At 43.1% G+C, this 576,716-nt stretch overlaps 3 protein-coding genes across 4 annotated transcripts; 2 read left to right on the forward strand and 1 right to left on the reverse strand.

Moving 5' to 3' along the window:
* The first annotated feature begins 1,348 nt into the window (after positions 1-1,348).
* Positions 1,349-2,826, forward strand: GBX2 (gastrulation brain homeobox 2). Its single transcript, XM_086615860.1, is given in 3 exon segments — positions 1,349-1,519; positions 1,521-1,860; positions 2,303-2,826. Coding segments are annotated over 3 exon segments (1,035 nt in total).
* A 22,270-nt stretch (positions 2,827-25,096) lies between these two features.
* Positions 25,097-328,319, reverse strand: AGAP1 (ArfGAP with GTPase domain, ankyrin repeat and PH domain 1). The gene is given in 21 exon segments (XM_086615366.1): positions 25,097-25,300; positions 25,795-26,050; positions 62,500-62,722; positions 68,289-68,379; positions 70,809-70,963; positions 80,120-80,197; positions 117,087-117,248; positions 134,819-134,980; positions 150,758-150,926; positions 164,807-164,911; positions 209,371-209,463; positions 214,360-214,515; positions 226,376-226,503; positions 255,438-255,572; positions 259,043-259,184; positions 263,632-263,717; positions 280,738-280,749; positions 281,442-281,529; positions 291,654-291,712; positions 327,201-327,308; positions 327,311-328,319. Coding segments are annotated over 21 exon segments (3,621 nt in total).
* A 199,269-nt stretch (positions 328,320-527,588) lies between these two features.
* On the forward strand, positions 527,589-570,145 carry TRPM8 (transient receptor potential cation channel subfamily M member 8). Of its 2 annotated transcripts, none has more exons than XM_086615390.1 (24): positions 527,589-527,705; positions 529,305-529,378; positions 532,737-532,893; positions 538,114-538,291; positions 538,636-538,808; positions 539,992-540,166; positions 541,222-541,289; positions 544,204-544,401; positions 546,780-546,882; positions 547,821-547,960; positions 548,280-548,570; positions 550,106-550,201; positions 551,053-551,182; positions 553,780-553,925; positions 554,618-554,730; positions 555,190-555,406; positions 558,260-558,351; positions 559,371-559,512; positions 560,904-561,075; positions 561,315-561,492; positions 564,247-564,437; positions 566,738-566,837; positions 568,141-568,174; positions 570,095-570,145. In XM_086615390.1, the coding sequence occupies exons 1-24, from the start codon at positions 527,589-527,591 to the stop codon at positions 570,143-570,145; spliced, it is 3,336 nt and encodes a 1,111-aa protein (XP_086471516.1). The 2 variants fall into 2 exon arrangements, with proteins under 2 accessions (XP_086471516.1, XP_086471517.1); XM_086615391.1 differs by having other exon boundaries at positions 547,842-547,960.
* Positions 570,146-576,716: the final 6,571 nt, after the last annotated feature.

Genomic DNA, 576,716 nt, shown 5'->3' on the forward strand with positions numbered 1-576,716 from the left:
GAGCTTCCCAAGCTGGTAGGCCAGACAGGAGCAGGACCTCCTGCTGACCCTTGGTTTTGGGGACATCCCCCTGCCAGCCAGAAGCCATTTTCAGTTGAGGTTTGTGCCCAAAAGCCCCTCAAAACCAAGCCCAGAGGCGCAGCCAGTGCCATTGTCCCGGGAAGGCTTCAACTTCCCAAAGACAGGAGGGATCCCACCCCCAGCCAACCCCCCTTCTTTTTTTTTTTTTCCCCCTCCATTTTTTTTTTTTTTTTCTTTCATTTAATTTTATTTTCCAAACCACTTGATCTTTGCTTGGGAACCTCCATTAATTGCCTGGGTTTGCCTCTTCGCCTGGTCCCTTTATCATTATTTATGGCCTTTGAAATTGTGTAAAGTTCCCTTGACGTTCAATTTACAAGTTTGGGGGCTTTTTTTTTTTCTTCCCCCCTTTTCCTTTTTTTTTTTTTTTTTTTTTTTTTTGTCCCAGCTTTTGTCCTCTCCAAAGACGTCGTGTTGGAAAAGGCTTTGAGCCGGCCAACATGAGAGGCTCGCCGGAGAAAAGGGAGCAGCCCTCCATCGCTTTTAATTCCGCCGTGTTGCTGAATGGCTCTTTTACATAATTGCAGAAGCAATTTCAAAGCCAAGCCAGGGGCTGACTTTACCCAGAACCACATGGAGCCTATTTGGGGGCTTTTCAAAAAAAAAAAAAAGGGAAAAAAGGGAGGGGGGGGGGTGAGAGAGGGAGAGAAAAATGTGAATAAAATCGGGTTTGGGGGTGGGTGTTTTTTAAAAAAAAGGGGGTTTCAGCGCTTTGGAGGCACCAAAATCGGTGCGTCTGACGGGGAATGTCACAAGCCCCGGGGGGAGTGGGGGACCCCACGGGGGTCCGCGACGGCACCGCGTGGCGTGGGTCCCCGGCGGGGCGTCCCGCGGGGCGGTGGGCGCTCACGCGTGGGCCGCCCCGTCCAGCGGCGGTGAATGGGGAGGGGAGGGGGCGCGGAGAGGAGGCGCTGGGGGGCGTGGTCTCAGCGCTCGGCCCCGCCCCGCCTCCCTCTCGCCCAATGGGAAGCGGCGGCGGTGGCCACGTGGGGCGGGCCGGGTTCCCAGCCGGGCAAAATGTGAATGGGCGCGGGGGAGCGCGGGCGGGCAGAGCGGCGCGGCGGCGGCGGGCGGGCTCCGCGGGGGCGCACGGCGGCGGCGGCGGCGGCGGCGGGCGGGGGGCCAGCCCCGATGTGCGGGCGGCGGCGGCGGGCCGCGGCCCCGCTCCGCCCCGGCTCTGCCCCACGCGTGGGCGCTGCGCGGCTCTGAGGAGGAGGAAGAGGAGGAGGAGGAAGAAGAAGGTGGTCGCTGCCGCCGCCGCTCCGGCATGAGCGCGGCTTTCCAGCCCTCGCTGATGATGATGCAGCGCCCGCTGGGAAGCAGCACGGCCTTCAGCATCGACTCGCTCATCGGCAGCCCCCCGCCGCCCGCCCCCGGCCACTTCGTCTACACCGGCTACCCCATGTTCATGCCCTACCGACCCGTGGTGCTCCCGCCGCCCCCCCCCGCCGCCCCCGGCCCTGCCGCAGGGAGCCCTGCAACCGGCGCTGCCCCCCGCGCATCCCCACCACCACCAGCTCCCCAGCCTGCCCACGGGTTTCTGCTCCAGCCTGGCTCAGGGCATGGCCCTCACCTCCACCCTCATGGCCACGCTGCCCGGCACCTTCCCCGCCTCCCCCCAGCACCAGGAGGCCGCCAGGAAGTTCGCACCCCCGGGTAACTTCGATAAAGCCGAGGGGATGTCCCCGGACGGCGGCGGCGACGACGGCAAAGCCTTCCTGGGGAAGGACGGAGCCCTCCTGCCCTTCCCCGCCGCCGACGCCGTCCAGGCCTCCCTCGGTGAGTGAGCGCCGGAGCCGTCGGGGCGGGGGGGGTGGGGGAGTCGGGGTCCCGCTGCCCGCTCCACGCATCGCATCGCATCGCGTCGCGTCGCATCACCCCGCGGCGGGACGGGCTGGAAGGGGATCGGGGGGAAGGGGCGGCTCCGGAACCGGGGGACCCGCGGGAGGAGGCAGGGCTGGCCCCCGGGGTCCGGTGGGGCGCAAGGCCGAGGAGAAGGGAGGAGGAAAAGGGAGGTTTCGAGCCCCCGCCGATTGGAAAAATAATAATAAAATCAATCCAAACGAAAGACACTGGAAAAAAAAAAAAAAAAAAAAAAAGACCCAAAACTCAACAATTTTCGGATGATGGATCTGCGGGCCGGGGGGGTGGGAGGGGGGACACGGTGGCGGCGGGACGGAGGGGACCAAATGCTAACGAAAGGCCTCTGCTTCGCTTCCAGCCGGGGCTCTCCGGGGCCAGAGCAAGGAGGACCCCAAAGCAGAAGAGGACGCGAAAGGCAAGGAGGAAAGTTTCTCCATGGACAGCGATCTAGACTATAGCTCGGACGACAACATCCCCGGCCAGGCGGCTCACAAGGAAGAGGACTCTGGCAACGCGCTGGAGGAAAACCCCCAAAACCCCCCCAATTCCACCAACACCACGTCCACGGGCAAAAACCGGCGGAGGCGAACAGCCTTCACCAGCGAGCAGCTGCTGGAGCTGGAAAAGGAGTTTCACTGCAAAAAGTACCTGTCCCTGACGGAGAGGTCCCAGATCGCTCACGCTCTCAAACTCAGTGAGGTGCAGGTGAAAATCTGGTTCCAGAACAGACGGGCTAAATGGAAACGGGTCAAGGCGGGCAACGCCAACTCCAAGACAGGGGAGCCCTCCCGAAACCCTAAGATCGTGGTACCCATCCCGGTGCACGTCAGCAGGTTTGCCATCAGGAGTCAGCATCAGCAGCTGGAGCAAGCACGACCCTGATCTCTCCCTACGCTCAGAACCACAAGTTGGTTGGCTGTTTTTGTTTTGTTTTGTTTTCGAAGGAAAAGTTTCCAAATCGGGGTTTCAAACAAAGCCACCCGAAAAAAAAAAATCAAACAGAAAAAAAAAAAAAAAAAGGGAAAAAAATAAATAACCAAAAACTTATAGCAAACAACAGCCAACGAGAAAAAATTCCCACGCGAGTGCACGGCAAATCCCTGCCACGAGCGAACTTTAAAGCGAAACTTTCCACTTACGGAGTGAAGCGAGGGTCTGCGAAGGCAAAGAGGCTTGGAAACTCTTTTGGTTCGGAGCGGGAATACCAAACCCTGGAAGAGACGCACAGATATTTATTCTATTACGGGACCACAGATGCGATACGGTGTCGGCGCCGGATCCAGCAGCGATTTGCCCGATGTTCTCCCCCCTCACTGGCAGAGACATCCCCAGCGAAACCCCCAGCGCGCCTTTAGCCACCTTTTGGGTTTTGTTTCTTAGCGGGGGCAAAAGGTAAAAAAAAAAAAAACAAAAAAACGAGAGAACGAAAACGAAAGAAAACCAAGAGTTTCATTTCATGCCTTTTTTTTTTTTTTTAATTGTTTGATTTTGTTTCCGATGGCTGAGTGGCAGGCACCGGGGGATGATTTTTTAAATATATATTTTTTTTTTGCCTGGCTTTCTGTCGATTTGGTTTGCCTATTCTACCAAGCCATGTTTAAAAGAGAGAGAGAAAGACAGAGAGGGGGAAGACAAAAAAAAAAAAAAAAGCAAAGAAAAAAAAAGCACGATCTTCTCTATTGTGTTTAATTTATTTCAATGTAGCTTATTTCCTTATAAGTTATGAAATTTAAAAGCAAACTAAGTCTTGTGAATAAAAACTGACAAAGAAACAAAAAAGATTAAAAACAACAACAAAAAAAGCCCTCCAGCCCCCGGCTGTTCTGTCCAGAATTTGGCGTTGAGCTGATTTTCCTTTCCCCTCCTGCGCTGCCGGAGAGGAGCGATGCTGCTCTCGCCTTTTTTTTTTGCGAAGACACATGTATTGTCGGGGAGGGGGTAGACGGGCAAAAAGTTTCCTTTTTTGTGCTTGATTTTTTTTGTGTGTGCGTGTTTTGATTTGGTTTTTTGAGGGGGGGGGGTGGACGGAAGGCTGGAAAAAGGCTTTTTGTGGCAATAAACGTGGATGGCCTTGACGGGGCGGGGGGGAGGGAGGGCAGGAGCACCCCTATATTCCTCCCCGGGCAGCCGGCTGGCTCCCAGCCCCATATTTTGGGGAGGGTACAGCTGCTCTTCCCCCTCAGCCCCGCGGCCGCTCTCGTTGTACGGCGGCCGCCCCCCTCCTCCAGCGCAGCCGGGGCGGGGGCGCGGCCGCCCGGGGCTGGGGAGGGGGGGGATCGGGGCCAGAGGGTCGCACGTTCCCCTCCCTACAACCCCTCGCATCCTTTCATCCCCCTTTTTCCCCCATTTTACGCATCCCGGCTGCATCCGTGCCGGTGAAACCGTATCGTTGGCGGCCGTCGGGAGCTATTCGGAATTAAAAAGCATTAATTTCCTAAGGAAAACGGGGTGCGGGGAGGGGGGGGGTGTCTCTTAAAATCAAACTAGGGGGTCACTCAAGGGAGCGGGTCGCTCCCGAGGGAACGGCGAGGCTCCCGGGGCAGCTCCGGTGAGTAAATCAAGGCTCGGCGGTGGTCACATCATTTACAGCCCTTGTGCTTCATCAGTTATTTATTATTACTATTATTATTAATTATTATTACTATTTGGTAACGCCGGGTTCGGAGGGGGCTGGCGGCGGCTCGGGGGGGAGGTTTGGGGAGCAGGGATGTTTGGGTTTGGGGAGCATCCCTGCTCCCTTCTCCCACCAGCCGCTCACCGAAGCGATGCGGGCGCGGGCAGCCCCGCTGCCCGCCGGCCCCACGGGCAGCTGCGGACGCGCGAGGGCTAGCGGGAACCCCCGGGCTAATGCCAGCCTTTTCGGCAGCCGCCACCGCCGCTCGCTCCTTTGGCTCCTTAGAAAAATACTATTATCGAGAATACTTTTTGGGTTCGTTTCTGCGCGGGAGGGAGCGGGGAGCCGGGACACGCGTGGGGCAGCTGCGCCCCCTTCCCCCCCCCACCCCCCTCCGCCCTTCCCTTCGGGCGCTGGTCCTCTTCGGAGCGCTTTTTTTTTTAAATTTTTATTTTTTAAATACAAAACTAATTTCTTTTGGTTCAAAGGGGATGCTGCTCGGAAAGCACAGCCACCCACCAGAGCCGGCTCGGGCGAGTGGCAGCCCGGCCGTGCCCCCCCTCCCCCCCGGGGGGGGGGGTGTTGTATTTTAGGGAGGAGCAGCTGCTCCTCACCCCTGTGTGTGTCCCCCCCACACCCCGGGGCAGCCCTCCCTTTACAATCCAGCATCTGCCCCAGGCGCAGGAAAGTTATTTGCTCCGCGGGTTGGGGGTCCCCCATCTCCCCCCTCCCCCAGGAGAGAGGGACTTTGGGGCTGGAGGGGGGAGCCCTGGGCCGTGGGCCGGAGGAGAAGGAGATAAACAAGCGAGGGGGTTGATAGCTGTCATCATCACCATCATCATGGCTTTCATTTGGCTGCCTAATGAGTCAGATCACAGGCAGAGAGAAAAATTGTCAATCGCCCAGGCTCTAATGAATTTTTTTGCAAATTGTAATCAAGCCAGGCCGTCTCAGCTCGCTGATTAATGAGACCCAGGAGGCCCGGCCAGCACCTCAGCTTTTTATTCCATCCCGTCCTCCCTGCACTAAATTAACAGCAACTTGTCTGAGCTTCAAATTAACTCCCAATGATTAATTCTGATGGGGGGGTCTGAAGAATAGCTCGTTCTAATAGGCACTGGCCTCTGATGCTGTTTGAAATTAATACACTTCCCCTTTGGCTGCCGGCTTTAATCCAAGGTTGGGTTTTGACATCACTATATTTGTTGTTACAATAAATTCCTCTTACATCTGCAGATCAAATAATTGCGCTGCTCGGGGAGCGCGGCAGAAACGCCGGCCCAGCTTCCCAAAGTCGGAGGGGAAGGAGAGCTGCCCGCTCCTCTCTGCCTCATCTCCAGCTTGCCTTTGGAAAACCCTTTTTTTTTTTTCATATATATCTATATATATAAAATATACGCGTATACATATTTTTAAGCCCCCGCCGTTCAGCAGCTCCGGGCCGCGGTGGCCGGAGGAGGCCATCCTTTGCCAGCGGGGTGAGGAACATGCTGCCTCGCTCTTAAATAAGACATCACAGCTTTTTAAATCCCTCCCCACCCTTACCCCCTCGCCGCAGAGACCCGGCGAACTCACTGCATGCCAGGCCTGCCGCAGAGACCTGACGAACTCAGCGCATGCCAGGGCAGGGGAAGTGGGGGACTCCAGCTGCGGCCCCCCCCCTCCCCTGCTTCCTCGGAGGGGGCAGCTCTGCCTTCCGCCTTGTTTCTGTTTGTATTGACTTAATTGGTTTAATTATTTCAGCTGGGACTGGCCAGGCTCGGCTTTGTGCCTTTTACCTGCCCCCGGGGATGTGGCTGCCCAACTGACAAGGACCCCTTTGTGCCCGAGTAGGGGGTGCTGGACCCCCCCCCACCCCCTCAGTTGGGGTTACACCTCTTGATGGTGGGGGCCTCCGCACTGAGCATCCCCCAGAGCAGGGCTGACCTCAAGGCAAGGAGGTCCGTACCCTGCTGGGAATACCCCTCCTCCAAAAATAAAAAAAAAGAATGAGCATCTCCCCCAACCCCAAAAGGGTGCATGTTACCCCCTTGCAAGAGACACCCACCCCTCACAGGCTCACTGTCCTCCAGGATCAGGCCCCCTCCCACTCTCTCTTCACCCGCTTCCGCGGGGCTGTATCAATCTTCATCGGCGAGGAGGAGAGCGATGGGGCCGGTAAGCGGCCGCCAATGCAAATTCCCGCCGTCACCGTCATAAAGCACCCGGCACCCTGACACACAAAAGCAACACCATATGCACGAAGACAACCTGTATGAATTATAAATCGCATCATAAAAATTGATTGCCTGGCCCAACCCTTCAGAAACACACCACGGTGGGGTGGGGGGGGACGGCGAGAAATAACCCCCCGACGGAAGCAGAAACCCACCCCGCGCCCCGAACCGGCTGCCCCACAGCGGGAGGGGATGCTCTGCCCAGCTGCCCGCGTCCCTCGTGGGCGCGGGGTCCCTTGCTGGCCCCCTCCCCGCCACCGCGGGATGCTCGCTCGCCCCTCGCTTGCTCTTTTCTCCCTCCCGCTACGCCTGGCCCATAGAGAGCCTTAATCTATTTATTTCAAGCCACTTCATCCTCTCTCCCGCTTTTGTCCCGGCCCCAGCCTCTGGCTTTGTGGCAGGACCGCTGAGGTTTTAAAAGCCCCTTCCCCTATAGTTTGAGGTCTCCTTGGCTGCCTGAATGACAATGGCTAAAACAGGATTACACTGACCTGATCCTATTAAACTCGCCCAGCGATCTGTGCCGCCCTCCCTCTGCCTCGGCAAACTTACTCGCCCAACTTTCCCAAAGAAGGGAAGCGAAGGGCGGCCTTTCCGAGCAGGCCTGATGGAGGAAGGAGAGACGGAGGCTGTTTTGTTTTTCAGAGCCACATGGATTTTCAATCCCTGCTTTAGCTCCCAGCATCTTGGCCCCTCAAGGCAAAATGTGGTGGTTTCTTGGTCTGGCAGGTGCTCTGACTCCCAGCCCTGGACGGGAGATGAAGCCATAGATAAATCATATAGAAAGAGGTATTTTCGCTATAAATCAAATGATTCTCCCTCCTTTTGGTAAGGGCAAACACTGAGTGTGTTGGACCAAAGCCTGAGCGAGGGCTGCCCGCGCTCCGGGTGCCCACCAACCCCTGTGGTACCCACTGGGGCTGGGACCCCCTTGGTGCAGCCACGTGAGCATCTCCCCACTGATGCCCGATATCCACCAACCCCTGTGGTACCCACTGGGTCTGGGACCCCCTTGATGCAGCCACACGAGCATCTCCCCACCGATGCCCGATATCCACCCACCCCTGTGGTACCACTGGGGCTGGGACCCCCTTGGTGCAGCCACACGAGCATCTCCCCACCGATGCCCGATATCCACCAACCCCTGTGGTACCACTGGGGCTGGGACCCCCTTGGTGCAGCCACACGAGCATCTCCCCACTGATGCCCGATATCCCTCTGTGCCCAGGGGACCGCGTCGCCGGAGCAGGCAGGGCTGACCCAGCAGTGTGTCCTTCCTCCCTTTTCTTTGTAAAAGGAGCGGAGGAAGAGGAGTGCAGACCCGGCTTAACGACGTTTTTCCTCGTCAGCGGGTAAACGGACCTCGAATCGGCATCGCTATCCGCTGCCAGGGGATGCTCCGCGTCGCCTCGGTGCTGGGGCACACCACCATCTGCGGAGGAACGGGCGCCTGGAATTAATCCCCCGCTGTCCCCTGGGAAAATAATTACGAGGCAGGGAAATAATCTAAAAATGGCAGTAAAATATGGGGTGTTTACACTGACCCGCCAGGATGACTGAATTAGTGGCAAGGGGCCCGAATTAGTGGCAAAGGGCCTATCGCTGACTCCGGGGGAGCAGTTTTAATGCTCAAATCCTATTAATTAACACAGTGAAAGACAAACCGGGGACTCCCATTTATAATTTTCTAGGAGCGCGTTACCAACAGCGAGGAGCTGGAGCTCACAGGGTGAATACGTGTTGCCAAGTGCCTGGAGCTCTTCCCTCTCCACATCCTTGAACTGCTCTAAAAGGTACCAATACCCCAAAAAGGGGGATTGGCAGTGATTTTTTTTTTTTTTTTTTTTTTAAAAAAAAAGGTAATGTACCCTGCTGCCATTTGGGGTGACACAACCTGCATCGGTCTGAGTCTAACTCAAAATCTCTGCTGTTTGTGGTCCTGTTCAAGATGTCTATTCTTGCTGCAAAAGCATCTGAACTCAGAAATGATGCAGGAAAATGTGGGTTTGGCCCCAAAACCCCTTTGAGAGACGTCTGTCTCCCTTGCTGGCATTCCCAGAACAGCCAAAAGAAGCCACAGACATGGTTATACAAATAAAGTAATTGCTTTTTTCACCAGCAACCTCGACTCAAAGCGAACCAGATGACTCCTTTGGGCAATGGCAACATCTCTCTACCCTAAGCCCTGTCGCACACATCCCTGAAGCATCCTCAGGGCATGTCCCATCACCCCAAACTTGATGGCTGGGGGTGACGCACCCTATGAAATACATAGCCCCCTCCAAACCCCTATATGGAAATCACCAGGTCACCCCTCCTGCCAAATTTCAAGGCCCTGCTCCAAAGCTGGAAGGTATGTCAGAGTTTTTAAGAAGCCACAATGTTTTGGGTTTTTTTTCACAGAATCACAGAATGTTAGGAATTGGAAGGGGCCTCAAAGGATCATCTAGTCCAAACCCCCTGTCGGAGCAGGACCACCTAGTTCAGATCACACAAGAACGTGTCCAGGCGGGTTTTGAACATCTCCAGAGAAGGAGACTCCACAATCTCTCTGGGCAGCCTGTTCCAGTGTTCTGTTACCCTCACTGGGAAGAAGTTCTCCTCATGTTTAAGCAGAACCTCCTATGTTCCAGCTTATATCCATTTCCCCTTGTCCTATCCCCTTGTCCCCTTTTCCTACATTGCTTGAAAAAAAAAAAACCCCAAAGCATCTTTTTCGTTATATTTTTGTGCCCCAAACCATCAAGAAGACTGGGGTTGAAATTCTCTCTTCCCCCCTAAACACTAGGAGAGACCCCCAAATAATTCAAACCCTGTAGAGCCCCAATGGCAAGGACCAGTGCAAAGAGTTACCCAGACCAGCTGGCCCCAGAGACAGCAGCTTTCTGGTCCCCCCCACCACCCAACATCCATCTCTGCACGGAGAGGATGGTTCTGCAAACCATCGCTGCTTGTAGATACGCCACCGAGCACCGAACATTTACAAATAGCCTCTTCATCGCTAAGAAGCCACTTGGGCTTTTACGAACGTCGTTACGGCCGTGGTCTAATAGTATCTATCAAAAACATTGCCTTTCTGAATTAGGGTAATGGTCATTTTTAAGACACACATCTGTATTTTTTTTTTTTTTTTTTAAACAGATGCTCGGCTCCTAAGCCCACGACTGCTATTTCTCCCCCTCCCCAATTATTTTCATATTTCCCCATTTCCAAAGCGGCAATAAGTTCCCGCGAAAGAAGGGTAATAGGAAGTCTCTCTCTAAGAGAAATTGTTAATTTGGGATTTATAAAGGACTTTCCTTAATGAATAATAGTTGAGATCGATCTGTCTTCCTGCCTCATTCTGCAAAGTAACATTTGTAAAATAAGGTGATCCCAATTACTCCCTCTAATAACCCTCTCCAGCAGGAGATTTCAGAGCCGCGGCCATGGAACCCGCCCGCCTGCCTCCGCTCCCCCGGTGCCAGGGGCATCGCCTGCACTGGGGCTTTCTGGCCTCATCCACCTCATCATCCCCCTTCTCCCTGCTTGGCATGGACCAGTCCCACCACCCAAAAACCCCAGGGTAGGGATGCTCCACAGCCCCCTGAGAAGGATGCTCCATCCAGATCCTCTCCAGTCCCACCAGCCATCGTCACTGGCTGCGTTTGGGAGGTCTCACGCTGAGATTGTCACCCCTCATCACCAGAGGCTCCCCAAAAGCCCGGTGCTCTGACATCCACCCACCTCCTGGCTTGTCAGAGAGAGGAGGTCGAGAAATGACTCGATTATTGTCTGTAAGTGCCTCCACGAAGAGAAAACACTGTCACTAAAGGGCTCTTGAATCAACAGGAGGACAGTACCGTGAGAATCGATGAGGGCAGCTCAAGTCAGGCAGACTCAAATTAGAAGCAAGGCTTTTCTTCTGTGTGTTTTTTTTTTTTTTTTTTTCTTTCTTAAAATATGGAGGATCATTAAAGATCAAAGCCAACTAAGAAGGTGTGGAGGGTCTTCAGCTTTAGCCAAGTGCAGGGTTTTTGCCATAGCAAGTGCCTTCTCCAGCTGTTCTGCCATGTCCCCCTTTTTCATCCTGCCTCCCTTCCCTTTGGTTCCTCTCTACAGCAGGGCATGAAGGTGTGGACATCGCATTCCCTTCCATCCTTTGCTTGGTGCCATCCCACAAGCACGTCCCCATCCCACATCCAGAGACTGGCGGGACTTCTGGAAGGACAGAAGCTAAGGGAAGGGATCTTTTCACTTAATTAACAAGTCCTCCTTCCTTGGCTCCCCAACACTCGGGAGAGCTGCAGGCTCTGCCGCAGCACCAGTGCTCCCCTTTCTCCTTGCCTCCACTCAAGAGACATCCCACATCAGCCCAGAGATGCTCCAGCAAGCCCAGGGACCACTAACGCCTCTTCCCCGACAATTCCAGGGGAAAAGAAAAATCCAGAAAAATTCCTCTTCATTTTTTTTTTCTTTTTAAAGTTAAATAAAATTCTCGTTTATATCACTTTGGCACAGCTGGAGGGAACTAAGAAGCGCAAGTTGCAAGAGGCTTGCTCCAGGTCACCTTCTAAAGAGGTGACCCACGGACGATGCTGCCTTTGGACGCCTCGTCCCTGCCACAGGACTATTTCGGGTGTTGGAGCTCCGTGCAAAGGGCAGAACAAGCCCCTTTTCTGTCCTCGCCTGCAAACACCATCCTCCCGCTGAGCCAGAGCAGGTCCGAGCTGGGCACGGTGCTCGGACCCTCCCTCACCCTGCGGGGAGGGGATGCTGCCGGTACTGCATCCCAGCTCAGGCGCTTGCCGAGTGGATTTTGCCAGCCCCGAACGCTGGAAATGGTGAAATCCCGACCTATTTGCTCTCCTGGCACAAACCCCAGCGCTGCCAGTACGAACTGGCCAGGCTGATTAGTGGCAGCCATCAGCCAATAAATAAATTGGAACCATCTCCAGACCTGATTAGCTTGCTAATTAAGCTCAGTTACAGGGAAATCTGCAGCCGATCAGCCCGGCCATTACTGGTTGGATCTGCAGAGCAGGAGCTGTAGATGCTGCATCTCTGAGGAAGAGGAGGAGGAGGGGAGCATGCTGGGGGTGGGAAGGAAGGTTGTACCTAAATCTGCTTTCCTCAGCAGCATTCAGAGATGCTCATCTATCTGGGGCGATTCCCGGCAGCCTTCGGTGCCCCCACGCTCTCCTGGGCTCTGATGCCATCGGGGGCATTGCCCCATTCTGCTTCAGTCGCCAACCTGCTTGGCAGCACGATGCCTTTCCAGTCCACAAACTCCCAGAAACTGAAGAATGCCCTCAAAGACAACCCATGCAGAGGAGTAAACACAGGGTTGGGTATTATTTTTGGTTTTGGCTGGGCCAGGCTGCTTCCCCCCACTTTCCCATAGCTCTAACATCTGCCTCTCAGATCTTCCCTCCGGCACCCAAAAGGTGTTTTGGGGACTCGCACCAAAACGCTGATGGACATCTCCATCCCTGCACAGAAGCCAAAGGCTCTCACTGGCTGCTTCTTGCCTATGAGTAGATGCAAAACCCCCTGTAGGACCCAAAGCAGAGGCAGGATGTCAAGACACGTGCCCCTCCGCTGCTGTCAGCATTGCAGAAGGTGTTTTGGCATTCGAGGACCCCTATCTTGGCAGCTGCCGGTGGGCATGAGGCATTTGCTTGTCTCTCTACCGCGTCCTTCCTCCAGCTCTGGCAACTGGAGGCTGTCTGGGATCCCAGCCCTCGCTTCACTAGATGGAAATACCTGGCCTTGGATTTCTGCTCATCCTCCAAAACGTTGTTTGCTCCCGCGTCAAAACGACAATAAATGATTATTTTCCACTGCGGAAGGTGATCGGGAGGTTCTCTTCCAACTCAGCAACGAGCAGCGCTCGGTGTCGGCAGCACGGACGCCGAGCCGTTTCTTACAAGGCTTGAGCAAATCCCAGGCATGTCACGTTCCCGAGGAGCTCCATGTTAATCCCTGTGGCAAAGCCCTGCGGATGGTTTTGCAGCTCCGCATCCCTCCGTCGCTCCTGCCCCATGGCACAGCATCACCTTTTCTTCTTCCTCCGCCTCAGCTCTTCTCATCCTCTCTTTGGCAAAGGCAAGGAGTCTCCCTGGCTTAAAAACAAACAGATCTGGAAGTCGGGGAGTGGAGACTGGTGGGGGCAGAATGCAAATAAATAACCGCTAATTGCCGGCAGCGCCGAGCGCGGTTATCCTGACCGCATTTATTGGCCAATTAAGGGCTTTACTGGACGTTAGGTGAGATAAACGACTGCCTGGTGGGTTTCCCAGTCCTGGCGTGGATTTTGTGGTTTTCCTACTGCACGTTTAGTGGTTGCACCAGGGGTAATCGCGTTTCCCTAACGTGCCCTCCTGGTAACTCCTGCAGTCTGTGCTCTTGGAGTCATGTTCTGGGCATCGCTCGGGTGGGAAGTGCAACGCTACAGGAATACTTCACTGGGGAAAGGACCACACTGCCTGCTTCTCCCTGGAAGCATCACCTGCCTCGGACCCGTCACAGAAACAGAGAGACAAAAAGGAAAGGGGCAAAGGGACACGCTCTAAGGCAGGGAGCTCAGAAGAGCTTTGTGTGGGACACGCTGCTGCCCAGCTTGGAGTTCTGCCGGGTTTTCTGCAGTCAAGTTTCTGAGCAGCATCTCTGCACATCACTTCCACCAAGTCCTTGAGTAACTCAGCATGAGCGACACGTGCTGCCCCTGGGAAGGGCCTTCAGCAAGATCAGTTGGGCCAAGTCACTCCGAACCAGAGGGTCCCACTGCCACCCTTCCTCCCCGCATTACTGAAAAGGGAGGAGGAGAGGAAGATGGTTGTGGTTCTTCACCACCGTTGCGGTTCAGCTGAGGAACTCCTCGGTGCGGGATATTGTGGATACTCAAGGCCTTCAAGAGATTCAGGGCATCAGCCAAATTAATGGAAGAGAAATCTACTGAGGACTACTAAACTCACCGAAAACAGGTGGCTCAGTAGCCCCTGAATTTTAAACAGTTACAGGCTGGGGAAATACACAGCAAAAGCCCCATATAATCGGATTTTACGCTCTCCTCCAGCATTGGCTTTTGGCTACAGGTGGAGAAAAAAGTGTTGGTCTGGGCAGATCTTTGACCTGGCTCTTTAAGGCTGCTCTTGCTTGATATTCACGAAGCATAAAATGTTTTCTTTTGTTTAGCAAAACAGCTGAGTTTGGGTGAGCTTGGCCCTTTTCTGGAAAACAAAGCTGTGTACCAGGGAAGGTCAGCCCCATCCTACCATCACATTGGATGTCATCGCTGTGTGTGCTGTCCTGTCGTCTCATCCCATTTTTCCCTTCATACTGGTTTGGATTTGTGTTAAAGAACAAATAAGAAATGGTCAAACGGCCAAGGGAGTGATTTTGAATGAGGGCTAAAAGGATGCAGTATCTACGGAGCAGGTTTCTCGAGCTGGTGCTCCCAGCATCCACCAAAGCTAATCCTTTGTAGGCAAGGGTGGAAATGCACAGCAAGGCCCTAGGGCAGAGCAACAGCCCAGTCTTTACGGTAACTGCTTTTTGTCTTGAAAAAAATAAAAAATAAAAATGAAAAAAAAAAAGAAAAAAAAGGGGGCGCTGCTCCTACTCTCATTATGGGAATCAATACTTTTCCTTCAAAATCTCCTTCTGATCCCTGTAGCTTTGCAGTAGGATATTTTCTTTTCTTCCAAAGGCATCTGTGAATGCCACCAGCTGAGAAGTTTTCAGGAGTACACGGAAGTGGGCTTGCAGTAGGTGAGAAACGTGGGAATGAAAGACGTCCGTAAATCTGCTCCACCATCTCTGGCATCAGGATCTTCCAGGAGAAGCCAGATCTTAGGAGGATTGTTAGAGAAAGAGAGCAGCCAGCTATGCCCATCACAAACTCAAACCCCATACTCCTTTAGGAGGGCAAAGGAGGGGAGGGACGGATGATTCCTAAAAAAAAAAAAGGACTCCTATAGCTTTACATATGGGGGGAATTCAAAACAAGTTCTCCCACGTTCAAAGTTTGCATTTCAAATCCAGAAGGGGAGAACTCAAGGCACCCACCTCCTGCTTAGGAGCTGGTTGGATGCATGATGGGGTTACACAGGGTGCGAAAACCTTGCAAGAACAAAGGTGCACAGTTGCTGCACGACAAAATGATGATGTACACCCCTACAACTAGCAATCTTGCAGTTTTTCATCCCCCACAGTGCTGCTACAGCCTCCCCAGAGCACCTGGAGAACTGAAGAGCAGAAAAGGAAAGAGAAAAGCTCCCCCAAACAAATTCCCCATCAGACAGGACAGAACTGGCAGCTCCCTGCAGGTGGGAGACCTGATGCGATGGGCAATAACATGAAGAATGAACAAATTGAGGTCAAGGCACAAGCAGACGTAGAAGATAAAACCAAAAACCCCCAGTCCCATACTGTGGGCAGTCCCGCTCTGCCGGTGAAAATGCAAGCTCACCTTTCCAATCTTGGTCAGGCCTTCTCTTGAGCAAAATCCTGCTGCAGCGAGGTCTTCGGTCCCACGATGCATCGGAGAGCCCGTCCACCTTGGTACTGGTTTTGACTGTGCTGCCCTTTGGTATCAGCCCGTGCACCATGTCAGGTGCAAGCCCAGGAAGAGAGACATCCCCAACCTGCTGCTTCTCCACTGCTTATCTCTGGCTATCGTATACCCCTCTTTCAGTCTCTTTTTGAGGGAAATTCCCCCCTTTTCCCACTTCTTCATAGCTCAACTCATTTCTGAATATCCCTAACTTCCCTGTCTTTTATAAGGTGGGACAAACATAGATGGCCAAACCATAGCATTGGTTCTCGCTCCACGGTGCCCTTATGGATCTTAAAATCCTACATTCCTTTCCTCACCTCAGGGCACAATATTTAAGTCATCTCCCTCTTTTCCCCACACATTAATGCACGTTTACTGTGTTTCATCTGCTCTTCTCTACATACCCACCTCGATAACACACAGCTCCCTTGGCCATACGTGGTTCTCCCGCAGCCATCGATACCACTAACTGTGTCACCAACCCATCAAGACATACTTGTCCTGGCAGGTGCCCACTTACCAGCCTGCTCAGGCGAAAACCCATCACACCTCTTGCTTCCCTCTCCATCCCATCTCTCACCCTCCTGCACCAGGGCAGTGTTTTGTTTCTCCTTGGGCCTGCTCAGATTCCCGATTTCTTCTGGTGACGTACTCAGGCCAAGACATTTCCAAAAAATGTAAATAAATGTCAGTCAGTTGCTCATTGTTCAGTGCTTTAAGCGACTTGTTCGGAGAAGCCTAATAGAGAGCCATGGTTTTCCTTCAAAGAAGTGATTAGACCATACCATATCATGACCTTAGAGATGTTTTATTATTCTTATTTTAAATGATCATTTCAACCAATTTAGCAGATACAGATGTAACCGTTACCGGCCTAATTCCTTGGATCTCCTCCAGAGACTCTTAAAGCCTAGGTGCAACATTTACTACTCTCTCTTCCTCGGGGAGAATAAGTGTTTTTAATGAAAGCTCGCATATTTTTGCTGCGAGATCTGTCATTCAGTTCCTAAGCACTTTCAGAACTCTTAGATATACACCATTACGGTCCGGTTGACTTATTGCTTTTTAATTTATCAATTTGTACCATTACCGGCTCTTCTGACATCCCGGGTCTCGGATAATACTTCATCTTTATTACTGGCAAAGAGTGACAGTATCTCATCATTAATATGAGGAGGAAGCGGGGCCAGGGCAGGTTTATCTCAATAACACGGCGACGAAGACTCAAGTAACGAAGCAAGCTGCGACGAACAAGTTTTCTTGTCTTTATTAGAAAGAGACCTATACAATATAGCGGCCTCTCTCTGCAGTACTTTACAACTTTTTTTCCTTTTTTTTTTTTCCTTTCTTTTTTTTTTTTATTATTCAGAATACTGTACAGCTGACACAAAAACCTCAATGCGGAGAAAGAGGGAAGGGAAACATAATACAAACTGGCATACTTAAATCAAACCAAAATCATATGAAACAACGAGCAAAGTGAAATGTTTGTCAATCGGTTTAATTACAGTACAAACAATATAAATAAAGCATCATTGAGGCATTGTAAAACAAATTTGCTGAATGAGGTAATATAAAAACAACAACAAAAGACGTATTTTTTTTTTTTAATAATTTCCACACTGTCTTGTCATCATTTATACATTACTATTTACAGAAACAGAAAAAAAACAAACCCAAAACTTGCTCTAAAGCCTGCCATGTGCTAGGTATCTTCTGCCTCTACCCCAAAAACAGGTCTCAGGTGTCCCTACTCACCTGGGCTCCCTTTCTCCCCATCCCAACCAGAAAGACAAACATCACAAAGCAGAAAAACTGAAAGACTTGGGGGCTAAACGCGGCCAAACACAAAATCGAACCTTTGCGGGCGGTCACGGGGTATTAAGGAATAAAAGAAAGAAACAGCGGACGCATTTGCTTCCCAAGCGGTGCTGATGGCGCATCCCAAACCTCAAATCAGAACCTCACCGAAACCAGGGGCCAAACTGACTTCAGGGAGGCCAGGATACAGCCCTGGCTGCATCCGTGCCCAACTCTGCCACCCCGGGGCACTTTTGCCTGGGACTCAGCAGAGCGTTCGGGATATGCTCAAACTCCGCGACAGCCGAGAGGTTTGGGGCAGCAGGAGCTGCAGAAATCAGGTTCCCGGCAATCCCAAACCAGAGTCCAAAGGCAACGGGCACACAAAACAAGTCCCTGGTGTTTTGAAAGATGTTCTTCTCCCAAACACACCTTCAGTTTGTGCACCCACCTACGCAAGCCACCTACGAGGGAAAGATGCTCTTGACATTGAAGTAGGAGAAGAGCTGGACCGAATACGTGCGGTCACCTGCAAACTTGGTATTCCCACGGAGCAAAGGGCTGTGCTTTCAGAGGACAGGTATGTCCTGTTTTCCCCATGGACCAGTAAAATGAGCTCCGTGGATTCAACGCGCCTCGCATCTCTGGATACATCAGCTAAAAATGCTTGGAGGGGGTTTTCAACAGTATTTCAAAGAAATTACTTTGTCACAGGCTCAAGAAGGGGAAACAAAAGATCCTCCCACCACCTCTGTGCACCCAGCCATGCTTCCTACCATACCTTGCCTAGCTCCAGCAAACATCCTTCTCACCCTGCAAGACTTGCCCTCTCCCTGTTGATCTCCCCTGATAGGACTACAAACCAAAAGCAAGGGTAGAAATGGCGTGAACAACGCTTGGTCAAGTCTTCCTGGACTACTTGGTACATGCAAAGCCTCAGCACAACGTAGCTGAAGTTTGTGGCTGCCTCATGGCACAATTTTGAGGCCAGTAATGGCCACAAACACATGGAGGGAGGGATGAGGAGCTGCTCTCGGGCAAGGACCCACCTGGAGAATGCTCTTCAGAAACATCTCACCGCTGTCTTCCCCAACAGCCCCACAAACAGCAGCAGGACTCAAAGCATCGCTGAGTCAGCTACAGGAGGGCAGCCCACTGGTCCCACACTTAGAATTCAGCCAGTAAGCTGAGTTTCAAGCAAATTTATATATATTAAAAAAAAAAAAAAAGGGCCTCTGAGCAGCAAGTCCCTGTCCTTTTCACCTTCAGAATCTCCTTCCCTGGTGTTTCCCACAATAACACTTCCAGGGCTGGTGAGCGGGGATTTCTTCTCTCAAGCAAGGGGCTACTTCAGTCTCGGTGGCCAAGTTGAAGGTTTTCTCAAGCTGAGTGCTGCTGTCTGAAGGAGCTGGATTTTTCTGAATACCTCTGAGGCCGGTATCTGTGTGAGTCCTGAGCATCTGATGGCTCACAAGAGCCGCAGGAAAACCGTACCTTGTATTCCTGCATTCCTCCATCCCTTGAGCAGGTGGCCCCCATCCTGCACCTGCCTCCTGTGCTCTCGGGTGGCTGGTCTTACTCAAACTGGGAAACTCGCCCATTTAAAACATCTAACTGAAAATGTGGCTCTAGCTATTGATTTTGATTATAATGTGTAAACGTGCGTGCGTACATGTCTGCAGTGGCTAATAACGGTACGTAGAGCACATAGGCAGATACAAGCACACATACGCACACCGAACGCAAAGCACGTGTAGTAGGTGACCTCCAGGTGATACACTGCCTTTACCTTCGGGCTCAAAGCACCTTGACTGCACTTCATCCGCCAACTCAACTCAACTCAACTCAACTCAACTCAACTCAACTCAGTCCCCAGATCTTGGAACTAGTTGCCAAATAACAACCCACCTTCAGCACCAAAACCCTTCCTTGGTCCTGCATGAGCTTAGGGTTTGCCCTCAGCACAGACTAGATGCTATCAAGTTGTCTGCTCTTAGGGGTTTTACTCCCTGTACCTTGTCATTCAAGAGGACCAGGAAAGCGTTTTCAGCTACTTCAGTTCTCGGAAACAAAAACCAACACTGATCAGTTCTGGAAAATGAGGCATATAGGAAAGAGCTGATGGAGCATTCACTGCCAGCAAGCAACATGGTCATCCCAAACGCATGCCGTTAGACCTCTGTAAGCATCCCCACCCCCACCCCCCGTCACGTTTTGTACATAACACACAGGTAAAAATTACTAGCTCTGAAGCACTGCAAAATACTCAATCCTTAGTACCGGAAGCTAAAACACACATCGAGAAGTTCATGGCCAAGAGAAAGCTGAAGCTCTGCCTGTCAACAGAACTGACCGCTACCGCTTGAGGATGCCACAGGGATTTGAGAGATAGGCAGACTATATAGAGAGATGAAGAGGCTAAAACTGCTGAACCACACAAAGACATTTTTATTTCATCTGCCCATAAAGCAAAAGTCCCCCCTAAAAATTTGGGGAACAGTAGTAATCGATGGGAGTGAATTCACCCACATATTGCTGTCACCTAAAATGAAACGCAGTGGTCAAGACGAACAGAAGCATGCCTAGTGACTTAGGGCTTAAGATGGCTCTAAAAAAACCTCAAAACAACCTTCTATTTTCCAAAATCATGCAATCCTCCTCTCAAAACATGAATTATTCACGGCTCCTGAAAATCTTGGCCGAAACCCTTCAAACCTCTCTTTAAAACACGAGACATATTCAGTCAACTCAAGGTCAACTGTCATGAGATGAGATCACCCAATATTTATTTTAAAAACTGGCCCACGCTAAACAACAAAACAAAACCTAGAATATTGTAATATTACAAATCTACCCTCTTACGACTTTGGATATTTTGCTCTATTACCGCTTTATTTTTTCAAACAGGAGATTATTTTCTAATAAAACCAGTCAAACCAACTTTCTGTAGCTTCCAATTTAAGAACCTTTTAATTTGGGGTAGTGTTTTTCTATCTTGAAAAGAACTTTAATGTGGAGTGGGCTTTTTTTTTCCCCTGCTACGCAGCAAACACAAGAACATCCAAAAATGGTTTTCTATGCAAGAAATTTTACCCACAAATCACCAACAACGGAAGCAGACGTTGAACTGAGGATCCAAGACTAGTAGCCGGTGATCCCATGTACGCATCGCTGTAGCAGCCACTGGAGGGGAAACGAAGATGCTCAGTGATGAGATGGGAATGGGCAAGTTGTCTCCTCTCCAGCCAAGCTGCCCCAGGTCTGGTCCCCAGTGCCATCCTCCTTTACCTTGAGTCCCTCCAGCCACACGACCATTTGTTCCCTGTTAAGGTGCAAACGCGGCTCCCCGAGACGTTTGGAAAGGGCCCTTTCGGGACCCCCTTGTGAAATCTGTGCTTGTCTCCAACTATTACTACTTTATACCAGAAACTACAAATTACTTCATTTTTCCCGATCTCCATACAAATATAAAAGATGAAGCTATCCAAACCCCATATAATCTAATTATACTACATTACAGTGCCAGAGATCATGTCTAAGCCCGTACCTGCATTCCCACTTCTATTCCTCTCCCTACGTCACTCAGCTTCCTCTGGCCAGGGGCAATCTCCAAGTGCAGCTAAAGCTTTTTTTGCACTAACACACATAATTTAAGGAAAGGGGGGAAAGACGGCAAATCCAACAATATTCATGTTCACACAGTTATTATACACTATGCCCAAATGCTTCAAAATCCTCTCTACCTTCCAGGAGCTCACCTGGCTTTCTGAGCAGCACCTGGCTCAGGATATACCAAGGTTCTCCAAAAATAGCTTTTTTTCTGCCCCCTTTTAGAAAGAAAATCGGAAATCTGGTAACAGGAGCCCTTGGCCCAATCTCTGCACTGGCAGGACCCTGAATTTTCCCAAGGTTACATCTTACTTCTTCATAAACAGTGAGGAGAAGTAAACCCTCCTCGACTCCAGGAATATGAAGGTTCAGATGCCAGATACGACACATCCGACTCATCTCCACCGTTCGACAGCAATTAGCTTAAAATAAATAGAAGGAAAGTGCTGATGTTAACAGCAACGGCTGACTCGCTTCTAGTGTTTTAGTCGTGGATAAAGTGCAGAGGAGGAGGAATTCAAAGGTATCTGGGATGATGAAAAGGGTTAAAAGGAGTTCACAACGAAAACAGCTTTAGCTAACATGTTTCTGCCGGGATTTCTCATCGACTGGCTCTCCGTTTGTTTCTAATTTGCCCATAACATGCTCGAAGGGCGTAAACAGCCTGGCAAGTGGGTTCTGTGAAAGCAACGAGAGGGGCTAATGGCGAGAGGAACAACAGAAAACGGACGGGTTCACGCAGTGGAAGCAAGAGGAATGATTCCTGCAGGTTCTCCAAGTGTCGGTATACATTGCCTGTTCCCACATCTGGATGGCTTCAAGAACATCCTTTGCAAAGTGCAAACGCATCCCCTGAAAAGCACACGGAGCTCGGAGACCTCGGCTCTCGCACAGCCAAGCCCCACCAAGCTCCAGCCACAGAGAACGTCCTCCACCCTTACTCTCAGCTACAGCGGAAAGAGGTTTTCCCTTCTCTCCTTCACCATGCAAGAAGGGGACGGAGTCTATGCTGGCCTGACTTCCTTGCCAGGTGGCCCGTCCCACTAGCTCAGGAGGGGCCACACAACTTCTCACAGCCATCCAACCAAACCCATTTGAAGAGGGGATGCTGTAGCCAACATCCCACGAGGCACAGACCCTCCGGCTGTTCTCCCATCGCTGGGGCATCACCAGCTGTAGTGCCAGAGAAGGTCTCTCCTGACTTGGAGAGACAGTGCTGGGAGATCTCCCGTCCTTCGAAGGGATCACCGTTGCGTGCACCACTGGGTACCCTCCCTGCAGACCCCTACACATTTAGGGAAGCCATTAGACAGTCTACGCCACTTCAATACAGTCACTGCCAATGCTTACACATCCCAGGGAAAACTATGTTTAGGTTAAAAGAAACTGTTCTACTGCTTAACTGAAGTATGAGGTTATCAGTTGGCTAGCCTGGATATATCATTTTTCCTATAATACAGTGGAATTTCCTTTCCTAAAAATATTCTATGCTTTTCCAAGATTCACCTTCAGAAAATTTTTATGAAAGAAGCGTGTAATTCTTCTACCTGAAACCTGCATGACAGCCTGGTTGCCCTTGTTTCTCAAACATCGCTCTCAGCTTTACATGAGAAAGGTGGCCCGAAGAGAGCTCTAAATTACGTACAGAAAATATTTTCAATTAGGTAAAAACCAGCTTGGAAATGGAACATGCATGGAGAACTTAACGGCAGCAAATCTGCCTACCACGTATTTGAAACGTTGGACTTGGTTTTTGGATACGAATGCCCGTGATGCTCCCAGGGGAACAGCAGGCAGCTATAGCACCTCTTGGACCACGAGCCGTGATTCCTGACTCCCCGCTGTGCCCCCCCCGTAGGGGTGTAAAGCTCGTGAGCACCAAGACACAGTGGGCTTCACAGCATCCCCTTCAGCTGCACATTAGATGGGTTGTCCCGTTGCTGAAGGACCACCCGTTAGTACCAAAGCTCAGGGAGCTGCATGGGAATGATGGAGAAATAGCAATTGGACACTCTTCCTCAATTAAAATAAAAATAAAAATTATTCCAGTATGAAGAGAATCAGCTGTAGCCTTACTCTGCTGCAGCCAGCCTAGGCTGGTTGAAGGAAGATTTCCCCCCCCCAAATAGTCAAAGGTCTATACAGTAACAAAGTACAAAGTGAGACCACCACCAAATAGGAAAAGCTGGTCAATATTCTCATGCTTCCACCTTGAGGCTCGTTTTCCTTCCACAATTTGATGTTTTTACATCAAATCCGTAATTTTCTGGTGTTTTTTTTTTTTTTTCCCCCTTCAGAGAACCAGGTTACGTTTTTTCCTTCCCGTTTTGTCCACATACAGTTTCTTTAGCATTTGCTACGCTCCTCCCATTTGTGCACCAAATGAAATCCAGAGCCCCAAGGAAGAGCACTGCTGAAGGCTTGGGAAACACACACGAGCAGGTAGATTTGCAAATTACTATGCTGTGTGCACCTCACTGCCTTCACATAATTGCTCCTTTGCCATCGAATTCAGTTGAGTTTTCAACTTTCTCCGTGATATACCCTTCCCCCATCTTCACACTGCCATATGCCACTTAAAGAAATCACCTTTCTGCCTGCCAAAAACCCTACAGCCTGCTTCCCCGTGCCAGAATCCCACTTTGTTGAAAACGGGAGAAGCTGGGATCAGCCCGGTAATACCAAAATAATCAAATCAAGTATTAAAACTTGGAATTCAAATGAACTGTCCAGGCTACTTTCACAAGCCATTTTTCTTCCAGAAAGCAGCCAAGTTGGGAGTCAAGCGCAGCCATGCCCTGCCCGCCGCGGTGAAGGCTATCAATTCTGAACTTAATCAAATCTGATCTTCCCACAGCCAGGCTAGGGCTTTTTGTCTTGGCTTGTGAAAGCTTCGTGACTTCTGGAGTAAAATATATTTACAGTGCTGAGAAACAGCCTCTTTTTTGCTTTCTAAAGGGTCTCGTACGTTGTGTTTTTTTTTTTTTTTTTTTCCATGGCAAATGTGCCGTAATCTCCTTCTGATATGTTCCTCAAAGGATTGCGATGGAAACAAGAGTTCACTGCTGGGAATATTTTCAATGTACAATGATCTGTAACGCACAGATCCTACCTAGATGCACATTATTCAGTTCACATCCATTACAGTTTATAAATTAACAGAGATGTCATTTTCTGTACAAAAAAAAAAAAAAAAAAAATCAATGCATATTTACCTTTTTTTTATTCAAATAGATTTTACATACATATAATCTAGAGACACAATATCAAAAATCTGTATAAGTTAGGCAATGCATCACAGGAGTGACCAAAAACTCAACACATTTACCTTGGCAAAATGACAGAACCTATATTCTGCTGGCTGAAAAAATATTAGCCTTTAATGCGTTTATTAATTTCACTGAACGTACTTGAAATGTTTTGCCTTAGCGGTATTCATTATTCCTTTTTGTGTTTCGTAGTTACTCTTATTTATTTTTTCCATTTTGTTTTCACACCAAGGAGACTGCAGTCAAATAACACTCAGCAACTCATTTCCTCTCTTTGGACTGAAAAATTAAACAGATACTAAATTATGACAGTGAATTTAGAAAGGAGGGCTCCAAGGGCTTGAAAGAACATGTCTGAGATAATATGATGCTTCTAAGAATATTGCAATCACATCCAAGCAATCACCGAAGCGTGCCATGTAACTACCTCCTCAGCTAATATGCTTTTTTCTCCGTGATGACTAATCATGTTCTATTAAACAGCGGTAATGCTGGAAGAACTCAACTATACAAGTGTAATGAAGCCAGTATTCTCCCCGGACAGATTAGCTACAACTGATTTGACACATACCATCATAGGAGCTTCAAACCTGACAAACTCTGTGCTTGCTTCTGATTTATGCCGTCAAGCTCTTCAGAGAAGAGAATGAAATCCAGGCGTCGCGTTTGGTAGAGGTGAAATGGTACTGATGTGCTTAACTGTCAGTTATGGAAAGTCACCATCTCTCCTTCCTTCTCCTCTCGCTCGCGTCTCCCTCCGCCCCTTCCCTCCACGCTTCGGGAGTCTGCGTCCCCCTCGGGGACGACCGCTCTCCCATGGTCCCGGTGCCACGCGTGGCGTGTCCTGCTCAAGCCACGCGCTCTCGCCCGCTTGTTTCCATCGTTTGAGAGCTATCACTGAAACAACTGCTTTCTCTGCAGCCCCTTTTGCTCCTTCTCATCCCCTCGCGCTCTCCAGACGCGCCGTTTTCGGATGGGACAGGGATGTACCGAAGGGAAAAGGGAAAAGGAGAGTTACTAGACTCACAGAGCAGAGCTGTGATGGGGATGGAGGAATATGAGGCTGCGGATGTAATTCAGGTCAGTGAATACACGAGTGAGCTCCTCAGATGATGGTGGGCATCCTTCCGCTGCTGTTGTTCCGGTTGTTGTTCTTCCTGGACAGGTTTGGAGTGGCCATGAGGACGAAGCGCTCGTCAGGGCAGCCGTACTGGAGGAGAACGTCGATGCACTCCTGGCTGGAGGCCTGCCGGGCGTAGGCCAGCGCCGTGTTCCCATGGGCATCGCGTGCCATCACGTCGACGCCATACTAGAGAAAGAAGAGATGTGTCGTTGGAAGCTGCGGTGCCAACAGAGCGTTAAATGGAGGGAGAGGACTCGGGACAGGTAGGTTTAAATGTAACGGAGGATGGGGAGAGGGAGGAGAGGGAGCGGGCAGGATACCAGCCTGACAATGTGATCACAGCAGCACTGAGTCACATATGTAAAAGTTTCTATGGGGAGAGGCTCATATGCGGAACAGAATTTGCCACGGTGGTGGTTCAAACAGGTGCTAGGGAAATCTCTCCTTCCTCAGGTCCTACACTCTCCTCTGCTTTCCATCAAGTAGCAGCAGACAGGCAGAAAGACACTTTTTATCACGGCACTGTCTTTTGAGAGCGTGCAATGAGGAACATCCAGACTTGGAACTCCAGCAAAGGCTTTGGGGAACCCGCAGGAAGGAGGTGTGGGAGGTCCTGCTGAGGGACACAGCCAAGCGAAAGCCAACCCAGTCAGCCCCCTCCCTGGGCACCAAGTACTTACCCAAATCAAGAGCTGCACTAACACCACGTTTCCTTTCCTGCACGCCAAGTGGAGGGCAGTGCGCCCATCACCGTCTCCGCAGGTCTCGTTCACCTCTTCCCGAGTCCCATGGGCCAGGAGCAGGATGACCGTCCGCAAGTCCTCCTCGGCCGTAGCCCTCAGGAGATGCTGGCCCAGAGAAAGCTCCAGGCACTGCAGCGGGGCAAGGAAGAGCTTCTGCTCGTATTTCGCACGTATCCAGCGCTCTTTTTCTTCCCTAGAGAAGCCAAAGGAGACAGGTCACTCTAACCCAACTTTGCTGCCTCTAAACAGTGGCAGTTCAGCCACCCGTACTCTAGCAAACAGCACTCAACCAACAACAAAATTATTCCCCCTTCAAATTTTTGGCACAAAAGCCCCTATAGAAACACTTCATCCAAACCTTATAGTTGAAGATAAGTTTGTATCACCCATCTCATCGTCACCGAGGTGTATCATTGCAATGCCCGAGATCCCCCTTGGTGGGCCCTGTGCCTACGGAGCCGTAAGATCACAACGGCCAGGAGTCTTCAAAACCCCGGGCTGCCCGGAGGGCTGGCAGGAGGTCAGTGCAAGAGCCCTCACCGTCATGAAGACCACAGATGAAAACAGGCAGCCTGGTTCCGCGTTAAGGTTGTGGCGCAAAATATATTACAGAAAACGCACCAAATTTCTCTATCTAAAACCAGAAGTAACCAAGCACCTGGTTACTCGTGTTTCAGAGGGGAGAGCAAGACACAGCCTTGCTTGCAGGGGTCCTTCCTCCTCCTCCAAGAGGAGTAACGTTTCCAATGCAAAAGGTGTAGGGATGGTTCCTCTGTTTGTTTTTCCAAAAAAGCCACCAAAACAATACTTTGAAGCACCATTTCCTCCTGATATGTCCAAGAACTATCAAAAGCTTTCGGGATGCTATTAGGTTACAGGAAAACAAGGACTACAAACAAGTCCCTCAACTCTCCGTTTACAAAATTACCATACAATTATATGATCTAAGAGATCTAGCCCCAAAGTCCCATTTAGAGGTACCCCAGGTAAACTGTCCAGCCTGTGAAAACCACATACATCACCTAAGCCAGGCAACTTGTTACTGGTGACAGATTTTCTCCTCCGAAGTACAAAAGGCAAAGCCCTGTTTACGCCTTCCAGCCGTGTTTACACTACTCTCAGTAATCTAGTGTCAGGTTAGCCCTAATCTGTTTTTAAATACTTATGTAAACAGATCCTTCCAACAGCAAATCTGGATTAGTTTTGCATCATTTCCTGGTACATGCGGAGTGACCTTGCTTTGACCTGCCTGGATGCTTTCAGGCACAGCTTCCCAAAGCCACCACTTCTCTACCCTGACCACAATTTACCTTACAAACAGGTCCAGGGCTTTTTTTTTTTTTTTTTTTTTTTTTTTTCCCAGAGCAAAAGTGCAAACAGAAAATTAACACAAAGAGTGCTTCCTTTAAATCAAACCTTTGGATGACTCCTGCAAGCTAACAGAAACACCAAGAAAAAACCCAAACCCAAACCTTTTGGAGAGCTGCAAATTAACCTTTGATGGCAGGATCTGATAAACAGAGTACCATTTCAGGTATTCCAGAGGGAAAGGAGGAAGAAAAGGACTTCTGTTACTATTGCATCCTTAACTCATGGTTTTTATGTTGGTATTTTTTTTAAGGTAAAAAACCCCCAAACAAACCAAAACCAGTGCAATGAGGAGGATAAAGTAACATACACGCAATTATTTACAATAAAATGCGCACTCTTGCAAGACTTCTAGGTCCAGTAACCATCTAGTGTATCTTCAGGAATGTTCAGTAAAGTTCTCCTATGTTTTTTAAATTCATATAGAGTCTGCAAATGAATCCCCTCTCTCCCCCAGACCACCTTGTGAGTGATAGTAAGCATCGGTCGCTGCGACGAGCATGGCTCGAAGAGAAGTCTCCTTCTGTTTAGAAAACAAGCTGTTTCACACAAGTCTCCCACTTCTCATCATGATTCATCTCAAACCATAATAGCGAGCTGTGGTATGTACCAGAACAGAGGCAGTAAGTGCCAAGTTCAGATGGAGGCTGTCAGACTTTCAGGCTGCTGGTTTACAAATTCATCGGCGCGAATTCCACGTTCGCCGCGCATGGCGTGGGAGCAAAGGCAACCCTGCTGCTCTTGGAAGGCTGCAAGAGAGCAGGAGAGACACCAACAACCTGATCCTGCTCAGGTTTATCCTACTGCCTCGAAAGGCTGGGAAAAGAACAGAAAACCCATTTAAAAATAAATCTCACTCTGAGGAAGAGGAAGATGTTGCCACTTGTATTAGTGATGGAGAGGACACGAATGGTCCTTCCTTAAAGCACTCTCCTGCAGTGTGATCAAGTAACCTGTAAATGCTCAGCGTTAACACTGACTGTGTGCTCTGGGCAGGATCCATCCCTTCCCTGGAGGAAACCTGTTGCAGAGCCGGGCAGCAGCTAAGGAGACAGCGAGCCCCTCAGGAGATGCTCACTGGTGTACGTGGCTGGAGTAGGACCCTGTGCCACTGGGCTATGCTCATCTAAAAATTCAACCTTTGCAGGTGGTTATTTTACCTTGCTTCAGTTCCCCTTTTCAGAAAACTTATCTAATTTTTCTTGACCAGGCAGGCCACCAAAAGACTCAATTCATTAAGGCCGAATTCTACCTTTGGAGTGACATTAAGGGTTGTGGTGGGAACACTGCAAATGTTACAAACAGAAATAAAGGTGTTTTAAAAGCCTCAGACATTTGGGGGCAGCATGTCACAGACACTGGCTCTCAAATGAGATTTAGATCTTTTTCGACTGTGCAAACTGGGCACAAGAAAGATGTGTCCTTTGGATTTCCCAGTAGAAAATGAAACTTTGTCATAGAGGTAGGAGGAAAAACACGCTTGCTCATGCCTCATGGACAGCCAAAATGTTGACAGACTCTTTTTGAATGAGTATCTAGAAAGCCAACGTCCATGGACATCCTCCCTACATCTCAGGCACAAACCATTTCATTTCAAAGAGGAAGTCTGGGGGACTTCCCTGGAAGACACGTTCAGCTCTGCCGTCCACATTCAACTCAGAAATCCCAACAACAAGACATTAACACTGTAATTGTTTCTCTGACGCCCCAGTTTCACAGCTGGGATCCACAGCTTGTCTTGGTTGAGGCTGCGTTTCCCCCAAGGAAGGCCAGTCCAAGAGCAGAGTTGTCAGCAGTAGATCACTTCACCTCACTGCAGTCCCCCGGAGGACCACTGTTCATATCCCCTGTTAGCTAATGAGCTAAAAAATGAATTATTGGAGCGGTCAGCAATAAGCAGGAAGAGGAGGCACAGTGTTTCATTTCAGCCAGCGCTGACATACCTTTAAATAAATCAAGTGAATAAGAGTACGAGGAAATGTGAGGAAGAGCAACTAATCAGGAGAAAGACACCGAACCAATCCCTAAAAATAAAGGAAACGTACATCGGCAAGTAAATACCTCCCTCATTTTCTTCCCTTAGCTGTAATCCTGGTAACTCCCACTCTAAACGACCCCCGCGACACCAGAGACTTCCAGTTGTAGTTGTCAAAGCCAAAACAAGACTCTTTTACTGAACTTTTGAAATCCAGGGGAGTCCTTTCCTCAGGACCAGATTAAAGCCGGTGTGCTGGAGGGGCAACATCATCACGTGCTCAGATGGTCCCAGTGATCACCAACACTGGAGAACGTGTGAGCTGGCTCTTCCTCTCATGTACTAAAACGACTTCTCTTTTCTTCAGCGATCATGCTAGCTGCTATTTTTTCAACGCATATGCACAAAGGAGTGAAGAGATTATAAACTCGTAGATAAACTTGGAGAAAGAAAAAACACAGTTACAGGATCAGACTTACTTTGAGCCTTTTAAATTTGAAGCTACGCACTCAGACTGCTGACACAAACTTCAAACCTCACTGGTTATACGAGGGCCAAATACAACAGAGTAAGACCACGAAATACTCTGCAGTACCAGGAGAGGAACGAGCCACTAAGCCTTGGTCAAAAAATAGCACCAAGCTCTTTGCTCTCGCAGGAGCCTCCATCACTCGAGAACTCCAAGTGGTGTGAATAATGAAATCTCTGCCACGGCAGCGATGCTGTACGTAGGTAAAGGGTTATTAGAAACAGATGAAATTTTCAGTTCTCAGTTTGTTTTGATCTAATTAGGTGCTTGCTTCTCAAGATAATGTCCAATTATTTAAATTACTCTGCCAGCCACATCACATCATTATTATCTGGAAACATAAATATCGGGCAGTGTTAGGGGGAGGGCTAACTACGTAGCATGAGGGAATATAAAAAGCAGATTTGCTCGGAGCACAGCTTCGCTCCAGGAGCTACACTGCGTTCTCCACTTGTGGGTTTGCACCAGAGATGCTCATTTAGGAGGCCATGTCCTACAGAACTCAGCCCTGTAGAGTGCACCGTGTGGCTCTCGCCCCTTGGTTAAATGCATGTGGTTTGATAAATCCAAGCAGGATTTATCAAATAAATAAATTGATAAATCCAAGCAGGAGCCTTGTACTGCTGGTGTGGACTCTCCATTCTACTCCTCCTCGCTCCTGTTCACCTCTGGCTTTGACTTTATGTGTCTCTCCATGTACTTGGTGGAGAGGCACGAAAGGCAAACGTGAAAAGGAATGCGGAGGGTGGAAATAAAAGCCGTGTTCATACAACGACTCAGAATTGATCGTGTAAGTAACAGCATGCAGATGGAGAACCTGAGAACTTGCCATCAAAATCCAGCAGCTCCAGCCCAAGAGCAGCCTTTTTCTTACCAAAGCGAGAACAAGGATGACAAAAATGTTGTGTCGCTTCCTCGTTATCCAAAATATACTCACTGTTTGTCAAAAGGCTCGATGAATTTTGAAAGGTTGCATTAAAAATGGAATGGCCAGCAAGTAGGCACCACAGCAGAGCACGGATTTCCCACCATCAGAAATACCGAGCAGTCTTGGTGCAGGCATTTTGAAGTGAAGCTTCATCCTCTGCATCTCTGGCAGCACTAAAAAGCTCTTGAATTTTTTTACCTTTTCTTCTCTCTTGCTAAAGAAAATAATTCTGTCACTGAGGAGGCCTCTCAACGGTCTCTCCAGCATCGCCATGCATGTGCCGTGCCCGTGTGTTGCCACTCCTGGTTGTTCACTGAAGTACAACCGTTGAACGCCGTAGTAACCTGGCCAGCTCAGCAAGAGCACTGCCAACTTTTCTCTCCTGTTGGCTGGCTGACAAGGTTAATGTGTCTCTTCCAAGAAAATGAAGCAAATCTAACCCCCGTACCTCCCAAACTCCTGGAGAGTCCCAGAATGTGTCATTAGCTTCGTGGTCCGGCACATGAAGAAGCATGCATCGCTTAATGACCAGCGGCGGGCAGCTGGTTGTGCCGGGGCTTGCCATTTAAACAAACCCCTTGGTGATGATCCCGCACGCATCCATCCCATAAACCACGTCGCTTTGGATGGAGTCGGCAACGCAACGTTGGGATGGGTAAAAGACAAACATTGGAGGGGGTTGGGGAGCGGAGACGAGACTGAAACGTTGGGAAAGGTTCACGATGTTTTTAATTGCAACTAGCAAAGGGGGCAGAAGAAGAGAAGGCGAGAAGAAAGGGCTAGCAGCAAGGAATTTCCAAAGTGTCTTCCTGCCCCAAGCAAAGCAGGAACTGGGAGGAGAGGCATGGAAGAGGAGCTGGGAACAATATGCTGAGAAAACACAGGGGCTTCCTCTCTCTGCAGGAGAAGACCCCACTCTATTGCAAAGTAAGTGCTTAGCAGTTGACTGCTTCCTAGCATGCATGCCTTCTCTCCCCGGCTGCGTTGCTAAGGGGGAAGGCGCACTAGTCCACCGGGGATATATAGGTCCCCGGCAAACAAGAAGGCTCCAGACAGCAAACAAAGACCGATGGGTATTTATTCCTTAATTACGAAAAGCTTTTAAGAAACAGGCCACTGTAAATCCCGCCTGCCGAGGAAAAGGAGGCAAAGGACCAAGATTTATGTGCGCTGGGGCAAAGAGGAAATAAATATCTCTCTGGCTCCTGATCAATATTATGAGTGTTTTGCCAACCTACAGGGTGTTTTATGAGCTGTAAGGACAGAAAGGGATCATTAATAATTAAATAAAGTCAACCTATTAAGCTTATTACTTCTTACAAGTTAAACATCCCTGACGGATGAAGGGCAGCCCTATAGGAAAGCCACAGATAAGCCAATCCGTGTCTTGTCTTGGACTCTGGACCAGGGCTCTCCAGGCCAGCAGCATAGTAACCCAGCTTGGAAATTATTTAATTACCATCTTTGCCAGGGCAGTTATCTGGCTGAGGACAGAGTTCAACCCGCTGTCAAACCTGCAAAGTTTTGTCCACCAGCCAGGAGAGGCAGAGAGAGACAATTCAGTGCCGTAGAAATATTCCAAATCCAAGTTACTTCTCCTACCATCACACCTATTCAAGCAACCAAAACAAAACCCTGTCCCGAAAGACACAAAGAAAGGCGGTTTCCCATCAGAAGCACGCCCCAAAGCCCCCTGCACTGTCAGGGAGCTGTTTTCTGAAGCCCACAGGTCAGGATCTTCCCCACCATTAGCTCTACAACTCCACTTTCCAATTTTCCTTTTACAGTTGTGTGTTTAAGGAAAAAAAAAAGTCCTACTGCGCGTGATGGACAGAGATCGCTCGTATGTGCAAAGCTGAACGTGCTTCTCAAATTAATCATGTCTTGCATGACGCTTACCACTATAATTGTAATTAGGATTCAGCAGAGCTTCTCTACTTTCTTTGCCCTCTCTTCTGACAGTATCCCACGACGTAGGGCTCCAAATCAGCTCCTATTTCTGCACTTCCAGGTTAGCCTTCCAGTGACACCACGGAGTAACCAGCAGCTCTCCCTTAGGTCTTAAGACACCTGCAGGCTTTATTACTGCACAACATTGATCACTAGCCTGGCCAAGACATCAAGACTTACTGACTTCAAGCTTTTTAGAGAAATATCCTGCAATTGTGGGCTCTGATATATCACATGGAATTGCAGCAAACTTATGTTTTCACTGCATGACACTCAGTCTAATAATTTCGAAGGTATACTCGATAAATATATATCACACCGGAGATTCATGCTGTATAAAAGTTAGGCAAAAGCTACATGACATACAACAGTAGGGAATACTGCAGATACTAAGAAAAGGCTTATTAAGTTGAGAATAAAGATCCTAAGTGTGACAACTGTAAGCTAAGGCTTCTCTCGATAGAAATCCAAGCTTTTTTTGTTCCATTCAACTACGTGAAATGAAAACAGTCCCTAGAGATTTAACAAAAAGCTTGAAGAATGCCAAAAACTGAACTTTTCCACTAACCCCAAAAGCCCCAGAATTTTTTCAACAGCATTGCCAGCAACATTTAAGAAGGAAAAAAGTTAACAATGGTGAACTCTAAGGATTTTAAACACTTAGCTTGGTGAAAACAATTAAAAAAGCACTGTGAACAGCAGAGGAAGATGGGTTTCTGCCAAGATGTGCAAGGAGAGACCTGAGGAGAATCTGGAATACAAGAGCCATGAGTGACTGCTCCCTTCCAGCCACCCTCTGCTGACCAACAAAAAAACTACTGAGAATTCCTTTTACCTAGATACTGATGTACAAGCGTATAAACATCCACGCAACAGTTAAACCAAAACGTATCACTGTGCTGGCTACCAAAAAAAAAAAAAAGGCTAGTGAGTTATGACTGTGGTTCTAGATACATATATGGACTGCTTCTGTTTCTTGGGTGGTCAACCTCAATATTGGGGCATACTATAAATATTACCTAAAAAAAGCCAAAAGCTGCTCTGCAACAGTTGCATGGGAATGCTAAACCCAAGGAGTATATTTGCTTCTTGCTTGTTTGCAGTAACAGATATATGCAGATAACAGTAATTGCAAGCATGTACCTAATGCATTCCATTATTCATGTCTAAGCAGACTTAACCTGATGTTTTAAGTGTATAAATCAAATTGCTTTGTGCCAGCACCTAAACACAGACTGGAAATTTCAATTTACAATTTGATATACAGCCACGCAGTTTGGAAGATTCCATTAATTTGCAATTTGTTAACACTAATTTTTTTCCTATAGGAAGGCTATACTTAATGCAATATCATTTTAAATATAGCTCGAGAAATCATTATATACTTTTTTCCTCCTTTTTTTTTTTTTTTAGGAAAGAATACGAGAATGCCATTTGAAATTTCTTTTCACACAAAACATGGAAGTTTTTTTGAACAGATAACGGAACTAAAAATGAACTATTAGGAAACGTTTTGTGGAAATGAAGGTAGCCTGTTCTCTTGGCTATTTACATCTAAAAATCTGGCTATTTTCACCCCAAACCAGGCTTCTACTTCGCTAAACCATGACAATATTCATATTAGAGGAAGCTCTCGTACAGTACTCAAGGCTGGGAGTGGCACAGAAACCCAGAAATATTTCAATGCATAAATCTCAATAATCTGTGCCAGGTGAGAGACGGAGCGAGGTGGCCAAGTGAGGTTCCCACAGACCCTGAGTAATGTGCCATGTAACAGGGACGTCCATCAGCGATGCGCTTCCCAGCGGCTCCTCCCGTGATGCGACTATCACAGCGCATTAAGGATACCATAACAGTCGCTGATGTGAGCTGCTTTGGAACGTATCACATCATAAACAGATGAGAGAAGAGAAATGGAGCTTTTCCTCTGCTCATGATGCTGGGAAGCGGAGAAGTAGCGTAACTATGAGTGCACCGGTGCCTTATAAATAATGAGGGGAGGGGGGAACCCTCCAAGGGCTACTCAAAGGGCTGGTAAACTTGCAGCGTAGACATTAAAGAGATCTCAAATGAGAGCTTGCTTAGCACACAAAAGTGGCTTCAATAATCCAAAATGGAAAAAAAACACGTTGTGGGCTGCAGAAGGAGAACGCAATCTTTACCTGAGGATCAGGAACTGGAAGAGGACAGTCTAATTACAACACTTCACAAAGACCTTCAAAATTTTACTTGACAATTTTGATCCTTTGTTACAGTAACTCCTGTAGTTTGGTTTACAAGGAACAACAAAAGCTCTTTCAGGGGGCTTTAATATCATCTTAATTCCAGCAGAAGCAATAAGATTATACTCTTTGGAGTATTTGTAAAAAAAACCAACCCAACATCACACTGACTTTATCTAAGACATAAAAGAGAAAATACAAGTAATAAACATTTTTTTTTCTGAGCATAGACTGTGAAAAAAACCCACATTTGGAGCAGCAAGCAAATAAAACCAAATGCTTGCTCTGCACAAGTCAGTAGGGGAAGGCAGGCATGTCTGCAGCTGAAGGTTTAGAGGTCTGGGAAGTACCAGAATCATCCCCGTGGGCAGCATTTCTGTGACCCACCTTCTTCAGATGTTACAGGGACCTCTCTGCTGTCCCAACTCTTTCCTAGTGACTTGGAGCTCTCCCCTCTGCTCCCCTCACCTTCCAACGTCTCCTGATCTGCAATTCCAAGATATCCCATACTCTCCTCTTCCTCTTTTCTTCTCCATCAACGCACCTTTGCCTGTTCTGCTACGTCACCTCTAATGGTTACTTCTTCCACTGCTTTGACTGCCTCTTATACCTCTCCGATGCTAAGGGCTCTGCAGAAATCATTAATGTCATCAGACTCTTCCATTAGTGGCATTTTTTTAATGACTATTTTTATTTAGTAACAATGATGCCTGTCTTGGCAAGTCAGATCTCCCGAGGCACTCTGTCTACTGAGCAAGCGATGGGACCTCCCTCTACCTCAGTTCTAGTGGGCTGCAGGTGTTCGATGCTTTTCTAGAACCACAAATGAAAATTAGTTTAAGCTGATCTTGGTAGATCAGCTCACATTTCTGAAAAAGCAAAGGAGATGGAGAATTAACTTGAGTAACTAAGGCTAAAAAGAGAAAGAGACTTGAGAAATCCTCAGCACTTAACATCCACCGAAACCCACGAGGTTTCCTCTGCACCTAAGAAAGGAAACCTCGAGGTTGGTTTTTTGTTTGCGTGTTTTCAGACAACGGGACACGTAACACGGGGGTTGCCTGAATGTGCCCCAAAAGGTGAGAATTAGGAACGGACTCGGCTTTCAAAAGACACTTGAGCGCTGGAGCACTGCCGAGGCATTTCTAATTGCGCACCTCTGCCTATTAATCACCCGCAAACCTTTAGGCTTTTATGATTTACAAGCCATACGGTCGGTGCTTAACAGTGGGAAACCCACATAAAACCTGACAGCAAAGAAAATCCACACCAGAGACGCCTGCCAAAAGTGACAGCGAGTTCCACTTCGAGAGCACCTCTCCGGAGAGAGGTGTGCAGGGATTTAAAAGCTGCGTGCCAGAATTAAAGCCAGAATTGAAGAATTAAAGCCTCTTGCCCAAGCGCTCTCGGTGCATTAAGTGCCCTCTCCCTTTCAGCTCCTTTCCCTGCAAATCCCTCTTCAGGATACATTTGGAAATTATTTAAAAAAGATAAAATATCCCTAATCTGTTACCAATTAGAAGAAACATGTGAATATTATTTTCTAATTTGTGACTCAATCTTAAAAGCAAAGTCACTGAAATAATTACATCAGCTCCTGAATATTTCTATTGTGCTCCTGAAAAAAAATAAATAGTGGGTATGTCCTCTTCTGCCCAATATGCCCCAAGGCTGAAAGTATCAATAAGTACATCAAAGCCCTGAACATGAACTGCCAAAAAATTGTCATTCCTGGCTTGTGGCAGCTGCAGCCCAAGGGCTGCCAAACTGATTAGTTGCCTCCTAATGGTCTTTGTGCAACTTGGGTTTGCGGCAAGGAGGTGGGGAAGGAAGAGCAAGCCAAGGAGGATAGAAGTTCAACAGTAAACACAACGGTGCTCAAGTTGTCCACTAGAGAAGCGACCGATTTCCAACTGGTCATGGACGTCCAAGCTCAAAGCTGGGATTTATAAGAGCGGTGATGTAGGCTTCTTTTTAAAATCCAGATGCGGTGCGACTTGAGTGACTAACTCCTGAAAATTGGTAATTTCCTGGTGGTTAGCAGGAGAAGGTCCGCCAATGGGAAAGCAGAAGCTGCTAATAAATTTATAGTGCGTTATATGCCAATTAGACCCCTTCAGCCCTTCAAGAGGCAGCACCACCAATCAGGTTATCATTCCACAAATGTACTCTTTAGAGCTGATCTCATCACAAATCAATCCTGCATTTAAAGTGCAGTTCTCATTAGTGTTACCCGGGAACGCACTTGTGAAACAACGCGAGCGGGTATTTTGCTTCTCCCCTCCAAGCGCCCTTCTCCAACGCCTTGTGCACGGCCGTTTGCTTCTCGTACACAGTCACGTCTGCACTTCAAATGGTAAATAATCGTTCTGAATACCACATTAATTCTGCATCGAACCAGATTTATTACACGCGTCATACTTGGGAGTTTCACCGCCGTTCACGAGCCAGCCGTGAATCTCTTGGTTAAATTACATCCTTGTATCTGACCACGCACCATGCAATATTCTATCAATACCATGACTCAGAGCAGATCCCTCAGCTTCCCACCCCATGTCATCCACAACTGCTAAGACACCCGATTCTGCTTTGTTGGGGGTTCAGAAAAAGAAAAAATACAGAAGTAGGGAGAAATAAATAGTCTGTATGGTTTAGCATCTTCAGCATACGTACAGATTTATGTTAAACCTCTGGTCACAGCTTAAACCACTTCTTGGGGCTTGCAGTCTATGCAAGTAACACAGTTTTCATAGATTCATAGATTTCTAGGTTGGAAAAGACCTTAGAGATCATCCAGTCCAACCGTCCCTAATCGCCATTAAACCATATCCCTAAGTACATCATCCACTCTATTCTTAAACACATCCAGGGATGAGGATTCAACCACCTCCCTGGGCAGCCTATTCCAGTGGCTGACAACCCTTTCAGTTTTGCCTTCATTTTCTGCTGAACGAGGCTAGAAACAGACTTTAGTTTCAGCTTGGTAGCCTACGGCGGTGCAAAGATGCCTCCTGGTCAGGAACACAAGCCAACCCGAGTCACTAGTAATACATCTTCCTTTTCTTTTCCTTCTCAAACTAGGTTCAGACCTTGGAGAAGCGCACCCTTATGTGGTCGTAAGGAACAGGTACTCTCCAACGCCAGAATTACCAAAGCAACCTTCATTTCCCTGCTCCCTCTCTCGTGCAACCAGGTAACCTCATTGTTACTCATGGTAGGACCAAATTTAACTTGCCAAACTGCCCCCACTCATTTTAAATTTTGTGGAGACTCTCCCCCCCAAAAAAAAACCCCTTAAGAAGAGCAGTGCGCGATGCCCCAGCCTTGGGCTGTCACCTGCATCTTGTTTCTACTTAACCTCTTAAATAACATTGGAATTCACTTTGTCCCCTGATGGGCACCGTAATGAGAACCACCTGTCAATCACGGCTCCATTAGCCTGGACAGACTTTCACTTCCTGAAACAATTTATTGGATTCCCAGAAACGAATGGACCTTCTTCCTTTTGAGCCGAGTTTTTTGGGGGGAGCTATTCAGCGGGAGCGGGTCTCCCTTCTGTTCCTGCTGAGCGGTCATTGTTTCCCCCGTTTGCTCATGAAAACGGTTTCCTGAGTTGACCCACCTCTTCTTGTCCCGGGCAGGCCGAGTGTTTGCCAAAAAACTTCTTTCGACTGCTCAGTTCACCGGCGCTATACAAAACCCACCAGCTGTTTCCAGCCACTGGGGCAGGGGAAAAAGCCAATCGTGCTGTTAACCCCTTCCCAACAAAAACCCTCTGCAGAAGGAGGTCTGCTTGGGTTGGGTGGTTGGCTGCAAGTGGAGAGGTAGAGGGGTGAGAGCCCGTCATCCTTCGGATAGGTGAGCACGGCTCCAAGGTAGCTCCTTCTTACTCAGGGAAGAAATATCTGCTCTCATTTAGCGTGAAAACAAAATATAATGTTGTTTTCCTCTTTCTTTCTCTTGGTTACACTCAAATTGCAGCTCAAAGAAAAATCTTACTAATAGAGGCTAAAACCACTTTCGTTGAAACATTATCTTTAAAGGAGTATTTTCATTTCCCTGAACGTGTGCGGTCCTTACGAGGTTCATTTGCAATGTGCCTATCTGTTTTGATGAGATAATAAAATGTATTTTATTTAAAATTTTTTCCATTTCCCCCCAAAGGAATTTAAACGGTCAGTTAATCTTTCTGCTTCAGAACAACTCACTGAGTAAATAAAACAGGGCTCAAGATTACATAAACCGTTTTTTTTTTCTTCTAATGCTGGTCTCAAAGACTCCAATACAACCGTACCTGAGCAGCGTGCCCTTTTAGTATAAATCAGTTTAACTTTTAGCCTGGGAAAGAAAAAAAAAATGGAAACAAGATGATAGTTATCTCTAGCCTTCTGTGATTCTCAAGTCAATAGTAAATGGGGGGACTCGTTAGTGCCATAGTGATCCAATCACGATGAAATTATGCAGTCATGTAAGAAATAATATCTATTAGGCTAATTTAATCAACGAATACTTTACAGATGAATTAGAATGCAGAATCCAATTATTTCAAACATTTGGACTGTCAGCCGCTGTGGTTTTGAAGCGGCAGAAAGGGAAGGTTTAAGGGTCCTTCTCAGACGAGGGTGGCTGGGCTGTATTTATAGCAGGAGAGCTTCTAACAGCAGAAAACTGACAACTACAATCAGCACCTTCTGCGGCTCAGAGGGCTCGCGCCCAGGCAGCTCCAATCTAAGCCCTCTCCGCGGCTCCCGGGGCACCTTCCTCTGGGATATTGGTATGGACAGCTTGATTTGCTGTTTTCAGTGGCTGATAATTACTGTCTCAAGTCTGGGTAATTTCCCCTTGCCAGTCACCCTTTTAAAAGAAGGCTTATGCTCTAATTATGGTAGGTCTTTTTTTTTATTTGGAAGGTAAGATGTGCCCCTGGATCGGTGCAAAATACCCTGGTGCTGCAGAACTTCATCAGTCGCACGTAGTATTTATTCCCCTTGGAAACAAAGAGCTTGCTTTCCAACGCCAAGGAATGGGGAACGATACACACGTCATTACTACTAGAAAGGGAAATTAGTTTAAAATGCTACTTGACTCAAATAGGAGAGGACAGAAGAACTGAGGGCTGTGAGCGCACACGAATCGCATCCTTGATCCAGCGCGACTCAACATCTACGTTGCCGATGCTTTGTCAAATCACAAGAGGATCACAACGCTCACCAGAAGACCATCGTTCCTCCAAAGAGACTTTTGGATTGTGTCCTTGCCACAGAACAAACGGACAAGAAACCCCATACCCACAGCCTCTCCTTAGAGAATTTTCTCCCGAACCCACTGGAATTGGTGCTTCAAAGAGAAACATGGCAGCCACCCTCCAGCTGAGAAGTGTCTGTGAGAAGTCTCATCACCTTCCATACTTCAAGGTGGCCTCAAGTCTCCCCAGCACATCTCAAGAACTAATGAAACATCTTATATACATCTGCACTGGCCAGTCTCATCACATGGGGCTGCATTTACTATCACAGCAGTTATTTCAAGAACTGAAGATGGCAAATGAGGATGTTTTGCTCAAGTCTACAGGATAAAAATGACTTTTTTCCCCTCTCTCATCATTAATAGACAAGCTACTCCTGAAAGCTATTACTAGCTTATACAGAGAAAACAAGGCTAGAAGAAAGTGATGAAGTCTTTAACTATCTCCTGGACTATCTTCCATAAAAAGCTGAACGAGCTTCAAACTGCAGCTTAAGCTAAAAAAAACCTCACGCCATTCTGTTGGCTCACAGATTTCTTTTGAATATTTGAGCAATGCCATGAAGGGTAAAGAAAACCTTTTGCCTGTTGCAGAATGTAGATGCCCCATTGCTCTGTAAGGTCTGTGCTGCGATTCCCAACATACCTGTGATCCAAACATTTTTCTGCCCTGTCCTCTGGAGCGGTTAATAGACTCTCTCATTGACTGGCTCTTGTTTATTTAAACATTTAATGCTCTTCTGATGCCCAAATTATGCCTGTTTCGTGTGATGGATTAGCACAGAATACAGCAGTGACAATTTTCAGCAATCTGTGGAATATCAAATTTTGATTACTTCGGGAGGAAAAAGTAAAGTTTAAGTAAACTGTTTTGATTGATAAGGAGCAGAGGAATACTTAATGTGGTGGTTCATTGGAAGGCTTGATGAATGCCTGGCAGGGCTATGATGAGTCTCCACAGAAGACATGCGATAGCTCTAGGAAGATTTAAGATATTTATTGCTCAAATAAAACAAAACCAAGCGAGATGAGTAGGTGAAGCAGCACAGGGTGATTGCAATCTGCTGATCAAGACCAAGTGCAATTCTAATTTTTGCAGAGCGCAAACAAACTAATTTTCCAGCTTGCCTATAGAACACTGATGGTTATTTCAGGAATTTCAGGTGCTGCTTTTCTTCAATGAGGAACTGAGGGCCACTCCAGATTCAGATCTACATAGCGGATTATCTTCTAGTTAACGCTGGCAGTTGCTCTACTTTTGGGCTGTAAATTATTTAGCAGTACCTTTTAAAGATAAACTTCTAAGATCTCCATGGGCCCCACTCCTTCCAGTGGCAGCATTTCCAGCTATGAGACTATGGACTTCAAGCTGAGAAGGGTTTTCCAAAAGGAGTGTTCCTACCATGGTGATCCAGCTGCTACCTGCCGAAGTCTGTATGCACTGATGTCTACTAGAAGCACTAACTTTAGCTCCAAAGCAAGGTGTAGGGTGTAGATCTTCTCTGAAGAGACACGTTGCTTTCTCATCAATTACAAATCTTTCTTATGAGGGCTTTGATGGCAATAACATGTCAGCAATTTTCTTGTGATGGTAAAAGCAGATGTGACCCCTCCACTCTGAAACAGCTGCTGAGCTGTGTCATTGTGAAAATCCCTGGAGCTCTCCCTGACCGCGAGCAAGGAAGGGACTTGGGATGGAAAGCATCTTCCCAAAACAGTTCAAGACTAAGGGAATCTTCTGAGAGATACAAGGAAGAAAAAAAGCCACCGGTGAAGAGTATGATGCATTTGAAGCAAGAGTTGCATCAGAAGCACCTTTCCCTCCTTCAGAAAAGGAAGCTTGTTTGAGTTCACCGTGCTGTTTTGCTATTGTGCTAACAAGGCACAGTTACAGTTATGCATTTTTTTTTTATTTTCAGTTTACTATTACTGGGTGGGGTTGATGGATGTTTTGGACAGAAGAGTCTGAAAGGAGGCTTTGTGACCCAAGATGATGAAAACAGTTGTCTTGAGCCGAGTTTGTCTATTCTGAAAAGAAGTGGGGGAGACTCCAACTAATCCATCAGCAATCTACTGCTGGCAGACAGATGCACTGATTAGAAATGACAGCTTTGCAACAGGTTGGAAATCAAAGTGTAGTAAAACCACAGCTAGCTGTCCTATGCTGTTGAAAAAGCTGCCTGAGCTACAACTGTCCCGGAGATTTTCAGCTTTTCTAAGTTACCTACTCCAAGAACCAATACGTGGCATGATGGGAACACCAGGAGCTTTGCTGGCACTTCAAGGAGGACAAAGAAGATCCTGGTTAAAAAAAACGCTGTTGCTTACAACTGTATTTGCAGGTTGAGGACACGGTGGTTTTGGGGGATGCTTTGACGTTTTCAGCTGCAGAGCAGAACCCAATGGCAAGGTCTGTTATTGCAGACTCTCAAGAGAGACCAAGCAAGAGCAAAGACTAAAGGTCTGTTGGCTTCCCTGAAAAATGCTTGGACTTTCCAGGGCTATTAGGCAGGGCCATCACATAACCCAAATTACTCACCCTCTGCTGATAATATTCAGGATGAGATTCTTAAGCTGTAAGTAATCAACACATTTTGTCTACTGTAAAAGGCTCTTCCATTCTCAGAAAAATAATAATTACTTATTATTCTGAGATCCAAACAATGTGACAGATCTAGCTGGTTATCTTTTTACGGCTTTTACAGTGAAAAAAAAAAAAGTTCCTATTATTGATATGATCTGGCAATTAAATGCATGTTTTAATTTCTTGTCTGTATTGGGAAATTTTGTATTTTCCACCTGACAAAAGCCAGGCAGCTCCCACAAACAGTCAGAAGGAGGTCTATCAAGTTCCTGAGCGTTTTGTTTCTTTTTTTTTTTTTTTTTAGCTCCTGGATCAGACCAGAAAGGACAAATTGAGAACTGCCGAGTCAGAGCCTAAAATCGCATCTTGGCGAGGAACTGATCCCAGTCCTACCTCGCCGAACCACGGGCGGTGAGCTGAGTACTGGCAGTCCCAGCAATCCTGCTGTTTGCTTGCAGACCATCTTTTGGGAATAGCTTCTGCTCCTGAGGAATACAATAACCTGGCAGCTACCTTGAATCCTGCCTGGATGCTCTGAAAAAAAGCTATTGCTCCCTCAGAGATCAAGTGGGCAGCAGCCCCTTAACAGGAACTGGTCTATGAGCTACCACCACATGTCTAATTAATGACCCTGCCGGTCGCAGCTGGAAGAGCTGAGCTGGGGGTGATTAATTAAATTAGCTGGCAGAGGAAATTACAGTGGAAAAGCCAAAGTTTGATTGCTCCATAATTAACCGCAGTGCAAATAATATCTGCATCTATAACTTCCAGCGATGAGATCAGAAGCCAATTGAATTTGGCACTGATTGAAGCTGTAAATATCCTGTGGTGAAAAATGATAGGTTTGTTCTGAAGGGAAAACTTACAGAAATGGACATCCAGCGGATGCGAGAGGGGAGCAGGGGACACGGGAGGAAAGAGCATTGGAATTAGATCTTGATTTCAGCTGATTTCTGTAGTCTTCTGGAGCGATGGACGATTCAACATGAAACAGGAAGAAATACTTTAAAAATCTGCAATAGCTGCTGTGAGATTCCTCACCAGAGATCAGCGAATGTAGAAAGTGAAGGCCACCTAGGTCGTGCGGTCCCTCGCCTTGCCCCCCAGCACGTGTTCGCTAGCGGTGGGATTCATTGTTTTCCCTGGGAGATAACTGCATAGCTTAAGGTCACCAGTCCAAACACTTCCTCTCAATTTCACCTCCTACTCCTAGGAGCACTTTCTTCAACTACAAGAACCCATTTTTCCAAGGAGTGTATCACCTCCAAATGCCTGCGAACCCCCTCCATCCCCCCACCATTATTATAATTTCATTAACCCCCTTCAGCATCATCTCCTGAAGACGCAAAATCTTCCTTCTCGCTCTTCTCGAAAACTCTCTTTCTATTTTGGCAAGTTATGGTCACGACACGCACCCAAGTTGATCCCTGCACCAACCTGAATTACTGTGAGTCTTATCCCACTCTCACTGCTGCCGTGGTTTAGCCCAGCTGGCAACTAAGCACCACACAGCCGCTCGCTCACTCCTTCGATGGGATGCAGAGAAGAAAACGTGACAAAAGGCTTGAAGGTCCAGCCAAGGACAGGGAGGGATCACTCACCAATCACAGGCTCAACTTGGTAACGAATTAAATCGATTTGTCCTCAGTCACATCAGAGAGGATAACTAGAAACAAAGCCAGATCTTAAATCGCTCCCTTCTTCTCCATTTCTCTGCCTCCTCCCCACAGCGGCGCGGAGGGACGGGGAATGGCAGTTGCGGTCAGTTCGTCACACGCTGGTTCTGCCACTCCTTCCTCTTCAGAGAGTGGACTCCTTACACACTTCCCCCGCTCCAGTGTGGGGTCTCTTCTCGCAGAGACAGTTCTCCACAAACTTCTCTGATGTCCTTCCCGCAGGGTGCAATCCTTACCCATCAGATTGCTCCAGCGCGGGCTTTTCCCACAGAGTCACAGCCTTCTTAGGGTGCAGCCACCTGCTCTGACGTGGAGTCCCTTCACATGGACTGCAGGTGCATCTCTGCTCCACTGTTGATCTCCAGCAGCATGAGGTCCTTCCCACAGGAGACAGTCCTCTATGAACTCCATCAGACGCTGTCACCTGCTCCGGCATGGGGTCCTCCACAGACTGCAGGTGGATCTCCATGGGCTGCCAGGGAATCTCTGCTCTGGCACACCTCCCTCCTGCTCCATCTGCACTGACCTGAGTGTCTGCAGAGTTGGTCCTCTCACATCTCCCTTCTCTCTCCACCGCAGCCACACCAGGCCCAACTGGCCTGACCAACCTCAGCAGTCCTGGCAGGATGAACTTCGCCCAGCAGGGACCTCAGGAGCGGGCACTTCAGAGCTCTCCCAGTCGCACCACTGCGGCCAGCTCTGGTCAAGCTCCTTTGTCCCCTTCTTAAATATGTCATTCCCAGAGGTGCTGCCTGGCTCAGTCCTGGCCAGGGGTGGGTCTGACTTGCAGCTGGGGAAGCTTCTCCCATCTCCTTACAGGGGCTGTCCCTGCAGCTCCTCTCCTGCTACCAAAGCCCCACCACATAAAGCCAGCACAAGTGCTGATGTAGTTCTGCCTTAAAGAAAGCTCAGATTTTTAACTGGGGCTTAAGATGCACATGCCCCCTCCCAAATAAGCCGAGTTTTATTTACGTGCTTTGCAAGCTGCTAGCCAATGTACTTTCAGATAGAAACTGAAAATTCCAGAAAATATTTTTTTTTTTTAAGAAGTGAAACTAGTGCTCCTGAATGTGAGAATGAATGGCAAAAGGGCTCTATATACATACTAAAAATAGCATTTCGTATTTTATGTATTATTTGGCTCTGCTTGATAAATATGTATTTGGTAAATATATATACCCCAGACAAAACTGTACTTATTGAGATTCCATTAAACCCCCAGAATCGCATACTCTGAGGCCAGCAAGAACTGGCCATTAGCAAAAGGCCCCCAAATTACACCACAGACACTGAGGAAGCCTGGAAGCAAGCACTACAAACAGGAGCCGAGTGCTGGGTTTGGGTCAAGCAGCACAACTCCATCTATTGCTTTCTGTGGAGAACTCAGGCTCTGCAATTCCATCTATTGCTTTCTGTGGAGAACTTGGGCTCTGCAATTCCATCTATTGCTTTCTGTGGAGAACTCAGGCTCTGCAATTCCATCTATTGCTTTCTGTGGAGAACTCTGGGCCGGCAAATGACCAGATGCAATACGGACAGAGGTGTAGGCTGGAGCAGCTGGTGCCGAGGACCCTACATATTAATGATCCAGAGGCATTACCTTTAACTGAGTGAGCCTCATCCTTTGAATCAAACATTCCCAACTGTACAAGAAGTTCAAAGCACTGTGAGTTGGACCCTTATGTTCAAAGTAGGGTCTGGAGTGCACTGGGTGCATATGGAGCTTCCAGTGGGGAATCTTCAAAGGGAATCTTGTTGGTGGGCACCAAGACCATCCCGTGAACCAAACGTGCACCTGCTCCCGCTCCAGTCCAAGCAGATTTCGGCACTTACTTTGCAATCCAATCCTCCTCACCAAGTCTGCTGCCTTGCCCCGAGTTGTATAAACGGGCCCCAAACAAAAACATATTACAATTCCTCTATTTGCATGAAAACAAAAGTACGATATTGATTGTAAACGCAGAAGACCTGCACTGTCATTTCTTTTCGACTGATCTTAGAGAGCCCGGACCGATCATAAAAAGTCTGAGAAGACCTCTCAAAGTACATTAATAAACAGCACAGTTATTGATCGCTGTCAAAGAAAATAGGCACATTCAAATTTACAAGCTACCCTGCCCACATACCCGCTCATAAGCTGCCCATTAAATACTGCTTGATGAATTATTCTCATGATTAACTTGAGACTCAACCGGTTTCCCCGCAGAGGAGCCAGGCACTGCATCCCATTCCCCTCCTCAGAAACACAGAGTCCTGGTCTTGCTCGGCGAGCTGCAGCTCCGGGGCATCATAGACCTTTCTGTAATACAAGAGGCTCTGTCTGTTTAGCCCGGGTTATTTATCTAAAATCTGAAGAATAATAAAAACAGGTGGTTGTGGGTTTTTTTTATTGCTTTATTACTCTTGGGCTGTCAATACTATGTTTTCCTTTATCCCGAAAGTCTGCCCTGTAGATTGGGTTGACTTCTGCTATGTCCCACTATGGCAGTGAGATGGTCCATCACATCTCGACTGTTAAAAACACAAACCAAACCTCTCTGCCCCAGGATGCCACATGTGCCTGCCTCTTAATACAGTATCGTCTTTGACGTTGGTCATTCTTTGAAGGGTATTTTCCTCACAATAATGAAACATCCTTTCTGAAGCTTATAGTAAAATTTACACCATGGACATCTCATGTTCTTCGTTCTCTTATTCCACATTTTAACACATATGTTGGTATCCAACAAACTGTCCGGCTCAACAAAAGTGCAAATGTGACAACAAACATCAGCTAAAACATCTGATTTGGACATGTATTGATTTCATGAGTCCCAAAACTTTATCAGAAGAGTCACTTTCTGGACATTCTCTTCTCACACTTAATTTTGAGTGTTCTGGTCACGTAATCTGTGCATTTCTAAGTCTCATCTGGTTCGTCACACCTCCCCTCCAAACACCCCAAGACCCCCTGTAAACCATGCTATGTCTACACGAAAAAAAGTTCAGAATGTTGGTGACTTATCTGTAACAGAACTGTCATCAGTCATACAAAATGGACACTTTGCATTCCAAAGGGACCTTAGGCAGCTGAGTCTATCTAGCCTCCAAATATGTTTCATGGAGGCATCAGCAAACCTGTGTGCCAGCCACACGTCGCCGTACCGGTGCCTGGGCTGATCTGCCACAGGCAAGGGGCTTTGCAGAGCCTGGGTTTTGAAAGGACATTAATTAGAAAGAAATTCCACAACATAATTAAGAAATGTTCCCCTTCCCCAAATTTAAATTCTCTGTTGGCTTTAATTAACTTGCCCTAGAGCAATAAGCCAAGCAATGAGGTTGGTGAACTCTTGAAAGTATAAAGCAAGTTGTCTCTGCACAGGTCCTACCCCACTCACATTTCAAGCTATGGGATGGTCCTTTTTTCCTTTTTTTTTTTTTTTTTCTCAGCAGTATTTTACAGCCTGACTCCATGAAGCAAAAACTTTATCCTGCCTGCAAAACGCTAGTGCCAGTGGATTTCTATTTAAATAAGAAAGTGAACAAGAAAAGATCCAATCAAATTATAATTGAACATAGGACTTCACAGGAGGGAATGGCTATTATTTCCAGAAGCGACCTGATAAACTGAATGATTTCACTGTATGTTTAAAAGGGACCCAATCCTTAGCTATATTTTAAATCCATTAAAACTTCTGTCTCTCCTTGTCTGCAGGTTCCAATAAGTAACTTTAATTTCTGTAGCTGCTTTTTTTTTTTTTTTCCCCTCTCTTTTTTGCCTAAATACAACAGACCAATCCAAGCAATCTCAGGTATCTATTTATGACTGGTCTGAGCTGTGGGAATTGCACAAGTGACCAAAGCAGATCTGGTCTGGAAAGGCTCAGACAGGAGCACACGCATGTAATTAGCAATGGATTAGAGCTGCAAATGTTTGCTTCTTGAGATGAGAAAGGAAAAAAGTCAACTTCTGGATACTGTCTCAAGTTGGAGGCTGAAGGTATCCTTCAGTTTTAGTACACAGTGACACAATCCTATTCTTACCACGAGTCTTAAAAGTTTTAATTGAGGTTGTGACTTAATTGTTCATGCACCTCAGTTTTCCAAGCCTGGCTGGTGCTGTAGAGAAGTGAAAACACAACAAAAATAACGCTTAGAAATTCTGACCTGGGTGAAACCCGGAAAACTTAAATCTTTTGGGGTAAAAATAGAAGTTTGCTGGAAAATTTCTAGGCCATGACATAATCATCTGTTCAGCACGAGGACTTTCTGAAGCTTGGCCCATCCGTACATTCTGAGGCTTACCAATTATTAAGGGATGGCTCCTTCTCACTACCGTACGCCTCTGCAGACTCGCACAAAAAACTGCTTCAGCGACAGGACTTTGCACTGTCTGCACGATCCAGTTAATAGGCACAGTAAGGCATTTCATTTCCCTCTAATTCCGACCCTCTAAAGGCTCCGATTCGTCACCTGTGTTCACCTCAACACATTTCAGCCTGCCATTTAATTACTTTTAAAGCTGGAGTGCCCGTGGTCTTATTTCTCCTGGTCACTCTCCTCTTTCAGGGGTTCGCTGCCAGCTCCCCCCTGGCACCTGCACATCTGAAAATCCAGCAGTAATGCCAAACGGATCGTAGCTGAGAGCCGTGGGGAAACTGCGTTCGGGCTGATGTGTACATTGAGTTTCAGTCCAGTCAAAAGCCAGCACCATCTTTTCACTGCTGCCCTTTTCATTTAGTTATCCTACTGAAGTCTTATCTCCCCAGTCCCTTGCCATAGGCTACCAGCTTCCTGCAGAGCCCCGAAACAAAGCTCAGTCTTAAACAAAGGGGGGGAAAAAAAAAAAAAAAGGAAAAAAAATCACAAAAGAGAAAGTTGGTCACAGTTACTGTTATGGAACCCTGTGGGTTCTGTAGCCACGACCAAAGCAAAGGCATGCTGCTGCTTCTGTGCCTAGTGTCACCGGCCAGCAAAGCCACCAGTAGCACGGCAAGGCACTGCCTTTTTTTCAAGTACTCTTCAGCATCCTCGCGGCAGGTTTCAGGCATCCTCTTTTCTCCGCCGTACCGCAAGCTCAAACAAAGCCATGTGCTGGCCAAACGACCTCCCAAGGCTGAAATGGTCAAAAACAACACGGGAGGATGAAGGGGCACCACCAGCACTAGTGATCGCTACCGAAAGCTTCTCGCCCGTGCAACAAAACCTTCCCAAAACATCCCATCTGAGTTAAGCTTAGGAAAAGGTGGCATGAGGACCACCTTCCCAGCCTAACCCGCGTCAGCTTGTCCTCATACTTAACCACAACTGGTTTATGTATCTCTTCACAGCAGAAAACGTGTGTTGAAACATTAAAAATAATTTATATAACAAAACTTCAGCAGCACAAACTAGGAATAATCTGGCTTTATGGAAACTGCTCTTATGCCACACACAGCAACCAATTTGAATTACATGTTTCGTTAAACTGCTTTATGTTTGGTGAGACCTGACATACAGAGAGACAGCCGCGACCTTAGGGCAGGAGAAATGAAAAGAACAGGTTAAACAACAAGTACACGGAAAATCTTCAAATAAAAATAAAATAAAACAAAATAAAACAAAATAAAATAAAATAAAATAAAATAAAATAAAATAAAATAAAATAAAATAAAATAAAAAAATAATAAAAATATAAAAAAATTTACACAAATGGAAATAAAAATAAATGAAAGAAAAGAAAGAAATAAAAGAAACAAATAGAAAGAATAAGATTTCTTTCTAACAAAATATGTATTTTTTTAATACACTGGATATTTCCCTTGCCAGCTAAGCGGCTCTGCCGAGCTCCTCAGCAGCAGCAAGTGCTCGACTTACAGTACTTTCCAAAGTGGAATGCATCTCATAGATGAGCCCTTGGATGTGATCCGAGGGAACTCGTAATAGCTGATGTTTGGCATTTGGTGGCTTTTTCCTCAATTGCCTTTTTTTTTTTTCCTTTTTATTATTACAACTTCCAGCTTCACAAACATCTGTATTTGGATAGCAACACAAGTGTTAAATTCTGTTCCTTTTGGAAATAACTGACAAAATAGCTACTGTTAAAGACAGCGAGGGCAAAGATCGCTTTGGTAAGGCTGCCCAATGCTTTATACAATAAACTTAATTTCCAGTTGCTTTTAGCTTGCCATATTTAAAATGAAACTCTCCATGTTCACTCCTCAGGTGCTGTGGAGTAGCAGGTATGTGCATGCACACATATGTTGACCGACATGCAACCTAATTTCAGTGCAAATGATTAAAAACGGGTTCAAGTAAGCCCAGCTAATGCAAATGTACTCCCCTGGAAAAGCTCTCTTGCAAAGTTTGATCGTTTCTGTGTTTTAGGACAAGGAGTTACCCCTGCGGTCCCAGAAATATCTGTTGTCCTCCCAGTAAAAACCCACCCAACGCGATAGGTGCTAAGCCCTGAAAATAAGCAGCACATGAGCTTAATCAAGTTTCTAGTGGTGGTTTTTGAATACTCATCTCTGCCGTGCTTGCCCCATCTCAGAGTTCTGACTGTAAAGCTGCACCATGCTGTGCTCCTAACTCAGGTATTCCACCTTAGGCAGCTGAAACAAGCACCATAAATAACATCTCACCATTAGCTGGGTTTCTCCAGTCCACGTAGCCAACTCCAAGCTCAGCGAGGCAGCAATTTTTTTTTTTTTTTAAATAGATTTAGACTCCACTTGTTACCCACTTCAAAACTATTCCCCACCAATCCATATTTTGATCCAAATAAGCAATAACAGGGCACTGTTTCACCTTACGCCTGTGGGCTGCTGCTGGAAGGGTTCACCTGCCTCCAGCTGCCCCCTCGCCCCTGACCATCAACTCCCACTGCTTCCTTTGCAGCGGTACTGGGCTCACCCAGCTGCAGGGTGGAAGGGCAGCACACTCCCTAAGCCCGTTGCTTCTTTCTCAGTCAAAGCCTTCCAGATCTCTTTCAAGACCCTAGAGAAAACGAACTTATCTGATCTTCTTTGCACTTCTGCAGAAGAACTAACCATCATCCTGGTCTGGCTTCCGGACTGAAGTACAGCTTATGGACCTGTCCCTTTGCAAGTCTGCAACGATTTTGGGCTGCAGTTGGATGGATGGGAGGATAGCAGCCTTCCAGTACCTGAAGGGGCCTACAAGAAAGCTGGAGAGGGGCTTTTGACAAGGGTATATGGTGTTAAGTCAACAGGCAATGGCTTTAAACTGAAAGAGGGGAGATTTTGATTAGATGTAAGGAAGAAATTTTTTACACTGAGGGTGGTGAGGCACTGGAACAGGTTGCCCAGAGAAGTTGTGGCTGCCCCATCCCTGGAAGTGTTCAAGGCCAGGTTGGATGAGGCTTTGAGCAACCTGGTGTAGCGGAGGGTGTCCCTGGCCATGGCAGGGGGGTTGGAACTATATGATCTTTGAGGTCCCTTCCAACTCTAACCATTCTATGATTCTATGATATGGTCACCAAGGGAGGGGAAATGTCACCGTTATACAGGTACCATCATCCATCTCTTGCTACGGCTGAATTTGCTGTGGCATGTGACTGAGTCTCATTTCTACTTTCTTTCTAAATGATTATAAAAGTATCAAGGAATTTTCTGGGGAAAGACTAAGCGACAGTGGCTGGCATCTGACTCATTTTAAGTAGTACTTGCCTTTGGCCATTAGCTTGATGTAAGCCATATTTCCCCTCAATTTATACGTAAAATATTCAATTTTTTCTCATTTGAAATTAGTCTCTTTGTTCTAATTAGCTCTCCATTCCTCTGTTGCAGTACCACAGTTAAACACTGGCCCAAGTAGTTTCCAATAAACACAGGGATGGTTATCTCTATTGGTTAAGTTCTGTGTTGATCTTTTCAAGTAGCTTATGGCCAAGCAGATGAAAAGTCACAGTGAATACACTTTGGTCTTCAATCTCAGCTAGGTGTTTGGGAGAGAACTAATACAAACCAAGAAATAAACAGTCCGTATCGAAACCGAAAATGAAGTTTGAAGCCAAGATCCTACACTGTTCTGAGGCCTTCAGAACAGACACTCAACCAACAGACTGGTTCTTATTCTAGCAAACAAAAGAATCACTTTTTCTGACAGCTGATTATTGACTTATGAATACTGTTTTCCCAGCATATCTCCCCAGTGTCTCACTCATCACTGTTCATATAACAGAAAGAAATCTTCCTTGCTTGAGTCCCGAATTCAAATCCTAGATTTCTCGATGTTTAACAGCTCATCAACTTCTTTTTTTTAGAGAATTTCAGCTTAACTTTGTGCTTTTCAATGTGCCAGCCAAATACATATAAAAATAGAACCAAAAATTGTTGAGAACCTCAGCGGAATAAAGATACCTTGAGTTGACTGTACCTCTAAGGTAAAACATTTCAGTCTCTATCACATGTCCCACTGCAGAAACCTCAAGAGGCAGGATGTTCTCAAACAGCTCTGATTTGTAAGCTTAACACACTCAAGGACATCTTTCTTCCAGTCTTCTGGCTGTATTCAGAGTGGGTTTCTAATTTTTTCACCAACACTGAAAACCACTTTCAAAAACAAGGGGTGAATGTTTTCCACCATTCCTGGGGATGACATGTTACAGAAGAAACTCATCAAACGTCACTGGACTTGTAAGAAAATGACAAAAAGCTGCTAAAATAAGGACTGTTGCCTTCCTCTCTTATATGGAAGCAAAGCTACTTGTGTTTTCTTTCAAGGCTCGTTAAAGGCCCTTCCCTTCTTTTTAAGTTTGGTGCAGTATTTAAAGCTTGACCATTGCCTCTGGCCCACTATTCTGGTCTTCATTTTTGTATTGTCCCCATACCCATAAAATCTGGGTTTGAGGAAGAATCTGAGTGTCTTAGCTAGGAGGTATCTTAGCTAGCAGGTATCGAAACAAGGCCGAGACACATTGCTCTTCCCTGTCCTCTTCAAAAACACTTTCCAAAGGACGAACAACAAATGGATGTATGGGATAGTCTAACACTTAAGAGACATCAGGGAAAAGAGAGAAAAAGGCAAAAACGATGAGTATTTCTTTGGCTCTTCTCTCCAAAACCTCTAGACTACACCAGGAATGCTTGGGCAAACTGTCCAGAAGGTAGTTGGTAAGCAAGACGAAAAGGACATCCTATAAACCCAGTGAGACTGGAAATCCCAGCTGACCATAGGCCATATGGGTCCATAACATACTGCACCACAGCACCCATGCCGTACGTATATGTTCCACGTGAGGTGTGATGGCAGAGAGCAGCGTGCCAGGTCCACACACACGAATCATCTAAATATTCAGAGACTGGAATAAAGTGGTTCTTACGTTATTTAGATTTAAAAAACCAATAGTGTTGTGGCTTCTACCCTCTGCTTTTTAACAGATGTGCTAAAGCACTGCAGAAGGAGACAGAAATACTTCCTTTGCAGGTTTCTCTCTCACAGGCAATGAGGAGAATGACCATTATAATAATAATTGCAAACCAGGCTTCTGTTTACAAAGTGTTTTGAGTTTTTATCAAAGACAGATTTGCACATAAGAAACGTGTAACTGGACCAGAGAGCTTTTTATCTAAAGTGCTCATTAACTTGGACAACCTGGATCAAAGGTGTTTTGCTTTGTTTTTATTTTTCATCACTCAGGCATCTCCCACACTGCTGTACAGGCATCAGTGCTTTACCAGATCAGCTCCTGGCTGACAAGGTCTGCCAAGCAGCTACAAGGACAATGAAATACGTCACACTACTACTAACCTTCATCTTTGGAGCAGTGCATTTGAGCTTCTGAGGCCTCCAAACGGTGAAATCCGACCAGCAGCCACCCAAGCTGACATTTCATTTGCCTCACTTAGTTATTCTTATTAGATGCATTTCCTGGAAGCTACTGGTAAGTGACAAATTTTATTTTTGTTTTTAAATTTAATTTTAAAACAATTACAATTACTCTAATCTGAAAGCATACAATCTAGCATGTCAGAACCAGTTCATTTCTACAGTCATAGGGGGGAAAGGTTTTAGTTTACTGGCAGCAATGAATCAGTCTTTTTATTCATGTGTGCGTTTGAAAACGCAATGCTGTTGTAACTAATAATTTATACATTTTCCTCATTATCTTTATGAAATATCTGCTGTCCAAAACAGAGCTAATATAATTCCAGCTCACTGGGACATGTGCTGTTCAGCGTAGTTCAGCCACCAGAAAGACCAGGAGTGAGTTAGGACTCTCAGGGTTTGTTGGAGGGCTGTTTTTTTTTTTTGTTGTGTTTTTTTTTTTTTTTTCTTTTTATTAATTCCTTCCCAAAGTCTTCCCCGTTCATAGGACTTGCTGAAATATCTTAAGTCAAATCTCAGGTCCCCTAGCAGCTGTTGGGTCGGCAGAAGCGCAGCTGTCTAAACTTTATTGGCAGTAAATGTCATTCTTGCACACAAACTGCATGCCTGGAAAACCCAAAGGCACATCTTGGGCTATCACATCCCATCACGTTCCCGGACGAGATGTGAAAACCGAAATGGAAAACGTCAACAAACTCCGGCCGCGGCGAGGAGCGGGGCATGCCCGCTGACAAGCGTGCCGCAATGACAGAGATGGACTCGGAGTTGCAATTAGTGGCACTGTCATTTTCGGGCGCTCCTGCCAATTAATTAAGCCTGTCAAATGGAAAAACAGCGGCGTTCACATGATAATTTATATAGGGAGAGACTAGCCTAGCAAAGCTGCCGCCGCAGCCAACAAAATTCCCTCCGAGCGCTTAAAAAAAAAAAAAAAAAATTAAAAAATAAAAATATAAAGAAGCAGGAAAGGCGGGGGGGGTGGGGGGGGAGGGGGGAAGAGAAAGAAAGTTAAACTGTCCTTGTTATAATTGTTAACTCTGATCGCTCAAGTAGAAGACGGGCTGATTAAAACTCCAAACGAGCCCCTAGCTCGCTTAAATCTCAGAGTCCGGAATGATAGAATCAGAGGAGTTTATTCATACCATTAAGCCCCAGAGAACTTAATTGAAAGAAGAGCATAGCCTGGACCTTGACAAGCGGGAGGTCACAGTAATTGCTGCCGGACATATTTAACATTAAGATAATCAGGCCATTAATTACCCTTTGGATCATTAAATCAGCCAGTTGCAAAATGAAATTTCTGCCTCTATTACTCACTTGAGAGACCACAGGGGTGGCTTTTAATTTATCAGTGAGCTTGAGATACAAAGGACCAGGCTTGGGGAGGAAGGAAAGGGGGAGAAAGGGGGGGGGGGTTTGCTTCAGCAGAGGCAGGAATATCAATCCGCCATGCTTGGTGATCGTGGCAAATTAACTAGGTAAGATAACCTCAGCTTCTAAAGGCAGAAGCTGGGGGTATGTAAATAGATGAGGGCAGACAGGGAGATCAGAGCCTGCACACCACTTAGCAGGATAATAAAGGAAATCATCCTTGATTATCAGTGCTAATTTGGACACTGCCGGTAGCTTGTTATGCGTGTTCTGAGTAGCATTTAATTAATTCAATTGCTTGTTAATGAGGGAAGTGACATGTGGGGAGCAGATGCCACCCAACTGCAGATGGGTTCTGGTCAGCCCTTCACAATAAAATCTTTTTTTTTTTTTTTTTTTTTTTTTTTTTAATATTTTTTTTTTTTAAATTTATTTTTAAGAACACCCTTCCCCCACCTCTGAAATGGGAAAGGTGTCAAGCACGGAGGAGCATTCAAAAGGCACAAAACACTGACCTCATCAGGCCAAGAACCGCTAAGAAACCAGACGTGCCAATCGTGGATAGAGAGGTACCGATGTTCCCCCAGGCCCCATCTGTAACGCTGCAGCCTTATGCCAGGAATCGGAGACCGACAGGACCATAACAGCAATCCCATGGCCAAAAGGAACAAGAAACAAGAGAGAGATGAAATGAAGCATCCTTACAAGATTCGGGATACGATAACGGGATCTTAACTACTCGGTTTCCCTGGGCTTGCCCTTTATCTGTACCGTCTATAATGAAGGAATAATTATTTTTACAAAAAAAAAGAAGGCATGGCTTAATATTTTTCATAGAAGTCGCTCCCCAGTCATCCCCCAGAAACCAGTGCACGCTCAGCACAGCGGACACCGGCCTCGGAATGGCAAGCCAGGCTTCAGTTTAGGATTGTAAAAGTCTGCTAAATATAGTCGAGCTGCATAATGTTTTTTCTGACACCATTAAATCCAGTTCATTAGTGAGCGAGGGATCAAACTGGATCTTACGTCTTAAGGTGAAAGTCAATTCCCGACACTGCCGACTCCGAACTCCAGACTTCTCCGACAGTGTTAAGAACCTCTCTATTTTCTTATAACCTCTGGTAACCAGAATAAACAGGGTGACTGCTATGCAAACAGACTACCTGAGCAAAATTGCAGCAGATGCTCCAACCTCCAAGCTCTATTTAAAGAGCTGCTGCTTGGGGCTGCCTCGGCAGAGCTTAAAGCTACACCTGAGCGTACCACTCATCCCTCACTTTAACAAGGTATTTTTAATGGAGTTAGAGGTTCTTCCTATTTATGAATATTATCACAGAATGGTTTGGCTTGGAAGGGACCTCAAAGATCATCCAGTTCCAACCCCCCTGCCATGGGCAGAGACACCCTCCACTACACCATGTTGCCCAAAGCCTCATCCAACCTGGCCTTGAACACTTCCAGGGATGGGGCAGCCACAGCTTCTCTGGGCAACCTGGTCCAGTGCCTCACCACCCTCAGTGTAAAAAATGTCTTCCTTATATCTAATAGAAATCTTCCCCCTTTCAGTTTAAAGCCATTGCCCCTTGTCTTATCACCATACACCCTTGTAAAAAGCCCCTCTCCAGCTTTCCTGTAGCCCCTTTAAGTACTGGAAGGCTGCTAGAAGGTCTCCCTGGAGCCTTCTCTTCTGCAGGCTGAACAATCCCAACTCTCTCAGCCTGTCTTCATCCGAGCGGTGCTCCAGCTCTCCCATCATTCTCAAAAAGATGCCAAAATGGTAGAGCCTTTTCAGGTTTGCACATAGGTAATGCAAATATTCAGCATCACTTGAGCGGGAGAACAAAAAGTATGCTGGGATGGTGCCTGGACACCACACTGCCCTCCCTTCTCTTGGTCAGCAGCTCCCAGCTGGTGGAGGTGGCCTCGTTGCTGGCACATCCATCCCAGCACTCCCACTGGGACAGAAATGGAGACCTTGGGAAACCTCAGAGAAAGAAGGTGAGGGCCAGGGAGCAGATAATCACCTCCTGGAGCGGGCAAGTGGGATGGTGGCAGCTCATCTCATTTGGAAAAGGCCAACAACATCTTAGAAAGTCGGCGGCAGCAAGCAAGTCTGCAAATGAGAAGCCACATGGGCAAGAACAGCATGTGGAGAAAGCAAAGTATGTGAGAAAGAAGAAAGGTAAACATCTGGAAAGAGATCTATGTACCAGCTGAAACACGGCGCAGCCTCCCCAAGCTGGCTTCACCACATCTCCAACATTCCTCCATGGAGCAGCTCTGTCCCTGCCCCGCCGGGCTACTCCTGTGTCACACCACTCCAAATCAACGTTTTAAGACTGTGCTTAAACAGCATCGATAGCAGTTAGAGGGGAAAATCCTGATCTCATCCCTGGCCCCAGTTAATTGTTGCAACATTGATTTACTCTAATTTGACTTCTCACTCCAAATTAAACCCGCGTTACTGAAGGAGGGACCGCGGGCAAATGCTCCCCGCTCACTCCCTCCCCTCCAAGACAATAAATTTAATATTGAATATACTTGAAAAAAAAAAAAAACCCACCACGGTAGTTGTTGCAGGATCCATACTGAAAGATCTTTTTCCTTCCCCCTCTCCTTTTTTTTTTTTTTTTCCCCTTTCTGCGAGTAATTAAAAGATGCTTTTCTTGACTAATGATCCCCCTGTTTAGAAATGGGAAGTCGATACTCCTTCACCAGCAGTCAGCTTCAATTTGTCACAGAGCTCCCGAAGTTTGAGCGGCGGTTCTCAGAGCTGCTGGTAATTGCTGGAACCAATTACCAGCCTTCCAACGCTGACCTAATCAGGGACCCACGGACACCACTGCTCAGAGGCCACCTGGTCCCCTTTCCCTTCCACGTGCACGTATTTGCCCGTGCTTGGGTTTTCTGCCGCTTTGCCAACTTTCCGTGCTCGCGTTCATTCCTCGTTCCTCCCCATAATGACACCAACACCTTCACTCTGAACTTTGCCTCATGCTACTGCCTGACTCTACGTTGCTTCCTTGGGGATCCCATTGCACCTGTGCTCCCATAGTTTCATGCCAGAGGCCATCAGAGGTGTTCCTTTTGATCCAGAGGCACCCAATGACCTGCAGATCTGCTCGTTTTAGAAGCAGCCTCTCAGACTTGATGAGTCTTGGCACGTGCTAACATGAGAGGACATACCTGGGCAACACGTCCTTGAGAAAAGTAAGAGGAGTAATGCCTTCTGCTACAAAACTCTCAGGCTTTGAGTGCACACTCTCCGGTCCGAGAGCCTTTCCAACCTTTAGAATAAGTTCTCAGGTTTATCTTTCCCCATGACTTTCTCAGAAAAGAGTGTTTAAGAGACTCTGAGTGGACTAGGAAAGGTCAGCAGTATGATATATTGATATGGTTTAAGTTTGATAATGTTTAACTTATTTTTGAGTGTATAAAATTAAAAATGCAAGCTGTACTCAAAGCCTGGCACACCTCTATTTTTATAAATACTGCTGATGTTTTCCTGAGTAAGACTCCTTAAGTATGCCATGGCCTACAGTAGCCATTTGGCAATCCTTCCTCCAAAATATCCGTCTTCCCTGAGTCTCTCCACCCTTCCCTCTACTCAACAGAAACACATGGGAAGCCACTGCAATGATTCAGCAACCAGAGCCAACTTCTCCCAAGCTGAAGGGACTGCTTTTGAAGCCATGTCAAGACTTCCAGGTTCTTTTTAGTCCAGCAAGCGAACGCTCCTGGAGCCTCCCAGCCCAACAGATTCAGTATTTGTGGAGCAGTCAATAATCCATTCTTTTTTTCCTGTGGGTTTCCACTGATGGCTTCATCTCCAATAGAAAGACACAACGTGAAATGGTGAAACCCACGTATGTCTGATCCTCTCAACAAATATCTATTAACAGAGGGTCCATTATTGTGCTGACAACTTTCCGTGCTTTCGGGGGGGCACAATGGAAACAGGAAAGTTAAGAGACATGCCTATGGTAAAGAAACACCCGAGAAGATTCTGTCTGTCCAAGGCCCTTTACTGATGCTTTGTGCTAAGCCTTTGAATTGTTTGGGGGAACAGTTAAGAAATCTTCTGTTCTTGTGTTTCCAGCAATTTGTTTGCAGGCACAGCCTGAAGGTCTGAGCAAACATGCGGAAAGCCACGGAGGGTGGGTGGATTAATGAGTATATGAAGTGGAACTGAAAACGGGAGCACTACGCAGGACGGATGGAGTAAGCGGGGCTGCAGAAGGGAACGGGGATACGAACCAGTTCAGGAGAAACTTGGAGGAAAACATGGAAGTACTTCCCTCTCCCATCTGATGGAGTTTGGGTGAGAAGAGAACTCATTAAAGCAGGAGCATGTTGAACCTGTGAACCTCTGCTTGTAGCAGCTCTCAGACTCTGGCTGACCCCAGAGCCCCCCAGCACGGGCAGGAACAGCCCGCCAGCACTAGCTATCAGCTCCCTTCTCCTTCAGAAGTTTTGCTGAATGCTTCTTTCTTCCCTGATCTCCAAATATCTTTGGACTCCCTCCACCACTCCTCCACCAGAACTCCAAATCTCAGCTCCCCAGTCATCTTTCTGCTTGCTTACTTTCTTGCCTCTTCCCCCAGTCCCTCAACTTCAGTTGCCTCTTCTTGGTTCAGTCCCTCAACAACAAAAAAAGGGGGGGTTTGTTTAACTCAATTTAACTCAATGTTTAACCTCAGGTCCATTGTAGCTGCTTCTGGTAGGATTCCTCATGTGAAACCACAAACAGCAGTGAGAAAATGGAATGCACACTACAAAACTTGAACTTATTGCCTTGTCACATCTTGGACAGAAGCATTATGACACTAGTGGAGACCAAAGTAAAGTACAAAAGGAGGCACGCACTTTGAAAAAGCAGACTTAGCAGATGTTTATGTGAAAAATATCACCTCAGTCCCTGCTGCAAGCAGCAGAAAAAATGGGAGTAGCAAAGCAAGATTGCAATTGCTCTGTGGGAAAATTTTCACATAATCTTGACTCTATTTTTCCTAACAGTTCTTCCATCACGTGAGTGTGCACTTGGACACAAAGATGGAAATGCATCATTACAAGATGAATCTTTATACTTTGTGTTCGAAAATGTTACAGTTCAGGAAAAGTGCAATTATGTCACCAACAAACATAAACAGCTGAATATAAACATAAAGATGCACAGAAACAAAGAAGAATTAAAATAAGCTCTGAGCATGAAATAGAAAGAGAACAAAGTTGATTTTTTTAGAAGCACAACCCACTTCCTAACATAAAAAACTAAACAATTTAATTCAAACGATGGCTCTCTTTTCATCACAGTCACATGTGTTTTAGATTTTTCATGATAGTATCTTTATTATATGTATACTAAAATAATATTAAAAAAAAAAAAAAGAAAATCCAATTGAGTGTATGCCTTTTCCTTTTAAAAGTACTTAGAATTGAGGTATCTCTGCAGCTCACCTCAGTAGCAAGGAGCAACATATATTTGTTAGGTGCAACAATATAAGATCTACTCTGGATTAAAGTAATGCTAATGACTGAAAGGCAGCAATAAGTTGATTTCAAGCTATCTGATGAAATGATTACATTAACTGTCTAATAATATACATGGATAGAGCAGACATACAGTTTATGTACAAGCAAAATCTCTGTGTAGCTCTCCCTGAGCGTTTTCATACGCACAGTCATTCATTTAAGTAGCCTGATTAATGTACTGGCTTCATTCTCGAAGATGAACCAAAGGTGGCACCACAAATTCATTTTTCACGGCTAACGAAATAATGCAAGAAGAAACAGTTGACTTTATTACAGACAACAGGACAAACCTACTCCTACACCATAGGAGGTGGCCTAGGTACATGCTCCCAGGTTATAATTTCACTTGATCCGGTACGGCAAAAAGCAGGATCCAGAGATACACATAAACAAAGTCAGAATATAATTTGTTCTGACTTCTCTCATAAGCAGGAGGCAAACACCGAGAACTAAACCTCAGTCGTACTGTTTGCTACCTGGGGACTGACCCGTGCTGGGATGGCAGGCTGTCCCTCTGGAGCTCTCCCTAAGACCATTATAACGCACTTCTGAAGACAACTTCAAAGGTTGGCCCAGCTGCGCAAGGTAGTCCAGAAGATCCTCCTGCTGCCCGAACCCCCTTCTGAAACGCATCTGCCAGAGGTCTCTCTGCTTTCCCCAAGCCAATACTTTAGTTGTAACTAGTAGCACTTCCATTTAAAATCTACTAAAATCAGGAAAGTATTGTCAAAACATCTTCCTTTGACAATGATCAGATAAATCAAGCGTAAAAAAACCTTTAGCTTTTGGCAGGACAACGCATTGCAGAAAGAAGATTTTCACTGTGTTGAGCTACGATGGGTATGTAAAGAACTGTTCTAACAGGAAACACACACCCTCACCAACTTACGGTTTCACATATATCCCATAAAAAAAGTAAGTAAGTCCACAGTGGGGAGGACTTGCAACATCTGTGATGAGAATTCAAAGACCTGAGAGCCAGGTACAAATTCCTGGGTGAGCCTGAACTACTGAACGCAGATTATTAATCACAAACTGGTGGCCCAAGAGCCAAAAACTTTGTGGCCGCCCGAAACAAAGAAATACATTATGGTATAATTTAGATTGAGGAACAACCAAGCAGGAGGTTTCAATCTCCCGCTGTTTTGTCCATCAGCCAACTGAACAAAAAAATTGTTGAGCTGCTGAGGAAACCTTCACAAGAGTGAAAAAGTAACAGGGTCGGTTGACTTTGGAACACATGTTCTTCCTGGGCATGTAGTGAAGATATATACTTCATGATTTTTACACGGTGTAGCTCAAGTGAGAATTTTCAAAGTCCATGTTGTAAAACGGGGTAACGCCCTACCACCTCTGTCAAAATGAGGATTTATGTGCTCGGAGCTTGCAGCCTTGGCCACGTGCACCATCCGCCTGCTGCGTGCCACGGTGGAGATGGAGCGAGAAAGCCTACCTTGTGGAGTCTGAGGAAGGTTTCATATGGCCTTGGCTGCTCTCCTCCCACACGCTGTTTGCCAGCTCGTTCCCGATAGAAGACATCACCTTGATAAGCTCTATAGGCCAGTCATCCAGGTCGAGGGAGCGGACCCGGGAGAGGTGCGTGCCAAGGTTTCGGTGGATACCTGAGCATTCGATACAGATGAGGGCTCCCAGATTCAAGCTGGCCCAGTCGGGGTCTACAGAAAAAAGGGACACAAGCCATTAGTACAACGAAACACCTAACAAAACTTTCTAGTTAATGCTTGTGGATAAAGATTTTGGCTCCGGAGGGAAAAAAAACGTAGGTGTCCTGTCCAAAAGCACAGTTGGGAGGTCTTCCAGTAGGGTCAATTTTGCCCTGTGGGGATACTAACCCTTCTGAGAAACCCTCAAGCAGTCAAAAAAATTGTGAGGGAGGTCTCAAAAGATGTATCATTGCACCTCCAGCCAACAGAAAAATAATAATTAGAGAGAAAAGAAGAAACAAAGAAAATTATAAACGCAGTGGCAGGCAGCTGATGATGAAGTAGTGGAGAAAGCCCCTCCTTGGGAATCTAGAGCCACTTGTAGCCAATTACAAGGGAAAAAGGAGGGGGAAAAAAAAAAAAGAGCGACTAGATACAATGTCTCTGTTGCTAACTATATCAACTCCCTTAATAACCATCTATATCATCACCTACATATGGCTTTTACATCTAACACACTATGGGGTATGTTTTCATCTCTAAGATCAGGCAGGTAAGTACTAAGATGAAAATGTGATACTTTGAACAGTCCCAGTTTTAGTGTACGAGCCAGAAGGATTCCACCTACACACACGCATGCAAAAAAAATAACCCTGCAAACGGTAAGGCTGTGACAAACCTGACAAAAGCCGGGAAATTCAAAGCAATTTCCCAGGATGGTTCACTTTTTTGTCACTGCCCTGTGTTATTTAAAGCTACGTTTGTATGAATTTCCCTCTCTCCCAACAAACATTCATTTTAATAAACGCAATGAAAGGTGCACGGGAAGAATTTTTGGTGGCTCTTTTTCCTCCCTCCTGCTGTCACATCTTTTCTTCTCGCCTTACCCTGGGCCTCCCAAAGAACTAGCAGGCTACCAGGAACGCCAAGCAAAAAAAAAAAAAAAAAGGTGATTAATTAAGAGGGCAGGCAATTTTTATTCAAATCTAAATAAAATTTATAGCGGATAGAAAATGAATTTCCAGCGTCCCCTTCCATTTGGGGAAATTCCACCCAAAGACTCATTTCTACTTTGTGTAACCCAAAATTGAAAAGCTATTTTTGACAGCTAAAATACGTGGAAACAAAATGTTTCCCAGTTCTTCACCATGTCACATTTGGACAGAAAATATGAAAGTAGGTAATTTTAATTGCAAAGTCTCACATTTCATTGAAGGCATTGATTGACGTTTTTCACTCAGACCTTAGAAATCAAAAAATATCCCCAACAAGAAAAATGCCTCACCTTTCACTTCAGTAGAAAACCAGATCTTTTGTTTAAAAAGCTCTTGTTCATACCACGTCTTATATTAGGAAAATACAGCATTTTGGATCTCCAGAAAATGTGATGAGACAAAACTCCTGCCATGCTTTCCAAGTCTTTGGTAAGACAACCATGACAAACTCCTTTCCTGCATATTTCTTCAGGTCACCTTCACCAGTTTGGGTGTCTTACCAGTGGGGGAACCAGTATCTGAAACACACTAAAAATCCTGAAATACTAATTTGCTGGGCTCTAGCCTGGACAAATGGCATCGCTTGATGGATCCTCAGAAAAAACTGTCATGATGTCACTTCTGACATCTGTTGCAGTGTTTGCACATGAAAAATTGTTCTCAAAAGGACGTATGTTAGATGACAGAAGTCACTACCCACCAATAATTTAGGCAAGCTACTGTAAACTACATGCTCAGGGATGTCTCTGCAGTTCACTGCTCCTATCTGCATCTTCCTCTTCCCGTATGTAGTTGAGCACTTTTTGGATTTCATGCCTGAAATTTGTTACCACTGATTTATACGGAAAAGAACCACACATGGTTAGCAAGCCATAACCATTGGGGCTGTTTATTCCTCCCCCCCCCCTTTTTTTTTTTCTCCCTTTAGATCATTAAAAATCAGCTCACTTCCTGCTGATGCTAAGAGTAATTCTGAACTGGAGGATGCTCAGAACACTTAGAACCACACGGCAGGCTTTTTTCCAGTACGCACACATCCAGATTTGATGGTAAAGGATGGAAAAAAGCCCATTCAATGCAACTAGAGGTGCTACAAAGCTCATTTCCCTTTGTTTTACTTACAATTTGTCAAACAAAACGCGAGCTTTTTTTTACACCACTGAGTGTTCCCAGATTACAATTTTCAGCTGTCCGTATTCTTATGTCCAGTTCTCTCCTTCTCTAAAAAACTTCCTCCCCACTTGGACTTGCACCTCAATCAGATGGATCATTTGAAGGCAAAAGCTCTTGAAACAGCACTTTTAGGAGAATAACCCCTCCCCACCATCTCCCTCATCCCTTTGGACCGGAGGCAGCTGATGAAAGGCTTTGCCATGCTAAATCCTCAGGAGTTGAGTATGTGTAAGACAGCTCTGGGCTGAGCAGAGGGAATCTCTAAAGGGAGGAGCAGAAGAGCCAGAGAAAGAAGCAGCAGGGATGAAGGCATCTTGCAGAGTCGCAGCGGAAGAGAGAGAAAAGTTTCCATCTTTTCTATTCTTTGATTTTTTTTTTTTTCTATTCTGCATATAAAATTGAATCTTGTGATGAGTATGATAGGCTTGCCAGGGCCACCCAAATTATTGCTTCAGTGCTTGGCTCTCGAATATGAAATACACCATAGTAAGTTACTAGGCTCCTGGACTAGAAAGCTCGTGATGAGACTCTCCCTCTTTAAGCCCTCTCTGTTTTCTTCTGTAACAGAAAAGACCTGCTATTTCACACTCTCCAGATACCTTGAAGGAGTGACTCATTTATCCTCTCATCTGCTCCTTAAGCACTAAAACTGGAAGAGCTAAAATCCTGCGGGGGCAGGAATTTAGCTGAGTTTGTCTAAGCAATTCGATCATCTTCAGGGTCTTCTCCAGTGCTGGGACTCCCACGCTCTGGGAAAAGGCGAGATCATCTTGGGCAAAACCTCCAGCTCCTAAAGACCACTTTGCCTCATCTATGGCTCTGGGATGAGAATATTAAAAAAAGGATGTTGGAAAACTTCAGCCTGAGACTTGCTAAAGGGCCAGAAGGCTGGCAGCACACAGATGCTGCTGGTACCGCTGCTGATTAACATACAACAAGGCAGAAATTCCCTGGTGAAACAAAGTGCTGTGATGAAGTGCTGAAAAGGCAAAGAGCTCTAGAAAGAGGAAGAATGCAATTTCTGAAGTGGAAGATTGATGGCTCTTGAATAGAGCTGAGGGACAGCATCATCTCATATTCCTTTGCTCCCAAACATGGAGCTTTGTGAAGATGCAAACTATGTAAGCTTTTCCCAAGAGTGCTGGTGTTTGTGATGCTAAATGCTCTGGGACAAGGCAGAAAGGAAGAGAAGGAAATAAAGCAAAGCCTGGCAGAAAAAGCAGCAGGCTGAGGTTCACTTCGTTTGTATTTACCTTTTAAGATACATCGCTTTGGAAGTATCTCGAATTTTCCAGAAGGAAAGATGCTGGCCTTAAAATCAGGAAGTCAAAGAGGGTTTAAATCATCTCCAAGAATACAAACAATTGAAAGAGGTTCCAGCTGAGATTCCAAAATCACCTACCACCCCCTTCGTCCCCCAGAAAGCTACATGACCAAGTGCTGAGCGTGGCCAAAAAGGGCAGTCCCACCCTGCTGTGTGTGGGGGAAAGCTGCTGCTTTCTTCCACAATCATTTTCCTGATTAAATACTGAGGTATGTGCACGACGGGCGAGAGAAACACACACCTTGGGGACAGCGTGCACCCTGGGTAGTGCTGAAATGGACCATGGATACGCCAGAAGGACACGCGTGGGTGTGGGAAGTCTGTGGTGGAGGGATGGTGTGTTCCCACTCTGCCCGGGTGACCAGTTAGCAGGAAAATGCCACCCCCAGCTGTACAGACAGACTGGGGCAGCCATCAGTCACTCTCCCGTCGTGATCTGCTCAGAAACAGCAGCGAGTACTTCAAATGTGCTAAATGCACATCTAGGTCACCTGAAGACCTTGTCCTTCTCATACACAGCACATCATCTCATACGTCTTTTACTTGAACTATTATCAAAGCTTTGGTGTACATCTGAACAACTACCAGGTCAATATGAAAGGACACCAATAAATAAGAGTCACTTTGGGCTGTATATGTTAAAATATCAGCCAAACCAACATTTTCCTTTGTTCATCGCATGCTGGACTGCTAGCCAGGGGAACGTAAAGACCTTAATTTATCAACGTTGCTATTATTTCCCTCTGTCCATGAAAAGTCCCTGTGATATTTCTACTTGGCATCTCCTCCCAGTAGGTCAACAAGCTGTTTTGACAGCATCCTAGTCCTGGAGCCCAAAGTCCAGTCAAGCCAGGGCTCCCATCCTGCGTGCTGAATCGTTGGGGACAGGGCAGCTGCCTTTGCTCTTGATCCATCTCCTATGGATGGCATACAAGTATCTGACAGTTTCCAAAAGGAACAATTAAAATCAATCTGTATGTGAAGTGTGTTTTGATGGTATGGCATGGAAAAATCTTTTTTATTTTAAATAGCTGTTAATGTGATAACCACCTTCCCTCCAAGCCTTCTGAGGATGAGGTGGGGGATAATAGGTTGGTTTGGTGGACGAATGAATCAGCTAAATTGCTAGCTAAACAGATAGCAAATTAGTCATGCAAAAGCACTTGCAATTCCGTATGAACATTCATTTTAAAGCTAACTGGGACGTCAGAATGGCTTAGACCAGCAGTCAGAATCCTGAACAGCAAGTCTTAAAAAAAAATTATACCCAAAGAAAAATAAATTAATATTCTCCCATTTCAAGCATATGTAAAAATCGTTACGAAAAGTTCTGACTTTCAAATATCAAAGAAATAAAAATGCACAAGTTCTCAATCCTTCTGCTTCTAGAACTAATTGCTTTAGAGCAAGAGTACTTCCTTTTTGTGGCTTTGTTGCAAACCCCTGGAACTAAAGAGCACCAGAATAATGACCTCAGCTGGGGTTAGTGAGGTGAACCACAGCTCAAAGTATTCTTGAGAACACTTTTCTGAACACTAAGTATATGTTTTAAAAAATAAAAAAAGGGAAAGAAACACAAAGGATAGAAAAAAAATATTCCCAAATCAGTTTTCTGATATCTCTAGATATAATGAGCAATGACTTTGGTTTCTTCTGACAAGTAGCCCTAAAAAAGCCAAACCAAAAAAACACCAATCAAGCTCTACCTCTTTGAAAACATTACCATGGCACATGTGCCCTCTCCACCCAAAACAGGAGGAAAATGGAAGTAATTGATGTCAAACAGCAGACTTCTTTGCCTTTTCTCAAAGGAAAGGAAAGACACGCTGACATTTAAAGTGGCATGTGAACCAACAAGGGGAAAAAAATTAGGTCTCATCTGACACAGCATATATTAAGTATAAATCAACATAAAATAAGTCTGATTAAGCAAACTCCAGAATGAAGAAGAGACGTGCAAGCAACATACGGAACGTAATATCAAAAACCACAAAGCCCGTGGCAGGCATTCGCCTAAGTCTCGGCCAAGGAGAAGTCTTGGCCAAGGAGGACAGGTCAATTTTCTGAATCACATGGCCATACTTACTCTGTGCTTCACAGTCCACGCAGTGGGAATTGCCTCTGATGTTCCTTATGGACTGAAGGGCCATGGCCTCGTTCTGACTCGTCAGGCGAGACTGCGTAGATTTAAAGAAATGCATAAGCAACAAATCAGAACCCAGTAAAATTAGATGACACAGCTGACAGCTGAACGAACGGCAAAACCCAAAGCTTAGACCAAGGTTGAATGAATGTGGTCAAGGAACCTCAAGTCCTTGGTTTGCCTCTCAAGAAATGGTGATCCTTCGGCATCCCCAAGTACTGCGAGTCCACACCTGCCAAGCAGGGACTCTTCTTTCCTCCTGTCCTTGACAGCTCAGGATTTCTCCCAAGGCTCTCTCCACCCTGTGCAGGAGCTCCCAGCGTTTTGGGGTCTCCAGTCTAGATTCTAACAAGTGAGGAGACCACACAGAGGAAAATCAAGCTTAAAACTGAACCCTGCTATTCACGAGAACAGTAGTCACAGTGTAGGTTTGCTTCTTGAGATAAATTAGATAAGAATATTATTTTATAAAATCAATTTCTTTTATTGATGTGTATGCTGTTGCTAATGAAGACTAAGGGTTGGTTTGCAAAAGCAGCTGAAACCTTTTTATCATCAAAAGGTCAGATTTAATCAGATGGCTCCCATTTAAATTCTCTCCGTGATGACCTGCCAGTGACCTCTACTTGGACCTGGAGAGACTGTCACAATGCACAAGTAGTTCGGCTCTACTCAACTAAACTGTCTCGTGGGCTCTCTGAGAAGAAAACTGGGAGCTGTAGCAATTGATGGACTCTTTGCAACAAATTGATTTAAGCAGGATGAGGACCACGTCTTCAGTATGGCCATGTGGAGACACGTCCTCCTGATCTACCAAGAAGACACCTAATAAACCTGTCCAACTAACTACACTTCACCATTCCAGCTAGTTCTTCTGGCATATTTTGAGACCTCAGTAATACTTTACAGAAAAAAAACCTCTCTGAGTCACTTACCAGTCACTCTTTATCCTCTCTTGTATTAGTATTTTTATGTAGGTGTTGGTGTACAAACTTCCTCTTTTATGCACCCTTAACGTACATATCAGAATGCATAAATCCATGAAAGGCAAGAAAACACACCAGCAGTGACTCTTCTCTATCTCAGACATACATATTGGAAATAGATACTTTTTTTCCCAACAAAATGGGAAGTAAATTATATGATGATGATGATAATTACTGGTGTGTCTGATCTACTCTGGTAGATCAGGCCAATGAAAGCAGGCGTTCATTTCAATATATGAGTCTCTTCCTTGCAACATAAAATCACAGCATAACAGAATGTCAGGGATTGGAAGGGACCTCAAAGGATCATCTAGTCCAATCCCCCTGCCAGAGCAGAACCACCTAGATCAGATCACACAAGAACGCGTCCAGGCGGGTTTGGAACGTCTCCAGAGAAGGAGACTCCACAACCTCTCTGGGCAGCCTGTTCCAGTGTTCTGTTACCCTTACTGGGAAGAAGTTCTTCCTCATGTTTAAGCGGAACCTCCTATGTTCCAGTTTATATCCATTTCCCCTTGTCATTAAGATAACTGTTAGGTGGATCATGTTAAAGGACCTATAGGTCTGAACAATTACTCCCCACTTCTCTCCTCCACCACCACTCAACACCCTGCTCTCTAGTCGTGAAGTGTTTGCAAACACAAAGACTCAAGAAGCAGAAGTTCTCCTGCCTTCCAAAAATGAGCAATAGCTGAAGAAGTCTCATATTTTAAGCATTTATTTTGACAGAAAAGGAGAACAAATTACTTCTGTCATCATATGAAAACATTGCATGGTAGAAGGCCTCTTGGGTCATGTTCATCTTCCCCCCAAAATCTGTGATGAACTGTTTCTGGAGGGGCTTTCTGTTATATTAGTTAAGGTAGAAAACCATAAAAAATTAATTCAGTGTAATTAAAGAAAAGAAAAAACTGCACATATACTTTGATTTCTGTGATTTGTATTACTTCGTCACGGCAGAATCCTACGGCTGAACATTACTGCATGTTTATGGTCAGGCCAACCAGAATGTTGCTCAGTAGGTTTAACTAGAGATTTGACTAGTAAATACGTTGGTTTTGGGGTCTGTCTCCACCCTTCTCTGAGACAGGCTTTTCCTAACGGGACTTCTGCAGGCTTCTAGCCTGAAACAATCCTGAACGTGCAGCAGTGACTACACTACACAACTTCTCAGTAGGGAGGGTCCATGACCTAGCCCCCAAAGTTTTAGTCAATATATTAAGAGCAATACTGAAGGCAAAAAAGATCAACCAGGAGCTACGTTAATTAAATTGCTGTAACAAACTGCAAACCAGGATATAGCACCACCTGTCTTGAAATATCTGTGACATGCCTGCAGCTCTAATGCTGCTGGTGTGTGCCTAGCACATTCACATCTCCAGGAGCACAGGTTTAAAATTCAGAGTTGTTGGTTTTGCTCTCCCTCTAACGACCATCCACCCATTACTTATCTTCAGCATTCCTCTGTGGACCATACCTTGTTCTTGCTGCTCTCACATGACTGTAAACTGGCCAAGATCTGACTCTCTATGGCTTGCACCCATGCATCTCTTTCTTCATACGTGGTAGCTTCAAAGTGCCAAGTCTGGCCGGTGAGAGAGACAATGATAAACTCAAAGTTTTCTTCTTGTTCTGAAAAAAAACCATGCAATAGCAAGAAAAGTTTAAGGATTTTGATAGCTAGTCTTAAACAATCTTGGTTGATGAGCATTTCTGCAATGTACCAAGCAGGTCTAGACGTTTGAGATTTGAGGCTAGATATACCCCACTACCTCGCATCAGAAAACGACTTGTGGATCCACTGCTTTTTCTCTCCAAAAGTTATGTAGATAAGGTACTGTTTTGGGTAAATAGTCAGTTCCTGTGCATGTTTGGTGTCGAGTCTATACCTTTTTCCAACACCAAGTGGCTGACAAGCATTACTTAGACTTAAATCCAAGGCGTTAAGAGCTTCATATTGTAAAAACTGAAGTGTGCCACAAAATACCTTAAAAGCTGAATGAAAAATAAAGAACTGACACTACAGAAAATCCGACAGTTTACTCTCTTCCTTCAAGCACTTGTTTCCATGCACAGATATATTAAAAGCAGATGTGTGCATTTTCCTGTCTACAGCACGAACACACGGGGTTATAACACAGGATTAAAATCAGTTCAACCTATTCCATGTTCACGTTCGACACGGGAGATGAGAAAATGATCTGAGAAGCTAGCAGAAAGGGTCAATGAAATATCCTTAGGGCTATTAGAGTATAAGGATAAGTATTCAGGCCAGAGGACTGCGGCGTATGAAAATACCTGCAGAACTGAACTAAATGGACACATGCTCCAACCACACATGGGACACCAAAGTCAAATTGAAAAAAATCAGGGAAGCTGAAACCGAGGGAGCGGAATTGGGAAGGGCAGGCATAAAGCATGAAAGGAACAGAATAAAAGAGCACAAAGTTCTGGTGAACATCAGCCATAATGGGCTTTAGAAAGAGCATTTACGTTCGCTCCTCTGCTAATGACTTATTAGATATTCAGAGCCACGAAGCTCCTGCATTACCTTGTCAGCCATAAGCACGCAAAGATAAGTGACACATCTAGCACCAGCTTTAAAGAGGTACTGCTGCTCGCTGGTGGTCATTTTCTCAACCTGTGGGACAACTGGTTTTCTTTGCTAAACTCCACGCTAGCAAGGGCAGTGCCGACGCTGCTTTAATGAAGTCTTAAAAAATAGAAGGTTACTTTGCACCTTGAGGTGAGAATAAACACAGAGGTGAAGGTTATCTATAGGTGCGTGAGGGCACCTGAAGCAGTAGTTTTACTAAAAAAAAAAATAGTGTATGGGATAAGCAGGAAAACAAAGATAAGAGAAACGATGCAACTGTACAGCTATAAGTACTTTTTCATTTTAGCAACACTGTGTTAAAAACAAATAAGTAGACTCGTTATCTAAAATGCTAGGATTAAATCATGGAAAAAGCCACATTTATCAAGCAGAGCTTTCAAGAGTTTAGGAGGAAGATGTAAGAGATGGAACTACTCAACAATAAAGGAAATTACGTTCAGTCCTGCGCACTGTCTCCTGTAGGACAACACGGTTACGGTCTTCTACGTACGTAGATGTGGTATGGTGTGTAGTCAGTGGGGAGGGTATGGCATGTGCAGAGTTATGCATATGTTGATGAAAATGGAACGATGGCGAAGGAAGAGAACGTGAAAAACTGAATCCCACCTGACGCAGCCCCCTGTAGAGTCCAATTTAAGAAACTCATCGGATTTAGGCTTTTCAATGGCTTCTAAGCGATAGAACTCTGTACTCCTGAAGTCTTACTGAAGGAGGATTTCCCAGTGCTGGTCACTAAATGTTCAGGAAATCCTTCTATACGAGTTTCTCAGTGTGGGTGGTACTGAGACACACGTATTGTTACAGCAGGGACCCTGCAACATGCAGTAACAACAGAGACCTGTTTCAACCTCACTCCACTTTCTGCACCTCACTCAAGACACAGAAGAGCGTGATGAGAGAGAAGACTTCTCCAGCGCACGTGGCAGGGCTGACTTCCCAACGCATAACAACTCAACGAGTATTTGTGGTATGTAACTAATACTCAACAAGTACCTACAGTATATCTTCAGAGAGTGTCTCTCAGCACTAATTCTCTACCAGCTCATCCCAGCATTTAAGTACTGGGTGACTTTCCAGCACCACAGTTCTAGACCTTAAAGGAAATATATACAATCAAGATGCAGGATCACTGAATCCTATCTCCTATTTTCCAATAATCCTGATCATGGAATGGTTTGAGTTGGAAGGGACCTCAGAGACCATCTAGTTCCAACCCCTCTGCCATGGGCAGGGACACCCTCCACTACACCAGGTTGCCCAAAGCCTCATCCAACCTGGCCTTGAACACTTTGAAGCTGGGATGGCAAACTCCACGTAACACGCTGGTGAGTCTGTCCCAGTATGGTCCCACTGTGGGTTATGGGGGCTGCAGCGTGTTTTAAGGCTGGGCTGGAGGGACATTTTCATTTCATCAGTAAGTCAGCTGAAAACTTGGTCATTACTGATGATACACTAAGAATATACAAGTTTTCACTCTCTGATAGCCACTGAAGATTCAAGTTTACTCCTTAAAAAGCCCAGATGAAAGCAACTGTGCCAGTTGAAGATGTGTTCAATAACACATTTTCTGCTTAAATACACCAATTTCTTTTTTTGTAAGCACAACTGTGAAACAAAGCAGCAGTGCCTGCTCTACGTCACCCATAGGGCAATGCCTAAAAACCACAAATAGTGAACGTGTATGTCCTTTTCCATTGCATACATGAACAGGAAAATCCAGGCAGCAGAATGAAATTGTTCAGTTTTACTCTTCAGTAAAATTATAGGTTGTGCTATTTAAATCCCTGTGAGCCCAATCACAAAATTTTATTAAACAGTTTTCCATGTTTAACAGTTATTCATAGAAAGGTCCACTATAATAGTATTTTAGCACCATCAACCTGTCGAAATCAACCTGCCCAATTACTCCAAACTACATTAATAACACCGGATATTACACTAATTGTGTCCAGTTTCTATGCAGACGAGGCCCCGTGAGGCTAATTCTGCATCCTCAGGGGCAAGCAACTCAGCCATCAACCTGATTTCACCAGGAATCCCTCCTCATTACACAAGTCCAGGCTGTCAAACTTTTTTTTTAAAAAAAAAGGTTAATGGGCCAATCAGTCATCAATTATTTCTTGGAAGGCCAGCAGACAAAGGGTTAAAGTGCGAAGAACCAGCTGCAACTCATTCCCATTTGGAAGTTATTATCAACAGGAGATGTCTAAAATGTTGTTGTTTGTTTTGTGTCCCCCCTCCCCTCCTTTTTTTTTTTAAGTGGGAAGGGGTGGCTAAGATGGGAAATTAGTTGAAACTGTAAGATTATGATGATATGGAACCTCAAGCATAAGGGATTTTATTTTTTTTAGAGGACCAGTGGAAGTGGGCATGCAATTAGTGAGTTTTAGGAAAACCACCACACCATCACAAGCACCACACCACTTCCAAAAAGCTACATGGTACCACTGTTTCTGCTGCATAAACTGTTTTCACCATTACCTTTTCATAGCAAAGTTACTGCATTTAACTCAAGTTAACATTTATTTCGCTCTGCCAAAAGACACTCTGCTACAGCCCACCCACTTATGGAATATAAGAGATGCAATCTCTAAGAAGGAAAGGACTTTGCAAAGGAAAACAAATATTCAGGCACAGTCTCACTGCACTCCTGTGCTGATGCCTGTGTTTATTGTACATAACAGAGATCAGATTTAGGAAACTGCACTGAAAATAACTACAGGATACAATTAGTCTGTAACTCAGTCCAGAGAACTCAATTAAGTCTACTAAAATTTAGGGAAAACACGTGTCCAGAAGCAGTTACACCTCTTAGTATCCCGTAAGAGTGGTTCTAAATGGTGTGCATGTATCAGTTTGTTCACAATTTCCACTTCTCACATCTTTTATTCTCAATATTAAGAACTGCATAAATAGTCACTGAGTCCTTGCACTACTGGTGGGTAACCACAAGCACAGTTTGAAGTTAAGAGTAGACAAGGGTCCCTTTCCGACGGGCACCCTACAGTCAGAAATTACACCCATCCCCAAATTCTGCTTTCAAACAAAAAAATATTTCTACTTTTCCATGGGTATAAACCAAAGATTTGCCAGGCTTAAGGCATTTCTCATAGGCATACACGAATATTTTGCCAGAATCAGATATAAAACTGGATCATCTGGCTTCCAAGCCAACCAGTCTCTTTCACTAGGTGCCAGATTGTACATTTGCATCTTTGCCCAACATCGTTGTCATCAGAGGATGCTGGTGCTCCTGCTAATTAATAGTAACTCACCGTGCACGTCTGGTGGATGATGACACTCACACAGCAAACACTTTCCAGAAACAAGAAGTCAAGTGCAGAACCAAAAGATTCTCAACGGCGTATTTCAAACACCCGTGAAGCATCTTTGAGAGTTGAAGTTGCAGCCCGAAACCTAGTCGAGCCTGCCTCAAGTAACACCCAGACCTATTTAAACTCCCTTTTTATCACGCCCTCCTCCATCTCTCAAAAATCGCTTTCGCTCAAGCACCCTTCCTCAACGACCCTTCATCTCATCAAAACGATGGGAATGAAAACCTGCCAAGGTGCCCAGGCAATCAACGTTAGATGTTTACAATATACAATTTGTTTACGACAGAGGCGCGTGTTATTTACGTACTATTTAATGTTAACAATCGTTACCTTCTGCCACTTGGTGTAAATTATCCCTGTAAGTTGGAAGATAAGTATGTTTATTAGCAGTCTCAATTAAGGAAATATTTGTGCCATGTCCCACTGGGCATGACTATGCTAATACTTCTCTCCCCTTTCCAAACCCAGTGTCTAAATCTAATTAGTTTTGAAAATCAACCCTATCAGGACAATATAGCTCTGCTGTCGGTTGCCCACAGCTCTTGATAAAGGTTGTGTTCCACTGGAAGAATTTTTCAGCGGTACTGTTTTATACTGCTACCCGTGAGTGACAAACTGGTGATGAAAGGCTGGTTTCTAGCTCAAGGGACTAACTACCCCCCCCCCCATCATATGCACTTGTTGTTTTACTTGGATGCCGAGACAACGTGGTTTGAGGAAATCCATCAAATAATTTTCAAATTCAGTTCATACACTACGTGAGTCTACGCTTGCATTAGGTGTCTCCTAACACAGCTCAAGCCTGCGGTTTGCTTTTTAAATTATATGGGTTTCAAAGCTGAAGAGCTTGCTGAGCCGAGTCTATTGGGCAGAGCTCATCCTGGGTGCCCCGAAAAGCCTCCCCCTCCATCTGCCCCCTCTGCTCTGCTCTAGTGAGACCCCCCTGCAGTGCTGTGTTCAGCTCTGGGGCATCCAACACAAGAAGGACATGGAGCTGCTGGAGCAAATCCAGAGGAGGCCATGAAGATGATCCAAGGAGTGGAGCACCTCTGCTATGAAGACAGGCTGAGAGAGTTGGGGCTGTTCAGCCCGGAGAAGAGAAGGCTCCGGGGTGATCTTACCGCAGCCTTCCAGTACCTGAAGGGGCTACAAGAAAGCTGGAGAGGGACTTTTTACAAGGGTATGTAGTGACAGGACAAGGGGCAATGGCTTTAAACTGAAAGAGGGGAGATTTAGATTGGATATGAGGAAGAAATTATTCCCTCTGAGGGTGGTGAGGCACTGGAACAGGTTGCCCAGAGAAGTTGTGGCTGCCCCATCCCTGGAAGTGTTCAAGGCCAGGTTGGACGAGGCTTTGAGCAACCTGGTGTAGTGGAGGGTGTCCCTGCCCATGGCAGGGGGGTTGGAACTAGATGATCTTTGAGGTCCCTTCCAACCCAAACCATTCTATGATTTATGATTCTATAGTTAGCAAACCCAAACTTTCTACATAGGCACAGCACCACAGCAGCAACAGCATCACTAACTTTCAAACAAAAGGAAAAATAATTCTGTATTTTAATAATACTGCTAAATCAGAGCAGGGTCTGTTTTAAGGATAAACACCGATACTGCATACTTTCACCCTAGAGAATCAAAGGATTGTTTAAAGCCTGGCTGCCTGCAATAAGGAGCAGGTGGGACTTTTCCATTTGTCAGTGGCTCCCTATAGAAAAAAAAAAAAAATCTGAAAACTAAGAGTTTTAGGCAAACTCTAAGATTAAAGAAAGTAGAATTTCTTGCAATCACACAAAATTGATGAAGGAACAGCAGAGGACATAGCTGTACAATGTCCTGCTTCTCTCTGCCCTCAGAAGTTAAGAGTCCTTCAGCTGTGATCTTACACTCAGCCACCTCTGTGAAAAATCCTGCCCTTCCTCACTCCTCTGTGACCAAGAGAGACATCAGAAATGCAATGTTTTTGCTATCAAACAGCTAAGGGAGATGAGCTCCATTCAGCTTTGCACTGCATGCAGCAAAAGGTGACCCTGTGAAAGCACAAGACATCACGCTGAGGACCATCCATGTACCTGCTTATAGAATCATAGAATGGTTAGGGCTGGAAGGGACCTTCAAAGGTCATCTAGTCCAATCCCCCTGCAAGGAACAGGGATATCTCCAACTAGATCAGGTTGCTCAGGGCCTCGTCCAACCTGACCTTGAACGTCTCCAGGGATGGAGCATCCACCACCTCTCTGGGCAACCTGTTCCAGTGTTCTACAACTCTCATGGTAAAAAATTTTTTCCTAATATCCAATCTGAATCTACCTCCCTCTATTTTAAAACCATTACCCCTTGTCCTATCACAACAGGCCCTCCTGAACAGCCTCTCCCCATCTTTCTTGTAGGCCCCCTTGAGGTACTGGAAGACCGCTATAAGGTCACCCCGGAGCCTCCTCTTCTCCAGGCTGAACAGATGCTTCTGCCAAGCATCTACAAAACAGCTGCAGCATCTGAGCTGCAGATTTAATCTCATCTTAATCGGAGATTTTGCTACCTGGAAGCATACAGAATACCTAAAAATAATTGGACCGCTGTTTAAAACTACTGGAGAGTCTGCTTTACTAGATGAAGCTTCCAAAAACGGAGACTCTACGCGATGGAAATCTTTTTGGTCTGTAAGAAGGTGTAGGTGCAATTGAGCAAGCATGCGCTAAAGACCAAAGCAGATTTGTTATTCTGGACTGTCATTTCCTATCATCGTTCTCTTTTTTGAAGGCATAATTATCTAAACATGTGGCTTTTAATACTTCCAATGCTCATTAACTCGACATTTGCATGTCTCGCCATTCCAGCTTTCACACAAAGGTTTAAGGCACCAGCTCAAAGCTGCAAAGCTATAGAGAACATTGAACGTTCAGTTTTTAGTGGGGATAACGCTTCCAAAAAAAGATACATTTTCCTAATCTCAGAATTTCGTTTTGATGATATGTTCCAAAACTCTTTAGACCATGGCCACCAGGAATGCTTATCCAAGGTACATTTGATACTTAGTTTGACCAGTAAGATAAAAGATTCCTCAAACTAGACAAGCCCTAAAAAAAAAATTACAACTTTTTCTGTAAAACACATGGGAATTCTTTACACTTGTTTCCCTGTTGCAGTTTAATAACAGGTAGATATAAAAGCACGAGCTTCTCAAACAGTAAGCCTGTAATAACAAGCATGCCCGCACACTGATTAGAAGAAAAATCTGGCTGGGAGATAAAAAACAGTAAATAGATAGAAAATTACAAATCATTAAAAAGTATCTAGTTAGTTTCCTATTAAGTGGACCCCCCTCTCCAACTTATTAATATCTGACAATCATTTTCTCTCATTTCATATTTCACACTTCATACCCGAAAAGATAACAAGAGGATCAAAATAGACAGTTTTGCAACTGTTGCTCTGAAAGGTAATAATTTTACATGTACACTGAGAAATAAAACAAAGTTATAATTAAAAAAGCTTCCTTAACAAGCTGCAGTAAAAATCACACTTTTGTTTCCTCTGTACACTTTGTTTGGCAGCGAGAGCAAGGCATCCGACGGCAATACAGCAGTAATTGTGCAAAAAAAAAAAAAAAAAAAAAAAAAAAAAGGACGGTGATATAAATCACCAAAGGTTAATGATCAGGATGTGAACAGAGGGACTTGTTTACAGAAATAGCATGCAATTTAAAATTTACAAGAGATTTAATGCCACTGCTTGGCAATCACTAAAATCAACAGCCCAGAAAACAGTGACATTAAGAAAAATATTACAGTTATAATCATTCCAAAATAAGTCAATTAGTGTTAGGGCATGCGCTTGTGATTACTTGACCCATTTGGTTCGCACTTAAGTGAAGAAAAAAAAAAAAAATCCCCCTCCCTTACACCGAGATTACTGAGTTGTGACCTATTTTGCATTCCCTATTTCTTACATCATCCCTCTTACACGCTGCTGGAGATGGTGGCGGAGGGTTTGTGGTTTTTTTCCCCCTCTCCTTGCCTGGCTTCCAAGTAATTCTGACCTTTGACATTTATAATAATAAAAAAAAAAAAAAAAAGGAAAAAAGAAGGAAGTTCATAATTGTGTTGTTCAAATGAAGGTGGAAGGTGGGGGGGGGGGGGAGGGAAATAAAATTCAATGTGCTATTATACAAAAGCCATGACGGCTGTCTTCGGTGGAAAAAAAAGCAATGTAAGTCAATTTGTGAACTTTGGCACCAGGTGACCTTTAGAAATACAACAATATACAGAATTTACAAGCAAGAGTAGCACATGCAAATGACCCGGCACTGTCTCGCCTTTGGATTAGAGCTGCAAAGAGCATTATGGAGAAGGCTTGCACAAAACAAATTAAGACTGTTACTTAAATGTCACGGCACACTATTGTATTTGGCTACAGATCATTACACCTGATACTAACACTTTTAAAAACTGTAATAACTTGGCAAATATTACATTGAGTGCCCACATGTAGAAAGGGAAAATATATATATATATATATAAAAAAAAAAAAAAAAAAAAGAAAATGGGTTCCTGAAGTAATTTAAACATCACCACTCCGCGACTAGAGGGAAAGGTCAAAATTTAAGTAAGCTGAAAGGAACATGAATGGCAAAATAAAACGCACAAACAAAAAGATGAAAAGACCAACTGGAATGACTCTGCAAACACGAAATGAAAGCACGCATGCTTTGGGCAAATTTGATTTCCATGGCCACACTGGGTAAGGGGGAGACGCAAGGAGGACGATTTTTGGAAAAGAGGGTTAAAAAAAGGGGTAAGAGAGGAGGTGTTCATCTAAAACGGGTGGTGGGTTCGTTACCTTCGGTGTTGGTGCTGCTGCTGCTGTATATATTTCGCAGGCTACCAACACGGTTTAGTTTCCAAGCTTTGCGTTTGGCTGCGTCCAGAGAGCAGAAGGGGAAGAGAAAAAAAAAAAGAGAATAAAAATAAAGAAAAAGGAGGGGGAAAAAAAGAAATGAAAAAGGGGAGAAAAGAAACATCAAAATAGCATGTGAAGTAAAATACAAGCACAAGCCTGTTAACACGTGAAGAGCTACACACAAAAAATGCACACAGGACTATTCAGCCTCTCCAATACACGGACGATACGGAAAGCCTCTTATTGAGAGTGATTTTTTTTTTGGTAAGTCTCTACAACGTGACACGATTTGACAAGATTAAATGGATCTGCTATTGGAATAGACAAAACCAGACCAGTAGAAGTAAAAAAAATGCAGGAAGTATTTGTACAGGGGATACACAACTAGACAAAACAGCTACTGTAAAATGCAATTTAATTAATAACAAAATACAGCCAGACAAGAGCTCCTTTTCCTCCAAAAGCCTGTATTGGTCACTTGGTGCCTGTAGTTTACCTTTAAAACACCTTTAAATCATCTTTTCACATCATCACCTTTAAAAGTTGGGGTGATAACATAATGACCTTAAATCCTCATAACAACAAAGTATGTTATTTGCAGCATCGAGCTTAGAGGCATTACTTAATTATTTTGCAGAGCGTCAAGTAGACATTGATGCAATTGGTGTTTGTGGTCCTCCCTGCCTCCCCCAGGCAAACTGCTGCAAAATCAAAGTGTTTATTTGGAAAGTAAAAAAAAAAAAAAAGTATATTCTTTATTATAAGAGGCAACACCCTCGCTTCATTAGAATTTTTAATATTTAATATTAATAAAGCCCCAAACTCTGAGATTCTCTGAGTACTCGGCTACCGGTTTACAATTAGCAGAAAATATTGCTCAAAAGCACTCCATTCCCGTGCTCATTAGGAGAGAGCACATTCTCACGTTCCCTAAAATCGACATGTTTTGCCTCAAGAGCGAATTCACAGCGTAAGAAGTGCGTTCAATCAACAGCAAGTTTAGCCTGAGTTTCATCAGACGGGAGCCGTAAGAACCATCGGAGCACACCACGACACCGCTGGCACCTAACAGCCGCTGAAGCAACAGAGATGTCCACCCATGGACATCTCCCCATCTGAGGAGGGAACCACGGATCTGCTCAAAGTGGTGTTTCTACAGGCTTTCCAGCCACCGCATCGGCTTAGCTAGTCAAGAAATAACGATGCAGCACTGTTGGGCACACAACTGTTTGGTAAAATCTGTTTTATAGGAGCAGTGAAGAGATGGCTGGGGTCAGCGACAAGTGGAAGAGCATCCAGACGTCCTCCTGAGCCGCCTTTCTCAGCAGGTCACCCAGCCCTCCTGCCCACAGCCAGTGGAGAGCTTTGAGTTTGGGTGTGAGACTTCTAAAAAGGAGAGCATCGGTTAAATTAATTATCATTCATTTCTAAGATGTGTTTGAAAATGGAACAGTCTTCCACTCCCATTCAGCTAAGACTCTGTTATGAAGAAACTCATAACGTAAATCTGGAGTAAGACCACTCTCCTCCTCGTCCTTTAGGATGACATCAACATAGCCAGTACTCTGATACAATAATTTTTTAAATCTTCTTTCTATATTTCCAAGAGAACTTTTTTAATGCCTCACGAAACTCAGACCAAACGGCGGCTTCCATAGAAAAGGAACTGTGAAGTGATGTCATTCCAATCTTTAACAAAAAGCCCCATTTTCAGCTAAAGAGCTAAGGCTGGAAGAGGAATGCCTAAAGACTCCAGACTGTTAAGCAATATACTGTTTTAATAAAGCTACCTACAGACTTTAATACTGTATACCCAAAAGGAGGACTCGATGTCCGAGTGACATCCTTTCGAATGCATCTCACGGAAATTAAAATAGGTAACTTTGTCTGGAAGGCTAAGTTAGATCTATCCAAAAATCAAAGTTCATCAAATCTAAAAATACCTTCACTGGGTGCACCCTTCAATAACAAAAAAAAAATTCTTCAGTTTTAAGACCTGTTTAACAAGTCCCAGCACCTAGAGAGGCACAATTTCCAGCAGAAAACTTGTTTTTTTCCTGAAAAACATTTACATATAAATAGGCAAAAATCGAGGTTTGGCACCCCTCAGAAAGGGAAGACAGTTTCCAGTACACAAAGACCCTTTCCCAGTCCCTCTTCATTTTTCACACTTTAATGGCACGTTCGAGTACGGCCGTATGAGCAGGAAGTGAACTCGCAGCCTGGTTTTCTATTAACCTATTGATGAAATAATCCATTTTAATGTGTTAAGTGTCATGCCTTTTTCTTCTCTTTAAACAAATGGACTTTTTTTCTGCAGTGATGCTGAGGTCCTGAGACATCCCAGTGTGTCCTTTAGCATCGATTAGGCTCCAGCCTGCTTCCTCCTTTGAGGTTTCAATAATATTATCAGCAGCAGGGTTTGGTGACAATCCATGGGGTGACTGATGTGTGTGCCAACACCAGGGCCCAGCTTAGCCATCCTACCCCACCTGCCTTCAAAATTACATACTGCCTACGTGTTTTTGTTACCTACCAACAAGGTCTTCAGGGGCACCGGAGGTCGTTATTTGCCTGGTTTGTCTTTGACTTCTATCCAGGATATTCAGTCCTAGGTTCACTTGCTGGTTCAAAAGTTAACAAAAGCTCTTGTGTATATATATATAGTATATATACACTTAAACAAACAAATAAACCCCAACTGGTCGCCAATAAAAAGCTGTAAGAAACACTTGATTACTTAACAGCAAACGAAGCTCCCTAATTAGAAAGATCTTTAAGGTAGAAGTATTTTCTGGAAGCCTGTTTTCTTTGAAAAAGCCACTAAGAAGCGTCTGTAACTAGAGATAGTAGAAAAACCCAACCAAATGCCTCTCGCAAACATCAAATATCTGGAATCACAGAATGTCGGGGATTGGAAGGGACCTCAAAGGATCATCTAGTCCAATCCCCCTGCCGGAGCAGGACCACCTAGATCAGATCACACAAGCACATGTCCAGGCGGGTTTGGAACATCTCCAGAGAAGGAGACTCCACAACCTCTCTGGGCAGCCTGTTCCAGTGTTCTGTTACCCTTACTGGGAAGAAGTTCTTCCTCATGTTTAAGCGGAACCTCCTATGTTCCAGCTTATATCCATTTCCCCTTGTCCTATCATTGCATGCCACTGAGAAGAGCCTGGCTCCATCCTCATGACAGTCACCCTTTACATATTTATAAACATTAATGAGGTCCCCCCTCAGGCTCCTCTTCTCCAAGCTAAAGAGACCCAGCTCCCTCAGCCTTTCCTCAGAAGGGAGATGCTCCACTCCCTTCATCATCTTTGTGGCCCTGCGCTGGACTCTCTCCAGCAGTTCCTTGGCCTTCTTGAACTGAGGGGCCCAGAACTGGACACAATATTCCAGATGCAGCCTCACCAGGGCAGAGTAGAGGGGGAGGAGAACCTCTCTCGACCTCCTAACCACACTCCTTCTAATACTTAAATAATACTAACACTTAAAAAGTTAACTACATCCCAGAAGACACTGGGTATTTAATTTAGCTTGTACTGAAGTGGCAATCAGTATTCTGCCTAGTATGTTGTGCTACCATAATCCGAAGGACCAACGTATTTTAGTAATAATTTTCTTGAAACATTTTAATAATGTTTCAAGAAAATTTTGCATTGACTTTGACACTTGCCCTGATCTCTGGCTTCACTGCTGTCAGAAAAACACCATCTCGCAGCAATCAAAGGAGCCCGCCCATCCCGACCAGCGTGCAGACACGGCGTAGCAGCAGTTTCTGCTCTTACCCAAGCTCATTAACTCCAGAAATTTAGATTACCAAGATTAAACTCCTGTCTTTGCTGGGCAAATTAATTTGTGCATCCTAACGCTCTATCTGGACCAGCACAAGAAGTCATTATCTGTTACCCAACGACACAGAGCTTGGCTTTTAACAACTCTGCAAAATAACCACAGAATCAGAGTGGTTTGGGTTGGAAGGGACCTCGAAGATCATCTAGTTCCAACCCCCCTGCCATGGGCAGAGACACCCTCCACTACACCAGGTTGCTCAAAGCCCCATCCAATCTGGCCTTGAACACTTCCAGGGATGGGGCAGCCACAACTTCTCTGGGCAACCTGGTCCAGTGCCTCACCACCCTCAGAGGGAAGAATTTCTTCCTTATATCCAATCTAAATCTCCCCTCTTTCAGTTTAAAGCCGTTGCCCCTTGTCCTGTCACTACATACCCTTGTAAAAAGTCCCTCTCCAGCTTTCTTGTAGCCCCTTCAGGTACTGGAAGGCTGCTAGAAGATCACCCCAGAGCCTCTCTTCTGCAGGCTGAACAGCCCCAACTCTCTCAGCCTGTCTCCATAGCAGAGGTGCTCCAGACCTCGGATCATCTTCATGATCCTGCTCTGGACCCACTCCAACAACTCCATGTCTTTCTTGTGCTGGGGACTCCAGAGCTGTTGTCACCTTCAACTCAACACAAGCCATCGTCCAGCCATTCCTCCTGGTAGTGACCATGGGTAGAAATCACAACGCACCCAACCATGAAAGCTTTGACTTTTGGAGTCTGAGATGTGTTTTTTTAAGGTGAAGGGTTAAAGTGATTTCTTGAGTTCTTGGAGGAAGCTACTTTCAACTGTCATCTATGATGGGATGCATCACTTGTATGGCGCATACGTACTGGGGTACCTTGTTCAGGTGTAGCAGACCTGGAATCCACCAGATTCGTTTGTAAGGAGGAAAGAACGATGCAATTCTACATAACTGTGTCAAGTGTTACAACAGGCCATATCTATATTAGTTGTTTTACAGAAGGAGCTACTCCTCAAGTAGGACAGAGTCAGCAATTGTTTGATCCCACTGGAAAAATATTTAGCAGTTAGCTGAGAATCTCCATATGCTCTGAAAGAACCACACACTATCTAAACACACACGTCACCTCAGCCCCAAGCTGGGGAGCGAATTTTTCCCTCTTAGTAATGCAGAAATTAGAAAATTGTTCCCTTCTTCCACCAAAACATCACCTGCAGTGCCTGGCATTGCTGCTACGTGTTTGGAAACAACTAATTCCCAGGTTTGCATACGCCTGATAAACAAGCAGTTGCTTGCTTGTTTAATCAAACTGCCTGGGTTTGTTTTATTTTTAATGCCATCCTAAATTCCATCATAATTTTTGTGGCAAACGAACGACGTGAGCAACTGCAAACTTTCACTGCAGTAAAACTCTGCACTTCCTGCATCCAGGAGGGAGGACTGACTGGATAAGTCTGATTCCTTCCCCATCAAAGAGATTATGATGGGCATACAACCACAGCCTCTCCACCAGCCCTCCCACTTCCCTCCTTCACTCCTCCTACTTCACTTATCCAAGACGCTCTTGCAACTTTTTTATTTTTAATCCCAGCTGAAACGGGACAGGTTGTGTTTCTAGGAGCCATAAATCCTTTCCCCCACTCCCCTTTGCTTCATCTGCCAACGCTGCCAGACAAACGCCTCGCCACAGAAGGGTGCGGAGATGCACCCACCTCATGGGATACGGGCACCAGAAAACAGCCCGTAGAGCGGGTGATTTCTAAAACCATAGGGCAAAAGTGAATAATTACAGACTAACTACAGGCAACGGAGCACTGCAGCTCACCAAGCAGTGTCCTGGGCGTCTAGCTACCTGAAAACTGCTAATGGTGCACACCTTCAGGAGTTGACCTTGATGTGATAAACTCATCTTTCCAGAAAATGGGCTTTGAGCTCTTCTGGAGTTGAGCTAAGTAAGGCTCCCGCTCTCTTTTTGTTCCAAATAAACCTTTCCTGCTCGATTATTTTTCAAATCTACTATTCCCACCAATCTGTTTTTCTGTTTCACCAACCACATGAACACTATATGGCTTCCAGATCTACATGTTGGACATTTAAAAATCCATACAAATCTGGAAGAGTCAGACGTGTTTACTACTGTGGCTTTCCTATTAAGAACAAACTGCTTCGATTAAACACAACTTTGGACATTTGTGGTTTGACGTGAAGAAATACTACAAACTGGCCGTTGCAAACGGAGAGTCGATCTGTGGCTGTAGAGCACATAGAATGGTTTGGGTTGGAAGGGACCCCAAAGATCATCTAGTTTCAACCCCCCTGCCACGGGCAGGGAAACTCTCCACTACACCACGTTCCTCAAAGCCTCATCCAACCTGGCCTTGAACACTTCCAGGGATGGGGCAGCAACAACTTCTCTGGGCAACCTGTGCCAGTGCCTCACCACTCTCACAGTAAGAATTTCCTCCTTATATCCAATCTAAATCTGCCCTCTTTCAGTTTAAAGCCATTGCCCCTTGTCTTATCACTACACACCCTTGTAAAAAGTCCCTCTCCAGCTTTCTTGTAGCCCCTTTAGGTACTGGAAGGCTGCTAGAAGGTCTTCCTGCAGTCTTCTCTTCTGCAGGCTGAACAGCCCCAACTCCCTCAGCCTGTCTTCATAGCGAAGATGCTCCAGCTCTCCAGTCATCTTTGGAGCCCTCCTCTGGACTTGCTCCAACCGTTCCATGTCCTTCTTCGGTTGGAGACCCCAGAGCTGAATGCAGCACTGCAGCGGGGTCCCAGGAGAGCAGAGTAGAGGGGCAGAATCACCTCCCCAGACCTGCTGGCCACACAGCATGGGAGTCGTGAAGGTCCTTGCCATGCCTCTGTAGGTACTGACTAGACTCACTGCGCTTGACCAGAGGCAATCCCACTCTGTTATTGCAGTTTTCTAGGTCCTTATCTGCAATTTCTCCGTTGGAAGGCAGGGAGTGTAATAAACAAACTCTGAAGCGAAGCCATACGGGTTATTTAATGGCTTTACAAGTCTTTGAACATCCAAACAATACTGAAAGAGAGCACTAAAAACTGAATCCAACTCGAAGATACTTAAATCTAGTGGGAGATGATTGCATTTTAGGTCTCTGTCCATTAGAGTAAAACAGTGGCGACAGCTTGTCGTTTCAGCAGAAGGTCTGGGAGGACATCCAGCTGTATCTGGAGACACAGGCAAGTCTCAGACTGCTGATGCTTTTGAGTACTCTGCTTTGTGAGCTGAACTACACTCATGTAACATACGTGCTGTACGTAAAATAAGCTTGCTTGTATGTTTTAAATAGGTACGTCGGTATAAAACGAGGCTTCGGTATGGCCTTTTGTTAAGATATGGAGTAAATGGGAATCAATTAAACTTAATCACTCCCAATTACCACATATCTTTATTTGTTCAGGCAATAACTTTACATCTGTGACCAACCCCTTGCAGACAGAATTTCTGTGTTTGCTTTCTTTAATAGGGATGTTATTCGCTCGGTGTTAATGAATCTACTTTTCTGTGTTAACGAATCTACTACTGTCTAGTTTTGATTAGTTAGTTTGTAGTAAATATGTTTACCATCACTACAATCACATACCATTATTTCTAAAAACAGTAGATGTTTTCAGAAAGCACACTTGCCTACGTGTGATCTGAGGATGCATCTGTTTGATACCGGTGAAGTTCTCTAAAGATGCTTAAGCCACTACACTCAACAAAACACCAGATTATCCCCCTTCAACCTGCTCAAATTCAGTTCTTTATACACTTTGATAAGCAGAAATATGCTTTTATTCTTAGGAGAGTCTTAATACCTACAGTCTCGCCCTGAAAATCTTCCCCCACTGCTGTACCGAGAAACTACAGACATGTTAATGTCACCTCTGGTCTCCATGTGACAGAGTTCTTTGTTGATTAGATAAATAGTCCTCAGATAGCTGATTAAAAAATGATGTAGCCGTTAGGTTGTGTGTCCAAGCCTTGCCAGCCATGTTGGATGTTAAAGTGTGCATGAATTACATCCCTGGAGTGTGCTGAACAGTGCTGATTAAATGAGGCACGCCACAGCCCTCAGCATCAATTATCAGAAATAATAGGATCTTTTCACCTACGCTGGAGGAAGGGGGCTGGGGAAGGAGTCGGCATGCCACGCGTTCCACGGAACGTCTCAGCATCATCTGCACAAAATAAATAACGCTGTCCATTCACCTAAGGATGTTTGCTTATTTATTCTTATTGTGCAACAATTAAAGACCGAGAAGATGTATGAGGAAAACCTGTTCCCACAGCGCAGGCCAGGGGAACGTAACACCTGAGTAACATCTCTGTAGAAAAATAGGGGTACATAAGACCTGGATGAGAGGCAAACTTGAGCATCAGTGGGGTATTTAAGAATCAACTCTGGGATCATCTAGATGCCACCCCACTAGGGTTTGGATTCTGCCCTTCAGCCCTCCTTCAGCTCTTCTTCAGCTCACTCTGCATCACACGTGGCTTCATCAGGGGCTGTAAAATGGCAGATTGGGGATTTTGCCTTTCTTGTTGGTCAGCAGAACAGCCATGTGCTAAATAGGACCATGCTCTTTCCCAAGAGGCTTGAAATTTTTCCATTAAGAATCAACTCCGGAGATTCTTACCCCATGTAAACTTATTTCTGTGACCGTGAAGGGGCTTGACACTCTCTTACCCTACATGGAAGCAGCATTGACAAAAATTTCTCAAAAGTGTTTTTTTTTTTAAAAAAAAAAGACTGACAAGTCATACATAATACATGACATTTAGAAAGTAAAATAATCTGGATATGTTTTGCTTCTAGATATGACCAACACTAAATTTTAAAATTAAAAAACCCAAAGTTCAAGGGTCTCATAAATATGCACACTGCTTTTCTATAATTCTGAACAAATGCATACAGCATATTTATTAAACCAGATTTCCAAAGTAAAATATCTTTCAACACTTGAATGTGACTCAAAGTTTCCAAACACTCCTTTTTAGTGCATTGGTGTTAATAGGACATATATCCCAACAGACCAAAAAAATTGGAGCTGAAATATAAAAGATTTAACAGCTGCCAGTTATTCCATATGGTAACAGCCCTTAATACATCCTTTTTGGACACCGGAATACTCAGAAAAACAAGCTGCTGGGCAAAGGAAATGACTAAAAGTGCTGAGTTACAGAAGTTACCCAGCCCAAACACAAGTAAAAACTGTATGCCTGATAAAAAAAAAAACATATCTCCCTGCTGAAACTGAAATCCTTTCCAGTGCTCTATTTTAAACCCACCAAACACTCTAGAAGTAATACTTCAAATCACATGAATAGTTAATTACGTTTGGCTTATATTCAGCTTTGAGCATTTCAAATGAAGGAAAAAAAAATGAAAACGCATTCATACTTCTACTCGTGACAGGGAAAAAAGTTACTTTAATTAAACATTTCTAAAAAATGTTTTAAATTATTTTTTTTTTTCCCTCCTGTTAAGATTTCTCCATCGAAACTTTTGCAGTAGGTAAAGGACCCACTAAACTATTTCAGTGCATTTCCAATACACTATAAACATACAAGATTCAAATCGACAAAAGGAAATGCTAATTGGAAACATTTTTCTCAGTTTTTCATTATCTGAAGCAGAAAATTATGGGTCTTTTATATACACACAAAAATCCTTTTCAACCACCTAGAAAAATTGTCTTTTAATAAAAGCTTTAAATTATACTATCATATTTCAAAGGCAACGAACAGTTAAAGCAGCTAATCAAAGGTATAATTATTTAATGACTACTACTCATGCTATCTAACGGGGCCGTAATTGCTTGGCTGTGATCACCAGACCACCAGCTTCAATACTGGAAAACAAGTACTTTGCTTGTAGCATTTGATCGACCAATTGCTGAGGTTAGTTTCTCCAATTGGGTCGACTTCGCGAGGCTAGCTGAGTTATTAGGGAATTAGAGAATCAGTCTGTCACCCTGCCTCCACTTTTTTGTAACGTTTCTACTAAAAAAAAAACCCAACAAAACCTGCAGAGGAAAAGAAAAGATTTCCCTGACAAAATGCAATTCGTCAAAATCATCGCTGATTTTTTTCACTTCTAACGCCACATCACAGCATTCTGTAAACCCCAGCTGGTGCCACTCTAGTAATTCAAATGTTAAAAAAACCCCACCAAATGTGCTTATCAAAAAATCACATTTTTATGTTTATGCATTTAAAAAATTATTGTCCATATTAATCTACTCCGGATAGGTGGAGCAGCGCGTAAGCGGACCTTCTGACTCTGTTCCATTGTTTATATCACGTCTTTTACAACTGGAAATATGAGAAAAACAACCTGCCATCATCACATATTAATTACCAGAGCTACACAGAAGCTAAAAAATTGCACGTTGGCTTATTTTTGGTTTAGTAACAAAGCACTTAGGGGAAAGCAGCTTGTGTCGTTATACCTTAGCATCAAAAGCTAAATATGAACTACTACTATTATAATTCTTTTAATTTTTTTTTTTTTTTGTGCTACACAATTAGATTTGATAGAAGATATTGGGCCCTCCGGAATTTCAAAGATATCCGAATTCCTACGCAATTCTCTAGTCAACATCTTGATTTCGAGATCAGTTTCAAGCTCGTAATTAGTATCGTCGGAGCTCGAGTGATGCCACCAGCCGGGATGCCGCACTCAAAACCGGACACGGCGAGGAAGCCACCCTTCCCAACTCTGCACCTTGCAGCCAAACACCACTCCCCGGACGAAAAGGGACACCGACCGCGACTTGTTCACACCGCTGCACCCGCCCGGAATGACATTTGTGACAACAAACCCTGTTGGATTTGACATCAAAACAGCTTGGCCTTCGAGATCCTTATTGGCAAGGCTACCATGAGATCACGTAAAATTCACCACCACTAAAAATGACCCGATGTTTTTTGCAGGAGAGCAGGAAAAAGCATCGCACGGCACGGCTGAAGAGGAAATGGAGCGTGGGGGGAAGCCTCTGGGACCCAAAGCAGAGGAAGATCAGAGAAGCAAGAGGGGGACATATGGGGGACGTGTGTTATTCGCCACCAGCCTACGTTGTTGCTGATGTTTAGACGCAGTATTGACTCAGGGAAAAGAGACAAGGCTTCCTTGCTTACCCCAAGGAGAAGCACTACTTCGATGGCATGACGGATTTATTCTTGTTTCGGACCATCAGTTTCATCTATGGGTAGGGAGACGACAATCTTGCCCGTTATAGGCTGATAAACAAGGAGCATTTAAATCCATTAACCAAAGATGCATCGCTCTGTTCCCTTCCTCCTCTGAACAAAAAGCAGGCACATTTTGTTGACGGTGCGAGCAATTACTGTCAAGAAAACAGTTACAAAACAACAGAAAGAGCTGTTTCTGCTCAAAGGAGTTATATTCTCACTGCTCACATTTAAGAGATATACTCAGTGCAGGCATCTTGAAATTTCCCAAGTATTTGGACCATTGCTTTTTCACAAAATTTCTTTTCCAATGTATATGAGGTGTCAGAGTGGAAATACCGCAAACTAAAAATAAAATATACTACAATAAAGTAGTATCGTTGGACTGAATTAAAACCAAAAAGAGCATGTTTGTTTTCTCATGTGGTAGAAAAACCATAACTTGTTTGAAGATAAAAAATATTTATGCACGAAGTAGGATGGGAAAGTGATCTCTACACGATCAATGTGCTTCCCAGCAACTTCTGCCAAGGTACCTTGCGAGGAGCAAGCCAAAGCTAAGCCAGTATGCAGGCAGCAGGTGACATCAGTATTTATGTAATTCTTACAGTTCTCATTTCCTTGAGGTTTTTTGTAGATACAAATGATGACGAGTTAGATTCTTCCAAAGACCTACGTATACTGCTTATCTTGGATTTATTTTATTTAGCGTTTAATAAAACGATAGGGGAGAATTCCCACTACCCTCATTGTTATCAAAGGAGGCACGTAAGTCATCTATAGAAATCTTTGCAGATAGCGTAAAGCTAGATTAGGCATCAGAATCACTTTGTTAGTTCCAGCTTTCACTTATTCTGAAATTTAAAACAATTATAAAACTGAATAGAAATCAGAATTTCCATTCCCACCATCTCCCATCTTTCTCACATATTTAACCCCCACCACCCACACTACGGTAAAAGGTAAGCTCACACTATGCAAATAAAAACTTGAACAAAAAGCACAGCTGTGTAAGACTTCACAAGTAGCTTCCTCTTCTGAAGAAGCAATTGTTGTCCACGTCAGCTCCTAAGGATCATTAGGCAGCAAAACCGTAAAGCACAGGCAGGAGAACTTCACTAGAGGATCCAAGCCTTGCTCAACAACACAAGCCAGCTCAAGTCATGCAAAAGAACGCCTTGTGCTACAGCATTTTAGTAAAGGCTATCCATAAGGCATCCTAGAAAAGGGCTCATTCCAAGTGTTTCCATCCTTTGCAAAAACCCACCCCACCATCCAGGCTCATTAGCAGTTTGCCCTCCAGCATGGCAGGCAGCGACAGGCACGCACAAACCTCTTTTGTTTCTTCTTGGGGAATCATGTCCATATGTGAGCAGACACAGCACTACTTTCCACCGGGGCTATATACAACATGAATTCTTCGTTAATTTTCATCACTTGTAAAAATAAGCGTGAGACAATCTGCCCGTATTAGGTGTTTCATAGCTCAGCGTGCTGCTCTGCCTGTGGTGCAACTTTCCATGTTCGCGTAGGGATTCCTCGCTGGAGAAATTCTAGTTGGAGAGATTTATTGTGTCAAGGTCATTTCCTACAAACTACTAAGCCATCCGTAATGATTATTTCCCTATAAACCTGAACGCTTGTGCTAAAACAGGAAGGTCACCATCTCCCCTTTTGCCTGAGCTTCTCCATCAGTCTGCACTGCCACAGAGACAACTTTCACTCCCTGCCCTCGGCTTCGTTAGAAAACATGGATCCATGGATGTTGGGTACTACACTGCAAGGAGGACAACACGAGGCACAGAGGGTTTATTGGGGCTATGAATTACGTAGAAGTTCCGATCTAGTAGCGTACCCACAACACCTGCACTTACGCGTGCTAGCAGTAAATCTATTCATGTGCATTTTAGGACGCCTCAAAGTCTGCAAAATTAAATAGCTAGCTCAGAGCTCCTAACTCAAAGCAGGCAACAGGACAAATAAGCACAGACCTTTCGTAAGTAGTTTACGGATTAGCCAACTTAACTTCCTAAACTCACCGCTCATCCAATCGTTACTACAGTGACCTACAACGGAGCTTGAAGGTCTCCGTCTCTTTGGGCAGGTAGTCTTAACCCAGGTCTCTTCCTAGGGAGGAAGTAAGTATTAAGACTCTTCCATTTTTAACTTATAATGGGAATAGAAAACTTCTTTCCAATGGCAGGTTCAACACTTTGTCTCTTTTCCATAGATTGCATCTGGATTTCAGAGGGCTTCACATGCAGGAAGCCAGTTACCTATGTTTGTATTGGACGTGGCTCCTCAGATTTACTGAAAGCTGTTCATTTGAACCCAACCAGTGAAAAATGTAAAAATCATACACTGAAGACGTTCTTGATGTGCTATTATCCAACCGCTGCCCAGATTCCGTTTTGAACAAACTGAACAGGATCAGGGTTAACTTCTGACTCTCCGCGGCTGCTCTTACATGCAGGTTATCATTCCTGTGATTTGACTTCTCTCAAAAGCTGCGGTTGCAGAAAATCTCTGGGGAGATGCTGTGATTAGCTTTAGGACGAAGAAGTTGGAAAAAGGAGGATGCAATTTTATATTTGCGTATTTTAAACGCCGCGTGTTTTGCCAGGGCGTACGCAAACGCCGCATCGCTGCGTGATGAAGCAAAATGGGGAGGCTCAACAAATTAAGAGGCTCACGTCTAAGCTGCGCTGCCTTTCGTCTTTCAGTAAAACACTGAGTAACAACTGCATTTTGCCTGGAAAGATAAATATTAAACCTTGCATTTACATCAGCTGCTAGTGTCAAAGGCTTCCTTACTAGCCAAAGCTCTGAGTTGTTAACTACTAAATGGCTAAATGACAATGGCTGTTACTAATCGCTTATTGAATAATGAAAGTGACACAACTGATAAAAGGTTTCAATCCTGGAAAAAAATGATTTATAGTATTTCACTCTACTGGCACTGTTATTTGTATGACAAATGGTTGGACAGACACCAGTTAATCTCTGCACACCTCCGACTCGGATGTGGCAGCTTCTGCCGGAGCAGCCAAATAATCAAGAACAGCTAACAATACAGCCACGCTGTCGCGAGGGGCTGAATGCTGGTATTTTATCAAGGCTGATCCCCGAATCAATTTACGCGATGGATTTTTATTTTATTTTTTTTTTCCCTTCGGTGGGGGGAGGGAGAGCGCGGTGAGAGAGAGGAGGAGGACCATAAAAACGGGAAGCCGCAGTTTGCAGCTAGGTAGATCGGCCACGCTCCTCCCGCGCAGAAATGAAATCATCAATACAACTAAGGCATTAACGGTTTCAGAAAGCTCAGTACAGTTTATAGATTTTTCTTGATGGCAAAAATCCAAACTGCTGCATCATACAGAGCTGTCAAGACTGCTACGCCGCGGCGTAATACCACATCGCCTGCTGTGTACCGTAAATCCCATTTTCCCCTCCGACGGGAGAGTGGGATGTGGCTGCTTTTGAGGTGGTATGAGATAGGATTCCCCCCTCTTGAGAAATGAATGAAGCTTTATATTTATCAGCAGTCCATCAATAGTAGCTTTATCTCATTGGTTGTATCGGTATCATCCTTCTTCTTGCAGAAGTCAAACTTATTTCATCAAGTCAGTCTTTCAAAAGCAGCAAAGCTCCTCAGAGTGGTGAGCTTCCTGGAGTTTGCCTTCTCTTGTGTTTTCAACTTTGCACCCAAAAATTTCAATTTTTCTTAACCAAAAAAAAAAAAAAAGCAGCCCACTTCTATTTAATGAGGAAAACCAGCTTAATGAAAGGAAAAAACCCATACAGTGGGAGACTAAAAGCATTCTGATTTTGCCAACTGAACAAAGTGATGTGAGTTTTATACTCACACAAGGCAGTTGGACTAGTATGGACTTCACTATAGCTCACACCTTGCAAATGAGTACCTAAAATCCCAATATAATCCCATTAGACTTACAAGCAGTCTCACATACCATAGTGGTAGGAAGACAATGACTTACTTCTGTCTCTCATTTGGCTGTTAAAAATTTAAGTATAAAATAAACAGCATTTTACAATCCAACTGAACCACAATAAAACCCAGTTTTTACATGATTGCCAAAGGGTCGCGGAGTCCCATCATATTTAAAGGTTACACAATACTTGAAGTGCCCTTTTAGACTACAGTCCACGCAGACAAACGAAGTTTTCACTCGCTATTCACATCCACCGGCCTCGATGTCGTGCAGCGCTTTGCAAAGTTGCAAGTATTTTTAGGCTGTAGGAGGCCGAGGGCAATATATTGTGATCATCTGGGCTCAATCCATGAAAGAGAACACATTTTTAAAGTGAATCCGAATGAGCGGATGCTCTGTAAGGTCTTCAACGCGAAGAGCGGCAGCTCATGGTTGATGTGGTGCCGTGGAGGAGGCCACTGGGAAGGACATCAAGTGAAGAGTGACATAGAAAAAGCAACAGGTCAAGGGACCGATTGTTGTAGTAGTATCTGAACGGAGCTGAACGGGTACCACCTTCATCAAGGGCAGGAAGAAAAGATGCTGCAGCAATTGAGATACGAGGTGGTGAACGAGGTCCAAGTCAGAAGATGAAGCCCAGACCGTGTACTTCGGTGACACTCGAAGAGCTAAAGATGACATTTTTCTCAGTCACAGTGATATGGAAGGGACACGGCAACGCGGCGTTTAAGGTAGCTGGTGAGCCACATGAGGAGCTGCGTGCCCAGTGGCGAGGTAGGTTGAGAACACAAAGCCCCATGCAGATGAATCTCTCAGTCGGCCACAGAAGGACAAAAGCTCAGTTTGCATGTGTACATGTGAGACTGTTCAGAAAAGAGGAGGCGTAAGGGACCTGATGTAAGAAGAATTTCCTTCAGAAGGTCTAAAAGATCCTTGGAGAGGTAAAATCTCACAGGCTACATCCCTACTAAGACGAGAAAGGAGGATGGAGGACAGAGATGACTAACATCACTGGAAGTGAGGAAAAATCATCCGTAACACCAAAGAGCATGTGGCTGAAAATAAGACCCAAGTCAACTCTTCCCTGTGTTTGGATGATGGATACCCATTTACAGCTGCTTCTTGTCATCTATTGGTTAGCCATTTCAACCCTTTTAATTTAAATTACATTGATTATTTTTCTACTGCTTGTACAACTTTTTTTTTTTTTTTTGAAGTTCACATTATCAGGCAGGTCTAACTCCATATATTTGCTTTTGAAAGATATTTGTGACAATGCAGCATTAAAAATTGCTCAGCTTTTTATCATTTGACAATCTCCGGTAAGAGATTTAGACAACTCTGTTACTTACTCTGCCAATGGAAATTATTTTCTGATCATATCACATATAAGCCTTCCCATTATTTTGCACAGGATCAATAGGAGGTTAAATAATACAAAGATTCTTCAGGATCCCTTCCTTCTTTTCAGCTACAAGCATAAAACTAATTTTTCCCCAGTTCTCTGAAACATACCCACTGCTACAAGATCCCTTCAAAATAATATGACAGTTGATTAGAAAGCTCTAAAAGTCAACTTTGTAGTACTCTTGATCACAGCTCATCTGGCTGTGCAGATATAAATAAGAATAAAATAAATAAACAAACACTGTAGATGCTGTTTAGCTGTTGCGCAACTGTTTAGAAGCAGCACACATTTAAGGTAAGGTGAATCCTTATTTTTTCCACAAATAGAAAATTTCTTGCTTCTCCTTTTGGAAATCAAGATTCATTATTACAGTCTTTTGGCAAGCATTAGAGTCACATCATGGCTAGAATTTATTTGCCGCTGATGAATTTAAGAAATTCCTCTTTCATCAACCTTATAGACCCCACATTCTACAGACCATCCATTCTTTCTAGTATCTTTAATTTCCTGTCCAAACAATTTACATTTTATATCTACTCATTCTATTTGTTGCCACCACCTTCACTATGCTTCAAACAGCATTTTTTGTTTCCTCTTCTTCCACTCTTAATCATAATACTTTTTAAAATACAAGCATCTTTTTGAGTTGAGAATCGTAGGTCTTTGAACTTCACCTTTCCTAACCATTTTCAGATTATTCACATAAGTACGTTTAACCTCTCCTCCCACACAAATCCTCTCTGCTGCTGCTCATGGTCATAGAAAATAAGCCTGTTAAAAGCTTCGAGTTTGTACACACACACATATACACGCATTAACTAAGAGAACTACGCTGTGTTTGTTCAAGGCGGAGAAATTGGGCTTGTCTTGTACTACGCAATCTCAACTTCGAGCCTTATTGCCCAGGTGGAGTGGGACTAACCGACATTTAATTATTTACTCTGCATCTCCCAGGCATCGTGAGGTATTAGCACGACCCCGCTGTATTCTTCTATCCCATCAATCAGCTTTCTAGAAGGAAGCGGAGGCTCCCACCCTTCCACGCGGAGTTAACACGCAGGTAGCCGCAGTAATTGATGGCACAGAAAAACCACGGCACATAATAGTACGAGATTACTGCCAAAACACTGTGCAATCACATATAATAAAGGCTGATGGACTAGCAGATTCTTCCTTTTTATTGGGCAGATCTGCGTGCGCGCTCAAGTTAAGGACTGCTGGCTTGGTGGGTGAGATGAAATGGGTTTGGTAAAGAAGCTAAGCATGAAAAACAAAGCAGGAGCAAGGTGCTATCACAGGTAATGCAAAGCCTGCTAGCGAGAAAAATCAGAGAGAGCTATCAACCAGAGACTGATCTGCGGGGTTCCCTCCAGAGGGATAAAACACATCTTCCCCAGGTAAGCTGTAACGTCACTGAGAAGATACAAAATCCTTAAAAACGCTGTAAATAATACAGTCAGCTTTTCCTGTTTGAAATGGGAATACACTAAATGTACTGAAAAATCGTGAGTAATTGATTTAAGCTCTCAAGTTACTATAACTAGTAAACAGGAGAACCTCACCCTATTGATTGATCTAGCGTAGATCTGGCTGGAAAGCAGTTCCAGCCAAAAAGTGGAGGGGAAATAATGAAACCTGTCCTCAGAGACATACAGCTGAGATATAAACAGGAATTTAAAGGGAAATTTTCCTAGTAAATCTCTCAGCATTTCCACAGTTCTCATTTCCACCTAGTCTGTTCCTCCCACCCCCTTGCAAAAGTGGCCGGACTTCTGACTTGTATTACCATTACGGAGGTTGCACGGCGTTTGGCAGTACCTTTCACTTGCAGATAAAAATCTCCATCTCCTCTTTCCCCACAGCTTTTTAAGAGGGGAAGAAAAAAAGGGGGGGGAGCGGGAAATAAAAGAACATATTCATTTTGGATTTGTCAATCAAAATCTCAGGCTTCAGCCTACTGTGTTGGTTGATGTCTTAGGACAGACCTACAACGCTCTGAAAAATGACTACCTGGTAGGGACTAAGAGCTCAACGGTGACGATTCCTAGACGCTGAACGTGGCATCACCCTTGAAATGACAAAACCCCTTTGTACCTCGCAGGGCCTCCGCGACCTACTTCGCTCCAGAAGGATAACTGGAACGAACAAGATTCCTCTCTTCTTAACGCACCGCAGAGTTAAGGTTCTTGTAGATTCACCATCCTCCTACAGGCAGGACCAAAGCACAGAACAATTTTCACAAGGAGAGACTCAAAGAGACCAATGCACTGGCTCCTGCGTCGCTCAGAAAATCATTTTTGGATTTTATTCTGGCTCTGTTCGGGCTCTGGGGGACAGTTTATGTCAATCTTTTCTTCTTTTTTTTTTCCAAAAGTGTTGTAGGTTAAACTTCGGGCCTAACAACCTTGACGGCGTCCCTTTACATTTTTTAGACGAGCCATTGAGTAGCATTATGACAAATTATGGGACCTGATGATATGGAACAAGAACATCTCCTCCAGTCAAAGGCTGTGGAGGAAATAAAAAGCCTGAAAGAAATATTTCTGGCAAAAAAAAAAAAAAAAGGAACTTTTTCCTCTTCATTAGTATAAGGAGTTGCAGATGGTGAAACACTTCAATTAACCATGATGTAGGGTGTCCTTGTACAATGGCTGTATTCACTTAAGACACCATATAGAAGACACAAACTCTCCTTTTGCTTGTGGAGCTATACAACAACACGTGAAAACCTCCAAATTTCATCTTATTTAGAAGCAAAGTTGCCTTTCCATAGTGTTTTCTGTACTTCTTTGCTATCATTCTTCATAATGGAAAAAATCAGTATGAAACTGGAAATAATCTGTATGAAACCAACGTTTTCCTGCTTTTATCATCTGAAAGCAACAGTCTGCTGGCTGTGATGCCCACTAGCTGGTGAAGAAGCTGTTGGGCCATTTTGCAGACAGAGAAGCAGCAGTATTCATTATTAACAGATTATTTCTTATTAAAGAGTTCATTATTAATAGATTATTTACAAATATTTTCTAAGTGTCATCAGCTGTTCTCCTGGTAATACCTTTTCAATTACATTCATAAAATAAAGAAAAAACCTGATGAACTATATTGATATATTTATAACTAAAGGCAGCAGATGATTATCAATACGGTTAAGAAAAAAGCAAAACCCTACTTCCAATCTCCTCCATATCTATTTTTTCATGTCACAATAGCTCTGAACATATCTTGTACCCTTTAGTTGGTCATGAACCAGAGTACTGCACTTCAAACCTTTGGTATACATCACTTTGCAGAAGTAGATCCTGATGTAGACCTGCTCTTAGGAGCTTCAGCCACAGCTCACCATCACGCCTCTAGAAAACAGTGGAAGTCAGTAATTACGAAGCTAATTCTTACTCAAACCTTAGTCATCTTCGGAGTGAAAACACCATCTCCCATAACACAACTTTACAGGTGAACATCAACTTTACAGGCAAACACCCACTCTACTAGTCCACCTTTAGACACAATTTTATTTTTATTTTTTTTTAAGATCACAATGTAAGTCAAATCTTCTCCTTCCTAGTGAAAAATCTCCCCATCATTCCAGTGTATCCCATTCCTCCACAGGGCACTAACAGTCCGTTACCAAAGTTTACCTTTTCACTTTGCATCAGGGATCAAAAGGTTATCTACAAGCCACGGTGACCTCATTATTAACACGAGTTTTGCCTGGGCAAACTGGTGTCCAACTGTATACAGAGAGTCTGAGAGACAAAGAATATAGTTGACAAATCACTAAAAATTAATCGATTTTCGCATTCTCCTTATAATCACTATGGATCCTCACATCAGATTCTTTAAGTAATCTGGCAAGTATTAACTTACATTTTACCTTATTATTAAATAGTTAAGCACATATTAATCTATGATTTATTACAATTAGGTTTGTCCTAATTTAATTAAACATCGAGGCCTCAAGTATTCTGTGAAACTCAGGCATGTTGGCTGGCAAGCGGGGATTTTCTGAAAACAATTCTTCAGGAATCCTTGGTGATATTTTAAAGATCTTGATTGTGGACTATCTACTATTGTTGAGTGCTTAGTTTTAGGATCAAAACATACATGTTTGTTATTTACAGTATTTCAGTGGAATCTCTCATTCGAGGCTCCAGCTACAGAAATATTTTGTATTTAAACAGACTTGAATTCTCTCTCTAAAACGTATGTTCCCTTCAAAATATTGTCTTTAATCTCCATAATTACCTCTACTATTTTATATATGGTTCTACAGGTGCCTATTTAATAAGTCAGTAAGTAATTAACTGCATAGCCTGCTGTGAAGCCCGAAGAGCACAGCTAAACAAGGAATAGGAGAAAGTGTAAATATCTTTGGGCTGAGCTACATTGGACAGGGAACTCTCCAGCAACCTCTTCTTGTGAAGAAGTTTGAAAGGCTACAGATGAGATGGTCAAAGAGAATACGGTAGTGAAAAAAGAAGTGATGGAAATGGTCAAAAGAGCAAAGTTACATGAATTTTCCTGCAGTATGCTGAGACTCAGAATCACAGAATGGTTTGGGTTGCAAAGGACCTTCGAAGCTAATCCTGTCCAACCCACCTGCCATGGGCAAGAACATCTTCCACTAGATCAGGTTGCTCAAAGCCCCGTCCAACCTGACTATGAACACTTCCAGTGATGGGGCATCCACACCTTCTCCGGGCAACCTGTTCCATTATCTCACCACCCTCATCGTAAAGAATTTCTTCCTTGTATCCAGTCTAAATCTGCCCTCTTTCAGTTTGAAACCGTTGTCCCTTGCCTGTCACTACAGGCCCTGGTCAAAAAAAAAAACCCCAAAATTTATCTTTCTCCATCTTCCTTATGAGCCCCCTTTATATATTGTTCATCAAGAGGTAAAAGGAATATTAAATGAGCACCAGTGCAAGGAAAATGAAACATCTGCAGACGCTGTTCTGGTTCAGACAGTCTAGACAGGCAAAACATGTTTAGTACCTGGAGAAAGCTGAGGTTATCACCACAGAGATGTATCAGGATGGCATTTCACTATGGGGAGACAGTAATGCACCCTGAGCTATAGGCCACAGGCCATACCTCTTATGTGGCTGAATTATATCACACACAATGCTGAAATGTCAAGTCCACATGCAGAATGCTTCCCCTTGACGTATTGAAGTCAATAACTTGCAGCTGAAGTTGGAATATGAAAATCAGCATGTAAAATTTCCCAGCCCATCTTGCAGGTGATGGCTGATTCTTCCAGTTGTGCAGAATTTTATTAGAAATACCCACCCACCTTCCTCTGCCACTGTGAACCACATGACCAGAAGGCACTGTGAGTCTTAGAGTAAGGAGTCACTGGAAATGGAAAATATGTTTGGTAACTTCATATATAAAATACCTTTTTTTACTTAATAATTTGACACTCAGCATATCCCTTAAGAAAACAAGATCCAATAAAGAGTACCAAGGAAAAAAAACCAAGTTATCACTCAATTAACGCAACTGGCTCTGAGACATCTCCAAAGACTGCAGAAATATTTTTAAAAAAATCAGCAATGAGCAGAAAGACATGTATTAGTCACTGGGTAAGTATTGCACGATTTCCTTCACTAAATCCACCTTTCTAAGCTCAGACTGCTGCAACATTCATGTGATAAACAGCAGGTCTCACCATAAAATTTGAATTTATTTTTTTTTTTAATTTATTTACAACTGACCATTCACAGCCTACTGACTGGCAGCCATCCAACCAAAAAGTAATTACGTGTGCGACAATGATAATATTAAGCCCAATGTAATAGGATTGCTTCCAATTTTAAGGTTAAGTAAATCATGAACTGTACTTTTATGTACAAATATGTTGGTTAAAGCATTCAGTTTGACTGGAAATGGGCTAGTTCACTTTGGTGTTTTGTTTACCACTACGAAGTATTACCTTGGCTGAAAAGCACTGGCATTTACGATCATCACAAACCAGCCACCATCACTAACAATGCGCAAATGATGATTTAAAAACTAAAAAGTCCTTTTTTTACCTTGAAATACTAGCTAGCATGACAACTGCACACCGTGCACACAGCCACCGAAGTCCCAAAAGGAGGAGCTTGGGAAAGGAGAAATAAAAGGGAGCTGAAACGGTCTTGGAGGGAGCTGCCAATTCCTTGTCAAATGAAGCAGAGTCAGAAATACTCCAGCCTGGCTTCGTAATCCATCACCACGAAGTGCAGCTCTTCCTCCCCAGATTAAAAAGACAGATCCAAAGCACTGGGGAAGGAGGCGCCAAGGAAGTCAAAGTCAAGTCAATGCCATATCAGTCTGAAAACCCCAACCAAGGAGACGCGTGTGCGGCAGTAGGAGCTGACGAGCGCCAAACCACCTCTTCTCAGATGTACCCTGGAACCTGGAGCCTACCAGGTGAGAATCATATTCTATTGAATGTTATTTAAAAATAAAAAATAATAAAAAAAAAATTTGCCATGATATGTCTGAGCCTCACAGAACTGGTGATGTCACTGTGTCACTGCACGCATCATGCTGTTAAGTATGTTAAGAGATGCTTGCAAGACATCTCCTGCTACTCAGGAACCTGTTCCAACATTGTCTCCTCCCAGCTCTTAGATAAACAATCTAAGAGAAAGCATGTACTCCCATAGGCAGAGTTGGTAACCAGCTCAATCAACTGACTCCAGCACTCAAAGAAAAGTCAACCAAGTCGCAGATGTAGAATTTCTCCCCCTTAAAAGGCTCTTACCTCCTTGATGGAGTCAACAAATATGGAAAATTAGGAGCTGACCATGGGCCTTCTGGTTTATTACAACTTGAGCACTAAAAAGGCTCAAAACCTCACCAAGCAAGCAGCACCAAGGTCCCCCAGCCTGAAAAACTCGTGTCTTCAGAGCACATGGCAATCCTGGTGCAGGGATCAAGCACATACAGGTCAGCAAATATACAGATTTAGAGAAGTTCCTCTTCCAAAGGAGAAGGAAAAAAAAAAAACCATCCACACATTCTCATTGCTCTGATGGGCTGCCTAGAAGTAGTCAAACGTTACTACAACATAAACCACATAAATCCCCCCAAACTAGGATATGGCATTTCAGACAATAGCTGAACCGGAAATCATTGGAAGAAAACCCAACAGATCTGTTTCCAAGAGCAAAAACACACCCAGTCTGCCTTTTTTTTTTTTTTTTTGGCTCTTAATTCTGCTTTGGCCCTTAAATAGGAAATGAGAACTGATCTCTAAGAACAGAAGAAATAAAAAAAAATTAAAGCTGCTTTTTAAGGGGTAAGAGTGGCCAGCATAGGATTAGTCTTACGGAAAACAAACCCATAATCCAATTAAAAAGGAAGCAGTAGCAGAGGGGTATGGTCCGTAAGGAGAGTTTCACTTGCAAGTTCTAGGAGCAACTGAGCTTTTGTTCAGATTTTGCCTGTTTAAGCAACCCTGTAAATTCTGTTGGACCTTGGAAGGAAGCAGTCCCACGAGGGAGGCGTTTAGTGGCAGAAACGCCTTCAGAAAAGGCTGAGAGCCTGCAATGCCTTTTTTTCCAGGACTGCTCTACTATTTCAGCCAGCACTAGAGTAGAATTATAATACTGACAAGCAGAAATAAAAATTTGGGGTGCTACCAGACTGTTCTGACTCCATCTTTTCACTGTCAGTCACAGCATATTCCAAGCAGGGGAAACACGAGCTCTTCATCTGACACACGGCTAAGACGATGTCTTACTTCAGCCTGCTATAAAGTCCTCCTCCCATCTCTCCAAACTACACACACATCCAAAAAATCAGATATTACAGGATATTCAAATGTGAAAAACACAACTGGTGGCACCGGAACAAGAAGCACTGTTTATGATTAAATATTTTCTTACGCAGTGCTTCGGGTTCGATACGCACGCTTTTAACGATTTTCTTTTCATTTGAGGAGGAATCTGCAAGATGTGACGTTTTTACAGGCAAGAAATTAACAGAAGCCTAATCAGCCTCTGAGACAAGAGAATCTAAACTAAGGACCCAGCTACTGACCCTTTGCTTCTTTTAAAGCACGTAGATTTATCCTCATTACGGGACGAGAAGCAGCACTCACGTCATCTTCGTACCACTTGCAGATAAACCGAACGCTTGCTGGAACAGGTGCCAACCCCCCCTTCCCGACATGTTCTCACAGCCTGAAGGTTAAACTGGATTAATTCCGAAAACCTGAAAATTGATACGCTGTAATTTAACACGTGCTCAACATGTGTGCTCAGCAGCAACGGAAAATGAAATATCTTAAATATTATCAAACGTTACATCATTAAATATAAATTAGATGGAAACAGGGGAAAGCTAAAAATTGACTAGGAGTTCAGCTACTCTAAATGGCTAATACGTCCATTTTTCACCTGAAGCCCTCTCCAATACAGTTTTGCCATTAAGCAAAAACCTAAAGAAAGGTAATCAATTCCAACTAAAAAGCACTTCTCCCGGAATGACTGCACTTCAAACCCCTGGCTGGCTGCCAGCCCCCCCAGACAACAGCTATCAATGTTTCTGACTATCACAGGAGCACGAGGGGCCATGCATAATTGACTAGAAGATGGGCTAAAACTGTGCCCAATCAGTGTGTGATCAAAAACGCGTGGAATATTCAGCGCCACTTGATTACATGGAGGCACGTCCTTTCGCTCTCCTCATGAAATCTCTTCAAGGTCCAGAGTACTGTAATAAGATCATTACTGTCAAGCGGTACGAATCGCAGGCAATGAGTCTTGGGATAGGAAGTCATACTTCACAAGCTCCTCTGGTCTTTTTTTTTTTTCCTCTCCCTTTTTTTTTTTTTGTATTTTACTGCGTGTTGAGGCAGCAAGGCGACGAGGTGACAGATAATGATCACATCACTGTGTGGCAACTAGAAAGGCACTTTTAAGAAAGAGCACAGAGAAATCAGCTTAAGAGAAACTCAAACATTTTTTTTTTTTCCCCCTCTCAAAAATTAAATAGAATTAAACTGTGCAGTATTCTCCTTTCATGAATTGTGATTTAATGTCATTGAATTTAATCATTTGATAGATTTTCATATTATACCAAAGCCTATTACCTCACAGACAAATGGCCAATTTTCTCCATCTCACGCTCACAAAAGAAACCTTTATTAATTTTTTTCTTTTTTTTTTGAAGGGGGGAAGTGGTGGAAAATGTCAATGACGAGGCCTGTTCAAGTTTTCTTTTTACCTACTCCTTTCACTGGAGTTGCACACTACATATAATGCATAACATCTACCACAAGTAACCTATCTGTAAAGAGAAAGGTGGAGGGATTGAAAACAGGAGATTAAAGCCCAGAGTATAAAACAAACATGCAGCAAGCCCACCACTGAAACCTCATGCACAGCACGTGTATCTGCAGAAGAGACTTCAGATGGAAAGATACCAAGTATCTGCTCACTGAATTTGACAGCTAATTTAAGGCAACTATTTGATTAAAACTTGGCAAAACAACATAGGTTTGAAATGACTGACTGGTCAGGAGTTGGAAATAAAAGAGGTCTACATCACGGTTACAGCGTTGTCTGTAAATGCCTGACATCAATACTGCAGAGGATCAAAATTGCAATTGCTCCAGAGCTGCATTTTTCAAATGAAGAAGGCTGCCATGATCCAGCAAGAGCCTAATGCTTAAGGGGAAGGAAAAGGCAGCCTAGTTAAGAACAGGCACCTACACCTACAGAAGATTAAATCCCATACCCTTGGGAAGATTACGGAAGATTAAATCCCATGGTTCACTCCATCTGGCATTTCAGTGTCGAGAACCACCTACATCTATGTAAGATTAAATCCCATACCGTGGTTCTCTCCATCTGGCATTTCAGTATCAAGAACCCCACCCTCCTCTCCTATCAGGTGGTCATCCCTTCAAACACATACCAGTCGGAGACTCCTCCTCAGAGGAAGATGAGGATGTCCAGCTCCACACTTGACAGCATGTCACACTGCACTAACACAGACGCTCATGGGCTCTATCACCAAGCAAGAACCTGAGGTTCACAGCACTGGCCAACACATGTTGCTGATAGCACGACTTGTGGTCCAGGAAAGGTTGAAACATCACATCCAGTTCACTCTGACCTACCCTTTGAAAAAATCACTGCATGAAGGAACTAACATCCACTGGCATACAGAAATGCAAAAAAAAAAAACCAAACCACCACACTTAAACCAATCAGTTTTTAAACAATCATTAATAGGCACCTTTGGAAGAACCAAAATCACAAAGGGAGAATGAGAGGAGAGAAGAATCACCATCTCTTCAAGGAAGACAACTTTAAATTGCTCAGGCTTTTGAACTTTGCACACTTTTCTTCAAGGAAAATTCCTGGGAGAAACATATAAATATTCAACGACTTGTTTAGTAAAATTATTCATATGCAGTCACATTCCTCAGTTTTGGTTTGGTCCTACTTTATAAAAGGTTTCACAAATATTTTGGGAAAAACTAAAATGGAAAGAGCAAAAATATTTCTTGTTCTATAGGTTGTTAGTATATCCTGAAGTCTAAGAAAACTGCAAAAAAAACATCCCACCAGCATTATAAAGGAGGGGAGGAACTATTTGGCTGCAACTGAAAAAAAGTAAAGAGTTTATCTGTGTGCAGCAAAACTAGAAAATTCCCCAAACCTGTAATGCCTACAAGGTACAAAAGAGTGTCAGACTCCTAATGCTGGGTAAATCCTCTATATGCAGACTCTTGTACTGGAATCAGCTGGAAACATCTTCACTCTCACTTCCCTGTAAGCAGCCAGCACTGGGTATACCTAAATCCAGAAACTTTATCAAATGAGACTTTCTAAATCTCTCTTGCTAGATGCCATGCCTGGAATAGCTTTATTTGGAGCACAGAGGGGAGATGCCCAGCAAAGCTGTGCATTTGGGAAAGATCATCACTTGTTTCACCTGGATTGAAAGGTGGATGTGGATTCACTCCCCACTGAGGTTCTTCAGACCTGGAGTAAGGAGGCTGATTACACAGGGAATATTTTCCGACACTATGTTCAGATCGGTAGCCCTAACAATTCACTGAGTAGCAGCATATATTCTTCAGGGCTTACCCATCATGACTAAAACGTAGGGTTCTGCAATAAAAAAAAAAATAAATTACTAACTTGCTATTTCTACATTCTGTTCTGTGTGCACCTCCTGATTACAAGTTCTTTTTAGCATAATGCCAAGAGCATGTTTTATAACCCTAGGGTAGATCAGACCTATTGACACATTCCTCCTTGAATTCCACGTTTGAGCTATACATGGCAAACCTCCCCAATCAAGCCATTGTCATTAATCTCGCGTTCCACACTATGAATAAAAAAAAGCATGCCTACAATCAACTGACACCCCATCAACCCTCCCCTCAAAGCTGTCCTGTGCCTCCTGAGGCAAACATCAGTTTAACAAGGTGTGCTGTAGAGCAGCAGAGCCTATGAGCAACCGCAACAGGTTGGGCAGGAGGTCCATTTAACCTGCTATGCTTTCACCAGCAACTAGTGGGAGATGCCTACAAAAGCCGGAACAGCAACGGATACAGCAACATGCACCCTGATACACGTTCTAGAACAGTCCACGGTTTGGGGACTTCCTGGGAGAGGCTGTAATGTTTATTTTAAGAGACCTTAATGGATTTTTCTTCTTCATATTTGTCTAACCTAGTGGTTCTGTTTTAGCTGCTTAAGGTCTTCTGAAGGGAATTACTTAGAGCTTCGACTCTTTAAAGGCAGCTTCTTCCCAGTGTACCTCTGTAGCTCAGTTCCAGTAAGCTGATGAGTCCAGCTACACAGAAAGCTGAGGAGGAGGCATCCTTCATAAACTAGGTCTTCCTTCCACCTCAAAATAGCCTCTTCATTTAAATTGCGACACCTTGATTCAAGAGTCGTGGTGAACAGGAGAGTTAAGTTACATTTAACGCAATGGTCTTATTTTAGTCTTTTCGTTTACTATAGCTTTATAATGCATAATAATATCAATTTTATTTTTTAGGTATTTTAATTTAAGAATATAGATTCATAACGAAATTAAACAGGTCTTACTCTCTGGAAAAACTGGCATGGAACTTTTAAAGTAAACATTGTTATTTAGATAACAAAACCCAACTAACTTCTCCAGCAGGATTAATATCTTACAAGTACTTCTTGCTATCTTCTAAACATCATCTTGTGAACGTCAGGAACCTTTTTCATAATCAGACTGTCTGTCTCAGGCTGACAGCATAGTTCCAGGGACACCAATTACCCGAAGCCAGTAAAACGCTAAGGTGTTGCTTGTTTTCATTCAATTATAAAGCTACTTAAAACTTCTTCCTTTTCCAAAAAATCAGGCCAAATCACAGCACTTGTACTAAGGATACACAGTGTACCCTTCTGCAGTCACAACGTAGTGCACAATGTACCAAGAGCGGGACCACTTATCAGAGAAATGTAGATTAAAAAAAAGAAAAATAAGAAGGTGTTGTCTTGCTCTAGCTATCCAGATGTGCCCGTGTGTACAACCACCACCAATTCATCCTGGGACTCATCCTTTCCCGAATCCCCTTGTCCTGCTGACCACCACTGCAACACTTTTCCTTTCAACCAGGTAGGCGGAACCCGCAGCCTCTTCCGACCCTGAGCTAACGGCAGTTTGAAAGAGAAGAAGGAATCTTTCAACTTGTTTAGCCCGCAATGAAGCAGGTTAAAACAATGGATGAGCTTCACCTCCCTTGTCTTTCACTCCTCAGCATCACCATAAATGTCTTTCAGCAGCGAACCTTTCATGTCGGATCGGCGGTGACGACGGAGGCTGAAGGTCTCCCAACAAGTGACCTTTACGCCTTGGTTGAAAGTAAGTCTCTGAAGATTCGGTCTAGATTTTATTAATTTCTGCCCTCCTGCTTCTCAGGTGTACGGCAATCGGCCAGCACTGTGTCTCCTACGAAGCAGCGAATGAAGCTACTGATGATCAGTGGAATTACAACCAAAGAGTGTTTTGACAGTGAATAGGTGATAACCTCCAAGACACTTGCAGTACGCTTAAATCAAAACAAGCATTTGGCACTACAGACAACAAACATGGTCACATACTGTTGAATAATTATTTTTTTTTAAAGTTCTCAGGCAGACAGGAAAAAAAACAGCTACATACTTGGCTCGTTTTTAATACGAACTAAGATCTACCTTTTTTTTTTTTTTAAAAAAAAGGAATTTTTACTTACAAAGCAGTTGGAGCAGAGAATAGCTGGACCAGGAAAGGCGTACAACTTTTCTGCAATAATCTACAAAATAAGGATGCATCTACTTCTCAAACCCCACTCCTAAAATCTTACTAAAATCAAGCTTGCTGAACTCTAGACTGATTGACCGTTAGCAAAGCAGAACTTGTTTTTTTTGTGTGTGTGCAGTATGAAATTCAGCAAAATACTATTTTGCTGAAATTTCTGAAGTGATTAATGCACAGGACTACACAAATGACACTATGATCAACAAATGGCACAAAAACAATTCAGCAGTAACCCTAAATGAATTACAAACCTATTTTAAAAAAAAGACGACCAACAAGCACCTTCCTAGCTATCTGCTAATAATGCAAACTCTTCCAATTCCAAATAAACGCTGCTTTTCCTCATTCAGCATTGCAGTCTAAATGCCACTTTTGTATAAATCTCACTTTAAATACTGCAGAACAGTTTTTTAAAACTATGGAACATTTATTTTCTAAAACTTCAGGCACTTAAGAGACCAGAAGAAGCAGCAAAACCAGCTCTCACTAAACTATCCATCACAAGATGCATAGAAATACTGCAGGATAGAAACACACTTCTGTTTGACAGGGGTCTCCGTTTGGGTTTTTAATTTTTTTTATATATATATTCTATTTTATTTAGAAGGGAAAAAGCTTATTAATATAGCTCTACTATAATTTTTATCATTGGGACACTGCTACTGCCACAATGCAAGTGGTGGCTGAGTTTGAGTCAGTGGGTTCCCCATGCCTGGTAAAGCAATAATGTAAAGTCTGGGGATAAATCAGTAGGGGAAATCAGCTGTTCCTAAATTGTCCACTTTTTTTTTTTTCCCCAGTTATAATTAACTGATTTATCCCCAGACTTTATGTTACTGCTTTACCACACACAGGGAACCCCCTGCCCCAAGCTGGTGTGCTCAGTCTCCACGTGCATTGTGGCAGCAGTGTCCCAGCACAGGCTATGGGCACAGGGAGGGTGCTGGGCTGGGGTTCTGCAGCTGGCATGGGATGAACAGCTTCTAGACGAGTTAGGTTAAATTAACTCTGATATGTCCACACAGAGGCCTGATGGATGAACAGGAATATTTGGAGTGAAATGATGAAAACTATTCCCTAATGTCATTTAGCACTAAGGCTTTATTTCATTTTCACCTGTTCACTCATCTCAAAGTATCAAAAACCTGGCTTTTTACTGCAACAAACTTTTCGAAGAATACTTCCGTATCCACTCCGACTACACAGTAGGTTGTAAATATTGATAGTTGATTTGTAGGGACTAGGTAAAATAACCAGGATGCCAAGATCACCAGGAATAACTTTCGTGGAGTTCCTACGTGGGCAACATCTATTTGTCTGTACAACCGCAGTAGGATACTTAATTATCCTGTAATGCACTGAAAAGAGCTTTTACTTGAGGAAGTTTTGGTGGCAGCTTAGTTCTGAGCATTACTTCAAGCAACCCAATCCATACAGGGACCTTGACATCGAATAGATTTGATTCCAAAGGTTACAGACTCTTTAATAGGTGAGCAGTTTTGCCCTTGCTGCAGCTGCAGGTCAAGATATTAGATTTCACATCTTCCTTGCAGAGAAAAGGGAGTGACGATGCTGTGACTTTTTGTGCTGGAAAGGTTTCTGAACATGCTGTCCTCTGATAATGTCAGAAGGTTTATTCCAGACCATAAAAAGCCAAAAAAAAAAAAAAAAAGAAAGAAAAAAAAAATTTAAAAAGCACCAAATAAAAATATATTCCTTCATCGTGGTGCTTCAATCACTGTATGATAACTATCAGCATTAACAACGTCAAGTCCATCCAGCAAATGAAGAATACTCTCCCACAAACACTACAGCTCATTGTCTGCATCTGTTTCATGGAACAGGTCTCACAGGTGTTTCCACTAAATTTCCACAATTCCCAATTCACTTTTTTCTTCATATATGGTTAGAGACATTTCCTTTTTTCAGTTCAGTCTGGCCATGCCGCACTTACTAGTACTACACACCTCTGGAAACGTATGTTAAAATCGTCTGGAGAAGACTGTGCACAGAGCCAAGCAGGTTTAAATCATTTCAGCATGTAATGCCAGCAGGTAAATCACAGGGACACTTGAGGGATTGGAATAAGGAAAGCTCAGGGTGAGAAGCCACAGGTAAAAAAATACAGTTTTTTTCATGCATCATATACTGCACATTCAGTTAACAGCTGTATTGCTTCCAATCTACATAAAATATTAAATTTTTAGGTGTTAACATTGGTCTCTGGAATCGGTATAAGAACTGCATTTCCCTAATAGGTTTTCCCACTCTGCTTTTGGGACGGTTGAAAAGGGCCAAGAAGCCTTGGGAATAAACTGGCACCTCCCTTGGCTTTTTGTACCTTGTCCTACCCTCCTGGACTCAAGTCCTCATGCAACTGAGAAACTGGATGAAAGTAGTGAAATTTTTGCTTATTACTGGAAGTACAAATGAGAAGTTCGACTAAATCCCATTATTTTCATCCACAGAAATCAAACAAACATATTTTAATTTGAAATTTAACTGTTGCTCATCTTTAACGTTGAGATTCAGAAGAATGATTTCAGTGTTATAAAACATGCTCGTGAAGAACATAAGCTTTTGAAATACCTTTGTCAGTTCACACAGGGGGAAAAAAAAAAAAAAGGTAATTTCTCAGTAAACTGGAGTTCATCCTTAGCTTCAAGCCAGAAAGTATACATCTAGAATTGGGGGCTAGACTGCACAGATCAGAAAAGCACAGGGAAAAGCAATTACTTCCACAAGGGGCAGAGAACAAATATCTTTTGTGTTAAGAAAACAGTTCTAAAAAGAAACATAAAAGCTCCTTCCTCGTCCTTCAAAAGTTCTTTAGAAACCAGAGACGAAGAAGAACGCGGAATACCGATTTGCAGAGAAAAACTCAGAGTTCGGAAAGTCTACCGAGTCACTAACCACATTTGTTACTCTCTCATCAATTCCTGTTTTCTCAGCTCCATCTGCATAACGGGAGCACAGAGCTATGCTGCTTCTGCCTGTGCTGCCAAGAGAGAAGATAAATTAACAGTGCTCAGCCTGCAGCTGCTTTGCACCTCCCAGATGGAAGGAGCGGATTCACACGTCTACCTGGATGCAGCTGGACCAGCCCTTGGACAGTAGCGTTGGCCCTGTTGGCCAGAGCCCTTAGCCAACGAAGCACTCGCAGAGCACGGATGATCTAGATTCCATGCTGAAAGATGGTCATACCTTGGGCTTTCTGAAGCTCCCAAAATCTCAGAGCTGGATTGAGGGCAGGCAGGTTCAAGCTGGCATAGCCATGAAGTTATAAAGCTGTCTAACAAGGGTAAGAAAAATAAACACTAGGAAAGGTCTTTCTGTGAAAAGTATTTCCAAGCAAGCTTTTTAATTTTTCTACTTGTTTTTAAGCTGAAAAGCCCTCCTATTATCACAAGCTGTTTCACTAACCGCAGCAGTACAAGGGGACCAAAACAGATCGGGCTCTGAGCAGCTATTCCTCTTTGAAACACAGCACTGTATAATCCTGCTCTGAGCAAGTTTAGACAGCATGGTGGGAAAAACACTGCTGGTTGCTGGCACCTTGCCTAATGTAAGCATTCCTGCTGTTACCCTCAAAAACACCGAGAAATTTTTTCAGTGACAAGTTCTATATAGAGAACTAAAAAACTTATCGCCGGGTTTCATCGCACTGGAAAAATTTCACAAGAATCTGGTCTTCCAAAACAGGAATTGAATTTTATTTTTCATCCACTGTAGCACAGTTGCTTTAGTATTTTTTGTTGCTGCAACCATTGTCTCAGAAGACCCGTAGAAAGATAAACCAAGTAAGATGAAAGAATCAATCCCAGAAAGAGAGGGCTGTGCATGTGCAGATAGTGTGGAGAAAGAAGAATCAGCATGACCTTTATGGAAGGGCATAAAAGAGATGAGCATCAGTCCTTGGAATTAGTGAATCATCCTGGGCTCACTAGTGTCCATCATCGTGATATCTGAATACTTGGGCAGAGGTCAATGATCAAAGCAGGCACGTTCAAGGAGGAAAAAAAGACAGCAAAGTGCAGTAAAAATTGCTAGAGTTTGCTGAAGACCAGATTGAAACCTCATTGAACACCTAAGGTTTGCTACAGACAAAAAAGAAGGAACTCAGAATTTCTGTTTGAAAGCTGACACTTGAAACGTGTCTGGACCCAAAGGAAGGCAACATAAAATCTAGAATTACCCAAATCATTTAACTCTGATCCATTTTAACTGACTGAGAACAGCTACTGCAGGAGGATCCTCCTCCTCCTCTTCACAATGAGCTCAGTATTTCTAGAAGGAAGGACGATATGAGGCTCTCACTATTATCATCACACCGTTCTGCACCCCATTTTCAATAAGTCACCTGCTGTATCTCCAACACTTGATCAAAACTGCCAAGGCGAATAAGCATGCATCTCTCAGAACATCTTCCTTTCAACTGTTTAATTTGGATTTGTGGTCTTCAAAACTGCAGTAACACAGATGAACACCTCTGACAGTTTAAATCTACGCTTACTGCACGTGCAGAGCAAGAAAAATCAAAAAGGAAACCTTTTAGGTCATTGGAGAGATTTGCAGCCAAGTGTTGGAGAAGAGGGAAATAAGCCTTCTCTGGAGAAAAGGCTGAATGACTGAAGTGAACGTGGCTTTGAATCACCAGGCAGTCTTGACAACGCTACATCCTACCACAAGGAGAAAAACCCATCACAGCCCGAAGCATCTCAGACACACACACCACCAGCACCAGACCAGACTGTGACACAGGTTGGCCCAGGACCAGCGTTATTCCCATCATCCAGCATCACAGCAAGCTCAGAGAGATCAATGCTACCTGCCTGGTCAACCACAACGCGTGTCAAACGTAGCTTTTGGCTTGCACCAACATGAGTACCAGAAACTACAGACAGGTTGCCGAGTGCCCACATGCCAGGCTCTGGAAAAGCAATCCCCATCCTTTGTTAGTTTTTCCTAGAAAGTACTTCATGGGCATCTATGATCATTATTACTTTTTCTGAGACGCCCTTCTGAAAGGACAGGGAACTCAAGCATGCTTCACTGCTTCCTCCTTCAGCTACCGCTGGCAGACAAAGCTGGTGTCCTAACTGCCAGGCATCTCCTCCCAACGCTGCTAAGGATTCAAGGGCCAGAAAGATTAGTTATCCGCTGAAGGATGCCCAGAGTTCCTCTCACACGTGGCAAGAACTCTGCGCTGAAAGTTGCAATTTTGTTCTTGTGGCTGATTGCTGTTTTTCACGGTGTTGTGCTTTAATAACGGAAAATAAATATAAAAAATAAATAATTTAACAAGCACTGTGGCTTATCCAACACAGACAGCTGTTAGCCTCAAGAGTGCCCATCTCAGAAGACACGTAAGTAGAGGCAAGTCAAAGAAAGCTGATGGGCTAACGTAGAGATACAACGACTGTAAAAGCAGGTGGTGGCACTCGCTGCTACTTCAAGGCTCCTTGTGTATTACTTGGTTGGCACTTGCCAGGTAGTTCTTGCCCTTCTGGAAGCATATTTATTCCATTTATATGAAAGGGGACAGTTTTGTTGAGTTATCTCAAAAGGGTTGCAGACTAGCATGTTACGACACTGGGTGACAAGGAGAAGAGTAAGAGAAAACAGAGAAGGATGAAGGAGGATGTACTCCCCACTCCAGCCAGAACAGGGATTTTGAGGACAAGATGAACAACAACCACAAATCCCCCATTGCTCGTCACGGGTCAGAAGACTGCGCCTGCAAACCACGACCACACGGGCTCCAGCTCCAGTGACTTGTGAAAATAATCTCCCCAGGAGAAAGAAAACATACACGTATTAACCACTTAAGAGATTTTTTTGAAAGGCTCTTGATATCCAGCTGGTCTTGATTCATACTGACTTCAACAAAATAGTCTTGGACCAATGGTGAGCACTCTGAAAAATCCCCTCTATAACTCTGCCATTGAGGTATGAAAATAAGTGGTGTAAAAGGGATTGTTGAAAAAAAAAAAAAAAAAGACAAATTAAAAATGAAAGGTTAAAATAAAATTTGGCTTCAGGCCATAAACTAGGGGGAAACTAACAGTAAGGACAGCTAAATGACTGGAAAGGGAACGCAACAGGAGCTGTTATGAAAAAAAGCTGATGGCTTTTAAAAAAGGATTTGTATAGATAGCTGAGGAAATAAATTCTGTATGTGACAGAAGTGCAATTGAGAAATTAAATAAATGGAAAATAAGGATGACTAAGTAGTAGTTAACATGCCCCTTCTCAGTTGTATACTATTATCACATCTATTTTTAATGTCTCTTCAGCTGTCTGCAATTGTCATCCTTTTTTCAGAACTTGTTCCAATGCTCTTTGATACTGAATTAGCTGTTTTTCACTCTCCAATGCTTTTCTTACTCAACACTCCCCTTTTCTGACAACGTTATTCCATTGTCTCCGTTTTTCATCTCTCCTTATATGTTGACTCCCCAGTTTCTGAGCTTTCCAACTACTCTTGTTCATCTTTTTTCTGGAGCTCTTTTGGTTGAATCCTAGCATGTTTCTTTTCTTCTTTTCTAAAGATACAAGTATGTTTTATATCATATCTGGCCACTGTACACATTGTTACCCCTTCAGAAGGGCATTGAACAGCTATAGCAGTGGTCGTGTTGGAAATCGTAAGCTAAACTAAGGGAAAAAAGAAGTTCTTTTTGGTTTTTACTTTCTGGTTCTTAAAGAACCCAAACATTTAAACTCTCCCCTTTTCCTTTTTATCCTCAAATAACACAATCTTTCCATAAGGAGCTGAATATTCAAACAACAACAGGCATCAGAAGCGGCCATGATTCTAGAGCTCAGGATGCGTCTAAGCAGAAGACGTAACATGAGATTTAATAATACTGAAAAAATACACAAGTTCTAACGTGATGTATGAGCTACTGAGTGAACCAGACATTTTCTTTCTTTTTAACTTAACAAGTAAGCCTGTACCTTACCTTTACGGCTAATGATGCCCCTTATTAACTTGGGTAGACTTTTTTATTTATTAAAAAAAATGGTACCAAATACGTTCCAGCCAGTTGAATTCACCAGCGTGTGATGCCTCAGATTATTTAGCTTCATAATCAAAACATCAGTCTTTGATTTCTCTGCTTCAGTAGAATTACCTTTACCTTTTGTATGCAAAGCCAACGATGTAGTTGAGTTGTATATACCGATTCTCTTTGGAACGGTATTTTCCAAACTCAGGCTTCCACCACAGAGTAACCTTACCTTCAGCTGTGCCCGAGATACCATCAGCTTTGAAATTGCTCGTGCTTTTCTTCCGGCGGTGTTTCTTTCTGTTGGCGTGAGGTGAAGGAGGCGGATCAAGTTTGGGGCTTGTCGTACTGGATATACTTGGGCTTGAACACACAGAATCTCCTAACCCAGTATCTGCAGGAGTGGGGGGAACAAAAACAAAGTAAAAATAAAAATACTGCATAATCTAAATTAATGATTGCTAGAATCCAAGATATAACCCCTTGGTGTCTGTTAGCAGCTAACTTCTTGAGCTCATTGATCTCCAAAGGCTACAGGAGAGCCTCCTAACAACATCCACTACTTTTTCAAAAAGGTACAAAAAAGCAACTTGGCTGAAGTTTTAATTCAAGTCCTATTAAATCAACAGGACTCTGCATCAATTTTAGAAGCAGGCCAGCTGGAACGCACAAAAAACAATGGGAAATCGCTTTATTACTTCCAATTGCTCTCTCTTACAAAGATCTTACTGATCTTCAAATTGACTTGTGTAATGCTAGGATGTTTTAATACCTAATGGAACAGAAATATCCCAATGTCCTCTGAACTCTATCTGCTTCCATCAATATTAGAGACAGACACATATAGAAAAGGTGGTAATGGCAATAAAGGTGGGAAAACAAGGTGTGCGTGCCTGGTACAATTAATATTCTGTGATAACGGGTCACTCGCTACCTTCCTCCAGTGGAAAAAAAAAAAAACCCTATATTAATCTCGTTTAGTTTTGCACTACGTTAGCTATGTAGTGTAACATACAATCATTTTAAGAAATAAAGACAGAGTAATTTTCTTCTCTCTCCCACCAATTAGCGTGCTCAATCAAATCCAAATTGAAGCTCGATGATGCCCCTCTCTCACAAGGAGACACCCACAGTCTCTCTCCTGGTCCATAAACGAACACCACCTCTTTGAGTAGTTCTTCTCTTTTTCAGCCAAGAAACATCTAACAGCAATATTTAACAAAAGTTTAGGAAATGAAAGCATACTTGACCTTTCATTCTCCATCTGGGTCCTTTCGCATCGCAAATACTCAAGCAACCATAAACCAGTATTTTTCCCCAAGGTTGGTAATATGATTTTAGCTTAATTGCAACCATCTTTTGGCTACGATGAGTGCTACGTGCATTTCTATTTTGTTGGTTTGGTTTTGGTTTTAATTAGAAAATTTAACATGTGCTACTTTACTTAAAGTGCTTGCTATTATGTAAAGTGAAGCTGTTCCCAGAACCTCGGTCAAATACTGTATTGCACTTCAGTGCAATATCAGGATTGCATTTAAGAAAGTGAATTCCTATGTTAGAAAAACACCAAGTCAAAGACGATTTAAAAAGTAACTTTTGATTTTTTTTTGAGTAGTTAAATCCCCATACAACTGCCTATTTGACAAAGAAACACTTTTATTTTTTTTTTTCTAATAAAGTTGACTTGCTAATTACCCGCTAAGCACAGTTGTGCTGCAAAGTTATTAGTGGGGGATAAATTATGTAGCTAATTGCCCAGCAATAGAAACCAAATCAAATTGAAGTTTTATTTTACGGATTGTTGTTCTTTTCCCTGTGTCCACTATTTTTTGAAACCAATCATCAACCCATTCCACAAAGGGAATCATTGGAATGTATTTACTATATCTCTGTATAGGAGATTTTTAAGTATTCGACCCAGAAATGCTCAAAGCAGCTATCCTGGGCAAGGGTTTGCTGTCTCTCCAGGTGAACAGGAAGGCAAACCCTGACGAGAATCCATGCCACTGCTCAGCACTTTGCCAAGGGGGCATGGATACCTTTGGCTCCTTGACACTGAAAGAAGAGAAGATGCCAAGAGGACGTCAGCAATACAGAGCCATGACCACAGATGAAAGCTGGTTACTGCTAGTCCTAAATATCGACCTCCAGTTTGAGGCTTGAGAAGGTTTCGCACGTTGGCTACTTAAAAAGAGGAAGAAACCCACATCCTGACACGAAACCACAGAATAATATATTTTTCAGCAGGATCCCTGTTAAAATATGTTAAGGCAGATCGATATGCTCGCTGTGGCTTAGTCTGATTTCTAGGCTATAAATTGCACCAACAAAACCTGCTCGTGAGCTCTGAAAAATGAAGATGCTTATACACGTACAGTCCGACTACCGGCGTTGAAGAGCTGAAGAATTAACCTCCGGATGGTAAATCCTCGTGATCCGCAGCCCTTTCCAGGTAATAGCCTGCCGTCCTTGGGTCAAACGGCTCTGGAGTGAGGAGCCTGAAGCTTTCCCTCCCCCTCAACCAGAAAAGAAACGCGAGCGGCTCGTAAACGGGTGCCGAGCTGATATTGTTGGTGTATTAATGCCCCGTATTCCCGGTTTCGGAGACCACCCTTTGAAGATGGAAGTTATTTAACATTCTCCCGGTTTAAAATATGAGCAATCAAAAGGCGCAGGGCTTACACGCTGTGCTTTCCCATTTCCCACTACTTCTCTTGCCTGACAAGGTATTCTTCAAATTGAAAAGAGGGCTCCTGAAAGCCCGGCTTCGGAAAACTGTAAATGAGTTCAGGCTTCAGCCCGCTGAATGCAATTTCATACTCCTGACTGAATACAAATAATGCATTTTATTTTGTATCAATTACCACGCCTGAGAACAGACGATCACTGCCGGCACTATTAAATATATAAAAAAAAAAAAAAAAAAAAAAAAAAAAAAGGCAAGGAAAAAGGCACGCCAAATTAAAAAAGCAAGCGCCTCATTACTCCACATCTAAACCAGCTTTGACAGAGGCACTGGAACTCATAAGACGCGTCTCACTGGGTTGGGATGGGCTGTTTTGCAGCCATCCCGCGCGTTCAATGTCAGCCATTAGTTCTTCCCAATCGGGCATCAATGTTCAACGCACACCCGAAAAAATATATAATACTAGTAATAATAATAACAATCTGCAGCCTCTCCGAGCTTCAATACTTGAAGTATGAGTCAAAGAAGCAGTTTCACTTTTCACTCGGGAAGCTGACAAGCATGACTAGAGGGGGAATAAAATAACATTCAGTTCGCATAAATATCAAGCGGGCTGCTTGAGACTGATGGGCCAGGAATGTATTCTTAGCCATCATTCTGGCAGACAGGCCCAAGGACACTCATAACTTATTTTACAATCATTTAGTTTCAGCTCAAGTGGAAAACGTGACAACTTATCTCTGCTGACAAGATGCCATATCGAACCTCACAATTAACTCGCCCGCGATTATCTGCCCAGCCCATCATTAGCGTCGCAGTTTCCGATGGGCTGCACGGGCAGCATTCCTTGATGACGGTCATCATTTCCAGGGTGTATATCCATATTGTACAGCATTAAGGACAAAACTCTCCCCTTGCCATGTAGCTGGGGTTGCCCTGACAAGCACATCCTCACTTCAGCAACTGCTGGGCCACGTTTGTAAAGGACGTGCAGCAACCCGCTGCGGAAAAGCGTCTTCTCCTCCAAAAGGGAGCATCCCTGTGCTCCAGCCTACTCCTGCTGCCAACTGCAACCTACGGAAGCGAGCTGGAGATGCCCGTGCCCTCTCCCGGCAAACAGCCAGCCTTCCTCCCTGCCCTCTCTCCCCAGTGCAATTATTAACTCCTCTCAGCTGTAAGCGAGAGCTGACACGAGCCGCGTCCTTGCGGTTTCCCTCTGCGCGCTCACGGCGCCTTAAGGAGGACGCTGTGAATTTCACGCGTGTGTTCGGTGACCTTCTGTATTGAGGAGAAAACGTATTTCTCATTGAAAGGAGAGCTTCTGGCTTTGCAGGGTCGTGAAATAATGCCAAGCTCGTACCAAGGGACAGGAGAGCTTCTGCACAAACTAGTATGACAAAGTACAGGCGCTCATTCCAGAAAAAGTAGTAATATAGTCCTTTCAGAGTATATCGAGGGTAAGTTTACATCTAGGCAAGTTATTTGAGACCATTTTAAAATATGTAGTAGCTCAGTCCATGCCCAGGAGGAACAAGCGACACTTGGTAACAAAACCCTTTAAGCTATCAAGAGATGGGATATCAAAAAAGTCGACCACTCTGTTGTTAGCACGGTGATTTTTCTCTATAGGTGCGTGACACACGGGATAAGACAAAAGTTCTGCATGTTCAAGTCCAACCCTTGTTTGCCAGAAATTACAAAACTAAAAAAAACCCAAAAAGCCAACGCAGCTTATACTCCACAAAACAAGTCCCATTCCTGCCTCTCTCCTAGATGCATTTTGTAATTACGGTCATAAGAGAAATTCCTTTCGACTATGACAAATTCTGGTAGGAGAAACAAGAGGCAGAAAGGAGGACGCACGTTGTCTACAACTGCAACCCAGAATTATGAGACGGAACATTAAATGAGAAAAGAAACCAACCAATCTTTCTCAGAAGAGTCTCCAGGGCTGTGCTGTTGTACTGCGCTTTATTTGCCATTTGAAACACATTTGATATCCTCTCACAGAATTATATGATGTTTGTAGAAGGTAACATTCTGCACAAGTCCCACTTATCTCTTTCTTGTTTTATTATTAGTAAGCCCCATGCGCTCCACAAACAGATCTCAAAGACAACTCCATTTGTGGCCTCTAAAGATGTCTCCAGAGCCCTCCTGGATGTGAAAAGGGCATGAAATCCACTTTAAACTCAGCCTGTGCTTCCTTGGTGCCCCTAGCACAGCACTGACCTGCATCCCAAACTCCCAAGCATCTGCTCAGAGCGCATCTGAGATTCATTTCTCCTTCACCACTTGCGGTGTCTGCACAGCAGAGCTGCAGAAGATGCCGACATGGGAATCAAGGAGGCTAAGAAAATGAGGGACAATAAGCACGTACGAGTGCCCCAGGCCAGGGTAAAGTTGCTGGGGGTGCAAAAAGCATGAGGAAAAGAGGCACCATAGAAGGTACGGGAATAGCACAGCACAAAGGCTGAGATACAAAAATCCAAGAGTGGAGCTTCGTCTTTGGCCCACGGTTCCTATTCTCTCTCATGCACACACAAACCTCTCTCCTGTGTAACCATCTGCAGCGGAAACAAGGATATTCTGACCTCTTCTATCTTCGTGTCTTTTGATTTATTTCATATTTTTGTCAAATCACCTATTTACAACAACTTGAAACAAACTCAACAGGTGACGCTATTCTCCGCAGACCAAAGTCGAGCTTGATCTGGTTTACATTTTTCTTGCATCTTCTTGTTAAATTTTTCCAACAGGCTTTCAAAGTGAAATTAGACTTTTTTGTCAAGCCCAGCTCCCCAACGCGGCCTTATTCTCAAGTGGCTGGAGATTGATTAATTTGAGTTTTTGATTTGCCGAAGTGACAAGAAGTCAGACGTTACAAAAGCGGGACTGGTGAATGGGATCAATTAAAGAGCAGAAGCAGCAACACAATTAATAGCACCAGGTTCGAGAAGAAAAAGAAAGCACTGATGACGAAAACAACAGCAACAGCTCTGACTGCAGCAGGAATCTTTGCCGCGACCCAAGGAAGGCTGAATCCAACGAGGGTGTTTCAGAACTTTTACTATGCCATTAGTGCTGAAATGAAATAAGGCAAAGATGTCGGTAGCTGGTGGACTGAATAATAAAAAAATAGCTGGACACTTTCATCTTCTACACGTGTTTTAAATAGAGGCGAAAAAAGCAATCCTTTTATTTAAACAGAGGAAGCAATAGACTAAAACCATCTGTAGTTGTATTTCAGACCCATTTCCCTGAGCTGAGATTTTTCTGGCTGTGAAATCCAATGCTCTACAGCTTCCCTTTACAGCTATTACCATAAATGTTCTATCAAGTTCTTTATATTCCTCCTCTGCCTCAAACCAAAGTTAAAGGGATGCCGCAATCGCACAATGACTGCAGAAGGCTGGAGCCAGGCACCCATGTACAGGACTGACATTAAAATCCTGTCAAAACTGCAGCTTGGCAGAAGTCTGCAGATGATAATAAACACTTGTGAGTGGGAGAAAAGGGGTGGCATGAGATTATATCATCCAAAAAAAAAAACAAAAGGCAAATATTTTTAAAGCGTCCAGAGCTCACAACTTCAGCAGGAATTAGGCGCATCCGGTCATGGTTTAGCTGAATTCAGCTTGGACACTCAAGCTATCGAGGGTTTAAATTAACCTGCTGCACTGAACGAAATTAAAAGGAAGCTCTGAGCAGAACTGGGGGATGGAGATGAAAGAGCCTCAGGAGTATTCTCTTTCCACGGCGCCTACCATTTTTCCAGCCTTGTGCCTAAAGCCTGTAAATCACAAAGCCATCCTGTCATGTACAGAAAGCCCCACTGAATGCCCAAGTTACAGCCGCCTTTCCTCTAATAGCAATTTCAATTAAAGAAGAAAAACAAAGCTTCCTCCTTGACAAAAAAAGCTCTCCCTGCTTTCGGAGGATCTGGCGTTCGATACGTGGTAGCACGCCTCAAGCAAGGCCACTTTGTGACCAGCCAGGGACATCATCCACAGACTGGTGAGAGGAAGTCAGTCTCACAACAGTGAGGCAGAGATACTGGAAGGACTGGCTTCCATAATTTTGGAGACAGCAAGACCCTTGCTACAATCTCGTGTATCTAAAGGAAAGGCAAAAGTTACCCCTAAGCTCATTTCCTGCTAACACGCAACGTCTGGTCAGCGTAACGGAAGCAAGAAAGCAAAAATGCAATACAGTGTTTAAAAAAAACCCCACAAAAGTCCATTTCTCACTCCATTTCCCCTCCTAAGGAACAACGTATTACGGTGCTAGCAAAACACCACCCTGCTCCCTAGAAATCGAAGCATTGCTAGCAAGAAAAGAAGCAACCGTATCCTGTTAACCCCTTTTCAAACACCATCTTACGAATCAAGCTCGCCCTATCACAGAAGGAATTTACCATCTGACACAAGGAGAGGGAACATCTATTCCCAAGTGACCCTACTGTGCTGCCAACACAGTGACAAGCATCAGCAGGAGAGAGTAACTGTATTTTAGAGGACCTGCAAAGCCTCAGAACATGAACTGGGAACGAGATGCTAATCTCAGCTCCGCACATCTTGCCTTAAGCAGGTTTAGGTCAGGGGCTGAGATATTATAAACTACTCCCCGAGTTAACACAGTTTGCTAATTTATCTTATCCCGCATTACACAGATGCATCTTTGTGTTTGCCTCCTTTGTACCGTACGCTGGATGTGCCCTGTGGAAAGATCAAGCATGACAAGTTGTTTGAATACATAAGGACAACAAACTAGAAAGGGATGTACGTCTGAGATGTTGTGGGATGCCACCACATCCCAAGGCAAAGCTCCTTGCTCCCGTTGAACAGATCCACAGTCAAGATGTATAAGGGATGTCTCTAATTCTTCTGGCATACCGTTTTCACTGGGCTGCATCAGATCTGTTCGGAAGACGTGATTCTTACACAGTGTCACCCTCAATTGTTACGAACTGGCTGTACGATGCTATAGGCATTGTTTCTCCTGGCCATCAACAGGATACAAAACAGAGGTAAGGAATAGTACAAAAGGCAGCTAGTTACGGGGATTAATTTCAGGTAACTAGTTCTTAGCCACCCCAAGAGGGAGAAAGAAGGTGGATGGTCCTTTTGAAGACAAACTGTACAGCTGTGGAATGGCTTCAGGGCAGTATCTCCTGGTTCGATTCGAGGTCATGCCTTGGTTACTCTGTCTGCCGCTTTTGAAGCCAGGCAGATAGCGAGACACCTCAAGGATAGTCACCAACTGTGGCATGCTGGATCTAGCGAACGCATCAAGACCATCCCAAGTAATGGTGATTTGCAAAAAAATAACACTTGGAGTACTGCTAGAAGAATACATCTCGGATGAACAAGCTACACCATGTTCAAGTACATACAACATTGGGTAACAAATACTATTTTATACCCTCAACCAAAATGATATGATATGATACGCGTAACAACTTCACCTCAATTATACAAGACAGGGTCAGAGCTCCACCCTCATCTAACAGTCAACATTACCTTCTAATTGCAAAAAAACCCTCATTTAACAATATTTCGCTTTGAAACAGAGCCTTGAGGTCTCGAGGCAGTTGAGAAATAACGAACCCATGCCTTACTGAATCATTTCCTCCTAAAATATTTATCTTGTATTTCAAGACAGGCAAAATAAGACAGAAAGGAAGAACTGACTCTCTTCAAAGAAACGCTCAGAGCCAGAAAGAGCCACGTCTCTTGTCTCTCCTCTTGTGCTATAACCTTCAGTCTGTACAACCTGTGAAACTTCAAGTATCAAACCCACTTGCTGGTAATTGAGAAGAGGTGAGACAACTCTGCCGTCAGTCCACAAGACTTCAGTGACAAGCCCTAGTATGTGTTTTGGGAAAAAAAAATAAAAATCAAGAGACTTTCACTATTAACATTTTCCAATTAAAGCTGAATAACTGCTGTATAGCAAATAGGCAGTTAATTGCCAGGTAGGAAAAGGCTAAGGCTCTCCTGGTAATGCATGCCACGAGCACCAGTGTCAGAAAGGAAAAGAAATAATGGAAGCAACGGCAAAGAATCTTAATCAAAAGCAAAACCAAACATTTCCCTACTGCAGAAACCTATAGCTGAAAAGTAAAGCTCTTAACATAAAGCTACGTCTTTGCTACCTTTTATAGGTGTCAGATGACATAACTGTCATGGACAAACTTTTTTTTTTTTAATTTTTAAATTTAATCAAGCACTCTTTCTAGTTCTTACCAGTTCTTCTAAGGGTTTAGATAACCCGAAGTCAGGGCCCTTCTTTTGCTCTCACAAAATCCATGCATCAGAAAAGCCACTCGCCCGGAGTGATTTGAGAACTGGATACTCCTCATCGACCGGGACCGTGGGTGGCACACACCATCGCTGAATCAAGGGATGACATCAACTGTAACAAATGAAGGGCTCAGAGACTTGAAAGGAGATGCTCTTCCACCTGCAGGAAGGCCAGGTCTCTGTGCTTCAGCTGTCCCCCAACAATCAGCAGGTTGTGAAGGAGTTGTGTATTGGATTTAACACAGAGGCTTCTTTCACTCCTTGAACTGTATAGGCTGTGAAGAAGCTTTGAAGTGTTGGATTCCATAGGTAACGTATACACAACATCCCTGTACCCCACGCTCTGTGATCTGGGCTGGAAAGAAACTGAGCCTGCAAACAGACATGCTTGATGAGGCAACCGCTCTCATGTTAATTTGGAGCAGAAACTTCATTAAGTCGGAGAAGAAATAAAAGCATCGTGTGTGTTTCTTGCACACGCTTCGTCCAGATCCTGGCAAAACAAAGCAGTGTGCTTCTAGACATACATTAAGCAAGAAATCTAATTATTACAAGTGTCTATTTGAACTTAAAGATTAAGAAAAATAAAAGTGTACCGATCAGGGAAGTCTTCTCATTTCCCTGTGTAACTTACATGGTCCTTAAATGTGGAAAGCATTTGGCTTATGAAATTTTTAGGCCCTATTATTTGAATTAGAAGAGTCTATAAAGTGTCACACCTGTAGGGTGACTTAAGAACATGCGTCGCTGAATTCGTATTATTATCTGTAAACACGATTTTATTTTTCAAAGTTTATAAACTCCTGTAGGACACTGGGTGAATCCGGCTCGTGCACTTACTTCCTTGCAATTACAATTTATCAAGATACATGGCTCCTGAACACATACAGGCATCCTCACCCCAAACACAGCTTTTCATAGCTAGTGCCAAAAGATCTGTCCTCCTGCTGCTGCTGAATGCAGTCGATGTGCTGATGTCTCGGCCACTATTTAAGCTAAGACTACGGGTCACATTTATTTCTGAGATACCAGGGAAAACAATCACAGCTGATCCTCTATCTCAAACTAGCTGGTGACTGACCTGTCAAGACACATCACAGCAAAACTCATTCCAAAGTGCAAACGATTAAGATTAAAGCCATCTTAAATGACAAACATACCAAAAAAAACCCCAACCAACCTTTGAAAGATTAAACTATATTTTTATACAAATGAGATTACAGGACAACCTCCCTGATGAAGAACTCACTTTGTACAGGGGTGCCATCATCTTCAGTATTAACCCTTCCATTCTGACAGATACCAATATAGAAACGGAGAACAGAATATATTTCACAGACTTCTAAGGGCTGTATCTGTCAAACGTCAAGCGCCTGAGCTACAGAGAACCAGCTTGCAGCTGGAGTTAGACAAGGAGATAGCTGTGGAGGTACATATCTTTTAAAAGACAACCTGAAGTTAAAAGTGCCCCTGTTTCTAGTGGCATGAGTGCCAGGTATCCACTTTCTTTACTTGGGAAGTGCTGACTTTCAGGGGTGGTTAAACACGTGCGGTGTACTGCAACGCACTAACCCCGCATCTGAACAGGCAGGAACCAGCAGCGTCTCCCTGACGTGAGCCTGAAGACCTGATAAAGAGAATATTCACTATTCTCACTACCCCGTCAGGCTAAAATTCCTGCTCCATAATAAAAATAAAATGCTTTGGTTTGAGGCTTCTTGGTTGTTTTGTTTGCTTTTTTTTTTTCTCGTGAGTGGGGACAAACAGAAGAGGTGTGACGACCAGACCGAGCTACAGGCAGAAAAAGCACTGATTTATTGAACATTGCTAGACAATCAAGTCAGATTAGTCAACATCAGTAACCAGAAAAGAAATAACCTTTTTTTTTCTCCCTATTATAATGAACATGCCATACTCTTTCCTATTTCAGTTTAAATTTTAAGCGAAACTAAATGCAAAATATACATTTAAGCATCATAAGTAAATGCCAGGAAAAAAATCAAAGCTTTATAGTTCCACTTAAAAAGTTAATTCAGTCACATAAACAATTTACTGACAGACATTTGGCACTTTAGGCTGTGAACAAGATTAAGATGAGTACGAGGTTGCCAATGTCAAATTATCTGAAGATGAAAACTCACATTTCTTGCCATTTTGGAATCAAGTGCAGGTTTTAATTGCTGAATGCAACAATTCTTTATGTTTTAATCAGGGAGAGGGAGGGGGCAGAAAGAAGAGGATCTTTCTGAAACAAGAAAAGCAGATGTGTTTCCGGAGACCTGCGGAATTGTAAAAATCCATGTAATATAGCTTGGGATTTAAATAGCAGGACTAGGTAAATACAGAAGCACTTAGTTGAAACCCAGCAAAGTTGTGCAGAAATGCCCATGTACCCAATGTTCTCCTTAAAGCAACATCACAACACAGCTCAGTTGAAGTCTGAGGTTTATTGGTGCCATCTCCATCCTCCACCAAGGACACAGAAAGAGAAGAACTGCTTTCATATCTCTCCTTCCTTTAACTCATTGTGAAGCAACGCGTTCCCAGTGAGACCAAACGGCAATGGCTCATCTACAGTTCCATGTTCACTGAGCTACAACTCACAGCCTGGATGACGTGGTGAAAGCAGCAAGCTTTGCACCCTGGCTGCACAGAGGGAGCAGAATGCAGAGATTTTGCCCCTTGATTACTTTTTTTTTTTTTAGCATGGGATGCCGGGGAGAATTTCAGGAGCACCTCACAGTGCTCTTCGTCTCTAAGATAGAACAAGCTTTTCTCACCATTTTGGCAACAAACAAACACCCAAAGAACACAAGGTAAGTGTTTATATTTTGTGAACCTGGTAGGAACCTCCCCAAGAAAGGCAACCTTAAACTTTCCCATTCAACTGAGATTCTTATGGTCTACAAAATGGAATGGGCGCATACGCAATGGGTCCTGCTTCTGGATGCTAACGTGTTCCTACAAGAACCACAGGCAGAAAGCATCATTTAGCTCAACACTCTGAAACCCTTTTCAGAGAACTTCTCCTTATGCCTACACCATTTTGGAGAAGAAAACTCAGTGAAAAGACAAATGGGACGTCTGCCCACATGTCGGAAACTTCACGTTTCCTCTCTCCATCTGCCTTCAAGCTCAGGTAGGGCACAGGCAACATGATGCTTTTCTGACTAATGCTCCAGCTGGCAGATAATAATCAGATTTCCTTGCTGACCTTCACTTTCTAGCTGAGCACTGAAATGATGTGGCTTCCTCCTCTTTTAAAAAAAGTTCTATAAATCAGAATGAAACACCACCACTTCTAAGGTCCTACTTAAATATCACACTGTCTTTAGTATCCTCCTCTTCATCATGTTGCAATGGAAAAAATGATGAATAACACAACTATGAGAATAATGCAGCAGAACATCTAGCTGCAAATGTCTTGTCTCTACCTCACATACTTCATGGTGAGGATCCAGAAGGAGATACCCAGAGACAATGAAATCTGCACAAGTGAATACTGCTGAATTACAGTCTAAATGAGGTGGTGCTGGCAGATAGTTTGGACAATTTGGCAAATTTGATTAATTGTGAAAATACGATATGGATATTCCTGTCCTCTTTCTCAAGAAAGAGGAGCAGCAACTCACAATTTGCTCTGAAACCACAGATGAAGTTCAAGACCAATTTATTATTGTAAGGAACTCATTTAAACATCACCCCACGTGCAGCAATCACTCTGCCCTGCATGCCTTACGTTATTTTGGGGAACCACAGGTTGCCAAAGTGCATCTCCTCCTGTATAAATTAAAATCAATCTGAAACGTGAACTCCTGCAGACTAGTTCTTGCCACGCATTATTATGTCAACTAAATTTTAACACTAGAAGTTTTTGAGTATGAAACCTCACGCTGAAAGGGGATCATTTTCCAGAAATTGCTAAAAAGTAGTACTTTAAAACCTAAGTTTCCTCAAGGTACGTTAGCCTGTTTAGAAAGCCAAGGCAGTACTAAGTTGTTGCTAGCAGAGTTCACCCTGGCAAAGTTTCCCTCTGGAGCTATGTCAGAAGCAATTTGTCTGTTGATCACAAAAGGGTGTGAAAAGTACATGAATATTCCCTTTTCCTTCCTAGTCTTCAAGACAATGTAAACTACTTGTGCATATACTGGCTTATACATGGCAAATTTTGCAATATTAAATACCAGCGACTACAGGAAACCCCAGAGTAGTTCTAGAGCAGCTAGAAAAAGGGAGAAAATGACCTTATATTTGCTTTTCAGTAATTACTTCCTTCATCAAAGAGGAGGAAAAAGCTCTTTCAACCTAAACCCTCTATATACACTTAATACAAGTAATTCTGAAATCTATAAACCTATTTGAAACGATACAATTTATCCCAGTCAAGACCTTGCCTATCGAATTCGCACAACTCTAAACGATGTTTCCTGGTTGAGTTTCCAAACCGAAGTGTTAACGACTGTCAGAAGGAAGCTGAACCATTTTCTTTGTCAACGTACAGCACAAGACTCCATCACTTCATCATTCCAAGTGCTTACGATCAGAAAAGTAAGGCAAGTTGTAAGGTCTGGATTAATATAAACACTCCAATGACCTGTCATAGCCCATGGCACGGTGAGAGCTCAATTTCACGTTAATAAACCCCAACACCAAACTGTTAGGAACTCAAAAGACACCAGGTATTACAACTTACATAAATTACAGCCGAGATCAAATGGCCCGTACAAGCAATTGTACAGTGATAAAGCCTAAGTGGATGATATTTAAACAGATATTTGATTTACTGCAGAATTTTATATCATGCTAGAATTCAAATGACAATTTACAAGTCCAGAGGAAAGAAATCCCTGTCCCATGCAAACTACTGTTTGCAGCGCTGTTTCAGAAGAACTTAAATCTTGTAACTTTTAAGAAATTCTTCCCTCTGATATTCTCAGGACACAGTCTTAGAAGCCAAACTATAAAACCTGACATTTAAAAAGAGAATGAACAAGCTACTTCTTCATCCCCAGGTAGGAAGTAACATCCTCAGTCTTCTGTGAACTAAGTCTCATGAACCTAATTTTTGTAATGTAATACAGCTGGCTCTGGTTTCTTCCATTAGGAAAAAAAAAAAGCTCTGATGCTAAGTTTGAGAATGTCTCTCCAGTTCTTCAGCAATATACAAATTATGAAGACTGTAGAACAGACAGCACCATCTCTTATTAATGGCAGCAACACAATCAGTTAATATTAATCTGCTTTCCATCGGAAAAAACTGCATTTTGTCCTCAAGTGTGAGATGCCTCACAATAGTACTCCTGGCCAGTTTCTCCTCAATTCCTCAAAACAGCCTTGCTTTTCCTAGCTAAGAAAATCTGAAGAAAAAATAAAAGAATGTATGGAATAAAGTAAAATAAAGAGCCAAATTTGCAGAGGAGGGACTGCGCAGATGCACGTTCTGGAACCCAACTAACACCTGAACAGGTTACGAACGGCTCCCCTGAGACCAGACAACCGTCTTATTCCCCAGCAGTGAGCGACTATAGACAATTCCAGATGAAAAAAAATGATCCATCAAGGAAAAGATTTATCAAAGAAAAAAAACCCCAAACTGTTGGCTTCCAATGCGATCCAGGAAAACCTCCTGGCCAATAGTTGCAGCAGCGGTAATTGTCCTAAATCTATCAATAAAGCTAAGCTGCTCCTTCATCGACTGCAAACACCAATTCCTTTCATGGAGGATTATAAGTTGATGTTCATGGTTTCTCTACCACCATTAGGGTGATAAACAGTTTAAACTACATCAGGATCTGACATGTAGATCAATTCTGGGTCCATAAAGAATCTACACAAGAGGTTCCCAGACAGGGATTTACTGCCCCCAGTTTTTATTCTCTCTTGCTGCTAAAATTACTTCTGTCAAGTACTTACAAGAGTAAGAAAAAAAACATAAAAAGAATTAATTTTTCGTGTGCTGCTGCAACAGTCTTTTTAAATTTCTGAGTTTTTAAGGCAAATATGTTACTGCATTTAAAATTATGCTGACCAGCAGGTGGTATTTAGCTAAATAGTGAGCCAGTTGCACGATCCGCTCACTATCGAGCGGACAGCAATTTGAAACACTGAGCTAAGCTGTCTAGATTTTCTCCGAGGGCAGTCAGAGACTTCATGTTACCAGTGCCAAATTATATTAGACATTTAATTTTAAACCTCAGGTACTTAAATGTAAAACCTTACAACAGTAATAGTCATAAAGCAGTGGGGCATTCCATTTCAGAGAATGGATTTTTCTATTTTTCCCCTTTAATTTAACCAGCACCTCCTGTTTTGTGGCTCTGCCCACTACAAAGTAATTTATCTAATTAGGAGATGTTCACAGCTGCTTGAAAGACAGAAGCCCCAGGAAACCAAAGGTCTGGTTCGGAAGACTTTGAAAAGTTCTCCGGAGCCACACAAAGTATTAATTTAATGTGAAAAAAAGGTGCAGAGAAAAATTGAATCCCAATATGTTATTTTGTCTACAATAAAACCATGTGACAATAAGCAGGCATATTCTCCAGTACATTGGCATTTGAATTCCAAAAGATGCTTAGCTTCTCCCCCTACCTGCTGCTTTCACAGTATTATCTTTTTATGACTAAAATTCAAAAATCTTTTAATGGAGAAAAAACCCCTGAAATTAAAAAGGGTTTTTCATGCGTCAACTCGCCAACATAAAGGACACATCTATGAGCTTACCGAAAGAAGATACACCAAGAATAATGAATTATTCTTGAGGTTTTGTGGCAGTGTTATTGCAATCCTTCTGTTTCTACTGACCCTGAGTCGCCTAAAACTCACTATTAGTCCAATTTTTCCCACACATTTTTAAAAAACCAACCTCTCATAGTGGTTTTTAATTATTTTTTTTTTCAATTAGAACCTCTGCAAGAAATGATTCAAGTCAGGCTTATTCAGAAGTACCCACCAGTCGTCTGCATTTTTCGAATAAATATTTCATAGATAATTCTAGCTGTCATCTCTTTTGATCCAGAAGTAATCACATATGAACGCCAAGTCAGAAACAGGTACTGCACACCCTTGGAGTACAGAGCTCGTGTAGGAGAAAAGGTTCCCTTCACCAGGAATTTAAAACTAGCCGAAGCGCAGCATCAGGAGCACAAGACAAATCCAGTAAATATCTCAAAAAATAGAAACAGCAAGTGGAAGGGAAGGGAAGAGGCGGGAATTTAGGTCATGTTTCTACTTTTCAACGTATTAATGACATGCCACTTCTAGGAACTCATTGAATTCTTCATTTTAAAGATTCTCCTCTACTGCAGCCTCAGTTGTTGCATCTGGCACTAAGGGGATGGCATCTGCTCACCTGTCTGTAGGTATGTCAAGGTATAAAGGACCAGAGACTGTACCTTGCCTTCCTTCTAGTACCAACACAGAGCATTCTCCAACTGTTCTTTGAAGAGCTACAGTATAAAAGAAGGGTGCAAAAAGCTGAAACTTTGATATAACCTTTTAAAAGGAAAGTAGAATTGGGAGTGGATGAAAATGACGAAGCAGCTCGGGAAAAGGGAGAGGAATATATGGCCTTAACTGCGACACCAGTTCAGTATAAAGGCAACGCTGATCGCCCTAAAAGACTAACCAGTCTGTAAAGAAGCAAGTGGAGTTAGGTGGACACGGAAGATAAAATGCTTCAGCGAGCTTATCATGCTGCTTGGCAGTATCTCTGGCAGTGACCGAGGCTGAAATAAAGGATGTTTGCTTTAGAAAATTCTTGGTCAAAATCGGTCCCATTTGGGTGTAAACACCACGCTCCTGAAGATGTTGCCCACCAGTTTAGAGCTCCAGAAACGTATGTGCTTCAGCAACTATGAACTTGAGACATAATGCCACTCAGAGCCAAGGTGACCATGACTTTAAATCCTCTGTTCTCATAACGTGGCACTGAAAAGCTGCTCAAAGCTGCTCAAAAACCTGGAGACAGTATCAGGGCTGTACTCAGATTCAAACCTTATACAGATACATACACATACATGTATATGGGACGTGAAGTAGTTTTCATACTCCTATAATTCTCACTCTTTCAAGGATATCTATCAGAAACAGCTTTCCTCCCTCCTTCTCCTGTCCTATTCACATTTTCACCACTATCCACGTTCTCAATTTCTTCTCAGTTCATCCTTCTCTTTCCCACACTCATCTCCTTTTCCCCCAGTTCCACGAACGTCCCATGGTTTCTCCAACTGCCCGCTAAATCCCAGGCTCCTGGCCACGTGTGCTTCACCAGCACGAACCATCTCTGCAGCACACCACGACAGAAACACCCACGTCCCAGCCCACCCGCCACGGCTGCTCCGAGGATGCTCTCACTTGCGTAGGCAGCAGGTCAGCTATAGGTGAACACCATTATATCTCTGTCCTGCCCAGGCACTCCGTTGAGGCCAGATGAACCGTTCTGTTACCAAATATCGTGCACACCCTTTAAAAACAACCACCCCTGTCTCACTGTTACAGCCTAATCATTGCAAAACACCATCTGGAATAGTGTTTGCTCCTTTTAATACCGTTAAACGCTCCACAGAGAAAACACTCCGACTCTGCCAGTCGTGTGCATACATTAAAGCAAGAGCACAGCGGAGAAAGGACATGCCCATGAAAAGATCTGGAGGGTAATTTACTGCTAATACCTACCACGCAGAGTAAGGAAGTAAGAATATCAAGTGAACAACCTACATTACGTACCTGAAATTAAAATTAAGCAGCGTTATAATTACGTTAGCTCTTCCTGCTGAAAAAGTATCGTATTGATCTGTTCTGCTTTATCTAATTTCTCCTTTTTCTCTCAGATGCTGGAAGTTTGGCTTCCAACAGAGCATCTGGGTGAAAAACATCAGGTCGTGTTTTTGTTTTTTTACTTTTTTTAAAAAAGTGAACCACCAAATTCCCCCTTCACCCCAAAGCGGAGAACCCTCCCAGCTCCAGGTTTCTTACCACTGCTAATGCCAGAGTTTGCAATGACTGTTGCCTCACTCCACTGATCTGCACTGGAGACCGAGTAAGAGCGCTGATGCATACCATCCGGACGGCTGTTGAAGGAGACTAGACTGATGCCACTTGCCATCTGAGACACAGATGTGCTAGTAGTCACGTTCCCTAGACATAAATGGAAAACAAATTGCGTCAATAGAGAAGACAAAAATCGATTTGCATGAAGACGGATGGGTGCATCTTAACAGAACAGAGAACGAGATTTACTTAACCGACACAAAAACCACCGTAGCCCTCCCTGAAGCTCTGAAGACAACAGTCCTGTGACCAGCTTGGGGCACCACAGACTTCAGTAGCCCCCTCAAATCCAGCTAGGAACTTCTGACAAAAGAGCCTAAATTTTCAAGACTTCACCTCATTCTGTTCAGTCATCTTCTGGAAAACAGAGTCTTCTGCAGCCCTGCTACCAGTCACGTTTTGTAGAGGTTCTCCACTTCTTACAGGTAAAGCACGAAAGACAGATTGTGCACGGAAAATATTACTCCTGAAAACCACTGTTTACACAAGCAACCGAGGTGAGACAACTAAGCCAACGACCTACCTCTAAGTAAAATTTCAAACAAGCGTGTCGCCCAAGTGAAGCCAAGAACAGAGCGAAGGGGAGCACCTACTCACCAGAGTTGCAAGACCAGGTGAAAAACTTACTCAGATTTTTAATCTTAAAGCAACACCACGACACAAAGTGCACACCACCAGCTTGTTCCACTGACGGCAAACGTCATTCCCATGTCTCGTCCCACAGCGATGCACCACCCTAACTGAAGACCTATTACACAAAAGGTGAGATCCAAAGACTAGCCTCACCCAGCGAACACTAGAAACAATTCCAGTATTTTCATGATCCGTGAGGGCTAAGACAATAAAATGCCGGGAGGTGTGTGCGAGGGGGTGCAACGGGGACAGGTTTCTCACCATAAAGCAGGTGAAGTGTGATCTGGCTGAATAAATTTTAGAGTCAAAACAATTAAAACCTTTCCAGAAAATCAAATTGCTGATGGTCTTACTCACACAACTTGATGTGGGCCAAAGTCTGCTCTACGGTTTTGGTTTCTGAGCACATTTTACTCCGTTCCTAGCGCAGAACTTGGCACATTATAAGGATACAAATATTTTACAATGCTCATTTCACTCCCTGTGGCAGGCTATTCCTAAGGGCAGCTGGGCACCGCTGAAAGATTCAGAGGCTTCTCTCAAAAGGCACCCCACTGGTCTTACATGGGTTTAAGAATACTCTTTAAAACACATGCAAAGGGAAAGAAAGAGACACAATTTTATCAAATACCCTAACACTTTGTATTTCCATTGCACCTTCTACTGATGAGTTCAGAAAAATTAATGAATTAATTTTCAATGCTCCTGTGAGGTTGTTAATTATCTGCTATCATTTCCCCCATTTTTCAGAGGTTAAATGACCCAGGGCCACAAAGGAAGATTGTGGCAGACTTGAAAATAAAACCCAGATCTCCTGACTCCCAGTTCTATCATTATGTCTTTTCCCAGAGCAGCCTTTGGGAAGACAGTAGAGCTTAGTGAACTACTTTGTGTTTATTAGAGTTGGCATAATTGTCCCTTTCTCTCCTCCCCTTTCCCAAGACTAAATCTCATCTTTAGTCCTTTAACACAGATCCATCACTACAGTATCTGTCCACTTGAGTCTTGAACGCACTTACTCAGTCTCAAGAACTTCTGTTTGGCAATATCTACTTTGTAGACACGAAACACATGCAGAAAAACCAATCTGCTCAATTATGCAAAGTCTCAGGTGGATTTTGGAACCATGTTGGGACATCTCAAGACAGCGCTTTAGCTACTGGCACATAATTCCTCTCTAATCACCTTCCCTGAGCAACCCTTTTGTCCACAAGAATTCCGTAATCAGAGCATCATCTGCCAAATGATTGAAAAAAATTTATGCCTCCAACAACTGGTCCCCTTCAGGACATTGTGTGCTTGACCCCATCAACTGAGAACGATTTGCTAATGCTGGTGTTTGAGCACCTTCTAAAGATATCTTCCAAAGAAACATTCAGCAAAGAAGCCAGGCCTACAGAAATGAAAGTACAAAGCAGAGGATCAAATTGTAGCTCAGCACCTTAAAGTCACAATAGGAAATGGAAACACTAGCTGACAGTACATATTTTGAGGTCTCTTATAAGAAATACCTCCTTCCAAACGAAGTTCTGTGATGCCACTGATGCTCGCTTTGAAATAACCGGCAGGGTTTTCCTCTGGTTTCCACAATCCAGAAAAACTATGAACATTAACAAATTATTTTGACGATACCTCAAATTAAAGGAAGTGGCTGACACGAATGACAGAGCTTGAGACCAAAAGAACTACAGAAACTTCAGATTTAGGACAATATGAACACCATGTGGTTCAACAAGGAGAAATCCTAAGCTCTGCTCCTGGGCAGAACAACCTGATGTAGCAGAAGAGGCTGGGGATCAGTTGGCTGAGTAGCAGCACTGCTGTGAAGGACTCAAGAATCAACAATGGATGGCAGAACGTGTGTTAACATTGTACTCAACACAAAGCACAAGCTGAGCACGCCACCATGGGCATCCAAAACACGATACTCAGTTCTGGGTCCCTCACTTCTGTTGGGAACTGGGAAAAGAGCCAGCAAAGAACTGCCACAACATCAAAGGTCTAACACACATGGCCCACAAGTGCTGAGGGAGAGCTGGGCTGGTTTAGTCTAGTCAACAGGAGGATAATAGTTGATCTAATAGCTGTCTACAGCTTCCAAAAGGACAGTTATAAAGAAAGAAGAGGGAGCCAAAATCTTTTTAGTTGTAGATGATATAAAACAGCAGCAACACCACAGCTTAGAAAGGTCAGATGCAGCACTGGAACAGGTTACCAAAAGAGGGGATCTTCATCCTCTCAAGTTTCCAAAGCTCAGCTATGCAAAGACACAGCTGAACTTACCTAACAGTGGTGACAGTCCTGCTTCTTCAAGCAGGAGGATGGTGTAGATGATCACCAAAGGTCCCACTGAGTTGGTCCCATAACCAACATTTCCAGGGCTCTCTGAATGACTAAATGGTTTTTTTCTTTTTTCTTTCATCCCAAAGCTAAACAAGATAACCTTTCTGAGCTTAGAAGCTACTCTGTATTCCCATTTGATTAAAAACATTTTCAACTTGTTTCCGGTCTTGTTTCTGGTTTTGTTTATTAGCCTTTAACCTTGCAAATGAGTTTACCAAAATAAACTTACAGGTGACAAGTATGTAGCAGACTAATCCAAACTCTTTGCTTTGCTTTTGCTGTAGCACCTTTTTGGGCATCTTTAGCTTATTACTGGTAAATGGCGTCGGAAACAACATATTTTTTCACCTTAATGCCATCTTCTGAAACTCCACACCCCACATTATGACATTAACCTGTTGAGAAACTGACTTCTGCAAACCAAACGAGAATTTTTCTTTCATTTCACATTTCTGAAAGGTTATGGGCTGTTAGCAACAAACAGGTGCCAAGTCCCATCATGTAATATTTTACTGATCAATGACACGACCCAACTCAGCTCTGTCTTTATTGCCGTAGCCTGATAACACTGCTACCTGCAACCCTTGTGATAACATTTATTCAAAGTTAAATTCCACTTTGTTCAAGTAAGATTTTCATGATATACCACACCAGGCAAGCTAGAATCCATGAGTAAATATCAGAAAGGCTGGACTACAGAAAACAAGAGTGTGCTCCTTCCTCTCCTTCCCTCTAAACGTGTTCAGCTCCAGCACAAACTTGTTACTTACTACCTTATTTAAAAATCATTATTTCCCAACCCATTGTTAATTCTTCCACTTCTCAGTCTAATTGCAGCGTGCCCAGCACACGTATTCCACCACCCTAGCAGGCACTAATGCTGTCACACCAAAACAAGGACTACTAGAAGTCAACTGCTGCTCTTGCACACTTCGTATGCTACACAAAGCTTCTACAAAACAGCCCTATGTTTTTTTTCTCCCCATCTATAACAGGCAAACCACAATCCAGACCTCCACAAAGAAACTGTGCTTTATTTTTGCTCAAGGATAAAGCCTCAACAGCAGAAATCATCTCAGCCTTTTAGCAGACAAGCAAGAGACAGTCAGAAAGAGGAGGCCAGCAATACTCACTGAAAAGTAAACCCTGTGTATCAGGTTAGGCACACGAAGCCTTTAGGTCAAGCTCTTCCAAGTAACACCTCGATGCATTCTGCATCATCTCCCTCACCTGTACATGTATACACACATGTATGTGTATATATCTGTAAGTAGACAGACAGATATATATCTCAACATGAACATGAAATCCATGGTCAGCTACCTGGCCCATGCAGGACTTGTGAAAGAGTGCCTCTTGGAATACATCAGCTATGCATCAGCTGGTTGCTTAAGTTGATTAGCAGGGGGCAGTTAAATTACTATGCTAATCCATGTATTCTCAGCACTGTTTCCTTGATATGGATATGTGTATGTGCTTACTGGGAAGCCTTGATTAGTTCAAGCTTCAATGTGTCAAAGGCTCCGGATTCTGTCGAAAGAATAATTTTAGCTGTACTCACAACCCTAAAGTGTGGGAGCTGATTTGAAAAGGTACTTACCTCTACCATATGCTATTTTCTTTAAACAATTTGCATTTCAAAGTGAATATGGCATTTATATTTGAATGAATATCAGTATGTTGCCAGAACTGGTCTCAAATGAGCAACAAAAAAAGATGCTGGTCTCCTATTGAACAAAAATGTTTTCATCTACCAAAGGAGCATCAAAGGAAGAGTTCCTCTTTCTAGCTCTAGACAGCTTTATTAAAACTATCTTTTCTGATATTATAAAATACCCCGTTACGATCACGCTTACAAAACGTTCAAACAATTAAGCTCTACAAAACCCATCCAAATTAAGATTCAAGGTAATTTCCAGGTTCGGTCAACGCTCAGCAGAAGAGCCTGCGAGAAAAGCGAGCGTGCTCCCACAAAGTCCAATTTAGATATCCATCTATTCAGCGTCAATAGTCACCAAGAGCAAAGATGAACTACGGATGAGAGACTCGGCACAGGAGGAATTAAGCAGAGGAGTGCATGGCTGTGTGTACGGACGCACGTCCTAAGAGGCTGATGGAAACAAACACACCGAGGGCAGAATGTGCCTCAATTTCCTGTGCACAGAGGGACTCACTTTGGCTCTTCGTACACAGTTGCTTCGGATTTACGAAACAACAGACAATAAATGCAATGTCAGATTACAAGACTTCGAAACACTATGAAAAGAACAAAGATCTGTACAAACACAGGACCACAGATGATGCTAAGCGCGCATCTAGTCGGCAAAACCCAAACGACGAAGACACTGTGCATTACAAAAATTCTAATAGAATAACATTTATGTTAAACTTTATTTATTGCATATCTAACACACATGCAGTAACCTGCCCAACGGAAAAATGAACCATTCAAGGTTTCTGTCGTGTAGCTCTTGTGACAGAACAGTACAGAGGACAGCATTTCAGCAATTCCTCCTTCGCCGTCTTTTAGCGTAACACAAGTAATACAGTGAATCATCGCTGGGCAGCACGGGCTATTTTAACAGACACATCACTTTAAACTAAGCCTTCACTAACTACACCGCTCACTAATTACAAACACAGAATGAATATAATTCACAGCTATACTCTGAAAAGTGAGCTACGAGTGGCTCAGATACATGGGGGTGAGCTCTGTTTCCTGCCGCAGATGCATTTGCGACTTTTCCCAAACAAATCACTTAGCTACAAGAAGTTACATTCGGGAGTGCAACTAATATACTCTTGGATTTATGACATGAGCAGACATTGCAAGAGTTGTGAAGCAGAACTGTATTCTTCCACGAAGCAGCAGCTTATGCAACCTGCAGAGAGTGGCTGAGCAGAAGCACAGGAAGACTGAATCAGATGAACTACAGCCTACTGCTACGCTTTCTCCATGGCCATGGCTTATTTGTGTTACGCTCTTCATGCTCACGACGAGTTTCTCTTCCAAAAAAAAAAAAAGAAATAAACCTCTTAAGGCCAGAGGGCTGCGCTCACCAGCTGTTACAACTAATGAAAAATACATTAGAGTTGTGGGTCAGGAAATCCTGACTCTTGATATCAGAGGGTTAATTGTTTCAAATCATGTTGGGTCAATTTATGTTGCAGGAATCGTGCCTATTCTTGAAATGCCCTCTAATTCTGTAAAAGGCACTGTCAAGTAGGTTAGATCAGATGCTGGTCGCCCGTTCAAAATCCATCCCCAACACTGCTCCCTGAAGTTTCTTCAGGCATTATGATGCGAAAGGAAAAGCAAAAGAGGCCACTTTGCTGCAAAAATAGGAAAAGCATTCCCATCCCCTTTTCCTCAATTCTCTGTTACATTTACAAATTAATTCCCAGAGTTGTGCAGAAATCTTTCCAGTGGACAAACCTTTCCCAAGAAGTGGCTGACTGTCCGAACTGTGCCACTTTCTGCCTTCTGCTTTGCCTATAAATATGAATGTTGGGACAACTCCTGCTTTAGCGGAGGAAAAATTTGGGAATGGCTTTTCTGGGTTCCACCAATTTGCTGCCTCAGATCCCTGCATCAATCTTTTACAGACGCATCCTCCTTCCCTTGACAATTCTGGAGATCGTTCCCTGCACTGAAATCTAGGAAAATTGCTACTTAAAGCTCCTCACCTCTCCAGTTGAGTAGAGTAACTCCACACTGGAAAGGAAGGTATTGCCCACATGTCAGAGGACTGTCTGGCCACCTTCTTAGGAAGACCAGCCATAGGACCAGGGATGGAGAGCTCCAACTTCTATAACCAGGTTCCTGAGTGGGGTTTTTAATAGCGGAAAATCCACTAAGGTGTTGCTACAGATTCTGTTTCAATCCGACGGCGGTGTGCAAACAGCACATTATTTGTGCCTTGGGTTTATCAGGGACCTAAAATAACTTGAGGTTACTCGTACACGGTACGAGAAAGAGTGAGATGACAGTATATTTCCAAAACATGCTGGTTCCATTATTGAAACTCTCCTTCAATACACTGACAATCATTTTCCAGACTGTAGCAGACTACTCGCTTGTGGGTTTAACTTATTTTATGATTTTTTTTTTCCCAGAAGCATTTATTATCTGAACAAATTTCCTGAAGATAAGCAGCTATTAATAGAGGAAGACCTTCCATCTCGCAGCCTGGCAGGGCAGCCTCTGCGAACCGGGCTTGATTAGTAGAGTACAAACCGAGAAGGGTCAATACTAATGAACAAACAAGGCAATGCCAAGAAATATCCTGGCAGTGAAGGACATGGTGCTGGGAGTATAACGAGAAAAGCTATTATTCTCAGAGCATGCCAAACCAACACAGCAAGTGTGGAGGAAAATTAAGTCATCAGAGGAGACATCTCTTCTAAAAGAACGTTAAACCCCAGATTTTCACCAAGGGCTTCTGCTCAAGAACCCAGGCTATTTATTCTGCTGGGATCAAAGCGTGCTTTCCTTTACCAGCAGGCATATTACCATTTTTTCAATAGTTTTAACAAAATAACAGTAATAAACAAGGTATGCTTCATTTTCCAGGCAAGCCCTGCTTGAAGATACCTGCTTGTCAAGGGACTGCATCTTAAGACCCAGAGGTGACCACTTTCCATCGGCAAACGCTCTACTTGGTATTGCTGCTGTGAATCCTATTAACAATTGTCAATTTAACTTTGCAAAAAAATAACAATGCAAAAATCAACTAATTCAGAGGTATCACGCTGCTTGCATGTAAAGTGACGTATGTGTAGGGGCCTCAGGCAAAAGATTAAAACGCTTCCCAATCCCTCTGACTGTCTGTGGAAGTTATTAATGATGAAATTGGAGAGGAGGTGGTGGTGGTGTCTCACCTGTGCATTGGATCTACGTCGAAAGCCGGTAAGATGAACCAAACTAACTCGGGAAGCTTTGCACGAGCCTTTAAACCTCCCCAAACCCTGCGAGCTACAAGCAGAACCTCTTTGGGATGGGGAGGGATAATCGTCGGCGTTGGAATATCCTCCAGACTCTTAAGAAAACGGAACAAAGAAACTTTATTTTCGAAAAAGAGACAATAGATACGAATGCGAGATGACTTTTTTTTTTTTTTTTTATTATAGCTATTGCCACTGTAACAGCAGCTAAGTGAATGCATGTCTGCAGTGTGAGCAGTTTTGATAAACAGCCTCTGCGGGCCACACAACGGGGATAATGTATCCTTAAGTACTGCCAATGAGCTGCCATTCTGCACAGCCAATTACTTCTGCGCGTCTGTCACTCAAAGGAAAAATGACTGAGCCCATTAGATCAAACCTTTGTCACTGTTCCTAATGCACTCTTAGGCCTCATTAATCTGAGGGAGCAGCAACACAGCCGCCGGTGCCTCATTGCCTCCCCCACAACAGGCCCACGTGAATCTTCTCATCTCTCCCCCAAGTGCACCACGTTAATCAAGCTCTCCTTATTACCCCGGTCCCTGTCACGGCGGAGAGCGCTCTCTCTCTTAAATGCTCTCATTATGGTCCATCTTTCGAGCCGGCTGAGTGGAAAAAAAAATCAAAAAAAAAAAAAAAAAAAGAGCCAGAGAGAAAGAGAAGAGGAAAAAAAGCAAGTCCGATCACATTAATATTCATGACAATAATTAGTATTCTAGGTCACTGAATATTCATGCTATTAGTTTGGTTTTTTATGGGTTTGCTGGATGTCCTGATTGCTGGAGTGTGGAGGAAAACAGCATGGTTGGGACTTTAGATGTCAACGGCAGTTCAATACTCAAAACACATTTGTGAATTTTTTTTCCCTTTTGGTAAATCAGCTTCAACCCTCCTGATGGCTTTAATATTTTAAAATCACTGGGGGGAAAAAAGAACTAGCAATTCTGCAAAGGTCTTAACATCCAACCAGTTAGTATTACGACGCGTAACCGTCAAAACTCGGCGAGAGTGCATCGGGTGGACACGACGGATCTGTGATTTTATTCGGGATACGGCGCAACGGAAGCATGAAAATCAACCGGAGTGAAACAGGAGCAGCCTGAGCAGCAACGACTGCATCTTGTCCGGCATCTACAGTCATCTTCTTGAAGCTTCGTGACACATTTCTACTGTTTATCTACCTAATCATCATTAGAGATGGGCACCATTCGCCCAAAGTAAAAAGAATCCTAAGACAGTCCGTTGTTTCCTTCTTGCTCTAAAGAGAAAATCTAAGCAAACTCTTTTTCCTCCCCAATATTTACCAAATGTGGCATTTTTATCGAATATTTATTTCATTAACACTGATATTTGCCCTGCTCCTTTTTTCCCCCCAATATTAAGGAATATAGGGTACTACCAGTGAAAGTTGATGTCTCTCTAGTTCTGGAAAGGGTGAATTCTAGTCCAAAGGATCTGGAGAAGATGACCTTGAGGGATCCCCCTCTAGTGGGATGAAAGGGAAATCTCCGATGCACTTAAAACTGTTTTTTTTTTCCTTTGAAACAAGTAAACTGACAACTCCTTTCGACCGCCACAGCTGTGTATCGTTCAACTAACAGCAAATCCAACCACATGGAAAATTGACTTGGATGATTCATGACAGAAGTCAGTCACAAACTTGCATTTGTGATCTACGGCAAAACGGTAAAAACTCAACGCCCAAGTGGAAGCACAGAAAACGTTTCACGTTAAGTCAAGTCATCTCACGCGCCACATTAGACTACAAAATTAGTAGCAAATAACTACCGACCTCTGGCCTCATGGGAACTCCACCAAATAAAATCTGGCACTGGCAAGTCACACGTTGCTCCAGCATACAACCTCACCCCCACCCCAAGTAAGGACTTCAGAGCAGATCCAAGAATTTAGGACTCAGTTCTGCCTATGTATCTCCAAGATCTATAGGCTTTGGAGCAATTGCCGATGCTGGCAAGCTCTTGGCTTGATACACATTTATACTCATCGTCGGCCTGATTGTAACATCTGAATCCTCACAGTAACCTCCAAAACCAAAAAGATTGTTACATGATCCACAAAAATACCAATTAATTTGGTATACTTCAGAGAGAGACTTGAACTCACAACGCATCACAACAGAGGAGTGATCCCACCCGTGGTTTCACATCGTGCCTCCCCTCCTGCATGTGGCATGCCACACTTCAGAGGGTACTGGCTCTCTCCAGACTCAGCAGCTGATTCAGATTTTGTGGAAAATTCAGGTATTGTGGAAAATGGCTACCCAAGGTGACAGGTAGGGCTGTAGATATAAGTTAGGCTTAAAAGGAAAAAAAAAAAAACAAACGCAGTGGTTAAAGAACAGAATTATTAGACAGGTATCAGAATCTAAAGACATCAATGGCAAAATCTTTCTTTGAAGGTATACCGGTCTAATTGAAACATCAATTCTCTACCTTTTTAAAAGAAAAATCTGGAAGGCAGTCCGTTCCAATTCAGCCTGATTCCAAGCACTTCAGTGTAAAATAAGATTACTTAATGACCACTGCGTTGATTTGATAGATGATCACAATTAGTAACAGACAGAAAACTCACATTTATAAAAATGTGAAGACGCCGTTCTTGTAGCATGTCTGAAATGTCACATACAGTTAGCGGATAACAACCTTTAGCGTGCTTAACGATGGCTCTGTAGCTAACACATTTTAGGAGACTTCGCATACTGTACAGTCACTATTGTAAGTAAATTTAATAGCACCGAATTATTTAAATGAAGTGTTAATCAGGAAACAATTTATCTCTACACCATAAGCTATTTTTAGACATGAACTTTCTACATCAGTGGCTCTTGCTGCAGCTCAGGCTTTGGGTTGTTGTAGGGGAGAAGAAATAAATGTCTCCTGGGAGAGATTTCAGGACTAAGTTGACCTTCAGGTCACCAGCTCAACTCCAACCCAACTTGGGAGTAGCTGAAACCCGGATCCACTCCTGCTCGGAAGTCAGCAAGAACTGAGACAGCCTCTAAAAGCCAGAGAGACTTGGCCAGTGGCTGACTTTCAGGACTGCTGGCCCTTATGGCAATGCCACCGACTATGAAAGCTGGAACAGAGCGAGTCCACAAGCTACTCTTTTCTGGAGTACTTCGAACTGAGATGCATCAACAGAATGATGTTCACTGCCACATAAATTTAATCTAAGTTACTCAAGCATCATTCAACAACTTTAAGGTACCACAAAAGTAACATAACATTAGATTTAAGGGAACAGACTTCCATTTCCTCCAACTCAGAGATTCCTACCACATGAGCATACAAGTACGTGAACCTTTCATAAAGTCACAGTTAAAAATCTGTTATTTAAAGCCTTCATGTAACAAAACCAAAACAACTCCTCACCCCTTCGTATTGCCTCGGGAAAGAGGCCACGGAGAATCCCAATTCTTACAGGATAAACCTCCAAGAACCCAAGAAAGCCCAGAGACCAGCTTTCACTTTTAAAAGTGTCCTGGCAAAACTTCTAGGGAGAGAAAAATCGATCTTTTCTCAGGCAAGGTGTCTGGGCTTGCAACAGCAGAAACAGCCTTTCCTTCAACTCATTTGTCTGTTTTCTGATAAAGTACAGAAAATACTCTGTTTTCTCCACTGCTATTTTCACTTCCAGTTTGGTTAGTGCCCTGCTATGACTATGCACGTCAGAAGAAAAGTCTTTTTTCCCAGGTCCTGTGCCCATGTGGAAACTCAGCAGGAAAGAGACATCTTGGGTTTTCTTCTTCATAAATTCTCATATAGGCCTTCATTGTTTTTTACATTTCTGAAATGAAAACTCTCAAGAAGGACTGTAACTTGTGTGGTTAAGATTATCGTTTCCCAGAGATATCTGCTTCCAGATGTTTGGGATGTAAACGCACTTGCGGATCAGGATATATGTCTGTTTATCAGTCTTTAAAACCAGAAACACAATCTTGTTCAGACAAGGAGGAGTGAATTAAGTCGTGCTTTGTGGCAGTGCACTAGGAACGACGTGCTTTTAAGCTTTTCCTTCTGCATGTGACATCTACGTCAATCAGAGCTAATGGATAAAACTTTCACTTACTGCTTGGCGGTTATAAATCGTATTACCAAATAACTGAGTATACTCCTCTTGAATTCAGGACATCATCTCCCTTATTAGCTTAATTCTTTCTATTCTTCTCATAGCAACGCTACGGGAAGCACCTTCGGAAAGGTCTTCACTGGGCTTAAACATTTGGAATAAAGAGAGTGAACACGTTTGATGCAAGCAATCACTTAGGTCCAAGGAGGCTTTAGGGAAGGGGATGAGGAAGAAGAGCTCAAGCTGCCCTACTGCCTCCCAGATCATGGTGGGGATTAGAAGAGAAGTCGAATGAACTTTTGAGCTCTCGCCCGGATGAAATGCTGTCTTCTAGCAGCAAGCATCACCTTGCAGAGAGGCGGTTCATCCCTTCAGAAATATAGCGGGAGCTAGGGGTAAGTTATCCCCAACGTGTGTCTCGTAAGATGACTGCTCCTGTTCCCTGAGCCGAGCTATTCCGAGCCTGCCCATGTGCTATCCGTCACACCTATGCCAAAGGGCACCAATCTCTGACACAGCATCCCCATAGCACGTTTTTATAACCTACCAGTTGACAGGCAATAGGCTTTGCCTTTGCCTCCCTATTAGACCAGCTGATGCGCCAGCATCTATCCCAAACATAAGTAATTCCACTAAGAGACAGAGAAAAGTATCTGCTGAGCACTTCTGAAGCAATGAATTTAAAACATGTCAGTTATAGGCAATCAGACATCAAATACCTATATTTATTGGCAAAGTTGGCACGAAAATCCATATTTAAGGGGCATTTTCTGAACAGTGTTTAATAATAGACTGTTGATGACTTCAAATGTATAGCCCATTACAACAAAATGTGTTGACTTTTTCTGTTTTGATGTTTGAATGAAAATAAGTGCCAACATTTCTGGGAACACAAGTTAGTGGAAAATAGGTAATCTCAGTCGAGAAATGCTTTTAGTGGGCCTGCGTACAAGCAAAGACGATGAATTTGCACGGGGCAATCTTAAACACAACATTTTAATTGAGCAGTGATATTCTTTTAATATTTTAGCTTTTTCACTAAACTGTACACAATTACATAACAGCAGAAGGAAAATTGGTCTGTTCCTGACCACACCAAACAAAATACTTCCCTCACTTCTAAGCATGGAGAATATTACTCCTGGTACCGAGTCTATTTTGCACTGGCAAAAAGCACAGAAGAACAGAAAACATCACTGTCTTGGGGAAATGATAATATGTGAAGCAGTGAGAACACAGTGTACTCACTTGTTTAAAAATAAAAATAGCAAGTGTCGATTCTTTCTGTTTGGTCCAAACATCCTCCATACAGCAAGCGTGTGTAGAGAAACCTCCCAACAAAAAAACCCACAGCAACAATTTCAGCCCTGTAATCAATTTTGAAGCATCACTCAAGACGAAGACAATGTTTTGCCAGCACTAACAACTGAGAAAAAGCTATGAGACAGCACCACAGGCTGGAAGGGATAATTTGTAAATATTTTTAGTTTTGTGACAGACAACTGGAAAGATACCAGAAGTCCTCTTGGTGCTCCAGAAGCTGAGTGCGGTACTGTTGGGTGGGAGATGCAGAGGAAGCTGTGACCCTCCGCATAAAAACCAGTGTAAATATAATTGCCAGGTGCAGCTTGTGGCAGTGCCTTTTTTACAATACTAAAACTCCTCGAATATTTTAAAATCACTCTCTGCAATGTAGCAATTCAGTCCTACCTGAACACAAAGAGTCTTGAAAGCGACATGTGAGCTGCTGACAGTTATTTCCCAGATCCAGTCTGTCCTGCTACTATTATTTTTTTTCATTTTTCTTTTTTTTTTTTTTTTAAAGTAATACCTTATTGATTAGCAGTTCCTTCTTTTGTTTGTTTTTAACTGAGTAACCACTGCTTGAATCAATCAGCTTGCTTAAAAAAGCTCCTCTGTCTTGCTGCTGCTGGTCATTCTGTCCCGCAACACCATCACCAGACAGACCTCAAACGTGGCCTTTAAGTAGGAAAGATTCAACAAAGGCAGCTTCTTCAGAAGAAACAAATTCTGTGAAGAAAAACGCCAAAGAAGAGATACCACGGCTGATAATGCACTGGATGAACCAACCTGAATTTCAGAAGCTGCAAGAGAAAATACTACAGTGGTACTGTAACTACTCACTGCGTACGTAATTACGATGTTAGTGCTTGTTTGATCTCAGGGAGGAGCGCCGTGCAAAGATAAACAGGTCAAGAACTCGCTTAACATTAAAAAAAATTAAAGAAGGATCAGTGTAGCGTCCCAGCTGCGTGAGAGGGATGAAATGAAGGTATTCCAGGGGATAATGATACAGAAATCAGGTTCAACTTTCCTTGGATACCACTCTTTCATACATCAGGAGGGCATTAATTATTAAGTATATGCCAAAATACGTAAATTCCACTTTAGTAACTTTGTATTAGTATGTATCTCTAAATATCTTTTCAGAAACGTACTTCTCTGGAGCAATCAAGTACTTTTTGCCTGCGTTCAGGTGTCTTAAAAGCAGACATCTCCTATTTAAATGTCTTACTGCTGGTTTATTGACTCAGTCCAGCACCTTTTTCCCCTCAATTACGGACCATGTTGAAAAACAAAAACACTGCCCACACCCAGTCACCTAAAAAGCAAAATGGAAAAAACAAACCAACCATGAATCATTTTCTCCTGTGAACTCTTCCAGTGACAGCGCCAGCTCTGTGCCTCTCAAGGGTGAGGTTACAACTTGGAAAAGAGTCGGATGAAATCATGGCTTTGGACATTTCAGGTCCCAGGCCAAACTAAGGTAACATGCCACACAAGATCGCCAGGGACGTCTGCTCAGTGGCACCACTATAAAGCCACAAGACTTTTTTTTTTCCTTTTAGTTTTTTAAGCATTCATCTCCACAAGCAGCATCCACAGTCAGAAGGAAAATCCTTCTCCTTCTTCCCCTAATACAGGGGAACGCGCATCGCAAAAACACAGGGAATTACATCTTGACTTGAAGCAAAAGATAACTATTACTACCCAAGAGAAGACTCTTGAACAGCAGAGTGACCCAGTTCCTCCTGTGGTTGCTCATCCGACCCGCGTAGTGCAGATTGCACAGGGACTGAAGTGGGTTTGGATGGATTTGTTGGCACCTGCCGGCGGTGTCTACGTTCATCACAAACGCAAAAGGCACTCGGCACTTTATGGATGTCATCCCAAAAACGCTGACAAAACTTCCGTACCAACGCTAGACCGTTATGAGTTTTGTATAAGCCGTGCGTTTCACAAGATAAATTGTCTTAAATGTTTTTCCTTAATGTAATTTTTTAAATCCACTTAGCTGTATGGACATGCACTTCGGCGAACAATAAACTTCTTTGTTAAGAGCTCACAAGGAGCTATAAACTACTTCCATAAATGAACTAAAATAGGTTTCTACAGAAGAATCTTGCTGTTGGAAAGTCCAAAATTACACGTCCTTCTAAAGGTGGAAAGAAGTGCTGTGGATTCCAGCAACAAAAGTCTTTTCCAATGATACATCCCTGCTTTTCCAAAGCATTAGACCCAACAGATCAGTCAAAAGGCAGCATCGATTCTTCAGGTATGTTAATTTCTGTGAAATTATGTAGGGTTTCGGCAATTATAAGGTAACAAATACAAAAAGATGGATGTTGAAGGTTACTCAGAAACTTAGAATCTCTCATGGAGGACAGGTCAGCAGTCAGGGCTTAAGTAGTTACACATCAGTGGTTATTTGGATTTGTAAATTATTAATAGATATGAATCATCCCCACTCCAGTAGTACATGACAACTGGCTACAGACACTGGAAATGGAGTCTTTCCCTTTTTTTCCCCACCCTATCACGGTAGTCTTTTACCTGAATTTGGCGAGATGTGTAAACTGCTCATGTCCTTGGCGAGGCCGTTTGTTTTGGGACTGGAAATGGGTGCACAAGCTGACGTGGCTCGGGGTGGCCTCTTCCCGGGGACTTTCACAGTGGTTCTCAGCAAGTCGATTTCCTTCCCGTGAACGTTTTGCATATAGTCCTGGTAACGGGGAAAAAAAAAAAAACAACAAACCAAACCCCAATATCAAACAGGTAGTTCTGTAAGCAACACAACTATTGAAACCTGGTTTCGTATGACTTTTGCCCTATGTTGTCTGCCAGCACCCACCACATGGTCTTCCCCTTCCTTCCACTTTCCTGATAATCCTTTCAACACTTCTCATTACGAATACTCCCAAAAGTCTGGAGCTTTCTAATGCACCCTCCAACTACCAGCTGGGCAAGAGGCAATTCACAACATGGCTGGTTCTGAGCCACATGTAGGAGTTCACCAGCTAGAAGGGCCCAAACAGAAGGACGAGACGAGGCTGACCGTCCCTCACAGAATCACAGACTGTTAGGGACTGGAAGGGACCTCAAAGGATCATCTAGTCCAATCCCCCTGCCTGAACAGGACCACCTAGATCAGATCACAATGCTTACTTGCATCTCCTCTCTGCCAACATTTTATGCACTTATCTCTTTCTCCCTCAAATTTGGCTGAAATCTGTCAGCCGGCACAAAAGTTATGAAAGGGTACTGACTGGGAAGGTTTCTGCAATTACAACGTTGTTCCCTTAGAATATGATCCTTCCTCCACATACACAAAAAAGTTGTACAAGGGAAAAAATTATGCCAATTGTGTCTGGTTAGAGTAAGCACTAAAAGTCACAAGCCAGAAGTGGAAATGGCTTTTCCTAATTCTTGTTTGGAAAGCCCACAAAGAGGAAATAAGCAGACAAGCCCAGTCGGCTGCGGAAAGACAGCGGTCAACTGACTGGAGCCAAGTCACTGACTCCCAAGAAACCCATGAGAAAGTTCTTCAAACAGTAAAAAGCTGCTGGAAAAACAGAGACTTGAGATTCTGCTTCCCAGCTTCAAAGGCATTCCCTAGATTGTCTGTGGGCTTCTTCAGATGAAAACAGAAAAGCAAACAGACACGAGTGCCTTTATCAGAGGGCAAAGGACAATTCATTAAGGTGAGACAGCCACTGAGGAGGCAATCCTGGGACACATCAGAAGAGATATTTCCAGTAGAGATGGTGAACGTTAAAGGCAGTACACAAGACACCAAAGTTTTCATCTCCTGGTACAAGTGGTTGTGGTTATTCACGTTCCAGAAAAAAAAATAATTGAAACTGAAATAACTACGAGACACTAAAAGAAACGACGAGACTGTATTTTACGAGAAGTCACGCAAAACGCGTAGCATAGGATAGCAAAATCAAGGGTGAAAAGAGGTAAGAGCATTGCAGAAAAATACATCTGGATAGATGTACCACAAGTGGAAAACATCTACTTGAACTAAAGATTGGGAAAAGATCTGGGCTTAAGCTCTTGAGCTAAGCTGGAAACCAAGGGAACGGTTTTCTTGAGCAGTCTTCTATGCGGAGCAGCTGGGACAAAAATTCTAATTCCTTTTCAGACACAACTTGATCAACTTAGAGAGGCCTGGGTGACGCTGTGGGCATCTGCATGAGCAAAGACTTGCCAGCAAAGACACAACTCTCAGTTGTCTAAGGCAAGATTTAGCCAGTTTACAAGGTGTGATACGAAAGACTACTGATATTTAACCAGGTTGGTTCCAAACCTGCAGCATACAGACCTGTACATCGCACCAGAGCACCAATTTTACAAGCAATCACCTGAATGGACTAAAAGCACACCCGAGGTCTACACCACCGCCACCACGACATGGGGAGCAAGCAGCTCCTTCATAAAGATCCTTCCATCTCCCTCTGACAGTTTGGCCAACACAAATTACACATTCTGCTCAAAACACATCAAGAATCTACTACTGGACCAGCATTCATTTTTTCACAGCTAACATCAAGCTGTGATAAAAACCCAAAACTAAGCCATCACATCATTTTTTTTTCTTGTGTGTTTTTTTTTTTTTTTTTTTCCTTCCCCACCCCAGCTGTTTGAGAATTATTAACAGTAAAAAGGGAGGATCTGAACAAGTTATGGGGTGAGGACACAGAGCTCTGCTGCCCGAAGAAACTAAAGCAATCCATTAGTAGAAATTCATTCACTAGGTGTTAGATAGAAATGAACAAAGCGGTTTCACCCATAAATCATCAAGCTGGCATAACTTTCTTGTTCAGTGTCAGTTCTTCACAAATTAAAATACAATAAGCAGAACATAATTGAGCATTTATTGCTTATGGGCTCTAAAATGAGGCTTAATCAGATAGCGACTAAACCTCAGCATGTACTCTTTTTAACAGACACGTTTTATTTCATGTAGATCCACCAGCGTACTCCGTTTAAATTTAAGAAGGTGTTTATTCCAAATTCTTCCGATGAACGGCACGGACGATCTCCCTGCTACCCTGCCAGCTTGTGAGACGTGACAGGGCATTATTAAAGCCCCTTTAATTGAGAATAAACCAGGCTTAGGTGAGCTATAAACCAGTCGACAAAGTAAGTGAACGTCGGCAAAGAGGAAATAAATGCGCCGTAGCCATACTGTTATTATACGAACGTGCCCAAACACAACAGATGCCACATAGGTATTAATGTCAGCTTAAATATTTATAGGGATATATCAAATGTAAATAATAAAGCCTCTTTCATTGTGTGCAAGATGCATAGCGATAATCTCCGCGTCTCCCCGAGGAGGAGAGGCAAGCACCAAGTTCGCGGTCGGCGGAGCATCCGCCCCCGCGCGCTCCTTCAGATCTGCACTGGGGGAATAAAAGTTAAAACTACAAAACAACGGCGCGGCTTCAGAAGCGCGATGGAGGGTTTGATCAGATTAGAACAGATGAGGGGCTTGCTGTCATCTGGAATATGCTGTGTTAAAGAGAAGACAGCAAGCCTGATTTTGATATGCAAATGTTACAGATATAACTCCCTGAGATGTTAGTTGTAGAAAATGCTGATCCGAGAAAAAAGGGGAAAAAACCCTTTAACAAGGCATGAGGGTAATTCAAAGCCAAGTACTTTTAAACAGCACTTAACAAGTCCCTAGAGCCCACTCAACAGCGGGCCACCCCAGAAGTGCCATCTTCTGCCCCTCAACAGCTTGAAAAAGTAGTAATTGCAAATCCATTTGCATTTTTCTTCTCAACTTGTCCATGTTCATCATTCAGCACCACGGGGTGGGCGGGGGGGGGGGAAAGGGGGGCAAAAAAAAAAAAAGAGGCAAGTGGCAAAGGAAGGGGAACCTTTCCCAAAGGTGTGGGTAAGAGGAGAAGCCAGCGCCCCAGTCCCTTGCACCTTCATCATCGCTTGTTTTTTACGTTTCGCTCCTAATTATGTTGCATCTATTGCCATACACTTAATTAGCTGCATTAATGTGATTTCTTTTCACATAGTCAAGCAATTAAGAGCTATGATTGAGTTTCATTCAATTAGCCTCAACAAACATGCTAATTGATGTCCCAGATGCAAATGAGGTGCAATGAGAGAAACCTGCTAGCAATTGAGAGTTGTGGCGGGGAGACCCACTGCTCTCAGCTTGCTGACAGCAGCACGGCTTAACACGGCTCCCACCTTCTGCGGAGCTGCCTTCGGAAGCAGGGAGGGGGGAGACAAGCCACTAGTGCCTCAGTTGTCCCAAATAGATCCCTACAGGAACAGCGGGCAGCGCGGAATCAAATCAACGCCATCTCCGATTCAACGGCTGGTACGAGCCGGAGAAGAGCGTCGAGTTTTCCTGCAGCTGGGTGGGCTTTGCAGACCCCGCCAACGCCACGGTTTCTTCGTCTAAGGACTATAAAAGGTCTCCATCTCATCTCCGAGCTCATGAAATACTAGGCAGGTAATGTCCTGCAGTTATCAGTAACTGGCAACTTCATCTTAGTCAGCTGTGGGGCAACGCTGCCTCTTCAAGTTAAGGCCAGAACGCATCAATCAATCAATAATCCCTAAAAATACGCTTGCTATATTGATTCTCATTGCTTTTCATCCTGAGGTTACCGTTAGTGGTTTGCTCAAATATAGTGCTGCCGAGGTGTTAATTTGACTACTCAAGGCCATTGACCATTATCTAGAGGACTAAATAAACCGTTAAAATACGAGCGAAAATCGTAAAAGCTACATTGACTGAAGATGACACAAAATATTATTTGACAGCACCACAAAATGAACTGCCTTGAGTAAGAAAGAAACGATGTGCCATGACACAGAATAATGTAAAGTAAAATTACTTCAGTTCTACTCTTAATACAGCTCTCTGTTTACAACAGCAGAAATTAATTTAACCAATTAACTGAAGAGAAGCCTTTCAGACATGCAAATTGAGCAAATGGGTATGATGATGTTTTCTAAACAGACCTACCAAAAAGAAACATGGCTATTCTGGGGACTCCTTTTGTTTTCTATGCCAGCGGCTAACCTTGCTGCCATACACCCCAAAGGCTTTTGATTGCCCTCAAAGCCAGAGAAGACATACCATCAAGGGCCACAAGCCCAACTCTGGCTATGTGATGCATCCAGCTAGCTGCCTACACTCTCCCAGGTGAAAAAACTCAAAATGACAGCCAAACATCTCTTCTTCCACAGCCACGCTTAGTGCTGCTGCTGCCTGCTTGGCCCCTTTTTCAGGGAAAGCAGGATATATGGGTGAGAGCAAGGGAAAGGCAGAAGAAGGTGCTGGCCGCTGCTTCCATGAAGCTAAGACTCAAACTCACATCATCCAAGTCTACCGCGGTTATCTCAAACACTTTGCTGAAGGACCACTGAGCACATGGCAGCACGGTTCCTCCTAGAACGATCCTCAACTGACTTTAGGTGGCTCATGTTAGGCATGTAACACCGTGGACATCAAAAACATTACAAAGTTTGAGGATTTGCAAACGTTGCTATTGCAAGAGATGGTCACCCTTGTCACACACACACACACAAAGGCCTCTCCCACGTAGGCTGTTGTTCAAAAAGACAGTATTTCATTATCGGTGTGCTAAGCAAGAAAAGGTCTATGAACGCTGAGTTACTGAACACAATATTTATCAGTTAGTACCCTGAGACCTAAATCCCCCCCACTTTTCCTGCATAGCTGCCTGCACACAAAATGGGAGTACAAATGCCCCTGTCCTTAAGGCAGGTGTTTTCCTCTCCACGTGCCCAACTGCGAAATATTTTCCAAGGTAATGGAAAAGAAGCACATGGAGAATGAGAGCCACCAAAGAACCCGAGCCTGCACGGGCAACTGCGCTCCTGCTCTGGCAGCAACAGAAGACTGGATCAGATTCCTTCTGCTTGAACTTGCTTTGGACTATGTTTCTGTCTTGGGATCGCGGCGAAAAGGCTAATGCTGTAACTTGTTCTTCTTGGCTAAGAAACCTCCATCAAGAAGACAGAAGGATCAAGTGGTAGAAGACACCAACCATGGCCTCCTGGGGCTGGGCTCCGTTGGACTGTGCCACCTTGCACAGAAATCCCTTTGACTGGAGCTATGGTTTTCACATCATGACACCAGGTACACGGAACTCAAAGCTCAGATCAAAACCCCTCGTGTTAGGACTGTCATGTGTCATAATGTGAATATGTTAAAAGAAAAAATTAAAAATCTCTGCCCTAGAGAGCCTCTCCATGTGTTTCTTCCATCACGTACGTGTCCCACTGCCATCCTTTCCCAACGCCCAGCAAACCGAACAAGATAGACTCTCGGAGAACAATGTCTTCCCGTGTCTTTTATGGTAGACAAGTAAGCACATCACACTTTTTCTCATTTCGAGCTATTAAAATCTCTCAGAAGCAGCCTGTTTTTCCAATGCTAGGAACTGGCCCAGGCCCAGGCTCCTTCCCAGATCTGTCCCTGCTTTACCCTGAGCTTCCAAGAACGAAACCCTTCCTTTCGTGCCAGTTTTTCCCCACTGTTCAATGAGATAAAACACTCCTAAGGCTTAGCTTACTGAGGCCGAGATAACGTTTCCTGATCTGAGGTGAAATAAAAATTATGATGGAAAAGAAAGTTTACGGTTGCACTCCTGGATGACATTTTAAAGACTGTGGGTGGCATATTTTTCGAAACACAATTCCAATTTCGCGAGCTGACCTATCGGACCCACTAAACCTATTGTTCACCCTCAACAACGACCGCTTCCCGAAAAAACAAAACCCAATCCCCTTTTCCCCCAAACCCCCGGCAGACCGGTAAACGGATGGAGCCTCGACTTTTGTGCCTCTACGTGGCAGTCAGACATTTTTATTGCAAAACACCGTCTGGAAAAGATGCAAAACAAAATTGCTAAACTGCAAAAAAAGAAGAAAAGGGTGCGGGGGGGTGGAACAAAAGGCCCCCTTCCCTTTGCTTATTGAGTTCAAAGGCATAACATGCAGCACCCTGCAGCAAATGGGAAGCTACACTAATTTTAAAGCCATAAAACGCTATAAAGTGCCCTGCGGGGCAGGACTACACTGAAGCTAGTTGCACCTAAATAAGACATGGTTCATTTACTTCGCAGCTTAGCCTAATGTAATCATCAGCGGATTTCTAGCCTAGAGTTGTAACAGGCAAATAGCCGATGCTGCGGCGGCGACACTCCCAGCCATTGAGGGGCCTCCGCTAGATTGCTGTTGATTAGAAAATTTTTCAGTTTTGACAAGCACTTAATGAACATAAATCGCTCCTTGATTGGTTTCCATTCGGGGCCACGGGCGCACCTAAGGAGAAACAAAAGTCTCCAACTCCTCTCCCCGCCGCCTGTCTCGGGAAGGACCTCAGCGACAAACCTACCGTCAGGTTATGAGCCACAGTGGAATATATTCATCAAATGTTCCTGTTAAATTAGCCATCCTCCCCTCTCACAGATAAACACCAGCATAATATCATTCAGCTTCATAATATATAGTTAATCTTGAGAAAAGCAATGAAATGTGATTTTCTGAGGAGAACATCGGAATGAAAATGCACTCTGGAAAACACTGATCACCCTAAAGCACTCTGTCCTGACAAAAAGAAGGTCATCTCGAATCTGTTTTATTCACGTTGGGAATCAAGAACATTAAATTTCAGTAATAAAAAGCATTGACTATATCTACACCGTGGCGTTAATCAGTCCCATCAGTGTAGCAGGGGCAGGGGAGGAAGTTATGGCAACACTTTCCATACAAAAGCAGTTTCACCAATTTTTTTTTTTTTTTTTTTCCAAATGGATCACTCATTTTCATACAATTTTCAGAAAATCCTTCTATCTGCACCTCACTTCCCATTCAGACTTTGTAGCAAGAACCGCTGTAGAAGACAAACCAGAGTTTTACCATCCTGAGTAATTTATGAAGCGTTTATCTCCACTGCTCTGCTGGACAGGAAGCTCTAATTTTATAAAACCTCGTGATTAATTAACAGCTTGGATTTTGCCATTTAAATTGCAACTCATTCCGATACCAAAGATTTTCTCTGCCTTTTTGAAGAGGCAGTAGATGCATGTTTGCTGCTCCTTCCTACTTACTGCAAGTTTGCACAGCTCTGCAACAGCAGCCTCGTGTTTGTTACAATACCCTCTGCTAATGACACGATAAATCTTGTCATGCCCTGCAAAATGAATGGACTTGAAACTAAAAATGCTTCACATTCGCCTTATTTGTGCATTTTGGTGACCTGTGAGTATCTGTAACGAGTCATGGAAGTGGACTGTAAGAATTTACTGCGAATAATCAGTTGTCTTCTCCTTCTCTATCAGCTGGGATTACGTATTTGAGGAGTGTTTCACAGGGTGGCTTGCAGATTGTCAGGAACAGCAATCTGGTTTTTCACTGAGCAGAGCAGGTGCAAAGGCACTTTCAGGCAGGAATATTTCTACTTTGAAAAGCCACAAAGCCAGAAAGATGGAAAATAATTTGCCTTGACAGCTATCTGAAATGATAGGTCTTGCTTAAGGACTGCAAACACATTGTAACTTCTATTTTCCTCACCCGTTTTTAAGCTTGTCTCCCAAACTGATCTTCATTCCATTACATCTTTAAGACAATAAAAAAGTTTTCCAGGAAGCTATGAAGTGCATGAGAGGTGTCTATAGATATACCACAGTGGTTATACATTTTATGTAAGGTATCTTTACCAAAAAAAGTCACGGCAGCGTGATTAACACTCTTTTTTTTTTTTTTTCCAAAAAGGTTGGTTATCCTTTAGCTATCCCAGAAGCAACGTAATTTCACAGTGAAACACGCTAGAATTAAGAAAGGAAAACTCTGGCAAATTTAAGTCAAGAACGTGAGAAAGGAGAATGTTGCTCTGAACATGGCTTTGGTGAAAAGGCTTCCACCCAGAGCATCAGTTGTGGTGAGCAGAAAACAGGGCATCAACTCACCAACTGTAATAAGCAATTATCATACACGTATTTTCTATCATTCATTTTTTTCTATCATAACCAATGGTTTAGGCATATTAATTGATGCAGTAACTGTAATAAAAACTTATATATGCTTCAGATTTATCTTCATCACCGCTCAAATAATATCCTCATTTTCGCTCTACAGAATTTTCTTTGATCACTACTCTTTCAGCCGTCAGAGCTATGTGTTAAGTGAAAAACGACGCATGCACATCCTTTCGTCACTTCAAATATATATTTACCAAAGCCTGATTTGAGGATTAGTTGTTCCTCAGAAAGGCCAGCTAGATGGGCTTCTAGAGCCAGCCAATATTCAGCTTTACATTCCTCTGAAGCAAAACCAGGGGGAAGGGAGAAAAAAAAAAAAAAAGCATACATGGTGGTATTTTAGAAATATATAAGAGCATGACTATTTCTATTAAAGCAACACAAACAACACACTTTGGAGCTATTAAACAGCCTGGGGTAACGCAGCCCTGAAAATAAGGCTGAAACCCAAACGATGTCTGCAGGCAGTTATCCATAAACATGCCGGGGAGCGTGGCTCCCTGGGCTGGAGCGACACCCGGCTCTGCTGCCCGACAGTCCCGGTGCCACCAGCCCACGCACACAGACGCCGAGCAGCCCGGCTGGCACGGGGATCTCTTAAAAAAAATGAGGCGAGACGGAATACTTCATTTGCAAGCCTGCTTTCTGTTTTCAAATCATTCGGGAAAATCGTAAGAACCGATAATGGTCAAAAATGTCAACTGCAGCTCTTAAGAAAAACGCTGCGTTTTATGGGACCTGAGAAAAGTGCATGGATCTACACCACTTCCAGGAACCAACACAGAGGACTTTTTCAATAGCCTCCTATTTCTCACCAAGTCCGCTTTTCCTGGAGGAAACAGCCAAGCAAAGAAAGCTCAACTGAAAGCCCAGCTCCCCACCCCAAGTCTCAACGAATTTGACAGGACCATGAATTGGGTCTGTTTTGTATCGTCTTCTAAGAGGATGTGTCTGTATAACACATTGTTGAAGCTTTCTGCACAAAGTTGAGTTTAGCGTTGGATACAACTCCTTACCAGGATGAAATTTTGGTTGTTTTTTTTAAAAAAAAAAAAAATCATTTTATTTGAGGGTAGAACAACATCGCTAGTGCTCCCTGTGAGCTAGGACACATCTCCTGCTCACCCAGCCAGCGCTGTTTTTAAGGAAAAGTTTTGAAACTGTGGCTCCTGTCAGATGAACTGAGCAGACCAGCTGAATCCACACGCTTCTCAAGGAGACAGAGACAGATTTTTCCCTTCCTCAACCACTGCTCCAATCCTGCACACCTCAACGTGGGTTACCAAACCAGGTCAGTGAGGCTGGGAGCAAGGTTCAAGAGAAGCGTTACTGAAATGCAGACCTCAGCAAGCAAAAAATCAGCCTTGCTGTGCAGGTACACGGGATTTACATACCATGCATGTTCTAGATGGGCATCAGACCTTCCTTCTCACGTGTTTAAGAAGCTGTTCTTCCCCAATAAGATGCCACAGCATTGTGCTTTTATTTGAAATCAAACCTAGAACGGATCAAATATGAAAGGGGAAAAAAAGCACCCTTCCCTAAAAAAAAAAGCTGTTTTCAGCTTTCCCCCCCTCCTCCTTCTTTTGATAAATGAGGGGCAGTGATGATGATGGGGACACAAGAGCAGAAAACGGGACATTTCGTGGCTAAAGCTTTGTCATCTACTGACCTGCAGCATGATGGCAACCCTCTGGCAGCCAGACAGTGGTGAAGCATCATCAGCTATTCATCGGGATAAGGCTTAGATAAAGAAGCGGCGTGTAACGCTGCCCAGCAGGTATCCTAGTGAATACATTTCGGGAGCCCTCCTCGCACATGGCATTCTGCCATTAAAAGCCAAGAGATGCCTAGACAAATTCCCTCGGGTCCCTCTGGGGAGGCTGACGCTGAATTTGTCGGCCAGAATTTTAGTCATCCACTCAACGGCTCTACTCCAGAAGCGTAAGATGAATAAGTAGCTACGGTGAACTTTGAAGCCTGCAGGTCAAAGTTCTCTCTCATTATCCCCACCATTTTCTATCAGCATAGCTCCTCAGCATCCCAAGGGATGGGAAGGTTTGAGGCTCTTGAAAAAAACTGACATGACCAAGTCAGAAAACAGTAGGGTGCTTATGTACATACACTTTTCTTTCCCCATTTTTCTCTCCCTTCACTTTCTTGAAAAGAAAGAATATGAATTTAGCTATTGTGTCAAACATCAACCTGGTGGCATCAGCAGTTACTCATTTAGCTGGCACAATACAGCAATCATTTCAACATGCTGCCCTACCAAACAGGCCTGACCCTTCCAGCGATACCTCCTCTGTAAGAAAGGTACTCATTTGATTTTCACTCCCCACCCCAAACCCTTTCATTCTGTAGCCAATCCTTTATTCAAGGAGGACAACAGTACCCATTTCTGCAATACGGACACGTTCTCCACGTTAAAAACGCTGCCTTCGTGCCTGAGCTTCTACTGAACACACCTGACAGAGACAACCGACCCACTTCTGGCCACATCTCCAACAGTATTTAACACACCGCTCACTATCAGCCATCAAATATTATAATAGGTTCTTCCGATGCAGGTCTTACCTTCTGACTCAAACCATGGTCTGGAAAAAAACAAATTATCTTCTAAATTTACTTTTTCCTGCCACCACCAGAGGCTTAGCCCACCTTCCACTTCACAGAATTCCAACTGCAAAATTTTGTATGACCAAAACGACCTGCATACTTGAGATAATCCAAATCTAACTAGCGGGTCAGATTAGAGCCAGGCTTTTTTTATGAGTTTAGGAAACTGACTTTAGATGGTCAACAAAAGTTCTTTTCTTCAATGCTATTTAAAGGGAAGGTTGATAGGAATAAGGTCCTTATTTTTCAAAATAACGTAAGACATTATCCCAAACAGTAATGCAAGCACAGTATTAAAAATTCATCAGTTTCTTTGGTGTGCTGCGAAAAAAGCACCAACCAGTTACAGATGAACAGAAACTAGCAAAACCAAACCAGAAACACGTTATCAGAGTCCTCTTTGGGGGAAAATCCATTCACTTGGCAATACCCAAGAGGAAATTCTGACTTTCCTGCCTACAAAGCTTTGTACAAACAGTGCTGGGAGTGCAATTGACTTCAAAAATCTGGTCCTGCCTCTTCCTCCCACTGTGGTTTGCACAGGGTGGAGAAGATGCTACTCACGTACCATCACCTGACGGATGAAGAATGCTCTGCAGGGTATACTAACAATGGTTAATTGACAATAAACAGTCCATTGACAGTATGGAAATGTACTGCAGAAGTAACACAGTGATTCTTCGAAGGCTGAAGACAACAGAAATAAGGCACTAAACCAGCATAATTTATAAGAGAAATAACATCGCAGTAAGATTTTAACACCAAGGAACAGAACCCTACATGCTCCTACAGAGCAGATTCAGTAGAGGTGCCTCAAGAAGCCCCTGAATGAGTACAACATTTTTCCCAGTAGCTTCTTGTGAGCCAGGAGCTCAGCATGGTCCCTCACCACCACCTACCCACACACAGCCAGGCGAAAGTCGTACGTTCTAAACCTCTCCAATCTACGGAAGGAGGTCTGAGCAAATGGAAATACGGAGCCGTGTACCTTTTTCTTGGGGGCGGGGGGGCACAGTGGGGGACAGAGGGAAACAATTACAGGCTAGTAATTACTTCTTCTTTAAATGGATTCTCTCTAATCTCCAATGGATTTACCTCTAATCTCAAAGTAATTACCTCTAATCTCCATGGATTCTCGCTCTGGGGGAGACTAAGCAGCTCCAGGGAAGCCTACAGAGAAGAAGGACTCTATTGTCTGCGAGAGGCAATGAAAAACTAACACGTGCACAGCAGCCACCAGGAACAATAGAGCTCTTCTACAAAGCAAGGAAGGGACTTGGGCGCAGACAATGGCAGCTTGCCTCCTCCTTGCTTGATGACCCACAGTTGGCCAACACAATCTGAGGAAAACTCATGTGGGAGCTCCATGGGGGCTTCCTCAAAGGCATGCAGTATTCGTACCTCCCTTCTGTGAGCAAGGCCAAGATAGGATTCCGGTATTTTGGGACTACTTCACAGCAGAATTCCCCAAAATTAAAGAACGGCCAAAGAGGTCAGACAAACTTGTCCAGTGTCACAAAAAAAAAAAACAAACCCAGACAAAACCTTGCTCCAGAACACAAGGGCTGAGGGACAAGATTTCTGATGGAATGTAGCAATGCCTTGAAGCTAGCTGTCATCTAACTTACCAAGTAATTTTCAAGAGACATGGACACATCATCAGAAACTACAGCAAAGCATTGCTATGGCAGAATCTGAGACTACGAAATCTTGTGCCAAGCCAGAGCAAGTGCTGATATTCAGTAGACAGGGACCAGCAAGTCGGTGCAAGCACAGCATCAGTGAGGCTCCTGACACACCACTCATCTCAAGCACAGGTTTCCTGCCAGATCCACGTGCAGGTCCATAAGCCCCGGTGCACATCTACAGAAATTCATTTGTTTGAAACCTTGATTTTCACTCCTTAATGAAAAAGTGCCCAGGAGCTCAAAATGACACCAGAAGGTTTAGAAAGAACTGGTCCTAAAACGTTTCAACTGGCTACCCTCTGGATTTCGTACAGGATATGATGATAAACAATAAGACAAGGGGCAATGGCTTTAAACTGAAAGAGGGGAGATTTAGATTAGATCTAAGGAAGAAATTCTTCACTCAGAGGGTGCTGAGGCACTGGCACAGGTTGCCCAGAGAAGCTGTGGCTGCCCCATCCCTGGAAGTGTTCAAGGCCAGGTTGGATGAGGCTTTGAGCAACCTGGTGTAGTGGAGGGTGTCCCTGCCTGTGACAGGGGGGTTGCAACTAAATGATGTTTAAGGTCCCTTCCAACCCAAACAGTTCTATGATTCTGTGATAAAATGTAAGACCTGAGACCATTCCAAAGACCTTGGTGCAGTTCACACCACATTTTCTGTGTTTTACTCTTGCCTGTACTACACGGCAAGTGAAGGAGCTGGGAATCTCCTGGGAGACAGAGAAGGGCCCGCTTCCTCCTCTGACAGTCTGAAGACAACAACAGACGCCTTAACATGAAAAAGTTTTATGGCACATATTTTAATAGCTATGCCGTTTTCAAAAGGCTACTTGGAATTACTTCTGAATAAGCCATAACCACTGCACACTGACAAATACCAGAAGCTTTCCTCACTCTCTCCTACATCTAGGACACTTTTTCTTACGAAACGCTTCTCTTGTTTTTTAACCTTGGGATCAACAAGTCCATAAAAGCATCAGCACAAAATAAAGGCTTAAACCATTTCAGCTGCCTTTTGGATGGGAGGGAACTCCTGTTCCAGGGGCTTCAAAGGAACTCGACTGTACTCATGGACGCGCACCAGCAAATTTTGTTTCAGATTATGCCTTTTTGAGAGGGAGGGGAATGAAGAGAGAGAAGTTTCTTCACGGAAGAGGGCACATCACATCAGAACAAACTCGCTAACGCTGCTTTTCTAGGGCCTGACATTACTGAACGTACAGAGAGCACGGCGTACTTACGTGTAAACTAGGATGGTAGGTCAGCACACCGTTGTCACATAACGTCACATATTTCTTCTTCCACTCTTTATTCAACGACTTGCCACTTCGCTTTAGCAGCATACCCTGTTAGAGGAAAAAAAGAAAAAAGAGGTAAACACTTTTTTTGGCCAACGCACAACTATTTAAGACACAGAAAGAGATAAATATAATTGCCAACGTTTTTAGATATGTTTTCTCATTTTCCCCTGCTTCTCCCATGATGTATGTTTTGTCCATCGGCAGCTTCCGTGTTTGCAATTCAGGAGGAAAAACTCTAAGTGCAGCTGTCATAAAGCAAGTCATAAAACCAGAAAAGACTGCATCAGTGCTGGCTTTGTCCAATGGGTAGAGAAAACCCCTTTTGCACTGAATTCCATTCTTCGGGAAAGCACGTTTTAATGTGACACTGAATAATATGCACCCCTCGTTGATAAAGACACAGCACTCGTTGCATTTCCCAGCCCGCTAAAATAAACAATGAACCCCAGGTTGAGCAAGGATCCTACTACGTGGCTTGTGTCCCCTTCAGCATGACCCTGGGGACTCCTTGTTCTCCAGGCTCAGTCTCTCCATGAATTGGGAAATGCATACATTTATTCCCTTTTCAGTAGGGTGACACTGCAATGGATGTCCTCCTAACTACTCACTCCAGCAAGAGACACACCAATTCCAGGTAAGAGCAGCAAAACGGAAACAAGGCAAATACAAAGCTTTTCCAATAAATTCTGGATAATTTAATGAAAGAGGTATGATCAGGGAGGAAAGGAGGTAGGCAAGGTGGCTAGCCTTTCCACAAATCATATTCAACCCAAACATCAGTGATGGATGCTAACAATCAACAGCTGAGATAAAAAGTCATCGTCGTGTTTAAATGGACAAGGACTACTACTGCATGTTAACCTGTTAAACGGTTACAACCAACAGGTTGCCCAGAGAAGCTGTGGCTGCCCCATCCTTGGAAGTGTTCAAGGCCAGGTTGGATGAGGCTTTGGGCAACCTGGTGTAGTGGAGGGTGTCCCTGCCCATGGCAGGGGGTTGGAACTAGATGATCTTTGAGGTACCTTCCAACTCAAACCATTCTATGATTCTATGATTCTAAATAGGAAGTCACTTAGAAAGGCAAAACGTAACATGCTGTAGCACGCTGAGGGTGGTACATCAAAGATCTTGCTTTAGCAATGCACTTCCCTAGGGAATTTTTATTTCCAAAACCAAGTCTGAAGGTGGCTCCTAATGAGTTCACACAGTACTTTGGTTACTGAAAGCCTTATTGAAACGTCCTGGTGGAAACATCATGTACAGCACCTACCACAGGGACTCACTAGTTCCACAGATCAAATTCAGACAAAAGTGGACACTCATATTCACTTCATTAAATCACAACCAGGAATCAAAAGAAGTGTAGCCAGTAGGTCGAGGGAGGTGATTCTGCACCACTGCTCTGCTCTCATGAGACGTCCCCCTGCAGTGCTGCGTTAAGCTCTGGGGTCCCCAACATAAGAATGACATCAACCTGTTGGAGTGGGTCCAGAGGAGAGCTATAAAGATCATCCAAGGGCTGGAGCACCTCTGCTATGGAGACAGGCTGAGAGAGTTGGGGCTGTTCAGTCTGGAGAAGAGAAGGCTCCCAGGAGACCTTCTAGCAACCTTCCAGTGCCTAAAGGGGCTACAAGAAAGCTGGAGAGGGACTTTTTACAAGGATATGTAGTGACAGGACAAGGAGCAATGGCTTTAAACTGAAAGAGGGGAGATTTAGATTGGATCTAAGGAAGAAATTCTTCTCTCTGAGGGTGGTGAGGCACTGGAACAGGTTGCCCAGAGAAGCTGTGGCTGCCCCATCCCTGGAAGTACTCGAGGCCAGGTTGGATGAGGCTTTGAGCAACCTGTTGTAGTGCAGGGTGACCCTGCCCACGGCAGAGGGCTTGGAACTAGATGATCTTTGAGGTCCCTTCCAACTCAAACCATTCTATGATCAAAAATACAAACTTCAGTTCTCTCATCTCCATAAAATGAGTTTTTCCATTCTCATTTTCCACGGAACTTAAAAAAAAATGGGAAAACAGAACACAGAAAGATGCACTATCAAGCATGGTGCATCCAACTCCTAGGGAGTTGTTTTTGTTAAAGCAGGTTAAAACCTTGAAAGCGAGTTATGCTACCTGTTTTCCGATTAAACCTGCAGCTTTACAAAGCAATCTCTCTGCGGACCCAATCCCAAAGCCACAAGTGGACAAGGGGCAATTCTACACAAGTAGAAGACCTCTAGGGATCGGCAATTTTTTTTCCTCCCTCTATTCCAGATGTTTTGACTCACGGCTGAAGTCCCTCACCACACTCCGCACGAACCGACAACTCTCCTTTCGCAACCAGTGATGATCCCAGCGGAAAAGCCACGTTCCCAGCTGCCTGTTCCTGGACGCACACTTGGAATAAAACTTCAGAGAACAACCGTTCGCGATTCAAAGCAACCTGTGGACGGGGCCGTAAAGAAAGGCTTGTGCTGGATGACTGAATCACACAGCGGTACAAACTCCGAACCTTCTGACCGTCTGGAGGTCAGATTTCTTTTTTTTTGTTGTTTTTTTTTTGTGCTGTTCCTTGCTACGACTCAAACTTTTACAACAGAGAACGGGGTTTCTGAAACGCTTCCTTACAAAAGCTCCTGCGAGCGCGAGTCGCACGTCCCAATTACCGTCTTGCACTGGTTAGAGACGTTGTTTTCTTCTGCTGGGAAAATGAAAGCTTCTTTCTGCCTTTGACTTGGATGTTTGTCTATAGTAGGTGATCCGTCACTTCACCTTTCCAATCTTTCACACCTCACCTCGCCCGTGTTTCGGGGGACCCAATTCTACTTATCGCTGTGCTGCGGGGATCAAGAATTACCGCTTCCCTGCTCTGGTTTCTTCTTCAGACCTTTTCATGGGGAAAAAGCTGTGAAGAGCACAATGGTGATTTCCACCCCCCACCCCCCCTAGCTCCTTGCCTTTTTCTGAAATTAAAAAAAAAAAAGTAAAGTATATCTATTTCACACTATTTTAACTGTCACTTTGCTTTACAGAAAGCACATCACTACTTACGCAATTTTCAATTTGCAGTAATTATAAACTCAATAAATAGTAAAAACCCACTACTTCCATGATTTTTACTACACAGAGCTTTTGCTACCATTTGAGTGTGAATGACGAAATTCTGGTTTTGGATCTAAATGAAGAGAATGATTCAAAATGGGGTTTCGCCTTGCTTTTAAAATGGAATTGTGTGCTTTCACGTAAAAAAATAATACTCAGCACCTACTTGTGCCTAACAAACCACGCTTCCCAACTGATTTTCTTTCGGCATTACTTCAGCAAAAAGAACAGATTTTCATATTATGTGAGAATTCAAAATATCTCCAGTACCTGCAGAGGAAGCTGCTCTGACTACAAGGAGCTAACTCAGTGTTACGAAGTGGAGAAGCCCATATAAACCACACTTTTCTTCCCCAAGGCCGGAGACCACCACTTTCTCCGCGGTGATTTTATGGAACAGTGCAGAGAAACGCTCTTAGTATTGGAGTTTAGACCAGTTATAAACGCACTTTAACACTAATTACACGTAAAAAAAAAAATAAATGGCCCAGATAGGACAAGAAATGTTGCTTAAAAATAAAGGAAAAGCCCTTCACTTCAGTCACATTATGTCTACATTTAAGTCACATCAGATACTCAGCCTAGGAAACGAGATATATCGGTTCCCTCTGACCTTCGGTACCTCTGGGGCAATTTAGAGGTAGCTTGGGCATGTCTCCAGTCATGGCCAAACAGGCCCCCATGTATACACAGCACATCGAAAAAATAACATTTAATCGCCCAGCTATGCAGTAAGGGACTAAGTAAATCAACTACTTCTTCAAAATACTGCTGGTTTTTTTCTTTTCTCCTTTTTTTTTTTTTTGTTGAAATAATCTCTGCCTCAAATCATTATGAATCAGATAACATTATTTCTCCTGATTTGTATGAAATCTTTCATTTGTTGCAGTCTTCATATTTTAGCCCTGCAGTCCGGTGTAGCTGACCCAAAGCCTCCAGATTCAACACGAAGAATTTAACACCTCCAATTTCCTCACAAACTGAGGAGAATTTCACACTTCAAATTCCATTTTTTACCACCTTCCCCCCAAAACTGCAACTCTGCGTTTAACGGAGGAACGCTTCTCCTACCAGATTCCACTAGCTTGGACTTTTAATGAGCCACAGGAAAAAGACTTCGAGCGGAGCGCGTGAACTTCACTCCTCGGGTTTTGCTCAAGGAACCGCGTCACCGCGCGAAGCCAACGGAGGAACCGTCGGTACGTACCGTGAGCTCTTGATTAGTGATGTGTATGCTACGCCTGGTCCCAGGAGGTCATTGCGAGCCAAAAGCAATGTTAAGTGTACAAGCTTTAAATAACTTACAAAGTTAATGTAATGAATGTAAGTGTTATCTGAAATCCATCACTCAGTGGCTTGCTGTAGCCTCAAGCTGTGATAAAACACCACTCATAAATTTATATTAAAACTCTGTTCAATAGCAATTATTTACCAACAAAGATTTATTGATTGCGTTGGCTGTTAGAGACTGGGGCCCTAACTGAGTCAATCAGCTTATGTTGTTGAGCTTCAGGGCACCAGGAGAAGTTACAGACTGCCATCAGGCTCTGCAGCCCCATCGTCACTGCCAGAGCAGGAGCAGCTGATGAAAAGCCACCAGTGTAGGATTGATTTGACTTAAGGTAAAAAAAAAACAAAGCAAAACACCCCAACACCAGTCAAGGGACCCACATTTAATACCCTAATAAATACTAATATTTAATACTAATACCCACAGTCCATCTGACTACGCACGAATCGGCTAAATCTCGCCGCTCTAGATGCCTGCCCGTGAGCTGCAAACCTTGCTGGCTTAAACAACAAAGGGTGAAACAACTAAGAATTTGTTTTATGGAAATATTTCAGGTTTTAAGCAGCATTGAAGAGAGGAACCTCCCGAAGTTGCTTAACACTGCATCAAAGATGCTGGGGGGTGAGATGCCTTAATTTTCCAAGCAGGCTGGACAGATGGTAGCAGAACAAACTTAGGTAGTTCCCACAAATAAATGTCATTAAAATGCACATGCTGACCATCAGAGAGGTGTCTACAACCGCTGCTTGGCCCACAGAATTGATCCCATGCAGGGAGCAACATACTTTGCATGCCCTGTTGTGCTCCATTTTAATTTTCCCACTTTCCCGCGTATTTTGGATTTTCCAGGGGCCACAGGATACAAAGGGTTTCACAAACAGGGTGATACCAGTGATCACAGCTTACCTGACTGCAGGTTTTTTGTATTTGCTCCAGCTGTAGCACTTGACTTGAGGGTTGGCTTTTTTTTGTTTGTTTGTGGGTTTTTTGTGTGTGTGTGTGTGCGTGGTTTGTTTTTTTTTTTTTTTTTTTTTTTTTTTCTTAATAAGACCTAGTACCTTTGACTTTTCTTAACATGCCAAGTAAAAATGGCAGGGCCTTCTGGAAGTCAGCAGAGCCAAGACTGGACCTTCTTGAAAGGAAAATACAATACTTTGGTTTCTATTTTCTTCTGGAAACTTACACCACTGCCATGGCTGAGGTACTAGCATCATGAAAGCTTTCCCCCACCCACCTCCTTAATTTTTAGCCAACCCCATACTGTTACCCTGATGCTGTTTTGACAGAATGAAATATGCAATCTTGCACTTAACAGCATAAATTCTTAATTTTTCCACTCAGGTCTTTAGTTCTCATAACTATGATTAGCAGCTAGCGGTGCTATGAATTTTCTATAGCTCTATCATTTGCATCCTGTTCCCCCCAAAAAATAATCCCCTCATGCTTGTCAAACATCCTCACTCAACCACGGATGCAACCATTCATAGTCAGGGTCACAGACAACTATTACATAGGAATTTTGGTCAATAAAACATCCACTTCCTCTAAATCTATTAACACGGTGAACATATGTTGGTAAATCCTCCAGGTTTGCACGACTAGTCAACTCTAGCTAGCCTAGCTAGCAGTCTGGATTATCCTAATAAAAACCAAGCAATTAATTCTTTATTGGTATTTTTTGCTTTCAGAATATTCGACTGTATGAAGTTTCTCGTCTTAAAGTCTATTCTTCCAGCATATGGTAGACACCAGTTCAAAATATTTCACCTACAAACAATACTTGCATGCTATAGGAACCTTATAGTCGTCGCTCTCTCTTCAAAAACTAATCTGAGTAGATATCAGAGTAGGCAACTAATCCCCTAGGGAATAAACAGCTGAAGATGTCCAGTGTATTTGGAATCCTTCCACACAAAAGTAACTTGTTTTCTTGATCTGCCAAATTTAAGTCTTTTTTTTTTTTTTCCAGGAACTTAATGATGTCTCCTGGACAATTTGGACAATGAAGCTGTTTAACTTTTACAGCTGGAAACCTGTAGTAAACATATCTTACAGTAACAGGACACAACTGAGGACCAGCTGAACCACAAAACAAAGGCTACAGGAAAGTGGAATGCTTCTAAAGAGGTCTGAAAACAGGAGACCTCAAACATTCTCAAGCTTCAGTACCTATCTGCAAAAAATAAACCACCCTAAAAGACCCTGTATATTCTTACTGGAGCCAGGCACACAGAAAAAACCCACACGCCTTCCTCAAAAACTGGCAGTACAACAGTAGCAGAGTTTTGTGACCGATTCAAAGGTGCTTCCCCATTGAAGAAACTGCTCAAATCTATGTTATCCACCGGCTTTATGAGGAAATGAAACCAGAACATTGAACCCAATTGTCTCCTAACGTTCCCTAAACACAAGGCAGTAACTCAGCGCAGCAGGTGATTACACCATGACTGGTTACCTAATGCTAAGGCTGATCAGCCACTATTTCCATCTGGAGTCAATGGAAAGAGAAGCTCCAAGATCCAACTCAGAGCAAAAGACAATGGCTTTGCTAAAACTTGAAGGATGATCAACCTGCAACCCATTACCTTCTGAGCTCTCTGTACACAGGCTACTAATAAAAAATTAGAAAGCTTTACTAAAAAAAAAAAATTAAATCCCAGTGCTGATGAAGCAAGTCTTACAGTTCACAGTAGTACCAGCAATGAAGATTGTCACCTCCAGTGAAGAACAGCTACCGAATGAATTTCTGCAAGGAGCATCAGCTCTAAAGACGTGGTAAACGGGAAGAACCAACTTAGTGCTCACTGTTACTGCATTTTTGTTTTCGAGATGCTCCAACAATTCAGCCTCCAGATTTTGACCTTATCTGCCAACTGTGGGTAATACACAAGCTCCTCTGATAATGCAGCAAATAATTTTAAGGGAAGTTTTCACAACTACTCAGCTTGCAGCTGCAGTTTTTCAAAAGGTACTTCCAACATGGCATGGACAAGGATTCCTTGGGATCTTGCTGAGCATAGGAACCTATTAACCTTACTTGTAAGCTTGATGTGGTTGAGAAGAGCTGACTGCACTGCAATTTGTGGAGTAGAAAACAGGAAGCCTTCATCCGGCACATCACATTCACCCACCTAACGAGCAACTTTCTTTAGAGGCAGAAAGATGATCATGCAAGAGCAGTCACCCTGGTGTCCAAAGAAGAACGGGAATGGAAAGCTCAATGCCCAGCCCTGCTGTACTATCCAAATGGAGCAATAAACACACCGCTCTGGCAGAGCATCGCAAGTCCAACGCTACATCCCTCTGCACAACGGCCAGGATAATACTCCAGACTCCCAATGCGGCACGTCAAAAGACAATGCAGTACATATAGTTAAAGGATGGAGATGTTCAGCTAAGTAGACCTCTTGAGTACTCCTTCAACTGACAGCTTTGTGAAACGTGCTCTCCTTTGTTAGCCCTAGCTTATGATTATCTCTGAAATTAAACTTTACAAAACCAGTAGCACATTGGATACTCTACAGTTATTTATCTGTCCTTTCTACAGAGTTTGAATATCCAAGTGTGTTACAAAATGCAATTACATATTTAAAAGAACGGCTCTGGCTCTAAACCCAGCTCACCACTCTGAACGAGGCGCAGCACCTCGCAAGTCACAATATTTTCCTGCCCTACAGTAGTTTCTCCCTCTGTTGCCTTCCGAGGTTTGTTCCGTTTACCCTCGACTGTTAAAAAAAAAAAAAAAAAATAATCATCACAGCCCTTAATAATCTCAAGTAGTTGGTTTATTAACCCCTTGGCATCGGCAGTTGTGGTTTCCCTGACACCACCGTCAGCGCTAACGTGAAACGCGCTGCGATGCAAATCATCATCGTCGTGCCGGAGGAACCAGATGGCTGATGCCAAGGGGTCTAAGTGCCAAGGGGTCTAAGCCAGCGGCGGAGGAGCTGGCAGCCATCGGCTCCGTTCGAACTCTTACCCCTCGCCGCAGCTCCGGCATCACGCGCCGCGCTCTAACTACGCTGCCCGCAAACAGAGTCAGCGCCCACGCCGACCACCTTGGTGAAACGCTGCTACTCCGGCTAAAATTAAAAGGAAAGACAACGTAGGGGAACCGATTCGGTGCAAGCTGGCACGGCACGGTTAATTCGGGAAAGGCTCTCGGAGAGGAAACGCACACGGCGGTAGAAGCGGTGGTAGGGTGAAGGCGTGAAAAAGAAATAACGAAACATTTATTTCCCCTAAGAAACAAGCTGAGTGTTGAGGGGGATGATTTAAAAATAAAAAAAGGAGTCATCCTGCAGACATCACTACTTCTAGGTAGATGACAGGGCTCTCGTTACAGCAGCGCTCCGTTCCCTGAACCCTGAAATTCTCTTTATCATATTTTATATAAAGTGGAGATTTAGGGGGGGGGGTGGGGAGGGTGTTCATGGGAGAAAAGCCATGAAAAGCTTAAAACCCAATTTTAACTTTCTATCCTGATACTATAGTGTTTCCATAGAAACATCAGGAAGACCACTTAAGAGCAGCAGCTTTTTTTTTTTTTTTTTTGTAGCCATGTTTGGCACCATACCCCCCCCTCCCCTGGACAACCTATTATTTTCCCAAACGGATGCTTTTTGCAGCTTGTTCCGTGCAGGCTCCGACGAAGGTGGGGGGAAAAGCAAAAGAAAACTGGATCTTTAACCAGTTCCCTTGTGGCCCCCTCCCTTTTTTTTGTTGGTAATATTTCTGTCATTCCGCCGGGGTGTACGGTACAAAGGGTTACACTTTAATTGAGCTGTCAGCATCTCCAACAATCCTATAAAACTCCGATTATGCACGGCGGGGTTAGTGACACACTTGTTATTGTGGATGCCCTATTTGCTAAACCCGAGCCCCCCCCGCGCAGGTCACATCACCCACGCGACCTTCCTGTCATTAGCCGCGTCTATTCCTACCTCACCGCTGTGAAAATCACACAAGCCAAGGCTTCAAAGCCCTTGCCAGGACTGAATTCGACCAGGAGCTAATCACCCACAAATCCAGCTCAAATGGCAATAATTGGCTAAACTGCTCACCTCTCCAGAGCTCAGCAGTAATTTGGGATAATAAAGAAAAGAATTATTCAGCTAACTGCCCTGAAATGTATGCTTTGTGACCGACACACTTCACATTTTAATAATGATGGACACAAAATCCAATTTAATACAGCAGCTACTGAATAACAAAACCAAGATCACCGGCAGGAAAAAAAAAAAAAAAAGTGTGGGTTTTTTTTTTTTTTAAAACTGTGTTCCGTATTATTGTGCAGAAAGGATTCACACTTCATGTTGTGAAATTTCGGGACCAAAAAGGTCTTAGTGAACAACCCTCAGAAACTCTGCACTATAATGGGATTTTTGTGAAATATTTTTTTATTTTTTTAATCAAAAGGAGTGTCCTGCATTAAAAAATAATTTTGCTGAACAGTTGTACCTCTGGTCCTTAATCCTTTGTAGGGGTGAGATAACAAAAATATTTTTTTTTTTTTTTTTTCATTCTATGGTAGAACAGAACCTTCTTCATTATTCTAGTTTACAGTATTTCTCGATTGCCTCGTTTTTCTTTACTTTCACACCTTGTCCTCTGGTCACAGGATGGGTGGCATCAATGACCCCACTACATACACTTGCCAGATAGGTAGCAACACTCCCTGGACCCTTCATGACATGACCAGCCTCCTAGGACACACTGAACTGGTTCAACACTACAAAGATGCTGTCACTCTTCCTTCCACCCACCCCATTCTCCTTCCTCAAATCTCTCCTAAGACCAAGAAAAAAAAAATATATATACACACACATGTCCACATGTCTGTGTATGAACACATAGAAAAAATAATGGCATGGTCTGACTTGTCATACTGTTTATACACATCAGATGTCCAATTCACTCAGAGGAACAGGAATGAGGATGACTTTCATCATGAAGATCTTTCAGAGATGCAGTTAATGCATGTTGGGCAACTAGTATCCTCTCGTCATTATAGCTGAAAAACAGAATAAGGAACCTAACGAGAAAATATTCCATCATCCTCTTTAACTGACTCATCTTACCTGCAAAGGGAATTTATACACATTGAATTAGCATCTTCCAGACACAGAACTGCTTCAGAGTCATTGAAACGTTACAAAATGTACCCATAACTCTAGAACTCAGTGAGTGAAATGTCTCCACACCAGGCACGTTTTCTTGCTGGCCTAGCACCAAGGGGTACCTACAGATGGATTTTGAAGGAAGATGTGTCAATGTCCCTGCATGTCAACTGCCAACAAGATCCAAAAATCAAGAGGTAGCAATGGTGCTTAGTTTGGAGATGGATCACAAGTGCTACGTCTGTCTCAAGAAATTAGTTTAGAAATGCTTTATTTCTTTTTTTTTTTTAAGGCATTCGCATATCTGCGGTTCTACAAGTTACCAGAAGATAAATCAGAAAGAGCGATCGCATGAGCAAATTTGTTAATGGGTTAAAAAGGGTTACCCATTAAAACAGTCGAGTCAAACATGACGTAACTGGGTTTAAGCGAGATCCCATTTCCTAAAGTTCACAAAACCACGTTTCATGTTCTTAAAAAAGTTACAGAAAATGAGAAAACTCATTTAGTCATAACCATATTTCTTGTATTAGCTGATCGTTACAACAAGGATCACTTTGGAAAGGACATTTTAATATAGTTGTAAGAAATATACACTTTGTTTTCCTTCGAACAGACAGCCTGGTACAGTTTTTTAGGTTTTGTGAAGAGAGGAAAAAATGTAGACTCTACCCTATGCTGAGATGGCATCTGAGTGGGTTACACAGAGGCCATCATGCTGTTCCAAGAGGACGCAAGGAAGAGCAAAGCCACTGTATTGTGACACCTGAGATGTAACATATGTAACATAACCCTGAGCAACCTGATCTCCCTGAGCAACCTGATCTAGTTGGAGATAGCCCTGTTCCTTGCAGGGGGGTTGGACTAGGTGACCTTTGAAGGTCCCTTCCAGCCCTAACCATTCTATGATTCTATGATATACTCTGAAGTCTACAGCCCATTCTGGGCACGATGAACGGCCAACCAGAGCCTACATTCAAGCAAAAGCATTGAAGCACTTGTGCTCTTAATTTCATCTTAAACAAGAGGAAAATATGTAGATAAATGTAGAACATGTCTGGACATAAGCAGGCAACTGTATAAAGAGACAGCTACGACCACATCCCTTTGAAAGCTGCTTGACATCTGACTAGACATTGAGCTAAACGAACCATTTATAAAAAACGATATATTTACTACGGGTAGTAGAGACACCTCTTTTTACATAATCCTTTTCAGAATATACACAATTGTCTTTTTTTTCTTGTGAGCAAATCTGTACTTTATCATTTGAAAACAAAATCACCCTGGCTTCAGATGGAAATATATAAAAATGTGTAGGTGTTTACCCAAAAACCTCCCAGCACTGGTCCAGGGCCATGACTTCAGTCGCACCATTGGGCGCTTTGAGAGAAGAAATGTATTTTACTGTAAGATTTCCCTAAAAAACCCAACACACAACACCTTAGATGATTTCTGCTGATCAACAGGTGTCTTAAAGAAGACAGGAAACAAAAGTCTGTGGGCTTTCACCTTTCATCAAAGACCAACTCAAGGTCTAGTAGAGAAGGAACCTCCCCACTTCCCAGAAGCAACCCACAGCATCAGCTGGGTCAGCAAAGGAGACTGGCACAAACTTGCAAGCAACGTTTCTGAAATCTCCTCATTGCCTACTCTATACTGTATATTTGATGACTCCTCTACATCAATGTATCTCCACGTGTAGAACGATCCTTCCCTGAATCCCAGTAAAAACCCGTCCACGGCCATTTCCAGAGATTTAAGGGTACAATCTAAAGACAACCTTCAACTACGGGTTTATTATACTGTGTTCCTAAATTGTTACTGCAAAAAGGCGAAGCTACTTCTGTCATTAACAGAAGTAATCCGTTTTTACTGTGGTAGGTGTTATAGAAATTCCAGTTAAAGCATGAGAGACATTGCCAGTGCCAGTCATTTGCAAGAACTTTTCCGAGAAATTATAAATCGATGCTTTTGACAAGGATATTATTAGGATTCCTCTAGCCTGAGACAACCCAAAATTTATTTAACATGCCTCAAACCAGTAATTCTGAGAAAAAAGGCTAGTTTTGTCTGGGCCTGCTTTGCCTTATGTACCACATACCCTCCTCCTCTCCCCCATTTACCAACCTTAGCATTAATCAGCGCAACTGAAAACTAAATGATTCTGCATATTGTGTCAGCAAGTTAAAAATTGTAATACTGTTTTAATGTTAAAATCACTCCAGATACAATACTTCCGATGTAGTATATTTCATGGCTCATTTGCTTCAACAGATATTAAGCTTCAGTCAACAATTAACTACTGACACCTTTTTTTTAATTTTTTTAAACCAAGATTTAGCAGAAAAGCTAAGGCGCACTTGGATTTATTAGATAGATGCTAACTCGATGTCACCAGTTTATTTTCTTTCTATAAAGTATCCATTCTGGAGAACGATAGGGTCACTTCATCTGCATTTCAGCTGAATCGAAATTCCGATTTGAGCCACGCAGCACATATTTTAGTCAAAAAATTGCTGTAAATGCACCAGTTTAAAAGACCATTTAAACCGTTAATTGTTTTTCACTTACCATATAAGACCATTCCCAAACAGAACCATTTAAGTGAACGTTTAAATGGTGTTTCGTGCACAGCACTTGCTCTACTTGGGAGAACAGTGCGTCAGAAGGTATTGGGATCTGGAGCCATTTGCCGGCTTTCCGCGGCGAACCCATCGGCGCTCCCTTACACTTCAGCCCCGGTCTACCCGCACTTCCATGGTGCTACTGCCTCAAAGCCTGGGCACGAGACAAACCGTCTCACTTGTTACTTTCTGAATCAAATAAAGCACATTTTAATGTCCGAACAGCAAAAACAATGTGTCGATGGAAGGCTTTGTCTTACCTCCCTGCCCGCTCCGAAGCATGTCACAGCACACTTGGGATGTGAACCCAACCCATTGCACAGATGTAAACCCAAGTCATTTGTGCATTTCACACGGAATTTCCATCTATCAGAAGCCTCAAGGATCAGGAAGCAGATTATATGTTTTTTGGATCACGGGCTCATACCCAACTGATGCCAGAAAAGGGACGCCCACCTGGCCAGGGCGGTCTGGTGCACAAGCTCATGGCATAAAGAAGTATAATTAACACAAGATGCCGTAACGAAGCTGACGGCGACTAAATTCTCCTGGAAACATCTATCCCTGGAAATGGATGGTATATAGGGAGGTGGCAAAGTGTGATACTTCAGAAAGAGTATCCCATCAGCAAAAGCACCCAGTTAGACCGTGGTCCGCTGTAGGCATTACTAGCGGCATCAGATTTTTCCACGTGAAGCCTTACAGTTGGGGTCAGGTCTTTACGTGTGATCTGTAAGACAGAATATGGATCGCTTTGACATACCTCAGGCAATTTAATGCACTGGTCACTCTGCATTTTCATGTTTTACAATACTCAGTAGCAAGAGCTGAGTATAGCAAAGGCTGTTATCCAGCGCTATACGTCTCTATGAATGAAGACTTACGTCCGAAAGAGCCCATCGAGGACTTTCTAATGTAGAAAACCAAAAGATGTTTCCAGAAACAAAGATATTTGCCCCTCCCAAAATCATCTAAAGATACACACAGCACACTTTCCCTATAAGAGTGCTTTTTCACACATAGCGATCACTCCACTTTAAGCACACACGCAACATCATCAATATTTTAATTGAACGGGCAACAGAAGAATACCATACAAGTGAGATGCTCTCCTCCAGAGGCTATTACTGTTTTATGAGAAAGTATTTGAGAACCATGTAGCTTGCAGGCGATACAGGACACCACTATGTTCACAAAAGGTAATTTATAAAGATCATTTATGGATCTCTGTGTGCAGTTACTTGGCTGTAGACTATGGATGTTACAACATATTGGAAACAATCTCCCTCAAAGAAAAATATAAACCATTGTTTAGTTAAGTAATCAGCCACAGCCAAGACGAAAGACTAATTTTTAACCACCTTTTCCAACTTTCTATAGATGAAGAACGTGTTTGTAAAGACCAAAAAAAAAAAAAAAATTATATAAATAAAAATGCAAGGTACCTAGAGTGCGGCTAATGGGATTTGACGCTGGCTTTAATTTTAATGAAGAAAGTTGCCAGTAGCAACAAAACTGTCAGCAGCAGCCAAGCACCATTAATAAAGACCCAGACAACATTAGTGGCACGGCAACAGTACAAAAGGTTCCCCCCGGTTCATGCTGTGCTAAATTGGCTGCCCAATTTTTCTTAAGCGTCCATACTATTTAGAAGACAATTTATTAATTTTTGTCATCCATTGTCAGTTGACAGGCCATCATTTTGCATCCCGAATTTGAGATGAAAACTAATTGAAAAGACTGGCAGTATTTATGAGGGGTATTATTTGTCAATTATGGCTGATGATGATACTTGGTACTACCAACTTTAATACCCCGTGCTCGGGTGCATCAGTCGGACTTTTTTCTGTCGCTTCCATGTTAGTTCTATAAAAGTGACAAAAAACAATGATCGAATCAATTTAGAAAACTCGTTAAGGAAGAGAGGCCCATCAATTCCCACTCTGAAATCACTGGAGTGGGGAAAAAAGCACCAACATCATCCAGGAAATAATAGATTTCTCTCAAAGACACCTTCCAGGAAAAAAAAAAAAAAAAGAAAGAGTACTCTGTTTCCTGCAAAGAGGACAAATTTGCAAATACATCATAATTTAAATTATCCCTGCAACTGTATCCAGGCTGCCTACTGCAAGGATAGAAGATATTGCTGTCTTATCACTGCCCTCAAACTGCTTCTTTGCAAGTCTGAACGCCTCAAAGGCACTCAAATTCCTAAATGCAAAGTGTTAAATCTAAAGTCCAGTCATTCTAATTTTTCTCTTATCACCTCGAGTTTGTTATTTAAAAAAAAACCTCAAAAAGCTTTCACCATATGAAAGTTTCCACCACCGTCCTCAGGATTTCTCAGAACACTCTGTAAAATAGTACCATTCATAGATTCATTCATAGATTTCTAGGTTGGAAAAGACCTTAGAGATCATCGAGTCCAACCGTCCCTAATCCCCATTAAACCATATCCCTAAGTAGATCATCCACCCTATTCTTAAACACATCCAGGGATGGGGACTCAACCACCTCCCTGGGCAGCCTATTCCAGTGGCTGACAACCCTTTCAGAGAAGAAATACTTCCTAACACCCAACCTGAATCTCCCCTGACTAAGCTTATACCCATTTCCTCTTGTTCTATCACCCAACACTAATGTAAAGAGCCCTTCCCCCACCTCCCCACCATCTTTTCTCAAGTATTTGTAGGCTGTAAATTGTACCACAATTAGAGTGTTTAAAAAGCAAACCAAAATGGTATGGACCTCATGGTGTATCCTAGAGATTTCGAACAAAAAATTAATCATAGAATCATACAATCATAGAATGGTTTGGGTTGGAAGGGACCTCAAAGATCTTCCAGTTCCAACTCCCCTGCCATGGGCAGGGACACCCTCCACTACACCAGGTTGCCCAAAGCCTCATCCAACCTGGCTTAATTCATTAATACCCTGGAAGAGCAGAAATCTGACTGCTGCAGGTGATACATCACACCCTGCTAGGATGACAGGATTGCTTGGGCACTGAACTGCCTGTAGTATCACAGGATTAGCTGCTACCAGTACCAGCGTTGGCTTACAATCTCAAAAGCATGCTTATTTGCATTCCTGACTTGTCCAGTCTTTCAGAAACATCCTCCCATCTTCCATATTCACAGACACTTGAAACGATGGTGACACTGTTATTGGCAATGAGCTAAAAAAACCCCAGGAAAACCCCAGCTTTGAAAACAGCAAAGAAAAATCAGGTTACCCCACCCATCTCTAGGCCTTGTTTTCTGTGTTTTCAATGCAAAGATCTTCTTTTGAATCGCCAGAGCATTCTGAGGCTTCACTTAAGTGGATCACCCCACTACTCCACACAGCAGATGTCAGGACTGTGGACGCAACTGGGACCAGACCGCATCTAACCGCAGCTCCAGTTTTGCAGCAAGCGTGTTAGCGAAGTGCCACGGCACCAGGACGAGACAGCTGGGTACTGGCAGCATGAAAAATTTAACTGGTATTTCTCACGACTCCTGCAAAACAATGAAGTCGTTATACTGTTTTCCACAGAACCAAGGATTTTCTTCCTTTGACCAAAGGCCACGGTCTGTGGCTGTGTTGGTAAGAGTAAGGTACCTCTCAGCTGCAGTCCACTGCTTTAAACATCCTCTCATCTTCCTGCAGAAGTTACTATTTTCTAAATTTTGAAAAGCTACAACATTTTAACTATCTTTTTCCTCCTAGCATAAGTAAATCTCAGTATTGATTCAAAACACAGACATTCTTTAACATGTCCTGTAACGTACTCCACTGGTTTCTGAAGATTTGAACATTTGAAGACGACAGCTAAAACCTCATTTAAACATTCCTTTAGGAACAAAGCAGGTCATTTTGCTTTACCAACAGCAACGAAAAAGCCTGAAATTGAGTTCATCTACTACATGTACAATTTTCTCTAGTACCTACAGTAAAACGGATATTAGAGAAGAAAACGTGTCCTGTTCAAAAAACTTGAATAATCAACTACATTAAATACATTAATATTTAGTTTATTAGTTTTATATATATATGATATGTTAGTTCTTTAATATATGTAATATATATTTATAATACATTGTTAATTTTAAAAAAAATCCAGTGAAAACCAAACAAGAAGAATATTTTTCTATCATAAAACCAACCGTATGAACACTACCTCAGTCCAGACGGAATTGATCCTATTAATCCACATCCATTTTCCAGAAGACAACATCAGCTTTGCTTTAAAAAAAATTGTTCAGGGATACTATTTCCCAACATCTTACATCTCAGACTCAAACTCAAAGCAAAAGCTTTTCCTTCTCATTGTTTCCTAGAATTACAAGTAATGTGCACTTAGTTATCCCTCTGCATAAGACAGTATAATACAAGGTTGATATTCATTTGAAGTACAAATCCTCCACCTGGAAAAAATTTTGGCGCCGTTCTTACATTATAGAGATGATCATTATCTTCTTTTCTTCCACTGCATTCATGCTTGGTCTCCCTCACATATAAAACACAACTAAGTGCCTCTTTGGGGGACATGAAGGCTGTTTGCTCCCTTCGATTCACTTTCAGATGCAAGATTCAAAACCAGCCCTTCTGACCTACAACTGGTCAGAGGGCAGAAAGATTTTCATTTTTTCATCACAGAATTAGTGAAACCGGGCTGGAGAGGTTGGTTAAAGTACTCCAACATCCCATGGGCAACCTTGCCTCCATACATACAGTCTAAAGCATTGAATACATAGGTTTTGGGGTGGTGGTGAAGACACATGTACAGAGACTACTTTGTGTTCAGGCTTCTTCGGGCATTTGTATTTTTCTCTCATCTGTGCATCAGTGAAAAGTGCCAGCAGGTTGCCTCCATGAAGCCTTTCAGAATGGCAGCAGTATTTCCATCAGAGATGAGCAGAACCTGCAATGCAGCAGGACTCCGCCACTAAGAACAGATGACCTTATACTAAGCCACCATTAATTTCCACTCTTTGCAGAAGTCATCCTGCAGCAATCTTTTCTTCCTATTTTAACTGACCTAGGAGAAGCTAAATTCACTGAAATACAAACATATATGTCACCAGTGTTCCAGAAACGTCAACATCAACAATGTATAAAAGACGACTTTGCTCACCAGATTACTTGAACATCACCTAGATTTACAGAATCAGAACACCACGTGGAATGGTTTGGGTTGGAAGGGACCTTAAAGATCATCTAGTGCCAACCCCCTGCCATGGGCAGGGACACCCTTCACTACACCAGGTTGCCCAAAGCCTCATCCAACCTGGCCTTGAACACTGCCAGGGATGGGGCAGCCACAACTTCTCTGTCTTAGTGCCTCACCACCCTCAGAGTGAAGTATTTCTTCCTTCTATTCAATCTAAATCTCCCCTCTTTCAATTTAAAGCCATTGCCCCTTGTCCTATCACTACACACTCTTGTAAGACGTCCCTCTCCAGCTTTCTTGTAGCCCCTTTAGGTACTGGAAGGCTGCTAGAAGGTCTCCCGGAGCCTTCTCTTCTCCAGGCTGAACAGCCCCAAATCTCTCAGCCTGTCTTCACAGCAGAGGTGCTCCAGCCCTCGGATCATCTTTGTGACCTCCTCTGGACCCGCTCCAACAGCTCTATGTCCTTCTTGTGTTGGGGGCCCCAGAGCTGAATGCAGCACTGCAGGGGGGGGGCGGGGGGTGTCTCACAAGAGCAGAGTAGAGGTGCAGAATCACGTCCCTTGACCTGCTGGCTATGTGTTGGAAAGACCTCTGGAGGTTATCTAGTCCAGCCCTCTGCTCAGAGACAGGCCAAAGCGGATCAGATTCAGGACCTTATCCAGTTGACTCTAGAGGAGTCCATCTCCAAGGATGGAGATTTCACAGCCTCTTCAGATATCTGCTCCAACATTTGAACCACCTCTTGGGGGGGGGTGGGAGTTTCTGCATCTCTAATTATAATTTCCCGCGTCACGACTCATGCCAAAACATAAGTCACAGAATTGCTTCCTTTACTCTTCTATTTGATGAATCCGTTAGCAGTGAGGCACCTGAAAATTCGCTTTCCCGTGCCTGGATACAGTACACATGTCGCACAACGGAAGAGATTCACAAACCACAAGCATCAGAGCAGCCGCAGGGTTGTAAGACCCACTAGGACAATTGCTAAGCTATTATTCCAAAACGGAACAGGTTTGTTCTGCCATCAGTAACATCTTTTATGCACTTACACTGTCATCTTAAATGGAGGTTAACTAATATATTACCGATTTAACTTTCAGTAAGATCCTAGAAAGGCATACGTGTGCCCAGGGAAGCTTCTGCTGCTTGAGTCCAAAAAGAACTGAAGTCAAACCAAAAACACGCGTTGCTGCTGAAATGTCAAGGAAAAAGGAAAGCTTTACCAGTCTACCTGGAAATCAAGACGACTGCAGAAGAGTAATGCTTTATTTTCAAAAACAATCAAGCCTTTCTTGCATCAAGACACTTAGTTACATTTTCGAGCGCTGCCACTCAAATTAAGGAGAAGCGGTGCTCATCCAAAGCCTGAAGTCGACATTGTAAGATATGGGAGTCTTCATCTCTAACTCAAAAGCTCCAGATGAAGAGAAAACCCACAGACTTTTTTCTGAACGTTTTTCTCCTCCAGCAGGTAAAGCTCTCTATAAAATCCCAGCTCAATGCCACAAGCCTACTGTAAACACAGTAAGAAAGCTCCTTTTCTCCTACGCGTCCGTAAAAGGACGGTGCTTTGACAGAGGATAAATTCCACATCCGAATCCCCTTAATCCAACTCAACGGGCAGAAAGACTAGACACGTTTTACAATCTTGATGCTTTTAAGATATGTCCTAAAGTTTGTACCCCTACTGCAAGTAAACTAGTTCAACCCACAATATAAGGGAGATAAGGTCAACAAAAGAAACAGCGTAAAATCTAATTTATTTTCTCCGTATTGTTGCGGTGAATTGCACAGCGGAAGAAATTAAGGGCTCTTTGTAGGCATCCTAACTTTCTGGAAAAATGCACCATTTCTTTTACTAAATCTACCTTCTTAACCTCTTTGTTGCGAAATGTCAGCAGCGTATCAGCTCCGGGGAGAGTGACTAACACACAGAAGCAGCTCCCGGAGCTATCGGGAGTCCAATCTGGAGTTCACCTACACGTTAACTCCTACCACTAATTCATCATCCCAGCACCCGACAGCTCGGCTGATTGTGAGCCTTACAGGACAATACGGGTCTCGGCTGACCACCAAAAATCAGCCCAAGGGAGGAGGGGTTGATGGGCACGGACCTGGAGAAGACCTAAGATAAGTGCTGGCTGTCAGTGCAAGGACAAAGAAGGGCAGGCCCTGGGGAGAGAAAGGAGATAAAAAAAAAAATCTCGACAACTGCTTTATCTGATGAGGGTTATGGCTAATTAATTATAAACTCAATTACCTAACCCTTACTTCAGCAGTCTCTATTCATTAAGAGATAAAACCTGACTGACTGCTAACTTTCTCTTGCACGCACACGCACGCACAGCACGCTTACTTCGGATTTGCACACTTTAGCGCGCAATTTCTTAAAAAAGATCTCCAAAAGCCTTCGTACCTGACAACTTCGTGCTCGGAAGATGGAAGATTTCTCCTTTCTTTCCTCCTGCCACCCAAAGCACCCTCTGTTGCACAATGGGAGGGCCAGGCCTCCATGCTGTGCATTGGCATTTAAAAGCAAAAAACCAGGCATTAGACAATAGACATTATGGGCATCAAAGCCCCTTTTCACAGCCAAGTTTCTGCCTTCGTGGGCTTCTGATCTAGGCCACATTTTAAACGGAGCTTTTAATTTTGAGTGCCAAAAGTTTGGCAGTGTAGCTCACTGGTATCAACTCAACATTATTCCTCCAAAGTTCGAAGGGAGCCAGCAAAAATTAATTGCATGAAGGAATGAACTCTAAAAACCCTTAGTCAAGCTAACCCTTGCTCATCACCCGAACTGAATTTTGCATGTAACATATTAAAAACGTCTGTTTTATCGCTATTCAGATTCCACTCGCATTCCTGCGGTGCTCGGACTCTTCTGCAGCTTAAGTTCTTGCCCCCTTGCCTCGTGCTTGACACCAGCTCAAACAGCCTCACAGAATCAATCCTGGACATTAAAAGAAGGCTCTTCTTAATCTCTTTCCAAAGACTGCAGACCTGTCTCGCTCTCACCTTTTGAATACAGAGATATTCTCAAATCTCTGCTTCACTCGGGTTGCCCTCTGCTCTAGCTTTTTCCATTTCTACAGGATAATGTTTTTTATACGTATTTTTTTATATAGGGGTTTCATTCATATATGTGTGTACGTGTACCTGTACCTATCTGTATATATATGAAACGACAAGGTGATCACGCTCACATGATATTTCACCTTGACTCAGAACTTTTCTCAAAGAATAATTTCTTCTGATATGTAAAACGAAGGAACCCAGCTTTGTGTCTGTGTCTACGCTAAGTCCTATTTCAAATTACTGTGTATATTCATGACGTGACATTTTGGTTCACTCAAGGCCTTTCAGGTCAATTTTTCATACTTTGTTTACACCAAATGGAATAAGAACATCGCAGCAAAATAATTAGGTCAGGTGATTATGCAGGCTCTTCACTGCAAAGATATGATTATATGATGGTATTTAAAACTAGTATTTTGGTCCTGGTTATCATTACTTGGTCTTGGTTATTATCGTATTAAAAAGGATTTATTTCACCAATACTTATGGTTTTGGACTTGAATGATGTAGTCCAATGGTTCATCTCACTCCTACGATGCTTACACATGGCAATGTTTTTCTGAAACTTGTTCCTGCATCTTGTTCCCTTTCTCGCTTGTCTTGCTGATACCTGAGACCTTCAGTATATCCTAGCTTGCCCAGTGCAATCTTTGGAGACTTTCCTAAGAAGAGGATATCTGTTGTTACAAGAACTTCAGATGTGTATCTTTTCACTCTATAGTTTAAAAACTTGAATTCAAATTGTGTCTAATGTTCTTCAAGCAAATCATATGGATAAATTGAACTAAAACTAAAGGCTGCCTGCTTTGATACAGCCTCTAAAAATTTGACAAGGAAAATTCTTGAATACCATAATCACGTTTAGTAGCCAAGTTAACTTTGGCTATCTTTCAGATCAAACCTCAAACAATAACACAGCCCTCTTTCCCTTCTGAGCTTCTATGTCTATGATGAATATCAATTCCATACTTTCCCTCACCATAACCAATTTTAAATCCAATTATTATTTCATATTACTTCCTTGCTCCCCTTCTGCATTAACTGGAAAAGCTTATGCCATGCTTTTATGGTCGAGTACTTTCCTCTGAAAAATGTACATCTTCCTTTTTAGGCAATAGTTTTAAAGCTTGTCATATGAATACTACAGTTGATCAGCATCTTGTGGTTCTTTTTGACTTTCAGTCTTTTTTACTTGATGGCATACAGCACACACATTTCAAGAACACACGTCTGAATACTCTGTATTGTCCCTACTCACTTTGACCAACAATTCTGAGGATATCCCAAACTGTTCCATTAACGAGTTTTTTAAAGCCACCTCAATCTCTTCATCTCTCACTTAATTCTTCACCCATAAATGCAACTACAGGTGATTACTATACATGGAAGAAAAATATAGTTTTCTGTTAGTGTTCTGAAAGATAAAAAAGGGTTTGCATCAGGTTTATTGCAAGTCATGTATGAGAAGTTGCCTAGGGAGCTGACACCTCTGGCCAAATCCCAAACTCGAGCTGTTAGGAAAGGCAGATACACCCACAATCTTGCTTTTCTTTCCCAGAATTGTAACAAATTCATGAAATCCTTACTCAGCAGAAAGGGAAGGAACAAGCACACACTGAGCAGCAAAAAACGGAACACTCATTTGCTTCTAAGCTCCCTTCCACCACATTTCTTCCTCTTTTCTGGGGCCCTAAACTCTTCCCCGTTTTGGCACGCACATCTCCAGTACCCGAATCCAGTTGTGTTCTGATCTCACTTTTCACTAATGTGTCCGGAGAAGTTCATGGCACTCTCTTTATTCAATTTTGCAAGTTGTTGCAGATACTGACCATTTTAAATCTCTTTCTCCATACATATTCACTTTTATATAGTCCTATAACTTTTTATCTGAAGGAAGATGATTGTACTTGGAACAAATTACAGCTTTTAAAAAAAAAAAAGAAACGGAAACAGTAAAAAAATCCAGCGTTATTTTCCATGAACAATTTCACGCAGCTATTTAACTTAAAAATATAAACTCTGCTTGAAACAACCACACACTCTGCAATACTGTCCTCTCAATTGCCTTCCCATCACACTAACAGCATTGGGTAAAAGGAAGACTTCTCCCATTCATCAATAGAGGAGTTATTCATCCGAAGTTTATGATCTCAGGTAATTTGATCAATACACTTCACCTTTATAGTACAGTTGTCCTTGTGAGCAAAGCATTTTGCGTTTTATAGTGAGATGGTTATTATGAAGGCTATTCATAGGGAAATTCGCCGCCGTTAAAAGTTTTTCCAATTAACTACATTTAACATCATTTAAGCCATAAAATGGCGGTTACATTTCACATCCTGTTGTCTAAGTGTGGCAGTGCTTAGAAAGCAGTTAGCGCGCATTTGGCAAATACATCCACCACTGCTTTGGAATGGAAATCAGGGAAACCCTGCCAGCAAAGGGAGAATGACCTTTTCAACTGAAGTCACGAATACGCACCAAAAAAGCATGTATCAGAAGAAACTCTTCACAACGTACTTGAGAAGGGATGGTGGGGAGGTGGGGGAAGGGCTCTTTACATTAGTGATGGGTGATAGGACAAGAGGAAATAGGTATAAGCTTAGTCAGGGGAGGTTCAGGTTGGATGTTAGGAAGTATTTCTTCTCTGAAAGGGTTGTCAGCCACTGGAATAGGCTGCCCAGGGAGGTGGTTGAGTCCCCATCCCTGGATGTGTTTAAGAACAGGGTGGATGATCTACTTAGCAATACGGTTTAATGGGGATTAGGGACGGTTGGACTCGATGATCTCTAAGGTCTTTTCCAACCTAGAAATCTATGAAATCTATGAAACATTGCAAAGAACAGCCTCCAAGTTTCCACAGCCCTGGGAATGCTCCTCAGTATCAACTCTTCTCTTCCCTTCGTGCAATGTCAGCACTCCTTCATCACCTTTCTCTGTTAATTTTTCTTATTTCTTTTCAATTGTGGAGTTTGCACAATTGAGCAATCAACTGCTGATGAATTACGGCACATGAGAACAAATTGTCTAATGTCCTCTGGGATGGAGATCTCCAAAACCAACTATCCTCACTCCATATCTGAAGTATGTAGCACGGGAGCTGCCTCCTCAGTTGCTACCATTCAGCATAAGGCGCCACAAAAGACGAGGAAAAATTCTTCGAAACCGAAGCAAAATAACACATTCTCATAGATCAGCTATTCTAAGGAGAGAAACCTCTAAAAACTCGCTCAAAAATCAAAAATTATTATTCCTTGTGAGACATACTCAGAACAAACTAGTTCATTAAAGTCGTATCAGCACTTGTAATTGGCCCTTGTTGGCCAATAGAAGGAGACATTTGCAACTTTTCCCAGGAAATTATATTCTAAATCCTTCACGAGGTGGACCTTGTCCTTTTCTGAGGAAACTTGATAGCAGTCTTTAGTATTCACTGGCATAATTAGGACTGCAGTTAATTTCATTAAATTCTCTTGCTGCTAAATGAAGCAGATTATGAGACATCTTTTATTGCAAGGCATGAAATTACAGCCTGTCAGCTGCCAATGGTAGAGTAAAACTAATGAATTACAGGGTAAATAACACCAGAATTAACCAGCCAATTTAACATAGCAGAGAACAAAGTCATTTTTACTTAGAGCTCTGGTGAACACCATCACCACCAGGATACCTTTCAACTGAATGGGAACCAGTTCAAGGAGCCTCAGAACTAAATAACCAGGGCAAAGCCACGTTTCTCGTGCAGCAATGCTGGAACACGAAATCTGCCACTAAGTTATCGGAAATCGGCCAGATTAGAAGATACTGTATCGCCAAAAATATTTAAATCGTGGTCTCTGCAAGCAGTTTGTGCTAACGTATTACTCTTTACACACCCTAAGAAAAAGGGCAGATGCATTAATTTGTTACTAATACAACCACTTTATTGGTGATAGCTCTTTTCAGACAGTACCAGACAAAATCCCCGTTAATGAAGGGATAGATACAGTATGGATAGATAATGAATGAAAATGGAAAACAAACGTAACTAACCAGTTCCACTTCCTACGTCTGTCCTCCCAAACCCCTAACACAAGGTACAGAGGTGCCTTCTCTCTGCACAGCACCCCAGGCCACCCTTGCCTGCCAGGAGGGCAGGATGGGTGCTCTTCCCAACCCTGACAGTGAGCTTCCCGAAGGTCTGAGGGGAGGACTCTTCCCAACAGACTCATGAAGTGTGCACAGGGCTGTCAGACACACGCACACAATTATTTTTTTTAGACTAATAAAAGAGATCTGCTCTGGACAAGACAGGTGTCCCACCTTTTTTGTTTTTCAATGATTTTTATTTTTAAATTTTATTTAAAAATACCTGTACAGGGCACTTACACCCTTCAACATACTTATATTGAAATCTCATTCCACGGTAGCTGCTACAGGCCCAACGTGTTTGCACAGGGAAAGAACAGCGAGGTACTTATCATCACTCCTACAAAGAAGGGCGGATACCTTAGTGCCTGGAGAGCAGAAAGACTCACTCTTACAAAATCCTGACTACACTGGTGAAAGCAAACAATAGAATCATAGAATCACAGAATGGTTAGGGTTGGAAGGGACCTTAAAGATCATCTAGTTCCAACCCCCCTGCCATGGGCAGGGAAACCCTCTACTACACCAGGTTGCCCAAAGCCTCATCCAACCTGGCCTTGAACACTTCCAGGGATGGGGCAGCCACAACTTCTCTGGGCAACCTGTTCCAGTGCCTCACCACTCTCAGAGTGAACAATTTCTTTCTTATATCTAACCTAAATCTGCCCTCTTTCAGTTTAAATCCATTGCCCCTTGTCCTACCACTACACACCCTTGTAAAAAGCCCCTCTCCAGCTTTCCTGTAGGCCCCCTTTAGGTACTGGAAAGCTGCTATAAGATCACCCCGGAGCCTTCTCTTCTCCAGGCTGAACAGCCCCAACTCTCTCAGCCTGTCTCCATAGCAGAGGTGCTCCAGCCCTCGGATCATCTAAAATAAAACCAAGGTAGATCACGTGGCTGGTCCAAACAGAAAAGTAAATTTGCATTTAATTTCAAATTAATGCTCTCGCTTTTCTGTGTATAACCCAGGGATTATTTTTGCTGCTGACATACACGGGAGCGTGAAGGGCTGTGTTAGCTGGAAAGCAGACTGGTTCAAGTACAGAACGGCACCAGTCAGCACCAGTGTCTCCACATGCAGGGGAGAGAGCTAAGGTTGCAATAATACCTGTGGCATTAGCAAGGAAAGGGTCCAGGGAGAGAGAAAGCCCATATTATTAAAAAGGCTCATTATTCCCTCATTTTGGCAAGCGTGCTGTCATCGTTATCAGTTGCACGCAAACCAAAAGCATGTTAAAATGGTGCTTCCAGTTGCGTTTTCAGCAGGTTTTTGTAAGAGACAACACTTGAAGTCTCCTTTCCAGTCCTTTACAACTTTAAGTTCCATGTCAATCAAGTCTGACAGAGGGGCAGCGATACCAAAGGGATGTTCTGACACATTTGGTGAGATTTTGCCTATAAGACTGACAGTCTCTAACTTAGAAAGCAGACTGCAGTTAGAGCTCGGTCTATTCTGCTAGGAGGATGGACCAAGAGCCAGCAGCTTGGTACCAGCCACAGAATGTTTTTTCTTACCTCTCAGACAAGACTAGGTGAAAAAAAAAAAAAATTTAAAAAAGCCACAAATTACTTAATCAGGAATTTCAGATCACAGTGACAGAGGGTTTAGGGAACATTGTTGGTGGAAGGCTGGAGATGTGTAGAGGGTTCTGCTCCTGGGAGTTGAAATCAACATGTTAGAGGGGAACACCACACAGAAAAAAAAACTTGCCTTCTGTAGTTTCACTGTTCATGGAGCATCTTGTTTATTCTCTCATTTACGATGCAAGGATCACAACTTGTTCAACTTCTATTTTTAACAGAAAACCCAAGAGACACTGGTTCATCTTCAGAAAAATTTACATTCAAAACTCCAAATGTAAAAGGCAGTATCTATAAAACCCAGAACAACTAAAACTAAACAACAAAAGAAAAACTACACGGCAGAATTTGTCAGCCAGCAAAATTACCTACTGAGTGACGACCCAAGGTCAGAAACCCCAAGAATTTCTACATCAAACAGATCCTATTTCTAATAAAATTGGAAATTAGTGTGCACTCACTGCTACTTCTGTAATACGAAGCATTCAAACATCTGTGGCACCAAATCATTCAAAATTGTGGGAGCAGCTGGAGGATCTTACAAAATAGCTTTGCTAAGGACAGCGGCGTACTTTGCTTCATGTAGCATCTACCAAAATGTGTTTTTAAAACAAATAAGTACACCTTATCTGGGAGTAAGAGTTTTTGGACCACCTGGGTCAGCATTATCTTCTCTGGGATTTCATATTTAAAAAGTTATCCTTATGAACATCTCAGAGTGGGAAAAGGCGAGAGCAACAGCCAAGGAAAGCAAACCAGGCACCCAAACAGCGCTGTGTTATAGGAGAATAAAACTTCTGGTACAGAAGAGTAAAACTTCTGTGCTGTCGCTGCCAACGCTATGATGTGAGAGGTCTTTGGGACCAGGAGACCAGCACCATTCAGAAAGTCCAGAGGAGAAATTGCCTACGCAAAAAAGCATTCCTGCAAAAGAATAATACTTCAAATGAAGTGATTTTAGAAATTTAGAAATTAAAAATTAGAAATTACAGTCCCTGAATTAAGATAGGCCTGTATCTGCTGTGAATTCAGAAATGAGCTTTCTCTCGCAGACAGATTGGCCAAGCACACACAGCAAAGACCTACTGCTCTCCAAAGCCTTTGTCCGGCATAATTGATCTCACCAAACCCCTTTGCCCACTCCAATGTCAGTATTTCTGGGAACTGATCTTACCCTGGAAATGAGCCCTGACCTATGCAGGCGATCTGCGCTGGAGGCAGCGAGATGTTGACTCTCTTAAGCCCCTCTGTTTACTCTCCACAGTCTCAAATTCCCATCGTACGTATTTAAGACAATTATTTTCACACCACTAGAACTATTCTGGACTGATGCAGGTATCTTGCCTTCAGATTTCAAAGGTGGTAAAAATCAGTGCCCTGACAGCATGCATGCATCGACCCCAACGTGTTTGCTACCGAATCTGCAGACTGAAAGCTCTCAAGCCTGTTCCATCGGAAGCAGCTCAGAGGCACTGACAAGGTGCCGAAGCAGCGGAGCACCGGAGGCACCGCCGCAGTGCTCCCAGCTACCGATCGATCACCGCGCTTCACGCTAAGGCATCAGCGCCCTACGAACCGGACGCCTCCAGGGACTGGTGTGCCGCGCTCTGAAAGATGCTCAGGGTGTTTAACGTTATTGAAAACATCACCTGGGTTTTAGTCTCACTTCCCATCTCCTTCATAGTCTTTGTTCAATATTCGACCTCCTTCCTTTTACCTGTTTAACACAGATTTTGCTTCTCCTTGGTTTTCACCTGGCTTCTCGCAGCAGCTTAATTTTTCATTTGAGTTCTGTCCTTCTAATTCTGTTATCCATCACATTGGCATTCTTTCCCCTCTTCTCTTACCTTCGAAGCCCCCTGGTTTTGTCTGCCTCCTCACCTTCTGCAGAAGCAAGGAACTTGCAATCTTTGTGCTCCGCAAACGTGAGGAACCTCTTGCTTCACCAGATCACATTGACAACGAGAAGCATCACTTAATTCAAACTGAGTGTGACTTAATCTCTATCAAGAATTACTTCCAGAAATCACCGTGCTGCAAGATTAAAGTACTAATGACAGTGATCACGCATGTATTATTTCTCACCTACAAATACAGTATTGCCATGAATTACAGACAGCAACATGTGCTGTACGAAGGGCCAATTCATGGCGCATTTGAAGAAGTTTTTAGGCATGCCATTATCTTAGACAAAACTGACATGTCAATCTTCAAAATGTTGAGTACACCTCAGCAATGGATGGATGCACATGCTCTCTTACTGCAGCAGAAAGGGTTTGTGTCGTTCATCTGCCAGACACGGCGCTGCAAATCTTAAAATATACGTACTTCAGGAGACTTAGCTCCCACAAAAAACACAAATGTACACATATATTTTAAGAATCAGACTTGGGTATTTACTCTACTCTGCTCTTGTGAGACCCCCCCCCCTGCAGTGCTGCATTCAGCTCTGGAGTCCCCAACACAAGGAGGACATGGAGCTGTTGGAGCAGGTCCAGAGGAGACCACGAAGATGATCCGAGGGCTGGAGCACCTCTGCTATGGAGACAGGCTGAGAGAGTTGGGGCTGTTCAGTCTGGAGAAGGCTCCCAGGAGACCTTCTAGCAGCCTTCCAGTACCTGAAGGGGCTACAAGAAAGCCGGAGAGGGACTTTTTACAAGGGCTTGTAGTGATAGGACAAGGGGCAATGGTTTTAAATTGAAAGAGGGGAGATTCAGATCAGATCTAAGGAAGAAATTTTTTACATTGAGGGTGGTGAGGCGCTGGAACAGGTTGCCCAGAGAAGTTGTAGCTGCCCCATCCCTGGAAGTGTTCAAGGCCAGGCTGGATGAGGCTTTGGGCAACCTGGTGTAGTGGAGGGTGTCCCTGCCCACGGCAGGGGAGTTGGAACTGGATGATCTTTAAGGTCCCTTCCAACCCAAACAATTCTATGATTCTATGATTTGTTTTAAATGAAGAACACCAACCTTACATATTTCTATACTTATGATGTAATCTTCATCCTGAGAACAAGTTGTTTTCATTCAGTTTGCTCAAAGCTCACTATTCTGCTTTTAGTCTAGTTTTTACAGTGCAGCTCTCTCCTCACAAAAAGTTTTTTCATTTCTCATTTGGCCATGAAACAGCTTGAAAAATTTTGATTCCTGAAGCAATACCTGCCTTCTTAAACAGTCCCTATTCTCCTCCTCCGATGCATTGCTTGCTTTCAGACAATTGAATTTCCAAACAATTCAACTACTTTCTTTGCAATTTTAATTGATTTTTCTTTCCAATACCTCCTGCACTCAAAGATTTCTTAATTCCTCCCCCCTGAAATATTCACATGAGAAGAGAACATTAGATGTTAATCTAGCTACTTGATTTGTAGCAGTTCTCCAGTTCTCTCTACCCAACCATTTAAATACTGTCATTCATAATAGGGTGATATACTGTACTATAAACCCTTTTGCAAATGGTACGTCTTGGTATTTTTCTTTTGTGACAAAGAATCATATTAGTTATAAAGGGGAAAGAAACGTACTCAGTGCTCAGACCTTCCTACAGAATCTCACTGTCTCAACAGTTCCCCCCCTTTTTAAAAGAAAGTCCACCCCACCTTTTTAAAAGAAAATCCAAGTCACGAAGCTTATATTGTGTCTTTATTGAGAACATTATACAGTCTGATAGCCCCCGAAGTCCAGAAGATTTCTTTTAGTATTAAGCCTGAAATCATCTCCTCCATATCAGCCCATACCTGTGCACATGAGTCTCAGGGCATAGCAGTAACACTGCTTTTTCCTGGCAAACACTGTTGATTACTACATATAATTACAACTGCTCTGCCACAGCTCCGCTAAACCTTCTGTAATTAGCCCTCTAATCTTATGAGCAGTGATCTGATCCGGGACCTCGCATCACTACTGCCAACATGCCCTGATTACTGTGATGGCCAGTGGAACACACCTTTAGCCAGAGCCTGATCTGGCTTTGGAGCCGCAGCGGTGGGATTGTCTCTCCAGCACTGCCTCGAACCCTTCACCTCATCAGTGTGAGTCTTTAACGAGCTTGTGTGCACCTTTCAGTGTACGACTCTCCAACGGCCCACGCGTCATTCCCAACGCTCGGGTTGGATCTCCTTCACACCGCGATGCAACGGCATTTTACCCTCACAGCATATCCACCATTTGTGTTCCCTTCTCCAACAGAAACCCAAGCTGAACTCGCAGGCACTCGTCACTTCCAGGTCTATCTCAGCAAGAGTACAAGAGAGAAACCAGACACGGGTTTCGGAAGGAAAGCTGCCCAGTTTCCCCACGCAGCAGCCTACGGCAAACACGGTTGCAACGGCGAGTGCCCGTTCTAACCACATCCACAGCTTTCTGTCGCTGAGCGTCGTTGGAGAAGTGGCTGGGTGAGATTACTGTAAGCATATCAAGGCAGAACACCTTCCAAGCTTGGGTTAAACCAGCAAAGGTTTGGGCAGCTGGGTTTCAACTCAAGTGAGCCTGAGCTCACCTCCTGTTCTAGTTTGTTCCACCACATCGCCCTTGTTTTCATGGTTATTTTAAACAAGGATGAAAATACACTTTTTAAAGCAGCCACACAGCACTGGTAAGAGACAGCACCCAGTGTTTCGTCAAGAATTTGCTATCAAGAGCAAACACAAAGGAACACGGAAAGTCTGGCATGTGCAAGCAGTTGGGACAGACCAGGATGATTTGGCTTTTATTAAGTGACTTGCACCTTTTACAAGTCAAATCTCATTTCATTTAGTCCCCAGCTCCAGTCTCTGTCTCGTTTCTGACGTGCCCCCCTCTACTGGTGTTTCACCTTTATCCGAGGGATGACCAACGTGGTTGCCATGTGCTTGCTTGGCCTTCCAACACCATCGTTAACGGTGGTGCTAAGTGGCACCAGCCCTAGAGCTGAACGAAGCTCGCTCTCCTTCCAGCCAGCTCAGACCGTGGTCTGGCTTTAGCTTTTGTTTACAACCTCACGGCCTGTTTTCAATCCACATCACAGTTTTTAGCCAAACACATTTGGTTAAACTCTCAATTAAGATGTAGTGAGGCAGTATCAAAACGCTTTACTAAAATCCAAATATTTTACATCTGTTACGTTTGCTTCATGCACTTGTTTTGAAATTCTATCAAAAAAGCAATCGAGTTTTTCTGGCAAGTTTCAGTCTACATAAAGCACATGTGTTCCCCAGGATCATATTAAGCCGCTCAGGGAACCTAAATCCTGAAGCTGTGTGTTTGCATTAGTTTTGTCTTCTCCATAATACTTGTAACAAGACACACTTCAAGCTTTACAGCTGTAGGACAACTGTAAATGAAATATATCCATGTCATCTAATCATATCACTCATCTCCAGTTCATTGTAACGCGAGGGATCCTTTGTAATAAACACAACATTCAGTTACACGACTCTTCTCCTCCTTCTAACTCACGCAAAATAAATTGAGATTTGATTTTTTTAAGAATTGCACTACTGAATTATTCCCTTTAAATTCACAATATTTAAGTGCTAACATCTGGCCTCTCTGCTGAGACTGCTCTAAAGATGTGTTGATAATTACTGCAAGTCAGAAGGTTTTTGAAGAAGAAAAGTAGGATTAGAGAAATCAGAATTTTAAACAAAGTGCAAGGACTTCCATAGTGGCTATTTTGAAGATCGATAACAAAGCAGTTACAGTCCGAGTACCTACTTTTCAAAGACCCCCTGCTCTCCCCCAAGCAATATTTCTCCCCCAAGCCATATTCCTTCTTCATGTCAGTTACTATTTGTAATTTGCCATTGCTACCTACACTCTGGATAAATGCCTGCTCGCGTGTTAAATACTAACAGTGCCAATAATCTATTTTTTTTTTTAAATAAAATAAAATAAAACAAGAAACAAGGGATGTTGGACCGACACCCCTAATGCAGATTCACATGCAATTACTACACAACTAAAAGGCAGCAAAAGAATTATGAAAATATTCAGAATGCCCAAAGTTTGCCTCGTTCAAAAAAAATAGGCTAAAGGGCTTTAAATGCGTGCTGTTCAGTTTACTCTTTTGATTGCTTTACCACTATGTAAATCAATTTGTTAATGTTCCTTACAAAATGCATGAGCCAGTTATACTGACAAACACACAAAGCTCATTCGTAATTAGCAGTTAATTAGTAAGAAGGAACAGATGCTGTTAGAGTTTCAGCAGGCGAACAGGTTCTGTAAACAATGCTTATAAATCTAAATGAATTTATTAACCACAATGCAACTGTCAACGTTTTGCTGGCAACCATACAGATATGGCGGAATCCCCAAAACATCTTTCCAACATATTAATAATCATTGTGTCAACCCAAGTCTATCAGGCAGTCTCACTTGCTAACTGTCATAAGCTTTCTACTTAATCTTCTTGTGTCACTTCTCCGGCCCCATTCCTCATGCCCTCGGAGGAAGAGCTCCGGTCGCCAACGTCAGCCCAGATGCACACGGACTCGCCTCCGATACACGGTGGTCCCTGGAAACAAAGGCATTTTTGCAAGAGGAACGTTTGGGTTGCACCAATACCTTCAGCAAGCTTCCACGCACCGAAACCAACAGGCAGTACGTTCCACTCTGGAAGCACACTTGGGTCCTGAAGAGTTTGCCATCATTTTCTTCACAACCATTATCGTTCCATGACAAATCACTACTCTGAAGCCAGAGCTCATCCACTAAAAATAACCAAAGGTCAACTCTTTCCACTCACCATTTATAAAATCATGCACTCCATAAGTCACTGAGTGATGCTATAGGGTTGGTTGGGGTTTTTTTAATTATCTGGGTAGTTGCAGATGGCTCAAACAAAAAGAGTGCCTCTTGTAAGCGTTTTCTAGATGCAACTGTTGAGGCAGTATCTAGATACAACAACCTGGAGTCAGAGGCTCTTGGCCAGGGGCCAGTTCTTAGCCTAAGGGCAACAGTGAAGATACCTTGGTGACCTCATTGCTGTCGATCTCCGCATGTCACATTGAGATGCCACCTTGATATATTACACCATTTCAGCACTGGAAAATTCTAATAAATTTTTTAAAGTCGTATTATGGCTTAGCTTTATTGATGTTCTCTTTTACACCTACATTGCTTTCGATCATTCCCTCCTCCTCTCCCCCAAAGTACTCTGACTCCTCTTCACCACGTTCTGCACTCCTTTTCACCGTGTGCTCCAGGACTCACGATACACCTGCACGCAGAACAGGAGGAGAACACCCAAGTGTATTAAATTCTCCAAAACTTCACAGGAGGGACGGCCTGGGCTCAGCCCTACTCGCTGCACTGTTACAGGGACAAAAAACATGGAGGTTGGGGGAACCCATTCTCCGCCGGCATCAAGCACTGGGCAGAAGAAGATGAGGATGTTCATGGTAGAGCCTCAGAAAAAACAAATACTCTCTCCCTTCTCTTAAGAACACTGCACTGGGAAACAGATCCTTGCCTGGTTTATCCTGCAGAGCAGCATCTGCTCCTTTTACTCAGAACATAGTCAGGTGGACTTTTCTGCCTTTTTAAAAAATTAATTTTTTTTTTTTGTATCAAAGAAGCTCCTGCCTCACTGTTCCTGGAGAGGCTGATAGGTCTTCTGGCACTCTCCTCCTCCCTATTTCCATGCTCTTCCCACAGTCTCTCAAAGGATGCTTAATCTGATCAACACTCTATTCCAAAAGGAAGTTGGAATAGCTCCTTTTGAATCTTAACAATTGCATGAGCTATAATCACACCTGATGTGTCAGCTGGGAAATCATTAGCTACTAGTCAAACCCAGAAGTTTTGCCTTACCTCTTTTAAGAAAGAGGTGAGAGCGTTACATCTGGATAGGATTAAAAAAAAAAAAAAAAAAATTGGAAGAGGACAAAGTTGAACATCTCTTACTGGCAGTCATAAGCAATCCACAAGCTCTTACAGCATTAACGTGGCTATCAAAACATTAAGGAAACAAAAAGTCTTCATAATTTTTTAAGTTGTTTGATACCCTTTCTCTCCATCGTTGCCCTAAAAAGGCAGTGTTCTCCTTTGCCAACTTTGGAGTTTATATCATATGGATAAATGGAATATTATTTTTGAAATTGTGCGCCCCTTGCCAAAATTGGCAAAATTAAGTATTTAAATACATTTCTTTATTAAGTAAAACTCAGTAAAAATTAGAATACTATGTTTACTATCACATGCATTGTATCACAAAGATACAATGAGCTAGGAAGAGTTACGGAGCAAGCCACACCGAAATAAAACTGGCTAATACATTCACAAACCACCAGCTTGTTTCCCTTATGAGACCAGAGGCTCCCATTAACTTCCAGTCACAGCCACGGGTAGTGGAAAAAAAAAAGACAAAGTAAATTTATCTGATTAATTTATTAATATTATCTTATTTATAGATCTTTAGATGTTTGAAAGCAATATGCACATCGATGCAGCCTTCCATTTTAGGAAAATGGCCTTACTGTAAATCCTCTAACAACTCTTGTACATCACCTCAGCAGCCTCCTAAGCATCACTTGGAAATTGATAAAATTACGTCATAGCTGCGGAGCAGCGGTAGGCTGCTCGCCTTGGTCTTAGCACGCTTGGGACTATCACCCTACACCTACTGCAGGCAGTCAGAGGTAAAATGAGGGCAATTTATATGATGGGAGACAGAAAACTCACAGTTTAGGGACTCTATCATTTCCAGGAGACCAAATTAATGGAAACATGGTAGAAATTCAATCCTTATAAATGAAAGACCCAAATTCCAGCTTTCTCCTGCAACCCTCGCACATCTCAGGAAGGCAAACGAGGACAATCCTGAAAGCAGGAGGAAGCAGGTGACCCGGTGGGACAGGCTGACTTACAGACATGGAAGTAAGAAGAATTGTCTCAATCTGGGAGATGCTGAGGTGCTTGCCCAGGCCTGGCTGCTTTGGCTAAGGGGCAGAAGGGGCCCTTCCCTTGGACTGGCCGGTGGAAATCTCAACCTTGGGCAACACTTGGAGCTCACTGGGTTGTGCCAGCTGTCCAACAGAGCAGCGCACCGAGTCGAATCACCCGGTATTCCCATCCCCTTCCACTGTACGTTATCAGAGAGGTATACATTAAAGTAAGCTGCCTGAAACTGGAAAAACGAAGTCCACTAAATCCAGGAACTTTTAAATGCTATTTTATTCCAAATACTTAGGACTACCGCTCTTCTTGGGATGGTACCTGAAAATTGTCAACGGTAAAACCAGCCTTCACAGTCAAACGGAACATTATTCCGGGCAGGTACACGCAGCTGTAGCCACTCCTCTGATGTAAGGGCACTTTTGATCTAATTGGAAAAAATATTCCAAGTGCACTGGGAATAGTCACTGTTAACTGAATGCAACAACGAAAAAGGAAAAAAGAGCATGCAGACCCGAGGGAATTACCAAATCAATTAACAACTAATTCAGGAACTAATTTCTGTATTGCCTCTTAGCACAAAACTGTATCTTTAATTTCTCCTGCAATAAGCATCACCATGATAGTCCTAACACACTCTGACGCTTTAAATGAGTTTACAAGTATCTCTTTTTGATTGGCTATATAACATTATTTCTTCACAGTTCAATGCAACCATAGCCAAGTGCTCTGAAATATTTAATTATACTGGTAGCTACCAGTTAACAATTTACAGAACCACAGCGAGTACAAAACATTTTATAACTAGTAATCAGCTAATTAAAACCACAGCAAAATGTGTATGTTCTGATTATAAACAATTGCGGAGGAATTACACAGAAGATTTCAGCACTAAGAGTATTTGGCTAAAAACCATGCCCTCGTGTTTGTACAAGCAGATCCGGATACTGATTACTGTGATTAGACACAAGTGTGACAGAGCAAATTACACCTCACGCTAGACAGAAATAAATAAAACGATGTCATCTGCCAGTTCCTTGCAAATCACAGTTTCTGAGTTTTGGAAAGTCACTCTCTGGAGACACTGCTACTGGCTTGCAAACTGCTACCTAGAAGCCTACGTGAGCATCGATAAATAAAAACCAAAGCCGCAGCAGTTTTGGTGAACGCTTTGGCATGGAAGACGGAGCAGAAACAGCATCACCAAAAGTGGTTTGAGTGTGTGCATCAGTGAAACGGGAGCTCTGGTGCAGGAGCTCTGGAGGTAGCACCTGCGTAGAAAGGTGTGTCAGATACACAAGACACACGTGTAACAAAGGCAAGTAAACCCTGGAGTTGTGTGCGCCCTCCAGATGTTTGCTGCCATCCTTCTTTCGAAATGCTTTTGGTCCTTACACGCACTAGCCATTTGTATTTCAAAACGTAACCTGATTGTGAACGCAGAGGGAAGAGAGAAGCCAGAGGACAAGCCCCAGCGCTCAGCTAACGCATTAGTTGTAGCATCGTGTGTCCGTCCTGCTCTTCCTACATAATTTTTTTTCACCCTGTCAAGTCAGATGAATTAGGCAAGAAGAGATGCTAAGATGGTCGCTTTGTCTGTTCTCTCTTTTGGTAGACTCAAAGCAAACATTTACATTCAGGAAACCTGCTGCAAAAAGCATTTATTGTTTCGGATGATGGCGGGTCTTGGGTCTGACACTTGCCTGAAGCATTCCAGTGCTCCTCTGCTCGCCAGGAGGACTAAGGACATCAGTTTGACTGACTAGACGTGGCAGACGATCTCTTTTCAGAACCTATTTCCGAGACACTGCCGTACTTGCTGGAACGCTCCAACAGCTGTACAGGCAGCCCTGGCTATTTTAGGGGGAAAACAGATTTCAGGTACAACGTTCTTTCTGGTTCCATGGGAAGGACCAAGATAAAATAGCAAGAATTCCACACAAGAATTGTGTAACTGGTACTGTATGCAGAAACGCCCCAGCTAGAGCGAAAAATTAAGATAGGAAAAAGGAGGTTACAAGAGGAAAAGCACTAGTAAAGCAGAGGTAGGACTGACCTGCACAGAACTGAAGAGAACGAGGAAGCCGAGTGGCACGGAGAAGTAGGCAGACAGCATGTCAGAAAGATAACATGGGGCAAAATCCATTAAAATCCAAATTCTGCTTTCAAAACCTCTTTTTTGAAGTTGAGCAATGGAGACTGATAGAGAGGAAATGTGTTACAGTCCCGTCTATTTGGGCTAAAAGGTTACAAAAAGACAACTGTGGACACGTAGTGATCAGAAATAAGAGAAGAAATGCAAATGGATAGTCCGAGCTTGGACATGCTGAAGGAAGGAAGGAAAATGGTTGGTACCAGAAGATCCTGCCTCACCTTGCAGCTCTCCACAGCACGGATGGCCACTGCAAAGCCTTGGTTTGGTTGGGCTGGAAGAGGGCCGCTGCTCGAGTTTACTAGCAAAGCTTCTTCCCAGACACGTATCAAGAGCGAATGCTAAAACTAAGCCTAATAAAAGCAAAGTTTGAGATAAAATACATTGAAATCCTCTTCTTTCATTTGAAAGGCACTTCCTAAAGTCCTCCAGCCAGGTGAGACTGGGCTGGGAAAAAAAAAAGAAATAATAAAAAAATTCATTGAGAGATAAAAGTAATTCCCAATTTCCCAGAGATTCTGTTCACAGAGCAGCACACAGGCAACGTATTAAAGGAGTTCACTAGCAAAAACCTTAATTAAATAAAAATTCTCTATTTTGGCTTTTTCAAGTATATGCTAAAAATAGCACACATTTTTCCCTGAATAGGAAAGTTTTCAACAAATTGCTTCAGCTTTATTCTTCTAAGGCTAGGACATTTGGGAAAGGATGGAAAATTGACAACGCAATGGTCAGGCTTGAAACAAAAAAGTTCACAGGAAACTCTTGGTAGTACACAACTCAATTTAAAAGTTACTTTCAAAAAATTGCTGATAAGGGATCGTAAGTCGCAACACAACTTCCCAAATATTTCAGAAGCTACTTAACCAAAGTGACTTTTTTCCATGCAAAGTTTGAATTTGTTGAAAGTGTTTGCAAACAGTTATCTTCGCCAAGTTTAATGCTTTTTTTAATAAAATTCAGATGTACGTTCTGAAGTTCCAGTTTTGTTTACGCTTCTCTTGAGGAAAAACTGCAACTTGTGTGTCCAGGAACCACACTCTCTTCGTGAAAAGCAAATCAGTGCTGCCACCCCCATTTGCTGACAAAGCTCCTATCTTAGCCCCGACCTAAAATCCACACTTGTCATTTTTAGTTCAGAGTTAAAAAAAAAAGACACAATATCTAATTTCACGACGATTACTTTAATGTACTTAAATGTGCCAAACTCGTAGGCAAAGAACCTCATTTGAAATACCATATAAAGGTGAATTCTGAATAAGATATTCGACTTTCTCCATTAATACAGTCATCTGCAAACCGAGAGAAGCAAAAGGATTCTGAAGTTCACCTTTGCAAGTCATGGATGGCAAATTTTTCACTATGCCATCAGCGTAACATTAACCATTAGTACATTTAGTTTTTAGCCATACTTTGAGTTTGCTGTTCCTGAACGATGCAGGAATTCGGGGCCACAAGAGGTGCAGCACCTCCCAGGGTAAGCCAAGAGTTGAGGCAACCTGTCAAAATCTATTTTGACCAGTTTTTGGCAGAAGAACAGCCAAGGTTATATAGTTGGCCTATATAATACTATGAGCATCTGTGATTAAGTGCAAATGACAAACAGAAGAAGGTCTGAAAGCACAAAGTCAAGGCCAGCTCTTACGTATTTATTTACGCTCTGCTCCGGGGGGATGGGGACAGGAGAGGGAAAAAAATTAAAAAAAAAAAAAAAAATAAAAAAAGAAAGAGCACACAGCTGCCATCCCAAAAACAGACCTCCCATCTGCCACCCACGATTTGCATGTCACCTTCTCCAGGCTCATTTGTACTTCATTAACTGCCATTGACTTAACAAGATTTATGCAAATGACACCATAGGAGCTTGCTAACTCCCACTGCAATCAAGTGATTATGTATGTACAATTCTCCACAGCAATGAAAAATTAATACATGACAAGCCCACTCACCGCTGAGCTGAGCTTCTTGCTTTTATTTTTCTTGTTGTGCTTTTTTCCATTTGAATATGCCCTACTGATAAAGACTTCCAAGACCGCAGAAGACAAAGTAGTCTTCCCAAAACGCCACAAAGCCCCCTCCATCCTAGAAAGTACGTCGCCTAAACCGTACGGCCAAACATGAGCTTCGAAATATTCACTCGGGCTACCAGGAGCAAGTCACTGTTTTCAGAATAAGTGGTTTGGAACACAGGATACTCCAAACAGTCAGGTGTTCACCCTAAGTTTGCTTTAAGGGTAGTAGTAGCAATGCTACAGAAGATAGCGTAAATATTTTCAGTTCAATCACCTCTTTCTCAGAAGTACAGAACTTATATGGATTTTAACTTTGGGCTAATACTGTTCCAGACATTTTCTAACTCTAGTTGATTAGTAGAGGATATTTAAATAGCACACAAGTGAGACTTTTTTTTTCTTTTTAGAAAATTATGGCACTCATAGTTCTCCAAGGATACTACGAGCACAGGCTGTAAGGCACGCTGATACCGCTACGCATGCAGAAGGTGTTTGTACCTCCCCAGGAAATTGGCCTTCCCAAAATTTCACTCACCTGAAAGAGTGTTTTGGCAGAAGTTAGCAGCCATGTTTTAAAAACACACCTGCTTTTCATTGCCCATGTTTTGGGTTTCTGCTGGGAGCGAGAAGGTTCTTCAGAACAGTTTTATAAGGCTCAGCCCAATAAAACCGTATTTAGCACTGTAGCGAAAAGTGAATTTTAACATTTAGAAAGGACAGAAAGAATAAGAACATTAACTCCTTTCGACCAGATTGCTTTAAGTTAAGGAAAAAGCCCTAAAGGAGCAAGGTGTTTCCTTGAAAGGAAACATGCCATTGACAATTTTGCCTATTCCCCCAAACTCTCAGGAATTCAGGAGCAGGTAGCAACTCTTGGCTTCTTCCAACCAAAACCCACACCAAACTCCAGTAGCTGTACAGGTGAGTATCTGGGTCCCAGAAAGGCTGTAATGCAGAATTAGAAGTGACTTTTTATGCCAGCATAGCTCACTTCAAAAGATGTGCATGTGCATTGAGAGAGAAACCAGGAGAGAAACTAAATGCCCCTAGAAAAACCTGATTCCTCTATCAGTTTAACCTGTCATCAAATATACAAAAGCATCACTTTGACGATACACATCAACCATAGTGACGCTGGCTCAACAGCTGCAACACAGACCTGACCTAGGAAAAAATGTGTAGCTGACAAGGAGTTTGTGTCACTTCCCGTGTTTTCTGCACTTCCTAGAGAGTTGATTTCTTCAGCTATTCATCCTGTGCTCTCTCCCCACCATGAACATAGTTGACTGATATCAACTATTCCTCTCCCCTTTGAAGCACTCCTCTAGTGTTGGAAAAGATGTCATTTCTTCCTCGAAAGCAGAATGTTTTCAAACTCCAATTAACTGGTTGGGTTGGTTTTTTTTTGTTTATTTGCATGGGTTTTTTTAAAGTTGAGAAGTAGTATTTCTGATTTTTCGGAGACCCTGAGTAGATAAGAACCTCCAGGCAGCACGGAAAACACTGCATAACCAAGCCATTGGTTTCAACATCTGAATAGCAAGACTTTTCCTTTCTTCAACTAGCCTTTTTGAGATCACTTTTTTTCCAAGTAGAGAACACAAAATCTGCTGCGTTAGTTTCAGCAGTAACTTCTTTTTTTTTAATTTTTTAAAATTGCTAATAGGATCAACCAACACAACTAAAGCACTGATCTGCAAGTGCGAGCTTGGACTTCTGCCTTGCACCAGAAGCACATGCTGCCACGGACATCGTGTAAGAACCTAAAGAGAATAAACCAAAATCCTGACAACAGATATTAAAAAGGCCTGGTCACTGCATGCTTTTGCAGAGGCCCCAAAGACATAACAGAAAAGTACATGCATGAAGCTGGCAAAGGCATTTTGACCCTTTGTCACTGAAACATATCGTGACGAAAGGGGCTTCTCATGGCAAGAAGCACAGTAGCACGGCATACTAAAGTTTCCAGGTCAAAAAGTTCCTTTTCACAGCGCTCTGCCTTATTCACAGTTAATGTGTAAAATAAGAGAGACACGATCTTTTCCAGCAGGAATTTCTACTGCCTCAGAGGAACATCCAAGTGCCTCACACCTGGAGAGCCCACCAAGAACACAGGCGCATCAGCAACTTAACTTGCTGCCACCTCTACTGATAGGAGTTCTCCAGCTAAATAGTGGTAGACAAAAAACTATTCCTGGGTCTAATTTCAGGAGCCATTTCTGCTTGAAAGAGTGTAGTTTGTAACAAAGACCACTTCAAAACAATGTATGTTTTTAAAATGTAATGAAACACAGTCAGTATGAACACACAGCGTATTTCCATTTTTAATTAAATGTTTCCACATCAAAAAGGTACTTTTTCCTACTCCATCTTTTTTTGCTTCAATGGCTAGTGACGCTGGTCTCCTCCACTTTACTGAAGACTATCTGCCTATAACATAGAAAACCTAGGAACTCCAAAATTCCTTCTCTTGAGATACAAGTACCATGTAAAATACCACTGAGAGTAGCCATCCTACAGCACTGCGTACCATTCAACCTCCCTCCTTCTAGCACCCTTCCAAAACCCCCGTGAATAGGATGTATCTGCTGACTACAGACCTGCTCAAATATTTGCTGATAATTGCTTGTACGTGACAAAATGAAATTACCATAATTGGGATTAATAACAAAAAGCACACATTCCCAAAAGATTGGTCATGCTCAGTGTACAAGTAGGGGTTGCCAGGAGAATGTTTAAATACAAACAGTTCGTAGGGGATATTTCATTACAACGCAACATACTGCTATCACACCTAAAATGCTTATCTTACAATATCCTTCCTATAGGTGCTTTTTTAATCAAATTAATTTAATACAACAGCATTTTAGAAAAGAACAGTATGTGTGCCTTGAATAAATATTCAAAAGTGTACTCCTCAGTTTTATATTCTCAGCTGCGTTCGCAGACATTTTTGTTTAATTAGCATTACCCAAAAGAATTCCAGCCGGTCTAACCCATCTCGTACCATACAAAAGCCGCAGAAAAAAAAAAATTGTAGCTTGTTTTAAACGCCTGGAATCTCCTCCCCTGAACGCAGAGCCAAATACTGAGCTTATGTGGTTTCAGACTGCTCTTCTGAATTGCAGAGTGTTTGATTAAAATTTGTCTACTAGAGATTCACAGACATGACAGCACTTCTGCTGCCTGATGCTCCCAAAGGGTCTTTATGACTGCCTTTAAGAAAGAAAACTGCTGCTAACGGTTAAGGGTGCAACATTGCCTCCCTCTCACCCCCAAAAAGAAAAGAAAAATAACCACAAACACGAAAAAACCCCAAAACACAGAAAGCCACCCTCATACAGAAGACTCAGGGCTACCTGGCAAGACGAATCGTGGACTGAGGGAAGATCAGAAGAGGCAAACAACCCTCTGGAGGGGAGCAAAGCCACTAAAAGAAACTAGTAACAACGGCGTGGGAAGAAAACAAGCTCCCTTCCCTCGGCACGTTCGCCATCTCCAGCACGTGAAAGCAAACACCATCACGGAAACTATCTGTGAAGCATCCTGCACGCACGCTTCGCGCGGCGTTCCGAATGGCGCGAATCCAGCATCATTTAATTTGAGGAAGTAAACGATCTCATTCCCCCAACCGCTTGGCGTCAGCTGCCGCTATTGCTTTTGCCTTTCGCAGCTACAATTTAGCCTTGAGTTTCCGGGCTAATGAAAGTGCATCTAGGCTAGTAAACCAGACCAAAACAAATCCTTGAATTCAAGTCCTGTTGTGTAATGAGGAAGTTTAATTAAGGCCACGCATTACAGCTGTAAACGTTCTCTTATATAATAAGGTCTAAATGAAACTGAACCTAATCAAAGTTACAATTCCTTCATTAGCAAATTACAAACAAGAGCGCACAGCTGACACACCGGCTATGATTATCGCAACTAATTGCCTCGTTGTTACGAACCAGCCTGAAACCGTGTTCAGATGTCCGTCTGCAGCAGCAAATTAGGGCCACATCAGGCTATTCCTGCCATCACAAGGGGCTCTTGTCGAGCGATCCCATTTCCCCGCCGCCTGGCAGCACTCGGCCCAATCAAAGCCCCCTCTACAAAGGCGGCTTTGAAGCCAGCGCAGCCGAGAAACCCGCTCCATATGCAGGCCGGCAGACTGCACTTCATTAGGCCTGTTGTCACATTTTCCCTCTTCTTATTCTAATGATCCTATTTTAATACACATAGGAACCTCTCCTAATTGATGTCAAGTGAGTGACTTCCACATTCATCACCGGAGCACATCAAACGCGGCTTGGCGGCACGGGCCGCTTAAGACCCGAGGTGTGTCTCCAACTACCACGGGAAAAAAAAAAATAAATATATATATATTAAAAAAAAAAAAAAAAAAGTATTTCGGCATTACCTGTTTAATTGGGATTGCACGACCGCTTCCAATGCTATCTGTTCTGCTCTCCAGGACCTTCTTCTCTTTGTCTGGGTCACTCCCTTTCCGAGACTGTAGAGCAAAAAGAAAGTTTGTGCTCCATTAAACGTAGCAGTTCACACAGACGATGCTTTTTTTTTTTTCCCCTTTTTTAAAGCAATTATAAAAAGAAAAGTATTTTTACACATAAACATAGACTCGAAGGGCACAGGTTAGAATCTAGGAAAGTACACAACTGTCCTGAAATCTGAATACTGAATTACTACCTCTAATTTTCAATCATCCACTTGTTTGAAACGGCATTTAGGTTTAAAGAGTTCCAGTTTCACTGCCTGAAGACCCAGCAGAACACGGGACACGTTTCTGAAGTCCCCAACAGTAGCTCCAAAGAGGAATAAAGGTTCCAGCTTCTCATTAAAAAAAAAAAATCTGATATATACATGCATACATTTAACTTACATCTGTGTGGTTTTTAAACATGTTATCAACTATTAAGAAATGTGATTCTATGATGCTGGCTTGGATCATATCAACTTTTAACTTCTCCCCCCCTCATTCCCTACTTTTGGATGGTTAGAAAGTTGAAATTGCAAGAAAAGGTAGTGATTGACGTTGAAAAAATAAAAGTTATCTTAATATTAAGAAGAAAAATCAGCATGAAGAAAATCTAACCAAAACCTGAATAGCCTGATCTTGGCTTTCCATAATGCTAGAACTGCCCCAGGAGTGAGGTCACAGTGCTCACTCCATGACTTTATAAAGTTATATAGGAATTTTAAGAAGTTATTCAGACTCCAGTCAATTATTGTCAAAAAACGCATGAGCATAATGATTGTGACAGATATATTTTATTACAAAAAGAAGACCTGAGAGTCATCCTCCTTAATAACTGAACTGACAAGTGACAACTTCACTCCATTACTTTTCAATAGGAACATTACTCACACGATATCGAAAATAGGAAAACATTTTCATGTGCTTTTCAAATCAGAGATGATATATGAAACGAATATATTTGCGATGTCCAGTACCACAATGGGAAATTAATGAAAACCAGAGCGACACAAGATCCCACTTTTTCATTTTCAGGAGAAAGAGCTGTTTGGAAGACACGGAAATTAGCAGAACGATTAGGATCGCAGAGAGCTAATACCCATTTGTTGTATGATATGAAGGGGTGGAAGAAAGAAAAAAAAAAAAAAAAATCCCCAAAGCAGTTGCCTTCAGGCGTGAGAGGAGGGAGAAAAACCTAAGGAGGAGGACTTCAAGGAACACCATTCTAAGGAACACATTTACCCAGCAGGGATCCCGTGCTGCCTTCCCCGCTCCGCCGGGAGCGGGCTCCTGTCACTAGTTACTATGGTTCGGGGCAATGGAATGACGTGCCGGGGAATTAAACAAAGAATAAATGAAAGAAAGCAAAACAAGTGGGAGGGATGAAATCCAATGTTCAGGATAACCATTGTTCCTCGTCCTTCAAGACAGATTTCTGAATCTGAAAGTGCCACTTCCCAATAATACAAGGCAAAACAATGCTTCAATGGCGCAAAGCGCCCGTAAGTGACATTGTAAAGAAAGTCAGTGAAGGTAGCCAAATCTTTGGGAGGGAAGTTGTCAACTTGAATGTTTCTTTTTTTATTTGACTTTTTTTTTTTTTAAAAAAAAGAAAGGATCCTGCTTCTGAAAAGCAAGCTAAATAGCTACGCACTGTTTTTCATTTTTATTTTTGAAATCGGCACGTCTTTCATTCCACAAAACTAACTGCATCTCGAAATATGTACATCTACACACTGAAGGGAAATATCGATACGTAAAATATTGGAAAATGCCAGAAGTATAGAAATGTAGGAATTTCTGTTAGGCAAAACCTTTTCTAGCTGCTTGTAATCACATAACTACATAAAATACAGAATACATAAAATTTTCAAGGGGAGAATCTTAGCAGGCTTCACTACTTATAAAGACAAATTGTGCAGTGGAATAGACATATATTCTGATCTTTTATGCTTTTGTACCTGTGACACACACAATACATCTTACATCCTACAGTGTAAAAAACAGACTCTAAACCATACCGGATCAACATTTGCTAGTACTTTTTCTGATGTCACATCTACACATTAGGTACCTCTATTTAAAACTTCATTGAAACAAACCAGAGAAAGTCCAAAAGAATTTAAAAACCTGCAGGAATATCATTTGACTCATTTCCCCCTTGCATTAGAAAGTCACACGCAGACTTATTGTCAACACAAAACCCTACTCGTCAGGTCTGTGAAAATAAGATTATTCCAGTCCCTGAGGGATACAGCACTTGAGTTTGGGAACTACCAGAATCCTCTATAAGCAGTCCAGAGAGCCCCAAAAGTAGGAAAACTGATCTCTAATAGTCATGACTGCAATTCTGCAAAGCTATAAGACAGGTAATATCGAATATAGGAAGGGAGATGCGTTTTACTGTACCAGAAGTTCATTCACTCCATTGGACATGGAGTTACAATCAGTTCTTTGCTGAAGTGGACTTCTAGGCACCTTAAATCCCCAGCTGTGCTATACGCTACTATTTAGTTGTCCCTGTCAACATACTGCACAAAACAAAAGATATTTACCCTTCTGCTAAGATTTATTTGACCACCCTAAGTAGAAATTCAGCTATTGCAACAATAGCTTTACAGCAAACATGAATATTCAAAGTAAAAAAAGATCAGATACTGCATTTAATGCACTGAAACATGAACATGCTTGAAATTGTCAACCCTATTCCAACTCAAAAGCTGTAAAAGATGTAAGAAAAATGACATTTGTTTTTCTACTTAAACCAATTTTCTTCCAACACTAAAAGATCTTCAGGTAGGAAATGAAGCACACTACCTGTGCTAGATAACAAGGGTCAACTTGCAATTAAACTATAATATATTTGATTCTATAAATGATAAAGGCATAAACAAGTCACGGGCTAAGAAAGAAGCACAGCAAGAAACCCAGAGCTAAACACTAAAATATTTTGATTACCCACTCTGTTCATAACTAGACAGAAAATATTGGTCATCTACTTATTCGATGAAACAATTCCAGGTTATAACTTGGCTGATATGGCAGGAAACCCGAAAGTTACAGCAGGATCAGCGTTAAATCCTTCAGGACATGGATTACAGGGCAACTCTTTACACAACATTCAATACGCCCAGATCTTAAAAGACGGATCTAATTCTGAAAAGTCAGTATTTTTTTTTTCCCCATAGGAATTTTCCCCCATTTTTCCGCAGTTATTAAACATTAAGACAGCTATTGACATCCTCTCGTATTAGCAAATTTGGTTCCTAACGCACTATTCTCAGAAACCAGAGCTTTAGTCCATTTGTTTCCAGCAAACGCAGCTGATTTAACGTTCTTCTCAAACCTTCTTCCGCGATTGTAGCTGTGGATGTGTTTCTCTTCATTCACTTTCTCAAATTTACACCAACTCCAATTTAAACCAGCCCCAGGTTCCCAAATATCAACACCACCTATACAGCCCTCACAGTATGTTATGCATCCTTCAGACCAGAAACGGTCGGCAAACGCTTTTCAGGGATGCTGTAGCGTCTCTGCTCTACTTCCAGTGGAATTACTCCGCTGGCAGTTCCTGGGCTGACACTGACATCTAGTGGGGTTAGTAACTCCTGAGTATGCCCAAACAGCAGCGAGTATTCCCACTAACGGGAGGAAATCAGCGCAATTACAATAAAACATCAGTGTCCAAATCGGACAGGTTCTCACCGGCCGCTCGTTTTGTTGTTTTGCATCTAGACGTGGGCACTTAACCACGAATGCCTGATTTTCACTCCTTTGCAGGAGTTTGAAGAGCTCATTTTAAATCAAAATACCACAGTCAAGTCGGGATAGACACATGAAATTTGATCCCTGGGACTCCGTGCTGTCACTCAGCGCTCCAAAATGGACAAAACTTTCTCCTTGCCGAAGGCCCAGAGGTCAGATTTTATTTAGAGCACAAGGAAATGGTTTTACCATTTTGGTACTAGATACAACCAACAAGCGAGTTCGCTTTGGGACATGAACATGACACCGACTTTAGAACGCAAAATACAAACTATTTACTATGACAGGGAAGATGTAGCTTTCTAAACACAACTAACACGTAGCAGCGGTCACTGAGGGACTTACACTCGAGCCCACAGGGATGCCCTGTTTGCTATAAAGCACGTTAAGGGTGTCAAAAAACTGCTTACACCCGGAATACGATCCCAAAGCTTTCAGCAAGACTGCTAAACTAAGGAAATCATCACTCAAGACTTCATTATCATCTCCCAAGCTACTTATGCATGACATAAGACCTATCATACTGGACCAGTCAAGCTTTCTATTTATACATTTCATTTTTTTTTTGCCTCTCAATGAAGCAAAAACCAGACGGTTTGGGAAGAAAAAACGTAGTTTTAAAATCCATCACCTCTTTCAACCCTGGAAAAACGAGTTGAGACTGTACAGTAATGGAAGTAGCATGGGGCAGTTATTTGGCAGTAGCGCGTGGTATCGCCATGGTAGACCCTGAGACCTCTCTACGAACACAGGAGACTCGAGCAAGAAGCTTTGAGTCAGCAGTATTATTCAGTATAAGGGCAGGATTGGGGAGCAGAGGCCCAGCTTCCTCTTTGATTGCTGCCAAACCAGGGTATCTAGACAGGTCTGAGAATTACAGTCGGACAAAGGCTCCAGAATTCAATCATGGATTCATTTGTCTCACTGCAACTCTCAGCAGGATATCTTCACTCTATTTAGTTTCTCTTTAAGTCCTCCAACAGAACGCCCCCATGGTAATTCTGCGATGTTCTCCTTTTCAAGCCTACGGATTCATCTCAACATTCCTGTCTGGATTAGACCAGCCCAACTCAACAGGGTTGAAGTTCAGGGGGTCACCACAGAACACTACGTAAAACACAGCAACAGTCTCTTCCTTGGCTCACTCACCGTGAAGAGGTTGGATCGGCGCTTGGACTGTTTACGAACAGGAGTTGGTGTGTTGGCAGTGGGAGGAACATCAATCCGTAGCTCCTTCTGGCTGGTGCTTGGAGTTGATGGGACAGAGGAGGAATAATCACTTAAACTCCCTCCTCCATTACTGGTCTGCAAGGATTAAAGTTAGTTTTAAACAGTGATACACTGCTTTCAAGAAATTACAATCCACAGCTGTATCTTATTTAGTCCTGCTACGCAAGAACAGCAGCCCAGGCTCAGGAACACAGCGGGACTGCCCTACTGCCGCTTCTGCACACATTTCTATTCCAAGCCCTTCAATATTTTCCCTGCCACTATTTTTTTTTTTAAACTTAGACAGTTCTGTTGATGTGGCAGGCACGTTTTCATTCTATGCAATATAACCTTCACTGGATATAAACCATTTCATTTGTTATACTGGTTTAAGAGCAAGCAAAACATTGGGTAAAGCCTAAATTCTCTTCTTCGACTTCAAAATTGCTAAACCAAATTCTGCCTCAAACCTAAGGAAAAAATATCTAGTTCCACAGGACTGCATAGCTGGACTTAATCCTAGCCTGGAGACATCAGTTCACTGAAGGCTAATCAAGAAAATGAAAATAATTCAACGTTGTAAATAGTTAATAGATCTGTCATCATAGGAAAATAGCCACTATGGTGACAGATTGCTCCCAACACATTTGCTGAAGCCATTGGTACAGAGATAAAAACCTTTAAAGGAAGACATTCCAATTTATTCTAAGTAGCCAAAAACGTAAAGTTACGTCATAGTCTTGGTAAGAAATAAAGCAGTCACTCAGCCTATAAACAATTAATGAGTTAAGGTACCAAGTGACTAATAGCAGGAAAGTGAGGAAAACAGACTGAATGGAAAGGACCAAAAGGTGATTAAGAACCAAGTCTTGATTTTTTTAATTATTACTATTTTTATTATTATACGTAACATCAATAAGTACTAAAAATATTATTACAAAGGGTGTGGAAGTAGTCTGGAAAAACAAAAGGATAGATTTTCTCCTATTAGATACAAGCACACCCTTTGAGGATATACTCTATATGCCGATGGGGGACTGGGGCAGGGCAAAGGTGGAAAATTCTGCAAGTTGTTGACGAAAGGCTCACCAGAAGAGCAGCAGTGGGTGAAGGGTGTGGACAACAACAACTCACCCGTAATTTATGAGGGGGGAAAACGGTCTGTGATGCACACAAAAGGGTGAAAGAACATCTTTAAAGCAGTCATGTTTCCTAAAAGAAGTGAGGCAAGAGGGTAAGGAGATATTTGCAGGATGCCTGAGGAGAAGGATTTTCCCATGACACTTAACATATGACTTGGTCTCATCTTAACTGCTGTAAGTAGGAATTCACCAGATAAAGTTCAGAAGGAAAAGCAGGCACTCCCATGTCCACTCTTCGGTGTCACTCCCCCACTACTGATGGGTCTCACATGCACACAAAGCTGCCATAGAGGGGAGTCACTCCCCTGGGGAGGCACCGGCAGGATGATGGGACTCCTCACCCACTCCTTGGAGGTCAGCATAAGGACCAGGATCTCAAATTGCAAGCAGAAGTGAGCCATCCAAATGAAACCTCTGAAGGAGAAACAAGTAGGAAACAATCCTCCTTTATATCATCCAGCTCAAGTTTCTTTCAATGACTTCAAGTCTTCTTGCAATTCTTCCGGTTTTTGGCGTTTTTTTGTGTGTTTTTGTGGGTTTTGTTTGTGTTGTTTTTTTTTTTTAATTCAACAAGAGAAGGGTAAAGAGGAAGAGGCATGAGACAAGCAGCTCATGCTTGGCTTGAAGGACCAATAAACGCAGATAGAAGTCCAGAAACACTACTTCTGAAAGTCAGCTTCTCTCTAAGGAACAACATGTTCCTCAGCTCATTTCTGTGTGACGGGACAGGACTGACAATACAGCAAGTGGGCTTTTTGATGAAGTTCTCCTCTTTAAACACATATCTATAAAAGGACATTAAATTTCATCTTCCCTTTATTCTGACTGAATTGGAGAAGCATGGCTGTCAGGAAGCCTAAGGGAAGGGTACTGAAAGTAACAGAGGATCTTGAGAGAGTTTTTCTACCACATTTTCAAGTGTCCAGAAGAATTAGCATGCAAAATTTAGAGACTGTGTATAAAACAAAGGAGATGAAAGAATGAGAGCTGAAGCGATCATTTTTAGTGTCCTAACAGAGAATGATAACACCAGAGAGATGAGAGGACAACCTGAGAAAAAGTGACCTGAATTTACACTGTCTGCTTTCCGTTTCTCTATGGCATTTTACTGACACACCAAGTAACACATCGAACATAGAGGAGAACAAATAACATGCAAGAAGACACATCGAACCAGTGGAAGTCGGAGATTATCTTTCCAAAGAAACAAAGGATAGATTCTTGCATGGAAAAAAAGTAGCAAAAAGCCAAGTTGTAACTAGGACATTCTTCAAGCAATTGCCAAAAGTCAACGATTTTGCCAATGAGTACTCAAAGCACTAGACACCTCAGAGATGAGGAGGAGGATACGGAAGCCTTAAAACATGACAAAAGAAGGTACAGGAGGAGAACATCTGGAAACTCAACAACCATAAAACAGCACAGGGAAGGAGACCAAAGACGCCGGTGTCAAGGAATGACTTTCAGACCAGGAGTGGTAAGGACCTACTGCCCACTCCACCATGACTGAACCCAACTGGGTCAGGGGAAAAGAGGGAGAAGGAAATCTAAGGAAATGATCATTAATGGGAAAAGGCACTCAACGCATTTGAAATTAAAGCCATGCAGCTGCAAGGCTCACCTGAGGAGTAAAAAAAACCCAAACAAACCACAAAACAAAACCAAAGATGACAACAAGCAATGAAGATGGTGGAGAAAAGAAAGATCACAACAGGGTTATGCCTCAAAACATTTAGAAGCCTCTTCTACAGGAAGGAGAGGAAAAAGGCAAGAAGGAAAGATTCAGATGTTGTACGCAGGATTTGAACCACAAGCTGTTGAAAATGGAAGGATGCAGCTATGTTCTGTTTCATGGTATCAATCAACTTGATAAGTTATGTACTTCCACCTTTTTGTTAACTGAAAATAGATAACAGATTTCTACCCTAAGTGCCTCTGTCCCTGACAGATCACATAAAGGACTTCCTAATATTTTACCTTTTTAAACTTCTGTTATCTTATAGCATCATTCTATACTCATTGCAGTGATGCACTGTCTCATGGATTTCGAAGTGATTTATCTCCCAAGAGCGAGTAACTCTTAAAGGAAAAAAAAAACAAACCAGACATGTTGGGTATTCTAGTTCCCAAAGACAGACATCAAGACATTCCTGTATAGACAACTTCTACGAAAGAAGTCCTCTGGGCAATGTTTCTCTTTACACTTACTAACCTCACTGGGCTTCCAACTTAGTCAATAAAATTCTGAAATGGTTTCAAAATAAGCCATGTCAAATCCACTGGCCAAAAAGAAAAATACAAAATTTCAATAAAAGACTTAAAAGTAGAAAATTCAAGGCTTTCACAGAATAAAGCATGGCCACCAATACGGAACAGGCTCCAACTCCTACTGAGGGTGCCAATAATTAACGAACATACAGAACATATAGAACTATATGGCTGCTCTGAAACACTCGGAGAGAATTGGTTTGACGAGCAAAAGTTCAGACACCACTTCCAAGTCACAGCCTGCACAGACAGGAGTGATGAAAAACGCAACCAGACAAGCACTTGGAAGCCATATTTCTGGTCACATCTGAACCTAACGCACCGCTGAAGGAAATGAAACGTGGCAAGTGGTCTCCTTCAGTTGGCTTGCTTGCACCAAAGAGAAGTGTAGGGACCTTGGCCATACCGAGATTGCAGAGAGCAGTTTCCTGCCAGCGGTGTGCAAGCATTTAATAACGAGTTCACTGGAGTGAAGTACAGAATTTAGGACATATGGCAATAGCTATAATTCACAGAACTGAATGTTTGTCCCAAGTCATAAAAATCAAGGCTGTGAATCTGAAGAGCAGCCTTCCTTACAGCACGTGCAACCCAACACGCATCAAGTATAAACCCATTGGTGGACTATAGGGAAACTGGTCGAATTTGTGGCAGTCAAAACCAACCAAACAAGCACTCTAGTACCCATTAGGACATTACACAGCTTAACGTTACCTTTTCAATCAAGTTTTTCCACTAAGCTGCTCTTAAGAGCTGGACATACCTGAAGTGTCAGCATAAGGGGCCATTTCTGAGACTGCTCTAACCAGAGTCATGGCAATAGGGACAGAGGTCAACCAAGTAGGGAAGCTATTAGCCCCAGTAGAACCATTTACACCAATGTATCCCTGTCTGGCTTTCTCAGGTGACAGATTTTTCCATTCTCATTAAGGAAGCGTGCCCATTTTGAAAAGTGCTCGGCTTCTGGACATACATAGTGCAACCCTGTCTTTCCTTCCTGCTAGGAAGATACGCAGCCTGCTGGTGGTCAATGGACTTCACGCCATTCGAGAAAACCCTGGAAGTCTTTCATTTTGGGGATATGTTCTTTCTAGAACACACCTTGTGTGAATGGCCAACACTCCATTTACAGAAACGTGTATCTTTAGTATCTGTAAAGGCTTCTAGCTGTGTTGCCACATAGCCTGATGCTGTGAAAAACCACAAGGCCATGGCAGTGAGCACAAATTCAGCAGAGTATTGTCACTACGCTGTTACCAGACAAGAACAACTCAGATGAAGCTATCAACTCGGCAAAGCTTGACCAAATCGGTCCCTTCAATCCAGTTACCTCAAAGGCAGACACTGCCAATGAAAGCCCTCAAGCCTGAAACAAGATTCCTGTTGGTACCTCACAAAAAATCCACCCCAAAACCTTGTATGAGACGTCCACAGATCTGTGCAGAAAAAGGACTGAATGAAGTCCAATCCCATGCTTTCAAAGCTTTCACATATTTCAGATTTCCTTAGTAAACAAACCGATGAATGATTTACCTGGCATGACAGGAGCTCAGTAGTGACCTGAAGTAAGAAAAGGTTGGACTCAACCTCCTATCTGTTAGGGGCATGCTCTTGGCTGGCCAATTATACAAAGGTGGCAAAATATTCACCTTATATCTCATATAAATCATCTGGTATTACCAAACGATTCCTAAAGCTTGCATAGCACAAATGTCAGGCCAAACCACTAAATGAGGGCATAAGCAGAATAAAGTTGAATTTTCTTCCTCCTGACAAGCAGCCCAATACAAACAGAATCAGTGTTTTTTTCTGCTCTCTAGATATACCGGGATGTCCTCCAGAAAAATCATCTCTAACTGCTAAAGGAGAAAATGAGGGCAGCAGGTCCCATTTCTAAAACATGCAAGAGATTGCCAGAGCTTCGGGGAGCCTGGGAACAGTTAGAATAGAGCAAGCTTTGATCAAAACCACAGATTACCTACCCTGTGACAGAACGTGCTTGGTGTCTGCACCTTCTCTTCTTGGGGAAAGCAGGGAAAAGAGGACTTCTGTAGAAACACAGAAGTCTCGTGGAAAATTCTTTAATTGGGACACATTTTTCTTTGCCCACTTGTGTACAGTTTCTCTCTTGAAAGTCACATTATTTGAGTCTTTCATCTGAAAACGCTATAGGTGGGAGTCCAATTTATTCAAGGGATTTTGGTGATACACAGCCACACATCCAAAGACAGATCAAGAAAAAACTGTTCAGTCCTTGCCTCAGCAAAAGCCAGAAAGCTTTGAGCACGTTCCTGTTTGACAGAAGATTTCAAACCTAGGTCCAGATGAACAGCTCCGGAGATTTCAATGTAGCCCTCCACAGTAAGACCAAATTGTCTTGTAGTAATCGTATTATTTTCCCCTATTTAGCAGTTTAACCTCATCCTTTGGGGCATCCTAGAATTTGTCCATCTCAGGAGCTTTTGCCTTTTCTCATCGTAACAGCAAGGTAGAGAAAAGAGCAGATCTGTCCCAACAGACAGACCAAAGAGCACCAAGAGAATCTGAAGACAACTTCTGAAGACAAAATCAGCAGGTACATTCAAAATAAGTCATCTCAATGAAATGACTAATAACGTTTAACTAATCAAATATAACAACAGGCTTCAATAATACAGTGGCAGCAACTAAGAGAAGATCAAGTCTGAGTCTGAAGTTTGAGAGACCTTAGAAAGGAAAAGATAACTATGGGCACAACAAAAACTAACACTGGACTGTAACTGCAGTCCTGTGAAGACAAAGAAAGGAGGAAAAAGTACACTGACAGGTGCACTCAATTTTAACATTTGAGTCCTGGAGAAGGCACTTCCATATACATGTGTACTGTGTGCGACACTATGCACATAAGCAAAGAAGAATATATACACATGCACATATATACACATACATATAAAATGCTAATTTTAAATAAATGTTAGAGATTACTTAGAAATAATCCTGTAAATACAAAAGGATTATGATGTATGTTGCAATGGTATTAAATAGTTTTCTCTTCGTTTTTGCTCTGCAGTTGCATGAAAAAGTAGAAAGAAAAGCTACTTCAGCAATATAGTCTCTTCTTTCTTCAAGAGCCCAAAATATTACAACAGAATATTTCATCCCAAATGACCCCCACTATAAATAAGATAATTGCACTCTAGTATTTCATGCTTATCCATAATCAGTCTCATATACAGTAAAATAATGGATGATTAAGCTGACTGCACTTTCCTTTTAACGGTTTAATTTACATATTTAGACAATCATGGTGTAGTAAAAACTTTATGGATGTGTAGCGTGAGCATAAATAATGCATCTTTACAGATTTGAAGGAGGTAGCAGGCTCGTGTGCTGGCCATACCTGAGCTGCAGCTTAGTAAAACATACGCTAAGCTCCATAATTTTCTAAAGCAAATCCCCTAGGAGAGCGACAGTGCTGACCAGTGAACATCTTTCCATACGTGTAACGATTCTGTGGGTAACTTTACAGGGTATATAGGGTATACAGGTCATATTTTTAAACTCAGAGCACGGAAAGTGTGGTGTCTAAGGCCCCTCTCTGTCACAGTGGACTACACGTAGTACAGGCAGACATGGAAAACTGCAGGCACACATTTCCATCCCCTCTCACAGCAGAACAGCTGAATTGCAGGAAGGACAGCAAGTGTGAAAACATACACAGGCTACAGATTCCAAGGAAGTATAGCCACTGGTAAATAATCTTTTCATTTTACCTTTAAAACTCTATTCCACAAGTAAGCTCACACTGCTGGGAACTTCCAGCTGGCATCTGCATATCATCAGTTTGTCTGAAGAGGGGCCTGAAGTCCTTCACACAAGCAGCAACTACCCGTGCCGTGCCATGGGATTTTCAGATGTTTTTACAACCATGTAAATGTAAAAACAGGCACAGCTCCAGGTAAATATCCAACAGGTTACCCAGCACAGGGCTACTTCACGCAGATTTCTGATGCATCTTGAGCTCAGGTGGAATGCACTGAGGACCAAAGGTGGTACCCACCTCAGCAGCCTCATGGTTTTTGGAACAAGGTGATGTCCACTTTCAGGGTCTGGGTAGAGAAGAGAGCCCTTTGGAACTGTTGGATATTGGCACTATTCTTGTAAGTTAATATCCTAAAAAAGCCTTCCTGATAAGTCATATGTAAAGGACAGGCAACTACTCCAGTACAGGAAAGAGTTTAGGGAAAAGGAATGCCTACGTGGTTTTGTGATGTAAGGGGAACTCATGCTAGTTTGAAAAAAGATTTAGCAGGGTCTACAAGCATACCATGCCTAGAAAGACTGGCAAGGGGCAGGGAGGATGAAAGGCGGGTTAAAGACAGGGAGGACACTAGATACGGGAGTGACTGGTCTGTACTCCTCCAGTGTGTATCTCCTGTTGATGGTCAAAGTAAAAAGACCGATCCTGAGATGCCCTGTGGCTGATAAGAGGCCTTAAATACACTAAACACCACTTCTTCCTCTCAAAACAACTCAGCCTACCTCTTGAAGTGTTCAGAAAAACCAGAAGGTGAGCTGCTGACTGAAGTACTTCTCAACGCATCACACATTGTTTCCTCACGGAACACGAGCAATATTGCACCATCCTTCTTGTTGACAGAGTAGCCAATAGTTCTGTCCATCATGAATCATATCTTTGCATTTGAGAATAAAACTCTCTGCGGGCATTCTGGGCTGCCCTGAAAGCCAACCTATGTGTGTGAAGTACTTGCACCAATTGACTCTGGCTATCAAAGGTTTCCAAGTAAAACCCCCACCTTGACTGCGACACACGCTTTATAAACAAAAAGTCAGAGAAGGAAAACAGAAGCAGCACCTACTGCAAACACAAGTGGATTTTGTTAATGGAATAGGAAACACCTCATTCCGTGAAAGAGGCCTCTGGAAACACGTAAGCGCATGAGTGTAGACGCATCTGAGAACGTTTTCTGGAAGGGGGTGTTAGGTAGGTGTTCACCACCTAGGACTACTGAACATGAGTATAGATACACATCCAAACACACAAGTCTTTCACAGTTTGAAAGGCAAAAGTACGGAGTGGAGAATACTTGCTGGTATTAAACCTTCGAGTTTTCCCCAAGATACGCTGAGGACTAGGCTGGGTAAGGTGACACTTCCCCCTCCGTCCTCTTTCTTCCTTTCTTTAAAGCCTAAGCTCTTGACTGCAGAGTCATCCGGAGAGTTTGCGGGAGTTAGATCCAACTGGTTGAAGTGATCCAACCAGAGAAGGAACAGTATCTCACTTGATCTGAAGCGATCTGTGCAACCACTACTGCTGAAGGCCTTCACTCCTGCGGAGAACGCGAGTGGCAGGGCACTGTAATGATAATGTTTTTGATTGATGGAGGAAACCTTCAGTGAAACATCATTACGTCAAGAGATGTTCGAAAGGGCAAGGCACCAGCCAGCCTTCCAGACAAGATCAGAGACGGTACATCTTCCCCCAGATCATTTTAAACATGGAATTGCAGTTGCAAAGTTCTTTTAAGTCTAGGGTAAGGATTCGGCTTCCTTTCCTTAAACAAGGTTGTACTGCCTTTAAGTGTAGCACAAAGGCTGTAAGACATGAAACAGATTTATGGCCTACACTTTCAGGCATGACGTCAGTCTCGGAAGAGAAACATCCTTGACTGGTGTTGCAATTGCCACATTAAATAGTTATGTCAGTTGGAAAAGGAAGAACATGATTTCATGTTTATTGAAACAGATTGTAGGGATCCTTGTCACAAAAGCTACCTTGTCTTGATTTACCCAGACAGCCCTTATCACTGGCAAGAAGTTTGCTGTACAGGTGAAGTACTTGCCTAGAATTCAGTATCTCCTGTTGGCTTCCAAACTGGACTCCGGCAGGAAACTGGTGAGAAGCTACATAGTTCAGGTTCTTCAATCAAACAAGCTTCATTAACAAGAAGGGTGGCCTCGACCACTTTAAGAAAACGCAGAATACAGAGATGCACCTGGCTAAGACTGGGTTGTACAAAGCATCATCTCTTCTCCTTAGAAAATCTTGAAAAACTATATAGTCATCAGCAGACTGAGTGAACTAGGTCCTTCTTGGATCCACAAATAAGACCAGTACTGGCAATGGTGTCATTTGTTCTCCACGTTTCTGTGGCAGCCGGTTTCCTCTTTCTCCAATGCACAGGACAGGTCTCAGACAGCTCCTACAAGCAGCATGATTCCTCTCTCTGTCTAAAGGCATGAACATACACAACTGCCTGGAGGAAACTGTTTGGAAGAAAAACATTTCATACAGAGGGTTAGTTCCAAGTGCTTGGTCAGAGAGAGCAAGCGGCTGAGGAAACTTGGTCAATGTCACATATGACAAGAAAGGGGAGAACCTCTTTCATATGAGGAATTTGTATTTCATCAGAAGGTTCCGTGATTCTTCAGAAAAGTCATGCACCTGCTTTAGAGTCATTAGCACCTGCTTTAGAAAAGGGGACCTGAACTTAAGCATTTTCTCTTGATGTAATCAGTAGAAGTGAGAGTCACAGTCTGATGTTGGTATCTGGGCTCAGCTCAAGGCAGAACATCTCACAGCAAAGAACTCTACGACCAAACTGGCATCTGCATCTTCAGAGTTAACCCAACGGTGGAAGTTTCCACTAGGGCATAGGAAGAGATGGTTCACCATGAGCACAGAACCACCACAGCCTTCATCCTGTGGTATAAATCTAAACAGAGTGCTTTAAGAAGACAATACATGTCAAATTAAAGAAAGAAAACAACCACTTTCCCCTAAAGATAGAAGACTGCTTTGCTATAGTGCTTTTTGCCAAAAAAAGCAGACATTCTCAGTGTGAGAGAAAAGGCCACAGATAAAACAGAACCTCATATGGGTGACTCAAGACTGCAGCATCACCTTAGAAGACGTTATTGGTGCGTTATTGAGTTTGGACTGAAAAACATACCAAGAAAGCTGGTGGGCATCAGACATTTCAGACTGCTGTAGTGGCGATCAGAAAACCAGGCCATGGTTTTGGCCACAGATGGTAAGGGTCAACATGATGGTCCTATATGTCCATCTGCTGAGAGTGAGAGCGCGCAGTGGGAACACAGTCTGCCCGGCTGCAAAGGTCTTGGATCCAAATGAAGGAGCTCATGTACATCCTAACCGTGAATGTACACGGAGATTATCACTCGACAATATGAAGCTCAATATAAGCCGGCAATGTGCTCTTGTGGCCCAGAAGGCCAACCACATCCTGGGCTGCATCAAGAGGAGCGTGGCCAGCAGGTCGAGGGAGGTGATTCTCCCCCTCCACTCTGCCCTTGTGAGACCTCACCTGGAGTACTGCGTCCAGTTCTGGAGCCCCCAACATAAGAAGGACATGGACCAGTTGGAGAGGGTCCAGAGGAGGGCCACGAAGATGATAAGAGGGCTGGAGCACCTTTCCTATGAGGACAGGCTGAAAGAGTTGGGGCTGTTCAGCCTGGAGAAGAGGAGGCTCCGGGGTGACCTTATAGCGGTCTTCCAGTACCTCAAGGGGGCCTACAAGAAAGATGGGGAGAGGCTGTTCAGGAGGGCCTGTTGTGATAGGACAAGGGGTAATGGTTTTAAAATAGAGGGAGGTAGATTCAGATTGGATATTAGGAAAAAATTTTTTACCATGAGAGTTGTAGAACACTGGAACAGGTTGCCCAGAGAGGTGGTGGATGCTCCATCCCTGGAGACGTTCAAAGCCAGGTTGGACGAGGCCCTGAGCAACCTGATCTAGTTGGAGATATCCCTGTTCCTTGCAGGGGGGTTGGACTAGATGACCTTTGAAGGTCCCTTCCAGCCCTAACCAGTCTATGATTCTATGACACTAGAAAACGAGGATACTGAGGAATGGTATGACAAGGGAAATGGAGGAGTGCATATTAACATACGTGGGTAAAAATTGTGCAAGCAAGAACATTTTGGTATTGACCACGTGTTTCCAAAAATACCGTCAAGACCACCAGACTTCCCTGCCATATATGAAGGCAGCATTCTGTTTTGTTCTTACACGTAGTATCTACAAGTCCATAGCAACATACATTGCTACGGCACTAACGGGGAATCATCTCAATCGAGCACAACAGAGGCAATGGCATCTGTGCACAGTGCTCACAAATGTAAAATTGTAGCGTGCTCACCACTGAGATACACCAGCTATGATTGCTCAGCGCACAACTGAATGAGAACAGTAACCAAAAACATGGTGAGGTAATTTTAAAACACAGTACAGCAAATCCTGCTACTGTAACAATGGGTCTACTTAGAACAGCAGGTCTCTGGGCACAAATCAGCACCATCAAAGATGTCTTTAAAGCCAAACTATTTTACTGCAGCAGTTTCCTGAAACAAAGTCAAGCCTATTAAGGAAAAAAAAAAAAAATTACTTCAAACTACAGATCACTGATACTTTTCAAAAAAGTGCCAACTACCTATCAAGCAGCAAAAAGAGCACTGGCATTAAATACAGTAGATGGAAAGCAATCAGTTCCTTTTTCAAGCAAGCATTCACTGTAGTCTGTACCTGGCTGATATGTACAGCAGAAACCTGGGCAGAACACACGGATGAGTGGCTTGGAGAGTTTGGCAGAGATTTGCAGGGTCCGATCGAGAGTTGCTGCTTCTTCCTTGTTGCAACGATCTTCTGAGCAACTAAAGAAAAATAAAACATACCGTCAGGTAAGCTACAGTACACACTGGGAAATAAAAAGTCAAAATACACAGAACGCACAAAACAAAAAATGGGGTTTTCCATTCCCAAAGCTTGCTCCAAAAATTCCTTGTAATACATTCAATTAAGATGATAAACGCTGCTGTTCTGCAACATGCTCCGTGGAAGGCTCCAGCTCTGTTCTCCACATGGATGAAATTGCCTCAGAACTCTCACTCAGCCAGGTGAGCACCAGGAACATCCAAGCAGAAGGGGAATAAGCAGGTGACCAAGTTACTAAAAGCAATACCAGGAATACTTTCCTGGACAAGGAAGGACAAATACATTGGTCCAACTGGACCAGTACCATAGTCCACTATAGGCTTATAAAATCACACTAACAAAGCTTATGGTAGTACACATTTTCCCATTCTTCTTTGGGATGTTCTCCTTTCAGATAGAAGATAAATATAAGCAGCACTTGACTAACTCTAGTCCAAGTGCATCTCAGTGCTATTTACTAAAACCATCCTGGAAGATGTCCTACATCAAAGGATGAAGGTTCAGCAGGAAAGCTATCACTCCCAGTTCAAGCTGGTTTACTTTACAAGAAGGGAGGTACTCTCTGCTGCTGAGGAATAAGGTGAACTTTTCTTAATTACCAGCCACTGCATCAGGACAGTAAGTTTTGGAAACCACAAGTTTAAAGCATTTGAAACCAACGACAACCAGAACAATAAAAACGATAAAGGGTCCCTGACATAGAATACCTGGATTACTGGTGTCACACATCACATCCCATTCAAATTCATTATGAAAGAAGTTGTATCATGATTTCTAGTTTTAGCTTTCATTACTTAGCAGCACTAGCACAGCTGGAAAAATGCCAAATTTATCTGGCAATTTATTAACAAATTTTCTACAACATGTAAAGAAAAGCAGCATTTATCAAACGGAGAGAGGGATCAGTCTTTAACATCTCTATATACAGCTTAGCAGGCTCATAATGAAAAATGGAAACAGTCGATATGAAATGCAGCAACTTACATACCTCTCCTATAATTTTTCCACTTAAAAAAGTCAAACTATTTCAGAGATTTGTTCTGTGATACACTGGAATTCCAGTTCATTCCTCTATTCAGCAAAGGCCTTTAGAAAGAGTTCTTTTTAGTTCATAAATACTTAAAAATAAAATCCTTTACGCTACATTTGTTGCCTACCTTCTGGGTCACAACTTTAAAAGTAAACAAAATTTCAGTTTTCAGAGACTAGTTTAGAGGCTAATCAAAACCACTAGTAACTACATTCAGCTTCCTTGCGTGCAGTCATCTTCATCAAGTGAAGCACTTTATGAAACTCGTGCAAGGGAGTCTGCAGTCACTTGCACCCTCTCCATCAAAATGGGCTGGTGAGGCAGAACGTCAACAATTATTGGCATCTACTTAAAAAGTTACACGGAAACTTGCTGTAATTAGACTAACAGCATTCAATCTGCCTTGCTCGGAAAACGTAAGATTGTATGTAAATTCCAAGATTATTTTTCCTCAACACAGGCAGAGATATTGTTTAGCAGTGTAAGCATACAACTTCTTCTCAAATGAATGCAATTTTAATAACAAACTGGTCTGTGGCTTATGTTTTTCATGTAAATGAATGATGGCATAATCAAGATTTAGTGAGAATACATTGTATAAAAAATGGCTCGTATATACGAAGAAGCAGCTTCATTAGTTACATCCCACCTCCAATAGGCCTCTTATCATCCTGAAAGGATGATATCAATTAATTTATCTTCCCCTGGCATATTGATCATAACCTTCATCAGCTAATCATGTTTAAATTACAGAGGAATATCGCAGCACTCTGTCATTTCAGACCCATTGGTTTATTGATCTGGAGCCTGGAAAGCCATATATTAAAATATTTTAAAAGACATTAGTGAACGTAGAGAGCAAACCGAAGGTCAGATTCTAACATATGCAAGTGGATTTGTCTTCATCATATGCAGTGAGGACCTAAATTAAGACCAAAACCGAATTAAAACCACACATGAATGAAAACTATCTTCTCAGCAAAAGGTTCCGCCTCACATGGGAGAGGCAATTAGCCAAGGAAAATATTTACCTCTTTCCTTCAGTCTGAACATAGGTGTGTTGTTAATATACATAATGCCAAATTATCACTCTAGGAAAGCATAAGGAAAAAAAAAAACCACAAACCACCAAGACGGTGTGAACTCACCTACTCAAACGCACTACCTGAATACTAGCAAAAAAAATTAAAAAGCAAAAAAAAAGCACAAATTGTTACTCTAAAAGCACGAAGAGCACTAGCACAGCTGGAAAATAAAGCTTATACAGAGCAGCACAAAGGGTAATTTGTCCTGTGCACCGTAAAAACGGTAAAATTGCAGTGGAAGATCTAAAGTTACCTACTTGAAACCGTGCTACAAATTCTAGACTACACCATTTTCAGCCCCAAATTTCTTAGCTCTCCCCTCCGTTAAAAATGTGACGTGCCCCTTAATAGAAATCCCCTTCTGAGCTGCCAAACCTTCCCAATTCCCCCTCCGTTTCGGCAGCAAGGCTAACATCCCCTGCCAGAACCCCATTCCTCCTGCCTGTCCCCTCTCTTCATTAGCCAGCCCGCTCTCCTTTGAGCCACCAAACAGTTTCTGCTTCTGTCGTTGCAGTCCTGTAGCCCTCACTCCGTAATTAGATTGCCTTCCATATTCAAGTGCTCCAGGCTACTTGCCCTCGGATGTGACGGCGACAGGAGCTTCAGAAGTAGCTCAAGGAGTACCCTGACCCTTCAAAGTTTGCAGCATATGAAAGACGTGACTGATCATCTGTGGGGCAATCGCTGGACTGTCAAAAGACCTACTGTGCTCTTTCTAAAGCTACCTTGAGGGAAGAGATGAAACCTAAATCTTGCCCATCAGAAGTCAATAAAAGGAGTTCAGCACATATCTCCTCAGCAGTGCTGCTGCAAATTCACGTTTTCTACATCTTCTATTCCAGAGAAGAAAGCCCTGAAATACACAAAACTTAAAATGGCACTGAAAACCCCACAGATCTGCCAACTCCTGCTGCTGACATCTTCAGCCGCAGTAGTTAGGGAGGACAAAAAACACAGTTAAATGGTTGTGTAGCAAGAGAGAAATACGCCATAATGACAAGAACTAACACCAGATGAAGAGAACAGCCATGCTGTATCGCCCATCCAGCCCCAAAACCTGTTTCTTCATTAGCATTCGAAGCGACCACTCGTTAGCCGCTTAGCAGGGGTAGGAAAAAAATCCTTAAACCAACACATTCTGTTTCCACAACTACAACTATACGCAGGTTCATACTGGATTTATGAGCAACTTTGTCAGCCTGTATCAAAGCATGTCCACGAGGGTGAATTTTTTTTCCCAAAAGGCAGTACCACCACCACCACCGTTTGGGCAGCTTGGTGGCTAGGTGGGACCTCCGCTGAAAACCATCCAGCAAGAAATACTGTTCTTCAGGAATGCTTGATGTAAGCCATGGCTGCACGTAAACGTCTTGTTGGTGTTAATGAAAGCCAACTAGTGTACTTCATTAACCAATTTGAGACCACTCGGAGTCAAAATCTTCAGATTAACGTTGAAGGGCCTGTAACTGAAATGCCAGTCCAGAGGAAGCTATGCAATTAAAACAAATGTTGTTCTATAAAGTGAATAGAGAATTCAAGAAAGCAGAAATATTTTTGCTCCAGAGCTTTCAGGTTCCATCCCATCCAAAAGACGATTTGGTGCTTCAGAATTTAACGTAAACGTACTTGCTAAGATATGTTTCTAAAACAGATAAATACTGACTTAATCTATGTGGCAGGTATCAAAAACAATCAAGATAGTGACAAGCACTTCAACTATTTTTAAAAATCAATTGCATTCTCTCTCCTTTTATGAACTCAATTAAGCTATCAATTTCAGAGAGAGTTTTATCGTGAGCCATCTATCTGCAGTATGAAAAGCTAAACAAAATTTATTTGCAAAGTCAAGAACTCTTCCACAAATAAACACAGATATGCCAAGGATGTTTCGAGTTATAAACCCGGAGAATTGATGTTTAGCAAATATTTAGTCTTTGGGGAAGACCCATGCTTATTTCTTATACATTTACACTTAATTTCACAAGCCAGAAGGACTAGAGGCTATATTTTACTTTAGAGTCTTGTTAATTAAAAGCATGTGAAATTCCTGGTCTGCAAGATGAATAAAATGTTCAAGTTTGGACAGAAAGCTCTTGTCTTGAATGCCTCTTCTTCCATGCCTGACCTGGCTCCCCAAAACAAAATTAACCTTCCCACCCCCTGCTGCTTTCATCTCAAACCCTACTTTTTGTTAGTCAAACCACTCATTCTTCAAGCAGCTCCTGCCAACCTCTCGCCGGATTGTTTATTGGAAGGACCATCCCACTGAGCAGGAAAGCTCCGTGGTCTGGCAGCCTCTTCGCCACAAAGCAAGGTTTCAGCGCTCCAACTCAGATCTGCATTGCAAACCACCACCGTTTCCATTTATACAGAGGCAAAAAAAAGTTAGCCATACATTAATTTTCACTAAACAAAGCTCTCCCATTCCGCTCTGGAGGCATGGGGCTGACTATCCGGGGACTAAACGCACTCGTGGGAGGAATAGCAGGTCACCTCCTCTCCCCCAAACCCAGAGCTGCGCCTCCATAATGAACCCGCTCCTCTTTGTGCTCCGTTTTGGAGCTAATCACCATCAGAAACACTGTTGCCAGAGTAACTGCTCCGACAGAGTTGTCTTTGCCTGGTTCAAAGGGCCCTTCACATGTGCGGGGGCAGCCGGGGTCTCCCAAATCTCATTAGCACAGCTCCATTCGAGTGTGAGGACAAGAAAGGCAGAGACCCGGGGGGAAAATACTCCTCGCAAGAAGTTCAAGACACAAGGTAAGACGGTCTCATCTAGCTCCACGTCTCTTGAAACTGGAAATACAAAGGTACCTCTGCACGGCACAATGGATGCGTTTAGGGAAGGAAACCTTGTCCAGCCCCAGATCTGATCTCTCCCCGGTTTTAAGACGGGTCCTGGAAAACATCCAGAGATACCAACAATCTGATCACTGCTCTCTTTCCCAGAAGACAGTGGACGGAGTCACTGCTGCACCCTTTATGTTGCTTTTTGCCAAGGAACACTGGAAATAATGAAAGAGAAGAACTCCAGGTGTACAATACCTGTAACACTGGTGACATTTCTCCTCTCGGTTATCACCGGTACCAGAGCATTGCATTTGCAGGAGACACAGTCTTCTCAAATTACTTTAAATCAAAATTGGTTTTTAGAAAAAAAAAAAAGAAAAAAAAAGAGGAAAAGACCATTTATCTCCATTGTGTCCAAGTATGAATAAACACTGGGTTAACACCCGCCACTTTGTGCAAAAGATGGGAATGCAAGAATCGTGCACGGAGTTTTCCGCCACTTACGGACAGAAAATAGCTGTCAGCTGAAGTCAGAATGCTCATGGCTGAACAAAAAACAACAGAAGGGACAAACACTCGCGAATACCTCTTTTAGCTGCTGGGGGAAGAAAAATAAATCTCTGAAAGTTTACACAAAGATTACCTTTCATCTCAAAACGTCGCCCCCTCCCATACTGACAGATCACTTGGAATGACAAACAATATTGTATCTTTGTGGAAAGTCTCTGCTTAATGCACATCACCCATTCCGGATTTTGGAAAGGTGAAGAATGAATTTTAAATGAAATCCCAATGCTCTTGCTACCAGGAAGAGTTGGATCTCTGAAAACGGAAAATCAATGTTGGCTTTTTGAAATTCTGTAACAAATTTTAATTCTTTTTGCCAACTTGTGGGTTGATGTAACATTGATGACAACGACTGATTTGACTGCTCATCGAGACAACTTTGCCTACAAAAAGCAGCTGCAACTAGTGGTAAACAAGATGCTTGATAAGATGATGATTTGTAAGGAAGGCTGAGCACCACACGCACCACACTGCACCTTTGAAAAGGCCATGCTCTCACGGTACAGTTGAAAGCCACAGTGATTTTTTTTAAGTATGAGAAAAATCAGTGTTGCATCACAAGGCTTACGTAAGAAATCTGATTCTCTGTTTAATTGATAAAAACCATGAAAAATGAATTTTACATGAGCACGAAGTCAAAATATTTGCTTAGTGCTTAAAATTGCAGGGGAGGGAAAGGGCTTCAGAAACATCACAAGATTTGTAACACTCCATTTTCAAACACCAAGCTCGAGGACAACCAGGAATTCCATCATCCAGCTTGACCCGGCACTGCAGATGTCCCTTTTGGAGCCAACATGCCCATCACTTGCTCCCTCTCCAGTTGGGTATCCAGTTTTGTTAGAAGATGCATCGCCCTGAGGCTGCATTTATTTGGGCACACCCCAGAACCCAGCGCCAGCAAGTTCAGCCACTGGTCGGAACAATGCGCAGGAGAGAACGCGCTTTTCTTCTCATCCAATACTTCAAACTTTTCTTGTTGCTGCCTCATTCTTGTGGATAAACTAACACCTCTGTGGACCAATCCTTGCTTTTAAAAAGTATTTTACATACCAGTAGCGGTCACCGTACTTTGTTGCTGTAATTCCTACAGAACTGAGCAACTAATACAGTGGAAAGTATCCCAGCAAACATCTCCAGCCAACACTACGAACACCAGGGCACAAATACCATTACACATACCTTAGCTAATTCCTGTATGAGTCCTGGGTTCCTAAAAAAAGCCCAGTAACATCAACAGAACCCGGTAGGGAGCAGAAGAGGGAAAGTGGAAAAAACACAACTAGTATAACTGATATGCCAACAACATCATGATTCATCAGATGAACAAAAATACTTTGCTTCTGCCCATAAGCCCTGCTGATGATTCTTTACTTGTTCCATGTGAAAAGCCTCGCCTAAGGAACACACACTGTTGGAAGTGAAGATACCCAGCAACTAACCTTTTCACAGCAGCTGGATTTTAGCTTAATATTCCATGTTTGCAATAAGTAAGAGTTCAATAAAAATAAATTTATTCCACAATTACATATTATGGGCGAAGCAGTAATAACTATGAGAGCAAGCACTAACCACAAATGCTTTTGAATGGGAAACATTAATGTAAGTATCCACTATTAAGGCCATCGTGCCTGTTATGTTAAATTCATCCATTTTTTTGGCTAAACAACTTTTATACTTCTCCCTTTAAAAAGGAGAGCTTGGCATACCATGTGCCAGCTGTAATACAGAAACAAGTACTGGGCTCCTATAGCATTTGGGCTTGGATGTTGTAATTTCTTGAGTTATTTCCTGCTGGTGGTGGTGGTGGGAAGCCAGTATGTACTTGCATGTATCCTAAATGTATCGCCAATACAAATTCAACATTTTCAACAACTACAGAGTTGAAAAAAAAAAAAACTTTTAAAAAATCAGAAATGCATTAAGGGGAAACTTCTTGCTGGGTTTGTAGACCGACTCACTGTTCAAGGGCAAGAGAAGGTTCAGATACACTGCTGTGCTGCACGCGGACAAGCACAGGACCGTGACAAACATACACCTCCCTGTCCTGCTGAGGGGGACATCTCTGCCAGAGGACCTATCCTTTAATATCCATGTATAAAAAAACCCGAAACTCATCCTCAGAACTCTTACCCGTTTCAGTTCTTCCCAACAATGATTAATCTGTTCCATGTAACATTAGTAGCGGTCAATATAACACGGAACTCTTGTGTGCAAGCATGTCACACATAAAGCCAAAGCAAGCAAATGCACAAAACCAGTACTCAATGTAGGAGGCAGTTGCATGAAATGCCATTTCCAGCAGGAAAACCAGCTGAGGACCTTCTAAACCCAGGTCTTTTCAGTGATCCGCTTTAAGCTGTGGTTGAACAACCAGTTGGCACGAGCACAACATACAGTCAGAAGTTTCTTAAGCTATTTTTCCCTGGAGAAACAGCGTGCTATAAAGCTCTACCTGTAGAGACAAGTTATTATTCTGCTCTGAACACAAATCCACTTTAACAGACTATGGTGGTACTTGCTGGGATAACCTCTATTTCGCATTATGGTGTGACCGACAAGGGTGGGAAAGCAAAGCATGCAGGTACTCACCTCTGACCCTGCATGGCAAGAAAAGAGTCAAACTATCCAGCAAAAAAAAAAAAAAAAAAAAATAGGATCTATAGTGCAAGGCACCAAAAGCATTAGGATGTTGTAGAGAACTAAGTGCTTGGTTAACAAATCTTTACTTTTTAAAACAATTTGATTACATACATATGTGATACCTGCATTTTTACTACTTGGCTAAAACACACTTGACTTTGAAGCACTGGGTAGTCATATTAACCAGACAGCTTTCACTCTTGTATTATTTCCTTGTACTTCTCAAGCCCCATGCAAGATCTAGAAAGAAAAGTGTCTCAACACAGCCTTCTGGCTACCAACGAAGCAGGGGGTTTCACAGCGAGAATAAGGTAAGCAAGATGACATTTAAACCACTGTATCCATACTTCTGCTATGTGAAATTACCTGCTTTTGCAGGTTCAAGAGAGTAAAAAAAAATTAAAACAGGGATTTCAGTGAAGACACAACGCCAATGCCAAAGCAAATGCAACTTCAGCTGACAAGTCAAAAGGTAAAGCGTTATTAAAGTAGTTGGCTGAGAACAAAGGCATCTCCACCACAACTTCACACCATGCAATGACAAGCAGTAAATATTCTGCGTTCCCTTCCCAAACAAGTACTGCTTCCAATGACAGCATAGTTTCTCCCTGCAGTGTGTACCTATATCCTTAGGACGTGGAAGAAACACCAAAGGCGCTGCACTTCCAGAGCTTTATTTTTAGAGACTCAGACTCAGTAACTCACTTCTCTCATTGTTAATCATAGAATGGTTTGGGTTGGAAGGGACCTCAAAGATCATCTAGTTCCAACCCCCCTGCCATGGGCAGGGACACCCTCCACTACACCACGTTGCCCAAAGTCTCATCCAACCTGGCCTTGAACACTTCCAGGGATGGGGCAGCCACAGCTTCTCTGGGCAACCTGTTCCAGTGCCTCACCACCCTCAGAGGGAAAAATTTCTTCCTTAGATCTAATCTAAATCTCCCCTCTTTCAGTTTAAATCCATTGCCCCTTGTCCTGTCACTACACGCCTTTGTAAGAAGTCCCTCTCCAGCTTTCTTGTAGGCCCCCTTTAAGTACTGGAAGGATAAAATAAATACTGAAGGACAAATACTGAATAAATACAGAAGGATAAATTAAATACTGAATTTCTGCATCACTTCTGAAAGCACTGGATATTGCTTTCCAAAACCTTTAGAAAGATGTGTTATCTTGTTAATGCTAAATAAACCCACTTAGTTTTCTACGTTGGAGAGAATCTATCACTCCTACACTATGCAGGTAAAAAGATGCGAATAAATTAATCTTTTAGAAGCGTTGATATATGTATGTTGTCACAAGTAAGTTTCTAATAACAAGCAAAATCCTTCATTAGCTGGGAATGAATACTATACACTGATGGAGAAGCCTGCCTTCTCCCATTAACACATTGTTGTCTTTGTGGCATCTATTTTAATATAAAACCATAACGTAGACAAAAACTTATCGAAGATTAATCCAGTGAGAGCTTCAAAGTTGCTGCCAAAACACGATGACAAGTTTTAACATAGGATCCAATTCTTACCTGAATTCCCTTTACATCATAATATTAAAACAAATTTATCTTCTTTTATGTCTCATTTACCTCGTAAGGCTGTTATTTGCTGGAAATGAAGCTCTTGTGTGATTGCTCCTATTACTTGCAGGATTTAAACACCGACTGTAATAAACAGTTACCTTCAGGACAGAACCAAGTCAAGGCTACTCTCATGTTAATTTTGCAATTAAAAAATTGCCAGCACAGCCAAGTACACAGCTACGAAACTAGCAATATAGCTTCTGCAAAACATGAACGAGCAGGATAACTGATGCTATATGCTTTGCTTATCTCTCTCTGACTCACTTTCTCTATCGTGGGATGGTTAAAACTCCAAGCTACACATAATTGTTTGATGTACTTTTATATTCTTCTGGGAACCATGGGCTAATAAGTAGTAATTACAGCAGCAAGTCTACTTGAAGCAGAGCAGGCTCTTCGAAAGAAGCTCAAGCTCATCCTGGCTGTAGTTAACCAATAGAAGAAATGTATACGCTGAACATAATGTACATTACAAAGAAAAGCTGGTAGTTTTTTGATATTATTACAATATTATTATAATATATTAATAATAATGTTATTATTATTACATTATTACACAGGCTCCTCAAAAGAGCTTGAAGATGCATCTTATTACTAAAACAAACAATTCTTTCACTCTACTATGACGACTTTCTAACTCCTCAGATGCAGCTATTTTCCAAGAACTATTGGGCTATTTTGTAATACGAGTAAATAGAGAATGTATGTATGAACACACAAATTTTATACTTAAAAACGTTGTTTCACAATCACCACAGTTTATCGAGTCCAGCTACAACGGGCTAGTTCAGTGTTAACGTTTCTAGAACATTTCAATATCCTTACATAGATCTTATTTTAATATCCTTAAAATAAATTTTAAACCACACCTTACTGGTATCTTTGGGCTTTTTTTGTGATGCTTTCATTGGAATACATATTTCAGCTATGGCTCTCAGAAATAACAACTGTTCTTGTTTTACCAGATACAAAAATACAGTTATAAATAAGACTCAGTATGAAATATCTCTGATCAATGCCAATATATTTTGTTTTCCTCCACAGGTCACTATGATCACCTCTGTGTATCACTTATTCCCAGCTTTGATACAAATCCGTGTCTCTGAAGATCAGGCAAGCAAATATGCCAACAAATCCGCTAGACAATCTGGAAAGCATCTGGTATCTAAAGAAATTTAAAAAATAAACCTATGTTTTCCTCACTGCTCGAACTGTCAATGATTCTAGAAGCATATGGCTTGAGGATTTATTAGGCAAACAGACACAGGTGAAGACTTTTGCACGTGTTTACCTAACCAGTAAATCATGAAGCTCTGTTGAGCTTTCTGTTATGATGGAATCAAGTCATAAATCCTGTCATTTCCCACACGAAGGTACAATTTTAAATACAAAGGTTAAGAAAAAGTTGAAACAAGGAAAAAAAACCAAACACCAAAACCGAGAAAACAGCACATTCAAATACGACTATGTCATACTGATGTATTTCATAATATGCTCACAAATAAAATAATTGGACTTCTAATTATCCTTTAAGAATAAAATTCTTAAGCATAGTATCGTTCTATGTTATTTATTTATATATATATAATATTCTATATTAATATTCTATATTAACAATGTCAAAACATAGAATTAAGTAACATACAACAACACCATGCTTAAGAATTTTACCACCTGGCAGCAATTTCACATTTACATTTTGAAGTAGCTTCATGGAAAAGCTATTTTGTAGGGCATGCTATTGAATTACAGTTTTCATAGACAGTATTTATACTTTCTAAAGACTTAGGCACATCCAATAATTTCCCTAATAGTACACAAAGTGACACAAAATTACAGAAAGCTTCTGGTTAGATTTGTGAGACTCAGAAAGAAATAAGCTTATTCACGTTAATAAGTCAAATTTAACTTAAATTATGCTGCATTCAGAGAATTTTATTAATTCACCTGTGAAAAGGTTTTGTTACAAAAAAAAAAGCCTTTCACTAGAAAAATCAAGGATTTCTTTTTAAACTGTCAAAATTATTTAAAATAGTTTCCTAAATATGCAAAGTCTCTGAATCCAGAGGTACAGCTGTACCTTGACATCACAGAACTATGTGCATGCACAGCACACCTGGTCCCAAAACAAGGGCTGTGCCTCCAGTGCAGCTGAGTGAAAAACGTAATTTCTGAATAGAAATCATAGATCTTCAAATTCTGTGGCAGTCCCAAAACTAGTTTGTAAGCCAGACAAGTTTGGATGCTGTAAGGACAGGGTTTAGGATGAAGAGCACTGACAGAGTCAGTGACCACTGCAAGCAGGGGTGACCCCATCTACTCTTTTGCTCCACCTCAAGATGGTTCACCAACTTTCAACATCAACTCCCTTTCCAGCCAAAATGGGCAGAAAGCAGACAGATGCTGATCTCTCAGGCTGCAAGATAAGTAAACTCATTTGAATGTATTTGAAATCATCCATCGTGGCAGGTCTGCCATAAGAAGTCGTTTCTCATTTCCATGTTTTTAACACCAAACTACACATAGGCAGAGAAGCTGTAATGTGTATGTTTTATCAAACCCAGCATTTTGTCTCCTAAACTAAACTGTTATCTTCATCCCTTTTTCCAGCCATGGCACTTTCCCCGTCACTGTGTGATGCAAGCATGATGATACTGCTCCAAATTGCAGTTTCATTAATAAAACCTTATAATTGAAGGCACACTTCTGTTCTTAGTGGCGGATTCAAATTAACGATGAGCTGTTTCTATCTTCCCCTGTCCTCGTGGCACATCTGGTGCACAGTCTGCATTCATGTGGTGGGCCAGATACTGCAAAACAGACAGTTCACACGTAGAGGAGTCATCCATGGTTTGATTAGAAGTATCTGGGCACATCAGAAGTCCAGACGACCAGCAAAACCCCTGACAGCTGTAACTATCCTTTTTAACCTGACTCTTGGGATACGTCAAAAACCTTATGTTCACATGGCATTCAAAGGAGCTAACATTACAGAAAGGCCAGCAAGAAGATGCTGTATCCTCAACATACTTCATTTCCTCAGAAATCACAGAATGGTTTGGGTTGGAAGGGACCTCAAAGATCATCTAGTTCCAACCCCCCTGCCATGGGCAGGGACACCCTCCACTACACCAGGTTGCTCAAAGCCTCATCCAACCTGGCCTTGAACACTTCCAGGGATGAGGCAGCCACAGTTTCTCCAGGCAACCTGCTCCAGTGCCTCACCACCCTCAGTATAAAAAATTTCTTCCTTAGATCTAATGGAAATCTATCCTCTTTCAGTTTAACAAAGATGACTTCCCTTACTTTAAATATACCTCTTACTCCTCAAGATGAAAATACTCTCTTCAGAAAAAAAAAAAAACCACAAACACAAAAGAGAAATCAGGCATCATGTCTCATGCAGAGTACTTCCAGCCTCAAACATCAGCAGCTCTCTATCTCCAAGGTGTCCCACATCTTTGGATGGTATCAGCTTGATGTTTTTTGAGCACTAGATACACACCACATAGTTGTTACCGCTCCCTAAGAGAAGTTTTCAAAATAAAAGAATTTGAGGTACTTTTAAGACACTCAAACCTCACTACTGTAATACCGACGGCAGCTGCACCCAACGGTGACAATCTCCCATATAAAACTGAGTTACAAAGTATGGACATGGATACTGGGCAAAGCAAAACCAACAATATTACAGGAAAAGCCAAAAGAGGCACAAATACATCACCGCTTCTGAAGGCAAAGCTCGCTGCTCACTGTCAAAATCAAGAAATACAACAACGTTCTTGCACTTTAAAGAAAAATCTTCCTCAAAACAAACCATCAAGGATCTAAATAAGATTAAATAAACCACCTCAGTTGATGAGCTCGTTGCCCACTGAGCCATCAAAATCCACCTTTCCGACACACTGATTCCCATTAGAAAAACTGTTAAGCTTATTGTAACCCAGACTGCTGCTTCCCTCACAGGTGAAACAAATCCCATTCCAAAAATGATCTCCACAAATCCGATAGCAGATAAAAAGTCATCTACTACTAAAGGCTAAATTCTTTTTTTGTTTGTTTTTGCGGCTTTTATGCACATTCAGCTGTCATAAAAGCAGCAACCCGCCAGAGCAGAAGCATCATATAGCGTTTAACATAAATCTCACAAAACATATATGCCCCTCTTTGCACTTTAATCATTTGCTAACAGTTACAATAAGATTGTATTAAAAATTTAAACTGCCCTACTTAATGCAATTTACCTTCAAAGGTCCATTTCCAGAGAGTGAATTCGAATGATATAAATGTCGAACACTTGATCAGATTTATTGCACTGAAGAATATTTCTCTTGATACAGATCTGACGAGTGAAGGCTAATGGCTTTAGTTTTATTACTTTTTAAGCACTTAATGGGAAAATTTAGACATTTTCAGGAGACTAAGCTCCAGCAAGAATGGTACATTTACAGAATGATGGCGCAGAAGGAAGCTGTGCCATCTCTTCAGAGACGACCAGTTCAACAGCACTATTAATGGAGAGATTAATGCAAAATATTTATCCAGATAATTTGTCACACAACAGTTGGGCCCGACGGCCTCTCTGCTAAATAGAGACAGGGAAGATGGGCAGGAACTGCTGACCACAGGCAAGTTTCTGTACTGAATTCGGGCCAAAATACACCATCTTAGGGGAAGACAACTGATGCCACACAGAGACTGTAAAATAAGGAGCTGAGTGATACTGCTATAGGTGCAAATCAAGCAGTTCCTGCAGGAGATCAGGGGACACACACCAGTTACACAAGCACTGGCAAATCACAAAAGAAACATACCTCCCGCCTTTCCATTCCAACCACGTTCTCCATAAACAAGAAAAGTACTTCCACGTGAAAAGTCCTTCCCAAATACTACGAAGAAACAGTTTTGCTCGTCCAAAAAGATTTTTTCTGAAACTGAAAGACAGCTGGGAGTCCTCAGATTTCAATTAATGTCTAGGTACTTATCCAATCAATCACCAGGTGCTATAAATTTCCTATATTTCTCATTAGTTACACAGCTTAAATCTAAACATACCTTTCCGTGAGACTGTAAATTATGATGCATAAGACACAAGCAACTGCATCAGCCATCAGAAGAGGCAAAAATGATGAGAGCAAGTCGATTGTATATATGCTAACCCGAAGCTGATTTACTTCTCTCAATTTTATTTTTTTTTTTTACACAAAAGTATCACCAACAGAAGCACCACTAACACACTACATCTCTCGGAGTTTGCATATATGACTTGAAACCAGTAATGACCTGTCTTTATTAATATTAACAAGTTTTATGCACAAAATCCAATTTTCTATGGAAAAAATATTTCCTCAGCGTCTGCCAATGACGTTCCTTCGTTAAGTGCAGATAGGCAAACGTTTGCTTTTTTCAAGTTCTAAAGTAAAAATTGGTTTTGTGACTCTGACAGCTGTCTTCAGCCTTTTCCAAGGGCACGCGTGTGGTGAGACACTCCAGAAGGTACTTAACACAGCAGTGTCTTGTGTGCCTAGAAATCCCGGGGTCTACTATACTGAAATAAAAAAAATCCCATGTGTTCATACATTTATTAACAAAGCTATTAGCTTTTTAGTCTTTTACCAGCTTCATAATAACTATTCTTCTGAAGTAAAGCTCCCACAGGTGATTAACCAGTGCTCGAGCCCCAGGTGAGGCATTCCTTTCTCTACTTTTAAAATCCAAGAAAAACGACAGTCAACTGTATCCTGGGCTGCATCCAAAGCAGCGTGGGCAGCAGGTCGAGGGAGGGGATTCTGCCCCTTTACTCTGCTCTTGTGAGACCCCACCTGGAATACTGCGTTCAGCTCTGGAGTCCCCAGCACAAGGAGGACATGGAGCTGTTGGAGCGAGTCCAGAGGAGACCACGAAGATGATTCGAGGGCTGGAGCATCTCTGCTATGTAGACAGGCTGAGAGAGTTGGGGCTGTTCAGCCTGGAGAAGAGAAGGCTCCGGGAGACCTTCTAGCAGCCTTCCAGTACCTAAAAGGGCTACAGGAAAGCTGGAGAGGGACTTTTTACAAGGGCATGTAGTGACAGGACAAGGGGCAATGGATTTAAATTGAAAGAGGGGAGATTTAGATAAGATATAAGGAAGAAATTTTTTCACTCAGAGGGTGGTGAGACACTGGAACAGGTTGTCTGGAGAAGCTGTGGCTGCCCCATGCCTGTAAGTGTTCAAGGCCAGGTTGGATGAGGCTTTTGAGCAACCTGGTGTAGTGGAGGGTGTCCCTGCCCATGGCAGGGGGGGTTGGAACTAGATGATCTTTGAGGTCCCTTCCAACCCAAACCATTCTGTGATTCATTTCACAAACGAATTCTAAGTGTGTCACCACCACATGAGAACACATTTCTGTCTTCCTGTCGCATCTGCTTCACGCCCAGTTACATGAATTGTTGATGTGAATCCCACTGCGAAGGGACCACACCGGCTTCCCCAGAGGGCAGGATGACTCCTGCTCGCGCAGGAGGGCTACGGCAGCGGGTGCTGCCAGCTCTACCCTGCACACACAGCCACAGCACCCTCCCCTTGTCAGGCATCACTGCGTCTCTCCTGAACATCCTAAGGACAAAGGTGATCGTCTACCTCTGAAGAAGCTCTGCTGGAAACCAAGGTTTCAATCATGCATGTAGGTGCAAGGCACAAAAGAAATTAATCCCAGTGAGAAGGCTGTAAGTAATTTGGATAATGTAAATATTTTTTGTTGAGCAGCGATGCCAGCTGAGTAACATCTGCAAAACACAAATGTACTGGCACTGAAGGGCTGGTAAAGGTTTTCCATTTCTCCACAGAGGTTCCTGAGTGAATGCAGCATTTGCTACCAAGCAGAACAGAGCACTCGACACAGATGACAAACGTGCCCAAAAAACCTTCCTTCTGTCTCTATCCGCGTAAGATTTCTTAAAAAGTTAATTCAAAGTTTTGGAAGTTACAGGAAACTTTCATTCAAGGGTTATAAATCAGCAGGCAAAAAGAGAAAGAAAATCAAAACAAGAGCAAACTGAGGCCCAAAGTGCACAGCTTGGCTACATCACACTAGTTACTAATTATCAGCAGATAACGAAATGAAGTCAGATGTGCTGTCAGGGTACCCATCAAGAAACCACTTCTCACCCCACCCCAGCCCCTCTCCACAGATGCCAGGCAGTTCAAGCAAGCAAGGAAGAGGTCTTCATGGCATCATTTTTGTAACACACTAAAAGTTTAATCACCTTTTCCTTACACATTCTTCGCATCTTTAAATCTAATGCTGGTGGAGGTCAGTTTATTGGCCTGACATTTGCAGTACTGCAAGCACAGGCGTTGGCAAGGAAAGGAGGAGCATGTTACATGAACCACTTGTCAGCATTAAGGAAGGCAAGTAACAGGCAGGAAAACACAGCACAGGTCTTTTTAAAGCATTTTGAGAGTTTTTGGCTTATCAACTTAGGGTGTGCACAGGGAGCAACCAGCTGACACCAAAGTTTGCTGGAGTCCCCCAGTTTCTGTAATCCCTTAATAAAACTAGTTGAGTCCCTGTGCCCAAATCACAATTAATAGTCAGGATAATTTTCATCACACAGTCCCATCCGTCTGCCAACTAACTTTCCAGCTTGGAATGGGAGCACGCATTGCTAGAACAAGGCTACTTGGACCACAAGAAGATTGCTACCTCTGAAAAGACAAAATTAATGAAATACCAAAATATAGCAAGAAAAGCTATTCGAAAAGTAGTTCTATATTCTACAGACTTATCTCTGAGTTGTACAATACAATACTATGCTCTATTTTCCACAAAACACCACCTAGATCCCACGGATGGCCAGTCTGGCCGTGCTGCTCTGGGCATGTTACACAACTCAGGTAACTAAGGAAAAGAAACAGGAGAGCTTGATGTAAGTGAACAACATTGATTTAACAAAACATACAGTGCAGATTGCACCACTCTAAGCATCTAGGCATCATTGAAGTCACTGTATTAACAGGACATGAAGCTCCCGTATGTTATTGGGACCTTTTCATCCTTAACAAAGGATTTGGGATGTCCAGATACCAACAGCTGTCCCAGCCCAACGCTGCATCCAGCTAAGGTTTATATCCCTTAACAACCATCTCAAAATACCCTGACTTGGTGGGCCTGACCATCCACCAGCAGTCTGAGTGACTGGCAGTAAATTAAGGTACCTGTGAAGCAATTCACTGTTTAAGACTGGTCAGCACGTGGGCCCAGCCCATCTTCACAAAAACGGAAATAAAACGAGTAGATACAGATACAGTTCACTCCATACTTCAGCACTGACTAAAGCCACGTTGTAAGAACCGTGGGAGCGTTCCACTTTCAGTGATGGAAAGCTTCCTTCTGCAACACCAAGGGCTCACTGCTGCAAGCGACCTCGTCAGATCGAACGCTGATTTCAAAATCCAATTATATACAATTAGTTTAAGGATGCTCTACTTTATGGTGAATGAGGGGAGGAAAAAAAAAAAGTGCATTTTTCAAAACTCAGCAGCTCTTGGGTGCATTCTGGCAGAGGCAGGAATTCAGAAGACTAAGTTCTCCTGCCTTACAAGACATACCACCCCCACAGATTCATGCAGGCTTTTAAACTCTGAATACACAAGTGCTAATCCCAGAGAAGCAAACAGTTTCAATAGGATTTGCATATGCATGCGGATTAGTTGAAAGGGAATGATTTGCAATGCATTTCAGAACTCACTTTTGAAGTACAATCCATGGTAATAATAAACTTTGATGTTTAAAACGTGTTTGTTACACAACAGAGAACATTACAAAAGGATTACGTTTATTACAACAGTTTTAAATGTTTGATAGGCAGACAAAAGCATCCCTTTATTGCAAGGGGAAAAAGCAAGCTATTCTCTTAATAAATTCAACTAAATACTCCACAAACACTCAGGAACAGAAAAAAAGTTATAGAAATTAAGAGATAGAAATGTAATATCAGCATTTTGACAGAGTTTTTTGTTTGACAACTCAGATGAAATGAGTATGCCAGAACTAACAAATATACAAGGAGCAACAATTACTCTTCGGAACCTGAAGGGATGGCCAGAAATATCACGGCACAACACCCCAAAAGGACCGTGCACACCACGGCTGCTTCTCAAGGCGAAGGCAGATTTTCCCACAAGACTCCCCAGGTTTGGTATTGCCTCCTGCCTGGGTTCTAACAGCCTCTACCTTGTACCCTGAGCACAGGTTTATGTCTCCAGGTTCTCCAGAACACTCCAGTGATGCCCTGAGCAGGCTGGCAGTGTTCTCAAGGTCAGCTCAATAGCAAGGGGCAGGGGGCATTTTCCTTTTCCTCTGTCTCCAGTCGAGACACCTTGCATGCTAGCTCTCACTCCTTCCTTCAGCAATACTAAGCCAGCAAAGTCCCTTTGTGCTAACAAATTTAAAGTTAAAATCCATAAAGGACAATTAAAACCAATGACCAAGGGACAGCACATTCAAGATAAAGAAATGAAGATTTCGACACTTCACACTATATTTGAGAACTTGCTGGACATGCTGTAAAGAACACACGCTCTAAGGCAGGAGATAAAGCGTTAACGTGTTAAGATTTGTCAATAAAAATTTAAGAAAACTGAATCAGATTAAGTGATAATAGCACAATAAGGGGCATAGCAGTAGGAAGAGCAACAAAGACCAGCTAGCAAGGCAGACTATCCCTAAAAATAACGCAAATGAGCCACGGTTTACATAGGCCTCTTGGAAATAAAACAGAGGCAAGTAAGAAAAAGGTTGTCACCATAATAAAGAAAACATAAAGTGGTGCTTTAAGGAGCTCACGCTCTGCTGAAGCCCTTTTTGGCCCTCACCCAACCTTGTGGTCAGCTCAGCCACCCTCCAGCACAGCATCATCAGCAACTGCAAACTGCAAAAGCAGGGCTAAAGAATCACCTCGCTAACAGATAGCACCAAGCAGTATTTTTTTTTTTATTTTATTTTTAAATCCTTGGATTTGGATACAACCCCAGCACTCGAGCCCTGTCAGCAGCCGTGCTGTTCCCGTGTTACTCACTATGCAATCAGTTTGCTGATCAGGTCACTCGGCTCGAAAAAGAACTGCAGAAATTGTCACTGCTCTTTTCAGCTCCACCAGGAACTGCAGCATGACAAAATTTAGCACAGGGATGTTTTTCCACAGTTCAACCTCTGCCAAGCTGACAGGATGTCTGACTTATTTCTATTCTGTGTTTTCTTTTTGAGAATAAGGCTCTGCAAGATGCGAGACAGCTCGGCAGCAGCGTTATTTTCCCAAGCTACTACAGAAAACAGCAACACAAACGCGTAACGCAGACTGTAAAACGACAAACCAGAGTAGATTAGAAATTAAAATCAAAGCACAAAAAATTGAAAACATGTTTCTGCATGATATTAAGAAATGCCCTGTATTCAGAGAGGCTTACACCTACAATACTCTGTGTTTTAGAAAAGCAGTACTTGATTGCTACAGATTGGAAATGATACTCGATGTTTCACAAAGAAACGAGAGCAGATACTGTCATCTTTTCAGGTATGTTTAGAAAACTGAACATGGATGGAGGACAAATTAATATGGAAATCTTATTTTTTCACATTTTGATGAAATGTAATCAACATTCTTGTTTCCATTTAGTGAGGGATTTGCACATGATGAACCAGGTCTTTCATTTATTGTACTTTTCAGAGAATGCAGCAGCTGCTACCTACTCCACAACATCAGTAGCTCTGCATCACCATTGTGTCTTCCACGTTTCCAGTAACATGCCTTGCTGCACGTGATTCAAATCAAGACTTAAAAAAGGTGCCATAAAACTAACCCTACAAAATTCATAGGACCCATGAAAAGCTCTGCAGAGATTTTTTTAACTGTTTCCTACAGGTAACCTAGTGAATGACACACTTGCCATAGCTAAAAAATAAACCTCCCTGGAACTTTTGTTAGCAATACATCAGTCAACTCCTCTGTACTAATTACAGCACTTCTTAAATGCCATACTCTGGACTATACCTCCCCATCTCCTCCTTTAATTCCAACAAGGAGAAAAATGGATGCAGACATGTCATCAGAAGGTCATCTTTTCTCTTCTGTCCTCCCCTCACTTTTGAATCTGGGTGCAGATTTGAAGAAATCTGATGAAGCAGTACAAGTCTGGAAGTCCCCGACGCCTGCAAAGTCCCTGAATTTTCAGGAAAAGTGGCAACCAGGTAAAGGACATGTGAGAGCCCCAACAAACAGCATGGCTCCAACATCAAACAGCTGCCAAGCACATGGGAAACTGCATATGAAAGAGACCTTGTAAGTCCCCAGGGACAACAGGAAAAAAATCTTGAACCATAATGTATAAAAAGTATGAATTTCACTCGATCAGCAAACATAAATCCAAGGAAAAGGGAGGTCTAGTACAGCTTGTTACACTGCTTGCACAAATACCTGCTGTTTTCCAGGCTGGTCCTGCTGATGCTAACTGCTGCTCAAGGATGAAGACTTGTTCACGCCCTTGCTGTCTCTCAAGTGCTCATGTCAAGACTTTCTATATGATCCTGACTTCAGATATTGAATGATTTCCTCCTACTGACTGACGTGGGACCCTCCCACAACATCATAAAGTGTGATGTGTGGTAACAGAACTGGTGAGGAACATACCATCTAAGGGTATGGGTCTGAAATATTAAACAGAAATCAGTGTGTCCAGGGAGATATTCTGCAGAGACATAAAAGGAGACACTACAAAACCACCGATGAAGTTAAATTCTTTTTTCCAGAACTGCACAAACGAAATCTTCTCATTTATTAATGGTGTATAAGAGTTAAGGGCAGGTAGGAGTAAGGGAAAAGTTTCTTCTTAAAATAACATCAAGTTCAGAATAAAGCATATGTAGAAACACAGACTTTGCAAGACAAGTCTTATCAGATTTGTGTATTTATATTTTTTACCCTACAGACTTTTATTACTTTTTATTATTTTAAACGTATATATATTTTAAAATACGGTATTTTTAAAATATATGGTATTTAAAAAAAAAAAATCAAGAAGCAGATGAGGCATCTGAAAAACATGCTTCTACATGGAATGAAAGAAAAATGAAATTTGGAAACATTTGTTGAACACTAACAGCTTAAATGTCCCTGATGTTAAAATTTAAGAGCAATAACCAAGTCTAGGAATATTGCCCATCAGTGTCAGGAACAAAGGTGGTGACAGACCAAGGCCTCGTCTGACAAGGCCATGCCTCAAATCCAATGTTGTCCACACAGGGAGGTAAAATGGAAGTTTTACCAGGCTGATCCAGTCCATCTTTGAGTAGTCTAGCTAATCAGTCCGTCTGTGACTAGCCTAACTCACGAGTAATCAGAGCACCACGTCTCTTCCGCAGCGGTGACCGCTCTCCCAAAAGATGACAGATGCTCCTTCCCAAAATGGAAGGAGCTCCAGGAGCCAGAGGACCTGCTCCCCAGCTCCACACCACCCTGGGGTCCCTGCTGCCCCGGTCTCCCACTCCCAAATGGAAGCAGCATCCGGGCCACATCTAGTGCAGGAGTGAACATCACCTCTTCCTGAAACAGCTGTCAGCCCAACAGGACTGAGACTTTATTTACCTCCCATTAGACTGATTAACATTTCCTAATGAAAATACATCTATAAAAGCTGACTTGGTAATACTGACAGCAAGTGACAGCCTTTCCCCGCAATCCGGCTGTACGAGGATTAATTTGTCATCTTCCAGCCCTTAATGGAGAATTTGTATTTCACGGTACCCCCCTCACCCCCGGCTTTAGACACAGTTGTTCAACATAACATTAGAAATAATCTTTGGATTTGGAAATGAAATATTTCTGGTAAATGTTTACACAAAATAGACACATTCCATAATGAAAGATTAGTTTAATCTGCAAATAAAACACCTAAAACTAACAGCAACAGCACAGCACCAGAGCTAAAGGTTCAAAATGGGGCAGCAATGGCCTCTGCCATCATACACCTGTAACTCCTGCCTCAATATTCACAGCTTATTGCCATTTTGGGCATTTTCATTTCCAATTTTTTGTGTTCCAGCCATCCATGCAAGGTAAAACCTCTCAAGCTCAGGTAACAGATACGTACATGCTACCATATGCACAACAGAACGGGCTTATTTGAGTTTGCACCTTCTCCTCTGTTTAGGACACATGCCAAAGTACTGAAAACCAAGCCCCAACTCCAACTATTGCATTTTTCCTAAGAGACATGGCAGCAGCAATGCCATCCATGGTATCCCAGGCAAATAAATTGTGTCAGAAAACTTCCACCAAACGGTTTCTCGCAGGATCCGATTTGCCTCAACAGGGAGGCTCTAAACTTTGACACTGCAGCAACCCCTTTCCAAAAAGAATCATCAGTAACACATATCTGTACGCACACACGTTTGTATATATATATATATACACACAATTATATATGTATATATACATACATAAGAGAAATACAGTTCTATGTATTCCCACCACCTACATACGTGGGTCAGACTGCAAGCCTTTGAGATTGGCTTAATCTCCCCGAAACAAAGAAATTTTGAAGCTCTAACACTAACATGACTAACCAGCAGGTTTTCAGCATTTTGCCTTACACATACACAGTTACATCAATATAAAGGATGTCCACGTTGAAAGTTCATGCTGAAAGATGTAGTACCTTCTACTTTGATCACTATCAGGTGTACAGCTGAAGTGAACTGCTAAGCTACAGTAACAGAGTCAACTTCAACACAAGGAGGACATGGAGCTGCTGGAGTGGGTCCAGAGGAGGCCATGAAGATGATCCAAGGGCTGGAGCACCTCTGCTATGGAGACAGGCTGAGAGAGTTGGGGCTGTTCAGCCTAGAGAAGAGAAGGCTCCGGGGTGAGCTTATTGCAGCCTTCCAGTACTTAAAGGGGGCCTACAGGAAAGCTGGAGAGGAACTTTTTCCAAGGGTGTGTAGTGATAGGACAAGGGGTGATGGATTTAAACTGAAAGAGGGCAGATTTCGATTAGATATAAGGAATAAACTTTTCCCTCTGAGGGTGGTGAGGCACTGGAACAGGTTGCCCAGAGAAGCTGTGGCTGCCCCATCCCTGGACGTGTTCAAGGCCAGGATGGATGAGGCTTTGGGCAACCTGGTGTAGTGGAGGGTGTCCCTGCCCATGGCAGGGGGGTTGGAACTAGATGATCTTTGAGGTCCCTTCCAACCCAAACCATTCTGTGATTCTGTAACTCTGAATCAAAATTAGATTCAAACCCTTTTTTATCCCCCTCACTCTCAAGTGACTCAAGCTACACTGATGGTAAAATTTTATCCTCTCTACATTTGAACATTTGCTTCTCCTCTGCAATGTCAGAGAATTGCACAGAACACAGTTAAATGGGTCAAAGAAAATGTGAACGTAAAGCAGGGCAAGACGTGCAATTAGGAATACATCATGAACAAAAATAAAAGCAATTCTTATGCATTAATGGTACATCGAGCTAATTCAAGGCAGCTAAAATCATTAACAAGGCATCCCGGGGCAGTACGCAGTCATTACAATACTGTGCTGACAAGAAATATTAAAATAATCATTTCCAATGTCATTGATAAAATCCATTCTGATAAGCAGGAAAAAACTCCACCCTAATTCTTAATTGGGAAATATGAAGTAAAATGGATCTTAATAGCATCCGATCTTATTCTTAAAACAAAATTCCCCTGTCTGACAATTCCCAATTCCAAATATCAAAAGCTAAAAAAGAACTTCCTATCCTCCATCGTTGGGCACGTTACTAAGTTTATCCCCTGGAATTTTTCTTTTTTATTTCTGACTGAAATTCAGGGTCTGCTTGTGCAGCTCCAACTTCAAACGGTATCAGAGATCAGATCCAAGTGGGACGACGCTGAAGGTTAAAACACAAGTATTATTGTAAAGTAGTGTTGGTATTACAAAATATGAACCTACAGGCTCGATGATCTTTGAGGTCTTTTCCAATCTAAATGATTCTATGACTGTTTGTTACAACCCATAGTGAGCTTAACAACTGTACTGAAGCATTGTAAACCATGTCTTTGGATTTAACCATAGACTAAAGTAGCATTTTCATAATAAAAATCATTCAAGTTAAATTATTCTACCACTCAACTGTGGGGAAAATCGGAAATAATAGCCAAGAGTCGTAACAGATGACTGCTAACAGAGTTCAGTGGATGCTTCCAGGGGAGAAGTTAGAAACTTCATGTCTATTGTGTGTGCAATGAAGGAGTAAAAGACCCTTCAATGCCAATTCCAACTTTTTCCTCTCAAAGACAGGTGTACATCACATCAAGGTAGAAAACAGAACCAAAAAACTAGATTTTAGAAAAAGCTGGTAAAACCAGCACTTTTTGTAGCAAAGCTACTAACTGGTATGCTAAAGAAAAGTCTGGTGTAACTAAGAGTGGGAACAGAGGTTTGGACAATGGACGTTTACAGACAGTTTCAGATTTACCAAGTCACCAGTAACTCAAAGGTCCCGAAAAATAGAAGGGGGAGAGGAAGAAAACAGGGCATTTGGACCATAAATTATGCATGTAAATCACAGCTGATGCAAACCACTGCATAGTGTTTGACTTGATTAAACTAGGAGGCATCGCGTACAAAACGAGCACTAAAGCTAACATGAACTAAACCAAACCCAATCTCGCCTGTTGCATCCGCTGCAATAGTCCCGTTTAAAAAAAAAAAAAACAACAAAAAAACACAACCAAAACTAAAATGAAAACCACCACCTATAGCAATCAACATTACTCCAAAAAATTAAAAGAAGTGAAGCATTCATCAAAGTTGCAAGCCAGCAAAAGCTGTGGGACCTTGGTCAATGTACCAAAATACTCTCACAGACCTACCAAAGCAAACACTCGGAGCATCTAAACACCAAGCATTACCTACCCTGGAGTATAATAAATAGTGGTTAAACCCTATAACCTAATTGCCAAGAATGGACACCCATCCAGCTGGGGGCAAAGTCTAAAAACAATTTCAACACACAGAAAATGGTCTTCGTAGGTATAGCAGCTCCATGTCTTGCATACAGCTACTAACTTGTCAACAACTATTTTTCCTCAGCTACCCACAGCAAAAAAAAACTGTCTTATCCATTCATCTGTTACTGAAATGCAATAAATTGGTCTGTACCCCTTTCAAGCTTGCTGAAAAACGCAGTTAATTTGCGATGCCTGTTGACACTGACTCAGCATTTCCTCAAAACAGTAAGAAACGCTTAAGAGCACACTACATGAAGACCTCTACTAAGCCAGTCCCTCCTCCTCTCATGCCTTCTTGTTCATTGACAATATTTACATTAATAAGTATTTTTTTTCAAGTCATACTAGGCTTTCTGATCTTGGAAAATTGGCTCCATTTATTCTGGAGAAGATCTGAACACAAAGAGAACTCAGCAACCAATGCTGTGTGCTCCTTGCCTTTGAGTGAAGGAGGGCTCAGAAGTCCCTTGAGGGGGACTGAAGAGGCAGTTCCTCACTGGTTGCATTAAACAATTCCCTTGCATTTGAAAAAAACCCAAAACACAACTAAACACCCATGGATATGGGATCAAACTCATACAATCAGTCAAGTGTTCGGCTTCATCCTTGACGAGGGGGGAACAATTCCTTTAGCATAAGATAGGAAAGAGTCACTCCAGTTGAGTACCAACTTCAGAGAAGATGTGACACTAAGCAGAAGCCAGCAAGGTAACAGACTGGCTGCACAGAGACTCACAAAGCACTAAAATGTTCTACAGTTGATGTGCCAGTGATGTCAAGTCACATGCTGTTGTGGGGAATTTTCCTAGATGACATCAGGTGTGGTTGTGTACCTGTTACCTCTCACGCCTATCATCATACAGTGAAGTTGGAACAAAACTGGAATGTGTGTGTAAAACTAGTGTACGTTTCATCTTGTAAACTTTTATTTCCTATTGAATACAACTTCACTAAAGATGCAACCTGGTCTTTGCCCAAAAAGTAAAAAAAAAAAGCAGTTATTACTGTCATTAGTCAGAAGCTTTCACAGCATTAATGGTCACTGAAGCAATGGTGACAGAGGCTCAGCCCATCTGCAGCGCTGGCTGGTGCCAAATGACAGCCCTCCCCACCACACCATGTATCTCCTTGTGAGTCAGCCTGCTGATGTATAGTACAACAATATTTGGCGTCCTTTTTCTAAAGGAAAGATAATTTAGAAGTTTTGTTCAAGCTTGTGCACTTCTACTGCACTTCTACCCCTTGCCTTTCCGAGGTCTGCACACAGACTACGCGAACCCTCTGAAGAAGCCACCAATGAACCCTGTTAAGCCTCCATTCACCCTGAACGTGCTAGAGTTGCACAAACCAAGCGTCCTTTCATCAAGCACTCCCTATTAACAATTTGCATTGTTCATTCACACCCCCTCATTTACTGGGGTTAAGAAGTTGCTTTGTTTCCTGATGAAATAATGAGCAAAAATTATCAGGAATTGGATGTGGTCCCAGACATGTCTGGCGACTGTAACATTTATAGAGAAGCATTCCTAATCCTATTAGATGGTAAGTATTAAATAGTTGGTTGACTGCCACGTAGGTAAAATAAAACCTTGATGTTTCTTAAACACATGATCTTTGTCAATTCTTGCTACTTACTACTGAAATTTAGCAGAGACAAATAAGCTTCCTGGAAGCTTACAAGTTTATCACACTAGCTTTGTGCCAAGAGACTTCTCTCTCAAAAGGTCCCTGAGGAAGAAAGAGGGAGGAAAAAAAAAAAGAAAGAAAATAGACTGTACAAAGATCCACAAATATCATGACTTGGAATATATAATTAAAAAATCTAACCATAGGTTGGAATTCAAAAAATAAATGTACTAACAAAAGACACTAATAGTTCTTTGAAATTCCTATTCAGTATGGAAAACGTGGGCAGTGAAAACACTAATTTCTGCAAGTAGTTGAAGCAAAAACAGTGAGCAAAGCACAAAGATACAGCTTTAAATGCTTTTCTCCGAAATTCTACCAACAGGATGCATAAAATCACCCTTATCTGCAATTAAACCTAGTGCAGTGCATGTTAGTATTTTCCACTTAAAAATCTGAATGTTTTGCTTTCTTTTTTTTCCATTTAAAAATTAGAACGTTTTACTTTATTTTATTCTTTTAATTTTAGCTATCTCTGTACTCATCTCTGACACATACTGATGTGATGCTGACTCACATAACCAGACAGCACAGGTCTTTGCAACAAAAAAAAAAAACCCCAACAAAACAGAATGAAGGAGCTCTCAGAAATATTTCAAGACTATTAAGAAGGTGTTTTTACACACTGAAGAACTGCTGTGATGAAGAACTGACACATTCAGCCTCTAAAACAACCATGGTTAAAAGAGAAGCCAGCAAAGCCCCAAGACACCTGGCTGGATTTCCACTAGAGGGTGCACAAAGCCCATCTCATACAGCAAAGACCAAATTCAACAGCTTCTCCAGCCACAGAAAGTTCTTCCAAGGGGTAACTGTTCCCAAATAGTTACAGAGGATCAGAAAAAAGTTTTGTTATTCTTTTTTAATTTTTTTTTTTAAATGGTACACAATGATCCCAAACTTCTCCTACAAGGCAAACTGGAACACTGCTGCTAATGATGTTCTAAACCATCTTTAAGCAGACAACTTTAGAACTAAACCTCTACGCAAGACTGTCCACTTTAACGCTCCATGAATGCCACGCATTACTTCTCATGATTATTCTCTTTTCTCAATTTATTCTCACTTTCTCAACTGTGGAAGACAATTTTCAACTACTTTGCACAAATAGCCTCTCGACATCTCCGTGAGCACTAAATCAAAACGAAGAAAACTTCGCTAAAAACAAAGCAAGCACCCAAGAAAACTGAAAAATAAATGAAGGCAAAATAAAGTCACTTAAGATCCTTAAGACTAAAGGTGATGGTGGAGAACACACCACCATGCACACGCCCTGCTCAGCCTCTACTTCACTTAAGACAGCATAACAAAATAAATCCCTAAACCTGAGCATTTTCTGTGAGTAAACACTAACCAACACTTGTGCAAAAGGCCAAGTGCCTGAGCTACCAGACATCAGTGGTTACTTAGAGAAACTGCTGCAGTGTTGTGTGATCTGGTGGACTGAAGAAGTCATCTTTACCGTCTTGGAAGACTCTCTCCACATTGAGTCCATAAGTAGCACAGGTTTCGTAGTAAGTGCATCTCTTGAGGTCATTCGATAACTTCCTCGCTCTGGCATCGTCTATGACACGTGGATTACTGGAACTTATAGCATCTACAGCAACAGCAAGGGGAAAAAAACAAAAATAAAATATATTTAGATATGATCTAAAACCAAATCTTATAACTACCAGTACCCTAACAGCGGATTTAAGAACAAACCACAAGACTTTTCGAATTTTTAGAAAACAACAAGGGTGCACATTACTCCAATTTTTTCGTTACTGACATCACCAGCACACTGATCGATTCTAAAAACCTGGCAAAAACAAGATGTGTTTTGGTTACCTTCAAATATATTTAGGTCACTAGCTGCAAGAGAATACACAATTGCATGAAAAAACATGAGCTCTGATGTAGCACATACTTGGATCAATAAGTGAATGATTATTATAAACATAGATTCATAGATTTCATAGATTTCTAGGTTGGAAAAGACCTTAGAGATCATTGAGTCCAACCATCCCTAATCCCCATTAAACCATATCCCTAAGTAGATCATCCACCCTATTCTTAAACACATCCAGGGATGGGGACTCAACCACCTCCCTGGGCAGCCTATTCCAGTGGCTGACAACCCTTTCAGAGAAGAAATACTTCCTAACACCCAACCTGAATCTCCCCTGACTAAGCTTGTACCCATTTCCTCTTGTTCTATCACCCAACACTAATGTAAAGAGCCCCTCCCCTACCTCCCCACCATCTTTTCTCAAGTATTTGTAGGCTGTGACTTTTAGGCCTCCTATAAATACCAGCCCTAGCTGACAAGTAACCTTCACCTGGAGAGTGTGAAGCACAAAACACGACGTGTTTGTAAGGATGAGAACGTTTTCAGTTAAGAATCAATGGGATGGCAGTTTTAACTCCAATTTCTAGAGCTTATCCATGGGGGATGGAAAAAAACAACTTTATACCAGGGAAAAAAAAGTAAAAATTTTTAAATAAATCCTGCTAAGCAGTGAGAAAGTTCCTTCATTGCTACTCCATGTTAACAAAGAACTCTACAAAGGTTATACTGCTATATATATGGACTATTTATAAAGTGATAACGGTATGAACTAATCTTAAAAAGCAGCTTATTCTAACAGAAGTATCATGGTAATTAATTAGCTCTGGCAAAAAAAGTCAGAAAGTGAAACAGCAGTACAACTCATTCTAGAAAATTCTGCAGCTACCACCTACCCACCATGACAGGCACAGATGTCTGTATTCAGAGCTGCTCGGAAAGTTTTCCCTAACAACCTGCTGCTTTCCATAGCAGCAAAACTACCTTCATTCTTTGGAAAAAAAAAGCATCACTTGAACGTGGGCACGAAATCAGTGACTATTGCAACGCTGTATTTGAGGCTCAGTTCTGGGGCGTGACACGATGGCACATCAACTGATGCCATCTCTACCAGCTCACGAGATCTAATTAACACAGAGCCGTTACTGCAATTCTGTGACGTGCAGATATATATTTTTTTTTTAATCAGCAGAGGGCGCTGAAAACATTTAACCAGAAAGACATCCCTAAGCAACACCATGGCTTCAAAAAGTTCAGTTTCCGAAGCAAATTCAGTGCTACAGCCTGATCCACCACCCCCAGCAGAAAGACAAGGCAGAGGAAGCATCAGGCAGGTGCTAACATTCTGGGAGAGATTTCACTTCACAGCTCGTTTCAAGAATACCAGTCAAAACCAACAAGCTGCATGTCAAATAGGTATATTTCAATTATATTTTTAACATATGGTTTTATTTACTTAATACATTTCATTTCACCGCGCTGATTAGTTAATACAGTTAAAATGCTGATGCTTACTCCCAGGATTAGCAGTATTCCCACCTTTAGTCCCATTTTTAATAATCCACTTTGCATCGATGCTGCAACAGAAAATGAACTTGGAAAAACAAAATTCCTTTCTAGTAATAACCAGAACGAGAGGGAAAACCACATCCCAAAGCATCCGAAGTGCAGAAAGAGGAGCACTTCAGTGAAATGTTTCCCCCTCTCCTTTTTCAACTCTGCTTTAAAGCTGACAGCGAGGCCCTTCAGAGCAGTTCATTTCTGCTTTTTTGGCTGTAGTTTCTGCCATCCTAGGACTTTCTGTGTGCCTACTTCCCTTTTTGTTTTTTTATCATCCGTTTCCGCCCTGCAGCCCGGTTGCGGTTCCTCCTTCCCCTGCCTTCCCGTCGCAGCGCACGGGAAAGCAAACTGCTCTCTGATCACAAAAGAATCAACTGAGAAAGCAGTGAAAAGCTTCAACGTCACCAAAACCAGGGGCATGTGCTAAAAGGGAAGATGCCCCCCAAATCAAATCTCCAAGAGCAACTCGTGACACTTGTGTTGTCCCTCTAACGCAGCGCGGGAACTTGGCAATATGCTGAGCGCGATGCTTCGGTCTGAAGGAACTCACGGAAATGTCTGTGCCACGCTTCCAAAAGAGCAACTCTGTAAAGTAAGAAGTCTGAAGTCCAGCACCTATGCAGGAACTCCTCATTTTTGGTCAGAATAATCACAAAAGGGACACAGAATCATACATAGAATCACAGGATGGTTTGGGCTGGAAGGGACCTCAAAGATCATCTCATTCCAACCCCCCTGCCATGGGCAGGGACACCTTCCACTACACCAGGTTGCCCAAAGCCTCATCCAACCTGGCCTGGAACACTTCCAGGGATGGGGCAGCCACAACTTCTCTGGGCAACCTGTCCCAGTGCCTGACCACCTACATGGGGAGGTGCAGAGCAGTCCCAACTCTTGTATCTACTCCATGCAGCAAACCAACTGCAGTACAGGAAACCGCTGAAACGTTAACATGAGGCACCGGCAAAACACGGTAGGGAATATCCAAAAGACAGCACAGATGCAAAAGAAATCAAAACGTTACTGGTGCCTTTCCCTTGACATGTTTTCCCACCGGACAGCTGGGGCTAGCTGCTGCTCCAGAAGGGGATTTGGAAAACCAGAACTGGGGGTAGCTTATTCCAGATGGCAAAAAGCTGCAATTCTATTTGATTTGAAGAGCAGTCTCCCTGAAGCACTGCACAGGGGCATGGTTCAGCTCCACTTCTTAACACAGCGTCAGAAGTTTTCCATCTCTGATTTGTCTGCCTCTTACGAATGCCAGGGTATTGGTCAGCCCTAGACTGTCAAGCTAATGGAAACCAGTTTGACTTCAGAACTCTGTTACACAATTGATTCACCTGCCCAAATCCAACACTGGCATTTTCCCTGGTGATCAAGAAAACCACCGTGACTAGCAAGCACTGAAAATATTTCTTCAAATATTCTTGTAAGTCATCATCGCTGAAGTGCCACACTCCCTCTCCCAAGCGTGCTGGCAAGGACGTTCGTCTCCCATCTCAAACCATCCTCCCAACGCCACGGCCCTGCAGCAGGCCAAGGAAGCCCAGAGAGCAGCCCACTGCCTGCTGGTCAACAAGCTCTCATCATCAGATGAGCGGCAGTGCTGATGCAAGAGAGGGGAAAGGGCAGGACATGGTGTTACCAGAAATATGCTGGAAAATCAAGAGTGCACTCACCCTGGGTTCCCACTAGTACCATTGGAATTTCACTAGTGTTACGATAGTTGGCCATACGGCTGTAGTAGTGGTAAACAGTCTGGAAGCTAATTTCATCTTCCAAGCTGAAGACAAATATAACAGCATCCACCCACATGGCAAACTGCAGAATAAAGATGGAAAAGGAATAGTGTTATAAAAGCAGTGAAGATGAAAAAAAAGAAAAAGAGAAACGTTCTTACCTTAGAGGGAAATGAACATCAGAGAAACTTTGTGAGTGACAATAACCAAGACCTTAGAAGTGGCATACGTTTCTAAAATGGTGAATCTCATCACTCTGCAAGCGATGGGGATGTGGGATACACAAAGGTTTCTCCCCACGCTCACAACTGCACCTCTTCTTCACCGATATACAGTATTATAAGCCCAACTACCATCAGTGCACGTTGGCTTTGATTCACAGAAAAAGAAAACATCGTAACCTTCAGATTCCCGAGTCTGTGAATTATAAATGGAAAACGCTTCTCTCCAGGCACTTGAGTGCCCTGGTTAGTGTGTTCTTCCCCCACCCTGTGCTTTACATGCATGCATGCTGGTGTTTCTGTCAATGCCAGGACAAGTATTAGCGTTGCAGTTTTACAAGCACTGCTAGTAATTCTCACATCTTGATCAATGTCCAAAATCATTTCAAATTTCCAATTCTTCACTGTCCAGACACTCCGACTGCGCAGACAGTACCGAACGTCTCATTCAGCTTCTGGTGTGAAAGCAAACTATTCTCTCTTGGCACGAGTAATCTGCTGCAAGACATGCAGATGCAGAGGCCAAGGCGAGGTGCTGCTTAAGTGACCATGCAAGTGAAAACCTTTTAGCTCACAAGTGAAATGAGATTGTTTAAACGCTTTTAACGTAACAGCAAACGTATACAGGACGTGAAAAAGAGACTGAAGTTAAGCTTACCTCACTGCCTTTATTTTTCCCTAAGTGACTCCATTCCTACCCAAATTCAGACCAACGGAAACAAGTTTCAGCCACTGGCATTCATGCTCTTCATTATATTTCTACTACGATATGCCAGGTAGAGTGGGAACACACTGAACACAGAGAGCTACAAAAAGGTTCATTTGGGAAACATTTACATACGTTTTGCTGAGTTTTACAAGAGCAGTCTGGGTTTGTAAGCACTTATTTCGGCCCTACAAACTCTTGCAGTGTGGTTTCTGCTCTCACAGTATTTTAACTGTTTCAATCACTGGTTTGTAGATTCACACGATCTCAGCTTTTAGTAAGGCATCTCCAGCTGGCATAGGCGAAGGGAAGGAAAAAGAGCCAGCAGAACTAAGTTACATACTGAAGTCGCTGAGCTCATTAAATTCTCCTTTTCAGAATCAGGAGCTAGTAGTACTTCTTGCCTATGTATTAGCCAACGACTCAACGTGCATTTTCATGACTGTATTATACTCAAAACCAAACACGTGTGAAAACAGCCCAAAATGTTTTGAGGTTTTCAAGTCAGTCAGGAGGACAATCATCTAGACGTTACGGACAGGACTGTCTACACACAGCCAGAATAAGGTCAACCTCCACGCTGTTAAGTTTGAACTATTAAAACCAGGAGATCTAACCGAAGGGAACCATCAACACCATCATCACTGTGGACTTGGTTTGGATCTTATTACACAACAGTTCTCGCTAGAGAGACTAGCGAGACTCAGCAGCGTCATGCCAAGAGCTCTTCCTTACAGCTACAACATCCTTACAGCATCAGTCTGGAAGCTAACAGGCTCTCCAAATTTTCTTAATGTTTCATCAACACATAGCAGCAGCCTTCTAACGAAGATTATTTCAAAAAGCCAGAGGGTGGTGATTCAATGCAGTTCCCTCCAGCCACAAAACACTTCAAATAATTTCTTACTTCTCTTCATATTTTAAAATAAGTTTCATCTTTGTGGGTACCAGGCCTGTGATATTAAAAACAAAAGGAATTTTGGAAAACATGCACAAGGTCTGGAGACTTAGGATGTCTTATCGACATCAGTGTGTGCAGGGAATAGCTTGAAATAAGGACAGATCAGCTGCTGATCTACAAATCCATCTTCAGACTTACTACTGTGATTGAGCAGATCTGTTTGTTCAAGATAAGTCCAAACCAAACCACAAACAAAAGTTCTAAATTAAAAAAAAAAAAAAACAAAACCAAAAACACAACCCGCATGCTACGGCTCATTATAGCTCAGTTGCTGTGTTAATTAGGTTTTACAATAGGAGGCTGCTGCATTTGCAATAGATCACAGCAAGAGTAAAATCAAACCTGGTGAGCAAAAGAAATGGTCAACATGCACAAAAAATATTCACAGCATCAGCTGGTGCACTTTATCACCCTCTCATTTATCAAAGAAGATTGTCATAAAATTATTTTCATCTTCAATCTTAGGTGAGATAAGGAGATCATTGACCTAGGTGAGTTCATCTTCCCACCCTTCTTGCCAAAAAGGGGGCAGTGAACTGAAGCTGCAGCCTTTGCACTGAACCACCTCTCTCCATCACCTGGGGAACTCTCCCTGACCCAGTGCCGCTACGTGCCAGGAAGACAGCACTTCAGCTCATTACTTATTGAAGTAGTAATTCTATCCCAATTATCCATAAAAACGTACCGTACTGTCGCAAAAAAAGCAGAACCTTAAGGCTAAAATTACCAACCGTTTCTATATCATAAGCAAATAGTGGGAAATAAACATTTTTTTTTCCATTTTCATTATACAGTTCTAAATATTCATGAACCCAGGAGTCGAGTTTTTATGCCAGGAACTGATGAACAGACTAAAGATCTTTAATATGTATGCGACTTGAAATTATACCTGAAAAAGATAATTTACATGTGAAACATATCTTCTGGAAAGTGAAACAGCACTAACACCTCAAACCTTTCCTGCCTCCTGATTTGCTGAAGGACACAGCCACAACAGTAATTAAGACCTCCAAATTTACCCAGCGTAGATCAAAAGCAAAACACCACGTCTGCTCATTAGCTCGCAGTTAGTTCAAACGAGCTCTGCAACACCAATTCTTCAGGTACAAAAAAAAAATATTTAGACTGCTGCGTGTACCTTGACAAGCTCAGTGTTTATGGTTTTACAGGAGCGAGTGTTCTCTAAGCATCGGGGCCTGGAAACTGCTGTGAACTTCAGCCAAATTCTTCGCAGCCTCAAACAGAGCACTTCTTTTAGGCTCATGCCTCACCCGGCTGCAGATGTGTCAGCGACACTAATTTTTTGTTTTTCTTTTAACTTCCTTCCAGGATGTCTCTTTTGGTCTCCATTTCCTCCACCTCCTTTCTCTTCTCCTTTGTCCGGGCACCTTCCTCCCCTTCTCTCACCCTCCTGCAGCTAACGAGCAATAGTGGAGCATTGAAACACAAGCTGCTGCTGGCACCGCTCCCGTTCAGCTGTTTGGCGATAGCACAGTTCCGCTGTTAGGCTATTTTTTTTAATTTTTTTTTTTTTTTTTGGAAGCTGATCCATCGCTGAACAGCCAAGCAAAGGAGGGGGGGACCTTATCGCTCTCTACAATTACCTGAAAGGAAGTTGTAGGGAGATGGGGGTCGGTCTCTTCTCCCACGTTAGGAATGACAGGACGAGAGGGAATGGCCTCAAGTCGCGCCAGGGGAAATTTAGGTTAGATATCAGGAAAAATTTCTTTACAGAGAGGGTTGTGAAGTATTGGGACAGGCTGCCCAGGGAGGTGGTGGAGTCCCCATCCCTGAAGGTGTTTAAAAACCCTGTGGATTTGGTGTTGAGGAACATGGTTTAGGGACCCTGACAGTGCAGGGTGAATGGTTGGACTCGATGATCTTGAGGGTCTCTTTCAACCAGATGATTCTATGAAAGGGAGGCCAGAGGCAGCCAATGCTCTGGAGAAACCCTGCTAGTGCCCAGGTAAGAAGGGGCAGAAGGGAGGCAAGGAGGATGACTGGAGGCAAGGATGCTGCCCGGCTGCAGAGCTGGCAGCGATTTCAGCATCACATCAGCAAACGCTTCACCTCACGTCACTCAAAATGGAGTCACAGAGTTAAGCGGGCAAAACCACAAGCGTCTTCCCAAAGGCAAATCCTGATGGGTCACCTTCTACGAGACACCACGTACAGAAACCAAGTCAGAAACCTGGGAACTCAATGGTGCTGAACTGGAACTCAGAAAATTAAGTCTTGAACAGCACAGAGAGCGAAATGTGGAAGCAATTCGGTCCGCAGATATTTGCGCACAAGTCTGCGTGTCACTGCGCACACATCTACTTGGGGTTTTAACAATTTCTACATCCTAACTCAAAAGAAAACTTAGGACTACAACACGTAACTGTCACCACTGGAAGCACAGTGATTAGGCATTCCACGTAAGTTAACCACGCATATTTACTACACAGTTTCACATTGTAATTGAAATCCCAAATATTTTCCTAAGCAGAGCATTTTTCACCTGATGGCGATGTATACATTTTCCCAGCTGAAAGATGAGCAGGATCCAGGAAAGAGCAAATCAAAGCCAGTCCTCTTAAAAGGAAGGGGTTTTTTTTAAAAGAAAGGAAACTGATGTTAGGCTGATAGCAGTGCTCACCTGTGCCTCCGGAGGGCCCCCTTCATCTCTAATCAGCAGCAGGTAGCTTTGTCCATCAACTACTATCTCCTTCTTGAATCTCCCACCTGTCACACAAAGCAACTCATTACAGAACAGAAAAAGCACAAAATACAACACAGAAAAAGGCTTCGCTTGTGGAAAAAACCGCGTCCTTCCGATTTTTCACAAATGCACGAACTACTGTGAATATAAATTAAGATCCTATGTGTATCGTATGCATAGAAATTACTTAAGAAGTAAGTCACATACTTTAAGAGTAAGGCTAATGCAGAAAAAAGCCAACAACTGCATTACAAACCTTAACTCCCACGTTAGGAGCTTTTGTTTTTGACACGTACAGTTAAAAGTCGGTTGGCCTTTGTTTTATATAATGTTGAGAAACATATCTCTGAACGCCAAACATGGGACAGTCGCATACAAACATTACGTATGACAACCAAAATAAATTTGAGTGAATTAGCGTTTCCTCAAGAGAAGCCCAGTTCTTACAGTACACATGGAATGTTATGAAAATGATATTTCTATATTCACAAACCACAGTTAGGGGAAAAATACTAGACACATGTTAGACAAAAAACTACAATGGTGGTACCTCTGTAGATATGGACGAAACTAACAGGGAATGTTGTGCCACTTACTAGCCCAATGAATTAAAGGCCTATTTTGCAGATCTAAATAAAGAAGAGCGGAGCCGCCGCCTTCAGCCAAATTCTATTTCTGATCCTATTGTTTCACAGAGATGTAGAAGACTGAGTGTTTGTGAAGATCAAAGAGCTGGCACTGAACCTAAGAAACCAAACCATTACCTTCTCTCTCCACTGGACTGATGGGGACTTCCAGCATGGCCCAAGGGCAGAAATGGGATTGCTTTCCTTTGGGGTGAAACATATTCTGGGCATCCTGCTGTGTCTCATGACCGACTTCAGATAATGACAAATCACATTTAGGGTTTCTGGTGTGACTGAGCCTAAGCCAGGATGAGCAAACTTGGCCTAAGTCGCTGGGTTGCATCTAGGTTCCTCTCCTGGAAGCAAAAGCACTCTTATCTCCCCACCTAAGCCACAAAGGTCTCAAGGTCTCCATGCTTAGCATTGCCCAACTGCCTCACATCTGAACTGACCAGACTCAGATAAAACATATCTAACTGAAACACACGCTACACTCTTTCTTCACTCCCCCTTTTTTTTTTTAAACTGGAATTATTTCCAATTTGAATCCTATTTCCCCACTACGGTTACTTCGAAACTTCTCAAACTATCGAAACCAATGCATTTTAACACATGATAGGTAAGTGAACAACTCTGACTTGTTCTCTGAACGAGCTCTCTAAGCAAGTTAAGTCGGCACAGACAGGCTAATGCTGCTCCTCCAAACATTTGCACAAAAATCGCCAGCCTTAAGGAAACAAACTGGCTTAGACCCACCGTTCCCCCAGCCCAACCATTACAGCAGGTTTCAAATCAAGATCACTCAACAGTTCAGCTACGTGCAGTATTTAAGCATGTTTAAACACATTTCATATTCAATATAAGGCATAAGAACAGAGTTTTGTTTGTGGTTTTGGGGGGGGAGGGTGGTGGTTTTTTGTTGTTGTTTTTTTTTATTATTATTATTTTCTTTATAAACCTACCCTATCACGAACAGCTTCGCAGTACCAAATACGCGACAATTAAGACTGTCACATTTCTGGTTGTTTAATTGCACAGGAGTAGAAGAGCAATGTATAGATTTTCATTATCTTGCTCACAAACCAGACTTCAATTTTGCCTTCGAACATCAAGTGGCAGATAAATACATATTATCAGTAAACTTGAAAAGAATAATCAAAACCAAGCATAAAAACTTTGAAAGGAAACTAGTCTCAGCTCCCAGGAACCACACTTCTATTAACCAGATCATTATTTCTATACATCATCTACTAATTGTATACACTTCATAACAAAAGTGTTTAAATAAGATGAATTAATATACAGCCCTCCAGAGAGGCTCTTTAAAGCTGCAAGTAACAACGGAAATGCAGTATATACGTGATCGAAGAGGGAAAGTTCTGCGTAATTGCCATTTCCTATGTCCTTTTTTTTAAGCAGAAAGTTCACACAACTAATTATAAAATACCATGAACCCAGCACATGTAAGCACCAACTCATTATTCTGTCTTAACAGGACACCTTTCAAGTCTCACTGTATCTTCAAACAGTCCTCAGAGGGATAAAGAAGGTACAGACAAGGTGAAATAAAAAGCTTAAGGAGAGAATTGGAAAAAAAAAAGAAATAATATCAATAGATACAGCATTAAAATGTATATACACAGACCACAAATGTGAGCACTACGAGATCTATTCCTGAGAGTCACTTCAGGGTCACTAAAGAATTTTTTGCAGGATTAGGTTTGAGAAAAGCATCGTATTTAACAAATGTGGTATGACATTAACCAACAACTCTCGTCCTGCATGCACTTTCATTAAGTGACCTGCTTATATAGCTGTTCCTTGCCCTCCCCAAAAACACTGTGCTTGGAGCTCAGTGGAATGATACTGTATTTTTATTTCCAGAATTCAGTTCAAATTTTGACATGCTGTACCACTTCACTACGGTCTGTCACACTGGAAGAGCAGCTGGGCAGTCAACAAGCACGCAGTCAATTTAAATCTATTCAAGTGTCATCTTTACCCTTAGAAGCTGAGCATGCTCGTTATCTGGAATGTGTACTAGTTCCTTGCACACCCTCGTGCATTCATTTATTTCTGTTTGGGTTTTGGTGTTTCACAATAAATAGTTTAAATCTAATCCCAGTAACTCCCACAATCAAAATGTTTAAAAGAATGCCCTGCATTTCCAAGCTGTAATAAGCATTTCAAATCAAAACTGAAGATGCAGAAACATAACAGCAGAGACTCACGCTCGTTCCCCGATCGAGAATTATTTTATGCAAATTTGAGATCAAAGCAGGACGCATCCCTATTAACTTACGTTTCTACACCGTAAGGAGCCCTTACCATGAGCATATCATAACACTAAGTACACACAGGGCAGGCTGAGAAAACCTACTTCGATATCGAGAAATTCAAAGTATAAACACTGAAGAACACAGATTTGTGTCAGCGTATGAAATCAAGGCTACGTGGTTGTCCTGCAGTTATCCGTGGTCATAAGATTGAGGCAAACAATAGCCCAATTCTGCCTTTGACTTGATGAGCTCTGACGTGACCCACCTCCAGCTAGGGCAAGTAAAAGTAGTGCAAGGGCAGTGATTTCGGGATGGTTCAGCTTGGACAGCACTGTACTAATAGGTTTTTTTTTTTTTTCAAAAAATACATCTTTGGAGCTCGTAAAGCATCGCAGGGGCATGGGGAGAGAAGGGTTATACAGATCAGCCAGCCTAAACACCGAAGTACCGCTATCTGTCCAAGAAGTCTCCCACACCTACAAAACACCACTGTATTTTTCTAAATATATGTAAATATGATGGAGCCACAAGACACCGTCTAAGCTGACGACACTGACAACAAAGCAATGACCTTCTTAAATTAAAGAATGAGCTCAAAAAAAAAAACCAAACCCACAGCACTAGTCCCAAGGGAGGCAGCGAGCTTTGTTCCACTCTCATCAGTATTATGACACATGCAGCTTTTTAACGAGGGAATTTCTCAACGCCCATATGTACCTGCACAAGGAGGTCACTGAAGGAGACAGCCTTGACCACAGCTCGGAAGGACGGAGTGATGCCTCCTGCTATGTCCGAACACGGCACGACAAAGCACAAAGATGCTGGAGTGCAAGGCACGCGGTCAACGGCTGAACCGCATTTATTTGCAGCCCCAATCCCATCTTCAAAGCCGTATAAAAGACTTGCCAGTGAATATTTAAAATAACTCTCTGCAGCCAGATGGAGCTGGAAACTGTTTCCATCAAACATCACGGCAAGATTATAAAAACAAATCACTGAAATTGCGTGGAAGCTTTAATTTGGGAGGATTTTTAGAATGTGCTTTGTTTATTTTCTCTAAAACTCTCTGTTTATAAATCACTGCGTTATTCCCAGTTTCCCAGGGCAAGACCATTATCAATTCAGCCAGACTCATTTTCAGACGTGTACAAAATTTTGCACAGGAAGGCAAACATTCCTCCTGCCTATGAACCACACACAACACCCACCTGAAGACAGAGCGGTGCTTTTGATGCAACCCATGAAACCACCCAGTCTCTTACGTGCATCGGGCCCGATTCCTACTGCGAAACGCTCCAGATCAAAATATACCTTTGATCAATATAAAGCTAAATAAATTCTGTGCGCCAGCCATTTACAACCACGGCTGAAGACCCAGCACGAGTCAGAACGCCAGGCTGGGGGAATCAACAAAAGCTTCCTAATCTCATTTCTACGCACGTCATTCCACAGAGGTTAGCGCTGTGAATCCGTAGTAGTAAGAAACCGTCCTTCAGTAAAAATTGACACTAATTTTAAATCCTGCACACATTTGTAATCAAGGGTGCTCTATATCACATAGGGAATTCCACGGATGAAGGTTTTCATCCGGCTATGAAAGCCCAGCCACCTCCTCCTCTAGCTGTCTCACTGCGTAATTGCTCACCGGAGCAACCCCTGATTTTCCTACTGGATCCCCAGGCTCGGCAGCGTTCGCCAGGCTCCTTATTCAAGCAAATTGCCACGGGGATGAAGTTATTTGGCCATATGAGAAAAATACACTCGGGGGGCTGGCCACGTGACAAAGCCATGCATGGTCTACCACAAGCACGGGGGCAGGGCAGGCAGCAGCGGGCAGGAGAGACGAAGATAACACCAAAGCAGCCATAAAAGCCTCTATTTTGTATTTCCAACGACACACGAATTTTGACAACGGTGGTCAGTTGTCTCACAAACGTAGATTCTCTCTCCTCTTTTTCCTTATGATGTATAAGACAAGAATCTGGCTCCTCTTCAGGGAAAGACGTTAAAAAAGCCTTTTATGCCCCTCATTCATACTTACATCATTTCAGGAGAAAATACATGAATGCTGTTGATTAAGCTAAGAAAAAAAAAAAGAAATGCTCACAAGATTCCTCCTCCTTCTGCAACTAAGGAGAAGCACCAAAGAAGGACTGCAACAGTCCAGCAAAACAAGGGCCAGTGTCGCAGCCCAACATGACCCAAAACTTTAATTTAAATAAACTATACTTCCAAAATGCTTTTCTCAGCATTTCCCAGTAAAGCATATTATTACACAGGAAGCACTCAATCTGAATTTCCACCGCATCGAGGTGTGCTCAGTGCTTGATGCCAATTCACACCGGTATTAGCGGCAGAGAAGCTATCACAAATTACCACTCAGCCACACAGGAAGTGAGGTTTTGGGTATTTCCTGAATGCAAATATTGTGCTAGACAATACTTCAGAAACCCAATGTGGTTGAGCTGGGTTCAGTGTAAAACCACAGAAGCGCAAAGACTGGGGAACTGTTGCTCTCACATGGGACTATAGGTGCGAGCAGATAACCACACCAGCTTCCCAACCAAATACTTTGTTAAAAACAAGCAAATAAGCCAACAAAAAGCAACCTTGATGAGACCTTGAGTTTTTTGAAACCCACCAACTGCTCCTCCCGACAGGTAGGTTTTGATATATTTGGGGAAATACACGGATCAAATCATGGGCTAGAATATGAGAGTTCCCTTGAAATATCAAGCCATACCCAATTAAAGCAAGGTACACCCACAGGCACCATGTATGATGTAATGTAATTACATCATATAGATGTAATTACATCATATAGATAATTCCATCATTACGTAAAAACTGGCAAGGAAGCACTAATATATGATCTTGTATTTCCATGAAAAGAAGGTTTACGGCCGGAATTCTAGCAGCAGCTGCAATGACATTTAACAACTTTATTTTGAGATACATTCACTGACGTATCTGCAGCGCCAGATCCGATGGATCCACAAAACCGGGTGGTGATTTCAATGGAGATCAACAGGATTTTAAGTTTTTGAAGCGCTGAGGAAAATATAGCATTAACCACTCAGGTTGCATAGAATCAGAGACCATAATTAATGTTTAGGCAGAAAATGGGATGGAAGGGGTTCATCTTGAGTTCACATCAAGGCTGTTACGCTGAATCACATTTCTGCAAAGGTACTGGTCTCATTTCCAAGTGGTACAAAACCATTGAACAGACTGCGTAGTGCAGTCTTGAAATAAGGAGCAGCCATGTGAGAGGGGGGACATCCTGCTGCAACCCGCTCTTGGCTCAACACCAGCCAACTCGAAACAAACTGCAGCAGTTGCTTCCATTAACTTTAAACAGTTGCCACCATCTAAAGAAAACAAAAAATATTGTTGTGCTTCACAGCAGTCTGGAAGGAGCATTTATTTGAGCCAACCACATGTTATTACAGGTTGGATGATTCTATGATTCTATGATTACACACAAATGCAGTTATTAGACATTTGGGTGCGGGGAGGGAACGCTTCCACAGCAGCTTCTCTCTATGTTAGAAGAACGTGGCAAAAAAGTAAATCCCACAGTAAACACACTGGGATTCTCATCTGATATTATATTTCAAACAGAAGAGAAAAAAAATGAAGCATTAACCACCAGAATGAGTCAAAAAAGAGTCAGCCACACGGGAATTAATTTTCCTTCACTATATAGGACAAGGGGCAATGGCTTTAAACTGAAAGAGGGCAGATTTAGATTAGATCTAAGGAACAAATTTTTCACTCAGAGGGTGGTGAGGCACTGGAACAGGTTGCCCAGAGAAGTTTTAGATGTCCCATCCCTGGAAATGTTCAAGGCCAGGTTGGACGAGGCTTTGGACAACCTAGTGTAGTGGAGGGTGTCCCTGCCCATGGCAGGGGGGTTGGAACTAGATGATCTTTGAGGTCCCTTCCAACCCTAACCATTCCATGATTCTATATGGAGACAGGACCTGGAGAAGAGTAGTGCATGTTATATTTTAACTACAAAGCTTCTGACAGTCAATGGCATACTGCTTCTAAGCCAATTAGAGAATCATAGAATGGTTAGGGCTGGAAGGGACCTTCAAAGGTCATCTAGTCCAACCCCCCTGCAAGGAACAGGGATATCTCCAACTAGATCAGGTTGCTCAGGGCCTCGTCCAACCTGGCTTTGAAGGTCTCCAGGGATGGAACATCCACCACCTCTCTGGGCAACCTGTTCCAGTGTTCTACAACTCTCATGGTAAAAAATTTTTTCCTAATATCCAATCTGAATCTACCTCCCTCTATTTTAAAACCATTACCCCTTGTCCTATCACAACAGGCCCTCCTGAACAGCCTCTCCCCATCTTTCTTGATGGGGAAGAAGAGAAGCCCAGTCTTAATAAAATCACTGTAACGTGAGTGCAGAGTAGAGGTAAGCCACGTTTGGTACTCATCAAACGACTCATCTGAAAAAAAGTATGATACCAATGCAAGATTCTGCAGGAGTTTCAAGCCTCACAAAAGTATTTTGTTAATAGCCTAGAAGATGGAAGTAACAGGCTATTTAATTTCTAGATAATGAAGCAGGAGGGACGGCAATTATATTAGAAAACTGGATTGTACTCCAACACGACCATAACAAGTTGGAAAAACAGAGAGGAAAAAACAAAAGCAGCAGCATGAGGACAAACAGAGAGTCCTCCACCGAAGCGGGACCAAGCAGCTGCAGAAGGCCGGGGTAGGCTGGCAAACCACTGGCACTGCAGACAAGCAGCTGTGAGTTCCTGCAGAGTGCAGACAAGCAGACAGCATGTCCCAGCCCTCGTGTCGCCAGCAGCTTACAAAGCCTCAGCCACAACTCCCTGTACTGCTCTGGGCTGTGCATTACACGGAAGATAAGGACCGGATGAAGAGAGCTCAATAAGCACTTGCCAAAAAAGAAAAAAAAGATCTGCCTAGAAAATACACAGTAAGAAAAATAAGTGTATGAATTGGGATCTACAGTCCAGCAGCAAAGCTGATGAGCAGGATGGGATACTGTAAAGCACACACTGCCAACGTGCATTTTAAAACAGTTTGCCCCCAGAGCTATTCAAGTCTTGTATGATTTTGCTCTCCTGGCTGGAAGCATCCCTGTACCTCAGGGCATCCCATTTACAACACAATCAGGATCTGATTATCTGTTTGAAAACTAGAGAATCTACTCAACTATTAAACCTGCCTGGTTTGGGGACTAGTACTTGATCTCCCTTTTCTGCAGAAGCCATGGAGGTAGCATCCCTCTCTCAAAGACAGCTTAAAAAACATGGTTAGGTAACACTGAAGTGCATGACATGGCAGAAACAGCACCTTAGCACCATATAGACCCTAACATTTAGCATTATAGACAAAAAGTATTCAGACTTAAAGCAGCACACTGATTTTCAGCACATACACCACAACTACACTTGTCACTTCACACTTGCCTGGAAAGAATCTGCCTTTCCTCCTAAGACAGACACACCACCAACCTACACATGACTTTTAAATACAATAAATAGGTTTGAGATTGCGAAACTGTTCAAAAGTTTGGCGTGAATTCGCAAAATTCTGAGGCGTTTTCTGCAAAGTGATAAAGCACCTGTGCCCTGCATGTAAGTGCTCACATCTCCGAAATTGCTCCACACACAAGGTATCAGACACCCATCAATTCAACGTGATGAAGTAACACATTTTCATCTGACATCTTCTGCGCATAAATGCATAAAACTGAGCAAATAAAAGCTGAATACATTACGTGTTGTATGTCCTTTTTTATAGTTTATTCATGTGAAAAAATATTTCTGACAGCTTAAAGGGAAGGAACCCCTCCTCCAACAGTCACCCAGATCCTTTGCGTTGACCCCAACGTCCCGAGGAGCCTCTTGCAGCCACATTTACCATTGCATCATCCGCAGGACCTTCTCTGTACACTGAATACTGCGACTGCAATTTGAAATTATTTTAAGATTCCTGCACTGCTGCTTTTCTTCCTCATATTCAGCATTCTCGCCAGCACCACGACCTCTTCACTTAGCACAGCTTGATTGAGATTTCATTAAATTAACACTTCAATTTCTACTATCAAGATAGGAAATCAGGCATATATAAGAGCTTTTTTTAAATTATTACTTGAGCTTTTACCTTTTTTTTTGTTCATTTCATGGACAGCAGGTGCAGAAAGTTGCTTACAGACATCACACCCACTAATTCTATATACACTACAAGTCTAATTTTAAAAGCTTATTTTTATCAAGCCAGCTGGAGACAAAGACAAAATAAACAGCAGCAATCAACCTCTCTGGGCAGGATGTGATACTACTTTAGTACACTCCTACCTGTTTCCATCACCAGGCTTTTCAAGTTTAAAAAGTTTACACCTCAAAATGCCACTTTCCAAATGAAGTGTCTTAAAAAGTTAGTTCCGTGACTCAAAATACCATACCTCTTTTTTGCTGTAGTTCCTCTGAAATTGGTTTATCACAAGTTTCATCTACCAGACATTAATCCACTCACTCACGCAGCTTCTACCCTTCCATCTAACGTATAAATCACCTCCTGCCAACATCTGCTCAAAATTTCTGTAAGGTCAACTTCACGCGCTTCTGAGATAATTTCAAAGATTGTAACACACATACTAACAAACCCTAAACTGCATAACCACGATAAGCCAAAAAACTTACCTCCTATAAACACAGATTTCAGGCTGCTTTTTTTCTCTCTCTCCTCTCTTTCTTTAAATATCTCTTTGCTTTTTATACTTAGTTTACAGCCTGTGTCTACAGTATCTGTCCTTTCATTACAGTATTACATTACAAATAGTAACCCTGAAGTTAAAACTGGACTTAGCTAACTGGGGGACTATTATCCTATAATCTGTCTGAACACACACAAAAAAAATCATACACAAAAAAAATCAAATCTGCTACAGAAATCCAGACACAGTAACTATTACCATCTGGGGTTTTGGTGCTTCTTTTTTTAATTAGCTCCCAAAATATTCCAATTTAAATATGAGAACACAAAGGTCACTACATAATAGCATATACTGTATCTCCAAGGTACAAAAATCTATTTTCCATCTGTATTCTGTATTTCACTGAACACCTTTCACATTAGTATCGCTCCGAACCAAGGGGGAGTGGGAGGGAGAAAAGAGAACGACAACACTAAAAGAAGTTCCCAGTTTTTTCAGAGGGATGTGTCTAATGCCAAGTAGCAGCCCTACAAGCATACACGGAAAGTTTTAAAATTAGCAGCATTGAGGACAACAGGTTGTCTGTTTAAAAGCCTCACTCAGAAGGAACGTTGGACAACGAGAGGCAGGAGATAAGCTGATCCGTTCTCCCTCCATCCATTTTTCCTCCTTTTGTACACGCAGGTAAAATGGGACGGAGAAGGGGTAGCTCTGCACGCCCTTCAGAACAACCCACCTTTCCAGCACTGCGGAGGTGGAATCCAGACCATCACTTAGCCAGGATCTAACCTTGCCAACCTGCCCCTGGCATTCCTAAAAAGAAAACCCAGTGGCAGCCTGCTACAGCACCACATCAAGAGTCTGTTGAGAATTAAATATACTGTGAACAAAACTAGCTAACTACTATGCCCTACTTTCAGACACAGCCTCCCAAAACAACGTCAGACTCAACGGAGGGAGGGAATCAAAAACAACAAAGTAATAAAATACAAGGTGAAGAAGAAACATTTAAAGAACATGTTAAAATTTTGCTTTAAGATCGAGAGCTAAAACACTGGGCTACATTTTAGAAACACATCTGAAGTAATATTTGAAAAATAAAGTGGGAGGCAGGCCCTTATTCCAGCAGCAGCCACTCTAAACTGGCTTCTGACTCAAAAGCAGAAGAAAGCAAAGAGCACTGGAGACCTAACAGTCACTCTTATTACTATTAAGAGCCAAAAGTTGTAATAGCAGCTATAAATCTGAATTACAGTTTTTCCCTGGGACGCAACCTTCAGTGGAACCTTTTAGGAGAAGGGCACAAATCCTACAGACATCACTCATCACAACCTTTGAGTATCCAAGGTGCAATTCATTAAAGACATCGTCTTAAAGATGAGTTGACCCTCAAGGCGTGCAACCAAAAAGGGAAGTCCCTTCTAGGAAACTGCTTCTTCAGCATCTTCTTCCCAGGAAAAGCAAAAATACTTAAACTTCCTCCTTTAATTGACACGGTTCCTTATTTGTGCAATAGTTTAAACAGCAGCCAGCTTGACAGCTACAACAGAGAGGTTTTCAAAGAATCCACTGACCCACACAGCCAGTCTCAGGGGGACGAGGAGAGGGAAGGGCTGGAGAGGGGAGATGGCAGAATACATAAACACACTCTTTTAAGCTAAACCTGAAAGGCTGCAAAAGCCCAAGAGAGCCAACTGCAGCAACACTTTAAAATGATCAAAAAAGACAAGTGTTATCTTCTATCTGGATGTCAGCGTGAAACGGCAAATAAAAATAATCAGTTATAAAAAATAAAATAAAAATAATCTGTTATAATGAAACAGAAGACAAAGAACTGAAAGGAGATAATTTTGAAACACGTGTCTGAAGTCATCGTTGTCTCCTGCACACGACACCGTGTTTGTCTGTGTTTTTACAGACAAAAACGTGCTCTGAGAGCTTCAGCTGCCCCACCAAGTGCTGCGTGAAGCTTGCGAAACGCTGCACCGAGGACTGGAATTGAACACGGAAAAATTGCAGCTTCCCTATGTTTTGTGGCCTGAGCACCACAAAACGGGACCCTAAGGTTCATGTGGTTTTTTTGAACTCTCACGCATTTGGAATTACTGCAAAATCTCCCCATAGAAGCCATGTGTAAATTTTTACAGATATGATGATGATTTTGTGGAATTCCAAGATATCGTAAGCGAAAAAGCATGGAAGTTTCTCTTTAGGAAAAGCATGTAAGTTCATATTCAGAGGACAATTTCCCTGCTCTTCATTTACATTTCAGCCAGCTTGCTCACCGAGAACAGAACACACAGATTAGTCTGGCACACATCCTCTTTTTACTCGTGAAAGATAAAAATTGACTGTTTAGTAAATACGGCCCCCAGGTTCCTACGTATTCAGAAAAAATTAACTAAATAAAAACAGCTAATGGCTTCTCTGAGATTTGCAACCTTAAGAACCTAATTGTTCACAGAAGGAAGAATTATATTTTTACCCTGCACATGAATCATGGGAAGAAGGGGCCAAGAATCACTGTGCTACAGAATAAAAAGTTGTCCAGTCCTGCTGCAGCTCCGATGTTCTATTCAACCTGAAACATCACACACGGATCCCCATCTCACTATTGAATCTCCCAGCACAACCAGGTATAAACAATGTCAAAACACGGTATTCCTTTCCTGCCTGGCTTGTGTGAACACTTAATTTAACATAATATAAGCAAAAAAGAATTTTTATCTTTTTTTTCCAGGAGAACAAGCTCCATTCTTGGTTCATCTCAGAGCCCAGCAACTGAAGCATTAGACCTTTTCCGTGAATGAAGCCAACTGGAAGGTTATCTAGGCCGACAGATTATGCCTGAAATTTTGTATATACATTTTGTAAGAGTCTATGGCCCAATGAAAATCTCATGAGAGGATGCTGAACACAAGCAGTTGAATTTTTAAAGTAGTTTTCTCAATCTCCTTGCATAATTACACTCTGCTGAAGTGGCACGATACAGAAATAGTTACTAGATCTAATAAATTGGAAAAAAAAAAAAAGAATGTTTGTCCCCCAGTATGAAATTTCTACATGTTTTGGTAACAGGCTAGCAGCTTTCTTTCATGGTAATCTCACTAAATTCATTCTTCTTTAAAGGGAAGGCTGAAGGTGACACTTCATTTAGTATTTTAATAATAGAGTTTTAGGACCATTCCTGTTAGTCATATGATACACTGTTCACTGTAGGTCCTGAAAAAAGGTACACAGGGAAGGTTTCTATAGCATAAAATTAATTTTAGGTGAAGTTTTGAGAGAAAGTAAATGATGCCAGCTTTTTGGAGAGCACGTTAAGGCTTTATTCTATCACACTTACTGGGGGAACGTATTTATTGTAGCCTTTAACACGTAAGAGACCTCTAACTGAAATTAAGTGGTATTTGAGATTCGATCCATTTTACCCTTTAGGGACAAAGGGTCTCAGTGCAGTGGTACATCTGGGATGCAGCAGAGGCAACACCACAAAACTGAAGTGCTTGACAAACCACTGCTCCTCGCACTGCAGCGCAGTCACAGTCACAGTAAGCCGACCGGAATAAAACATCCAATGCAACAGCTTTCCCCTCATCCTACCAATAAGAAAAAGAACTAAACCAGTCTACAATCACAAAAAGGAAATGGGAAAGAAGAAATAGAATAACTTGATATCATATAAGCAATAAAACAAAATATTCCATAGATTAAAAAATTACAGAGAGGTAGAAAAAGATACCTATTAGTGGCTAAAATAACTCTCTTAGAGCTTCGAATGCCTTTCTTTTGTACTGTGCACTGCATGGGAAGCCTAAGCATTATCAGCCTAGAAAGTGGGAAATAGACAGTATGGCAGAGAGACACATTCCACATTTCCATTTATATTATAATTTCCTCCACATACAGATGGATGAAGGTTCAACTGACTGCAACAGCTACTTGCTCCTTCAAGCCAGGATGCTCAATTGGCCTTTATGCTTTTGAGAATACAAAAACAATTTACTCCACGTGACAAAAAAAATAAAATCTTAAATGTAGCACAATGTTTAGTGAGTAACCTACTTAAAACTTTTGTCCCTCATTTTAATGCCAAGTAGAGCAGATAGCCATTAGACAATCATCAGCTCTCAGAAAACTCGCAGCAAAGTTATTTCCGATTTCAGGAAAGAAGTCAGGATTCAAGTTACATTGAAGCCAGACTCAGGAGCACACATCACACTGGAGACTTGTGCCCTTAAAACTTTGTGAAATCTTACTGCAGATACAACCATAACAGTTGCAACAGCTCCTGCGCTGCCCTTCTCCCTTCGGTGGTACTGCACACCCACACATGCCGCTGCCTTAATTCCGTTTCCTCAGCAGGGACCTCGCTTTCTTCCCAACTCCTGTTTCAGCCATTCCGCATCTTTGAATTTAAGGGGATTCTGTTAACACCAGCTCGGCTCCCCTTCTCCATTTTCTTAAACAGAAGACACACTGGACAGATTTAGCAGTTCATGTTGACATTCATTTGTCTGTTCCAGCATCTCACTTGACCGTGGCAGTGGGGTGGGAGAGACTAAACCACAACTCCTTTTTCCTCATCCCAGCTGAGACATCTTGGATCACACCTTATCTGCCTTTTTTTTTTTTTTATTAGGCTCACTGGAAAAAAGTACTGAAATAATGACACAAATTCGAGTATTCACAGACACACCCGAGGTGTGCAAAAGCCTTTAAGGGGCGTTTCATGCCTCTGTGGCTTTGTGGAAACAAAAACCCAAAGGGTAACAGAACACTCCTGACACTCACTATTCCTGTAAGCTTCAGTTCACCTTGGTCCGCAAAGTACTTGGTCTCAAATTCCATGCACGCCACATTCCATTTTGTTCCTACAGGTAAAATTAAATTTTCGACTCCAAATACTACAATTTAAATGTTAAAGACACCAGGTTGCACGGATCTCACTGTTCTTTCGGCAATGTGGAAAACCCAGCACGTCGTTTAGTACAAGTTTTTCTTCCAATCACTTGGAAGGTTCTCAGAAGATCACAAATCACCAAAATACCCTATTTCCCATCACTTCCTTGTTGTACCACTACAGAAAAAAAAATGCAAGTCCCAGGCTACTGATATTCCCTCTTGTAACTGGGCAATACATCGTTTCTTTTCTTACATCAAACCAGAACTGATTTAAACATGAGTCACCCAGAAGTACAGTTATGTGCACGTAAAATATGCAAAGGAAGAGCCTAGAAGAAAATTTCCTCCCCAAGATAAACTTATTCTATGAGAAAACACGGGTTTCCTGTAGGTTCCCTTCAGGTATTGGAAGGCAGCTATTAGGTCCCCCCGAAGTCTTCTCTTTTTAAGGCTGAACAATCCCAGCTCCTGCAACCTGTCCTCGTAGCAGAGGTGCTCCAGCTCCTGGATCATCTTTGAAGCCCTCCTCTGAACACGCACCAACAAATCTGTGTGTCTCTTATGGTGAGGACACCAGAACTGGATGCAGTGTCCAAGGTAGGGTCTCACAAGAGCAGAGTAAAGGGGCAGAATCACCTCTCTTGACCTGCTGACCACGCTTCTCTTGATACATCCCAGGATGCGGTTGGCCTTCTGGGCTGCATGAGCACACCGCCGGCTCATGTTGAGCTTCTCATCTATAAACACCCCCAAATCCTTCTCTTCAGGGCTACTCTCAACACACTCTGTGCCCAGTTTGTGCCTAGGATTGGCCCGACTCAGGTGAAGGACCTTGCATTTTGACTTGCTGAAGCTCATGCAGTTTGCACTGGCCCATTTCTCAAGCCTATCAAAGTCCCTCTGGATGGCATCTCTTCCCTCAAGAGAAATATCTCTTTTTAAAGAAAAGAGCTGAAGGAAACATGATATCATCTTTACGTACTTAAGATTCATTTACTGAAATGCTGTAGCTACCTTCAAGGTCTGCAGGAGATCTGGCACTTGTCTTAATCCAGGGCAGGTTTCCTGGTAACCGTAACAATTTAGAAGGCAACGGATAGCAGAAATAGCGGTCCCTGGTTGCAATCATCATTGTCACATGAATTATTCATCCACCATTTTACCAATTAGATCATGATTATATGGTACCTGATAAATTTTGCTGTTAGTAAGCCATTTGAAGTCAATAAACTTTATTTTTTCTTAAATACTCAAGCAGCTGAGACCTTAACACCTGATATACATACTATTCTTTAACCAGTTTAACAATCTGGCACATTGAAAAGACCTCAGAAAAGGAAAAGAGAAAGATCCACATGAGTTTCCAACACAAAGGCTTACACCTAGTCTCAATTTATCAACAGCTACGTTCCCATGCAGAATGTAAAAATCAGAAGTCCCACACCGCAACGCAACAGAATCATCTGCACTGCTCCTGTGTTTTCTATAGAAAATAGATGGGATGCTTGGATGAGAAAGAAATAAACCACTAACGAATCACTACTTGAGATGTTTACTAAGCATAATTCATCTTTGAATTTCCTTTAATACTAACTTGATTAGAAATCTTGACCCTATCCCTCGCAAGGTGAATTAGAGCTCTTAATTATTCCAGCTTTCCTACTGTTAATGAAATGGAATGGTGTCATTAGTGAGGCTTGTCAGCTACACTTACGTGCAAAGAAATGATTTGACACTGCTTTTGTCATCTAATCCTTTCAGGAAAAACAGTCTGAACATCACTCAAGCACTGTAAATAAAAATCCTTGAAGACAAAGAGGACAGATGGAAACGCTCTCAAGGAGCACCATCTAAAATATTCATAGTTTAGGAAGAGAGGACTGTTAACCCTGTAAACAACCAATACATTTGCATCTTACACAAAAAGGACCCCAAAATATTTTCTGTTCATGAAATGAGGGGAGAGATCTTCAGAGATACTCATTTTTGCTGAAGATTTGTTCTATTCAGTGGATCTCCACACTACATCACCGCTTCTCGCTCCCAGCATCCAGCAGCAGCAGGCATAAATGGGATCTACGTGCAGTTTTGTTGCAAGGCTCAATTATCACCCCATCAGTCCCAGCTACAAAGCAGCAAAAGCACTGAAGGCAAGCCTGTAACCTGGAAAACTTCACTGTTCCTGCAATTACACAAGGAAAAGCCTCGTCCGTCTCTCCCTTCCCCTCTCCTCCCATTTTAACTACAATTCAAGACTGTTAAAATGTCAAGCCCTGTGCTTAACAGCTTCCTTTGGTAAGAGTTAATCTGAAACAAATGTTATAGATGCATGAAGCTACAAACTATTGCTGGAAAGACAACTACAGCAAGAGACAAAAACGGTGAGATGTACTAAAGACTTGAAATCAAAAGGAAACAAATCGAAATGATACACAAAACGAGGGGAAAACGCTCTAGTACAGAAACTGCCCTCCATCTCTCCGAAACAAGAGCTGCCATGAAGACAATGTATAGTTACCTGCATCCATATCTGCAAAGAATGGAACAGCCAGTAAGGAAAAGAAGGAACCAGAAATTCAGTGTCTCAGAGTTGGTTTTTAAAGTTCATAAGGAGAATAGATAAAAAAACCAAAGAAAGTATTTAGTGTAAGATACACCTCTATTAAGGTACTATGATATTTTTGATTTCAAGCTATAAACTTGGATTAAACACTACAACGTTTTCAGGTATAAGTTAATTTTCTATGGCATAAGAACATTTTTTTTAAAAAAAAAAAATTTCAACACCAAAGATTTAATATATTAAATAAGGAATAAATTACATCTTTAGCTTAGGCTTGTGAAGTTTTTTTATTCTCCCAATACCACAAACCAAAGGGCCCAATTCTGTAGAAATCCAGTACTAGACACAGTAATTGTGGCTTTCAACAGCCAAACTGAAAGCAGCCAACTCTTCTCAGTACAGGACTACAAGTTTCCCATATGGACACATAACGGGTGCCAAAGTATTTACGGATGCTAAGCAGCTATGAAAAAGGTACAATTGCACTCATCATACACTCATCTCAGTCTGGAGAATGTTAAAGGAAAAATCTCCATGAACACTGACATGGCAAATCGGATTCTTCACCGATTCATTTCTGCACGATTAAAGATGAATAAAGATGTACTTTGTTGGGAGGGAAAAAAAAATAAATTAGTGAAATTTGCATATCCACATACCTTCAGGTGATTCCTCTTGGACATATGTACCAGTTAGATACCGGTGCACGAGTGCAGACTTGCCACTCGCTAGGTTACCCACGATCCCCTGGGGAAAAAAAATACAAAATAAAAGATAAAGTTCAACTGCAACTAAGCCCCAAAAAACCCACAATATTTCAAGCAAAATCTTAACGCAGAAATAACTTCTCTGCACTTGAGGAGAAAGCCCACACAATAGAAACACCCCAAAATATGCCAACAGATAAATTATCTGCCAAAAAGCTACACCTACAGCAGAGCATACACATGATTAAAACATATAAAATAAAATCAGTTTATTAGCAGCACTCCTTTATTGAGCTCACTACTAACGCTAAGTGTGAACATGAGGCAATATACAGACTTCAGGGAAGAAGCCTGAAGCTCAGAGCAAGCTTGTCACCTCTCTGCTGAAAAATATAAATGCATCACTGAATTCTCATACTGGAAAACATCTCTGCAGGCTATCCACCATGTGATTCACATGGACTTGCTGCTTAAGCACATACCTGATATGTATGGCCACAGACAGATAGATCTTGGCACTATGACAACTATGACTTGTCGAAGTCCCTTACTTTATCGACAAGTTTACAACTCAAACTGTCCATGCCCAAACACCTCCAGCACTGGGAACATCCCACAAACAAACAGAAGCACTCAATCTTGTAGCACATGTGATTTTTCTGTGGAGGCTGGTTTGCTAGCGTTTAAACACCCAGGCAGAAGAAGTAGAATGCAGCCCAACACCAAAATAGTTTTCTTCCCAGAGGTGCTCAAATGCCCAAAGACTTGAAGATTTGCATTTTGTTGCTCTTGTTGCCTTAAAAGAGGCGTGAGGGAGTTCGGAAGCCTGCCTGCATTACTCCCACAACACCAAACAAGCCACCCCTTTACAAGCCACCCCTCTATTGGCATTGCTGGCCAGTGCCAGTCCAGCCCATTTGTCCCCAGGCCTGACCATCAACCAAAAGCAGATGGCAGATGCAGCCAGATCCAAGCCTGGCTGCCCACCCTACTTTGCACAGTCTAGGGGACAGAAGGGTTTAGAGAACAAACCTTCTCCTCTGTTTGAAATAAGTGTCTTATTTTTCCTTGCTCGGTTGTCGACTGCTTATTCAGATTTCCCTGTTGAACACAGCTCTGGGGACATTGTGCTTACTCGGTTTTTGAGGGAGGAGAAGGGAACTTTAGTCCTTTAAACAAACGTAAGCCTACTCTGTTCTTACATGTTTATCTTGACCCTAACCAAAAGGTTCAGAACGTAAGATCCCTGGAGAGAGGCTGGACGATGCTGATCTGCCCAAGTTTGCCAAGCAGCAGCAGGATGAACAAGTCACACGTTAATACACATTCTCTACTCCATTTTCATAATCCTTATTGGTGAGAAATTGTCCTCCTTATCAAAAACTACTTAAACCAACACAGTGGTGCCACCTTAAACTAACCTAACGACAGTTTTGGAGTCAGGGGTGGGAGGGCAAAATCATTATTTACTCTTTACAGCCCAGAACAACCTTCAATTAAGACAAGGGTAACAGTGCTGCAAAGGACGCTCGTTTTATTTCTACAGCTGATGTGCAAGAACAGCTCAGATAGAAGAGCACCTTCAGCACAGAGCAAGTGGAAGGCAGTCTCCCATCACCCTCCAGCTCCTACAATAAGTTAAGCGTGATGAACAGCGCGGGCTACAGCGGAGGAAAAAAGAAAAACCAGGAACCCCAAAACAGGTTTCAAAAGTAATATCAAAGAAGAATAAAACATGACCTAACTTGGGGCTGTGAGGGGCAGAAAAGGCAGCGAAAAGAAGAGGCACCAGATCCCATGTTGGCCTAATGCTACAAGAAGCTTCACCCTCTCTTTGTTCAGGTTAGCAGGAAAGAACTTGGACAGGAAACAGTTCGTAATAAAAAAAAAAAAAAACACCAACACCAAACATTAGAAGAAATAGAAACCAAGAAATCCACTGCAGGCATAGCTGCTATTGAAGGGCAGTCCCACAAAAATAAAAAGGAAGCCATAGCTCAAGTCGTGAGACAGCACAGATATGTTTCTCGGGCTTTGCACCGACTTTGAAGAGTGTTTAAACCAGTGTATTATACTGGAAGCTTTTCCTCTAACTTACACCTAAGAGAAATTACAGGCCATGCCAGGATGTACAGAGATGTCCACCTCTCAAAGTGAGTGCAAGACATGACAGCAGCAAATACCACTTGTGTTCTCAGACCCCACTCCCCTGGGACAATACTCTGGACACATACCGCAGAGCTTCATTCAGGCCTGGCTGAGACAAAACTATTAGTCAGCTCTGTTCAACTCTTCAAGACTACCAAGCTTCACTAGGAACCCACAAAAAAGAAATTACAGAAGATACCCTCTTACAAGACATATTTTTGCAACTTCACAAACCGATAACCTTTTTAGGGAGAAGGGTGACTTCTACAGGTGCCCGACTCCATCTACCTGATAAACCTCATCACGTAGGTGCTGAACACCAACAAGGAGACAGCTGATGCCTCAGACCTCCTAAATCTTTAGTATGCTCTCCACACCCTGCTTTACAAGCAGGTCAGACCTGCAACGTGACCGGGGCTGTTACCTACAACATGTCCACACTCACTGCCTGAAAGCAAAGGTGTTGGAAGGGTCTAGAGAGAAGGTCTCTTGATTCGAGCAACTACACGTTTTGGGTACACAGATTTTGCAAGCCCTCTTGGCAATTTACTCAGAAAAACGACAACATGAGGTCGCTGACTTCCACATTTTGCCAACACGAGAGAGGCAACCGCTGCGAGCGAGCGGTGTGGGCACGCGTGTGGCGGGACTGCGCCGGGTTTAGTTTCCTGCACGCCCTGGCTCGACATCTTTCATCTGGAGCACAAGGGAGTAGAAGTGAAACTGCTCTCTCTCTAGCACCCACACTTGCAAGATGTTGTTTTTTTTTCATCTCGCAGCTGCTTTGGGAATGTACATGGTGTTTTACTGAAAATTAAGTGGCAAGAGCTAAAGAGAAATCAATACACAGATTAGTTGCTGAATTCAAAAGAGAATGTGAATAGCAAACGGTAAGTAAAGGCCTAAGATTCTGCATGATATAACAAAAGAGACAGTTTTGATTAGCTAATTTTTTAAAATTATTAACACTGATCCTCAATTCTCCCATTCAGTGTATAGGGAAGATAATCAGAAAGGAGGAGGAACACCTTGGGACATCCACCTGCACAAACAAAGAACAAAAACCAAAGCAAAAAAATCGCACGGACATCCAAATCCAAATGCTGTATTTCCATTCCGAATGCTTGACTCAACCACAACTTCATTTCAGCTTTCTCCAATGTTCAACCAGACATCGAGGGAGAGGCAACAGGAAGAAAATACCATCTCTAACACGTGTCCTTTAACCCCAAAAGATCAAGCGACCTCTTCAGTGAATTACTTTTCACTCCATTATATGCCATGAATTACAGTAAGCTCGGCTACTCATACGCTTCCCTAAATAAGCAAAACACTCAAGTAAACTTCTGTATTTCTTGATGCCAGAGGAAATCCTGTGAATACAGTTTGGCCTTTGCCCCCCTTCTCTCCTCACCCTTTCCCTTTCCATACAAAGTCTCCTGGTGAGAGGTTACTTCCCAACTTTTTCCCCTTCGCCTACAGCGATGTGTTTCTCACTGTTCAGGTCACACAACCACTCAAATATTTAAGATCTAGTGTGCAAAAACTTATTTAACTTTTTTTTTTTTTTTAAATGGCCAATACATTTGGTCAAGATCTAGTTTTTTTGGATTTTACCAGATTTCCTAATTTTTGATGGGATTAACTAAACTGCTTGCTAGTTGTCTATTTTCTTCAGCATGTAGCTCATCAGTAGACTGTATTCACTACACCAACAGCTTCACTCTGGATCAGAAGCTGAATACTACGTTCCCAAGGCAACTATCTCCTCCTCTTCCTTCCCCACCAGCAATATATAATGACGATCTGGGCCAAAAATTACAAGCAAACCAAAAACCTCATCTGTATATCAGCAGGTTAGACATACCCAGGACAACATCCCAGGTTGGACGAGGCCCTGAGCAACCTGATCTAGTTGGAGATATCCCTGTTCCTTGCAGGGGAGTTGGACTAGATGACCTTTGAAGGTCCCTTCCAGCCCTAACCATTCTATGATTCTATACTTCTGCAGAAAAAGAGCCAGGTTAAGGCCCTTTCTAGGCACCACAATTTCTGAAGAACTGGAAAGCAAGCCAGCTTCACATGGGCTTGCTAGGAAAATACTGACAGTATCTTTTATGTTTTCGCTCCAGACCTTTGGAAATAACATACTGAAGCAGCTTCTGACCTCTGTTGTAGCAAACCAGTGTAGCACCAACACATTTACAAAAAAAAAACTCCATTAGATCAGGAGATAATCAGTCCTGCAAACACCTTCACAGCAGATATTTAACCTGCATGCAGGCAAATTAATGCTATATTGTATTATACCAGTTCCAAAACCATAACCAGTCGGAGGGCAAAACTGCCAGGAACAACTGAAAGCCATCAAACTCAGGCTCCAGTGAGAGTGAACGTTCAACGTGCTTTGCCCAGGGCTGGGACATGTTACTGTGTTTAGTCAGAGATGCCAAACATCTGATAGACATCTAGTGATTTGAGAACGCAATTTTTTTTTTTTTCCAAGTATCCCAAAGACTACATCAGCATATGTAATTTTAAAGCACTTCAGGTTCTCCAGTATATTCTTCCATATAGGCACACAGAAAGACAGAGGTGTCTGGCCAAATAAACACCACGCTACAAACTGCTGCTCCTCCTGACCAGAGCTTTCTGCACAACGTGTATTTCAATTATGAAACCAGTTCACTAACTCACATAGTAAAACTAGAGTCTTCTTCCCTTAAGGTATGTTATTAAAAACCATGCACAATCCTCAAAGAAAGGCAGTGTATTTCCTCCCTCCTTCTCCTTTTATTCATTTCCATAATTTGCCTCAGGACTGAGAGAAAAAAGTGTTAGCATTTTAAAGATAGTGCAGGATTGATTTTCTTTATCAGAATATGCAACCGTTTCTTAATAGAGAAGTTCCAGGATTTATATTTTTAAATCACTTTCAAACCAACCCCTGAACTGACAAAAGGTCTGTAGGAGCTTAAATGGAGGAAAAAAGCAAACATGAAAAAAGCCTTAACACAGTCAGTGCTGTGTTGGAGTACTAATGTTAGCTTCTCGAAAATCACACGAACCCAAAGCAAGTCTCCTCGAACCTGACTATAAAAATCTACGTTTGCAGCATGGCTTTATTTTTTCCCCTAGACAACAACTTCAGAAAGCGTTTGGGAGATATCTTCTTCCTCTCCTCCTCCTCTTCTCATCTGCTAAGAGAGATGGTTCCTTCAGATCTCACCTCTCGATTGAAGAGACGAGGCTGCCATCTCTTTTCTACCAGATATGAAACCGGCACATGAAATTAAAAATCCAGCAGTATCAGCCTTCTGTTGCTCTGCGCAGTATTTGGCATTACTGCTCTGGATCTCTGCCCACTATTAACCTCTGAAAACCAGGAACAATAAACTTTACACTGGAAACACCACAATTACTCTCTTAATCAGGATTAATACTTGTTTTAAGGACGATCCCCCACAGTATGACAAACATGTCTGTCTGTGTTCAGAGCAGTCATTTTCCTTTGTCTCATATTTTACACACAATCTGAGTCATTTCAATTTATTTACAGATACACATGAAACCAACAAAGTTGTGACAAGCATGTTATGGAACAAAAATACCACCCTAACCCAGTTCAGAAACTAGAAAATTCAGCTAACACGGCTGTAACACGATGGTCTGGCAATTATGACTGGTGCAACACTGAATCACTTATTTCCACGTGTCAGACATGCTGCAAAATCATAGAATCATAGAATGGTTCGGGTTGGAAGGGACCTCAAAGATCATCCAGTTCCAACCCCCCTGCCATGGGCAGGGACACCCTCCACTACACCAGGTTGCTCAAAGCCTCATCCGACCTGGCCTTGAACACTTTCAGGGATGGGGCATCCACAACTTCTCTGGGCAGCCTGTTCCAGTGCCTCACCACCCTCAGAGTGAAAAATTTCTTCCTTATATCTAACCTAAATCTGCCCTCTTTCAGTTTAAAGCCATTGCCCCTTGTCCTATCACTACACACCCTTGTAAAAAGTCCCTCTCCAGCTTTCCTGTAGGCCCCCTTTAGGTACTGGGGGTACTTTAGGTACTACCCCTTTAGATTTTAAAATAAATCCAAACCACTATGCCCACATCCTACGGAAGCCCGTTTATAAAAACGCACTCATTTATTGATGGCATTCAGCATTTTAAAGCTATCCAGCACAGAAGCCTGACCGCGCTTTGCATAATTTTTTGGAACAACTAGAATTATTTTGTCCAACAAGTTCTCATATTTATTCTGCCTAACGCATCCTTATTTTATATCTGGATAAAGGGAATCCAGTAGTTCCACCATCGCTCAGGAAAGGTACTGGCCATGCATGCTCTTGACCGTAGTAGAAGCATCAACATCCTGAAATCAAACCCTGTGGTAGTTTAATCAGCAGAAACAAATATGCCTCCGAAAACTGGAAAGGAGTTAAGCGCAATGTGTGGATTACTAAAAAAGCAGGCAGAGGGAAAAACTGGTATTCTTTCCTCAAAAGTACATTGAAAAACACATCCATCGGCTTTTCTTTATTGCAACCTTGAGAGCTTTCTCTCCTCTCTCAGGGCCCATTTCTGTTCCCCTTATATTCCTGCAGAGCCTAAGGGTGTCGCAGCAGCTGTTATAAAATCAAACACCAGCCTCAATTTAGGGACTGCTCAGCCTCTATGGAGAAGACAATCTCTCCCAGTGAGCTACCAACCATCTCCTCCTGCAGAGCACGGCCCGCTCAAGCAGCTGCTTCGTAACCCTGCGACATTAAGCCTCGTCTCTCCATCTGCACCGCACGGTGATGAGAGCCAACACCCCACACTGCTCGTACCTCCGACAGCTCCGACGTGGCCACGAGCTAGAGCAACGTGCCCACAGTTAGCCTTGGTGGCAAAGGTAAGGATAGTGCCGCACAAAAGAGGCACGTTTGGCTTCTACCACGGTCCTCTGCCCTTCCTCAGCTGTACGTGAGAGCCGAGGATGAGGCTGGAAGCAGGGGAACGACAGGGATGACTCACTGCACCAACTCCTTCCCAAGGGCAGAGGTATGGGAAAGGGGGAGTGGATTTCAGATGGAGTTCCTAATTCGTCCTTTCTGCTGGAGCACAAGTTCACAGCCACAGCTGGTGCTGCTAGCTTCTACAATTTGCAATGGCATAATCAAATTATTATTTTTGTAACGGTAAGAGCTCTGCTTTTATCCAGGATTATACAAACCGAAGCCTTAGACGGTTCACGCATGCTGACCACTTAAAATCAATTCTCTACAGCAGCCACTCAGCAGAAGCTTTATTTTCCTACCACTGGCTCACACAACATGGGGGCATGATTCCCAAGGCAAAAACACTCACGCAATGCAGTCGTGGTACCACAGAGACCGGTACCTAATGCTCTGCGATGGTTTGTGTCCTGTGTTACAACACACAGGAACCGCAACTCTGGTCTCACTTGCAAGCCCTACGTCCGTTCCTGGGTGTTGGGAGTTGGTAGGACTGAGAGAAGGGGCAGGGCTGAACCAGGAAACCCTCTGTAGGTCCTCCCCAGCGTAAGCCAGCAGACTGGACTCACACCCAACCAACGCTTTCCAGTCCTAAATTCTTAGTATTTTACTGTGCGAGGTGTTTGGGGAGGTATTTGTCTTCCAAATTACACTATCAGTTAAACTGAACCTGGTGACCCTCTGCCGGCCCTTCCTCTATTAGATAGTTACATCCATTCACTAACATCTTTTTCTTCTACTTGCCTCGTGCACTGCTGAAATCACAACAGAAACATCACTCCAGTCACGAAGAAGCTGCTTCAATTAAAATGCCATTCTACATAAGAGCATTTCACAGAATCACAGAAATGTTAGGGATTGGAAGGCACCTCAAAGGATCATCTAGTCCAATTCCCCTGCCTGAGCAGGACCACCTAGATCAGATCACACAAGAACGCGTCCAGGTGGGTTTTGAACATCTCCAGAGAAGATTTGTCATGCTAAGTTTGAGCTAGGCTTCCTCTTACCTCTGTAAACACTACTCTCTACTCAGATTTGGAAATCGGATTTGGAAAGAGACGTGTACCACCTGAGAAGTGGGCAAGCGAAGCATGGCCCCAGCTGCCCACTCCGACTCAGATGGTTTTGTCCGATTCACTTTGCCACTCGGCAAACGGGTGCTTAGACCAGAGCAGCTCGTCCAGTGACAGGTGGACAACAAGAGCTTAGCACGGATGCCTACCGAAGGTATTACCAAGTTCGGTATCTCCGGTACCACAGTCATTTTGTAGAGTTTGAGAAATTGATTGTGTTTAATTAAAACTGGACTTTCACGTGGTAAACATGACAGCAATCTGGTCTCGGTAACTCTGTGCTGCTGGCTTAATATCCACTATGAGTAGGTTTCAGAGATGGACCACTCGGTGGATAAGGAATTGGCTGGATGGTCCCAATCAAAGCGTTACGGTCAACAACTCAATGTCCAAGTGGAGGCCAGTGACAAGTGGTGTTCCTCAGGGGCCAGTGCTATTTTACATCTTTGTCGGTGACATGGACAGTGGAATCAAGTGCACCCTCAGCAAGTTTGCTGATGACACCAAGTTGTGTGGTGTGGTCAACACGCTGGTGGGAAGGGATGCAATCCAGATGGACCTGGACAGGCTTGAGAGGTGGGCCTCGTGAAGTTCAGCAAGGCCAAGTGCAAGGTCCTGTACGTAGGTCAGGGCAATCTCGAGCACAAATACAGGCAGAGAATGGATTGAGAGCAGCCCTGAGGAAAATGACTTGGAGGTGTTGGTTGAAGAGAAGCTCACCATGAGCCGGCAATGTACCAACCAGGTCATCCAAAGCAGCATGGGCAGCAGGTCGAGGGAGGTGATTCTGCCCCTCTGCTCTGCTCTCGTGAGACTCCCCCTTGCCATGCCACGTTCAGCTCAGGTCCCCAGCACAAGAAGGATAAGGAGTTGTTGAAGCAGGACCAGAAGAGGGCCACAAAGATGATCCAAGGGCTGGAGCACCTCTGCTATGAAGACAGGCTGAGAGAGTTGGGGCTGTTCAGCCTGGAGAAGAGAAGGCTCCAAGGAGATCTTCTAACAGCCTTCCAGTACCTAAAGGGCCTACAGGAAAGCTGGAGAGGGACATTTTACAAGGGTGTGTAGTGACAGGACAAGGAGCAATGGCTTTAAACTGAAAGAGGGGAGATTTAGATTGGATATAAGGGAGAAATTCTTCACTCTGAGGGTGGTGAGGCACTAAGAGAAGTTGTGGATGTCCCATCCCTGGAAGTGTCCAAGGCCTGGTTGGAGGGTGTCCCTGCCCATGCAGGGGGGTTGGAACTAGATGATCTTTAAGGTTCCTTCCAACCCAAACCATTCTGGGATTCTATGATCTCCAGCCTCCATGTTCGTAACACTTAAAAAGGCAAATTTGGGAAATTTCCCCAATCTGCCTCTGTGTTACTTTTTGTCTTTTCTTCCACCTATGTTGAAAACTGCTCAGCCAAGGGAAAAGCTATTGTAAGCAGCTATTAAATGGGATCATTCTTACAGTAAAAGGTAGGTTTTGATTCACTACACAAACTTTCAAAATATTTTTTTGTTGTTCAGTACAAATTCAGTTACATTTTCTAAGAAATGGAGAAAAGACATTTGTTCCTTGAAGAAATTCCTTATGAAAAATAATTACACTGAGATAAGAGGAGCTTCAGATACCACCTGCTAGCTTCCACTTCCCCCTCTTACAGAAGTGTGAGACTTCACTACTCAGAAGGCCACCCTAGGAAGGTGGGTCACGTAGTCAAACAAGCCAAAACAGCAATAAAATACAAATAGATCTTTGAAGTATGTTTACAAAAGCAGAAGACACGTGAACTTCACAAAAATAGTCCTGTTTAAGTAAAACGCTTTACTTGTTAAAATCATTTTCTATATTTTTCCTCAGTGGTTGATTTAACGAACCTTTGAAGATTTTCGGTTGCACATAACATTTTCAGTATGTTTTTCAGAGACAGAAGTAAATATAAACTCACCACTTTCAGTTCTGGTACAGATCGGCTTAGTGTCCATTCCTGGCTATTTACAAAGGCATCTGTAAAAGTGGAAAACATTGACAAAATCAGGACAACGACATTTAACGGTCTGCCGCGCCGAATTTCATGCTAAGGCTTTGAGTACGTGAGACCAAAAGTCACACTCAGTCTTACGAGACTGATAGTTCCATGTGAAAAACACTAGGAGCTTGGATAAATTATACAAAAACTCAAGAATATCAGGAATTAAACCTTTGGCAGAGCGGACGCACTCTCTGCAGCAAGTTTAACTATCATCTCCGCCAGCATTAACAAGGTCAAACTAACTCCAGTCCTTCTGGGCTGTGAAAAGACTCTTCAGTCTACACATGGTTAAACTCTTTCCCATCCAGCACGACACATTTCTTCTCTACAAGGAAAGCCTCGGACTGCTCATCACACTAGGTGTCAACAGCTGTGGTTGCCACCGTCAGCAGCAACTTCTCCTCTCAGGTAATGAGAATATTTGCCTGTTACAAAAACATGCTATTTTTTACTGTACATCATAATTAATGTCAACAACTGCAACTGCCAGTGGCAGCATCCCTTCTCAGGTAAGGGAGAATATTTGGTTTATTCCAGAAACGTGCTATTTTTCAGTAGCACAGCCTAGACAGAAATAAACCGCAGAGCCATTTACTCTAAAATTAAATAAAAATGACTCAGGGAAGGCGGGGGGCGATTTCTGGCAAATTAGTGAGTTAAATTCATCATCGCTCCCAATAGAAAGAAAGTCCTTAGGGCTGCACCCGAGTCCAAGCTCACTGACAATTCCACGCATACAAAAAGAAAAAAAAAGGGAGAAACAAGGCTCTATTTTTCCACCTCTAAAACATTTATAGTTTTGTTCCTTCTGTACAGGTCTAGTCAACTGAAAGCAAACAGATAAAGACACTTCTGTTAAAAATCCAAGCAGAACTACTCCAAATCCCGACGTAACCCTCTCCAAACCATGCGAACCAGACGAATGACTGTGTGTCGCATAGAATCATAGAATCATGGAACGGTTTGGGTTGGAAGGGACCTCAAAGATGATCTAGTTCCAACCCCCCTGCCATGGGCAGGGAAACCCTCCACTACACCAGGTTGCCCAAAGCCTCATCCAACCTGGCCTTGAACACTTCCAGGGATGGGGCAGCCACCAACTTCTCTGGGCAACCTGTGCCAGTGCCTCACCACCCTCTGAGTGAAAAATTTCTTCCTTAGATCCAATCTACATCTGCCCTCTTTCAGTTTAAATCCATTGCCCCTTGCCCTATCACTACCTGCCCTTGTAAAAAGTCCCTCTCCAGCTTTCCTGTAGGCCCCCTTTAAGCACTGGAAGGCTGCAAAGAGTGCTCCCACTGAGCAGGTTGGATACAACTCCACAGCAATTCAAGAGCACCAAGGTAGTCCCTGTGTTACAGAGTCTATTCCTACTGTGATAGGAAGCAACAGGTGAAAATTTACCCCTGACCACACTGTCTGTAAGCAAGCAAAGGTTTTAGAAGCCATTACTTCCTCTCTGAAACGCCAGACAGGAGAGGAAGAAGGCTATTTCATTATATCTTTTGATCCAAAGAATAAAAAAAGTTGGAAGCAATTTACCACCCCAGATGGCACCCTCACTAAAACTGCCAGCTGTAAGCAAAGCTTTCTCACTGCATCACTAAAAACAATCTCAAAGCAAAAACTTGTATGTTGCACTGTATTTCCATTTCCCACTAAATATATTACTTTGGCTCAGTATTACAAAGACATATTAGCCATGAATTTGGAAGCCTTTTCCATCTGTAACACATCACTTTACATCTCAGCTACAAATAGAAGCTTGTGTATACTAGCAGGACATGTGTATTTACATGAAAATATTTTGAAAAAATAACTATATTGGTTTGTTACAGTCTTGAGCTGCCTCCCACTCTGTCACTGGAAGGAGAAGGAAAACCAAAACCAAAGGCTCAGATTAAGATGCTCTGAAGACTTGGGTTAACCTTTTCATATTCCAGCTGCAAAAGAAGACATTATGGCCATTAAGTTCCCATTGCATGATCTGAAGTAATCTGAGATGATCAAAAACTGAAGTCCCCGGTTTACATCTGTATTGGATGGGGCTCTACACCAGTTAAAACAAGCCTCTTGTATTGGTGAGGTCTGACCGGGAAGCAACACGCAAATCATCTTCCTGCAACCCGATGCTTCTCAATCCTGGTTTATCTAATAAAGGTTTAAGAAAGCAAATATTGCTTCTAAGTTGTTGGGTTTTTTTCCTCCATGATCACATCAGCATTTCTTACCATAGAAGGAACACCAAGGATCACTAATCATGCTTGGAATAAGCAAACTAAGCACATGTCAGAGCTGAACGTTACAACTTCATTGAACGGGTAACAATGACCTGAAGCACCACGAAATGGTGACAAATGAGCAGCACCTTCCAGTTGTCACCTCATCCTGAGCTCAGAAAGAGCTGTTTATGTTGAAAGCAGCACACAGGCATTTCCCAAACATCCTCACAGTCTAAGACCAAACAAAGGCTTCAGGCCAAAAAAAAAGGAAAGATGAGGACAGAGAGGATGACAAAGGATGAACTTTGAGACCTGGGGTGGAGAGAAGAAAAAAAATGCATGTCTCAAGAGTTGTCCCACTCCTCTTCTCAAAAACATTCCTCCTTTTTAAGTAAGTCAGCGCAGCTGGAATATATATTATTTACTGCATTGCTTAGAAACCACCACATCAGCACACAAAAGGGCTGCACCAGCTCAAGCCAAAGATCCAGCTATGGCAGTAGAGACTTGTAGATGACACTTAGCGAAGAACAGGAGACACTTGCAGAAGAATATATTTTTCCTGTAGACCAACAGCCATTGAGTTCAGTGACTGCCTGAGTCAAAGGCGTCCTTCCATTTAAATAGGCAGGATTCACCAAGGGTACAGATAGCTGATCTGTGCAGTGTTCCAGCCTCCAGTAAGACGACAATCAGGAAACCAGGAACACATGAAAATGCAAGTCTCAAACCAGACAAGTGAAGGAGACCTTTCTGCACCACACTGAACCGAAAACAACTGGAGAGATACAAAGCGGCAGCAATACTTCCCTCAGGAACATCACATAACAGAGCTGCTCTGGGAGGGACTGCAGGAGGGACTTGGTCCCTCTTGGGAGGGACCAAGGCACTCAAGAGGGACTGCAACTTGGCGTAGACGTTTTCCTGTCTTAGAATCATAGAATGGTTTGGGTTGGAAGGGACCTCAAAGATCATCTAGTTCCAACCCCCCTGCCATGGACAGGGACACCCTCCACTACACCAGGTTGCCCAAAGCCTCATCCAACCTGGCCTTGAACACTTCCAGGGTTGGGGCAGCCACAGCTTCTCTGGGCAACCTGTTCCAGTGCCTCACCACCCTCTGAGTGAAAAATTTCTTCCTTATATCTAATCTAAATCTCCCCTCTTTCAGTTTAAAGCCATTTCCCCTTGTCCTGTCACTACACACCCTTGCAAAAAGTCCCTCTCCAGCTTTCCTGTAGACCCTTCAGGTACTGGAAAGCTGCTATAAGATCGCCCCGGAGCCTTCTCTTCTCCAGGCTGAACAGCCCCAGCTCTCTCAGCCTGTAAATCTTCCCAAGAGGAGGAATATTTTTCCCTTACAGTGTGGGATGGAAGATCTCGGATCACAACAGAGTGGATACAAATGCCTGAACTGAAACGACAAAACAGAGCCCTGGGCTCTTGTGCTGTCAGAGGGCAGAGTTGAACATGCAACCACTGTTGTGACTGCCTCATTCCAGGTCCCAAAGCTTCTCCAACAGCCCACGGAAAGTCTACAGAGCACCAAAACTCAAAATGCACCTCCAAAAACCTGCTATAGCCCTTAGCGTAAGAGGAATCCTTCCCTAACTCATCCTGACAGTAAACTACCAATTCTCACGGTTTTGCTTTGAACTATTGTCAATTTGGGAAGCAGTGGAAAAAGAGAAGAAATTGCCGTCCAGCTCAACCATGAGAGGAAAGAACTGACCATAAAGAGAAGCCAACAAACCAAACAGTTCCTTTCCATGCAAACGTACTTCTTCAGGGCATAAAGTACAGATTTCCTAAGGGATGCTGCTGTAACTTACAAAAACTTATTATTTTGGTCATCGCTTGTGGAACCGTAATCAAGATTCACAGTTATTTTAAATGCATGAAAACATGCAAGTGTCAATTTAAATTCGATCATTGTATGGTTAACCACTACTCCCTTCCCATTAAAAGATATCAAATTTGTACTTAAAAGTCTGGTGCTTTGGATGATCACTTTTTTTTTTTTTAATTCTTTAAACAGAACTCATTAGTCAGCTAATAATTATACCAATAGCCTCCATAACACAAGAAGATTACAGGACACCTAACAAGTAAAATCCACGGTAAAATCTTACCATGCAAAACCTTGAGTATCGGGTCAAGAAAGACTACTCCAGTTAAGTTTGATTCCATGAAACACTTTTACTAGGTATTAATTACATGTAACTGTATGACAGACCTAAGTTACAATAACACTATCTCGACAAGCTGTCGGACTTCCTGACAAAGCTACCTTTCTCCTTTTTGTTAAAGTACCTGGTGATTGCTACACACACATGTTCTGAGCATTCAAGCTACTAGAGAATATTTGAAACGCCATTTCATTGCAAAAATACGCCTGTTTAAAAAAAACTTGACCTCAACCCAACTAATTTAAACTAAAGTTTCACAATACTATTATCTTCAATTTGCAATTATATTACAGAAGGTCTTCCATTGCCCTTTTTTAGAAAAACAAAAGCAAAACAAAAACACACACACACAAAAAAACACTACCAAAAAACCAACAAACTTTTATTAGGACACCTACGAGGTCATCTTCCCTCCTCAGTAGAATTTACACTGGCATGTTTACAAGGAACAGTGACAGTTAAAACCAGAACATTTCATGAAACAGCATCTGGCCTCTTTAGCAAAAAGAGGTTATTTAATGCACCATCATTTGCATCGACGTTCAATACCCAGCTAACCAATTTAGTTCTAGTAAAAACGCCTCGGAAAGAAGTGATTTATTCCAAGTTAATCCCAAGAGCAATGGAAGTTAAGGTGAAAAGGTCAAATACTTGAAGATAGAACACGACGAACAAGCTTGGGGCTTTGCTTTATTATTTTAAAAAAGAAAACTAACTTCTAGCTACAGCCCAACGATGAGACATGGGATGCATCAAACTGCAGCACGCAAAGCACAAACATACGCTGCTGGAGAAACAAAAACTCCACTACTGCGTGTTGATTTAAACATATTGGAAGAGATTTGCATAATAAATGGAACCACATGTATGAAGTTCATCAACTGGAGTCTTGTTTGCATTACTTTCCGACTTTGGAATTCAAGTGAACTCAACCTTCACATCTAGCTACAGACTACACATATGAAAGGAATGACTTCTGTCAATAATTAATCGCAGTTGTATGTCCTGTTCATTTAACTTCTGCATCGATGATCAAAAGCTTCAAACATGCATGGTGTCAATCATTTATTTCTAAAACGTGCACCAAGAAGATAGTTTAAGATGCAAAGATGCATTTCCTTCAAGTTTACTCTTCCACAAAACAGCTTCCTTTTCTTTTTTTAATTTCCACCACTACATTTAGAGTTTCTCAGTTCCACTTACAAATCATATTGTCAAAGCACAAACTACAGCAAGATCCTTGGCTGTTTTAAAACCTCAGTTTAGTAACTCAGCTCTAGCTAGAGGAAACTTCTCTATTAGTTCCAATATTAAGAATTAGGTGCACATGCTATTTTGGTTCTCCATCAAGGCAAGGTTTTAGTGAAATCTTGGGACTCGATGGCCATTCTTGGCAAGATCGATGTACTCCATGGCATAGCACAGCAGTAGATTTCCAGGAAGGTCTGACTGTTTCAACATTCTGTACATAAAAGCCCTGCTTAGAATAACTTCTCAAATAGAAAAACAAATTTCCTTCTTCAAACCCAGGAACAATCACTAAAAAGTAAATAAGTATTAGCAAAATAATGTTGTTGAGAGACAACAGAATCAAGGTCGATTAAATCATTCACGATTCAAAAGAGGGGAGGGAAGTCATGTCAAAACCAGAAGTCTTGTAGAAATAACCACAGGAAAAGCTTGTCTTAGGTGTTCAGAAGTCTGTTTCATCCCATACTCCATTTTTAACGCTGGAGGCCCTCTGTTAACCTAAACGAATTCCATTTACTGCCATGGGCAACGGCAGCAAGGCGGCTAATCAGACCACAGAGTCAACACTTTTAACTGGGGATGATTAGATTTACACCACCCTTGTCATCCTTTGGATCCCTCCTGCTTAAAAAAAAAACATCTCCCCAAGCCAAAGTCTACCTGTTTATTAATATTCTGGGGGGAACCTCAGCTGCTCCAGCACCACCAGCCCATCGGCAGTGCCAGCGCAGGAACCTCTGCTTCGTTCCTTGTGCCGCACCAGCCCTCCCTCCACTATCCTTGTTTTGTCCTTTATTGTCACCCAACTACCTCGCCCTTGACCAGCAATTTAATCCCAAGTCTGAGAAGCTCACAGATTTCTTTTTGTCTGATTGAGATAAAAATCTAACGGCAAACCTGTCCAAAAGGAGGAATGAGTGAAGGGCAGGCAGATGTCTCTGCAGTACGACATGAAAAGACTTAAATCTTCCATGATTCTTGGAAAGCTGCTTAGTAAGAGCTTCCCTCAGGCTAACCCAGAGTCTCTTTGCTGTCCTTTTAAATGAGGAAAAGTTATAAAAAAAAAAAAATAAAAAAAGCCAAGGGATTTCTCTGGAATCTCTCAGCAAAAGATCCTTTTCTTTTTGATGGGAACAGGAGCCGTCAAAAACATGTGAATGAAGTTAAAGTACCAACAACTGCATCACACTGATCCACAGCACCACCACCCCAGATAATTTCTGCATTATAAGCAATATTCAGAGTTCCTACTTTGAAATAAAAACTTCAGAGCAAACAGGTACAGAAAATAATCCTACAAGTTCCCACTTGCCCACAAAGACGTGGATAAACCGACACGTCTCCTTTGGAGCTGTATCAAAGGAGCACTTGCAGAACGTATTTCCCAAAGCTTGTGTGCCAGTTTTCTCAGCAAAGAGGGAAACATGCAACTTCTGGGTCGAGACTTGTGAAAATAAAAAATAAATATGCATAAAATATGCATTTTTCAGAGGAGGGGTAGCCTCTCAGCACACCTTCTCTCCAACTCGGCCCCCAGCATTTAAAGTCAAAGCACCAACTTAGTTCCAACACAGCATAGCAGAAAAATACTCTGACATAATTATTTTCAAGCTTTGCATAAAATATTATTTGGAAGACTGTGTCATATTTCAAAAGGCCCTTTATATATATATTTATATGTATATAGATTATATGGCTTTCCCCTGTACATCAATTAGAAATTACTTCTGCAACTACATACCTCCAAGCAGTTTCCTTTTTCTTCTCCCAAATTGCACAAGTGTCATTTATTGTCATAAATACATAAATTTTTTCATTCATCTTATACCTGTTTCTAAAAAATGAGTCAGCTTTTGATATGGTCTTTTCTGCTTAGACATTCCATTCTGTATACAGTTATGAACAATAACTACACATCAATAACAAATAAAACTTTTAGAAAACCATCAGTATCAGGAAAAGTTAAGGCTTTTCCTCCCTGTTCACTCATTTCGATAGAATTATAGATTATATGGCTTTCCCCTGTACATCAGTTAGAAATTATTTCTGCAACTATGTAACTCCAAGCAGTCTCCTTTTTCTTTTCCCAAATTGCAGAAGTGTCATTTATCCTTCTCACGCAGTTTAACCCGAAAGCAGAATTGCGGTGTGGTCCTGTCCCCTCCCAGCCCTCCTCTGGGAAGCTCGGGCTGAGAACTCACGTCCCATCGCACAAGACACCCTATTTACACTTCGTTAATAGGATTAACACACTCCTTGCAGGAAAAAGTGACCAAAATTGCCAGGAAGCAATTCAATTACAAGCCTGAAACAGGAGGGATTTTTGTGAGCTGTCAGTTTAAAAGACTCCCCCACTCCTCCCAGTGTTGTCAGAAAGAATAAAACCCCTCAAGCTCCTACAGTTCCAACATAAACGTTTGATATTGGTCAGATTTATCGCTGGCAATATCTACTTGCTAATTACTTGCTCAGCTTCTTTAAGGCATCAGGCTCCTCAGCCAAAACTCATGAGAGCCGCACGTACCTCTGACATCGGAAAAAACATGCCCTGTAACCGAGAACTGCATGAAACAGCTATTTAGGTCGGACCCAAAATCTGTCTTCCAGTAACAACCGGTAGCTGCAACAGCGTTAGCCTTTGCGCTGCCATGGAAACAAAAGGAGGACCGGTGATGGAGAGAAGCTATCCAACCTTCACAGCCCACCAGTCAGCCTCTCCTAAAATACGCCTCGGGGCATGGGAATTTAAGAGCACTGCTCTGTCACTGCGGCGCGTGGGTTTTGTCTTGAATTTTTGAATTAAGAAGTATTTTATTGCTGCTAATATTCCCACTTTCCACCCTCATCATCAGCCTGCAGAAAAGAAGGCTCCGAGGAGATCTTCTAGCAGCCTTCCAGTACTTAAAGGGGGCCTACAGCAAAGCTGGAGAGGGACTTTTTGCAAGGGTGTGTAGTGATAGGACAAGGGGAAATGGCTTTAAACTGAAAGTGGGGAGATTTAGATTGGACCTAAGGAAGAAATTTTTCACTCAGAGGGTGGTGAGGCACTGGAACAGGTTGCCCAGAGAGGTTGTGGCTGCCCCATCCCTGGAAGTGTTCAAGGCCAGATTGGATGAGGCTTTGGGCAACCTGGTGTAGTGGAGGGTGTCCCTGCCCATGGCAGGGGGCTTGGAACTGGATGATCTTTGAGGTCCCTTCCAACCCAAACCATTGTATGATTCCATGACACCTATGGCTATACTTAACCTTGCTGAGCAGGAGGCTTCTGGGTGATTCCAAAGATCTTACCTCCGTAGCTTCCACCCCTGGAAACAGGCCCATGCTTCCTACAACAGGACTGAGATGATGTACAATGTTTCCAAGAATATTCCCAAAATCAGTTTTGTGGGTGCAGTTTTAGATCTAACACCACCAAAATATTTGTTTTGTCCTTAAATATAACATAATTCCAACCAAGACGAGCCTTCTAAATAAACCCAAACACAAAAAAACACTCACATAAAAGAACTCCCACACCCCCTCAAAAAAACCCAATTCCATAAACCCAAAACCAACCAAATAAACGAGTAAAAAAATCCAGAAGAGATTTCTCCTCATAGACACCTTACAGCCTAAATCTATGACATAATCAACAAAGAAAAACTTGACATTCCCTGTATTTTCACCATGGGTCAGGTTCCGGAGCTGATGCACAGTTAGTTTCAGAAAAATTAAAATCCCACAGATAAAACCAGTGTTTTCTCTTGAGGCAACTCGGCCATGGGAGAAGCACGGCACACTTCAAAGAGGGATGTTCTGAGCAAGGATGATCAGGATTACAACATAATTCCAATAAAATGCACATTCCTTAATACTGGGCAGCAGCCCTCCGAGAAATGTGACACTGAAAAATCCTGGTCCCAGCTGTCCCCTGTTAAACAGGGAGTGATGACCACAACAAGAAGTTGTTGTTGAAAGGAATATAAGAAGCAGACAAAGAAAAAAGGGAACCATCACTGCAGTAAAGCTGTTCACTGCCCCAGTAAAATTGGGAAAGGAAATAATCACTTTCAAACTAAGGATATCTTAACAGCTTCGGTTTCTTTTTTTTTTTTTTTTTTTTTTTAAGTCTTACTAGTCTTTGTGTGTTTTTTGTTTGGTTGGTTGTTGTTTTTTCTTTTAAATGAAATGTACTACCAAAAAGACCCTCACTAAGCACAACTGGAACACCATCCCTGCCAAAGTGGATTCATACAAAGGCTCTGGGCTGTTCTAACGCCTCCAGTTACATCTATGCCCTGCAATGAAATAATTAAAAAAAAAAATTTCAGGCAACACACAATATTTCTGTTAAGTACCAAAGCTTCAGAGAAAGCAGCTAAACAAGTAACCGTAGTAGTACTGGACTCCAGGAAGAAAAAAAAAAAGCCACTGGAGATGAAATGGTTGGTAAATGTCGTTGTCTTCTTGGGTTTCACCAGAAAGCAGGTCAGTGTCAAAGGTGAGGTCTGTTTTATACCGTCTCCTGTCTCAAGGGAAGGACAGAGCCAGCACAGGAAAGATGATCCCAAAATGTAACCAACTGAAACTCTGGCAGTAAGATTTTTGAGCTGTAACAAGCTGTGCTCGAGACATCAGGGAGTGATACGCTTCTTCCAAACTGCTGAGTACAGCGGGGAAAATACAGGACTAAATCCACATCCGAGCAAAGATGTCCGAAGCAGCCCAAACAAGGCACTCCAAAAACCACAGCCTGTGTTGCCCTTCCCGACTACAGGCACAAGCAATGCGTTAGCCTTTCTTACTCAAATCTGAACATTAACGAGAAACATTCCTACGATGCATCAAAGGATGAAGAGGGACAGTTTATACAGTTGGCAGAAGAAGAATCAATGTCTAAGTATAAATTGAGAAAGATGAACTGGGGGAAACTAGAAGAACATTCTAAATGAATGTAGGAAAAGATTTTATTTGGCAATCCAGAAAGAAGAAAATCAAAATAGAGATGCAAAAAAAAAAAAATCCCTGAGATGCACTGCTTGGCAGGCTGAAAAGACTTGCAGTTTTTCAGATTAAGAATGGTTGTAACTCAAAAACAAAGCAAAAAATAAACTTGGTGACTACTTGGTAGAGGAGAAGATAGATATTTTATCAGTAAAACACCAACACCACTCAACGAAAACCAAGCATGCAGTGTAAAGTCAGCTAGCCAAAGGATTTCCACCACTGGTATTCCACCGGAGAGATTATACTGGGGCAATATCTGAGCATCACCTAAACCTGAGCAGCAGAACACAAAGTAAATAGCGGTAAATGCGCAAAACCACAGTGACCCTGGGGAAAAAAAAAAGCTACAGAAGGAAGGAGATAGAGGGACTACCAAGACATGCTTAAGGAAACAGTGACAAAAGCACAAACTCTTACAACAGCGGCAAACACCAAAACCCAGACTAAAAATTCATTTGCCTTCCTACTCTGGCCCAGGTTGGCAGCAGACAAGGACAGACAAGGTGGCACCTATGACACACCTCGCCCCTGCTGTCCCTCAGCTCAGCTCAGCACGTGCTTCAGCTAAAAGTAGCCTCTTCATATAAAAAAAGCCCTTCATGCGTTCCATCCATCGGCTAATGGCTGTGCACCTCTGCTCAGGACTGACACTCCCAAGGTCCTACAGGGACTCACAGCTCAATCAGCTTTTGAATTATAACAAGAGAAAAATTCCTCGGGTTGTTTTCTCATCTACCTCTTACCAGTTTCACAAGACGCTTCTCAGTTCTTGTGTAAGAAGGGACAATCAAGAGGGATTCCGTCTTCACCCCGCGATGATCCCTCCTGCCTTCCCCTTCCCAGGCTGCACCACTCTGCTTGGACGGATTGGCTCTCGCCTGGACCAAACTTACTGCCTTCATAGAATCATAGAATCGTTAGGGCTGGAAGGGACCTTCAAAGGCCATCTAGTCCAACCCCCCTGCAAGGAACAGGGATATCTCCAACTAGATCAGGTTGCTCAGGGCCTCATCCAACCGGGCCTTGAACGTCTCCAGGGATGGAGCATCCACCACCTCTCTGGGCAACCTGTTCCAGTGTTCTACAACTCTCAACTTCTTCAGAACGCACCTTTTTGTTTTTCTATATACTTATTTCCAGATGCGAGGACCACAGTCACCCTCCGAAAGCCTCCAAAGATGGGCACGCTACGCTCTTTTCAGGGAGGCATGACAACTTGCTCTGTTTTCCATCCTTAACACTCTTTGCTCTGAGCCCTGCAGAGCACTTCATTGATGACTTCCATGAAAGCACTTACAGATGCCAGGATCTCTACGGAGGCTTACAGCTCACTCCGAGCTGTGTTACATGAATTAGGGCTGCCCTCTCCCTACACGACTCTCTGCACCCATCCACATTAAGTTTAGTCTGCCAGTACATCAACGGCCATCCATCGTAAGATTTTCCTGCAACTCTGCACAATCAGCTCCTGTTTTTTTTACTACCTTGAACAAACAGTAAATTGTCACCCTATTTCATCTTCTTTCCCAGGGCTTATCAATATCTTAACCAGAAGAGGCTGCAGCACAGATTCCTCCAACATTTGCTGCTGGATTTTTTCAAAGGAGAAAAAAGAAAAAAAAAAAAATCAACTTTTTATTCCTATACGTTATTTCATACTTTTAAAAAAGTTATATGCACAAGAGGACTCTCCTCCCTCATATCTGATGGCAGCTCAGCTCAAGTCTCTAGTGACAGTAATTCTTTCAGTCATCAAAAATAACAAAATTCCCTCGTCCTCCCCTAAAGAACTCCAGTAAATGTGAGGCATGACTTCCCCCATAAAAGCCAAGTCTGCCCTTCCCCAATACATCATTTGTCCATCCAACTGTAGGGTTTATTCTGAATTTCTCAGCTCGGTGGTGGGATGCCGTAAGCGTGATGAATGTAGACGGAGGCAAACTCTACCCCCCGTCACACCCATGCAGCCACGATGAAGTAAACATGGTTAAACGGGTGTGATCCAGCAACTCAGCTTGCAAACCAGGACTCGGTTATTCCAAATGTTCTTCCCTCTCAAGGAACCTGCAAGCAAATGGTGCCAGACGAGACTGTGAAGTGAGCGACGATGCGATCGAGGATGCTTTATTCTTCTGCTGCCCTGCACCATCTGGTGCAGTCACAGCACGCAGATGTAAAAATATGCAGTATCAAAAGTTCAATTACTTCTGGCCCAACTTCCTCGCTCGTCAACCAAAATCTCCACTCCGGCATCATCTGACCATCGATTTACTTTTTCGGTTCTTTCAATTGTGGCTACAGAAAATGGGTCCAGCGTGTTTGTGCAAAAGTACATCTAGAAAAATATTTCCCCTCTCCACAAGGGAAATTATGATTTGTTTATGCAACACATTTCTGAAAACATTTTTTAGAACTCGAGTCATGTCTCTGAGATTGCTATGTTGGTTGTCAAAACAGAGCCTTTTTTTCCCTGACTATACCATATGTAATACTAAGTCCACTTTCCCTAACTTGATATCACCCGTGCAAGATTTGGAGACAATTAGTGGAAAACATACAAATGAGACACTGTTCTCCAGAGAACAGCACAGCAGGAATAATCTGATTTTTTTTTTTTTTTAATATATTTATTAGCCTGATGCACATCTAACTTGTTTAAACAAGGCTTTTGTCAAATGTCAAAAAAAATGTTAATGCAATCCAAGGCATGCTCTCAAAGGGAATTAACTTTGAGCTGGAACCAACGCAAAAGCCTTAGTTACAGCAACAAGGGAACAGTGGAAAGAGGCCCCTTTTTATTTCTATCGTAAATAGATCCATTAAGATAGAAAGATTTCCTAACAGCTGAGGGGGAGAACCTAGAGCAGGAAATTGGGGTGAGGGCAGGTACTGGCAACACCCGGTGTTGCTCCCTGTTGGGAAGACTGTCTCCCAGACCTCTTGGGGCAAGGAGAGGGCCTCCCCTGAAGGCAGCTCCGGGACAGACAGGTGCCCTGGATGCTCTCCTCATGACCTCCATCTCCTTCCCTGAGACTGCACAGGGACACCAGACTCAGCTTCAGCAGCACACGTAAGCAGTGCAGACACTCATCTCAGGTGCTCCTTCAGATGCCCAATTAGTTTTTATTTTCCTGTAATAAGGATAATGCCCCCTTACTCCACTTCATTACCATTCTGCCTAAGAGACTGTTAAACCACCAAAACGTTAAACCATCACAGAACCATCAAAGCATCACTAAAAACCTGTGTCTTAACACTGCGCAGCTGAGCAAGAGGCAGAGTCCTGAAGCAGAGAGAAAGGAAAGAATGAAAAGGGAAGATCTCGGGCCTGTCATTATCTTTTGCCTTAAAACTGCTTACAATGTAACAGTTAAAAAAGTTAAAGTTAAAACTATGTGACTAAACGCTCCATTAGAACAGCAGCTTCCTTCCCCAGCTTCCTATTTAAAAAGCACCTGCTACTACAAGGCATTTCAGAAAACAGATGTATACGAGGAGAAAATATTTGTTTTGGAAACTCAAAATCTTTGTCAGATGAACTTTAGACTCAGTAACTACCTAAAACACAAAGCCTCTTTCAACTTGCAGGTGCAGATAAAACTGCAAGTTCTTAGGGAACTGAAAGCAAGCAAAGCCATCGCCGTGATCCCAAGATCTGCAACCACTCCTTTGCCTTCTCCTCCCAGGCAGCCTGTCCCACCTCACCCTCGATGCGCTCGGTGCTCCAGAGCAGCAGCAAGAGAGTCTGGCGAAAAGGATGCTGCAAACCCCAGGTGAGCTTACATTAAATTCAGCTCCCTCCAAAGCTCAGCAGTTACTGCCAGGTCTGAGGGGTCTGACATGTCACATGAGGTCTGCGAGGGGAGAAGGACAGAACCATCATCATCATCGCTACACTGGTCAGAACCATCACACAAGCCATGATCACCACCCATCTTCCCACACCACATGAAGAATTCGTGCAACAGCTTGAATCACCGGGACCTAAATCAAGGCAGAAGCTGACGTGCCTCTGAGGCTACCAGGAAATTTTATTGGAAGCAAAAAAACCCCAGGCTACACGCAAATATCAATTTACTAATACTTCTCCTCTTACTAATACTTGAGATTTACGAAGCTGCATCTTTAGCTTTGCTAAAACTGGTAATATTACATTTTTTTAAAAAAACATTCACCCAGGAATAAAACTGTTCCTTGGCCTTTGCAAAAATCTTGCCCTCCGGTTATAATCTCGTTTGTGTTTGCTGGGTGAAGCCAAGAAACTCCAGTATGTTTTCCGAGCTTCATCAGGCTCCCATCACCTCAGGCTCATGCTTTAAACTCAAATAATCGTACTAGAAATTATACCTTTAGAGAAGCCCATGAAAAGTTCAGAACCAGCTTTAGCTACACCTAAAAGACCTGCACCTTCTGACTTACAAACCTGCTTTAATGTTTTTGTACCCACTATTTCACAACACGCGAGTGAGCCCCGTTAAAAGGAGAATTTGGAAAAATAATTTGGTTTTGCACAAGTCCTCTTGCCGCATCTTCACGCTGTTCTGGTTTGACCTGTGACATGCTCCAACGTCACGTCGTGAACTGGCTCCTTGCTAAACCCCTGCATCCAAACACTTCGGAAATTCCTCGCTCTTCCTATTCTGTTCCCTATTATTGCCACAACCTCCTATTGCCTTTTCATGAGCTGAGAAAAAAGTTGGAGGCCAGTTGTCCTCTTTTATTCTTTTTCACCTTTTTAACACTTCCTAAGGTAAACCCAACCACATCAGGGACTGAAATTCATTATGAGAAATTGTTTTATGTTTGGAAAAAAAAAAACAAAACGTGAAAGTCAAAACCACAGAAAGATCTAAAACGTACTTCAAAGCTAACAAGAAGGGTGTCAGCCTCGACTCTCACAACACTAGCACACACTCTTAAAAAAATAATTAACACAATCAAGTGCAGCCTTAAACCCCTAATAAAACACAGCCATTTGGAAGAAGTACAATGGAAAAATAGAAAGGAAACAGCTCCAGTCTACGTATCTTAACAAAACCACCCAAAAAGCAGCAGCAGAACACGCTACACTAAACGCATGCTTCCAGCATCTTGGAAATTAGAGGGACCAGCTCTTCCCCCCTGCAGAAAGCTGTTCTGTTGGAGCTTTGAGATGGCGGCAGTGCCACCTCGCATGCTGCTGCTCCAACCAGGCACAGGGCAAGCTCCATCTTCAGGGTGCAAAAATGGCAATTTCTCCATTTTCTTGCACTTGGGGACCTCCCCTCTGATTCTGCAAATCACAACTGGGCTACGAAAATCCTCTGGCCTCACCGTATCACCTCTGCAAGATGGGAACTCTGTGACTAGTAGCAGGAGAGGGCAACCAAAGGACAACGCACACTAGGCAGCCAGATCTCAAGTATTTTGACAATCCTCTTCTCAGGGATAGCAATGACGAGGCTGGGTTTGGTGTATTTACCTGATGGATGTGTGCTGATTTTCTGCAGTTCATAGAATCATCTGGTTGGAAGAGACCCTCAAGATCATCGAGTCCAACCATTCACCCTGCACTGTCAGGGTCCCTAAACCATGTTCCTCAACACCAAATCCACATGGTTTTTAAACACCTCCAGGGATGGGGACCCCATCACCTCCCTGGGCAGCCTGTTCCAATACTTCACGACCCTCTCTGGGAAGAAATTTTTCCTGATATCTAACCTAAATTTCCCCTGGTGTAACTTGAGGCCATTCCCTCTCGTCCTGTCATTCCTAACGTGGGAGAAGAGACCGACCCCCATCTCCCTACAGCTTTCTTTCAGGTAATTGTAGAGAGCGATAAGGTGCCCCCTGAGCCTCCTCTTCTCAGTCCTGGCTCCCTCAGCTGCTCCTCATAGGACAAGTTCTCTAAACCCTTCAGTAGTTTCGTTACTCTTCTTTTCAGTTGAAACAAGTCTGACTATTTCTGTTCAGCCTTCCCTGGTGCTACCAAAAGCTGAACCTGCACGAAGAAAGGGGAACTCAAACTGTCTTTAGGATAGCAAATAGAGAGACAACGTGGTTAGCACATCAAGTCAGCTACCGGTGCAGATCAAAACAATTTTGGGCTCCTGCTCCCCATTTAAATGGATTTATTTCTTCCCAGGCAAAGGCAGGCACCAGGACAAGCACAGTGCACGCTGCAGCTGCTGCCAACAGCTGTAGCACGCCTCGTCACAGCTACAGGATTTTATTAATTTTTTTTTTTTTTTTTAAGCTAGAGTGCATGAGAGTTCACATCCCAAACTGAAACCAAGGCAAACCTCAAAATAAACTTCACTGTCTTACTAATTAAAGGGATTCATTCCTTCAGGAAGGCCAACACAAACCACTGCTGTGGGGTTAAGGACATATTTTTAGCGCTCAGTCCTTCCGACGTTTTTCCGAGACCGTGCGAGCAAGCCAGGACCCAACTACCCGTGCAGCACCATCAAAGCTCTATCTAGGAAGCGGGTTTTCGTGTAACTATTTGAAATGCCACAAGACACTGACATAAAACTAAATCTCAACAATACAAGAGTTTCTTCTCCAGCACCCAAGTTTTCGTTCCCTGTACAGCAGCCAGTAAGTGTTCGTGGTCTGTGCAACGAGAAAATAAACAAGCACAACTGGATATTGCTGGTCAAGTCACATCTCACAGAGAAGGGAGCTGGAAAAGTGATACACCCCCTGCTCAGTGTATTCTCAGTATGTATTTATAGAAATCCAAAGCTAGTTTAATACAAAAGTCTTCAAATTAAGGAGATGTGCTTATTACACATACATGGGACAGGCCTTTGTCTCTGGTTGTAACTCTAAAAAAAAGAGATATTCCCAGTAGTGAAATCTCTCCATCCTGCACAACTGCAACATTTTTCCATGTTTACGGATCAATAAAATGTTTTATACCCTAAATACCAACAAGAACAAGCCAAGAAAACCCAACTCATTTAATAATAGGTGGTTTGGGTAAGTGATTCACAACAATTGAAATACAAATCTCCAGATCATTTAATATAAGGCAGAGGTTAAACGATATGTATCAGCTGGCTCCAATTAACACTTCACCTTTATCACTTGTGAAAGTCTTTCCTTATGGGCTGAGAACCACCCATTACTCATGTCTCTGCTGACTCACAGAAGTATTAATCAGCCTTTAAAAGGTGGTGTTCCACCATGTTATGCAAATTACTGCCAACTCACAGAGAAAGGGAGGTCACAGTTAACATTAACCATTTGATGAGATATATCTGGGTATATAAAAGAACAGCCACTACAAAATAAAATCAGAATGAACAGCTCTAGGAGCTTGTACTTACTTATGTTTAAACGCAGTTCTTCCAGTTAGTAAAACATGCAGTAAAAACGGCAAAATAATACGGTTTTCAGATAATCCATATTGTTCACCTCACCTTCCTCTTATTCAGACAACAATGTGAATATCTCCTGACAGTTTGCTCACCTTATCTGCCTCGGTGCCAGCCTCCAGTGCAAGTGCATAATATCTACATCCCGTTTGGGACTGGCCAGCTCGCTGGGGCTGCAGGTTATCACCAAATCTAATGGAATAAGAATAACAAACCATGCTGCCCTTTCCTCTGGCAGGAGCTGCCGAATCAATATAAAGCTAAGGAAAAGGTGAAAAGGCACGTAGCAATTTTATGCAGGATCACCTTACGAGGCTGCATTACAAAAAAATCAAATGCCGCACAGGAGCCTAGTGTTTTTGTAAAAGAACACACATTTATAAACTCGAAGCATTCCCTTCCACTCAGGTTAAATCTCCCTCCTCCCTCTGGCCCTCCCATCGCTGCTGCCTCAGACACAGCCTGCAGCAGATGCCTTCAGGCCCTATAAATGCTGCCCTGATGCTTCTCATAAGATAATTTTAATCAAACCTGCTCATCATTACAGCTGACGTGTTCAGCATGCCCTGTTCTATTCCATACACAACGTATACACATCCCTAATTGTTTGCATCCCAGTTTTTGAATAGCTAAGCAAGGCGTAGATATACAATCAGACATGCTTGTCATCTGTAACAGTCCAAAGTGATTACCATCACTGGAAATTATGCTAAAGTTATATTGAGGGAGGAGGGGAATCACTTGTAAACTATGTTACCTATTAAATGGCTTTGGGCATCATAAAATACAACAAGAAAGGAAAAAATAATCTAGCAAAAGTGTTAGATTAACAATGCTCAGCCAGCACTGCAGTAGAAATGAGCATCATCTGAAAAAAAAAACCACTCCATACAGGCTGCTTTTCAGGTGAGAGGTTTTTTTGGAAAGCTCATGCACTGCCTGCAGAAACTGAAGCAGTAAACTCCATCCTGTCCAACTGACCAAGAGGAGAAGGGCCTTGGGAAACACATCCCACAATATGATTTTATAGTCATCCCAACATACGTATATTCATGCCAATCAGTAGCACCTACGACTACCAAATCGATACACCCAACTCACTTTAAAATAATTTAAATAGTTATAACGTTTTCCCCGTTAAAAAAAAAAACAAACAAACAACAGTAGGCAGTCACAGAGGGCTCTCAAAGCGTTACTGAATGAAGAAGTTGCTATGAAGGAAAAGTCTGAGATAAACATAACAAATAAGAAACCCAGTACGGATTTTAGGCTGAAAATTGTACCTCTGAATTAAACATCGACTCATGATCAAGTCTAACACCCCAAGAACCACCACTCCTAGTGCCCTTGTCACATCAGACAACACCTTCAAAATTCATTTAGGCATCCATCTCCTCAAAGTCTAAAACCATGTAGAAGTCTCACTACTCACGAAGCTAAGAGAAATATGAGTGGAAGTTATCACAAAATATGAGAAAAACCAATGAAACAACATAAAACCACCAGTTCTGCTGCTTATCCAACTGGACGGCTATCTTTCCATGCATCCCAAAGGATGTGACGAGAAAAATCTACCTCCAGAATGACAGGAGACCTGGACAACTGCAGCCCAAGAGCAGTTAATAGAACTAAAGGAGGAGGCTTTTTCACCTGGAGAAAAAGCAAGCTTAGGAAAGCCTGAAGGTGAATTCAGATAGCTGAACAGTCCATCTGCACAGTCATGCGCTTCGTCTTTCATATCAAACAGAAAAATCACTACAGTCCTTATTGATCACTTTCACACACACACACAAAAAAAAGGAATTATGCTGAATTTCAAAAGGAACTGCTGGAAATCACATTTTTTAAAAAATGGAAAACTGCCATCACTCAATTCAAATTTGGGAAATAAAATGTCAAAGATTAATCAGATTAGAAATTACAAGCTTTTCTGCACAGAGTGAAAGAATAAGCAATATAAGTTTCCCACACTTTGATGCAGACGTTGTGTTTGAAAGCTACTTCTTGGCCTGTTACACAATACAAACATACAGCAAGAATTAGTATTTTGAAGTTACTACGAAAGCATTTGCCAATTAGATCCTCAGAAAGTTGATCCCAGAAGAAGAAGAAGATTTCTGCTGGCATTATGGACAAACATTCCCATTAAACATGCCGTAACAGTGCAGTAAAACACTCTCAATACCCATGCCAAAAATCCCGGGGAGACCGAGCCCCTCAAGCTATGTCAAAGGAGACTCCTTGATAAAGAGCAACACCTAAACCTGAGCTGAGCTACTCCAAACCGCAAAAATCCCCCACCTCTCCCTAAACATAAAACAAAATATGAAGGAGAAACACGACGCCATTCTTGCAAAGCTCCTTCGGCACAGGATGTTTTCTCCTTGCAGCAATTAGAAGGCTGCTGAAGTTCTTTTCAGTCATTTCCAAATTATTTCCAGAAGTGATTTACAACATGCCCAGGGACACAAGGTACAAACACCGCAAGAGCCTACCGAGAACTCGAACTTTGTGTTTTGTTTTTCATGCGTGCTGTTCTAATAGCAGGACTAGAACACGCTGAACACATCTGCACAACTCCAGCCAGATGCCCAAGATGGCAACGGGAAGACCTCAACTGGGCTGCCAATCTCCTGAAGGTTCGGAAATGACCGTTTAGCAAAATTACTGCTGCAGTTCTCAAGTCCTACACACTTCAATAACCTCTCATAAAACCAAGTTAAACAGTCTTAGTTTCTAGCTCAAAAATCTGCTATAGAAATTAAAAGACACACTCATTCCTGAAGACCTAAACTCAAAAGACTTCAAAAGCTATGCTGTAATTCAAACACAAATTGTCTCCACTTCATGTACTAGTTACAGTGTCCCAGAGACACTCCTCAAAAGTGTTGCCAATGTCTCTGACAAAAGCCCTAAAAAACCCCCCTAAAATCTCCAACAAAGCAAACAAAAAAGCCTCACAACCACTTTGAGGCTCGAGGTTTCAAGCTCAAGTCATCTGCTGGAAAAAACAAGACATCAAAATGAGAAAAAATGAGAGTGCGAAAAGACTGCTTATTTCAACACCCGTGAATCTTCAGCTTATTTCACTGGTTCCACAATCATATTTTCCTAGGTTTGGCCTGTTTGGTCATTCTACTAAGCAAACATGAAGAAATGAAGGTGGTAAAACTGACTTTAAGTGATTTCATGATCTGGAGTGCTTTTATAACTCCAAACCTCCCTGCCTCCCAAGCCCAGAAAAAGAGTGCACAGGAATGGAGAGAAACAAGAGCGCAGGGCCTGACTCCAAACTCCCATCAGACAGCTCACTAGCCTAAAAACAGCCATAAAATGATTAAATATGCACAGGAGTGTGCCTGAAACAATGACATTGGAATCAGACTTATTTTTCATATGTATTTATACATTGGAAAAAAATTAGTTTATAAAATATACATATAAATAAATCCTATGTAACATCCCCAAACAACGCCAAGCCATTGAAAAAAAAGAAAAAAGAAATATTTTTTAAAAAAAAAACTCCTCTGAGATTGGCTGAAAAGGGTCCAAGGGCTGACATGAAAAGCTAAACTACAGCAGTCTGAGCACAAGTGTAGCTGCGGTGTATCAGGGGAGCCCTTTGTGGGAGTTACATGAACTGGATTTAAACTGAAAGAGGGCAGATTTAGGTTAGATATAAGAAAGAAATTCTTTACATTGAGGGTGGTGAGGTACTGGAACAGGTTGCCCAGAGAAGCTGTGGATGCCCCATCCCTGGAAGTGTTCAAGGCCAGGTTGGATGAGGCTTTGAGCAACCTGGTGTAGTGGAGGGTGTCCCTGCCCATGGCAGGGGGGTTGGAACTGGATGATCTTTGAGGTCCCTTCCAACCCAAATCGTTCTAGGATTCAACCAGCACTCACAGCTTGTTAGTCAAGTATTTATTAAAGGTAGACCCATGAATGATTGAGAAAAATATACAGAATTTCATTTTTATTAACCCTAACACAAAAAAAAACCCCACACTATGGGTTTGCTGTGATTTCTGTTCAGTTTTTGCTGCACAATTCTGCAAGAAACACTTCCAGCATCCTCCCCCGAGGACTGATGGTGTCATCAGAGCGGTTTGTCCCGCTGGTACCACTGTGGAGGACAAGGGACAGCATGTGTAAACAGAAAAGGCCAGCAGTGTTTGTGATGATTCCAGTGACACATTCCTAGAATTATTCTGCAAGAAAGGAACTCAGATCGGGTCCAAAAAGCAACGAACTTTTTCCTTTGAGTCAGAACCATGTAACCTTGCTGTAACGGAGCGAGTGCACTACGCAGAAACAGTGGTACTGGGAATTTTATGTACGGAATGATTTTGCAAAACTCACTCAAGTTTCGCTGGGTAACGCAGCTCGCTGAGTGAAGGAACAGTTAAATTCCTCTTTTTTTCCCTTCAACTGCATCGGCGGCAGCCGTGTGAGTGGGCTGGCGAAGGAGATGGTATGCGGACATGAGAGCAGATAGGGCTGGAAAAGCCAATACGGAGTAAGAGACAGTCCTACACACACTTCAGAAGCCACCAACAAAACACTTGCAGCACAATCGTGCAAGCAGCAGAGTGTTTCGGGACAGGGATACTGACTTGGAAGAAAACCAGAACTAAAGGAAAACTGTATTAAAAAATCTTGTGCTTGCGGAAACAGGATTACACACCTTTTTTTAAGTCAGTAGTACATAGTAACCAGCTCCATCATCCAGCACTGAACGCTGTCAAGCCCCCAACATCGAACTAAAGCAGTACTTCCACACAGAACGGATATTTTATCTCCTCCATATTTTATCCACACTACACATGGGCAGCATTAGGTTGACTGTAGTTGCTGTATCAACCTGGGGGCCCTCAGAATACAACCTAGCATGCATACTCGGATCACACTTGATTTCTTCTTTATTTGGGGATGGAAAGGGATTTGTTATCAGTCAATTCCTTACATACTTTGCAAGGGTAGAGGTTAAGGCAAGCTGTGACAGGAACATACTCTGGAAGTATGAAGAGAAGCCCTGTCCCAACATGTCTTCTTACAGGCAAGAAGGGACAGGGGGTTACTGCAGAAAACCTTGATGCACACTGCCTACACTTCTGCCAGAGTAACTTCCAGGGGTGACTAAGAACAATTTCCTTCAGTGCGTTTATTTCTTTAAGTCACCTGAATAAAAGGATTCCTGGGTGAAGGTCCACAATGTGCCCACACACACATTAAGGACCTGCCAGGGATTTCATAGTGAAGTTTGAGTGATATAGTGTGCTTTCATTAAACACTAACATATACGACTGAAAGTACATAATCCACAAGCACCATGGAACCTCTGTTTTTATGGGAAAAGGCATATAATCATAGGAAGGAGTTAACATTAGTATCACTTAACAGTTACCTAGAGTAAAACTGTAATTAGCACAGCAAATAAATCCCACTTCATCCTGGAGTCTCTTACTCTAAACGCAGGTTTCAGTTTCCCCTACCAAACTGATTCCAGGAAAGCCTTACTTCCCAGGTGCTCCCATGTACCACCCGGAGCCCTCGGGACAGCGAGTAACCATCATATTTGTTCAGCAGATGTTCCAGTGGTTGCACAAAGCAGGGACATATGTTGGAAGACGGACAGTCGCATCACCTGGCTCAGCAGCAGTATCATCACCTTCCTGCCACTGGTGGGGATGAACAGCCAAGGTAAGGAATTGGGCTGGGAGTGAACATCTGCAGCACACAAGTGGAAGAAAAGGGCTAACTGACTTTCCAGTCTACAGGTTAAAAAAAATCATCACCAGTTCCTCACTCCTCGCAGACCTTCAGACTTGATTCAGAAGGGACAAAAAAGTCCCTTCCAATCAAGCCCTGGTATTTCACTGCACCCAAATTAGGATGGGATTCAAATGAATCAGATGAAAACTGCCCACAGACAGCTCTGGTAAAATCCATCCAACAGCAAGTTTCTCTTCCTTAAACAGAGCATCTAGTGGAGATAATAAAAATACTGGTGCTACCCTGGCTGAGAGTTACATGGAAGATTCTGGAAAAAATCCTAAGTGGTATTTTCATCCTTGCTGTCCCTACAGGCAAGAAGATTTGTTTCTGCTGGTGAGCTACAAGAACAAGGTTTTTTGGGTTATAAACTCTTCTTAAACAGACTGAGAGAACGAATAAAAAGGTCTCTTTATTTTAATTCACGCTTGGTTATAGTCCAGGCTCCTCAAAGCCCTTTTCAGAAACTGCTTTAGCCAGAAAGCCGCAGCAGGGCTCTGGCTGTCCCTTGCCACCCGGCACCACCGCTCCTGACCTTTGAGCCCAGGGCTGGTGTTGGGAATAGGAATTCCAGGTGTGTCCTGGGCAGAGCCAGCCTGCAGGACCCCTACCACGCAGTGCCAGCTGCACACCACGCCTGCCCAGCTTCGGTATCAGCTCCTTCACTTTGTATTTGCTCATAATTTAAGAGGGAGAAGAAATTCGGCGCCACGTGAAGTTTAACCACTACAGTGGAACTTAGCAATCGTGGCAGAAATACACAGAACTGAGGATGTGGCAACGCAGCACGACCACCTTGCAGATGACAACAGCACGCCTGTCCAGGACCTCTGATATCTAAACCAGTTAAATGGAACGACACTGCTTGTCAAACTGGAAACTCTGCAGCCTTAGAGCATCTTTACACACAAACAGCCAATCTACTTCTATCTTACAGTCACGACTGAACTGAAAAACATTCAGATTCTACGACACTAAATTATTATTTTTTTTTTTTGAGATTTTGACTTTGAGATTGTCTCGAAATGCTTTTCTTCTATTGTATCAGATCAGTTCACTGGAGGAAGATGGCACTTTGACTGACAACAAGTCTTAAGATGACTGCAGTGCCCTGTGATCAGCCTCTACTTATCAAAAAGTCTCCTCCCTGCTTCAGGTTAAAAATACAGTCGGTTCAAAGCGCTGGAGGTCAACTGCATTAGCAGGTAATTCCCTTGCACACAGAAATCAGAAGGCACAGGTAAGTCCCTGCTGCTGCAGAGCTTCCACAAACCCAAGGTGCCTGCCTGGAGGGGTAAAGCAGGTGGTAATCATCTCAGCAACACTTCAGTCTGAACGTAAAGCAAACCAACTACATGATTCTGCTTTTTGCTCCCCACCCATTATGTTCACAAGGCCACGAGATAAGAAGGGGCAAGAAAAGGGAAAGATTCCCACAACCAAGTTTTCAATGGAGCTGAACATACTCACAGTAGTTCCATGACTACGGTACCTACACACAGCAAGAATCAAGCCTGCTTACACATTTTTGTATACAGTCAAGGTGCCAAACACGGATCTCACTTATCTGATCTCAGCCTTCTCTTTTCATAGCCTATCATTCTCAAACAACACCATAACAACTTCACCTCGAGTCACCCAGGAAGCTTTGCAGATATCTAAGCTGAAAACCAAGAGTTTCTTCAGAGAACTTCATGTCCTCTCCCAGACGGCCGCATCCCCACCTAACCCAGAACCTGAAGTTCATCTCTTCATTCACAGCAACATTATAATGTCAAACACCGTCATCTGCACTAAGCATTGACTTTTCAGCCAACTTAAAAATCTCTAAGAACTTCTTAGACGTAAGACATGCTCAGATATTTTTAAGAGATTAAAACTGAATACAAGAATAAATGTTATTTTATCCAGAATTGCTCACATTCCATGGCATTCAGCTAACGCCCAGGTTACCCCACGCCTTGAGAACTACGGGCCGTGCCTGCCATCAACAAGAAAGCCCCAAGGGTCAAGCATTGAGAAGAGCCAGCATCATCCTTGTTGAAAGACAGCTCCCTCGTTGCATGGTTTTCTTGCACTAATACAGACCACACGAACAGCACCAAAAACTGACCGCTTCTCACGTTCCCGAGCATCTGCTTTCTCACCCGTACCCAAAACGATGAGATACGTTACTGATCTGGTTTCTGGAAGGTGGGTGCAAAGAGTTGAGGCCACCAGAGTTACACCTGAGCAGAGACCACCCTCTCTGGAGCAACACTGTGAACACGAGCTCAAAGAGGCCGTTCACTCCCGTGGACTTTTAGCCCCTGCTTTCAAAAGGTCTTTTTCAGAAAAAAAGTCCTTCAGCGTTATCTTCTTCCCTTGACACTCGGCAAACAATCCTGCCATGCACAACTCTGCATGGAAACGAAAACTTCTCTAGCACTGTGCTGCTCACGTTAACTCTTGAATATCACACACCTGCCCAATACCACGCTGTAAATCTGAGGAACTTCATCGCCAAAACAAGACAAAATAAAAAATAACACATTCTCCTGAGGACAGAAATTAGCCTCCTCATATTAAAATAAACTTTTCATTGATAAATTTAGCAAGCAAGGATACCTTTTGTACTGGGAAACTGGAAATCAACGTGCAAGGCATACTGAGGACGTTGAACCAAGCACTCTTTACAAAAACAACAACAACAAAAAATTATGGATGTCACTTCTGCGAAGTAATGACATGAAGTAATAGTTTGAAAAAAATTTTACTTGGGAACACACTTGACTGAGTCAGCTTGGCAGAAAAACAGGACTACTGGGTGCCAAACTATGAATCAAGTCCATAGTTTCTCAGAGCATTGGTGTGAGTACCTAACACCACAGCACCAGGCTCGTTTCTCACTTGAGGAGATGATGAGAAACCATCAGCATGTTGCCTACAGCACAAAGCTACCATCAGATGGTGGAGAGGCAGGCTGTCATATAGAGGGAAGGAAAAAACCCAACAAACGTTAACAGCAGAGCAGTTGCATTTCTCCAAACAGCTGCAGTGGAGCTGGGCAACCTGAACACATTTCTAGCGACCCTATAACTTGGAGATCAAAAGCAGACACAAGCTTTCAAGTACTTTTGATGCAGAATTTCAAATGCCTCGTGAACACCTCCTAAATAAAATAAGGCCTGCCTTTGTCTTCAGCAAAAGCTTTCCACAGCAAAGAGCAACCTCCATTTACGAAGCAGCAGCAGACGTTCAACAGTTGACATTCAGTTTTAAGAACGTGCACCAGGCACTTGTGGTTACAGAACTGCCAGTCCACCTGTATGACTTTTTTAAGATGAGAAATACAAAGATGAAGGACTAGCAAAGCTATATGAATAGTTCAAGGAAGGTTTACCTACAGAAGGTGGCACACTCATACCCCTACTCGCTCTGCGTGGCGCCACCGACACCTGCTTACCATGTATGTAATGAAGCACACTACACACACCTAGCAGGTTCTCTGACAACAAAGTCATACCTGCTTAAAAATCAATGTAGTTGCTTAGTTTAGCCTCAAATCGACCCTAATCACAAGGTTAGAGTAACTTCTTCAACAGGGAAAGCATTCATAAGGAGGTTTTAATTGCCCAGCATCTGGAGTCACAAAAGTCTGAAGCCAACTCCAGAAACAGGCAAAATAACCTGCTGCCCCTCCACAAGAAAATTATTACAGACAGATGGATTTGTTTCTCACCTGAGCATTGACACTAGATAAGACAACTTTGATTTATTTTTTTTTTTTTAGCTATTTAGTGAAGAACACTACCTTCACCTTCAAGGAATGAGGAATGAAGATGGGAGTCGGGGAGCTAAGTCACAGATTGGCTGGTAAAAGTTACTTGCATTTAGTTTTTTTTCTAAAGAGATAACACTTAGGGCTTCACAAGTTTAGGGAGACTGGCAACAATGATCTCTACAGAGGAAGGACCAGCAAGGGAATTAGAAGTAAATTAAGAACTAAACTTTAAAACGGGAATTATAACAATGTACTTTAACGGAGACACAGGACAGCCGAAGAGGAGGGGACAAGAGGATATACACAGCGAAAGGGAAACCAGCGACAGCCAGTAAAGATCTGCCCTACTGGTCTGTGAGGAAGAGCAGCCTGAAACCAACAGTCTGCTGCTGAGGATGTGGCAAAACAGGTGATGATTTCAACTCAAGTCAGGTTAGGGGGGAAAAAAAAAAAAAAAAAAAATCACATTTTTCTCCAAGTCCTGAGTACAATCCCCTGAAAGCTGTGAAGAGCAACGCACATTCAATTTTAACAGCTTTAATAATTAAAACTACAGAAAAGTTAAACCCTGCATTTTCCATGAGCACAGATTTTTTTTTTTCCCCCCTGCAGGACGCAGAGATTTAGACAGAAAAGCTGTTGCCTTGCCAACATAAATATTTCTGTATCCCTGAACAGGAGGGCTTCTGATTTAGGATGTTGCTCAAGGAACAGTTAGGTCAACATCCCAGTCTCCCAGGCAGTCTATCCCTGACACAAATGCAATAACACCTCTGGAAGACCAGGAGATGTTTCAGGTGGTATGTCATTCTGATGTTCATCCCGAAGGCAGCTTTGGTTTTCAGGAGCTACAGGGAGAGCATCATCTCTGCAAGAATGCTCCAAAATAGGAGCACTAGTTGCGATAACAGCCACTGATTTTTTAGGGTTCAGTTTAAACAAAGAATTGCCACTTGACAGCAAGTAACTCATAAATTTCCCAGCAAGACAAAGACCAAACGTCGTGGTCTAAAGAGCCGAATAACGCATGCACCCATGGAAAGGAGCCTGTGCATCTTGACAGATGCATCACACATCCTTACGAACACAATCACAAACACTACTGCACTTTGTGGTTCAGCACCCACTTTTTAAAGTAGTTTTCCCTCACATTCAATACACAAGCACTGCCATGAAGTGACTGTTTGCATGGGAATAAGAGGATAAAAATTGCATCACTGTTACAGAATCCTCATCTCAAAACCCACACATGTATACATATAGATGCATTAAGTCCAACACAAGCAAAGCAGTATTTTTAGGAATCCAGATTCTCTATCAAACGCACCAGACAAGCCGACTGACAAATACATGCAAACAAATAAAGAGGTATTATAAATAACTTGGAAGTGCCAGAAGCTGGCAGCAGTCAGCACAGTATTTGAGGTCCCCTTCAAGACTGAGTTGAAAAAAAAAAAAAAAAAAAAAAAAAAAAAAAAATCAGCATCTAATGCTACCAAGCAGGAAAGATCTGCTCTGGGGCTTCATTCACAAAATGGAAGCTCACAGGCATTCGAACCGCACTGCATTTTAGGCACCGTGAAGAACAAGAACCCTTTGCTAACACTAGGATCTTTCCAAGAATCTTCCACATTGTTTCTTAATAAGTACCTCTAAGGCTGAAATTAACTTCAATGAGCTGAGGAGTTGAGACACATCATCAATTCATGTAAAAATAGTCTTGTTTGATGTAACTAGAACTGGCATTGTCGAATTTTTTATATTTAATAGTTCTATCTATAAGCCAGGGAAAATAAGGTTACAAAGAATGAGTCTCAGGTAACGTCCAAATAACGTCTCCCTTATCAATTAGATATAATTTTGTATACCAAATATACCACCCAAGTGGAATATTTACAACCAGGAAACACAGATGTGTCTACCTCATAAATCACAACTACTGCATCTGACATTACGGCCAGATCCTTGGGGGGTTCCTCATCCAGATCTTTCTGTAATGTCTTCATACACTTATTTACTCTGCGTTGTAACTTCAGACAAGTGACCTTTACATCTTCGTCTGTGCAACCTCAGAGAAAGGAGGCAAAAACATACGAAAACAAGTACTATCCATGAAGCTCAGCGTTAACTTAAGTGAACCCACTCCACAAATACTCCTTCACATTAGACTGATGAAGACTTTCAAGACTATTAACCAACGCAAAAGCCAACTCTCATGACAAGCCTGCTGCCCCCAGTCCCTGCCCATTCCACACATGGCTGTTCCTGAAGAACAACAGCTGCAGCATGGGAAGCCAGGTCTCTCTGCCTTGCTTGTCACCTTATCCCAAAAGAAAACCTCAATAATTAACAAGGCCCACCATTTAAGTCTTATTAATGTCTTCTGTCACCAGTAAAAAAATATTGTAGGAAGCTACATTGCACTGCATGCTTATTATCTCGATGGTATTTGCCGCCTGTTTCGTTGCAAGAAAACATTTGGTTCTATTTTGTCAATACAGCAGAAGTGTTTGTCGAACACTGTCATTACACACCAGCCTGAAACATCAAAATCAAACGCCCTATTTTCAACTCCCATCAAGATAATAGCTTTACGTTGGATGTTTTTCATGAACAGAATAGATGATAGTTTCTCAAGTTCAATATACTGACGTTTCTTGTTCCTCACACATGAAAAAGCCCATTCTGTGTTTTTTGGCAGAAAACGCCTTTCCCTGTGTGTTTACTGCAGTTGCCTAGGGGAAATCCTAACACCAATTATCAAAAGCAACACTATTACATTAATAGTCTGCATGGATGACTCGTTTTTTTTAACCCTGTGCAGCTCAAAGTGAAAAACGAACATGCAGGAATTCAAAAGGAATATTCAAATATCCATTTCTAAGGTTATAACCATGCCAAAGAAAACAAGAGTTACATGCCATTTCAGCTATCATCTTACACATATCATCTGGTAACTGGACAGCTGGCCTTCGGCAACCAGTATGAAACTACCGGTGGTCAAAATTAGTGGTATCAAAATTAGCTCTGCTCTGCAGAAAAGAGCCAAACTGCTCCTTCAAAACACGTCCCAGTGATTCTTCAGGGGTGATCTACGAATCCAAGATCTGAAAGCAACACTACTACCGAGTTTATGCTGCGTAGCATGTGACATACTGCTTTGAAACTATATTTTGTCAAACAAAGCAGTTGGAAGTTCTGGCTGCTTAACTACTTACGAGAGTAAGGGCTCAGCATCTGGGACAAGTGATTCCATTTCCTCGTGTGAAACAGCCACGGCATCCAGTAAAGTAATGGCTGAAGCAGCAAACTTGCAAGTTCTCCTCTCTTTGTAGTAACTATGAGCAACTTAAACCCTTCCTTCAGTCTCAGAAACGAGCTCACACGCTACTCCACGTACAAACTCCACTTCTGAAAAACCACACGCTCCATCATTAACTCTAAGACTCACCAGGATTAGGAAACAGTTCCAGAGTAACCGTATCCTCCTCGTCACACTGAGCATCCTCAAAAGGACAAGTAATTAGGAGGAAAGGAACAAGAATATCCTGTTTTAAATGTCTCTTTTCCTTCGGTGAATTGTGTTTTGGTTATCTTTGTGAGCTTCCTTACATCAACACGACATCTTTACCTACAGCAGTAAAGCAAGCAACAGGCAGAACAAGAATTATGCTCATTTAATACACAGAGCTTGGTTTGTGAGGGAACGGAGATGAATGCTTGCACAACACTTCCACAGAAGTATCAGTGATGTGTCCCAAGAAAGTTACCCATTACTGCCATTGGGCATTCAACTGTCGAGTTAATACAGAGCAACACTAAAATTTCACGTTTCTTTTCGATTTTAGCAGAAAAACAAAGACTATGACCGCTAGCATCTGGCATACACTTCAATATTGTGCAAACACTAATCCATCTCATTCTCTAATTCAGTCAGTGACCTTAATACCAGTTCAGTTCTTAATCATCTGGCTGTATCAGCGCAGCTGGCATTCATTTGGCTTGACACAAGACCTACCCAATAAATAATAACAAAAAAACCTCTTAGACAATGCTTGACAATGCTTAATCCCAACTGCAATTGATTTATCTGCTAGATTTTATTTTTGCAACAATGTCTAGAAAACACTCACAATAACTGAACCAGCTAGAAGACAAGCCCTAGAAGACTTTCTAGCCCGTTACAGAAGAGGATTCCCCAGTGCTGAAACACACTTATACCAGCACATCACCAAAAACCTGCAGCTACAAGATGGGGAACTATGCGGGACCAGTTCCAACACATTCACATCATATTGCCCAAATTTTCTGTGCTCCAAAGCTTTGCCTGCTCACCCGTACGAGTTTACTGGGCTGCTGCTGGAAAAGCCAGCAGCACAGAAGAGCAGCGACCACACCAAGGCAGCAAGCAAGAGATGACACAGAAGTAACAGGCATTATCTCAAGCGAAGCCTTGCAAGCAAAGACGAGGGGTCTCCAACAGAGATCATTCGTCAGCTTCCTTCTACTTCCCATGGCTATAAACTGCAGAGAATTTGAGATAAGAGCTTAAAACTAACTAAAACCTCAGGGGGAAAAACCTCAAAAGAGCAGTTGATCATATTATAACGATACTCCTTTTGATAGCCTATAATTTTGATTCACAAATCTGCTTAATATATCCTAAAGAGGGGTTATTCAAACAAAGTTATCTCAAAACAAAAGCAACGAGTGAGAAACACAGAAAAAGAAACTGCTGTTTTAAAAGCCCACTGCCCCAGAGCCATCCTGTTCCTCCAGAGCAGCAAGAGTTCCTCTCATTATGAAAAGATCATGAAGACTTCAAGGGGAAAGAAGTTTAGATGAGGAACGTTTCCCTTGACAAGTTCTCCTAAAAAAGTTTTAAGGCAAAAATAGATTTTCTTGCTTCTGACTAGAAGTTTATGGAAGTTTCTCTTTTTTTTTTTCTTTTTCTTTTTTTTTCCTCTGGAGGTAGTGGTGGTGAACATGTGAGAAGTTTTCTTGCTTCCAATAAATGAATTTACAGATTGAATACCATGGTATAAGTCTATCAAAATCAGGCACAAGTGAACTCCAGAAGTATTCATTTGATATTTAGATGGAAAAATATTCCAATAGTAGAACAGCAGCACTGGTAGAGGTTTAGCCTACTGTATGATGATTATTTAAAAATGGACAAAACCACTTACATATTCTTAACACAAAGCTTACTGTGAAGAAGAAAGCTTGCTAACATCGTCTCCACAGCCTCAATCCTCACAGAAGTGGAGACCATGAACCATATCCAAAAGAACGGCACTAGTCCAGCTGGCAGAGAGGCCACTTCACCTTCTCCATCTGCATCTGCATCTGCATCTTCAGCTTTTCCTCTTTTAAAAGTTCACTTGTAGGAAATTCGATCAACACTCAAGTGACCTGGATCTTAGCTGAGAATTAGGTGTTTGAGTCTCCTGCCTCTCCGTTGCAAAGGTTTTGGAAATGTTTGCTGGCATGGGACTGGAGACCAACAACACCACAGCAAATGGGGTTTGCAAGTAGGAAAGGAAAATGCTTGATGCTCAAAGACGGTTTACTGACAGTATGAAGAGTAATTCCTGCCCTAAATCAATCTTCACCCACTTCACAGTCTAAGTAACAGCAATATCAAAAACATGTAGATTTAAATATTCTCTTCTCTTTTGTTTTAAAAATTCTGTAACTTCAGCTTGTTCAAAAGTATCTCACCTGACTACAGTAGCTACAGGAATAGTTTTTCAAGACATTGTGACATCTGGGTGATTATTTAAAGTTGCAAATGCCAACAAGTACGGCATTTAACACTTCTACTTTCTCGAGAGACCTTGTATAGGCAGTACAAAGTCAAGTAACTCATGCACGGCACCAAACACAGAAAATAACACCATCACAAGGGAAGTTTCAAGTAATAAAGCTACTTTTTGCAACTGGTTACACAGGGAGGGAAAACAAAACACAACATTAAAATTAAGATTCGACCTGTCTCCATCATTACTCTAAAATCTAGGCACAAGACTATCAAGGGCATACCAATCTCACATCAACTAAAAGAAGCAAAAGACAAGTCTTGGCTGAATAGCAGCTCATGCCAATATTAAAATACTAAAATATATACAATATCTCATTAGGCTCTTCTTACTAAGAAATAATAGGATAAATTAAAGACAAATTAGTTTAAACTTAGCTTTCTGGAGGACACCAATAAAGAACAGCTGAAACTGTGCACAGGCTTCTTCGATAGCAAAAGCCTTAACTGCACTTCTCTGGACAAAAAGGAGGAAGCGGCAGAGCACGTCGGACCTGCTAACCCGTCAAGTGAGCCAGCGACACCACTACCAACCTGTAACCACATCGCTGGTCCCAGGATGCATTTTCTGGAAATCAAGCCTCGAAGCTTACTTTCACCAGATAAGTTTGATACTAGCCCGTACAGGGGAAAAAAATCCTCTCCGGAACATCTTAAGGCTGCGTAGCAATGGTTACTGATTAACTCAAATCTTCAACTTATCCCAGTCTGAAAGGACTGTGCTCCCTGTACGCGACTGTACGCTGTTAAAACAGAGTCACAGTTTAAGCATATTGGCACAGGACAGGCATAAATAGTTGTATGAAGTAACTCTCTGTTGTGGTTACCTCAAACTTTAACCAAGGTCAGACCACAATTTCCGCCAAGATTCTTATAAGCCCACATGAATGCCTCTACATCAATAAAATATTACAGTCCGCAGTTACTAGGTCTAAATATTTGGCTTTGCTCCTTGTGCCTCAAACTCTGGGCATACTCCACTCACAGCAGGTCTTCTGGATCAGCAACGGGCTGGTAGCACAACGAAGCCTCTCCTGTTATTGCTTCCCGGCAATAAACCACCCCGGCCCAATTCTACAACATCCTCTGCTGCACCTGTGCCTTACAAAAAGCTTAATCTTTCTAATGGAACAGGGCATTTTTAAGAAAGCAGCAACTTACAAATCATTTGCTACTTTGATAAGCACTTAGTGCTCAAAGGCTACTTTAATTACTAGTTAAATGTTCCATCACAGAAAGCTATTAGAGGTTTGAAAAGCACAGCTAGGAAGAAGGGAGGCTGTCTGACAACGAAGCTCCACAACCAGCATTTCTGGTTTAACTGGTGTCCCAGTCAGCGATACTGTGATCCTTGCAGAGAGCAGCTAGTCAGCTTGTGACTTCCATCCCACAGTACGGTGGGATTTTCACATTTAAGGTGGGATTTCACATTTTTCTTGCATCCTAGGGATTCATGAACCCTGGAATTCCCAGTCTGATTTCCATCTAACATTAATACTTGAGCTAGTTAAAGATTTGTACACAGATATATTACATAACTTAAGGAGCACAGCTTCGGAGTTTGTGCTGTTTTTAAAACACATCAAAAACTCAAGAATCATTTTTTTGATATAAAAGAGGTTTAGGATTTACTCTACAGTTATGTCAGTATCCACCTACTCCTGCAATGCGAGCAGGCACGTTTCTGACCACCAGAACCCGTCTTCAGGATTACAAAAGTCTTTCCAAAAGGGGAAAGTCCCAGTGTCGTGCAGCACTGGGCCACCCACTGACCTACATACAGCAACACTGGAGTTCAGTTCCCACTCCATAATTAAACGAGCTACACTTGCCTCACTCAGCTGTCCCAGAACACACAATCCATCAACCCAGAGAGAGCTTTTGGTTCAGGAGGCACACAGCCCCACCTGCCCTCATGGGAGCTGTCAGGCGATGCACCTGAGAAGAAAGCACTATCACACACGCCTAAAACCACACCATATCCACCACTGCATGCGACCACCACGTACCCCAGTGCAGCTCCGTCTCACCCCACCGACACAGAGCTTTGCAGCAAACACCCTCCCCCCCCCCCAGACGAGACAAGGAACGGCACCTTTGTGAGGGGACCCGTTGATGCTCTCGGAGCTAGACTGCATGTCCACGGTGGCTCTCCTGAGGCTGCTAAAATAAGCCCTGGACCTGGAGAAGCTGCTGCGGGGGACCGCCCGTGGGGGCTGCCGAAGAGGGCGGCGGTGCCGTCCTTGCGGGCGAAGATGCCGCTGAAGAAGCGCAGCAGCCGGTGCTCGGGGGCGGCGGCGGCGGCGGGGCCCTCCCGCCCCAGCCGCTCGGAGAGCCGCTGCAGGTCGCTGTTATCCAGAGTCCGGTTCTTGCTCTTGCTCCGCTCCCAGCGCTCCAGCTGGGAGAGCGGGTCCGCCTGGCTCAGCACCTCGCCCACATCCAGCGTGTTGCGCTTCTCGGGGGGCACGATGGCGGCGGCGGCGGCGGGCGGCGAGTCGGGCGGCCCGGGCCCCTGGCTCGGCGGCGGCCCGGGGAGGCAGCCGGAGCTGCTGTGCCGCCGCACCCGGCCCAGCGCCCGCGGCAGCTCCCCGCCGCCGCTCCAGTGCCTGAAGCTGAAGCTCCGCCGCAGCAGGCCCGGTTGCCGCCAGGGGCTCTGCCCCCGCTCCCCGGCCTCGCCCGGGCGGCTTGACGGCGGCCCGCGGCTCCCCGGCCCCGCTTCCTCCTCCGCGGGGGAGGCGGCGGCTGCTTCAGCCCCGCCACAGGCGGCCGGGGGCTCCCCGCCGTTCCCCTCCGGGGAAGGGCTGCCCCGCGGCCCCCCGAGGGAGAGCTCGGCGGGGAAGGGCGGCCCCGCTCTCCGCGGCACCTTGAGGCGGCCCAGCTCCAGCTGCCCGGTGCTCAGGGTCCTGAAGTTGCGGAAGCCGCAGGGGCTGGGGACTCGGTCCCGCTCCTCGCCTTCCTCCTCGCCCTCCTCCTCCTCCACCAGCAGCAGCCCGGCCCGGGTGAGGCTGGAGGAGCCCGGCGCCCGGCTCCCCCCACGCCGCCCGCGGCGGGGCAGCTCCGGGCCGGGATGGCCGCTCTCCGGCCCCAGCAGCTCCTTCTTCACCATGGTCACGGAGATGCGGTAGACGGTTTTCCTCTGGGGCGTCCCCCGCTGCATCCTCTCCGGAGAGGAGGAGGCGGCGGCCGGCGGCTCGTTGCTGTCCAGAAGATACATGTCTCCCCCCGCTGCTCTCCTCCCTTCAGGCAGCAGCATCCAGCCCGGGCATCACGGCGTGCCCGCCGCCGGAGATGGAGATGCGGGAGAGATACGGGGTTCTGGAACGGGGAAGAGAAATGCAGAACCACAAACCACTGCAACCCAATTAAAAGGAAGGAGGAAAAAAAAAAAAAAAGGAATAAAATAAATAAATAAAGAATCCGTCCGTGTCACACCCCGCTCGGGGGGTCGCTCCGCTGCACACCGCGGCGGGGTTAGGCAGCCCCCGCTTCAGCGGCAGCAGCTCCGCTCCGGCATCGCTGCCCGCCGGCGGACGCCGTCCATGGAAGCGCCATCCAGCCCTCCCGGCTCCCGCCGAAGAGATACCGAGGGACGAGTTAAATCCATGCAGCAACCGCATGCATCCTCCTGCGGATCCCAAAATGCAGCACTGCTGGCGGAAGAAGCACGGTCCGGTGTTCAAGGGATTAGAGCAGCAGCAGCCTCCAGTTTCATTGTTTACAGCAAGGCTGCACGGTTGCGAATCTTGCGTCCTTTTTTTTTTTTCTTTTTCTTTTTTTTTTTTTTCTTTCCCCTCCGCCGGGTAAATCCGATTAAAATCCGTCTTCAGGAGAGAGGCTGCCGCGGTTGGGCTGGAAGGGGGCCCGTTCGGAAACGAAAACGCCGCGGTTCCCAGGCGCGGCGGGTGCGGGAGCGCCCGGCCCCGAGGCGCACGCCCCTGGGCGGGCAGCGCGGTGCGGAGCGGCGCGGAGCGGCGCAGCGCCGGGGCGGGCGGGCGGGCAGCGCTCGGCCGCGGCAGCCGGGGCCATCCCAAGCGCCGGAATGGAATCCCGCCCGCCCAGGAGCGGGAGGAAAGCGGCGCGGCACGATGCACAGGCAAAGGGAGGCGGCGGAGGACTCAGCCGGGAGGAAGGGCAGTCTTCCACGCACCGCTTGTTTTCCCTCTTCCAGATCTACCCTCTGAAGGGGAGAGATGTAGCTACACCTGACGCTTCTCGGCCAACGGTCCCAGGATTTATCCAGGCACACGCACGGGCAAGGCGAGCCTTGCCCACAGACTCTGAGCAAGACTTAGACCCCACCTGAGCTCAATCTGTTGCACATCCCAACATCTTGGATGCAGGGTGTATCGAGAGCAACATCACCTTCCTGACAACGAAGAGTCAAAATTATCCAGAATCGATTTATTTTTCTTCTCTGACAACTGTGACTATCCTTAGTAAATGTTTGTTAGCCATAACAGTCAGGGGCTACAGGAAAGCTGGAGAGGGACTTTTCACAAGGGTATGTAGTGATAGGACATGGGGTAATAGCTTTAAACAGAAAAAGGGGAGATTTCAATTAGACAGAAGGAAGAAATTCTTCCCTCTGAGGGTGGTGAGGCACTGGAACAGGTTGCCCAGAGAAGCTGTGGCTGCCCCATCCTAGGAAGTGTTCAAGGCCAGGTTGGATGAGGCTTTGAGCAACCTGGTGTAGTGGAGGGTGTCCCTGCCCATGGCAAAGGGGTTGGAACTGAATGATCTTTGAGGTCCCTTCCAACCCGAACCATTCTGTGATTCTATGATTCTATAACACCTAGCATAATTAAAAAGCCGCATCAACTGTACTAACTTTGGTTAGTCATGCCAAAAACTGCCATACTATACCCTTCACAATCATTAGTTTCAACAGAACCTGGCTCTGCTACAGAGCTGGGAGACTCCTTTCACACCCAGCTTGCCAATTCTCAAGCAGTCCAGATCAGGGACACTGAAGAAATTCACAACCAACAGATGCCTGCATTTAGAAAAAGTCATTAGTGAGCCATGGTGACAGACACCAGAAATGAAACAATATTGGGAATGAGGTTTCTAAGTCTCATGTATAATATGCTTTTAAAAGTCAAGCTTTAAAAACTACCTTGTACATCCCTTCCAAGTCTACAATCAAACATCTTTCACCAAGGCCAGTAAGGTTCAAACCCAGTAAACGTGTGAAAAAAGAAGAGAAGTAAAAATATAACTCAAACAGAAGAGAACCCCAGAGCTGTCAGCGCAATTCAATCCCAGGATGGCTTCAAAATAATCAGACAGAAGAGAGCAGATTAGACAAAAGCTACATGGGGCCTCCCCAGGTGAGTTCCATGGTCCCAGACCAGGAGACACACCTGGTATGAGCTGGGCAGGACCAGCCCTCGGGGGCATTTCCAGGTGGGAGGCTGTGTTCTCACTCGGATGCACCCAAGGATATAGGATGCTCTGGGATACAGCTATTACACACGTTAGTTTATTGATGACACTGGGACCCTGCAACACACACGGCAGATCGATTACCACTTGGAACACACCGAATTGCTGATTTAACTCACTCCTCCAGATCTGACAGATGCTGTTGTCTCTAACCCTGAATAATTAACGTTCATTATTCATCTTGGCTCTATTCATCACAGAACAAAACGTGTGCACGTATCTTCAGCAGATACCTGACCGGGAGCAGCTGCAATCGCAGTCGTAGAGCAAAAGCGTCAAGAACAACCCAACACAAGCTCACACTCGACCACAGCCTGAAAACAGTTTCCAGTTCCTTCTAAACGCTCATTCACCATAGAACAGTAGTAGATTTTTCCATTTCTCTGACATCCAAAAGGCCATTTCAAAAGGGGAAGGAAGGAACAGAAACTGTTACGAAAAAGTATGTGTGATGAGACATACAGGAATAATAATAATAAAACAGATACACACTTTACTAAACGCCAAACACTTTAAACCAGCAGTGCAGCGCACTGACGTTTACGACTTGCCGATCGCATCCTCCAGCCAAATCCGGGCCGCACTTTCCAGCGCGCCGCTCCAGGAAAACAGGCTCCTTACCGGGGCTGGAATCGACCATTTTTCATCCTCCCGGGATGACAGACCCCTTCAGAGGAACCACTTCTAAACGCAGACAAATAGCCGGCACATTCCTTCAACCCTCTCCGGAGCATCCCCCCCGCCCCCGTCCCGGCTCCCTCGCATCCCTCCCCGGCGGCGGGGCGCGCCGCGCCGGGCAGCGCTGGGGGCCGGTCCCCGGAGCCCGTGCTCCGGTCCCCGTGCTCCCGTCACACCGCTGGTGGAAATATTTGCATCGACCATCGGTTCGGGGTGCTGCAACAGCTCTTCTAGAGGTACTAAGTCGTACTGGGAGGTCGCTCTGCTGTTCGAAACGAGTACTCATCACAATTTACCACCCTGCAACTTCTTGTAAGGCTTCTTGGAAGGCAACTGACCTTGCTGGCTGTCCAAGAGAGCATCACCTGCACGTCCTGTCATCTCTCTTTGCCACCAGACTGAGAAACTCCTCCAGCTTTAAGAAGTTTGCCATCAGTTGGCAATACGATATCAGGTATCTTGGAGCAGGGGCGTAATTCACAGAATAAGGGACATTGTGTTTAATATTCTGTAAGAGCTCCAAAATTACCCTGAAGGTCTATGGTACACCTTAACTCAGGGATTCTGAAGCAGCATTGCCTCACTGTGCCCACCTCCATCAGGCTGAGGTCCAAGCTGCTCCAGCAGCAGCAGCAGCGCCTTCCCTCCAGCCCTACCACTCGTCCCGTCATGCAATTAGCACAGATCCGGTCCCAGAACAGGAGAAGTCCCTCAGGCCCTGGGACAAGAGCAGCCAGAAGTCACAGCAGCCAACCCAAACAACTCATTTGGCTCTAAGCCTACGCCTTGCGTCCTGAAGGGCCCTCGGCAGCAGCTCCCGGTTACCTTTTATTCTGCAGGCAGCTGAGAGCAGAGAGCACAACAAATATGGGGCTTCAGCAGCAGGGCCTGATGACACAAGAGTAATATAGCCCTTGTTTGTCCCACCTAACCCAAAAACCGCAAACAACTACACCACCTTCTGCCAAGTACATGAAATACCTCCGAAGTATTTTGCTTGATGTTGCTTGGCGTTTGTTTGCTTGTCATTGTCCCTCCAAGATATATCTAATCAGATTTAGATTAGATTTAAGGAAGAAATTTTTCACTCAGAGGCTGGTGAGGCACTGAAACAGGTTGCCCAGAGAAGTTTTGACTGCTCTATCCCTGGAACTGTTCAAGGCCAGGTTGGATGAGGCTTTGGGCAACCTGGTGTACTGGAGGGTGTCTCTGCCCATGGCAGGGGGGTTGGAACTAGATGATCTTTGAGGTTCCTTGCAACCCAAACCATTCTATGATTCTAAGATATTCTCACTAAAAAGCAGTACCATGTAAATCCATCATTTAACATAGCCATTAAAGGGTTGCGTTTGCCACTTTTTGTTCTACTGCTGAGGTCAAGCCTATCTACGCTACTTTGAGGATCTTCATCAGCCACAAAACCAAACCCCAGTGCACCCCCGGAGGCAACGTAAAGCCTTTTGAATATGTGGAATATAATGTTTTGATTTTTCACACAGGAAGTTGGCTCATCTCACAACATGGCCAACAAACTAGCAAAACCCAGCCTGATGGCTTGAAATGCATCAATATTCCACACGAAAAAAGCACTCTACTATAAATTGTAGTCTCAGTTTTCAACAACAGAACTCAATCACTTGTTTTAATCAACATGGTGAAACACGGTAACACAAGTGTCTCGAGTAGATCTTTAAAATGCTTCAAGCAATCTTCATGTGGACTTCTGCCCTGTGCAACCTGCTTTACTTTAAAAATGCTGTACCAGCTGCATCTGTAGTGAGACACTGTGCACTGCTAAAAGGAAGCCAAGAAATTAAATCCTCCAGATTAAAAAAAAAAGGCAAAAACCCTAAAATGATCAGGAAAAGTGCAAAGGGAGCCCCGTGAATACAGCATTCATTGCTTCCCAGTCTAAATTATATTCTTGAGTTGAGTAGAGTTTCGCAACGGGGTCACCAGCATGCAGCACTGGCAGTGGAACGCGAACCACCACGCTGGGAGAAGCAGCTTTACTGCTCTCCAACAACTACCAAGCAAGTCCACTGTAAGTAACTACTGTTACTGCCTTGACAAAGCAAAGAATTCTTAAATGGTTAAAAGCGATGTAAAATCAGCTTTGCTTTTTCTCTTTTCCCAAGAACTCTCGAATAATTCTTTACTCCTTACAAGAATTTTACATTCCGCTCGCGGATCCAACACAAGCACCATTCAAATGTGAAAGCCCAGGCTTGGAGGAACACACGCCTCATGTACATCTGTAGCATCTGAGTTGTAAAATTTCAACCCTGAGTGCTTTGACAGCTTGGTCTGTTTTGCTGAAAGCTTTAGGGGTGCACAACCCTTGTGATGCTGCTTGTTTACATGCCTGTGTTTTGCTTTTTGTTGGGCAACTCCTAGTCATTCAAGTCTTCACTGCTCTGTTTTAATTTTTGTTTGTTTTTTTTTTTTTAAAGGAAAGCAGACCTAAATTTTATGGTTTTGCATACTGCAGGTTAAACTCCAGACACACAGTATCATTCCAAGTAGTCGTTCCTTTAACAAATTGATTGTGCAAGACGAAATTAGGTCACCTGAACAATTCCTGGAGTAATTCAGATGCGATTTCGCTTTTCTCTTCTAGAGATACTGTGCTCCATCCGCTGTTTGTCATTACAGATCAGCGTTCAACGAGGAAACAAGAGAAGGCATCTGGACGAGAACAACATTGTGCTGGAGGGTACCAGCAATACAGAGACCAAACTCGAGGTCTCTCTCAAGCCACAGGGTTTGCATTAAGCCACTGATCTGTGTTCTTCTGTCACTATGCACTTGTCCATTAAAGCAGGCCTCAATTCACTGTAGGCAATTCTTCACTAAGACGAGGAACAGAGACATCTCACAACAATACAGAGAGTAGGAGCTACCAGCCAGAAGTCAGCGTTTGCTATCAATAATGATCTTACTGTCACAGCACAAAGAAATCACATTGCTGTCCAAAAAAACACTGGATGCTGAGCAGGAAAGGGAATAAGGGTGAGGGGATGCGTAATAAAAATGCAACTCAATCATTTGTCTTTCTCTCACCAGGAGAAAAACAAAACGTTTGCACGTCTGTAAGGGAAAATGAGGTTGCAGCAAGCCCATTCAAAGCCTGTAAGACTTAAATATGCCTCCCATCCATTGGGGAATCAGAGGATACCAGACATCAGCCTCACCTGGTTAACTGCTTCGAGAAAAGCCAATATGGAATGAACCCACAGCATCACAGAAGCTCTTCGGTACACGTAAGAAGCACTCCTGGAAAGCCACAGCTGTTCTTAGGCAAAGGTCTTGGCATCTAAACGGAAACCCTGCCAACTGCCACAGCGGCTCCTCGCAGCAGCTCAGGGTACTTGCAAAAAGGTTGGCATCGCTGCTCCAGGAAGGTGATGTCTCTTATTGCCAAGGCTATTACGCCATTTGGATAATACAGTCTACAATACTTTTCCTTCTAATTTCTAAGCTTAGGTTTTACTACTTCCTTTCACTTCCTTTCATAGATTATACCTATTATGTACTTCCTAAAAAGCTCACGCTTCATGAGAATATATTCTTTTATAATATTAATGCAATAATGAAATACCTTTGACTCATACCCATTCATTAAAGATGAGCAAAGGGGAAACAGGGAAAAAACAGTTAAATCCATTATGATCTTTTTTTACCATAATACATGCTAGAGATATTGTTTTTAAAAATTCTCTTATTGGACAGCTTCAAGCAGATTCCAAGTTGCATATAATTCCTGATGCCCAAATGTGGCAGATTTCATCACTGCAATTTACTTAAGAACAGAAGACATTTTTTAAAAGAGGAAAAGCACAAAAAGTCTTCAGTTTTTCTGCACGACTAAGATCATCCTTCCTATTTCTGCCCTCAAGCTGCTGGAGGCATTACAATTAATATATTTTGCCTATCCATCTGCTTCTCTTAATTTAAAAACAAAACAAAACACCTGACTGCAGCTGGATTTCTACTGAATAAAATAGCATAGTCCTAAGTTATCTTTTCACTAAACAAACACACATCCAGAGAATTAATTGATCTTCTCATTTTAAGTAAAGGGGTTTTTTTTAGATCATGTCATCTGACAAGAGGCGCAGCCTTTTGCTGCTATAGAACTTAGTTGAAGCAGGAGAGCAGGCAAAAATAAAATGAACTGTAAAACTACATTTTTTTCCTTCATTAATACTTTAAGGTACGACACCGAAGCATGCAGTACCCTTGTCCTGCCAGCTATACAGTGAACCTTCACAGGGGTAAATCTGTGCAGTGAAGGTGGCACAATTAACTGGGTTTACAATTCTGTCATTCCCCCAAAGCCTGTGGTATGGAATGGCCAATATTAAAACCGTCCCCATTTTGTGCTCTGCTGTACCACAGCATTTCAGCGCGTGGGTAGTAAAAGCTCACACAGATTTGTCAGCAAACTCTAGCAAAAGGCTCTAGGTGAACCAGACTACTGCACCAAACCAAACCAAATCACTATTTATATGCAAATACTGAATGCTAAGACTAAGGCAGCAGGCAGTAAGGCTAGAGATCATCATCACCCTGAGACATTCAGAGCTGCTAGAAGTTGTTCCTGCCCCTGCAGTGTTAACATTGAGTTATTTGCAGTTTCCTCTGCTCCTCTGGGGAAGGAACAAGAGTTACCACTCTTGGCAGCCCTGCAGTCAACTTGCCACATGATCCCAAAACTCAGCTTCTACTTGACTCCCAAGTTTTTATCCACGTTGCCAACATATATCATCTATTCATCAGGCTAACTTTAGAAATGTGATTTTTCTAACTTTAATTTGCTTCTAAATAGGCTGCCAATATAATCTATGCTATACCTGCTTGCTCTTCTTTTCATCTCCCAAGACAGAACACCTCAGACATGGAAAAGCAGCAGCAAGGCACCTCAGCCATCCGACAGATGTTCAGAAGCGGATCAGCTGAACACCCTAAAGGCTGCCCTTCCAGCTACTAGTAGGCAAAGCTTCCAAGAATAAACCAGAAGATAAGTCACCTTTCTAGACACCCAGTGTTCCCTTAGTGGGCTGTTAAAAATAATCAAAGTTCATGTGCAACGTCACTTCAGAAGCTAATTTTAAATACACAGCTAATAAATACACGAGCCACGTTTGTCTTGATAACTAACAGTACAAGTTTCAAAAAATCCTTACCTCATTTTGGACATTATCCCTTTTTTCTACAAGTTAAGCGCTTTCTCACTCAGCCTATCATCCATTCCCTTCAATCTCCCTCTCGTGCATGGTAAAACATTCTGACAGGCAGCATCAATACAGAGTTCCAGTCCCTCAAACTGAAGATTGCAACTTTTGGTTATTCCTTACGAGGTTTCAATACCGTATGAAGCAGGAGGATTTCCAGATGCCTGCTCGCTTCCCTGTGTTACTCATTTTTAGGTAGGCCACTTTTCACCTCAAATCATTTACAGACTCGAAGAGACTGCACTGCAGTGAGGAAAAAACACATATCAGAACTGGAGAAACCACTTTTGGCTAAACTTTCATATAATTAATACTGGAAGCATGTGAATTGGTCATAACAACAATCTAGTTGAGTACTTAAAAGTCACATTACCATCTGCTTGAAGCCTAAACAGACTTCTTCAGCACCATGAATTCCGAGGCTGAAGTTTTTATGGAAATGTACGACTCTAAAAGCATGAACTTTAAACCATCAGTGTAAGAAAGAGGTACCTGCTCCTACCCATGTTATTGACACAGCCATCTATTAAACTAGCAGGGTAGGAGCTCACGGCTACACTTCTGACTAGTGAGAAAAACGTTAACATTTTAACCAGGTACACATCATTTCCCAGCAAAATTGTACTAACATAGCATATATTTCACTCCTGATTTTTTAACTGTTGGCAAGAAAATGAAAAAAAAAGCAAAGAACAGGAGTAAAATGGGGCGTAGAGCCTATTCTCATCAATAGGTAGATAATACATAAACTCTTGGCTATAGTGTTTGTACTACAGGTATCACTCTGGATACAGCTATTCCGGACTCTCAAATTGAACCTGTCTCGGGGAAGAGAGGCTTGTGGTGCAGTTCCAACTTCTCACTCCCTTTTACAACATAAGCCTACCCTAGAACTATTCATCTCTCTCTCCAGTTATATACACCATATATATTGTGTATTTTTAATGTATATTTGAAGCGCATCTGCATGCTAATCTAATGGAATTACACAAGCATGCCTTCTGATTCAGTGCAAAAGCAGATGGATGGAAGTAGCTCAGAGCTCTAACCCTCCAGTTACTGTATTCAATATGCCACCTATGTATTACAGAAGACTTGCATGAAAAGCCTGCTTAATGCCATTCTGTAACTAAACAAATCATGACATCTGTGCAAGCTTTTAACATTTGCCGAAGCTTTTTCAAGCTTCTGCTTTCAAAAAAACGTAGTACAGTAGTAAAGATAATTTAATGTGAAATCAACTGGAGTAGTAGTGTTTTCAAGCTGTCCTGGAGCTAAGCAGCCAAAAAAGTTTAGCAAATACAACAAAGATGGTTTTGGGTAGGTGCTGAAAACTACAGAGTGACCCAAGGGGCACTTAAATACATGAAACAGAGGTAAAACTAACTACACAAATGAGCAAACCTGAACAGGTTCAGTTCACAAGCAACTTGCTCAAAATCTTCATTCACCCAGCAACTACATCTGCACCCCTACCTTTAGCTTTACAGCTCTGCCACTTCTGCAACTCCAGCCTGGTTCTGCCCCTCAGGAATTATACTGAACAAGCCTTTCTCTCCTCCACCACAGCCCCCTTTTCTTGGATTTCAGCAAGTTAAACACTGTAGTACAAATATTCATGTCAAGAACAGGATTACTTACACTTCTGCCTACAGCAGGTGTATCTCAGTGCACTCCATGCACAGCCACCAAAGAACACGAAACTATTACTGTGTATTTGGAAGAAGGAAAAGGGGGGGGGGGGAGGTGGAAAGAAAGGCTAGAATTAGACCAGCAAATAATTCATAAGAAATCCACCCAGTGACAGATAATAGTCGCTTGTGTGTACAAGCTAGCTAATAATAGGCCTGAGAGTCCAGCAGAGCTGACTCGTTAAAAATAATGCAGGACACAGGAAGTTGAAAGCAAGGGGCAAAAAAAAAAAAAAGAATAAAAAATAAGCAAACAGTGCTTCAGAGACCTCTGGCAATTTTTGGCTCATACGGGGCCACCAGCCAGGCACCCAACGAGAAGCACAGGCACCCCACGAGGAGCACAGGCACCCCACGACCGCGCTCCTCCTGGCCCCACTCTTCCAAAGGGTTGCTGCCAGATGGCAGAGCACGGACAGTGCTCACTACTCCAACAGCAGCATCAGTCCCAACAAGCTTTCTGCCACCTCCTCGGCGTACACAGCACTCCATGTGCACTGGATGTAGGCACACGCTCCACTGCTCTCCTGTATCAGTCTTCTCAACAGCCCAACAAGGTCAGAGGCAAGAAAGAAATCAAGTTACGGGTATCTGCGTGTGCTGCAATCATCTCCTACGACACAAGAGACCGTGTATCATGCACCACCGAGATACAGATTGTCCCCATAACCCCTGAAGAGGCTGTGGGACTGGTTCTGGGCACCTTTTCGGGTGTTAAAATATCACAACACGGTGGACAGCTTTCAAGTTCTTGTTACACTGAAGGTGGAACAATCCGAGAAAGCAGCCAAGGAAGCTGAAGGGACTTGACTGTTTCCTTCCAGATTTGCAGGACTATTAAGCAGGTGATGGGTGGCAGGAGGCAGAGTTCTGAAACACAAATTTATACCAGCTGAAAAATGCTATTAAATACCAGCACTCCAGTACTTTCAACAGATTCCTAGACGTTCACTCTGTCTCTAAGTAACAGCCAAAGATCCTACTTAAACACAAGATTAAACCCTGAAGAACAATATTTTCCATTGATGAAAGGCATTTCTCACAGTAACTTTTAAAATCCATGTATTTGTCCCAACGCAGTAAGACAGTACACAAATTCTCCCTCACAGACAGACCATTTCACAAACTCTTTTTTTACATCACATTGCTGGGAAGAAGCATGACGATGGACAATCTGAAGACCTATCCAACAGCTTCTAGTGGAGAAGCCTCATCTTCACCACTTCAGAAGATGTGCCTGAAACAGAAGTACTTATTAACTCAGAGACCATCAGGAAACGCAGCTCCATCTATGAATTTTGATTAGACTAGTTCGGAAAGGATAAGCTAATTCCTGAAGCCAGCCCTTTCACCATACGTGAGACTATAGGAACGTGCCACTTCCTCCCTGTCCCCCACTTCTGCTCTTGCCCTCCGCCGTTATTCAAATGGTTTCCATGCCATTTCATTAACAGGATAAAAAAAAATTATGTTAATTTTCTAACATGGAAAAAAAAAAAAGATGGAAGGGGGGTTGGAAAATTCACTTCCTTGCTTTTGCTGTTTTAGCTCCAAAGCTAAGCAAGCCCAGCTGCTCAGGAAATACCATTGTAATGAACACATTATTGAACATGGAAGAATCAATCGAGATTTCTGTCAAAAATTTCACATGCTGCAAAACAGGCCAGCAATCAAACGGCTCTTACAAAATACTTCTCAACCATATTCAACAACTTCATCTTTCGAAATTCAGGCACGTGATCAAAATTACTTGAAAAAAAAAAACCAAATCACACATAAAAGAACAGAATTACAGTAATTTCAATAGGAAGCCAAGAGCTACTCTTCATTACCAACACCTGACATCACACTACTGTTTTCTAGGTATTGCATTCACTCCAGATCAAATGAGGAAAAAAAAAGCCATAGCTAAAAATTACTTCCTTTCAAACAGCAAAGCCTATCCATTTTGTGACTGGTTTCATCTGGGATTCTCTTTACTGTCACATTCATTGACAACACAGAAAAGGCATTAACTATTTTAAAGGGCAACTCCGGCCTCTTTTGTTATAAATACTTTAATACTGTGGAGGTTTCTCTTACTCAGCTGACATTGATGAACAATTCTATGATGCCAAAGTTCCTACAGCTGCTAGGGGCTCTCCACTGCAGCTATGATGAAGTTTCCCAGAACACTTACACTTTTTATCCGGAAAATTTTTATTCAATATGACAAATACTTCCATCAGTCTCAAGAAGAGAAAGCTAAGAGTAGATAAAGCTTCTACAGCTGTCTAATGGCAAGGTAGAAGACAGAATACGACTTCTCTTGGAGGTGCACGCTGAAAGCACAAGCCACGGAAAGCAGCACAACTGGCAGCAGGCAAAATACCAATTAGATACTGGGAGAAAAGAAGGGAAAAAAACTCAACCAAACACACACCACAATAACATCACACTTCATCATGGTAGCTGAGGACGAGAACAGATTGTTGAGACAAGTTGTGAAGCCTCCATCCTTCAAGATGGCCCTGCTTTTCATAGGAGCTAGACCCAGGAACTCCAGAGGTCCCTTCCAACTGCTCCCATTCTGTGACTAGAATTCTGGGTTTCACATATGCTGATGCAACAGATTGGCTTGCTTATGGTTTTGCTTGTGATTTTCATAACGCTGTGCCACTCTGATGTGAATATCTCTAGCAAGTCTGTTCTTCCTTGAAAGAGCAGATGGAATGTAACCGTCTGTTCAGCTCCTTCTCCAAGGAAATCACTGGGATTCTTACTAATTTCCCCCAGAGAGTCTTTCAGTGGTCTAAAAATCCTACAGATCAGATCTTGCAACACAAAGGAGGATACTGTGAAACTGAAGTTGTTCTTGCAAATTATACATTCCTCCATTACTTGGCTGAAATAATACAGTTTTGCTGGGTTTTCTATTTTTCTCTCAACTATGTTGACCATATTGCATTATCATCTAAAAAAAATATTAAAACCACCTCTTCAAAGACTACATACCTTCACAGGAAAAAGAAAAACCAGTTGTGCTGGGTTTATGTGCTGGGGCTCTGGTAGCAGGGAAGAGGCTGCAGAAATAGCCCCTGTAAGGAGATATAAGAAGCTTCCCCAGCTCCAAAACTTGTTGGACCCACCTCTGCCCAGAGCTGAGCCACTCAGCACATCTGCAAATGCCCTGTTTAAGAAGGAGACACAGGAACCCATGACATACAGGACCAGCAGTGAAGGGGGAGGTGGGGGCTGGCTCTTATGGCCTCTCAGGCAGCCACCACCACCCACCCAACTGGAAATGAAAGCAGCAGCACAGCTTGGGAAGCTCGAAGCGTCCCGCTGCAGGGGTGCCCGCTGGGCTGAGTTCCTCCAGCTGGAACCTCCTTTGTCAGGCTGGTCAAGCCTAGTGCAGCTGTAGAGAGAGGACTGAGATCTGAGAGAAACAGCTAGGCAGGCATCAGGTCAGTGAAGATGGAGTGGAAGGAGGTTTGCTGGACCTGGGATTTCCCTGAAACCTACGGTTAGACAGCAGGCTGTCCTCCTGCAGCCCATGGAGATTAATGATGGAGCACAGATCCACCTGCAGCACATGGAAAACCCCACACTGGAGCAGAGATGCCTGTGCCTGAAGGAGATTGTAGAGGATTGTTTCTGTGGGAAGGACCTCACGCTGCTGGAAACTGCTGGCGGAGCAGAGATGCACCTGCAGTCTACATGAAGGGACTCCATGTCAGAACAGGTGGCTGCACCCTAAGAAGCCGTGACTCTATGGGAAAAGCCTGTGCTGGAACAATCTGATGGGTAAGGATTGCACCCTGCAGGCAGGACTCACATTGGAGAAGTTAGTGAAGAATTCTGTCCTGTGGGAAGGGACCCCACGATGGAGCAGGGGAGGAGTGTAAGGAGTCCTCTCCCTTGAGAAAGGAGCAGCAGAAACAACATGTGATGAACTGACCTGCAACCCCCATTCCCTGTCCCCTTGTGTTGCTGGGCGAAGGAGTAGAGCTGGGAAGAAGGGAGGGATGGGGGGAAAGCACTTTTAAGATCTGGCTTTGTTTCTCATTGTCCTCTCTGAAGTAACTGATAACAAATTAAATTGGTTTGTCCCCAAGCCGAGCCTGTTTTGGCTAGGGGCCATGGTTTGTGGGTGATCCCTCCCTGTTCTTATGTTGACCCTCAGGCCTTAGCTACCAGCTCAGCTGAACCACGTCACTAATGCATCATGAAAAAATGAACCATCAGCCCACCGAGTACAGTATAATGAACAGTAAAGTACCCTCAAGCCCCTTTTCTCTCCTCACCCCAGCATCAAGAAGATACAAAGTTTTCCATGAGACCAAAAGAATTCCAGAGAGCCCTTTCTGCCCTCTACTCATCTATTGATCCCCAAAATCTTGATATAGGTATAGCCAACCCTTGAACTGTGCTACAGATAAATGTCTCTTCCAGTTGCTCATGAGATGTTAAACTTACCCAAACGCACAGAAACACCTAAGTTAGCAGTCAGTGATTTTTCTCTTTCATGGAACATGCAAGTTTAGAAGCACATACTCATTTTCTAATCACAGAAGCTTGATGAACCAACAAGTACTTTAAGAACAGCTTACAAAAGGATGATTTTCTATATATATATTCTAAGATATTTGAATCCCTTAAAACACAATAAAAGCAAAGCCTCTACATGGACCATTGAAAAGCTCATGAGAAGCAGAGTATCCAACACACCTGGACAAAGAAGTCAAATAATCCTGTCAACACAGGCATTGCTTAACTATTCCACAGCTTAAGAAGCTGAGAGAACATTGTCTTTTTCTGTCATTATTGGTGCTTGTACATGTAGGAATCAAAGGTGAGTTTCAAGTGAGATCCAGAACACTACAATAACGGGAGAAACACGACTGGAATATTGTCACACGGACATTAATCCACAGCAAACCTTACATAGCGGATTGCTGTCATGTCAGAAAGCCACACTGGGCTACGACAAGCACACGTGCCAGTAAGAGATAACAAATGCCAATTACGCAAAAGAACCTTAATTGCTGTTGTGACCAGGTAAGGCATGACAACTCAAATTATTTCCTTTAAAGGTCTTCAATTTCTTGAAGAAGGGTAACACAAAAGCATTATTCAGAGAAACTCTCTTCTATGCTTTCACTTCAAATGGAGAGACCACATCTAACAGTGCAATGAAGATCATCTTCACCCACAATTGCTTGTTTTATCCATGATGCAGCAAGGAAAGCCCAGGAGATGCACAGACAGCTTTGCATTATCACCCTCAGATATTTCAGCACAAGCTTCCTCAACTATGCGTTTTCAGACCTTTGTTCAGGACAACAGATCTCAGGGTTCTTTGTTGCCAAATAATTCAGGTAATACACTTGACTACGTCGAGGTTAGCTCAAGCTATACTCTTGCTACGTTCTGCTCTACAACAGTTTTGTTATGATAAGCACGCAAAGAAACAAAGCCATCTCATCACGTAATTCTCTTGATGCATACGTGAGGTTTCAAACTCATCTAGCAAGGTCAAGCATTCCGAAGAGTTCCAGTTGTGCTGCACATTCCTCACCAGGTCAAGGAGAACACACTCGGCCTCCTGGTTTTCAAGTTCTGCACAAACATAGCATGACACAGGCTTGGAAGTCAGTTACTCACCTTGAGTTAGACCTCCATTTGAATACCAGTCACCCCAGCTTACGCCAGTGCCACATTAAGTAGTGGTAACAAAACTGCTAGGTTTGGCTGCTTTGGTTATTCTTCTAAACTGACTTCCCTCTTTACTTTTAACACCATATTTTCAAGTTAGAAATACTTAACTTTTTTTTTTTTCTCTGAAAAGTAAATTTGACTTATAGAATTCTTAAATTCTGCCACACAAACTGAAATATACCCGGAATGGTTCTCACACTGCTGCCTGTAACTCTTGACATAGACTGGAGAGAGGTAAGGCTGATGACACAAACCCTTTGGTGAAAAAAGTGCCATATCCACACTCTGTCTTGTTGTCTTTGAACTATGATCTTCAGGCTTACTTCCTTCATCACAATTGTCACCTGTAATAGCCAGGCAGCATTTGTCCTAAATGAATCTTCTGAAGTTACAGGGAGACTAGCTTGAACAAGGAAACAACTTGTACTAAGACAGCTTCTAGCTATCAACAACATGACCCGAAGGGGGACAGACGTTCATTTTCACCAATAACTTGTTTTGCAGACTGCTAGAGCAATTCCATTTCCAGTGTATTTTCTTTGTCCTTACTCTGAGCACTTTGTAGAAGCTTCTCGTATGGATCTAGCCAGCAAGGTTAAGATCAGTTGGGTGGGTATGACTCGAAACAAAGGGCCAAACTTACACAGATACTTGCCCTTCCTATATCTATCACTGATTGGATATGATGCCTCTTTTTCCTTCATCCCTGAACACGCAGCCAAGAAAGGTACAACTCAATCTGAAAAAAAAAAGGGGGGAAAATTCCAGCAAATGCTCCAGAAACATAAGTATGTTCATTCTGATTTAGTGAGGATGTTAAGTATTGAATGATCCCTCAACTCCCAACGAATGCCAGTTTATTCTGTCTCATCTGTTAATTGCCACAGCATTTTTGCCAAGCTTGTTCCTACTTTCTAGAGGACAGAGTTGCACAAACCATTCAACCAGGAATGAAGCATCATGTTAATGACTGAGATTTACAATTGCTTGGCTTTTCATTTGCAAAACTCTATCCTATCCTCCTTCAACAAGTAAAAGTTTAAGCACAGGTCCAGAAGACAGAGATAGTGCTAATTCAGTCTCAGTGCTCTTTCAGGCCAGGACCCCAATAGTGATCCTCAGAGGTCATCTGGCAACACTCAGAACTTTGACATCTGCTGCACAATGTAACACAGCAAGTAAACAACAGGTGCTGCAATGCAGACCACGCAAAGAAGCCACACTACCTGTCACAGCATCTACACACCTAGAAATCTAATAGGGCACAGCTCGATACCGCGTATTATGAGCTCCTAACAGGTTGCTTGATCAACTGACAAGAGACTCCAAGATTCAAAAGCTAGACCCCTTAAATCAGTAAGGTTTACATGCAGCTGAAAGAAGGAAATATAGCAAGAACCAAAGTTCAATGTTGGATAGCCAGTCCGAGGAGCATCCCTTAACTGTCCCTAGCATTAAAACAAGCCTATTGCATATGCACTAGCCAGGCATTTTGTTTTGTATTTTTTTTAGCTACTTCGAAGTAGCTGAACAGTTCCTAGTGCTAGCGACTTCCATACCTAGCTTCTGAAATAGGAGGAAGCGCATCCTTTTTCTCCGATTCCAAAATGTGCAAGTTTCATCCCACATCAACCTATGCGAACATTTATACTACTGATAGTATGAAGCATTCCAACCTCTAGTAAAAGGCTAGCCATCTAGCCAACTGTTACTCACTGGTACGTCAAAACACTGTCCCCAACGTACACTTGAAGACTGGGTCATACAAATTCCTGCATGAGGATGATGCTACCTGGGCGCCCTTTCATTTAACTTGCATTTGTACCCCAGACAGGGGTTTGAGTAAATTTCTTGTAAAAGAATTCCAAAAAATCTAAGTACTCTGCTGCTTCTATTTTGCATTATTATTTTAACTCAAAGTCACAGCATTTTCTGACGGTCCAGAATACTCAGCAGAAATTAACTTTTGTCTTTGAGACTCTCAAGTTATGACCTCGGCATAGAACAAGCTTTGTGAACCGGAGTCCTGAAGATCCCAAGACGTCCGAGAACATAAAGTGAACATAGGTTTTGTAGCCATAGATTAAAAGGCTGCTTTTAAACTAAGATTAGTCATAACAGATGAAAGCTGAAAAGATAATGTGTTTGCCTTCCTGTGTAGAGAGAATGTGATATGTCAAAAATTCATTCAAAAACTCAAGTCTTGTCCACCTTGAGTAACAATGAATGGCTGTATTTTCCTTTCCCTTCTTATCAGGAAAGAGTTTTCAAGTACACTGCTTCAACTTTTACTATGGCTTTTATATCCAAGTTAAATAGCTTGCTCTTGGCATTTGTGAAACTAAATACCGACAGCTAACCACTGTAAGGAAATTCTTAATTGGATGACTTACACCCTTCTTGATCCCAACAACAATTTTGTAGCAATGTTCCAACATACACACTTGCACTATGATTCCCATTTTTTACTAAACAGCAGGAGTCCCAGAGTTATACCTTACAATAACGTAACTAGGCAGTCAGAAGTTTAGCATATACACATCAAATGTTATTTTTCACCAGGGAATGCCACAAGGCAATCCCAGTAAACACTCGGTATCTACTTCTGGAGCAAGTGTGTCTTCTAATCACTCCCACACTGATCTCAAACTGCACAGCCCGTTGCCATTAATATTTAATAGGCTACGCAGTTTTATTGATACACTTAGTATGTAAAGCAATTTTAATAGTGGGTACTTTAGAATGCATTAGAAGTAATTTCATTACTAACAACTTGAGATACAACTCAGTCAAGACTGCCTGTCCACTTCTTATCAATAGATAACACAGTCACATAAATCACCACGGGAGGTGAATAAAGCCAACTGGTACTGCTTTGCGTGGGAGTCAACTGAGTGCAGGCAAACAGTCAACGCAACTGAGTTGCAAACACTAAGTTCTTTTCATGCTTATTCAATCCCTTATGATCATCTTGTCACAGGGAATTGCATGAGAATTAGACAAATATTATTAAGTCCCAGATCTGGGTTGTATGCTCAGCCAGAATATGCAAGCACTGAAAACTTCCTCGTTCTCTCCCCTAACTTTAAACATCTGAAAAAAATAAGTCTTCAGAAAAGGATTTCTGAGAAGAAGAAAAAAAAAAAAAGAAAAAAGATATCACCACTGTTCACTAGTTGAGTGAAAAATACGTTAATCAAGTAAGCTAGTTTGAAGATTTGTTAGTTTCTTATATTTGGGCACTTTTGAGATCTTTAATATTTCAGTTAACTTGTGAAGTTACCAATTGTATAATCAGAACACTCTTGAATAATGTTTAAGACCCAAATGCCCTAACAAAGGTTGTCAGGTAGAGGAATACTTAAGAGTACATTTTACCTGTGAAAACCCCTTCTTTACTCAAACTAGAAAGTGATCTGGAGTTCAGTGAATTTGAGGAATTATTTTAGAAGGCAGTAGAAGACACAGATCTGCTGAAGAAATACTGACTTCCAGAACATACGCAGTTCACTGAACAATTACTATATATAATTGACCTCTCCAAGACAAAACCTAAAAAAAACCACCTCACAAATCTGATAGCCATTAGTCAGCCCTTATCTGTGCAAGTAATTTTCCCAACAGTCAAAGCACAACAAATATATCCCAATCTATCAAAGTGAGCTTAGTCCATTTTGTCTGCTGGCTCCTCTATGAAGCTTCATCAGATGGATGGTGGCCGTTTATCTAAGATGTGTACGCTTTAAGTAGCAAGCTGGAAAAGGATGACTTAAATATATCTTGTCAAAGAAAGAAACACAAAGGTGACTATTGCCTTACTCACACCCTTTTGTCTTGGTAATACAAAGCCATATATCAAAAGTTCTGAAACATTCAATGCAAACCAGTCATCACAGACCTCTGGTCTGGACTATCTGTGACTGTAAGCACTGAAGAAACCACAGGTTTTGCAGCTTTTTGGTGGGCTTGGGGGTTTTGTGGTTGGTTGATTATTTTGGGGGTTTTTTGGCTGGTTGGGGTTTTTGTGTCTATGTTTTGCTGTTTGCTTTTTGTTTGTCTGCTTTTTAATACTGTGGGTAAGAAAGAAGAATTAATTCAATTCAAAACTGCCTGACAGCAATGAAAAAGCACATGTTCGTGTCATGAAAAAAACTGTTCCCTTTCATTGTTCACTGAAATTGGGAAGCTAATAGCATGAAGAATTTACTTTGGAGAGAAAGACTGCAACTTATCAAGACTGATAAACTAGCACATCAAGGAGAAAGTTGCCAAGTGAAGAGTTCCATCTGTTTTTAAGATTTTTTTTTTTTCCAAAAGTTACAACAATTCTGGTTTTACATATTCATCTTCAGCAAAACAGTACTAAGAAAACTAAGTGAATTATGTCACTCTGTCCAAAACGAAGTAGTGAGAATACAAAAGGCTACCAACTGCACCTTGGTGAAAACTCCTTAAGTGCAAAACTCATTTACTCATGCTACAGTTTCTCTAGCAGTTTCTTCAACAGCCATAGCATGTTTACACAACGTGAAGAACCTGAAGTAAAGCTATCTAACTTCACAATTCATGTCAAAGAATATTACTGTGCGATCACAGGAGAGTGAAAATACCAAGAGGAACTGGCTTATCGAAAATACGGATTTTACTCCCAGGTTATTGACTGCAGTACCTCTGACTGAAAACCACCTGAACTTGCTAAAAGGTAGAAAACCATGACTGACTCATCAGAATTCAAAAAGCTACTGGGGAGGTTACCCAAATCACACAACACATCTGCCATCTTAACGTGAATTTGGTTGGAAGTAGAGGGTGGAAATCATAGAATCGTGGTATGGTTTGCGTTGGAATGGACCTTAAAGATCATCTAGTTCCAAGCCCCCTGCCATGGCCAGGGACACCCTCCACTACACACCAGGTTGCCCAAAGCCTCATCCAGCCTGGCCTTGAACACTTCCAGGGATGGGGCATCCACAACTTCTCTGGGCAACCTGTTCCAGTGCCTTCCACCCTGACCACCCACCTCAATGTAAAAAATTTCTTCCTTATATCTAATTGAAATCTCCCTCTTTCAGTTTAAAGCCATTGCCCCTTGGAGATAAAGGGACAGTAACAAGTGGACCTTCAGCCATGGTCAAAAACCAACTGGTATTAGAAGTATTGGGAAAACAGCTACAGCTTCTGCCAAATGTTTTACTGAATTTGGAAGGTCTCTGTTTCAAACAACCTCAGGAGATGTGTGGGGTTAGAGTCACTCGCAGAACAGTAAGATTTTGCTTTCGCCATGTACCTGTCAGCTTTTACACTTAGTTGACAGCCACAGCTTCTCCTGGAGCAACTGGAAAGAATGCACCTGAGCACTGTAGCAGAAAAGGCTGTGCAATCACCAGGCAATCCTCCTTTCCTTGCCTCCGGCTACTCTCACAGGACATTAAGATCACATTCAAAGAAGTCAGGAAAACAGGCGGAGACAGCTACCTTAGCAATGCTCTAGTGTCAAAGCCTACAGCTCAGACTGAGTCCCCAGTAACTTAGGCAAAAGCTTCACCGACTGCTTACCTGGGCCAGTTAGACCTAACGTGGGCTTCACTCCTCTTCAAATCTCAGTTGTCATGTCCGTTCTTGTTTATGCATGGGAGCTCAAACAACAGGACAGAAAGCCCACCTAAAGCCTGAAGAAGCTGTCTGCTTTGTAGACTCGCAGAACACCAGGAGGGGAGGAGAGTGGAAGAGGGCTAGAGAATAGGAAATACTTCCAGAAAGTTATGTCAAATACAAGTAATGTTTTTTTCCAGCTGCAGGTCACAAACAAGGTATGTTTTACAGAAGTTCTGAAACACTTGGTCTGACCTTGCTTTGTGCAGGAGATTAGACTAGATGACCTTGTGTCGTCTCTTCTAACCTGAATTTTCCTATGTTGTTATGTACAGGTGAAGGTTTTGAACTGCTCAAACAAAGTTTTGCTATTTTAAGTCCTCATAAAACCTGAATATTTATATAATGAAAGAAAAACTCCTATCTGTCCCCTTCTTAACTTTCTGCATGGTGTAACAAATGGTGACGTGTGCCACTGGACAAAAAAAAGTCAGCCACCCCTGCAGATGCTTTCAAAGTACAAACCCAGAAAGATCACCTCGCAAAACTCACAGCCCATACTGCCTATATCCATTTGCTTATCCTGTCCTGGCAAAAGGAATATCCCAGTACTTCAATGTTCATGTTACGTAGAAGCAGCAGTAATTTTCAGCATACTGTCTTACATTGCTCCCCTTGCTTCATTCCCTTCATATCCGAAGACAAAATGCATTTCATGTTTTTCCCACTAGCTGGTCTGCATCACACAATTCTTAGACATAAACTAAAAAATGTTTTCTGGCCTGTTCCCGGATTATCATGTTACATTCCAGTATATTGCACTTGAAGTTCATTGCCTCTTAAGGCAAAGAGACTGCTACACCATGAAATACTTTGTTAACCAACTGTGGTTACCACCCCACTGCTTGCAAAGTCTGAGCAGAAAGAAAAGGCTACCAACCTACAAGGGATGCTCTGTCACTGAATCACTAAGGCTAAATTCAGTTCCCTCACATCTACAAGGGATGTCTTTTTTTTTAAACCTTTTTAAAAACCTTGATCACCCTTTTCTTCAGTAAATTCGGGAATCCATGTGTTACAACAGATGGACAAATCCTACAGCATAAAGCAAATCAAGGGAGATTGGCACCCCTCCTCTAACAATTACATACATCTGATGAAGGTTCAAGCTTTAAAAAAAACAGTAAAGCACTATTCATAACATAAATATGTCACATGAAAAAAAAAATCTCTTTAAGCCCTAGTGATACTGTAACAATGACTCCTGATGTAGGAAATCAAAAATTAATAAGCTTAAATTGTATTTTATTTTGGAATATGATTTGCAGAAGATTAGAATCATATCCAGAGTAACATTCTTAAAAGACACTGAATCATCTTTATAAAATGTTCTGGAAGCAAAACTGAACAACTACTCAGTTCCAGACCTAAAGAGGCTTTACATCAAACACTAGATATTACTGTGTGGCATTAGAGGTCATTCCATCCTGTGCTGCCCGTGTGAAAGGCTGCCAGGTTGAGCTCCTGTGACCTCCCTGCAAGAAGAGTGCTGAGAACGGAAGAACTCACACCCCCTTACCTTTGGAAAAGCAATACCAAGTTCTTTTGACTATAGGTAATGTTTTATCCCTAAATCTTTCCAATTTGCATGGAGGCATTTGTTTCTTTCCCTCGCTTACCCTTTCGTGCCTTATGTGTCTCCATTTTTCCCTGGAAAACAGAAGTGTTAAACCAGCAGCTCTAGAGCAGGGACACCACACCTGGTTTTGATCTAACATGGAACATCAGGTATCCCTTCATACTTGAAAGCAGTCTACCTCTTTTAGTCCCTGCTTTTTACTTATCTGTAAAAAAACCCAAAAATTCTACTTACTCAGCCACATCATTTTCTGCAAAGCAAACCAGTTCCTATTGCTAAAAGATGTGGGCACTCCCATACCGTGCACTGGCTTGATTAATTGCTAAGCTAACCTATGTAAAAGATGGATTCTACCACAAAAAACAGTTTCAATTGCATCACACAAGACGCAATTGCGAGACAACTCTCGCTTCCACAGCAAAATTAGTAAATCTAATCTATGGATCACCAATACTGTTACTTCAGGGACTTTGAAGCCTGCTTGCACCTCTGCAACAAGCTGTATGGCAGTTTCCCTTAATTAGTTTTTCAAGTACTTTCCAAATTACAATTGTGAATCAGCAGCACTGCCTTTTTTTTTTTCTCAACTGTGAACACAGTCGGCAGCTCTGAACACACAGCAAGGTCTTTGGCACTCTAGGTAGGATTAAAAACTCTCGTGATATATTGTGCTCCTCTACCCAGTTCAATCACACGCATACAACAAAAATCATCTCCCTACAGCTAATAGCTTGAGTCACTCCCCTCGTGCAGCTTTCATTTGTAAGCGTGCCACAAGACCTTCCCCCATTTAAAACACGGATGTAAATCAAGTTAGAATTTGCTAACACTCCTTCCCATCAAAAACAATATCCCAAGACAACTTCTGAAAGCAACTCACACAGTTCTTCCTACTAATTTAACTAATCAGACCTAAACTGTTCATCTAATATTACCACCAAAATCCTATTGCTCAAGTGTTTACATAGCTATGGTGGCAAAAGGTCTCCTTCTTCATTGCAATTAAAATTTTGTACACTTTTTTATTTTATTCGGGGCAGGGAGGAGGGCTCATGCACTATGCCAAGTAAAAGGTGATTAACAATTGCTGTGGAATAGCGATGGACACTTACAATACCCAACACAGAAAATTTTTTCTTAAAGCTGGAGCTAAGAATAAGCTTAAAAATAATCTCAGAAGATTCTGAAGTTAACAAGACGACACCCAAGAGCTCAAAGCCACCCTAAAATTTTGCACTCCCACAAATCACCCCACCACTCAACATCAGCTGTCAGATTTAACACAGCAGACAGTTATGCGTTTCTGTTGGGTGGTGTGCTGAAAATTTAATGCAACTGGAACTTGCTACTCAGACCAAGTAACAGGCAACTTTAACTCCACCTACAAACATGCTGACACTGATTAAGGAGACTCCAAAAGCAGAAATACACCTAAATTTCTTAGTTGGCTTCTCCTCTGTGCAAGATGTTTCTCCTCTTAGTGTCAAAGAGAAGTTGAACACTAAGTCACACTAGCTTGCTACTCAGAATATTAAAGACACCTGGCAGAATACATCAAGATCCAACTGGCTTAAGAACAAGCTGTGTACATCTTGTTCCCTCTGCTCTCTCCAGTCATACAATCAGAGAAAACTTGAGGATGGACAGAACCTCTGAAGACTACCTATTCTACTCCACTGCTCAAAGCACATCCAATTACAGCAGGTTGCTCCGGCCCATATTCCCTCAAGTTTTAAGTATCTCAAAGGATGGAGATTACACAACTCCTTTTGGCAACTTGTTCCAGTATTTGACCATCCTCGTGGTCACAAAGTTCCTCCTTGTATCTAATCAGAATCTCTCATTTCTCAACTTGTCTGTTACCTCTTGTCCTACCACTGCACATCTCTGAGAAGGCTATGGCTCCTTCTTCTCTATATGCTTCCAAGAAGTCACAGACAGCAGTAGGATTATCCTTATTACTTTTACTCTTGGAACTATCGTGCTTCTCTTTGCCAGGCTGAACATAACCAGTCCACTCCACATCTCACCATAGGTCATGGTCATCCACTCCGTCTTGGCAGCTCTCCACTAACTCCAATATGTCAGTGTACTTCTTACACAGGGGAGTCCAAAACCAGACACAGTTACCCAAATATCACCTCAGAAATACCAAACAGAGGGCAAGAATGACTTTCCTTGACCTGGCTACACTCTGGCTAATAAGCCCAAAGTGCATTTGGCCTTCTCTGCAAGGGCACACTGCTGACTCCCATTTGGCTTGCTGTCCATCCCAGACCTCACCAACTTGGTTGTAAGGGTATGGTAGGAGATCACCTCAAAGGCCTTCCTAAAGCCCAGGTATATAACATGCACTGCTCCACACTGTTGTTCACAAAGCCAACCATGTAATCACAGAAGACAACTGGGCGAGGCACAATTTTCTCTTGGTGAACCTACTTTGGCTCTTCCCATTCACCTTCTTGTCCTTCATTTGCTTAAAAATGGCTTCCAGGACAAATTGCTCCATAAGCTTCCCAGTAACTGAAGTTAGGATGACAAGTCTATCATCCCCCGGATTCTCCTTTCACATTTTCAAATTTAAGTGCAGCATTTGTCTTTCTCCTGTCACCAGGAGCTTCCCTAATTGCCGTGATCTTTCAAAGACAACTGAAAGTGGCTTTGTAATTACACGGGCCAATTCTCAGCATCCTCAGATGAATCTTTCTGGACCATCTAGGTGCAGGTTGGTGGAGCACCTTCGTAATAGTATTGAAGTTCAATTTTGCTACTGCCAAGTAAACAAGTATTCTCCATTTTGCCAGTGGAATTTCAGGAATTGAAAACTGCTCTCAAACTGAATACATCTACATTTCAGGGAGTTTACAGAACTAGAAGCAAAATAAGAAGTGATGGACCTAAATATTTATATTCTTTCAATTGTTTAACACATACAAAGAGTTTGTTCTTGACACAGGCCTCAGAATGACCCACTGATGGAGTAAAAGCTGACCCTCACATCTAGCGTTTTCGCGTACTGAAAATTCGTACACATGTATATGAAACCCTTAATTCATGAAGGGTTTTATGCAGGTGCTTGAAGACACCTAATGAAATGTTCATTGCTCATTTCAAGAACTCCTGCCTTTTCCAATTCATACAGTCCTAGCCTAAAATACCATTAAATATTTATATTTCTGCTTTACAGCAAATTATCATCTTGCTCGTCTATTGCTTTAAGTAGTTATATTCACAATGGAAAGAAAAAAAAAACCCAACGTTTTGCATGTATTCATGATTTAACTGTTAGGCAAATATAATGCTAAAGGTTAATCTTGAAACGGGGAAACAGATGTTCAGCCAAAAGGAAATTTTTCTCAAGAGGAGATACCCAGGAAGTTTGTCTTTCCAATCTGCTCCAGCCCACAGAATTTCCCACCACACTTACCCAACTGGGAAAAATTATGAATCAGTCTCCAATTTAACTGTGTATATAGCAGAAATAGCAAGTTTGAGGATTTAGCACATAACTTTATAAAGCATTATAAAGCACTCATAACATTATAAAGCACTTTGGAGAAACTTACTCGGCATATTCACTTTCCATTAACAACTTAATACTAGTTACAAGCTTCAAAATAAACTCACAGTAGTCCAAAATCTAAGCTATTGAGTTTAAATGACAAACAGAGCATTCACACTGGCTTTTAAGCGCCACAACATTTCACAGGTAAGTTAAATTCCTTCAGATACTCCAGAAGTGTGGAAAAAGGCCTTCAGGAAAGGAAGGAGTGATAGCTTTTTTCCTAGCTATTCACACGTTCACAGCTAGAGCACAGCAAACAACATCAGCCCACACTTCCAAAGACATGTACAGCTCACAAGAATCCTCTTTACACTCTTCACAGAATGGCTGAGGTTGGAAGGAACCTTTCTTGAGATCACCCAGGCCAAACCTCCTGCTGAAGCAGGGTCACTGAGAGCAGCTTGCCCAGGCTGTGCCCAGCTGGGGTCTGAATATCCTCCCAGGTAGAGATTCCGTAACCCCTCTGAGCAGCTTGTTCCAGTATTTGACCACTCTCAGAGTCAAAAGGTCTTTTCTTGTGTTCAGATGGAATTTCATGTGTTTCAGTTTGTGCCCATTGCCTCTTGTCCCATCAGTGGGGGCTAATGAGAAGAGCCAGCCTGCCTTCCTCTTCTTCATTCTCTCCCATCAGATCCTTAAGACACATCGATGCCACCATCCCTGAGTCTCCTCTTCTCCAAGCTAAGCAGTCCCAGCTCTCCCAGCCTCTCATTGTGTGAAAGATGCTCTAGTCCCTTAATCATCTTTTGGCCCTGCACTGGGTTTGCTCCAGTAAATCCACACCTTACTTGCACAAGGGAGCCCAGAATTAACAGCAGCATTCCAGATGTGGCATCAACAGTACTGCATGGAGAGGAACGATCATCTCCCTCTGTCTCCTTCTGTTTTTCTTCAGAAAAGGAATGAACTTATGCCTTTCACTGCTTACAAGCACACCAATCATTAGCAACAATTAATCTAAAGCTAGGTTAAGGACTGTCATATTATGGTCTATGGCATATGTTTCTTATATCTAGCAGAATATTTTTTAATGCTGAATTTAACCTCTTGTGCTTGCCAGATCTTGTTTCATTCAGCATGAGAAGTAAAAAAAACCACTTAGGTAAACCCACAATAGCACAACATCATTGTAACACACATTGCTAGCTCTCAAACATTATGAAGTTACTCCTGGCTCAAGTTTAGCGCTTCCCAGTTGCCAAAATAAAACAAATATCAACGTATCTTGTTTGGCAAGCGTACAACTGCAGTTGGGAATGGCTGTTTCCGTTACCTGCAATAGTGGAAGGCTATGTTTGAACATGAGGATATAACATCCACCCCCGAAACCAAGAGGACTGCATATTCATTTAGGGTTTCTCAGATTCAAGTTAGAGCCTACTGATGAAGGGACGCCCTCTAAAACAATTCTAAATCCATTTGTGGCTTTAAAATGCCCTGTCTTTAAGACATCTTTAAAGATATTTCGCCATCCAGCAGAACACCAAGCCACTCTGCTTAAAAAGAGAAGCTGAAGAGGGCAATACACAAGCAGGCCAAATACAAAATTTGTGGCTAATTACACAATATGTACTCAACTCCTGACCTTTAGCTAGCCAGTATCCAATTGCACAAAGTTCCTTAAAAAGGAAAATTATTTGCAGAGTAATTTAAAAAGAAGTAGGATCAAATAAGCTCAGAAGTTCTTTTGTAATTAACTTGTATACTGTAAAATAAAAATAAAACACATTTGACTTACTTAATGGATTACAGTTCCTCCACAGAGGAAGAAAAGGTGAGTAATTTGAGGCTAATATAATATAATCAACAGTCAGAGATTTAAGATACAACAGCCAGCCTACCAGTATCTGTAAATCAAGCCATCATGCTCACGTTTCTAAGAGTGGAGATTATCAAATGACCAGAAAGCTATAAAAACTTAGGTATGAACAAGAATGCCATATCCTGTTAGTTAAAAAACAGAATTTAAGAAAAGAACTTAGGTTTCACATTCTTTATACACAGTTAAAGAAGGTAAGGCATTATAAAAAACCTGATACCAGTTGTTAAAAAGTACTGACATTGGATATTCAAGAAATCATAACTAAGGCCACAGTATTAAACACAAAAAATGATAGGTCAAGGCAACAGAAAAAAGCTAACATCCAAGGAAGTAGGAAGTACAACCTTAGTGGCTAAAACATACAACCCAGGGTCCCACATTACGCCTGCTAGAGTTTTCTTTGGTCAAATCTTGCTTTCACTCTGATCTATTAATGGTTTTTGGTTGTCCCAGAGTTAAATCAATGATCTGTATCAAATGTGATCTGTCAATGATATTAATATCCCAACTAACACCTGGAGATGGGGGGACACACACCACCAGCCTTACACAAGCTTTGGATATACGTTGTTAACACCGTTAACATTGGCATTATCATTGTCAGGAAACATCTACCCAAAAGCTTCAGCTGCATTTTGGTTTTTCAGGGCTGTTTTCAGTCAAAGCACGGCAGTTTCATGCTATGTAAATCCACTGGTGGCAGGACATGACTTACCTCAAAGATTTAGAGAAATCTCTCATCGATATGATATTGGGAAGCAGTGTTTTCGTATTAAGGAAAGATGACCTTACTCATCCGGAATACAAGTGCGTTTCAACAGCCTGGGGAGTAGCTTAAAGTTGCTGATAACAATAAAAAGATCACCTGAGATAACAAAACATAGCAACTGAACCACAGTTCAGAGCGTAAATCTTACACCTTAACCTTTCTGAAATGCTTCAACCACAGTTAAATAAAACTGACAGATATTTACTTTGGAAAAGCACAAGAACATGCTCTACATTTCTCTGAAGATGATGTCACTTGAAAATCCATAGCCCTTTCAGAGCTTTGCACAAGGAGACACTTGCCTATCTACAAACAGCAATATTTTCAGTTTGTTCTCTTTCCAAACAAGTGTCAAAGAAGGTATTCATATAGATGTCAAACCATGCTCATCTACCATCCAACTCATTGCAGGAAATAACTGTTCCCGGGAGAGCAGGCAATGCTCCATACACACAGAAAAACCTCTTAGCATGTAGCTGCTTCAACCAGAGCATCCATTTTCTTCAAATTGGTAGTATACCCGCTAAGACAAAATATCCTCATCTTCATATTTTCAAAGTTATGTACCAGAAACTCCATAACAGCCAAAAAGATTGCTATCACTGCCAGCAACTGATACCACTGACACAATCGTCGCTTGTTTGCTTTCCCAGTCAAACCGTTAAGATAGATAGGACCGTTTCGTTAAAGCTGGAAAAGTCCATTTCCCAACAGACTCACAAACTACCTCATCATGGCAACACCCATGCATACATTTCGCTGTGTTCATCACAGTAATACAATTAAGCCATCTTTCCCAAGCCTGTTACAGCCACGTACTATCATCTGACTTTCATTTATTGTGCAATATTACGTGATTTTTACCTACCATCCTAAGGACTTTTTCCAAGTGCATAAACTTAGTCACATGTACAGTGGAATATTTCTACACTTACGTGACTTTTTTTTTTTTTTTTTTTTTTTCAAATAAGGCAGGAAAAGCAATTGTTATTTCATTTTGTATGACCAGACCTTAAAGGCAGGGTTTTGCAGTACCAGAACACTGCAGGTAATTGAGATTCTCCTTCAGTTCCAACATTGCTACAGCGAGCACAAGGGACAGACAAGATACACTGACGTGCCTGCTAGAATAGGAAAGAGTGGGATGACCTTCCCATCAAATGGTATTTTGTAGGTGTATTTTGTAACGGTACTCCCAATCTCAGTACCCACAGCTATGAAATTCAGATGAATATATCAGCTACCTAAAATTACTTGCTCAGTTCCTCATCCATCATTCAAATGGAAACTAATTCTTCACTTCCTTATCCACACTGAAGTTCAAGAGCACTCATTTCATTTTCAGGTATTTACCATTTTCAGCTAAATTAACTATTTTTTTCTGTCCTTCCTGTCAGCCCTTCAGAAGCCTGTTCTGCAGTAAATTTCTGCAGGCAACATTTGTAGGTTCCCCTCCCCACAACTAAATTTTAATTCTCTCAGAAAGCCTTAATGGAACAGCTTCCCATTTTCTCCGTAATACCCAAACAGAAAAGAAATGGTCACCAGTGTGACAATTTTTTTCCATGACTTCCAAGTCCACTGTACCAAGCTTTCTAAAGCATTTTCAGAGGAAGAAAAACTGCAGGAAAAGTATCGTTTTCCATCATTATTCCTTAAAGACATAAAATCCTCAAAGGTTCAAGTGCAAAAAAAAAACCCACAAACCACCCAAACATGGAAAAAGATTTTTTTTTTTCTTTTAAATGCACTCAAGCATCCTAAACAAAGGCTTTTTTGCCAGCCACAAGGGACAAGAGTGACACTCTCTCATTGTCTACAGGAAAAACAATTGAATTTGATGTATGTTGATAAACACTGAACAGGAATAAAAAGCTTGCAGAAAGCCATGCACTTGCTGGAAGGCAAATGTGAGGACCTGTCAGCCAAAATAAATACTAACATGTGCCCATGGATGCACACGCGTGCCAAGATCAGGTGCAGAACAATGGAGAAGAGTCCCAGATATTCCTACATCGATTTGAGTACAAGTTAAATTCCAGGATTTGAGATGTTCTGCATACCAAAGGCCACCTAAGTGTTAAAATTAAGTGGCAAAACACAAGCCAAAAACTCAGTTGTTTTTAGCCAGCATGACACAGCTGGTACTGCTAAGCCAAAAACATGAAAAATGGATTTTTCTTACCCTTTACTGCAGAAAACTACCACCTAGGGGAGAAACACAAGGAGGAAGATGTCTGGAGCAATCGCAAACCAGAGCAACACACAGTTGTGCTTCAGACATTTCATTACAAAAGCGCCAGCCTGGAAAAACAAGCAGGAGACCTGCCTGTTGGAAGACCTTGGGTCAGCCTGCACTGGAGGGGAGGCTGGTGGGAGGGAGGGCCAGGAGGGAAGGAAGCACAACAGGCGACTGATAAGATCGGACTCCTGCGCCCAAGAATCTGCAGCGACTCCAGCTTTGAGCCTAATAAAGAACATCTTTAAAAGCGATAATGAACATCTACGGAAAGAGAACAAGCACAGAGGTTCAGCTCAGAGGTCACACTACAAAAATTGGCCTTCAACTCTACTCCTGAAAGGAATGTAAATTAATGCTCTCACTCCTCTGCCTACTGCCAAGGCTGAAGTTGCCTTCCGAGGCTTTGCTGGCGATGGGACAAGGTGCATTAGGATTCATTTTTCAGAAGCAACCCGAGTAAGCAGTAAACAGACTCGCTTTATCTACTGAAACCCATTTAAGATACCAAAAAGTACAGGAACACACATTTCCAAAAACCAAAAGCATCATCATAACCCAGTGAGCTTTCCTGTCTGGAGGGATTTCATCCTTCTGGAGGACCTGGTGAAAGGATATGGCTTCTCAGTGAAAAGAGCTGCTGCTGCTTCTCTAACAAGCTTGGTAAAGAGCCCTTCCACCGGCGTGCAGGCTCCTGGAGCAGGAGCACGATGCAGGTCTGTGCCAAACAGCCATACCAATGGTCCCAGAAAACCAAGCAGATGGCAGTAACAGTTGCAGCAAACCAAAAATGAATGCCTTGACTTCCCTAAACACATCAGCAGCTTGTCTGAGAGATGTGAACAAAGGCATCAAGTCCCATCACCTTTTCAAAGTAAATGTTTTCTAATGCCCAACAGTTTAGAAAAAACATTCTAACTAGAAACAAGCCAAAAGACTTGCTCCCAATTTAGCGGGTTTGATAGCAAAGCCAGGACACTCTACCTTGTCTTCTGCTCTAAATTTATTCTTTAAGGTTTAGTTTAGACATTTTTCAGCAATCCATAAGTAAAAATAGTTATCCCTTTGAGACCTGTTTAGGGTAACTTTACAGTTTCAGTCATGTACCTCAGTACTCCAAGGTCTACTGAACATTTTCTATTTCCTTACTATAGAATTAGACCTCTCGTATGTTACGATTTTTTACCTCATCCCTGTTGTTTTACATTACACAACACACTTCATTTTGTCCTCATTCCGTACCTTACACTAGTTTAACTTGGTAAATGACATTCTTTACAAAAAATGCTGTCCTTGCTTAAAATACAAGCTTCTTAAACTCTTTATCTACTATGTCAGACAAAAAATGTCATGGAAGGGAAGGGTGGCTCCCTCAGAAATTTGTTATGCCCTTAAATCCACTAGGAACAGAGCACTTAAATTCAAATGAAAACATGGAATAGCAAAATATCCCCAGAAAGAATGGCATGAAGTCAGGAAAAAGTGCTGATAAACAAGGAAGAACTAATGGGGGGGAGAGGAGTAGAGCTAGGGCAGAACTGAGAATCACGTCGCCTCTAGCCACAATTCTGCATTTTATAATAACCCAGCCTAGGTAAGTGATGAGTCTGTATCATGACATCTAGTATTGGTCAAGTTATCATCAAATAAGCAAGAAATAAAACTCACTATTCTTAAATAGAAGTGGTAGTGACCTAGAACAGCAGTAAAGAGTCTTAATATACAAAGATTTCGCTTGTAATTATTACCTGTACCTAAGAAAGTAATTCACACGGTTTACACAGTAGTTATTGATGCCACACTTGCTTCAGTGCCTAACACATTTGAGGAAGTCCAAAAATAACCATACAAACAAGCAGTATTTTAGTTGCATGATATGTGAAATTATATTTCTTTTTACTTTTGTATAGCATTAAAACTGAAAGAAGATTGCCTTTACATGTAAGGGATCTAGGAACCCACAGAACCCGCAAAACAGCCAGAAGGCAAATGCTTCTAAGAAGTAGGTCACTCCTGCTGCTTCAAAATTATTTACAATCCCCAAACAACACGTTATAAACACAGCTAGCACTAATGGTGTAGGCATTACGGTCAAAACAAGCACATGCACTTACAGACAGGAAAAAATGTTGCATTTCCAACGTCACTCTCAAATAATGCATATGGACTTCACATGGCCACCTTCCTTAAAACCACCCTGCACTAACGTAACAGCAGTTAACGTTATATTGAGGCAAAACGTTACTTGAGAGAGGTGCAACTGTCTCAAGTGTGTTACACAGAACATCTAGGTGTGTTCCCCAAGAATCCGGGCTCACATGCTTTGGGAAGCATGTATTTGGACTCACGAAAAGGTGGTATCTGACTATTTTTTCACTGTTTTCTAGACAAGAAAAAAAAGCAATAACTTCCAAACTTCTGATTCCGAGCAGCCCAGACATTATGCCCATTAGCTTCAGCTGATTTGCACTAACTCTTCTGGCATACCAACAACAGCATCTGAAAGACTAGGTCTTCACCACAACACGGTACTCTGTTTTCTCACACTGTGCCAAATCACTGTTTATGGACAACCATTGAAGAGCTAAAAAAAGGTCAATTCTAAAAGCCAGTCCTTCACAAACCTGATATTTAGACTACATCTGAAATAACATGTAGTCCAACATTCAGCTTTCCTGCAAGTACAACTCCTCCCTCCCTAGTCTTCAGATTCGAGTACACTTTGAGCAGAGACAGTCTCTAAACCAACAAATTGAGGTCAACTCACAAAAGAACCATGACTTCCTAATATTTCCTTCAGCAGGCAAATGAAAAAGCTTCTGCAGCTGCAATAGCCTTTGGACCTCAGTCATATGTATGCCTTCACTTCCCAGCTAAAAACCGGTTATCTTCTTTCTAGGACACAGTACCATCAACAAGGAAAAAACATGTCACCAGTACCATTTATCCTAAATAGGACATGTATGTTGGTTTACCTAAGATGACCTTTCTTACCACACTCAGCTAGGCACCAGATGGGATTTAAACACAACATTCCCTCCATCCTAACACTACTTAAGCATTTCCCGCTGTGTATAATGGATGAATTAGTACCTGCTACAGAACAAAGGAAGTGTGGTTCAGACCAATTCCTTCCTGAAATGATTTCAAGTGTAAAAAAACCCCTATGGTCATGCAGAAAACACCATATGATGGAGTCACGCCACAAAAAACAGTTGAAAATGAAATCTCTTCTTACTCCAAACAGTGATATAAAGTGTGGAACTGAAACTGTTCAGGTAGTATCAACATGTTTTTTATTTTACATGTACATCTTCCTACAGGCATGCCAAGGTCTCTGAATAATTAATAACTTTTCTAAACCTGGCTTGGTCCAAGCTGTTGGCTACAGTCTACAGCAAAACAGCAAGACCTCTGGGTCCCTGCAAAATTCCAGTCCTATCTGTTCAGTTGAATAAAAATCACCACAAACTTGCAAAGGCCAAAAGTTCCCTCTCAGTGCCAAGAGCTGCAAATTTGTTGACTACAGTTCTTACTGCTGCCACAGGAAAGAAGTTAAAAGATACCTTGTGGTTTGGAAGGTCAGCAAGGCAAACTACAGGTACCTCAGAAATAAAACACGAGACCCAAATCACCACAGAATGATTTTTTAATATATATTACCACTGTGTATGACCTTATCAAATGGAAGACGACTTTCAAGAGAGATAAAGATCAACTAAAAGAGCAGCCTTGGAAAATCCAGGCCCTTTCGTTATAGGAGTAGAGCAGAAGATTCATTGACAGAATGCATCTTACAAGAAAGGCCATGTTCTGACACCAGTATCCTCCCATGAAATCACAAAGGAATAAGGTATGCCTCCTAAACGAATCCTGAAGAAGCAGGTCAGGAGGAAGACGAGGATGACTTCCAGTCAATTGCACCAACAGATAAAGCGAAGACTAGATCAGCTTCACTTCAAGTCAAACATAACCTTAGCCATATCCTCATCATCTTTAAGCTTGGGAGCAATGGAACTCCATCAGGTGCTCAGAAACATGTTCAAGAAGGCATATTGCCCATGGAGCAAAAGTGGTGTTTATTTTTTATGTCTGAAAGAAAGGGGTTGACTTGCATTAATTCTAATCAGAGATGAACTAAGGAAGTTCTCGAGGAGGAGCCTCTAGCTTAAAGCAACTGAGCTCTTCACTGATTTATTTAGGGTTCCCAAAAAAAGGGCATTGCTACATTAACTCAACAGCAGATAAGAGTTCCTTGGAAGACCAACAGTTTTCTGACAAAAGAGACTGTCTCAAAGCGACTCTTCTATTGTGAGTTTTGTGGCAATAGCTCAGCCACACAAGCCTTTGAGCACCAAAGCAGTAGTGTTCTACAAACTGAGAGCTTCAGCTTATAGAGAAAAAATTGTTTCTTAAGAACACCAACTTCATCAAATAAAACAATCAGTTTTTACACATGCCGGCCTATCTTTGAAGTCAAAACGAAAATCCTATACACATTGACTAGTTCTGTCAACTTAGTAAGGAATATGGACCATCATCACAGCTTAGGAAGTCCTTACTAATCTAGTGAAAAAGGTTTTTCCAGGCACTTAAGCACCAATACCTTCCTGGGGAAGACAGGACCTGGCCAAACGAGTGCAGAGTAGTTATGCACAACACCCTCACACGCATACAAGTCTCGCCACGTATTTTCTCTTTCACCTTCATCAGTCCCGAGCCCCTAAGCTGCATACAAGGCAGTCAAATGACAATCCAGAAATCAACATGCTGAATGTCAAGAGGTGGAAGCCACACAGTGCTATCACGGCCAGTGACAGCACTGATAGCACTCTGAACTTGAAAGAATACCCACAGCTTCCTTGAATCCAACAAGTCTGTCCTCCTTTCCCAATATCGCTACAAAACGACTCCAAAAGCCTCTTTCCCTTTGCTTTCCTTGATAAAACGCACTTCTGTGACTATTTAGAGCTGTACCAGTATAGCCATCTCCTCCCACAGTAGATTTGACAAGGTCCCTGGAAAAAGAATGACCAAATGGATTAAGAGATAAGTAATAACAATACTACGTACCCATGACGCTCAGCGCTTGGGTACAGATAATTGAGCTCACCACCATCTATCCTCCAAGAGGACAAACAACTAAGGATAAACCACACCTGGAGGAGGTACTGCTGTAGAAAGGGGAAGCCATGCAATCTTTGTGAGCAAACGGCATCATTTGTGAAGAAGGAAAACTTCAAAAGGGCAGAGCCAGTCAAACTAAGCTTTCGCGTTACGTAGAACTCACAGTCTAGGAAGCTCTAAAACCCTTGCTATTAACAGAATTTCTCAAGAAAATTGCTCAGGTATTCAAATTCATGACTTTTCAGAGCCATGGGGCTTGTTAACTGATGAGCCACTGCTATGAGACCTAGATCCTGAGGTGAAGAAAAAGAAAACCTACTTTAAGAGATAGGACCTGTTATTTTCAACACTGCTCTTCACAACAGCACAACAAGGAGCAAGGGCCAATATTAGGAATGCACCAGCTACCTACCCTTAAGCTGATTCAAAAGACAGACATCAGTCATATTATTTATGTACATTTTGGTGAAGTCTCTGACTCGATTCAGAATTTCCATGATGCCTGAAGTTTCAAAACTGAGGGCAAATATCCCAGTTAAAAGCAAAACTACTTTACTCAAAGAAGCCTTGAAAACAAAAAGTAAAACAGAAACCACAGCTTAAAAAACCCATACCTGCAATATCTTGGGAGGACATACATTTGGAGGCAACAAGCAACCCAGTGTAGCTTGGATTTCAAACCAGTTACTTCAGACCAATATTACTGCTATAAGCAGATGACCTCCAGTGGACAGCTTTTAAAGATAAATGCTTTTACTGCAGTAACATCTTAGTGTTTCTTTCATAGCAAAAGTAATACAAAGAACTCTGAAAATTACACAAAAATTCAGCAATAATTTTACAAGTTAAGAATAACACAGCTCACCAGTACTGTTCACATGTGCCTCCCACATTACTTTCACTCTCCGTATATTTATGTTTTCTGAAGACTGATCTAAACAGCCCGTAGCATTGGAAAAAAGAGTATGCGATCCAAAAGAACACACTGAGTGTATCTCCACATATTTCACTAATACTAAACCTGGCAACTTAGCCTCAAGTACTTTAGTAAGAGGAAATCCATGCAGGAGTTCTGGATAGAGAAGGAATAAATTTAAGCCACCCATTGCTTTAGTTTATCGATCCATCCAGGACAGGCAGGAACCATTCTGATCCTCAGTTCATGCTTCAGCCTTATTCACAAGAGCAAACGGGCAGCAGAAAGGGAGGCTCTTTGATTCCCTTGTCCCCGAGAGCTGTAATGAGAGTAACTCAGGAGGTGAATGTTATACTTTAACTATCAGTGTAAATTATCATAGAATGGGTTGGGTTGGAATGGACCTCCAAGATCATCTAGTTCCAAGCCCCCTGCCATGGTCAGGGAAACCCTCCACTACACCACGTTGCCCAAAGCCTCATCCAACCTGGCCTTCAACACTGCCAGGGATGGGGCAGCCACAACTTCTCTGGGCAACCTGTTCCAGTGCCTCACCACCCTCTGAGTGAAAAATTTCTTCCTTAGATCTCATCGAAATCTCCCCTCTTTCAGTTTAAAGCCATTGCCCCTTGTCCTGTCACTACACACTCTTGTAAAAAGTCCCTCTCCAGCTTTCTTGTAGCCCCTTTAGGTACTGGAAGGCTGCTATAAGATCACCCTGGGGCCTTCTCTTCTCCAGGCTGAACAGCCCCAACTCTCTCAGCCTGTCTCCATAGCAGAGGTGCTCCAGCCCTCGGATCATCTTCGTGGTCCTCCTCTTTATGGTGGAAGCTTGTACAGAGCAGGCAATGTTCAAGAAATGACAAAGCAGGAATCATTCAGTGGTAATTATGTCATCTCTTTCAATAAGCTTGAGTTACTTAAAAAATTAACACCTAGTTGCTTTCTAATAAAATTTATTTCCTAAGTATAATACGCTATCATATTTCCAAAAAAAAAAAGCCCAACAGGTCTTTCTCCACTACGCATGGTTTTAAAAATAAACATGAATTCTTCTGTTTTATTAACATCTCAAGCCTCTTGCACTCTTACTGGTGCTCACACAGTTACTACCTGTCTGAGGCAAGGGACAAGGAAGTCAGGGAAGAAGAGTAAAAGAGCCTGGGGCAGTCAAGTCAGTACTGAAAATAATTTTGAAGCTCAGCCAAGTACCTTGCCTTACTGAAAACTTTACTAGTAAACCACAGATGAGTAGTGGCACTGTAATTACTCAAAATCAACATCTTAAAAGTACTATTTCACCTCTAACTCACCGTATTGCTGCAGCACACGAACTAGGTAACCATGCAAAGCTTGGAGATCATTCCAAAAGCAGAGGGAAACAAACATCTACCAGGTTCTTGTTTTATTCTAAGAGACTCATTGTACATGCCTGATATCTTAATTTTAATTTCCTTCTGAAGTGCTGCTACCTCTCACCCCCTTTCCAAACAACAGTTGACGACATTGGTAATGAGTTTGGTTTCAATCAACTTGGATGTCCAGAAGTCAAGCGTCTCGTGCTATATTTTAAGTTACATTAACGGAATTTAAGCCAACTTGTATCACAGTTTTTACATAATTTTGCTTAGATTCTCCTAGTTCGTTCCAAGGTCATGTGCATACTCCATAGGGAGCCTGCTCTGTAAGCACAGATGCATGTTCAATTTAAAGACCACTTCCAAATCCCTAGAATGTTTTTTTTTAGCCTTAGCTAAAATACCAATGTATTCAATTATCACTTATCTCTTAGGAGTAAAATTTATTTTCATCATTAACTGAACCGGAAACCAGTTTCTTAAAATGTGTCCATCCATTTTTCAAGTTACAGTTGTTCTAAGAGTGAGAGCATGAGCTGAAAGAGCTTTTAATTTTTTTTTTTTTTTTGTGATGAACGCATGTTGAAATAGACATAAAAAGCCTGGCATATTAGGGAGCCAGGTGTCCAGTTTTTCCCTTAATGGCTGGAGGCAAAGCAGAAAAATAGCTTTGACCCATTTCTGCAGAAACCCATGTGACCACTCCATGTTAAGCTCACATGAAAACACAACACGTTCCTACTCTGTTAATTCATTCTCTGCAGAAAACAGCTGAACCTAAGGGATTTGTCATCCTTTTCACTTGCTATATACACTCACAAAAGTTATCTCTGGTAAAATGAATATTTTACAATAAATATTATTTTCAGACAAAAAGTATCATAGCACAGGTCTTACTGGAAAGCTTGGAAGGAAGAAAAAAATAAAATAAAATCACAATTCTGTTTCAAGCAAGAATCATAGGTAAAACCCTCGCTATAACAGCAGTGTCTGTATTATTCCCACCAGGGTTCCTTTGCTGCAAAAGCAACACTTGCAGTAAATGATCATCAGCAAACACGCAGAATACTGATAACCACTTTTGAGAGTATGGAAGCTCATCAGGGTAACAGAATGACAAGAATAAAAGCCAGTTATTTACATATGTTGAGCTATCCCTTCACATCCAGCTTTGTCTTTATTCTTCAAGCAATCCATCCTCTGGCACGTTTTTTTTCTATTACAATAGCAAAAGCAAGAAGCTACCTGCGTGCAAGGAACATGTTAGCTCATTGGGTATCTCCACATTCAAGAAGAAAATTACATCTTTTTATAATACATCTTTTTTATAGTCAAGCATATATTCAATTTTGCTCTTTCAAGTTGCAGATGCTGAGGACAGTCCCCTCAATTACCTCGGATTTGTAACAAACCCATTGTTCTCTCTCTGTCTTAGAAGACTTAAGAGCCTTATCCCTTCTTCCAAGGTCAAACACCAAAGCTGGTTTCCCCACCCTGACCTCAGCTGACTTGAAGCCTCAGCAGTTGCAGAGAACTGATCAAAAACTCCACGATGAGCAAAAACTAAAACGATGACCAAAGCACCTTCCCTGGGTCCACCTCCTCTTCTACATGTCTTTACCTGTATTGCACTGTGTACTTACAAATACCACTGTCCTGGAAGTATACTGCCATAAATTTGACTTGTATGGAGACCCTAGAGCAAGGGAAAGGACAGGAGAGAAAAGAACCACAAAAAAAAAAAAAAAAAAAAAAAAATCACTGTAACGACCTGTAAGGAGGATTTTTTGTGAACTGCAACTCCACATGCACTAAAGTTGCCTGTTCCAAACAAGTACGTATATGACAGCACTAAACAAAGAGGTGACAGACATGAACATGACCAACAGCAGAGGAGAAACACAAGAGTTCCTGGCAGATCACTTTTGGCCTTTCTGCTATCGAGGAGGGACACCCAAGTGCATAAAGCAGATGATAATTATTTAAGAAAAAGTTTGAAAAAATAATCTCATTCTTGCCCATTACTGGTGTACATTTTAAATACTCTGGAAGGGAAAAACATGGACCTCATCTTTAATACCCTCAGCAGATTCATGCACAGAAGACTGACAAGCCAAGCATCAGGAGCAGCAGATGGGTTAAGGTTCAGCAGAAATCACGGTCATACGCTAATTTGCTATTAATTACAGAAGCTGTCAGGACTACTGCAGCACTATGCGCTAACGAAGGGCACCAGTTAAACACATTGACTAAGGAACATTTTTAACCAGTAACAGCTTTTGATAAAAACATACAATTTTTAGTGACCAAAACAATAGCGTGAGGAGCCTACAGTGGTTACGTCTGCTATTATACACACAGAATCTGACATTCATGATTGGAGAAAGACACGCAAGGCATCAGCTCAAATGCTAAACCCAGTCCTTACTGGTTGAGGGTAGAACATTCACCATGACCTGCTCTCAAATAATCCTTCATTGTATCAGTCTCCTTCATGAAAGTTCTGGACTACCAACTTGAACGTTCAAAAGTTCCAACAGATTTTGAGCAAATGTTGTTACTCATCACTTCTCTTGCCCACAAGTTAGTAAAGAAAAAAAACACGCCAACAAGTAAAAACAAAAGCTTGTCACAATTTCTTACCTCAACACCTTATCAGTTGTGGAACATAACACAAATTACTTCATTTGTCCTAGCAAAGTTTGCCTAAAGGGAAGAACGAAGATAACAAAAGCTCCATATTCCTACAAAGTTTAATGGGTGTGTAAACAGACGCAAGATTTTTCCCCATCAGCATTTTCATGACCCTCTGAAAGTACAGAAAAACCATCACCTCTCCACATATCTATCAACTTTCCATTCCTTCAAAGAGAATTTCCATACAGATTTTGTAAGGAGCAGGTTGTCAATAAAAGCATAACTTAGATTTATATCCCTACCTATGTCAATTCCTAAAGATTTTAACCCAGGGGTGGTTCTCATTTGTCCTTCCAAGTCTTATCAGCCAGAGTTGCTCAAAGCTGAGGTAGACAGGGAAAAAAGCTCAAACAAAGCATAGAAGCAACTAGAAAACTTAAGGAATTTCCTTCCCCTCAACACACAAATCCTATTAGCTGTTAACTAAGTACTTGTCAGTGTGAATGACTAACAGCAAAGAATATTTCATATATCATCTGGAAGGAGCCAAGCCCCTGAGATCTCATTATCAGAACCAAGTGCCCCAGTTGACATGAATTATTTACTGCGAACCAGTGCTGTTGATTATGCACATGCATTATATGCTGAAGGTGCATCTGTGCCCCAGTTTTTAAAAAAAAACATGTGGAAACAAAGCCAGAAACTGAGCTAAAATGTAACATTCATTCCACAAAACAAGACGATGCTCTTGGCTGATAAACTGAAGTTTACTTATGACATGTGATAGTAGACAGATGTTCTCAATACAACCTGAAGGTAAGTGATAATAAGCTGGAGAATACATGCATTTTTCTTCCTTTTCTTGTGACAAACTGACAGGAAACAAAATTCTTGGTCGCAATCACATACACCCAAAGCACAAGATAATCTGTTTCATGTATCTGAGTGACAGTACACAGGGAGACACCAAAATACACTCATTCTCATTACGCTCATCTGTTTTAGGCCTGTTTTTGTCCTCCACAGTGCAATTTAAGAAGAAAAATCTATCACCCATCCAGTGGGTCACACAGTGACAGCTTACGGACCGCAGCACTGGAACTCTGACATTGGGATTTGCCCCATCTCCTCTTCTTCCTCCTGCAAGCAGGTGCTCTGACCGCAGCTTCATTCCAAGAGAAACCTTACTCATTTCTCTAGGAACATACCATACAGTCAGGTTCATTTGCTACTTCCATTTCATTAACATCACCAAAGTCAGCAGATGCCTACAGACAGCATCTTCATGCCTACGACACCCATCATGGCGACTGCCCAACAGGAACATGGTATCCTCCATTTTAGTTTGAAATCCAGTCTCAAGCTTATCCAGAATCATCAGTTCCATGTAGTAGAATTTAGAATATTTGTAATGCTAATCTGAGAAACAATCCAAATTTGTATGAATACAACAGTCATTCCTGAATGGAAAAGGGACGACTATCACACCAGTATTGGAGTGTTGGAGCTTTGTTAGGCTGACTTAAGACACCACAAGTCAATTTTCACACCTCCAAGTTGACTGAAGAAAACTTCTGAAGTTACACCAGTAAGTAAAAGAAATAAGAACCAGTCCCTAGCCACAGGACTACTTCTTATATCGAAACCTAGGACTTAGAGGCAAATAACTCTCTTGGACAATTTGCAATATTTTTTTTTTTTCCCCTACCAAATGCTTTCATATGTGCAACAAAAACCTTTGCTCCTCTACAGGAAACTCTCTCATTGTACAAGTCCTCATTCCCTTGTTTAGTAAACAACGCACTGACCTGAACGTAGAAGTCATGTACACATGTAATATATACAAAAAGCAGCTCAGCTCCCAACACCTATTTTAAAGCTCAACTCCACACCGTGAAGAGTTCAGACACACTCAGTGCCTACATTTCAATTTGTTCCCTTTGTTCTTTACAGCAAATATCCATAGTTTTTTGGAGGGGCTACAGGGAGGGAGAAGGAAAAGGAAGCCTGGGTTGGCCATGCTGCCATTTAACCAGGTGGACCAGGAGGAACATCTGTTTGCAGTACCTCTTCAGAAGTCTTTATCATCTTGGAGATGTTTACAAGCATAACACAGCATGGAGCAATTACCAAGCCAACAAGGAATAGAAACATGACCTCTAGGGATCTGTAAGCATTCTACATGGTTAAAATTAACAACCAAACTAAACATCCCACAGGGGATCTTTTGGAAGCAATGGGATTTCATGTCCACAAGCCCTCCTGAAAACCTATCTACAGGCTGAAGATATCAGCCAAACAGAAATCTGATACACCCAGAGAATAACACCTCAGCTCACCTCCTGTGAGTGAGCACAGGAGAATGAAATTAGCACCCAAAAACAAACCAGTACTGACCTCTGCTATCTCACCTTCTGGGTTTATGGTATTAAGATTTATTTTCCCCTAAATTATACAAAACTACATTCACACGTCAAATAGACACAGAGAACATCAGTCTATAAACATAAGCAAACGAACATTTGTAAAACTGTTAGTGCAAATGCAAAATACACCCAGGTCCCTGCTCTGCTACCAAAGACATCTAAAATTAGTAGTGCACTTCAGAGAAAAGCTAGTAACTCTTCCCTATTTTTGCCTTCCTTAACGCCCTAAAAGCCTTCTTTCAAATGTTTTAATTCCCACCATTTACATCCTCAAGCACTAAAAGCCAAAGACCTTTCCCTTCGGATTTTTTTATTACATCCTCTCTTGCAACAGCCACCAGTTGTCTTCTACAAGCTTCCACCCTCAAAACAAAGCAGAAAGGACCCTGCACACTCAGTTAACAATCCTCCCATACACAAGGTTTTAAAATCTGCAGATTTGGAAGGTACATTGCCATGATTGTTCTCACGTAATGCACTGCCTGTCCCTCTCCCGGCTATCCAAGGAAGAGAAGGAAACTATTGAGCTCAGCTCTTGCATCTGTCCACGGCTGAATCTTTACAGTTAACTATCAGCCTTGTCTGAATCCAAGAGCACGGTTTTAAAATTCAAGTGACCATTTCAACGAGCTTCTCGGCATTATTTCGCAGTAATGAGAAACACATCTTCTTACAGAGCAATGACCAACACACCTCACACTTCTAATCTACCACTGCAAGCTTACAGAGTTAACAAGTATTATAAAAACCAGAATTCCTACAGATAAAGTTACTGTTCACAGAAAATTTGAAAAGCTGGAACAAGCACAAAACATGGAAGCTGGGGTTATTTTGACTACATCAAAAGCCACAGCTGAAACAGATTTATAATGAGGCAAGTTGGACACACAAGTTCTCCCTTCAGCTAAACTGGCAGCATGAGCTCAGAAACAGGTATAACCACCGAGCATGCACAAAGATGTCAATTATTAAAGCATCAGCCCACAGCTACACCAAATTCAAGGTCTCCCTTGGACACCATCAGGGACTGCTTTTTCCCCAGCAGCAGTAAACCTACCTACCCTAAACATAGACCTGAATTGACAAAACACACAAAAAGTTGACCTAATAAAATGAAGCAAGCTTAGTTTGCAATCAGAATTTCTACACCATGCCTTGCATATTAACACTTCAAGTCCGGACTACGCGATTTAGGAATTTTCCATGGATTAAGCTCCATTACTGTGTGCACAAGCTGATACAACACTGAAGACGAAAGACTTGACAAGGAAGACTTGAGAAGGCATCACGTCCTTTTGTGGCAATACCACTCTTATTTCTGACATTCAGGCTTATTTTATTTAGCTTCTTCACTGTCAGCTCACAAACTCTTAGCTTGAGAAGTTACTTGATACATCCAGGATCTAAGTGACTCCTAAATACCCAGTCCTTAATTCCTTCCTCCAGAAGTTCTTGCTCTGCTATCACTAGGTGTGAACCCTGGATACTTTAATATTACTTTCACCATTAACCAAGCCATAAAAGACCAGTTACCCACACACTTACTCGTTCTAGATAGCCTTGGTACAGCAACCCAAGACACCCACACAACATAGTGAGCACTAATGACACCCCGACTATACACAAGCATGCTGAGAGAAGCATCCTTACGTCAGAATCCCATCTTTTCCTGCTGGGTGAAAGTTACTTGCACAAACTAGTGACTCCAGATGTTATTTCCGTATCAGCAAGCATTCCTTTCGGGGCATTGTTTTCCACATGGCCTTGCACAAACGAGCCTCTAGAAAATCTGCAATTATTTTCTCTGCTGTGAAACAGGAAGACAGGAGAAACAGATGCATATGCATTTTTTCCTAGGCACAAACTGCTTATTTTAAGTTCATTTATTTCACAGCCAGTGCATAATTGCCACAAACCAGTCCATCTTCAGTGGTAACTTTCCACAAGGCCATACGACAGTCAATTTATGGCAAGTTCTACTCTTGCATATAGGAAAAAAAATAAGAGTTAGTGCCAGCACCTATGAAATTTGTGACAGTTCTAGGGAAATAACATTTCCTTAGACATGCACTTTTGTTGGTGTTTTGGTTCTTTTTTTATGGTGTTTTTTTTGTGTTGTTGTGGGGTTTTTTTTAAATTATCTCTGAACTCATGCTCATAGATATCTCACTAAGTAAAAATGGCCTGGGAACATTCAAACATATTGCTCCCTTGCCATCTGAAATCTCTAAACTTTGTTTTATTTTTTTGGTTTGTGTTTTTTTAACCTTGGCCTCTAAGCTACAAGCATCAGTTGGACATTTCATAACTTTTCTCACGGAAACAGGTTCAAAAGCTGGACAGCAGGGATCTGAGCTCTCTCTCCAAAGGATTAACAAGGCTGAAGCCCTGCAACATAGACTTTCTACCATTACTTCTGACACCTCTTGGTCATTTTCTAATTAAAATGGGTGGCTGAGAGATTCAGAGGCTCAAGTCTCATTCTATGCAGCAAAAAGGCAAGAAGAGTGTGGAATAATCTCAAAGATTCAAATCAAAAGCCATCAGAGCAGGACAGGAAAGAGGTATTATGCACCAAGCTGTCTTAACACCTTTTGAAAGTTCTCACTAAACTACGCAACTTCAAATTGTTCACTCACAGAACTGATTGCAAGTATTTCTTTAGATATGGAGCAGCTATGTAAATTGCTACATGCAAACTTAAGGGTCATCCTCAAAACTGACTTAAAAAGACCATCCTAATGCTGTTTAAGAAATTGGTAGCACTATGTTGCCACAGTTGCTAGCATCTGCTAGATTAATCATGTCTGAGTATCAGAGAAAGGGGGCTATAATTTGAAGATTCTGAAGTTAACAAGAGGATTTTACACTGTAAACAAGTCTCAGCGTCTTGTCCCTCGAAATCAACCTTCATACAACTCAGACATGCACCCCAAGAGCCTGGATCCAGCTAAACCAGTTTCCTTCCTTTATCTGAATGTACAAAGCAGGATGAAATGTTATAAACTAAAAGGCACACTACGAAATCTGCCATAAAAGAACCAATTCTCATCAAGACTCATACTGTTAGAAGACCCCCAAAGCACTCTTACAGAATGCCAATTACTTTCGCAAACCATTAAGAAAAAAGGAGAAAACCTGGGAAAATCCACATGATGCAGGAATAGTAGCTATAGAGGAACACAGTAGCTTTTTGAGTTCCAGTCCTATTAAAAACAGACCTTCTAAATTTCTTCTGCAAGTACCACGAAACGCAAAAATAAACTACAAGTTATCATTTCTGCTACATATCACTTGGCTTTTATTCCATCTTTAAAGGACTAGAGAACCTAGTTTGCCTTGCATATCTCATTACCTCCATCTACTGGCAAGAATTGCTGCTTGTGAAAAAAAAAAACACAACACCCTCGATATCACATACTTTCCCATTTTTAAAAATCTTGAATTTCGGAAATATTGATACTGAAAGAAGTGAGAGGGGACGATACAAATAATTCCAGTCAAAAAACCTGAAGGTACAGACTAGCTGATACACCTCACACCACCCTTTTCTGATGTCTAGAACTTTTTCACCCCTACCAGTAGAGTAAGTTTACCTTTAGATTGACACTTAACAGCAGGAGTCAGAGGTACGTTTTCTTATCTTTTTCCAGTCTAAGAGCCAATCTAAGAGATCAATGTGATTTAACATTAAGGTTCACAGCCTTTACTGGTAACACATTAGGCATGTTTCTCCCAATATAGTATCACTCATACCTCAGTTCCTTTTAAACAGGAAAGCACCATTAGCCTTCAAAGTTCTTACAAATTGTTTTTGCATGGTAACCCACAGATGGTTTATGTTACTGAAATTACTCACAACTTAATTTTAATTTTGGATGCTAAATTCCTTAACCAATGAACAAAGCACACATTAAATGGAACAAAGCATGCTAACCCGCTAATACTTCAGTAATTTCATACTAGAAATAATTAAGTCAATGTAGCTACTTGATAGCACTGCTAGTTATGTTTGTCAATTCTATTGCCAGTCACTGAAGTGACAGACAATTTCACAACAGTGACATCAAAATACGCCACTGCATGCTTTTTTAGAAAAAAAAAAATATATGTTGCAAGTAAATATCATCATATTTATGTATTCTGCTTAATTCCAAACCCAACTTCGTTTGTAAGCTTCCCTTCACAGTGGCTTCCTTACTAAACTGAATGTTCCCACTTGCTCCTAAGTGTGTGTTACAACAGACAGCTACACAAAGCTTTCAACTTCCAGTTTGCAGCACTGGCTAGGAATATGCCTACCACCAAGTGCTACCTCTAAGCAGCAATAATAGCTTCTATTCCCACAAATTCCTAGCACCTTCCCTGGACTAGCACAAACATACAAGCTCTCCAGAGGCTGAGCACCTCTTGCAGCTGTACTTCAGCACTCAGCCTCTGTTCCTGCACCCAGTCACACGTCTCCTTCAAACCAGTTCTTCTCCTTCAAGCCAGTTAAGAGTCAAAAGAAGTTGAAAAGAAACGCAATAACTCACTACAAGTCAGTCACATAAAAAATATTTTTTAATACTGAGATCAGTAGTCTCTGAAATCTTGCTTCCTCTATGCTAATTTTGAGTCCCCATCCCTGGATGTGTTTAAGAAAAGGGTGGATGAACTACTTAAGGATACGGTTTAATGGGGATTAGGGACAGTAGGACTGGATGATCTCTAAGGTCTTTTCCAACCTAGAAATCTATGAAACCTATGAAATTTTTCTTATTAGATGAGATCTTCGTATGTGCCTGGAAGCATTCGTTATATTCAGTTGGTCTTTTTGAAGTATTAGCTAGTTTTGAGACATCAGAACTATTTGTCATAATGCCAAAAAACCCCATGTGCTTTCTTTTTTTTTTCCAGATAGTTTTACAATTTATTCTCTTCCCCTCCCCACATCCAGCTCTCACAGTTGACAGTAACCAGAAGGGGGCAACATTTAAATAGTATGGAAAAACACCACCGATATTATCAATTGTCAAGCTCAAATATTCTTACCAACTAAAAATCATCCTGTTGTCTCAAAGCTCTTGACTTGTAATATTACAAGGAAAATTTCCATTTCCTTTCTACTTACAGGTCCAAGAATTTTAATGAGTCATTTCATCAGAAAATTTCTTTTAAGCAGTGAATTGAGTATTTCACCACCAGCACTGCAGTACACTGCTATGATGCTGCAGTCCAAGCTCAGCAACTCTTCTGTAGAAACACTGCTGTTAACCTGGAGGCAATGACTGCATTCATTACTTCACACACTGAATTTAAGTTCAAAAATGAACTCCAGTTCATAGATTCTTCATCTAGTTACCTTACTGAGTTCCTAAATTGGACTCAGTTGGCATAGCTGTCCCAGAATGAGATTATTTTTTCATCCAACATGCTTCACTTTCACACTGAAGTCAAAATGATGATCCACTTAGGACAAGGGAAACAAAATCTTTTCCACTCATAAATAAAATTGAATTAGTTGTTCTTTGAAATTCAGCAAGCAACACATGCTCTGATCCACTCATTTCAAGACAGATCTGTTCACTGATCCACAAGCAGAGCCACAAAATTCTCTAAGACATTGCTGATATGGCGATGCCTCTTCAAGGGCAAACAATGTTGAAAAAACCACTGTGAAGCACCATGGCAAAAAGCTCCTCTGGCTTTTAAATAGTCTATTTCAATTTGGAGAACAGGAGAGAGGTGTTACCATAACAGAAAAAAAGAGTTTCAAAATCTATACAAGAGAAAATCTGAATGCTATCAAAGAAAGGTGAACCTGGGATTCACATGAGAGGTTTATTTTTCCTAACATGGATCCTAATAGGCTGCATCACTTGCATTTAAAGAAAAAAAAAAAAAAAAACCAAAAACAAACACACCAACAAATAACAAACCCAGACACACGAAAAAAACAAACAAACCAAAAAAAGGTTTTTAATCCCATTAGTGGGATTCACTCACTGAATACTTCACTTGTAATTCAAAAAAAAAAAATAAGATAAATGATAATGCGGAGCTTGAAATGGACCATACGTGCTGGACACATTTGAAGGAAAGAATATTCTTGTTGGAAGTCTGATAATTATTTTTACCAGCCCCTCAATGCCTGGCACCGCTTACACCCGAGTCTGAACTGGTGCCCATGAGCTTGTCCATGCAGTGCTGTGCTTGGTCAAATAGCTCTAACTTTGACCTGTTAAAAACAAAAAACAAAAAAAAAAAAAAGAAAGAAAAAAGCAGCTTAGCTGCAGATTTCACACTGCCGTGCCTGCACAGCACCATTCAGGTTGGTGCTGGCTTCGACATAGCAAAGCCATGAGATGAAGCAAAATTCCCATCGCTCGAGGCTCACAGGGAGCCTGCAGGTCAGGAGAAAACTGTGTCATCCTCTGGAATTAGCACCATTTCAAACCACGCATCCGAAGGCATTCGGTATGACTAACACTGGCCTGATAGCAGCATAAGGAATATTTTGAACTTGGATTGATCTGGGTGTGAGGATGTGAGGACACGATACTTGGCATTCTGACACGGTATCAGAATCTTTGAAGATTTTAGCCCAGTTTCCATAAGAACTAAGCACCTACTATGTAAGTTAAGCTTAATTTTAAGTTTTCCACCCTTTTACAGAGGCACTGAGTTCTAGTAACAAGTAAAATATTTTTAAGGGATGCCATTTGAAAAAAAAAAAAAAACACACCAAACACAAATTTCACTTAATTGAGGAGATCTATCCAGCGAAAAAAAGTTAAAAGTTTCAAAACAGAAAAGTAGGTAAAAAAAAAGTCAAAAAATTAAGTCATAGCAGTTGAAGTGGAAAGGCCACACTGCTCTCCTAATGCTGGTTTAGATGTTTAGTCCCAGTGACATCTATCCCCACTCACCTAGTAGGAAACTCCAAATACAAATTGTCCTTTCACGGCTTGGCATTGTGACAATTTATCAATACGAAGAGTTTGGGACATGAAGCATCACATTTTTTCCAGTACGTCTGGATAAACCGCTCCTTAAGGCCTATTGATTAAGAAGCTCTTAAGGAATGAAAGATCATGAACCAAAAAGATGACAATCCAAGGTCAAACGGCTCAGTTTTGTGTTTGTGTGATTCCCCTCAGATGTTTTGCCAGAATTGCACTTCCTGTGCAGAAATTGCTTTAAGCAAAAGATTCACACAGACTTAAAATTTAGAAGGCAGGACATGTGCTTATTAATAGAAAACCTTTTAATTTACCTTATACTAAAACAGTAAATACGTATTTATTTCTACAATTGCACAACAACTGACTGCTGAACTACAACTACTAATTTTTAAGCAAAAGTAGCATCTCAGACGTAGGTACAAGGAGTATCTGCCTCCCTTCAAACACTACTCAACAGCTTCATTTTGGAGGTGTTTGACTCCCCAGCACATAATGAAAACAGAAAACACACCATCCTTATTTACTTCCTCCTTGGAGCTCCTCCCGCAACCACCACTCTTTCAGTAAGGAAAACAAGCATTTCTATAAATACTTTGTCAGATATCAATTTTGATATAGGCTTTTACTAATATGAAAATCATTTTGTATCCTTCATTCCTCTACCAGCATTATATCTTCTTGTTCATTTATTAAACTCAAGTTCTGACATTGCTATCATCTTCTGGTACTTTTGACAGAGACAGTCATCATTACTTTAAAATAAAAGTCTACTAATAGCAACTGCTTTGATCATCACTACAAGGTATAAAACAAATATCAGGAAATTAATTTCTCTGGTCACGCTCACCATAAAAGCCATCAATTTGTTTATTCACAAAACTCAGCATCTGCAGTTTAGGTCAGCTGTGACAATACCATCCTCACTGGTTTTACAGGCTCCCACCCGGGTCAACAAATACATTACAGATTAAAGCTTGAAAAGCTCAACAGGAACTGCCTGTTTAAGCACTATTCCTTTAAGTTTCTGACTAAATTCTGACTTCACTACTAAAAATTCTCAGGGTAACCCGAAGTGCTATTTTTTAGTGTTTTAAACATGGACTTACGTCCAGGTTCTTTAATATAGATTGTCCCTATAGCAAGTTTTTGCCAAAAAGGAGCTCACAATCAGAAAATAGATGAATTTTGCTTCTATTTAGCAAATTACATACTTCAACACCATGTTCCTGGAAGATGATCTTAACATCGCTTGGATAATGTCCAGTCATCTATGGAGTTTCTCCACACTGATACCACAGGAAACTCTCACCCGAACATTCCTAAGGGGCAATGGCTTTGAAGTGAAAGAGGGAGATTACAATTAGATAGAAGGAAGAAATTTTTTACACTGAGGGTGGTGAGGCACTGGAACAGGTTGCCCAGAGAAGCTGTGGCTGCCCCGTCCCTGGAGGTGTTCAAGGCCAGGTTGAATGAGGCTTTGAGCAACCTGGTGTAGTGGAGGGTGTCCCTGCCCATGGCAGGGGGTTGGAATGAGATCATCTTTGAGGTCCCTTCCAACTCAAACCACTCCATGATTCTATGATTCTTCTGCTTCCCAATGTCACCAGAATTATTGGTATTCTAGTTCCTTGTGTACAAACGAGCTCTGCGTTCGCTAACATACCAATGATTGCTGCAAATTAAATTGCCATATCCCTAGTTATAGAAGGTTATACTTGAGGATACTGGAATGACAAGACCCCACAAAATTCAACTGAAAAATCACAGAATGATAGAATGGTTTGGGTTGGAAGGGACCTCAAAGATCATCTAGTTCCAACACCCAATGGAAATAATAGATGCATAAGCCCTCGTGTTCACTTTCTGAACCACATGATTAGTATATGTCCTGATAGTGGCAGTGGTAAATACTGTTTAGGTAAAAATTCTCTAACTAAGATAATTCTTTCCTGTGTAAAAGAAGATTCATGACAGGAATACATATTTCACCTTCAGAGATCACGAACAACATCTATGTCTTCTCTTCTGCACAAGTACAACATACTTAGCAAGAATGATCTGCCTGCAGCACAATATTTATCTTGCTACTGTTCCAGCAATAGACATTGCTCACATAAATATTGTCCACTTAAAGGAGAAAAGAAAAAAAAAAATCCAGCATGATCACTTGCCAGTCTCCTTATAACAAGAATATTATGCATATTGCTAATCACAGTAGAAACAATCCTGGTCTGCTCATAAGTGCAAGGTTTCCTCTATATTCATACAAGTAATGAGAATTTAAAAAAAACCACACCAAAACATTAAGCATGTTTGTCAAGAGTGTTTTTAATAAACTGGAACATTCTTTCTCTCATTAAAGAGGTGTGTGTCTCTCCAGTTTACTGCACAACTCCCAGCACTCAAGTACTTTCAGTTAATCACTAAGTCCCCACGAAAATGAAATGCTCCAATTATTCTGAACAGCCTGAGCATTCCGAAGTCTATAGAAATCTCTTCCATTTCCAGAGCCAGAACGCTTTTAGCAGCTTGACGACATTACTTTGGTACAGCAGAGTTCATCAAAACCCCAGTTCATTTGTAACTCTACTTGTGTTTGAGACCAAACACTAGGATTGCCTGTTCCATCCTTTTCTAGCAAGCATCTATCACCTACATAATAGAAAACAAATGGAAAGACCCCACTCTAAAATGGGTATTTCAGCTCATATCACCTAAACTTCTGAAAGTTAAAATCCTTAAAAGAAGTTGCTATCCATGTCCTAAACCACGTTGTTGAGCTTATTCACCATCAATATCTCTGTCACGAGATACAAGCGGGCACCAAGGCTGCCCAGAGTTATATTGACAAGAAGCTGATGAACATCAATAAAATCTTACAGCCTTGTATCTCGGGGACTTTTAGAAAAGCTGATATTGAATTGCATTATCTAGCTGCACTACCACACACAGTAAGTAGAATCAGCACATATTTTTATTTACCAGGAGCCCAAAGAACTGTTAACAGCATTAGAGTGTCAAAGGCTTTAGTTTTATTTTTTTTCTTCTGTTATGAATCACACACAGCTAACATGTTCTGACTGGTACCAATCACAGCTGAGTTAATATGGTGCAAAAGTTAATTAGTGCTTATGCCAATAACAGAAAAATGAAACAGTTTGAGCTTGGGATTGATTTGGGGTTTTTCTGTTATTTTTGCTGCTCCCGTTGCTCTTTTTTTAAAAAAAAGTTTTCAGATTTTTGTCTTCATAAAAAGACAATTTGAATCAAAGCATGGAATTTTGTGCATTATCAGATCCCTTGGCAGACATCAAGCACTGCTCCTGATGACTACCCCAGCATTTACTTTCACCAGTTGCTGTATGTTTGAGGCTCATAACTCATCTGAACTCCCAGAAAGTGAAATTTGTGTGGATACTCCTTAAAGGAAAAAAAAAAAAAAAAAAGACTTTCAAAAGCAAAGAGCTCGATTTTTTGTTAGACATACAGATGAAGTTTATTCATCATTCATGACAAACTTTCTATCAAATCACATCTTCATTATTATTCAACTAATTTAAGCAAACGCCCAGAAAAATCTTTGGACATTACTGAGTCTTAACTACTGTCACTACATTAAGACCTGCAGATATTTTCCATATAAAAGATTTCTAAAGAGAAGCTCAAACTTCAACATCACTGCAGGATTGCCTCTGCTGCACAAGGAATACTGAAATCACAGCACACAAGCAGAGAAGTTCTACCAGCTGAGTTTTGGGGTTTGTTGAAACCAGCTAATGACAAAGTACAAGGATATTAAACTAACTCAGAGTTGCTTAGACCACACAAGTAGTATCAGGAGTTTAAATAACTCTTCACTGCAAATACGAAGACTCTGCTATTGATACTTATTTAACCTGCTAAACCTCATTTTTTAAAATATTCCCTTGAGATGGAATCACTGGACTACGTAGAACTGAACCGGTGGGACACATCAAAATGAGTATTTCACTTTTTTCTTGAAGTACTTCAGAAAAAGTATTTTACCTACACAGTAAGATACTTTTCTCCTAACACAGTACCTTTAAAGCATACAATTTTTAGCATTCAAAGTTAAACCAGACTAGGTAGGTACGGTAGGGACAAAGCGTTTCAAATTCTTCCACATCTAGTCCCTAAAGCGATCAAACTGCCAGACTGTAACACTTAAATTAACAAGGATTATTTCTTCTCCCCTCCACAACAGATCATATTTTGACTGCTTTTTTCCTTTGAAAGCCATCATGTACAATTTCAGTAACTTCTGTCAAGCACTGACAGACCACTCTGGGGAAGGAAAGGGAAAAAAAAAAAATCACAACCACCACCACCCACACAAAAATTCTGATTCTGATATACACCATGTGCTCATTTTAGCTCTTCCAGGGGAAGAAGTTGCTTCTATTATGGCTATACCATGAATCAGGACACTTAGCCTACACACATCTCTTACAGAACACCTTTAGCTGAACCACTACCAAAGCCTGGCCTGATGAGATACTACCTATTTCCATTACTCTCCATAACTGACTATGGACAACTGGTTATCAGCACTGGAGAACCGACATCATCAGCTACAGAAAAAAGACTAACAAAATTTTAGGTAGTTTAAAGTTGAGAAATACAGCACAATATACTTAGCTAGTATATATCACAGTCATGTGAAGGACCAAAAATCCACCTTCCTACAACTAAAACTCTATCACATCTTGTGGCTACAAGATATCCCTAAATAGGGTACAAAAAAAGGTAAACATATTTGAGAAGTGGGTTTTTTACCATGTGAATGCAGTACTTTTCTCACTCGCTCAGGAAAAAAAAAATAATCTCATGAACAAATAGGTTTTTTGAAACATTTCCGCAGAGAGTGTATTTTCTCCTTTTCCCAAACTTTATCAGAAGAAACATCTTCAGGAGGCTTCTATAGCTCTTTACTATCACAGAAGTCTGACTACTTTAAGTAGTTTTCACAACATGAAGATGAGATATCAGCTGTCAACAAACCTCCCTTTGCTGGAGAGTAAGGAAAGGAAAGGTAAGCGTGCCAAGCAGGAAGCTTATGGGATCCACAGACTGAAAACAAGTTCTTGTTTTCATGACTTCCTGAAACCAAAAGCATCATGTTTTGAAGCCTGTTACAGATTCAATATTCTATTTTGCTTGTGTCTACTTGCATTGTAAGCCTTTTTGTACATACAAGTCGTGCTGAGGTGGTACTCACAGATTTTTGCTAAAGCTTTAAAAATAACTTCTTTGGCAATAAGAATCCTAACAGGATGAGGCAGTGAATCTCTACCTTACCAATGCATCTATTCCAAACAGGAACAAAACAAGCATCCTGTGAGAACGCAATTCAGTTGTGGATCCCTAAAAATTATTGATACAGAGCTAACAGAGACAAGAAGAAAACGGTTTTAAGTAAACTTGTAACAGAAGATTCAGTCTCTCAATAGTTATACTGTAATAGAAACACAAGGAATCCATCTAATCTCTTTTACTTGTGCCCTCTCCATATCACTCACAGAAATTGAGCAGGCCATGAATTTTCTGTAAGGAGAATTGTACAAGGCCATCAAATATTAAAAAGCACTGCAGATGTCTGCAGTCCTTTCTAAAAGCTTTTTTCAGACAAGCAAAGAGGACACATGAATTAATTACATTAACTGTTTGCAAACATTCCACTCCTACAAACCATTGCCTTTCTTCAGATGTTTTTAACTGAAAATTACTGTTCCTCCAAGGTTTTCAGTCCAGAGCTCCTTTAACACTATTCACAGAGTGTTTGCTTATCCAGGCTTTCAAAAGACTTCACAGAAACCTATTGCTTTCTGCACAACCTTAAGCAATAGCTACGTTCCACTGAAGCTTTTCTGAAAGCCTCTAACTCCAGACTCCACGTCAGCCACATCTTCAGGTTATCGCTTCCACAAGCAAAAACGTAAATACAAATGTAAAATTACATACACTACATCAAGAGCCTCTCAGAATTGTCAGGAATGCATCCGAGTCATTTCAGTTTATTGAATTGCTCTATCTACCCCACCATACACTTAACGGGTTTTATTCAATTAAACCTCTTTCCGCCACACGCATCCCCATTTCGCAGTGGCACTAGCTGAACACCAGAAGAGAAGACTGGATTTTTCTCAGATGTAGCTGCAAGGTACACGTCTGAACGATTCTGAAAAGATGAACTTACTGTGTTCCTAGCAATCCTTCCTTAGTGCATTACTTCAAAATCAGTCATAAGGTGCCTGTTTCTAAATAGGAAACGTGCTCAAAGACATTATTTTTGAAACAGAAACTGTACTGAAAGCTAGAAATCATCATACCTATGTTTGACATGCCATCTTCTTCCAGTTCCTTTGCGATGAGTAGCATTCTTCCCAAACAAAGCAAGGTGCAAAAATCAGCTTCTGCACTACCTATACGCACAAAAGCTGGTCCAAACACATCATCAAGACTTTAAATTAGCTTGTCAGAGAAGTACGGAGCTCCTTGAGGTCGCACCTTCAGCCATCCAAAGATACACAGCTCCTTTTACGTTACACCAGGCAATTTCTTCCTCTTGCATAACAGGAAGAATTCCCAGTTGCCACTGTTTCCACCCACAGCCTTGACCGGGCAGGAAGAGCCTGCGGTTGCCCTGCAGCCCCGCTGCGTGCCCACCATGTTCGACTCTCCGACGAGCTGACCTAAGAGGCTAGCAGATCAACACTTTCAGATCACGGCTCTCGGAGGCTTCTGAAAATAGAACAGCAGCTGCTACAGAAGTCCACGCGCTCGATATCCAGCACCGCTGACCAAGCCCCACGTACAGCACCTACTTAATGCGACAGCCAGACGGATTTACATGGCACTCGGTATCTGCTGGTGATATCTGCCCGATATCAATTCAGTGCCTGATGACCAGAGTAAAAAAAAAAATAATTTTTTTTTTAGCATAACATTGCACATCAGCTGTCACTACTTCAAAGCAGCCAAGCTTGTTAAAAAAAGTGCAGACCCCATTCAAATTTTACCAGGCCATTACAAATGCACAGTTCTCACACTGACTTTGCACATAACTGGCATTGACACTTTTGCATCTAACACCACGAATTTGTTATGAACTGAACCAGTTTTCAAATAATCAGATGATCACCACAGCTGGGAATACATCATCTTCGGAATCTTCCTCTCAGCCTGTGACCTACTGTTATCTTGCACTATCACAGAAATTTAAGCTGTCAAACAATCCAGTACAAAGTCCGTGTAATTATACCCGCTTAAGTACAAATCCACACTTGGCAATAAGCCCTCGACAGGTACGTTTGTTCTTATGTTGGTCAAGTTTCATTCAAGTAATTACAGCCTCTTCCTCACTGGAACAGCTACTGGTATTTGCAGTGTCTCAAATTTCTGAAGCCCCACCAGGCAAGCCTAGCCTTGCACTTCCAATTTTATCAACAGCAAATTCAAGCAAGTACATAAAGTCAGCATCACTGAGGTTTGCTATGGATTAGTAACTGTAGTAGGGATGTTTCATTAAGACTCACCACTAATTGGTTTGACTACAAAATGTAGATCAAGCTAGCTTGTTTTACGATTTGCAAGGGTTTTTTTCTGCTTCTACCACCTGTACTTTGTTTTTCCTAGATGGAGAGAACTTTATTACTACCTCTATCTTTCTAATTTTAGTCCTGACTCCTATACATGCCTCAGATGATTTCAAGTGGAACAGAGAAGATCAGAAACAGGGTACTAACTGGAAAGTGTTAGAGGAGCACAATATAACCTAAAGTAGAAGCCAAATCGTGATTATTTTTTAGAAAAATCTCTAAGTCCCTTCTTTTATTCTTTTCTCCCTCTAATTCTTAGCATGATTCTCACGCAAATTTCAGCCCAGCTTAAAACACATATGCATTTTACTGCAAGAACTAGTTCTGTAGTGCACGTCAACAAAGTAAAATTTGACCTCGGTTCCAGTCTATGTGCTATTACAAATACTAAGTGATCTATCTGTTTAAGTCCAAAAAACAAAGACAGACATCCCACAGAATTTAGCCTCCTGTTTATTCACTCCTCAGGTTACAAAAGGCCCACAGATTCTTTTCCAACATAACAAACATTTCTCAATAGTACACTATGTCTGACTTGCTACCTTTCCATTTACAATATTTTTTTAAGATATGCTAACCAAGAAATACACTCATCACATGCTATCAATTTCTGATAGCTTTAAGTAGGAAACACCTACAATAGTTTTACGTTTGTCAGATAAACTAGATGAAAATGAATAAGCCAATTTATATAAGAAAATAAGCTCAGTACAGCTCTTCAGTCTTTTTCCTCTCGTTCAGTTTCTACTTAACCAGGTGTTAATAGTTCAAGCTGGACTTTTTAGTTTCTGTAGTATCAGAGTCATGTGAGCAGGCTCACTGTCTCAGAGCTACTATTTATTTCCAGCTGAAAACGTGTTGAAATCATTGTGCTTTCACTCATTTTAGGATTTTCAATTTATTCCTAATTCATGACCGTTTGGTTAATTTTCAAACCTGTAACAAGTATTACATAATGAGTGTATTGCTTCACGTATATTAATAGCAGTCAGGACCAACCACCTGAGATTTTATTCAGTTTTGTAATTGTCTGAAGTCTTAGGTCTACCTAGGTCTAAACATTCTATACTTTTTTTTTTCCAGTTATACACATTGCTTAAGTAAACGACTTGTGCCCTTCCATGTACGAGATAGTGATTTCTTAGCATTAGTTATCAGTTAAGGAAGTTAATTCCTACTTGCTCCAATTGTTTTATTGCCAATTGTTAGAACATGACATTGTTAGCGAACTCAATGGAATTGCATCCTCGTCGTTGCTTCAAAGGTTCTTTCGTTACTATAACCAGATGTCATTCAACTACTGCTCAGTGTTGTGTACCAACTGCTTCAGTCATTTGCTAGATTTTGTTGATGTAGCACAGGGTTTGTTTAAGCCACAGGAAAAAAATTGCTTAGTTCTACAAATCCGCCCCACCCTTACAGTAAAGCTTCCCTTTCAGTTTTTCATACAGAAAATATGACAAGTAATTTTGGACCAACTACTTCAAGTTTTAAATTATCTTATTTTTCACACATCAACTCTGTTGCTGCTCCTCAAACAGCACGCAGCTCACAGTTGAAGCAACCAGGCAGTTGTACTTCCCTGTTCCAGGCCCAAAGGTAAGTCTGGATTAAACCATGGGCTTGTTTGGAGATCCACTGCACAACTGCATTTGCAGCCACGGTCTCCAGTCCTCGCTTCCCAGGCAAATCACAACACACACACAGTCATCAACTGAGCTAACCCTCAAAATACTCCAGGGTTTAAGAGTGACCTGTATCAACTCTACTGGCAAAATGGAGCAAACTTCAGAACCATTGTCCCCATCAGTGTCGTGTCTTAGGCCAATGGTTAGCACAACGCTTTCTGTATATTTATCTTTTTACTACCAAAGCTGCAATTTGACCTGCTGAACATGTATCAGAAGCTCGTAAAAGGAGTAGTGGATAATAGATAAACATCTCCTTGCATTTTATTCCAAAATTACGATTTTGCTTTACATTTTTTCCAAAAAAAAGCATTCTTATTGATGTAGGGTCAGCTCCCAGTGCTAGTAATCCTGCTAATGCTTGCAAGCAAGCTTTTACAAGCACACTCAGTCCAGTACTTACCAGGGAAAGCCCATGGCAGCTACAAACCAGCTTTTTCTATAGACCCTTTCCTCACCATCCTGGCTTACGCTTCAAGTCAATATTTCAACACGATTTTCATCTATCAGCAATTGTTATGCTAAAATCTAGGTGCTAGCATAGCTCTATTTTTGAAGTTGCCTGCCAGAACACACCTCATTCAAAGAAGCCTGTCAAAAAAATTCACCCCCAACATGAACAAAGAGATATTGAAGAAGTAGTTGACATCATTCTGTTTTTTTTAATACCAGAACAAGCCCAGTGAGACAGATCTAGATTACTACAAATTATAATAAATACTGCTATTTCTGAAGCCCACTGAAATTCAAAATTCAGGAATTTGCCAGAGAAAGGGTTTTGAAATTAATGAAATTATTGTGTTTGATTAATTGGTCCATGTTACATTTGGCACAGTCAACTAGAGCTGCCACAGCCCATGTCTCAAAGAGCTTACCCCATTCTAACATGGGGAATTCGCTGTAACAAAGTCCATTTACAGAGAAGACACTGGACTTACTTCCTGGTGTCTAGTTTGGAATGAAAAGCTCACCAATAAAAGCAAAAAACAAAGACAGGAGAAGACAAGCAAAGCCTGAATTCAACTGGGTTGTTCAACTTAAGGTAAAATTGAACCACTGAACTGAATCCTCTCCTCACTGGAACCTTCACAACAACAATTCCTAGTAGTTTAAGATGTTTCCTGCGTTTCCTCTGTACCCATCAACCAATGCATGCTAATCATCACCATCTCCACCAGCACAGAACTAGAAAACGCACTAAGAAAATTCACCGTCAATAATTCATCTCTCACACTAAACTCCTGAGCTGGGAAGCGTGGCTGCAGATACACCTCACTTTTCTCCTTCCATACAAAAAGAAAGTACTTTTCTGAATGTGTTTACGAGCTTGGACATCTGCCCACCTCCCGTTTCAGTTTTCTGCTCATAGTCTGTTCTTCCACACAGGTATAAGCACTAACACAAAGCCTGAAGCATCTTAAAGATCTTTTTGGAGACTCTCTATCCATCTCCATCGTTAGCTATTAGTGTAAAGGTGGCATGTGACCAGGAAACTCATTAGGAAGTTCTTCTAAGAAGGAGAGGGCAATCAATAAGGTAGTGGCAATCAGTTACTTCAATACTTAGAACAGAGAGAATCACAGGCAGGAACTGAAAAGAGTGTATCGTATGGGCAGCAAGTCAGAGTCTCTTCACATTTTTTCCATTCAGGCCACTATCTGAGTTTCAGATCAAAAACCTGACACAGTTGATCACTAAACAAATAAGTAAACTCACCAAAAAGGAACTATTTTCAACACCACCAACTTAATATTTATAACACAGCAAAAGGTAACAAGCTCTTATAGCTAAGTCTTAAAATAAGCAGAGACATCAAATTCTTATTGACAACCTTTTTATCTATTAGTCTACTCCCTTTAATACTAAACATAAGCTGGAAAACACCAATGCAGAATGGTCTATCAGCCCATTGGCTTTTTTCTTAAATAGTATTTAACAGTGTTTAAAAACAAGCACCTGACATCCTTCCATAGTTATTCTTATTGCTCTTAAGCACAGCTTTAATAGTTATTAGCCTGATCCTGTCATTCCTGAAAAACAAAAAAAAAAAAAACAGTCAAGTCCCAATTAGTTGTAGTAGTACAGGACTCTCCTAGTATCTTGACTTTTTGTACTTCACTTAGGTTGCTCAAAGTCAATCTAAACTCTTTCCACTGCACAGTTACGAGGCCAAAGTCAAAATGTTTCTCTTCCTGCTCAGCCACAATAGCTCGCTTTTCATCCCTTTCCCAGAAATCTAATTAAACAATTCTAACAACTGCTCAGAGAATGCAAGACGATCCACTTTCTTTGCAATATTTATGATTGTAGTTATCTTGCAGTACAGCCAAGTAACGATCTGACAAAGGCATAAGAAGTATCATTGTTTTGCTTAAAACCTTCTCCAAGCTACTCAGTCACAATTGATCTTAGTCATGACTCAACAGTGAAAGAATTCTGGACATCTAGAAAACCTGATGAAATAAAAATTAGCTCGAAGTAGCAGCCAGCAGTAGTGTCAGATTGATCACTGCATACAGATCATGGTTCACAGGCACCTCTGCTTCCTGAACAAGGTTCTGAAGGTGTCCACCTTAGTCATGACTTTGTATGGAAAAGGCTGGTGAACTCCTGCAGCGTTGTAGTTCATCCAATAAATTAACTGCTCAATGCCATGTCCTACCCATCGAAAAAAATCAAACACAGTGCCAGTTCTGATCAAAAAACTTCCACCAGAAAACACTTATTTTTCTGTTGACAAATAAACATGAGACCTACTAGCTTGCTAAGTATTTCTTGCAGATAATGTCATATTTGTCAGATTGTTTGTGAAGATAATCACCACAAGTGATTACAGGATCAAGCATTTTATCAAACTTCTGTATTCAATACACACTGCCCCAAATACCCACTGTCTTTTTACAAACACCTTGTGACAATTGCCTGTTCTCCTAGACAGAGAGGAATAGAAAAAGATTCTGAACAGCTAGTATTTGCTTTCTAGGTAACTTAAGGAAAAAGCCCTAAATTAACTTGACAACTAATGAATATTATCAGAGGCAGCAGCCCGTGGCTGCAGAGCTCAGAGGAGCAGGACCCTGCCATACCTACCCTTTCCACAAAGAGCTTCAGCTGCCACCCAGATCACATCTAAGACAGGACAACTCTTTACAATGCAGCTCACGTCACTATGAAAATAATCTGATTTCCAAGGCACCCCTGAAAGTAGCCCAACCACCCCGTTTCTAGTCCCCACACAGGCAGCAAGTTCCTCTTTCAAGCAGGTACTCGTTTGTCTTCACCTCAAGGAAAACTTCTGAAAAGCAGCTGAAGGGTTGGGTTGGGGTTTTTTTTGGTTGATTGGTTTGTTGGGTTTTTTTTTTTCCATTTTGTTTTGGTTTTGTATTTGTTTGGGGTTTTTTTAAATAAAGGCTTTAATGCTTAGCCTACTGATGGAGGTGAGGACTTGTCATTAGTCCCACAGCAAACTGTGCAGGTGTAACAAAAGCACAGCACAGAGAGCCCAGTTAAGGTTGCCTCAAACAGATGACTTAATTAACCAGGATGATAATTAATTACCAGAATAATTACCAGAAGCCTTTCACCAAGGAGCAGTGGAGACAAATTCTTGATTGCTTTCAAGATCAATGAGCTTATGTCAGAAACTAACTGCGGTATCTGTGGCGACTGGAGACCTGAACCACCAGACCACTTCGAGTGAAGGCTTTAGACAAGTACACCAGGAGCGACCACTTTGTGTGCCCGATCCACAGTGCTTCCCACTATTAACACCCCACAGATACAAAACCAGACGACTGTCTCACTGAGCTGTTCTTCACCTTAGGCAGCGAGATCAAGCCTTGAATGCCCAGCTGCGCATCCCCTGTGAGACAGCAGCATGCAGGTTCATTGGGGTAACACCTCCAGCTAGGAGATTTAACAGAAGAAAAAAAACCATCCAAACACACTCAGAAACCATTGTTATGTCTTTCACCTAATACCCTGTCTTGTTCTCACCCTTTCACATTATTCAGTTGCATATCAGTGGCTCCATTCCTGACATCAATCCTTTCCTTTCACTGTCCGTCTGAAATAAACCCCCATTACAAAAAAAAAGGGGGAGAAAGTTGTTCTCTAAACATCATATAAAACCAGGGCTGCTACCAAGAAGATTAAACAAATCCCCTGCAAATCTGGGAAGTTTTGTAACTGCAGTAATACACAATACACAATCCAAGCAGGAGTCACCCGAAATTCTTTTCAAACATAAAGCAGTAGCAACCTGCCACCGTATTCTTCGCTGTTGCTCATGACAAATCGAAGTCTAAATTTTTTAGGGCAAGCAGAGCAAGTTATTATGAACCAAAATAAGTTTTCAGTAAGCTAGCTCAACTTCCAAGACGTGCACTTGCACTAGTTGTTACTACATTTTCATGGGGATGTCAACACAACAGTTCACTTTCCACACGCCGAACCCTCCTCCCACGGGATTAGTACTTGTATTTATACACATTCAGGCACAGCTACATTGCTCAAAGTTCACACAGCCTCTGCAGTTACTTAAAACTGAAAAAAAGCTGACTGCAAGTCAGCTGAGGATTCCTGAGCCTCAATCACCACAGATTTAGACACAGAACTATGGCACAGTACGATTTTTTTTTTTTTTTAACACATCTTCCAGAGAGTGAAAAGTCCCTTTATTTTCAATTTCAGTAACTATGTAGCTACTACTGGTATTTCAAGAACACATGTTCTAAAATTAGCAGGAGCAGTTAATAGCATGCATTTTCAAGGCCAACGCTCCCTAGCAGTAAGAGGGAATGTGTTCTCATTGAGTCTCACCTAGAACTTAAAATCCAAGTCATCTGGAAGATGCTTTAATTTAACAAAGAACATTGTTTGCTGAACTGCTCAGCAGTGGTACTAGTCTCTAACAACGCTCATCAGAAAAGATGCACATAAACTGACAAAGTTACTCCTTCAGTGAGACTTTCATAATCTTGCTTGTCAAAGCAGCAGGCATGGTGTTCTACTCATACCTCCAAGACGTTTTTCCATTTTCAGAAGGTACTAGGCAAAAAGTACCAGTAAGATTTGGAAAATCTAAAATAACAGCTTTGGTAAATCTTGGGCCCATCTTCAAATCTGTTTTTAAAACCAGTACAGCCACACTAGCTAAGCAAAAAAAAAAAGTTACACAACTTAACTAATATCTACATGGAAAAAAGTCAATAACGTCATATCAATAGATTTGTCTCAGATGTCCATCACGTTCCAAACAACGCAAACTCCATAAGAAAAAACTTCCTCCTGCTTGCACACTCCGAATATCCAACAGTAACACTTGAGTTAGAAATCAGATCACCTTGTATTTGGCAATACGCAGAACGTTGTTCCGAACCTACAACTCTTCCACTGTCACAGCATTTCCGTGCTATCATGGTTTTAGAGTTTATTAGAGTTTTAGAGTATCAGCATGATAACCACAAGTTTAGGAAGGCCACAGACAGAACAACTAGATGGAAAAAGACTTCCCAGAAAGGCAACGCAAGAGCAGACTTACCACAATTAGCTACATCATTTATGCCCAATGAGCACTTTTACAACTAAAACAAAAATCATCTCAATACATGATCTCAATCCCGAGTATTTGGAAAATAAGGTAAAAGACACTTCCAAGCGTTCCTGGCTTTATTGCAAGGAGAACAGCAACGAGAACTCACTGATCTACTCCACCATCCTATGGACTCTGCATGCTGCTCAGAAGTACGTAACACTCGAAGCTGCTAAGCCCCATAATTTCAGCACAAGTCCGCACAAAATGAGCCAATTCCATGTTCTAGATGATGATGACCTCTTTCTTAGTGCCTGCAGCTACAGTCACATTTAAATGATACCCACTTTTACCAAACTGAAACAGGCACTTAAGCCAAGAAGTTCACACCAACTGGAATTGTTTCCCTCCAACATTCCTCCTAGCACAGAGTGGTTCAGCCAGCTTCCACAGTGCCGTTGCTTTGATAACGGGATGTTTATCTCCCAGGCAATATCAATCCATGTGCATTCCTTCCTTGCGGGAGTTTATATTTGTAACATATTCAAGGCAGAGACAGCTTAATTACCAATAAAAGCTCATATTACCTTAAAAATAAAGGTGTTGGGAATCTTTCACTAAAGCTCAGTAACTTGTGATCCAAATCTAACTTTAATTGAAAACCTGAAAACGTAAATCCTGTGTTACTCACTGAAATACAAGATCACATTTCTTAAAAGCTTCAGGTCTGTGTTTTGAACAGGCTTACTGCTCTAACTAGAACGTATCCAGTCACCAGCTATCAGACTACCAAAACACTCCAATATCAGGTTAGCTAGGAAAAAGGAAGAACTACGACAACATGAGAAGGTTGATCTAAGCTGGCCAGTTAGCTTACTCTTTCATTCAATAAAAATCTCCTGACAAACGTTTCCATGGAAAGCCTATGTTGGCAAAACTCCCATCCCTACAGCACTTCATGGTCTTCCCCACTCAGTGACAGAAGGCAGCAGTTACTGAGCAGTCTGATTCTGTAGTACCAATAGATGAAGGGAAGAGGGATTGAGTGCAAGGAGACCTAGCCAGATGTACTTGGTACTCAGGCACTCGCATACTTTGGGATAAACAAGAGTTATCCATAAAACGCCAATTGTCCAATGCAAAACGGAATTGAATGTTTTGGTCAACAGTTGTTCCTCTAAGTGCTGCAATTAGCACTAACAAATTATCACAGTCACCGAATTCATTTTAAGATTACTTATGTTATACTGTACAAGGTAGTCAACACCAAGCAACATTAGTGTAAGACAACAACTTGACCTCAGGAACGTGCTTCTAAGTCCATGCAAGCCTCGGACATAGTACATATTTGCCAAGTTTTAGAAATGCTTCCTTCTCCACAATAGTGGGCGTTGAGTTCGCAACAACTGCCCCTTTCTTTTAAAGGTGTCTCTTCCCAGCTCACAAGTTCCTAACAAACCACTTGATCATCGTCCAAAGAAAAAACAGCTGCAGAGAGTCAGGGTCCATCAAAAGATTAGAGTGATTATGGCTTAGAAGCACTGAAGACAAGACTTCCTTTCCTTAACATCTGCAGACATCAACAGATAGTTACGAAAGCCACAGACACTCAAGTTAGCAGTAACTGCACATGTGCCTCACTGCGTTCAGCTCAAAACCCTGAACATCTAGCCAGCATAACTAGACTGTGCTGTATCATCTTTCAGCACTTTTTCATACGATAAATTTCTTCTTGCTGAAACAAAAATCGTGTTTAGCTGCATGACTTGCATGCAATGCAACTCTAACGGTATTTTAATTTGCACGTAGCAAAGGAAAAACACATCATAAGGATGATGCATAACAGCATTTTGGCAAGATTAATTAAAACCTTAAGACTGTCGATTCCACAAACAACTCGGGTTCAACATACTTACGATCAGTTGGAGATAAAGGGAACATTCATACAGCTCCCAGGGAAACAGGTTCAAGTTTGTTACAGCCTGGAAGCTCTTCTACAGCCTACTGCTCAATTCTGCTGCAATAGAATCATAGAATGGTTAGGGTTGGAAGGGACCTTAAAGATCATCTAGTTCCAACTCCCCTGCCATGGGCAGGGACACCCTCCACTACACCAGGTTGCCCAAAGCCTCATCCAACCTGGCCTTCAACACTGCCAGGGATGGGGCAGCCACAACTTCTCTGGGCAACCTGTTCCACTGCCTCACCACCCTCAGAGTAAAAAAATTCTTCCTTAGATCTAACCTAAATCTGTCCCCTTTCAGTTTAAAGCCATTGCCCCTTGTCCTATCACTACACGCCCTTGTACAAAGTCCCTCTCCAGCTTTCCTGTAGGCCCCCTTTAGGTACTGGAAAGCTGCTGTAAGATCACCCCGGAGCTTTCTCTTCTCCAGGCTGAACGGCCCCAACTCTCTCAGTCTGTCTTCATGGCAGAGGTGCTCCAGCCCTCTGATAATCTTCGTGCCCTCCTCTGGACTCATTCCAGTAGCTCCATGTCCTTCTTGTGTTGGGGACTCCAGAGCTGAATACAGTATTCTAGGTGGGGTCTCACGAGAGCAGAGTAGAGGGGCAGAATCACTTCCCTCGACCTGCTTGCCACGCTCCGTTTGATACAGCCCAGGATACGGTTGGCTTTCTGGGCTGCCGGCTCATGTTGAGCTTCTCACCCACCAGCACTCCCAAGTCCTTTTCCTCAGGGCTGCTCTCAATCCATTCTCTGCCCAGTCTGTACTTGTGCTTGGGATTGCCCCAACCCACGTGCAGGACCTTGCACTTGGCCTTGTTAAACTTCATTAGGTTCTCACAGGCCCATCTCTTCAGCCTGTCAAGGTCCCTCTGGATGGCATCCCTTCCATTCAGCGTGTCCACCACACCACACAACTTGGTGTCATCTGCAAACTTGCTGAGGGTGCACTCAATCCCACTGTCCATGTCACCAACAAAGATGTTAAATAGCACTGGTCCCAGTACCGACCCCTGAGGAACACCACTCGTCACTGGCCTCCACGTGGCTATTGAACTGTTGACCACAACTCTGAGTGCGACCATCCAGCCAATTCCTTATCCACCGAGTGGTCCATCCATCAAAACCATGTCTTTCCAGTTTAGAGACAAGGATGTCGTGTGGGACAGTATCAAATGCTTTGGATAAGTCCAGGTAGACAATAGCTTCTGTGCAGCACTCAGCAACTCAGCAAGGTTTAGGTGAAAGCCAGCGATCCACTGAACACAACCAACAGCCCTCTGACACCCTAACCAGCTGTCCCAGACCTTGCAGCACCATCCCACCCCCATTCCTGTAACAGCTCTGAAGCTCATCTGTGTCTTAAGTGAACTTATTCTGCTTGCTATCCTGATAAAACAGTTATTTATTTTTACCCTGAGCTGGTTTCTGAAGGGATACAACCTGTGAAAGGGAGCTGGGGGGGGGTGGAAGGATCCAGCAAATTAATCATTGCAGGCTCACTCACTCTTAAACTATACTCTCAGAAGACAGTGAAGATCTACATCTGTTTTTAGCAAGTTTATGCTTTGTTGCTCTGCTTTACCAAAAGCCTTTCGCATTCCTACAATTATTTTCAGCTAAATCTGAACTGAGAATCAAGAAGCACATGACCTCATTTTGAATTCAACTTGAATGGAAAGTGTAATAATTCTAAGGCACAAAGGAGCACAGAAATACAACCCTCAGATTACAAACCTAGCTTGATTGACTAACCTGAAGAGGCTTAATCCTCTGGGGGTTTTTAACAGAATTTAAAAAAAAAGCTTATTTTTTTTTTTCCTCTCAAAAGATGCTCGTAGTGCTGCAGCAACTTTATTCATTATTAATCAGGCCTCATCTGCTCAATACATCATTTCCATAAGATTAGCAATCTGCCACGTGTTACAACACAGCATCAAATACCGTATCCTTTTCTCAACATAAAGCTTTCACCTCCTGAAGAGTAAACACAGAGCACAAGTTAAAACAGTTTGTTTCATTTTACGCAAGTCAGTTCAGCCACGGGATGGAAAACACCATGTTGCAGTAAACCTCATGTGTAAACATGAAAAGTCTTCTCTTCAATTTTGAGTTCTTTACTCAGTTTCAGCTGGATCTGACAGCAGCCTAAATCCAGAGAACGAAACGCCTACGAGAAGGGTACAGAGAGAAGAATCCTTAAACTAGTCTTCCAGCTGGAAGAACAGATTCCCCGCACGCAGGGAAAGCAACATAAATAAAAGCAATTTGATTTACTGTCACTGTTCTTTTCAGGAAATTAATACACTCCTTGAAGTGTTTTTAAACACTTAAAAATTAACGGCAAATTCATGCATTTTCTGACAAATAGATGGAAGGTGCAAATTACACAAGTGCCATAGGCTACTCATAGTTAAAAATCTTTGCTTCTAAATCAGATGCTTATTATGACACAGTATAGATAAACAGAAATAAGAATAAATACAGAAATCAGTCTTAAAGCTGGCAGCCATAGAGACCAAAGGCAGAACCAGGCCCATCATCATGACGCCCAAGCAGACGGAAGTGGTAATCCAGAAGTCTTTGGAATTCTGTCATTTCAGTTTATACCCCAAAGACTCCCAGGAAGAGCTGCCAGTCTTTGAGCATTATGAGAACTTTTCTTCTTTTTATTTCCAGAAGCCAACAGCCTGCAAACACCTGAAAAGTTTGCTGGAGTAAAACCAACTTACACTGAGGCCTCTGTATTCCAGCCATCACCTCCATTTCAACAGCCTGTTTGTCCATCTTGGAGGCAAACACTAAGGAAAATAAATGATTATTTCAAGTTAGGAAACCACTAACTATCCCATACACCTCAAGTGTACACAGCTACCCTGACCATTAAAATCAATTTTTGCAGCTTCGTAGGAATTACTTATTTCCAAGGTGTTATGGTTAAAAAATTAATCCCACGCTCTCTCCCCAAGTGATGATTTCGCATCTCACGTTTTTCTAAGTTTCTATTTGTCCACCTTTCTGAGCAGATTAAATGTAATACATTTCTCATACACAACTCCCATGTATTCAAATTCCATGTTTTCCCTTAATTTTTTGTGCTGAAGACCACCACACCTGTATAGAAACTGTTTTAGCAACTGATTCATAATCAGTATTATTATGTTGCCATCTCTGCTGCATTCCAGAGCTTTAAAGAAACTTCAATCAAGTATTTTCAAGTTTAAGCCCACTATACTCTTCCTGATTTTAGCATTTTTTACTTTAATGTTTCACAGGTGCCTGTTAGGCATACAGATAACAGCTTTTCTCAATCCAGGCGTGAGGATCACCCGAGACCCACCAAACCCTCAGAACACGTGTGGTTAACAGAAATCAACCTGACTAGACAGAGGCACAAGATCATAGAGGGTTTCTCTGGCATCCTGTAGTTTTGTTGGTTTTGGTTTGGTTGTTGTTTTGTTTCTTTTTTTTTTTTTTTTTAAAGCTGTCTCAAAATCTTTTAAAGTAACTCATGGAATAAACTAGATTGAGTACCTCTGATTTATCACAGCAAGTACAACAGTATCTGGAGCCAGAAATATAACTCAATAAAAAAATACAAGCCAGGAAGAACAGATTCATACAGCTGTGTTTATAGCAGGTTATTTGGGGTTTTTTTATTTTACAGCCTCACTGATCTTCTTTTAAAAAGATCTAATCCCATTTGTAATTGGACCTATTTATCGTATTCGATTTACCTAATGTGTCATCACTGAACAGTTTTTATTAAATTATCACTGCTTACCTAATAAGCAATATTCCCACCTGCTGAGAAATATTATGAAAATGACACAAAAACAGCTGCAGAACATCAGATAATCCAGCAGAAATGCATCTACATTGCACAGTAAGAGAGGTTCCTCTAATAGCACCTTTCACTAAAATTAAAGAAGCATTTCAGAAGTTGTCTGATATTCCTTAGTGTTGCTTTCTTCCAAGATGATGATATTTGTACCCACATTTCTAACAAGTAGCTGGCTCAGCCTAAATAAACCACCTAATTTATATACCAATTTAAAAAAAAAAAAATCTGAAACACCACCGGTAGACTGCCTTGCTCTTTACAAATTCTGGCAAAATTGATTTTCCACATTTATCTACTGAGTTTTTAAAAAGCTGTTGGACTGGCCTAGTTAGCAAATCACGGGAGTATATGTGAGCTTTAATTTTAATAGCATGTAATTACCTCACATCAAGTAACGTCTAAAGGGATACACTTGTACTTTTTAGGTCACTGAGGTATTTTGCCTCTTGCTGTTGACAGCCTACATTCAAGCTACAGCCAAACACCAGTATTTAAATGCTTTTTTTTTCTTCCAAATTGACTCATTTCTTTCACCTATCTGTAGTCTCATTGCAGTGCTTACTGGCTTGCTTCCACAGCAAGCCTCCAATTAGAAAACTTTGCGTTCGTTAAAGTGTCCAAATCACCTTGGAATATTAAGTTCAAGGTAGATTAACGTACATTTTGTCAAACATCCACCCGCCAGGAACTTTACCTCCAATTTTATTTTTGTTTTACCCACTGCAGTTTCTGCTGCACTAACTGGCACATAGGCACGAACACCAGTTCAAATGAGATATCACATACTTCTTTATCAAAAACTACACAATCAAGTATCATACACGCTCTACCTTTACCATACACATAATGGTAATGATCTAGTTGAAGAAAAAAGAAAATAAGGCATGCTCTGGAAAAGTATTTTGAGGCACTGGAACAGGTTGCCCAGAGAAGCTGTGGCTGCACCGTCCCTGGAAGTGTTCAAGGCCAGGTTGGATGAGGCTTTGGGCAACCTGGTGTAGTGGAGGGTGTCCCTGCCCATGGCAGGGGGGTTGGAACTAGATGATCTTTGAGGTCCCTTCCAACCCAAACCGTTCTATGATTCTATGATTTTCTAGCAGTTGTTTAGACACACCAAAGACCAGAGAGACTACATTAAAGCCACTTTAGTTTCCTTTCTCTGAAACGTTACAGTGACTAAAATGGACCAGTACTTAGATTGGGCACTCGGAAACAAAACACCAACCTCCAATTGTTTATGTTTGTATGCTGACCAGTTTTAAAAAACATGTAATGTTCCATTTTAAAAGTTTTTGTCAGATAATGTGGAGAGGATTAGCAAGTGAGCAATTAGTACATGCAGTTCACATCAACTACCACATCAATTAGCATCACAAACCAAAACAGCAACCCTCTGAATTCACTCTATTATGCAGGAAGCAAGATGCTCCAGTAAGCACAATATTCCCGGAGAAGTACCATCGTTTTAGAAGTCATGTAGATCTCCTGACTCCAGCTGAAATCTGAGCTTTAAAATGCATTAGGCAGGCATGGAGGCAGATGTCCGATGTAAATATTTGTGCATCTAACCTGGCGAGCGTCGTTACCCAGGTGATTAACATCATTTACCTCCCTCTCAGAGGTTATGCACCTATATATTCAGTGCATCTTTTGCCTCAAGCAAGTTGTGCCCTTTTGGTCAGCTCCACCCTACCCAAATTTAATTTTTCATGATGCATCAATCCTTCCATTCATAAACTAATGTATTGTTATACATCTAGATGCTATTAAATGCTGTAACCTCATAGCCGTGAAGTATTTTTGAAGCTTAATTAATGCAGGTTAAAATTAGAATCTCATTTTGCATGAGAACAGTATGAAATGGGACTAAATAGATGAGTTGCCACAGGGTACAGGAATAGTTTTCCACAGCTTGTTTCTATTCCTTCCTGCTTTGGTTCACTCAACTCCAAAGGTGAGCCTACAGATTGATGCTCAAGTAACAGAACTGCCGTAGAAAAGTGATAAACGACTACAGGGAAGTCCCACACGCTGTAAGGCTGCAGCTAGAGATCTTCTTGATATTCAGAGCATTCCAGTGGCATTGTCAATCTTTGCAATTTCATACAATGCAAAGCAGCTACCCATCACTGTCACAGTTCCTGTGCAGAGGGAGCAGAAGCTTGCCCAGAGACCCACAGAAATCTTTCAATCCCAAGCTCAAACAACCATCTAAAACAAATTTCCTAAGAGCAATGTATTTTGTTTTTTTTCAGCTTTTGAATATTTTTGATATTACTCAGATTTATTCACGGTACCAAAAAAGAAAACCATCCTATTAAGACTTTAGGGTGAAATACTAAAAAAGCTTTACTATAAAAGCATTTTTAAACTCTACTACATAAGTGATTTTATGTCTCTGGAAGTAAAAGAAAACAATTTTCCTTAACTCATTATTTATTTGTTTTGATAGTTGACACTTGTACCCTTGGCAATACAACCAGGAACACCTTCTAGCCAGGAAGAGACGGTGCAATTAATAACAAAATGACTTGTAACTGCTTCATCAGAATTCTCACTATCAAACGCCCATATCTATTAAGATTTTCCAGGCTGTCATTCTAGTTTGAATGCTGAGCAGTGAAGTTATCCAAACGAGACATATAGCCCATCTTTCTCTCAAGAACTTGACACTTGTTTTATAAAATGCCTCCAACAGTAGCCACAACAGCAGATACAAAGCTGTATGGGAATGCAGTGATCATGCATAGCTCCCATCTCTGGCCCAATTTGTCACCTTCTTCCAAGAGCATGACAATCTTTGCCTGAACATAACACCTACCAAGCCTACAGGTGACTGTGAGCAGTAAAATGACCACAACAGCAGCATCAGTTATTATTTAACCTTAACACATCACGAAGCACTTAGTCACTAAAGCCTAACTCATACCTTTATATTAGGTTTACAAAAGAAGAGATGACAATATTCCAAGATAAGAATCCGATGTCAGCTCAATCACTCCTTCACAAAACAGGCTTCGTTTTCAAGAGACCTTTTGCATCCCACGTGCTCAGCTCTGCATTTTGGAAGCAATTCAGTGGGCCAAGCTCACGGCAAGAAACGCTGTAGGTTCCTACTGCTCCAGTTGGCTTTCTGCTTCTCTTCACCGCACTAGCACGTTACGACGGCGTGTTCAGGAACTTTACTATCCCAGCCCAGAGGCAGCGCGGTTTTGACCGGAGATGCCTGCTAACTATTCCAGGCCTTCAGGCTTGTGCTCCACCTACCACTGACCCCATGGAAAGGAACAGGCTCTGACAGTGCAGAACACAGAAGCATACTGATGAATTTATTCCTGCACTAGACAGCCATCTCAGCATCCTAAGATGACTGGGTTTGTTCAAACCAGACTGATGAGAACACAGGAGATCCTACACTCACATGCAACTGCTTTCATGTGTCATTAGTGGGAAATGACATCTGCTGTCCAGGACCATGCTGCTGTTACCCTAAGAACTACTATGCCGTGTACAAGTTGTCTTTCAATAACAAAACGTCCCATACGAAATATAAAAGTGGGAAGCAAGTATATTTAGAAATGCAGCTGAAGTCTAACATCTAATACGCCTTCCTGCTACGCTCGCTTTCCGTGCTGGTACAAATTCACATGCCAGCCACCTCCTCATTCAAGGTCCTCAGACACCCTTCTTGGCTTACAGACCACATGATGCAACAAGCCTTCCTTCTGGTTCACAACTAGTTAACTCAGCTACACAAGCATTTGCAAAGTTAAGGGGTATACCTTGAAATGCCTGCTGCCTGGGCACCCAGAGTGCCATGCTTTTAGCATGTTTCCTCTAGAGAAGACAGCTGCTGTGATACCTGAAAGGTAGCAGAGCGGGGGAAGCTGAAGATAATGCAGATAATTCGCACACTACTCTATTTGTTTCACAATTAGTAAGTTACAGGGTGCTACAAAATCCTGCAACAGTGACTACCTTGCTGTGTCCTCCTCCTCCTTTCCTTAGTGAAAAATATAGTTACATAGATTATAGTGGTATAAACTAATAAAAAACTTACTAACAAGGAAAATATTGACTGCAGCTTTAGTTTAATAGAAAATGTAAACACTACCAAGTGCAAGGCAAAGTGGATTTTCCTACAAGTTTCAAGTTAAATTATGTCAAGATTTGATTTGGTCTACACTATGAAAAGTCCTTCAATCCCTGCAAAATGATTTAAAACAAGACTAAAAATTTTTCATCTGAAGCTTCTCATAAATAAATACAAATACAAAGCAATATAGCTAAAGCTATAGATTAAATTCCAGTATTCTTAAGAGTCACTTGGCTTGCCTGCATTTTTCTTAAGTACAGCAGAGGAAACTACCAAACAAAATAGCTGTTTAATTATTAGGTTCATATTCATTATCCAACTATGTCAACAAATAAAGCTACTAAACAAGACACCTAAATTACACATTTAATACACATCAACCCTGTATTTTTAGCACTTGCTTTCTTAAGTGGTTAACTGAAAATAGGAAAATAAAAATGGAAAACAAGTCATTCACTGGGTTTGAAATGCACCATCATCTTAACACCTTTTCATTTGTACCATTATATAGGCTCCAAATACTATATTAGTCAGAATCCTGAAACACCATTAATGAGGCTGAATGTGCACATGCTAATTAAGTAACACATCTGCTTCCATACACTTAAAAAAAAAAAAGGGACATTAAATACTTCCAGAGGGCTTTGGAATTGCCAGCTGTCCACAACGGACTCACTACCAACAAGGAAACCTGACAACTTCTCTGTTTCCACCTTGGAATTAGAAATTTAAAACAAATTTTCTAGAAATATCACAGACCTCTAGTAGTGCACATATGCCTAAGCGAGACAACAGTTATCTGATTTCTAACATCAGTCAAAAGATTGATGCAGCATTTATATCCTTATCACAATCACAACAGAAGCACAAATTAATTGCAAACAGCTTCGAACCAAAAGCTCTGTCCAGAAAGCTAAGCAGTAGTTGAAAAGTCTTTCCATACAGACAACACAGAATGGAAGTGTTCTTGATTTTATAAAATCCTTTAAAAGTTTAACCTCATCACTCAAAATTCACTGCCCTGCACCCACAGGCTGACGAGTTTATGCCTGCAGTTGAACTACATCTTCTCACCGTATTTAAATACTGTTTTCTGGGACAGCAACAGCGTTCAATATCGACCACTTAAAACCCCAAAACGTACCAGTGCTGCCAGTAGAGTGCTAAGTCTAACTTTATGAAGAAGTAAGTGAAATGCCCAGTAACTAGAACAACAGGTAATCTTGAGTTAGTTCTTTCATTTTGACTCTTTTCGTTGGACTCTCTCCACCATGCCCATGTCTCTCGTCCTGGGGAGCCCAGAACTGGACAGAGTACTGGACAGGCCAAGCGTGGCCTCACCAGTGCTGAGTAGGAATTAATGTTAAGAAAAAGATACACATAAAAAATAAAACGGCTCCCAAAACACACCCCACCAAGGCCAGGAACAGGAGGAGGGACCCAGGCCAAGCTGCCCTCCTGCACAACTCATCACACCAGTGTTCTCAGCCAGGGCAGGGTGCAGGGCTTCCAGCACCATCCCCAAACCAAACTGGTCTGAGACTCCTGCTCCGAGTCAGTGCCCCACTATTTAGGATCTTTGCTCTCAGCCTCTGTTCTTCTGGCTCACGCCTGGATGGTGGACCCCACAGGGCACCCACTCACCCTCACCACAGGGCTCCATGTGTATGTCTCTCCATATAAAGATGATTTCATGGACCTCATTTTTAAGTCCTGATGATACAGAATTCCCAAAAGTCTTTAAATCAAAAATGAGGAGCATCTCACAACTTGTCCACATCTGGCACTGTCTTTGCTCAATTATTTCATGGAATGAGGACAAGTGAGAATAAAAGCAAGAAGTTTAGCCACAGTTTTCCCTCCATACAGGTGACATGAAGTACAAACAGTGCTTAAAAGGTAGTCAAGGACAAAAACTATTATTACAGAAGATAAGTCTCTTATTCTCACAGACGTTAGGATTATCAAAACTATTTAATACGATACTCTCTCTCTCAGACTGGGGGAACTTTATCCACTGGAGATTACTAAGCAATCATTTTAAATTTTTTCCACAAATGATGTCAAGCCATGTGTATGAAGGTCAGAAAGAATATCCTTAAGATAAAAACTAACAATCACAGAAATGGATGTTTGAAATGCACTGTCAGCAGAAGGTCACGCAGTTGAGATGCGACTGAGTTCTCCATTTCAGCTACTAAGATTTTAGCAGCTTATATTACCTGTTCTTCAAAGATTTGCCAAAAATAAACACTGCCATTCACCTCGTTTATTGGTAAGGACAAAACCAATTCCCAGTTGTGATGCAGTAGAGAACTGAGTATTCCTGAGGTCTGTGGAGAAGTTCTGCATCTGCCTGGCACTATTCTCAATCTCTGTCATTCTCCCAAAAAACGGTTTTTAATTTCATTTGTAACCGTCAGACTATGGTATGTTTCTAAGTGCAACCTTTAATATTTGCAATTAATGAAATACATCGTATTCCCACTGCAGTTTTCACCACGTGGTCCAAGATTCAAACCACTTCCTTCAGATGGCGAAGTTCAGATTAAGACTATGGAGACCTCAAGTGCTGGACAACAAACCCTGTTAGAAAACACATCTCGTCAAGTCACTTAGTTTCTGAAAGGTGGCAGAGGTGCTCAAACTGGCATTGCCATTTTGTACTTTGCTAAGTACAATGCAGAAAAACACAGCAACCAACTTGACAAGGTGTGTTTCCTCTTCCCAAGTGCCTGGGACCAACCGAAGGGAATCAAATGTCCCATCTGCTGCATTGCCAAGCGTCCCTTCTTCTCAGGGAGTACGGCTCGTTTGCCAATTTAAATAGAAATAAAACCAGTGATCTGTACACACAGCAGCATGAACTCCTGTTTCAGCATCACTGCGTGCTGCTTCAAACTAATCCCCCAAAGCAAACGGTGGGAGAAGCCTGGCACGCTCCCTGAAAAACCTAAAGCCTCACAACACATTTGTTCCGACAACATCAGTTGATCTACAGCGTGCCTCCTTCTTTGCCTCAGGACAAAAGTTATCCTCAGGTTAATGGTTTAAGGCTTTCCTCTCGATTTGTAACTTTTATGCACTCGCTCAAAAGCATCTGATATTTAATCATGCAGCTTTTGCTGAGAATAGCAACGAAGTATATAGCTTACAGCCAGAAAGCACAGCCGCTTTGACTTGGAATAAGACATTCCAGTAACTTAACAACCATCAAACCAAACTTTTAGTTCGCCACACAAGTAAAGCACCTTCCACATTAAAAAGAAAGGTCTTTCCATTTCGAAACCACCCACTAAAACTACAAAATACATACCATGTTTCACCAGTTTGTCTACACTGAAGGTCTCCAGACAGCAAGACAGAACCACAGAAGAAACACGCCACCTTTTAGCCAGGTTAACACACAACTCTGCACGACCAGCAGAAAAAGGCAGTAAGATTTATTCCAAACATATTGCTCTGGCTCTTTAAAAGCACCAATTGCTACCCAAGTCAACGATTACTGTGTATATGCAAGCTCAGAATTCACCCAGATGCACTTAAACCCTAAGAATAGAATCATAGAATGGTTTGGGTTGGAAGGGACCTCAAAGATCATCTAGTTCCAACCCCCCTGCCATTGGAATAGATGCCTTCAGATTCCCTACATCTGAATCACACAAATCTAATCCCTCAGCAAACAAACAAAAAAAGCACGTTCCCAGCATGCTCTGCTGTTGCCCTCTCTCCCAGAAATCTGAAACAAGATGGTTGTTTAAAAAAATATCAGTTTTACCATTTCAAATCACATACTTTGATCCACAGTTTAAAAAGACACAAACAATAACAAAAGGGTTATTCAATAAGGTGATTGCTATTAACATTTCAAGATGCAATACTTGGGTTTTTTTCAGCTGTGGTCATTGATGTCTAAACATCTGAACATCATTCTTTTGATATATTGAAATAATACAACATATACCTAAATTTATACCTACAACAGCCTTCCAGTACTTCAAGGGGGCCTGCAAGAAAGCTGGAGAGGGACTTTTTACAAGGGCGTGTAGTGACAGGACAAAGGGCAATGGATTTAAACTGAAAGAGGGGAGATGTCAATTAGATAGAAGGAAGAAATTGTTCACTCTGATGGTGGTGAGGCACTGAAACAGGTTGCCCAGAGAAGCTGTAGATGCACCGTCCCTGGAAGTGTTCAAGGCCAGGTTGGATGAGGCTTTGAGCAACTTGGTGTAGTGCAGGGTGCCCCTGCCCATGGCAGGGGGGTTGGAACTAGATGATCTTTGAGGTCCTTTCCAACCCAAACCATTCTATGATTCTATGATTCTAAATTTGCCTCCTCAAGGGCTTGACATAATTATTTACTTGCATGGACATCCCCAGACGCTGGATCTCCTAAGTCTGTTTCAACAAAATAGCTAAGTAAAAAGAGTGACCAGTATTCAAATAGTTTCCAGAGAGTGAAGATCATCCTTTCCAAGTTGCAGCTCGATATAATTCTTTGCCAAGTCCTGCACGACAACCAGCTTTTGCTCCTTGTCAGGAGCTATTTGTACACCTGCAGGAAGGCTCACATTGTTAACAAGAGGCTATTACACAGCAGTGAATCACCCTCATCTTATCACTAAGCTGGCAAGTTAAAGAAAAGGCAACTAATAATGATACTCCTTTCATAATAGGGAGCCAAAGAAGGTCACTCATTGATGTGCCTGCCATTTTTCTATCATCAAGTAGGAGAGAACGTGTGTGTTAGGCAGGAAAACCAGCTGCAGTCTTGTATTTCACAACAGCAAACAATGCCCTTACAGGACATTCATTCTTCGACTCCTGTGTCTCACAGACTTCAGTAGCAACAGAAGTGTTAAAATACTACTGTTACCTCAGCTCCAAAATTAAGTATAACTTCTTCTAAAAGATGTAGTCCTGTGATAGCATTTCCCCCCCCAACATACTCAATAACAGCATTCAAGGAGTTGCAAAGTTAAGAGGGCTCCAAGAAAAGAATGGCCATGATAGGTAACACCACAACGTGGAGTCCCACACCAGTTCACGACAGATGCCTCTAATGCATATGCACTTCAAGAGTTTTAGCTCCACCCCAAATTACTTTATTTTCAAGAAACAGGACTTCTAAAAATTACTGAAGAACAAAAATAAAGCCAGGTTTATACCTTCTACAATTTTCTCCCACCCACCCACTCCCTCAGGAGCTTTGCACTGCCCTGAACGAGTCATTTCCAAGTGTACAGACCTCATTCTCTCTAAAACTTAGGTTATTTCTCAAATCCCACAGAATACTTAATAATCATAACTTCAAAACTCACATTAGAATTCACAACAGACTTGACTTTTTTTTTAAACAGAAAAATTAGAAATCACAAAATATGCTGGAACATGACAATTCATAACTGAATAACATCTGGTATGGCATCCATAAGAATTAAAGCAGCAACTTCCCTCAGATTAAAAAATAAACAAGTCATAAAATCAGACTTCTTATTCGTTTAGAGAGAGGAAATAAAGAAACAGACTACAGGGAACATCTTCAAACTACTTGCAAGGAACACTGAAGCCAGTATCTCAAGCCTCATCATTAAAGCTTTGTTACACTAGTAGAGGATTCAACGCACTTCCCAGTTAGGAAAAATCTGGTTTGATGGGCTTGCCACTGTGTAAAAGGACAGCAAGCTATTTCAGATGCTCAACACTTTCTGCATTAGCATCTGTTAGTAATAAGTATATTAGTAAAAGTGTTTTTATAGACTGTCAGCCGAGACAGCATTGACACTGTCAAATTGTTTTTAAAATCCCTTCATGAAGGACTAGAAATCAACTTTTTCACCATCTTTCTTCAGTTTTCTATCCTCAGATTTTTATAACAACATAAAGCTACTCTCAGCCTGGATGACAGAAACCAGAGCTGACATGTTCAGCTATTATCTACCCTTACATATCCACACGTGCACCTTAAGAACATCACACTTTGAAACCTCAGGACATTTCCAGCAATTTGAAGACTGCTCAAGTCAATCTGGGTTTTCTTCCCTCCCCACACAGCATACTTGATATAAAAACTCTTTAATATTGATCAAGTACTGACACATCTACTGGTGGAACTAAGCTCGTTAACTACAGAACATGTGAACACGAGTTTTTACTACAGTTTACAGCCTCAATGACAGCATTGAAAATTTTTTGGCTATTTAGCAGGAATTTCGTACAAGGAAAACTGAATGGAAACGTATGCTTTCGAACTGTTGACTTTGCAACTCCATGAAATGTGAGAACCTGAAAGAAATCGATTTTTAGCATTTTTATCCAATGAAGAAAAACTAATTAACTAATACCACACGGAACTGTTTCACCTAGTATCACACCTAACTTAGAATAACACCAGGAAAGAAATCTATGCAAAAAGTATCGACATGTCATTTTAGGAACGTTCAGTAGTTGCTCTCTTAGGATTAGATACAACTTGCGTCATTAAAGAATTGCTACTGCTGAAAGGCCAGTTCTAATTCCACATTATTTCAACAGTCCAGCACGCCCAGACACTCCTGTAACAGAACTCAAGGCCTAAAAAAAAAGAGAGTTTACATTGCCAGTAATATCTGAAGTGTTGGGAAGACAGTGCCATTCTATATGGAAAAAGAAATTCCAAAAGTAACCATGTCTTTACATCACTGAAATCCATCTCAAATGACTTCAGATTCCACCTATGTTGGTGGAAGAAACTATTTCAGCAAAAAGTTACTTAATATTTTCTCATGCCAACCACGATTCCTGATTGCCAGTGAAAAGCTGAGTGCCTTGAACTCAAAAAAAAAAAAAAAGGCTTTGTGGTTCGGGCAGTATCGTTATAACAATCAACTGTTTGCAGCAAAATTGAACTGCAACAGCCGCAAAACAAATGACTATTTTCAAGTCCTTCCTACGTGGAATACGGCGTTACCACACAAGTTTAAAAGCTGGCATCAGTGAGAAACAGTTAGATAAAGGAGGTTTACCAAACATGCAACCTGGTGGAGTTGTAACCTGAAGAAGTGAGGTGGGTTTTTTTTAATATATGCAATATTTAGTATTTAAGAGTTCACCGAAGAGCTCTCACAACAGAAAAGACTTTAAATATACAGTTTTTCCAGATAAATCTTTCCTGTGAATCAGATCTACTGGTTTCATGACTCAGTGTCTAATGTAAGTTAGACAGTAAATTGTCTGTGAAAATTTTACTCATGAGCTCTGCTTTTGAAACACATTTGCAGGCTGCTATTTTCATTTTAACATCTTCATGATTGACAAATGCACTGAGCTACAGCTAGGTAACACAAATCATTACTACATGAAAAGACTAACCTAAGTCACATGCTACAAGGAGGACCACACAGAGCACTCCACATCCTTCTCCCACTTCAACCCAGACTTGGCTGCATCACTACATCCCAAGCGTCATGTTCAACAAACATATCTGTGTGTCATAAACATGTACGAATTATCACATTCAAAGACAAAAAAAAAGTAACCTTCTGCTGAAGGACTCATCTGTCCCACAGAAATCCAAACACCAGTAGCACTGAGAGAACAAAGAGGAAGGACTCCCAGGAAGGGACAACCCAGACTCTGAGAAGCCAACAACCGCACACCGTAATTCCAGTAAAATGACTAATACAACAGAGAATATGCACAAAACTCTGCCACATACTTAGTGAGATGCAGAGACTTAGCTGGGGACCATGTTCTTTAATAAGTGACAGGCACTGCCAGTCTCAGAGCCTCGCTGTGTAAGGTACTGAAAAGAGGTTTTTCGCCTCCCCCCCATAAAATTTTAAGGATTAAACATTTTGCCTGCCTATTCAAGCTGCACTGCTTGACTAAGGCGGCCTTTCAAACAACAATCTCAACAGCAGCTCTTCCAGCAGGACTTTTTAACTCCATATAATTTAAGGACGAGACAGGCCAGCAGCACGAGAGGGTTGAAGCAGCTCTGTGTTTCAGCTGCCGCACATCACGCTCCGCTAGCTCGACTCCCTTCCCAAGCAGGGCCGGACTATTCCAATGGCAAAAGCACACCGAGTTACTATGCAAAACAACTCAAAAATCTCTTCTTAAAATACACGTTCTTGGCCAACGCTGTTTGCTCTTTTTTAACTCCGGTGATAGTTAAGAAAAATACCCGCAGACTTGCCCATGCTGATGGTTTTTTCTTATTTTACACATGCTGAGCAGTTCGAGAGTCTCTGCAGTGCTCCTTCGGGGGCAGAGGCATATAAACCCGAGCTCACAAGACTGTTATCTCCATCTTGCCTCCAAACCTGTCTCTACGCCGCTCCGCAGCCAAGACCACCGCTCCGTAACCCAGCTGCCCATCTCCTTTGCCCACTCAACACCACCAAAGCGGAGCCCGCACTTCAAACGCCTCCATCAGAAACCGCACAGAGCACCGAAAAAACGTGGTTTTTTCTTTTTTTTTTTTTTTTTTCCTTCTCCAATCCTCCCTACCTCAACCCGCTCCGAACGAGACCGCCGCTCCGCCTGCACCTTCGGCGGCGGCCAAGTCGCGGAAACAACTTCTCCCGAGTGCCCCTTTCCAGCCGCGCTCCCACCGATTCGCCCCCCCGCTCGGCTGCAAAGGAAACCCACGTCCCGGGCATTCCGTGCGGACAAACTATAACGGGGGTCAAGCCCAAATCCCGCGTCGTCCGCGTGTCCTCCCCCCCCCCAAAGAAGCCTCCCACGGGGGGACGGAGGAAGGGACGGCTGCCAGGAGGGCGCAGGCAGCTGCTCCCCATGGGCCAGCGGTGCGGGGGATAACCGGGCGCAGCCCCCGCCACCTGCCCCGCCGCGACCGAGCCGCCGGCTCACCTTCGATGGCGATGACATGCTCGCGGATCTGGTTCTGCAGCACCGGCTCCTCCACCCGCTCCAGCAGCTCGTAGATGGAGTAGATGTTGGGGTGCACCGACTCGAAGCGCTGGATCTCGGCCCGGATGGCTGCCGAGTTGGCCAGCTGCTGCTGGTAGTTCATGGCGCGGCCGCTCCCCTCCGCCGCCTCCGCCCGCTCCGCCTCGCCGCCTTCCCCCCCTCCCCTCCCCGCAGCGAGACCCCCGCGCAGGCCGGCGGGCGGCGGCGGGGGGAGGCGGGGCGCGCAGGGGGGCGAGCCCCGGCCGCTGCCGCCGCCTCGCTCACCGGACCCCCCGCCGCCCGCCCCGGGGACGGACCGGCAGCAGCAGCCCTTCGCCTCGCAGCCCGCACGGAGCGCCGCCGCCGCCGCCGCTCTCCGCCCGCTGTCACTTCATCGCGGCGGGGCGGGGAGAGCCGGCCGCCCCCGGCCCCATGGAGGGCGGCAGCGCGGCGAGCGCCGCTGAGCTCCCGGACGGCCCCCGCCGCTGCCGCCGCCGCAACTCCGCAGCGGCGGCCGGTCCCGCCGCCCCCCGCGCGCGCCGGCAGCCAATGGCCGCCCCTTCCTCAGCCTCGCGCCCCCGGCGCGGCCTCGCTCCCGTGCGCGGAGCCCGGCGCGAGAGGCGGCGGCAGCGCGCGGCGCCGCTCTCACCGGGACGAGCCCCCCCCCCGCGCCCCGGTCCCTTCCCTCGCCCTCCCGCACGCGCGCCCCGCTACCCCCCGGCGTCCTTCTCCGCTGCCCGCTTCACGCTCACGCAAGCCACGCCCCCGCTTACGTCACCGCGCAGGCCGCCGGACACGCCCCCTCCGCCCGCGCGGTGCCCGCCGCGCGGCACGCTGGGAAATGTAGTCCGATTGGGGTGAGGGCGGTGAGCTGTGGCGGCGCGGGGGTCGCGCCTCGCCGCGGCGCGGTGGTGGCGGGCCCCGCCGCTCCCCCGCCTCCCCTCAGGGCGACTGTCGTCCCCTCAGCCGCCGCCGCGGGAGGCCCGGAACGCGGCGCTTGCCCGGCGGGTGGCCCCGTGCGCCCAGCTCGCCCCGCGGGCGAGTGGAGGGGAGACCCCCCGGTGCGGGGGGCAGGCCGCGGCGCTGGGAGCTGGCGGTGGCGAGGCGGCTGGCGAAGCCGCTCGCCGTGAGGCCGAGCGTGGCCCCGCGATGCCCTCGCACCGCTGCCGAGCTCCGGACGGCCGCTGGAGTCCCCGCAAGGATCGAAGTGGGAGGTTCGTGCGTTAAGGTGGTCTGTCCCAGCGGCTCGCGGCTGTTGCGGTGGTCGCAGTAGCGGTGTAAGTGCTCCCTAGGCGCTGACCTGTGCAAGTCGTCACAAAATTATAGCTGCGACTCGTCATGCGTCATCGAGCGTGTAAAATACCACGTTGTCCTGAAAGCTTTGTCACAGCTCTGACCAAAGACGGAGGGAAACAACAACGTTCTCAGTCGAAAAGCTTGGAACAGTCAGGAATATCTCATTTGCTGTAGATAAATTAAGGTGTAATGAAGCGTTGCTGTCATTAGCATAAGCAATTGTTATTAAAAATATCATTTGCAAGCCAGCTATACGCAGAGATAGTAATTCACCTCAGTGAATCCTTTTTTAGGATCGATATTTTATGGATTTAAACTCCAAGGCTGTAAAACCTGGAGAAAAATAATACGCCAAACAGTTCAGCATCAGGACACCTTGGCTAGGAATAGCCTAAGGTTTTTTAAAAATTAATGCATTTACCAAATTCATTGGTCTCTATTAAAAATCAGACAGCTTTGTTTTGTTTTGTTTCTTCTGGGAATGTAAGTGGTGTGCATCATGGGATCTCCGAGGTGGAAATAGCTGTTCTGCTACTGTAACTGAATTCTTAACCTAAACGGTTTAAGAGAAACAAAAAGCTTGGGAAGCTTGGCAGCAAGAGTGAGAACGGGAGCCTCGTGAAACACAGTGCTGAATTGTATCGTGAGCAACAGCACTTAGTGTCACAGCAGGTGTTTGTTCTCTGCCTTATCTGCTGACGCTGGGTTGCAGGTCTTCCTTGGACACCCGTGCTGATCCGACAGAGCTGAATGGAGGCTGCAGGGAGATCGTTCGATTAACGGCCATGGTGCTGCGTCTATCAGTCACCTCCAAGTGAATTCTGTCACATAATACGTGAGCTGTTATGCCTGAGGTAAGCAGTTGCTACCCGTTTATGCCATACGCAGAGTATCTGATGTTTAAATAGTCTCAGTAACACTTGGGCGTTAAGCTTCTTGTTGTGATGGCTCACACCAAAAAACAAACTATAGCAGTGACAAAGGAAGCTGTGATGCAAGATGGATTTTTTTGATGCTTCTGAATGAGTTACTTGAAGAACAGATGTACCTAGTTAAGGGCAAACAGCCTTCACCCTCACATGAATATGAAATGAATTGTCCTTATGTCAGCAACGAGTAAAGGGGACAGGGATGGGGCTGCGGGACCACTGGAGCCTGACCTCCCTGTCTGGGTCAGTGCCTGTGAATTCCACCAGAAATCCTTCCGAGGATGTTATCTGCAGATGGGAACATAGTGGGGACACAGCAGAGGGGAGGCAGGACACGACACGGTAGCTCGTCACCACATCCCCGGGGTGTCAGCAGTGTGAGGTGGTCTCGGTGGTGACTTCCCCTGTCCCCTTGCAGGTGGGGAAGCTGCAGCCAGTAAAAGTGAGCTAATTGTTTTAGTTACCAAAGGGAGCTTATTTTTCCCCAGGTAGTCACTTGCTGCACATTTTCCCATTCCGATCATCAGACAGGGAAGGCTTTCATTCCAGCTGTGAGACTAAAGCTTTCTCAGTGCTGGTTGCTGTCTACTGCAAGAGTTGTCTTCTGCTCATTTGAATAGTTGAGGGAGAGAGGGCAAATATGGTCATAGGTACCTGTGTCTTCTTCCCTATTCCTTCTCAACAGGAATTTGTATAGTTTTTATTAGCTTTCTTGTTTCTATTTTCTAATCCTAGTAGGAAACTCTTGAGTGGGCAAAAAAAATGCAGAAAGAATATAGTCCCTGCTTCCACTAGTGAGTGCCACTCGGAGTATTAATGAAGATAAAAACTTGGGAAACCTAAGAGGATTTTTGCTTTCATTTACCTTAAACTGTTTGGATAAACTAACGGTATGTAGAAAGCCAGTAGATGAAAGCTATAATTCCCCCCTTTTCCTTTCTCTGTCCTGATGTGGAGCAGAAGCATTACCTCACATTACTTATCTTTCCAGAATATGCTGACGTGAGCAGCAGAGCAAAGAGACAGGCGAAAGATCTGTTTTATGTGGGGCCGATTGTTTCCACTGCTGCCGTACGCTTTGTATTCTTCCAGCTCTAAGACATGGAAAACAACCCCCAGAGTAGTTTCGACTGTAACTGAATGGAACTACTGCACACAAATAACTGGAGCATTAAAACCCTGTGATAATATAAAGCCTTTTTGTAGTACTCTGATCCGTAGATCTGTGAAGCTTTTGCTATCCTGATTTTTTAATGCATTGCGTATAAGCTTTGTGAAATTAAAGCAAAATATAAGCTCCTGTTGAAGCTTACACAGATTTCTCATGTAAGCAGGCCGTAACAGTAAGTAGTATTTTCCTGTGCTTGCAGCTGAGATTAGCCTGAAATGCTGCTTGTGATGCACAGAGCGATGCTGGGTATGTCCTTTAACGTGAATTGGGGAAGAGAATGACTTTGACACCACTGCTGTGAGCATTGATAAGTCTAGATTTATTTTTCTTTAGTGTGGGATATAGCCAGCTTGGGCACTTTACAGCTTTCCTGGGTCTGCTTTTGTCAAGAGTGAGGTGGCCACTGGAACTGGTGCTTGTCTCTGAGTCTAGGGATCTCATGAGACTCAGAGGGTTTTCACAAGTGTAGAAGGACTGGTGGGCTTTAAGTGAAGGACACGGAGTGATCCTGGCCCCAGTGTGGCTTAGCCTTCTGTCACTAGTTTTCCTTTCTGAGGTTGAAAGCTTTCTAAGGGTGAAGCTTCCCACTGCACCACACTCTTGTGCAGGTGATTCTGTGCTTAGGTCTATAACAAAGTTCCAGCTGTGCCAGCCTCCTCCTCCTCCTCCCCATCTGGCAAATCCACTCATTGCTGTGACTACAGGAAGCTAAATCTGATGATTTCATTCTGATTTCGGTGCCTTATTCCTTGAAGGTGTTCAGTAATTGGAAAGCAGCAGTGAATCAACATCTCAAACAGCTCTAGCTCCTATCAGATGACTGTGCTTATCCCCTTCATGCTATGTGTGTCCACCATGGCCTAACTCTACAAAAAGTGTAGGAAAGAATTTTGAGGATATGCAATTGATGAACTTGGACTTAAGACATATGGACAATTAAATTTTGCTTTTGGAACTGAGCCCAAATGTGTCAGTAAAAACAAGCAGCAGAATTTGACCTTAGAATCATAGAATCATAGAATCATAGAATCACAGAATGGTTTGGGTTGGAAGGGACCTCAAAGATCATCTAGTTCCAACCCCCCTGCCATGGACAGGGACACCCTCCACTACACCAGGTTGCTCAAAGCCCCATCCAACCTGGCCTTGAACACTTCCATTTCACTTAACTTGGATGGTTTCGGTGTCTGTTCATGATCTTAAACTCTGGCTCTTTGTGTGATTACTGTTGGTATGAGTAGTGTTTCGCTTAATATGCAGAGCGTGTCTGGAAAAATACGGGAGATAGAGATGCATCTTCGTGCCTCCTGATACTGACATTGCTGTAAAGACTGAAATCAAACCCATATGGAAGCATCAAGTTTTCCTGAGTCGTTCGTCATATTCTGCAGTGAAATGTCAGCACAATAACTGAAATAGGTTAAGCTTCCTCTGGTAACAAACGGGGCTGAAATTCTGTTATTTTACTGGGTAAAGATTTGGGTCAGTCAGTTACTATTACAGAGTGATTAGATTGCTGAGAGGCTTTGAAACAAATGTAACTAATGAATTAACCTCATTTACAGAGTGTGAAATCTGTTCTAGGAGAAATGCCAACTAGTTCAAACAATACTAATTACAGAGTAGCAACAACAAGCAGTTGTTGAGGCTGTAGCTCATTCCTCAGTGTTCCTGTCGTAACGGGGAAAATGCTGTTCTGTACCAAATCTCCTTGAAAAAAGGTGGGATGGCAAAAGCAACCTGCATTCCTGAAGGAGGGAATGTAAATCAAATCCCTTGCAAGGTCAAATAATCCTACTTTAAGGGTTTTCTACTCGGAAGTAAACGACATACTGGCGTTCTCCTGCAGAGCAATGAACTAGCAATCACTTTATGTATTATTGTTACGGTGTTATTGCACGGTGTTATCCCCACCATAGGGGGAAAGGTATCCAAGAGTCACTTCTAGCCCCGGAGACTTGGATTTTCGCTAACCTGAAATTTTCCGAAATGTTAAAATGAACCATCGCTCAAACAGCTCAAATGTTAGCTCCTTGTTAATCTAAGCTGCACTGCAAAACCATTTACAGATTTGCAGATTTTCAGAACTATTATATTCATTAAACCAAAGATATTGTTCGGATCTGGAGTTGTGATGTAGCTTTGCTCAGGCTAATAGGAGTCTGTGTTCTAGTTTTAAAGCAAAGCCTTAAAATGTTTGCAGTGACAATAAATGACTTCTCCAGATGAAGAAAAAAAGATGGTTTTAAGCCCTAAGTTCTGCCCGTGCTATCCGAAGCTTAGACAGCTTTATTTCAACAGACTTGGATCATATGCAGGAAAAAAGCTTGTTCAGTTGCAAGTTCCATGGTATCGGTACCCTTGAGTCAGGGCTCAGCTAACATCCTGGATTTTATACCAAGGGGAATCCAGTGACAGCTTCGTATGCCAGTTCCGAGATCCTCAGCACTTCGTTGAGCTCTTATCATGGCTAAACATGATTACACTGAAAGTGTCTCTAAGCTTGTTGCTGTTGTCACTTTCTTGACAGAGAATCAATATTGGATTCACCACATCATAATTCCGTGTTAAGCTCGGATCTCACTTCAGCTCTGGTGTGCTGCCAGGGCTTTAAATGTTAGGGAAAATGGTAGGAAATGTTAGGGAAAATGGTAGGCTCAGTTGTTACCTTTGAACTTTCAGACATCTGCTATTGATTCCAGGCAGAAAAAACACAGGAGAGGTCACTCTAGATTAGTACAAATTAACCTTTTACAACAATTACCTTCATTTTGGATAACATGTTACATGCGTAATGCTGTAACATCCATTGATAAGAAATGAAGAAACAGGATGAGAAATTGATATAGTAAAGTCAAAACAACTGGGTCTAGCAAAACTGTGACCTGGACACTATACTACAAGGATCCGTAGGTGACTATCAAGGAAGATCATGATCCCAGAACTGTCACGGTGAGACGTATGCTGCTGAGATACTAAGTGTGCTCCATTACTGAAGGTCCAAAGTGCAATATGGATCTTCCTGGTGTGAGAGAAGTAGTCCTCTACCCTCGTTCTTCCCTGTCCCCCTCCAGAAAAGGAAGGTAGCAAAGGAGTCTTCACAGACTTTGTGCTGCCACAAATGTTCCCTTCGGTCTGAAGGCAAGACAGAAATCAGAACTATGAGGCCCTTGCTGGGGAAGATCCCATGTGACTTATTTTAAGAGCATGACATTGTGCAAGTGGCCAACCCAACATCCCAGGTGACAGATTGCACAGTTTAAATAGCAACTTGAAATATACAGCTGCAGAACATAGCTACGTATCTCAGCATCCATCTGGTAAGAAAGCAAAACATTTTCTTTGATGTTATGGGGAGGAGTGCGAGCCATTAGTAATCAGTGACGGCATGCAAAAGAGCGTGAAAACAAAGATGAAGAGGGTAGTCAGGGCTGATCATGGTACTTCCCTACATTTCAGATGAGAAATCTTGCTGGTTTTGCCCTTGACAGTTGTGCGTACCATGGCAGGGAAAGCGCTGCCTGTGAATACTGACAGCAGAAAACAGCCAGCAGTAGACTGTAGCTTGAGAAGGGAGTAGCAGTGAGTAGCATTCAACTGTAGCTGTGCAGCAGGCTGCCTGGCCAAGAAGAGTGCTGTAAGGCAACACCGAGTTCGGTGGGAAGACGTGGTGGGTATGTGGAATTGCTCACTTTACTGCTTATGCTCTCGGGATGGCTGCGGACTCCCAGCAGCAACGTCTGGAGCACAGCCCTGCTGCTTGTTACAGACAGGTCTGGCCGTGTACCAAAGACACCAGTTCTACTGATGATGGTTATTCTTGTATGTGTTTGACATCAGCAGAACTTGAAATTGTCTTTCTTTGGAACTTGCCCTTCAAAATCGGTGATATTTACCCCTGGCGTGGTAACTCCAGCCCTTCAGCTTTCCCACGTGAGCAGTTCCCCCACGGGATGACTTGCATGCTTAGCAGCACAGTCGGCCCCTCATCCCCAGTGGACAGTATTCATGAACGCTGCACTGTGTCGGAAAGGGGTCCCCAAAGGGCCATCAGCTGTCATCTAGGACATGGTTGCCACAGAAACTGATGGGATTTACTGTGCGTCTGTGTTAGTTCTTTGAGCTGCTTAACAGCTCACCACCAATAACAGCTCCCAGTTTTGCAGCTCAAGGAGTGTCGTGGAAGAGGCAGAACTCCCATGGCCTGCTTACACTGCGCTGCAGAAAGATCCCGGGAATAATTCCCTGGAAAGAGTCTGGTACTCACTGCTGGTATGCATCACCTTGAATGCCCCCTTTCTGTAGCTGTATCTTCCTCATAAAGATGTTGTAAAATCCCGTGGGCTATTTGTCTAGAGACAAGGAAGGGCTCCTGGCACGCTTCCACCATCACATTTTGCTTATGGTTTGACCAGGTTTGTCTGACCTAGTTCTGTTTCTCTTCATAAACTGGGCTTAATGGTGAAGTCCTGGAAACATTCCCAGCTGCTAAAGCCAGGCTATTCCCTCTGCAGTAATTAATTGCAGTTCAAAAGCCCTTCGCCAGCTATGTATCATAACATTAACGTAAAAAAAACCACTTTCTCTGTGATTCTAAGCTTTGAACAAGCTTCTTAGGGTGACAAGACTTATTTTCAATATCACAAGGGCACCATGGGATCCTGCTCATCAGTTGCTTGCTGCTAAATGCATCCTGAACTGGAAAATCTCTTTTCCTGTGTACCCATTACAGAACTGTTATCACAGAGTAAAATGAAGCGTTGAATTTTTTTTACTAAGCTGGGTGTGATTTTTCCTTCCAGTGTAACTTTCCATCATTTGCAAAAAAGAATTTGGGAACAAGTATAATAAATAGAAACTTGATACCCAATAATAATTTGAATACCATAAGGCTTCTTGAGAGTGCTCAACAATTGTTACAGACGGGGAGAATCGTTAGCACAAACACAAATCATTAGCAAAGAGGCAACTTTTGGTTGAACTAAGGGTACCTAAATCAGACTCATTAGATCTGAATCACGTAAAGGACACAGTAAAGAAACGTCCTGTTTTCTGTGTAAGGTTAGCTTAATCCAGAAATGCTTTGGACTTGTCCAAATATCAGGTCACCTTCCATGAACATGTACATAAATCTAATGAGTCAGTAAGTTAAAACTACACAAGGGACCTCAGGTCCTCAACTTTCAAAGTTTCCCTAGCTCTTACAGTTTAAAATGGAGGTTTCCTTGTTGTGCTTGCTATTAGGAATATGCAACCTGCAACTCAAAATGTTGTGTCTGATCCCCCTTAGTAGTTGAACTCTCTCCATATGCCATTTGGTACACACATCTGTAACAGAGAGAGCAGGAGACTACTGTAAAACCTGTTGATTCTACTGCTTTATAAAAAGCAAGAGGTTTGAATTCCACTGGAACAAATATTCACGTGCCTAAATTAGCCGCTGACTATGTGAATTGTAGAGAAACCTCCTTCTGGCATTGCAGGTCCTGCAGGAACCTGATGGTTCCTTTGAGATTTCCTGGACCTGAACTTGCCTTCAGCTTACTGAGAAGCACGGAGCTAACGCCACGAGCTGGTACAGAGTTCAAACTGGGAGCCGCTGAGTGACTGCTCTGGTGAGGAAGGGTTTTCTGAAACGTTGCAGCTTGAGGAGGTTAAGTCGCTCCTAGTCAAGGTGCACAACCTGAGGTGTGTGTTTGATATCACTGAAGACCAACTCAATCAACATAGTTTCCAGCAAAGGCCAGGAAAATCCTGTGTAAAGAGAGCTTCTTCATGTGGATGGAAGTGACTACTTTGGAAATCATAATGAATCCTCCCCTGCATAATTTATATCACCTTCTTCCAAACAAATCTCGTAATTTCTTTTATGTCCAGCTCTAGGCTCTCAGCAGCATTCGTTGTTGCTCATGAGCTCATGTGCAACCGTTGAAGCAAAGCTATAGGATGTAGTTTTAAAGCCTAATATTACAAAAGATCAATACAGCCTTTTCGTTGAGAGGATCTGAGCCCTGGCCTTCCATGATGGAGTGCTTAGAGGCACCAGAAGTGGATCCTTCAGCAGGGAGGCCCTCTCTAAGATGGAGTTGTCTTACTGTCTGCTAGTAGGAAGGCAAATAATATGGATGACCTTGCTAGTGCGCTTAGGAGGAGAAGGAATATATTGTACTTGGATTGTGTTGCATGTTCAAGTGAGACAAACTCACTGGAAGTGAGGGGGAATGGAAGAGTTTGAAAAATAAGTAGGATCGGGGCCTTAAGGAGCTGTCAATCAAAACCAGTGCCACCAGCTCTACACTGAAACGTTTGGAAAGGGAAGCTTCCGAAAGCTGGATGTTGCTCGTAGGTGCTGTTTCTGTAACTGCCACAATAATTAGCTGAAGACTTAATGTCAGGACTAGGATGTATGGGCTCAGATATATTTTATCTGCTAGAAAACATTTCCTCTGCTTTGTAGAGGCTGCTTGGATCCCTTCTCCTGCACCCGAGTTATTTGCAAAGTTTGCCTTAGCTTTCCTGACACTTGGAGGGGGAAGAGGTGGTCCCCTTGGCCAACATCTGAAAGTGGACAGTGTTTTAAAAAGGCAGGTTAAAAAGGTCAAGTGTGGTTCAGTAGCTTTCAAAAGAGGTCTGGGGTATTTTAAGCACAACACTTCATTTGAAGTCAAAAGACTGAATTGGGACACCCTTCAAAGAAAGCCAAGTTGTTACTTTTAGGCCAGCTCCTGTGGCACAGTTGTGTCCCTGAAAGCAAAACCACCACGTACCTGCAGTGTGCAATGGGTTGCTTTCAGGGCATACAAAGCTGCAACACCTCAAAGCTTAGCTTTGTCTTGTCTTGTCTACAGTTTCAACTTGTGTCACTGCTTTGAAATGCAAGATAAAATGTCGACTTTGGTCTCCTTGAACTCAGTTGACTTGAGGAAACTACAGACGTAATGGACCTGCATTTTGCAGGCAGGGGGCCAGGACACAGGCACGTCTCTGCCCGTTGTCCTTAGCTCAGTACTGAATGCAACAGACTGCTATTGACCCAGATCTCAAGGGTCAAAAAAATGGGAGTTTTGGCATTAGTTAGGATGAAAGCATGTCATGGATTGTTACTTCCTCCTTTTCAATCGTCTGAGCTGATACAAGTACTGCTGCCTCGTTATCCTTGGGCCCTCAGCTGAATTTTGATGACCAATGTAGGAAGTGTTTAATGCTACCACCACAGACTCCTCAGTGCTCCAGAGAAGGCTGCAAAGTTTTGGATCAGCAAGGTTTAAAGTCAAAACAGCCATCATAAAATTTGATAAAGCAAGTGAAAAAATTCTGCTGTGGTCTCCAGTAGCAGCACTTCAGGTATACTGTCTTGAGAACTGTAAATGCTTATTTGTGTTTTTATCTACTCACTCCTTGAATTGAAAAAGGTGGAGTAGACCTTTAAATATTCCCTGAGCAATTCGGGGGGGCCCTGTAGCGTTAAGCTGTATAAGGAACTGGGGATAAGGTGCTCTCAAAGCTGAGATAAACTATTGCACCAGTGGTTCTGTTTGTTTCTTAGACTGGAAAATGGGATAGAAAACTCATTCCTTGTACAGCTGACGAACACATGTGCACATCTGCTGGAGCTATGCATGTTAAATAGACCTGGAATTGCTGTTGCCTTGCAGAACATGAAATCTGGATGGTGAGTGGTTATCTAACATTAAAAACTTGGCAGAAGTTTCAAAAGCTAATTTCAGCTCTATACTTTGTTCTTTAAAGGGAATGGGTTTAATTGAAAGCTAATCCCTTTGTTAGAAGTACCATGCTCAAAAGGGCGAAATGTTGCTGTGTTTCAGGAATAGCATAGGTCCTGTGGGTGCCAGTCACAATCTGTTGGAATTAACGGAGGTAAAATCTTCAGTGAGGGCTTCAGGATGCTGGTGATCAATGGCGAGCTAAATTGCGTGTATCAGGAACTTAGCTTCATAGCTACCACGTTTAAATAAACTTGTGACTTCAGTTAAAAATGTACTCCAAGAGTGTACCAGTCCTGCCCATAAACTTGGTCGTCTGATGCCAATCTGAATAAAGTCATGTGGATGGAAACAACTGATTTCCATCATGGAAATCTGTTCCATCCATTTCATGACCTGAGACACCACCTTTGGTACCAATGATCAAAGTTCTGGCTGGAGTGGGTGAAGGGTAAGGACCAGTGGCCTCTTGGATTGTAGAGTTTAGGAGGCACACTGTTCTGCAAATATTCACTCTGTTTTTTGGGTTACTAGGAGCCCAGTTAGTCACCAAGGATCACTTGGTGGGTATCAAGGTCTGCCAGTGGACAGAAAACCAGTGAAGAGAACAGCTTCAGTAGTGACTACCATCACATGCTAGTGCTGCATTCTTTCAGTAAGTTGGCTGTTCCTGGCAGAGTGAAGGACCTAGTCTTTTCTCGAGGGTTATGGCTGGGATCCATCGGATGTTACAGTACTCGTGGCAGCCTGTTCTTTCTGGGATGCCTAATCTCAAGCAGAAGGCATGGTGCGGTAACTCCACATCTTAAATCTTGTGAAAACAATGCCCAGAGGAAGCGTGCCTCTAAGGGAAAATGGGGAAGCAGCTGGGAAAGACAAAGTAAAGTGAAGAAACTTCGTAACCAAAACAGGGTTACGGCATTGGAAAGAAATACAGGGAAGTAAAGAGTCACTTCCCAGAAGAATTTCCCTCTGTAGCAATCAATTCATTTACTATGGCAAGAGTGAGCAGTCTCAGAGTAACTTGGAGCTTCCCCTATAGCAGTAGCCAAAACAAAAATGTCATAGAGTTGTTGGTTCCTCTAAACAGTCTGCGTAGAAACCTTGCAAAGGGATTTTTCATTGTTTAGCAACAGGGGCGATCGCCACTGCCTCTGATGTTAGAAGCAAAACCAGAATCAACTTGGAAGTGTAGTATTTAGTGGGAAATGGGGCAGTTAAATTGAGAATTAATCACATTTGTCCAATGGCTGACATCATAACAGGACTGATAAAAGGCAGTCAATGATACTCCATAACTGCAGGAGGCTCCAGGGGCTGTGTATGACCACTTTCCGGTTGAGATCCTGTACCTGCTTTGGAGAGACATTTGAAACTTGATCCAAAATCCTGGTTCAGTGTTTAGATGTTTGTGGGAAGCATTCAGAGCAAAACAGGTGTAAAAGCTGTGTAATAGATGGGTCAGTTCTGGGCCTGTAAGGGCAAAACATGGCACATAGGAACTTGCAGCATTCCAATGTCTATGAACCTTCAACTGCATTGCACTCCTTACTGATCACCTGGCACACGAATGCAGCAGGAAAGGAGTCTGGCCACTTGTGGCTGCTGGCACAGAGCACTGGGCTAGCATTTGCCTTTGGAAGGTGAGTTGTTTTCTTTTGCTAGACAGCGGGGTGACAGCAAGCAGGGTTTTTTTCTGTGTAAAAGGGAATACTGAAACCACTTGTAAAGTGTTTCAAAATGTAAGGAGAGCCAAACTCCAGATGTCTATCAGACAGAAGTGCGTCTGACTTGTTGCTGAACTGCATAGGTTGCAGGGAGAGTCGGGTTAAACATCATTAATCATATCTGATCTATATTGAAACGTGTGGCAAGAGTGTGGACAATGTCAAGAATGAAACAAACTCGGAGTCTTTTCCAAGTGGGGGATACCAACAGGCTTGCATCCTGCTTTCACCTCAGCCTCCTGGGACAAATTGTCTGGAAAGAGTTAACCAAATGCTCACTTGGATACCTATAAAGGGCTCAACATTCCAATTGTGTGGCACATGGGTGTTATAAATCAGAATAACCTGAAAGAAGCAAATGAACTGTAAACCTGCAAAAAGTGCTGTAAGCTGCTCTCAGCTGCTTCGAAGCACCCGTGTAACAGCAATAGAAACAGGGCGTCATTGCAAAGAAGATCATCCCAGCAATGGCCAAATTGTGCTTCGTAATGAGTAAAAGAAGGTGCCAAAAAAGTGCAAGGTGGAAAATAATTCGCTCTGCACATGGTTGAGCAGGACTTGTTGGCCCCTAAGAGGTTAATTCTTCGATAAGAGGTTACTGGTCATCTGGCAACTGAGGTTAACAGAGATGCTGTGGGATTTTTGTGACTAATGCTAGAGTTAAAGTAATTTTAGTCCTAATTTTATCCATGATGCAATAAGCTTTAATAAAATTATGAGTTTGCCACAGATCTCAGGCTTTATTAATCATGTGAAAAATTGTAATAATTTGGCATCATGCATACGATGGAAGAGCAGCTTTATTGTCTTGCCAGCCTCTTTCCATCACTTTAACCTGCTGTTTGAAGTAAGAAGACACTCGAGATCATAGAGCCAATTGACATGATCGGTCTCAGCTTTACTTCATCGGGGTGTCTAGTCAACAGGCTGCTTTCTGAAGAGTCCCGATGGTGATACTCACTTCAGCATTTGTCTCATTGGAAAAAAACATAAAAATAAGTTAAAAGTTGACTGGATCAGTTCTGGACAAGCTAATGATGAACTCTTGCACGTGAATCGTTACCCCTGTGACTTTAGACTTCAAGTCTCTCAGTTGAAAGAAGGAAAACATCCCAATACTTTACCTCAGCTCTTGCTCTGGGACAGTTTCTCTTGTCTCATGTAAACTGCTTGCAGGTATGTAGTGTGCAATAAAAAAGGAAATAAAATAGCTGGAGAAGCTATTTAAGAGTTTCACATCCTTAGGTGCTTTTTTATGGGAGATTTTCTTGCAAGAAAGTCTGTTGTGAGGACACAATTTTATGCCTGAAGACAATGGATTTGGAGATTACTGAAACTTTGCCAGAGAAAGCTTTCTCTAAACACGGCCTAAGTTTAGTCAGTGAAGGGTCTTGTTGGTTTTAACTTCAGGAGTTACACTGCATCTGCTCGGCACTGGCAGCTGTACTGCTGCAGCCCAGTTGCATATTTCCTGCAAAGCAACTGGAGAAAACCCATTTTTTTGCTAGGAATGAATAGGTGCAATTGGTTCATGTTGGCACTAGTAAGTCGCGGATGAAATATGAACCTATACTGTTCTTAATCAATCTGGCAACTTTTCGTCTTGCCCAGGGTAGAGCTCTCAGGGCCCTGAGGGTACTAACAGTCCTCAGTGGCTTTCACCAGCCTCACCTAGGACCTCCTCTTCTACACCCCTGGCTATGGAGCTAGGACCCCATTCAAGCTCAGTCCAGGGCCATTCCTAACTTCCTGAGCTCCGTTGGTAGAGTGCTGGTCTCCAGCTTAGCCATGTCTGTGCCAAGGCCAATGCCTGGCCATGGACCCTCGTGATCTTGACCCTAACATATTGATTGACTTCTTGCTTGACCTTGGACGTGTCTTATCGCTATGGACCTGCCTGGTGGTCACTAGTCCATGTCTGATGCTGGTTACCCTCATTGGGCCTCACCCTGACCTGTGGCTTGCCTTCCCAGCTTGGCCTTGGACCTGCCTCGTGGCCACAAATGTGCCTGGCCATTTGGACTAGTTGGTGCCTCCTGGTGAGGGCCTGGCAGGACGGCACTGGCAAACTCCCATTCCATTGCAGGGATTATTCTGTTTTTCAAATCTATCTGGATGCTCTTTCCTGTTAAACTTTATGACACATGTAAACCAAGAAGTTAGTGTGGTTAATCTTCAGTATTTTCAGTGAAGAGCTTATTGATGTCAGTGAAGTTTGTCACCATATTTTTTTTTTTAGCTTGTTCTAAATCACTTGTTTGAGGCCAGGGAAGTGAGGACTGAGGCTGAGCAGCTGAACCACTAAGGTTGCAGCCGTGCTGCCTACGTGGGAAGACACCAGAAGCAATTCAGTGTGGTCACCTCCTGTGTTTACCCGCTCTTAATTTTCATGTGTAATGAGCTCTCTTCAGACGATTTAGCATTCTGAAATAAGCTTTTGGTTAGTTCTATGGAAACGTGAGCTCTGTGGCAACCAAGCACAAAAAAGGAATTGAACAGAACATGATGCTACTTTGCATAAATCCATAGTATGTGTGCATTTGAATACTGCGTGTGGTATCTAACAGCAGGAATGGAAAAAACTCAGAAGGATAATCTGGTTTGTTTGGTTTTTTTTTAAAATTGAGGCTTCTTAGGTAGGTTACTAAATACAGAAAACTATCTGAGCTGAAGGTGTTTGGGGCTGGAAGAGTCATGATGTGATTCCTTTTATGTTCTTCACTAGGCAATTTCTTTTAACTGTACTAAAATAGGATATTAGACTGGATTACACTTTTCTGTGATCCGGTTAGTGGTACAGTGAAATACTGCTGAGCACTTCTAAGGGGTTATAATACAATGACTATTTCTTGGTCTTAGTGTTATGCTGGATGCTGACTAACATGGGCTGGTCAAGGGAATGGACAATCATGCCTGTTTAGAACTTGGCAATGTGCAGCTGGCCATCATTAGTTAGGAGGACATACAAATTTTCTGAAAACAGAACTCTAAAAGAGAAAAGTATGCAATATATAAAAAATATACATTTATTCTCTAGCACTCTGATAAACTCATTCTGGCTGATTAAGCATACTGTGGCATTTGACTGACCTTGTCGGCTGGAGGGGTGAATGGATAAAATAAATGAGCTTTCAGTCTCTGACTGAACATATTTAATATGCTGGGTAGGAGGTCAGTATGACTCATCCTTTCCATTTGCTGGATGGCCTGGTGTTTGTAGAGAAAAATCTGTCCTTCTGTTGAAAGCTTCCAGAGATGTAGTGCTTCTTGGTACTCAATTCCGCTACAGGGGCCTTTCCAAACTGATAGCCAGTTTCTGTAAAGCATCGCTCTCTGAAAGCGATTTAGGGTGAGTATTGGGGTTTGGTCCTAAAAAGCAAGGAACCCCTCCCCGTACCGCAAGGCCAGTAGCTGCCTGCGTTCCTTGACATCCCATGGGCCGCTGCAGCTTGAGGGACCACCTGTCTGGATCCTATTATCCAGATTATGGAGTTGCTTCTAGAAGATACCCTAACTTGCTCCTTACCTCAGTAACACTGCCCTGAATGTGGAAAGTGGCGTGTTGCTTTTGTGCTGAACTAAACACCGCATCTAGTTTAATGAGACTGCCTGACACCAGGCTTGAAGAAGGCAGCAGGCTCAGCACAGGTCTAATGCTGTCCAGGTAACAGCAAATGCTGAGAAGAAACGGTAATCAACTCTTCCTGCCTCGCTGAGAGCATGCCTGGGTTTAATAACCTGCTTCTAAAAAAAGGTCCCTGAGGAAACAGTACGCTGTACATGAAGATCTCTATAGAGAGTTTAATTAGGTGGTGTCCTGCAAGAAACATACTTGCTTTTTCTCAAGTCTCTTTTAGAACTGGGCCTCTAGTTCCTAATTATCTTGTTCTTTTTGACTGAGACAGCTAAATGATTATGATCTGAGCTGGGTGAATGAATGCAGTAAAGTGATATTCTTAAATGCAATCACCCACCCATTACTCTGGCACAAAGTGTGGTGATGTAATGACACAGCCTTGCGAGAGATCGACGTGAACCTAAGAATGCTGCAAAATGTTTGCAGAAGTTTGCCTAGGAATTAATCAAGTTAGCTTTACCTTGTAGCATGATATATTGAGTCCTCCGTGCTCCAGCTGAAGCTTTCGGTGATTTCTAAATAACACGACGTTAAGCGAGCAGAAACCTAATCAGTAATTGATAGATCTCGTTGCACGTCCCTGTCACCACACTGTCTCCGACACGCAGACCAGAGTGGGCCACTGGGCCCTTAGTGCTGCTTCTGAGTAGCTTTAACTGTACTACAGTGATGTTAGAGGTGTCGTTATGCTAACAGTTAGGAAAGTCGAATCCCCAAAGTCAGAAAGTAGCGCAAAAATAAAGTAAAATTTATCCAGCACCCTGGCCGTTACTAGCTCGCATAAGAGGGCTAAATGCAAAAAGGAGATGGAGGATTACTGTATGCAAATCTTTTTGTTGTTGTTTTTCCAGCTGTCTAGATAGCTAGACAAATGCCAGGTTAATTTTTCAAGACACTAACTGCAAGATGTTTTAATACTTCATCCTTTGTCATGGGCACCATCTGCCCAGATTATCTCATAGAATCATCTAATCATCTGGTTGGAAGAGACCCTCAAGATCATCGAGTCCAACCATTTGCCCTGCACTGTCAGGGTCCCTAAACCATGTTCCTCAACACCAAATCCACACGGTTTTTAAACACCTCCAGGGATGGGGACTCCACCACCTCCCTGGGCAGCCTGTTCCAATACTTCACGACCCTCTCTGTAAAGAAATTCTTCCTGATATCTAACCTAAATTTTCCCTGGCGTAACTTGAGGCCATTCCCTCTCATCCTGTCATTCATAACGTGGGAGAAGAGACCGACCCCCATCTCCCTACAACTTCCTTTCAGGTGATTGTAGAGAGCGATAAGGTCCCCCGTGAGCCTCCTCTTCTCCAGACTAAACAGTCCCAGCTCCCTCAGCCGCTCCTCATAGGAAAAGTTCTCTAAACCCTTCACTGGTTTTGTTGCTCTTAGTAGTTTTTGTTGCTCTTAGTAGCTACGATCAATCTCGTAGTTATTGATCCTATGTCCGACTGACTTGAAGGTTTTTCAAGGTTATCTCACTCAATAAAGTAAAAAGTATCCCTGCCCAAGATTATAGTGAGTTTGGTGCGTTTCTAAGTTGATTAAGGAAATAGAAAGGTGGCTGAGGTTGTGAAGATAGTATAGGAGCAATGAAACTCTTCAACAGATTGTTCTGAGTGACAGCTATAAGTCCAGATACTCCTTCTACTAATATAAGTGTTCTTGGACTTAGGCGTGAAACCGAAGGAGAGTTCAGAAAAATTGTAATACTCGAGATTAAGGTACACACATGCTACATTTGAAGCAGTATACATTTGAGCATAGAGAAACACGGGTATATTCTCATAGCTGCGCAACTCTCTGTCTCCCCCTTCTCCCTCCCAGTTCTGCTGGTGGTGTCAATCTTCTCCAATCTGGTACACGGAGAAGTATTTTCTAGGTGTGAGAGCAAACACCAGACTTCACCAATATGTTTCACCATGCCTTGTGTCTGTTGCTTTGCTGCCCTGCTGCAGCTAGCGACGGCAGCAGACCTCTTCAGGTCTTAGTTTCTGCCTCTTACAGACTCCACCAAGCCCTGACTGGAGTCTTGGGTTGTGAATTTCAAAAGGTGACTGCTGGGGAAAAACTTTCCAGCACAAAAACCCAGTGTGGTCCATACTGCTTTACTTGGGAGTGTTGTGTTTGGATGAAGCAATGGCGTTTGGCACAATATCATGGAGCAGGAGGCAGCAGCACTGTAGACGTATGATGGATAACAAGCTTGTGGCCCAGAACAGTTGCTCGCATCAGACCTATGCAAATTCTTACAGTGTATGATTAACACTTGCTAGCAAGCAGAATCTTAAAAAGCTGTTCACAAAGAGGGAAGGAAAGCTTATAATGGTTCGTAATGATAGCTCTTACAGGGAACTTGCTATCCAACACTTCATTTGGAGCCATCTGCTGCACTGGGAGAACACAACGGAGCCGCATCGTAATTCCTAACACAGGGCATGACCTGCAATGCAGCAGATAGAAACCTGGGGATGACATTCCTTTGATGTAGCTGGGGTTGTTACACCCACAGAGTCCATAAGCAAAATGTACATGTGCTCTGTCAGTGGTTTGTCGCCCAGCCTTGGGCTGTAACAGCTGAAACTGCTTCATGGCCTGCTGCAGGAGCAGCAAAGATGCATCTCCTAGCAGCTCCCGTGAGTCCCAGACTGTGTTCTATGCCTGTGCCCTTTCCAGAATTCGTGAGGAAGACTTAGACATGCTGCGTTATTGCATCTTAAACATTAGAGATCTGACTGGCACCAGAATATTTCCCCCTTAGGAAAGCAGTAAAGCACAAACTTCTATACGTTTAGTAGCGTAAATAATGACAGCACCCAGGTTTTGTACGAGAGGGAGCACCAGTTATGGTTTGTTGAAGCATCAGATTGGAAGACGGAACTCGATACTGCGTGATGGAAATAATGAGCTGATTGGCTTTTATGCTGTACTTAAAATGTGTTTTCACTGTTCGGGCAAAACCACTCCACTGTCCTTACACGAAAAGAAAACTTTAATGCAGAGAAAGTAACGCTGAATACAACTTTATTTATTAGCATAGTGCAATGCAAGGATAGGAACATAGCAGCATGGCCTGAAGGAAATTACATGGTGAGCTGAAAAGCTGGTCATGTCATCTTTTCTGCAGCCGATGCTCATTAGTGCTCCAGCGTAGTCTGGTTTGTATATGTTTCCATTTAAGTTTTCCATCAGTTTCCTTCCATAAGCTCACCACTAAGTATCTTTTCCGTGAGATGCCAGCTGACTGCACTAGTGAGTGATCACATCTCTATTACTTTATGTTCAGCCATACACTCCTTGGGCCTCTGACCCTGTTGCTTGCTTCCGTTCTCTTTAGAGTGCCTAGTTGGCATTTGAACTTGAGTTTTGGCTGCTGTTGCATTCCCTGCACTGTTAATAACAGCTATGTGTTGGAAGAGCTGATTGTATTGCAGCTGTGCTTTTTCAGCAGGAGAGACTTTCTTGGTTGGGGGGACCTCAGAAATTCATTCGTAAATAATCAATGAATAGACAATATCCCAAGTAGAAGTCTTCCCTGGCTTCAATGAGAGCCAGGAATTCACTCATATTAAGTGAAGTAATGTTTATTCTCAGGAGTCAGGAAATGGCTTTATCTTCCGTAAAGATACGTGAGAGATGTGAACGGGGAGTCTTATCTACTGTATGGGAATGCTATGGTGATCTTATTGCAGCCTTCCAGTACTTAAAGGGGGCCCACAAGAAAGCTGGACAGGGACATTTTATAAGGGTGTGTAGTGATAGGACAAGGGCCAATGGCTTTAAACTGAAAGAGGGGAGATTTAGATTGGATATAAGAAAGAAATTTTTTACACTGAGGGTGGTGAGGCATTGGACCAGGTTGCCCAGAGAAGTTGTAGATGCCCCATCCCTGGGAATGTTCAAGGCCAGGTTGGATGAGGCTTTGAGCAACTTGGTGTAGTGGAGGGTGTCCCTGCCCATGGCAGGGAGTTGAAACTAGATGATCTTTGAGGTCCCTTCCAACCTAAACCATTCTATGATTCTATGATGGTGGTAGACAATATAGCTGAAATCTGGCTGGCAGGCCTGTCTCATAACCACATGACTAGTTTCCTTCCCTTTTTAAGAGGGATTAGCAAGTAAAACTACTAAAGGTACATTCAAGCACTCAAAACTTTCTGAGAAATGACTGTGTTTCAAGAGCACATCTGTTATCCACATTCGTGGGCCAGTCTGTCCAACTGCAACTGCCTTTTTCTTCTGGATTTTGGCAACACTCATTTCCAGCAAACTTTGCTGGCAATGGGCATGCTGGCTTCAGTCAAACTGTGCACCAAAAGAGTGACTCATGGCAACCATTTATTTAGCCACAACTTCACTCAGACACTTTTGATTGCAGTAAACCGACATTTTGTGAATGAAATGGACTGAATTTCGGTGGACCTAGGAATCAGAGCACAAAATTCTGTCTTTTTCAGCCGTTTCCCCCTGAAATCTTGAGTATTGTCTTTTTAATTATCTCAGAATCAGTGACTCCTCTCCGAATGGGACCCTCACAGCTGACAACCCTGCCTGTGAAATCTCTTCACCGCTCCTCAAATACTCCTAATTCATTTCCCACAACCATATGGTTGTCATGAGGATTTAACCTCTATTCTCAATGGGACTTTATTTCCACAAACAGATGAGAAACTTGCCATATACTATCCCGGAAAACAAAACCGCCACAGATTTGTTAGATCATCAGAAAAGATGCAAGCCACTTTCTGAGAAATTAAATGGCTAAAAGGATAGAGCATGTGGAAAAAAAAACCAAAAAGCTTCAGAAAAAAACTGAAACGAGCTTCGGGCAAAACCAGTAGATTCTTGTCTTTGATAAATGATAGCAACTACTACATAATTTTGGTAACGATGGTTGAAACGTAGGAAGTAAAACGCATGATAGTTCCCTGGGTCTGTTGCTGTCTAGTTTCTTATGGCTGCATCTCATTTTTAGAAGGCAGTATTAGAACACTGCTCTAAGTAGAGAGAAGTCACTTGGTATTTTTATCTCATCAGGCATATGTTTGCTGTGCGACCCTCACACTGGGAGAGCCCTTCTTCCAAATTTGCGTTATCCCACCCTGACTGACGAGTTTATAGCTGATGTGGCGAAGGGAGATGCCAATATGCCAAAGCACAATTAGTTTTGGAAGTCAGCTCAGCCCATGTTTTCTTTTACTCTTTCACACCAACTGCCCTTAATATTCAGCTTCATAGGCTGGTTTTCGGGTCAGGCTAAGACAAACTGTCAGTGTGAAGTGCTGCATGTGGATGAAAGGAATATTCTCGTAGTGGTAGCTGTGGCAGCAGAATGTTTCTAAGAATATATTACACAGTAGGCATGTTGTACCATTGATGTCTTCTCTGAGCTCTGTAAATAGTGGACTGAACTATTACAGACAGCTACTGCCCCACAAAGCTGGTATTGGTTAGGGAAAAGCAGCACTAATTTAGTTTCTAAATAATAAGGTTTCTTTAATCTTTGAAGTCAGTGAGCTTTACAAACTTCTGGGCATGGTACTTTGCAGCTAGATTCAAATACATAAGGAAAAATAATAAAAAATATGTTATTGAAACTTAAATTTGAGAATAAGCGAACCAAGATGATTAGACTGAAAAAGGAATTCTGTCCAAAGGCGCAATGCATTTTGTGCTGATTCCATTACGGATTTTATGACTGTAGGTGTGGCCAAGCATATTGCTTTTGCATGGAGGAGCAGCATGATGGATGATGATTTTTAGAAGCGAAATAGCAGTGCTGCTCTTCCGCTGCGCTCGAAGCTGCTTACCGCCTTTTCTCTAGAGACTTAATTAAAAAGAATATACTGTCCATCTTCACATGGAAATACTGGCACACCAGAAACATCAATTTGCTCTGATGTTACTGATTGGTACTTAAAAAGCAGATGTATCCAGGTGTCGCACTTTTATTTAACATGACTGATTATCATAAATACCGTGATACTTTCTTATCACTCATGAATCTCAGCATTATGGCCCTGGGAAGCTTCAGGAGGAGCAGCCTCAGTTCATGGACTTGGAAAGGCAGCACACCAGAAACAACAAGTTGTTCAGTGCCGTCTGTCGTCGCAAAGAAATTCCTCTGCCCACTCCTTCCTGTTGCCTTCTGGATGGGAGATGATCCTGTGAGCTTGTGGGATGTTGCTGTTAGCTCCTCCTGACAACGCTGAGTTTTCCAACTCCCCTTATGGCTTCTGTGACACAACTGTATACACATATATCATGGCACCAAGCAAAATAATGAAATTGTGGCCCAGGGGGGAATTTCCCTCCAAAGTGTAGATGCTGATGACTTTGCAAAGAATGTTTTGGCAACCAGGATGTGAGCTTTGCCACTTCTGTTCCCTCAGGGCTACCTGAGCATTGAAGTGATGTCAGGACGCAGCATGCTGTCTGCACGCAGATTCTGCTTAAGAAGAGTAAAACTTGGGACTTCAAGAAGTGTTGGATCAGAACCACCTCTGCAAACATAGTGCCCTAGCAGTGAGTGCGTTCACCTGGCCTCAGGCTGGGTCTCAGTCCTGGCTGTGACACTGGCAGGACACCTCTCTTTCCTGGTGTCCTGCTGTGGCTGTGCAGACTGCAAAGTTTTTATGGCAATATCTGACAAATCTGTTCCACTACTTTCACGTACTTCAGGAGTTTGAACCCAGTTTGGCCTTAGAGTCATTAAGCTGATGAAGCCAAGGATAGATGTGATGGAATTGCACTGAAAAAAAAGAAGAGCTTTAACTTGTAACTTTAATTGAAATGTATTTGTAGGACAAGTTATTTGCAGATTAGCTTCAGTATGAGTGTTGTAGTTCTTTAGGGAGTAAAGCCTTCACTTGACTGTAAGGAAGCTATAGCTTTTCACACCTCTTCTATAGGAACTATTAAATGTATAGCTGGTACATACGCATTAGTGAAGTGTCAAAGGCAGCTCAGCAGCAAATTAGTGACTGTTTCTGTTACTGAAAAGGCTGGAAGACTGCCTTGTAAGACATCTGTTGTTATCTTTCTGCTAAGTCAGTGTAAACAACCTATTTTCTAATTGTCTGCTATTTGATATGATTCTGCTTCTGAAACTCGAGTCTTAAAAAGTGACTATTTCTGGAACAGATGTATGTTTGTCTGGAATAAATGTCATGTAAGGGAAAGAAAGTCTTGGTCTGTCAGACACAATTGTGAGTAATGATTCAGATGTTAGTGCTTTGAGTTGGTCATATCAGGAAGTCTTAATTAATTATTCTTTGGACAAAAGTTGTAAGAAACTGCCGTTTCAGTTGTCTTAGTACCTCTGTTAATACTATATCATAGAATCATAGAATCATTGAATGGCATAGGCTGGAAGGGACCTCAGAGATCATCTAATCCAACCTCCCTGTCTTGAGCAGGGACACCTCTCAACTAGATCAGGCTACTCAAGGCTCCATCCAACCTGGCCTTGAACACCTCCAGGGAGGGGGCATCCACAACTTCTCTGGACAATTTATTCCAAAGTCTTACCACCTTCATACTGAAGAATTTCTTCCTAAGATCTAATCTAAATCTGTTCTCCTTCAACTTAAACCCATTTCCCCTTGTCCTATCAGTGGACACTCTTGTAAAAAGTCCCTTGCCAGCCTTCCTGTAGGTTCCCTTCAGGTATTGGAAGGCAGCTCTTAGGTCCCCCTGAAGTCTTCTCTTTTCAAGGCTGAGCAATCCCAGGTCCTGCAACCTATCCTCATAGCAGAGGTGCTCCAGCTCCTGGATCATCTTTGTGGCCCTCCTCTGAACACACTCCAATATATAGATCATGAAAACGCTGAGTAACTACCCTTGTAGGTGTATCTGCAGAAAAACACAGCTAAAGCATAGATCATGAATGATGAATTTCTGGCAGTTGTGCATAATACATTTATTTTTATATCTTAAGTTGTAACCACTTCAAAAACAGACTTTTCATGTCCTCTTTTTTTTTCCCAGGAAACAGCTTCAATTGGCTCTAGTAACAAAAGTCTTTTCTTGCTGGTGTTACGAGAAATAGAACTTAATGGCCTCTAACCAAGTAATGGAAGAGTATTTCCCATAATAAACCCTAGGTCATTGCCAACACTTGCTATATGGTACTGGCGTTTAGGACAGATGAATTTTTTTTGTAGTAAACAAGATTCAGAATATCTTGGGAATAACAGAGGCACAGCCTCACAGCTTGGTAATTGCTAATAGGGGATTACCTTCCCTTCTCTAGGAGGGGAATCCCCCTCAAAGCTGTTGCAGCCAGATAATTTGTACATCTTCCAATCTCCTGCTCATCCTTTGGCTGAGAAATTATTTAAGAGAAGATATGCTGTCTCTGCCCCAGTTTTCCCTGCTGCATTTTAAGTGCTGCTAGCAAACAGGGACGTGGTAAACTGTTTACTTGAACTTTGAATTACAATTTGAGGTCCACGGAGCCGGAGCAGGTTTGCTGTGGGAGCAGAACTGATATTTTTCAGTCCTGAGCATTCACTGAAGACTTCCTCCGTATTCCCGACTGACTGCGGCGTTTGGAGTGGAGAAGCACAATCGTATCTGCTCAAATCTTTCCAGCTGCATCTAGTGTACTTGCCGAAGAGAATCTTGTGATAACTTCAGTGCTTGATTTATTGTAGCCAGCCCGTGAGATTTCTAATGAAGTTGCATAATGCCAGGCTGCTGTACGACGCCTGGTATCTGCAGTTACACGAGACCGTCTCTTTTCCTGTAGGAATGGTGGTTGTAGTGACATTTGAAATGCGGCCTGAGGGAAGGCTGAAAAGGAGCAGCTGATTTTTTGTTATTCTGGGAGGCTGAGCATATGGTGCAGCACGAGGCCAAACAAGTTTCTCCCTGTGCGTTGCCAACCTGTCTCTTGGTGTTCCCTGCAGTTTTCTCTCCTTCCTTGGCAGGCAAAAGTTTTGCATGCCTCTTTTCCAACTTATTAGGTAGAGTGGTATGACATTGCTTTTCCCTATAAACCTGGCTTCATCAAGCATGCTAGGAAGTCATGTCCCAGTAGCCACACGGGCAGTCTAATGCCTGTATTACAAATGGGCAGATGCCTTTCATTTCGTACCTTGCACTGCACTTGCTCAAACCTAGTACTGTATTTTTCCACAATATTATCCACTGTGGTGTCCAAATTATCTTCACAAAGTACTAACACTGGCCTCTGCTCCACTGTTTCCTCTCCGTCCTATGGTTGTTTGAGCTTGGAGATGAAGAAAGCATTTCATAGATTCATAGATTCATAGATTTCTAGGTTGGAAAAGACCTTAGAGATCATCGAGTCCAACCGTCCCTAATCCCCATTAAACTATATCGCTAAGTAGATCATCCACCCTATTCTTAAACACATCCAGGGATGGGGACTCAACCACCTCCCTGGGCAGCCTATTCCAGTGGCTGACAACCCTTTCAGAGAAGAAATACTTCCTAACATCCAACCTGAACCTCCCCTGTCTAAGCTTATACCCATTTCCTCTTGTCCTATCACCCATCACTAATGTAACGAGCCCTTCCCCTACCTCCCCACCATCTTTTCTCAAGTATTTGTAGGCCGTAATCAGGTCTCCCCTCAGCCTCCTCTTCTCCAGGCTAAACAGCCCCAACTCCCTCAGCCGCTCCCCATAAGTTTTATTTTCCAGCCCCTTGACCAGTTTAGTCGCCCTTCTTTGGACCCGCTCCAGGAGCTCAATATCTCTCTTAAAGCGAGGGGCCCAAAACTGGACACAATATTCCAGGTGCGGCCTCACCAGTGCCGAGTACAGGGGCAGGATCACTTCCCTGTTCCTGCTGGTTACACTATTCTTGATACACACCAGTATCCCATTGGCCTTTTTGGCCACCTGGGCACACTGCTGGCTCATATCAAGCCGGTAGTCAACCAACACCCCCAGGTCCTTCTCCGCCAGGCAGCTCTCCAGCCACTCCTCCCCGAGCCTATAGCGATACTTGGGGTTTTTATACGCCAAGTGAAGGACTCTGCACTTGGCCTTGTTAAAGCTCATGCCATTGGCCTCAGCCCAACGATCCAGTCTGTTCAAATCCCTCTGAAGGGCCTCCCTACCCTCGAGCAGATCGACACAGCCTCCCAGCTTGGTGTCGTCCGCAAATTTACTGAGGGTACATTCAATCCCCTCATCCAGGTCATTGATAAAGATGTTAAACAGAACCGGACCCAGCACTGAGCCCTGGGGAACCCCACTGGTGACCGGCCTCCAGCCGGATTTAGCCCCATTTACCACCACTCTTTGGGCCCGGCCATCCAGCCAGTTTTTAACCCAAAGGAGGGTGTGCCTATCCAGGCCAGCAGTTACCAGTTTCTCAACCAGAACACTATGAGAAACTGTATCAAAGGCTTTACTGAGGTCAAGGAAAACTACATCCACAGCCCTTCCCTCGTCAACCAGGTGGGTCAGCCCATCATAGAAGGTGATCAGGTTTGATTGGCAAGACCTGCCTTTCATAAACCCATGTTGACTGGGCCTGATCACCCGCTTAACCTGTATGTGCTCATTAATAGCACTCAAGATAACCTGTTCCATGACTTTGCCCATCACCGAGGTCAGACTGACAGGCCTGTAGTTCCCCGGATCCTCCTTCCACCCTTTTTTGTAAATGGGGGTAACATCCGCCAGCCTCCAGTCCAGCGGAACTTCCCCAGTGAGCCAAGACAGCCCAAAGATAATGGACAGGGGTTTGGCAATGACATCCGCCAGCTCTCTCAGGACCCTCGGGTGGATACCCTCAGGCCCCATAGACTTGTGGGCATCCAGCTGGCGAAGCAGATCCTTGACCCGTTCCTCTTGGATCACAGGAGCTTCGATTTGCTCTCCCTCCCTGCCCTCAGACACCATAGGCCGGCTCACCTGGGAACTACTAACCTTATTATTAAAGACTGAATATTTATTTATTTGTTCTAGATTTATGTATTATTTATTTATTTATTTATTATTGTTCTAGATTTATTTATTATTTATTTCTTTATTTAACAAATATTTATTTACTTGTTCTAGAATAAAATCGATTGGCTCTTAAAAAGCAAGGAGAACCGATTTGGGCCTTGATTGGAGCCAAGACCCTTCAACAGAAACTGTTTGCTAAAGAAACCTTCGTATTCCCTTGGCATTAACTTTATCAGGAAGGTTGGATCTGGTTGACAATTAATTACTCGGTTGCAATTCTGAGAGACTGAAGCATGACACGAGCTTATTAGACAAATCCTATGAAATCAAGGACATGGGAGAGCCTAAAGAAAAAGGAAATACAGTGGTGTAGCAGTGGGTTGGTAATTCGTTTGATCAGATTTTCAGGCACTGAGTTAATACTTCATAGTGAAGAGTTGGTACTTCCATCACTTAACTGTGTTTGGGTGGATTACACTGATGCTGGGTGCTCTGCACAAGGCAGAACCTCAAATCTCCAGGCAAGCACACACTTTTGGATCCTTGTGTCCATAGCTGCGATGTCTTTCATCTCCAGCGCAAATGGCTTCCTCAGTTTTCTAATAGTACAGCTCAAACATAGTAGTAATTCCGTTTTGGGACAGCATGGCTACTGCCCTTGTCCTTTTAATTGCAGTACCACAGATGCTTTGGGAGAGAAAGTCTTCCTCACTCTGAAAAATCCTTGCCCAAGTCCCAGTCCTTGCTTGTGCAGAAAGAGTCAAGGCCTGCGGTCCGTGTCCAATGTCGCACGCGCTGTGCCGATGAGAAGCAGCTCTCTCTGGAGTGGAGCTGGATGCCTGTCGTGTTAGCCCAGGCAGCTCAGCATTGCAAGTGGCTTCTCAGAGGCAGAGGTGCTGCCAACTCAGCTCGGAAGCTACTCAGCTCATGAATGTGTGTCCAGCTGAAGGCAACAAATGATTGTGCGGCTTCTTTCGCGTCAGTGTGCTACCAATTGATTAAAAACCAGAAAAAAAATCAAGATCCAGCAAGAGGGAGGTATCTGGCAGTAATAGCACTGCTGGTTCCACTATGATTAGCCTGATTTTACTTAAATTTCGGTACCAATAGTGACTAATGCAATGGATTTGGGCAATAGCTTGTCGTGATTTTCATTCTTTCATCCCTCTAACTAACATACAGTGCACTGCGTATCTGAGTCTAGCAACATCCTTTTTAGAAATGCATATAAGAAATTAATTATTCGACCTTGTTACGGTGAGCCTGAAATTTGTTGCAGCCCAATATTGTAAAAGAAAAGCTTTATAATTCCTTGGTGGAAAGTAGATGTTTTATACAGCTGCAGATTGTATAAAAGTTTACTCCAGGAATAAGGCCTCACTTTTCTTGCATGGTGCTACTGGCATTCTGCTTTCGTCCTTGACAAGAGCAGCAAGGCACAGTCCTGTTAAATAACACCTCCATCCTGATCCAAAGATTATGGGATCCTGATGCTATACAAATGCTAAGGCATCCAACCTCTCTCAGCATGCTGTTGCCATCTGAAACTGAGACCAAATACTTCTCTCGAATGATTTTCTTGCATTCCAACTGCGTAATTTTGGGCTCAGAAGGAACTTAAAAATATATCTAGCCAAATAGTGGTGTTCATTTGCCCTCTTACTTGTTTCAGCAGTACAGTCTGATTAGTTCTCTTTAGTCGTTGTGCTTCTTTCACACTTTAACACATTGCACTCTCTCACTGGATAAGGTAAACGGGCACTTCTGTTCTGCAGAATGTGCCAGTCTGTGAACCCATCGGGTTGTGCAGGGGACAGACTCAGTCACTAGCACAGTGTCACATGTTCTGTACCAGTCTGAGTACTCAACATAAGGTATTATCCCTTTTAGTAGCTGTACCATGGACCAGAAGTACTTTGGTTTCAGCAAGGTTAAACCTGAGATGGTTTTTGGTCCTTCTTAGAATCAGAGCAGGCCCTTAAATAGACCTAAACCTGTCCATTTGGAGAGCTGAGAAATGGCCTCTTGGGTACTCTCCCCTCTGACCCAGAGCTGTAAAAAAGCCATGAATATAGGTTTTGTAACCATAGCTGATACTTTCGAGGTTATGCTAATGCCCCAAGCAATGGGGTAGCAATTCCAGCAGCTGATTCAAGAGAGAAAGTGTGAGTTTGCACTGAACTTCTGGTGGAGACAGACTCTGCTGTTAGCTTGGAGCTACAGTGTCTATAATAGGACTAATTAACATTCAAGGCGAAAAATAATGACTTCTAAACCATAACTTTTAGTCTTTAATGCTTATGGTATCAGTTATCATGCAATATGAACCTTGAGAGAAATGCTTTTATAAGTAAGAATTCCACTTTAGCTTGTAAGGCTAACTCGCACCACCTAAATTACTGAACTGATTAAAGAGTCAAACATCTCTTGTTTCACTGACTCCTACAGCAAGTATTTGGAATACTTTGCCAGTGTACACAGGGCATTAAAAGACTTCAGCATGAAGTCTTGTGGAATTATTACCTAAGCCAAATCTGAAGTAACTACAGCACACGTTATCTCCTTTCTGGGAGAAAACAGGGATGCCTCACAAAAATGGTGTAGTGCCTTAGAAATTCCTATAGTTAAGAACACAAGGATGGCCCACTGGTTAAATCAAGGGTCCATACAGCTCCATATGGCATTGGCCAGCTGGAGATTATAAAGAAGAGTATCAGGAGAGGAAAAAGAAACAAGTTCTTCATGAAGAGAGTGATCAAAGCCTCAAACAGGTTCCTGAGATAGGCTGTGAAATTTCCGTCCTTGAAGATACTCAGAATTGAACCTAGATAAAGTCCTGAGTGATCTGATGTAACTTCGAAATTAGCCTAGTCTTGGGCAAAGAGCGAGGGTCCTTGGACCAGATGGCCTCCAAAAATCTCTTCTGCCCTAAATTAACTATGATTGTCATATTCCTAACCTCCAGTTATCTGTGGTAGGTGGAGGTTCCTGAACGGGATGTATTTTGTAGCCCTTCATGTTTTAATTCTCTTCTATGAATTTGTCCATGGTCTTTTTTTGAACATCTATAAACTTCTGTTACCCACAATATTTTGGAGCAAAGTGTTCTACAGCTTGTCTCTGCTGCTAGCTGCTCCCTTTGGTTTTCATTGAAACTGCACGTTTCCTGTGATGCCTTCTACCTCCCGTGTTATAAAATACAGTAAACGTCACATGTGATTTTACAGACCACCTAGAACCAGGATAGTTCCCTGTCTTTCCTGTTTTATAGGAAGAGTGAGCTGGTCTTCGAGCAGAGATGTATGACCCTACTTAGTGTCTTCAGAGGCCTGGAGCACTACAAATAGTTGTGGAGGCAGACTGCACGCTTGGGTTGTGCAGCCCGAAAGTAACTTGGTGTTCTTGGCTATCTGAAGAGCACGGCTTGTCCTTGCTCGTCCCGAATGGTTTCAAACATGCTGTGGATGACGATAGCTCTCTTCAGTTGGCCAGACCCTCAGGTGAAATGTCCAGAGCTTGTTTATCTTGCATCTCAATTATCCTGTGAGACACATCGTACAGTTGGTTCTCTGGTTCTGTCTGCTCTTGTAAAGACTAAAGTTGTGTGACAAAGGCTATGCCATGGACCAAATGTATTCCTTGGGTCAATGCCCAGGAAGCCAAGTCTGGCACATCCTGCCCTTTATTTACAAGAAGAAGTTGAGAAGTTAATATCAGGAATTGTCTTTTTTTTGCAAGAGACACAGGAATATTCATCCAATATCCACAAAAAGTAAAAGAGAATATTCTGATTCATCCTCTGTGTTTGAAAGGAGAAAAATCAAAAGACAAAAGGATGGCTTGTGCTGGCTTTGTTTTCCTCCTGCAGTCAGTGCTGGAGCTGGGCACTACGTTAACAGTCTTGTTAATAAAATATTCCATAACAGCCAGAGCAGCTCATGCTTAATGGAAAAATATGAAGTGTTCCATTGGGAAACAATTGCTCTTTATGACTGATGCTTTTCTCCTCTCTCCCTTTTGTTCAAGGAATCTTAGTTGGAACAAAAAAAAGCTTGTCCCTTCAGACGTCCTCTGTTCATGCTGCTTACTCCCCAAACCAGAATCATAATCCCTTGTTTGGACGACATAATCAGTTACACAAATATCAGTTGAGATAGCACAGACAGATTATAGCTTCCAGCAGGATGAGGGAGGATGGGTCAAGCTTTAAATACCTCTGCCTTTATGCAACTGTTTTTCCTGAGGATAAAGCAAGAGGAATATAAACAAGAATTCGTTGGGCAGATGGCCTTTAGTAACCTCTCCACGAGGCATCAGCAGCTTGAAAATAATAATTGGTCCAGAGAACAAGCCCTGACTGAAAGGGCTTTCCAGGCCTGGGTGTGGAAAGCCTTGTTGCACAGCTGAGGGGGAAGATGCTCTTGGAAAACCTAATTGGAGAGGGGGGGAAAGGCAGATCATTAACAGTGAAGAGTGAAAGCCAATGTCGAAGATGAAATTCTTGCTCAGTTTTAAACCGTAGTTGACAGCTGACTCTGGCAGTTATTTAGTGCAATGGTTGTTCACTTGGGAAGACGGAGGATGCTTTTAGCAATCATAAAGTGTAGATTCCTTCGTTTTCTCCTTTGATGTGCACAGAGGTATTCTGCCCTTGGTGTTCTTGTTCGTGGCTTTTGTTCCCTTAAGGATGTTGCTAAGTTTACGAGGAAAGAGGGAAGTTTCTCCTGTTGTGATTTAAGTATTGGGTGCAATGTAATGTGTGACAAGCACCTGTTTCTGATCCAGAACTAAATAACATAAGCTGCTTGATTTCACTTGTGCTATCAGACAGCTAGTTTTGTAGGAGGTTCGAGGGCCTTGTACTGCATAGAATTTCAAGACAACTGTTGCCTCTTTAATATTGGATCTGAGATACTGTGTGCAGAGCTGTGAATCACAGCTAACCATTTCGTGTGCTTAAATTGGGTAGGAAAACTGCAGCTAAGTAGTTAATTAAATGTATAAATGCATGCAGAGTTAGATGACCATGTTTGTGAAGTGTTTCCATACTTGGTTGAAAAACTGTAGTGGGTGAAGATGCTTATTTTCCTAGAAAAACATAATAAAAAAGCCAGGTTTGACTGCGTTAACCTGAGTCTTTGTGAGATGTCATTCTAAACTAGCCTTTACCTTTAGCATGCCACAGTAAAAACTGGACACTTGGGGAACAGATTATGAGAAATGAATTAGGAAATTTGTCTGGCAAAGCTTTTTTCACCTTTTACCAACACATGTAAATTGGGTAGGCTGCATGCCCAGTGTGGGTGTAAGGCTTAGTTATGATTCAGCTAAATGGAATGTAAATGAAGTTTCCTCTAATGAAATGAGTGGGAACATTTTGGACTTTCATTAACTTCATCCTTTAAAAAGATAATTCAAAGAGCTGCTTCTAACTCCTGAAAGATAGTTTTCAAATACCTGATTAAAGACGGATAGAAGTGGGGCTTTTGTTGAACTTAAACCTTCGATGAGAAATGTCTGTAAAATCCTCTTATCCTTGGTGCCAAGCATGATTCGAGAATTGAGATGTTGAGTGTCTGAAAGGCATAGACAAATTGAATTTAAAAAAGAAAGGTTACCATTAGCTGGGGTTAGGCACTGTTTCGGACCTGAAGAGCTATTGGAAGTGGTAGCAATTTTTAGTAAAACCAATATTCAAGTAATGACACTACAATAACTTCAGCCAAGGGCCAAGAAGAACAGAGAACAAAGTGGGATGGGGTAAGTTAAGTATGAGTCAGTTGGACTAACCCACCACCCTTGCAGTTCTAAATCAGCGAGTAGGAATTTAACCACGAGCCTTACCCAAAGCCAACAGCAGGACGTTTGTCAGATGTATACTTTGACATGCTTCTGAAAATGACCTGGTGCTTCAGGTGGTCTTGCAAGTGCCCACAACTGCACTTGATCAGATTTTAGGGAAAAAAAAAAAAAGTCTTTAGAAGCTGAGACAATCAACTTTCTCCTGTCCCCCACTGTTTTTCGAACTGCAGTTCGCGTGCTGAGCGGGTAAAACAATGCAAACAAAACCGTACGTCATGTGAGGAGTGATCGTGTGGTCCAAATTAAATGGTAGCACCTCCAAACTTGCTGTATTTGCTTAAGATACATGTGCTGAAAGAATCACTAGACGACATCAGGACCATCGTGTGTGTTATGCCACCAATTGCATGCTGATGAGGAGAGGATATAAAATGGATATGAAGATAATTGTAGGTGACATGAAGAGGCACATGAGCCTAAGGTAATTTTATAGAGCTGATCCAGAGTAGCAAGTAGTATTGAAAATTAGCTGTTCCAATAGCAGATGGTTTGCACAGACTTTTTTTTTCCTGGAGGAGAAGCTGGTTGTATTCAGAGATGATAGGGGAGGTTAGAGGCTGGAGGACAAGCTGTGGCCAATTCCAGGAATGTAGTTGCCAAGGTACCTGCCCCATGCACAAGTGCTGCAAGCCTGGGCAGTGGCAGGAGAGTACAACCCACGGCAGGACGTGCAAGGCGAAGAAGCTGTCGCACAGTGAACAGGGAAGCAGCTATGGGGCTGTAACACCTACTGGAGCAGAGCAGCGTGCCATGTGCAACCCCTCAGAGGCAACGAGGAAAACTGGGACCGCAGCAGGAAGGCAGTTGGAAATGAAACGAGAAGATCATCCTCTGCGAAGAGACTACAGGGTAAATGCTGCCTTGTGAGTTCTCTGTTCTGCTCACATACACGACAATATGCTAAGATGGGCAGTGCTCAACACCCACAATCCTGAAATAACTGATGTAAATGAGAAGTAGAAGCCTTACAGGGGACAGACATCTGGTAGTCTCTGTTTTGTGTTGCATTACAGGCATGAGTCATTAGATAAGGTTGAAGAGTCTGGCCTTCGCTTCATGAAAGCCTGGAAGAATAATTATGCTCTTTCCTTGGTGGGTAATAGCTCAACAAAGCAGTAGCTTACGGCGTGCTGCTGACTCTCTTAGCTGTGATTTACTCTTCTGCAGCATTTCAAGATGCTCTTGGTTGTCAGCCTTGGGACTGGCTAATGCATTTACTCCCTGAGTATCATGTCTTCAAGCTCATGTTACGGCACGTATTCTATTTAATAGGAGTGAAGAGGCTTGAAAATTAGCCTGATATCTGGAAGTTTGTCCTTATTTTTACGTGCTAGTTGACATTACTAAAGTGTGCCTAATCAAACCGAAGTGATCAGATTGAAATTCTGTGGCACTGGCATCTCTGAACTAAAACTTAGAAGTCACAAACAGAGCTGGCTGGAAAAAGCCCAACTGACTAGAAACAGAGTCTGGGACGAGACAGAGTCGAGGTTGTTTCCTTGAGCTGAGAAAATGGCCAAGCCACAGCTGCTAGTCTTGTCTGGAACAGACAGCTGTAGAAAACATTTTACTGTGCAGCAAAAGGGCAAATATTAGGATGCCATAAGACCCACTTGCAGTTTGGCTTGCATAGCTGAACTCCGTGTTCAGCTCTTGCCCTCCCCTTGTACCGGCGTTATTCTTGGGCAGAATCTGCCCTGCTGGCAAGCAACCGTGAAGCTCCTAATTTTATAGTTGAATGATAAAGTGCTCGTTAATATTATACTACAATCCCTGTGTGGAGGCTGTCGCCTAACACCTACATGGCCACAGGAGCAACAGGACTGGGTCTCAGTGCCAACCTCCAGTAAGTTAAGTGAATTAAAGAAGTAAGGATGAGCGAAAAATACTCGTAGGTGTAGCTCTCCAGAAGGAGATGTGACTTTGAGCAGCTAGGTGAAAAGATAGTGGCCTGCTCTGCTTTTGGCTTGCAACATAAGAAAATAAATCTTAGGCTCTTGTGGGTCGTGCCTATATAAAAAAAATTAAAAGGATTCAAGACGGGCTAGCGTAAGCTAAACTCTTGCTCAAGGGAGCATCGCTGTGTGGATGCAAGAAAACGCCTTCAAGTGAGAGATTATTTTGATGCAAATAATGCTGCGTTTCACAAGTGCCTTTTAAAAAGCAAAATGTTGATGTGCAGCTCTGATGCTGGGTAACCACATGGGAAGCAAAAATATCTGTGTAGGATCTGCCGCTCCAGTGATCCCCATCGGTCAGCATTCATACACTTCAGCAGAGCAGTGCTGGGAAACGGATCTGGACAGGCAGTAGGTACAGGAATTTGGTATAAATCTGCAATTCTCATTACCTCAGTACCCATAGAATAAAATCTATGTCCTTAAAATATATTTTTTTTTTCATCAAAACCAGTGTTAGATTAGCAAAATGTTAAAACTTAGAAAGAGTGTGAAACTTTAGACATGCTTATGACATAGTATATGTTCCTTTTGGTATTTTTTTTTTTTTTTTTTTGGCACCAGAATAAGGTCTTCATATTCCAAATTGCCCCAATGTTTTCTTCCTGTGGATTTCTGAGAGCAGCCGGATCTGGAGGTTAAACAATTGCAGCTTTTGAAAAGAGAAAGGGTTGGGAGCACCAGTGTCATGATGCGCAGCCGGAAAAGAATTTTTGCAACAAAAAGATCTGTTAATGAATTCTGAGTATTTATAGCTCTGTGAGCTTTCCTGCAGAGTTTATCTCCATGGGAAGTTATTAGCTCAAAAGTGAGCTTAGTCACAAGCTGCTTATAGGGAATATTTCTATTTATAATATTCTCATTTCAGTAGCTGGTGCTTATATGACATGAGTATTTACTAGTTAAGGTGTCCAGTACTGCTCAGGTCAAAATTTATTCCTTTAGATACAACTGTCCTAACAGGGAAAGAGCTATGCAACCGTGACAGGCAGAGGAACACACGCTATGTGAGGGTGGGATGGAAGAGGAGAGAGAGAGATGTCGGAGCCCTATTGCTTTCCCAGTAACCCTGTATTTACATTGAGCAGCAAAACAAGGGTTCCCATGGCAAAGGGAGTGGAATAATGGGAAATGTATCAGTGCTGATGTTGTGCATGTTATTTTGTCATCCATTTACTGCTTTATCTGATCAGTGGTTTCTGAAGCAAATGTGCCTTTTGCAGCACAGGGTGAATGGGGTGTACATATGTCAGCACAGTAGAACAGCTTGGAGCATGAACTGATATTAAGGCCATTCATGCATGAGGTAATTTGGTTTATAATAGCAGCAGAAAGCCTGTTTGTGCATCGGCGAGATGCAGCAGCCTCCCAGCCACTGGGGAATCAAAATAGGATTGTTAACTGGGTGTTCTGATAAACGTGACCTCACGCCCAGGTGGATTTTATTGGGTTTACAGCCACGCAGAACCTCTCCCTGTTTGTTGCCGCTGCCACAGTGCTGGGACTTGAATCTTTCGGCTGTTTTTGCAGACATCGTTCTGCAGCAAGTTGTGTTGGAAGAAGCTGTACCCCTTTCCCGCAGTTGGAGCTCTCTTGGTGTGGGTCTGGCTACGTGTCTGCTGCTGGAATGCACCCACGCCAGCCTGCAAGTGGCAGCTGCAGCTCAGTTGATACGACGGTTTACGTTATTTGGAGCTATTCGGAGCCTGCTAATGCCCTTCAGGGATCAGCAAAGGGGCAGGGAGGAGGGAAAGTGAGAAAGGAGGAAGAGGAAGGATCGAGCCTTGGATAGCATTCGTGAATGAGCAAAACTTGCTTCTTCCATCTTAATTCTGGTTTAGCACCCTGCTTGTATGTGCCTTCTGTAGGGTTTTTTTTAGGATTCTTGGGAGCTTTGACTTAGAGGAAGGCCTTAGGATCGAGCATTGCCTCAGTGACATGCTGCCCTTCTAGAGCACTTTTCAGCACCAGCATATCAACAAAGCTGAGGTTTTACTTTGAGCACCAATAATATTAATTGCTGGTTCACTGAATGGAAGAAAATACTTGTTCTTTTCACAAGGTGCAATGTCACTATTTGTGACTTTCTAGTCACTGAAGGTTATGCCCATGAGGGTTTCAAACTAGACTGACTTTAATTACAGCAGAAGACTAGAAGGGAACTTGAAGCGTCGGAGCGCGTTATGGAAAACAGGGAATGTAGGTGTAGGTTTGTGTAGTGTTGCCGTGAGGTCAAATGATGCTGGTGTGCGAGTGTGCTGCCAGTGGCAATGTGCTAGAGTTCCCTTGCCAGACAAAAAAGACTGGGCTATTGCCAGGACAAGCTGGGAACTCAGGTGAACCCCAGCACAAATAGTGCTCTTAACCAAGAGGGAGCAGTCCCACAGGGACTAGACACTGCTGCAGAGCTAGGTGCTGGGAACAGGCTCTGGCAGAAGCCCAAGGCAAGGTGAGGTGATGGACCAGGGATGGAGTCCAACCAAGGGGTCAGGAGCAGATGGGGCCAGAGACAGTGCTAGAGACAAGCATACTGGAGAGAGTACACCTACCGTGTAGCTCAGGCCAGGAGTGGGCACCCAAGGATGAGCTCAAGTGGAGCCTCTGGGCCGTGGGCAGGGGTGCAGGTAGATACCCACTGCGCAGGGCAATTAGGGCCTCTTGGTACCCTCAGGGCACTGAGAGATTATCAACAGAAAGCCTTTTCCCTGAAGCTGAAGTTAAGAAACATGTTGGACGTCTTAAAAGGTTTAGGATGTTATTGCATTGTCCGTTATTGTCAAAATAAGGACGATTAACTGTGTGTCCTTTTTTCTTCTCATACAGGGAGCTATAAACATTGACTCAGCTGTCCGTGTTCAGAGAGTTTATCGCTCAGTGCTCGGGCTGCCTTAGCAATTGCAGAATCAATGAAGATTGCAACATCAGGCTCCCCTCAAATCCAGCTCCTCGCAGACTCCATCTACTGTGGTTAAAGCCATTAGTCGAACTCCTTTACCAAAAACTCTGTAATGCCACTCATTTACTGTCACAGGGTGTTATTAACTGTTGCTCAGGGCTCCTGAGGGTGTGTTGCCTTTTATTAAATATGCTAAATTGGCATTCTAGCCAACTCTTCTGGAAGCTGAGGGTGACTTGAGTTCTTGGTTGGTGAGGCAGCGCTGTGGTTCATAAAACCGCAGCGGTTCAGCTAAAGCCTACCCCGCAGTGCCTGGGTTTTGTGCCATCAAATCTCTCAACATGCAGCTTGTGAACCTCAGATACTGCAGTGCTCACGTCTCCGTTTGCAATGGGTTCACTTTGCAAAAGTTCACAAAAGTCTTCAAACCCCGCTGCCAGATTGCTGGGCTGTAAAGCATCAATTTTTTGACAGCTTTATTTTGGGTTTGACATAGACTGAAGACTATGTGCTACCTTAAATGTCTGTGAGAATGAACGGAGAATCAGTCTTATTTTACCAAGAGGGAGAACTGGAGCTGCAGATGTTTTTACAGCTAAAAGGTCAGCTGGAAGCATAGGCTGCCACTAATAAGCCTTGTCACAGGCAGAACTTTGATGTGGTGCCTGTACTGATGGGTCTGTGACTCTAGACAAAACATGATCTGCTACACCATTGCTCTGATGGTCAGCCTGAGAAATAAGACTCCTTACCTTCATTTATCTACTTAATGTTACTCCTGATGGTGCTTCTTTCTGGCAAGACCAGAAGAAACTTGCTACCATGTGAATGTGTGTTCCCAAACATCTCCATCTCCTTATCTTGAACGTGGAGAGAAGTCTGCCAATCCACGAAAAACATGCTGTGACAACCCTGATAATGAAGAGGCAACAGCTCCAAACAAAACAAGGCAGTGACAAATTTAAAATGCTGCTAGAAACCACTTCGAAATGAAACGTGTCAATGCCTTACGTGGAAAACTAAAATGATGCAAACAGGACTCATGACTCGGCAGCGTTTCATAGTTTTTGACACTCATCCCGCATGGAACTGGCTTTATTTCTAGTTGCACATGCAGGTTTTTGCCTCTCAGCCTTGCTGGTGTCTCGTGTTGACATCAGCAGGAGCCTTCATCAAATACATTTGTCGTTATACTGATACTTTTTTTAGAATTGGGCTGCTTGCCGCTCAAGGAAATTGTAGTTTCAGGGGAGTTCAAGTGGTTCTTCAGTATAATTCATCTCCTGAGAAGATTAAGAAAAGCTTAAATCTGGCAGCGTGACTGCTTTGCCTGTAAGAAGCAATGAGTATTTCTTACCCAATCCGACAGAAGAAAACTAAGACTCATTTGGATTTTAATGAAAAACAGAATGTCGCTAAATATAAATCCAAACTTTAGCTGTCTTCTGCAGAGGAGAAACATCCTGCTGCAACCTTTCGATAGCCACCATTATTTGTCCCATTTAACCCTCAGCCAAACAGAGAGGGACTGCACGAGAATGCAGAAGAACGACAGCAATGTTTATTTCCTCTGAGGAGGAAGCTAAGAGATGCTCCCCTGCTGAATCACAGTTGAGATGTATGTGGAGGAGCCTGGGGCAGGAAACATCAGAGAAGTCATACTTTTGTTTTCCAACAGAAGTTAAAGCTTTAAGTGAAAGTGGGTATACAGTAGCTTCGGAGATCTGACCTGTCAAAGCTTCGGGAGACTGCTGACCCTTTCGTTTGTGCAATGCACAGGATGTGCAAAGCTGTTTGTGCAAAGCAGGAGGAGTTAGGGCACAAATGTCAAGTGCTCCACTCTTGCATGCTGTTACTTGTCAACGAGGAAGATCCATATGGCTAAAGGGCGACTGCTTGGTTATCAGTCAATGTAAAGGAGCAGGCTTGTAGTAAAAGCTGATGTTTTGTAACTATTACCGAGAACGAATTAAAAATCTGGTTATAAACAGCTAAGAACTTAAGTAACTCGTTAGCTTTATGACGTTGAGTGTTTGATATTGCAGACAATCCAATGCCTCCAGAAATAGGTAGCAGTATTGAACTTTTACTTGTCCAAATCTCATCAGGTGTGTTGAAAGGAAAAAAATACTCTTCTGTACTATTCCACGCTTTTATGTGCTTTTGTTCCTTTTATTTTTTGTTGGAATTGGAAATTTAATCAGAGGTTTGTCCCTTTTTTTTTTCCTGCAGAAGTTGTTGAGCTTTTAAGTGCTGTGAAAGAAAATGGTGTATGCTGCAACAGAGCCCTGCCTGAGCCTTTCCCCAATATTTTGAGGAAGCCAGGTAATTGTTTGCTTAGCTGACAATGGAGCTGGGCTCTCCAAAAGCCAGAGTAGCACTTCAGGGGGTAATGGCAACCTAATAAACTTGGTTCTTAACTATTTGCAGGCTGAACGAAAACAGTATGGAAAGAATATTTTCTACTAGAAGGGACTGAGTTGGTGTTTCAATCTGGGCTTTTGCCTAAGCGTGCACAGAAGTTAACTGGACAAAGAGTACGAATAAAAACTGTTCAGTGGGTGCCAATAAAATTAGTCACTAACTAAAGACTGCTTGCTGCTTCCAGCCAAATCATCAAACAGAGTCAAGACCCTTCTCCACCTCTGTGGCAGAGGTTGCTGGTTGAAGCCAGCGTGTGTTTTACCCCAGTGGCAGCACTTTTCCTGGAACACACGAGCTGGTGTAAGAAGTTTACCCTACTTGGACTTAGCAGCGTAAACCTTTAGTAGCCTTTTGTAATCCTGGCTGTGCAGCTTTGCCCTAAATGGCTAACCTGGCAGAGTTACTTGAAAAAATGGGAAACTCGGGAGTAAATGTAACGTGAACCTCTGAAATATGTGCGTAGCTCCTCAAGGGTTAACGTTTGAGTCCCTTGCAGTACTTTGTTTGAATAGTTTTCTTGGCAGAAGTGACTATCAGTACACCAGGCTTGGAAGTATTGATTTAACCGCAGGACTGTTATCTTGAAGTTTTTAAAGACCTAGCCTCCTGTCTCCCACTCTCTGATCCTCACATAAAGGCACGCTTTCCTGTGAGCCAGCTGGGAACTAAGCCCCAGAACTCCTTTGTAGAGGCACTTCTCCTTGCTCTGAGCAGGACTTGCCATGTGTTCGTGTCTAAGGATTAGCACTTGCTCCACTCTCAGTCTCCAAGGATTTCAACTCAACTTTTCAACGCTTAGTTGCAGATTTGAAGTCTGAAGGAAGGTCAGTGTGGAAAACTTTATTTTCGAAAGGGAAGGCTGACATGCAAATGTCACTTTGGTGAACAGAAGAAAAGTTTTAAGTAAGTGTTTCTCAATTATCAGTAATAATCTTTGAAGTGCAAAGCTGAATGACTGCGGCTTCTGTACTCAAAGGTCTCAAAATGATCTGCAGCTGGGAAAATGTATTGAGCCATCTTAAGAGTATCAGTTTTCTCACAACCATAGTTTATGGACAGCAAGACAGAGCCATACTCTGTTCTGCTTACACGACGATCCATTATCACCACCTCTTTGTGAGGGCTTGCACTTGCCAGTATTCTTCCACAGCAGCTTCCTTTTCTTTTGCCTGCAAAGACCTCTTTCTGCACTGGTGTCTATATACCACTGGTGGATAGTGTTCAAACATCTGCAGTTGGAGGCTGAGACACAGCTCCAAGTGCCATATCACAGGACAGAATCAGATTCATGCCTGACCTAAGAGGGAAGTTAAATAGTTCTGCTCTGTGAATCAGTTCAGCATGGGATCAGGCCTTATGATTCTATGATTCTATACTCTGATAGCCAAGTACTCCTAGATACTAGGAGTTGAGGAATACTTTGTATGTAAATGTGATCAGTTCTGCATAAGCTCACGAGTAATTCTGCATAAGCTCCAGCATTCACACCAGTGCAAGTGACACTGATGCCATATAGGACAAAGCTGTGCCAAAAAGTAGGACATTGTGTGCGATTTGATCGCTTCCAGCCTCACAGGCACCAGTGGCTTCAACCAGTGTGACAGAAAGAATAAGCAAATAAAAATGTTTGTTGTGAGTTTGAAGTAGTTTGAGCTTGTGGCTTAGGAAGAGGAAAAAAACCTTTTATTGTCAATTCAGATTGCATAAGGGAACTTACAAAAACTGATGAGGGTTAAAGTAATTTATCAAACTGTTGTGATCTTGAAGCCTTCCAGTACTTAAAGGGGGCCTACAGGAAAGCTGGAGAGGGACTTTTTACAAGGACGTGTAGTGACAGGGAGATTTAGATTGAATACGAGAAAGAAATTTTTCACTCAGAGGGTGGTGAGGCATTGGAACAGGTTGCCCAGAAAAGCTGTGGCTGCCCCATCCCTGGAAGTGTTCAAGGCCAGGTTGGATGAGGCTTTGGGCAACCTGGTATAGTGGAGGGTGTCCCTGCCCATGGCAGGCGGGTTGGAACGAGATGATCTTTGAGGTCCCTTTCAACTCAAACCATTCCATGATTCTATGATCTCCATTGCAGGAAGGCACTCGCTGAACACACAGTACTGCTGACTGCTGTTGTATCACAGAAGGCTTCTTGTTATAGCCCAGGCCCTCTGGATGGGGTTCAGAGAAGCTGCTGAGCCGTGAACAATTCAGGTTAAGGTGACTCTAGTGTTACAGTTCTTAGACCCGATGGTTAGGCTATTTTTGTCTCGTTACCTGTCTGTGCAAAGTCTGTGGCTTTCGAGGTGTACTTGTGTGACATGGTCTGGTGATGCGGTTTGTCAGTCAAGCGTATGAGTCTGTACAGCCTGCGCTGGCTGACAGCAATCAGTCCAGAAGCTTTTCATGTATTTGACCTGGCTGGCGATGAGGATCGTGGAGACGTTGAGGGCCTGTTGGCAGTTGAAGAAGTGGTTTGCTGCATAAATTTGATAAATTGGCGAAAATAAATAGATTCTTGAGTAGACGTTTAGGCTTATTGTAACTGTTCATAGATTCATAGGTTTCTAGGTTGGAAAAGACCTTAGAGATCATCGAGTCCAACCGTCCCTAGTCCCCATTAAACCATATCGCTAAGTAGATCATCCACCCTATTCTTAAACACATCCAGGGATGGGGACTCAACCACCTCCCTGGGCAGCCTATTCCAGTGGCTGACAACCCTTTCAGAGAAGAAATTCTTTCTAACATCCAACCTGAACCTCCCCTGACTAAGCTTATACCCATTTCCTCTTGTCCTATCACCCATCACTAATGTAAAGAGCCCTTCCCCCACCTCCCCACCATTCCTTCTCAAGTATTTGTAGGCTGTAATCAGGTCTCCCCTCAGCCTCCTCTTCTCCAGGCTAAACAGCCCCAACTCCCTCAGCCGCTCGTCAGAAGTTTTATTTTCCAGCCCCTTGACCAGTTTAGTCGCCCTTCTCTGGACCCGCTCCAGGAGCTCAATATCTCTCTTAAAGCGAGGGGCCCAAAACTGGACACAATATTCCAGGTGCGGCCTCACCAGTGCCAAGTACATAGCTGTTTATAGCTTGCTAGCTTGAAGTTGATATATGTGATTTCGAAAAACGTTAAATAAGTATTTATTATTTGTGTGGTGCAAAAATGTTGCTTTTACTCAGAGGGAAAGAATATGCAGAAAAGTTAGCAAAAGCTGAAGCCTGCTTTCCCATACTTAGTACCTGCTGCAGGCAGATGACGTACGAAGAAGACAACACTTCCACGTGTACCTTCTTAGTACAGTTTGAGAATCCCTTGGTACTGTCCATGTCATGGCAAAACTAGGGCAGAAATGTTTTCTGAGAAGCTCTCTGCATGCATGGTGGGAGAGGAGATGCTCTTTGCTACTACCTAAGTTTACCTGTTTGCAGTAACCCCAGCTTTGACTTTGCCAGGTTGATGTGGGTATTACCACAAAAAACAAAAGCAAAGTATGTAAGGCAGGAAAGTATGAGTGTAGTGAAGGATGATGATAGCAGATAAGGGAAGGAATGTGTTAGATCACTACTGTCCTCTAAAAAGGAGGATAGCTGGGCTGCATGGCTTCCATAAGGCACTATAGGACCAACAGTGTGTGTTGCAGCCGAGAGGACGTGAAAGGCTGTGGCAATCACGTGTGAGGGTTGTCCTGGGAGCACATAACTTAGCCATGCTCTGAGCCAAAATGGTTTTGGCTCTAGAACTTTTGCTTTTAAAATTCAGCTCTTCAAAGTGCAAGAAATGCTGAGGTAGAACTTTCCAATGCAAGTCTGTGCATCCTGGGAATGTGTATAAACCATTGCCTTTGTGGATTTCCAGTGAAATTACTTCTAGGGACTTGAACCATCCAAACAAATCTTTTGAGTCAGCTGAGGGGCCAAAGTCCCGTAGTACTGGCTGGTGCAGCATGCGGAGAGAAGGAGTTTTGCCAAGAATAAAGCAGGGAACAGAAGAATATAAGTATTGTTGTTGCTCCCAAGACAGGCTACCCAGGATCTCAAACATGAACCAGGAATGGTAGATGCAAAAGTGAAGCTACCATCCCACTAACGAAGTGGAATAATTATCATCCAATTATTTATGGATGATAAATGGAGGGAAGATCCCGAAACGAGACTAAACTGAGCGCTCAGGTTGGATTGCAGTCTTAGCAAGTTTTTACTTCCATCCTTTCAGGAAGGACTTGAATCAGGAGGTGTTAATGACTCAGAATACAAAGCTAGAAAGGGCATAGTATCTGGGAAGGGGGAGGAAAGAACAGGTAGTTATTAGTGAGGAGGTAGGATAACTAGCATTGCTGTGAGCAGATCAGGTCCAAAGGGTGAATTTTCCTTTTTGAACCGTAATTGACTATTTTCACTGCATATCAATTACTTATTGAAAAACCAGAATTCACTTTCGATGAGAAGAGACTCAAACGTGTCCCCGTACTGCTTGCCCTAGGCAGCTCCAGGGCAGGTGAGCTGGTTGGTAAGAGCACGCTAATAAGCCACTGGAATGACTGAAGAAATAGCTAGAAAAATCAGTTTAGGCTTCTGTGCAAAAGAAGAAGGCCCTGAGCAACCTGATCTAGTTGGAGATATCCCTGTTCCTTGCAGGGGGGTTGGACTAGATGACCTTTGAAGGTCCCTTCCAGCCCTAACCATTCTATGATTCTATGATATTGATGGTATGGAAGGCAGCAGGAGGATGAGCAGTAGCTGGAGGAGAAGTGCAGGCAGAAACTCATCTGTATGAGGATGGCGGAGAGGGCTCCAAGCAGCAGAGACAGATTTCCTGTAATGTGGACTTCTGTTCCTGCTGTTTAATTTGTTAAATGCAAATTTGTGCGCTTCACTCCCAAGAGATCTGAGTTTTTTGGACAGGAGGACATGACTATAAAGCAGTTTGAGAGACATAGGTTAGAAGGCAGGTCAGACCAGGTCATGGGTAAAATCCAATGGCAGACTGAGATTCAGCAGAGGAGTTGAAAAAGGAAGAATGACCAACAGGAAATGAAGCTACAACAATAAACTTTATCCTGAAAAATGCCAGATTGTTTTTCATTCCAGAAGGAATATCTGTCTTGGTTCTCAGAGTAGGACTTCATTTGATGGGATAGTAAAGAAAACAACTAGTTCTCTGGGGAAATGTGACATGCCAGATGTCCAGACACTGGGCAAAGTGCTGTGCTCTTCCTGCTGAATTCAGATTTAAAATACCTAGAATTTAGAGTTCTTGGACTAAAGATATGGAGTCACAAATGACTCCTACAGACCAGAGGAAAACAAATGCACCATCCTGTGCCCATGAATGCAGCTAGGGCTAGAGCCCAGTCCCCTTTGCACCAACACTTCTGCAGCTTCATCATCTTGGTTACAATGTGTGCTGTTCACTGTGGTCCAGTTTCTGCAACTTTCTCCAGTGAAGGAGAGGTGTGATGGAGAGAACAGAATCTGCTTCCCACAAATGTGAATCATACACCAGCTGGGAACTATCCATATGTGCACTGAGAAAAGGAGTCATCAAACCCAAGAAGAGGGAGAGAGCTGCTTGTAGTTCCCAGTGCTCCCTTGAGACTAAGCTTTACTTCCTTCAGCGCTTGATGTAGAAGGCCTCACAGACTGTGGTCTCCTTGGGCTGATATTGGTGTAACATATGCTTTTTTGGAGAATAATAGTCGTGTGTTAGCTTGTGTGTAATAGCTACGGCTCACTGAATTTTATCAGCCTCGTCAGCTGGAGCACGAAGCCTTTAAACCGCACATTCCCCTTGTAAAAACTTTGTTCAGAAATGACCTTGTTGCCTCACTTGCAGCAGAAAACCACAAGATTCAGCAGTAATGGTTTATAGCACAACAGTGGTTTTTCATGCTGCCTGGCTCAGTACTAAATATATTCAAAGGTACTAAAATAACAAGTATCTTATAGACATTGATGGCCAGCCATTGATGCTCTTCCCATGTGTTTTGAAGATTAGGTTTTGATCACTAAGTGTTGGATTAAGGACCAAGGTTGGCATGAGAAGATGTTTGGGTAAATTCAGTAACAATGAGGAACAATAATCTGTACTTCCACATATGATAGGAGATCTAACTTGCAGTCCTTTTGAAAGGATGGGAGAATTTGTTCTCTGTTTCAAATCCTGGTGAAGAGTTAAAAGCTCTGGCAGTTAGCTTTGACTTCAGAAGGTCATTGTACTTCCTGGTAGGTGACAATCTTTTTGCCTCAAAAAGATTATCTGGAGGAGAAGCGAAGATGGAACAAATCTCCATTGCCCATTTGTTTTTTGTCTGCGATGTAAATCTGAGCTTCCAGGCTGACAAATGATTTAACTATCTAGACTTTAGAAGGAAGGCAGCTTGGTTTGTTTTCACAGAACCATAGAAGGGTTTAGGTTGGAAGGGACCTTAAAGATCATCTAGTTGCAACCCCCCTGCCATGGGCAGGGACACCCTCCACTACACCAGGTTGCCCGAAGCCTCATCCAACCTGGTCTTGAACACTTCCTGGGATGGGGCAGCCACAACTCCTCTGGGCAACCCGTTCCAGTGCCTCACCACCCTGTGAGTGAAGAATTTCTTCCTTAGATCAAATTTTGCTAGCTATCTATATATTAGTAACATAAAACATCGTGTGACAGTACTGTCACAGAAATTTGAGTAATTTCTTTTTGCTTGCCAGTCATCTCTGGTGACTTAATAGCCTTTGCAGCTACACGGTGCCATTGGGAGGATTAAGTCATGATTTGCCAATCTTTGACACAAGCTAAAATGTATGCAAAGGCTTCTGGGTCTGAGACTTACAGGATATCATTCCCGGACATGACAAAGAAGCTCTAGGAAGATGGAAAGGCTTGTGGTTTTATTAAGAAATGTAAGGAATGTGGAGTATTTCACTTCAATAAATGTCAATCTCTAGCTTCCAGCTCACTTCTGCTGAGACAATTTCCTCTTATTTAAGCAGAAGTCTGCAAGGATAACAACCAAGCTAGAAAATGTTGACAATCAGCCTCTCTTATGAAATGGAGGAAAATAACATCTCATCCTTTTTTTTTTTTTTTCCCAGTGCTTTCCAGACACAGGAGTAAAAGTCCTGGTTAGTAGTAGAAAATAAAGGCACCTTCACCTTTCGGAGGTCAAAGTTCACCCGAAGTTCACAAGGTAGCACATACCACCATAGGGTGCTTACTGCACAGAAGCCCAACAGCAAAATGTACAGAAAAGGGCCAAAACTCTGCAAATGCACTTCGTAAACAACTTCTGCAGAAGAGCTGGGGCCAAAATGGTTGGAGGAGAGGGGAAGGGTACAGAGGGAAGAAGGAGAGAGGCAGAGGGAGGGCACTGAAGCGTCAGATAAGCTGAACTCCTTCCCCATTGATACTTGCAGCCACAATGACGAGTACTTTGTCCTCATAGAGTTGTGTCAACCCAATAGATGTTTCCCTAGGTCAGGGTGTCCTTCCCCAGCTGCTCACTGGAAAGTTTTCCGTATTTGTCATCCATGGCCAGAATCATAGAATCATAGAATGGTTAGGGCTGGAAGGGACCTTCAAAGGTCATCTAGTCCAACCCCCCTGCAAGGAACAGAGATATCTCCAACTAGATCCTCTCATGTGTTCTCACTGCTTACCTATTTGCTGGCCCTTGCTGGCAGAGCCAAATATCTACCGTATGCCTACCTGAGTGGGGATGTGCCTCTGTAGTCACCACGAGTTGCAGAAGGAGCTGCCCAGTGTGAGTGCTTGGGGTTTTGGTCTTCATTGCAGTCAACTGGAATTTGCAGTTCTGTGGCCAAACAGTACCCAGACAGCGAAGGACATTTTAATACCAAATCCACGAACAAATCAATTTACTGCAGTAAGCTACTTAGTGGGCCCATCTGGTAGCTGCTAATTTACAGACTGGGCCATCTGCCACTGTCACAAGCTGGGAAGACTAGAAAAGTTACCCAACATAGCCAACAGTTTAGCTTTGTTTTCTTTTCTTTTTTTTTTTTTCCCCTCAATGCTGTGTTTTGTTTAGCTGCTAGCTGACAGCAACGGCAGTGGTTTCTGTTCTGAAATCCAGATTTCTCAAACCTTGGATAATCTTCTGCGGCGAAGAGATGCTGCTGCTGTGACTCAGCAGTTGTCCCCGGGTATGTTTATGTAGCATTCAAGCTGCTGACAGCAGGATGGTTTGGGAAGCTGTGTTTCTACCCAACGCCTGCATATTTTAGCTTGGTGTGACAGGATATGTGGAAAACGTATTTTGAATGTATGTTATTAAAGCCTTACTCCTCTCGAGTTGCAGAAGGCCTTCTGCTGTAATGGAAACAAAGAGATAAGGCTGTGTGATATGGAGAGCAAATCTGTAACGAGCTGCAGGTTTGTTCACTGTTTGAGTTGTTTGTGAACATGCGTGGGGAGCCAGAGGTGAAGGTAGGTTGAAATTCTCCAGTAAAGGTCAACTGTGAAGGGTGACGTTTCTGCAGTCCTTGCAAAATGTGCCATGTCAGCGTGAGGTCAGTCAGGTAGTGCTGGTGCTCAGGAGGCCGCGGCAACACAGCTACCCATGTCTGGAATAGCTCACGTCCCCTGGCTCCATGGTGTGCTGCCTTTGTGTTCCTCAAGGTGGGCAGCACTTGCTGGTGTCTTCCTTCAAACGAGCCTGCAAACCAGCCACCAGCTTCATCTGCGAGACCGTTAGCACTTCTCTGGTTTTGTGCCTGTGCAATCTGAAAGCTTGGTTAAGGCCAGCTTAATTTCTTCCCTTACTGTGTGGCGTCTGTCTCCATGAATGCTCATCTGCTCTCGTTGAGCGCTCTCCTCTGCATGAGCGAGCTAATGGTTGGTTTTGTTCAAGGCCTACGAGACGAGGTCTCGTCATCTGCTCTCGGCAGATGCCGGCTTTCACAGTGCTTCTAACTTGGATACAATTTTCTGTTTAAAGATGACGTGGTGACGCTGAGCTAAATGTCTTACTACAGCAGAAAATTCCAACTAGGAAAAGCCTTAGTCTGAATACAGTTTTCCTTTGAGAATGTATTTATGTGCCCTCCAAAAAGGGCTGGAATTTAATCCATGCTTGTTTTGTGCTCACTGGATAATGTTTTAGGCTCTGGCAACCTGAGCAGTAGAAGTGGTGGCATATAGGGTTTACATATTCTTCAACTGTTAGCTGTACAGATGGTGAAAATCGAATGAGCGGAATAGACCCACCACTGACCTTCTGAAGGTTGGACCCTGAGAATTCCTTTGGGCTTCCCTGGCTTAAGATGGCCGGTCATCCTAAGACGGGAAAAACTCAGCAACAGCAAAGCCCTGCAAACCCAGCTTTTTTGTTGACAAGGAAAAGACTCAAAGCCTTTCCTTACTTCACGAGACTAATGGTATTCTGCCTCCTGAGACAAAGGCTTTCTCCTGGAAGTTTGGGGCTGCAATGTCTTTTTCATCTGAGCATGCTTTTCCTCACTTACTGTGATTGAATGTGTTATCCTTAGGGGGCACATTAATTGAATTCTCTATCAGACTCTGCTTTAAGAACTGGGAGGGCCCAGAGGAGAGATTACCAATAGGGGTCCTGTGGCTAATGTGATTAAAAATTATTTGGCTGCGGAAGAGAGAATGTTCTTGTTCTCCATTGTATTTCTCTGCAAGGAGATAACACTGATGCTGACTACACAAGCGACAGGTCATACATGTTTAATTTGTACAGCTATAAAAAGAAACTTGCAGAAGGGCTGCTCATTGGGAATTTAATAAATAAAAGTTATTACCATAGCTCAGGATAATCCCAAGGATATGTCTTCATGTAGTCTTCTTGGAACTTGAGCTATCAAAAAATTTAACTAGGAAGTTGTTAAAAGCAGATTAGATCTGAAAGGCATAATTATATTTTTTTTTATGATGGAATTTGGGTGCTGAGCACTGATCTGTTTTGTCCTCACAAAGCTCGTACGTCAGTGCCTGCTAGACTGGGGACTAGAGGCTTGAATGAAATAACCAGCCCAAGGTTACCCTAGGTCTCCTTGCAGTGGTTGTGGTGTGTGCGATGCTCGTTAAGCTCTCATTATCTCTTGATACTTCCCTGCTGGAGTCATAAAGAACATGATGGCTATGTGTGCGGTTGGAAAGATCCTTCAGGTGCAGCTGTTTGGGTTAACGCAGCTGTGAAGACGTGGGCTCTGCCCCAGCTGTGTCTTGTTTCTCACAAGGCTATAAATGACGCTGGAATCGTGTGTGGTGCTGTAGTAGGAGTAAAGAAGAATAGAGTGGGATGCTATTGAGCCTGCAATCTAGACCTGACTTTCTGGTGTCCTGGTCTACCTCCTGTGCTAAATAGGAGTCAAAGGATGGGTTTCACGTGCCTGCTGTCCTGTGATGCCCCTGGAGGACATCCCTGGTCAGATGCTGGAGTCTCTGTGCTGTTTGGAGAGCTGAAGGGCTCCAAGGTTTTGTGGTGAGTCACTGACCCTGCTAGAAGATCCTCTAATATTTCTCTGATTGAGACCTAAATGTGAAGACAGGAAGGTGGGTACATATCCCACTGTCAGCCTGAGTGCTGCAAGATTACAAAATGCCTTTTAGGGGTTTAGTCTGGTTTATTGAAGTCTGTGGTTTGTTTTTGCCTGCTTTGGTAAGGAATGCACTCTTGGGAGAGGCACTACCCCTCCTGCAGAGTTTGAACCTGAGGAAATTGGCTGCAGTGCCAGGAGCTGTGACTTCCTTCTGTGATTCTACAGCTTTTCCACCTCTCTGTGTGCTGTGAGTATGGCATTGCTGAAATGAGAAAGCACCTGCTGCAAATAAGTCTCTGCTATTTAATCTGTGCACTAAGGTGAGAGTTGGATGCAGATACCATCTCTGAAAGTGAGTAGCTACCCAGGGCTTATGGCTTTGCAACTGAGTGTAATTTGAAAATGATGGTGAGAGGGGCTTCAGCCTCACTTGTGTGGGTTCTGCTGGCATCCTGCAATGAGAATGGATTGGTGTAAATTCCTTAGTTTTCTTGCTCTGGAAGATGCTCCACAGACAGATTAAGTTCCTTTGTCTTTTGAGTGAGTTAATCACTGGCTTATTTTTGTGGCTATTGCTTTCCTTATTGAAAGTTTCTTTGCTTAGTAAAATTTCAGGTGTGTCTTTAACCTATGCTTTCCACCCCTAATTTCAAAGCTTTGTTGCCTTCTTCTACAGAAGGAGTAAAATCTTGCTATATGTAAAGTATCCTGGAAAGTCTTGAGCAGAGAGGTATGCAAGCTGTGCAACTTCAGCTTCTAAACTGCAAGGAGCTTCATACACCAAGAGGAAAGAACCTTGTGAGAAGTGAAGTGTGCCTTTAAAAACTGCTTGAGAAAACAAGTAATTTCTTCATGCTGAGTCTAGACCTCTCTGTTTTTTGAGAATTATTGCTGCCTGCCTGTCACTACCTGTGTGTTTCAACTTGTGAAATAACCATGTGGGGACTCAAGGGATTGGCAGTGCAATAATCTAACAAGTTTTAATAACTTCTTGTCTGTTGTCTTTGAGTGGGCCATCAGTTTCTTATTTTGCAGGTTCCTTTGATGCAGAGAAGAGCCAAGTGCCAGCTGGCAATGCTTGGCTTTCAGGTACCTGGAATGTCCCTAAGCTCTAATGCTTTCCTTTTTCTTGCCTTAGGAAACAGGTTTAAGTTAGTCTTACCAAGAAGTCCAGGATCTCCTTGAGACCAAAAATTTGGTTAGACTTGGACTACTTTGAATAGAAATGGACATCTGGGAGGCAAGAATGTGTACAGTGAGTAATGGGTAATTTCTCTGATAAACAAATAGATAGGATTGAAGTATTAGATACGGATGCAGGTGAGAAGTGCTTTGTCTGTTCAACAAAGGCTAGATTAGTGGTGAAATGCTGGGCTTCACTTAAGATGAAGCAAAGGGAAATTCAAGAGTCAACAGAGTATGAAAGAGGAAGCTGGTATGTGAGACTTGGAGTGGTATGTAAGATGGGAAAATCTGCAATAATTTATCTTCCTCTGTTTGAATTGGTTTTGAATGCCAGTATGAGAGATAAGCCATCATGGGCAACTGCTTGTTTTCTCTGAACTGGATGTTTTGAGCCATTTGGTGTGCCTGTCTAGAGGCTGTGGTATCATCATGCTGTTGCTGCTGCCTGTAACAGAGTTGGGCAGGAATGAGTAAGGAACAGGGCTCAGCTGAAGAGAGCCAAGCTGGGAAGCTGTCACTGCATTTGTCAGATAACCTTTTCAGAAATAAATCAGTTATGACGTGGCTTCTCCAGACACCTAAATACAGCCATCTCCTGGGTGTGCCAAGCCTTTGTTTTTAAAGGCAATGAGCTCTAAACTGCAGTTATGTTTAGAGATTGGAGAAGCTTTCCCCCAAGCTTAGTAGAAAAATGTCATATGTAGCAAAATTCCTTATTTTAGGATTGGTGTAAATCTTGAAATGGTTCGACCTAATCAAGCAATGCAATGTTTTAATAAAGCTGCTGAGAAAGAAGGACGGACTGTGGTTGTCTTCATTATTTCATGGAATAAATCTTTCAAGCTCTGCGCAGAAACAGGCAGAACAGAAGGAAAGCTGACTTTACTGTTTCTAGGCTCAAAAATGTATCAAGGCTTTAAGACTGGCTTCTGCGTACAGTGTGAGGAAAGGTGGTCTTTCCATCCTTCCCCAGCAAAATAACACTGTCATGCCCCAAAGGGGGGAGTGTTTTAGCTCTACTGCATTTGAGCTCAACTGGCATGAATTTGAGTGGGAGTCTGTGCACAGAGGTTTAAGGTGGTCCTTGTTGAGTAATACCTCCTTATTGGGGCATTCATTTGATGCTTATCCCATTTTTTGTAATACAATTCCCCTCACTGCCCCTCTTGCCAGGGCTTCCTATAGAAGCTTTATGCAAAGGCAGCCTCTGGCTAGTGCTGCTCTGAGACTACTCATCACCCCCCTGCCTAAAAGGGGATGTGCTTTTTTATACCATGACATCTTCAGGAGCTTTGAGCCCAAAGATATCTATGCCTGTGCTCTCTTGATAGGTGAATGAGACTGTGGGTGATGGCATTGATCGCTTTTCCATGGCTCGTTTATCCAGGTGCCTTGTAGCAATGGAGGTGTTAATGCTGTGCATAATGGTGTAGAAGAAGAGGTAAATCCTGGCTCCAGAGGTGAGCAACAGTGTGAAGAAGCAAAGTGCAGCCTGTGTCTAGACATAAGCAACGGTGGTCAGTGCAATGGGATGGAGTATGCCTGGGTTCAATCACATTTGATTTGTTTCAGGTACTTAGACACTGTGTTTTTCATGCTGTGTGCTTTTCAGATAGCATGAGCACCTCTCTGTAGGTTCCTCTGTTCTGCTGGTGTTCCACATGATGGCCCTAATAACATCAGTGTTAGTTTCTGGATGCAATTGATAATTTGGGTTTATGATGCTTATGTAAGAGTTGTGAAGAGCAATCATCTTTGATGGCAGGTTGGTGTTGTCAGGCTTTTGGCTTAGTCACACACTATGAGGGGAGGCATCTGGCAGTAGGAAAGATGATCACTCTTTTCTGTATAATGAATATGATTATTTCTTCATAATGAAAATTTTGTTTAGCTTGGGGTTTTCTGATGTAATATTAGTCCAGTTTTTGTTTTCTTAAGCTTTTCCTAGGGAACTTTGAAGTGTGGTTTAAAACTAAATCTTGATTTTATGTTTTTCCCACTCAACTGTCAGTCAGTTGACAACCTTTCGTTGACTACATGATGAATGCCTTTAATTCAACTCCCAATAAAAAGTGATTTTTGTTATGTGCTGTCTCTGTTCAGCTCTTAAAAAAGGAGTGTAGTGAGCTCTACTATCTCCAGGTATGCACTGACTTGTGTAAGAAAGCAGTACTTTGTTGCCTGACTATGGTCCAGGCTACTGGTCAACACTTGTGAGCTAAGACTTAGAAAATAAAACCAAAATCTCCAGAAGTGCAAGATGGTGTCCCTTGCATTAGGCAATTAAGGAAGCTGCAGTTAAGTCAGGTGGTGAGCTTGCTTGATGTGACACCTGGCATATATATTGATTATTGTTTAACTGGAGAACTGTGAACCAACCACAGGTAGCATTTGGAAACAAATAAGGGCAAAAAAGGATTTGTCTTTCAGACACAATCTTCATTCTTCAAACAATGAATTAGTGGCCAGTGTTGTTTCTGAACCAGAGCCATGTAATCAGGTTTTTTCCACAAGCAGAGCCAGTGTGCAGCGTCTTTCTTGCCCACACATAAGTGTCCAGAGCTGAACCATGTGCTGCTTGAGGCAAGGTGACTCATCTGCTTCCTTCAGGGAGGTATGTATTTGAGAAAATACACAGAAATGCACATCAAAAGCTATAGATAATCAACATTCCTGTCCAGTGAGAAGATAAACTCCATGTTTTTGGCATTTCCAGCCACGGAGAGGACTGGGTGAGACTTTTCAGCTGTTCCCCAGGCAGTGAATGAAGGAGGCATGGGCTGCAGAAGTGTTTCCTGCATGAACTAGAATCCAGCCCTGGTCCTAGCTCAAGGCCTTTGTGATAGCTGGTGGGGCAGTATTGCTCTATGGGTTTTGCCTAATGTCACAGACATCCTCACTCTGAAAACAGTATTGTTTAGGTTGAAAGGGATAATCTGGACCAAACCTCTTCCTGAAGTAGGGTTGCTGAGAGCAGGTTGCCTGGGACTGTGTCCAGTTAAATTGGAATATCCCTGCAGGTGGAGACTCAACAACCTCTCTGGACAGCCTGTTTCCAGTATTTGACCACTCTCACAGTCAAAAAGTGTTTTCTTGTGTTCAGATGGAATTTCATGTGTTTCAGTTTGTGCCCACTGACCTCTTGTCCCATCTGTGGGCACTAAAGAGAAGAGCCAGCCTGCCTCCCTCTTCTTCATTACCTCTCATCAGGTACTTAGACACGTTGGTGTCATCATTTGTGAGCCTTCTCTTCTGAGAGCTCTCTCTCAGCCTCTCATCATACGAACAATGAGCCAGTCCTGTACTCATCTTTGTGGCCCTGTGCTGGACTTGCTGGAGCAAATCCTTATCTTGTACAGGGGAGCTCAGAACTGGACACCACACTCTAGGTGTGGTCTCACCAGGGTTGAGTACATGGAAGGGGAGGTTCATCAGCCTGGATCCTGACTTCACAGGTGGTGAATCTTATAAAGCTAAAGGGATATGAGAGCCTGACCTTCCCCAAGCTGTTTGCATGAGGGATGGATATGCCAGAGTGCAGAGATTGTTAAAAACAGTCTGAGACTGTATTGAAAGCTGGAAGGTGAAAGAAGGGGTGTTCTCAAGTGTGCAACACCTGTAAACATGTTATGAAGAATCAAAAATATTAGTGAATTAGACTAGCAGTAAACTAGTTTGAAAAAAAGCTAGTGAGTTATGGAAAATAGCTGGTTCAAGATTCACCAGCAGTTAGCTAAAACACAACCAAAGCCCAGTTGTGTAAAAAGCATTATTTCAAACGCGATTTGGGTATGGTTTTAAGGCTATTTGTTGCATTTATGGAGTTAGTCATCTTGTATTGGGGAGGAAATATATGTAATGGAAGGGAGGGAGGGAGAGAACTGCTGAATATAGATTGAGTGATGTTCATTCCAGTGATGGGCTGTAGGAAAGCAAAATGCACTTGTTTCACAAAGAAATAGCTAGGTAGGGAGTATGAGTGGTGGATGAATAAATGGGCACAAGGAATTGTAAATTCAAATACTGGGAAGGGTGAGAACTTGTTCTGGCTAAATAAATGGGTGGAAAAATACTATTTGTCCAAAATTGTTGTGGTTTAACCCAGCTGGCAACTAAATGCCACACAGCCACTCACTCTCCCCCACCCCATGGGGAATGGGGAAGAGAATTAAAGGGGAAAAGGGAAGGAGACTTGTGGGCTGAGATAAGAAAAATTTCATAATAATATAAAATTGAAAGTAATAGGGATAAAATAATAATAGTGATATATTAATATATTTTAAAATATGGTAGTATATACAAAGAAGTGATGCACAGTGTAAATGGTCACCACTTGGTGACCAACACCTGCCCCATCCCAGCAAGCCATCTCGAAACAGATGAGTCCTGGCACTGCAATCCTGGATGAGCAAGAGGCCTGAGAAGAGAATGAGCACTTGGAGAGACTGAGAGTCCCACAGAAGAGAAGGAGCCCCTGGAGGAGCAAGCCAACTTCCTGGTCAGCCCTCATCTATAGAGTGGGCATGACATTGCATGATATAGAATATTTCATTGGCCAGTTTGGCCCTCAATCTTAAGTCTAAGTTCAAATCATAAGAGGAGTTGTGGACTCTTTGTCCTGGCCATGCTCCCCCCAGCCTGTTGTGCTCCTGCACACTGGCAAAACATGGGAAGCTGAAAGGTTCTGGATGTCTTGGCACCAGCTATCAATATTCTTCTCATAATGAATCCCAGACTAAATCCAAAATACAGAGCTCTTCTAGCTGCTAAAAAGAAAAACTAACTCTGTCCCAGTCAAAACCAGGACAACTATAAACTCAGTTTGCTATTTAGACTTGCAGTTCCTATTTATTTTTTTCCTCAGAGGGTTGTTTTGACTCTAGTGACTTGGACATGTGAGTTGGTGTGGGTGTATAAGACCTGGCAGGCTTTCTTTGCTGTGCAGAGATGCACTTAAGACTAGCAGCCAGGTCTTTATGGAAGGAAGGACTTTACCTGACAGTTTGTCACAACTTGGGCCTATGACCAAACTCCAGTATGTAGCACCTGAGATGTCACAAACCTGGGAAAAACAGATGAGATTTTAAAAAAAAAAAAAAAAAACCTTGAGATGTGTGAGTACTTCTGTGTTTTCCCCATCAAAACTGTATCTGTGATGTCATTTACAAAACCCTGCTGCTGTGTAACTTTTTCTTCACCATCTCATGTCTTCACTAACTCAATACTTTGAGATAATCCTGTGTTCCTGGGAGGCCACATTCTGAAACTGTCTCCGAAGAGGTTGAGTACCAGCATCTCCTGCTCATGTTAAACGTGCACTTGGTAACAAACATGGTCATGCTTCAGGAGGGCGTAGCAGCAAGGGTGAGCAGCAAAGGTCTGTGTTTGCTGACAAGTCAGCTTCATGTGTGGTTACTGAACGGGGTGGTCATGGTGATCCTGTGAAGAAAAGGCAAACAGCCCTTGGGATGCACCTTCCTAGTATCTGAGCCAGCCCTCCCTGTTCCCCAAACCAAGGGTGCAAAAATTGCTCCAGGTGCAGTTGCTTTGAGGGTTCTGTTTGCAGATGTGGTATCTCCCAGTAACCTGTAAGTCTGGTCCTTGCAATCATAGAATCATAGAATGGTTAGGGCTGGAAGGGACCTTCAAAGGTCATCTAGTCCAACCCCCCTGCAAGGAACAGGGATATCTCCAACTAGATCAGGTTGCTCAGGGCCTTGTCCAACCTGGCCTTGAACGTCTCCAGGGATGGAGCATCCACCACCTCTCTGGGCAACCTGTTCCAGTGTTCTACCACTCTCATGGTAAAAAATTTTTTCCTAATATCCAACCTGAACCTACCTCCCTCTATTTTAAAACCGTTACCCCTTGTCCTATCATAACTGGCCCTCCTGAACAGCCTCTCCCCATCTTTCCTGTAGGCCCCCTTGAGGTACTGGAAGACCGCTATAAGGTCACCCCGGAGCCTCCTCTTCTCCAGGCTGAACAGCCCCAACTCTTTCAGCCTGTCCTCATAGGAAAGGTGCTCCAGCCCTCTTATCATCTTCGTGGCCCTCCTCTGGACCCTCTCCAACTGGTCCATGTCCTTCTTATGTTGGGGACTCCAGAACTGGACGCAGTACTCCAAGTGAGGTCTCACGAGGGCAGAGTAGAGGGGGAGAATCACCTCCCTCGACCTGCTGGCCACGCTCCTCTTGATGCAGCCCAGGACGCGGTTGGCCTTCTGGGCCGCAAGAGCACATTGCCGGCTCATATTGAGCTTCTCGTCCACCAGTACTCCCAAGTCCTTCTCCTCAGGGCTGCTGTCGATCCATTCTCCACCCAGTCTGTATTTATGCCTGGGATTGCCACGACCCAGATGTAGGACCTTGCATTTGGCCTGGTTAAACTTCATGAGGTTGGTACGGGCCCACCTCTCCAGCCTGTCGAGGTCCCTCTGGATGGCATCCCTCCCTTCCAGCGTGTCGACGGCACCACACAGCTTGGTGTCATCGGCGAACTTGCTGAGGGTGCACTCCATGCCACTGTCCACGTCACCGACAAAGATGTTGAAGAGGGCCGGGCCCAACACGGACCCCTGAGGGACGCCACTCGTGACCGGTCTCCACTTGGACATTGAGCCGTTGACCACTACTCTCTGAGTGCGGCCATTGAGCCAATTCCTTATCCACCGAGTGGTCCATCCATCAAACCCATGACTCTCTAGTTTAGAGAGAAGAATGTCGTGCGGGACAGTGTCAAAAGCTTTGCACAAGTCCAAGTAGATGACATCCATTGGTCGACCCTTGTCCACCGATGTTGTCACCCCATCGTAAAAGGCCACCAAGTTGGTCAGGCACGATCTGCCTTTGGTGAAGCCATGTTGGCTGTCACCCACCACCTCCTTGCTCTCCATGTGCCTTAGCATGGTTCCCAGGAGAATCTGCTCCATGACCTATGCAATGACAATATCAATGGCATGGTTTTCTGCTTGTGCCACTCCTCATCTTTCCTCTCAACAGTGCCTTTCAGGCTTTCCTGCAGGAAAGTGTCACATGCCCAAGTAAACTATCAAGATCAATGGATGGTCATCAGTGCTTTTTTTAATGCAGAGAAAGGAAACTGCCGAAGCTCCTTTCTCCTTTCAGTTTAACCTGTGATCCGTGGAGCGTTGATGTAGATTGGCATCCCTCAAGGCTTTGATTTCTCTTTCTCTTTATGTTGTGACTTTGCTGTACAGTGACAAGTGTTGTATTTTCCTGTGGAAAAAGTGGCTTCTGATGAAATCTTTAGAGTCATACATTGACAAGTGGATTCGATTATTTTTATTTCCCTTCGTTGACTACCAAACAGCACTAGAAAACACAGAAGAAAAGCACGATAAAACACTAAATGATCTGCAGTGCTGCTGAAAGAGTGCCAGAGAAGGATGTTAGTAGAACCCTGCCTCCACGACCAACACCTTTGTGCTGAGATGATGAACTGTAAATCTGATAATATGACTGGAGGTTCCTATGAGTGCAGTGTAAATCACACTCAGATGGAGGACTGGAGCTGAAGTCACACCATGTTAGCCTTCAGAAGGGTGCATGGGCACTGCAGGAGGTTCAGCAGGCTTTTGTGAGCAAAGCTGTCAGTGCTGTGGGACATGCCCCTCTCCCAGCTGCAGACCTGTGTACTATCTGCAAATGAGTAGTTGTGTGTGGGTGGCACGTCCGAGCAGGAGCACCTTGCATATGGCTTGGAGTACAGCAGGGAAAAGTGGGGTGAGACCTTGGAGGCTGAGGGCTGTAGCTTGGATTCCTCTTGTTGATATGTGTCCTAGCAAGTGCTCGTTAGCTGTGATGGAGAAGCTGGTGTGGTTTGTGTACTTAGAGCTTCTGATTGCAGCTCAGATGAAGAGCTTTAACGGCAGAGTCCACTATCTCAAAACTGCCATTTGGAAGCAGTGTTATTTTTAGCTGTTTTTTTTTATTACCAGCAACTTCAGCAGTTGAAATTGGACCTTGGAGCTTCAAAGCAGCTGCTCGGTTAAGGAAGCATTGCTGAATAAAAGCTCCCTGCTCTGCTGCCCTCCCCCTGCTTTTCTCCACTGCCAGCTGTGTCAGCCCAGCAGCAAGGAAGGGAAGTTGGCCTTGAAGTGAAGCTAAAGAGGAAAGAGAGTGAGAAGAGGAGAGGTGGAGTTGGCTGGCTGAATGCAAGAGCAGCCCGCAGTGTGGGAAGATGAGAAAGCAGAAGCAAAGAGACTGATGCTTGAATCTCTGTGTGGGTGAGCTCTGCGGAGCAAGGGCTGAATAGAGGGGAGGACCAAGGAGTTTAAAGACTGAACACACTCAGTGAAAAGGCAGGGATTGCGTTCCTTTTTCTTTCTGGAATAACAATCAAAGGAAAAAGGTAAGGGGACAAGGAGGAAGCGAATGAAATCAGTGCCAAATTCCAGTTAAAATATGAGCCTTTAGCAAGTAAGAGACTGGGAAATGGGAAGGCGCACTGAAATCTTGTTGGTGGAATGTGGGAAGCAAAGAAAAACCAACAGGCATGTGAGAATATTGTGTGTGATACTCCTATGTCACGATATTCTTATTTTGGTTGTGTAACTGTGCTCTAAGCTGTCACTGGCAATGCTTGTTTAAATCCTTAGTGCAGCCCAAGCATTGTGCTATTTCAGAGTGCGAAACTAATGGGCAAATACAATTTATTTTTTCCTACTTTAACTATTTTTTTGTAAGAAGAGATTAGCAGAAACTTGGAGACAATAGGATGGCATTTACTTTCTATAGCACTCAGTAGAGAACAGTGTGGCTTTTAGCCAAGTGTAACACATTCGAGTTGAATTCCACAGATTTTAGGCAGCTCGAGGTAAATAAATCAGGAGGAACTCTTAAACACACTGAGTGCAAGTAGTCCATCTCAAAGGTCACTTTGAACTGCTGCAAGTGACTTGACTCTGGCTTCGAAGGCTTGGAGGGAGTTGAAAGTGGGTACAAAAGTAAACAAAATCAGGGGAAAACCTTGTTTATATGTTGTAGGGTAATGCAACAGTTAGTCTGCAGTCCCATTTTGTCAGAAGTGCTGCTGCCATATATGCAGGCAGTTCCTGCAATTGCTGAGGGATCTTACCCTTCAGCAAAGGAGGATTTTTTTTTTCCCCCCTCCTTGCTTTTTGATCTAGAAGAAAGTGGAGCACAAAAGTGGCTCGCTCAGCTTTCCCACAGTGGTTGGGGTAGGTACTTAATGTGGGGTCCTGTGCCCCAGCCAGCATCTAACCACAAAGATGTTACTTTTATCTGCAAGGCTGGTAAGAGGGTTGGGGTTGAGTGGTGGTTGGAAGAGGGTGGCCAGAGGGACAGGGCCGTTTTCTTGCTGTGCTGCAGAGCAGCTGTGAGTGCAGCCCCTCCAGTCCAGCTGGATCTACCCGTGCATACGAAACCCACAACTGTTTTGGTAGTCCTGCGTAACGGCAGCGCTTTGCTCACCCTTTCTTTCCTTTGGCCATGGTAATGGACCAGTGACTCACTAGAAAACACACAACTTGTCAGGATTTTCATAGATTAGTGTGTCTCTGAATTATTCTGTTCTGCCAGCCATGTACTGCTAAGCTGTGAATAGGAGAGGGCTAAACCTCACTGTGTGTGCCTGTTTTGTTCATTTTTCCTAAGGAGTGGAGAAAGACAAAGTTAGTGTTTGGAAGTCAAAAGTACTGGACTCTTAAACTGTTTGTGAAGCTGCTGAGTGTCATTGCATTGGGAGAAGAGTCCTGGCTGTTCAGCTGTCCCCTGAATGACTTGCTGGTAGGACCTGAGAAAGGTGTAAGAGCTGGTCCTGGGAGCTTGACTCTAGACCTGAGAAGCTGCCAGCGGGAGAATGGTGAGGAGTACGTATATGCATCATCAAAATGAGACAATGCTGTTCCTCAGTCTAGCTGCATCTTTATATTTTTCCCTTTTTGATGACGAGATCTATTTTCAGAAGAACTTTGTTTATCATGATTTCTCTGTTTGGGTGGGTGGTAGATACGATGAGCCCACACATGCTTCTCTCTTCTTGCCTCTTGCAGCGGGTGTGTAGTAGGTCTCTAAGAGTTTAGCAACTCAGCTGTAAGAGCAGCTTTCAACATACTGAAATTGTAGGCTTAATTTCAGCGTGGCTGGCTTAAACACAGAACAGCTTGCTTTCTGCTTTGTCTTCTGGCAGAATGCCAGGCTCCCCCAGCTTCCTGCTGTGGTTGTGGTGGCTTTCTGAAGGATAGAATAAATCTACTTCCCCCCCCCTCTTCCCTTCCTGGCTCTCCCTTGAGGGACTCATGAAAGCCCTGCTCTCTGGAAGGCACGTTAGAAGCCTTCAAATGCCCCCATAAAAGTATCAAAGTGTGACGTGAGAGAATAATCTACATAATCAGATTTTTGGTTTTATCTGGGCTTTTTTTTCCTGTACAGAAAAGGCTGTGCATGGCATGTTCTTTGAAATCTGGACTGTGACCTTCTCTTTCACCTGTTTTTCTGTTTATTTAGCATGCAACAAATGTCTCTTCGGCCTAACTGGCATGCAAAAACTTTTGGAGGCCGGATGAAAGTGACCCTTCAAGTTGCAAGGGCCTGAAATAAATGGGGTTAATGGGTTTTTAAGGCAATGGAGTATCCTTGCTAGCAAAGACATCCCAAATGAGCAATGGGGAGTAAATCAGCTTGCCTGACGAGGTTGCAGGAGTCAGTGGATCAGGTGAGTCTGGACTGGATGTTTGTGACTTCTCTTGTGGCTTTGTAGTTCTATGATGCCATAAAGAGCAAACGAGTAGGCTGGGTGGAGCATGCAGGTGACAATGGACTTCAGCAGGCTTGGCTGACTTTAAAAAAAGATGGTTGTGATGGATGAGGCTTTATGGTAGGTGGACAAGGAGGCCAAGGACACAGACCTTCAAAATGTGTCCTCTTTGCAGTGGTCCTGATAATGCTGAATGGGACAGAATGAAGTGCTGCCCCTTCTAGGGCTATCAGTAGTAAGGAGGTACCTTTTGTGCTGGAGGATTTGAAATTTTATGTGATCTAGTGAGTTGCAGATGAGACTGGGACTTGCATTTGCTTGTCTGTGAGGTCTCAAAAAGCAGATGGTGAGAAGGTGAAAAGGTGATTCTGAGAAAGGCAGGGCAAGGCAGCCTTGGAGATGAATTTTTTTTTAAAAAAACATCAGCAGTGTTAATGGGCACAAAATTTAGGATGCAATCATGTTTTGTGCCATCTGTGACCTATTAGGTGATAATGGTGATGAGAACTAGCATGTGACAGCTTATTGCCTCAGGCAGCTTGTGGAAGGGTAAATCCAGGTTCATACAGCTGGGCTTTGCTGAAGCTTTTCTTGGGGAGGATCCTAGAAGCTGTATCCTTTTTGAGGGAGCAAAAAATGCTTCCTCTAGTTGAACTTGGTCATGAAAATATGGTGTTTTCCAGGAACACAAAAATAGCAGCCAACCCTTCTGAGCTGTAACAGCACATGGCTGTAAGCTCAGCTTTGAAGTTCATCAGTTGCTGCAGCTTCTCCAAAGAGGTCAAAAAGCTTCTGTAATAGAAGTGACCTGAGAAATCGGGTTCATCGCTGCATTTCCCCACCTCTAGGCTGCTGCTTGGGGTTTGAGGCTTTTAAATGAGTTGTCCTAAACGAAGTCCTGAAATTCCCAATGTAATACTGATGTGGGAGATTGCTCAGCTGTGGTTCCCGGGCTGGTTTTGTGTCCCCAACTCACAGCCCCTCACAGCTTGAGCTGTGCCTGTGCAAGCTGCCCTGTCTTTGGCTGCAGGGGCTCCTGAGCAGCAGTGAGCACTGCACCCCCTTCCCAATGCCTTTCCCTCTCCTCCAGCTGTTGCTGGGTTAGGTAAGTTATTGGTAGCTCTTCCTTGTCTGGGGTTTACTTTTCAGGCCATTGTATTTGCCAAAGCTCTATCAAGGTGTATAAAAATTTAGCTAGCTACAGCTCACTTTTGCAAGCTTTTGCTTCAGTTGAAATTGTATTTACTGTTCAGCTCTCCCAAGCTGAATGTTTTCTTCAGAAATGTGGAATGAGTCCTACTTTTGGCTGAAGTTTGTGTTAGTCTGTAATAGAAACTAGGCAGCTGTCCAAAAGTTGGCCAAGGGGCAAAACCTACTTCTTGCTATTAAAGCTTTTAACACATGAGATTGAGAGGTGAATACGTGACCACCTGGGCCATCACTGCCACCAACACTGTGCAGCAGGATTCATGTGGACATCAAAATCCTGCGCGAGTTCAGTTTCCCCTGAACTAGTTGGCTGTTTTAGAAGTGACCTACTTGAGAATACAGCCAGTAATGTAATTATCATCAGGAAACAACTCACCTTCTGTTGCTTAATTATATTTTCTGTGTATACTTAGTCCATTTCAAAGAAGCTGTGTTGGATGGCACACTGGGTTTCCCCTTAATTACTGTTGTATGATAATTGCCATGTAATTACACTGTTATGAGTATAATGACATGTATTATTGTGGGCCAGTGATTTATGGAATGTGAGCGTATTTGAAGTGTTATAGATGTTCTTCACACAAGATTGCTAAGCCCTTTAATGTCAGTGGTCTTTTGCTGCTATCCAGGGTTGAAATTTTCCTGTGTTTAAGGTCTCCTGTAATAACACCACTTCATCATCCAGTCAATATTCTGGAAATTACACTGGCTGGCTGTGGTGAGGTGTCTAACAATCCTCATCATGCTTTCAAAAAAAAAAAATATGCTAGTGCAGAAATAAATCAAGCGTACTAATAGAGGTTGAAGGACTTCTAGTAAGAGTGTTTTGGTACTGATGTGTGCTGCAAGGTGCTTAGTGTATGTTGATTTAAAAAAAGGACTGGTTGGTAATCCCACTGCTGAAAGGATATAGATTCAATTAAATGTTAGTGCCCTACCTGTGCACATAGGAGTAGTGACTCTATAGGTAATCCCTTCCTGCTGTTAGCTTGCATGGCAGCTTTGCCAGGGCACTTCTGAAAATTAGATTTACCCTGGAAGGGAGAAATACCTCTGGAGATAACCTTTATATGAATTACTTTCGTAAACAGGTGGTGACCCCAAAGAGGAAACAGAAGAGATCTTGAATCCTTTACTGCAACAAATACATGTGGCTTTGTAGCACTGGGAACTGTGATGTACAGAGATTATGTGGATCAAAAGCAAGTCATGGTTAAATGTGCTGAGCAGCGTTGCTTGCAGATGGAAATTTGGAAGCATAATAACTTCTGCATCACTACCCCTAACCTTGGTTCAAGAGTTAGAGAAGGTGTGTTTGGTGGGTTGTTTGGGGTTTTTTTTCATTGCTCCAGGAGGCTTCCTCATAACTTACTATGTGACTCCCTTGCCATCAGCATGCTTTGCCCATCTGCCCTATTTTACTGTGTTTCTCATGATGGCTTCACTTATCTTTTCCTGTGTACTTTGTTTTTCAGCATCTCTTTGGCAGGATGTCATTTGGTGCAGATGTGAAGCCAGGTGTGATCCTTATTTGGGCTTATGCAGTTGCATAGTGTCATCTCCTATTTGCTTACACATTAGTATGGTCCTGTGCTGCACTCATGTACTGCCCTGTACCTGGGAGAAGAAAGACCATGAGCAGTCAGTCCATCAGTGGTGATGCAAGATCAGCAAGGCTCTTCAGAGGACAGGATGTCAGACAGTTCTAGTGCAATGCAAAAAGAAAGGTGTTACAGAAAATAGGAAGGACAGAACCTCTAGTTCATCACTGGGTTTGTGTTTTTTACAAGTGCTAGGCCACTGCATTGTAGGAACAACTAAAAACTGTAGGCCATGTCTAAATGCTAGCCACCAAAAGAGCAGTGCTTGCCCTTGCTGCCCTGGTGATGGCAGAGGAGATTAGTCCTGGATCCATGGCTGATGAAATAAGTTGCAAAGAGGAGAGAGACCCACTTGGCAAGACCTTTTGCCACAAGTGTTGTGTGATGACTGATTGCAAATTGCTTGGGAAATGCTTTCTGAGCAGCATAATTCCTGGAATTCAGATCATTTTCATCCTTCTGGATTTCTGTGGCACATCTTGTGCCAATGAAAGTTGTACCAGGAAAAACAAATCTCTGGTTTTGTGCTCGCACTAATGCACAGATGCTACTCTTGCTGTGAAGTTGCAAATTTAGCAAAGCTGAAGTGACTGGACAAAGCTCAAGTTCATATGTTTCCAGTGGAACCAAACATGATGAAATTAAGTATAACTAAACCATGCAGACAAACACATTTGTATCCTGAATTAAATTTGTATGTGGGCTTTGGTTCACTGCTATGCACAAAGAGTGAAACTGGCTGTGAAGAGGACAAAGAGCTCATCACAAACACACGCAGTTGCTTTGACGTGCCGCCCAGGGAGGGCAACGGCTTTGCTGAAACTTGGCCAGACAGCTGCATCACTTGCTTTCCTGCAAACATGCAACTAATACAATTCTTTATAATCCTTCATGTAGCTGTACTGCTGTTTTTACAGTTTTTTGTTCACAGCTCAGGCACCAGGGAGATAATGACATGCAAGTCCCATGCTCATTGTCCTGGCAGCTGCGTACTTACTTGGAGTAGGGTAGACTATAGTAAGGGATCCTTGGTCACTATTTTCCTTCTTACTCATGTCAGGCCACCTACTCTGTTTGCGTCTTTCTCGTACCCTGATTTTTGTCTCTTGTTGGAAATAAGGCAGCAAGGTTTGATTAAGTAATTTTATGCTTTCCTTTTAACCTTTTTTTTTTCTTAGAGACTTGTGTTTCTTGGTCTCTGGGATCCTGCCCCAGGACACACATGCACAGCTTGCCTGTTGTCGTTGGCACAGAGCAGCCTCTGCAGTTTGCTAAGCCAGCATCTCTTGTACAAGTTTTGCAGGAGAGATGAACTGAGCCTTGTTAGGATGCTGAGCTGCCAACATAGCTGAGCACTTCCCCCAATGCTGGGGGAGTAGCTGCTTTTTTTTATGCTTAGCCAAACTATTCCCTTGTGTAATGTGCTCCCCTTTGAGGACAAGAGCAGGTGATCCCTTACAGGTGTAGGAGCAATGCCCTTTTCACTGATAAGCCAATGTACCAGCTACCTTTTGTGCTCAGTCATATATGAGCAGTATCACTGCTGCCCTCTCGGAGTCCAGAATAAAATGCCAGAGTGACAGTTGCTTCTACTACATCTTACTTTGAAGGCCTTTAGCAAGCCTTCTTTCCTGGGGAGAACAGCTTTCTTCCAAGCTGTTTATCAAGCAAAATATCTGCTTTCTCTGTTTCTGGCTAGAACATCATTTTCACCTGGAGTGGATTAAATTTGGCTGGCCACCAGGTGCCTACTAAGCCACTCTGTCACTCCTCCTCCTCAGCAGGATGGGGGAGAAAACAAGATTAAAAAGCTTGTGGGCCTGGATAAGGATGGGGAGATGGCTCACCAATTATTCATGGACAAAACAGACTTGATTTGGGGAAGATTAATTTTTTGCCAATTAACAATAGAGTAGTGTAGTAAGACACGAAAAACCCTGAAACCATGTTGCCCCCACTCCCCCTTCAGAAACTATGGGGAAACAGTTTTTCCTTTTTATTTTTCCCCTTTACTAACAAACAATCAGAAAACATGAGGCTCTCTGCTAAGACCTGAATTAACTACTAAGCTCCACATCCAATATTTTACTCCTCTTCTACTGATGCTAAGCTGGTAGTCTGAAGACTCTGAAATGCTAGTAAGAAGGCTCGTTTACACCCAGGAAAGTCTGTATTGGCCACCATTAATTATGGCTGGTTACCATAAGTGACTTGAAAACAACATCTTCAAGGCAAAGAGCATGTTGAGCTTGCATGAGCATCTTGCACCTGTAGTTCTGTGTATTTCTGCCTAAGGAGGGATAGTCTCTTCTGTAGTCATCTCTGTATCTTTGTGGACTGGATGTTCTGCCAGGGGTGGGACAGTGGTAAATTCTCTAATGACTGTTTTCTGTGCTGTGATTATGTCAGTTTGTGTAGGAGTGGCTGAAAATAGCAGCTATTTAACATGAGATGATCCGTTCAGCTGCAGTGTCAAGAAGTCTTGGTGGTGGGCTCGAGTTGATGAAAAGGGGGGTTTTCACATCGAGATGAAACTGGTGGGAAGAGGGGGTAGATAGTGTTTTCCAAACAATCATTTGTCTGTTCCCTCTAGAAACTGAAGACTTCGTTGAAATAGCATCCCTCCCACAACATATTTGCTGTAGTAAATACTGTGCTATGAAAAGTAATGCTGGCAGAGATGATTGGGAGTGCTAGTGTGATTGCAGGGACTTGACTGTCCTGCTCAGCTGTCCTTCAACAAGACTCCAGCCTGTGGTGCTCCTTGCTAGTAGTTCTAATCTTCTGCTTACAGTATGGTCTCAGTCTTCTGTCATGGAAATAAAAATAAAGATGAGAGGAGCAAGAAAGGAACAGCTGTTGGCTTTATGCTGGTGCTCGTTTTGATTCTTGCATCCTGTTGTTCATCATGATTCAACCCCCTGCCTCTAACACAAGTGTCAAGCTTTCTCAAATTGACTATTTCAATAAATTTCCCACGTAGTTTGTAAATATTTGTTGATGTTGGAGTGAACCTATTAAGCTGGTGGTTTTTCCTGTACTCCTCTGAACTGCAAGTTGCAGTTTCTGGTTCTTGTAGTTTCTATCAGTGTAATAGAACACGACTGTAGAACTGCACCTTTCCAACCTTAGAAAATTCTTCTTGAATGTCTTCCGTATGGCAAGTGATGCAGTTGTATCTCCACAGTCGCAAGGTTGCCTGTCTGATGTGGTTTCTTTCTTGTTATCTGAAAGTTCCTACAATGTTCTTTTAGGAAGATGATGGTGGTCCAATATGACATGCCATAAATATCTAACCCTTGGAAACTGAGCGTGGTTGCTTCACAGTGAAATAATCAGGGAGCATAAGGCTCCCTGAGGAATTTTAGCAGACAGAGGTGGTTTGATTCTCATGGATGTCCTAGACCTGTCCTTACCTGCTGTATTCGCAGTGGAGATGTTGCTTCTACAAATCCTCCCTAGTTGTTGCCCAGATGGATGTTTCAGTGTGCTCTGGAATGACTCTTCTATGTCCGTGTTTGCACGTAATTATCTACCTGCAGGGTGCAGAGCACCTTTCAGAGTCAGGTCTCTGTTTCCTGATGCGTGCTCTGTGATGTTCACCAACAGATTTGTCCAGCTGTGTTGCTGCAGCAAGTAGGCTGCACTTCAAAGCCTAACTTTCATGGTATTTTGTACTATGAATTTTTTTACTGCATGGTCCCTGCTCCAAGAAGTGCACAGGTGACTGATTTGGCCCAGATCTCCTTTGGCAGCTAGGGAATATCCTTGCATCAGTTATGATATGGGAGATTCAGCCAGAGAGAGTAACCTTGCCTTGCTTTTACTGGAGTTGATGGTTTTACTTGATATAAAATACAGAAGATAAACTTTGTTTTGAGCATCTGAAGAGCCCCCCCATTATATTTGGGATAAAGGTGTCTTTATTGGCTGTGATGCCATCTCCTTTCCGGTCCTGAATATTAAAATTAAGTGTGCCAAATAGGTCATGTGCAGTGGAATCAAACAATTTTTTATAAGCCTTCAGTGTGAATTGAAGCTGTACGCCTTTGAAACAGCTGGGCTTTACTTTGCTCCCCCTTCTCACCCTCCTCCAGTCATTTGCAATTTGTGTGCAGCTGATGAGTCTGCAAGTGGTATTCAGGAATCATTGAAATACTAAAAGTGAACTTGGGTGTCTATTTTGCCCCAAAACCATTTCTGTTTCATGAGCTCAGAACAGAAGCAGCTGATTGAGTGAATTTGAAAACTGGGTCTTGCTGCATTCACAAGGATTTGGCCCCTGGAGGTGAGTTGGTTTTGAAATGGGACGTGTATGTATTTGACACTAAAATATGGTAGTTGAGTTGTTTTGTTTCCCCTTGCCTTCACAAATAATTAGTTTAAAGCTTCTCAGGAAGTGTTGACAATCCAGTTCAACTGAGTAGGGCTTCTCTCAGGCTGGCAGAAAACAAAAATCTTGATGATAACTTTGTTGATGGCGTGCCTGTGGAAAACTAACGGCCTGAAGCAGTTCAAAATTTGAGGTTAATGCAGCTCAATTAGGCTTCTGCAAATATTTTTATTTCGTTGCCCAAGAATGAGAAAGATGAGCTCAAAATAGATCCTTTAACAAAAAGCGTTATCCTTAAGCAATATATCTCAACAAGTGATTTATAAAAATAAAAAATACACAGAGTTTATGAGCTGATGTAGGGGACTTGTCAGAAAGAGTAGCTGCCCTTTAACTGGAATGCACAGCATGCAGTTTCTGTACTTTGGGGTTGGACCAGGGTTTTGAAGGAAGACCTTCTGAAGCAGGACCGTCTTACTGGTATGGCTCAGTGGGCTCTGAGCTGGCCTCTAGTGATGCATGCCCATAACTGTGCAGTGAGCAGTGTAAACACAAAGAGAACCTGCTCCCTTGTACTCCACCCCAAATGACAGCTGGGTAGTAGGGTTTTTTTTAACTAGCCAGTATTATGTAGCTTAGGTGAGAGCGTGATAACAGGCATATCAATTAATTGGCTGGAACAAGCTGTTTGGATAAATGGATATGAGCATTTTATTTAAACACAAGTTGCAAGTATTGACCAAAGCTTGTGCAGTCTGCCCAGTAGTCTCAGAATTGTATTCATTAAAGTAGGTGTTAAATCAGAATCATCAGGAAAGGCCGAGGTTTTAATTGTTCAGCAGCACAAACAGTACTAAACTAGATCAGCTTTCCCCGTTGGGATGTAATTATGTGATTTTTGTCTCTTTCTTTTTTTAAATCCATATGGGTTATTCACTTAAACCTGTGGCCACAAGTTCATGAACCATTATGGTGTGTTGTGAGCGCACACAGGGATTTTGCTAATGTTTTCTCAGAACAGAAAACCTAGGTTGGTGAACAGCCAAAATGAGAAACTGCAGTGGCAGTGCTGTGTGCTGAAGGAGGAAGCCAGCTATAACGAATTGGAGTCCCCAACACAAGAAGGACGTGGAGCTGCTGAAGCAAGTCCAGAGGAGGCCATGAAGATGATCCGAGGGCTGGAGCACCTCTGCTATGGAGACAGCTGAGAGAGTTGAGCTTGCTCACCCTGAAGAAGAGAAGGCTCCGGGGTGATCTTATTGCAGCCTTCCAGGACTTAAAGGGGACCTACAGGAAAGCTGGAGAGGGACTTATTACAAGGGTATGTAGTGATAGGACAAGGGGCAATGGCTTTAAACTGAAAGAGGGGAGATTTAGATTGGATATAAGGAAGAAATTCTTCCCTCTGAGAGTGGTGAGGCACTGGAACAGGTTGCCCAGAGAAGTTGTGGCTGCCCCATCCCTGGAAGTGTTCAAGGGCAAGTTGGATGGGGTTTTGGGCAACCTGGTGTAGTGGAGGGTGTCCTTGCCCATGGCAGGTGGGTTGGAACTGGATGATCTTTGAAGTCCCTTCCAACCCAAACCATTCTATGAGGTCTGAATAGCCTCATCTCAATCTCTATATGCTGAGTTGGAGGTCAGAAGGCTTATTGTAAAGCAAGGGCAAGTCAGCAGGGGAACTCCTGCCCCAGGTTGCAGATGTAAGGGCACTGCCCAACCTGCCTGGCTCTCATCTCCCAGCACAGTGTTGCTTGGGGATTTAAACATGCATCTGGTATTTGACGAGATCTTATTTTCATGGTGTCTGGGCCAAGTTAGACAAAGGTACTTGTGCAGCCCAGTGTATCTGAAATTCCTTACTGGGTCAACTTTTCTCTGTGCTAAAGTCTGACTTCTAATAATGGCCAACTGGCTTAGGAGGATTTTGACAACACGGGCACAGCTCAGATTTGGAGTTCAGTACTAAAATATTTTAAGCCCTGTGTCAGATCTGTTTTTGAGTACGGCTCAGTACTATATTGCTTAACCTCTGTACCCAGGCAAGCATAAATCCTCTTCTTTATCTTTTATGGGCTTGAATTGTTATAAATAATGGTGGCCAAGCTGAGCGCTTTTTTCTTTTACATGCACTAATGGGTAATAAAGGAGGTGGGGGCAGTGAGCTCTGAGTAGTGCTATGCCCAAGTCTGAAAGAAGAGACTTTTAATCTGCTTTTAGATATGAAAAACAGATGCTAGTTTGGCTGTTTTATGTTTTCAGGGCATAACTTGAAAAAAACAACCCACAAACCAAAAACCGTGCTGCAGTTACTTACTTTCTTTCCCTGGTATACATTGGACACAATCCTTTAGCCTGCAGAGAGGGAGTAGAGTATTCAGTGACTCTAATACATGGCTTTAAAATAAAAAAAAAGAAAAAAAAAAAGCTCCATTTAGCACTGCCTGGCCATCCTGTGCACAGCACTGATGATACTCAGTGGAGCTTGTTGTACTTCAGCCCAGGCAATAGCTTAGCTGGATCGATCGTAATCTCTGTCAATTAGTTCAGATCCTGGGATTTAAGGTGGGTCTTTTTTCCGTAAATGTGAATGAACAGTCAGTCTTCATGTGGCTTTCTATAGGAGGAGAAACTGAGTTTAGCTCCTCATTTCAGCTGGAGCATGTGGGTATAACAACTGCACCAAACTCTTTAGTCTGCTTTGGCACGCTCCAGTAGCGTGGCTAAGCACAAAAACCTGCTTTTGATGTGATAACTCGGCCGAGTTCGTGAAGTAATCAAAACAGAGTAATCACTGTGCAACCCGGGCTCATGGTTGGTAGGTTTGGTGTCTTACAGGCAAAGGCAACGGAGGGTTTGGCTGTGAGGAAGAACGCTGGTGGCTAGAACACAGTGGGATACGCTGCTTGTCCCACTGCCTGGTGCTGCTCTCTGGGGTGGTTCTGGTTTGTGAGACAGTGGTAAACTCCTTTCCTCATTAGTTTCCCATCTTTTTTTTAGGTGAAGAGGTAAGTAGGTCAGGGTTTTGTGGTTTTTTTACTTGCACTGTGCAGATGTGTGCAAGTCAGTGGCATTCTGGGGGAGTTGGGGATCTGGTCTGCTGCTTTGTTTTCCACCAGTTTTAGTTTTTAGTGAGTGAGTGATGAAACGTGACAACCCACGTCCATCTTGCTGGACTCTCTGCCTTTCGATCTTGCTGTTCCATGTGAACTGTTTCTTGAGCTCATAGCTGAAATGCCAGGGAACTTGCTGTTCCGCATTTGTGCATGATTTCCCACCGTTCCCATCTCTTAACAAGTCCAAATGTTTACTTGTTAAAGCTGAAAGCTTAAACATGCTGAAGTGGAAGGGACTTTTCTTGCCTACAGTGACAGTTTAAAGGACCAGGATCTAGTCCTGTGCTTCACTTAGAGCTGTACATTTGCAGCTTTAAGGAGCATGACTCTTGTGGCTTATTACAGACTGCCCAAAAAACTCTGGACTGTCCATAAGGGAGTTCCTCTCAGCCAGTGCCTCTGTGAGTGCCTTCCTTGCAGTGTGTGTCCTAAGCAGCTGGAAGGCTACACCATCAAAAAATCGTGCAGTAATGAAGCATGGATATTTCAGTCTCGGAGAACCGTGAGAAGGGAGACTCTCCTGCCAACCAGATAAGCTGTGCTGTTTGGCCAGAGCGGTGTGCTCAACAGCTGGCAATCTGTTGAGCGTGTCTTCCAAAAGGCTAAGAATAAAAGAGAGGATTAGAAAGAAATCCAAGTGGTTTCTCATATGGATTTGTTGTGACTTTCATTTGGTGTTCCTGGGATTTACAGAGAAAAATGTCATTGGATTTCCAAGGAAGGCAGAGGATAAGGGAAGCAAAGAAAGCCTATCTGGGAGAATCTACTCCAGTGTTGTTATTGCAATGGGATACTCGAGGCAGTCCGGTTGAAGTCACAAAGAAGTTTGTTCTTGTTCAGGACTAAACAGCCTTGACTCAGGATTTGGGATCTAGAAGGTAAGCATCTTAGGTGAGAATTATTGTTCTGGACCAGAAAGCTTAGGCTGATGTCAGTGGAGAAGAAAAATCTTAACTTTCTGAAGTAGCTTCTAGCAATGCTTCACTGGCAGGTTCTTCATTCAAGCAGTAGGTGTGTTGGCATACGTGATGATGGCTTGTTCCTCCTCAAGGCAGACATGCAACAGTTTTACAAAAAACATTGAATAAACTGGCTAAAATAGCAGAGACTCAGTGAAGGAAAACAATGATAATGGCAACTGTGTGAAGCAAACAAGGTGAGAACAAGCACAGACTGATCCACATGAGGAATTCAGGCCTTGTTGGTGGCTGCCTGCCACTGGGGTGTGATGGTATGTGAAAAAGCAGCTGCCCAGAATGTGCTGGGCTCTCTTACTACCTCAGAGCAGAGAGACAGGCTCTGAAGATGTGACCTACTGACAGAGATGGCAATGCTGAATAGCCCAAAAGCCCTCCTTTCCAGACTGAAAGACCATCTTATTCTAGGAATATCCTCTGCCTCTTTGGTTGGGGCCAGTGGCATAGGAAGCTTTGTAATCATAGAATCATAAATGGTTTGGGTTGGAAGGGACCTAGAAGACCATCTAGTTCCAAGCCCCCTGCCACAGACAGGGACACCCTCCACTACACCAGGTTGCCCAAAGCCTCATCCAACCTGGCCTTGAACACTTCCAGGGATGGGGCAGCCACAGCTTCTCTGGGCAACCTGTTCCATTGCCTCACCACCATCAATGTAAAAAATTTCTTCCTTAGATCTAATGGAAATCTCCCCTCTTTAAATTTAGTTACTGGAAGGCTGCAATAAGATCACCCCGGAGCCTTCTCTTCTCCAGGCTGAACAGCCCCAACTCTCTCAGCCTGGCTTCATAGCAGAGGTGCTCCAGCCCTCACATCATCTTTGTGGCCTCCTCTGGACCTGCTCCAACAGCTCCATGTCCTTGTGTTGGGGACCCCAGAGCTCAACGCAGCACTGCGGGGGGGGGGGGGGGGGGGGGGGGGTGTCTCATGAGAGCAGAGCAGAGGGGCAGAACTCCCCCCCCCTCGACCTGCTGCCCACGCTGCTTTGGATGCAGCCCAGGACACGGTTGGCTTTCTGGGCTGCCAGCGCACATTGCCGGCTCATGTTGAGCTTCTCATCCACCAGCACTCCCAAGTCCTTCTCCTCAGGGCTGCTCTCAATCCATTCTCTGCTCAGCCTGTACTTGTGCTTGGGATTGCCCCGACCCACGTGCAGGACCTTGCACTTGGCCTTGTTGAACTTCATGAGGTTTGCTCCAGCCTGTCAAGGTCCCTCTGGATGGTGGGCTCACATGTTTGAGATAGAGCTGTGTTTTTGCCATGCAGCATCACAGGCAGGACGAGGCTGCACTCTGGCTGGAGTGGCAGTTTCCCTTAAGCCGCAATCCTCTTTTCGTCTTTCTTCAGTCCTCGCTCAAGCCTATCTGTAATATGTTGCTGTATTCTACAAAAATAGACTTACTTCCTCCACTCTTAAGTATGATGAGTCTGCTGACAGCAGCGTTGTTAGCTGCTTTATAGTCCAGCTTTGTTAAACCAAGGCACTAATACCTTCAATTCATCTGTTTGCCTCCAGTGAAAGGCTTAAAACAGCAGGCTCCAAAGCTCTGCACTGGATTTGTTTGTAAATGTAGACACTTAATGGTGAAAAAAGGTATGCCATCACTTCAGAGCCCGAGGAGAGCTATCTAAACCTGTGCCCTCAGTGTTTTCAAACCATATTTAAGAGTTCAGGCATGTTTGGATGAGGAAGCTTGTTAGCTTGGCAGGGGAAGGGGATTGTTTTCCCTGTAATATGAAAGATTGAGTCCTAATTACCTAGTTGAGCGCTTGGTGTCATGCATGCTGAGTGGCTTGAAGATGTAATTTCAGTTTGGGGGATCGTTGTAATTGCCTGGCCAGAGAAGTACCTGATCTTGTCATGTTTTGCTGCAGGGAGGCATTCAAGTCCTGGAGATCCCGATGTCTTTTCTTCAGCGTGGGAAGGAAATGAAAAGCAAAACAGCAAAACTGCTTGTTCCACGCATTCCTGGGCTGCGCTTGCTACTGCAGTATCCCGGCACCATCCCAGCAACGTGTTGGGTGACGTGAGTAACATTTGTCACATGCTGTTTGTTCTTTCATCCTCTTCCCAGGGGTGAGTGCTGTGCAGTGGCCTCCTTTCGAATGTGCACGCCTTTATACATTTGTTAAAGACAGGCTCCAGAAATGCGTGTTCATCTGTAGGCAAAGCTGCTCTCAGAACTGCGATGGACGTATTGAATGGCGATGCTGTTTGCTGGAGGAGAATAGTTTTGTGGCTACTTTTACTCTAAGAGAATTTAATTTTGCTCAGATTTGGTCTGTAGTGCAGAGGAGAATTCGGCCTGCCAGAAAACGAGGGGTTGGGTTTCTTGTTAAAGAGCTGTTATAATAAGATTGGCGGGTGGCTGAAGGAATCACACTGAAGTGATTTCCTCTATTTCACTCATTGATTGAAAGGCCTTCCTTTGTTGCCTGCTGTCAGATGTGCTTTGACAAGCTTCTCACTGAATCTGGTGGAGCCATCCCTGGCACATCCCCTCTGGCTGCATGACCATTACATTAGTGGGATGGGAAGATATTAAGGCGAATCCCTGCTAGGCTGGCAGGCTGCCTGACAGCTGACCCCAACCAGAAGGAGCACTGCCCCGGGGATTTAATTGGCTTGTTGCACCAGAATGGCTGTCAGGAGAGATTGATCACTGAGCTAGAGAGTTCAGTAGTTCATCCTGTGAGATGGTCCCACCAAGGCGTGCTAACGCAGCTTCGCCCTGGGCTCCCTTCAGGAGCTAAAGGACTTGCTGGGAAGAGTTTCTTAAGAAGCAATCCTGAGCTTTTGGCTCCATCGGACTATGAACAATGCGTATGGAGATGGTGGCAGCAGGAACCAGGGTTTCTTAGATGGAAATGATGCTTTAGTCATGCTTTACTCCATGCATGACTGCCTTTGGCAAATAGAAGGGTTTAATTTAGGGGTGGTCAGAGGCAATTCCTCTGCACTAGACTGCAACTTAAACTAAAACTCTAACTGAAGTACAGTGAGGTTGAAAAACTCGTGTCAGTGAGTAGTGAGAGCAGGGGATGAGGCAGGAAGGATCCCGGCGAAGCAGTGCCCTCACTCCCAGTCTGTGATGCTGCAATATCTGAACAAGGCAGGGTGCTGCCTGCTAAAACAAGGTCCCTTGGCAGCCTCAGACAAGGTGAGGGGATGAACTTGGTCAAGCCATGAGCAGCAGGAGACAGGGTCAGAGACAGGGCTGGAGATGAAGAGATTTTGTAGGTCCAAGAGGTTCATCCAGATGTGCTGGAGGCAGGCACACACCTTTGCTATAACTCAGGCCAGAACTATGTGCCCTGGTTTGAGTGGAGATCCTGGCTGTGGGCAGAAGGGCTGTGGGTGGAGGTCCCAAGTGGGGCTGCTCAGGGCAATCGAGGCCTGACACTAAATACTCTTCTTGTTGAGGTTAATGGACCTCCACCAAGTGAGGAAGATGGCTATTGCTGGTACTTACTGTGGTGTTAATTGTTTAGGAACAGGATGATTGTCAAAGGTGCAGCACAAAAGCGCTGATGTGCAGGGGAATCCCTCTAGCACTGATTTTTCAAGATTATTGCAGTTGCAAAAAATATTTAGTGATTATCTTAATTTTTTTTTTCTGGAATGGAATTTTTTCAGAGCCTGTGGTACCAGTATTCATTTGGAAAGCTGAGGGATTAAGTATGAAAGTAATGGCAAGACTAGTCTGTCTGTATTTAAGGAAAAAAAAAAATATAAAGGATGTAAAAGGAAGGTAATGATAGCTGCCTTGCTGTACTGGATCTGGATGGAGTTTATTTTCTTCACAGCAGTCTCTGTGGTGCTGTGTTTTGGATTTGTGACTAACATGGTGTTGATAAGACAGCAGCGTTTCGGCTATTGCTGAGCTGTACTTGCACAGTCTCAAAGATTTCTTTTTCTGCCTGCTGACAGGGAGTCGTAGGCGTTTGCTTCACCTATTGAAGTGTCTTTATCTCCATCCAGGAGCCATCACAGACTGGGTGAGGTTGGAAGGGACCTCTGGAGGTCATCTTGTCCAACCTCCTGGGGTTCCTGTATTGGTGAACTCTGGGTTTCCATCTCAGGACAGGAGCTGCTTGTCAGGCTGCTGTGCAAGGCCATGAGATATGGGGTTTTCCCAAAACAGCTGTGCTAATGAGACAGCTGGTGCCAGGTTTCTTTGATTTCTTGGAAGGTCTGTTTTCTTGGGAAAGCAAATGAAGCTTGGAAGCACTTGAGCAGTCATTTTGCTTAACTTCTTACAGATAAAACTCACTTTCATAGGGAACAACATGAAACATTGCATCTAAGAACCTATATAGTTCTGTATTGCTGGCTTCATATGAGAGAAAAATAGTTAGAATTACCTGCTGTAATATTTATTAGCTGTTATTTATTTATTAGCTGTTTTCAGTTGTGCTAATAAACAGCTACCAGAGTCTGACCTGGGATGCAAGCTAAGTTCTTCTGTGCAGATGTTTGCTCTAAACAATGTATGTGTTATCAGGCAAGTTAAAAAGAGGCATGCTTGATACTGAAGGGAATGAACATTTGCCAAGAGACAAACACACAGCAGTAGCTCCTTTCTGTTCCTAGGCTGAGAGAAAAATCTCACTGCTACATCAAAACATCAGCTCTGTTAGCTAGTGCACGTGAATTATTTGAGGCAGTGTGTATGTAGGGTCTGTGTGTGTGGTTCTGAATTTATAGTATTGTCAGCATCCTGCTTCTAGCTTTTTTTTTAAGGCTTGGTTTGGTATGCTGTCCACAGCAACCCAGAGTGTCTTGCAGAATTAAAAATCCTTAAATGCAGCTGCACTAGTGAAGCCTTAACTCTAGATGAAAACTCTTTTTATTCTGACAGTAAAAAAAAAAAGGGAGAAGAAGTGGGCAAAATAAAAAGTGAAGAAAGATAGTGAGAAAGGATTTTCATAAAAGGGGATGGCTTATTCAAGAGGTTTGAGCAGGAAGGAGAGTAAGGAGACTGTGCCTCATAGGAGAATTTGTGAGGAGTGGAGTACTGGGGGGGGGGGGGGAGGGGGGGTGGACGACACTGGCACAGTCACCTGAAAGGAAAGAGCAGCCTTGGGACTGGGAGGTTGAATCTATTCATTTTTCTTTAATTTTCCAACCTGGCCTTGAACGTCTCCAGGGATGGAGCATCCACCACCTTTCTGGACAACCTGTTCCAGTGTTCTACAACTCTCATGGTAAAAAACTTTTTCCTAATATCCGATCTGAATCTACCTCCCTCTATTTTAAAACCATTACCCCTTGTCCTATCACAACTGGCCCTCCTGAACAGCCTCTCCCCATCTTTCTTGTAGGGGAGAGTCTGGTGTTCTGCCTCTTGCTTGCTAATGTCTGGCTATGTTTTTTTTCACTTGCATGACAAAGCAGCCTAGCAAATTGGAAACACTCAGTAGGCATTATGCTGCTCTTAATTATGTAGGAGCACAGACACTATTCACAACAATAATAGGAAAACTACCAAAGCAAATGCAGCAGACTTCAGTGCCAAATTAGGATGGAAGCTCTGGAATGTAACTAAATTTGCAAGTTGATCCTGTGCACTGCAAGCGTGGGGGTCCACACTTCCCTGAACAGCCCTCTAGCTTTGTCTAGTGCGTGCAACCCTAGGGTGAAAACTGGGTTTGCAAGGGGGCTCAAGGGTATAATTAGACTCTGCATTGAGATTTGGGGGCATGCCTCTGGATTTCTTTTCTCCCCCAAGGAGAATGTGAATTGCTTCTGTTGCACTAGACCTGCGCAGAAGTGGATGCACACGTTGCTGTCAGAGTGCGACTCGGGCTTTGTAAATTAAACATCTTGTGGCTTTAAATTGGTCCAGGCTCCTGGAATTGCTCTTTGTCAGCTTGTTGGTGCAGCTTACCAAGGTTCACAGCCTTGAGATGTCAGGAGGGGGGATGCCAACAGCCTGCTCCTGAATTTTGGCAGAATGCGAGACCCAAGAGCTAATGAGACAGCAATCACCACACCATACCTTTGCATAGGCCATTTGGGCCACATCTCTGATTTGTGCATGTTTGTTCTTCCTGTAACACCTGGGTTGTCACTTACTAGGTGTTACTTAAAGCCTGGCAGGTGCTGGAGCTTTTCATTCCAGAATGAGGTCTCTGTGTGTGCTTGCTGTTGGTCTGTCGAGGATTATTTGGTTTGTGGCACTAAGGTAGCCACTTCTACAATTCTCACTGGTCAATTTTCTTAGTCACTAGTTCTGTTTTCAGTTGGTGGTGAGGTCCATAGCAGAGGATATTGCCTGGACATAGTCCTGGAGTAAATTTATTTTCATTATAGCAGTGCCTGCCAGGATTTCTTAACATGAGGGCTCTGCAGTGGAATGTACTTTCTGCATTCCATATCTGTAATGAGACTTAAAGCATGAATGAAATAGGACTTTAATTGCTAAAATGTCTCATGGCAAGCTAAAGGGAGAAGGTGTGTTAGAATTGAGATGTCTCTAGCGTGCAGCTGGGCACAGACACCAAGACTTCTTGAGCAGGAAAACATGAAGCAACTTCTTCTCACTTGAAGATGTTAACTCTGATAATCCTGCATGCCCAGATTGCTTTTCTGTAGGTGCTGGGCTACATGTATCATTACAGGCCCCCGTGGGCTTTGGATGTGGTGGATCTAATCCTGGTCAATGGACGCTGCCATGAGGTGGTAGCTCAAATCCTGAAAAATGAGATTTGTCTTGAATGCAAGTGAAAAGGCAGATGTAGCTTGTTCATGTTTGAGTCAGGATATCCATCCATGTGTTTCTGGGTTATCAGTGGAATAAGAATAAAAAAGCAGTGAAAAGAATACAATAAAGCAGGCTAGCAATGACAGCTAGTTTTACTGCCTGTCTCATCCTTATAATTCCACGAGATATTTGCAAGTTTACCTTGGGCTACTGTCAAGGAACCTGTGTGCAGGTTCGTGTAATTGAGACGAATTTTTTCGCTGGGTTCAGCCTTAAATGGCACGTGTTTTGTGTGCAGTTACTAGCTCAGCTGGCTGGGGCTCTGGATTATCTTGTGCGGATCATGCAAGGCTTCCGTTGTCAGAGAGAGGGGCTCTGTGCCCAGGTATGTGTGAGAGGGTTCCCTCTGGACAGAAAGCTTTATTTTTGGAGTTGGAAGCACTATATTGCTTGAGCATGGTCCATCTTTGAGACAGAGATGCCCGAAGTCTCTCAGAAGGTAACTGGACACCTGCTGAATTCCAAGCTGGCCAGGGAATGCTGATTCAGAGAGATTCAGAGCCCCAATTTGGTGGTGTCTCATGATGAGTGGGTGACAATGGCTTTGCCTCTGATTAGGTAGGGTCAGCTTACCCTATTCCATGTCACCGAAGCAGCCCCTCGTGTTGGGTGTAGGCTTCTGGCTCTGAGGTCTGGTTTCATTTTTATCTCAGACTTTTTGGCTCCTAAAGTGAATAGCTGTAACGTTGCTTTCAGGGAAAGTAGGTGCGACTGGCATCTGGTTTCTGTTTTGTCCTCTGATAACATCGTATTGCCATGGGATCTTTAAAATACTCCTAAGAAAATAATATGGCTGCGTATACTTGAATTTTCTTCCTCCCTCTGGGCAGAAGGAATAAAAAAAAAGCCAAAAATCCCTCGCTGTATGGAACAAGCAAGCTCTGCAGAAATCCCTTTTGCCCTTCAGAAGTGGAAGTGGACTGGAAAGTGTCTAGTTTTAGATTCAAAGGGAGAACACTAAACGGACATTATTAAGCTTCTTTCCGTGTATTTTTTTTCCCTGCCTAGTTATTGCTATCACTGCTTTACATGCATGGAAATTACCTCATGTTAAAGAAGTGCAGATGGGAGGCGGTTGTCAAACCGCTTTTGGTGCATTGGAAAAGCATCTCTAGATGTTGGACTAGCTGAGAAGGGACCTTGTGTTTCCAAAGCCTTATACATGACCGTAAGGCCTGGTATTTCAAGAAGTGCTTTCTGGTGGGGTAAGCTGGGAGAATTAAAGGCACTGAATAACAGCTCTGTAGAGACACAGAGCATTTCTTGTTCAAGACACAACTGCCTGTGGGACGAAGCTAAACCTTCCTTGAGCCCGCGGTGGGGGGCACGGACCACAACAAAACAGGGGAAAAAAAAACCCACTATGCTCTTTTGGCACCCGTATGTCTGTTATGTTGCTTTTTTTCCCCTCCTTGAGTGTCATTGCCACTCCTAGTTGGGCATGAATGGTTTTGTGCAGCTCTGCAGGAAGACCACATAGTGTTATGAAATGTGGATCTCCCAGGCCCTTGCAAGTGAGAGCTGCCAATATCTGGGAGGTGAAGCAAGTTGTGAAACCTAACTGCTTTCCTTATCTGACCCACTGGGCTGGCTTCCCAAAACCTCTCTGGAATAGCTTCTCAGCTGAAAGAGATGGACTTCTAGCAGTTGCTGCAAGCTTTGTGTTTTCCTTGGATAACAGGTTCAGGAGGGAGGAGGCTGGAGCAGCTCTAAGGTTTTTTGTGGCTGCCGGAGGAGATCCAGTGGGATATATTCCCTCATAAAACGATATGTGATGTTGAGATGGAAACTGGAGCTTTCTGAACTGATGTCTCCTCCAGTTTGTGTGGAGCGACTTTGGCAAAGCTGTGGGCTTCCTCGTTGCGGAGCAATTCATTTGCACTACATTTAGCTTGTTTCCTTCTCTTCTGCTTTGCCTACCCTCAGACAGCTTCCTGGGGAGTGCTGCCAGGTAGGGCAGCTGCACGTGGGGCTCTGAAATGTGGGCATGCCACTGTGCTAGATGTGACACAGCACGGTAGGGCCCGTGGTTGCCTGGGGCTGAACAGGGGAGCCCTCGGCTCGAGGGGCTCACTGTAGTTGGTTTCATATGAAGCTCTTATTTTTCCCCAGTGGCTCTTCAGTTGGGAGGAAAAGACTATTTTTCTGCTGACATCACATCTGTGTGGTGTCATGCTTGTCAGCTGTTAGCTCGGCTGCTGGTTCATACATTTAAGCTCATGTTTTGGGTTCTTAAAAGCAAGCGGAGCAGTTGAGAGTGCTGGTGCAGTATTGCTGAATGTATGTTTGCTGTAGCTGGCTCTACAGAAAACCCCGTTGCTTAGTTGTCTCTGATTGAGGAAATGCTTTCCTTGTTTTCCACAGGTGATTCCTGCTAGCATTTCTGCTGGTGACCTAGATTAAGGTTGATCTCCTCAGCTGGCAGTGACACAGGATCTTTGTTTTCAGCTAGTTGAGGTATCCTGGCAAGTGCCAAAGTTTATAGCAAATTCACGCAGGTCCCAACTGAGTTGCTTCTTGCTCTTGCGCAGGACAGACCCCCAGATAGATCAGTCATACATACATGCTGTCTCTGGCTCTGGTCAGACAGCCCTGAAGCGAACTCCTTACTGTATTAACTTTGTGCTTTGACCATTTTTTCCTATTATTTTCGAGCTTGCAAAACGTATGTTCTAATAGTTCTTGCCTTAGATATCCGATTAGAAAGCTATGTTACCTCTGTTATAGAGAACTATATGATGAGTTTTATAAAAGTAATACAAGAAACATGCACCTTGGAGGGGGGGGGGGACGGGACACATCTCTCTTCTTTCTGTTTTGATCAAATTTACTGACTGTTTTTCCTAGCTTACAGCACTTTGTTGGATAAAAGATTTCCAATAACTAGGAAAAGATTGACACTGTTCTTCTAGGTCTGAATATGCAAAACCAATCATGAATATTGCAAATGCGTTTCTTGCCAGACGGTGGCAGAGTGAAAGGGTTTGCATTTGCTGTTCTGGGAAGGGGACTGCCTTTTGTCTCAGCTGTGGAAGAAAAATGCCATCTACTTCATAGGGGAGTGAGCACGTGTACCCAAACAGCTCCACCTTCAGCCAAATCAGATGTTGAACAAATCAGAAAAATAAGGTTTGGAGCTTGTGGGTTAAACTGAATTAAGCTTAGGACTGCCAAGCCAATGCTCTCCCCTGACACACAGTGCTGTCTTGGAAGGTAAAATAATCTTTGCTGAAGAAATTACACCTTTTGTTACAATACAAAGCAGATGCATATGGGGGCAGAGCTAAATATGTGCAAGACCATCAAGCTTTCAGAACTGTAACTATAAAGCACTTAATTTAAATAACGCTATTCAAAAGAGTTCAACTAGCAAATCAGTGATCCTCTTATTGTAGTAATTCATAAGGAAGCAGTAATGCAAAATACATATTTTCCTATTTAGATGTTCCATCAGGTTGTGCTGGTGGGACCTTTAGAATATTTATTGACATATTCATCGCCTGCTTCTCCATTCAACTTGTAGAGCTGGCATGTATCTAGGCAAGAGAGACTGAAATATGTGTTCAATTGGCTCTTATTACCAAATACAGTCTTTTTAATCTGTCAAGCATTGATCTAGTACTTACGTGCTGCTATGTGCAGTGCAAACAAACCCAGCTGGTTTTCTTATGGCAAATAAGGAACTGGACTCCAGCATGCTGTAGGAGCTCCAGCTGTTGGCCAGTCCCCTGTTACTTGCTCTTACGTGGGTCTGGGAAAAGCTTGGACCAACAGGCTGCTGAGGTTGGGTGTTGGGCTGTCACAGATGCATCAGTTTTGGGACAGCATCCTGCTGTGCCTTTTGTCTATGGGCTGTGATAGTCTGTGAGCAGGGCATGGGGATGTAGGGCTGTGGGGTATATAGACAGCTCCAGGCAAAGCAAGGGGTTGGCCTTGGTCTACCCAGGGGGATGGACCCCCCCATGGGTCCAGAGAGGAGCAGAAGGAGTTGGGGCTGTAGTTAGGCACAGTTGCAGCATGGGTACAAGGCATCACCTGAGAGACGGGGCCAGAGGCAGGGCTGCACACCTACCATATGGCCCAGGCCAAGACTGGGTGCCCAGTGCTGAGCTGAAAGGGAGCCCCTGGGCCACGGGCAGGGCTGCAGTAGAGGCCCCTGATGAGGCTGCTCAGGGCAATTAAAGCCTATTGATACCATCAAGGTCCTGCTAGTTTGTAGTGTGCTGATCTCTGGTTCTGCACTCAGCCAGTCTCTTCCATCCAGTGGTATTTTCATTGATTATTTTTTTTTTTTTCCCCCTTATGCTGATGCTACCTGTAAAGCTTGCAGCTCCCCAAGCTCGTCAGAGTGGGAAATGCTTTCACAGATAAATATCGATCAGGCAATGAAGTCCTGGTTTCTGACTTTCCACATTCAAGCAAGGTTCTCGATATCACTTGAAAAATCAAGGACAAAATGTAATGGGCAGCCTTTTCTGTTGCTTACATAGGTCAGCACCCCAATTTAATGAAGTCTGAGATTTCTCTCAGCTTAACAGTGTTTTGACAGTAGATAGTCTTTTGAGGGCAAAGCTCCTCAGCTGAAGATGCTTTTGAGCTGTTTATCTACTATGGCCTGGACTCTCAGCTGAAGATAAGTGATGCAGAGAAATCCAGGATTACCAAGTGAATTGTACTATGTAATTTGACATCTGTCAGCCAAGTCCTGGCCCAAAGATCACTTCCTTGACTACCTTCTCATCTAATCCTTAGGTGGCAATCTCTTATAATTGGATCAAACAGCTAGAATACACAAAATACAGAGTTGAGACAAAATTCTAGCCTGATGATAGGTCACAGGAGCCTCTTCTCCAGCACTGGCAGTTGGCTGTGTATCTTCTGCCAAGTTTACTGCACTGGGGACTTCTGATGCTTTCCATGTGATGTACTGCACAGCTCGATGCTCTGAGATGAGACACCTTAAAAGCAACAGTAAGCTTTCTCAGAACTCAGCTGGGCTTTGTGCTCATGAATAAAATATTTCCTTTCTTGTTTTATTTATGCATTTTGTGTGCTGAGACATGAGTAGTGACAGAAGCAAAAATCAGGAAACTGTTCTGTGAAATAAAAATAGTTTTTTATTTCTATGGCTGTCAAATGTTTGGTGTCCATACTGGACTGAAATTATGCATCTCTTGGAGCAGAAAATCTCTTTCATGTGGGGCTGTGTGAGTGGTGGGGTGTAAGGCTGTTGCTTTATGACAGGCTGACCAGCTCAAGTCAAGCTTCATCAGTTTCTAGTCTTCTGTGGATTGAGTTGGGGTTGAGCTTTCTGCTGTCACTTGAGCTGTTTTTTCTGTCCTTTATCTTGCGTGTGGGCCCCGGGGTCCACTGAAAGCCACACAGGCCCTGGAGATAGTAGCCAGGCAGAGGTGAGGAGCTTCTTGCCTGGACAGGGGCACTGCCATTCCCCAGCATGGAAAACACCCTCACTGGAGGATTGGATTGGGAAGCACTTAAACTGAACATAAATATATCAATCCATGGGCCTCGATGGGGTGCACCCACAAGTGCTGAGGGAGCTGACTAATGTCATCGTGAGGTTGCTCTTGCTTTCCTTTGGAAGGTTATGGTGACTGGGAAGAGGTTCCTAAGGACTGGAGGAGGGTAATCATCACTCTCATCTTCAAGAATGAGGATCTGTAGAACTACAAGCTGTCACGGAGCACCTGGAGAACTGCAGGCTGATCCGCTTCACCTCAAACTCTGGGAAGGTGGTGGAACTAGTTCTGGAAACCATTTCCAGGCACATGAAGGACAAGAAAGTGATTGGAGGAAGCAGTATGCTAGTCGTTAATTATGTGGATGATGGGGCACACTGTTTCCTCAGCACATTCACAGACAATAAAAAAATCTGAGAGGAATGACTGATACACTAGATGGGTTTGCTGCCATTCAGAAGGGAGCTTGGCAGGCTGGAGAATTGGGCAGAGAGGAATCTTGGAAGTTCAACGAAGGGAAACGTAAAGTCTTACCCCTGGCGGGGAATAATGCAATGCAGCAGTACTCACTGGGGGCTGACTGGTTGGAGAGCAGCTTTGCAGACAAGGACCTAGGGGTCCTGCTGGACAGCAAGCTGGCTAGGAGACAGCAACATGCTCTTGCAGCAAAGAAAGACAACAGACCTCCCGGTCTGTACTAGGACTGTTGCCAGCAGGTCAAGGAAGGTGATGTTTCTCTTCTAGAGGTCTGCAGTGAAACCTCTGCAGAGGATCCAGCTGGCTGCTCCTGCTGTTGCTGAGCACTGTCCCTGGGCTTGGCTGGGAGAGGCCAAGCAGGGCAGGATGGGGAGGTTCTGGGGCGGGGGGGGTTGTAGGAGAGAGGACTGGATGCAAGGCAGATATTGTGAGCTGCCCTTGACCCACAAGAAAGCAATGCTGATGTTGGAACTGCAGGAGCTGCCAGCCTGAAAGTGAGGGAGAGGGCTCAGGTGAGGCAGAACAGGGGCTCCCTCTCCTGCCTGTGACTGCAAAGCCCTTAGAGCAATCCCAAACCTCTATGGTTCACAGCAAAACAGGGCAGGCACTGAGCGAGCCCAAGGACAAAAGGGTTGCTCCAGAGGGACCTAGGGCATGTGAGAAAGGAACCAGTCACTGTGGCTAAGGCTGATGGGCAAAACAGGGACTCTAAGGGAGAACAAAATGAGTATGAAGGACTATGTGGACCTTTTGTCTTTCTGCAAACCTTCCACTAACCCTGAACGTTGGCCTTACTCAGCAACAACCAATAGCCCCACCACTGGGACAGGATGAAGCTACCAGTGGAGGGGCCATTTCTTGCTGTTGGAGCAAACCATCTGTTCCCTAGCAGCCGTGTGAACGGGTCTTACTGATCCTTACCAGTGCCCTAGATGGCCCTAGCTAAAGATCTGCAGGTAGGGTGGGAACCTCTTGCCAGAAGTCACGAGCTTCCAGCTTGACCCATTAGGACATCCCAGTCTGCAGTCCTAAGCCTGGGCAGCATGGTGCTCTTTCCCTGCACCTCTGCCTGGGTCCAGACCTCAGCTGTGCCAGAGACTGTGTCTCCACTCCTCCATCCTTTTTTTTTTTAATTTACAGTATAGCTTGACGGAAAATCCAAATTACAATTAGCTTGCTGCTCAGCCATTCCTGTGGTTGTACATGTTCCTGTGGAATAGCTCCTTAAATGTATATATGTATTATGTTCAGTACAGATATAAGACTTTGAAAAAACCCCACCAAACAACAACTTAACACAAAACAAACAACTGAAACTCCCCCCAAAATACCAAACACACAAAAAATCAAAAAGGAAAACCAAACAAATAAACCCCCCAACAGGGTGTGTTTTTAAGCAACGCTGCTCATTGGAGTTTGCTACATGTTTGGGAAGATCAGTTTTACTCCAAGGGTATGTACTGCGAGGATTTCTGCAGCAAGAATTTCACATCATGTGTTCAAGATGTTTCACGTCATCTACACCGGCTGAGCCACTGATTAGCCAAGTAATGTGAACACAGCGGCATGTTCCCCTGCTGTTGCTGTAGATAACGTTGCTGAGTCTCCAGGCTCCTCGTCTGGCTTCTCTTCTTACTTGTGGGACATCTAGTGGCAGAAAGAGACTGGATCTTGGAAGTCAAAGTGGTATTGAGAAAAGTGATTCCCGTTTAAAAAAAGGCCACTGAAACCTCACTTTTCTCTGCCCTGTGGTTTATAAAGTTGCAAGAGTTGTGTGGGTTTTAAGTCTTGATGTTTGGAAATGGTTTTGGCTCATACTTACAGAAGCAGTTTGTGCGGCAGCAGCAAGGACAAACTGCAGCTTGGTTTTGTTCGTGCTGCTCTTTTGAAAAATACACTCAGGTAAAACTACTTCAGCAAGATTGCTCTTTGTTCCAGGTCTCATTTATGCCATCCAACTGCTCCTTCCAGAAGCCATTTACACCTTTTCTTTTACATTGGTGGTGTTTCTCTCTCCAGTATATCCTACTGGTGACCATAAGGGTCTAAGAGCAGATGTGGGGCTCCTCAACAGCCTGGCTGGAAGAGTTCTGGGAATGCAGGTGAGTAGCGGAGCAGGAAAAGCTCTTTTGTTCACAAATATATACCTGCAGGATATTCATTGTATTGCTGGATAGCCTCTGTTGGAAATACTTTGCAGAAAGAAGCTCAGGCTTTTTACAGGTGTGATATGGGATGGGACAGCTCCCTTGTCAGTTCTGTTTTCCTCTGTCCAGGCATAGCACAGTCCAAATAATGGACACAAGAAGTGCCTTCTAAAAGACAGCAGCCCTGTCTTCTGCATGGCAAGAAGTTTCCTGGACATTATTCAGCTGCTCCACTTCCTTTCTGTGGTTCTATAAGAATAATTGTGGAAACAGTGAAATATTCTTCCTTTTTTCCTTTTTTTTTTTTTTTAGCTCTACTCTTCTTGGCAAACCCTTTTCCTTGAAGTTGGAAGGGCTAATTTGAACTTCTGTAGCAGCCTCAGATGTTTCATAGCAGAATCAGGTCTGTAGAATAATGTACCTGTCTTTAAATCTCTGCTTTAATGGTGTGGTTTCTATCACCTTTCTAATACATGACCTGTTTGAGTTTTTTTCTCTTTTTTTTTTTTTCCCATTATGTTCTGTAGCCTTAAGGACACAGAATCCATTTAGAAAGCAAATTGATATTCTTCTGACCCTAAGTTTCGGGGGTTTATGTAACAGGGCCTTAATGGAAAGATTAGCTGAAAAATCTGAGTGTTTCTGAGCTCTGTTGGTAGGTCTGTGTACTTCAAATTCTGAAGAAGGTCATGGCTTTTCCCCTTGCCACCAGCGTGTGCCGCGTAACTCCACTGAATACCGACTGACGTGTGCTTAGGCAGCCTCTTCGGAGAGGATGGAAGACTTGGGAGCCCAAAGAGGCTCTCTTGTGGTTTAAACCCAGTAGGCATCGAAGCCCCACACAGACACACACTCACTCCCTCTCCGCCCCCCCCCCCCCCCTCCAGCCAGATGGGGAACAAAATAGGAAGAGCAAAAGATTCCGCTTCATTTTTGTGGCTGAGCATAATGTCACACTGCATGGAATATTCCTTTGATCAGTTCAGGTCGGTTGGACTGGTGGTGTCCCCTACCATTTCGTGTGCATGTCCAACCCTACTCATTGAGGGGATAAAGTTGGGAAAGAGAAAGCCTTGATGCTGTGCAAGCTCTGCCCAGTGATACCTAAAACACTGGTGTGTTGTCAACACTGTTATAGTCACAAATTCAAAAGATAGCAGTATATGGGCTGCTGTGACAAAAATTAACTCTGTCCCAGTCAAACCCAGTGCAGGGCTGGGAGATCCAGCCACTCCAGCTGTGTTCGGCAGAGCTAGTCTCACTGGTTGCTAAACAAGAGAAGCTGAAGCAGCTGGGAAAGTATTTAGGGAATGGCAGCTTTTTTCATCCTGACGGTAAAATACTGACTTGCAGCCGGTGTAACTGGTGGTGGTGGAAAGGTGTGTGAGCACCACGCTGCCTCTGGGTGACCTTGACCTGGTGCAGCACAGTTACTCTGCGCCGTGCCCAACTGGCAGGCTCTGTTGCGAGATGCGAGCTCCGAACCACATGGCTGTGGTGTGTGAATCATCTGCTGATACTTCCAGATGGTGTGAAGTCCTACAGACCGTACTTGGGAGCCCAAGGAATGGGGGATTTTTCTGTGTGCTGTTCTGAACCTTCATGGTCCCGTACCTGGACAGCTGGACTTGAATTCAGATTTGTCATGTGAAAGTGGAGCCAAAGTATCTTTCCTACTTACAGCAATCTTCTGATTAAGCAGCTCTGGACTTCCATGGTGTCCTGCGTTTTAGGTGGTACACTAAAAGAGCCAGGCAACTCTCTCCTTCGAGCAGTTGCTGCACATAGCTCACATGTGTGTCCTGGAGATGCTGTTTCTCTTCCCAGCCCATCTGCTGCACTTACGCAGGCCCCTGAGGTGCATTCCCGCCTCTCCGTCTGTGGGATGGAGACACCAAGTCTGTCTCCATATTTTGTGAGACGCTGTTGTATCCTTTACTGTTTCTGTTTGGACACCAGAGAGGAAGGCTGTTCTGTCTCAGCCCCCTTGGAGAGGTGGTGTGACTCTCCAGGATGGAGCCACGGAGCACATGTGGGACCAGAGCTTCCAGAGCACAGAGCAGGTGGATGTGAGGTGTTGGAATGAGAGCACCTGCAGCAGGAAGGCTTCAGGAGGGAAGGCCAGGGGCTTCAGAGGCATCTACCTAGACCTCCAAGGCCATGAGATGTTTTGGACAGACTCAGAAGGCCATGGAATTTGTTATTACCCAGAATACTGGGGTTGGAGAGGTAACAACTCGCTCTATGAGTCAGGAGAAAGGCTTCTCTGGAAACTCTCTTTCTATTCCAGCTCATCCTGTCTCCTGTAGTTGATCAGGTAGTAGTGCTAGATCCTAATTTGATAATACCTAATTTTTCCAGTTTAAAATCCCTGTGGATGTTTTGGATGAATTCAATATTAAACCCAAAAATAATCTAGGCAATCCTGCCATGGATCTCTGGCTTGATCCTTCTGCTCCCAAAGCTCTGACACCTGACCTGTCACAGGCTTTATGCAGCTGAGGTTTCTTGGGCTCCAGGCGTTGGAGTTACTCCTGTAACAAAGAGGAAAAGTATGCGGATGGGAGAAACGTTCCAGTCTTACAGGATTGATGGCAGTGCTGCTGTTCCTGCTGTGATGGCCAGCAGGCACCTTTCTCTCTGGAGGAAGGGAGTTTGAGGCACTTAGAGTATGAGGTTTTGTAGTTAGCACTGTGAAGGAATGACTTTTCTCTCTCTAGGAGGCTAAGATTTGTTGACATGAACAGCAAATTACTGTAGACATTCAGGCATTGGTTAAGTTTTTCCATTCCATTTCTGTTCAGAGACATAGAATCATAGAATGGTTTGGGCTGGAAGGGACCTCAAAGACCACCTAGTTCCAACCCCCCTGCCATGGGCAGGGACACCCTCCACTACACCAGGTTGCCCAAAGCCTCATCCAACCTGGCCTTGAACACTTCCAGGGATGGGGCAGCCACAGCTTCTCTGGGCAACCTGTTCCAGTGCTTCACCACTCTCAGAGGGAAAAATTTCGTCCCTAGATCTAATCAAAATCTCCCCTCTTTCAGTTTAAATCCATCACCCCTTGTCCTATCACTACATACCCTTGTAAAAATTCCCTCTGCTTCTCACATATTTGTGTTTTTACTGGCAAAGGTACTGCAATTCAGGCAGAAAGAAAAAGAGTAACAGAAAAAGCAATTTAAAATCATAATTTGTTACATTTAGTGTCTCTGACTGTATTCACTTGATTCTACCTTCAGAGCTTCTAGAGGAAGTTAGTCCACTTAGTTATTCCACTTCTCAAAACCGCCGAACAAAGTCCACTTTCCAAAAGCTCTGAACAAACGTTGTTCTCGATCTGACAGTTAATATGACAGTGATAACTAAAGTCTGTATGTTGCAGGATCCCAAAATAACATCTTTTCCCAGTCATATGTTTAAGCATTCCATTTTATCAACATTTCTCCAGTGCAACAATATAAGTGTATACCCTGCTGGAAAAAGCCTCCTAAAACTGAACAGAAAAATTGAAAACATTTGTAAGGAATTATTAAAGGTGCAGCTGACTTTTCATCAAGAACTGTAGTATTGTTGAAAAAGTTTGTCTTTTTTTAAAAAAAAGGAAATAGAAAAAGTTTTTCTCTATTGTTTTCTGTAGTTTCCCAGCTTACTTTCTACAATAGAGCAATCTGTGGTTGAAATGAAGATGCTTAAGGTAAATGATATTGAAAGCTGAATACACAAAAGTTTCCCTTTTGCACTTATATATGATTGGAAATCAATCTGGAGCACAATAAATGCATTGAAGAAGAAATCAACTGCAAATTGCACGGGAAAGACTCTCTTCTTGCTGTCTTTTTATATTATGTGTCTAGGCTAGGGTCCTCTGTCATCACAGCAATCTTTCCTTTTCATCAGCGTGACTTACAACGATATCCAGGGAATGTCAGCAGTACCTGGTGCTCAGTGGATGCCTTCTTGCATTGGGAGAACAGGCTTCTGAATGCTGCCAATCCAGAGCCCTGCATCCCACTGCGTGGTGCTGGAAAATCAACTGTGGATCCCCTTAGAAATTAATAGGAAGAATGCCAGGTGCCGATTTGTTGGTTGTTAGCGACCTAACGACCCATTATTGACATGACAGTGAATTTGAGAGTGATTAATCTTCGTGTTTCTTGCTGCTTTTGGGTACCAGAGCATGCTACAGTGGAAAACTTTTTATTATTACTTGAAAAGAAAGATCTTATGGAGATAAACACCTACATGGAATATAAATGGCCTAAAAATATAAAAAGGATAGATACACAACTATAAAGGTATCTGCTTAGACCTGATTACACTTGAAAAGTTGGATTCTTGTGTAGGGGTAATGGTCTTCTGAATATTTTTTTCTTGACTTTTTAATTCGTGAAAGCCTTTTGAATTAGACTCTGATCATGCAAAGTCATGAATAATTTACATCCTGAAAAAAAAAAAAAAAAAAAAGCTCAGCTTGGGATGTCCCAGGTAGTCTCCCCTATAGATAGCCTCGCTGCTTCTCCCTGTTTTCTACCTTGTAGCCCTCCGTGTACCCCTCCACCATGTACCTGGTTGTGCACATGCAAATGTAAACTGTACAGGACTGTGGCATCTTCTGATGGAAGGAGGAAACACTTTTCATGGAGATCTCTTCGCAGTAAGTATTTCTTCCCTTTACAGGCCTATAGTGGACTGTTGCCTCTGTCATCCATAGCAAAAGTAGGACAAAAGGCAGCTTTCTGCCCACCTGAAGGGGTTGGGTTGTCTTCTGCTTTCATGTTTCAGAGGCAATCTTGTCACACAATTGCCTGGATAAAGCAGCATCTCTCCTTTACAGACCTCCATGAACTTCTCTGCATGAGTGTGTGGTAGAAGCCTCCTGAAGATCTCCATAACTTCCAGGTTGTCCATCTTTCAGACTCTATCTTTCTAGAGAGGAAATGCCCTGCAGTCTAGTAGGTTGCACTTTTTCTCCTTATTCTTTCAGGCCTGTTCCTTTCACTTTCTCTAGGCTGCTCTTTGTTTTTGAAAAGTCCATCAAAAGGCTTCATCAACAGTTGGACTTGATTGTAAGGGTCTTTCCCAACCTAAATGATTCTATGATTAAACTGCCTCTTGCTGCTTTTCAGGAAGGCAGTTTCCTTCTTATAGTTGTCTTGTGTTATTTTCTTGTGAGACCCTGATCCTTCAAGGTAGCTGAGTTTGGAAATGGATGTCATGCTGAAACTGTCATCAGCTCTTTTTTTTTATTTATTTTTTGTGCTTAGATAATCCCTTTCCCCTAACAGTTCTTAATGGATAATAGCCCATGATTCCACGTCCTCGTTAGGATGGTGCACAATAAAAGGAGGCAGTGGATGGCAGGTTCAGGTTCTGAGGGTGACTGGTATGGCTCATCTCTGGTAGTTGAAAGGCCAAAGACTTGAGTGAGTTTAAGATGAGTTGTGCCCTGTGACTACCCTCCTGTTGCCTAATGTGTTGCTATCCAGGAACATCTGTAAGTCTGCAAGCTGTGTTTTAAGATCATCCAAACCATAGTTATGAAGCCTTGCTTGAAAATGAGCTCCAGATGCATATGTATTGGGGAAAGCCTGTATGAATGAGACAGTAACTGGTTTTTGAGAGGGGAACTTTGATATTTTGGTAGCTTACCCATACTAATCATGCATAATTCTGCTGGCGGCATCTCCTCCGTGCTGTCTGACAGCATTCAGCACGAAGATACGTTTCAAGTGCAGTTTTGAACTAGTAGCTCTTGTTTGGTCTACTGAATCTTCTTCAAAATGCAGTCTAGTCCTGTGGAGCCTTAGCACCCTCCTTGGGTTGCTAGTGTGTCACTGTCACTTCTGCAGCTGATTTGCTTCTGCCTTAGGTTTGTCTGAGACTGGAAAGGTACAGGGAGGAGAAAGCACTGAGATGCAGGCTGCAGTGGACTCACTGCTTATTTTGTTGCTTGCTTAGTGAATAATATTAATAACTGATTAATAATTAATTCCTGGGGTGAGAGGGGTGACTGAGCTGACTTGGATGGATTTTTTGGTGTGCCTGATGGTTTTTTGTGCTGCAAAACTTAGGCAAATGTTTCTGAACTAGAACCTCCAAGGTTGAGCTCTTCAATTTTATCATATTAATTGGACTGATTTTGCCAGTTGTCAGTATGACAGGATATCACACAGAAATGTGTGGAATGCAGGGTAAGGTAACTTGTCCTTACACAACTCTAGGGACTGGTGAGGACAAGTGTGTATCTACTATGAGGCTAATCCATACACAAGCCTGCTGAGCTCAAGAAATCTCTGGCCTAGAGAACAGCAGGATTTAATGCAGTAGCATACAGTTATTTTGGCTGTAACAATGGTGTTGTTGGGAATCTGGTCAGCCTTACAGTCCTGATGACTGGGCCAAGTCGGCAGAGCAGCTTATGGGCTCTGTGAGAGGAGGAACCGGTCTTTCTGGCCCTGGAAATCCAATCTCCTATAAAGAGAAATGCCTGCAACTCCCATTTCTCTTCTGCCAGTGTCTCTTTGCTTACATTCATGCTGATTCAGCCCCAGGTATATGTACACTTGCTCCTTGTTTTCCTCTGTTTCCCTTAAAACTGTGGCAGTTGGATGCATAGAAAGGGAACTTCCATGACTGACAGCAGGAGAGGCAGTACAGCAAGTAAGAGGGATGTTGGAGCTGAGTGCTGGGAAGGGAGCAGAGTAGCATGTATGGAGTGGATTTGGGTAACAAAAGTGAAAACTTGCTTTAGAGGTGGACTCGACTTTCAGAAACCAAGTGTTAAGCTGGTCCTTTCACCTTCTATGTGATGGAAAATTACTGCCCTCATGTTCTCTCTTTGTCCTGTTTTAATATTAAATACTCAGAGAGATGCTTATCCATGCTGTTAATGTGTAGTAATGGGATTGCTATTTTAAAAATCGATACAAATATCACACTAAAAAAGAAAGGCTTATAGATTACTCTGTCAAGAGCTGTTTTAATAGATCTGTCTGACATTGGAGACACTTTCCCCAAAAGCACCCTTTCAGTTTCAAATTACTTTTTAAATGTTGCTGGTTGCAGATTCCAGGCTAGCTAATACGAGTTGTTAGAGTGAAAACCTTTCTCTGCAGTTTCAGAGAAGCTGGAAATCATAAATGTTTTCATTATTGTTTCAATTGATCAAGAGTGTATTCTCTCACAAATTAGGGAGCGGCAGCTTCAAACACATGCTTTATTTTTTGTGGTTTCAGCCATCTGGTAGACTGGAGAAGCTGGAGAGTTGAAGATGATGTGAAAGTTTAGAACGGATCTTTCTAATACTGCCACTTGCAGTGTGAAAAGCTGAATGATGCTGACTCGATTGAGGCTCTTTGAGATGCAAAAATCTGCTCGCAGATGGTATATGCATTTATAATCTAGATATTTGAAGTTGCCTTTAACATCCTTTTTTATATTTTAACAATATTTCTTACCCTCCTCATTTCCTTCTACAGTTCCATGTAGAAAGTCTCAATGGTCCTCGTCCATCAGTGCACTCGTAGCCTTTTTCTTTTTCTTTCTAAGATTCCTGAGGGCCTATTAATTACCCATAATTGCAGTCATCTATCAAATTCAAGGCCATGTCTTTGGGGTGTGTATGTTCTGGTGAGAACTGGAGTCTGAAAAGTGTTACCAGTGCCAAAACTTGAAGACGTGCAAGTCTCTGAAGAATTGCTGCTCTTGTTGCTCGCTCCAAGACTTAGCACTGCTCAGAGAAGTACAAGTGTTTGTATGTGCAAGAGTTTGGTTCAGGGGTAGGTTTGACTTGACTCCATCTTAACGTCTTCTGCAATTTCCTCTTTGCAAACAGGGAGGAATGAGGAATCAGCACAACTACTCCTTTCCCCTTGGAGCCTACAGGATCTGCGGCAAGCGCGTAGATAAAAGGAGGAAAAAAGGATGAGAGGCGTTTTCTGCTGCAGCTGGGTGATTCTTCACTGCTTTGAAGGTTCTCCTTTATGAGACTGGACAGGAGGTTTTTCTTTTTTGTGATCATCTTTGACCTGTAGCGGATATAAATAAGTTTCACTAGGAACTGCCAGGCTTGGTGCCTTGGTGGATCAGGATGCTCCAGTGACAGCCTGGGCAGTTGCTACAGTTGAATACAGCGTCGCGGATTCTGTGATGCTCTCACTTACCTTTGGAGGTTGAATAAATGGAGGTTTTTTATGTGCTCAGATTATTTTGATCTGTGCAACATATTAGGATGTGTTGTCCTTAATATTCGGTGTTTTGTGGAGAGTTGCTATAAAGCTCTATTTGCCGTAGGATCTCTGTGGAATCGCTACCTGATCTAAGCTTTCCCAAATAATCTATAATGCCCAGTTATATACTTTATCTTAAAGTCTTTATGGCACAAGACTCTCGGCGTGAACCAGGTACAGACTCTACAACCACTTTGAGGTCCTCAGACTTTAATCAGCGTAGAACTGGACGTTCAAACTTTGTACAACGGTGGTGAGAATCACAAAGCTGGGGTGTTTGATGGTAGCTGCAGTGAAACAGTCAAAGACTAGATTTGGCCCTGGATGTCCACAGGGTGGCAAGGGCACGACACCTTGGTGTAATGGCAGGAATCTATTGAGCCTTGGAAAATTTGGCAAGCTTTGACAGATGTGCAATTGTAAAGAAGGGCCCATTGTAATACCTTCATGCTTATTCAGAAATAGTTGTCTAAAATTAGTCCAGAACTATTTAATCTCACAATTCTTGATAGTTTCTATGCATTAGGAAGCACACCAATTTCTGCAGAATTCAGTAATACCCATTTAAAAATATCTCTCTGGCTTGAAGAGCCCAGAGAACTTCAGCCTTGCCCTGTCTACATTTTGAAGTATTTTTGAGTTCGTAGACTTACCGTAGGGTTTAATGGCCTGGAAGGTAACTCAAATGGCTTATTTACCTCTAGACCAAGTCTACCCTCAGGTGCACCAAGGCCAAGCCTAAAGGTCTTAACGCTTGGTATTTTTGCAAGCAGGGAGGCTGATCCCAGCAAACTTCTTTTCCCCACATTTTGTGCGTTTATTTATATCCTGTTCCTCTCCCAGTTTTCCGACTCTCGTCACTCACGCTGGTCTCCCCAGTAGCTGGTTTTTGGGACACACACCATGCCTGCCTCATGCTGATCTTGCTGGAAGTGGTGCCTGTGGCTTCTGGCTGGCCCATCAATTAGTGGACTGGTGAGATTTGTTTCTTGTCACTGTCTCCACGGTGGTTTTGTCAGGTCTATGCTTGTATATTTTGTTTCTGGTTTCCCACTTTTTCCCCTGGTTTCCCAATTGACAAGGTCCCCCATCAGATAACTTTGCTGGATAAAACATTCCCACACTCTCACATGCCCTCATCAATTGGTGTGACTGACCAGATTTGCTCATTTTTTTAGATTTTTTTTTTTTTGTCTTTGCTCATCAGCCCTGTCTGTCACTCCCTCACAGGGCTGCTGGTAATTTTCTCCCTTTTGGGTCATTTCTAGTTTAAAGCCCTCTTTACCGGTTCCCCTACCCTACTGGCAACAATACCATTGCCCCACTTAGTGGTGGATCCCATCTCTCCCACAAAGAAGCTGATCTGCAAATAGTGTCCTGTGGTCATAGATACCAAAACTGACACCAGCCAACACCAGCTCCACAACTGATTGTTGACCTACATAGCAGTGTCCTCCTCCTCATGCTGTTTCTCCTCACCGGCAGGACTGAGGAGAACACCTCCCAGGTCCTCGTGACCCTGACTGCTGTCCTCAGACATCTATAGTCAGTCAGGCAGCCCAGATTCTTGGCTTAAAGGTGCATTTGGCTCCTCTTTGACTTTGAGAGTTGTGAACCTTTTCTGTTAAAGTCTATTCTGGTTGTAGAAGTAACTACAATGATAAGAAACTTAGGAGAGCATCAAAGGGAACCATGTTGTCCCTGACAGTACAGTCGACAAAAGTGAGTGTGTTTTTCTTTTAAACTGTAGGGATGAAGTGAAGATATTTGCCTTTTTTCAGCCCCCATCTTGGTCACTGTAGGATGATACCTTTTTCAGTAGTATGGCTGTATTGCGAAACTGCTTTCTTCAGGTTGTGCTTCCAGCTGGGGCCAAGGTTGGTGGCAGCACAGAAGCCAGAGAACTGTTCTAGTTTTGCAGGTTACTGATGGACCAGGATAGCTACAGTGCAGAATAAATATAGCATGCTTAAACCTACCTGCTGTCCTTAGGAGGAAACTTCTGGTCCTGGGACTTGGAGTGATCTTTGACCTTCTGAACATAGTGTCTTGGAGAAAGAATGAGTGAATGCTTTGTACTGTTGTCTTGCTAAAGATGTACTAGAAGAAAGGCAAGTGTGACCAGACTTGGAGAAGTTACAAACCCTAACAGAAATGTGTGTTCTGCATGCAATACCAGTGTGTTCCAGAGAAATTTATTGTCAGAATCAATGGTATCTGTTCAGATAAAGGACAGTAAGAGGGATGTTTCTGGTCCCCTTTTTGCTGGTTGTGACTGCAGCTAAAGGCTTTAGTTTTGGTGAAAGTGATGCTTTGTATTCTTCTCCACTCTTGCATGTGAAGCCCAGGGGATGTCTCAGAAACAGAAATGTCTGCAGAAGCTGAAGCTCTCCAGAAGTGTAACTACAGACAGGTCGTGCACCTCACCTTTGTGCCTGACCTTAGACTTATGCTGTTCTTCCCCTTAAAGTCTCTCAAAGCCACCCACCTGCCCAGACACCAAGCTCCTTATGGTCTTGGGAAAGCTCTGAAATGTACATGTGAGTGGATCAAATTCATGGTTTACTCTAAATGGCTTATCTTTCATTATGATGCTGCATGATGGACATAAAATCAAATTTATAAGCTGCATCTATAAAGAACAGACTGCTTGGTGTTTTTAAGCACATAGACTTGACAGCAGCAGCTGATTAATAATTAATTAAAATAATGGTCAATGAAAGAAATATACCTTTGCTAATCTATAATTACTTGGAAGCTTCTTCATACATTTTCCATGAGAAGTCTTTTCCTTGTAGGACTCTGAAAAAGTATATTTAGTGTTTGTTTGCTTTCAACTATGGTTTTCAGTGGATATTGACTGAAACAGTGTCTTAATCAGTCTGACCTCAACCTCCAGGGGATTTTTTTTCCGTTGACTGTATCTCTTCCTCCTCGCCTCTCCCCATGTGCTGAAATTCTTACCAGAGCTGCTAACTCTGTCTATTGATGTTGCCTTTAGTGCTTCTTATTTTACGACTCTTTTTAGCTCGAAACTTTTCTCAACGTTCCCGTCTTGGTGGGTAGTTTGTGCTGAGTTTGACCTGAGCTAAATTTTCTTGGAAGCAGTTTCCTTCCATCCTCCTACTCTTCTCAAACTGACTTTCCAGCAGCGGCTGTGCTGAGAACAAAATGCTAAGTAATGCAAAGCATTTTAGAGGGCTCGAGGAGTCAGGTCTTCTGTGTGAAGACCACTCAAACTGGATAATTCAGTCAGGTTTTCCCACCACAAGCCTGGAGTATGGCTATTATTTTTTTTCCTGTGGACTTGGCAAGGGTTCATAGAATCATGGAATGGTTTGGGTTGGAAGGGACCTCAAAGATCATCCAGTTCCAACCCACCTGCCATGGGCAGGGACACTCTCCACTACACGAGGTTGCCCAAAGCCTCATGCAACCTGGCCTTGAACACTTCCAGGGATGGGGCATCTACAACTTCTCTGGGCAACCTGTTCCAGTGCATCACCACCTTCAGAGTGAAGAATTTCTTCCTTCTATCTAAATCTCCCCTCTTTCAGTTTAAAGTCATTGCCCCTTGTCCTATCAGTACACACCCTTGTAAAAAGTCCCTCTCCAGCTTTCCTGTAGGCCCCCTTTAGGTACTGGAAGGCTGCAATAAGATCACCCCGGAGCCTTCTCTTCTCCAGGCTGAACAGCCCCAACTCTCTCAGCCTGTCTTCTTAGGAGAGGTGCTCATAGGAGGGTTCTTGCATTCTGTTTGTCTTCTCTCCATTTCCTGCCACCTGCCTTTTCATTGCTTCCTATTTCAGTAGGCTTGTTGAATCCAGCTTTTCTCTTGCAAAATGTGAAGATGTCCTTGGCCTCTCATCACTACGTGATAGTCCCACTCAGTCTTTCACAACCACTGCGTTTGCACCTGTGCTATTTACAGCAGGCACTGCAGACTGGTAAGTGAATTTAGCCTATGCCTACATCTGTTCTGTGCTGTTGGAGCGATACTCCAGTATCTGCTGCCAGAAGTGCTGTTTTCACAAAATTGGGGCACCCTAAATTTATTACTCTGGATGACCTGCATTTCCAAACATACTTCCCAACTTTCTTGGTGAGGTTTTCATATTACCTCCATAGGATTGATGATTGCTGTCCCTTTTTGTTCTGTGGCAGCAGGAAAACAGAAACAGAAAGCAACAGGACTTGGACAAGTTACCTCTGGTCAACTTGGTCAGGTCAACCAGGTCACCTGATCAGGGATTGGTAACAGGCAGCACGTTCCTAAAAGCTGCCAAGTTTGTACATAAGTTAGCTAGGAGGATGTAATTGCCTGACCACATGTTTTTGGTCACCTCCCAGGTAAATCCTGTCCTAGGTTAATAACAATGTCATTAGATGTGTCCAACAGAGAACAGATCCGGAAGGTCTGTTGGACAAAAAGTTGAGTGTCAGTCGTCGGTGTTCCCTGGCAGGAAGAGAGGTCAACAATATCCTGGGCTGTATTGGCAAGATTATGGCCAGCAGGACCAGCAAAGTGATCCTTCCTCTCTATTCAGCGTTTCTGAGATCGCATCTGGATTGCTGTGTCCAGTTTGAGGCTCGTCAGTACAAAAAAGACCTGGATGTAGTGAAGTGAGTCAAAGCAGAGGCCACCAAGGTGGTTGGGGCTGGAGCACATAATGCATGAGGAGAGGTTGAGGTGAGAAGGTGCTGGGGGATCTTGCAACTGCGTAACATGGGAGGCTGTGGAGAAAATTCATCCAGACTTCTCAGAGATGTGCAGGAATAGGGCAATGGACGCCAGTTGGAACAAAGGAAATTGCAAGTAGATAGTAGGAAAAAAAAAAAAGTCATCCTGAGAGTGGTCAAACACTAGAAAAAGGGTCTTGAGAGGTTGAGAGATATTGAGCTGTGTGTAGTTCAGTTCTGATTTATCCTGGACCTCTAGAGATACCTTCCCATTTATGACTCTGATTCTATGATTTCCATGCACTAAAGGCATTTTACCTAAGATATTGTATTTGGATATTTGATTGAGTATATCTTTTGGGGGGAGTTAATCAAAAGCCTACTGCTGACGCACACTATTATCCACACAGTGGTGTGAAATTTGAACGGATGTACCAGTTTTGCATGTTACTTCCAGTTTCCAAAGAACAGGGACTGGAATAGTCACAAGCATATGTTGATTTTGACTGAATATGATTAGATGAATTTGACAGCATTAGTAATATGTCTCTGTCTTCACTGGAGCAGCTTCTTCTGATGAGATTAAAATTTGCAAAAGCTTTTTCTTTGGTGTTACCACTTGGTTTTGTGCCATATAGCTCTGATTTATCTCTATGGTCTCAGTGCATGCAAAATAGTCATATGACTATTATGCATAAAAAGCTCCTCAAAATAGAAAACAATATTGTTTAACATGTCTCAGTTATAAACTTTACAATAGTGAGTGATACCAATTATTACTAAGGATAATGTTCTGAATCTTGCAACAATGTTATGATGAGCCTTAAAAAGAAAACAAATGAACTTGATGTTTTTCTTAAGCATTCTAGGTATATCCAAGTATACTTTATTATCGAAGTGTGTGTCCTTCCTTTTAAAGAATGTAGTTTGGTTTATTTTTGATGCAAACATGAAGGGAATTTATTGTACTTGGAATTTTTTGAGTTTTGAAAGCTTTCATTGCTGCGTCCATATCTTAAAGAGCTGCTGTGTGAGTGCAGTAGACTTCCCTGTGATAGACATCAACTGGATTATTTTGGATTAATGCACATTTTCATTAGGATCCTAGTTAGATTGAAAGAAATCCATGTAGCTGTACCAAAGGTAGTTTTGTGAGCCTACTGCATTGAAACTAGTGGGAGCGAGTCTTCATTCTTCAACTAGTGTGTTTGGAGTTAGGGGGTCATTTGGAGTAGTGGTTTTTTAGCTGATCTAAAGCATCTTAGAGCTTCTTCTCGCCTCTTTGCTCTCCTCTCCACTTCTCTGTCGTCCTCGTCTCATTTTTGAAGCCTGATGAACACTTTCTCAGAACATTTCCATCAAATTAAGTGCATAAAAGCCTGAGGTGCACCATTGCTAGTCACTCTGAACACTCATAAGCTGAAAATTACATAATTATTTTTGGTGGATTTATTTTATTTTTAAGGCTTTTACAGAAAGAATCTGACAGCGTTCTCTTCATACCTATTAATATTTCACACCAAAATGCACTTTTAAAGCTTTCTGGGCTAACATGCCTATGAGAACGATTTCACCCGTTGTTCTCCAAACGCAATGCACTCTCACACTTAAAGTAGATACAGGTGCCTGCATTTAGGAATCTAAATTGTTAAAAAGTATTTTAAATGCTTGTGAAACAACAGGATAGGTAACAAGATAGGATAGTGTCACAGTCATAACCCAGCTTTCAAGGTTCCATACTACAAGGTCTCTGTCTCTTTGCGAGGTCATGCTCACGTTTGTCTGGGAGACTGTCCTCTTTCAGTGGGACTAGCAGGACACTCAGACTAACAACAGGTGCTTCGAATAGATTTGGACTGTGTCAATAATCTCTTTTTTGAACAGTTCAAATACCTGTAAGTGCCAAAATATTGCCGTTATGCATAGGTTATGTTCTCTTTAGTGTGCCATTTAGTGTGTCACTGTAGACTTGACAGAATATTGTTACGTACCTTGGAAAGGCAGATGGCTAAGGAAACCAAAATTGCTTTCAGTTATTAATATTAAATCCTTGTGTCTTGAGCAGCCAGCCGGAAATATGCCATTCTACAAGTTTTCCATTCAATAGGAGTAAGAATCACTGGAGCCGGCTATCTTTTATGAAACTTCGTTTATCTCTTGCCTTCCTGAATATAGGAAGAAATAAGTAACCAGAAAGTGTTGCCTGTTCACAGCACCGTGTCCCTTGAGCAGTTGTCTCCACAGAGAAGTGCTCTTTAGGCTTTTCCAAGATCCTTAATGTCCCAAACCCCAAAGAAGCTCTGGTACTTGTATTTTTGTTGCCAAAGTTGTACTGTAATGGGACTTACCACACCTATGCTTCAAGTAGAACTCTGGTATAGTTTGAATAGTTTCGTTGACCTTTCTTGGCATGAAGAAGACTTTCTGCAGATGCTCATTTTACTGAGCTTTCAGATAACCCTGAAGTTAAGCCAACAAATTGCCTGTGTTACCTGAAAGGGAAGAGACTTACCGTAGTGGCTGGTAGGTGCAGCCCAGTGGTCCACATACACAGATATAGGAGTCACATCTCTCTCTCTTTGCTAAATGTGGAGTAGAAAGTCTATCTTGTCCTTTTGCTTGATTTAGAGAGCTTCCTCTGCTTTTATCTCTAGGCTTTTGTGGGGTGCATGTTGCTATCATGTTGACCTGCCAACCATGTAGCAGCTTCAGATGTTCTCCATAGCCAGAGCTGGGAAATGGTAAAGACAAACAGGGAAGTTCTCACCTTTGCTGAGAACAGCTGGACATTTAAGGAGCCAGGTGAGGTAGAGAAACAAAGGGCATGGGGTTGAAATGGCAGCTAATTATTCTTATTTCTCTCCAGGTTTGTTGTGCTCATGCTAATTATGTTCAAGGTGCTTTTGAGGATGAGAAGTGCTAAAGTATTATCTCATGGTTCACGTTTCATAATTTTCATTCCTTTCTCCTTGTCATTCTCTAAAGCTCTTGAGAAATGCGGTATCTGAGCTGGAAACGTGATGAAACACTTTTGTTCTCCCCAGTGGTGGCGAATCCAAAATCACAACATAAAAAGGGGAAGGAGCCACACAAGCTGTTACCCCAGCTCAAGGTGAGTTTCTGCAGTTTGGATAAAAAGGGAAAAAAGTGGGTTGTTATAGCAAGCAGTAAAAGGGGTTACAGAAGGCAGGTCACACACAGTAAACGAGCTTCTATATGCGACTGCAGCACTATTTCCTGCTCAGAAGCAGTGTTAACAGCTTGTAGCCACAGCAAAATAAATCCAGAGGGATTTCTGTGATAGAAGCGTTCTCTGTGAATCTCCATGTAGCACTTTGGTTTAGCTTCTGTAATTAGTAAGTACCCTGCCTGTTCTGTGACACTATTTGGCATTTTGTTCTCTCTGGTGGTCCATGGGGAGAATTTAGGCTATGGAAGGATGCTGATTAGCACTCAACAGAGTAAGTATTTCACCTTTTTGCCCATTTGATTCATCATGCTTCGATAGTGCTGCAAAACCCACCTGTATTTTTTGCTTGGGCTCTGAGTTTCAGGTGGGAACGGATGGCCCAAGAATACCATTGAATTCTGTGGTGGCTGTGTTGTGAAACCCTATATACAAACCTCCAGTAAGACACAGTCTTCAAACAGTGTGCTAATGTTGTGTGGCTCAAGGCTTAGTCAAAACAACCTTGTTCCTAAAAAAGGATTTCCTGGCCAGTAGTGGTGATTTTATTGCTGTCAGCCCATGGCAGTCTCCTTGGCATTAAAAATTTCGCTTGATGTGGTGAAGTGTGACTAAATTAGTTAAGAAAACACACCAACAAACAAAAAAAACCCACAAAACAAACTTTACAAGAGATTTACTATATTGGTTAACAGGTGCACTGTTGATTCTGCCTTCACCAGTAAAAGACCTCTCAAGCTCTCAGAGGTCCTGGTGCCAACCACTGAAATGAAGCCCATAGTACCTGACTTTCTGCATAGCAGAGGCTGCAGGAGTCAGAAATTCCTGCAGCTCTTCAGCCACTATTTGCCTTGAATCTGCTCTCTTGCTTTATACTTTCTTTTTTTAAAGGTTCATAAGGTTCATCGATGTGCAGAAGCATCTTTCTTCCTTGCAGTCTCTTCTCTGTTCTCGGCACAATGGAAAATGTTTTCATACCTATGTGAATTTCCATTTCTTAGTAATATAAGTGCTTGCTGTATTTGGATTCCTGCATAGATAGTGACCTTGGTGGTCTGAATGCTGATCCGGAGAATGAGGGCTCTTACTTCATTGATCACAGAAACATAGCTCTTTGACCAGGATCTGTAGTAATGACTTTTCTTTTCTTCACAAATATTCACCTCTGTTTAGTCCAAAACTGGAGTTATATACTTTCTGAGAATTAGGAAGGACAGCAAATTCTACGCAGTTTGGCAAATTCTCACTGAAATCTCTGTGGTGGAGACAGACCTGATTTTGCTGGAATACAGTAAATATTAGTGTGTTTGCTTTCACTTGGTATAATTACTGTAGGATTGGAATACTTGCATGTATATTCTCAGACCGAGAACGCAGGGATGCTGGGCAGTGTGAATTATTGCCAATGGAAGAGCTCTTTTCTCTGGAAAATATTAATCATTTTTGCCCAGGTAGACGAAAAACTTCCTGACACATTGAGAGCATCTCTGACTTACGCTTGGGGTACCTGCTCTCTTAATTGAGGTACAAGGGGATTTGCTACACTTGAGAACTATAAAGTGACCCCAAAAGTCTGTCTGTGCTACAGTTTTTCCATGTGGAATAGAACCAGGCAGAGGGTTTGTTCCCCAACTTTCCAGTTGGTTTTTTTTTTTAAAGAGATGATTGAAATCCCTGTTTATGTACTCATTCTTGAGAGTTATCAGCCAGACTGGTTTCCAGAGCAGTAACTAAGGGACTTACTGCAGGTATAAACCACAATCAGGATTCACGTTCAGTACTTCAGTAAGGTGATGCATGACCAGATTGCTACGACCTGCCCCTGAAAACTCTGTTCTTGTCAAATAATCATGTCAGAAGACTTACAGAAGCGATTTAGCTCCCTCTCAGGATTAGCTGCAAGTCTTTGATATGTTTCTCTATGTTTCTTAGGAGTAGTGGATCATTTGGACGAATTATGTCTTCGGTTGAGCACACGTGTGGTAGAGGTGGGCAGGATGGTGGTCCCTCCTGACGTAAATAAAAGGTCCCCGGCGTATGCTGTTCTAGGTCAGGTTTCTCTCATGGATGGTCAACTTGCATCCTACGTTGTTTGGTCTGGGTTGAGTGAGAAAATGAGATAAAACTTTTTGTGTCATTTTGGCAGTGCACAGCAAGTAACAAGCAAACTCTAATATTTTAAACTCTTAACTGCTCTTTACTGTCAGCTTAAGGTGGGCTTCGTGTCATAATAGCTCTGACATGACGAGGGAAGTGGAGAGGCATGTGTATGAAATTACAGGTGTTATGGCTTTGGTTAAGACTTAGTTTTGTGTGGCTGTTTCATGATCTTAGAAACCTTTAATGTCTAATCTTCTTCAGTCTGTTTGCTACTTATTTCATAGTTGAACCAATTGCGTACCAATCCAAGAAGGACAGAAAATGGAGTCATGAAGTGCGTGGCAGCTGCCTGTTTTTAAGTTATTAATTGCTTGTGTGCAGAATGTGTTGTAGGGCAGACACAGAGCCATTAACCCCCTAACTGAAAACTCCTGCAAATGCAGATGTGTATGTGCCAACGTGTGGAGACTTTCACCCCGCAGGTGGCCAAACACCACGCAGCCACTTGCTCAACTTCCCTCGCCCCCGGTGGGATTGCGGAGAGAATCAGAGGGGTAGAGGTAAGGAGACTTGTGGGTTGAAGTAAGAACAATTTAATAATCAAAATAAAATTAAAAATAATAATAATAATAATAGAATACATGAACGAGTGATGCACAGGCCATTTGCTCACCACCTGCTGACCAATGCCCAGCACATCTCCAACTCGTGATTCTGGAGGAGAGAAATCCCGAGAGGGCCAGGACTTCCCAGCCAACCCTCCTCCATATACTGAGCGTGTCGTTGCATGATGTGGAATATCCCCTTGGCCAGTTTGGGTCAGTGCTATGCTCCTTCCTATCTTCTTGTGCACCTGCACACTAGCAAAGCATGGGAAGTTGAAAAGTCCTTGATTTCTTAGCAACAACAAAACCCACCAGTGTATTATCACTGGTTTTTCCGGTATGATTTTTGGTATGATTTTTTTGGTATGATTTCTTCTCATACCAAATCCTATACTAAATCCACAGCACTGTTCTAGCTGCTAAGAAGAAAATTAACTCCATCCCAGCCAAAACCAGGACACAAGGTAATGTGAGATTTAAGGTCAATAAAGCCATCTCCATCAGAGAAGGAAAGACTGCTCTGAGGTCAGGCTGCAGGCTGGAAAAAAATCCAGCTCCATTCCTCCTTCTGCCAGTGCCTCTTGGCAGAACGACTTGGCCAAGCTGGTTAACCTCTTTGTGCTGCAGGGCCTTGCAGAGTCACAGTACCTGCCTCACTGGGATGGGAGAGAAAAGTGCATCTGACGCTTGTCACTCCTGCTCTAGCAAAAGCTAGACATGTTCTTTTGCTGAGCTTTTTTGGTGGTTATCCACTTACGTGTCCTAGCCCTCTGACTGCATGCTGGGAGTGGATTCCTGTCTGCATCATTCTCTCCATTTGGCTTCTAATGGGAGAAAAGGCTAGAGTTGGGTGGCAAGTGGAGGGGGCCCAGTCCATGGCACCAGATTCTTTAATTTGGATGCTCTGGGATCACACTTCAGAATGCACTTGAACAGTTTAGAAACACCTCTGATTACCAGGAAATAGCACTGTGAGCTTTTGACCATCAACACCAACTCGAAACACCTCAGCTTGTTTTTATGGTTGTCTTTTCAACAGCAGATATTTAATTACAACACATACTTGTTATGTCTTAGGCCTGTTGAACAGTATGGCTTTTGTTCTTTCCCTCTGCTGCTCTGTATTTGCTTATGGATTAGAAGCTTCCATCCTCCAGAGGTGGATATGTTTCCTCCTTGCATGCTCATCCACTGCAGTGCAAAGTACAATAGGATTGTGGGGGAGTGCTTGAGCTTGTGGGGTGGTGACATCTGTCCAGGGTGGGTGATAAAAGGATCATAGATTCATAGAATGGTTTGGGCTGGAAGGGACCTCGAAGATCATCTAGCTCCAACCCCCCTGTCATGGGCAGGGACACCCTCCACTACACCAGGTTGCCCAAAGCCTCATCCAACCTGGCCTTGAACACTTCCAGGGATGGAGCAGCCATAACTTCTCTCAGCACCCTGTTCCAGTGCTTCACCACCCTCAGAGGGAAGAATTTCTTCCTTAGATCTAATCTAAATCTATCCTCTTTCAGTTTAAATCCATTGCCCCTTGTCCTATCGCTACATGCCCTTGCAAAAAGCCCCTCTCCAGCTTTCTTGTAGCCCCTTTAGGTACTGGAAGGCTGCTAGGTGGTCTTCCTGGAGCCTTCTCTTCTCCAGGCTGAACAGCCCCAACTCTCTCAGCCTGTCCTTATGGGAGAGGTGCTTCAGCCCTCAGATCATCTTTGTGACCTCCTTTGGACTCGCTCCAACAGCTCCATGTTGTTCTTGTGTTGGGAGCCCCAGAGCTGAACGCAGCACTGCAGGGGGGGGATCTCAGGAGAGCAGAGCAGAGGGGCAGATGTGCAGGACTTTGTACTTGGCCTTGTTGCACTTCATGAGGTTCGCATGTGCCCATCTCTCATGTAGAAGGTTCTATAGGAGCACACAGATGGTTCTGCGTTCTGCAGGGACTGGGAACAATCTGGCTCCCCAAGGAATCACTGTGAATATCACAGCAACAGAAATTACTCTTACCAAAGTGAATAGCTTCAAGTTAAAGGCAGAAGAAAACCAGATTACGTTACACCGAGTATCAAAAAATTAAGGAACTGAGAGTAAGATTTTTGCTGGGTCAAAATATCAGTTGTTTTAAAATCCTCTGGTGTAATCACCAGTGTTTCAACATCTTTCGAGTAAATTAGATGAATAGGTGTTGATTTTAGAACTGTTTCATTATCCTTTTATACCCTAAAATCTGATTATTTATTCCCACGAGCATTTTCTTGTACTTCTGGCTTTTTCATAGTGCTGTTGATTGCACAAATTAGCTGCAGGATTGTTATCAGTTTCTGCAGCAGGTAGGACAAGAAGCATTTCTACTCTCCTACAAATAACCTGCAGCTGGTATTTCCTGTGTCCTGCTGCAATTATCCTGCCTTAGTTATTAATTGGTGAATAATCCTGCTGTTGCTTGCTCCTGGGCATTATCTGTTCCTCCGTGCCCTCCCTTAAAAGGAAAGCATGACACAGATAAAAAAGGTGGGGCTTTGCAAGCTGAAGTATCTCAAAACCATCCTCTTTGAGTAATGATTTCAGTAGGATTGCTGGGGCATGTTCTGGAGACTTTGGTAAGTGCTCTGTGGGATGTGATTAGGTGTTGATGTTTCTGTACTTAAGAGTATATTCTTTTAATATAGTGAAATGGAGGTAGCTGTGCAGCTGAAGTTTGGCAACATCCCTTTCTTTTTGGAGAGCTTTCACATAAAGCTGGTTGCTAGAATTACGTTAATGTAAATAGTCATTAGATTTAGCTGAAAGCTTTTTGAGAACAGAAGCTGGTCTTGCTTTTTCACTTGCAGACAAGTTTTTAAAAGCTTATTTACAAAAGTCTCTTTAGAACTAGTGATTTTTTTGTCCCTTTTGGTTTTTTAGTCACCTCCAAGCTGAAGATTGCCTTGGAATATGCTTCTTCAAGTGCTATGGAGGTCATAATATTAGTCTTACTTTAGAGGATTATTCTGGTGTTTATCTAATTATTACTTAATTATTAGTTATTACTCTCAAAATGTGTTTAAGAAAGTTATGCTTTAATGCACTAGTCTGTGCTTTAAAAAGGTCTTCCTATATATATAACGGGTTGGAAATGTGATAGAAAATCAACTGCATTTGCCTGATATGTAGACTGCAGCTCTGTCACGTTTTAAAAGTATGTATGATTGCTGTGTTATTTCTAACAGAGTTAATGAGCTTCACTCACAAACGTCAGCTAAACACCGTGGTATTGATGCAGCTGTTCAGAACTTAAATTTAAAAATAAGTCCAAGGTTTTCAGGGTTCCTTTGCGCTCCCGCTATTTTTTTTTTCAGTTTGTTTGCAGCGTGTTCATTCTTATCAATTATTTACAGAAGCAGTGAGGTAAACTTGAAATCCTTTAGTGTTTTGAATGAATAATTTAATGTGCTCGTTTCCTTTTAATCCTCTCTCTGTACAGTTATGTCCATAGTCACTCTTCTAGTGTTAACTTATTAAACAAATCAACAAGTAAAGTACAACTCTGTCAATAAATAAGTTGCATAGATAAAGACCAAAATGTATTTCCCCCTGTGGAACTTTTATCTTGATTTACAGCTTTAAAAACATCTTTAAACCAAAGATCAATTGTATGAATTTTTAAGAATTGCTTTCTGTGTTATTAGGAAATATGTCTCCCAATGCACAGTTGCCAGTCTTGCTCAGTTAAATAAGTGATGTATATGGTGGAGGGGGGAGTGTGTGTGTTTGCTTTGTATTAAACAATCCGGTGGTTTTAGGGACAATGCTCTCTTAGCCATCGTCTTGGTTGTTACCAAAGTTAGCACTTCACAAAGGCCAAGGATTGCTTTTTGGCCACAGCCATCTAAATTCCTCTGGCAAGCTGTCTTTGTGGAAGAGGAACTGCTAGAGCTTTGATAATTGCTTCTCTGCTTCTACCTCATGCCTGGAAACCAGTCCTTGCACTGGGTAAAACATGCAAAGCTTGTGTCCTGCCTGGGGAGGGAAGGAGGGATGAACATGAGAAGTGCTAGAGTGATGAACGCAAAGGAGTTGACGAACTTTAAAGCAGGAGCGTGCTCTTTTTGCTTCTGCAGCTGCTTCTTGAGAAACAATGTTAACACCTTTCTGCGGTGCTGAAAGAGGAAATAAATTGGTCTGAGGTAGGTCCACTGTCTGAAACCTTGAGCACGTGTGTCTAGACTGACGTTTGTCTGCAGCTGAAAAGAGTTCCCGTGTGGAAGGCTTCGACCAGCACAACTGTAGCTCTCAGTGGCATATGTTTTGCGAAGTTACTTCTGGATCATTATTTCAAAGGCGAAATTTGAGGGAGAGATCGTGATGGAAGATGAAGAGACGTGGAGAGATTATACACCATTGGGTTTCAAAGGAAAGGGGTGGGTGGTTGTTGTTCCTCGGGGCTGAAAGTCCCGAATATCAGTGGTGGGGACCTGTGGAAGGTGGTACAGTGCTTAGAAGCTCAGGTGCCTGTGGAATCCACGTGAAATGTAACCAAGTGGCCAGACTATGTACCAGGTTTTCAGGGTTGTGCCTGAATCGCGGTTTCACAAGATTCTCACATGGCATGCGGGCTAGCTCAGTGTTGTCTTGGGAGGCCTGAGATGAGGTTTTAATTGTTCTGTTTTTACGTTTTGGAGAGAGTATGTAGCTTCCCCTTCTTCTTCTTCTGCAGGGAGCCATGCCTTTGGAATAGGCTCTTCTGTCTGTGGAGCAATAATGCCAGTTTTGCTGGAAATGCTGTGCTCTTGGCTGTTCTTTGAGACAGCATTGCTGTTCCCTTGTAACACCCACTTGTTCCTCCAAGTTTTTGGTGAACACTGACTTTCCATAGGTGCTGGTTCTAAGTGGTCAAATTAAAACCTGTACCTGAACTGAGTTCTGATACTTTTTAGGTATCGTACCTTCATACAACAGTAAATCAGTGCAGAATAAATGAGACTTAAACAACTTCAAAAGTTGGGGACAACTGCTTTGTGCCAATTACTCAGGTTGCAGTATGATCATAGAATCATTTAGGTTGGAAAAGACCTTGAAGATCATCGAGTCCAACCGTTAACCTAACACTACCAAGTCCCACTAAACCATGTCCCTAAGCAACACATCTCTTAAATACCACCAGGGATGGTGACTCAACCACTTCCCTGGGCAACCTGTTCCAATGCTTGACAACCCTTTCTGTAAAGAAATTTTTCCTAATATCCAATCTAAACCTCCCCTGGTGCAACTTGAGGCCATTTCCACTTGTCACTTGGGAGAAGAGACTGACACCCACCTCACTACAGCCTTCTTTCAGGTAGCTGTAGAGAGCGATAAGGTCTCCCCTCACCCTGCTTTTATCCGGGCTAAATATTCCCAGTTCCCTCAGCTGCTCCTCTTAAGACTTATTCTCTTTCTCATTCCAAGGGTGATTTTTAAACTTTTGGATCTAATAAACTTTAAATCCACTTACTCTTCAGGTCACGCCTGGTGGCCATCCTTGTTACAAGAATGCATAGAGACCTGAGGGGTTCGTGTTCAGGTCCTGCATCTGCTCTAAGCTTCTGGCATACTGCCAGACCAACTTCTTTTCGCATTGCAGTTCATTTTCTCTGTGATTGAAATGTTTCTTCTTAATTTCCCCTTTAATTTGTAAATACACTGGATTAGGGACTGCTTATTGTATATAAACGCTAAATAGCAGAAGTCCTGAGCATGCTGTATGGGGTTTGTATGGCCAAGTTTTGGTAGAGGCTACAGGGGTGGCTTCTGTGAGAAGCTGCTAGAAGCTTCCCTTATATCCAGCAGAGCCAATGCCAGCTGGCTCCAAAATGGACCTGCTGCTGGCCAAGGCCAAGCCCATCAGCAGCAGCGGTAGTGCCTCTGTGAGAACATAGTTAAGAAGGGGAAAAAAATACCTGTGCAAGAGAAAAACTGGACCTGAAGAGAGGAGTGAGAGTGTGCGAGAGAAACCACTCTGCAGACACCAAGGTCAGTGGAGGAGGAGGAGGTGTGCTAGAGCTGAGATTCCCCTGCAGCCCGTGGTGAAGACCATGGTGAGGCAGGCTGTGCCCCTGCAGCCCACAGAGGTTCACAGTTGAGCAGAGACCTACCTGCAGCCTGTGGAGGACCCCACGCTGGAGCAGATGGATGCCTGAAGGAGGCTGTGACCCCATGGGAAGCCTGTGCTGGAGCAGGCTTCTGTCAGGACCTGTGGACCCATGGAGAGAGGAGCCCACGCTGGAGCAGGTTTGCTGGCAGGACTTGTGACCCTGTGGAGGACCCACACTGGGAGCAGTCTGTTCCTAAAGGACTGCACCCTGTGCAAGAGACCCATGCTGGAAGAGTTTGTGAAGAACATGAAGCCCATGGGAAGGACTCACATTGGGGAAGTTCATGGAGGACTATGTCCCGTGGGAGGGACTCCACACCGAAGTAGGGAAAGAGTGCGAGGACTCCTCCTGAGGAGGAAGCAGCAGCAGAAACAGTGTGTGACTGCAACTGCCATTCCCCGTCCCCCCATGCCACTGGAGGGGAGGAGGTTGAGAAACCGGGAGTAAAGTTGAGCCCAAGAAGAAGGCAGGGATGAGGGGAAGGTGTTTTGGTATTTGGATTTAATTCTTATTATCCCACTCTCATTTGGTTGGTAATAAATGAAACTAATTTCCCCAGTTCGAGTCTGTTTTGCCCATGATGATAGTGAATGATCTCTCCTTGTCCTTATCTCGACCCATGAGCCTTTTGTCTCCCCTGTCCAGCTGAGGAGGGGAGTGATAGAGTGGCTTTGGTGGGCACCTGGTGCCCAGGCAGGGTCAGCCCACCACACACCCCCATCAGAGATGGGAAGGGAAAGAGAGTTAAGATATGGCACTGAGTTGAATGGGATGGCATATAAGGTATGTTCCTTTCTCAAAGTGTATTGACTTGGAGTGCTTTTTGAAGTGGGGAAAGAAAAAGTAAAGTTTTTTGGTGGTATGAAATACGATAAAAGATTTTTTCAGAATGTTAGTTTCACATTTTAGGAATCAGTACACTTCCTAAGTCTTTATGCTGGGTTTGATTAACCTTTCCTGTGCCTTCCTAGGGCACTAAGTGTCCTTGCTGGTTTTTATCTAGTGAAAGAAAGGACTGTTGCTGCTTCATCTCCCCCTCTACCATGTTCTTTCAGGTTTCTATGGGCACCATGCGACACCGAAGAAATGGCAATTTTGAGAGTTCCAGACTCCTCTATTCCAGCATGTCTCGCAGCATAGACGTGTCCTGCAGCGATGCTGTGAGTATCCGGTACATCCTTCATAAGCTTGGGTGTCGTCTTGGGAGTGAGCCACTGGGTTTTAGGCCATGTCAGGAGAAGGGTGATTGATTTGTCGGTTTTGCCTTCAAGGAGAAGTTTTCCTAGCCAGTGACCCTTCAAGCAGTAGCAGTACTTTGTTGACGTGGTGAAAGTCTAAGGATGTATTGTGTTCCTTTTGATCCCTGTAACTCTTTATTGTACATTCTTAGCCACCTCTGGTTTTAAATCCTTTTTCACATTTCAGTTAGTCAAATCCCTGTCTCTCTGAAGAAGAACCTCAACCTCTTCATGAAACTTGGTGGCAAAGGCAGACAGCATACAATTATGTTAAATGTCACTTGAAGAGCCTCAATCACTTGCTGATCACAGCGATTGTCTGGCAGATTTCTTGCTTCTGATGGGCTTGCAAGAGGCCCAGTGACTAACTCTTAGATCTTTTGCAAGTGATTCCCCCTCCCTTTGATTTGTTTGGTCGTGCATCATTGTGGCTTTCACTGGTTAGTTATGTTCTATTTTTTAGTCTAGTCTGTTTTTCTTTGTTTTGGATATTATACTTTCTATGCTTTTCTACTTAGAATGTCTTCCTGTACCTGCTGTTTAACAAGTGTTCTGTCAAACTGGTAAACTAAACTATAGCTCCATGTCTTCCCTTTTTCTCCCAAGCTAAGTCGTGGCTTGCAAATCCAAGTTATGCCTAAAATCAAACAAAACTCCCAAGCCTTCAAACCTTTATCAGCAAGTGAGATTTTTTTTTTTTTTTTTTTTTTGCTTTCCTAGCTTGCAGAGGCAGATTAGGAATGAATTGGTATTTCCCGAGTTTTAAAGCTTCCCCCTCCCTTGTGGAGTTTCAAGGTTACTATGAGAGTTAATGGTTAAACAAGCTGGAGAGACTTTGCATTCCACTGAGCTCACATAAAGTATGACTTCAAGCTGCTCCGGTCTCCTGCTGGGGTCTTTTTGTTTTGAATTAAAATAGCCCCTACCCCAGAAGGCTTTAATGTCTTTTTTTTTTTTTTTTTTTCCCTTGGGAAGAAACTGTTTGCCATAGGCTTTCAAGCAGTATCTAAACCACTTAACCACTGTTTGAAAAATATTGTCAGTGCTCTAAAAGTATTTGGAAACATGGCAACGTATGCAAATGGAAATGCTCTATAGCCTACGGCTACCTGTATTGTGCCACTGAGTTCAAGTTAGACATTTCCCAAGTGGCTCTTTTGGATTAAAAAATGACGTTAGAAGAGGCTCTGCAGCAACTCTTAGGGCATCAAATCTGTTTTGCTGTTCAAGATTTTTGATGGTTTTTTTTTGAGGGGGAAACCGTACCTTTTGCCTCTTCGGTATATATTGTGCTTGATAGACATAAAAATACTGATACCGCATGTTTGTGATTTTTAGTAGTCTTTTGTGTCTCCTCAACTCCCGTCAATGCTTTCTAGTTGCACCCTACCAGGCACTTTGAGAAAGGAGACTTAACACATTTGCACTGGTTTTCTTTGTGTTCAAACTGACTGTGCTGGTACTGAGGTTTCTTCTGGTTTTATGAATTATCGGAAGTAAACTTTTTAAATTATTTTCCAGGATTTGGTCAACTTCATCCAAGAAAACTTTAAGAAGAGAGAATGTGTCTTTTTTACTCAAGACACCAAGTCAACGTAAGCAGACACTTTTCTCTTGTTTTACAGGTGTGGGAGGCTGGGAGCTGAGGGTATTTCTGACTGCGAAGCCGTGTGGCAGGGCTGGGTGGGGAGCAAACTTTTTGGGTTTTTGTTAAGAGTCTGAATCTAGCAGTGCAACCTCACCTCAGTCTCATTTAGACAATTCCTTCTGGTGTCACTGCTTGTTTGACTTGTTTGCATATGCCTGGGATATTCTGCAGTCCTGGTCGAAAAAGCTGGAAGTCTGATGGTCGGACAGGCACCCTGGAGTAATTCTCCCAGCTCTAGACCAGTGCTCTGCAAACTATTTTGATTGCACGCCCCATCAGTAAAAAATTTTTGAGCTTCCCCTTCAATATATGTTTATTTATAATCTATATACATCTACTACTGTAATAATATTATGTGCATTGTAAAGCATACACAGAAATAGCAATTAAAAAGTGTGAGACTGTTAGCAGTTGGGATGAAAATTCACCTACACAAAGTAGATAAACAGGCATTTCTTTATTCCAGCGCTGGGGACACGGGGGGATAGCTCCGTCCAAACGTGTCCACCTTAGCGTCAAAATCCATAGGTTCTTACACTTTTTTTGTTAAATCATTGTTACATGAGTTTACATAAAAATGCATATTATACCTACTCTTAAATTTGACTTTTAAAGTGATTGGTTTCTCTAGTTATATAACCTTATCAATATTCTTACCCTAAAACAATCAATGGTTAATTCTACTTAACTCTGCTGATTGGAATCCTTGATATTTAAATCCAGATGGGAAGGAGTAAGGGGGTTTCCAAGCAGCATAACTGGTGTCCATGATGGTTGCCTTAGTTTCTTAAGACAAAACATAGAAAAATCCAGTAGCTTCCTGGTGAGGTCTCTATGGTTACCTATTTCAAACTCAACAACCCTAACCTATACGTTATGCTTTATAATTTTCTACCTTTTAATCAAACCTAATTCTTCTACTTGATCAAATCTTGATTATTTTACCAGAGTTTTTGCAACAAGACAAAGATGAAATAAACACTATTTTTAATTTTTTTTTTTTTTTACGGTTTATTTAATGTACTCTCCACTTCGGAAACCACTGCCCTAGACTGTCTGGAGTTCATGTAAAAACTGGAAATCTATCAGTCTGAGCTACTCCACAAGTAACTTGATGGAAAACCAGGGGCCTGACCTTCATGCTAACTCTGTCAGCATGCCTTCCAGCAGCTCTGGGAAAGGGCTTCAGTATCAAATTTCCCTATTGGAAGCATAATTGTGGCAATGTATAGGTGCTTTTAGGGATGCAGTACTCGTGCTGGCATTGGTGTGTAACAATGTATGTATGCACCAGAGGTTTGCATAATTTAAATTTGCCTTTTAAACCCAAATCACAAATTCTGTGCACAAGCCTTTGCAGCAGAGACAGGCAGTTGCTAGGTTTTGCTCAGGCTGATGTTCTCTTAAGACAGGATGTTATATTTGCTCCGTTTTCAGGCACAAGTGCTTAATTCCATGTAATTTTGAAGACTGTAACATAGCTTTTTTTTTTTATTGTTTGTGTGTTGTGGGTGGTTTTTTTTGTAATCTCAGGAGAAAAGTGATCAAACTAATGCAGCTGCAGAAGTCCTAATGTAGAACTCCGAGGGTTCTCATAACTCTCTTCTCCTCTGAAGCTGAGAGGACAAATGCCTTGGAGAGAGAGAGGGAGGGAAACTAGCCTCATTTCAGAAAGTCTAACTTAGGGTCCTCTTCTGCCATCTAGAATGGGATGTCTGGCAAAGGACCAACAAAGGATGGTTCTTACCAGCTTCTCTTCCTACAAGCCCACTGGCAAAGGATTGCAAGTCTTGCTGTGGGTTTTTTTTGGTCTGTTTTTAAGGTAAACTGGTTTTATTTGCAAGCTACAGCAGAGTACGAGAAACCATATAAGTTTTCTCTTCTTCAAAGAGATGTGCTGTGACTTACCTTTACAGCAGCCTTCACAGGAGGGCATTACTGGCTCATGTTTGCAGCCTGCAAGCTAACTATAGAGGTCATTGTAAGCACACAAATTAATGTCCTCACCTTAACCCTCCTGAGCTGATGCTTTTTTTTTTTCCCCCCTCCTGAATCAATACCAAATTGCACAGTGCTGTTAAATGGCCTTGTTCATCTTGCTTTGTCTCTCCACCTATTTTTTTGTGCTGTTAGCAAAATTAGCACCGGGCAAGCGTTTGCCTGATGTTGCTTGTTAACTTAGAGTGTAGGGGCCACACTTGCCCCCTCCCACTGCTGTTGGTATTGCTGACTGCATTTAGCTGACTGCAGTTGTTGGTCAGTCCTCTCTTTCATAAACAAGGACCCTTTCTCCATGCCCTCTGAGGAAGCCAAGAATACAGGCTATGCAGAGGATCTCATGGTCTGTGCTGCAGCTTTTCCTAGGAAGAGTTCTCCTAGCTTTCCTAACTAGTCCCACGCAACCAAAGTGCAGGTTCTTCCTCCCCTCGATGCAATTTCGGCGTTGGTAGCGACTGAACACTGTGTTGTGCAGGGACACAGCACACTGCCTGCAAAATCTGCTTGGAGAAGAGATGCCCGTTCCCTCTTGATGTGAATACGTCTTGGGTGTGCTTAGACACCAGTCAGGCCCTGGGTCTGCATGGAAAATGATTACACTTAGTAATCATCTTAGCAAACTCTTCATATCTGCTTGAGAGCACAAAAAGGGAAAAAAGCCATTTGTAAATATCAGGTTAGCTGCAGATGAGGTCACTTCCAGTGGTGTCTGATGGCAAGTTCTGGTTCATTTTCTTCATTTCTGTGCAGAGTTGTAGGGTTTCAAATTAAGCTGCTAGAGACCTAACTGAGTTTGTGATAATGAAAGAGGTCACATAGGTGAGGCCCATCCAGAAGTGTCAGCTCATCTCTTGGCACAGACTGGTTCCTCAGGTGTACTCCACTCCGTGGCCTGGTGCTAGACAGGAGCAGATTATAGGTGGAGGAAGCGTGATTAGGTGCTGGTCTCAGCTGCAAGTTGGTTCTTCTTAGCTGTTGATTTGTCAGGTAGCAAATCCAAGTAGAGTCTCATGCACAGCTGGTTCCAAAGCTCCACCTGCTGCTTTTGCTTGTTGAGTTGTGTTGGTACAACCCTGCTCCCAGGCTTTGCACTTGGTGTGACTGCTACGGGAGGCACCTTGTATGCTACTGGCTCCAGGTTCGCTGCAGAATAACACTTCTTGGAAATGTCCTGATGAAGCAGAAGTTTTCAAGGCGGTTTTGGCTGTGAAAATTTTCTGTTTCTTGTTAATAAACCTATCGGAGCTTACTTTTCTGTGCTCAGGATGATAACTGTGGGGTTTCGTGCCTATTCACTCTTCTTTCAGGGGCAACTTATGTAAATGCGGATACCCTGAAAATCAACACATAGAGGGCACTCAGATTAATACCAATGAAAAATGGAATTACAAGAAGCACACTAAGGAACTTCCTACTGATGCCTTTGGGGACATTCAGTTTGAAAACATGGGAAAAAGAGGAAAGGTAAGTGATTGTATTAAGGGTATGTGCCAGGCCGCCGTTGGGTGAGCCATATTCAGAATCCTGAATCCAACTCCAGCGGAAGCCTCTGAAAAGCAAGGAAGGCGAAGCTTAAGTTGATTCTATTCTAATAGTAAAGGAAGGAGTTAGGCTACAAAGGAGACAAGCTGATTTCCCAAGCCCTGATAATAGGTAACAAAGAATAATTTCTTCTGTGTTGTTTGTTTCATAGGCCAATGATGGGAGTGAAAAGGTTCTCTGTTTCCAGGCATGGCAGAAGAATGGGTGAACGAGAGTGATACTCAATTATTATTTTTCTTTTTTTTTCATATAGCTAGTTTTATTGTAATTGCCCTGTCACACAATTCTGAAGGTCTTGGACGAGGAGGAAATTATTTTCAACTACATCTGTGATGTCTGTCACTGGGAGTCTGTACCCTGACTGTATCAGCGTGCAGTTACAGTGGCTGGTTTGTACTCCCTGTCTGTACTGAAATGTCATGGTATTGAGGAGCAACTAGTATCCTTTTACCCATCTTAATGAAGAAGCCAACATGATAAGCTTACGTGCTCGAATGATCAAGCTCCTGGTGAAGATGCTGTCTGACTTTAATGCCAAGATAAGGCTGTTTTTTGCAATATTACATCTTTCTGGTGTGGACTAACTTCTGCTTTAGAAAGAAAATGGTGTGAGGGTCCACACCACTGCACCTCTTGGGACAGAAACATGTAACAGGCTTTGCCTTTAAAGGTGTAGCAGGATCCATGATAACCATAAGGGTTTCGTATCTGTAGGGATGTCAGAGCTTCCTTCGGAGGATCTGTACTCTTCAATGCAGAAGCTGCACGTGCCTGCTTGCTGCTCCATAAAATCATCGCTTGTGCTTCCTAATGACTTTAGTGTTGCACGGCATGTCATCCAACGCCTTCCTACAGAGCGTGCTGACCTATGTTCCCTTCCTGCCTAGCTGTTCTATGTGCAGGTCATTGCTGTCTGCAGACCTACAGTGCTCCTTTCCATACAGTCCTACCTTATGCCTTGAACTGGACACTCTGAAGGATGTTGGAGTGGGGCTTGTGTGTCCCATGCCCTCATAGAGTGATTTTGTTTGAAAGGACTTTCCAGAGTTTTTTAACCAAAAGTCTTGCTCGGTGAATATCCACATAGATCAGCTTGCTCAGGCCCATAACCAATTGAATATGGAGTATTTCCCAGGATAGAGATCCTGCAATGACAGTAAATTCAATGGGGATGTAAGATATCAGTCGAACTTTAGAAGTTTATTCTTTTTGGTTTTGTTTTTTTTTTTTTTCCTGTGTTTTCGCTTGGTGTGGGGACAGTGGAGGGGTGGAAAGAAGAAATAGCTGGTGTTGCTGTTTCTGATTATTTAGACAGATACTGTGTGAGGAGTCACATGCGGCTGAGCTCATCTGCCTCTTCTGAATGTCTAATATTTACCACCAGTGCAGCTTGCTTGAAACAATCAAAATAAATGAGGAAAATCAGAGCATGCTCTGTAAATTAATTTTTTTTTTATGCAAAGTAGCAGAAATGAGGCCTTTGAGTGGGAAGTAAGACTGAAGGTTTTGAATCATGCTTCAACAGATCCAAGTACTTCATGTATTTGTTGATATGCATATTTTAGCACCATACTACTGTGTTGTAAGCTGCTATGTACCTTTACTGTTTGCTCTCTCTCAAAATTTCCAAGTTTTCAAAGCTTAAATGTTCTTTCCTCACGTTGTGTCCCACTTCCTGTCCTGGAAATTGGTTTATGTACCCATAGTTGTTTCATGAGGACCCTCAAGGCTGCGGTGCATGCTTCAGAGTTTCTTTGTTCAAATGCTGTGTGTAAGTCTGCTAATCCCTCCCATCAGCACATTGGCTAGCGTTATGTTTCTGTTCCGCGTTCTCATTCCCTGTATTGCAAGGCACCTGCTGGTCTTAAACGTTGCAAAATATTTGCTCTTGATCTTGTACATAGTGGGAAAACTTCAAACCCAAGGTAACCTGAGTTGCAGACTGTTATCAATGAGGGATGGGAAGTTTTATACCTCACATTGTACTTTTTAGGATGGATAAATCCTAAAAAGTCCAGAGCATTTAGTAAGTCCTCTAAATTTAGTAAGTCCTACTTGCACTCTCTTATTTTTGCAGTATTGCTGTAGATCCTATAACATCCAAGGACATTGCAGTTGCTGTATTTTATATTCTGGTAGCCCTCAGTCTGCAAAAATGCTGCTTTTGAATATCTTTCGGAGCTCAGCTATTGAAACACTTCACATCGCCTGTGTTGGAGGGTTGGATGGGTGATGGCTGGGGTGCACCAGCCGGCTGTACCAGGAGATGGCACCGTTGTACCTCGGAGAAAGAAAGTGTCTGAACCGAGGGGTTCACCTGCTTGAGTAGAGCCTGCAAAGGGCTCTGGAGGTGGCAAGTGCCCGATGTGTAGTTGCTGGTACAAATGAAACTTCAGTGTAAGTGAAGTGTGTTTGCAATTATACGCCGTGGTGATGTATGAGAGAACAAGATAAGCTGTACGGGCAAGTCAGCTGCAGCATCTTTTATTTGATATTTGCTTTATACAGATGAAAATGACTTGTGTAGATGAAAACAAGTCATTCAACGGGAAACTTTAAGTGTTGGTGGAACAAAGGTAATCATACAAATACAAGGTACTTTGTGTTATCAGTAGGATTTAGGAGAAATCGCTTCTAACTAGAGCTAACAAGATTTGCTGTGGGGATGGCTTACTGGCTCTGTGGAGCAGTTAATGTTTCTGGCAGGCTCCTCTCTCCTGTGGGGGATCCCCTCCTGAAAAACAGCCAGGGCTTCGTGTGACGGATGCTTCTGAAAGACGAAGCCGTGGGAGTCCCTTAGCTCTCCTGTGTAGCTGCTGAAGCCTGCTGGGCTTCCTCTGTGATGTGTTGTTCTGGGCCAGATGCAATAACTAGTCCTGGGAACCTGTCCTGGAACAGATGAATATGTTCTTTAGTTCAAGTTAAATGCCTCTCGAGATAGGACGTTTCTTTCTCAAACTAATCCCCTGGTTTTGCTCTCCTGCAAATACTGGGCAATAGGTACAAAATCCAGTAGGATTCAGCTCCAAGTTACATCCCATGGTATGGATTGTATAGCCATGAATTCTAAAAGTCTTCCAAAAGTCCATCACACTAAACTACTAACAGTGATGAATTTGCAAAAGGGCTCTTAAACAGCATGGCAAAAAAGCCAGAGAGCCTTTTACAGAAATGGAGAGATGGTAGGTCCACCTGAAGCCAGTTTATCTACCCAGTGTGCCTTATGGCCTCCTCGTACAGTGCTGAAGCTTTACTACAAGTTTGATAAAAGTCGTGATGCGTTAACTTCAAATGCTGGTTTGGGTATAGTTATGATAGGGACACCATGCTCATGGAGCCTGGAATTTGTAGCTAGTCAGATTAAGGCTTTAAAAGTGTAATCAAAATAAGAATAATTCTCTCACAACAATGCTACCAGTCATCCATAATCCAAGCTATAAATAGCTTTTCATAGATTCATAGATTCATAGATTTCTAGGTTGGAAAAGACCTTAGAGATCATCGAGTCCAACCATCCCTAATCCCCATTAAACCATATCCTCAAGTAGCTCATCCACCCTATTCTTAAACACATCCAGGGATGGGGACTCAACCACTTCCCTGGGCAGCTTATTCCAGTGGCTGACAACCCTTTCAGAGAAGAAATACTTCCTAACATCCAACCTGAATCTCCCCTGACTAAGCTTATGCCCATTTCCTCTTGTTCTATCTCCCATCACTAATGTAAAGAGCCCTTCCCCTAACTCCCCACCATCCCTTCTCAAGTATTTATAGGCCGTAATCAGGTCTCCCCTCAGCCTCCTCTTCTCCAGGCTAAACAGCCCCAACTCCCTCAGCCGCTCCTCATAAGTTTTATTTTCCAGCCCCTTGACCAGTTTAGTTGCCCTTCTTTGGACTCGCTCCAGGAGCTCAATATCTCTCTTAAAGCGAGGGGCCCAAAACTGGACACAATATTCCAGGTGCGGCCTCACCAGTGCCGAGTACAGGGGCAGGATCACTTCCCACTTTGTTAGAGTTAAAATTGTCACACCATAAACTTGCTCAGTGTTGTGTTCATCCTTCCACTGCTCCTCTGAATCCCAAGTGCTCTTGCCTTCTTCTAGTGGAAGGAGAGTTTGGAGGCTTTGTGCTGACTCCTGAGGGCTTTGAAGGGACGGTTTCAGTACTGATCACGGGGATCCCATCCTCCTCGGTCTTGGTGTGCCTGGAAGTTCTTTCTGTAGATTTCTCTCAAGATGATCTGCTTATGCTTTTTCTTTTCAGTGGTTCAGAATTATACAGTTCTTTTGATAGTATTTGTTATTTCTAGAAATAGTTTTACGTGGTTCACAAGGTTGCACTCCAATAGTGACCATTATTGGCCTTTGATTTGTTTTTACAGACTGAGACCTCTGTTATTTGGTGTCTGCGTTCTTCCATGCTGCCTTTTATTCTGATCATAAATTGTTCAATCCCTACAGAATAACTGTTTGTTGCTGTTATAACCTAAAGCAAGTCAGACGTAGACGATAGTTATTACACTGCTAGACAGCTGCTATCACAACTATAGTCAGCTCAGGCCAAGGAAATGCTGAGAATCCGCACTCTCACTTCAGCACAAAGCCTGTGGACTTTCACTAGTAATGGCAAAAATCATATCTCCAGGGCTACACAATTTAGCTTCTACCAAATTAAAGACGTACGTGGAAGTGCAACCTGAGCCCTGCGCTACCCCCTGACCTGGCTGAGCACAGGGTGCTGGAGGTGCAGGTTGCCGTTTTGGGGCTGAACCTGGAAATGGTGTAGCTGAGGGATCTTAAGGACAGCAGTTACGTTCTTCGCCATGCTGCTGGTCTGACACTGGCACTTTTGTTCTGCTCACAGGAAGACTGTGCCTTATCTCCAGACCTGAGCACTGGTCTGTCAATAGAGGAGCGTACCTTGTAAGTCCTAGTAATGGGTGTCTGGTTGTAGGGAGAGGATAAAGATGCTTCAGAGGAAGAAATAAAAACTAAATTTCCCATTCTTCATAGGTTTACCCTTTGTCTACTGGTTGTTGGAATGAGAGCGCACATTAGAGAAGAAAATGCGATTCCTGATCTGTTCCCAGCTGTCATTATTTATCTCTGGCTTATTTGTTTCTCTCCTTTTCTCTCTCACAAGTATATCCGTTTGTCATGCGACACGGACTCCGAAACACTCTATGATCTCATGACCCAGCATTGGCACCTGAAAACCCCTAACCTCGTCATCTCTGTCACTGGGGGTGCAAAGAACTTTGCACTCAAGCCTCGGATGCGCAAGATATTCAGCAGGCTGATCTACATTGCCCAGTCCAAAGGTAGAGACCTGCAAACGTGTCTGTATTATTTTATTGCTGCGTAATACTGTTGGAGAGGTAGCAGCTCAAAGGGTCAGCAGGGAAGCAGAGCAGTCGGTTCGTTTCTGCTTGGGGCAAATGTGACCTGACAGTTTGGAAGGAACAAGTTTGAGAGCTAGTCATCAGGATGTCCCTGATAACATAAGGTAAGCTGTGGAGCATATAGTGTGTGTTTAATTGAAGAATACGTGCCTCTTCTGAGGTGATGCCCTGAGAGGGGATTGGGTGGTTGTATCTTAAAGGTAATGCATTAGGAGGGTGGGTGTTCCACTACGTTCTCCCAGGTTATTGCACGTTGTCCCCAGGGGCCTGGATTTTCACAGGAGGCACGCATTACGGGCTGATGAAGTACATCGGGGAAGTGGTCAGAGACAACACCATCAGTCGGACCTCAGGAGAGAACGTGGTGGCTATTGGCATAGCGGCCTGGGGCATGATTTCCAACCGAGAAAGTCTGGTTCGCAGCGGAGATAATGACGTAAGAAACGTGTACGGCCTGGTGGGGAAACAAAGAGGAGGCTCAGATGATGTCCCTGACTGGCCGCTGCCCTCAGTAAGAACGGTATCTGTGCTAGGCTGATGCCATCAGCCATATGATGACTGACTTGAGCGGTCAGTCAAGCTCTGCTCGTACGTTCCGGTAAAGCAGAGGTCAGCAGAATGCTTTCCAGTGAAATGTTTGTGTAGAAGTACATCTGTCTGCTTAGCCTGATCTACTGTGTCCTAAACAATTTGCTGTGGGACCAGCTTTTTCTCAGTGTGCATAGCAGTGAGATGAAACATCAGGTGCTCTTCCCAGAACAGGAGGAAACTAAAGTTGTCTTATGTTCGAGATGGTCGCACATATCAGGCCTGGTAGGAGGACCAGCATGTGTTTTCAGCTGTGGGCTTAGTGTGTCTGTGTGGAAGTTCAGCTGCTCTAATTTCATATCTGGCAGACTGTTAGGAATAACCTCTTCTGTGGTTATTCTAGCTGCTGCGAAATCCCTACACAGTAGCCCACAGTGGAGATTCCCATGAGTTAGGACACATTGTACCTGCTGCTGCTGTAATGGATTTTGCTTATCAATACTACTGCCCTATCCGTCAGATATCTATCTGTACTGTCTCGTCTTTTGTCCACTAGATGTTACAGAACATGTCTAAACCCCATCCTGCTACATAAAGAAAACCAGTTTAGTTTACCGAGGGCTCTAAGGAGGTTTGAATGTTGAACTGGGTGATCTCAAGAGGTCCCTTCCAACCTAAAAAAATTCTGTGAGGTGTTGAAAGAAAGTTTGCCACAGATTTAACGTTTCTGACGGCTGAAGGAAACATGCATTGCTTAACAGGATCTCTGAAAGGACTAAACCGTTGCAAGTAACTTCCACTGTTTCATTGGTTGAGATGAAGTTATGAGAGGATCATCTCAAATCAGGCTGCTCTTGTAAATAAAGACTTTCTCTGCAAATATTTATGCTGTGTTCTTGTATGGGGTTTCTCTCACTGTCTTTTGTTGCTGTTGGGACTGCCATGAGCACTGTCTCGAGTCAGGAAATCCAGACTCCTAACCGATGAGGAATAGTTGATGGCTAAGGGTTCAGCTGTCACTGGCTTGTCCTTGAAGTCTTGTTCATGCTCTGCCCTTGGATCTCTGGTAAACGCTGTGCTTGTCCTTCTAGGGGTACTACTTGGCCCACTACATAATGGATGATCTAAAGAGAGATCCCCTGTATTGCTTGGATAATAATCACACCCATCTCTTACTGGTTGATAACGGCACCCATGGGCACCCGACAATAGAGGCCAAAGTACGAGCCCAGTTAGAAAAGTACATTTCGGAGCGGGTTATCCCAGGTAGGTGTGAGCAGCAGGTTGCAGACCTCCTTCTTCTTAGTCCTTGCATGCTTTGGGGCTGATGCACAATGATTTTCTGGGAACAAAAGAGTGGTGGTAGCGTCCCTTGGATGCTGAGCTGGAAGGCACGTGTTAACTGTGCTGTGTCTTGAGCACGTTCAGGAGCAACCAGACTTCTGCGGAGCAATACCCCTCCCCTCATCTTCCTTTCTGTATTTGACAATAGTCCGTTGTGGGACACAGCAAATAATCTGCTTCAGCCATACAGCCCTCCCCTCCCTGCTGGGCTGCTTGTTGGAAGCTGACCCATCTGCCTATTTCCCATCTGGCACTGAATTCTGAAGCACAACTACACAGGAGCTGAAATTAGGCTTTTTTTCAAAATATTAATTTGTGAGGGTGATTGATCCATCTGAAGCCTGCTCCTAAATAATTTCTCTTTCAGCTCCTCCTTTCCCAAAAAGGAAAAATTCAAAAGCCATGTCAGAAAATTCTTAGTTAAAGAATCTGGGTTTGTGGGTTTGGTTTTTTTTTACTGTGTACCTCAGCTGAAACGTACTTGCTCATGACGAAGCACCTCGAATCATTATGCAACTTGGTATGTCTCTTAAACACTAGCTCCTAGATGTACCAAATTCTTACCTTTCCTTTACAATTGAAAATCTGAAGTCAGAGGTTCTGAATCTTCAACTTGTAATAAGAACCTTGCTCATAGACTCAAAACGGTCCAAGTGGTACGTAACCAGAATAAAACCGCGTGTTTTGGGGACTTTGGATCACATAATCGTAATCGCAATTATGATTGTAAGGAGGAAGAAAGCCTTTGGTGGAGAATGGGGTCTGAAGGAAGCTCTGCAGAATGTTAGGCAGAACTGAGTTTCCATTAAAAAACAGGAAAAGCTGTTGATAGATTGGCAAAATCAATGCTAAACTAGTATCAGAGTGTCTGCATGAGCTGCTTAGAAATTCCTTCATTGTACTCAGGAAAAATAAGTTGTTCGGACTGCATTAATGAGTTGAATCTTTTTCCCTTTTCCTTTTGGCATGTTTCACAGAATCTAATTACGGTGGGAAGATTCCAATTGTGTGTTTTGCCCAAGGTGGAGGGAAAGAGACTTTGAAAGTAAGTTTCTTTCTTTTACTTATTTCTAGGAGCAACAGTAGGAGCATTGCTCTAATATTTAAGACAGATTACTCCACAAGCAACTTAATAAAGTAGCCAGTCCTATGATTTACTGAAGCTTGCCCAGCACTGGCTATGAAAAGACCTTGCTTGCAATTTAAGCTTATGAAGTTTGTTTCAGTTAAAGTTTTCCGTGCAAAGTTTCTACCTCAGGCTGACATCCTGGAAAACTTTTGGCTGGGAGCGTCCAGTTGTCTCGATTCTTCCATAACAAATCCAGCACAAAAATGTTTCTTGTGTTTATCGGAGCAGCAACGGGAAGAGTCTTCATCAACCACGTAGCTCTTGGTCCTTTTTATATAAAAAATTTGCCTGAACTTTGGTTTGGGAAAGCTTGGCTTCCCTATGCTCGGTGGAGAGTGGTGCTTTTTTGTAACATGAAGGGAGGATCAGCTGGAAATCCTCCAGCTCGGAGCTTGCTTAAGCTGACATTTGATTGCTGCTCCGGAGAACTGTGGGCTGCACCTAGTTAAATCCAGGCAGCTGAGCGAGGCAGGAGGGCTCTGCTGCCCCTGACTGACCCTTCTAAGCCTAGAAGGGGAGGGAGCAGACTTCATCTTCAAATAGATGACAGGTAGGAGGAGGATGAACAGAACGGAGAAGGAAGAAAGAAGTTTCTTGAAACAGGATGTCTAAGTAACAATTAGGGAAGGGAGGAAAAAGAGATGAGTTCTAGATCTGTCTCAGTGTTTACAAACAGGATTGGTGCTTCCCCCTCCACCTTGCAAGAGTGAAGATGAGTGGCTTGAGTGAGGAAGGTGGGTCTGAGGGAGCAAAGGGACCTGGCTCCAGGGAGTTTGAAGGGAGGGAATGTGCAGTCAGGCTGCGTGGGAAGGGAACAGCAAGAGTGAGGACGAGATGGCTCTGACAGCAAGAAGAGCTGACGTAGCCTGGGATGAAGGACCTGGGAAAGGGGCTGAGTTTTGCAAGAGGGTAGGACACAGTGAAGGGAGTATGTCAGTGTTTTGAGTGGGTAAAACTGAAGCAGGGTGATATTTATAGTTATCTCTTTCGAAGAGGTGATCTTGGTATCACCTGTTCTGACCAGAGCTATGCTGGTGATACCGAGGCTAATTGAGGTTTTGCCTGTCAGGATGACAAACAATGTGAATTCAAAGCACAGTCTCTGTGACCATTTCATTGCTAACATTAATCAATTAGTCTGAACCACTCTGTGAAATTTCAGATCGTTACCCCAGCCTCCCTGTATGTTTCCTGGGTGTTTTGGCTCCATCCACGTGATTAATTTTAGCTTCACCCAAAGGGAGGTTGTGGGTGAATACAGATGCTGAGTTCAATGTGGAGGAGGTCCTAAGATGAAACAAAAGCATTCATTCAGGTTTTAGAGCAAAGTCTTACTGAAAGTGACATGTTGAATATGCTCGTTTCTCCTTTTAGTTCCCAATTGTCTAAGAGAGGATTTGGGCATCACTGAAAAAACTGTTTCTAGGTGCCATGCAGTGTAGTCACTTGGGCAGCCTTGTGGTTACAGGTATATTATGGAAATCTCAAACCCACTGTTAAGAAATGATACATGACACAGGCTTACTAGCTATCTAATCAGAATGAGTAATAGCCTTGTTAAATTAGATGCATAATTCCTAGCGAGAGGTTCCTCTGAAAAGTAACTGGATAATAGTTCAATTAAGGGTTCGTGCCAGTCTCTTGGCTATTTATCGGTGTTGTTAGTACACAGAGACCTTAGTGTCGGCCACCTTGCTCATTTGTAGGCGAAGCAATTTGTTCAAGAAGTAAATTGAGTCTCTGATGAGCTCAAAGTGACACAGCAGGTTCCAAGCCTTGAATGCATGTCCTTGCCATGCCTTAATCTTAGCAGTGTTGGCCAGGAAAGACTCCCTCTTTCTCAGCTTCTGTGACTGGTGCATGATGACAGGAATTGACTTTAGCAGAGGAGGAGTAAAAACTATTTCAAGCTTCTGTTTAAAACTCCCCGTGATGTGAAACATCCATTTCAGCTAAGCCCTTCTTAAGAAAACCACTTTGATCTAGTTGGCAAGAAGAAATACCTTGCTTTTGTTACGGTCCAATTGTCCAATTGATAGGAGTAATGTGCTCGTGGTTTTGATGACTCCAAGTTGATTATTTTTGTCCTCATGAAAGAGTCTCTTCAGGTAGCTAATAGATGTTCTGTCTTTCCAGTGGTTGATCATAACTTGCATCGACTCCTTTTGTACAACTTGTTGGCAGACAGCTTCTGTTCTGGAGACTGAGTTCATGATGGCAGCAATGCAAATTAAATACTTGTCTCCTGTTGTGGTCTTTGTAACAGGAGGGATAATAGTCCTTCCATCGTTATTTCAACACCTTTTTTTTTTTTTTTTTCCTTGCTGATAAGTTGTGTACAGCATTGCTATGTGAGAAATCACGTAAGTAGCTACTTGGAGATGTTCAATAACATTGGAGTTCAGTATTCTCATGATGCTATGAGAGCGATCTCTACTGCTTGCATCTCCAGCAAATAAAGCCAGAGCCCTTGAACTCAGCTGGGGTGTTACTTGAGCAATGCTGTGCTGTAAACCAGCAGTGACTGTAGCTAGGCAGCGTTGTGATGTGTCCTGAATGCCATTTCCACTTGGCAATTTTCCTGATCTGCTAATCGACTATAAAATTTGGCAGGTGGTGATTTCTGTCCCTCAGTTTCTGTGGGGCTCCTTACAGCTCTCTGTCATTAGATGAATGTTGTTTTAAAGAATGGGTAGTAATGAAAGTACTGATCTGGACCATGGGTTTCTGTTTTACTAAAATCAAATCTAAAATCTCTAGGCTTTTTTAATGAGTAATAAACCTCTAATCACACAGTCAAGTGATCACCTCTCCCTCTTTGGCTCCCTAGTCTATCAACGTGGCCATCAAGAGTAGGATTCCCTGTGTTGTGGTGGAAGGCTCTGGCCGTATCGCTGATGTTATTGCTAGCTTGATGGAGGCAGAAGGCACTCTTGCTTCTTCGTGTGTCAAGGAGAGCTTGCTCAGGTATCTGCCTCGCACCATTTCAAGGCTCTCGGAAGAGGAGACTGAAAGCTGGATCAAATGGGTAAGTGTGTGCTACTCCAGGGAGCTAGCGAGGCTGAAAGTGGGAGAAAGGTAGAGGGAACAGGAGCTCAGGAGCAGCTAGTGACTTCCAAATCAGGGATGTTGCTGACTAGTGATACCTGTAGGATGTAAAGTGCTCCTTGCCGTGACATATCCATGAGGATTTAGAAAAGAAAAAACTCAAACTCTTATAAAACTTACAGGGATTGGTACAGAAGGAGTGGGAATTGCAATCTTTTGGAAAGGCAGCACATGTCTAGGCACAGGAGAGCTAAGGCCAGATGTTTTGTAACTGTCTGCTCCCTGGATGCTTGTGATTCTTCTGGATGTGTCTCTTGGCTGATGTGTTGGTTGGTGGTTGGTTGGTTGGTTCCTTTGCGTGCTTAGTGAAGGTGGAGAAATGGGATATTTGCTGAATCGTGCCTCACACTACTAAGTCCTGCTGAATTGCTCATAGACAAAGAGTTATCGCTGCTGCCCCACGGACTTTCAAATCGTAGCGTTCTACTTCAAGATTTCCTCATTTGTTCTGAAAGTTTTTGTCTTTCTTCCTGCATCCCTTAAGACATTGAGTAGGACAAGTTTCCCTTACAGACGAGGAGTGGGACATTTAGGACTGGAGGCCTGCTTGGTCCGTGTTTTACCACGGCAGCATCCCTACACCATCTCCGTTGGGACTCTGTTAGCGTTAACTTACTCGTCCTGTGTACATGGGACACAGCTGAGGGTACAACACTGTACCTACACCAGCAAATTCTTCTTTTGATTTTCTTTGCCTCTTTGACCACAGGTAGAGCCTTCAGGATGCAGTCACTGTTGTGATCCCATATGTAACTGTTTATCACAAGAGTATTTTCTGGAGACTGGGAAAACTGGAGAAGTAAGGAGGACATCTGCTATCTTGAGCCAGTCTCTGGAAACACTTGTAACTGTCTGGTTACCTGACCTTCAGATGGACCTGGTTTTAGATATACTTCTCTTCTTAAGAGGGACAGAAGAAAATGGAGCTCCAGAAAAATCCTAATGTTCTGTTGTTTTTCAGAAGTCTTAGTTGTAACACCACTTCAGCTCAGTGAACAATCCATTAACTTGAGCTAATTGATTTTCTCAATTAACTGCCCAATGCTTTACAGTGGGGTCTGATTCTGTTTTCCTCTCTTGGTTAATTATCTCCCACCCACGCTCACAGTGGGGAGCGGGGAGCGATTGCGTATTCAAACCTCAGTCGAAGTTCATAATGGGAAATGGAAAAAGTTACATAGCTTCTTGTACATTTAAGGCCCCTTCTCTCAGCTTTCTGCCACCCCCTTAACTTTTTTTTTTTTTTAAATGAATGTACCATTGCAGGTTGTTTGCAGGCCCCAGAGAGGAATTCAGACAATCGAACTTCTGAGTGTGTTTTCTTTGATATAAACCAAACGAACCTTCTGCTATTGAGGTTTAAGGAGCTATTGTTTCTGGTAAGGCCTGGGTCAAAACTCTTGGTCAGAGCTTGGCAGAACAAGTCCATGGGCAGCCTGCAAGTTCCACTGGGCAACCTGTTCCACTTGACTCTGTTTAGAGCAGCAGGCTTGGACTAGATCTCCAGAGCTATCTTCCAACCTCAACAATTTTCTACTTCTGTAATAAGAAGCTTACAGGAAAAAGAGCAGGAATAGGGCATGGTCTTTTGCAGAGACAGTCCTGCAGAAACTGAGTCTGAACTTGCACTTGGAACCTGAGGGCTGTGATTTCCAAACCTGAAGAGGAAGAACTGTCTTCTGAGCAGACCATGAGCCTCTGGTTTCCAGAAGGAGCTCTGCACTGGGGAGTGTGGAACTTCTGAAGGTAGTTTTCCCTGTTCGGTCACATGGCCACACTCTTCACAGCTTCTGCTGAGCTGCCTTGGAGTGTACCTTGTCCTTCAGTCAAGAATGGCTCAGATTATTTGCTTTCTGTGTGCTAGAATGAAGGTAACGTTATAAGGTTGTGTGAGAAATTATCTTTGTTTCCGACAAAGAACAAGGAGAGGGAAACTGTTCTCTAGTAAACTGCTAGACGTTTGTGGAAACTTGTACTGTCACAATCCCGTTTGTCTTTATGAGTAATTTCCAAATACTGAGATTGTATCTTTTTGGTTATGATGTTCTGCATAGGGGGAATCACAGTTATTTGCTGTATGTTCGGAGGATAATTAATCTTGTGCTTTGGTGACTTTAAAATAAATCTCGTTATCTACTTCTGTCTGGACTTGATTAAATTTTAACTATATGTGGAAATAGGACTGATGAGAAGCAGCTTTGCTATAATGTAATGGGAAATTTCTTTTAAAGATGCTCTAGGACATCAGCTACTAAACGGCATAGATTGCTTTGAAATGGAACTTTTCTCTTTTTGTAGATCAAAGAAGTCCTTGAGAACCCTCATTTACTGACAGTTATCAAAATAGAAGAAGGTGGAGATGAAATCGTGAGCAATGCCATTTCTTTTGCTCTGTACAAAGGCAAGTAATTGTTTTTCTGGGTTTGTTTTTTTAAATAGATGGAAAGAGAGAGCTATTCATTTTCTAGAACAGCCTTCTCTAGAGCAGTGCCATCTCTCTAGGGTTAAAGCTTCTGCCACAGTGTGGAGCTTGTCTTCATCTGAAGTGGTGTGGACAGCCTACAGCAGCGTTGTGATCTGTTAGTGTGGGTGAGATCAAAACCCAGTCCAGATAATTGGGAAGGCATTCAGCAGCGCTTTGAGGATGCTGAGATAGCATCTCTGAGAGTAGCATACGAGTATGCAACACAACAGGGAGTCAGGAAGCCAAGCAAAGGATCTTTGCTGGCTACGCTGCAGAAGCGGATTTACTCAGCATCCTGCAATGCAAAATCAAGTATCTTTGGCATGTGTGGATTGAAGAGGTTTGACTGGCGCTCAGCAGGGAGAGAAGCATCTGGTTAATTAACAGTCAATGTGTAGGGCTGCTTCCTAACTCTTTCAAATCCCAGTGACTTGCTACCATGAGTAATTGAGACCTGCCCTCTCTACTACTCCAGCAGAGCAGAACTAGTAGTTAGTGAAGGTTGCTGGTCTGACCTCATTTTCCTGTCTGCATGAAGAAAGCCTGTGAAAATTACAGCTTCTCATGACATTTCTTGTATTGGGCCCTATTTGGAATCCTGTTTGGGCAGAATTTCTTCCAGCTAAAGGGTGCAGGAAACTGAGGAGCCTGAAGGAAATGATGTGTTGATTTTGGCTGATGAGGTGCTCCTAGCAGCTCGTTTGTGACCTATGTTGGACCATAAACATGTATCTAAGCCTCCAGCATCCTCTAAAATCTAATCATGAAGATGTGCATGAGTCTGGGGAAAGACACTTGATAGGAGTCTTGTCATGTAGAGTGTGAAAAGCAAAGAAGAAGCCAAGAAGCTCTTCTGTCTCTGGTCTTTTACTTAGAGGATTGTTCCTCCTCTGCAGCTTTCAGCACCAATGAACATGACAGAGATAACTGGAATGGACAACTGAAGCTGCTGCTGGAGTGGAACCAACTGGACCTGGCCAGCGATGAGATCTTCACCAATGACCGAAACTGGGAGGTACAGACCATTTCTGTCTGAGTACAGTGACATGGGACGGGGGAGCAGTGGGAAGAGAGACATCGTAACAGCAGCCACTGTCTCAGCATCCCAACCTCTGATGATAAGTAAGAGTGTCTATTCCTCCTTGCACTGACATCATTGGTTGCACAGTTTATCCGCGCGTGCCAGAAGTACTCAAGTCATTCAACAAAGACAATTGCATACAGAAAAAAACTGATTCTGATGAAAATGTGGCAGTTAGCCACATGTCAGGCCTTTAGGTAAGCTTTAGATGTGTCACGTGCTCCCTAATATTTGCTTTTCTGTTTCTTCCTAGTCTGCTGACCTACAGGAAGTCATGTTCACAGCCCTAGTCAAAGACAGGCCCAAATTTGTCCGTCTCTTCCTGGAAAATGGCTTGAATCTGAGGAAGTTCCTTACCACAGAGGTCCTTAGAGAGCTGTACACGAACAACTTCAGCAGCCTGGTGTTCAAGAACTTGCAGATCGCAAAGAACTCCTATAACGATGCGCTCCTCACATTTGTGTGGAAGATGGTTGAAGACTTCCGAAGAGGTCTCAAAAGAGATGACAAGAATAGCAAGGATGAGATGGAGATACATCTTCCAGTAAGTCATGAACAGTTTGATTCCACTATATGTCTCCTGAAAGGAAAAAAAACAAAAATGACATTTTCATTCTGGTGTAGCAGGATTTGTGTTAACAGTCTCAGCCTGTTTAACATACTGCCTCATTTTACAAATGCGTGTAAGGGTTGTTTAGAAAATGGGTGAGTTTGGGTGTTGAGTTAAAATATTTTCTATTAGAGCAAATCAATGCTCTAGTTATGCTTATAATTGATATCGATATAAATTCATAGTCTGGTACACAGATGCCAACTGGGCATGAGGAATTTGGTCTCTTGTATCTTAAACCTTGCTTGTTGTAAGGGTGTCAGGCACCTTCTTGGCTTTATTTCATTGTCAGGTAGAAGCAGACTACTTAGTTACCACAGGATAGTAGATTCAATCATCAGCTCCAGATCTGAGTTTCAAAACTGGAGCTCAGGCATCAGATAGGAAACTTTTGGAATCAGTTGTTGACTTCAGAGATGCAGTGCAACACCTGTGACATTCAAGGGAAGCTTGGTTTGAAAATGCAGGTTAGCTTTGAGAGTTTCCGTCAAAGCTTGTGATTCTTGAAAGTTTTGTTGCTCAGAAGACCTTTTGTGATGGCTTTGCCATCCCCAGGTGCTAGTTACTCTGATGCAAAGCAAATGGTGGTATTAGAAATTCCTCTCTAAGTTTTTGTGAAGTTCAGGGTGTTGTTTAAACACAAAAGGCATATTGATATCAAGTTAGTTTTCCTTTTAGAGGATGTTGATCTGTGTCATAGAATCATAGAATGGTTTGGGTCGGAAGGGACCTCAAAGATCATCTAGTTCCAACCCCCTTGCCATGGGCAGGGACACCCTCTGCTACACCAGGTTGCCCAAAGCCTCATCCAACCTGGCCTTGAACGCTTCCAGGGATGGGGCATCTACAACTTCTCTGGGCAACCTGTTCCAGTGCCTAAATTCTAAATCTCCCCTCTTTCAGTTTCAATCCATTGCCCCTTGTCCTAGCACAACATGCCCTTGTAAAAAGTCCCTCTCCAGCTTTCCTGTAGGTCCCCTTTAAGTAAGCTTGCCCCGGAGCCTTCTCTTCTGCAGGCTGAACAGCCCCAACTCTCTCAGCCTGTCTCCATAGCAGAGGTGCTCCAGCCCTCGGATCATCTTCGTGGCCTCCTCTGGACTCACTCCAGTAGCTCTATGTCCTTCTTGTGTCCTCTAAGCACGAAGTCAAGCTGTGAATGAGGCTATCTGAACTGCATGGGTTAAAGCAGAAAGGGGCTCAAATATCCTTTAATGCCAACTTAAGGAAAAACAAGGAGGCTGATTCTTCCACATCAAATAGGAAAATAGGTGGCTTTAATATAAATATAAAAATATAATTTAACTTACGTTAATGTGTGACAAGTGCCAGATAGCTGAGAGAGAGAGGATCGATGGGCTGGCTGTAAAAGGAAGAAAATATGAAAATAGGAGAGTGGCAGGCTGGGATTTGTTCCAGTTGGAAACATTTTGGTGAGCTTAGGTCTGAGGAATTGTTGCTATTTCTTTCAGGATGAGTGTCCTATCACAAGACACCCGTTGCAAGCTCTGTTTATTTGGTCAGTTCTTCAGAACAAGAAAGAGTTGTCTAAAGTCATTTGGGAGCAAGTAAGTTGAATTCTCCTTTATTCCTCTTTGCAAGCAGTACAGTGGTGCTCCTTGTCTTTGATTTGTAGGCCTTTGAAGGCTCCGAATCCATCTTCAAACACAAAACCACAAGAGCTAATTGCTAGATGACTCTGTAAGGAGGCTTAATAGTACCCATTTTGTGTTTGGGTGTGGATTTCATACTTTCCTTCCCAAATGTCATATGTGAGTCAGCAGTCCAAGCTAGGGTTCCCCTGTAGTCATATGTTCTCATCTGTGTTTGAGCTTGGATGCTGAGTTCCCGCCCATTCCACAATATGGATGTGTTCTCATCCCAGGTGTTTGATTGAAATCCGTTTCTAATTTTGATTAAGCAGTACATTTAGTGATGATGTATCAAATACATAATTCGCAGAGTGTAAATGCGAGGCTAATGCAAGCAAAGCTAATGGATGCTCCTGCTTGTGTTGGTCTGCATGTCTGAAACAGAGTGCTGCTTCCCTGTTTGTGTAGATTTTTTTTTTTTTTTTGAGTGGAATGGACTAACATAGTCTGGGCAATTCGGGGTACACCCAACTGGTCCAGACTGGTGGACAGTGAAAATGGTAGTGTAGCTTGTGACAGAAGACCCTCTTTTGAGAATCTGCAGCCAGAGATGCCAAGCTGACCTATAACTATTAAACGCTTTTTGGACTGGTCACAAAGTTGTTATCAGACCAGTACACTGATGACTACCATTCCTTTTGTGGAACTGGACCTTCATTTGCCAGTCTTGACTGGGAACTGAGCAGCTGCAGAAAGGGGAATATTTTTAAAGAATGTATCACATTCCCTTCACAGAGGGCTTTGCATGATTTAAGTTTCTCCCATAGACCAGAGGTTGCACTTTGGCAGCCCTGGGGGCCAGTAAGCTCCTGAAAAGCATGGCGAAGGTGAAGAACGATATCAACGCTGCCGGAGAGTCTGAAGAACTCGCTAACGAGTATGAGACAAGAGCAGTAGGTAAGTGCTGCCTTTAAGTCCTTTAGAAATTTAATAGGAGGGGTCAGAGATGAGGAAATTGTTTCCTTTCTTGGAACATTACTTGTTCTAATGATCTCCAGGTCTGATGTGTAGCGATGATGGCATAGTGATGTCTTTATTTTGTGCAAAGCAAAACTCATAACTCTGCTGGTTTTGCTCAGCAAAATGCAAGGCAAGATAACTCATCCAATTTACCTGGAATACTGCACAGAAATCCAGCCTGATTCTTAAAGAAGAGAAACGACATCTCAAAAGGAAGTAGAAAGAAAGCTTTATTTAGAAAACTAGATATCCACCATTAAATGCGTCGCTTTAATGTCAAAATGTGGTTTTACTGCTTGGAAATCTCTTCCACACCATCTGTTCCCAGTAGAAACTGTGTGTCCTGTCTGAACAGCTTGCCTTCAAAAGTGGGTGTTGTGGGTTTATTTTTTGGGTAGAGAATTTCTTCCATTGGGATGAAAAGCTACCTGGCTCTAATGGCAAGGGTGAAGAAGGGTGCCCAGAAATAGGAAGGAGAATATAGAATAAAAGAAGCTTTCTGCATGACTGCTGGTAATATTCAGGTTGAGAAAAGCCACCCTTCAAATTCTCAGGAGTACTTTTGGGGACTGAGAATAAATTGCAGGTAAAAAATTGATTGAATTCCTAAATTCCAAACTATAAATTCATATACCTTCCTTATGCTTATGCTAAGATAACAAGCAACGCTGTCGCTCATTGAGAAAGTAGATCTAGCTCAGTTTTTTTTCTTTTGACCTTCAGTTTCTCTTTTTTCTTTTGTATGACCTTCAGTTTCTTTTTTTCTTTTTTCTTTTGTATGACTTTCAGTTTCTCCATTCGCAAGGGTTGTCAGTGATTCAGCACGGAGCCCTGCGTCTCATGGGCTAGAGTGACTAATAATTTCTTATTTAATGAGGGTAATTGGTGACAGGAGAGCAGGGAGATGTTGGTTTGGTTTTTTTTTTTAGGACTTCCATTTTTCTGTAGCAATAATGCTGATGTTTCCTAAGCATCTAGTTATCCTGCAAATTGAAACACACAAATGAAAGCCCGCACAGTTGGCAGATATCAGAACAGGGATTAGTTTGTAGCACCCACAACTGACAAATTGAAGCTTATCTGGGGTGCACCCTGTGGTGCAGGACCTTGGTTCCTAAACTTGGAAGGAAACACATCACAGTGTTGCCTCTGGGGCTTTGTTGCAGGTTATGGCTTTACTCTTTTGCCTGATGCAGAAAGCAGTGGATCTCTAACTGTGTTGCTGCCTGGCAATTTGCTGTCACCACTATAAATCAGATTAGATGACAGGTAAAGCGTAATAGCCCTGCAGACTGAACAGAGGAACCACAGAAACATGGCTGGAAAGGGCTTCTGGAGGCCTCCAGTCCAGTCTTCTTGTGCAGGTGACGTTGTCACCAGGACTAACTCAGTTTGGTCGTGGCTTCATTTACTCAAATCTTGAAAATCTCTACAGATGGATATTGGTTTATTGCTCTTAAAAGCAGACCATGTTTGTTCCTTTTCTGGAGCTTATGGAGATTAGATTGACCTGTTGAAATTGATCCTCATTTTTATTTGTGTGTATTACCAGCAAAGCTATTTCACTATCCACTGAGAAGTGGCACAAGGCCACATGGAAAATATCTTGCTTGTTACCAGAAAGGACTCCTGCTTCACAAGGTGAAAACTCCTTAAAGAGTCTTTCCTAAAGGTTTCACCGTTTCTCAGACCTCATTATTTAGCAAGACATTGAGAAGTGAACAGGTTCCATTGAAGCCTATCTCTCAAGATCTCGCTGCATGTTGCAGTATGTGTGGCAATACCAGCCAAAAGTATCGCTGTACGTGTGTGTCCTGGCAGTCGTGGTAACACAGATGTTTGTGAAATGCCTGGGAACACATGCTGTTGGGAGAGAAGAGCTTCTAGTGAAGGCTGGTGTGTTTTCTAAGAGGCTGGATGGCTCTTCAGGCCATTGCAGCTGCACCGACAGAACTGCCTTCAAGTGGGAAACGTCCAGACCTGGGAAGAGAGTTAATTTTTCACACTATGTGCATTGTTAGTGACAAAAAAATGCGAGCAGAATAAGATGCTTGTAGCTCTTCTAAAACAACTGTGTTTGCAATGCGTGTCTCAATGAAAAAGTGTCAGATTCTGCCCTTGTTGTTGAACTCTACTGTCGATATGGGACTGCTGAGACTAAGTCATTAGATCAGTGCTAAACGAATGAAAAGATGATTAAACAAGCAGATATACTGAGTCATAGGAGTAGGAGAAGTTAATATTTTCACTCAATTTTTTAGTGCAGAACTCAACTTGATGCTATCTCTGTGTGAGCTGATTTAATATTAGTTTTCCATCCAGACACAAATTGCCTATGAAAGCTTAATGCATGCAAGTGGGGTTGCAAAGCAATACACACATTGTTTTACCATGCTGAAAATGTGGAAAGACTCCTTGTTGCTTTGATATTATAAATATTATACTTCGGAAGTCACTTAAGACAATTGCATCTGAGTTGGTGGGAAATGGAGTCTGAAGTTGGAGCTCAGTGTGGGGCCACCTCTTTCCTCCAGAGCTGTTCACTGAGTGCTACAGCAGTGATGAAGATCTAGCTGAGCAGCTGCTGACTTACTCCTGTGAAGCCTGGGGAGGGAGCAATTGTCTGGAACTAGCAGTGGAAGCTAAAGACCAGCAGTTCATCGCGCAGCCAGGGGTGCAGGTAATGTCAATAAAAAGAAGGTGCACGGATTACTCTAACTCTTGTAATCCGGGTAGTTTAAAAAAAAAAAAGTGAATGTTCTCGCTGTGAAAATGCTACATCCACGTGAACAGCCTGTGAAAGGCTGGTGCTCAGACACTGTCCTCGTGGAAGTGAGAGCCTCTGGGAGAGGTTTCCCAGCCCTGTGAACACGAAGCTTTGTGCTGTGCCCTGCAACGTGCTCACAGAACCAGTGTCTGCAGTGCTGCCAAATGCATCCCAGAGAGCACTGACCGTGCCTGGGGGGGAACAGGGTGGGGGGCTCCTCTTCTTAAAATAGGAAAGTGGCCCATTTGCCCACAAATGCTAAGTCGGGAGGGGAAGACTTGATTTAGAGCTGTAAATCGTAACGAACTGGATGATAAAGACTGCCCGAAGTGACTTCTCCCTTGGCACAACTCCTGTGCCTTAAAAATCGGGTCAAGTCCTGCTCAGCCTCCCATTGAACTCCTCATCATGTTGACTGGACTAAGGAACCAGCACACTGTTACTGATGCAGAACGCTTTCTGTATCGTTGAAACAAAGGAATCCCAGTTATTTTGGTTGAAATCTCAAAGTTTTGAGGTTTTTACTAAATAAAATGACCTCTAATAGCATTCCTAGGTTATTTTGTTGCTGTTAGAACACGAGGATGTTTTCTTTTTTATTGCAGAATTTCCTTTCCAAGCAGTGGTACGGAGAGATTTCAAGAGATACTAAGAACTGGAAGATTATACTGTGTCTGTTCTTTTTTCCTTTAATCGGCTGTGGTTTCATCTCATTCAGGTAATCAACTGGCTTCTTGTTAGCAGAAGCAAAGCAAGTCAGTCATAGAATCGTAGGGCAATTCAGGCCAGAAGGGAGCTCTGGAGAGAGATCGTCCAGTCCAACCCCTCTGCTCAAAGCAGTCAGCTAGAGCAGGTTGCCCAGGACTGTGTCCAGTTGGATTCTGAGTATCTCCAAGGACAGAGACTCCGCAGCCACTCTGGGGAACCTGTTCCAGTGCTCAGTCACTCTCAAATAAAGATATTTAATGGGTGAATGAGCTTTTGACAGATTGTGTCCTCACTCTGATCTGCAGTTAAGGTGTGCCAATTTACTTGCGTGCCTGAAGTCAGTGGATGCAGAATGGCATTACCTTTCAAGTGTTGTCCTGTGCTAGACTCCGCACCTTTCTAATTTTCTCTTTGATGAAGGGCACACATGCTTCCAGGCTTAAAAGACCTTTTCTTTCTTTTCCCTCAGGAAAAAGCCCGTGGAGAAGAGTAAGAAGCTCTTCTTGTATTATGTGTCTTTCTTCACCTCTCCCTTTGTGGTCTTCTCTTGGAATGTCATCTTCTACATCGCTTTCCTGTTACTCTTCGCCTACGTGTTGCTTATGGATTTCCAGAAGGAACCTACCGTCCTGGAGATAATCCTTTACGTGCTGGTCTTCATTCTACTTTGTGATGAAGTGAGACAAGTAGGCAGCGCTTGCAAACCAAAAATGTTTAATGCTAGATTAAAAGCCTTGTGGTTTTTCCCCTCCTAGTAGCGTAAGGCAGTACAGGCTGCTTTTAAGTCACAGGGGAACCACTTCTTGGGAGATACGTTCAGGCAACTCAAGGCACAGAGGATTTTATTCTTTTTTTCCCCCTAGATGTTTAACTCCTACTTGTGCCTCAATAGTTGCAGTGTCCATGCACCAAGAGGAACGTGTATTGACTTTGAGGCTGTGTGGATAAGCTGATGCCAGCGGAGATATTTCTCAGGAATGTTTGGCTTGGATTGCCAAAGAATATAGAGGTTAGATTGAACAGATGTATCTGGATGCATCTCTCTAGATCATCCTGCCTCCACATCCCACCTCCCTTTTATTTTTTTTCTTCTCTTTTGACCAATGAGCAACTTATTATGCATTTCTGTTTGTCTTTTAATCATAAATGCAGTTTTTGCTACATTTCCATAGTCCTGAGGACCAGCTTTGGACCTACATTGCTTTTACTGGTGTGGTGTGGGAACAGCATGAGGGTCTGCCTTTATAGCCAGCTGCTTAGTTGATATTCTTCTCACTTCATACGTAAGGGGACATATGAAATATGTTGGTTTTCAGGCAAGCTGGTCTCTACCAGTCAGTGTTCAGAACAGTAGGAAGATGCTGGGGAAGTCAGAAGAGAAATGGGTGTGTGGCTTCAGTGCAGAGCTGCTTTCTGCTTGTCCTGTAAGGCATTAGTCTCCACGTGAGTGTTTGTGGGTGATCTGCTGGATCAGACCACCCTGCAACAACATTTCTTACGTGAGCTCAGATGACGCCGCTGATTGTTGATGTTACTGTGCTTAACTTGCTGTGTGGTCTTTTCCTCTTTAATAGTCAAGGTGGTACCCAGTTTAAGGCAACTTTCCTTGCTAAAGAAAATGGGGGAAAAGTAAAAGGCTCTGTTGCAATGAAAACACTAATGGAGTGTTTGTTTCTGCTGATTTAGGTTGTGGTGTCTCTGGACCTGTCCTTGCACTTCCCGTGTGTACCCAGCAAAAGTCCTGGGGAAAAAGCCTTAGGGATAGAAACCTTTTTTCCTACCAGTGTCACTATTTCTCACTACCCTGAGCAGGTAGAACAGCATCAGATCCCAGTAATCCTGTTAATAACTGGTGGCCAGACTGTACCAGTTTGTGGGAATGAAGGCAGCTAAAAGAGAGACTTTACTGAAGATTTAAGGTTATCTTAAGCCGGTGCCCTGGCTTCAAACCTATTTTGCTAAGGAGCAAAACTAAGAGCAGTGTCCCAATCCTCTAAGCTTCTCAGGAAACTTTCTCTCTGGTTTCTTCTGAGATAGGTTGGGTGTGCATTGGTTTAACTGCAGTCAAGGTAGTAACTGTGTCCTTAATGTATAAAACGAAGCGGGATGTCTCAGATTTTATTTTCACATCAAAGGAAAAGTAAGAGTAATGTTGCCTGGGGTCCCACTGTAGCTACTGCAGTCAGATAACTAGTTCTGGGGACAAATCAGCCCTCTGATTAGTGTGGTGTGTCTGTAGAGGTGACAACTACTAGAAATTGTTCCAAATTTAAAGCAGATTGTTTCACCGTTCAGGAGAGCTGAACTATAAGCCACTGGTTTAAGCCTGCTTTCATTTCTCATGGTCCTAGAGATTTTTAACTAGCCACAGCTGCTTTCTGATGTTCTGTTTAGAGCTGTCATGGCAATAGTGAAATCGGAGATGCCTTTTTCCTGCTATCTTCTTAGCCACATGGATGTAGCCTCCAGCCAGGTGAGTGGGTAGACTTGTGGGGTTTGCAGGAAAACCCTGTTTTCTCAAATGGAGAAGGAATCTGGACCGAACCTCTATGCACGTTACCTCTCAGCAGTGGGAACTGCCTGATATTTGAAGGACTGAACTGGCACTGCAGCCTTGGTTGTTACCACTTATTTACATGCACCTGCCTCTGTTTTCTCTCTGCTTTAGACTAAAACCTGTTTCCTTTCCTCCATCCACAATTATGCCCATAATGGAAGAGGCATAAGGCTTAAACCTGCTCTATTTAATATGGCTGCAGTGCTTTGTGAAAGCCATCTGCACCCTAACATCTAGCTGTTCACATAAAGCACCAGTTCACTGTTACATGTAGCAGGACAACCTCTGTTTGATTTAGGGAGTTGCTAAACAGAAACAACCCCATGTCGTGAGTGTCAGACATGCCGACCCCACTCAGTGCTCAGCCTGTGGTACTTTAAATAATGGGAAAGGTGTGTGTGTGTCCCAGGATGCTGAAACAGTGTCTGGTAATATCTCGAGCCCGACACCTCGGTAGCTGCCACACCTCTCCATCTTTTGCGATGCATCCCATCACGTGAAGAAAATGCAACAGTTGTGCGACTGGAATAGCAAAGTGGAGCTCTCTACTCATAGCTACTTCTGCATTTGGAAGGAAATTTCCTCAATCTCTGTTTCCCATAAAAGTGCTGAGAGCAGAACTGCCTTCCTTGGATGTGTCAGTCAGAGATTCACCCATCAGCGCTCTACTAAGATTTGGTTATTTCAATGAAAATTAAGATTTACGATCAGGGGCTCAGTCTATTTCTTCAGGCCTGGTGGAGCTTTTTCCTGGTTAAGCTCCTTGTCCTAATGAGTCACCTGTGAATTGGATCCAGAAGTTGATTTTTGTGCAAACTCTGGATCCAAGGGTGCACTACCAGTCTGTCTGGGAACGGGCAGAGATTCTCACTAGACTTGCACTTCAGAAATAGAGAGCCAGGTAATTAAAAGAATAAATTAAATTTGCATCTTTGATCAAAAACATGTGTGGTGGTTACTTGCTGCTCTTTTTCCTTTCCAGTGGTACATGAATGGCAGTAAGTATTTCTCAGATCTGTGGAATGTTATGGATACGCTAGCAATCTTCTACTTCATAGCAGGGATTGTGTTCAGGTGAGCAATATCTTTTCTTATGGTCACGTTAAGGCTTTGCTTCCTTTCTGAGTTTTGACTACAACGTGTAACGAGATTTTTGGGAAATGTGTATTCGTGAAACTCCCCGTTCTTTATGAAGGCCCCAATACTGCCAAGGCTTGACTCTAAATCTTCGACAGCAAGTAAAGAAATAAAATGAAGTGATGAGCAGAATATCTGCATCCAATATTTTCTCTTTTTTGTTTAATGGAAGTTGAGTCTATCCAAAGGTGGTTTTCCTAAACTCAGATCTTTTTGGGCCGGGGGACAGCCCTTCTTAATGCTTAGGATGGCATGAGCAGGTTTAGAAGATGATGTTTGAAATGGGCTTAGTTTTCATGACAATGCCTTCAAGACTGGCTATATGGAGCATATCAGACAAAGTTGCAGGGTAAGATGGCTAGTATCTCAGAGAGTCAAAAGTTCTTTGGGATTCTCCCTGACTCCTCTTTATTGACTATTTAGTATAGTAATCTGGAGTCTTTGAGCTTTAGTGTGTTGTATTTATGGGACTGCAATTGTGCCTACAATAGTCTAGCAGAACGTCATTAGCTCACAAAGCTGTTTTACATGAATGAGCGAGTTAACAACCATGACAAAGAAATGGTGGAAACATGTTTTACAGTGTAATTGTTTGGTCAACCGTAACTTAGTTCTCATTGCCTCAGTGCAGCAGAGTGGTTATTCCACTGTGGTGTGTTTGGAGGGTTGGAGGAGTAGCTGAAGGTACAAGATTTTGTTGCTCTCTGTAGTTCTAGAGGGGAAGAGGAGACATGACGACGATGTAGCTGAGGTAGGAAGGGTGTAAACCAAGCGTGCATTAACAAGTTCTACCATGTGTTATCAGGTGGGAGAGGGCATGGGGCCCTGCATAGCTGTGCTCTGTTTTCCAGTTACTCATTTTCCACTCCCCATTTCAGTGTTTCAGTGTATTTTTACCTGACTTCTGCATGCTTTACCCAACACTTCTCTTCATTTTCTTTTACTGTCTCCATCAGGCTTCACTCATCTGATGAAAGCTCTTGGTATTCTGGGAGAGTCATTTTCTGTTTGGACTACATAGTTTTTACTCTGAGGCTGATCCATATTTTCACAGTTAGCAGGAATCTAGGACCCAAAATTATTATGCTGCAGAGGATGGTAAGATTCTGGCAGCTATTCAAGAGAGTCTAAATAAATGATGTGACACCTTTTTTTTTTCCTCAAGAGTGAAAATCACCACCATTCTGATGATGGCAGCAAGTTCTCTCCTTCTCTTAAATCTGCTAAACAGGATTAATTAAGATTTAAATAGGACCTAATTAAGAGCAGGGCCTTTTCTTTGTCCCTCTGCACAGGGAGAGAAAAAAGATCAGGCTGAAGAACAGAAAAGGAAATTTATTCCCTGGTAGCTTTTGTCTTACATGTCTCAAATGTTTCAGTGGTGTATTCTATCACTCTTACTGCTCACATGAGTGTTCCTCAAACAAGTCAATGATGATAAATGCTATAGGAGATGGATTTCTGTTTTCCACTGCATCCATCACGCAAGTAGCTGGAGAAAGTGGGTGGTGTGGAGCCTCTCGTGGAGTGGCTACAAATTCTGTCCTTTGTAGCTGGAGGGGATGTTTGCCAGCAGACTGGGAAAGGTAATAGTGGGGTTCCATAGAATACAGGTGTGGCTTACTGTAGGTGTGGGAACGAGGAGCATTGGAGAGCTCCTGTCACCTGGGGCTGATGGTGTATATGGAATTTAAAAACCAGCTGTGTGGTGACAATGAGAGTAACAGCTTAACCAGAAAGCCTTTACTTTGCCTTGTACCACTGCTGCAAAGCTGAAGTCTAGAGATTACCTCATCCTGGAGTGCCTTATGATATGGAAGCAGCAACACAGGATTATTTCCTGTACATCTTGCTCTTGTTTGGCCTTCTTCAAAAGGGTTGAGTTTTTGAGGAAGTCTAATAATAAAGGTGCTTGGGGCTAGTGGAAAGGCAGGTCTTGGTGGAGGTGGGTCTGCAACAAATGGAAAAGCTCAGCTGAGATATTACTGATCTTCAGTTATCTGGATATTGTTCAGAGCTAGAAATTCATGAAACCTATCCAGAGTGTCTGGGCTATAAACGCTGGTTTGAAGCCATCCAGAGTGATGTTTTCAAAAGTGGTGGGTGCATTCACCTGACCCTTGGCTGCAGAGTCTGCAGCTACTGTTGTTGCATAAATAGTCTGTGTGTGGATCTGGCTTTTGTGGGTGAAGCCTGTCTGATGCCAGGGGAATATCCTATAGTCTGAAACGTGCCTTGGTTTTATGGTTGCGTAAACATTTTTGAAGTGCCCTGAGTGTCAGTGGTCAATTATTTGCATATGTGTGTTGGTGACTGTACATTGATGGAGCAGAGATCTGAAAACTTGCGTTAAAATGGTACTAACTTGTGTAGGGTTTTCTAGTATTCTCCACCCAACTATCAAATGAGGGGGAAAAAAAAAAACCTTGTGTGGCTTGCAACAGGCATGCAGTAGAGCACTGATGTATTTGCTTATTTTCCATTTTCAGATGATAGATGTCTTCTTCTTCCTCTTCCTCTTTGCTGTATGGATGGTGGCCTTCGGTGTGGCCAGGCAAGGCATCCTGAGGAAGAATGAGCAGCGCTGGGAGTGGATATTTCGATCCGTCATCTATGAGCCATACCTGGCTATGTTTGGCCAGTACCCTGATGATGTTGACGGTAGCTATCTTCTCTGGGAATCTCTCCTGGGCGAGTGGAAGGCTCTGTCCCGTCAGTGGTTGTCCAGTCCTGTGTTGCCCCCTTTCCTCCAAGTAGCAACAAGACAAGGTTTTATGTCTGCTGGGGAGGTGGAGGAAGGAGGAGGCCACATGTATTGTGGTCAGTGGCAGTACCTGGGGCTGGACGCTACAAAAAGGGGTAGAAGACTCACTGTTTGCTCTCCTTTCTCGCCCTCCGAGGTACCACCTACAACTTTGACCGCTGCACCTTTTCTGGGAATGAGTCCAAGCCCTTGTGCGTGGAGCTGGATTCCAATAACCAACCCCGCTTCCCGGAGTGGATTACCATTCCCCTTGTCTGTATTTACATGCTCTCAACTAACATCCTCCTTGTGAACCTGCTCGTGGCCATGTTTGGGTATGTAATAAAGAACCCATCACTTGCTTGTGATCTCTGTATCAATATCCCTCCGAGAAAGGGGTCGAAGTCCTGGAAAACAGCGGGAAGCCAGCTCTTGGACTCTGCCTGCGACCTTTGCAGAGGAATTGCTGGGAGCAGTCTGGACAGGGTTGAAACAGACCTCTCAAGGTAGCGGTGTGGTGTGGGAAGGTGAACAAAGGCAAGGTTTCTTCGGCATTTCTCACCACAGTCTGATCAAAACCGGTAAAACGTGGTGGGGATGGATTGCTGCCTGTCCTTTCACTACTTCTCGAAGCATGCTTTGCACAGTGGGCTTAGTACAAACCTCTGTGCTTCAGACAGGAGGTGGCAACTGGGTCAGTGCTTTACCAAGTATGACTTGCTGCACTACTGACCTTGCTGGACTGAACAAATAAGTTGCTGTCACAGTGCTTTTATGATGCTGTGTTTTACTGACCAGAACTGCTGTGTGGTCATGATGGGTCTGTTACTGCTCTGGTGGACCTGCTATTTATTGTTCTGACTTATACCACAGGCAACGGGCCACATCTCCTTGGGACATACAAAAGGACTTTGTCTTGAAAAACACCATCATCTCTTTTTTTTTTTTTATGTGGTAATTTATCTGTCTGTGGGCCTACCAGTTAGGAGGCCTATTGTGGCATCTTGTGAGGTGTTATACCATGCAGATGGATCAGACACCTGAAATGTGCTGCTGGTAACTTCTGACTGTATTGCATAGCCAGCACTGATTTGCCAAACAGAAATGGTGGCTGTTGTGCACATTATCTGAGGTACATTGACTGCACTGGGACCAGCAAGAGCAGGGAAAAGTTTCCTCAGCTTCTTTGAGAAATCTTTGTTGTTTACACTGCAAGCTCTGACGCAGAGTTGAGCTGATAACAGGAGGACCTTCATTTCAGAGTTTAGGAGTGTGTTGCCCTCCTGTCTCACTTCTGACTTGCAAATACAGCTGAATTGGTGCTGTGGCTCTGTTCTCCTTCCCAGCTCTGTTTCTCTTCTGCTTTACGCTCCCTTGCAGCATAACAAAAGCACTTACAACCCCTGGGAATCGTTCTTGAGGTCCGCTATGTTTATTGTCGTGTGTTTTGATGGTACCTTGGCAATGACAGGCTTGGCAGAAATTTGCTTTGGCAACAAGAGCGTTTACAGGAACTGCTAAGGACTCTTCGTTTCTCTCAAGAGGATCTCCCTTCCGAATGACAGTGCCAATTTTTCCTGGCCTGAGATGAGATCTAATATTGTGATGAGTTGAGAACGCCTCAGCTTTGGGATCTGCTCTCCCTTCTGCTCTTAACCTTTCTTCCCATGCTGAGCTGGACTCCAAAGACAGTGAGAAATGTGATTTTTGGCAAGGCAGCTAGGACTGATGCAGCATATCTATTTGTTGTACGTGTGTTTTCCTAACCTGCACAGGATTTGAGGACGGAAGACAATACTTACACTCCCTAGGAAAGGTGAAAGCAATTCACATTAATAAAGGAAAACGTAGCAGGAAGCCAGCTCGACCCTAGAAGCCTTTGATATTTGTTAGAACACTCATTTTAACAGCACCTAATGGTAAATGCTGTGGTTTATACAGTTATGCCAGTAAAAAACTAGTTTTTGACAGTTCAGTTGATTTTGTGGAAGGACCCAACACGAATTCCCTAACGATGCTCTCGGAGCTTTGCGTAATTTGTTTTAACAATAGACTGAACAACTTAATGAAGCAGGAGCACTGGCTTGTACTGCAGTCAGGGAGCCCAGTGGGCCAGCAGCAATCCCAGATGTTGTTTTCTTGATGCAGTTAGAAACACGTGAAAGCTCTGGTGGTTCTTCCTGTGACCAGTGTGTACGTAGTATTTGTCAATCTTTAATAATGCTGATGTCTCTTAGACACCAGTCCAATCAGTGTCTCCATAATTATGGCTGTATATTAATTTTACCACCAGAGAATCCAACTTTTTCTTTACATCCAGTATGCATTAGCTGAAAAGGGCAAATATTACTTTTTTAGATACTTCTGAAACTTAGGATTGTATTTATCTTCTAAAACGAAAGGTAATTTCCACCAGGTGAACGTTTTAGCTTATCTCGTGGAAGGGTTTGTTAGGCTCTCAACACAGACATTTTGGAAGTGTCCATCTGCTGTTTAATGTCAGCAGTGAAAGGTCAGGCAGTCTGTGAGCTGTTTGCTCGTGTGATTGTTGCTTTGCAGGGTTCGTACAGTGCTTAGTACAGTAGGTTTGATCCATGCCTGGAGCAGTCTTAATACCTTTACTAAAAATCTCAGGAGCTTTTCCTTTATTTTTTTTAAAGTTCTATTTTTAGGTGGTGGTTTGTTTTTGCTTAGAAAGAAGTTAGCTGATGAATTAATGAGACACAGTATCTTGCAAAGAAGCATCCTGTTCTCATGTCTCTAGGCTGGAAGAAAATTGCCTAGAGCTAAGGTAGTGAAAGTATGTGGAGTATTTTCTTCCTGTTCCTATTTTTTCCAGTTTATTTGTAACTTCAAGGTTGATTATTTTTTTTTTTCCTGCTCCCTTAGTTCCTCCCATTTTCAAATTTCTCCTTAAGAAGGAGGACAAACTTGATAACCTCCTAATCAGTATAAATTACCAGCTCCAGGATGACTTTATGAAAACATGCCTGGGTATAACAGAGAGAAGCGCTGTGTTACTTGGCTCTGAAGGAGGTGTTTGGTGAATAACTAAAGCTGTGTGTATTTTCTCTTTCTTCACCTGTTAGTTACACTGTCGGATCAGTACAAGAGAACAACGACCAGGTGTGGAAGTTCCAGCGTTTCTTCTTGGTCCAAGAATACTGCAGTCGCTTGACTATCCCCTTCCCTTTCGTCATCTTTGCCTACATCTTCATGGTGCTGAGGAAATGTTTCAAATGCTGCTGTAAGAAGGAAAGTAAAGAGCCATCTATTTGTTGTGAGTAAGATTATTCCTTACTGCCTGGAAGTCAGCTCTGTGGCAGGTGCATTGCAACTCCTCCGTGGCATGCTGTGCTTAAACCAGGCAGTTAGTGTTTTGGGAAATTTTCAAGGGCAATGTAGACCTTGGAGGAGGTAGTTGTACTGGAAATGAGGAGCAGCTCAGTCACGTTCTCTATATCAAAAGCAAATCCACTGTGTTGCTGGAAATCTCTTTAGTAAGATTCAAATCAAAACCCCTGGCTGCTTCTCGGCCATAATTTTCCTTCAGTACTCAAGGTTGACTCTCTCTGGGATATGGGGAATTATACTCCTAACTTCTTATCCTAAAACTGCAATTGAGCATTGTTGTGATCCCTGCTTCCCAGTAGCTTTGGTTTTGGTCTGGTTAGAGAGCTTTCATGTTTAACCATGAGACCTGCTCTGCTTGAATACTGTGCAGGACTTTCTCGTCCAAGCCATTTCGAGGCAGAATTGTCTCATGTATGTGAATCAACTGAGTCTTCAAATTAATCCTATCAGTTTAGGGTTGCCTATGCTGCTTCCTGACTTTCAAAGGATTTTTTCTATGAGAGCACTGAATAAATTCATCCAGAACCTGCAGCAGCTGAAAGTCATCTTCACTGTCTGCACAAAAAATGTAAACCATCCCGTTTGTCATTAGCATCTGGTAGTGCATCCGTCCTGCACTCTTCCCAAGTGGCAGAGATCCCTGATCTTCCATGCTCTGAATGTTTAGGTAACTTGTAAAAGATGCAGTCGCAGTCTCTGCTTGCCACTCTACCTTCTGGAATTGCCTTTCTTTTTGATCTTCCATTCCAGTCTCCCAGCTAAAACAGCTAGTAGGTGCTAGGGCAGCCTAGTAGAGCCCAGTCTTCAGAGACATTGCCTACTGGTGAGTGATTGAAAGAGAATGCAGAGAGTCTCCTGGCCCTCTGGGCATGGCCAAATGGGCAAACCACCTCAAAAATGCAGGAGTGGCCCAGTCAGTCCTCTAGCTATTTCCCCCTTATTTACTCTGTCAGAGTGCACAGATAGGAATTGTTTTAACAAGCTTTCTTTCCCCAACAAATGGAATGTGTTTTCTTTTTTTTAAGTGCTATTCAGAAGCAGATGAGAGAGGATAAGTTCAGTTAATTGACAGACTTATTCCCATCCATCAACAACCTGACTGTTCTCCTGCAGCACAGGCTGGATTTGCTAATAGTTCAGGAGAAGGATGCCTGCTTTGGAGTGTAAAATTCCTTGGCACTGACTAAATAATTCTGGCTGTCCAAATGGCTGTTTGATTTCCTTGCTGGGGAGGTTGTTTGACCTGTTTTTGTTTCTGCCTTTATGTATTATGTATTTATTTCTGTCCAAATGATGCATAGTTGATGTTGCAGTTCTGAAAACAAATGGTTAGAGCCAGAATGTCATTGTGGTTGAGCTGGTGACAGGAACTGAGAACTGCATGGAGAAAGCACACTAATGTATTGACTATTGCAAAATCCTGGCTTCCTCCCTGAACTCTTATAGAAATGGTTGGGATTTGGATGCCTAAAGGCCTGTCGGTATCTGGGAGAACAACTGAAGCTGTGTGAGGTCAGAGGAGCACTAGTTGAAGGAAATGGGACTTCCTGCATTTGTCAGCTGTGGGCTTCTTTTATCTTAGATAACTTTTTTTTTTAAAATTAAAACCCATGTGGTTTGTGCTGTCCTATTGCAACAGGATGAAATGCAGAAGTATTATTCTGGAGGACTTTGATGCCTCCAAGTGGTTTGGTCTGTGTCACGCTTTAATTTACAGCACCAATGTGAGATGCTTTTTAGAGAAGACAATACTTCATTATTTTGAAATGTTTTCACTCAACGATAAGTCATACAATGTGGTCCTTAACAAGTGTTACTCTTAATGATCCAAAATGAGATAATGTGGAAAAAATTGGAAAGCTCAAACCCAGACAGGAACTTTCTAGAGTGTCCTATGCCTGTTGAAGTGGCTGCCATTTCACAAAGCATTCGTGTTAACCAAGACTCAAAAAATTCCAGCAAGACTTTTGGAGCTTGCTGGGTATTTTTTTTCCATATTTTCTTTTTTTAAACAATTCTAGTTGACGAGAACATACAGTTAAATGCATTAATGCTTGTCAGAGCTGTGTCACAGGTGGGAAGTGGGGCTGTGAATGCTCTGGGTGCAGAAGAGGGAATCTTTAGCCTCTGAATGCAAACACTAACCCAGCCTTTTTGGGTCTTAGTATTGGAAAGACGAATTAACTGAATCTAGCGTTGTTGTTTTTCTTCACATACATTTCCCAGGCTCAAAAAATGAGGACAACGAAATTCTGGCATGGGAAGCTGTCATGAAGGAAAATTACCTTGTCAAAGTCAATACCAAAGCACATGATTCATCAGAAGAGTACGTCCACCCTTCTTTGTCTTCACTTTCTGTTGAATGTTTTTAGTGAAGTCAAGTTTCAGCATCTCTAAATATTTGCAAACTAACGAGTAATTAAATAAATTTGGCATAAATATGCCTTTTCTTTTGATTTCAATAAAATCATGGCTTTTTTTGTTGGCTGCTGCAGACTGTCTTCAGAAGTAGTTGATTGGGCTGGTAAAATGCTAATGGCAATATTGCAAGGGTTATAATAGCATACTGTGCACACAGTAGCTGGGTAGGTGTATTAAACACACTTATTTCAAATATGTCACAGTATTTCTCAAATGATTTCACCTTTCTGTCCTTCTGTCTTACCACCAGAGGAGAAAATGTGTTCCTGTAGTGTTTTGATATCTCATTGTGGAAAGCAGCACTGTAGCTGCCTAGTTCTGTAACCTTATGCAGTTAGCAGAGAATATTTAGTGTTAGACCTGGAATATCAAGTGCTCTCACAGCATCAATCTCTATGGAGGTCTGTACTTACTAGCATGAGTAGGAACGACCTCTGGAGAGGGAAAGATGCTATTTGGGATCATGGTATTTAAAGGTTGGTGACTTGGACTACGCTGCTTTGACTGCCAGATCACAACACTTTGGGATCTGTGTTTTCAGAGGAATAGTGTAAGAGGAAAGAGAAATATAAAGAAAGCTAGAAAACAGCAAGCAACAGTAACCTTGTGTGTATGATGGCTTAATTTTGTAGCTATATTTCAGCACCTTGAGTATTTCCTTAAATCAAATGTAAGGGAAGAGCTGATAAGAATGGGTAGGAAAGACCAGACTCTTCCATGCCCCTCTGCCCCTGATGCGGACGTTACTGTCCACAAATAAGTGTTTTTGTTGAGTACCCAGAGGCACTCAGCATTGGATAAGAAGCCAAACAAATTAAAAACCCTTGCTTTTATACTGAAAGCAGAAGAGTCTTGACAAGGAAAATGGAATAGTGTAGCACTAATGATAATTCATATGTTAATATATTTGTAATAAAGCATTGCCAAGCCACCTACAGCCCTGCTAGGATGAAAGACTGGTGATCCCAAGCAAGGGTGTCTGCAGACAATCTCTTTTTTTAACTGACCTCTGACTACAGGCAAAGAGGGCAGTCTTCTGACAACTTCACACTCCAATTGCCTTTGGTCAAAGATGAGGATTTATGCCTTTTAGCTCCAGGTAGACTTCTGTAAAGCAGTTCTGCAGTTTTGCAAAACGGAGGGGTTAGCCAGGGCTTCTCCGATACCTGGGCTCAGTCTTCTCCTCTGTGTCCTCTTTCTCTTTTCAGGATGGTGCATCGATTTAGACAACTGGATGCAAAGGTACTTGTGTTTCAGACTCCTTGGGGGGATGTGCCTTTGTCTGGTAAAGCAGGTAGCAGTCCACAAGGAAAATGGGTGTCACCAAGAGTCCTGTGCAGTCTTTGTTACTATTGCCAGGACCCCATTTCAATTGGGCTTTTAAAATATGCTCCTTTGCACCCTTGAGTCCGTATGTAGCTTTGTATTGTGCCGGAAAATTAAATAGGAAGATGCTTGCTTAGCATTGAAGAAGTGTTTCTCAGTATTTCATCCTTACTGGATGAAATAGAAGTAAAAATAACTTCTATCTTAAAAATATTCGGCTGTGTAACAAGCCCATAAAACACCGATGGGAAGAACGGGCATCACACTCTTAGAGTATGCCCTTCTCAAACACGTGTTCTGTGAAGTTTAGCCTCTCGTGCCAAAGGCATGAGGTAATTGATCCTACATTTTTGTTTGTTTAACCTCTGCTTGTAAAATGAAGTAATGAAGTCGCAGTTCAGATATATTGTGGCTAGCCTTCAGATAGGCAACGCCTGCTGGGTAAACAACGGATGCTCCATACATGTGGCAGGGTAGGAGGACCTTTAATTAGCATTAAAAGGACCAGTTCCCATCTGATTCACAGAAACATCCTGTGCTGAAGTAATTTAAAGCTACCCATCTACTAGAGAGCACATAGTTATCAGAATTGTCATAGAAGTATACTTTTTGACTGGGATACTGAAAAGACTTTCATAATGGGTGTTTATTTGAGGGCTTGATTGAGTTATGTATTTTTGCCTCTGAAGTAAGGAGTTGTTTTAGTGTGAAAAGCAGACTTTTTGGAAGTCCAAAGGTGAAAAGGCCCGCATATGCTTCAAAATGCTTCTTTTGATTGCTGTCAAATAATGTAGATTACAAAATAATAGCTTGCTTTCAAGACTGAAATGGAAATGGTGAGCGACCAAGTATGTGTCTATGATGCTCCTCTTGAAACTGAAAGGAAATATGATAACCTTCATTTTCTACTGAAAAGTAATACCCAAGTTGTACCTCTTATTCTGTGGGTGAATACCTTACAGCAAGCTGTGTTGTCTATTCCTACCTTCAGCTTCAGTGACAGAAATGTGCTGAGGCCAGTGCTTAGGAGCAGTGCCCTGAGAGCAAGGCACTCCAGGGATTTCTCACTGGCCCTCACTTCACATGGTGTCCTAAAAAAACAAGCCTGAGGATGTAACGGAGTCCTAGGCATGAGGTTTGATCATAGGGTAAACTTTTCTTTAAACTTGATACGACTGTCCCAAGGAATAATGGGCATCAGTTATGGCATGGGGAAGGTTTGAAGGCAGCTCCACGTGTCAGAAGGAATGTTTCACAAACTGCTCATCTGCCATCTCTGCTTTGGAGGAGCAGTAGAGATGGGAGTATCGATGGGAGCTTGTAGCTGTCATGATGGCCGCCTGTTAATGAGGTGAAATACATATGCATTAGCACTCACTGCATTAATTGCATTGATGAAAACTGTAATTGGGAGTGTTCTTTCAAGCACGGTTGCGTTTGGTATAATATTTGGAGATGCAATGACTCGTTACACGTATTACTTATTAGCATTGCTTTCCTGTGAAAAGCAATATTGACGCTGCTTCATTTGCCACCACAGTGTGACTACTGAATACAAAAAGCAGTCAGTTATTGCTTTTGAAGTAGTGGCTGGCATCCACAGGGTGCCCAGAGAGGCAGGAGTTCAGATCAGGGAGTTTATGCCTGTTGTTGCTGATGATGTACGGTATTTTCTAGGGTAGGTATGTTCTAGGGTATTTTAAGGCACTTGCTCCTCCTTGCTTGTTTTGGTCTCTTCCTTTCACTTCATCCCAAGCCGTGATCATCTGCTGGAATGAGTTAGATTGACTTTATATAAACAAAGCTGCTTTCTTTTTTTTTTTTTTAATTCTTAAGCTGTCTGACTTGAAAGGCCTTCTGAAAGAGATTTCCAGCAAAATTAAATGAATGCAACTGAAATCTAAAAGCAGCTACTTGAGCAGGGTAAGCCCTCTTTAAATCCATTCTCTGACCTAAGTTATCGGTGTCTGTGGTGTTAAAGTCTCTGGAAGAAGTTGGTATTAATGATTGGTGATTGCATTGATGTTGTCTAGTACTGGAAAAGAAATAAGAGTTAAAGTCTCTTCCTCATTTGTTTTTTCTGGAAAAGATAATTTTCCGTCTGGTGTTTCTAACAATTTTTGGCATGGTTTAAAATATCTTATTTTGCTCCTTTGCCTTTGAAAAACTGTGAATAACCCAAGGTTATTTTAGCGGTCTTTGTGCTGGAGGCCCTCTGGAAAATTAGGAGCTGCTGTGTCGGATTCTTTGCAGTTGGTTCATTTTAACTCTGAAGAGCATAAAAACCAAATAAAAAAGACAGAAGCATGAGTAGGAATAAGGTTTATTTTCCCGTTGTCAAAGTGCAGCATTATGGAAGATCACTACAGCTTTCCTGCGTGCTATACAATAAACTGCAGAGTGAAGAGTTGATCCAAAGTCTCCAGAGCTGCAGTTCAATGTCTAGTCATGAGCCTTGTGTCCTTTTTGATAAAGTTCTGCAGAAGAACTGGGTTAGAGCCACAGGTACTGGTGGGATGTGAAAGCCAGGTAGGATATTTATGGGTGCAGAGAACTCCTGACTTCTTTAAAGACAACAAGTTAAGAAGTGTAGCTGTTGACAAGGATAATCTGGAACAACTTGATCAGCCTGAACATTAGAGCCTGGCTCCTTCTCCCATAGAGGATTTTTCTGCAAGATCGCTTATACCTGTGCCAAACGTTCCTGAATCAGTGTCTCGCCATTTTTTCAGGGATAACTTCATATTCACTTGACCTGAAATTCAGTTTAGTTATGAATGACTTGCAGCCACCTAATAAGATCTACAAGGATTGTCAGTTACTGGGCATTTTCTTGGATGTGGTAGACTCCAAGTCACCTAGAGAATAGGCTGTAGAAGAATGGAACCGTGGAGGTCATCTAGTCTGTTCCTGCTCAAAACAGTGCCAGCTCAGATCAAAGGTAGCTGCAGTTTGGCTGGAAAATAAGTTGCAACTCAGTGAGAACAAATGCAAATTTTACAGTTACCTGGGAATTACTGGCTACACAGGCACAAAATGGGGGAAAATCTGATGAGACAGCGGTTGTGCAAAAAAGTGTCTGAAATGGAATATTAAATAGCTGGTGTTTTGTTGTCTGAGGTGTATGAAGTAATCCTCCTGCTTGTAGTGCAATGAGTCCTCTGCTGGGTACAGCATCCAGTGTTAGCACTGAGTTTCAAGGAAGACAATGGAGTGGCTGGAGGGCGTTTGGAACACTGGCAAGAGGAACTGGAAGTCTTAACAGCATATTCTGTAGAAAGGAAGGAAGGAATGATGGTTAGCTAGCCTGGGGAAGAAGGTACCTGTTTATGGCGGAGCTGGAGGAAGCGACCTGTCATTATAGATAATGATTGCCTTGAAAAGATGGAGTCCCTTTCCAATTTATGCACAAGTGTTGCACAAGACATGCATTGTCTGAGCTGATATCGTGAGAATGAAAGCAAAATGTTGAGGTGGGCTGGGTGCTCTACTCTAAAATTTTTTTCTTTTGCTCACACAGGTACCGATTCATCAAGAAAAAATTGTCAGAGCTGGCAGTAACCACCAAGCAAACGGTAACTGCTCCACTGGAGTGTCAGTGTCTCAGCAGGAGTTATTAGGCTATTTTTTGGTTGGTTTTTGGTGTTGTTTTTTTTTTTTTTTTGATAAAGCAGCCCTTTCTGCTTGTTGCAAGATTATGATTCTATGATGGTAAAACATTAAGATGACTGTTTATCTCCTGGCAGGACTCCCACATTACCCAAGCTCTCCTTTTTCCTCATCTCCCCTGATGTTCAATGGCAGCAATTAGTCCTTGTCAGCTGCTGTTAAAAAGCACTCTTAATTCCAAGGGTTCTGCTGCCGCTGCCAAAATCACTTTGCTTTTCAATTTCACTCACAGGGCCCTTTTCGTGGGTTTCCTTTAGCCACTAATTGCTTGTCTTAATGAATCAATCTCCCTTCCCTTTCCTTCGTGGAGTAGCCGGATCTAGCTTGTTACTCGCATGGTCTGTCAGACCCGCTGAAGTCTGTAACGCTGGCACGCCAAAATACAATGTATTTCAGCATCATTCCCCGGAGGAAAGACAGCCTTTGGTCCAACCCTGCACCCACATCTCAGACTCTACGTGAACAATGCGGACTTCTTCCTGCTCTACCTGGAACTGTGCGGCAATGCAGAAGCTCAGCTATTAAAACCCTGCATGGGAAAGACTTAATTCATCCAGGAAGTGTTTCCAAAGGCCTCATGTGCAATCCTTGCTTGTTTCTTTAGTGATAATTTGTATACTTGAAGCATTGCAATTCATTTAATTGTTTTTCAAACGTCTGTTTGCAGATGTTCGCGTTTTGAAATGGAGAAGAGGTGGTTGGCCAGCTTTTAAATATTGTGATGCTTGCTACGGTGGTGTTGCTCTTTCCTTCTAAAATAGCAGCTGAATCTTGTGGCGTTTTGTGTGGTGTAACTGGATATATTACCGACCGAAGGTCGTTTATTTACCTTGCAAAGCATTGTGTCCATCTTCATCCCTGGTGTCTAGGAACGATCTCCCGAGATGTTTGATTTTGAAGGTATTTTCCTTTTCCTGGAAACGGCTGTCGTAGTCCATACACTCTGCCATGACTTGCAGCTAGTCTGAGGGCTGTCAGGCAGGATATTTGGGTGCTTACCTGGGTGCCAAATGAGATGACTAGTTAGGTAGGTGGAGAGGGAGTTTCTGCTGAAGCAGAACACTCCCCAGGTGAGTGTTCCTTGACCTTCTGTGAATACAGCCGTCTGCTGCCTGGCTAGAAACCAAAGTGCACAAGAGCGTGTTCCGGTCCGTGTCTGCTGTGAAAACGTGTTGGTCCGAGATGGTGAAGACAAAACTAGACCCTTTTATGTGTGTTGGTGTTTGCTTCAGTACTGGGGTATGAAGCACTGATCCATGTGGGGGACCTTTCTACTTGGGGCATGTAGCTGACTGGGGTGCAGCTTACTGACTGAGGCGGCCAGCACGTGCGTGCATCTTTTACTGGAGCTGCTGCTCTGCTTGTCTTTGTAGCTGAAAATAGAATAGTTTTACAGGGAAAAGTGTGATGAGACCATATCAGAAAGGTTACTGCTCTTTTCTTGCTGCTTCACATGATCTGACTTTACTCTGTGCTGTGCATTACATGATCCCACGGGATACAGCACTATCAATAGCAGTGTTACTTATTTATATGTGGAAATATTTATGTTTTCCTGTTAAAAAGCTTATGAAGGACTCAGGCTTTCATCAGCTTCCGTGGCAGTTAGCTTGCATCTGCAATTATTGAGATACGTTTCCTTTCTAGAATTTACTTTTTTCTATGTCATTTGTATGCCTCAAATGTGAAAATTGTGCTTTTAGTTCATTCATTTTGTATATAAAACCTGCAGTGTACTTGCCAGCAGCTCTAGTGATCTGTTCTCTTGTAAAATGGTGACTGTAACTCTGAACCATGTTCTGAAAAGTCAAAACCCTGGAGCCTGTCCCTGCCCACTGCTGCAGCCCATCACCACCAGCCTATACCCCACACACGCTCCCTTCCCTCAGGTATGTGGCCCTGTGGGGTCTTCTCCAGGCTCCTCTCCCTCCCTGAGCCCAGGGGTACCGATGGAGCCCCAGCCCACCCAGGCTTTGGCAGCAGGGTGGCATTGCAGCTCCTTGGGGAGCACCCAGCCCTCTGCTCCCTCCAAACCCTGGCACCAGCCGGCTGCTGGCTGGGCATCGTGGGTGTCCTGGCAGTGGAGGCCAGTCCGGGGCGCAACGATGGTCTGGCCAAGGGGGGTAGTCTATGCCAACCCTTTCCTCCATGCCCTTGCACAACCACAGGGCTCCCTGCCACCCTCTCCCAACCCTGCCCTTGGGTGTCACACTCGGGGAACAGCCCGGGCTCAGCGCTGCCAAGGGGAGCTGTGCCGCTGGGGCCGGCGATGGGCTGTGTGTTCCTGGGGCTCGCCGGTTGGTACGCAATGAAGCAGGAGGAGAAGCTCCAGGTCATTCTACGAGGGTGAGGGCAGCGGGGTGGCAGTGGGGCTGGTGGGGAGGAAGAAGGAGCCTGGGCAGGGAGATACGATGCCTGCCCCAGCTGGGGAGGGCTCTACTCCCTGCCTGGATGAGGGGTGGTGTGGGCAGAGCGGAGGGAGATTTCAGGGGCATGTGGAGTATTCATGGCCAGCACCTTCCAACTGATCCTGTTGGCCCCTGCTCCCTCCTGGCCATGGGAATAGTTGGGGTGGGGTGGCCCTGGCAGGAGGGGATCCTGGGGTCCCTGCAGATCCAGTCTGTGACCTTTACTGTGTTTCTCTCTATCCTAGCCCTTCAAGACATGAAAGATGACACCAGCTGCTCCATCTCAAACCTGGCAGCTCAAACCTGTTCATCCTAAGAGCTGCAGAGAGAGTGTCTTCTTCTTGACTTAGACTAGCACTGCTCCAAGAACAGCTCTGGAAGACATGAAGGAGAAGTAGACCTTCTCTCCTGCACACTAGCTTTCTGTGCTGCTGGAGGTCTGCACAGAGCTGATCCTGGGCACAGCAGAGGATGCGCTGAAGACTGGGTGGCTCCTGGCCTCTACCTACCCAGGGGACAGCTCCAGCCCTCGGGCCCTGCCTGTCCCCTTCACCTGCTCCCAGCTCATCCATGCACTTGGCCTTCTGCAAATAAACACTCCTGCTTCTTCACCTCATCTGCGTGTCTTTTCTTTGTGGAAAAGAAACAGCACAAAACTTGGGCCCTGAAGGACACAGCCACTGGTCCTGCCTGTCTTTTGCCCCGTGTGTTGTGTGCAGAGATGGAGAGGAACAAGGAAAGTTCATGGCAGAAAGGTCCTGTGGTAGGGTTAGTCCCTGTTCTGAAAGTCTCATCACCTTACCAGACACAAGACATTTGGCCTGGGTCGCAACACTGCAGAGGAGAAAGCTGGCTCGTCAGAAGGGAGAGTCATCTTATGGACAGACCTGGGCAGGCTGGAAGAGTAGGCTGGCAAGAACAGTATGAACAAAACGAGACCAGAGGTGGAAGACCCTTCTAGTCTGTCTCAGACGTTACTGCAAAACAGCTGAAGATGCAGCTGCTGCTTCTTCCTCTACCAGTATTTAGGGTTTGCCGGCACTGGTGGTGCTCCGTTGTCCAAAGACTGTTCAGACCAAGCATGGAAAATGCTATATACACAGCGGAGAGTCCTGGATATCGCTTAAAAGAGCATCCCGTGGGAACAGGGATCTGGTCTCTCGCTGAGAACAGACTGATTTTGCTCTCATGACTTGGAGGCAGGAGTTGAGAGCTGTGAAGATGACAGCAGCCAGCTTGTGTTTGCAGCAGACCTGGGCTTGAAGGCTGAACCTACACCCGGAATCGCGCTTGGGGAAGTCAGAGCTCGAACGCCTGTTCTGAAAGGACTGTAAGTATTTCGGTCTTGCCAGGGTTTCTTAAGCATGTGGTCATTTTCCCCAAGAAAAGTACTAGTTTGGGTAGACCCTGTTGGAGGAAAGGGGGTTGCTTCCTCAGGAAAGTGCTTCCCAAAAAGTTCCCAGAGAGTTAGGTACACATGTCTCTTGGATCTTGCTGTGGTCCTTCCACTCCTCCTGGCCCATGCACTTCAGAGCGGGGTGAGGGAAGGAAGAAGGCAGCTGCAGAGACCGGCTCTCAGCATGGCCCATGCCAAGCACCTGCCAGCAGGGTCTGTCACCCACCTTGCAGCCAAGGTCTGAGCGGCAGCATCTCTGTCCAGCTGCGAGCCCCGAAGCAAAGGGGGCACACCGCCCCTGTCGCAGCGACAGAAATCCTGCCGAGGGAGAAGACTGCTTTGGTGTCAGTGAATTGTTTTTTCACCATTGAATACTTGATCATGGTGGCTGGCTCCTGGGGCACGGTCAGTTTAATACAGCAGCGAGAGCGGTGAATTCAGAAGCTTTTACCCACATGCTTACGTGAATCTTACCTATTAAATTTTTTTTTTTTTTTTAAATTCATGGCAGTACGTGTTTGCCTGGCTTTTGCTGCTGTGCCCCAAGAGGTGATGGATCTATCCTGCTTTTTACTTCCTTTACACATTAATCCAAGCTGGGGATGCATAAACGTAGTGTTGTGATATTCTGCATCCTGATCTCTCTCCAGGCCTGCGCCACCTCTTCTGCGCAGATGGAGATGGTTGCGGACAGATGGAGAGCTCGTCACAGCCTCTTCCTTGGTGGAAGCTGCTCTGGCCTAGAGCCAGCACGGAGCTGCGATGCATGGGCCATGCGCCTGGGAGAGCCCGTCTCTGTATGGCACCAGCTGATCTTGATGTGCCCCTGGCCTCAGGGAAGGATCGGAAGGTTTGGCTCCCAAAGCTCCCTGTGAATCTCGGAGAGAACGAGGTAGGCATTTTTGGCAGCTGTTACTGCTGGGTGTTAGCAGACCTTAAAACTGGGGCGTGTTCTTGAACAAGCACGGCTTAGACATCCTGAAAG

This window comes from Tauraco erythrolophus, chromosome 8, assembly GCF_009769465.1.
Source record: "Tauraco erythrolophus isolate bTauEry1 chromosome 8, bTauEry1.pri, whole genome shotgun sequence".
Taxonomy (NCBI): domain Eukaryota; kingdom Metazoa; phylum Chordata; class Aves; order Musophagiformes; family Musophagidae; genus Tauraco; species Tauraco erythrolophus.

Excerpts from the sequence above, each read along its gene's own strand:
- TRPM8 (XM_086615390.1), top strand. The coding sequence starts at position 527,589 with ATGTTCTTTCAGGTTTCTATGGGCACCATGCGACACCGAAGAAATGGC. Across the intron at positions 561,493-564,246 it reads CTGCTCGTGGCCATGTTTGG|TTACACTGTCGGATCAGTAC; the intron begins GTATGTAATAAA and ends TTCACCTGTTAG. Across the intron at positions 566,838-568,140 it reads GCACATGATTCATCAGAAGA|GATGGTGCATCGATTTAGAC; the intron begins GTACGTCCACCC and ends TTCTCTTTTCAG.